The sequence below is a fragment of the Artibeus jamaicensis genome, unplaced genomic scaffold (assembly GCF_021234435.1).
Source record: "Artibeus jamaicensis isolate MK-2021 breed Jamaican fruit bat unplaced genomic scaffold, CSHL_Jam_final contig_415, whole genome shotgun sequence".
In the NCBI taxonomy this organism is placed as follows: domain Eukaryota; kingdom Metazoa; phylum Chordata; class Mammalia; order Chiroptera; family Phyllostomidae; genus Artibeus; species Artibeus jamaicensis.
In genome coordinates this window covers 37,760,143-38,336,858 of record NW_026521823.1, presented here as the reverse complement: position 1 = coordinate 38,336,858, position 576,716 = coordinate 37,760,143, and the positions used below count along the sequence as shown (strand labels likewise).

General features: G+C 47.2%; 7 protein-coding genes across 24 annotated transcripts; 4 read left to right on the top strand and 3 right to left on the bottom strand.

Moving 5' to 3' along the window:
• Positions 1-157,551: 157,551 nt before the first annotated feature.
• Positions 157,552-203,039, top strand: HTR2A (5-hydroxytryptamine receptor 2A). 2 transcript variants are annotated; one of them, XM_053665642.1, is made up of 4 exons: positions 157,552-157,973; positions 158,414-159,146; positions 162,050-162,250; positions 199,524-203,039. In XM_053665642.1, exons 2-4 carry the CDS (start codon positions 158,738-158,740, stop codon positions 200,324-200,326), a joined length of 1,413 nt encoding a protein of 470 aa, XP_053521617.1. In that variant the 5' UTR covers positions 157,552-157,973; positions 158,414-158,737; the 3' UTR covers positions 200,327-203,039. The 2 variants fall into 2 exon arrangements, with proteins under 2 accessions (XP_053521617.1, XP_053521618.1); XM_053665643.1 differs by lacking the exon at positions 158,414-159,146.
• A 7,304-nt stretch (positions 203,040-210,343) lies between these two features.
• ESD (esterase D) lies at positions 210,344-227,407 on the top strand. Of its 3 annotated transcripts, none has more exons than XM_037129488.2 (10): positions 210,344-210,397; positions 213,253-213,301; positions 215,366-215,440; positions 216,681-216,769; positions 219,076-219,174; positions 220,381-220,505; positions 221,030-221,149; positions 222,714-222,812; positions 224,016-224,183; positions 227,181-227,407. In XM_037129488.2, the coding sequence occupies exons 3-10, from the start codon at positions 215,373-215,375 to the stop codon at positions 227,259-227,261; spliced, it is 849 nt and encodes a 282-aa protein (XP_036985383.1). In that variant the 5' UTR covers positions 210,344-210,397; positions 213,253-213,301; positions 215,366-215,372; the 3' UTR covers positions 227,262-227,407. The 3 variants fall into 3 exon arrangements, with proteins under 3 accessions (XP_036985383.1, XP_036985375.1, XP_036985366.1); XM_037129480.2 differs by having other exon boundaries at positions 210,368-210,545; XM_037129471.2 differs by lacking the exons at positions 210,344-210,397; positions 213,253-213,301 and having other exon boundaries at positions 215,343-215,440.
• Positions 227,408-228,895: 1,488 nt separating this feature from the next.
• Positions 228,896-378,586, bottom strand: LRCH1 (leucine rich repeats and calponin homology domain containing 1). Of its 4 annotated transcripts, XM_037129495.2 has the most exons (21): positions 378,005-378,586; positions 307,568-307,712; positions 291,051-291,177; positions 280,702-280,807; positions 276,310-276,446; positions 275,465-275,592; positions 274,296-274,359; positions 271,497-271,602; positions 270,822-270,949; positions 267,805-267,872; positions 265,964-266,047; positions 262,028-262,117; positions 261,893-261,929; positions 261,042-261,095; positions 260,246-260,318; positions 259,810-259,818; positions 257,603-257,698; positions 250,287-250,396; positions 248,489-248,626; positions 245,565-245,642; positions 234,601-237,363 (listed from the first exon to the last, which is right to left on the bottom strand). In XM_037129495.2, exons 1-21 carry the CDS (start codon positions 378,303-378,305, stop codon positions 237,157-237,159), a joined length of 2,286 nt encoding a protein of 761 aa, XP_036985390.2. In that variant the 5' UTR covers positions 378,306-378,586; the 3' UTR covers positions 234,601-237,156. The 4 variants fall into 4 exon arrangements, with proteins under 4 accessions (XP_036985405.2, XP_053521441.1, XP_036985390.2 ...); XM_037129510.2 differs by lacking the exons at positions 234,601-237,363; positions 257,603-257,698; positions 259,810-259,818 and adding an exon at positions 228,896-230,976 and having other exon boundaries at positions 378,005-378,582; XM_053665466.1 differs by lacking the exons at positions 234,601-237,363; positions 257,603-257,698; positions 259,810-259,818; positions 378,005-378,586 and adding exons at positions 228,896-230,976; positions 349,090-349,391.
• LOC128627483 (uncharacterized) lies at positions 378,326-378,760 on the bottom strand. The gene has a single exon (XM_053665470.1). The coding sequence runs from the start codon at positions 378,758-378,760 to the stop codon at positions 378,326-378,328; it is 435 nt and encodes a 144-aa protein (XP_053521445.1).
• Positions 378,761-424,426: 45,666 nt separating this feature from the next.
• RUBCNL (rubicon like autophagy enhancer) lies at positions 424,427-460,014 on the top strand. Of its 11 annotated transcripts, XM_053665552.1 has the most exons (16): positions 426,123-426,210; positions 426,886-426,953; positions 427,230-427,275; positions 437,089-437,696; positions 440,423-440,505; positions 440,993-441,203; positions 442,991-443,092; positions 443,586-443,646; positions 444,265-444,397; positions 445,747-445,892; positions 447,388-447,452; positions 449,945-450,183; positions 451,047-451,108; positions 456,003-456,156; positions 457,656-457,746; positions 458,890-460,014. In XM_053665552.1, the coding sequence occupies exons 4-16, from the start codon at positions 437,183-437,185 to the stop codon at positions 459,000-459,002; spliced, it is 1,974 nt and encodes a 657-aa protein (XP_053521527.1). In that variant the 5' UTR covers positions 426,123-426,210; positions 426,886-426,953; positions 427,230-427,275; positions 437,089-437,182; the 3' UTR covers positions 459,003-460,014. The 11 variants fall into 11 exon arrangements, with proteins under 11 accessions (XP_053521528.1, XP_053521533.1, XP_053521527.1 ...); XM_053665551.1 differs by having other exon boundaries at positions 426,886-427,275; XM_053665553.1 differs by lacking the exons at positions 426,123-426,210; positions 426,886-426,953; positions 427,230-427,275 and adding an exon at positions 424,427-424,592.
• An 18,069-nt stretch (positions 460,015-478,083) lies between these two features.
• Positions 478,084-501,732, bottom strand: LRRC63 (leucine rich repeat containing 63). The gene is made up of 9 exons (XM_053665469.1): positions 501,645-501,732; positions 496,283-496,957; positions 495,742-495,810; positions 492,990-493,150; positions 487,300-487,398; positions 482,550-482,686; positions 481,399-481,482; positions 478,671-478,910; positions 478,084-478,240 (listed from the first exon to the last, which is right to left on the bottom strand). The coding sequence occupies exons 1-9, from the start codon at positions 501,730-501,732 to the stop codon at positions 478,084-478,086; spliced, it is 1,710 nt and encodes a 569-aa protein (XP_053521444.1).
• Positions 501,733-508,142: 6,410 nt separating this feature from the next.
• On the top strand, positions 508,143-575,679 carry LCP1 (lymphocyte cytosolic protein 1). 2 transcript variants are annotated; one of them, XM_053665536.1, is made up of 17 exons: positions 508,143-508,285; positions 508,401-508,473; positions 546,621-546,709; positions 547,340-547,503; positions 547,661-547,790; positions 549,402-549,534; positions 551,702-551,783; positions 553,901-554,066; positions 555,441-555,583; positions 558,549-558,644; positions 559,406-559,601; positions 561,851-561,929; positions 562,506-562,620; positions 563,367-563,500; positions 569,721-569,844; positions 570,988-571,112; positions 574,009-575,679. In XM_053665536.1, the coding sequence occupies exons 3-17, from the start codon at positions 546,646-546,648 to the stop codon at positions 574,139-574,141; spliced, it is 1,884 nt and encodes a 627-aa protein (XP_053521511.1). In that variant the 5' UTR covers positions 508,143-508,285; positions 508,401-508,473; positions 546,621-546,645; the 3' UTR covers positions 574,142-575,679. The 2 variants fall into 2 exon arrangements, with proteins under 2 accessions (XP_053521511.1, XP_036985436.2); XM_037129541.2 differs by lacking the exons at positions 508,143-508,285; positions 508,401-508,473 and adding an exon at positions 526,044-526,188.
• Positions 575,680-576,716: the final 1,037 nt, after the last annotated feature.

The following is a 576,716-nucleotide window of genomic DNA, read 5'->3' as shown; positions in this document are numbered from 1 at the left end:
TTAAAATTGTAACTTGAAAACAGTAGGCTACTCACAGGTGATCCCTCCAGCTTGTTACCTTTGGCGCTAGTAAACTCGGTGTCTGTATATGTGAGTATGTGTGCGCTCTCACGGAATCCGTAGTCCTTTCATGCAGATTCAGGTCTGAACGCGTCTTTTTACATGTAAGTGTACAGTTGACCCCTGAGCAACGTGGGTTTAAAGTGCGGGGATCCATTTATACGGAGATGCTTTTCAATAATCACTATAGACGTATTTTCTCTCCTAATTTTCTTGATGACATCTTCTTTTCTTGAGCTTACTTTTTTCTTGCAAGAACACAGTACATAATACATATACCAGACAAAATGCATGGTAATCAACTTGTCTGTTATCGGAAAGGCATCTGCTCAGCAGGAGGCTATTTGTGGTGAAGTGTCGGGGAGTCCCAGTTCCGCAGGCGTTTCCGACTGTGTCGGCGGTCACAGCCCTGACCTTGAGGTTGCTCCAGGGCCGGCCTGACGTCTTTGTCACACACCAGCCTCGGTGAAACCAAGGCCAAGGGACACTTGCACATACCTTCTCAGTGCACACCTGTCCCCTGAGTAATCGAGAATTGTGTGGTAACAATGGAACGCATGGGAGGTTGTATCCCCGTGAAACTGTATTAGAGATATTTTTGGAACTTGCAGGTTTTTGGGGCTTTTTGTTGGACTTTTAAGTTCATAAGGTTCAACTTGGAAACATAGTTTTATAGTACTTTCATTTAAAGTTTTAAAACCAGATTCCTGAAAAATACCTTCAGGTTTCAAAGCAAGCTATTCAAATCTCCACACGTATAATGCCTACCTGAGGTAACTATATTTTTTCTCATTAGTGTGCCATCAAAGCATACAGCGATATACTGGATGTGGGTATTGATATGACTGTAAGTGCCAATCACATTTTTTATAGGGAAAGGGAGGGGGGGAGCAACATTCATTGGTTCCCTCTCACACGCCCCCCAACTAGGGACCTGGCCTGCAACCCAGGCATGTGCCTTGACTGGGAATCGAACCAGTGACCCTTTGGTTTGCAGGCCAGCACCCAATCCACTGAGCCTCACCAGCCAGGTCTCAATCCCATTCTTGATTTCAAATTTTTGTATTTGTCAAGATGGCTACACTGGTCTCATTGATTGAGGTTAAAACAGATAAACTTTGTACTTTTTAAATGTATGACCTTGTTTCAAAATACACCTTATATCTATTTCATATTTTGGGGTTTTGACTAAGACTCCATTTCAAAAAAGACTTCTGCTGCTAAACCTCTGCAGCTACAAACCTGGCTCGGGCCAGCGCTTTGGACTCATTCCAGCCGTAAACCGCGTGGCTTCGCACACAGAACTCACACCTTCGAGCCTCCAATAACCAACCACCTAATTCCACTTCTGCACCAAAGTCTTGGGACCAGGCTCACATCCAGCTACCACTGCCATATCTCGGGACCAAACTAAAATGCCAATGTAACGGTGTGTGAGGGGCGTCCTGGGGCAGCAAGTGAGAAAGATGGCCCACGCCAGATTTCAGGCCTTCGCAGAAGCGCCGTGTGCTGGCTGCCACGTAGGATGAATAATGGAAGACACAGATACGGGGGAGATGTTGAAATTTTAAAATGTTTACTTTTTTATTTGCTTTGAAAAAATATATATTTTTTGCAACAGAGTGGCTTCCCAGTGGCGTCCCTTAGAAGGACATCAAAGCCAGTGTCGCTCTCTGGCGACGCTGGCAGACAGGTGGGAGGTAGTAGGCGGGGATCCAACCGTTGCTCCTGTAACTCACCAGTGCCCGGTTACAGGGAACACGTTCCACTCCGCGGGCGGTTTTCTCCCCGCCAGTCCATCTGTCGCGGGCACATCCATTTATCTTTCTAAATGCTCCCAGAAGGGCTTCATCATCACTGCTGAGATATCTGGGTCAAAAAGTACAAAAAGGCATCTATGGAAACCTAAGGCACTGGAGCAGAAAAACAGGACACGTGTCAGGGCTCACGGCAGACGTCCTGGCTCCCTTCTGAGTCACCAGCGAGTCCGCTGGCTCTTTCGTCCCCGGGCAGTTCTCAGCCCTGTGCTCCCGTCTGATAATGCCCCGAGCATTCCGTCCAGTGACACACGCTCAACTTGAAATGAGTGAAACGAGTCAGGGAGCATCATCGTTTGCTTCACCCACCCCTGGAGGGACACTCCTGAGTCAGAGGGGTCATTTTAGTTGATGGTGTGTGGTCACACTTAAATACCTGCGCCAAGGGTCGTCACTGCGATTCTCTGCCAAACTCTCTTCCCCCAGCTTTGCCGGATCACCAGGCTTTGCTGGATCGCCAGGCTTTGTGGGTCGCATTGGCTGCGGGCAGGCTCCGGCCTGAGCGAAGCAGGCTGCAGCACGCAGCTGAAATGTCACAGGGCGTGGGAGAGACTGGGCGACGCGAGCTCAACATGCTTCAGTCAACAGTCCCGCATCGTGGGGAGATGACACAGCCTTTCTATTTTCATCGTGTCTCTAACGAACTGTGTGACCTTTGCAAAGCTGTTTTTTTACTCTCTGTGAGTCACTTATCTCATGCTCAGAAAAGGAATTGTTGAAAGTGCATTTGGTAGCTCAGAAGGCTGGGAGGACTAGAAAAACAGACTCTGGGCTAAGCCTCCACAAACACTGATGAAAATCGTGCTGTGGAAGCCTCAGGGGGCCCCCCCACTGTGGCTTCCGCCAGCTTGACCGCAAGAGCTGCACTTTCCAAGAATTTGACCTTCCTGCTTCCCAAACTAGATCCTTCTACTGCCACCCACACCAGCATCACCAACACCCTGGCACACCTGCACATGCTCGTGGGTTCACTTCCCAGCTAAAGTTTCATACATCTGATCGGCGCACTTGACGGGGGTTCCCGGCCTGCACCATAGTAGGAAGGGAGGCTGGAGTGGCCAATGTCCTTGAATCCATGTTGCCACCAGAAGGCAGAATTGATCATATCAAAAATTATAAGCATGTCATACTGTAGTGCATGGTCACAAATGGCAGTTGTCCGCCACCTGCCTTGTAGAACTGATGTATCAGGTCAGATCACGTTGTGAAGCGCCCTCCACGGCACCTGGCGCACAGGGCGGGCAACCTGTCAGTTGTTTCTTTCATTCCATCTCTTGTGAGGATTTAAAAAATCTCACCGTGCAGAGGTTCAAGAGTTTTGTCAAGGATTTTCCAGTGTGACTCTGAATCTTTGCCTTAAAGTGGGGGTGAAGGCACAGCCTGAGTCACCCGAAGCTCCTCCGTGACACTCACTTGTGCCAAGGACCTCATCAGCACAAATGTCAGGATGCGCAGGATGGTGGCCCCTCTGCTCTGTCCCATCCAGAGGAAGCGGTCTGCCCTGAATCAAGAGTGGAGAAGAGGTTCCCTGCCCCCTGGTCCTCTAAGCGTCTGGGAGCAACTCCCACGGGGGATCTGGAGCAGCTGAGGGTGATGCAGTCCCACGCGCCTCCAGCGCCCGCTGATCCATGCTTGTCCCAGTGCTGACCCCTGTGAACCAGCTCCCTTTCATTCTCAGCGGTGTCCCACCAAACTGTCCTTTGTCCTCATGGAGAGTCACTTTACCAGCACCTAAGAGATGGGCATGGTGGTAGGGAGGTAAGAGAAGGAACATGTCCCCTTCCTCCTTCAGGGGAAGTTACTCTGAGAGCCCTGAGACAGGTCTGCTGGCACGAGGGTGCGGCTCCGCAGACCAGGAATCGGTCAGGTAGAGTGTTTGCCAAGGGTCACCGTAGATAAGTCAACGCTGCCATTGAGCCAGTGCCAGAGCACAGGGCAACACCTAGAAGGTGGAGGGCGTGGTTGATGCGAGGAAGGAGCAGGGAGCAGATGGCAAGGGGAGAGGAGTGGGGGAGACTCCGGGACACAGGCTCAGGTTCCCACAGCCACAGCGAAGGCCGAAACGTGGTCCTCTGTGTTCCGCCTACACGATGGCACGTCTTACAGAAAGAATCTTCTGTTTGTACAGCAGTCGGAAGTTCATGAAATAATCTCACATACTTTATCCCATGTGATCATAACACACCCAGCATGCTGAGCAAGGTAGCAAGCTGGCTGGTAGCACCCCAGTCTGACAGGTGTCAGAACAACAGTGAGTAGCAGCTGAGTGGCTTTGACCAAGGAGGCCACATGGCTGCTTTGGAGTCAGACCAGGGGCACTCACTGGAAGCAGGAGGTAGCCGACTGGGGATGTGGCATCAGTGTCTTTGTTTCTCACATTCAGGCCCTTGGCAGGTGCGTGCGCACAACTGTCTCAGCTCCCTGTGACCCATCTACAGTTTTCAAACTCTTTATCGTTCGACCACCACATCACTCCTTGTCATTTTTGCTGCTTTATCGTTCTTCACAGGACATCTTACCACCTGACCTCGTGCCTGTGAGTTGGTCCATGGTTTTAGTGACCACCACCCCAGAATGTCAGCTCCGTTTGGTGTTTTTGTGTCTGTCCTGTGCACGGCCCTAGTTCTAGGGCCCAGAGCAGTGTCTGAAATGTACTAGATGTGCAAATGCATTTTACCCATATGACTGCGCATTAGGTTATTATTGACCATCTTGCTGTGCCCAAGACGGAGGTTCCTGGGACACAGCACTCCCAGTTTTAAAACCAGATGAATTTAATCACTCCACTGAGCCTCTGTGTCAGTTTCCTGCTTGCTCATTCATTCATTCATTCATCCAATATTTACTCAGTGCCCACCCTAGTGAAGGCACTGGTTTAAGTACTATGAATACAGCTATGAACCAAGTCAGACAAAACATCTTCAGTCATGAAGTTTATGTTCTACTGGAGGGTCATTCGCTTAGACCAATGGCCCGTGGATGCTGAGGTTCATCTTGCACAACACAACTAATGCTGACCCCCATGGGATAATGGATTGAAGTACCACTAGCCAACAGATGTTCTCAGGAAAGACGCAGGCCATGGGTGCAGTTGAGTCTGCTGTGGGGAGGCCCAGTAACCTCCACTAAGAAGAGCTCTGCTGCCTGGGATTCTGGCCAGTGTCTCTATTGCCATTAGCTAAGATACGTTAAAACCGTAGATGCTTTATCTGGCAAGTACTTTCATTGATTTTCCTGTTAGCATTATTGATTGTTATATCTGGTGATTAGAAGCATCAGCAGAGCTAGCCTGAGGCCAAGCTAAAGGACAGGCAAAGTTCTTGGGTCCTTCCCTCCTCAAACTTCCTGTCTCCAGCAGGATGCTCAAGCCCTGACAGATCACACCTTGCCAGCCTGAGGCCCTCCCTTTATTCTCGGAGTTCTTCCCTATTCAAAATGAGCCCTTTGTCTTATTCCTGTGTCCTGAGCAAGAGAAACAGGCAAGCGAGCAAACAAACAAAAACCAGGACCCCCACCCTCACCCCCCACCAGAACCCGTGCGTGCAGCTTAGGAGTAGTTTCTTGAAGGTAATTTACCCAAATCAGTGATTCTAGGGGCTGGAATGATATGCAGTAGGTCATACTTTCTACCATGGAGAGAGTTAACTCTTCCCATTGATGGTGTCAGCTTTCACAAGCCTGCTCCCAGAGCTAGAAAATGCATTGGAACCCTCCATTTCTGTTTTCACGGGCCCTCAAAGTACCCCTCCCACACACACCGGGGCACCGTTTCTTTCTGCCCTCAGGCCAACAGCCCCATGGCGAACATCTCATATCTGTCATGGCCATTTGAAGTATCGCTATACAACTTCCACTTCCTCTTCCAATGGTTTAATGGTTTGTTAACCTTCCCACAGTGGGAACGTGGGTAAAAATGGCATTTGAAGAACATTTGGCTTAGTGCATGGTTCTGCTCTTTCAGCATCCCTGTTAAGCAGTTTAATTATGCAAATGAGGACTTCTTAGCAGAGGGGCTGGGGGGCGGCGCTGTGGGGGAGAGAGGAACAGGGTAGAGAGTGCTAGACAAGAATTCGGCCAAGAATATCTAAGCTTCCTATACTGAGAAAGCCCCCAGGTTTTTTTTTTTCTTAACCATTAAGATGAAAAATAATTTAAAGTCTGTTCTTTTAACTTCTTTTACAGTTTTCTCCTGTCCTACTTTTTGTTCAAAAAAAGAGAGAGAAGGTTTTTAAGTGCTGGTTTTTGTTTGAGCTTCTTGAAAGTCTCCATCTCCCTTTAAGTGAATCTCATGGTAAAATAACAATGATGCAATTTTTTTAAAGTCTCACAGGATGAAAGAGTTTCCCCTCTACCCCTCTCAGGGTCAGCAGGTTCTGACTCCAAGATAAAGTCTAGTGGTGGTATTGGTGGGGGTGGCGGTGGACCCTGCGTGTGTGTGTTGCGCCCAAAGACCTAAGTCCTGGGGCAGTGCTGGCCACAGCTGTCCAGGGTGTGTGCAGCTGCTTGGGGAGACAGGGACCTAGAACAAGGGCCGAGGAAGGCCGTGTCTACACGGCCAGTATGCAGCTCTACAATATTATAAAGCTTTGACGTTATTTTAACCTTTACTGACTTGTGTAATCAAAAGTTCTCAAAATCCTTGCAGGGTTCAACTAGAACTAAAATATACCAGGATTGTCTCAAAGTTTGAGTGCATAAGCAATGTTATATAAATTCTCAGAGTCAGTTTCCTCTCATATAATTAAAATATTCCCAACTGAACAAATCTTGGTAGAAGACCTACTGCTTAGAATTCCACTAGATCCTAGATATCTGAGTGTAAGTAAAACAGACACCAGTCCCTTACGAGTCCCTTCCCTAATGCCTCATGGAACACGGGACTAGCTAAGGAAAGACGTCACAGGCATAACTAGCACACATGGAACTATTGTGTAAGTGTGTAAGTGTGATGAAGGAAAGAATGGTCTTCTATAAACAACAGGAGGGAGCTAGCATAGATGGGTAGTCGGGGATGGTCTCTTAGGGAAGTAACATTTGAGCAGAGACTTGGGGGAGATGAGTAGAGGTGAGGTAGAGGAAGGGAGAAGTTAGCCGAGCCCCATAGATGAAGGTTCAGAACGGAAATTACAGTGGGCGGGGGGAAGTAGAAAACACCAGAATATTTGACACTTAGGAGGCGGAGTGGTGAGATGAGGCAGGAATTAGTTGGGAAGAGGTTGTGTAGGAGCACACAGGCCACCTTCGCAGTTTGGATTTAAGCGACACCATTTCTAACGTGTTGTGCGGAGGTGTGACAAGATCTAATCAAGTGCTTAAAGAGATATTCTGACTTTCAGGAGGAAAGGGATCAGTAAGAGAACGGGGAGGGAGGGAGGATGCGGGCAGGAGACTCGAAGAAATCGGGACAAGCGGTGATGTCAGCTCAGACCAAGGTGGGCAGGGAGAGGAAGGGTGGAGTTCAGAGCTCTGCCGCCACTTCGAGGGGCATCTTGCTGCTGGATTACATGTGGAGGGGGAGCAAGTGGGACAGAGGAGGGCAGAGTGGGGAGTAGAAAGGAATGATTTTCACACGCCACCCTCCTTGTGACAGAATGTTCCAGTGCTCTGTATATGTGAAAGGTGGTTGAACCCAAGAGACTGAAAAGTTTGAAAAAGTAGCCGAGCATCATTAAATATTGTACCGATGAAGGGTCTGGAGCACTACAGACTGGACAGCCATGAACTTGATGGCAAATTGCTGCTTTGAAGAACAGGGCTCCCTGGTATAGAGATCCCACAACTGTGATGTAGGGAAGGCCTGGGTGTGAAGCAGAGTTGACAAGCCATGTTCTGAGGTAGTCGGTCTGCAGCTCAGACTAGTAGCTGGATGCTCTCACTAGCGGGTCATGTGAAGAAAAGAAGTAAAGGCATAGAATGCATAAGTAACAATAAGGTAAATCATATATATACCACTGATTACCATATATATCACTGTAAACTACAGCATAGGGAATCCAGTCAATAATATTGTAATAACTGTGTGTGGTGCCAGGTGGGCACTAGAAATACCAGGTGGATCACTTGGTAAAGTGTATGGTTGTCTAATCCCCAGGCTGCACACCTGACACTGATACAAAATGATACCGCATGTCATCTAATTAAAACATAAAGAATTGGAGAAAAATAATATATCACTGAAAATGTGTAACATTGCATTTTTCAGTACACAGAGAATATTCATGAGAATTAGATATTATTGACCACAAGGTAAGCCTCAGTAAATTGCAAAGGTAGAGTGAACACTGATGTTCTCTGATTTAAGTGTAATAAATCTGAGAAATGTATAATAGTAAATAATTAAATAATTCCTTCCATCTGAAAATTTAAAAATTCCAAAAAATTTACAAAGGAACTACAATCTATAATTGTAGGATTTTTTAAAATTAATTTAAAAACAACCAAAGCAGCACTCAGGAAAATTCATAACTTTATATACATTAATAAATGCATATAAATCAATGTAAATGATAAAAATACAAAAATAATACATAATACATATAAATACAAACACTGACTCAAATTTAGAAAAGATAACAAAATAAACTGAAAAGGAAAAAAGGAAATTAATAGAGGCAAAAGTAACAAATAACAGAAAAATATTAGGACTCATTCAAAATCTATTTATTTGAATAAGAAAGAAACTAACCCAAGGGTGTTCCTGGCTGTATGTTACCATCACTTGGGAAGATTTTAAAGAAATTATTGCTGTAAAAAATAGATACTTCATCTCTTCTGTAGATGATCTAACCGAACTGTGGTGTGTAGGAAAGGGCCTAGGTACTGGGATGTATACAATCAGCTAATTTCACTTGCAACCCAGGCTACAAACCAGTGAAATACCACCACCACCATTACTACTGCAAATGACAGCAAACAAATAAATTTAAAAAATAGGAAGTGTTCATGGGACATTAACCAGGAATATAGAGTTGTTTCTGAAAAAAAAAAAACAGAAAAGGAGCCGCCAATTTATTTTTTGATGCTTCTATTAACTTGATTTCAACAGGCATGAAAAACAGCACAACATATAAGAAAATGTTAGCGTAGTTTACTTCTGAACATAGATTTCAAAATTCTACCTCAAATCTTATGTAAGTGAATCTACTGTGAATTTAAAGAAATAAATCATGGCCAAACAGGTTTTATTCCAGGAAGTTAAGACTGGTTCAACAGTGGACAGTCTATCAAAGAAATTAATCCTATTAATTGGCTAACAGGGAATAATTGTATCATTGCCCCAAAAGTTATAGCAAAGTAATTTGGCAACTTTCAGTGATCACTTATAATTAAAATGCTATCAGAAATAGTCAGGAAAGGATGGAACATTCTTAACCTGAATAAATGTTTCATGGCTCGGGCACCTCCTACTCAACCTGCTCGATTTAGCCATCGGCTCACGAACGGGCCTTTCTTAGCTTTCTCACTTCTCACACTTCCCACCTTCACTGCTGCTGGGTTACCGACACTTACTCTGGATCCTAGAAATGAGTCTACATATCATAACTACTGCACTCTCACATTAACAACCTATTGTTTGAGGGTTTTTTCTTTTTTTTAGTTCTTTAGTACAGCAGTTATGCCTTCACTGGTTTTAAAATTAATTTTTGATTTATTTAAATTATATTATCAATAGCCTAGTTCTTTTTTACTTTATTTTTTTAATGTATATTTAATGGTTGTTGACATACACTGTCATATTAGTTTCAGGTGTATGACATAGCCATTTAACCTTCAGGTACCTTACAGAATGATCAGCCTAATAAATCTAATAACCCTCTGTACCAGTATATGGTTATTACAGGATTATTGACTCCGTCCCCTGTGCTGTGTATTATGTCTCCGTGACTTTTATTACAACTGGGTGTTTGAACAGAAACTGTGTCTTCCTCATTTTTTTATTAATGGCTTATTGTTTCTGCTATTACAGTTGTCCTGGATTTTCTCCCCTCTGTGGCTCACTCATTTTTAAACCCTGGACACTTAGCCTGCACCTGGAATACAGTAGGTGCTCAGTGAATGTCTATAGGATAACCATTGTTAGCTTTTTTAAAAAAGAAAATACGACAAAACTAAATTAATTTAGAATTCAGTGTGACAGGCTCTTGCATTCAAATTAAGCAGTAAACTGGAAGGGATTATGGGAGTCCCTGGCAGTAGCTTTGGGAAGGGTGGTTTGGACGGGAGGGCTGCCCCAGGAGAGCAGGGAGGTCTCCCCCAACTCTGCCCGTCTGGCTCGGCACCTGGTAGTGTCCTCTGACCACTCCGTGGACGCGAAGGGCCCTCTGTTTGGCTTCCTGAGCACTCTGTGGGTATCTAATTATGGGAGTTGCCAAGTCTTATCTCGTAATTTCAGTTTGCCTGCTGTCTTCCCCACTACACTATAAATACAGGGAGGGAATGACTCATGACTCTGATATTTTTCTTATGTATAAAGGTGTCCTAGTAATGCTTGGTGAATGAATAAGTGGGATCAGGTTGTCAGGAATGAGGTGAAGGCCCTTAAGAACACTTGGGGACATCTTGACATTTCCTGAGACAACAATCCCAGATAGAGATACATGTCTTTGATTGTCAAATATCCATTAAACTTCAAACATTCATGCAATACTTGTTCAGGAAGGATGTCTTTAAAAAAAAGATGAGTATACCCAGCCATTTAAAATACACATTTCACTACGAGGTATGTGAGAGGACTGTTTACAGAGTGAAGAAGAGGGACGATGAAGGCAGGTGGAGGGACCCTATGCTAGTTTTACGGGCACTTCTGCTAAAGATACGCATATAGAAAACACAGCTGTCAGAACGGGCATTGCGGTCATTACAGAACCCGTTAAAAACTCTCACTGCTCCATAACCAATGCCTCTTAAAAAAAAGATGTAGCTCTTAGACCACAGTGTATGAAATTCGAGTGTTTGTCATCACCCTGCTCATATATCATGACACATGTGCACACATGCCATTCCTTTTTCATGTGTTATGTAGTTTCAGGTGTTCAGCACAGTGGTCTTGAGGGCCTGGTGTGGGGCTGGGACCCCTCCTTCCTCCGGGGGGAGCTCAACTCTACAGCTGAGATATCGCTCCCGACTTCTATCTGCCACGTGCGGGTGTGGGGCCAGCTGGGTCCCCATCTCTGCCTCTCTGACTGGTCTTCTCCAAAGCAGTCTTTAAAATGCTTTCTTTTTAAACTCCTAGTTGTAGGGCTTTCATTCAGCCAGATTTCAGGCAGTTGTGAGTGATGTTGTTCTGTAGTTTAGTTGTAATTTGGATGTGGTTGCATGAAGATGTGAGTACCCCATTTACCTACGTGGCCATCTTGACCATAAGTCTTAAGGCATCTTTAGCTAGTAGCTACTATTGGATCTGAAATCTTTGTTTGGAATTTTTCCTAATGTAATGACTTGCTGACTTAATGGCAGACTTTAGGCGTGTGAAAGAAAGAATGCTCTGTGCTGGGCATTGTGTTCTGTAACAGAAGGGACTCTAGGTGTATTGTCAACAGCAAATGACACAAGCAACATTCTAGTTGACATGCTGGAGACATGCTTGAACAAACTGGCTGCTTCTGAGCTCGCCATTTGTGGGTGCAATTTCTAAATGACAATGAATGTGTGTGTGTGTATTCACCCATTCATTCATTCATTGATTTCTGCTGAGCTCCCTGTGATCTCATTCTGTGCATGCGCAATTTAGGATATCTTCTCCGTAGGCACTCCCCTCTCAATTTCTAGCCTTTCTGAAGGCCCCGACTTCAACCTCAGTCTCCATAGCCCAATGCAACTCCTTGAGCTGTACTCGTCAAGTACTGCACTGGAAAGTGCCTTATGGATAAACAATTTGGAGTAAAATTCACCGAGTGTGCTTCACCTTTCCCAAGAGTTGCATGTCCTCCAATTCTTCCCAGGGTTTTCTCCAATGCCTACTTCATAGGCATTCATGAGATAGACCAAGACAATACCTGTAAAGTATGTCAATAGGAGGCTGACCTTATACCCAAGCCATGGGGCATCCCTTAAGCACAGAGCAGGTATCGACCTTCCAGGACCTGGCTGTATAGGGTTACCCAACCGAGGGTCCTTGCTCTCACCAGAGCCAGAGGTAGAGCCTTCCCTTCTGTTAGCGAGTGTGCTGGGGCCCAGCTGGACAGGGACCAGAGTCCGGGGGCAGCAGCGGGAGTCCACACTGTCCTAGGCATGTATCCAGAAAAGCACTTCACGATATTAGCTCCTGCGTGCCAGCTGCAGCCGCCATCGGATTGGCGTGTGGGCACCGGAGTCATGAGTGTGCCTATCTGGAGTCCCGAGAGCTTTGCTCACTGCTGGTTGGAAAATTCAATGAGACTTACAAACTGCCATTGAGGTTTTTAAACAAATAAAGTTGTTCCAGTCACATATTTTCAAATTATAATAAAGTTCTTAACAGAGCAGAGCAGAATATAAATCAAAATGAATGGCTCACTATGTTTTCTTGGAAAATGATGACTACCTCTGGTTAGAGAGTGGACTGCCAGGACGGAGGTGTTCAAATAGCAGCCTCATTGAACCACCAGGTAAGGTTGCTTTCCTAGGGTTAATCCTGTTCTGCTCAATAAGATGCTGTAAACACTGTGAACATTGGGGAAACATAATCAATTCTTTTCTGTTCCACCGTATTTGAGAGAGGGACAAAATCTAGTGCTGAGATTTAAATAAACTTTAGCTGCAAAATCAAGTAGAAACTGCAAAAGTGTAATAGGAGTATTATTACAAGAACTCAAAAAAATTAAAATTCTTTGATGTACGCATTTCCTAGAAGAGACCAGATGTTTAACAAAAGCTAAAAAATATTAAAGATATTCTAAACATTCTACCAGCTGGTGTCCTATAATTATGGTAAAGTAGACCCCTTTTGTCAAAACACCAAGGACAGAGAATGGGAAAGTCTATGCACACCACGACCCCTGTTTCTGCAGTTTGCATCCGGTAGTATTTTTAGTCTCATAGTATCAAAGTGAAAATGCAGAATCAGCTTCAAAATCCCCTGGTCTCCTTCACACATACACATACACACACCCTCCAAAAAAAAATCTCATTAGAATTAAATTGTATGTCAAAACATTATTATGTTTAGTTCATTGTCTCTTTTATTTGTTTTTTTTCTCAGATTTTATTTATTTCTAGAGAGAGAGGAAGGAAGGGAGATAGAGAAGAAGAGAAACATCAGTGTGAGAGAGAAACATTGACCAGTTGCCTCTGGCGTGCGCTCCGACAGAGGACCAAACCCACGACCCAGACATAAAAGGGAATCAAATTGGTGACCCTTCACTTTCTGGGGGGGGGGGGGCACCCAACCAACTGAGCCACACCAGTCATGGAAGGTTATTGTATCTATTTAAAAAAATGATAAGCTGTCTCTGTTCATAGGCCCTTTATACATGCTCCTTGACTTGATCCTTTGGTTGTGGGTAGGAGGAGGATTGAAAGTGGACGGTGGTGGTGGGTAGGGCCAGGGGGAATGGGGGCAACTGTAACTGAGCAACAACAAATAAAAATTTTTTTTAAAGAAATGGAAAAAAATTAAATTGAAAAAACAATTGATAAACTAGGTAACTTCAGAATGAACATTTTTGATGATATTGTTAATTACTGCATTAGGCTAATCCCCCTAAGATGTCTATTCCTAACCCTGGAACCTGTAGAATGTTACTTTACTTAACAAAAACTTTGTAGCTGTGACTAAATGAAGTGTCTTGCAATGGGGTGATTAGTCTGGATTCTTCAATGGACTCAATGTAAGGACGAAAGTTCTTATCAGATGGAGGCAGCAGGTGAGGGAGGGAAGGCAGGCAGGTGAGGGAGGGAGAGCGTGTGGTGACTGAATCAGGTGTTGGAGAGTGAATTTGAAGATGCCGGGCTGCTGACCCTGGGGACAGAGGAAGGCTCGCACACGAGGAGCACAGGTGAGCTGCAGCAGCTGGGACAGACGGGACCACGGACCCTTCTCTAAGCCTCCGAAAGGAGCCAGTGCTGCCGACAGCGTGACATTAGCCCAGTGGCACTACATTTGAACTTCTGGCTTCTAGGACTTTAAGGTAAGAAATTTGTGTCATTTGAAGCCACTGTTTTGTGATTCTTTATTAGAGTAGCCATAGGGACCTACTGCAATGACTACCACTGATCATTGTCATGACTGGTAATAATGGCTTTATTGGTCCAGCTCAGAGCAGAATCTGAACAAAAAGCTTACGACACAAAAAGATTTCAGTTTGTTCAATGCACACCAGTTGTCTGCTGGATGTTACTGAACCACTCAAGTTGGACCCAAAAGTATGAAATAAAGTCCAATTTATCATTTTATTTTCTCTTGATTCTAAGAACATTTGGCCTACCCCAAGGACATACAGATTTTCTCCCTTTTCCCTCTGAAAGGTTTATAGTTTTACCTCCTATATTCAGGTCTATGATCACTTGCGTGGGTAACTTTGGGGTGTGGTGTGAGGTACGCGTTCGATTACTCTCCTTGTGTGTAGATATCTAATTGTCCCGGCACCATTTGCTGAAGAGATTATCCATTCCCCTCAGGAACTGCTGAACCTTCATAGTAAGGTTTGAAATGGGGACGTGAAAGTCCTCTAACTTCCTACTTTTCAGAATTGTTTTGCATCGTCCTTTGCATTTCCATACACATTTTAGGATTGGCTTCTCAATTTCTGCTGGCATTTTACAAAGTTTTATGTTGATCAATTTAGGGAGAAATGTCTCCTATTTCTTAAACCTGACTTGTCCCGGATATGTAGGTACCCAGCCAACTAATTAATACTTGGCCCCTCTTGGGTCTGGTGATTGGTAGGACAAAGATATAAAACCCTTTCCTGGAAGCAGACTTCATCTGTCATTTCTGATTCACCCTGCTCAGTGCCCTGCCATTTCTCAGGATTAGCTATCCACTTCATCTCTCTCTCTTTTTTTATTTCCTGCTGGTACTTTTCCCATGTCCACTTAGCACTGTCCACTTGTGAGTGGCTGGCTTCGTTTCCACTCAGCCATTGCCTCATTTTGGTCCGGTGCCCCATTCACTGTCAGACTCTCCATTCTGCTTTCCTCTCCCAAGAGATTGGTGTGGTTCCAAGTCCTTTGACCCAGAGTTCCTTCATTAAACTGGGAGCCTCTCCCTCTGCCCAGTCTCAACCAGAGGGCAAACGAGGGAACTGTGGAGCAGTAGATCAGATTCCAGGAGATATTCTCTTACTGACCACGTCTTGTACCAACTGTGTGTCATCAGAGGCTGGTTACTAACTCCTTACATTGGCTCCCTCAACCGGAAACTGGAGATATTGGTAACTTTCCCATCAACCTCAAATAGTTGTTTGAGAGTCCAACTATAGAGCATATAAGAAAGTTCATTAGAAGCAGGAGAATGCATTAGCATAAGATAGTATATTCATTAAGCATTTAAAATATATCCCTCTCCTCAACTAGATCATGACAGTGTATTTCTACAGCATCTAACAGACACATCTACACATTTCATGAGGTCTGTATTTTTGTAGTATTGTAAGGTGCATAGAAAGGGCATTAAAATAATAAAATCTTTGAAGTAGTTGGAAATAATACTTTGGACCCAGAACAGGCCTGTGTAACTTGGATGAGCCCACACATGTCGGTGTGGGGGGGGACGGAGGCAGAGACATGGAAAGAACGAGGGACAGGGAGGGACACCTCTTTCAGTTAACACCTTAAGAGACTCTAGCACCTTGCGAGGCCAGCCCTGGTGTAATGAGTCTTGAAAATAAGTGTACAAAAACTGAAGTTTGTGCCTAGAGAGAGAGTCACATGTTGAAACTCCAGGTCAGGAGTCTATTGTGAAAGATGGTCATGCCCCCCAACCCCACCCACACCAAAAAGGCACAGTTCTTTGCCTTCACTTCATAGGCCCCTAGAAGCATAAAAGGGCATGAGACCAGGGAGAAAGCTATAACAAGGCATCAGTTCTAGTCTAAATCTCAGAGTCCAGGTCTGTATACGCTTGCGAATTTGCCCTGCTACACGTATGATGCAGAAGATTGAACCTTAGCTCATAAATTAGAGGAGCAGACATTTACAGATTCCACAAATAGACCACTCTTATCGATCAATTCCTTATTCATGAAGTCTGTAATCTGTGTGAGATTTCCTCAAGAATTCGAACACCCACTTATCTATCAAAGCAAAGAATTACAAATTCAGAACACTCATACTCAGATAGAAGGACGTATGGCCCTATTTTCTTCAGCCTGACTCTCATATGTTTGAGTCTCACCAAATGATATATTTTGTCGTGCAGTGTAAGCTTGTGTGGGTCATTAGTCTCCTGGTGCACCCCCACTTTGGCCTCTTCTGAGCGGAGCAGTTGCCCACCAAAGCAGTTGAGCCAAACTTTTCTGGGAATATTGATAAAATTATTCATTAGCTAATGGATTCTTAAACAATTGGATCGGATTTCCCTTTCTCCAATCCAAGTACTAAAACAGCAAGTTTTTCTTCACATATTTTTTCTGAGATCCCACGTCTCAAGTCTAAATGGAATACTAAACTTCCTGTCAACATGGCTATCGCTCAAATTCCTCTTTGTTCATTTAATTCTTTGGTTCAATCAAAAATGCATGAGAGCGTACAGCAGACGTTGGTCTGTTGGGCATCAGGAGGAGAAAATAAGAGGACAAGAGAAAAAAATGATGAGGAAGCAGGAAGGGAGAGAAAGAAGGGGGCGTGGGGGAGGGAGGGATGGGGGAGCACTTTTTACATTCTGGGCTTATCCGAACACCATCTATGTCGAGTTGTAGGATGTACCAATTTATATTTACCAACTGGTTTGCTCAGGAGTCCCTTCTAGGCCTGAGAGCAATATTATATTCTTAATAAAACAGATTAAAAATTATGCAATATGTCTGAACACATAAACACATACTTTCTACTTCTTTATCCCCTTTTCTGAAAAATTAAGCCAGACAAAAACATTTTGAGCTATACAGCAATTGCATTTTAATAAAAAACTGGCCTTGGGAAGATTGTCCACAGGCCTGCCTACTCTTTCAGCAACTCTAACGACTTAATGTGAACAGACTCAAAGATGCAGAAAACAGTGATGCTTGCCAGCAGGAGAGGAGTTGTGGGGTTGGGTAGCATATGTGAAAGCATGAACAAAAACGAATCAATAGTCACAAAACAGTCAGGGGGATGTACAGCACAGCATAGAAAACATAGTCAATAATATCGTAATAGCTATGCATGCTGACAGGTGGGTACTGGAAGTATCTGGGGTAACACTTTGTAAATATATGATTGTCTAACCACCACGCTGTACACCGGAAACCAATACAAAATAACATGGAAGGTAAACAGCAACTGAAAAATAAAATTTTTTAAATCTATGATTCATTTCGGATTCCTGAGGGGAATGTTCAGGAAAAATAAAGTAATTTTCTTCTTAGAATAAAGCAGGTAGTATGGGAGGATGAGAGTTTCTTTTTTCTCCCTAAGGAGCCCCAGCGTGGGAGTGGAAGGGGGAAGAAGAACACGAGTTAACTTGGATCGTACAAGTACACAGTGTGACTGCTCCGGGGCAGATGGAACCCGACAGCTGTCAAAGGGGCTGTCCCTGCAGGACCCCCACCCCCACCCCAGCAGGGACCTGGCATCGGGCTCTGCGAACAGGGAGAAACCTCGTGCGTTCTAATGCGAGCATTCAGGGCGCTCCGCTCCCATGAGTGCTCCTTAGTAATGCCCCATACGTTTTGACATGTTCTGTTTTCATCTATTGTATTCAGAATATTCTATAATTTCCCTTGTGACTTTCTCATTGGTGCTATTTAGAAAAATGATTTTTCTTTAAATTTTCTAAATCATTGGCATAGGATGAACATCTTTCTCTTGCTGATGTTTATGTCTAGTTTAATTCCCTTTTCATTAAAGAACATAATTTGTGTGCTTCAGTTCTTTGAAGATTGGAGCTCAGGCTACGGTGCACCTTTGTGGATGCGCCTGTGCACTTAAAGAGAAGGTACATTTTGCTCCCGTCCTCAGAGCTCCATTCCACGCCCGGAGAGACCGAATTTAGATGTGCTGCCGATACAAAATAATCACATGCATGTTACACAGAGACTCCTCCCAAGTCTTAGAGACTCATCCGCAGACCAGATGTGCGCAGGATGGACGAGTGTTTCTGATCAAAGGTTCTACCTGGAGACCATGTCACTAGCCTCGTGAAAGTCAAGTCTGGGGTGCAGTGGCGGTGCCAAAGCACCTGACCCCTAGAAGTATGTCCCGTACCAGACCATATTGCGGCCCCGCCCCCGCCCTGTTTAGCAGAGACACCGAAATAACTCTCCAGATGGGATTTTCGGTGTTTGTACATACATGCCTCCTAATTTCAGGGCCATTTTTAAAACATGACTCGTAATAAAAGATAATTTCTCGAAGCTTTCCTACTTTGGCAGAGATCAAAATAGTATCCACCCTCTTAGGTGTGCTCTCCACACCGTCCCTGGTGTTTTTGTAATTTGAACTTTCCTATTATTGACACTTTTACAGATGTGCCCCGTTCCTACCCCCTTCCCCCGGCCCCACCTGATGGCCTTCACCACACTGTTGCCTGAGTCCATGAGCTTTGCATAGAGCATGTGTGTTCTCTGGCTACACCTCTTCCACTCCCCCACCCCCTCCCACCTGAGATCTGTCAGTCTGTCCATGGATCCCTGCCTCGGGTTTTCTTTGGTTCATCCGTTTATTGCATTCATTAGGTCCCTGGTTCTTTTTGAAAGTAGTGTTCCCATTAAGGCCCCCTCTGCTGAAAAAGCCCAAAAGCCTATCTACTGAAGGGCCGTCCTACTCATATTAGTCAAGGTCTTTTATAATCTGCATCCGAGCTATTTCTCCAACTTTTCCCTCAATAACACCCTCTATGTGCCCCAAACATTCTACTTCCTGGCGTTTCAGACATCGGAGCCTTTGGTCCTGCTCTCTCTCCGAGGTACAACAGACTCGCTGCCCTTGTTCTCCACCTGCCTGCCATCCTACCTGGGCTTCAGGTCTCTGGTAAGTCCCACATTCTCTACAGAGCCTTCTGTGACCCTCGATGCTTCCCGTAGCATGACTGTCCGTCCCCTTTGAGTCCCCAGGGCTTGGTGCTCATGCCCTCGTTAATGTTTACCATAATGGAACATATTATAATTGCCTCTATCTTGCATTTCCCCACTAGATTATGAGCTACTGGTGCACAAAATAATAGTTTATTAATGTTGGTACCTTGTTTCCTAGCCCAGAAGCTGTAGTCAACAAAGAACCATTTTCACCAACTTTTGATTACTATGTTATTCACAAGATTTTCAAACCCAATAGGATAAAAGTTCTGAGATGAAATTTGATTTTACTTTAATAAAGTGAATAAAGTAAAACTGGTTTTACTTTAATGGAATCTCCTTATTTTTAAAGTGGTATAAACACCGTCGATCGCTCACAGTATTTAGTTCGAGTGTCTCTTTTATCTTCCATTTAATTTTTCCATCCAACATTAAGAATTTGTTTACAATTTACAGAAAAGGCACTGAAGGGTCAAAAGAAACATTCCAAATGCAATATTTTACTGCAAGAAATACTGGCTTAAATCAAGAAAAGATAAACACACTTAACAGCCACCCTGGTGTTTAGGCCAGTTAAAAGAAAACTTAATCAACAGGCCAGGAGACAGCTCAATGACTCATGAATATTAAACATGCATTTCATTAAGCCTAACAGCACTGAAAAATGCTGCCATAGCCGAGGGACACTTGTGGAAGTGATCCATAATATCCAACAGCCAGCCATCAGTTGGCTCTCCAACAGAAGGCACCTGTCTGAACCTTAATGCAGATTACACTAGAATTAGGAATCACAGATTACACTCACCAGGTAACGGGTGACTGTAATCTGGCGTGCGGCTTATCGTCATTGCACCAGGGAACCGGTTTCAGACTATAGACAAATATGGAATAATATTTTAAGAATGATGCCGTGATGGTAGTAACAGCAGCAAAAGGACAGTGTGAGGACCCTAGACATTAGCCTAACTTTCCCAAAGGCTTTCACGTGGGGGCAGGGAACAGAACAGGGCAAAGGGGAAGCATGTTTTATTTTTTATTTTTATTATTATTATTTTTTACCCAGTTGTCACTGCACTGAACATGATACCTACACACCAGTGAGCTCAGTTTACTTCTCTCCATGCTTCGGGAGGCGGGCCGCCCAGTGGTGCTGGGAGTGGGGTGTTTGAGACCCCCTGTGGCAGTTCTCGTACTCATGATCTTTACACTGATCCCCCTTTAAAAAAATATTTTTACCTTGATTTCTAAAGTTTCATTCCAATCATACTAAGATTTCTGAGCCACTATGCCAGAAGATTGAGTTTTTTCCTGCCTATTTGAACGTCCTCCTACAGACCAGCCTTAGAAAGGAGGTGACGTGGCTGGAACAGGGGTCACCCCCCCACCAGGAGACTACCTGTCTGGTTGCTCTGCTGACCCCCTCCTAATTCACGCGTTCACAGTGTCCTTCAGATGATTGAAGTCAGATGATCAGTAGAAGAGGGCAGTCCACCCTCGGTGGGGGGGGGGCAGGCTTTGGGGATGACAAGTGAGGGAAGCGGGATGAGTGAGAGAGGTAAGTTAGGAACTGAAGGAGTTGGTGCCCGGTTACATGGGGGGAGACTCAAAAATTGAATTTATTTATAAAAAACTGTGTATTTATTCTTACACATTTAAACTTCAGTCACCTTCCAAGGACTCTTCATTCGATGTGCTGGCCCTATGGAGACATTTTCCGGCTGCCCAGGACAGGTATTGAACTTGTCCATTCTGATCCCTCTAGTGCTTCCGCTGTTTTCTTGGCTCACCTCGTTCACAACAGCAAAACATTTCCCTTTGAGGACTTTTTCATCCAGGGAAACAAAAAAAAAAGGTCACTTAGGATGAGATTGGGTGAAAAAGGAGGGTAGGGCACAGGAATCATGCTGGTTTGGGCCCCAAACTGCTGGACACTCAGTGCAGTGTGGGCAGGTGCGCTCATAAACCACCCGTTATCAAATGGGCAAGTGTGTTGAAAGAGTCCTTTAAAAACACTCACCAAAGCCAAATGCAGCCTCTCAAAGCAACACCAGCTGGTCCGCTGATCTAGACGGTCTCCTAGACCATTCACCTAGCTGGGGAAGCCTGTACTACAAGGGGCCCGCCCTCCAGAAGAAAATTCCAGATTTTTTTTCAATCCCCTCCTCATATCTTTGTGTTTTTCTTGTCTGAGTATTGCCTTGAAAAAGTTTGATAAATTTTTTTAGTTCTACCTGATGTTTAGACCCAAACACTAGATTTCATCCTTCTAACCCCACCTCTATGCTGATTTGCCGGCAGACTCTATGCATTTTATTTAATGGTGCATAAAGCTGAAGCTCTGAGTAATCTTTCAAAGTGCTATGTGGTAAAGATTGTAGTAAAAGAGAATATTTCAAATAATAGGAACGATAATAAAGCAATTTTTGTTTACACTATCCAGGCTGGCCATGTGGCGGTTGTTGACAGCAGGAAGAGGGATCCGCTGTGGTCACTGGTATATTTCCAAGCAAGATACTTTCCTGGTGTCTCTCACTGTTTCCAACTCCAATAATGATGGTTTATGAAGACCTTCCAATGCATGTAATTGAAGAGCAAACAAACGCAATCAGAAAAAAAAAAAAAAACCTTTTGGGAAGGACACTGGGCTTCTTGAAGACAGGTACTCGTGGAGCATCGTGGGAAATGGTAAAATCCTCCAGACCCACATTCCCAGATCTGCTCCCTTCTGTCCGGCCAGGCTCAGGTTCTCCAAACAGAGATCATTCCATCTGCCTCCCAGTCTTGGTGGCGCCAAGTGGCTGCTGTTTACCACACCCAAGTTCAGGTGTTAGGTCTAGCCGCCCTGAAGGAAGCTTCCCTCTCTCTGCCTCTCTCTCCCCCTCCCCCTTTCCCTCTGGCTAACTGCTTCTAGTCCCCCACCCCCTCCCACCTGAGATCTGTCCGTCTGTCCATGGATCCCTGCCTCGGGTTTTCTTTGGTTCATCCGTTTATTTTGTTCATTAGGTCCCTGGTTCTTTTTGAAAGTGCTGTTCTGATTAAGGCCCCCTTTCTGCTGAAAAAGCCCAAAAGCCTATCTACTGAAGGGCCGTCCTACTCATACTAATCAAGGTTTTTTATAATCTGCATTTGAGCTATTTCTCCAACTTTTCCCTCAATAACACCCTGTATGTGCCCCAAACATTCCACTTCCTGGCGTTTCAGACATCGGAGCCTCTGGTCCTGCTCTCTCTCCAGTGTACAATAGTCCACCTCCACCTCTCCTTCCACTTCCACAGGTAACCACAAACACCAAGAAAAGATGGGATAAGTGGACTTTTCCAAATAAGTCCGGATATGACACATTTTAAATTCAATCCTTCTAGGTGAAGCAGCTATTTCCTAAGAATCAGATACCATTGAAAATACTCAAACTACAGACTTCTTTACTAAACTGTGCCATGATTATAGACATGAACACCCTCCAAGTACCCCACTGAGTAGTGTACCTACCAAACACTGTAGCCGGCATTCCGATGGAGTGTGCTCCTCTGAGAGGAGCTGCTTGGGATTCGTGACTTACGGTGATCTTGAAAGGAGCAAGAAAAATTCTCATTGAACAGTATTATTATTTGTATGATCAGAGACAGCCATGAACAGTATATACCCAGAGCAGGAGATTCTCTGAGTCCCAGGGAGGTATTACTGCCGTCCCTGGAGAAAGGGGGCAAGGTAAGTACTTTTTAACGTTCATTTCACTTTCAGAGCTCCAAAATAACTCATTTAATACTCAGTGGGTTTATTTTTATATGTGAGTTACAGTATTACCTCAAAGACAGTGTCTTAATTGAAAATGAAAATCTAAAATTAAACTCTTCTGCTAGGAAAAAAATGTAACAGCAGCTGAAAAAAAAGTTGGTGACTGAATTCTCATCATAAACTTATGAGACTTCTTTGAAATAAACACAACATTAAAGATGCAAGAAAAAAAAGCATGTCTTGCAGACTTAGTGATACACCTAAGTAACTTTGGGTTATAAGCACTTTGCTTTAAAGATACTAAAATTCTCGACCCTGAGCATGCTTAATATTATTACAGGTAACAGATCGAATATCTTAACATTTTTTCTGGGTGTGGCAGTACTTTTTAATTTAAAAAAAAACAACACCACCTAGACAATAAGCCAGTTTACTTCTATTTAGTTTTTTCTGTTTTGCCTGAAAACTGGAGGAACTTTAAAAGCAGGTTCAGTGTTCAAGTTCATTGCCTGAGAGGCCCTTGGGATGTCAGTGCCAGGTCAATGCTGACTCACAGGACACTTGCAGTGGCTCCTTTACGGGGTGTCAGAGCCTCTGAGCCCTGAGCTGAAGGTGACCAAATGCATATTAGAACGAGCTGCTGCAGTGTCTTAATGAATTCTGACTCAAGTGACGACTTACAGCTTGACAAGGAGATTCTTGAAATGTTTCTTATTCCATCTATGTAATGATAACTATTATATGTGGTTTTCTCCCTATGCACTTGGCTGACTTACTAGAAGAATGCCAAGTTCATACTGATGTCATCGCTGCCTGAGATAACTGCATTTAGGAAGAAAATAGACAGGAACAGGCAGGGGAGATCTCTGGTCAGCGTTAGGCTAAGGAGTCTGCAACTCAGTCTGCCCCAGGCTGACTTATTGGACCCTGGGATTGTTCGGTCAAGTGTGTCTAGAAAGTTGTGTTGTGTTCCAAAGGTGCACACAGCATTCGTGGCTCACTGTGTAACTCTTTGCTTCATAAAAATGGCTTAAACTTCAACCCAGATCGGGATAGGCATCCTCAGTTTTTGTGTAAGGGAGTTCTGACACAGAAACTCACAGACGTCAGGGCTGCCCATGAGGGCAAGAGCAACCAAACCAAGGTCAACACATAATTAACATTTTCTAATGCCCACCGAGTGTCCTTTCAGCATGAGCAAGTTGGGTTTTTATTCAAAGGGAAAATGCAAGGATGTGAAGAGCAGTTCACTGATATTGTACATCAACATCAGCTCAGGAATTGGTACTGGTTCAGGGGACCAGGCTATTGGCAGAGACACCCAATGGCGTCTGTTCTCACTGTACGTGGTGGAGAGAGACTCAGCCCAAAGCTAGATGTCTTCGTCAGTTGTTCTGAAACGTTTGAATTATGACACCCTCTTTTCAAAATTAAAAACATAGATTTTTCTGAAAATTAAAATCCTATTTTCAGCAACCCGCCATTTTGGAAAATTATATATCCCTATCAGATTTATATTCAACTGCATATTATGGGATAGGCATGATGCTGAATAAACACAGTCTTCGCTCTCCAGATGTTTATAGACTAAAATATGACTTTAATGGAATTAATTTGCATTTTACTAATCACAGCAGCAGACAGGGGTATAGATGTGTGAGATTACTTCATGTCTAAAAGGTCATGGTTGACCCACGTCATTGGCCAACCCCGTCACCCAGTGGTGTCCCATTCCTCTTCCTTCTACCCGAACCCCACGGCCACCTGGTTCACAGCCAGCGGCCCAAGCTTCCTCCCTGGTCCCGGGAAGAACAATTCCACCTCCCTGTCAGAGACAATGAAGTAGAGTGTCTTCAAAAGCAGACTTGAAATTGCAAGTTCTGATTCTAGCTTTGTTCTTCCTCAACATTGCTTTGGCTCTTCATGGTCTTTGTGGTTCCATACAGTTTTAACATTGCTTTTTCATTTTTCTGTTGAAAAATGCTATTACATTTTAATAGGGATTACATTGAATCTCTAAATTACTTTGGGATGTATAAATATATTAACAATGTTAATTCTTCCAGTCCATAAACATGGAATATCTTTCTACTTATTTATGTATAATCTGTTTATCAATGTAATAGAGCCTTTAGTGTATAGATTGTTTACTTCCTTAGTTAAGTTCTTGTTATTTTTTTGAGGCTATATCAAATAGGATTAAAAAAAATTCTCTTTCTGATAGTTTGCTGTTAATGTAGAGTGGATTTTTTTTGTATTTTGATTTTGTATTCTACACCTTTACTAAATTATTTATTAGTTTTAACAGTTTTTTGTGGCGTCTTCAGGGTTTTCTGTATATAATATCATGTCTTACAAACAATTTTACTTCTTTGTTTCTAACTTTTAAGCCTTTTATTTATTTTTTCCTGACTGATTGCTCTGGCCAAAACTCCCAACAGAACTAGTGAGAGTGGCCCTCCTTGTCTTGCCCCTGATCGCAGAAGAAAATCTTTCCAGCTTTTCACTGTTATGTGTCATGTTAGTTCTTTGTTTGTCATACACAATTTTTATTATGTGTACGTTCATCCCATTTATAACACATAAACTGTGGAGACTTTTTAATTATAAAGGGATGTTGGATTTTGTCCAATGCTTTTTCTGCATTTACTGAGATGATCATATTTTTACCCTTCATTTTGCTAATGGGGTGTATCACACTAATTGATTTTCAAGTGTTGAATCATCCTTGCATCCCAGGAATAAGTACCACTTGCTTAGCATGTATGGTGCCTTTAATGTGAATTCAGTTTGCTAGTATTTTGTTGAGGGTTCTCACATCTGTGTTCATTAGGATTATTGGCCTGTGATTTCCTGTTCATGTAACATTCTTTTTTGGCTTTGATATCAGAATAATTCTGGCCTTATAAAATGAGTTTGAAAGTGTTCCCTCCTCTTCAATTTTTTTTGGAAGACTTTGTGTGAAAAAGAATCTTATGATTTTTAATATTTCTTTGTTACCAAGAGCTGATGTTATTTGCTCTTAAGAATAAATAAATGAAAGGTTATAATGTCACCTTTCATTTATTTGAGTCATTTTTTCTTAGCTCTTCTAATTAAAGATTATTGATGCTGTTTTGTCTTTTTTAAAAAATCAGTTCTAGTTTTATTGCCTCACTCTTAAAAAAAAAACAAACCCACACCTTGACTCACATGGGCCTGGACAATCCAAGATTTTTCTCCCTTTCTCAAGATCCTTAACTTAGTCACATCTACGAGTTTCTTCTACCATGTGAAATAAAAGATTTGTGGGTTCTTTAGGTTAGAATTTGGGCTTTTTTCCAGGGGTGGGGCCTTTTCAGCCTACACTGAGAGTTCTCAGAACTCGAGAGAGAAAGAGCCACCTGGTGATAGAAAGTGCTGCCTGAGGCTTTAATGTAGTGACCCCCCTCCCCTTTTCTGTATCATGGTCCAAAGATTCTTGGGCTGCCCCAGGTCTCATCCACCAGATCAGTTTTCTGCTCCCCGCTGAGCAAAGAGGTGAATGGCATCTAAGGCAAAGGCTGGTGTCTGCCTAGGAGAGTGAGGGATGGAGTTGCTGAAAATCATGGTTGCCGTCTTTTTAGTTCTCTCTTGAGCCAACACTGAAGATGGGCAGACACGTATGTACAGAAAAAGGACACTGAACCCCGATCCCCTCCCACTTTATCATCCTTCTGTCTCCCTCTCTCTCACCAGAACCTTCTCCTTTCTCTTTATTTCAAATCTCAGATGGAAAAATAGAACAAATAAGGGGAAAATAGCAACAGACAGGAAGGCGAATAACAAGGAAGCAGAGAGGAGAAGGAACATGGAGGAGAGAAAAGAAGAGCCAGCCGTTCATGAAGGGGAGGAAGAAGCAGATTCTCACTCCTTGGGGGAGGCGTGCACTCATGCCCAGAGCATCGCTGTCCAATAGCGATGCACTGCCAGCCACAGTGCAAGCGATGCCTGGCATTTTAAGTTTTCTAGCAGTCACATTAAAAAAGTAAAAAAGAAACCCATTACAGTATATTCAACATGTTGCTTTAATATGCAATCAATATAAACGCTGCTAGTGAGATATTTCACATTATTTTTCCTGTGCTAAATACTTAGGATTGGGTGCATGTTTTACATTTGCAGCACATCTCAGTGGGTTTAGCCACATTTCAAAGGCCATGTGTGACTAGTGACTACTGTATTGAACAACATAGTTCTAGGAGATTCCTCTTCTCCTTTGGTTCAATGTTTCTGGGAGATAAATCAGTTCCTCAGAGTGGGCAGTAGGCAGAGTAGGCACTAAGGACTGGGGCAGGACATTTGATTGAGAGACTCCGAAGAAAGGAAAGTAGCTTCTCATTCTGACTCCCTCCAAACCCTGCTGGGCAGAGGGTCTCTGTTTCCTGCAAAGGAAGCTGACCCTTGAATGTTACACTTCCCACAATGAAATCAGCAGAATTGAGGACAAATTCCAGAAGGCATTTGTACTTTCTGGAAACCGATGCTGCGATAGGTGGATCCGTGTATGGTGGTGTCTTGTTAAATGCAGTGTTGTTGTTAATACCTCCGTGAGTTTCAATACTTAATATTGGTTACGCCACTTTATGCTCACTAAAGAAGTGAGAAAGGAAACTGAATGTGTTGCCATGGCAATGGATTCTCGGGAACCGAAGAAAAGGCAGAGCGTTTTTATTCTCACACTACTACATTCATATTTGTTACATGTTGCCTTGTTTGACCTCATCTCGCTTGCCCTACTTATTTACTAGTTTTGGCATGAAACTTTAATTGTGATGTAGCTGGCTGTCTGCATATCGAAGAGATAAAAACACAGAACGCAGGGCAGTCAGTCAGAAAAGTCTTTCTCAGCACTGCTCACAAAAGCAAAACAGAGGCGCCAAGCGATCATCTGGTGAGTAAAATCAGTGTCAACAGCAAAACCAGACTACTCGCTCCTCAATCCCCAATCTTCTTTTTCCATTACAGGCCCAGGATTGCCAGTGGGGGCTGCGAAGGCTTCATGTCCCACCTTACGTAGGGGCCGCGCTGGCCTGGCTGGCACACAAGGGCCCAGACCCCACTCCCTCCACCGCACCCGGCTCCTGGCGTCAGAGCCGAATGGCTCTTTCTCAGGCTCGTTGGCCACAGCACAGCATTTCATCTGTGAACTGTTTAAGGCGTATAAAAATCATTATTAAATATATTTTATGTTAGGTCCAAGTCGTATTTGCAGATGTAACAAATGATTATTTTACATACTAAAAACACTTATCAAGAAAAGATCAAAAATTTCAAATACCACAGGTTTCACTTGCACGTGAAGTGGGAAGAACGATATACATGAAATGGAAACAGATGCATAGACACAGAGAGCAGACTGGTGGTTGCCACAGGCGATGGGGTTGGGGGGGCTGCGTGAAAAAGGTGAAGGGATGGAGAAGTGCAGATTGGTTGTTATGAAATACTCACAGGGACGTACGGGAATTACAGTCAGTAATATTGTCATAACTATGTGTAATGCCAGGTGAGAACTGGAAATACTAGGAGGAATACTTTGCAAAGAATATTTTTATTGCCTGACCACTGTGCTGTACACCTAAAATGAATGTAAAAGAATATTAAATATAAACGGTAATGGAAAATTTTGTTTTAATTAAAAAAGGTTAAAAAAAAAGACCAGAAACTCAATAGAAAATTGGGTTGTCTACCATTTTCCAGTTTAACCTTTTTTGGACCATCTACATAGATTTCAAATGATGGTACAATAAAAATTAAAAAAATAGAGATCCCTTTGGCTACTGTTTCAGTATATTTAATAAAGAATACTACTCATAAATAATGACTTGTGTGGGTGGACATTTTTACAGAAATTAATAAATGTTGAGAATTTCACAGCTGAGTTGATATAGTATGAAAATTATGGATGAACTAATTACAGGTTAAATTCATCCATAAACTGAAGAAGTCATTTATAATGAGCAATAATTCTAGGAACTTAAACCCCTTACACAACCACTTTTCCCCTTCTCCATCCCTGACTGTTAAATTGGCAGAAATTTTAGGAAGAGTCTTAGACTTCCAGGAGGTTAGAATTGGGTATTCAGGAAACTTCGCTTAGTTTTGAAGAGGCACGGTGATCCAGCCAACATGTGGATTATAAAAGAATAAAACACTAAACTGGATATCAGGGAACCTAGGCCGAGAACCGGTCTGTGATGGCTCATACGGCACTTGGAGCCGAGATGACAGGGCAGCCAGACTCTCCCCCGTATCTCCAGTATCTGACACAGGCCCTGGCGCAGAGAAACAATCGATTTTATTACTTCCTTCCTCTTTCTCATTCTGCTAATGGTTTTGTTTATGCATCAGTCTCACTAAACTGTGATCAGAAGCCTATGTATCAGTTCCATCTGGTTCCACTGCCCAAATGATGGAAGGGGGCTGGGCGGGAAGAATCGACATGATTTAAACAAGCAGCAATATAATTTCCCTCCGGGTTAAAAAATGTCCCGATTCGAGGAGTCCTGGGTTGTGACGGCAGCCCCATTGCTGTCATCAGGGACCCAGGTCCTCATCACGATGCCCGTCATCCTACACAAGTCTGTCATTCTCAGGTCTCTGCATGGTTCCAGATGGCTGCAGGAGCTCCGGCTATCAAACCCAGCGTGCTTGTAATTGGGAGTGGAGAAAAGACTGGCACAAAAGGGTATACTATATCCCACATGGTAGTTTTCCATTTGTTGCCTCTCAGCTACAAAACTACTCCTTTTTTTCCCCTCTTGCTTTGTGATCCTGGAATTTGACCCTGTAAATTTTTTTTTTGCCACTTTATTCAATGAGACTTGTCCATCAATGGTTTTGCAGGGACATTGCCAACCTGGAGCAGGAAGAAGGGGTCCCCTTTCTGGTCCCAAATGATTGTTTTTGGTGAGCACACCAGTTGTCAGACTGGTGAGGGAGTGGCCAGCCCTGCTTACATAAGCATTACGCACAGACCCACGCAGGCCTGTGTCACCCGAGCAATCTGTCCACCAGCAGACGGGCCACGTCTGTGGGCCAGCCACAGCCCGTAACCTACTGCACGCTTCTTGGTCCCCGGAGGGCTGCCTGTTTCAGTGAGACCTAAGCCCCCTCCAAGCAGGGCTGGGGGTGGAGCTTTCGGGAAATTCCTAGTGGCCTCCCTGATCCTGGGACACCCGGCAGGCGGTAGCTACTTCCAGATTCCTCAGAATCCTGTCACCTGGGTTCCTCCTTAGCTGCCTTTTGCTGGTTAACAGTTTTTTCTATTAAATTTTTCCTGTTGAAATTACTGATGTCATTTCTGTCTCCTGACAAAACTCTGTCTGATTGCCTATGTGATTCTACTTATATCAAGTTCAGAAACAGGCCAAACTAATCTACAACGGTAGTGGTTCTCTCGGGGAAGGTTTGTGACCGAGACGGTCATAGGGAAGCATCCTGGGGTGCTCGTAATATTTTATATTTCAATCTGGGAAGTGGTGTTTTGAGTATATGTACATATAAAAATCCACTGACCTACATGATTAAGATTTGTTTATTTTACTTCATGTAAATTATTTCTCAATCATGATAGCGAGGAGAAAAATCTAGGTTGCAAACCTGAGGCTAAAGAAATGAGTAAAGAGCCCTGGCTGGTGCAGCTCAGTGGACTGAGTGCCAGCCTGTGAACCAAAAAGTTGCCAGTTCAATTCTCAGTCAGGGCACATGCCTGGGTTGTGGGCCAGGTCCCAGATGGGGGCATGTGAGAGGCAACTGATCAATGTATCTCTCACATGTTGATGTTTCTCTCCTTCCTTTTCTCCTTCCCGTCCCCTCGCTCTAAAAGTAAATAAATAAAATCTTATTTTAAAAAATAGAAATGGGTAAAGAGAGAACCCTTTGTAACTGACCCAACCCCCTTAGGTGGTTTCCCAGTCACCATACACTGTGCAAAACCATGTGGCCACAACCAGCTGCCGGGTGTGCCTCGCTCAAAATCAGGGTTCTGTCAGGGAAGGAAGGAGGAGAGTGGATGCCGGCGTTGTCGACTGGTAGCCTTGGCCACGGCCCGCCCTGTACTAAATTTACTAAGTATTTATTCAGTGATGGCAGGAGCGTGAAGCCCTGAAGACACAGCTATAAACAGACTGCCAGGGCCCATCCCTCACCCTCAGGGGGCTTCCATTCTACCACTGGGCTCCTAGTGGGCCCCAAAAAGCGTTTGGTGAATAACTGTGAATAACAGGGAAGTGAATGGATAAGTTAATGAGGGAATAAATAATACTGGTTTCAATGGGCATAAATGACTTCAGGGACTTCAACCTCGGCTGTGATTTCGAGGAGAATGTCTGCCACATCAGGAAGAAATGAGGTGTCTTTGAAACACGGGTAGGGCTGGTGTACCCCACAAGGAAAGTTCTAGAGAGCTGTGCATCTCCCCACAGAAGTGACTTCTCCGCAGAGGTGAGAGGGGGAGTCAGTCCTTCCACTGGGAGCACGGGTCAGTGTGTCCCTTTGTCCGAAGCCCATTTGTCCCTTCTGTATCTCCCAGACACGTGGTTTTTAAACATAACGACTTAAAAAGCTTCACTGTAAAAGCACAATAACAAAACTCTAGGAACGCACATGCTGCCGGGGAAGGATAAGGAAGCGTTTACAAAGCGGAGGCTCCTCGGGGAACAGTGCGGGGAACGAGGCCTCCAGCCCGGGCTCAGGCTGAGCCGCAGAAGCGCCTCCTCGCTCCCTGCTGGGCTCTTATCGCTGGGAAGCACCCCCACGAACTCAGTTCAGAGCGCGGGCTCCAACGGGACCACTCCTGCTTTCGCAGTGAGATACTGAGACCACGGCTGGGGGCTCAGGGATGTCACCGGAGAGGGCGAAGTGGGGTCAGCGATGGGGGGGAAGAACGTTCACCAGACGTTGGGAGAAGAGGGGAGGAACCAGAGTGCTGATTGGCGTTTCAGATGTCCTGGGCGCACAGATGGAGGGAAAGGCCCGGGTGATGGGCGTGTTGGAGGTGTTAGTTTGGATGGGGAGATACAATAACCCTGAAATCCTGTATGGGGATGTTTTTTACAAATCAGACAGAGGGTTTAATTTAAAAATAGCCCGGAAGACAGGGCAGCAGCTCCGTCATTGTAGAGCTGTGAGCAACACCTCTCCAATCTTGAGTTTTATTGACCATAAAAGGGAAGTTTGTAATACATAACATGAGCGACTGCCAAAAAAATAAAATTACTTGGAGGATAACTAAACTGTATCTGCCAGATAGGTGTTCATCTTTCAAAAACAGTTTACAAATGAATAAAAATCGTAAATTTTAGTGCCATTTTCTCTCTCAACATCAGAAGTTCTAGCAGGCACTGGCTATTTAACTAGTGCTGTGCATGTAACTGTTATTCAAATCAGAACCTCCGTGTGTTTAGTTGACTCTTTTTACAGTGAAATGGAAATGTTCCTACAGCGACACCCAAATGCAGTGGAAGGTCAGCCGCAGGACGCTGTGGTGTAAGGAATATTGCATCACGCCTCTGTGAACTTCATTTTTCACGTATTTCCACACACCCTGGTTAATTCTCAGAAAAGAATTTGAAGTAACTTGCAACACAAACACCAAAACATGATAAAATATAGATGAAAAGGGAACAAAATGGCAGCGCGCGGGGCAAAGATGTATCAGAAGAGCAGGTTGTGACCCGGAGGAAAATAAAATGAATGCATCCCCTGCGGGACCACAGCGTGGCTGTGATTTATCTGAATTTGTGCCTGAGCTTCCCCGGAACAAAGACTAAAGGGAGGGGTGGACAGCAGTGTGGCTGTCCTCACCTAAACGGGAAAGTAAAACCCAGCTCTTTCCTCGGAAGCGCGAGGAATCCAATGGTCTGAATTATACAATGAGTTATACAATCTCAGGTAAGCCAGCCAACATTTCTGGGAAACTCCAATTTTTTTTAAAATGAGGAGCTAGAGGACTTGAGCAGATCATTCAGTTCCAGCTAATGACGGGAGTGGATGTGACTCGTGCCCTTTTCAGAGCAAACCTTCTTTGGTCAGCCACTCCTTCTTCTGCCACCCGCTGCAAGAAGCTTCTCCGGGATTCCCAGGTCGGGTTACTGATTTAGTGCACAGACTCTGTGGGATGTTTACTGGGGACCATCTGTGGGCCAGGACCTGTGAGGTGAAGGGGAGCAGGAGTGGGCATAGGAATGAGCTGAGCTGGGATGCGGGTCTGATGGCAGCCTTGGCGGACCCGTGAGATGTCAGGAGCTAACCCAGTCAGCTAGAGTCCGCTCGTGTTGAGTGAAACAGCCAGCATGTCTGCCGGAACAGGTCTCTGGAGCGGGCCACTCCAGAAAGTGACCCTGGCCAGGGAGCTCTCTAGAGCCGAGGCAATTCCTGATGAGGATGACATGTGACCACACTTCCCACAGCCGGGGCAACAAGCCCTTTTTGAAGGGGGACCCAGGTAGTGCATCTCCGTACCCGCCACACAGGCGCACTTCAAAGTCACAGGTACGCACGGCTGAGTCCAGCATAGATTTCCTGCCCTCCACCCTGTTACACCAAACCACTTAGACTTGAAGATACATCTCTCAGAGCACCGAGTATTGTGTCGTTTGACACACGCATGTGTAGACGTGCCTACCCCTCAAATCAGAGGAAGAGCATGGGGTCTCTGTACTAGGACGAATGTGCCACATCATTAAACTGAGAGCGGATACGAGTCTGAGCACAGCTGTGAAGTTGACAGAATTTGTCGTCGTGGCTTCCACTTCTGTTCCGAGACTCACTCACCCTCCCATTCCCACCGTCAACCGATCTCCAGCTTACTCCATAAACCCAGTGTGGCCCTTCAGGGCTCTGCACAGTTGCTGCCTTTCGAAAATCTCCTTTTATCATCTTTGTAAACTCAGCACTACATATCATAAAAGGTACAATGAGTTTTCCCCCCAAGGGAAAGCACATATTTAACCCCAGAAATAAAGGGATGTAAGATTCTGTGGAATTTCACGCATACACTGGGGGAGGTGAAAGAAATGTGGGGGTGTTGGGAACACAACCAATCCACCAGCAAGGGACATAGCTATGTTTTGAGGTCAGCCCTCATTTCAGCTGTATGACCCCAAGCCTGAACCCTGTCTGGCCTTATGCCACACTGGACTGGGAATGAAAATGTGGTCACTCATAAGACTCATCCATATCTTCCCCTGAGTAATCTCATAGGAATTCTCAAGTCATCTTTTCAAGCTCTTCTGCTTCCATCCCGCTCATTGCCCCAGACTCTGCGTGTAGCATGTCCTCCCTCTTCAGCCATAGTTACACCAGAGTCTGCTGCTCAGGGCTAGGATGTCATCTCCAAGAGCTGGGACAGATGCCACACTGTCTTCACTCCCTTTGTCAGCACAAAAATATACCCTCTCTTTCACATTTCACTAAAAACCCTCATTCAAACTGACTTCTCACAGCAGCTTGCTAGTTCGCATCCAAACGCATCCAAATCCAAGCTTGGAGCTAAGTGGGGATTTCCGCTCCGTCTACAGAGAAGGAAATGAAAGAGCAGGGTAGTGATAACAATGGTGCCACCTCTCGAATAACAGCTAGCATCTGTTGAGACCTAACAATATGCCGTCCACCGCTAAAAGCTTCTTAAACATTTTCTGATTTAACTGCTATTAGACCCTATGCAAAAGATATTATCCTTTTTTACCATTAATAAAAGGTAAGCCAAGGTGCAGAGAGTTAAGTAACATGCCTGAGCTCACAAATCTAGGAATTCACCGAGCCCAGATATGAACCCCAAAGTGTAAGTGCGCAACTATTGACTTCCACAGATAACCACAAGGCGTTGCCCTTCAAGTTGCATGTCCTGATTGGAGAACTTTAGTGTTCTTTTCATTAGATGTGATTAGACAGAATGTGTACAGCTTGATTAACCCTTTATATTTAGTATTATCTTGAAGAGACACAAAAACCGACCCTACAAAACCCAAGTCATAGAAATTCTATCAAAGGCAGAGCATCCGTACGGGTGGGCTGGTATATGACCAGATGCACCCGTGTTCACCCGTGGTCTTCACAGAATCTGAGCACATTTTAGACACAAAGTCTTCTGGATTTCTGGGAGACACTAATACAAATGCCAGGTAACTGAGTAAAAGGGAGGATTCTGCTTCTGGGAGACACCAGGAGACAGGAGGAGAGGAAAAATAACAGGGAGAGATTGGGTCACCAAAAGGAGAAAGTCCAAAATAAACTTTATTACTTAGTCAAAGGTAAGCCCCGATCCTGGCTACTTGTCAAGTGTCTTGTAGTGATCACATCGTGGGAGCTGACCGCATTCAAATCTCACGCTGTCGGACACCTCCCATCCCACCACCCCCCTTCCCAGCCCAACACTGTTAATATTCACAGTACTGGTCAGCTTTTGCTGCAGCAGCAAACAATGCCCCCCCCCCCCCAGGTCAATGGCTTATAAAGCAAGTATTTATTTCTTGTTCACGTTACATGAGGGTGGCTGGTTTGTCACAGTTTGGCTGGGCTTCATCTGTCTTCTCATTTCATTTTGAGACTCGTAATGATTAGCCACCATCTGGCTGCTCTCATAGTAGAGGACAGAAGGAAAAAAAAGTTATTTCGTGCACATTAATTAAAGCACATTAATTAAATCCATTGCTATGCCTGTTCAGATGTGGTATCTGCTATGCATGCTAACAATTCATTGGCTGAAGCACAGGAGTATACTTCGTCTACTGTGGTGACAATGGTGGGCATCGTAGGGTGGGGAAGGAATGAATAATTGTGAGCAAATAATCAGCGGTACGCTGACCGGGTCCCCCGTGACTTCCCGGATCCTGCCTCCCCAGGTGCAGAACCTGCTCCTCCCAGTCTGCCCCTCTCAGCGCCCTGTGTGCTCTTTCTAGACTTCTGCCCTCGCTGCTTCTCCCTCTCTGTCTGCATGTCTTCCTGGGGCCAGCCTCCAACACCACTCCCCTGCCTGATTGCAGGCACGTATTTTCCCTCTATATTGAATATCTCTACCTAAATACCCTTCCAGCACCACAAACTCAATTTATGCAAAACTGTATTTAGTGCATACCCTATTTCTTCAGTGTGCGCTTTCCTTGTATGCTCTGAGTGACCTACTACAACGCCTGGCCCTTCTATATGTTCCTCTTCAATACAAAGTTTTACTCTTTCTATTCCTTTCTCCCTAAATTAATGCACCACCACCACCTCCTTGCAGTCAGCCCACTTCCCGCCCTGGCAGGCCTAGGCCACGCCCACACTGCCCTGTCCACAGGGGGCCATCGTGATAGGCCTCCAACCGGCCTCGCCTTCTTCAGCATCTGCCAGTGTCAACTCCTCCTCCTCAGATGTCTCAGTGTGATCGTCCTTCCTCAAACATAAAATCATCCCGACAGTCTCCAGGTGACTGTAACCTTCCATCAGCACAGCTCACACTGTGGGAACCACAGGGGCGCACAGCGGGGCCTCACCAGCTGACAAGAAAAGAGGGGGTGAGTATTTGTACACGCCCTGCTCTTCATTTAGCCAGAGGCTCTATTTTCTAGGTGGGCATCCTATACTATTCAAATAAAGGGTTCCTGAAATATCAAGCCAACAGACAGACGAAAATACCTTGACCTTCCCTCCCCTGTGGGGTGTAAGTACATTTCTTAAAGGTACGCCCTTCGAGGTCAGGCTTCTGTTTTCTAACACCTGCCAGGAGTTCCCCCAAATCCCACCTCAGATACACCTTCTTCGTCAGGACAACGCCACGCCGAAACACTCAGCGTAGTTCTCTGGGTCTTCAGAAGTGTTCTCTCCTTTCCTTCAATTCCCCAAGACAACTCCTGCTCTGAACTTTAAGATCCAACCTAAAAGGAAGTCATCTCTAACCTCTCCCCTTCTCCAGCCTTATCCTAACCAGCCCAGGATGTTAACTGTTCCCACTTTGGTTCTTGAAAACCCCTTTAAATAGCCTCATTGATTTTGCATTATTGTTTGTCTGTCTTTCCAAGTATCTGAAAGTTTCTTGAAGATAAAGTCATGTCTTGCTTGTGCTTATATTCTGGTACCCTGCCCAGTGTCTGGTACAGACCAAGTGCTCAAATAATATTTATAATGAGATTGAATTAAGGCATTAATAAGAGCAAAGCTCCATCCTCACCCAGAGCCCTAGAAAACATTAGTTGCTTTTTGGATTCCGTAGTGGACATTGGCCCTTGTCAAGATCACTGAATGGCTTTGAATTTCCTTTCTAGAAGAAGCCAGAAGTCACTATCCTTGCCTCCCTTTTAGTGAGAACATGGGTGTGAAACCCTGGCTCTACCCCTTAGATGGCCTCACATGAAACTGAGTCAAAACAAGCAATGTAGGGATACATGGTTTCACCTGTGGGTAAGAGAGTGCAGGTCAAAAAGCCACTCTCGATGCCCCAGAACTGTGGGTGTGCATCAGAGCGACAGCAAGGAGAGAGTGTTCTCTGATGCGGCACCCACGGGTTTCGGCCTGGGTCTTTGCCCCTTCCAAAGTTTCTGTTCAATATGCTTAGCAGTCATGTCATGTTCTGTATGTCTGTTAAAATTAATGAACAGAAACAGCCTTCTTCCAAGAATCCATTCCTCGTCATCCAGACTGCAAAGTTTGTAAGAACCGTGCATCCGCTTCTCCGGTCACGCCTCACACTTCCCGGTTTCCAAAATCCTTCCGTGGAGGGTTGGGGAAGTCATGGCCCACAGTCAGCAAACTCTTCCCTATCTTCTGTGGTTGTCTGTTATTCTCTACGCCTCTTGTTTCGATTGGAAACTGGCTTTTCCCTGAGGCATTGCTTCCCCTGCAGGCCTCTTCCATTCTCATGCCACCTCGGGGCCTCAAAACAGTGAGGACGTCCTCCTGGCTCCTCGTCTACATTTCCAGACCCTTGTCACTCTTATCCCTAAACCCACCTATGTTTTTTTTTTGCTGAAGTCATTAGATTAATAACACCTGCTATTCCAGTTAACAGATTTTCACGTGTTGAAAATTTCATATATTAAAAATTTCAAACCTAGCTTACCACTTCTCCCAAATAACTCCTGTCTTAGTGTCCAGCTGCTTTACTACACATACGGCCTGTTCCCCATTGCCCTGGCCTCCGAGTTTCTTCATGCGTCCAGTTATCTGGCCTTCCACGCCTTCTTAGCCACTGACTCCCACTCTCGTGCCGTGGGCATTCTCCTAACCAAGGTCAGCACACGCTCTGCTGTTTAATTTCAAACGTGCTGCTCTCCAACAACCACACACTATCTTTCTGGCTCATTCTCTCTAAGACCCCACCCCGCCCCAATTTTCTGAACCTACCCAAGCCCTTAATCCATTGATCTTACCACATTTCACTGTTTCTCATCTCCATAATATCTTTACTTCTCTATTTGCCCAGTTTACGTTCTGTAGTTTATTATTATAAGCACCCTTTTGCACACACTCTCATTACCCTTCCCTTTCCTCACCATTGTATTCTCCTTGAAGAGTCCAGTTAAATTGGAAAATTGCCTTAGGCAGGTAAACGTGGGTGGAGAAGGACGGAGGACCAAGCCCACTGACTTTAAATCCTCAATCGCTCACTTCAAATGGGCCTCGGGGGATGTGCAGACCCCTCCTACTGTCCTCAGGACCTTTCGCTCACCAGCCCCCTAGACATCTCATTCACACCTACTCTCCTCGCCTTGCAAGTCCAGTGTCCCCTCCCCCATCACTTTCAGTCCATGGTCATGATTTCTATCTTACTGAGAAAATACACATGCAAACATGGGTTTCCACACACTCCTGCACCAACATCTGCCTACCCACCCACATGTACACACACACACGCTTGACTCCTGTTCGGTCGGCATTGCTGGGCGCCCGCTCCTGCCCAAGGTGAGCTCCGCCAGCTGTGCAGCTGATCTCACCGCCCCCCTTACAGTCAAGAGCATCTTCGGCAATTAAATCAGCAGTTTCTTCTGTCTGTACAAATCCATCTCTTGTTCCATGATCTCCCGTGACCATTATCTTTGTTTTTAAGGCAAAGCTCAGTAGAGGAGGCTTCTAACTCACTGTTTCTTTGCCTTCTCCTTGCGTTAACTCTGAGCGCACTGCAAGCTGGTTTCCATTCTCGCTGGTCCCCAAGCTGCTCTGTCAATCACCGATACTCACCTCTTGCAAAGTCCAGCAGCGTTTGTGCTCTTCCTGCTGCTTGTTCCATCAGCTGCACTTGTCACAGTGATAACGTCCTCTTTCTCGAACACATTCTCACTCAGCTTCAGGCACATCACACTTGCTTCTCCCTTACTTGATTGGGCCTTCTTTCTCAGCTTCCTTTTGAATTTTCTTTCCTCTCCCTGATATGTTAACATTTAGAATTCTCAGACTATCTTTGGACCACCGCTCAGAGGTGTCCCATGCTTTGGCGTCCCCGGGCCACACTGGAAGAAGAGTTGTTTGGAGCCACACATTAAATACACTGCGGCACATAGTCACAAAAATAACCTCATAAGGTTTTAAGTAAGTTTATGATTTCAAGTTGGGCTGCATTCATAGCCAACGTGGGCCGTGGGTTGGATGCCCCTGATCAATCATGCCAAACCCACTCTCCAATCTCCGTTCACGTCAAGGCTGGTGACGACGTTGAAGTCACAGTCTGCTGGAGTACATGGCCAAGTCCTGACACACATCCAGGAGAACGGGCAGAGCACCAAGATAGGGGGAGACAGAAGTTCCACAGCAAATCCCAGAGAACCCATGCATGGGACAAAACCCCAGGGAAGGAGAGAGACTGATCTAGAAAGAAAATAGGCCAGACTGTGAAATAGTTCATTTCCTATTGAACGGGAACGTGAGGGACTCTGGCTGCATTGAATTGGGGGTATTCTTGTACCTGGGCTGTGTCTAGTCCCCTCTCTGCCATGGTGGTGGTATGGCCACATGTGAAGGCAGGGACACTACCTGGGCAGGCCCAGGTGGCAGTTTGGGCCAGGCTCATGCCCCTCACCAAGTCACAGAAGGGAGGAACGTGACTTACCCACAGTGAGATGGACTCACTCCTGGGCTAGAGCGAGAGCCCCTGGGTAGACGCTCAGAGTTCCTCCTTAAAAAAGGAGACAGGGAAGCTCAGCGCTGGCCTTGCAGCAGGCACCTTGCTCGCTGTCCCTGGGGAGAGCTCACTGTGGGCTCCAAGGGGTCCCCACGGCAGCGGCCCCTCAGGTGGCTCTTGGTGGCAGTCACCATCACCCAGGATGGGAGGGCTGGCCAGGACTGGGGCAGAAGAGGAGTGCCAATGAGAGGATTTGCTTATTTATGAAGGAACAGGACTTACACGAGGGACCTGGGTTTAATGATGGAACGTGAGGCTTCAAGAGGACCTGTAGGGGGTGATTCTGACTCCTGAAGTCAAGCCACAGAGTCTGCTTCCATGTTCTAAACCAGTCACTCCCCTGCCAGTCCCAGAGCTGGCCAGAGCGGACCAACCATGCTGACCATGGAGCCCACTCTGTGACTGGCTCTTCTAAGAAAAGCAAGTTGACAGGGGCCATAAATGTCCCAGTTCACTTTCAGTTCTAGCATCCAGTCTTAATAAAGCTAAATTTTCTATCATTCCAGCATCAAAGCAGGAGATGAAATGCTACAAATAAAATTCAAACTCTTTTTAAAACCCTACAAAATGTGTGGCTGAGTCTTTGTATGAAATAAATCACACATTTATTTCAACATATCGTATAAGCCAGCCTCACTCTCGGCAGGCGTCTCCAACTTGTGCAGAATCTCTCTTTGAGACACAGAGATACAAAGACAGCGGAAAGAGAGAAAAGAAAATCCAAGCCTTGAAATCTTCAATGCTCTCCAAGGTTTAGTGCCTTTATTTCAAAGGCAAGAAACAATTGATTTTTTTCCCAGAAACAAGCAAGGACGAGCTAATTCCTTGAGGATATTAACTGCTTTGTTATTTAACATTTCTCAGGGGCTTATGATGCATTTGTGGTCTAGAACCCTTCCCGGGGTGCAGTATTGGATCAAGGGCAAAACCCAGGAGGGAGGTGGGAATGAGAGCTGGAGGGATGACCTGTGCATGTGTCTGGTCTGGTTTGTGTGGGGGAGGGAAGGGCCCCTGTTTTCACTGTCCCCTCTCGGGGTGCACTTCCTGCGCTTGGAGGCACCGTGTGAGCTGGGCTTGCACAGACCTGTGTAAATGAAGCACTTACTGAGGAAACCGCTTTGTGCCAGCTTCTTTCACATGCAGGCTTTCATGAATGCTTTACGACAACTTTGAGGGGCACGTATGACTATTATTTCACGTTCTCAGCTGCAGGGTTGCAGGTCACTTGTCCAAGGTCGCACGCTCCATAGAGTGGAGCTCAATTCAAACCCAGATTTTTCATTCTCTGTCCATGTATTGTCATGGGAACTAGAAGGGTCCTTGGTGTGAGCGGCATCCAGGACATGTTTCTCAACTATAAATCTCTGCTGAATAATTCTAATTTCACCACGACCCCACTCAGATGAGCTCTGTAGGTAAATAATGTTTCTATGTATCTGCCGGCAACGGGCACTTTACCCAGAAATAATGTAAACAGAGACAAATAGAAAATATTGCTCAGGCCTACACAGCAGGGGTGTGCACCGTGCCTGGCTCTTTGCCAAGTTGTCTCCAAAGTCACAAGGATTCCCACTCAGGTTTACAGGCTTCCTGGACACTCAGATAGTCAACAGAACAGAAACCTGAACACTTCATTCTGTAAAGGCATAAAAGCAAGCAAATGAAGTGGGGTTGCAGCGCTGGGAGCTGTGAGCAGCATGGTGAGCCGCTCAGCACATAGAAGCAACGTGTTCTGCGTGTCATGAGGAGTCCCTTCCGAGAGCTATGCCGTGAGCTATCAGGGACCAAGGGTACTAGACAGCCTACCATCTTTCTGGCCCCAAAATGAGACTGCCGAGTTCCTTTCACTGAAAGAACAGTCTCAGAAAGAGCTCACGCCCGCTGGCTACTGTTGAGCAAGAGCTTTCTGGGATTATAGCAGGAGAAGCAGAGAACATCTCTTGAGAAAACAGCAGGAACTACATCGTGGCTCGGCAAAGCGCCCTCATGACTCACACTTCTCGTCTTTTCCTCGAGCCAAATAGTTCAAAAGATGGCCTGCCGTTATTCTTAGTAGCTGGGCTGCAGCTTCTAGCGCTGTATTTTCATCGCGGGTGGCGCTTGCTGAGAGGAAGAGTTGTTTTTAAAGAAAACAACGTGTCACTGGCTAGTGCGTGGATTGAGCACAGAAAGTTCTTGAAGGGAAGTTCAGAGACAGAAAATCTGTTTACCTTCAGATTTGCAAAGCTATGACCCAATATTTGTCGCATGATTATTATATGCTGGGCACTTTATAAATACCCTTTGATTCATTGTCACACAGATCAGGGGAGATAATGACTGTCATTATCTGAGAAAGCTATGCTCAGGCCCTTTCAAGAAATTACTAAGATTCGCCTAGCCAGTAAATAAAGAATTTATTTTATTTTTTAAAGATTTTATTTATTTCTTTCTAGAGGGAGGGGAAGGGAAGGAGAACAACCAATGTGTGGCTGTCTCTTAAGCACCCCCCACTGGGGACCTGGCCTGAAACCCAGGCATGTGCCCTGACCGGGAATTGAACTGGTGACCCCTTGGTTCGCAAGCCAGCACTCAATCCACTGAGCCACACCAGCCAGGGCTAGAAAATTTATTTTACTTTTAAATTTTTATTGAGGTATAATATTTATATTGTAACATGCATAAGCTGCCCTAAAATTAAAATATGTAGCTAATGAATTGTTACACGCATACATACTCATTAAACCACCATCTAGCTCAAGAGCTAGAGAAGTTTTTGACACCATAGGAAGTTCCTTCTTGCATTTTACTATTTAATATGCAACCCAGAGGTAACATTGATTTTCACTTCTACAAGCATAAATTAATTATGCATATTCTTTTTAAAAATATTTTACTTATTTTTAGAGAGAGGGGAAAGGAAGGAGAAAGAGTGGGAGAGAAACATCAATGTGTGGTTGCCTCTCATGCGTCCCCTCCTAGGGACCTGGCCTGCAACCCAGGCATGTGCCCTGACTGGGAATCGGACCGGCAACCCTTTGCTTCACAGGCCCATGCTCAATCCACTGAGCTACACCAGCCAGGGCTAATTATGCATATTCTTAAACTTCACCCTTCATATGAATGTAGCACGACGAACCCTCCTGGTTTGCCTGGACCTGAGAGGGGTTTCCCGGGTGTGGACTTTCAGGGCTAAAATCAGGACAGGCCAGGACCTGTCCCACACCACAGGCTGGCTTCACCACATAATCTCTGAGACTCACCCAGGCTGCTGAATTAGCAAAGTTTTGTTCTTTTTATTGATGTGTATTATTTCATTGTATGACGATTCCATAATTTATTGATCCATTAGCCCACTGATACGTGTTTCTAGGTTTTATTTTCATGAATAAAGCTAAGAAATGACCACGTGAATCTTTCTGCAGAGAAATGTCATAAAATTACTGAGCTTTCTTGTCAGGAAAATCGCTAGGTCATAGGATGAGCACGCTGAACTTTAATGACACTGCCAAAATAGTTGCACCAATTTATCCTCCCACTAGCAATGTGTGAGTGTTTTACCTTCACCAGCATTTGGCACATCAGTGTCTTTTCACTTTAGTTCTTCTCGCAGTGTGGCGGACTACTGTCCAGGTGGGCGTGCCCTGTGTAGTCTCCTCCCCCTCGGACTTTGGTCTTGGCTGTGTGATTAGCTTTAGCCAATGAGATCTTAGCAAGTGTGGCACAAGGGAAAGTCTGATAAACATTTGCACACCTGGACTTGTTCTCTCGGAACACTCACTCCGAGAGACCTGATTCACCATGTAAAGACATCTGACTGTGCAGCTGGATAGACCACCTGGCGAGGTGGAAAGAGGCAATGAGGTTAGTACAGCCTATGCCTGGGGCCCCAGCTGTCCCAGCTGTCCCAGCTGTCCCAGCCATCCCTGCCCAGGTGCCAGACACGTGCATGAGGTGGCCACCTTGGAAGTTCCAACTCCAGAAAAACAACATGGAACAGAGTGACCCAAGTGAATGCAGTCCATGTGAAGAATTGTTATTGCTCTAGGCCACCAAAAAATGTAAATACATTATAGACCTCAGTTTATAACAATGCATCATTATTAGTTAATTATAGCAAATATACCATACTAATGTAAGTTGTTAATAATATGGAAAACTGTGGGGAGGTATATAGTTAATCTCTGAACAACCAGCTCAATTTTTATGTAAATCTATACATTTTCTTTAAAAAATTACACCTACTAACTGTTTTAATGCATGTAGTAAACACAGGTGCAATGCTAATAATACTGTTCCTTTCTGTGATCAGGTTTCTGCGCATTCAAGTTTCAGCCCTTCCTGGGTGGGATCTGGTCAAGCCATTCCCCTCGGAGAGTCTTCTGGGTGCAACCCGGAGATAAGTCGCAGACTGCTCCAGGCGAGAACATGAGTTAGACTGAGAAGCACTCTAATATGTTTTGGGGATGAGCAATTTTTAGGTCACTGAGTTACAAAGCTCGTTTCACAAGATGGACTCATTCAGAAAACCGAGTTAGAGTGCCAGGTCGATGCAAGCAGATCCACTCTGAGCTGCAAGAAAACAGTGCAAAAAACACCCAGGATCCATGATGTTCATAATCTATTGGAGAATCCCAGCAACATCATCACTAAACAGGTATGGATCTCTAACAAAACAAATATTCATTTGACTGGGCATGGTTTGCCCTAGTAATCAATGCACGACAGGGCCACTTGTGTGATTCCTTCGGCCTCTGGGTAAACAAATCTTTCATGAATGTCACAGGGGTAAATATCATCTCCCAGCTGTAGATGGCTTAGCTCCCGAACTCAGAACAGTCTCAGCAACTATTTCTTAACAGTTAAAACAAATCTTGGGAATCAAATTGTTTCTCCAAAAGCTTACATTCTTTTTGTTTCATTATTTGAATTTGTGTTAACTTTTTATTGTTTATTCTTTTGCCTTGACTCCAAAACTTGAAAGTTTGTTTGAAAATTCTCAGACTCTCTGTCTCTATTTGCGAACCCCTAACACAGTTCATAAGGCCTGTATACTTTAGCATTAACATGATTTTTGAAATGGGTGGATTGAACCCGCTATTTCTTTCTTTCTGCTGTATTTCCAGGCTTTGCTATCAGACTGAGCTAAGGTTGCCTGTTGTGTCCAATAGGTCACGAACAGAAATGATGCCTTTACCTCCAGGTGGAGTCCATCAGAGCGGCTGTTCCCCTCACCTATTCCCTCCCTCTATAGTGACCTCTACAGTGACCATTTGGCACGGATAGAACATGACGTGGCCTCCATTATCCTGGGTCTCCGAGAGGCCATGTGGAGCAGAACCCTCACCCACTGCCCTCAGGCAAGTAATGGGAGTCAGAAGCAAACCTTTGTTGTGTTAAGCCGCTCAGATTTCAAAGTTCATTAGTTTCCATGGCACAGCCTCTCCTATTCGAAGACCCATTATGGTACAGAGTCTGGTCAAAATGTAAAGCACAGAGATATAAGCAAGAGAACTAACTCATCTCTTCTTCAGTAGCTGTTCTCATTTGGCCGGGAGCTCCAGTCTAATACAGCAGAAAATGAAGGGCAATCCCTAAGTTAAGAAATCTTGAGCTCTGACCATCATTTGCAGGCTAACTCAGCTTCATGTGACACTCAGTTCAAAGTTCTCACTTCGGTCGCCATGGCGTCTCTCTCTGAACAGGGTCTGCCTCCCTTCTCCTTGCTGAGACCATGTCTGCCTTTGGGCTGGGCCTTCCTGACTCTTGGGGGGTTTACGAGGATGCCCCACTTCTCTTCCTGGTCTGCCGGCCCCCAAGGTGTGCAGTTGGTGGGCTCTGATCCCTGTGCTGGTGTCCGCCAGGGTGGTCCTGCTCCCCTGTGGGCTTCTGGACACTGTGCTGGGTGATACTGAAGTCATTGGTGGCTGTGGCCCAATCTCATTACAAGGTCCCTATGCGCTGGAGCGGGGAACTGTTTGTTGCCAAACAGTTTCTGTAAAGGCCCAGAAAGTGAAAATTGTAGACTTTTTGGGGTCACACAAGTCTCTCTCGCACAAATTTCTTCTTTTTTCTTGTTTTTATTCTTGTTTCTGTTGTTCTGGTGGTGGTGGTGGTTGGTGGTAGTGGTTGTTGGTAGTGGTTGTTGGTGGTGGTGGTGGTGGGTGGTGGTAATAGTAGTGGTGGTCTTTGGTGTTTTTCTCTTTATCCTTGTTCTTTTTCCTTCTCCATTCTCTTCCTCCACTTCCTTCTTCATCTTCATTGTCTTATCTTTTAAACTGCAAAAACCATTCTTAGCTCAGGGCCATCCGAGAGCAGACTCACAGGCTTTGCCAATGTGCCCACAGGCTGCCCTCTGCCAGCCCCTGACCGAGAGCTTTTTCCTTCTGGCCGTGGGCCACTCTCAGTCTCCTCCACGGGTTGTGTGAGCTCCTGGGTCCCAACACACCCCACAGTCTGTGGGAGGTTCCGAAGTGTCCGAGGTCCATCTACTGAGAAAATGCCCTCTGCCTGAGCACTTTATTGCTTCTGGACCATGTGCCCGCCAAGAATAGAGTGACAGCCACGCGTCTGTCATTGCCACTGCACCACCTGGGACTCTACTGTGAGCTCCAGGCTCAGGGGACGGCAGGGGTGGGTCTGCGGCAGGGACTTGGCAGCTGTGTCCCATCCTGGGGACACCGTCTCCAAATTCCCCCTCTTTCTCCTCAGCAAAACACGTTCCACTGCTTTCATGTCCTCTGATCTAAAATATGCTTCATGGGAAACCTCTCCAACTGTGTTGCACTAGCCTTGTATTTTATTAGATAAAAGGAAGATTTAGGAGTCTAGAAAAATACCTTTCTTTTTCAACCAAGGTTAGTTTTCTGTGAACTTCAAGTTCCTATTGGAAATGAGAGATTAAAAACAGGTGATTTTTTTGCTACACTGTTCTCTCCAAAACATTCCTGAAATAAGCACCCAAATCTCCATATTTCATAATTAAATACTGCCTAATTTATCTGTTATTCATACAAGTTTTCCTAAAATATATGTATATTTTAAGCGACCAGGCTTATAAACGACCGAGCTGTCAGACATACATTTTGCACACTTCACTGAAAGCACACACCTTCCATGATGAAGTAAAACATGGTATTCTAAAGGTGTATGTGACACTCATCTATTTAAATATTAGGAGTGCTGATTTATTCATGACACCCCACTTTTTTCCTCCCAAGCTACTTGGCACGCTGCCACAGCCCTGAGAGACAGCCCTGGTCATCATCCCAGCAGTCACTGGGTTTCCAGCAGCTTTGGGCCTCTGCTGCAGGGCTCAGCCGTCCTCCACAGAGGCCTTGGCTGTGGCCCTGCCCGGGTCACCCACAGGGTGTCAGTGGGGACTTAGCCAATCTCTGGGAACCACTGCCTCAGGGTATGCAAGAGGCAACCGATCAATACTCCTCTCCTCATTCTTCCTCCCTTCCTCTCTCTCTTAAAATAAATGAATACCATCTTTTAAAAAAATCATATTGTGCCATTGTAAATAGGTGCAGGAAATTTCTTTAATTGACCACATGTAAATAGAGTAACAATGGTAATAAATTCTTTTTTCAAAGTTTCTCATAGAATTGACTGATTAATCTTGCATTAACACCTTTGTTGAGCTCAAAAAAAAAACAACCTCCTGTATAGATATAGTTACAAACTCCCAGATCTGTAAGAACAGATTCAACCTCCAGACAGTTTCATTAGGCCTGCAGGAGACCCTATAGCTTTCACACAATCCCAGAGGCCCGGTTCTAATGGAAATGACTTGGGATTTCCTTGCCAGACAGAGCGCTGCTCCTAAAAGTGAAGCCCACTTACAGCATTCTGAGGCCTTTTAAGTGTCAGTCACCAAGCAGGAGAGGCGCAAATGAATTCCATGCAAAACCTTTCCCAACTGCTCTACCTTGTATCCTGGCCAACATGGAGAGAAGCAAACTGGGAGAAGCTGGTTGCTTCCCCCTGCCTTTGTGAGGCCTGGAAACCTATCCCAATGGACCATCAAGAAAAGACGATTGCAGCATTTAAATTCCTTTAATGTTCCAGAGACAAACAAAAGTAAGCCAGACTGTTATATCTCAAAAATCTGCTTCTCGGAATAATGTTATTCTAGCTAAACGAGAGCATGTATTTAGAAAGTCTGCAAAAAAGGTAAGCCAAGTCCCAGGACAAATGTCGTGGCTTGCTCGGGCACCTGCCATTTTTCCGGGAGTTTGGTGGGAAAGCGTTCTTTCATATTTATACAGATACCTCATAAATTTTTATGATAAATGAAGATATTTAAAAATGTATGTAATTCTCTGGGGCTACTCGCCAGACCCCAGGAATTTTGTGTTTACGTTCCTCTTCTGAAGCTTCGGTGGGAAGGTTGAATATCCAACGTGACATGTTCCCCCAAAGCCAAAGACAAATGCGGATTCTCGGATTTTCAGTCCTTCATTTGCATGCATCCCTCTGATCTCACCAGTCCCTAGGCACACTCGCTGTCATGAATGTGGGGTTTCCTTCACCCTCCTCACTGCCTCCAGGTTCTCTTTAATAAGAAAGACGATATTGCCCTTATGTTGTGTTTTCCCTTGAGGATCCAGAGCTCCACAAAAGTACACTGATCACCTGGTGATCCTCCTAAAATCCCCCCAAAGCGCACGCAGACGGTGACGCTGACCACCCAGGCCTCGTCAGCGTGCCCAGCCCCTAACCTGAGCCAGGGAAATGAGGACATTCTCACTCCAGCAGTGAACTGGCTGTTCGAAGGCATGATGTTGCTTCCACCCACCCCGGCCCCAAACGAACAGCGCCACGGTCAAACAAGACCCGATGACCACAGGGCCCAGGATCAACTGCTAGGTAATAGCAACCCCTCTGGCTTTTCCAAGTGTGATGAGTGACTTCTAGCAAATCAAGGAACGCTAGTGGGCTAGGTGTTTGGGTTTCAGGTAGAAGGCTGTATGGGAACCATGAACTCGGAGCGGGCTCAGACATTCCTAGGAAAGAAGGGCTGGACGAGCGTCACAAACTGATGTCTGAGGAGTGAGAAACTAAAGGAACAATCAGCTCTTAGAAGCATTTCAGTTCAGTTCAGTTCAGGCTGAGGTCCAGGAAGAACCTAATAGAATTATCATGGTTAGAATTCCAACTCTGACAATTAACTGTCAAATCGTGGATAAGTTATTTAAATTTCCCAAGCCTGTTTCCTCATAAATAAAATAATGTCATATTTACCTCATAGGGTTGTAATAAGAACTGAATTACATAAAATAGCAAATGTATGATGAGTAATTGAGGGATTATCATAAGCAGACCCTGAATAATTTAATCTTCCTTAAGAGGTAGGCAGTGCAGCTGCACCTGCGATGCAGCTCGCAGTGGGAAGCGGACCATGAATAATAGAATCCCCATCCCGACCATGACGAAACGCTAAACTGGCCTGGAAAAGGAGTGTCATTGGGAGCCAGAGACAGTTCTTTGTTTTGCCTCAATTTCGCTGCTTAGCAGCTATGTGATACAGAGCAAGTCTGTATCACATTTAAGCTCTGATATCCTCAGTTATATCAGCCACAAATTATGACTACCGTACTTATAATTTACAAATTAAGTTAATTATAATGGAAAATTTTTATAATCTGGGGGATTTTGCTCAGCCCATCATATGGGTCTGTGTTGAGACTTTGTGTAATAAAACCATAATTTACAAATGGTGAGATGAGATACAAACACAAGGCCCCATTATGAATTGAGATTTTTTTGAGTTGCTAAATAAAGAGAAATGGACTATAAATATAAGGGGATTATATAGCCAGCAAGAAGAGTTATAGTAAGATTTTTTTTTTACTATGGCCTTATCAAAGCCAGATACAAGTCAGAGTCTCTAACTTTTTTTTCTATTTTTTTTCATTAACTTTAGCTCTAATAGACTAATAGGTCTTGCTTGCTTGGAATGTGAAATAAATTGAGAGGAACTGTGAGGATGTGGCTGGATGTAATGAAAAAGAACATCACGGTAGTCCCCTACCCGCTGCTCAGGGTGCAGGAAGCAGGGGCGTAAGTAGTTTTCCGTCCTGATGTGGCCCGTCCTCTCTGCCCACAGTGCTACAGACCACCCCCTTCTGGAAATTCTTTATGAACTCGAACTTGCTTTGCTTCGTTTGCCCGAGGATTTGAATGTTCTTTCTCTGCTTCCCGGCATGTCCTACTTCCTCCCGCCACTTCTGTTTTCATTATTCTCTTTCTAAACTCACTTCCTCAGGGGCCCCTTTCATTCCTATGAGAATTCCCACATGAATTGTATGTTTATCTTTAATGACCTGATATCTTATCTGTACATGTTTCTTGTAAGTCAGTATCAGCTCAGTCCAATATGGTTAAAAACATATACCTTGTCATTTTCCCATCCCGCTCACCAACATAAAGAGCTCCTCTTTCCTACTATTCCATTTGTCTCAGGGTGTGCAATGCTTTATATGTGGTGAGTTATAAAATTTAACTATATTCAATGGAATCTCAGTCAATTCAAGATTCCCCTTGTAACAGGCCAAGTCCTTGGCTAATTAGTAAAGTTCAAGTTGGCCTTTAGTGCTCATCACATCTCATGCCCTAAATGCATTAGTTAGATGATTAAAGTCACAGGACTGACTTTATACAACAGCTACCCAAGACTGGTGAGTTCTCAAAAGGAAGGAGACCTGTGGGAGAGAGCTCAGAAACCTAAGTCCTCAACCAGCTGGCTGCTCCTGCCGCAGCGTCAGAAAAGAGGGAAGCAAGGGGTGCATCTGTGATAAGTCAAGAGCCTTTACTACTACCTCAGCCAGTAAAACTTCTGCGGCCTGTTGAATGCTCTTCCTCTGGACACTGCTCCAGCCCAAAGCCTACCAGAAGCAGACCGAATGATTTTTGACTCATTTAACCAGAAATTCAATGCTTATCTTGCAACCCTGAAATTGCATCAAGTAAGGACAAGGTAAAGACAAGTCAAGGAACATAGCTTTTCTTAAAGTCTAAGACTTAGAAGAGCGCTCACTCATAGGCCACGCGCCTCATGCCTCTCTTTCCTCAGCTCTGAATTCAGACATGATAGGCTATGAAAAAACCATGGGCCACACTGCCCTTCCTCCCACCCGAGTCGGGGCTACACCCGTGTTTTTATTATACAAAAGCTGCCTAGGAGCTGCAGAAGTCCACCTAAAAGGAAAACAATGCCTGAGGAAGGGGCCAGAAAATCCTGGAAAGAAGGAAAATTCGCACAAAGGAACCTCATCAAAAACCGGCCCCCTAGTCCCATAGCCAGACCTGTGCTCCCGAAAGCATTTGGTGACCCTTTTCCGTGATGGGAGCAAGGGCAGCACGAGAAGCAGTTCTCTGACTCCCAGGAGGTCGTATCAGAAACGCTTGTCTAAGCGTAGAACGTGGCCTCCGTGATCGGGACACGCACAGCCATTCTGTTCGCGTTTTCCACGCCACTCAGGGTATCTCTAGGCGGCGCAACTATTTACTCAGCATAAAATGCACATTATTCCATCGAACTTTTCTAATCAGAAAAAAGAGCTTAGCCAGTAAAACTCTCACAGGTCTCAGTCAAGATCATGAGGCCCAAATGTCAAAAATGAATAAGGATCATTTTCGACTACGTCCAAACAGAGAAGATAGTAAAAGGAATCCTCCCTCGCCCAGCCTCTGTGAGGATCCAGATTTGGTTAATCTTGGCCAGTGACCACAGGGGCCAGTAAACGTTTAAAAGTTTTGAGCTTTTGAACCACAAGGCCCCCGTCACAGCTACTTAACTCTGCTGCCACAGTGCAATAGTGGCCGAGGGCAGTACACATACAAACACACCAGTGGGCCTGTATTCCAATAAAATCTCCACGGAAGCAATCTTACCTCACCACCCACTCTTCTGAGCGCTGTCTTCACAGATTGGTTTCACCTGCCTCGAGGAGCATAAAAATGTGCTTTTGCTTCTTTCACCACGCATAAACTGGACATTACTCCACGTGGCTACGTGCATCAGTCAGGGGTCCCTCCCTTCTGTTGCCGAACAGCATTCCATCCTACGAAAATAACACACTTGTTCTTTTGCTCATCCATTCTTCGGTTGATTGGCATTTGGGTTGTTGTAAAGGTTTTTGCTATTAGGACTAGAACTACATTCAGTATTCTTGCATACATTTGTTTATGGAAGTAAGGTTTAATTTTTGAAAGATGAAATTGGTAAATTGTGAGGCAGCTGTACGATTAGTTAAAAAACTGTAACCGTAGATATATCTCATATTTCCCCCGGGATTGTTCAAGAGATCTAGTTGCTCTGCATCCTCAAAACTCTTGGCATTATTTGTGTAAAGCTTAGCCATTCTAGTGGCTGTTTAGTAATATTTCATTGTGATTTTAATGTGTATTTTCATGATGAATGATGAAACTTTTTTCAAGCATTGGCCATCCAATATACGACTTTTATAAGTTGTCCAAGACTTTGCAGCTATTTTAAAATTAAGTTGTTTGTCTTTTAATTATTTGATTATACAGTTGGGATTTATTGGTTTCAGTTTTTTTCAGATATAGGTATTGAAAATATTTTTTTAAGTCTGTAGCTTCCTTTATTTTTAAATAGATTATTTTACAGTCATTTTAGGTTCATATAAAAATTGCTCAGAAGAGATAGAGTTCCCATATACCTTTTTTCCAATTTTCCACTCCCCCCACAGTTTCTCCTCCTATTAATTAAGTTTTGTATGACAAGAGACCTGCCTGCGCCTGGGGCAGATCTGCCAAGACCTGCAGTGAATTCCCGAGACCACTGATAGAATCAGCCCCTATACTATACTCACGAATTTCTCTACACATGCACTTCACAGCTTCTCTTTGGCACACACACCCAAATTGCCAATGTCACTGCTCTTGAACTTGAGGACCACGATTGAGTAAAATAACAATCACTTGAACACAAGTACTACCACAGAGCCAGTCTGACACCAGATGGCTCCTGAGTGACCTCCAGGACAGTACCTGTCCAGCATGAGCTCACTGGACAAAGGAGTGTTAACGTACCAGGTGGGAAGGGGGAGGATGGAGCCCGATCTCATTCTGTTACTCAGAACAGTGCACGACTTAAAACTTATGAAGTGTTTATTTCTGGAATTTTTCTGAATTTTAGAGAGCGCTCACATTGTTTTAATGTCTAGCCATTAAGGCGCTCTTAATAAGAAGGACAGAAATTAGAGCAAAAACCAAAGTTCCCTCAGAACTCTTCCTGTTCACCTTCAGATATTTGCTGATACTGTAAAAGTCAGGACATTAGAACTACAATGGCCCTGCACAAAAGGAGAAAAAAACAGATACACATAAAAGTAACTAGTCTTAAGCCTTTTAAATTTGCTATTTAGCTTTTAGGGTCTTACAGAGGCTAATTATGTTAATTAACAAGAGATAAAAGGGCAGCAGAGAGAGTTAGAGAACTCCTAACAAGGTAGAAATTCTACAAAGATTATTGAGCTAGAAGATGATAAGAAGTGAGATATTTGAATGGGTTTTAAAAGATTTAATAATTGTTCAGAAATTTGACAATTGGGACCTGAGTTTTCAAAGACTGAAAGAAATATTCTGATAGGTTTTCCCGCTGAGTAATCAGAAACGAGAGCACAACCCACTACAGTCTGAGGCTGAGGTAAGGGGGGGGTGGAAATCTGGTGTTTTTCAAAACACAAGTGGCTAAAGTTACCCTGGCTTCTTTTTTTTTTTGAGCCCTGGCTGGTGTAGGTCAGTGGATTGAGCGCGGGCCTGTGAACCAAATGACTGCGGTTCGATTCTCAGTCCGGGCACATGCCTGGGTTGCAGGCCAGTTCCCAGCAGGGGACGCACAAGAGGCAACCATACATTGGTATTTCTCTTCCTTTCTCCTTCCCTTCCCCTCTAAAGATAAATAAATAAAATCTTAAAAAAAAAAGAAACATTATATTTGATATTAAAGCCAATTAAGTTTGGTTCAATTAAATGGACATATTTTTAGTGTTAATAACATTAAATACATTTTTGTTTTACCTAAGTTTACAAATTTAGGTCCATATTATCTCTGTTACAAAATTTGTCAAGAATATAGCTTGGATAACAAGTGCCTTTGAAATCTTATAGAGGTATTAAAAACAAATAGATGCACCTAAAATAAAAGATTCTTGATAAAAATGTTTAATAATAATAAATGTCATATAATTATATATGCTTATAGTTTTTCAAAATCTCCTGGTAACTTGAACCTTTAGAGTTTTTACTAAGTTAAATAAAAGTAATAAAAGTCATTGACCATCAAGATATTTCAAAATAACATAAAATGCTGAAACATTGATAGTTTAATCTAAGTTCACCTACTTTTGGCTTCTTATTAGAGAAACTGAAAGATAAATGTAAATCTATTAGAATGTCTTATACTTTATTAAAAATATGTTTCTTTAAAAATTGTTAATGTATTTGCCAATGAAAGAGCCTATGTTTCTAAAGTTTATGAAATGTATTCATAAATATGACCATCTGAAAAATACTAATTACTTAATTTTGGCTGTCACTAAAAATTGAGGGTCACTAAACCCTTTAAGGGTTAGAAATGCTAATTGAGATGAAATGAAACTATGTTTTTAGCAAGGGAAGGTATAAGGTATGGAGGTACATTTGAAGGAAATGGAAGAAAAATAGTTTTTTTTTCTGAATAAGAAAAGGTAAACTGAAAGAAACTAGCAAATGTGCAGAGTGTTTCTGAAAAGAAATCTCGAGAGAGGAAATTTTTTTGCACGAGGCAGTCACGCAGACAGGAGCAGAGGAGCAGTGATGTGTCCAACCACCGACCATTGCAGGGGGGGGCTCACCCCCAGGGGCACCTTTCCTCCCCCAGTGCAGCGCTGGACATGAGGTTTAGACCCCTGACCTTTCCTTCCTGACATGTTGCTAGTCATGTGGTTTCAGATGCCTTTAGAGGAAGAGCAAGGGGTCTGGAGAATGACCGCCTGTGACTCCCATACATGTACGTGCAGGACCACTTTCTTACGCATGAAGCCCTGAGGACAGCAAGGCTCTGACCTGCATCCAATAACCTGGAGACAAAGCCTCGGGGCTGTTGACTACAGAGGAGTTTTGATCCAACCAGAGGTGACATCTAGGCCTCAGCTGGGTTTCAGTTCCAGGCCCAGGAAAGCAGCAAGTCCAGATGGGGTGACACCATGGTGGCATTAGGACCAGCTGTGATCACTAACAACAGACCTGGTATAGACCAATCAGTGGAAACCGCTCATGACCCTGAAAGGACACACCAGGAAAGCTGATGAACAGTCTACTTGGATCCTCCCGGGGGCCTCCCCTAAAGTTCCTGCCCTTAGGACAGAGGACCTAGTTCTCTCTCTCTCTGTCTCTCTCTCTCTCCCTCCTTCCTTCCCTCCCTTCCCCCCATGCTGTGCCTTTTCCCCTCTCCTTCCCCTCAGGCACGGGTATCTCCACCTTTCTCTTTCCTGAGCTGCAAGGGTTCTCCTCTCTTCTCTGTACGTGTTTTCTTAGCCCGTGAAGCCCAGAGGGCTCACTTCCTCTACCTCTATGACTTAACAATGAAATAAATTTTGGCTTGTATTTACTCTGATTCTTTCTCAGCCAGAGAGGTCACCAGTAACATTCTGGTGCTGTTTTACTGCTAACAGTTAAGCTAAATAAGAGTAAGTAAATAAATTTAAATATCAAAAGTAAACTAATATAGAATTACATATTGGTTCTTTTTCACCCTTAAAAACATAACTTCTCTATTTTTCCAAATATTTATTCTACCCCAGATGAGATATTGTAGAGTTTTCTTCCTAGAAAGCGTGGAGGCTTCCTAAGACTACTAAAGTAAAGGGTCTTAAAGTGATTAAGCGGGGGCTTCCTTTCTAAAGCCAGCCTTCCTGTCTGAATCTCTTAGGCAGCAAAAGGAGGCAGATGAAAAGTTCGGAGTCTCAGCTTAAAATCAACATCCCAACAGGGCAGCTTCAGGATGGCAAAGCTTTGCTTTCCACCACAGTGAAAAAGGTTGGTGGGGGAGGAATCGCTGATCCATGAGTAAGTCTGGCCTTGGACAGGAGCTGCACAGACGCCCTAAACCACCAGAAAAACCGAAAGCAGGCAGGTCCACGAGCAAACTAAGCCTGAGACATGGCTGGGGGCAACACAGACGAAATGAAACTCTCCTGCTCCGGCCATATCATGAGAAGGCAGGACTCTCTCAAAGAGACAATGGAAACTATTTTAACAAACAGAATATTTGCTTTCTTAGAATGAAATGGCATGAGACTTGGAGCTGCAGCTCATTGCTCAGTTTTGTTTTGTTTCCTCCATTGGCTTAAAATAGAAATCCGGGCTTTGTTGTTTCACCAGGCTCTCCCTTTCACAAAGGTGCAGCTTGTGACCACAACTAGAGCCCAGCCCTCTAAGTGACATTCCGCTCCGCTTGGCATTCTTATCTCCAGGGGCCGTCCCCTGTACGCGCTTCCCAGTCCCAGTGAAAGCAGATAGCTGTGCTGTGTTAATATTTATGGTTCCTTTTACTTTGACAGCATTGTCTGCTAGGGTGCGCAATTAGGATATTTCTTTAGCTCTATAGACTCTCTCAACAATACACAGTCTCTTGTTTATTTCAAAACACTTCATTATTTCAAGTACAAGCGGTCCTCTTCAGTACATGCGGTCTTCCTTTCTGATTCATTGCCTGGATTCTCATAAACAAAATACTTCCTCATGTTTTGGACTCTACATGGAAGTTCTCAAACTCAGGAGAACACGATTCACACTTATTGGGCAATACACACGAGTAATTTAAATAACAGCAAAAGCTACGAGAGCATAGGTCTTGTACATTCTTCCTCAACCCACAGCCCCTGCACCCCATTTCCTCGGACACAGTGGCTGCATTCAGTGGGTGAACCTGCTGCTGTAAGACATTCACTTCGCAAATTATTGCCCATTTCCAACTTGTATTTTCTCTGTCATCTACTCTGCATGGATAGAGTTGCACATTATAGACAAACATTATTCCAAAATGATTATATTTCCTACAGGAAAGACTTAACATATAAATCCTGACTCTTTCACTTTACCGATACTTTTCAAAGTAATGGGCTGGTGTTCCAGCAACCTCCACTGCTGTCCTATGAGTGGTTTTGTGTTACGAATTCATAGAGTTTTTTTTATGTTTAATAGGCTGTAATCAAATGCAGTTACTTTGATTTTTTAAAATATTTTTTGTTTCCCATTACAGCTGACATGCATTTTATATGAGTTTCAGGTGTATACTGCAGTGATTAGACGTCACATAACTTACTAAGTGATCATGCTGATAAATCTCACACCCATCTGACACCATTATAGTTATTAAAATATCATTGACTATATTCCGTATGACTTGCATCTCTCTTCCTTTGTCAAGTAAGGTAAGTTTTCTGTCATTATTACTGCAAATAGTCCTTCCAGTACCCCCATGATGCTAATGTTGGTACGCTTGAAGTTGACCCAGCGGTTCCTTATACTATCCTAATTGTTTTTTGGATTCTTTTTTTTTTTTTCTGCTCGGATTGGGTGTTTTATGCTTTCTTGTTTTCCCGACCTCTGATTTGATCCTCTGCTTCATCAACTTCACTGTTGATTTTCTGTAATGTATTTTTCATTTCAGTTAATGTAGTCTTCATTTCTGACTGGTTCCTTTTAATGTTTTCTAGCTACGCTTTCATGTTTCCTATCTCTTGGCTGACGTTCTCACTAAGGTCATGTACTCTTCCCCTAGGTTCACTGAGCATCCTTATGACCAGGGTTTTGAACCCTGAACAGAGCAGAGACTGCTTGTCTCCATCAACCTGGAGAGACACGCTAGCCCCACCCACTCGGCTCCCTGCTGCCCCGCCCTGCCAAACTCACCCCCTGCAGAGGAGTCTGCTGGCTATAGTGAGCTTGGCCTTGTGTTGCAGTCTTTCTTAAGGGACTCTTGAGGAAACTCAGACAGACTTGTGGGGTATCAAAGACACACAAGGAGAGACTTGGTAGTGTGACATTTGGGTACCACTGACACCAGTGTTCCCGTGCAGAAACCACTCTCCACATGGCCAAATCCTTACTCTGGTTTGGTCTGATGAGCACTGTTGGCTTACCCTGTCTACTCCCTGAGACCCTACCCGACAATAAGGTGTGAAAGGCCCCGCCAGGTGGCACATAGCCTTGGAGGACCCTGAAAATTTTCCCAAGTGACCTGAGACCCAGCAGTGGTGCTGAGTTTGAATCAATATAAACCTCATGAACACCATTCAGCCCTACCTGGTGAGTCAATGAGAGTCACCTGGGCTTACACAACTCAAGTAACAGCTGAGGCTCTTTCAGTTGCTGAGCCTAACAGGCAGATGGAGGGAAAGTCTTGGGGTATCTTGAACCATTTGCTGAACTGCTTGAGGCTCAGTACTGGTAAAAGCCAGCCATGCTATGCAGCTGGGCCCTCTATCACACACCCAGGCTCGGCAAACACAGCCACCAATGGTGACTCAGGTGACCAGGGGAAACAGCACCCCTGAGCCCTATAGAACACCTGCTCCACAAGGCCACCCTGCCAAGACTGGGAGACAAGGCAGATCCACCTAATACACAGAAATGAATATGGAGACGCAGCCAAACAGATCCCAAATGAAAGAACAGGAAAAACTTCTAGGAAAAGAACTAAATGAAATAGAGGCAAGAATATGAGATGATTAGGGCAAGAGGTCCAATACCCAAACAATGGAATTCCAGAAACAGAGAAATAAGAGACTATAACAGAGGAAATCATCAAAAACTAGTTTGTGAAAAGTTTGGCATGAATAAATGACAAGGCTCCCTAGATTAAAAACATTTCTTAAGAGACCAGCAGAATCAATGAAAACAAACATTCACCAAGGCACATCACTGTGGTATTGCAGCATTTCAGAACACTGAGGACAAAATGAAGATGCTCATAAAAGATCTAAGAGAAGAGAGTAGAGAGAGAGGCTGGAGGCTGGGTGGGGTGCAGTATTACACACAAAGAAATAGGAATGATTCTAGACTTCTCAACAACATGGGAGCTAAAAGGCAGTGTGCCATGCCAAACAAGTCCTGCAGGAAGAGTTCCCACCTACATCGGCATCCCAAGGTGAGTGATTGCCAGGAGAACTCACAAGACTCAGGATAGAGTTGTGCTCACTGCTACTGTTTATGACAGCAAAGGGGTACAAAACAAAATCAGCAAGGGGAAAAGGTGCACGTCGTACAATTCTGAGGGTACCAGCCTCAACCTTCTGAGAGTCCCCTCTCAATGGAGTCGCAAATGACTTGCTTAACTCTTCCAGCAGTGACAGCTTGTCCTTGGGTTTGACACTATGTCAGAGAAGCTCATTAGAGAGGCAACGCCCATGGGGTTTTTTTGTTGTTTTATTTTATTTATTTATGCTGGGGAAGGGTCATGCAGGCACCCTCTGCCTATCATGTACCAAAATTCTAGACTCTCCAAAAGAAAACCAAGTGTTCAGCATCAGCCATGTTGTTTGCACAAACAGCTTCGGCATCGTAAGGCACTCTTATCTTTCCAAGAACATTGATATCAGTGTGAGGAGCTGTTTAAAATCCAAATTCCCAGACACCAGCCGAGGGCCCACCTTGGAAGCAGGCCTTTCCAAGGACAACATTATCAGATCGGTACATGAGCTCTCACCAGCACACCAGCTCATAATTCTCAGTCAGTCAAACCATCGAGCGGATACAAACTGAGGGTGAAGGTATTTTCAGATATTTAAGATCTCAAAATATTATGACCTACATCTTCTTTCTCAGGACACTACTGAAAAATACACTTCACCAAAATGATGGAGTAAACCAAGACAAAGGAGGAATGGAAAGGCAGCAAACAGGGAATTCCACCCAGAAGAGAGGCAATAAGATCCTCAGAATAATGGAAAATGAATGAGAGGTTGTACCACTTGGCCAGGTATAGGCCAAGATATTAAATAATTCATGTTTTCCTTTAATCAGAACTATCTAAAAATGGCTGTAGTTTTCCTTTGTAAACAATACTCTTATATTTTAAAATATGGATGATACTTCCTTTGACCATGAGTTTTAAAATACTGATGTTCATTGACAATTTCACCTGGAATCAAAATATCAGATACTAACTTTTGGCCAAGATGAAGGTGTAGGTAGACATACTCTGCTCTAGAACACAGCCATGTTCCCAGAAAAAGAAGACTGAACTCAGAGAGTTGCTAATCTAAAATTTTCTTACAGATAAACTGATTAGAATCACTTTTATTCAACTAATAGCTTCTGCTGGACAATGCAATAAGAACATTAAAAACATTAAAAAGCCACCCATTAAGGACCTCCGGCCAAGATGGAGACACAGGCAGACACACTGTGCCTCCTTGCACAACCAAAAGAACAACCGAAAATTTAAAAACAAAAAACAACCAGAACTGCCAGAAAAATTGAACTGTATGGGACTCGACAACCAAGGAGTTAAAGAAGAAACACTCACCCAGGCTGGCAGAAGGGGCAGAGTCGGGTGGCTGGGCAGAGAGGACTCGCGGCAAGGTGGTAGCTGGTAGAATGGGCACAGTGACAGCTGGCAGACCAGGGGTCCCACATTTACATGCGGATAAACTTGGAGGAACAACTGGGGAGCAAGACAGACCCACAACCCAGGGTCCCAGCAGGGAAATAAAGCCTCAAACCTCTGACTGAAAACACCTGTGGGGGTTGAAGCAGCGGGAGAGACTCCCAGCCTCACAGAAGAGTTCATGGGAGAGAACCACAGGGTCCTAGAATGTACACAAACCCACCCACCTGGAAATTAGCACCAGAAGGGCCCAGTTTGCTTGTGGGTAGTGGCAGAAGCAACTGAAAAGTGGCCAAGAGTGAAGTAAGCAGCACTTTTCTGTCTTAGACCCTGTCCCACAGACAGTGTCACAACACAGCAATGTGGGTTGCCCCACCCTAGTAATCAACTAAGGCTCCACCCCTTACTATGTAACAGGTGCACCAAGACAAAAAAAAAAAAAAAAAAAGGCCCAAATGAAAGAACAGATCAAAGCTCCAGGAAAAATACAACTAACAACAAAGGGATAGCCAACCTATCAGATGCACAGTTCAAAACACCGGTCATCGGTGCACACAGAATTGGTTGAGTATAAAATAGAGGAAGAAGTGAAGGCTATGAAAAGTGAAATGAAGGAAAATGCACAGGGAACTAAGAGTGAAGGGAAGGAAACCAGGACACAAATCAATAGTTTGGACCAGAAGGAAAAAAGAAACATTCAACCAGAACAGAATGAAGAAACAAGAATTTTTTAAAATGAGGAAAGGCTGAGGAACCTCCAGGACAACTTTAAATGTTCCAACATCTGAATCATAGGGGTGCCAGAAGGAGAAGGGAAGAGCAAGCAATGGAAAACTTATTTGAAAAAATAATGAAGGAGAACTTCCCCAATCTGGCAAAGGAAATAGACTTCCAGGAAGTCCAGGAAGCTCAGAGAGTCCCTAAGAAGTTGGACCCAAGGAAGCACACACCAAGGCACATCATAATTACATTACCCAAGATTAAAGATAAGGAGAGAATCTTAAAAGCAGCAAGAAAATAGGAGACAGTTACCTACAAAAGAATTCCAATAAGACTCTCAGCTGATTTCTCAAAAGAAACCTTACAAGCAAGAAGGGTCTGGAAATAAGTATTCAAAGTCATAAAAGGCAAGGACCTACATCCAAGATGACTCTATCCAGTAAAGCTATCATTTAGAAAGGAAGGGCTTCCCAAATAAGGTCAAGTTAAAGGAGTTCATCATCACCAAACCCTTCTTATATGAAATGTTAAACGAACTTAGCTAAGAAAAAGAAGAAGATCAAAACTATGAACAGTAAAATGACAACAAACTCACAACTATCAACAACCGAACATAAGAAAACAAAAACAAAACAAACTAAGCAAACAACCAGAACAGAAACAGATTCACAGAAATAGAGATCACATGGAGGGTTTTCAGCGGGGAGGGGAGAGAAAGAGGAAAAGGTACAGAGAATAAGTAGTATAAATGGTAGGTAGAAAATAGACAGGGGGACGTTAAGAATGGTATAGGAAATGGAGAAGCCAAAGAACTCATATGTATGACCCCTGGACATGAACTAAGGAGGGGAAATAGTGGTAGGAGGGGGGTACAGAGCAGAAGAAAATAAAGGGGAGAGAAAAATGGGACAACTGTAATATCATAATCTATTAAATATATTTTTAAAAATATCAGATACTCACTTGTGGACATACATCTGAAAGAAAGTAGTAATCTCCCCAGCAAATGTATGGTTGAAAAAAACTAGACCATAAGTCATTTTAGGCTTTTTCACCTATAAGTTGTGACTTTTGCTACTGACTCTTTTTTAACTCAGTTTCCTCATCTGACAACAAGAAAAATAAATAATAATATTTGCTCTAATTTAATGACTTTTCTCTTTAAAAATGATCCCTTACGCATCTCTCATTGGCCCTCAACAATGCTGATGTAAGCAAGGTAGCTGTTGTTAAGCCTGTTGTTTTAAAAAAAGGTGTCAGGGAAATTAAATATTGATGAAGCTGATCCCGCTGATCAATAATGAGGCAGGAGCTAGAATCCAGATGTTCTGACGCCAGACCCAGGCTCTCCAACTCTCTGACAGTTGCTGGCCACCAGGCTCACTGGATCATTTGACCCTCAAATGGATAATGGTCACGGACAGCACAGGAAGAGGATAGGGCATCATGCAATAAAACATGATTATTATTATTTATAGCTTCATGCAAATGGAGCAGTTCACAGTGCCACAAATTAGTAAACCAAACGGAGTGACTTACCTCTCCCATCTATACATGGAAAAGCTCTAAATGTAATTAAACATTTTGTAATCCATCAAACACAAGAGCTCCTTGGAGATTCTTTTTTTAACATTCTAGCTGCAGATAAAGGCAGAGTGCATGTGAATTACTCTGGGCTGAGAGCAGCCAAAGGCAAACAGCTTCCAAGTGGCTTATCTGCTTCCTCCTTCTGCCTGCAGCCACATGCAAACTCCACTAGTCCCTACACACCGCTCGCAAGCATCTCACAGGCTTTACCTCCTTCAAAAGCCTGCAAAGGAGCCAGTAGAGCAGCCCATAGGTGTATGAAGACACAGTGAAAAATTCAGAACCCTAAGTCTTATGAAGGACCTACAAACCAAAGAGAAGAGCCATCACAAATTGAAAGTACTCCAGCGATAGCCCAATGACTGGGAAAACATTTTGAGGGACCACGATTGCAATATTGTTTTTCACTCATTCAGCAGGGCATGGACCGAAGAGAGTGAGCAGGATCCGAGTTTCTTCCTCTGTCAGGAAGAAAATTAAGGTCTGGAAGAGGAGAGAATTTTAATGACACTTTATACTGTAAACAAAATGTAACACACGCTCTTTCTGGGTGTTTACTGGAGCAATACCACAGAGGTCCCGGGGTCTTGCAGTCAACGTCATTCACAGTTTTGATGAGCCCCAGTATTAAATACTACCTATACACTCTTCTCTGCATTGATACTGCACAGGCCGCAGCCAAGCCACCCACCAAAGTTTGGTTTAGCTGGGTTTCCGCCATTGAACCACAGCTCGAGTGACATGCCACACTGTTTTCCAAAGTGTGGTGCCACGTTGCTTGCATTATAATCACCTACGATCAAGTCAGCAGTGGCCCTGCCCCACCCTCCACACTTAGTGACTCAGTCTCCAGATGGTAAGTCTTGCAGATCCCTCTCCATAGGCTTTTCAGATGACCGTTCACTACACTGAAGGCTGAGAACCAGCCGACCCTGGGATTTCCTTTTCAGTACTACACTCCGCAGCGCTGACTGGGAACTCCAGACTGGCTTTTCATCTGTATCATTAATTAATTGCTTGTTTAGCCAGCAACTGTTCATCGTGCTCTTTCCAGGTATCATTCTAGTTCTAGAATGCAGTGTACGGGTTGAACAAAACAGACGTTGCTCCAGCCCTCACCAAGGCACTGCCATCCTCATGCACCCCCGAGGGTCACAGATTATCCCGAAGGGTGTGGCCAGCTGCCACCCCGTTGGTCATCGAACACTGCTTGTTACCCATCATGCACATCGGGCAGATCTGAGGTGAATCTTAGGAATCGACATAATCAACAAACTTCCCAGGTGAGTACAACCACACTTGGAGAAGCCCAATTCTGAAGGGTTGGAGTATGGAAACAATTATTTGTGTAAGTGTAGGCTTAGGCTAATAGATTGAACAACGTCTGTGGTTTGAACTCTTGAAAAGGAGCTAGTTTATATTCGCCCAACGTTTCCTTTGATTAGTCAAGCCACTAATGCCGTGCATTGTAACTGTAAACACGTGTATGTATTTATTAACACATACCCAACACATGTCGACGAGGGCCTCTGAGTGTCTAGCTCTCTCTCGTCTAGGAAACAAAAGTGGAAAAGACCCGTCTCTCTTAGGAAGGTTCCAGGGAAGAAAGCCAGCAGCGACTTGGGAGCACAAAGGAAAACTGATCCTGAGGACTCTGCAAAGTGTCACCCAGGAGGTGTCCTGGCGGCAGCCTGGAAGAACTCTACCTGGCAGAGCAGCTGTGCGGGGCCTTGCGTGGAGTGCTTTATAAACCGGATGTCGTTGGTCTTCGCAGCATCCCCTTGGGTGAATGCCCTTATTATCACAATTTCAGAGAAGACAAAACTGCAGCCAGCGAGGGTGCATGACCTGCCCCAGGTCCCGAGCAGAGCAAGTGGCCGTGGGATCTCAGAGCCACCCACTCAGCCCTCTCGTCTGTCCCATTGTGGACGGAGGAGCCCCGTGGGGAAGAACCCAACAGTGTGGGAGACCTGCGGTGATCCGGGATCTCAAACAGGCCCGGTCTGGGTTTCACCAGATGCCCATCAGATGCAGCCCCGTTACTTTACTCTCCTACCCTCAGGTCCCATGGAGTGCACTCGCCATTTTTAGGAGTCGGGACAGGGACCCTTTCCCGTGGGCGCCAGGGCCCAGGGCAGTCGGTCTGCGGTACAGGCCCCATGTTCGTGAATTGGCCAGCATACGACAGTATGTTTACGACCCAAAGTGCAGCTCACAGTTCTGTCGTGGAGATTGTGGGACAGGCGCGTGCTGGGAGCAGTGAAAACTTGGAGTCCCCCCCCTTCATACCCCAGTTCTCAGCTGATATTGTGGAAGAGGTTTTCCCTCTCCTCATAGGACAGGTTTCAGTTCTCATGACACAAACAGGTGAAGCTTTTCAGCCTAGTTGATGCCACATTTTTCACATTTTTGTGCTTTTTGTTGGCGAGTTTGCTGCTTAAAATGGCTTCCGAGCCCGGGGCTGAGGTGCTGTCTGGTGCCCCTGTCAGCAAGCAGGCGGGGCTGTGCCTCGGTCGGTGGGAAGGGGGGACACGTTTGTGAGATGGATTTCCTCCAGGCCTGAGCGATAGTGCCAGCCAAGGGTAATCAATTACATATGTATATATAAAATGTTGTGTATATATATTATATACAAACATATATTTCATATTTGTAAACAAACATTTTATATAAATACCTAAAATGAAATGCAATATATATGACTATATATTATATGCTATAATATAGTATACTTAGTATTCATTGTGATAGAATGTATAATATAGACTTTATTTATTAATATTGAATTCATGACCAGTAGCATGAGCATTTATGCCTGAAGGGGCTTATATAACACATGGATGTAATATCTAGCACGCATGCGTGTGTGTAATAAGGGTCTTTGGATGGAAACGAACATAAAGCAAGGTAATGTACTGATGGGCTGACAAAAATACTGTGAGCAGGTGTTTGCAGGAACCCACCAGCTGGACTGAGCGACATCATTTCATAGTCACGGTTTCCTGTTTTACCAAGACGGCCATTTCTGTCCAGCCTAACTGCTTTTCCGGCCCGGTGTGTCCATACCCTGGGTCTCACAGCCCTCAAGAGTGTGAATACTCGGCACTGGTGTTCTCTTGTGCGTGATGACCTTCGCTGCCGTGTGAAAACACTGCCACTAAAGCAGGAGCAGCCAGGCTCGCTGGATGTGGGGGCTGCCCCGCCCTCCAGCCCCTTCCCACCACCCTCCGCTTTCTCTCCACGCTCCATGCACACGCCCGTGGCTGCCTTTACACAGCAACTGTGTCAAGGCCTTTCCTGGCTGGTGGCCTTTGTATTTGCTACTCCCCACGCACAACACTCTGTCCCCAGTGCTTGCTTGTCAGGGACCTACCTGTCATTCAGGCCCAGCAACCACGTTCCCCCCCCCCCCCACCAGGCAGTCTCCCTCAATAATCCACTCACACACCCACCCTACCACGTGCACTTCCCTAAGCAGATTTTGGTCAAATCACCCAATTTTTCATTCTCCTCTCTTGGTGGAACACCATCTCAAAGGATGCCGCTCCCTCATTCGTTCAGCTGTTTTGGATGCAGCCCACATGTATTTTACTGCAGACTGAAGACGGCCAAGCCCCAGTTCTGTGGCTCACAAGGAATGACCCAGAGAAAGCCCATGGGTCAGTGCTGGCAGGTCAGCACTGCAAACCGGAACTAGGAGAGAACGTGCCGACAAGGCCCCAGAGATCTGAAATGACGTTGTCCTGGCCCGAGTGGGGTTCCCACGTCCACTCTTCAGTGACCACTAGCCCAGAAGAGCGTGGACACTGGTCTCCTCTTAGACCAATCCCATCCCCTCCCCTGGAGCCAGGCGCACTGGCAAGGAGACGGAACTGGGGCTCTGCCACCAGGAGAGAAGCTGACTGTCGCCATGTGGCTGTTGGAGAGGGTCCCAGAGGCACGCCACAGCTCAGAAGACAGCACAGGGGCGCTGCATTTAGGTTGGATGGCCTGGGTATTGGCCCCACCTTTTGTAGGCCCACAGCTGGGGCACGTTGATTATCTTTAAGACAACGCCCATCCTTCTGTCAATTGGAGCTAATGATACAAGGGTGTACTACTATGTTACGAGGACTCATCGAGATAATGCACCTGAAAATGCTTTGCAACCTGGCCTGTGACAGCGTGCCGATGTCCCTCTAATGGAGTGGCAGGGCATTGCTTTTGTCTCGTGCCATCCTCAAGACAAGTGACAGTTCATTCAAGAGGAAAGGCACGACATGGCACCATTGTTATTATTACAGCTTTTAGAGAGTTGGCAAGCAAAGGATCATAATGGGTAATAGATACTAAATAGAAAATTGCATGGCCTGGAGCTTTGAAAAACATGCCGAGCCCATTCCCTTCCACGTACTGCACTGACAGTGGTTTGCGGTGTATCTAACCCGGTAGAAGCCGCTTTAAATATTCCATGAAAGACAGCAAAGTCTTGACTGAAACCCAGCAGCAAAATAACTTGTCAAAAATCTCAGCAGGAGCAATTTTCAGTTTATTGGAACTCTGAAAACTCCATGCTCCAGCTCCCCCCGGGGACAAAACTCCATCCATGAACAAACAAACAAACGCAAGGGGAGCAAACCAGGTATTTGCATGACCTGCTCTCCCTCCTAGGGATCGGCGACAGAGGTGAGAAGGTGACTGTTCCCTCTTTTTCCCTGATAAATCAGCCCAGCAACTTGGCAGTGACCAGAGAGACGATGTTCGGCAGCCAGACAGTGATGCATCCGTCAAACCAGACTCGGGGTTTGCAAAGCATCTGTCCTTGGGTCCGGGCTTTATTGATCTCTTGCTGCACCCTCGTGGCCCCCTGGAAATTGCTTTGTGAATTATTTATCTGTTGGATCAGGAATCAAACGTCTGGGGCAGGGTGGTTGGGTATGAGGGTCAGCAGGCCGCCAGCACCCTCCCTTTCTCCGTGGGCAGAGGTGGGAGCACGAGCAGGGCCCGAGGCGAGCCCAGCACCCCGTCCCTCCCTGGGGCTTCAGGGCAGAGGAGGGGAAGGCACAGCATGGAGGGCCAGAGCCTCCCCTGCTGATAACCTCTGTGCCCGAGCTCTCCCCGCACTCGCTCACCCCACAGATTCACGCACGCTCTCCCAGGCAAAGGGCGCAAAGTGTGAGTAACTGGACGTCATCGCCCTTCTCATCGGCCACTGTGTTTCTTCCTCGTTCATCCAGGCTCCTTTCTGAATCCACTTTTGAAACAGCCTCCCCCAGGAGATGTCACAGTAAGAGGACCAGGGGGGGTCACTGTGACCCCCCACCCATGAGCTGTTCTCTATGCCACGGACAAGCTAGAAACAGGATAAGATGCAGGGAAAAACGACTCAACTGTGTGGAAAGCAGTGTGGAAGGAGTGTGCGATCGCAGGAAGAAAGCAAGGTGAGAGCAGCAGGTTAGTTCGGTTCCGCTCAGCCATCAGCTGCCGGCACTCCCAGGACCTGCGGACACGAGGCTGAGGTTTAGAAGATTAAACAGTGAGAAACAAGGTGGCAAGTGTGGTGATGTAGTGGGGGTGTCAGGCACATGAACAGGTTTGCATTTTTACACGTGGTGCGTGCAAAGAGATGTGTACAGCTGGGGAAGTATGGGGCGTGGAAGTACAACCCAGGAGTTGGAGAAGGCACTCTGCGGGGAGACAGCGCCCGAACCAAGTCCTGGAGGATGAATAAGACCGTAAGAGCAGGAGAGTGTGCGAGGCAAAGTGGTCGCCATGGGAACGGCCTCGGAGGGGGCTGCCTGTTCAGGGAGCGAGATTAAAGGCAAAAAAAGGCTTCCCTGCTTGGCATTGCAGAATAATCCTAATCATGATAAAATGTGTATTTTTGTAATCATACATATTCCTGTGATGGGCCTGTGAACATGAACACTTTTATCCATAATTTACACAGAAGATTGAGGTTCAGAGAAATTAATTCAGCAAGGAAGGGCCAGGGCCAGCAGTCTCCTGGTTCCATTTCCAGAGCTCTTTGCTATTCATTACTTTTGCTCCTTAACAGAATGTCAGACTCCTGAAGAGAAAAGCAAAGTTGGGGCACCATCCATTCCAGTAACTTCCAAATGTTGAGCATGACCAGTAAAAAATTAATTTTCCATTTCAGTCTAGTCTCCGCCAAAAATATATGCAAATGAAAACAACACTTAGCATATATGATGCTGTCTGATATTTTCTCTTCTATTCTGTTTCACTTCATTTAAATAAACATGGCTGGTTGCAAACACTAATGAAGTGCACCACCACTAGACATCAGAAAAAGGAGAGGCCTGGCTGAGATCACCTGTGAGGTACCAGCTGCTGGAGACACCCACAAAGAAGTGTCCCACGGGGTCCGAGGAGAGCTTGCAGTCTGTCCTGGCACGGACCACCAGGAACTGACCTTCTCCCCATGTACGAGGCCCTGTTCTGGGAGCTTCGCCAGTCCTCACCCATCCAACCCCGAGAGCCCCGTGCAGGAAGTCCCTCCATTATTCCCATCTCACACATGGAGAAACTAACGCTCTTTTACACGTGGATTTAAACTAGAAGGCTCTTCCCGATTTCCAATTTCATTCTCCTCTGAACCTTTATTTCTTCATGCATGTCATGAGCTGACTGGGAGAACGATAAGATACCTGAAGAACTCTGGGTTGATTTGGGGAATCTAACGATGTTCTCAGGACTTCCGTTTTAGGAATGATGTCAGCATCTCTTTAGGTTTGTTAATAGCACTTCAATCCAGTTGGTTTCAGAGTTAATTCCTTCTTGTTTCTGTGGAACCATAAAAGTCTCTTACTATACAGAAAATTATAACTGCTATACTGGTCGCAGTTGTTGGCTTTTATTAGCTTTTATTAACTTATGAAGCACAGATTTTGTATATAATAAACCTACCAAATTGACAGAGGATGTACCAGCAAATTTTAATGCATATCATCACATAGGGTGCGTGTTTTCATGTTGAAATCCTGCTATTTTATTATCTTTAATTATTTGCACTGCTTCGTGGCAATCCTCCAATAATTGCATTGCTAAGTGCACATCCACAGTGGAAAATAAAAGTTTATACCAGGGCCCAGCCATTCATTATAAACCTATGCCCTGAGTGATGATATAAGGGTTCAGGAGGTACGTTAAAAAAATGGTTTTACAGTGGGAATTTACTTAAAGCAGAACTCAGAATATTCAGGAACACAATTCAATCTATTGTTTCATGGTGGCTGTCTTGATAGAGAATCAGTCTTGAGGAAAAAGCCTCGGCGTTCCTCCAAAGCAAGAGGAATGCATTTTTGTTTAAAGACAACATTAAGAGGTTCCAGGAAACAGAAATGTTTCGAAGGTCTGACGTGAATAAGCACCATCCTGCTTGCTTTTTTCACATTTCCCCTCCCCGCAGAGCCACTTAGATAATCTAGGCAATGATCGATCACTGTTATTTCTGTAACTTCTCAAATAAGATAAAGCTCCAGATAACTTGAGCCCTTAAGTGTATCACTCGAAGAAGTAGTAAGAGTTTCTCTGTTCCTTCAATCCAAGAGATGACATCACCCCTCTGGATACAAAAGCCAAGGAGTCCTTGCTGAAAGCAGGCAGCGAAGGGGTGGGAAGAGGCGCCTTCCTCTGGGCCCTCGTCCAGGCTCTCCATCCGCGCACCGTGCAGGCTTGAATACACTGCTGCCCCTCCTGCCACTCCCAGTTTTCTCCCCTGTGAAGTCAGGGGGTCCGAGGTCACTTCCAGCTGTGCTGTCAGGGCTCTTGACCTATTTTGTCTCAACTCTTTTGACCTCTTCTTCTGAAAGCCCTGGCTTCCTCAGGTCCCCGGACACAGAGTTGAGTTTTCCCTCTGGGTCTAAGAGTGTCTCTTCATTTCCAAGGGGAAACCTTCAGCTCGCTAAAGATCCATCAGTGAGTCACCCTCCTTGGTGTCTCTGAGATAGGTCAGCTTCCATAAAACGTTTCGAATGGTTCCTCTGTCAGAGGCTTAGAGACAGTCCCCTGTTTCCAAGGACATCTTCTTGGGGGTCTCCTGGAGTCTTCAAGCAAGAGGTAGGCACACTGTGCCTCTGTTCCTGGTCGCTCCATCAAATTTGCCTGGCGCAACCCAATCTGTTTTTCAAATTTTTTCTACGTTTTCTACAGCCCCCCAGGGCTTTCACCCTTTTCTTGTTCATTAGTTGTACTGGTTTTTCCATCTCACTTCTCAGCAGTCTGCCCCATCCAACCAAGTTGAAGATCAGGTCACAGACGTTAGAACTGCGTCCCCAAATCACAGGCCCCATGAAGCCTGGTGCAGCGGCACCCCACAGAGGGGGCCTCAAAGGGCACCTCCTTTGAAGCAACATTGCTGGCAAAGGCACATTTTACACTGACAAGCATTTTAAAACAGACACATGCATAAATATATAAAAACAAAATTTATAACTGGTCAGATTTAAAAAAAAATGGAATGAACAAAAGCTGAGGTGGCAAGCAGAATAATGTTCTCAAATATCATTCACCCTTCATTTCACAAATGGCAGAGCTCAGAACTGCGCTGGGAAGACAAGGGTGAAATAAACTCGAATAGTTTGGTAGGGATTTATGATGCTATAGTGAATACACACAAATACACACATATATATGTACCTGTTTTGTGTATGCACATATACATATATGTATTTATCTTGTGTGTGTATAAGAGGTATGTCTGGGAAAAGTATAGCCATTGTTAACATAACAAGAATGGTGTGTGGGACATCGAGGTAACCTGGCAGCCAAGGAGAGTGGACTGGGATGTACACATGTGAACAATGACCACTTCACTGTACTAGTGGGGGCAGTAGACAACATTGAGTGAGCACGCGCACTGCGTGGCCACGGCATTCAAAATGACAGTGTGAATAGAGCAATGGATCTGCATCTAATTTTTCGTTAACCTCGAAAATTCCCCTGCGGGTACTATCTGGATGTTCAGAAGGCTTTCGGGGGTAAGGCAATGAGTGCAGCACAAATAAAAGTGTGGCACAAATGCTTCAAAGATGCTCGAGAATCTATTGAAAGTGATCCATGTTCTGAAAGGCCTGCAACAAGCAGAACACCTGAGAGTGTTGAACGTGTTCAGGCTGCAATCAACAAAGATTGGCAACTGACAGTGTGAGAACTAGAAGCTGAGGATATGACAGATAACTGTGTCTGAGATTTTGACACAGGATCTTGGCATGAAACGTGTCATGGCAAAATTCGTTCTGTGGCTTCTGCTACCAGAATATCTTGCTGCAGTTGCTAATGATTTGATTCATACTGCTAACAATAAACCAGCTTTGGCTCCCCATGACCTTTGGCTTTTCCCAAAATTAAAATCACCTTTGAAAAGGAAGAGCTTTCAGACCATCAATGAGATTCAGGAACATACGGTGGGGCAGGTGTTGGTGATTCCAACAATGGATTTTGCAAAGTGTTTTGAACTGTGGAAAAGATGCTGGGAGAACTGTGTGAGGTCTCAGGTGCCTGCTTTGAAGGGGACTGAGGCATCACTGTCCTATGTACGACATTTCTTCTATCTTGTATCTTCTTCAATAAATGTCTCTATTTTTTTCATATGGCATGGCCAGATACTTTCCGTACAGATCTCATATACCTCTTGTATATTTATTTGCATATCTATATGTGTATGTATATATTCATGTAGAATATAATACAATTTTAGCATTGATTTTCTTCTGCAAAACTTCCGAAATTTTTTAAGGAGGAAATCCCAGTTTACAGATATGATATTATTAGGGCAGGATGACTGATTACACTTTAAATTGTGCTTTTCCTGCCTCTAGTTTTCCCTCCCTGTTCATTTCACTGGCCTCAGAAACGATAACTCCCCGAAGGAAAGCAACCAGGGAGCGTGCCTTTGACAAACAGCCGGGCTAGGAGAAAAGGATCTTCTTCAGGTCTGGGAAAGATACAAACCTCTAGAAATGCCCCCTGTGGGGAAGTGGCAAAACTCAAAAAGTTATGGCTCACGTCCAGGTTCTATAACAAGAAATAAAAACTCTATTCTACTCTGACTTACATGAAATAGAATTAGAATAAAATGTACTAATAAGCCGATTAAAAGAAATGAGTTCAGTATTCAGTATATGAATACCGACAGCTTCTTTATAAATGTATTAAAGGCATCAACAGGTCTGGATTCTGTTTGTCCAAGAAACGGCCTTGACCATGACTTCGGCTGACACAGATTGCCCAACTGCCAGAACTTGGCTGGTGCTGACCAGCTCCAGGATGCTGACACTGAAGATCTGTATCAGGACCAGCAACAGCACTGCCTGCTCGTGCACAGCCCCTCCCTCGATCTCTTTGTTCTGCTTTCCCTCCCTCTCCCTATAAAGTCCTCTGCTTGCACTGAGATGTTGAGAAGGGTTTTTGAGGACGTGAGTTCCCCATCTTCTCAAGTTTTCAACACCTAAATAAACCTCTTTTCTTCTCACCAGCACCTGTCTCACAAGTTTGGCTTTTGTTATGGCAGGCAGCCAGACTTGGGTTCGGTTTTGGTTCCTGCATTGCCAGAGAACCTTGAGGACTTCAGCAGAGCACAGAAACTGGAGTGGCTGCAGACAGGAGGAGCCCATGTGGCCCCGGCAGTGGGTGGCCCAGTGTGGACCGATGCCTTTGCTAGAGGAACTTCCCCAATGCTTGGATCAGATCATTCCTTGGCACCCTGTGCCTTCCATCCAGAGGCAATGGGCCCAAAAATGATGGTCTTGAATTTTCTACCAGCGAAGAGGAAATACTTATTCTTTAAACACAATAGATAAATGCAGTGCTTCTTGCTCACCTGGATTTATGAACCCAAGTCCTTTCCTGCTATTTTATATGCAATATGTGTTGTGGAAAATTGTGAGTAGTGTCTTCAAATGTCCAGTTTAGGTAAGTAAAGCTAGGTTAGCATTATTCATAGATTACACTAGGTTAGTTTTTTAGAGAAGAGTTGGGAATGTAGGGTAAGGAGATATTTTATTTCTTGTGAATATTCTGTATAAACACAAGGGTTTCATGATGAAACCTTGAGTAAACAACATTTTGCTATTTACAGAATGTGTTACAATATTACTAACAAAGCAGCCACTACAAAGTCAAATGAGAAAATCATTGTCCAGGATTCTCAGTCCCTAGTTATTAGATTCTGCAGTATCAGGTAAGTCACAGCAGGGCTATCTTAGGGAAAGTTCACCTCGCACATGTCAGCCAGGGACAGGGGACGCCCTGCTTGTCATGATGTACCACTGACAGGCTGATGGAGCACCTCTCACGTACCAAGGGTTCTGTGTCCAGCTCCAAATACTTTTAGTCACTGTTGACGATCTTCTAGTTTTTCTACATACTTTCAACACCTCTTCTTTAATCATATAAATATATCTATTTTTATATTTTTATCTGCACATTCCAATATCAACCACCTTTGCAGGTCTTATTGTACACTGCATTTATGTTGACTCTTAGTAATGGTGTCTTATCTCCTCATATATTAGAGATACTTAATTGTGAGTTTATATTTCTTGGAACTCAGTCTGTGAGACCTCTTTGCAATCTGCCCAGTTTGAAAGCATTTTGTTTGTTTGTTCATTTTTTGGAAAAGCTTTTAGTTTGCTTTGGCCAAGCACCTGAAACTTTATCAATCTGGGACCATTAACTTAATTCTGAACTTCCATTTGTAACTACAGATATTGTAACCCTAAGCTTCAAACTCATGTGAGGGTGATTTGTATCACAAATCATGGGAAGATTTTTCTCTACTGCCTCTACAAAGCTATTTTTTTCCTAGTTCACCCACTAAGATATCAATCATTGGTGTTTGCTGCTCATGTAGGGGTCTCTGACCTAACTTTGCACCTGTTTTGGACCCTGTCCTGATCACCCGTCTCCAGTGCCTTCATCCTGGTAGAGTTATGTCCTTCCCCCGGAATGATGCTGGCTGCAATACTTATTTCTCTGGAGTAATACCTCCTCCTCATTGTGGCCCCTCTCCTTCCCTCCCACTTCCTAATCAACTCTTCCCCCATGTACAGTACTCTCACAAAAGCATGTTTTTAAAACAAAGAAGCAAGTATCTTTAAGTGTTTGTTCAGCAATTTATCTGGGCCTGTGGCCCACCCCTGATGGACCCACGAGTTATTCCAGTGCTTTACACCCGTGCAGTCTCTGCTCCCACTGGGCCCGTTGTTCTCTACTCAGCTCCTGGTGGCCAGGACTCTTCCTCATTGCCCCGCCCCATCTCTATGGGATTCTCACATATGCTCTCCTTTGTTCTGAACCTGTACTTCTTTCTTGTCCTGACACAGTTCTCAACTGAGCTGCAGAGAGAAAACAAGGACCCAGATTTGAGTCTCGCCCCTGCCCTTCCCTCACACGTGATGTGGACTAAGTCCCTCAGCATCTCTCAGCTCAGTCTCTTCACTGTAAAGCAGGAATAATAATAATTCCTGCTCCACTTGTCATACATAATCATGCCAAGGAGCAAATGAAGTAATGTACACCCAACGCTTCATCCTTGTTTTTAAAAAGTGTGCTAAAAATATGAAGCCCTCACAGAACTTGACCTACAAATGAAGTGTGCTCCTCCCCATCACTTGCTCCTGTGGAAAGGATCTAATAAATGATTTGATACTGCATGTATTGTGCTCCAAAGTCATTTGTGTTTCAATGGAGAGACAAGCCTAATACAAAAGAAAGCCGCTTTAAGTATTTCAGGATGCTGGAGTGGATATTTTTGGGTGGTGGTTTCCCCTTTTTCTTGCGCCTCTGTTATCAGTGCACACACACACACACACACGAGGCCAACATCTCTACTACCTCCACACACAGTCTCACTCCTACTTCCCGGTCATTGCTGGTACAGCAATAATGATCATGGATAGGGAAGGCCATTCCAGAGCATACACAGCACAGGCCAGCTCCTACTGACTGTTACGGGGGAGGGCATAGAGCTCTGGTGGATGCCCATTTGAAAACCAGCGGTACCAAAAGTCAGTTTCAACACTTCCCCAAGAGATGATGCTGGATGCCTTTACCACAATGTGAACTAGGTTGGCTCCAGCCACCTGTTCTGCAGTCCCAGAACCTTCCCAGCTGCTTCCCACGGGCCAGCGATAATGGCGTGGCTATTCCTCTTCCCTGCTGTGGAGCTGGGTGAGTGGAATTCACAACCGGGGAAGTCAGCAGAAGAGTAAGCCCAAGAAAGTACACAGAAGGAAGGGCTGCATTTAGTGTATATGCAAGTAAGAGAGAGCCTTAAAGGATTATGCATTCTGATTTTATTAAGTTGGCAGGAACTCAAGCATTTTGTGTTTTATGGCATTCCTATTTCAGCATTGGCCTGATTCCTGCTATTTTATATGAACACACACACATATACACGCTTGATTTGGAGCAGTTATTATGTCCTTATTTTGAAGTCCCGAATGCTGGTTAATAGCCAGTACATACTAGTCTCCTGTGCTCCCACATTCCAATTTTCAGTGATCTTTGGCTAAATGCAAGTTGCATTAGAACATCCACCCCGAGCTGGAGACAGCAGTAGCTATCCGAGATGCCCCCTGGGCGGGAGGAGAGGCGCAGAACTTGCCAAGGGGCGGGGTCAGCAGCAGTGGCCCATCTCTAGCCCCACTGGCCCATGTTGATCCTGCTGCCAAGAGACCCAGAGAAAGAAGATTAATTAGGGGCAGGTGGGGGCAAGAGCAGGGAAGTTCGAAGAGTTTCGCCAGAAGAAGGGGACCAAGCGGAGCAGGCAGGCGGTGTGGGATGACTCAGGGGATGAATGGGATGCACCCAGCAGCGTATCTTGGGGCGGGCTGGGCCAGAACTGACAGATTGCTTGTGCTGGTACCGTGAGCGAGCTCTCATGTTTACCCAAATCAGTAAATATTCATAGGCTGATTTATTCATTGTTGAACAGAATATCTTTTAAAGCATAGGCTTGGCAAATCCGTACGTCCTGGTTTCAGAGAGTAAAATCCAAGCCTGAACATGAAGATAGTGAACGAGTCTAAATTCTACTTATCTTAACAGAGCGTTCAAGCACCACCAAGTCCCCGTGCCCTTTCTCCCGGTCCCTCCCTCGCGCTTCTTCACTTTCCAAAGTTTGTTCCATGTTTTACCCCCGATTAAACTGTATTCAGGCATCTCTCAACCTGTTCTCCTAACTTTCTCTGCTTGTGGATATCTAACACCAAACAACATTATATGCAGACACTGAGTTATCAAGTCTAAAATCAGTCTCAGAAGTCTTGGGAATTAATTGCAGAAAAGGGTGACAAATTTGTTAAGTCTCCCAGGGAGGAATCAGGCCAATAACATCGCGACGATTTTAGTCAATGCCTGAATTGCCTTTAAAGAGGTTGTTGGTTTGAAGGTATCTGCATCTAACCTTGTTTAACCTACCGTCTCACAAGAGGACAAAGCCATGGGTGTGTCCAAACACAGTTAACCAGGGAGAAAAAAATAGTGGAACAATGTTTGAGTGGGAGAGGAGTGGGGGAGAATGACTAGGAGGGATAACAGCAGCGGGGTGGTGATGCTGCAATGCAGGGCAAAGGTGTCAGTCAGTGTGGGAGCCGGGGGCTCCGTCTCTGCTCCGGAACCAGGACCCCTGCGGCTGTGTCTCAGAAACCCCGGAGGGAAGAGCCAGGGAGGATTCCACTGCGTTTGTGAGGCAGCTCTATCTGTACCTACTGTATCTACAGAGGGGTTTCCATAGACACGCGTTTCATTGGCTGGTAACTTAGATACAAAGATGGACATCCCCAGCTCCTCCACTCTCTCGACTGTATTTAAATGGGTCCAAACATAAACCAGAAAAATACATTCAGAAGACCCATCACTCAGCTGATACCCTGTAAGCATCAAAATATCCTTAGGTTCACTACTTGCTTTGGTTTCACACATGAAACTATTTTACAATTTTATTTATTTTATTTTTAAATTGGACTCACCATCTGATGGACCCTGCCAACACAGACAACTTGGGAGGCTGGCAGGAGTCTTACTGCCCAGTTCTGCTACTGCTCCTGATGGACGAGGCGGGTGGGATATAGCGTTCACCCACCCTGGGATCGTATTTTTCCCTTTGGTTAAAATGATCTGGTATTTCTCCCACTGGCTACCCAGTTATGCTTGTTATTGCTGAGAATAGATAGACCATCTCTGTAGCTACCAAAAGGAGTCAGGTTCTCATGACCAGAATGCCTCAGGTCCCTAAGAGAAATCATCAATAGCTCTCTCACATTTTGCTACAACTGCAACAGCAGAAGCAAGATCCTGTGGGTGATGTGGTAATGTACATTCATTTAATTATTTCTACAGCCTTAGGAACCATTTTCTTATAATTACACCTTCACCAGACCTTTCAGAAAAACAAAATATAGATAATTCTATTTTCCCAAATTGCCTACTCATCTTAATTTTCAGCATTTTTCTATCTTCTGCCCTCTATTGAGATAAAACTTAGAAGACGTTTGCTTCAACACACTTCAATTATTCAACAATTTTATTCAAGAAAATATTTATTCGAAGATGAAGTTTCAAGGGAAGTATCCATTGTTCCCTTTATTTCCAGCTGTGTGTCCACAGTGGCTCATGTTTTCAAAGTCAAGTGTGAAATGTGGCTGATGAGGAGTGTGAGGAACCCTTTTGTGGTGCTGGAGCCGCTCACCGAGCGCTGAGGGAGCCCCTCGTGAGCGCCGCAAAGGCCCTCACCTGCTGCAGGAAGGTTGCCGTGGTTTGCAAAGCTTTCCTTCCTGAGCCCTGGGTTCCTCCTCAGTGAAACTCAGGTTGCTCCTTCACAGCAGCCTTGTGACAAATAAAACCGGAAAAAGCATCCATCAGCCGTACCGATGGCACAGGCAGCATCGCCGCCGTGCGTTTGTGTTCTGCCCCCTGACACCCGGTATGTGCAACTCTTGGCTTTGAAGAGCTGTAACCTGGTTGGAAATCCAGCGAAAGCAATAAAATGTGCCCGGGAGCAAAAACTAGGTTGCATGTGGGAACCCTAAAGTCAAGGGCATCAGCACAGGGACCACATTGCCTCTGCTTATAACACAAACCACCATGTCCAGGCTGAGTGACCTTGGGTAAGATACTTAACCCTCTGTGTCTCAGTTCCCCCAGAGCTAAAATAAGAATGTTGTTATCCAGTTCATAGGATTTTTGTAAGGATCCAGTAAGTGAGGGTGTATATAAATGCTTAGGACAATACCTGGCATGTAGTACTCAGTAAGTGTAAGGTATTGCTACACTTCTCACTAAGGCGGAATCACCCACACTGTCTTCAGGGGCTGATTTATGGTTTTATTTTTGGCTCTAAAATGTATTTGATCTAAGGTCTCCCGCCTTCCATGGCCGGGTCCTCGGTTACCTGTCCTTGTCCACTTCTTGCTATTATGTTACATTCTATTTTCACTCAATTGCTTGCTACACTCTCACCCACTATTGGTTCTGCAAGGACAAGTACTTTCTGCAGAAATTCAAAAAGGAGGCAATTTGGTGACATGCAGTGACACAGAGAGAAATGAGCTAGGAGGGAGGAAGGTCACCAGATTGTCATTCATGCAGCTGAGCAGGGTGGTCTTTAGTCCTTAGGGAATCCAGCACCTCTGTCTTCAATTTGGAGGTCTGACTCCTTTCAGCCCATTACGAACAGATACCCCTCTGAGGACCAAGTTTACAAACTTACAGTAGTAGCTAAACGGTGGCCCCAAAGACTGGGCTCTCATCCCTAGAATTGTCCTCACACACAAGAGGTGCTAAAACAATGTTTGTTCCACTCATCTTAACCATGAAATAACCCTCCTCCCATGATTTTTGGAACAAGCCAGATTAAATCTTAACCACCCTATGGCACAGGGGTGGCCGAACGCTCTCCCTCCATCTTTGTTTCCCGCCTCTTCGCTTGTCTTATTTGTCCTTCAGGACACTTTCTGTACAGACTCCTCTCATTCCTCACACTTCCTGCTTTTCACAGTGTCCCCACAACCCCACACTCTGCCGCCTGCACCCTGGCTGTGTGTCTGCGACCTCAGAGGCTCCTGGGACCACCGACCCTTCACCTACCCCCCAATTCCGCCTTCCTCCCCATCACCCACAAGAACAGCTCTCCCAATCTCCAGCCGAAGTGCTGGGAGCCTGCCTGGCACGGTACCCCTTCAGAAACATCAAAGCAAACCATTGTGAAAGCCCCTTAATTTTTTAAATATTAAACCTGGGATCACTCCTTTTCATTTGCATGCTAATGGACTCTAAAATGTCTCACGAAATAACTTCAGGATTAATGGTCACGGAGATTAATTTTTCAGCAGAAAGATCATTAAGTAAGAATATTCAGCATAATGAATGATAGCCCAATAGAGACGTAAGACAGTCCACAACACTGAATGTATCAAAAGCTAAAAGGCACCCCACTGGGAGACGTTGTCTGTCTTGGTGCAGAAGGAGCATGTTGGTGGTACTTCCTGTGGCTAATTCTTCTCACTGGACTCTTTCAACCCATCTTGACACGCATGCAGCCTAAACGATGGATGTAAAGCAGCAGACAGACCCTGATTGTGGAGTTTCCGATGAGAACCTGTCTTATCTTTACGTGCACCCGATTCCTCGGCTTGATGACATCCATCTGACCTGCTCGCTTGTTGTTATTAAATTCGTCAGCGGAATCCCCTCATTTGACTTTCCTACAGGTGAATGGATTTCATCTCCATTAGCATCTCTCAGGGACTTTAAAGGGATAGGAACACATTTTGTGCTACTACTGGCTTCTATTTTCGATTGGCTGCCTAGTACATAGCTCATGGTTCACGTGTCCAAAACTGAAGGCCTGACCTCTCCCCACCAAAAGCCAGCAAAAGCCTTCTCCAGCCACGGCTGCCCTCCTCTCAGTGAGAGGGAATTCAGCTTCTCATATTTCAAGCCCAGCACCTTGCAATCATCCTTGCCTCCTCTTTTATTCTCATACCACGCTCCAAACTTGAGCTCTATTTGCAAAATACATCCAGAATTCTGCCACTTCCCACCCACCCACAGGCACCCCTCTGGCCTGTACGTATGAGCTGCAATACCCTACTTGGCTCCTCAACACTGTCTTCTCCACGTGGCATCCAAAAGGATCCTGTTGAGGTCTAGGTCAGACTGTGCCCACCTCTGCTCAGAACTCTGGGACACCTCTCCTCTCACCCCAAGGTAAAGGCAAAGTACCCCCGATTCTCCACACTAGGGCTGTACTAACACAGTGTCACACCGGTTGGGTGCCTTCGATGCAGAAGAGGGTTGTTCTCATTCTAGAAACTAGAAATTCAAAATCAAGGGGTTGGCGGGGTCAGTTCCCTCTGAGGGCTATGAGGGAGAATCTGCTCCCTGTCTGTCCCCAGGCTTCCGGTGGTTTGCTGGGAATCGCTGGCACTTTTTGGCTCCGAGAGCATCAGTCCAACCCGTGCCTCCTCCGCACATGGTGTTCTCCCAGGGTGGGTCTGTTTCCAAATGTCCCCTCTTTTGAAGGACCCCAGTCTTATGGGATTATTGCATCTGCCGTGACCCTGTTTTCTAATAAGGTCACATCCTGCGGGGTGGGGTGTTAGAACTTTAACAGAAGAATTTTGGGGACACAGTTCAACTCATGACACTCAACAGGGCCCACAGGGTCTGACTGCTGAGCTCCCCCTTTCCCTGCCGCCAACCCTGACTGTCTCCCACTGACTTGCTCCACGCCAGACCCTACTGCCCATGTGCACACCAAGACGCCCCCAGCTCACTTTGTCACCTTCCTCAAGTCTTTGCCCCAGAAGTCACTTGTCAATGAGCTCCGTGCAAACCACCCTATTTTAAAGTGAAACCTAGTCCCCCCACCCAGCTCACTCCAATGCTCTTGACCTTACTCCTCTTTTCTTTCTATAGCACTTAACCACCTTCCAATTTAACATATAGCTTATTGTTTATATTTATCTCCTCCCTTCACAATGCAAGCTCCTTAAGGGGAGGTATTTTTGTCTCTTTTCTTTGCGAATTTTTCTGATTCCTAAGGAAAATCATGACTCGGTCAGAGCTCTTGGCTTAAGAAATTCTGAAGGAACAGTTTGACAAATGGAGAATTCTGGGAAGGGGTCCCTAGGGAGATGTGCACTTTTCACCTAGACTGTGTGAGCTTGTTAGAGCCGTGAGAGCCGTGCTTCGGGCAAACAGCAGAGGCTGTTTGCAAGAAACAAACAGCTCGGTCCAGATATGGTACAGCGCTCAAGCGAGGGAGCCTGAAAATTTGCTTTATTATTTCTGTTTAGAAGTTTAAACGAACCATCTTGCCTGCATAGACCATCAGAAATCGTCACCGCACGCTCCGACCACCAAAGGTCACGGTACTAAAACAAATCACATTTGCATGTCTTCGTTCGATGGTCCTTGCTGCAGGAAGTCACGGGCAGGTAATAAAATTTTATTTTACACAAATGTTCTGTGTAGGGAAAAAATAAAGACATATCTTTGGGGAAATAAAAAAAGGAAATGGCTTTCTTTTATTTATTTATTTAGCCTTTATTTTAATGTTCCTCACATAGGAAGACTGGGAACACACGTGACCCGGGATGCTGCACTTGCAGCCTACGCATCCATCAGCTGCTCCTGGTGCCCTCGGTGCCCTCACACTGAGACACCCACACTCTCACCTGCTCCCTCGGGACTGGCGGCATCGTTGTCTGAGATGATTGGGCAAGTTGCAGAGGCAGACTTTGCTGAACTCTGACTGTTTTGTGTCTCTGAGTTCCCAGAGACACCCTGGGGTCCTTAAAACAAAGTCTTTCTGTAAGCCGGTACTGCTCTGGACCACCAAGCATACATGTGTCTGACGTATGTTTTCCACAGTCTAGGCCACGTGACCTGTGCTTCCTGGACGTGATGTTTCCATTTGTGATGCAGGCTCTCTCCTGCACAATAAGAATCATGCCTTTCAAAGTGATGCTTATCGACAGCAGATGCGTAGAAAGCGCCCAGAAGTGAGGCGCAAGTCAGGAGGTAGGCACAGAGATTCATGGTGTGTGTATGTACAGTCTCCTGACCAAAGTTCTCACATATAATATAGGCCTTTAAATATTCAAATGAGTATTTATCATTAGGATAAGCAAATGCTTACTTAGTCCTGTTGCCTCAATGGAAACATTGATATTTCACCCAGGTTTTCAAATATAAATATTACCAATATTTTCAGGTCACTGAATTTTTTAGCTGCATTGATTTTTTTTTTGTTTATTTCATTTACATGACATCTTTGAAAATGAATGCTACCCTTTGCTTTAGGTGCTGATGCATAGCTTCAACTCTGCCATTTATAAATGCATTATTCAGATCCTAGCTCTAATGGGCACTGGAAATCAGCCATCTCTTTCTTTCTGAAATCAGTCTATCAGCCTCTCCTGCTACCACCTCTCTTACTGACTGGGGATACTCAGACTGTTCTAGAAAATAAGCAAGAGCAGGTATGAAAAAGACAAATATTCATATTAATATACTCCTCTTTACAAACCCTATCACCCAACACTTTTCGAAGTCCCTAAAGGATGTGCACTTATTTTTTATTTTACCCTCAGAAGTAGTAGGGCTGGTACAGGTACACCCCAGGCAGACAGTTATTGCTCCACTCCCACCACGCCTCTGCTCAAGGACCCCTGGTTGGTGGCACCATCCTGCCATCTGCAAAGAGCCTTGCACCTGTCTCCCATTTGAAGTGGACATGGCAAACTAAGAAAGCATTTTTATGAGGTGGGGAGTGATGTCGAAAGATGATCTCAAAGCGGGGGTGGCAGGGAATGGAGGTAGAATAGAGATGTAAGTGTATAGTATGACCACCTTTCTATTCCAAGGACTCTTGTCCCTAACCAGTTTGTTTGTCCCACATAGATTTATTTCTCACAAACTATACGAAAAGGCTCTGTCTGTAGCTAGAGAAGAGAGTCAAATACTGAGAAATACAGGCATTACCCACTGGATTTCAGGAGGTGAATGTGGAGAAGCGTGAGTGCTCAGCACCCCGCAGGCGAACCACATCCAGGGTCCCCTGCAGTCTTCCCTGAAGGGCACCTCCCTGCACAGCCCCAGTAGACAGCGGGCTGACTCACTTCATAGATGGGGAGCACAGGATCAGAAAGGCTCAGGGATTTGCCCTCCATTGTGAGATTTGTAACACATGGAACTGCATCTGCTTGTGGCCAATCCCTCCAGTTGCCTGGGACTGAGGGATGTCCCAGGTCATGGTACTTTTAGGCCTGGGAAAACAGGGGTGGCTGTTCCCCTTATTCGAGCCCAGGGATCTTTAGTCCAATTCAAGTTCTCTTACCAACCCACCAATACCTGTAAGGTTTCTCCTTTATAGAGTTTGCTGTTTATCTTATGGAGTTTTCCAGGCTTCGCCAATGTACTCAGTGTATGTGTGTGTGTGAAGTGGGTGTTGCAATTCATACTAGAAGAAAAGAATTCTCTAGTGACTAGTAAAAAAAATCTACTTGTACATTAGAAGATCTAATTCACTGATTTTTATTATTAATGCCTTTTAGTTACATATTTCTTTAAATATTTAATTAGTAGTCTCCTGAGAAAGCAACAAATTAATGGCAGAAATTCAATTGTAACCCCTATTTCTACATAGTGACTTTTCATGTTGATTACAGCATTGAGGTTTTCTATTTTGTATTGGATTTTCCATATATTTTTAATCATTTCCTGGTTTCAGAGTTGTTTTCTCGCTTCATCTTGAAAGAGTCATTTCATCTAGTCACTTGTTTGTTCTCTGTTCTAATGGCTAATATTTCATGAATCTCCTTGTTTCTCAGAGTTCTTTTCAAAAGGATGTGCAATAAGACGATCAAGAACTTGAGCCACATTCTCAATAACCTCTCCGAATTCAAATCCCATGCCACTTTCTTCCTGTGAGACTTAGAAAAGATGCTGTGATTCTCTGTACTTCAGATTTCTTTTATTTTTTTTTTAAGATTTAATTTCTTTATTTAGAGAGAGGGGAAGGGAGAGAGAAAGAGATGGAGAGAAACATCAATGTGTGGTTGCCTTTCACATGGCTCCCACCGGGGACCTGGTCTGCAACCCAGGCATGTGCCCTGACTGGGAATCAAACCAGTGACCTTTTGGTTTGCAGGCCAGTGCTCAATCCACTGAGCCACACCAGCCAGGGCTACTTCAGATTTCTTATTTGTAAAATGAAAATAATCACAATACTACCTATTACAGTGGGCCTAAGGATTCAAAGGTTATTTACATCTGTAAGATTTGCAATGGTCCCTGGCACAGTAAGTGCTTAACAACTATTAATTAGCTAATGTTATTTTCACATAGAATGTAATCATCTTTATATTTCTAGGACTTTAAGATTATAACTGATTTTTAGGACTTCTGGCCAAGATGGAGGCGTAGGTAGACACACTGTGCCTCCTTGCACAATCAAAATAAGGACAACAATTTAGAAACAAAATAACAACCAGAACTGATAGAAAATTGAACTGTATGGAAGTCGGACAACCAAGGAGTTAAAATAAACATATTCATCCAGACCAGTAGGAAGGGAGGAGTCAAGCACCAGGCAGAGAGTGGTCGCGACACAAAAAGCGCTGGCACTGGGTGTGCAAGGCACCCCAGGTGCAAAAGATGGCAGTGGGATAACCCTGGGCGTGGCCTGGCAACGGGCAGACCCAGCAAGGCAGAGATTGTGAAGCAGGGCACTACACACAAGGCAGCTGGAGGACCGAGTGGTCCCACATCCACATCCACATCCACACCCAGGTGTGGATAAATCAGGAGGAACAACTGGGTAGGAAGAAAAACCCACAACCCAGGGTCCCAGCAGGAAAATAAAGCCTCAAACCTCTGACTGAAAAATACCTGTGGGGGTTGCAGCAGCAGTGGGAGAAACTCCCAGCATCACAGGAGAGTTCATTGGAGAGACCCACAGGGTCCTGGAATATACATAAACCCACCCATCCAGGAACCAGCACCAGACTCAGTTTGCTTGTGGGCAGTTGGGGAAGTGACTGAAAACCAGCAGAGAGCGGAGCAAGTGGCACTGATTCCCTTTCAGACCCTCCCCTACAGACAGCATCACAACACAGCAACGTGGGTTGCCCCGCCCTGGTGAATATCTAAGGTTCCCCCCTTACTATATAACAGTTGTACCAAGACAAAAAAAATAGCCCAAATGAAAGAATAGATTGAAGATCCAGAAAAAAATTACAACTAAATGACAAAGAGATAGCCAACCTATCAGATACACAGTTCAAAACACTGGTCATCAGGATGCTCACAGAATTGGTTGAGTATGGTCACAAAATAGAGGAAAAAGTGTAGGCTATGGAAAGTGAAATAAAGGAAAACACACAGGGAACCAAGAGTGATGGGAAGGAAACTGGGACTCAAATCAATGGTTTGGATCAGAAAGAAGAAATAAGTAGTCAACTAGAACAGAATGAAAAAATAAGAATTCAAAAAAGTGAGGAGAGGTTTAGGAACCTTGAGGACAACTTTAAACGTTACAACATCTCAATCCTAGGGGTGCCAGAAGGAGAGGAGGAAGAACAACAAATTGAAAACTTATTTGAAAATATAATGAAGAACTTCCCAATCTAGCAAAGGAAATAGACTTCCAGGAAGTCCAGGAAGCTCAGAGTCCCAAAAGAGTTGGACCCAAGGAAGCACACACCAAGGCACATTATAATTACATTACCCAAGATTAAAGATAAGGAGAGAATGTTGAAAGCAGCAAGAGAAAAGGAGACAATTACCTACAAAGGAGTTCCCATCAGACTGTCAGCTGATTTCTCAAAAGAAACCTTACAGGCAAGAAGGGGATAGAAAAAAGTATTCAAAGTCATGAAAGGCAAGGACCTATATCCAAGATTACTCCATCCAGCAAAGCTATCATTTAGAATGGAAGGGCAGATAAAGTTCTTCCCAGATAAGGTCAAGTTAAAGGAGTTCATCATCACCAAGACTTTCTTATATGAAATGTTAAACAGACTTATCTAAGAAAAAGAAGATAAAATATATGAACAACAGTAAAATAACAAACTCGTAACTATCAACAACCAAACATAAGAAAACAAAAATAAGCTAAGCAAACAACTAAAACAGGAACAGAATCAGAAATGGAGGTCACATGGAAGGTTATCAGTTGGGAGGGAGAGGGAGAGAAAGGAGGAAAAGGTACAGGGATTAAGTAGCATAAATGGTAGGTAGAAAATAGACAGGGGGAGGATAAGGAGAGTAAAGGAAATAGAGAAGCCAAGGAACTTATATGTATGACCCATGGACATGAATAAAGGGAAGGGAATGCAGGTGGGAGGGGGTGTGCAGGGCAGAGTGGAATAAAGGGGGGAATATGACAACTGTAATAGCACAATCAATAAAATATATTTAAAAATAAAAATAAAGAGCAAAATAAACAAACAAACAGAAAAAGACTCATATATACAGAGAAGAGACTGACAGCTGTCAGAGGGAATGGGTGGGGTTCACGGGGCTGGGTGAAAAAGGTGAGTGGATTAAGAACTACAAATTTGTAGTCACAAAATAGTTCCAAGGATGTAAGATACAACATAGGAAATATAGTCAATAATATTGTAATAAATATCTACCATACCAGGTGGGTATTTGAAATATCAGGGGGACGACTTTGCAAAGTATAGTATTAACTAACCACTATGCTGTATACCTGAAACTAATACAAAATAATATTGAATGTCATCTGTAATTGAAAAATAAAATTAAAAAATGAAGGAAAAACAAGAACAAGAATCTGATAAAAATGACAAAGATACCAACACTGTGACTGCGCGCTGGCCACCTGGGTAAGAAAAGTCAGGTGAGTGGATGAAGGCGCGTGCAAGGCTACGGTAGGTGCAGGAGTGAATGGGAAGGAAGGAAGCGTAAATGACGACAATCGAAACTCTCCCAGGGCTGGGAATGAAGAGAGAATGGGGCAGTTAAAGGAGTATTGATGTTAAAGAAGCGTGATTCAGTCTGCCTCCTCCCAGTGGGGAAAAGCACGGGTGGGGCCCTTTGGGGAGACCTCTAACCAGGGGAAGCACAGAACTGAGACCCAGTGGGAAGCAGTCAGGACAGAATGAGAGTGAAAACTGTCGGAAGCAAAGAGCAGTGCAGGAAAGGTGCACAATAGGTCAGGAATCGCCTAGGGCAGCATTTATGTCTTGCAGGTCGCTTCCTTGTGGCCACTGCCCCATACCTGGCTGATCTGGAAAAAAAGGCACGAACCAGCAGAGTGTTCCAAAGCTGAAGACGAGGATGAGGGCTGGGAGAGTCAGATTTACAGGATGTTCCAGTTGGAAGAGATTGTGGGGTCTGGGGGGATCTAGAATGAGCTACTCCTGGAGGTGCCTCAGTGTTGTACAGCTTCCTTTGAGCTAAAGGCAACTTTAGCTGCAGGCTCAAGAGAAACTCCTCCCCTCCCTTTCCACCCCCAAGCCCTGAAGTCACCTTACCTTGTCCCTAGCTTAGGGTGTCTTGTGTCCCCGCCTCAAACCCCCTTCAATCCCAGAACCTCTCATGTGTGGGGGGTTCCCATGCACTTGAGGTTAAACTCTTATCTTCCTGTTGGTTTGATAACAAAGACAAGACTCAAACCCAAATCTTTCTGTCCCTGAAGCCCTGCCTTTGGCTGACGCCCCTTGCCGGGATGCTAATGCTTCAGCCCAGCAGTTCCAGGGGAAGCCCAGGTGTTAAAGGTGGCTGCTGGCTCTCCCTCCTGAGCCCCAAGACAGCAACGGTTTGCTAGCAAGGAGGGTGCAGTTGGATGGAGCTGCCACATTTGTTAAGGTCTGTATCCTTGGATAGAACACATTTTTTTCTATCTAATTATAAGCATATTATTGGGAAATTCAGCTTTTGGTGGAAGCCGAGATACGGCAGTGCTCCCTCAGTGTCTGTATTAATCTACATTCACTAGGTCACTTGTATGCCACTCCAGGAAGTATCAGTATTGATACTTCGACCCTGCAGAAGGTGAAATGACTTAACACAGTGACTTGAACCCGCCCCCCACCCAGGGCAGAATTGCAAGTGGAATTAGATCACAGTCTAAGATCTAAACGTCAGGCTCCTCCGTCCTCTCTTTCTAGGGCTGTGTTGGCCAGTGAAGGATGAAAGTAAACCATGTGAAGAGTGGTTCCGTCCTCTAAACCGTCAAAGACTCAACGGGCTGCTGCTCCGTTGCCTTAAACAGCATTGACACCCATAGTCTCAGAAGCCCCGGTTTGGGCGTCCGGATTAGGCATAAGTGGTGTTTATTTTCACATGCCATAATTATCAGTATAATCCAGGCCATGTGTTTCCCGCGTGAATGCTTTGCCGCGGTCATCACTAAGTGGGGAACCTCATTCGTATCATGCCTCTAATTGTCTCAACCCTTCCTTTTAGATTTGCCAGATACAACTTCGCAAGAAGAAGCTAAGGCCTCAGTAATCAGTGCAATAAATCAACGTGCCATCCCACCTCTTCCAGCTGCCGTCTTGTCCCCCAGAAAATGGAGGTGGACTGACCTGCCTTGTAAAATGGCCTGGCTTTGGGGTCTAAAACTGGATTGACGCATCCTTGCCTAAGAGAGAGGCTAATAAGAATTGCAGGAATTTATAAACTTTGTGATCTCTCAACTTAAGAAAATGAGTGACTTGAATATAGCCAACAGAGGATGAATACCACCTCATAGTCCATGACGAGTCTCCTCCGATGCTACCGGACTGTGCGCCATAGTTGAGCATTTTCCACAATTTGATGAAATGTGAGTACTTGTGACATGGCCAATATTTGGTACTTAGAGGACAAAGAGTCAGAGCTTTTTCTTTCAGGTGCTGGAGAGCTGCAGCAGTCAGTCAGTTGCTGTGATCTTTTGAAAATTGTGTACAATTTATTGAAAAACACACATCCCTCTAAGTGTGTCCCTTAATTCCTTTAGCAATGGGGGTCACGTTCAAGAGCAGGACTTACAAAAGGTTATGTCAACATCCTGGACTACCCCAGCCCTGTTTCTCCAAGGATGCCAATTTGTGTGTGTCTCATTAGAACCAAACTCAAGAACTGTAACATTTGACTGGCACTTTTCAGATTATAAAGCACTGAAGCATATATTATCCCATTTTACCTTCTTAATGACCCTCTGACAGGAGCAGGGAATACGTTCTACATTTCACTAAAGAGGAGAAACAGAGGCTCAGAGAGCTTAAGGAATTTGTCCCACAAGACAGATAAGGGTGGAGTAGGAGTAAGACCTTCCAAGTCCAAGGTCAGTGATGTCTCTATTCGTCCTCACCAGCTTCCTCCTTGGGAAATGCTGCCAGAGGGAGCTATTGCATTCTTAAGGCCTTAAGAAAAAAAGACCTTAATAAATTAATAAGGCTATGTTTAATGACTGGAAATTAACTATCCTCTCCTTTTTATTGCAATGATAAGGTATGAGAACCTCTGAAAACTCAAAGCTCACTCCGATGAGCAACCTAAAGGCTGATGGGTCATGAATAAGACCCTAAATGTAGCCACTGTTCTTAACCAACTGCCATTCCCAGCCTCTGTGCCTTGGGGTTGTTTTTTTTTTTCCACAAACAGGATCAAAGTTTGCTTTGGCCTTACTCATCCACCTCTTTTGTAACTGACCTCAGGCGATGGCGTAGCAGTGCCAGCCCGTGGGCCGAGGCACTGCTCCTTCCTACGTGGTGTTATTAGGTTGCGGGAGAGGCTGGACTGGTGCTCTCCCAGAAGGAATCTTTTCAGATTCTATTTAAAGATCTTGTTATGTTTTTCCCATGAAAAGGAATAAAAAATAAAATTGTTACATACAAAACTGTCTAATGGCCTTTTGGGGGGGGGGGTGTGACTTTTTTTCTTTTTAAAATAAAAAAAAACTGTCTAATGGCCATTATTGGGTGTGATAAAGGCACCTCTCTAGAATGTTTTGCATGGTAAACAGCTAAGAAAAAGCACTAACATAATTAACGTCTGATACACGCCCAACAGGGTGCCATGGATTACTTACCCCCAGAGACATCAGCACGAACAGGTATAGTATAAAATTCCTACAGAGAACAGTATGAAAAGATGAAACTAAGTTGTGTTCATAAGTGCCACTATATGGTAAATGTGAAATAATCTTGTATTGGATTTTCTTCCAGAGAATTTCACAGCTATAAGTATGAAAATACGTTAGAGGCTGAAAGAAGAAATTCCTCAGCGAGCAGAGACACCACTACAAGTTGTTGGTATGCTTCTCACACACACAGACACAGTTGCAGTATCCGAAAGTAGCCATTTATAAAACCAACCAAACAACAACAGCAATAAAAGCTCTGACAAAGCAAGTGTCCCAACTTCCTCTTGCTGGTTTCTGACCCTGTGATGGCTGCATGCCCGAGCCATTGTTCAAGGTGGCGGCGGCAATGACTTTATTCTGCCCTAAAACTGGTCTGGTTGCCTGAAGCCAGCACCGTTAAAATCGTCACTCCTCCAGACTGGTGTTTCAATTTCCAGCCCCTTTTGCCAAAACACTCATTTTTTAGCTTTCTGGCTGCCTCAGTTCTTCCTTCTTCCTTATCAGTTCCAGTCTGTGAGATCGGAGCAGAAATTTACTGTGCACTGTAGATTTATTGCAATATTTAGCTTAAGGCAATGGATGTGAACAATAACCCAGCCCCTAAGAGAAGACTGCTTCCACGTGCTACCCCATCTCCTGCCCTGCCTCATCCCCAGTCAAGCATCCTTATCCGTGACAGGGCTGCAGGGTAATAGTTTGAACCACAAATGCAAGACGCTCTGCATCCGTCAGAATGAACACCCAAACTGAAACAGACAAGTCCACGTCTCCTGGGGCAACGCTCTGAAGCTGAAAGAAAGCCGACTTTGTGCCTCTGAGCCGTTCACTTGGAGAGGTCCTCCGCATCAGAAATCCTACTTCTCGCCTACATTTTTTTCCCTCAAGATCTAGACCCAGGTCTCCAGAGGAAGGGGTCCGGTCTACTCTGGAAGCTGAGACCTCCTTTCATTTACTAGTGACTCATGTCTAAAGCCGTGGATAAACTGGAAAAGGCTCAGAAGGCATTGAGAAGAATGTGTCACAGTTTGGAAGAAATGACTGGTTATGGGAGGTCATAATGTTATAGAACAAGAGGTCCGAGGGAGGGGCAATATTTGGCCCACCTAGGGATGCCAAAAACTGCTATACAACAGGAGCCCCTCCCAAGCACAGAACACTAATATCTACTGGGCTCTTCTGTCCGCCGCCAATTGGAAAGACATCTCTCAATGCCAGAGATTTGTGAAAAGGAAACAAAATGTCTATTTAATGCTATTCAGGCCTAATGCCTCCACTAAAATATCAAAGTCCTTTAGGGTATACACCTACACCCAAACAGAGCTCCCTTCTCCCACTGTCCCAACTCTGGGTACCATAAATCAGGAAAAGAGCACACATCCCTTTTTCAGGCCGCTGGCACCATCAGCTGTGTCGCCTTGCAGGATCTCGCATTAATCCAATCATGTGGCACCTTCCCATGGTCCACTGGCAAGAGTTCTTTCTACCAAGTTCTAGCCAAAGTCTCTCCTCCTTCCAGGCCCCTCGACCAAAGGGGGCACCCCAAAGCTGTGTGGGCCTCTTCTACCAAAGCTGCAGGGGTCCGCACTCCACCACAAGCATGTGGCTTTCTTCTTCACCTGGCTGCAGGGATCTCCATTCTGGCAAAGCTGCGTGGTTTTTCCCTTTCACCTGGGAAAGAGGGGGTCCGCACTCTGCCAAAACCACGTGGCTCCCTCTTCCACCTCACCAAGAGGGGGTCCTCACTCTGCTGAAACCGAGTGGCCCTCTCCTCACCTGGGCAGTTATCCCCTCATGTCCTAGAGCCAATCTTTTCCAAAGCTCTCACACAGGCGCCCCCACTCAGGGACACAGCCCCTAGTTCCATCCTCCATAGCAGCCACTCCCTTCTCCCTGGCTAAAAACTTGGCCACAGCTATTTAACATATCTATGAAACCAGTTAAAGGTTACAGATATGTTAAACGACCATTCCAGGGGTTAGCTGCAAAACCCTTGCTATGCAAAACAGCTCTCAATGGCCCTGCTCTATTGGTTCCTTCCCCCTGGGGGGGGGCGGGGGTGAGGACATCTTATTTGTCTCTCCAATATTCCTATACACTTTGAATTCTGGACACCATTCCAAATCTTTTTTTTGGGGGCCCCCCTTGGCTGCACCCTGTATCAATATGAGGTCACAGATGCGCAGTGTGTCCTGGCAAGTCTCAGGGAAGTCGTGGCCTCACATCTCACGAGTGAAAATGTGCAAAAGGCTCACAAACCTCTTGGCTGGGTTAAAAGGACACTAACCAAAAAAGCGGCAGGGGGGCGGGGGAGGTTTGCAGAAATATCTATAAAGGACACATGGACAAAACCAAGGGGGGGTGGGATTGGGGTGGTAGGTGGGGATGGCTGGGGGGAATGGAGACAACTGTACTTTAACAAAAATTTTTTTAAGATAAAAAGACAAAAAGAAAAAATTGTCACTAATGAAAGGAACAAATTAAGCTTTAGATCTTTCCTCTGTGCCCAAATTTTATCGTATTTTATACAAGAACGTCTGTTTTTTATGGGTACAAATAAAGAGGGTGCTGTGGTTACTGTTAGAGAATAAAAACAAAACAGAAATACAGTGCAGTACGCCTGTGCGTTAAGCCCCTGAACGAGATTTCAAAGTGCAATTCATGCCGGCAGGTTTCCAACTAGATCTAAACACCAAACAAACAAATGGGCCAGAAAAGGGGTGGCAGCAGAAATGTAACAGGGTGAAGCCAAGAGAGGAGCCCCCAAAAGGTATTTGGGGTGGGGTCCGGGGTCCAGAATTCAAGGTGTCCAGGAAATATCAAGATGTCCTCAACACCACCCCCCCCCAAGGTGTGAGCTGGGGAAGGGACAAATGGAGCCATTGAGAGCTGTTTTGTACTGCAAAGGTTTCACAGCTAACCTCTGGCATGGGCATTTAACATATCTATAACCTTTAACTGGTTTCATAGATATGTTAAATAGCTGTGGCTATGCTTTGAGCCAGGGAGAAGGGAGTGGATTCTACCCAGGATGTAACTGAGGGCTAGTCCCTGAGTTATAGCGTCTGCGTGAAAACTTGGAGTTGATTGGCTCCACACCAAGGGGCCACACTTGCCCAGAATCACTATGGCATCCTAGTAAAGCTGGGAGGGTATGGGAGTCCTGGCAGGTGTAACTGATTGTAGGAGGAGTCGGAAATAGGGGTACAGAAGAAGACTGGCTCGGGGATTTAAACCCAGACATGGCAGACATTGGAGAGAGATCCATGCGGTTAGGGCAGAGTGAGGACCCCCCTCTTGCCCAGGTGAAAGAGAACCACGTGCTTTGCCAGAATGGGGACCTCTGAAGCCAGGTAAAGAAGAAAGCCACACGCTTTTGGTCAGAGTGCTGACCCCTGCAGCTTTGGTAGAAGAGGCCCACACGGCTTTGGGGTGCTCCCTTTGGCCACGTGGCCTAGGAAGCAGGAGAGACTTTGCCTGGAAGAAGGGTGAAATAACTCTTTGCCAGTAAGTCATGACAAGGTGCCACATGACTTTGTATTAATTGGAGATCCTGCCTGGACGGCAACACAGCTGACAGTGCCAATGGCCTGTGCTTCTTTTCCCGAGATATGGTACCCCAAATGAGGGCAGGGGGAGAAGGAAGCTCTGTGGGTGTCTGTGGTTATCCTAAAGTACGTTGATATTTTTATGGAGACATCAGGTCACTGCTTTAAGTCTGTACGGCTTTGAATAAACCTCTCCTTTCCTTTTCACAAATCTCTGGCATTGAGAGATGTCTTTCCTCTGGCGGTGGACACACGAGCCCAGTAGGTATTAGTATACTGTCCTTGGGAGGGGCCCCTGTTTTCTGTAACAGTTTTCAGCATTCCTGCGTGGGCCAAATATTACCCCCCTTGGACCTGTTGTTCTGTAACAGAAAGGCCTTCTCTTAAAACATAGATAACCCCAATAAAATGGAACTGCGCCTGATTCCTTTAAAGTAAGCCAGGTCAAGTCGGGAATGGGAGAGACAGAGATACAATGAACTTGGCCGTACACTGATCATGGATTACATTGGGCTATGGTGCTCTCTATCATACTCTTTTTCTCTACTTTTGTGGATAATGGAACTATCCATAATAAAAAGGCTTAAAAGATACTAATTTAATAAATATATAAAGAGGGCAAGTCTGGGGTCTGCTTTTTAATAGCACATTGTTCAAAAAGAATAATCGAAACTGTTAAAATGGCCTTTAAGCTGATTAATTTTCTTAACGGCACCTGTGCACCAGCTCAAAACCGAAGGTTACAAACTTTGATCAGTTCTCCTTAAATTAGTTATTTAGGTTGGTTCATAGTTGTATAGAGTGATTCGATTTATCTATTAAAGTACAATTTTAATTATCTTTCTGTTTTCTGTATAAAAGAACTTGAAAAGGATTAAATCCTGAGTTTAACCTTTATACTTTGAAAGACGAAACCTTTTCTTTGTGGGGAGATAATTCTGCACAGGGTAGCGGGGGAGGAATCTGGGTTTCTATACATCTTGCAAATAGAGGCACAGATTGTATTTTGTCAAAGACTAGCTTTTCAAGGATCTTTGTAGAGACAGCCTTGAAATGCAGACATGATTTCTCCCTCCAGAGCAGGCTTACTTTGCATTAGGAGAGTTTTGGTTTCCCTGGGCTCAGGGATCTAACACAACCACCTATGCAGGTGTCATCTGGCCCTTTCTTACAATGCTTGTGAGGATTGGGTCTCACCAGGTCCACATCCAATAGGCTAATGATGCTCATGCTTCTTGCTGTACTGTGAGCACTAAAGTCCTTTGTCTCTGACTCAGGGGTCTTGTGGCTGTTGCCAGCACAGGATAATCCATGTGTGCACAAGCAGAACAACACCTCAGAGCCTGCACCAGTCTTGACTCTGCCAAGACCGAAGCGGTGAATCTAGTGTGCCTGGCAGGACAGCGACCTACGCTGAGACTGGCTGCAAGAAGGCTTCGGCTGAATTCACTTTGAAAGACTCAAGTTAAAGATCAGCACTGCCAGCCCAGTGAGCCAGCAGGTGGGCCCACCATTAATGCCCGCCTTGTGCAGACACCTGTTTGCCTGCCAGCTCCATTGGAGGGGCTCAGGAAATGGTTACGAAACTGAAGTGCTTGTTGAATGTTTAGAGTCCAATTCTAGACTTTAATGGATTGAATACTGAAGAATGATACATTACTCATGGCGATGTTTTGGGTTTTTCACCCTCTTTTTTAAATCAGAAGTAAAGATGGGATATTAATTTATTTTAGCAGATTTAGTTCTACACCAAAACTAAAAATGTTGTCAGTGGCAATGAACATTCAAAAATGTAACTTTTGCCATTGTACTCTGTTTCACAGGCAGTTTTGATTAAATGCCAGCAAACTGCTCTAAACACATTTTTGGTACTTGATTTCTTGTGTATAGAGCGAACCTATAGCAGAAACTCAGATTTAATAACCATGGCTTGAGGTATTCCCAGGATTCCATCACGATTGGCTGGGTGAATTATTTACTAAACCGGGGAAAATTAGAGGAACAATGATTGGCAGGGAGGGAAAGGAGGGTGTTTTCAAAATATTTAACTGAAGATGAGACATAAAATAGCTAAGATACCCAGCACCAACGAGACGCCTTCAATAAACATAATTTGCGATCTGTCAAAATCCAGATTATATCGGAAGTCCTGACAATGAGGGAGGTTATGTAAACAGAGCGAGAACAAGTTTTGTACACAGCTCCAACGCTGCAGTCTGGGAGGAAGAGATAAGGGAAGGGCACGCCGAAGCTATGTCCAGTGAGATAACGGGCAACCGGAGAGTCTCGAAAAGGGCGAAATCAGCTTTAACAAAGGATGCCGATTGATTGTGTGTGCAATTAGAATTTGGAAGCTTTTGAAAGATGGAATCATCTAGTGACCTTGAAAAAGGAGTCCCTATTTATGGAAAGAAGAAAGAATGAGTTGAAGAATTAAAATTTTAAAAAGAGGCAGGCAAGGAGAGAAAATGCGTAGAGAACATTTTTTACCATTTCAGTAATAGAGACTAATGGGATAGTAACCAAAGCAGGAACATACAGTGTCCATGAAGAGCTGTGCTGTAACCGAAGAGGCCTGATGTAGAGGAATAAGTCAAACACGCAGAAGACAGGATATTCCCATCGAGAGCAAGTCTTGGGAGGGTTAAATGGAAGAGATGCAGAGCATGCGTGGTGAGTTTGGATGCAGGAGGAAAGGAAGGGAGGGTGAAGGTACAGGCACAGGAGTAGAGTTGGAGATGTCAGAATAAAGACATATCCTATTAATGGCTTGTATTTCCTCGAGCGACATGTAAGACAAGGCCATTAGTTAAAGCGATGGGTGGCCCTCCACGGAAAGTCTGAGGACTAGAAAGTACGAAATTGTCATGACAGAGGATTGGGAGAGTGAGCTTCTTAGTGAAATAGATTGGCCATAATAGAATTGTTCAACCTGTAGCTAAGCACGGTTTCATAATACACTATTTATCTTCACGCACATAACTCTGCTTAATGAAACTAAGGACTCATTTCAATGTGTTGGGTATACGTTATAGCAATGACAGGTTAGAGCGTTATCCATAGTTTTGGCAGCTCTCAGCTGTTTTCGCTTTCCCTCTTGAATGCCAAGGATCCATTGATGAGGCTGCTGTGAACCTGTGAGCCCTCGGAGATTTAGGAGTGGCCAGGCAGGGTCAAGCTTCCCCGGGAGCCCAATGCCAAAGAGAGAGCTTCCTTAACAATCTCAGTTGGAGTCTCACTGTCCACAAAACTACATAAACGATCACTGTAAGCCAAGGTGATGCTATAGAGCCCTTACATAGGGATTGTCAATGAGGCTAGAAAAGTAATAATTCAGTGGCCACTAAATGCTGTGGATAACCCAAAGGGGACAATCTATTAAGGCTGCCAGGTCACTCCAGGACATACAGAGAACAATGCAATAATAAACCAAAACATACACAGGCCATGACTCGGTATCTGCTACAGCCTCCATGAAAAGTTTCCTGTCTGAGCCCCCTTCTCCTTCCACAAAAGGCCACATGCTGTCATCACATGAGCCTCTCTGGGGACGGCCAGCCAGACCAGGGCAGGTCTGTGTCTCAGTGGCTCTCTGGGGACAGCCAACCAGACCAGGGCAGCTGACTGTGCTGTATGGGATAGGAAGCTCTGCATAACAGGGATGTAAGATAGTGACTAGTTGAAACAATCAGATGCATTTTTAAAAATATTTTATTTATTTATTTTAGACCCAGGAGAAGGAAGGGAGAAAGAGAGGACAGAAGTATCAATGTGTGGTTGCCTTTCACACGCCCCCTACTGGGGACCTGGCCTACAACCCAGGCATGTGAGCTAACTGGGAATTGAACTGATGACCCTTTGATCCGCAGGCCAGCACTCAATCCACTGAGTCACTCCAGCCAGGGCCAGATATGGTTGGGTTTTTTTGCAGGGTGGAGGGTGAAATTTTTAATTCGAAACAGAAAGAAAAAGAGCGTGTACACGCCGAGCTATTGGGGAGCGGACAGAAACCTAATGATGTACAAAGAAAAGCAGAAACAATAGTGGTAGATCATTAGCAGAGCAATCTGCATGAATTTTTGGTGCAATGCATCTTGGGATTTCTGAGAGTCTGTCTTATTCATAGCACATGCATCTAATTAAGGACAACCTCCAGCATTCTTCTGGAGGTAGACTGTTACGAAGGGGCCCCTAAGGAGCCCCACCTCCCTGCGTGCACAGCTTTGGATCATCTGCTCCTTCTTTGACTGGGAGATTTTCCCCGTGAACCACAGAATGCTAACCAACATGATGCACTCTGAAGCTTGTCCTTTTGGAACACTGTCCTTTGAAAGTGAAGTGTCGTGCAATGAAGAAGCCCAGACTGATCTGCTGCACAACAAGAGGCCATGTGGGGGATCACCCTAGAGGATGACCGCTGCGTCCCCAGCTGACTGTGCTGCAGGTGGGACCTCAGCTGCACCACATGGAGCTGCAGAACCACCCACTTGAGCCAGTCAACCCACAGGATCCAGAGAAAGAGCAACGTATGGTTGTTTCAAGGCCTGAGTCTTGCCCGTGCTTTGTTACACAGCAATGAGTACTTGAAATATTCCCAATACCTTAGAATGCCTTCGATAAGGAACCACTCTGCTCTGGAGACAAGGCAGGCACTCTGGACTAGGAGTTAGAAAAGCTGGACTTCAGTTCTTACTGTCTCACTGATTCATCCTCTAAATAAGATCCTCTGTCCTCACTCTTTCCCCCTGTGAAATGGAAATCAGCACTTTGTCCTGCCCGCCCTAGTAGGTTGTCCTCACTCACAGTGAGTGCTCAGTAAAGGCTTAGGCACCCAATATAGACATGAATGAAAGTCACACAAGTTGGCTAGGGCTGCCATGATAAAATACCACAGATGTGTGGCATGAACAGGAATTAGCTGTCTCATAGTGCTGGAGGCTGGAAGTCCAAGATCAATGTGTCAGCAGATTGGGTTCTTCCCGAGGCCTCTCTCCTTGGCTTGCAGATGGCCACTTGCCTTCCTGCTGTGCCCTCGAGTGGCCTTTCTCTGTGGGCACACATCTCCTGCGTTTACTAGGACACCAGCCCTATTGGATGAAGGCCCCGTCCTCACAACCTCAATTCAACCGCATCATCTCTTCGAAGGCCCTATTTCCAAGTATAGTCACACTGATGGGGGCCGACCTCTAATTTTACCTCTTTAAAGGCCCTATGTCCCAACATGGGTACATTCCGAGGTATTGGGGGTTGTGCTTCCACGTGAGAATTTCAAAGGAGACACAGTTCAGCTCATAACAATAGCTACATGTAAATGATCTTAGAAATCCCCAATAATTATAGTGATATCCAATGTTGCTATTAAATTCCCATGAGCAAGAAAGAAAGCTCATAATAAGTCACATGAGAAATGATACACGAGTTCTCCACCTTGAACCACAGGTGATATATAAGGCATGCTCTAAGTCCATTAGTGTCAGGTAGCGAGAATTATTTCCCTGTTTCTGCGTGTTTACAGGGCCCTGAGAAGGGCGCGGGCGGCCTGTGTTAAGGATGCTGATGTCGAACAAGTCTTAGGGTTAGAGATGGAGATCCCTGCAGAGACTCTGGTCTGTTTCCCCTGGAGCCGTTCTCTTACTTCCGAAAAGTAGCCTGGGCTCCCCTGTCTTGTGAGATGTTTCCATTTCACAGAATAAAAGTGCGCTCGCTCGCTCTCAATCTCTCTTGGAGAAGATAAGCAACTATGCAAGCAGCTCGTACATAAATTCCAAAATTCATAATTTTAGGTCTGCTCTCCTGTGGTCCGGTGACATGTGCCCTGTCACGGTGCCCCACAAGGAGACAGAGAGGCCTAGAGAGGTGTCCCAGGATATTTTGTTAGTACAGTATTTTTCAGACTATAAGACGCACCCCCCCCCCAATTTGGGAGGAAAATGCAGCAGCAACCTTGCTCCTGCCTCCTGTGACCCTGCTCCACCGCCTCCCCCAGCACAGTGAACTAGGTAAGCTACATTCGGACTATAAGATGCACCCCCATTTTCTCCCAGATTTGGAGGGGGGAAAGGACTTCTTATTGTCTGAAAAACATAGTAAATAATTGGTCTGTCCTCCAACCCAGAAGCCTCCTGTTTTCTGTCAGGATAAAATAAATACGTGAAGATTAAAAAACTTAACAGAGGCCATGAAATGTCGATTCCAGGTCTTAGGCCTCCAAAGGCTGGGATGTAGAGCAAAGTAGGTAGAAGACACTTAAACAAGGTGCCTTTCATACCAAGCCATCGAGTGCTGTGGAGCCCCAGTTAAGCACCCCCTTTCCAGGCAGACTAGTCTCTTCATTGCAAGCGGTACTTTCTAGAAATCTTCAGTTAGTAAAATCGTACCCAGCTGTTCCTGGTCTGACATTTTACCCATTCTTTTATAATAAGCACAGGAATTTGCAGCGTCGAGATCACTTAGGTTTTGTTGCAGATGTGATGGTAATATGTTGAATGTGTTGGGGCTATCGCTTGTCAGTGGCACCTTATACGATGTTTTGTGACACTGCCTGAAGTCCGTCCTGTCGTCTCTAAATCGGTACACGATGCTCCAAAGTGGCAAAAGTAAGTCCCCCGCCGTGGGCTAATCAGGAGAAAGAAATAGCCTGGCACTAGGCTAAGAAAACTTTCTTATCTTATGAAGAATTTCTTTTTATTTAGGAAGAAAACACTATAAGCAAGGAAATAATCATTGAAATTTAAAGATAGTAAAAAAGGCCTTTCTCCGAAGGTAAGGCTTCCCTGAAGATAGCTCTGCTTCCAGCTGCCCTCAAAACCCATCTGCGAGTCTCCTGCTTCCCCCCATCTGCTAACACACGCAGCCTCGTATCTCTCTTGGCAAATGTCTATGGGAGAAAAATTAAAAACTAAAGAACTGCTAAAATATATTTACTTTTCAACAAAGTGTACTTCATATTGGCCAACAGACTTACTGATTATTGATGTACACCAAGGTGAAGTTCTTGGGGAGTAGGTTCAAGTGCAATTCACTCCCCACCTACCGACTGTGGGTATCTCTAAAACTTCTGTCACAGAATTTAAGTCTGAAACTAGCCAACGACCAACAACTTGCAATGTTCATGCAGATGGATGGGCACCTGCAACAGGTAAAAGGGGTTCGTAAGTCCACTTAGTCCATCACTGAGACTCTCAAAATACTCGAACTTTCTTCTTCATGTTGAACCAAAGTTTATCTTCTCATGAATCACACCTATTGATTGTAAGTCTGGCCCATGGGTCATAAAAATCAGGTATTTTTTTACTCAATAGTTCTTTAGATAAACCAAGATCATCATCATGTCTGTTTTTCTCTTCTTCTTTAGTTAGTTTTGATTCTAACATTGAAATCAGGACTTCTACGTGCTCTTCTGGCCGCAGCTGTCTGCACCTTGGTAGCTGCCTCGGCACCGACACCAAGCTCACACTCTCCCTCCGCATCCAGCTGCTTCGCCTCGCAGGCATTACCAACACATCGCTAGGCTGCAGGCCCTCCAAAGGGAGGTATTGACTCTCAGGGATGAAATAAGATCTAAGATATTGAAGTTAACAAAAGTTTTATTAGCTACCTGGAAAACAGCATTATGCCAGATTCATGATTAAATTCAATATTCATTAAAAATCATTGCACATGAAAGCGACCTGTAGGTTCATTTTAATCCTTCAGTAGTTTCTGCATATGCACAACGATGGCAGAGGAACAAGAGCTGATAATAAACTAAATGAGCTAGTGAACCTAAATCAACTCAAAAGCAAAAATCATAAAAATCTTTATAAAATATAGGCAATGTAATATACCCGCATATTTATAAAATAGTGATATTTGCATTTTAAGTTAAAGTCAAGGGTTTCAGCAGAAGTCTAAGAGCCTGGAAAGGTCTTAAATGGCTTTTAAAATTATAAATTGATGCCCTGGCTGGTGCAGCTCAGTGGGTTGAGCACAGGCTGTGAACCAAAGGGTCTCTGGTTCGATTCCTAGTCAGGGCACATGCGTGGGTTGTGGGCCAGGTCCCCAGTAGGGGGCGTGCGAGAGGCAACCACACATTGATATTTCTCTCCCTCTTTCTCCTTCTCTTACCCTCTTTCTAAAAATAAACAAGTAAGCCCTGGGTGGTGTAGCTCAGTGGATTGAGCACAGACCTGCAAACCAGACAATTGCGGTTTGATTCCCAGTCAGGGCACATGCCTGGGTTGCAGGCTGGTTCCCTGCAGGCCAGTTCCCAGCAGGGGACGCATGAAAGGCAACCATACATTGATGTTTCTCTCCCTCTTCCCTTCCCCTCTAAAGATAAATAAATAAAATGTTTTAAAAATAAAATAAAATAAAAATAAAAAGTAAAATCTAAAAAATAAATAAACAAAATTATAAACTGGCATGAGATTTTCCCGGGGGACATACAATCAATGCAGGTTCTGCGCCCCCAACCTTGGCTCTACTGAATGAATGGTCTAAAGTTTCAGTGCTATTCACTTTGACCCCAAACTTCTAGGCCTTACTCACATCTTTTCCTTATGGTTTAGTCAACCTTACAGCTGACATCTGACCCTTGCCCTCTTCTCATTAGGGACAAAGGACCTTAGTCTTGCTGTGATGCCTGTGAACAATCAATCAGTCCTCATATTATTACCACAGTGTCCCAACCACGGAACAAAACCAGCATGAAAATATCACTTTTAATGTCATACACAATAAATGCCAACCGGAAATGACAAATTATCGAGATAAAATCATTTCCACCACCCCCGGTATATAAAATACCACTTGCATTATTTTTTCCTTCATGCTCCCAGCTTGCGTTGCCTCAGGGACACGTGGAAACTCTGCTACCTCAGTGCAGAGAGTGAATCCCTCCAGGGAAAAGGAGGACCCTGCTCCAAACCCAGGGCGGGTGGGGAGGGGGGACACCCCCCAGAGCTCAAGAGATGCATCTCTAGAGTCAGACAGTTCCAAACAAGATCCCCAAGGGAGAAGAGTCTCACTCCTTGAGTCCCCTAAATAAGGAGGGAGTGCAAAGACTGGTGTCAACACTCGTCACCAAGCCAGGGCACACTGCCAGTTTCGTTTCTGGTGGTAGATTTTGGTTAGTCATTTCCCTGAAAACAATTCTAGCACTTACTGTGCCTTAAATGGTCTCCAAGGAAACCAAAATAGTGACGGAGTCTCTTTAAATACCACCGGGGCATGACTTAGAGCCCAAGAAATATAGAGTTCAATAAATATTAATAAATTTTAATGTTGATAACAATTTTTTTCCTATGGGCTGTCAGTTTATCTGCCTTTTAAATCATTTTCTACAGGAGAATTTCATCTCCTGCGCAGAAGGACCAGCCAACACTGGCTTAATAATAATATCTAAAGATTTGAAACATTTATCATTGTGAGACTGTTATAAAAAATAGCAACTTCCTCTTCCTTAAATTAAAAATCAACCTCTTTGATACTAAGAAGAAAAAGAAAACCTTGGGGAGGATTTTTAATATTAGACTTGTCAATGTATTTGTCCTTTGCTGAAAATAAACTAAGCAGAGTGCTAACAGATGACTTTGGCAATGGAATTTAACATAATGACTGAATCTTCAGAATGGAACATTGATAAAAATAGACACTGAACACATGCCCGAACCCATATAGAAATTGGACCTCATTTCGCGTAGACATGGCACATTTAACACATCCAACCAATTTTGCTATAGATTAGCAAACCCCAGAAGAGCTATATATAGTGGGCTTTTTTTTTTAAACACAGGCAAAAACCCACAGGACAGAGAGACAAAGAGAGGCAACAATAATGACAGAATGTTGGCAACTGGAAAGATAACGGACAAGTGGCAGCTCACTGGGCAGCTGCCAAAGCCAACTCCCAAAGTGGCAGTGGGGACAGTGGATGCTCACAAGGTGGGAACCCAGCCCCTCCGGGAGCAGGGCTCTCGGTGGATGCTATAATGAGCAAGATGGGTTTAAAGACATATGAGAAGCATGAGGTACCTGGATCTCATACTCAACTTCATGCGGCTGGGTTACTGCCCCTCCCCACCGTAGAGCAGAAAGCCAGAGACGTATTCTCTGGAGAGAGTAAAGCACAGAGTCTCTGGTCTGAGGGGAACACACCGGGCACCTCGCTGCAAACGGGAGTTTAGGGAACTTTGGCGTGAGAAACGCTGAGACCCTCTGGATCTTGGTTCCCAGAACCACCGCAACCCTGTTGTTGCTTTTCAGGCAAGGAGTCCCAAGAGCCTCCTCTGGGGAATGAGCTCAGCTATGGAAAGAGACCCACTTTCATATCTGGGTTGGCTCAACAGCCAGAATGCACAGGATGCCACAGAAAGTCCCTCTGATGCTCTGAGCTTTCGGTCACCTGCGGGTGCCCACCTGGACACAAGACAACAGCCAAAGATCCCCCGACATTTCAGGAAATCTCACAATGGATACCGAAAGATACCATCTTAGCAGAAACGGATGCTATTTAGGGAGAATAAAAGTTCACATTTCAAAAACATGATCATTAATATTCTCAGAGAGAAGAGAAATATTGCATCCATAAAAGTAAATTATGATAATCTAATAAGAAACATTCAAAGAACAGGAGTTCTTAAACATTTTGGTTTAAGGATCCTTTGCCTTAATACTGTTAAACTATTAAGAATCCTTAAAAGTTTTTGTTTATGTAGATTACATCTATCAGAATTTCTCAGAATAGATAGTAAAACAGAGACCCTTTTAAATATTTATTCACCATAACAAAACATTATATATAATCAACATAAAAGCATCAGTCATGTATTTCTATTCAAAAATAATTACATTTTTTTCAGGACAAAAAGAAATCAGTGACAGTTATAACTTTGCTTTATATTGTACAATTCTGTTTCTGACCTAAACAGAAACAGATCTAATGTCCGACCTAATGAAAGACCGCTGAAGTCTCCCATCTGTTTCTGTTTTCTGTCTGGAGCAGGGCATCCAAGACATTTCAGAGAGAAGTTTCAGAAAGGAAAAAAAAAACAGCGAAAGAATACCATCAAAATGATTCAAGAAAAATGTTTCAGAACTGAGGAGGATGTGAGCTCAAGATCGCAAAGTCCCATTATGTGCTCAGACAAATGAACAAAATTAGACTCACACAGGCCTATTTCGCCGTGAACATTTCGGAAATGGAGCTAAAGGGCAAGCGTACCGGCCTGCAGAGAGAAAAAATAATATGTCACACGCAAATGATCAGGGAACAGAAAAAAAACCTCCGATTTCTCAACAGCAATTATGAACTCTGAAAGAAAACAGAATCGTGCCTTCAAAACTGGGCAAGATAATTATTACAATCAAACTCTCATCAAATGTATGGGTAGAGCAGAGACATTTATAGAAACGCAAGATCCCAGAAAATTCGTCTTCATGTTTTCATTCCTAGGAAACTACCAGAAAATGTGTTCCAACAAAATAAATCCCTAAACCATCTGTTAAAAAAAGACAAAAGCAAAGAATACAGAAAACAGAAGACTCGAGGCTGGAGATAAGACAAGGGGAGGCTGGGGAAGTTCAGGAGGGTGACAGAGACTCCCAAAATAACACATCGGTGCCCCGGACATGGAGAGCAAAGCCGTGCAGAAGGAGGGAAATCAACAGGTGCCAGGAAAAAACTAAAGACTACTATAAAAAGATGAACCTAAATGTATGGATTGAGAATTGATTTGGACCAGTGTTAGAAAGTTTGGGGTGAAACTATTGTTTACATAAATAGAAAACAAGGAAGTAAGCAAACAGAGGTATCACCATTAACTCCAGGAAAACAAAAGGTTGTGAATGAAAGGCAGTATGTGATCATAACCTTCCGACTGTCTCAGCTCTAAGTAGCATTTACATTGTCTTAGTATAAAATGCAACCAATTATAATCTACTATATTGGGACAAAAAAAGTGGTGGAACACAAGAGTATGCCTGTCCAGGTAAAATAGGGGGGAGAAAAAACTACCATATCCCTCATCTTCCAAAGTGGAAATTTCATAGAAAATATCAAAAAGTGACTTTAAAAGAAAGTTATCATACAAGCATACTATTAACAGAAATGGAGATCAGTTCTAACACCTTACCTGAAACATTTAAAGAGGGCACCTCTGTGAAAGGGCAAATAAGTTGGCTTTGCACCTTCACAAAATTGCTCTTAGTTAACTCCTTAAATGTGTAAATAGAATGTGAGTGCAGTATCTATCAAGTGTCGTACACGTTTGAAAAAAAGCTAATTAAAGTCCAGTAAGAAATCGGGCATTTGGGTCATTTGGGTCAGGTCTTCTCATGCACACACACAACAGTGCGGTGATTGCTGCGGGGAGGCGGGGACACAAGGGGGCTAAATGGTAATGGGAAACGAATACAATAAAGATTCAATCAAAATATTAAAATAAATTATTTATTTTACATGTAACAAAAGAAATTCATTTTTAAATGTAAAAAAATCAAGCATTGGAGTTTTAAGAAGATGGAGCACATTACACCCAAGCTACTGTTCTTCAACAGCACATCTTTGTGACATTTTCAAGCTCCAGGGTAAACAAAGATACGGCCATTCGTGCGTGTGAACTGGAACGATCCAGATTTGCCAGGTCCTGTAAACTTGGCAGTCTAAAACTTGGATAAATATTTTCTGAGCTAACTTAATTTTAGAAGAGAACTGGTCATCACTACGCGATACAGGCCGGTTTGTTTTACCATTACTGCTTCAAAGATCACATATATGTTGAAGCTAAATGCTGGTCTCCCATGCAATCTCGCTGAAGATAGCACCAGGCAGACCTTTTTATTGTGTCCGATAGAGGTCATAGCACAGAGTCCCCTGCGGGTTATGTGGGCTGAATTTAGCCACCATTTATAGAGCACTGTCTCGGTTCCAGGTGTTACCCAAGGAAGTGGGAGACTCGTGGTGTCGCAGGACAAGCATTTCAGGAACACAGGCAGAGGAGGATTTGGGATATAGTGGCAGGAATGACTGGAGTGAAAACCAAAGACTGCGCCAGGTACACCAGGCCCATACCCCATGGCCAGCGTCTCGTCCATGCCCAGGGGTCTCAGCTCCTCCTCCCTGCAGAACCAGTCCAGCCTCTCTGGCCCTGGGCCCACTCCCCTCCCCACCAAGCCCAGGAGGAGGGCCAGCATTCAGCGCTGCCCTGCCATCCACTCGGCGTCTGAGGCTCCATTAGTCCAGCTTGGTTTGTCTTCTTAGTCCAGATCAGCACTGTGCTTCGTTCCACGCAGCGGCTGAAGAGAAAGCACAATGAGAGCCCCCAGCCTTGGCTAAGTCTGGTTATATTTCCCTGGGTCTGGGAAAGGAGGAGCTTTCTTTCAAACTATCCAATCTCCTGGATCTGCCCAGGGCTGTGTTGATGCCTCCCCCTATCCAACCCCTTTCCTGGCTAGTGCTGGGCTCCGGCCCTTATCCTACCTGACCTTTTCCCCAAGTTTTTCTCCTCCCCTTCCTGGTTGCCAGTTTTGCTCCTGCCATGCAGGCCTCCAGCTGCACTACCTCTGCTTTTACTGCACAACCCTCAACAGAGGAATCTCCCCCTCACTCTTTAACCGCCTCCTGCCCTCTGTTAAATGGGAGGCTCTGGCTGCTTGATTCCTGGGGAGATTAGAAAGCCAGTCTTCTCCTGATTGCCCAGGGATTGACGCCCGACATGGGTACCCTGCGAGGCTACACGGAAAGTAGATGTTTACCCCGAAAAGCCTGGATGCAAGCCTGGGCTGTCTCTCTGTATTAGTCATAAGTTGATGAGAAACTGTGTCTGTCCCTCCCACTAAATTCCGGCCTGCCTTGCTGGTGCCCGTCCTCCCCGACGCCCGGAGCAGAGCCGGAGCTGCGGGCAGCCTGGGAAGAGACAGCCCTCACATTTCCCAGGGACGGTGCAGGGTTGGCTTCTCGGAGCTCCCCGAAAGGCCCTCTTTCACACTTGCAGGGGCACTGCTCCGGGGCAGCTCCTCTGAAGCTGTATCAAAACAGAAATCGGAAATCGCAGAGTGAAGTGGGAGGGGCAGCCGTGAGGACCTGCGGGAATTTGCTCCTGCTCTACACCATCAGGAGTGAGGCGCCATGGGTCCGCAGACTCAGCACCAGCAAGGAGTGATCATGAACAAGGAAGAGGAAGGGGACTGCTCACCATGGGGGGTGGGACCCAGGGGCCCATGCTGGCCAGAGGTGGAGAAGCCGGGAGGGAGAGCAGAAAACACATGGGTTTGAAGTCAAACACCCATGTTTAAATATTAGGCCTACACCTTTCCCATGGTAATTTTTAAACTTCTGTTTTTTTAAAAAAAAGTATGTATTTTATATTTAATATTTATTTATAAAGAGTATAATATACAGGCCCTGCCTGGTGTGGCTCAGTGGATTGAGCACCGGCCTGCAAACCAAAGGGTCACTAGTTTGATTCCCAGTCAGGGCACATGCCTGGGTTGCGGGCCAGGTCCCCAGTGGGGGGGTAGAGCCCTCTGCCCCTCCAGCCTGGGGGTTCTACAGGCACCACCCCCAGGTGTGGGGGGGGGCATACATCATCTTTCAGCACTGCCTGTGCTGGGGCAAGTCTGGGTCTGGAGTGAGGCACGGGGGCCCCTGCGAGAGCTGGACATGGAAGCCAGGCAGGAATAACATCAGCGTTCTGATCCCCATCTGTTCTGCTTCGTCTCTCGAACGATGCTGGTCTCGGGGAAGGAACAGAAGCCGGCTTCAAGCAGTGAGACCCTCAGAAGTTGTCCTTGATACTAGGGTAGGGATTTGGCTCTTAAGAGGGGGTGTCAGCATGGAAATCCAGCCCTTACAATAAAACCTTAAAAGAGAGCAGACAGAGCTGCCCCAAGGCAGATAAAGTAAAAGCTTACCACCTGACAGGTTGGGAGAGAGAGCTACTGATAGATACTTTGTCTCCTTTGGGGTTGGTTGAGGAAGCAGAGCAAGTCTGAAACTGCAGGTGAAGCGCATCAGTGACCTGGCTTCAGGACATCAGACGTAGCAAGACTGAGCTGGCGTGCTCGGCACACGCCCGTGGAAAGCCCAGAGAGCCAGCCCCAGCCGCTGCCCGAGAGGTGTCCATGTTCTGTCTCCAAATAAGTACTGTCTGTCCTCACAGCCAGGCAAAACATGGCAAAAAAAAAAGAGTTGGCATCTTCAGTCTTCCAAAGGCTATTGCCCTCCGATTTCCCAATCAGTTCCACAAGCCGATGCTTTGACGATTTTGTCATTGAAATCCTATTAGTCACCAGAGAACTACCAGAGTCAAACACAAATGTATAAAGCAGTTCTGTTGGCGCCTACTTATTGCTGCTTTGTTAGAGCAAACATGTGGAATTCCATTCCACTCACTTTCAGATGACTAGTGGGTATTTATCATCCCCCCATAAGCATAAAGAAACAAAATTTTCTATCACTTTTTATTAACTTGCAGTCAGAAGAACAACATACTCACAAAGCCATTGAGAGACATATGATTGCAATTATCAATCATTTCACAAAATCAGGGCGTGGCTTCCCAGCTGTGGATGGATCCTGGGGGAGGCAGCCTGGGATGATCCCAGCCATCGGGCCAGCTGGGAGCAGCCCCCCGGAAGCCTCAGTCCTTACCCCGAAGGTTTACAGTGCAAAGGAAGTGTTATTACCCAAGAAACTGGACAGCAACTGAATCTACGTAGATCATTCCTTCTGTTCCTTTGTTTTCCTTTAGGTTTTAGAACCTTCCCAAGGCTAATTCATTCCAGAAAATTATCCAAGGGAGTTGAGGGAAGATCCTCTTGGAAGAGTAATTTGGGGCATGCGGTTACCTGGACAAAATGGGGAAAGCACATGGATAAAGAAAGTGAAGAAAGAGCGCCATTGTGGAAACAGAAAGGGTGAGGAATAAACTTCTTTTCCCTCTTTCTCTGTTCACAAACACACTATTTCTCCATTTATACACAATTAAAGTTTTGAACAAGGATTTGAAAATTAGGCCCCATGGCCTCTGAGCAGAACATTCCATGTGTACACACCAACTTGGTATACACTAGAAAAGTTCAGTCCAGAAGGGGTCTGATTCCAGACCCTGCTCAGTTCTCAGCAGTAGGAAAGAAGCTGAGTTCACAGTAAGTTAGGTGGCTTTGAAATCTTAATGGGAATAATGCAATCTCAGGGAAGGCATACAGGCAAGGAAACTTTTTACTTCTTCAGCAAGGTCAATGGAAAGTACAACCTATGCACCCCAATGTTCATAGCAGCACAATTTACAATAGCCAAGTGCTGGAAGCAACCTAAGTGCCCATCAGTAAGTGAATGGATCAAAAAACAATGGTACGTTTACACAATGGAATACTACGCAGCAGAAAGAAAGAAGAAGCTCCTACCCTTTTTGACAGCATGGATGGAACTGGAGAGCATTATGCTAAGTGAAATAAGCCAGGCAGTGAAAGACAAATACCATATGATCTCACCTTTAACTGGAACCTTATCAACAAAACAAACAAGCAAGCAAAATATAACCAGAGACATTGAAATTAAGAACAAACTGAAGTGATCCTAAAAGGGAAAAAGGGTTTTCAGGAACAACTATAAAGGACACAAGGACAAAACCGAGGTGGGGTTGGAATCAGGGGAGGGGGGTGGGGATGGCTGGGTAAGGAGAGAGTGGTGGGGGGTAAATGCAGACAACTACTTGAACAACAATAAAAAAGAAAATGAAAAGAAGACCCTAGAGGGATTCTTTCAATCGCCATGTGGGCACGAGGATCGGATATGACAATGTGATGGTATTGAATTCTGTCCCAGAGAAGTATGAGAAATGAAGATATATTTAATGCATTTATGATACATAACAAATGTACAATTTCCTGAAGTCCTCTTCTACCTTAGTACATTTATTCACTCAGCACACCTTTATTAAGCAGCTGCTGTATGCCAGACACTGAGTTAGTCCCAAGCACACGAAATTCAGAAACACAGAGAGCCTGCCTTCAAGGAGCTCATCCTGCGTGGAATGGCAGGCCTGCCGTGGAACTAGAAAACATGGGGAAGGGTGTCTGTGTTAGTTGTGTTTGCTCTAAGTCATGCTAGTTGCTGCTCGAAGCGCCGTCCTGGTCCGTCAGCAGCTCGTGACTGGCCTGCGGGGAGACAAACACGAAACTGAGAGCACGGGTTTAGAGAAGTTTGCAGAAGTCCGACATGCCATGCCGTCCGAGCACACAGTCACTTTTCCACTAATTCATTTGTAGTGTGGAACATGTCAGACCATGACACATAGGAAATTAAAAAAGAAATCAGTCCTTGACTGCAGGTCTCTTCAGAAACACTGCTTAAGATTTATTTTTTAACACTTTATTTTTCAATTACAGTTGATAACATTGTTAGTTTCAGGTGTGCAATATTGTGATTAGACATTTATATAACTTGTCAAGTAATCACCCCAATAAATCTCGTACCCATCTGACACCATACATGTTTATTAGAATATTATTGACTATATTCTCTATGCTGTACTTCACATCCCCATGACTATTCTGTGACTAGCAATTTGCACCCCTTTTTTAACCTTATTTTTTATTACACTTTGCATTCAGTAGTACTTTGGATTGGTTGAAGGTGTACCGCCCAGTGGTCAGACAGTCACGCACCCACTGAGAGCTCCCCCGACCAATCTGTACTTTTTAACCCCTTCACCCTTTCATGTGTCTCCCAATGCCTGCTCCCAATGCCTGGGTCTTAGAGACTCATATTAAAATGAAGTTAAACTATGCAGGCAAATAGAAGACATTTGCCCACCCTCCCCATCCCAACCCTCATTAATGGTAAGGGATTAGATAGACTTCTTCACCCAGGCTCCTGGTGAGTCTGGGCATCAGCCTGCCAGACTTGCCTTCAGTGCGCAGTCTGGGAGCATGCTGGCTACCTAGAAACCTAAGACACATTGTATTTGTCCTGCACAGTGTTTTTACATTTTATTCTATACGCCACATTACAAATTAAGGAAGTTTTATAGAAGTTTACGTGATTTCCTTTTCTTAAAAAATTAGAACGAGCATGGAGGAACATGGCCTGCAGCCCAGCACTGTGGCCCAGGCCACGCAGCTGCCCACCCTGGTATCCGGTCCCTCCTTTGAGTCCGCCTGCCTGTCCCCTGTAGGCATTTGAGTTTGCCACCTTAGATTTTCTTCATTTCATTGGCCTGGTTTGCAGTCAGTACGTGCTGGCCAGCCCCCACATTTGTCTTGTCTATAACTTTTTGTGGCTCAAATAGCAAAGCAGGGTCCCCTGTGGTAAATAAAATGGGGGTGGGTTGTCATTTTTAATAGTGGCATCTAGTCCTGGTTCAAGAAATTCTGAGATGATCGGAAAATTAGGGGGTTTTACCTCTACAGATGCCAAGCAATATAGACAACTCCAAAAGAAATGGACAATAAAACCCTGTGCTCTTGGCGCATACGGAAGAAGACTGTGTGCGTCAGAACGAACTCCCAGGAGAGGAACTTGAGAAGTCATCTTTTTCCTATAGAGTCTCTTGATTTCATGAAGACATATTTACTCAACAGATATTACCAAGTACATGCTATATAGCAAAGATGTCCTATATATCATGGACTCAGTTATGAACAAAATTAGTTTCTACCCTCATGGAGCTTATATGTCAACGGTGAGAGAGGTAATAGACACCTCCCCCTCCCTCAAAAAAACCATAAATATGTAAAAAATGTAATTTCAGATCATAAGTTTAATGAAGAAAACAAAACAGGGGGAAGTGGTCCTCTGACTACGACAGAAGGGAAAGAACTTGGAGAGGTGACCTTTGAGCTAAGACTGAAATGATGAGAAGACAACCACATGAAAACAGGGGGACTGGCGGGGACACACTGAAGTCCTCGGCCAGACGGATGCAATGAGAAGAAGTGAAGGCGGTAAACTCAAACACCTGTGAGACAGGCGGATGACCCAAAGAAGGGAACAGGGTGGAACATTCCAGGCCGAGGGGAAAACAAGCACGTGTGTCCGCAGACAGGAGAGAGCTTGGAATGTCATGGGGCTCATGACGGGTCCCACACGTCTGTGAATCTTCTTTGCTTCTACTTTTTCTAAATTTTCCCAGGAGCCTCAGCGAACCACGAGTGATAAGTAAAATATCACCCACTGACTTTATGCCTTATACTCTCTGCCACGCGTCTGTCTTCGCTTCCCCCCTGCGCCACGCCCCAGTGCTGCAGAGTGTCACCTGCAGCGCCACCAGCTCCACCATCACCAGGACAAAGGCCAGGACGGACATGTGAACCGGCTGCCAAGTGGAATGTCCAGGCATGAAATGGAAGGGTATTGTGGGAAGATGTTTCCTAATCATGTGGTGCACATTTTAATAACATGTTTTAAAAACTCTAAGTGAATTTCATTGATGCAGTAATATTTTTTTTAATTTAATGCTGAACAAAAGTTAATCAACAATTGGATTTCAAAACATTGACTCTGTGGGCCAGAACAGATGCGAAACCTGGAAAAAGTATTTAAAAGCCAAGTATCATCACAGGTTTGCAAAAGAACAACAGTATATAGTGTCCAAGGACAAAAAAAAAAAATGAAAGCGATCTAATATTTAAATAATTAATCACTATTTACTGTGATTATGTCTACCACTAGCTAACATGAAATTCAATCAGTAATATTAATCCCCCAAAGTAATTAATATGGAACAAAATGATTTGAAAGTAAAACTAAAAGGAAAGCAAATCTTTCCAAGAATATGAAATTATATAATTCATACTTTAAAGATTAAAAATAAAGCATGAGAACATTTAATAACTCCCTTCAGTGAAAGAAATAATTTATGTTGGTGCAATGAGTATAATTAAATACAGGAGAATGAATAAGAACATGAAAGCTGAATACTAGTGTGAAAATTTCCAGATGGTGAGAAATACAGATTGTCTCATTATTATGGTCAATATTTATTAAACATCCTGTTTCCCAAAATGTTGCCAATTATGAAATTTCAAGTGCATGTACCTTAGTAAAGGATCTGAAATGATTTGTGGACTCGGAAGAACGTGGCAGAACTCCCGAAGTTTGTCTTTGAAAGATATTCCTACCTTCCTTTCAACACTCCTTTCAATGCAATTCAACAACCAGTTAACAGAGAGCTGCTGGGTATGAGGCAGAGAGCTACAGACAAAGATGTAACTCAGATGTGGCTTCCTGTCTGGGCTGTCAACTCATAAATTATCCACCTCCCACTCAAGTCCATCAAAATCAGTCTCTTATCTAGATTTAAAAAAAACAAGGTGGATTCAGGCAACGCACACTGTGTTGGGAATGGCCGATAGGTTTGTTCCAAAGATAGCAGTTGCCACCGTGGCCCCACGTCACTGGGACCGACAGGCATCTCTCTGCCTGGGGCTGTTTTCAGAGCTGCAAAGGGCTGAAATGTGCAGGAAGTACATGAGCAGAACGGAGGTTTAACACCAGCCTGGAACAGCCTTCCACCAGTGACTTTAGGGAACCAGTGGCTGAAATTCCTTAGCTCCCTGCCCCTCAAGTTAGAGAGTTCTGAGAAGTATGTTGTACGTGCTGGCATGCCCCAGACTTCCCCCTGCTGGATTCACTTCCAGCCTCCCGCTACTGGCTGGCATCATGGTGCGACCCTTATTGGCTGCTTTCCTGCTCTGTCTCATTTCTTCACTCCCCTATCAGTGTTCCCTGCAGCTCCAAATAAATTATCTGCACCAGAATTTTTGTCAGGGTCTGCTTTGAAGAGACAGAAACTAAGAAAGCATCCATTAGATGATAAGTCTGTTCATCCACATGAATTTTCTTGGCACACACAGGTGAGGGGAGGCTGTGGTTGAGGGGGCTGCTCTGTCTCTCTCCAGCACAAAATCTTCCTCTGCTACGTCCACCTTCTTCTGACCTTCCTTCGGTCCTACTCAGTTTGGGGGCCGTTCCCAAGCCCCTACCTCAGCCCCAGCATTCTCTGCTCTTCCCCAGCCCCAGCAATCTCTTCCGCATCTACAGTCACGTTTCCTTCATGGTTTCTACCTCTTGCTTGACAGTTTTCTCCATCAGCAGAGACTGTGGAAGTCTGTGGAAGGATTGGTCAGGTGAGCTACTTGTTCCAGGATCTGGCTTCCTGCCACTGTCTGCGAGGCCATGGTTTCTTTAAGGGGCAAGGTAAGAAGTCTTAGCTCAAGACTTTAAAACGTGCTCACTTCTCCAGGAACCTGAGATCTGGACTCTGACTTGAACCAACTGCTCCTGAATTCTTTTTATTAAATTATTATTTTAATTTTTTTTCAGTTACAGTTGACACATGATGCTGTATTACTTCCAGGTGCACAAGAGAGTGATTAAATATTTACGTGACTAATGAAGTGATCACCCCAGTATACGAATATCTACTGATCTGACATCACACAGTACAACATCACTGACTATGTTCACTAAGCTGCACTTTACATCCCCACGACTGTTTTCTAACATTGAATTTGAACTTCTTAGTCCCTGCCCCACTTTTACCCATCCCCCAGACCGCCTCCCATCTGGCAACAGTCAAAGTGTTCTGTGTGTCTGTGTTCAGAGCACAGGCTACAGCCTAGTGGAACATCAACACCGTCGGCCACGCACTGTCTGAAGGCCAAGCGATAAAAACCCCCATTCGTTTTATTTGATACCCAATGCTATGAATTAGACACAAGATAAAACCTTCTTTACATGTCAGAATTATGCTCATTCAGCTGAACGGCAATGTTCTACTGATTTCGGTTGCATTGGTTGTTTTCGACTTCTGCTAGAACCCTCTACCTCGGTGAGATTGTCAGGCTCTAGAACAACGCTTCTGGCTTGCCTCGTGGTGTTTTACTCTTATTCTGAATCAACTAAGGTGACCCAGTCCAGTGACTGTCCATTCACGAGAAATGCCTTTTCAAAGAACCAGACATTTGTCTTGGGCATGAGGAGATCAGTTTGCCAGAACCAGCTACCTACCTTCTGTACAGAGCTTGACAGCGGCTTTCATTGGCAGCAGTGTGATGTAACATAATGTCGAAAACAGCTATAAGACAGTGAAAACCAAGAAGACAACAATGCTACGTCTACAAGAACCATAGCTTTACTAGCTTGAGGACTGCCATTTTTACTGAAGTCAAGAAAAAGGCAGTTTATTTCCCACACGTGTTCATTCAAGAGATGCCTATCGAACATCTGCCATCTGCCAGTCTCTTTGCTAGGAAGGCAATGAGTAACTAAAACTAAGTCCCCGCCTTCAGGAGGCCCCCTGGGAGAGCCAGGTAATGACAAGCCAAGGCACTCTGTGATGCCAGGCGGCGATGACAGCTCTGAAGAAATAAGACAGGTTCAAGAGTGAAAGTCAGAATGAGTCCTACTACACACACGTACAAGGGTCAGAGGAGGCTTCCCCAATGATGTGACATTTGAGCGATGATTTAAAAATCATGTGAGAGAAAGTCAGTGGGAACAGGACTCCCAGCAGCGGAAAGAGTAAGTAGAAAGGCTCAGAGACGCACGCGAGCTTGTCGTGTTCTGGAAACAACAGGAATACTAACGTGAGGCTGGCCCGGTGGGGCCCATGGTAAAGCCAAAGGGGATGAGCACAGAGAGGCGGGCAGGGGCCCCGTGAGCCCTGGAAGAGCACAGACACGAGGACACTGCGATGCACTGAGCCTTTGAAGGGTGTGCTTTTGACAGACGAGCCTTCTGGCCTGGGAGGGGACCAGCAGCAGAGGCTGGACCAGCCGGGCCGCTGCAGCAGCAGAGGCATGCGTCGGTAGTAACATGAACAAAAAGGTAAAAGTTGGTGGGGATTTGAACCAGAGGGTACAGTCAAATTAACCGTCATCTTCGCAGCCTGTTTAATTTGAAGTGCGATGAAGAAGCCAAGCGGACAACAGCTGGATCCACGCGTCTGAAGGTGAGGGACGAGGGCAGGTGGAAGGCGAGAGCTCTGAAGAGCAGAGCATGAGAGGCCCTTTGAGACCCTGTGGCTGGTTGAGATCCAAAGAAAAACGCCGCGTGAAGAGAGAAAAGATGCCCATGCCCAGGTGTCAAGAAGAGGCGGAACCCAAGGAGGAAGCCCAGGGAGTGGGAAGGAACCAAGTGATGGTGTGGTATTCTACAAGCCACGTGAAGAAAGTGCTTTTCAAACATGCTGTAGTTCAGGCAAATGATACCAAAATGATGAATGAAATGAGACAGAATTGGCCGTTGGATTTAAGTGTGGAGACAAATTTAAATTTAAAATGCATTTTTAGAAAGCTATTTTACCTTTGTCTAGTTGGCAGAACAGTCAGGTTTCTGTATTTATCAAATTATGCTTTAATTTTTAACAGGAATGTCTAAGAATTTAGCAAGACTGTTTCAACAGCTTTAACAAACATGTTCAGTTTTTACTACTTATAATGAATTACTTGAATTACTTAGAAGAGTATAGTTCATCAGCAGTCAAAATATTATTTCATGTGGTCTTTTTCACTTATTGAAGATTATCTGGACTAATTCTGAATCATTTTGGACACCACTGAGTATGAATTAAAATTTAACTTAAAACATTAATTCACATATTGAGAAATTTCTTTCAGTGCTATTGATTCAAATATTCAAAATATTTCTAATTGAAATTTTAATTCAAAGTTATATTTTTGTAAATAAAAATCTAAATTTAAATTGAACTTATATAATTTAAATCCATAATTGTTAAAAATAGCCAAGATTCTCTTTTAAGAACTTGAAAAAGAATACTAAAAAAAAGTTTGAACAAAGAGCACATGATATTTGAAAGCATCTACAGGAAACGAAAGTGGCCAAAGTAATCTGGACGAATGTAAAGTAACTGGTAGAAGTTTGCAGAAATATAAAAAAGCAAAGCATTAAATTTAAATAAGGCAATGAGAGGGACTAAGTACTCTTGGGAGGGATACTATTCTATATCAGTAGGTCTGGATTAGCAAGAAAATACACAGATGTGTTCAAAACAAACACCCCAAACATTCAGTTTTAAATACTAATTACTAAAACTAAAAAAAGTGTAGTTGAAAAGCTACCAGAGAAAACCCACCAAAGAATATTTAAAAGGTAGAAAGTTAGAAAAGAAAAACAGATATGACAAATACTTAAACTGATGCAAAATTATTAAGAGCATCCAAAAAGCATTTTACATTCATGATGTAAATTAAAAGCTATTTTGATTTCAGTTTTGAATATTCGATTCAAAGACATCCAAAGTGCCTCGGAATTAGCCAAACAACAGAATGAAAGTCCCATATTTTAAACATCCGTGTAAATGGCAGTAGTTGCTGTGTCTTATCTCAAATTCTCAAGAGAAAACCTCAGAGAGACCCAGTTCATTCAAGCCAACTCACACAAATCATAATTGACTGTCCAGCCTACAGATTGGCTTGGGGGTCAGGGTCCCTCCCTGTCGGAAGTGCACAGTCAGGGGGGTGTGTTAGGCCTTGGGACACGGTGCCTCGGACATCAGCCTCTGGAGCCAGACTCCAAGTTGTGACCCTGGCATCTTTCACCCACAAGCTGCGCGACCTTGGGCAAGTTACTTACACATTTTGGATCTCAGCTTCCTCACCTGTAAGGGAATAATAATAACATTTACCGTCTAGATTTGGGGTGAGGATTAAGTGGAATATGGGTTAAATGTGTTTAGAACAGTATTTGAAGACAGTAACCTTACAAAAGTAATATAAGCTATTAGTAGAGGGTGAGAGAGGCCAATTATGGGCTACTTGGAAATCCAGAATTAAGACTATAAGCTTCACCTTAAGGAAACCAAGTGCAGGTGGTTTCTGGAACAGGGGAGTATGGAGTGCAGGGAAATTAATCTGATGGCCCTGGGAATGAAATCTGTATCCATATCTTATCTCAACTGTATCTCAACAGGATTACAAGGTCCCTGGGCTCAGGGTTTAGATCTTGTTTTTAATGAAATATTTGCCCTTGAGCCACAGTTTTTAGCACAGAGCTGCAGCTATAAGAGGTGTCCAATAGATGGATTGGTGGAATTGAACTGAGTTACTATAAAGGAAGAAATGATAGGACTTGGTGACAATGGAGATGTAAAGAAAGATCAAAGAAGATCCAAGAATATTTTGCAGGTTTTTGACAGTACGTGGTTAAAAGAATACGGCCACCATTTTTTAAAAAAAACAAAGCCAGAAGAAAATGACTTAAATTTTAGATATCTTGAACTTGAGATGTGGATGGTACATTTTGGTACAAATGTCTAGCAGATCGTTTGAAATGTGACACTGAGCTTGGGAGATAAGACAGGATTATAAATAGGAATTTGGCCATAGTCTGCCTTGCTGTGTGAGTCAAACCCAGAAGACATGGGTAAAATGAGCAGGAGAAAGGAACCCAGGAAGAAAAGAGGAGGCCAGATCAGGACTCGGGAAAGCCAACCGGTTGGAACAATTTATAGACTCACATTCTGCGGGGAACAAGCGTGAAACATAGCAAAAGAGCAGTTAATTTTAGAAATTTATTAAGAGGCTACTTCCTTGACTCATAATCCATTGCGTTACCTCAGCTTCCATAAACAAACTTTGCCAAGACTCGAAAAATCAACACAGCCTTCCAACATTTCTGCCTTCATCTCCTTTCTGTGAAACAGTTTGAACAGAAACTTTATCGTAACAGCTATGTTTTTCTTTCCCTCTGCAAATGGTGGAGCAATCCCATTAAAATTCTGAAATGATTTATCTCATACACTTCACCAGAGCTTAAGTAATTGATATTGTTGCAAGTAAATAGCAACATTTTATGTCAAATAGAGCACATTCCCCCCCACAAGAAGGAAATTTTCTCTTTGTTAGGGTTTATTTTTTAAACTTTGTGTTTGCAGGAACTTAATTTGATCTTCAATGAAAATTTCTGAATGACATTATAATAGCTAGAATATAAATGGGCACATCAGGCAGGGATGAAAGACTATTTGAGGATAATGTAAATTGGCGATGCGGGAAGGCGATACTCGAGGACCCTGATGCACAAGGACAATTCTGTGTTACTGTCTCTATCTTCCTTTACGTCCATCAATAATCACTCTACCTGTTTAGGTGTTTCTACACTGGGAGTGTAAATGATTATGAGAGTTATTTTCTCTGGTTGGATGGATTCCTCTATCATTACGATATGTCCTTCTTGGTCTCTTGTTATAGACTTGGTCGTAAAGTCTATTTTGTACGATGTAAGTATTACCACTGCACACTTTTTGTTTGTTTTAATTTGCATGAAATATCCTATTCCATCTCCTCACTGTTAGTCTGTGTATGTCCTTCCTTCTAAAGTGGGTGTCTCATAGGCAGCATACCTACAGGTCTTGTTTTCTTACCCATTTTGTCACCATATGTCTTTTAATTGAAGCACTTAATCCATTTACATTTTAAGTGATTATTGATAGGTATATAGTTGACACTTTATTATTCATGTTTATGATTTTTTAAAGTTATTGATTGATTTTGACAGAAAGAGAGAGATCAACTTATTGTTCCATTTACTTATGCATTCATTTGCTGACTCTTGCATGTGCCTTGACCAGGGGTCAAACCCACAACCTTGGTCTATTGATACAATGCTCTAACCAACTGAGCTACTGGACCACAGCTTATTTTTTCCTTCTCCTTAGAAACATTTCTTCATATTTCTTGAAATACAGGTGTGGTGGTGATGAACTCCTTCAGCTCTTTCTGGCCTGAGAAGTTTTTTATCTCTCCTTTGATTCTAAATGATACCCTTGCTGAGTAGAGTAATCTTAGTTATAAATCCTTGCTCTTTATCACTTTGAATATTTCATGCTAATCCCTTCTGGCCTGCAAAGCTTCTGTTGAGAAGTCAGATAATCTTTTCGGAAGGCTCACTTGTAGGTAACTAACTGCTTTTCTCTTGCTTCCTTTAAGATTCTCTTTTTGTCTTTATCCTCTGGCATTTTATTATGATGTGGCTTGGTGTGGGCTTCTTTGGATTGGTCTTGTTTGGGACTCTGCATTTCCTGGACTTGCACATCTATTTCCTTTACCAGGTTAAAAAAATTCTTACTCATTATTTCTTCACAGGGGTTTTCAATGCCTTGATCTCTCTCCCCTCTGGTACCCCTGAAATGTGAATGTTAGTACACGTCCCAGTGCACATCATCTCTTAACCAGGGGACCACTGATGGCAATGAGGGTTCAGCTGGAGAGCCCGACTGCTGAATGAACCCTGCAGCTGGAGCTACATAACACCATAACGTCAACAGCTCCACATGATCTAGGACCAGGGACCTGTCATTTATGGGCACCTTGGAATGGCAGGTTCCCCCCAGATGGTTCAGGTTCATTGGAGCGTACAGGGAGGGACAAAAATCTTAACTTGCAGGTATGTCTGTTGTTGCTTCCAATACCCGCTCGTTGGCTGGTGGTACAAAACCCATCAGACCAAACACTCAGGATTGTCAGTAGAATGGAAGGGTCCATATTACGTCTCAGGAGGAGTGTAGAGGAACTCGCTTTAGAGACGCAATATGGCTCCAGCCGCAAAGGCATCTGGGGGATGTTAAACTCCCTGTGACTGCTGAACTCTCTGAAACCTCATGCTAGCTGACTACCCTGAAGACAGGAATGCTGTTGGACAATGAACATCATTTAGGGAGGAGGCTAAAGAATGTATGGAGTGTAGTAACTGCCTGATGTTACCTTTAACTTTTCTTTCAACCTTGTGATGTGTTGTTCTCTCAGAAGGCCTATACAACTGCCCACCATCTGGTTTTCCTATTGACCTCTTGCTCTTACCCCCCTTTAAAGGGGGACCTGTACTGGGAGGGCTGCAGATTCTTCCTAGACACCACCACTGGGGAGCAGCTGCTTTGCCCATGTATGTAAGTTTCCCCTATTAAAGTTCTCACAAATTTGAATTAGGCTACGTGTCAGTTCTTTGAACTTGATTCTGAATTTGGACTTCTGGTGCTTTTCCCCAACAGCTCCTCATGTACCTTTCAATATCTGGACATGGCCATGAGAATGTATATTACTTTGATGAATATAACTATGCAGTTTCATATGTGAGTCAGCTGTGCCTAATGAATGAGTCACTATTTTAAGCAGAGATTTTATAATTCCACTATAAAGAGGCTATATTTATAATTTAGCTTGCCTTGATCCTCTCATAGATGTTAAATTTTTTGTTATTTTGAGATTTGACCTATTAGCCACACTTACAGGTATAGGTGAGATATTCTTACTGTTAGATTGTTCTAAAACTGCCTGTACTACAGGCGAGTTTAAAAATTATGTTCTCAGTCTGACCATGAAAATCTGATTTCTCTATTGAGCATCCTTTGTTCTGTCACGTTGATTTAATCATCCCGGGCCACAAGCTTCCAAGTGGTTCCTTTTGTACTCTTTGTCAGTAGATACTTTATAAGTTCTTGCGCTCTCCTGCCTTCTGGCCACACAGTTTTAAAAGTAATTTAATATCTAAGCATCTTTGGTCATTCTCCATCTCTTCATCTGTAAGTGCCACCTGGGCAGCAGCCTTTTCCCTGGGAACTTGGTAAATACGCACACTCCATTCCAGGTTCTCTGTCTTGAACAAGTATGGATTTGTTCTGGTCTTTTTTCCTCTTCCCTGTGAAAACTGCAAAGCTACAGTCTGTGTCTTAGGATGCCAAGCTTGTTCTTTCCGGTTTGCTCTATGCTGGTGTTGGTTCAGTTCTTGGCTCCTACACAACGAGAGATGGTGTTCGGGGGCCCCTTTTTTCTTCTTCTTCAGAGAAAAAGCAATTTAATTTTCTAATCTCTGATTCCTAGGTGCTTTCACTGGCTTGGGGCTTCTGAGGTTCTGTTGCTCATTTGATTCAACAAAAAACTGAACATTTTCAAATTGACTTCCCAGCCATGGAATTCTGCAGTCAGGCTATTTCCATAGTGTCTTTCAATACTTGACATTCAGTCAGAAGTGGAACACAGAGGAGGAGGAGCTGTGGCAAACAGACACCCCCACACCCCGTCTTCCAGCACTGTCTGCTTTGATTAATTGGCATTCAGAAAAGGGCTCCTGGATGCCCGCTTTCCAAGTCCCTGAGCGAAGAGCAAGAGAACAACTGGACAAAGAGATAAATCTTCTTCTTGCAAAGATTCCAGGGGTCAGGCCTGGGGAAATGAGTATCATCATGTTTAATACATTAACCCAATGGAAGTTAAAGGGGAAGAAATCGGGAGGTGAGTGAGTTACCAGAAACTGGCTAAAAGTCAGTCCCTCTTAGGGTGCAGCCTTAACCAGCCAAGCAAGAGGCAAAGGGAAAAAAAAGTTCAAGTAATAAAAAACTTTGAGCTGCACTTTCTGATTCAAACTTTAATATTCCATATCTTGATTCTCCAAGTAAAATAACGAAGACATTTCCAACTCTGTAAACCCTATTCCCTAGGGTTTAAATCGTGAAAGTTTAAGATCCCAGAAAACATCAAGCTGTAGGAATACAACTCAAAAAGAGAAACATCACCGACAAAGTAAAAATGAAAGAAAATTGATCAAAAGCATGAGAGCAGAGGCATGAAAAATGCCAAAAGAAGGTGCCCCGACAAAGCCAAGTTCCTCACTGAAGCAAGATCAAATAGGAAAGTGCATGGGACTTCCGAATACATGTGGTCTAAGGGTCTCTTTCCAAATGGCCAACAGACATGCTAATTTACAAACGAGTACACAGAATAACATAAGTGTGGCATGCAAACACATCCAAAAACACCTACTCAGAGAGAATTTTTTAGGTCAAAGGCAAAAATTAAACAAGCCAAAAATCCACCCCATTGTATATAAAAGCAGTGGGTTTGTGGGCTTTTTAATGGGATAGAAGTTAAAATAAAAATATGTCAATTTATCCACACAAAGGCAGCTAACACTTGGAGGGGCAGTCAACACCCTAGGAGTATTACAAATAATTAAAGTTTTTTAAATGACAGGTTAATTTCAAAAAGAAGCAGAGGGAAAAATAAAAAGCATTCTTGAGTTGGGAAAATGAGAAGAAATAGCAGCACTTAAAGAGAAGAACAAGAAGAAAATATGGAGGCAAATAACTAATAAAACCAGGTTGGTTGTTTTCATTTTTGTTTGATGATTCTAAAAATGTAAACTGTTGAGGAAAAAAAGAGTAGGCCCCTCCTGTGAGTGATATGCAATCAACCAAGAGAAGGAACCAGCATAGATATTTATGCTGGAAATAGTACCTGTAGAAATGTCCTCATAACACCTCTTGTTGACAGAAAAGGGCAGGGAGGGTCTGAGGTGCCAAGTGCAGAAGCTTCTGGTGTTAAACTCCTGTCTCTCCTGGACGGGAAAATCTTGCAGGGCAGGGAGGGGCTTCTCGTGGGTCCCACTTGGCTCAGGACACAGCCTGACGCACTTTCCCTGTGCAGCACGGCAGGGATCCCTACAGGACTATATCGTTTCCCCGCCCCCGCTGGTGCAAATTGTATCCCGTGGGCACTAAACAGAGAAGAGAGAGTTTGATGTGAAAATCCACATCCCGAAGCAGAGAGTTTGGGAAGAGTGTGAATGCAACGGAGAAGTTTGAAAATTACCGATTCAGATGGCATCTTCCTTAGGTTCTGGCAAAGAGCGAATCCACCCTCAGAGCCACAGTCGGGGGGGCTCCCTCAATTTGGAGGGCCTTTCTTAAAACTTCGGAAGTCCTTCTCTGTTGCCTGTGGGCAGAGTCATCCCAACAGGGCACCCCAACCCACACCAGTTTCTTCCCCTTGGGGCATTCTTTGAACTGCTCTTCCCAGAGGTGGAGCACCACCCCCCCCAGCCTAGAACTTGAGTGCAGTCATCCTGGGGCTCCCAGTTGGGGAAAAATGGGCCCTTGGCAGGCAGATGGCTCCTGCTGAGGAGCGAGATAGGTCTCGTGCAGGGCTCAGACCGGGGCCTCCAGAATGGTGCTCACATGCTGGTTTGGGGTGACTCCAATTATTTGATTGTGCCCCATACACGGTACAAGTAACCCTGACCTCAGATGGTTCAGAAGATATTGTTTTCTAATAATGCATATATGACACTTTGGATTAAAGTGATGAGAGCTGTGTGAAATGATTACAAAAATAAAGAGGGAGAAAAATGCAGCAGTGGAGGAAGAGAGAAATTGACTTCTGACCCGTGCAAATTGCAAAGGTGCAGCACCGTAATGCCGTCTGACAGACCCGAAGCCGCAGCTCGGAGCGGAGTTTACTTGCCCTTGTGAACACAGCTGCAAACCACAGCCACTTCCACGAGGGTTTTACGAGCCCGGTCGTGGATTGAAGAAGCCACCCCTTCATTGGAAACAAAAACAGAATAACCAAAAGACAGTCAAATGGCCAATAGACATGTCCTATGTCCGGGAACGTGACAGCAACACCATTGTCAGTCGGAACATTCGAAGACCTACATACAAAGAGGTGGCTCAGACAGGCAACCCTGCGGACGTCACCTTTGGCACTGAAGTTCAACGGAGCTTTTCTCTGTATGTCAACCACTCACGTTCTAACGATTTCTCTCAGGAGCACCTTGGTGTGGTGGTCGCTGTCAGACTGCCATGTCAGGTGTCATGGGGGGCGGGGGGAGTTCCAGCTGCATCGTGGGTCAGCTGGCAGCTACCACTGCAAGCTCCAATACGCCCCCCCAATATGTTTTTAACTGATTTTAGTCTGTATCACTGGGCTGGGGGAGGGTCCTTTCTGTCATTTGTGATTTTTTTAAACTGAAGAATCCATATTAATTGTACGTATAAATTCTAAGAAAATTACAAGGAATGAGCCAGAAGGAGATTATTGCTTTTGGGCAAAACCTCAGAGAATTAGCTAATTAAGTATATAACTGGCTTAAATAGTGCATGAGCACTAAGGGAGCCCTGAAATCAAAGAGAATTTTCCAGAAATCACATATGGGTCTCATAAAAATTATTTATGCATAGCTAACTGAAGTGAAAGAGCTAGAATCTTCTAAGAGGTAATGACTTCTACAGTACACCTGACCATCCTGAGGACAGAGGCTCATAAATGATTTATCACCAAAGTGTGAAAGGTGGCACTGAGCAAGTTTAGGTGACTTCGGTCTGTGTCCCATTTTACAATCCACAGCCCCTGGCTACCCTGTATAAGCTAGAGAATTCACAAGACACTTTTCAAACAGTTCTCATAGCTATTTTCAGCAGATTGGCATCCTTTTGCCCATTCAGTTTTAAGCCCTAGCTTAAAAAAGGGGTCGGGGGAGGGAATCAATTATTCATGAACACTTTAGTAAGCAGTTCTCTGCCCCATGTGGGGTTTCTTAAAGTTAGGCTGCTGGTTAATTATGCTTAATGTATTGGAAGCAAAACTAAGGTTGCTGTTTAATTACATTCCTTTTCCTTTTTCCTATATAGTCAGACGTGTGTGAGCTCTCCGAATTTTTCAGACCAGATGGGTTTATTCTCCTGTTCCAGGTCAAACATGAGGGAGAACATTTCTTGACCCAACTACAATCAAGGCAAATTATGTCAGGCAGTATGCTTTTTATGAGAGAAATGTTAAAATAACAGGGACTTTATACTAATTATTAACATAATGCTAAACTTTACAAGTTTGAAAACTCCATGGAAAAATGCAGACCACACAAATATAGGTACAAGCCAGTGTCTGGTTGATCTACCCCCATAATTTCCAATCCTTGTGCATTTTCATGCTGGTGTTAATTTCCAAAGCTAAAAAAATAAATAAATAAACACTGTCTATGTCTTCATTTTCAAGAGACACTTTGCAATCACACGTAACACTTAACAGGATGTGTGCGTGTGTGTGTGTGTGTGTGTGTGTTAAGATCACAAAGAAACTGACTATTGATTTCATTTTGCAGAGGGCATTCTAGCTATAGCCCCAAAACTAGTGAGTATAAAACCTATGCTTTCTCTTCTAAGTCCCGAATACCACCCTCCCGGTATGTATGGAGCCTTGTGTTATTTGAAGCTAATGCTCCCCTGCTCACCTCTTGTTGAACATGAGAGTAACGGACACCTCAAAGTGTCATCTCCCTGTTCCTTTGGGTGTGGGGGGAACATGCAACTCAGGAACGAGAGTTCTGTTGCTCCGTTCAGCACGGGAGATAGGTCAGGAGGCTACAGAGAACAGTGGGAGAGACGCAGAGCGGGACATGGCCAGGCTGACCCCCTGGCACTCCCCTTCCCCACTATAGCTGCCACAAAGTATCCATTTATCATTAATGCAATATGAAGTTGGATCTGGTTAGGGCGTGCTGAAGCACTGGGTCTGCCTCAATGACAAAAATGGGTAATGGATGTTTTACAGCCTCCCCAGATTCACCTGGGTTCGGGGGGCCAATGTCCTAAGCACACAGGGAGAGGCAGGCCCAGGAGGTCATGGGTGCGGACGAGGGGTATCTAATCCTCGTGGAGGGCAAGTGTCCCGTATACATGGGAGAGAGAGGCTTCTCAGGAGGAACTCTGAGCTGGGCCCTAAGAATTTAAGCACAGTGTTGTGGTTGCTTTTCAGACGTGACTGTTGCCTCGGCCACTGAGCACATGTAGAGAAGACGTCAGAAAGGCTGATATGTATGACGAGCAGGCGTTCTGCTGGGGGTGCGTCACGGAGTTGTAGTGAGAGACCCTGAGGAGGGAGGTGGGGTGCGGCGCTCAGTCCCCGGAGTGCAGGAGGCCCGAGGGGGGTCCCCTGGGCGGCCGAGGCCACTGAGGCCTTTCGAAAGGAGCTGGTGTGTGGGTTTGCCGGGGCTGCGCCTCACCTCGCGGGGCAGGGGTGAGGCTTCAACACCAGCAAAATACATAAATGTAATATATATGCATATACATACATATCTTCAGGAGACAGTGACTAAACTTGAACCAAGAGTTTAAATAAAAGAACACACTAGACTAAAATAAAAAAGGACAGACTTGTGGAGAGCTTTGGAAGAAATGTAGAATTGGTCAAAAAGATAGCACAAAAAAGCTTTTTTAAATAAAGGAACATAAAGAACAAAACATTAAATTCTTTTTAAAGCTTGAATTAATAGCATTATATAAGGTTAGCTGGTAGGAGAGAGAAGTGAATTTTTACAGAATCGGGAAACCAGCTGATAAGAGCTTAAATCAAATGACAACTGTGGAAATGAGGTATGGGGACTGTAGAGAAAAAACCACAGAGAAAATTAGAAGAGGAGAAAGACCATATTTAATAACAAGTTGGAACTCAAGAAGCAGGGGGAGTAAAAGATAATACTGCCAAAGTTAAGTCCAAGTTGTTTATCATCATCGTTGATAGCAAACACTGTTTCTATTTTTTCACATTAAATACCTAATTAAATTCACCCTTTAAAAATAAATATGGAACAAGAATTTCTCTACTGTCGGGTGTGTGTTTCATAACAGATCTGCTTTTGCAGAGCTGCAGATAATATTCCGAGAGACTACCTATTTTCCCGTGAGGATGCTCTTTCATTCAGTGAAATGCTAAATTACTCACAAAAACACACGATTAAATTGGCTGTAACTGCCGCTATTAAAATGAGATGGCCAACATAATTGGCCTGAAAATGACTGCTCACGTCCCATTCATAGGGGACGTGCAAATGAACTTTATTGTTTCCAATTTCAAAACACAGTGCCTTGGTCACCCATCCATCAGTCCCTGGTGACAGAGCCTCCCTCACTAGGCTCAGGGACACCATTACTGCAACTGTCTCCTTGGCTCCTGCTAGGACAGAGGTTGTGGCAGCTCCCCCTGAACGTACTAGAACTTTAGAGAGTCTCACTGCCGTACACGTAGGTTCCCAAGTGCCTAAGGTAAAACTCACAGATCTTGGTTTGCGTGCTTACTCCTCTCCTCTTCCTTCTTCCCCTACCGTTTTCCTCTGCTCGATCTGCACATGAGCCTTGCTAACCGATGGCCATCAGCATAAGTTCAACGTCAACAGGAATCTCCAGGTTGGGATTCAGTGAAGAAGGAAACTTTATTCAGTACCAGCAGCTCCACGGTGACCCTGCATGGCTCTGAGGAGCACAGTGCTGGGGACAGGTCAGTAGGTTACAGCTCAGGTGCTGAACAGTGTGACCTTCACGGTCACCCTGGACTGGGGACAAGGCTCCCCTCCAGCCAGGTAGAAATGGAGAGGCTTTCCCGGGTTTGCTGGCCACCGTGGATGCATTCTGAACTCTAGAGAGCGGCATTTCAAAGCGTGTTGGAGTTGAGGACAGATACGGAGGCTCCAGTACCGGCGAGGGCTCGGACTGATTCATCCCAATCCTAACACCAGTTCCCCTGGCTGGTCGGTTTGGAGTTAGGGAAGTCTTCTCGGAACACCACGGAAGCATCCGCAGCATTGTACCGGGAGGGGTGGGGGAGCTGGGGCACCGCACCGGGGTTCAGCTCCTGCCATTTCTTAAACCCGTGACGATCCTTTTTTAAAATGTCCAGGGTTTTTTGTTTTTGTTTTTTTACAATAGAAGCAGATCTTTTGGTTTTAGTTCTCGGGAGTAGGGGATATCACTCTTCAACTGTTGCAACTGAAGGGCCCTGAGTGTGGTGGCCCTCCCCTGGCGGTCTCAGGCCCAGGTAACCCTGGACTCTCCATCCAAACGGTTTGCCATCATACACGAGGATGTTTTGCTGCCCAATTATAGGTCATGATGGTTAATGCCACTGCCCGGAACTTCATGAGGCCAGGAACAAAAAGGGACTTAAACGAATTTACAGTCTCACCCGTCAATTCTTTAATTCCTGAGTTTTGTTGGAAAGCCTGTTCAAATCGATCAGAATAGCCGAGAGCAGGTTGGTCTCTTCCCTGTACACAACAGTTATGGCTCTCACAATCGTTTGCTGGGGGAAATGTGCGGGGTGGCCTTTAGCAGCTTAGCAGCATCTGTGCCTTTTCAAGTCTCTGGTGACCAGTTATTCTCAAGTCCTCAAGGGGCTTTTTTATTCTGCGGCCTGCATCCATTCTCAAGCCAAAACTGCCCACAAGTATACGAATACATTGATAAAGGTCAGAGAAATCAGGCTGATCAGCACTAACAATCAGACTAACATTTCATTCAAATTCAAGGGAATTAGTTTTAAGATTAGGGACGTCTTTTACTGGTGTCTGAAGTTCAGGTTTTGCCTGGCGTGTGTACACAGTTTGTCATTTCCATCCCCCTCTATTAGAATTTTGAAAGGGGCTATCACGGGACAAGAAGGAGGGGCAGGTGCTATCACGGGACAAGAAGGAGGGGCAGGTGCATCAGGGAGGTAGGGGTGTGGAGAAGAGCAAAAAGGCAGTTCAGAACGACGAGAAGCTGGGGGAGGAAGTGAGACAAGGAAGGAGATGGAAGGGGTATGGAAGTTAAGCCAGGTAGTGAGCAAGAGGGGATGGGACGCAGTGGTATCCTCTAAGTTTCGCTCACGAAGCTTAGCTTTGTGTTTGCAAATGCCAGGGCCAAGTGAAAACTCTCCATGATCCCCTTTTTGTTTTGGGTTTCACAAGGGCTGGTTTCCTTTTCCAATTCATCATGCGCTCACCCAGCTTAGAATTACTTTCACAAAGGGAGACACAATAATAGCCTCTTGATTTCATTTAGAGCTCTGAAGGTACCCATGTAAAAAAGCTTTCCATTTTTTCTGGAAGGTGCATTATTTCATGCGTGTCTGTATGTGTGTGTGTGTCTGTGCTCATCAAGCATGCAAATAATGGAGCTTTGGGGTTTCAAAGGAACCCCATCTTAGCCAAAAAAAAGCTCAAGATCATCTCGCACGATTTCTGTTCAGCCTAGCCAACTGCAAGTCCCTGAACCCCAAATTTGGTACATGTGATCAGCCAGAGTTCCAGAAGGCGGCTTACCAACATGTGAAAATCTAGACCACAGGTCATGCAGTTTGCAATCCTCCTTATAAAAACGTTCTTCCAAGTGCCTGCAAGTGTGAGCACCGCCACACATCTAATGGACAAGACGCAGTTCCAGCCTGGGACTCAGTCGGCCCTGAACATGACAAGGGGATACCCTTCCCAGGTACCAAACACAATGCAGGAACATCCTCCCCGAAGCATACCCTTTCTGGTGCCAAGTGTGAGTGAGAGATACACTTTTTAAGCACTAAACCCAAATCACATGGAGTATCCTTTGTGGTCCCAATGCATGAACGGAGGTCACCAAGTGAAGGTCTGCTACTCAAAAAGAATAAAGTCTCTGGGAATAAAGTCTCTCCCACAAGTGCGGGAGATCTTGGAACTGAGAGGAGTTACTTGAGACCCCGAGGCATTGCCCAGATGTGCTGGTTTGAGAAGGTACCAGGAGACCGTGCTGTCCCTTTAGAGCCCCACGTTGGACACAGTGAAAATGTCAACAGAGGGTCCCTGGCACCAATGAAGAATTCAACACTGACAAGAATCCTCAGTTTGAGGTGCAGTGAGGAAAGGAAGTGTATTCCATACAGATAGCTCAGCTTTGATACAGCTCAGTTCTGGAACAGCATGGGTGCAAGAAAGCCCTGGGATGGGGCGGCCCTGGGGCAAGGACACTCTGGGACAAGTCTAGCTAGACAGCTCTGCTATGCTCTGCTCTGCTCTCCTCCAGTGAGACATCTTCGGTGCCTCAGCTCCAACCAGGGAACGCAGTCTTAGGTCTTTGTTGGAAAGGCAAGGTGAACTACCAGAGCCAGCGGGGAGCTGACTAGTAGAGATGTTCCTGTCCCTCGTTCCTGATTGGTTCAGCCTCATGGACCAATCCTCCAAAGCCTCACAGTCTGCTTGGTCCAAAAGGCCCTCCCCTGACTGGTCAGTGAAGATGCTGTGCAGCTCTGATTGGACAGAGAGAGCTTCAGTCCTATTGGTTGAAATCCAATTCCAAGAACTCCTTCTGAGGGCTGACTCAGGTGGCAGAAACACAGCAGAGGCAGCCGCTCAGTGCAGGCTTCTCCCTAAAGTGTGGTTTAAGTGTAAGTCCCCTGGTTAGAAATGGCTGCTAGGTCTGCTTTTAAATTCGAGCCTAGTCAGCCACCAGAAGCCCTTCTTGGAAGGTATTATCTTTCTCAGATTCCCAGCTCGCATATAAAAGAATGCATGCACACATATATATACCTGCCGCATTGGCCCAGTTACTGGCTGTGGGCATCTGCCTCAGCTTCCCAACTCAGAGCTTTTTCCATCTGATGTTATAACTGCCCTAATCTCAGCCGCCTCGTTAGGGATCTATGATTTGTATTACATCCGACAATTCCCCTCTCCTAAAAGATGGATCCTGTACTTATTAATCTTACACAGCGATGAAGGTCTGGCAGTGAACTAACCACACCAAAATCACCTGTCGAACCTCAAGTATTTTCTTAGCTTCTAAGGCTTGACTCAGGCTACCAGGTGTACTGAATTACACATCCTTGGATGTCAACACCAAGCCAATTTGATTGTACTGCTCTGATTAGGCCCTTAGGAAGTAGACTCATGTCTCACGTAGACCCAGCTTCCTTCCTCCTTCTCAGGAGTCATTGTGTCTGAGGTGTCCATAGGTCTCACAGCTGAGCCCCTGTGAATTATGATTAATGGATGCTGGAATGTAAAAACAGCCGGCTTCACCAGGGAAGGAGGCAAGTTCATGCTTCATGCAGCTGCAACTTGAACTTATTCTAAAAACAGCCACAAAGATATTACCATTGTCAGGTATTCTATATAAGAACACTAAGAAAATTATAATTCAATCATAATAAGCCCGAGGAGCCGTTAACAATTCCAAAATCCCTGGAGAATCCATAAATTCATTGTCTGCAAAATGTAATAAATAAAATGGCCGGCTTTAGCTAATGAAAGAAGAAACAATTCGACTTTCTCATTACGGAAACAGAGTTTATTAGTTTTACAGTGTACTCACACAAATAATCAATAACAACAATCCTCTAGAATTGCCTTGAAAAAGAAAATCAATTTAAAGCTCCCAAGGTGAAAAACTTAGAAAATTAATTGTCACAAAGGATCCCCCACAGACTCCGGAAGTCTATTTTTTACTTAATCTTACAAATGAGACACGTAGTGAATCAAACTCATCTGTTTATATATTTTCATCTTGAAAAGAAGCTTTAATAAAGTAGAAACACTAGGAAATTAGAACCAAAAGACCTGACAACTGACCAGCGTTCAGTTGAAAATGACAAAATCCATTTTGAGAAGTTCGAGCAAACGGGAATTTTGTGAAAGGCCTTTGTCACTGCCACAGTCTCTGTGGGTGCTGAAGAACCCAATTTGCTTGCTGCCCAGACAGTAAGGAGCTGGTTGTCACTCGGCCAAGGCAACCATAAGCACATTCCCAAAGCTGTCACCTTGGGGCACTCTGCCACATCACCCTGCCCACGCAGGCTCCTCCCCACTGCACTTTCTCTTGGCCACAGCCACAGTGGCTCCCGCCAGCCCCCAGGTCTTACACAGCTTCACTGATTCTGGTGGAACCTAGAATCAGAGGCACTTGCCTGCATGTTAAGCTACAAGGGAGTCTGAGAAATCCAGCTTTTAGCTTTTCATCCTCTGGAGCCGAGGAAAGCAAACTACACTGGCAATGGAATGGATGTTGAGGGAGCCAGCCCACAGTATCGGCCACAGTCTCTCCCTGTAAGTACTGGATGTCCTTTTACACCTTCATTCTCATCATTAAACTTTCCAGCAAAACAAGTGTGGACAGCAGGACTGAACTAACATGGCGTCAGTCCTGTCAACTAAGAAGCCGTGATTGGGGCATGTGCAGTGGAACAATGATTCAGAGCATGCTCAGTACAACCTGGTGGACAGCATGTGCTTATTGTAGGGGTAACACCACCCTCTCAGAGCATGCGCAGTAGAGCAACATAATCAGCATGTGCTTATCGAGGGGGCACAAAACAACATGTGTTCATTAGAAGCTGATACAGCATGACATCCTACAAGAATATAAAAGCAAAGGTCTCCTGAGATGGCCGAGAGGGAGAGAACGCACAGTCCTGCTCCAGTAGACCCTGCTGTAGCTGACTCTGCCTTGCGAGATGCTGATGGGCTGCCCCCCAGACCTGGACTCTGGGGACTCGGGTTTGTTATCCCCCAACACTCTTGTGTGGTGTAATTGCTGACTGTTTCGGAGTGACTAGTAGTGTTATTAGGTTATCATAGATTTAGACCGAATCTGCATTAATAAAAGCTGAGTGAATAGCATAGTCATCTTTGCTGAGTCACTGTTATTCCCTGGTTACTTGTAGGACTCGCGTTACTTGTAGGGCTGGTGGCCGTACAGGTGGCCTGGTGCTTTTTGTCCCTAAGGCCCAGTGGATTGAGGGGAGGGCTGGCTTATAAAAAAGACTGTATCATGAAACAGGCTCGCAACTCCAAGGCAAAGCAATGCACTTCTGCCTAATGTTATGTAACTTTGCCTCACACAAACAAAAACACTCTTACCTCTACTTCTTCCTCAAAAGGAGATCCATGGTCTTATTAATCTTTGTGCCCAACTATGAGTGACACATATGCCTTCTCCAACTGACACAATCATGTCTCAATATTCTGGAGGCTTTAGACTAAATTATGCACATGTCCAATACAAAAATAGAGGGAATAGTGATAGGAGCGAACACTGAGTTTGCAGTCATCTGCCCTTAAACGTTGGAGCCCAGTTGGAAGCCGCCAGCCCACTGGTCAGTATTTCTTGTGCATCGGTGCTGCACCCCGGGAACTGTCTCCGGGTGCCCCCAGACTATGTCTTCATAGGCACTTCTCTTCCCATGACCTTAGGTGATCCCATTTCCACACTGAACAGCCATGTCACCCACTCTAATACTCAGGGCCCTCTTCTGCTTTCCAGCATGTCAGATCGCAGCCCAGATTCCCACTGAATAGTCCTGGTGCCAGTTACTAAATTAGCCTAGATTTGCATACTGGTTCTTCCACTTCCCAACTCCGTGATCTGGTGCAAGTTTTTGAACAATAAAGTAGAAATACCTCCATTGGTTCTTTTGAGGATGAAAAAATATGTGATCATTTCTACCATAGTACCCTCAGAAGATGTTTAGTACAGGCAAAACAAATTTGTTTGATGCATTATCTTTAAAATAATTGTCTTGGGGACAGAATCACAGAGAACAGGAAAAACGGCCCATGAGAGCCTGGAGCGGGTGGGGTACAAGGAACGAAGTGGTGAGGAGGTTAAAAGAAGATAATCCTGGAAATGTTATCTTAGCCTCAGCTGCTACCATAAAAACACAGTGAATGTGTTTTTACAGTGGATAAACTACAGAGATTCGTTGCTGGATAAATGGGTGGATAAACAACAGACATTTGTTTCTCTCAGTCCCGGGGCTGGGACGTCCGAGATCCCAACACGGAAGATTCAGTTCCGGGAAGAAGGCCCTTCCCTGCTCGCCCTCGCCCACCTCCACGCTCTCTTCTCGCCTGGCCCAGGGAGGCCGAGCTCTGGTGCTGCCTCCCCTTCTTCTACGGGGGCTAATCCTATCCCTGGGGCTTGATGCTCATGACCTTGCCTCAACCTAATTGCATCCCAAAGCCCCCACCTCCTAATACCAATGCCTCGGGGGTAGGGCTTCAACACATGGATACTGAGATAACATCAATTTGCACCCCAAAACAGAGGTGACACAAGGAACGTCATGAGCAACAGCAAGGCTGTGCAGAGAATTCAGTAAGAAACGCTCATCTCAGGAGCCCTTGGGAGTCCGGTTACAGATCCTACAATGAGGATAACGACCGGCACCTTTAGGGGCGACAGCACAATAGAAACAGGATGGCCCCCTGGAGGTGGACAGACCAAACGCAGATCGTGGCGCTGCAATGTACTAGCTTTATGATCGTGGGTAGTTCAAGTACAGCTTCCTCGTTAGTGAGTGATGGACAGTTTTAGAAAACGGCATGCTGGTTTAGTTATAAGAGCTAAAGTACATAAAACATAGTGCCTGGCCTGTGGCAGATGCTCATAAATGTTGCATTTGATGAGGGAGGATGAAGAGGCTAAAAGCAGTGAAACAATAGTGACAGAGATTAGACGCTGGCTGGTGAGCACATGATGCAGGAGAGATGGGGATCGCAGATGTGTACACCAGAAACCATTTCACGGATGGCAATGCTGAGGCCTGGAAAGTTAACGACTTGCCCAAGACTTCATCTCGTAAGTGGCAGGACCCGGATTTTTACGAGTGATCTTGCTCTAGAGCTTGTCCTTAACGATGAATCTCTGTAAGAACTGGAAGAGGTGATCCTGACCTAACTCTTCATCAAAACCTGAAATCTAACAAATAACATTAGCCTAATATTTTCTAGACAGTAAAGATGGAAGTATATAAAGCATTTCCAAAACCTTTCTGTCAGTACTAGTTACAGTTTAAATAGGCGTAGGCCAAGACGTGGAACCTCACTTACTTGGGAGACAAAGCCACGCATCCAAGATGCTTGCTTATTTCAGAATACTGAGGGACGCATCGGGAGAAAAGACAATGAAAAGGCACAGGATGGCGGAAGAACAGCCCAGAGAGAATCAGCAGGGTCCACTTTAGTGTAAGGCTTTTCTAAACCTGAAGTTTTGGCAAAGGATAAAAGTGGTGGTCCCCAGAGTTACCACAGAGGGGCTGTTTGGCAGCCCAGAGAGCCAGTACAAACCAAACACAGAATCTCTTTACAGCACATCGAACTCCCCCCAGTGATGCAATTTCCTCTCTGTCATAACAGGATTGAGTGCCCTTTGTGGCCGCTCTCCTGACCTCAGGGAAACAACGAGACTGGTCAGTGCCACGCTGAGCAAGTGGCCTTGTCTGAGGCCAGATGACCCCAAGCAGCGGCCCATGTGTGATGAACCAGGTGGGGGTGGTCGGCCTGACGTAATTTGTATATTTAAGGCGGGGGCCGCAGAGGAGTGAAATGGAAGCTGTCGCTTTAAACCAGGCAGGAGAAAAACAGGCAAAGTGCAAAAACTGTGAGGAAGATGACCTTCTTCCTGGCTTACGCCTGGAATTAATTTGAAGACCATAAGACTATAAATCAATGTTAAAGAGGTTATGAGTAGGCAGATTAGGAAAAAATGAAATGTTCTTGTATGAAAGTTTATTTTAGATCGAGGCATGGACATGAAGGATAGGGGGTGGGGGACGGGGGAAAGGCCCTGGAAGAAAAGGTCCATTTACTAACAACATGGTTTCAGGGAAGGAGAGGTGGATGTATTTTTCTCTCTACTGTGATCCTGTTCTTCAGACAGAGTCATCATCCCCTGCACTTGGCAGTGTTTTCTGCATCTGACTTTGCTGTCTTGATCCTCAGGTCCCTAGTGTGAGATGAGGCAAACACTGAACTTGGACTCAGCCCAAGTCTGGTCCCAAGCAGGGCCCTTCTCGTGTCCAATAAGTGACAGCGCATGCGGATGAGCTGCCCAGAGGCTCCGCAGGCAGCCGCCGGCCATCTACTACAGAGAGCCACTTCAGACACCAGTCCTACCAAAACTCCATAACGGATTCCAGTTTATACCAAGACAAAGACAGCATTTGTCCCCAAGGCCCAAGGAACTTTGCAGAACGTGTTGCCTATCAGTCCCTTCTGCCCTATCTGTAAGGACGCTGTCCCCAGCTACCTTCACCCCGCTCCTGTCTCATGCTCTCTCTCCCCCCAAGACCTTTGCTACATTGCTCCTTCTTCCTGGAAACACTTGTCACTCTTTCGCTGGTTTACTGTGACTCATCCTTTAGACCTCAGCTCCCATATCGCTTCCTCAGAAGTTTTCTTAAACTCCCTGGCGAGGTCAAATCTCTTCACTGGAAGCATATAGTTCTTTATATTCCTTCTTTGTACTGTCTCCCATAGTTTCCATTTTACACTTCATTATGTGATAAATGTCTATGTCCCCTGCCAGGCTATAAATGCCCCTCGTACAGAAGAGTTCAGCTTTACTCCCCTGGGCCCCCAGTACCTGTTACACTGTTGGGCCCATAATAAGGACTCGCTAAATACTGGATCGGTGAATCAACTGAAACACTAGATGTTCCCAGACCAATATTTGGGGGTGTTTTGATGGTAGTTACCAGTGTTACGCTGATAGCTTGCTCTGCTTTTCCCTCTGAGCACACAAAAGATCAAACTTGTAGTTGGCTCATGACACGTCATGGGTCCAGGCCAGTCTACTGTCAATGAATGGAGCATTTAATTCTCGGTGGGAGACCTTTAAGCCTTTTTCTCCCTTTGATTTCTGTGGTGATCCTGGAATCATGTTGAAATGACCGTCCCATCAGCCTGGAGGCCGGAATGAGTCTGCAGAGAGTGCAGCCTGCCTGTAGGTCTGCTGTGAATCTACAGCATGAGGGGGAAGAGCCCGTCCCCACCGGAGCTCAGAGTTCAAGTTTGTTAGCAGCACTGCCTACCCTGAATGAAGCAGAAGCTGGGCCTGGAAATATGGAGATCCACATTGCATAGCAATGACATATTGGACAAGATTATTGCCTGACGTACTTTGGAAAGCTAAAAACTATACTTAGTAAACGTGTTTCTCTAGAAGAGGTGAGTAATCAGAATAATATGTTCTTAACACAGCTGGCTTCATTTGCAGGATGTATCGGTTTGCTAGGGCTGCCATAACAAAATGCCACCAACACTGGGGGTCAGGGGTGGTGTTTAAACCATAGAAATGTCTTGTCTCACAGGGTAGCCATCCAGGACCAGTGTGTAGGCGGCACTGGCTCCTTCTGAGGACCGTGAAGGCAAGTGTCCCATGCCCCTCTCCCCACCTCTCGTGCGCTGCCGCCAGTCCTTGCTGTTCCTCAGCCAGTGCGTCCAGCACTACACTCGCCGCCTCCACCGTCACAGCCACTCACCCTGTCTCTGCACATGTGTCTAAATTCCCCCTTTTTACAAGGACACACATTGTGTTGTATTGTATTAGAGTCCATCCTAATAACCTCATCTTAACTTTATTACCTCTATAAAGATGCTATTTCCAAATAAGGTCACATTTTGGAGTGCTGGTGGCTTAAGACTTCCGCGTTTTTTGGGGGGAAGGATGCAGAATGTTTGCCCATAACACAGGTATTGCAAGAAAGAGATGAAATCAGGAAAGAATACAGCACATTGTAAAAGTTTTAGGGAGTAGAGAGAGCCCGCAAGTCCAGGCACCTCCAAGTTTGGGAGAGACGACCACATCTCAAGTCTAATGAGTAAAGGAAAAGACAGAAGTGTCTCGAGTAGCAAATTCCAATCAGAACGCCACAGTGCAGCACAGTTAAACCAAGAGTTTAGCTCTCTCGCCTACAGTTAAACTCTCTGGACACATTCAGGTGGCAGCCATAAATTGCGTTAGTTAAAGGGAAAATGGTTTAGCACAAAGTAGACTACTGGACTGATTCCACCAAAACAGCCTGATGGCTTAATCGCAAATGCCATGAGGATAAGGGAAAAGGGAGAGAGATGAGGGTGAGGAAACAAATACATATAGTGAATCTAGGGAAAATACCTAGAAAATAAGTATGGGTGCGGCCACTAGCACAGACTGGTACCTGGACAAAAATAAACAAAAAGCTAAGCTATTGAGAGGACTGAATTTCCAAAACCAACCGAAACTATGAGCCCTGGAAGGCACGAGAATCTCCACGATCACAGGCAAGAAGTAGGCTGTGGAGGCTGCTCGGGCCGCAAGAGACGGGATCGCCCAGCTCCCACTGCACGGCTGGCCAAACGGGGTGCGAGAACCAGCAAGAATCTCCCGGAGAGTGTAGCCGAGGGTTATGAAAAGCTCCTCCCAACGAGCCTCACTGGTGACGGCGCTGTCCCCAGACTTGAAGACTCTCTCCCCGCCCCTGGGTGTAGATCACAATGTCTAACCTAGAGACCCCACACCTGGAGCTGAAGCCCTGACCAATTGGCCTTTCTGGCTGTGGTCCTCAGAGGGAAGCGAGACGACTTCGTCTGTGGTTAGGACAGCAAACCAAATATCTGATGAACACATGGGCATCATGCAGTGGTTCTCATCGCTGTCCCCTGAAATCAAGTTCTGGGTTCCTTCTGGAAACTTGGGGAACTGAATTTCCTGGCCCCTTTTTGCCGGGGGGTGGGCAGGGAATTGGGGCCATGAGATGAGTGAGCACGAATGATTCGGGCCATGTGCCGGCTCCAGTGTTAAATTGCTGCTTCGAGACCCTCCAGAGCTTCCCCCATGTCTTCCTCTGTGGCTGTGGATGCCCATGTCAAGGCAAGAGGTGCTTTTGGGCAGAGTCCCTGAGTGAGTGAGAAGAACAGAGCAGAGTCCCCGGTCCAACTCAAGACGAACCTTTAGTTTGAGCAAAAATGAAAGATTTTTGCTTTAAAATGTGAAAATGTTATTCTTATCTTATGATCCGATAGCTATGCTCCTTGGCACTTACCTACACAAGTGGAAAATACATATTCACACAAACACCTGCACGCAGATGTTTGTAACGTAACCACCAAAACGGGGGTTGCTTGGAAGCAACCAGGATGTTTTTCAATAGGTGAATGAGCAAACTGGATACAACCAGACGATGGAATAGCTAGTGATAAACACATGAGCTATCAAACTATTAAAAACACAAAGGAACCTTAACAGGTTAAATGAAAGAAGCCGACTGAAAGGCTACACACACTGGGATTCTGACTGTAGGACATTCTGGAAAAGGCCAAACCATGAGAAGAGTAAAAAGTCAGTAGTTGCTACAGGTTTGTGGCATTTTTAGGGCAGTGAAAACAATCTGTATAATACTGTAATCACCTTGGATATGTGTCATTATGCATTTGTCAAAACCCATAAAATGTGCAACACAAAGAGTAAATCCCAATGTAAACTATGGCCTTTAGTTATCAATGATGCATCAAAATTGGCTGTTCAAGGCAATAAAATTAGACATTGTTGGTCACTAAACATAATCTTCTCTATTCTGATACATCACTAATAAATGGAGTGACTGATTGATTAACTAATCTCACAACAAAGACATAACAGATACTGTATGTGAACTTGGAATAATTGAAGTTTACATGTACAGCATCGGATTTTTCCTTCAGAAGCAACAGTACTTGAATAAAAATAGAATAGTAATAAATAAATAAAATAGAAGAGTCAGTCTTCCAAAGGTGAAGAGCTGCTCCAAAGTAGCATCAGCCAAATTTAAATAAACAAATTCAAAATAATCAATCTTACTATATCTCAAAAAGGTGGGCTTGATGAGCCGCAGTAAATTAGAATTTGTTTTCAGGTAATTTGCAATGATGTGTTTTAACCCTCAACATTTTAACGAATCCAGGCCAGCATTTCCGAAGGCAGGTGGGCCGATTCTGTTGGAATAATTTAGAGCACTTGCTAAAAACTCAGGTGCCCTGACTCCATCTCAGATTTACTGACTCAGAATCTTTAAGGGACCCAGGATCCCAAGTGCACCAGGCTGCGCAGGTTTGATAATCATTGACCTACATTCTGAATAAAATTGTGTAAGTTCTTTTAATAAATCTCTTATTTCTAATGATGCTGGTTTCTAAGGACATTAAATCAATGTATAAGTGCTACTCTCACAATTACTCAGACACAATAGTGAGGCCCAGAGTGACGACCCTGAGCCCTTTCCGGGGCTTTGTGCTGTTGCAGGTGGTAGGAGGCTCTGAGTGGGACTTACTAACACAATGAGGTTCAAGCAAACAGAGAGCTAAGTGAATTCCCACTTTCCTGATGCAAAACTCAGCTAATTCGGAGTCTGAATGTTCCTCCCATTGCCCACGGTTCCCCGAGGGTATAATTGGTATAACTTGAGGTAATGAGGCTTTGCAGTTGAGAACTGATGGAAAACATATAGCAAATTGCAAGGTCTTCAAGTGGTTCTTTGGGAGGAACCCAGCACCAGGGTGGAGACAAATAGAAGAAAAATAATATAATTCAAGTAGAACCTTCATCTGTTTTGTCTAAGGATGAAAACAGACGTTATCATTCCCAAAGTTCCTTCTGGTATTAATTTTACTCCGTAATTGTACATGTCTCTGGCTTTGAAAAGAACCAATCACCAAATGTGATTAGGTACAGGCATGTTCTGTATCTGGGGAGTATAAACAAACTTGTATTCTTACACGTCAAAGATTGGAGAGCTGAGAGAGTAGTTCTATGGTCTCCGTACAGGGAAGTTCAGTCCCCACATTTATTACAAAACCGACCCGAGGCAGTAGTAGGCTGAGTCTCATTTAATGGGATTTATTCAACCTATACTGACCTTCCTCCAGTCTGACAGTTAGATGCAGACTCACCACCACTTAATTCTTCTGGGATAGTATATATCTGTTTGTTTTTCTTTCCCAGATTTTTTACTGTGAGCTTTTTGAGAATGGTGACCATATCTAAATGAGATTATAGCCGTGAGAACACTGGGGACTGTAAAAAGCAACATAAACACTCGCTCTGGTCATGTGTGACTTATTCTCAGATGGCAGAGAAAACAGAGTCTCGGGAGCTTTATTTAATGAGTGAATACATTCCGCTCAGAAGTCCTGGGGGTCCCAGCCTAATCACAAGAGAAGATGGAACTTTGAACACTTGGCTGCAAAAGGTTACTGGCCAGGTGCTGTCTTCAGCATCGTGGATTAACACCTTAGACAGCAAGGGCACTAAATGCAGCTGCCCCCCGACTCGGAAGTGTGCCCTTGGGAACAGCTGCTTGGGGACACCCAGGACGGAAAGAAAGTTGGGGAGTGGTGTGGATCAAAACCGAATCAATTTACACAATAGCAAAATGAGTGAGGAAAACAGTAGGTCTCTCTGCTTTGTACATTAAATAATCCAAGAGTTTGGAGCCGTGGTGTGTTGGTATATACTTAACAACCAGCCTCACAGAATGAAGACCCACATGCAGTGTTTGCCTGTTTCCATGTGTAAACACCAGCACTATGGCTGATTTCAAGGCACCAACACCATGTCGCCAATCAGAGTTAGAATGGGATGGGCACAGTTGGTTCCTGTGAACCGGTAGAAGCCAGCTCTGGTGCACCCCTGAATTAGGCGGCAGTAGACAATACACCGCAGGAGTTTCTGTCACAAAAGTAGCCACGTTATGCTTGTATTGCTCCTGGGAACAGTAAAGTGGCAAAACACTAGACTGGGGTGTTACAGAACTCTTCACCATTTAGCATTGTCTGGTCACACACACACAAGGAAGCTATTTCAACATTCTTGGACTTATCTTCTTATACGCACAATGAGAATGACAAGGGCATCGACTCTGTATTGTTCATTCAAGAATATATTAATGTATGGAGGCACTGGACACAGTCCGTAACGCATAGTATGAAAAAACTATGTATGTTCAGCTGTCGATATAATGTGCCCAAAGCACTTACTATAATGCACATGGTCCTTTCCAATCTAACTGGGAAACCAAAACCCCCAGTTCTGTCCCCTTATATCAAGTGACCAGCTGTACTTCCTGGAACAGGCTGAGCAAGGCCATACTCCTACCCTCGGTCTGTGTTATTCCCTGGGCCCCTTCACTCCCTATAAATAGTTACTGGTCCTTTAAGTTTCTGCTCAGATCTTTGACTCCTCTGTGAAGCTTTGCTTGACCATTTCTCCCAACCTTCCCTCCTGCGAAATCAACCACTCCCTTCCCTCTGTTCCCTCCTCCCTGTGTTCCTGTACCTTGAAAGTGAATAACTTGATGTTCAATTATTTTCACATGGTTGTCCAGTACCTTGAGAGTAGGTTAGCACAGTAGCTTTTACATCCCGAGCCCCTAAGTGAGGGCTTGGCCCAGCACCTCACATATTTCTGATGCCTGAATGAATGAGTCCAAACAATAACCATGAAGAGCTGGAATGAGGCAAGATTACTCAGGATTCTATTTAAAATGACAGACACCCAAACTGAGTTCCCTTAAACAAAAATCATGTTTTTAAATTGCTAATAAACCTGTCAGCTCTCTACATCCATCGAAGTCTAATTAGAACCCCCAAACCATACCAGTGACTTCAACAAGGAAATTATTAATACAAAGGATGGCTAACTAGGTAAAAGTGAAGTTCAAGAAGTTAATTGCAAAAGATGTGAAAGAGAACTTTGAGGTAGGATGGGGGCACTGCCCTCAGAAAGCAGCTAGCCCTGCAGGGCTGGGAGAGAAGTGAATCGGGGACTTGGGAACTTAAAGGAGGATCTATCTTCCCTTTGCAAGAGGGCGATTCTGGTGTTTGAGGGGAGACTGCAGCTGCAGGAACACGCTGCTGAAGGAAGGCAAGAAGGAATGGGCTTCCAGCTGCTGCCAGAACCACGGGAACATGTGGCTGCTGGGCTGCCGCTGCCAGGACCCCAGACACCCCATCCCTGCGGAGGCAGCACAGAGAAGAGACAGGATGACGCCCCAGCTTCCTCTCCCCTCTTGCTGTCTCCTCCAGCGCCACCTATTGGCAGAGTTGAACATCAGCCCCTTTGGTAAGGGAGAAATGCGTTGTCCTCTGCAAAGTCTGGATTCACGACCACGAAGGACAGAAAAGGCAGGTTGAGAACTAATCAATAGCTGGCACACTCCCCCACGTGGAACAAGTGCCTACAAACCAGGACAGCGCCTGAAACTTCAGGTGCGAGCAGCAGAGGCTCACACACGGCCAGCATCTTGCCTCTCCGGCTCCCACCCTGCTTTCCTCTACAGTGAATGCACCCATCGCCCCGTGCGCCGTGGACGGGCTGCTCTGCATATCCCCAGCTACAGGGCTCCTGCTCAACTAGACATCAGGCGGTGCTCAGCGACCACCGTTCTACAGTTCAGTCGAAATTGCAACGTGGTCATGGGAGGAGGCGACCCGAAGCCTCCTCTATGAGCTTCATTATAAATAAACTGCTTTGAGTCAGGGGCCCCTCTCCTTTAACGAGCCTCTGTGACCAAGAGGGTGCTCAGCTTCGCAGGGAGGAAATAGGGAGTTATTGTGGTCACCACCGGAAGCACCTGGGCAAGATGGAGAAGAAAAGAAGAAACCGAAAAGATAAAGCGATAAATATCCATTACAAATACCTCAAAAGTATCCTGTCGTGACTCCCTTTTCTCTGCTTTCAGCTCTTAGCTGAGGCCCTGTAACCAAGTGCAGACCTGCAAGTTTGCAAAGTACAACCCTCAGGAAGACCATTCTGCCTCCACGCGGCCAGCTTGCTCCCCGCCTTTCGGCTCCTCTGCTTCCATCTCAACAGGGACTGACACAGCCGACCAAGGCACCATGGTGGACGCAATGGGTCATACTGCTGGCACAGTTTCACTGCTGCTGCTTCTTAAATGCAAGGGGGAGATACCTGAGAGTTGAGTTTAAGTTTTATATATGAGAGGAGATTGGTTTTAAATTCTGAGCCCCCTTTAAGTAGAAGCGATAATGATTATGACCAACAAGTTTTAGGAGGGTAGCATACCCTACATACTATGGTGCTTGGTTTGGTGACCAACTAATCAAACTCACACATCTGATAATTTTGAAGACCTATTTTGTGGAGCATTCAGACATAGATTAGATAGTTGATCAATTAAATTCCCTTAAATAATTAAAACTGTAATTCCAAATTTAGTATGGTTGATGCCTTTGAATGTGTTCAGCATCTAAGAAAGCAAATTATCTCTAAGTGCAATGACCATAAAACTTTTAATAACTTTACACTAAAATTCATGATGAAGATGCTAAGACAAGGTGTTTTTGTTGCTTACTGTTATGCTTATTTTGACACATGGCTAGGGCTCCTATTTGACAATGCTCTTAGAGTTTGGGTTCTCTTACCAGACACGAAAGAAAAAGATTGTAGTCTCACCAATCAAGTTTGCAGATTCTTAGTTGTTGCCTAGTGACTCTGGGCTGGGGCCTTGGGTGTGATTGTAACGGCCACAGCCATTGAAACAAGGGACAGTGGGCATCATAACCTGAGTCCTTTTATATAATAAATGTTTTAAGTTTCAATGATTCGAATCTTGGTGCCTCTTCTGATGATGAGGTCTTCTTAAACTTTTGGATGCTCTGGTCTCAAATCTATTCTCCTGTCTCTATGCTATATGAAACCAGTCCGCACTACCTAGAAGTATATATTTTGGCTATATTTCTATTTTAATTGATAAAGCCAGTTAGTCTTTAATCTCTATGGCTAGCTCATCTCTGGCAATGTTAGGCTCAGGTATTAAAGATCAGGCTAATTTGTTTTACTGGCAACTAAGCTTTTGACGTTTCCATCTTCTTGGTCTGATTAACTTTTATATCTAATTTGCCCAGCTTACTTCATATGAAAACCAGTGCTTGTCACTACTTCCTGTTCTTGGTAGAGCTCCTACTTTATACAGGATTTCTTCTTACACAGAAACAAGCATGTATGTATGTATATGTGTGTGTTATGCATTTGTACATGTCTATGTGTATAGATGTAACATGCATATGTGTGTAAATAAACAAAACACTACACAAAGCAATACTCCCTATTGCAAAATTCTTTTAATATATCCAAGTGCATATAAGTGCTTTTATATAATAACTACTCTTTGCATACCTAGCATTAACCTTTTTTTACTTGAGGTATTACAAATTTAGGGCTTTCTACTGATGCAAATTCCTAAGTAGTAGGAAGTTCCCTTAAAGCATCTCTAGTCATTCTTTTACTGCCCCTTACATCTTTGAACTCCTTGCTTTTTGAAAACAAAATATTCCTTGCATTTTGACAACAGACTATTCCAGAGACATCTTGATTTTTCTCCTGACTTAAAGCACGGAGCCAAATACATCCAATGAGAACTAGACCCTTTTATGTAGAAGACAAATTCGGAGGCCAAACAAAATATGGACACTAAGTGTACACAACAGAAATGATGATGACAAAGGACAGGAACACTGGTGGACTTTTTGGGGAAGGGCAGTGTCTGAGCTAGAAAAGTGTATGTGTATTTAAAAGTGTGACTTCAACTTGATTTCTCCATTTACTATATTATGTTTTGTGCCCTTTTTTCTATAATATGCTATTTCATCAACCACTAGGATTTTCTCCTATACTCACAACTAAGACCTCGGTTGTTCAACAAAGACACCATCAAAAGAAAGAGAAGTTTAAAGGTCCACGTTGCTCATCACTGCATGCGATAAAGGACTGTCAAGAAGTGAAGTCCTGTTTCACAGGCTGCAGTGGTGCAAAATCGATGCCGCCCACAGCTGTCTTTCCCAGCTACCCAAGGGGAGCTGTCTGCAGAAGAGAAGCAGGTCAACCCAAAAAGGAAGGTTCCAGAGACAGAAATACAGTCTGCATCTTGTTAGCCACTGGATACAGCCATACCTGAGTACCACATCATTTCCTGGATTTGACAATTACATGAGAATTTCTCTCCATGATTCTTTGATTTGGATTTCTGCCGTTTTCTAATAATGATCCTGAATAATACAACTGCTATGCCTAAAAAAAAGCTACTTTTATTTAATTTTTTGCCATATTATTTTTTTGTTTCCTTCTATTTTTTTTATTTTTCCCAATTATAGTTCACGTTCAATATTATTCTGTGTTAGTTTTAGGTGTACAGTGCAGTGTCAGACAATCACAACTTTACAATGGGATCCCCTGATATTTCCAGCACACCTGGCACCGTACACAGTTATTACAATATTATTGGCGATATTTCCTATGCTAGACTTTACATCCCCAAGACTATTTTGTCCTTGTGCATTCGTACGTCTCAATCCCGTCACCTTTTCCACTCAGGCCTCCCACCCTCTCCCCTCTGGCAACCACCAGTCTGTTCTCTGTGTCTATGAGTCTGTTCTATTTTGCTTGGTCCATTGATATTTGAGAACGGCTATTTTTAATAAAAATCTGACCTTGACACCAATACAGCCTGGTCATGGTTAGAATATAAGATCATCCCTGGCTCTTTCCTATGACCTTTAATTATTTTTAATATTTTTAAATAATATTCTATGTTTATAAGTATAACACATGCATACTTGAGACAATTTCTAAAATCCAAAACAGAAGAAAAAATCACCAGAGGCTCCTTGGCCCAGATAATTGCTGTAAACGTCTTAATACATCCCCTTATAGTTTAGGAACAAATACACATGTTTCTCAAAGTTGAGTCATACTCCATTAGAGATTTCTTTATCCTGCTTTTCTTGATAACTTGTGAGTAATTTCCCACAAAATGAAACCCTCTTCAAATATGTGATTCGTAAAGCTTCGCGGTATTTCCTTTGCTCCCTCTCCTCCTTGAAGTAATTTATTCTCTCGGCTTCCAGGACATATGACACTCTCTGCTCTTTCTCCTTTCCCACTACCCTATGCCAGCAGCCTGCGCTGGTCCTTCCTCATTTTTGTCACCTATCAACGATAAGGTATCTACCGGATTCAGTCCTGGGATGCTTCCTTCCCTCCTCAGATGCTAGGGAAGCCTCGTCCTATTTCACGGCTTCTAATAATGTCTAGATACCGACGACATCCTCATTCATATCTGCAGCCAGGGCCTTCCCATTCCACCCCAGGCCCTTCTACTCCCTGTCTTACAGACACAGCTGCTCACTGGTCATATGACAACTCAAGTCTAACGTGCCCCCAAACTAACCTGAATTCACCCAAAACGTGCTCCTCCTGAAGTGGTCCCCACACCAGCAAAGGACGACGCTATGGTTCCAGTTGCACAGAAGATCTGAAACCTCTGCTCTGAAACCTTGTCACCTCCTTTGCACACCCCATGTCCTGTCCCTATCCACACACAAGTTCAATGGGTTCTCCCTTCAAAACGTGCACAGAACCTGATCAGTCCTCACAAACCCACTGCTGCTGCCCTGGTCCAAGCCATGATCCTCTCTCACCAGAAACTTGGGCCCCGCTTCCATACTCCCCCCTACCCACCCCTCATCCTCTTCTGTTCTCAGTAAAGTAGCCAGTGTGACCTACTGAACATACGTCTCAGAGCATGGCACCCCTCTGTCCAAATCAGCAAACGGCTCCCCACGTGACTTGGAGTAAACGCCAAACCCTTCCCCGTCTGGACGCCCCACCTCCACTCATGCTGCTCCAGCCCCACCGGCCTCCCGCTCCTGCTTCCCACCTCAGGGCCTTTGCGTTTAGAGAGAAACTTGCTGGCTTCTCCATGCAAAACCATACCGCCCCTCCCCCATGTATCTACGCAGATCATTTCCTCTCCCACCTCCAGTCCTCGGTCAAATGCTACCTTCCCACAGAGCCTTCCCAGGCCACCCAACCTCACAAATCCTCTCCCACCCCCACCCTGTCCACGCTTTACGGACACGAGCACTTACCACTGGTGCGCACCACCGTTTACATCCCTCCACCTCACACTCTCACAACTGGTCCCCCACCACCACGCGTGGCTCTTGCACAGGTGAACACTTCCAGTGAAACTGCCCTCCTTCGAGGTCACCAACAGAGCCCTGTGGCTGACCCAGTAGCCGCTCCTGTGCCTTCATCTTCCCGCACATGTCGGGGTCGGGGACTTCTCAGTTCACTTCTCTGTGTTAGATTCTACGACATCAGACTTTCGAACAAAGGCATCTCCCCACTTCTCCGAGGGATGCTTCACGGAGTGCTCCCTGCTTTCAAAGCTTTTAAATTTGGAATCTGAGTAAATGTTGGCGTGCCTGGCCCAGCTCCCCAGTTCTTCTCTATTATACCCTTTGCCCTTTAAAGTACTGTGAACTGGGAGAATAAGGCCCCCCCACCAAGGATGTCCACACCTTAATCCTCCAAACCTGTAAATATGTTGCCTTAATGATAAGCAAGAGGTGAAGGGCCCAAGATGGAGATTCGCCTGGATTTTCTAGGGGGGCCCAACACAATCACGAGTTCTTAAATGCTGAGACTCTGTCAGAGTGATGACAGTATGAGGATGACTCAACTTGCTGTTTTTGGCTGTGAAGATGGAAGGACTGTAGGCCAAGGAACACAGCTGGCCTCTAGAAGCTGGAGGAAAATTAGGTCTGAGCACACCTGGCCCCTCCCACAGGAACACAGCCCCCCCAACACTTTGATCTCAACCCCCAGTAAGACCCATGCCGGACTTCTACCGAACGACTCTAAATGTGCGTTGTGTTAAGCCTCTAAGTCTGTGGTAACTTGTTATGGAACAGAAAACACATCAAATTCTACCTGTGCAGGCTGATGACTCCGAAATAGATTCCCCCTGCTTACCCCCCACTGCGACTACTTCTGTGCTTCCTGATTCAACTGCCTTTATACAGTTTCTCTTGGACGTCTGTGTCGGAGCCTGCTAATCATCTCCCAGTTCTCAGAAAGAATTGTCTCCCTTTCTTACTTAGTGACAGAATCCCTGACCTGCTGCTGAACACACAGGCAGCTGGAATAAAGACTGTGTTTTCCAGTCTCCTCCCCTTCCCTTCCTTTGCAACTTGAGTGACCACATAGCCAAGTTTAGCCAACTGGAATATGCAAATCCGTCATGTGCGACCCTGGAGGAAACTAGGGAAAACTTTGTCTTCCTCCTTCCTGCTGGCCAGGGTGTGCACGAGATGTCCAGGGCTCAAGCATCGGCCTGAACCACAGAGCTTCCTCGTGGGAAGGATGGCAGAGTGACCGGACAGGAACAGCCTACATCCCTGACGATCTGGAAGTTCTCACATCAGCTCTGGACCCGCAGGCTTCCTTCATGTGAGAAAGGAAGCGCCCTCTCTGTTGTTTAATCCCTACCCTGTTATCCTGGAACTTTGTCACCTGCAGCCGAACTGCGTTCTAACTTAATTCTAACTAGAATGATAAAGTCAGACTGTCTGTGACAGAATTATTGATTTTCTGCCTAAGACCCAACACTCGGTCTTCCTTCATTTCTGTAAATGGCATTATGGTCTGCTCAGTTGTTCAACCCACATACTGAAAAATGCCCTTGATCTTAGATTCTTGTCCTTACTTCCTCCCACCCCAGCCTTCCACTCCCGCTGCTCTCTTCCCACTCAGTCAGCAAGTCCCAGAGCTTTTATTTCTAAAATCCAAACCCCTGCGCACTTCTCTCCCTGAATCACAGCCCTAGGCTGAGCGTCCACGGCCTCTTACTGGAGCAACTGCAAAATCCACTAACTGAGTTCCCTGTTTTCATTCCTCTCACCTTCCACTCATTCTTCATACAATCTTTACAACAAAGCAAACTATGGCACTTCACTCCTAAAAACTCTGAGTGGCTTCCCCTTGCCCTTGGAATGAAATCCAGACTGTATGGATAGTGGCCCAGAAACCCTTACACAGTGCCTGACCACCTCTCAGACCTCACTGACCAGTGCACTCTCAACAGTCCACCCCTCATCCCAAGAGGTGCTCAGGACCCAGCCCTCCACCCCCTCTCGAGCTTGGTCCAGCTTCAGGGCTTCCTCACAGGCTGCTCCTGCTAGGAGAGCTCTTCCTCCAACCCTCCCCTCCCTTGGAGCTCCAGCTCAGATGCCTCTGCTATTAAAACTCCTCCCTAACTACCCAATGAAAAGCTGCCCCCAACCTCAGTCCTCAATCACAGCACAACTTAAATACTACATGAAAACAGTTGTTTCCTCTCCAAGCTAAAATGCAAACCTCGTGACTGACTCTGAACATCACTTGACATCAACATGTCTACCGGTTGCTTGTGTCTGAACCCGTGTGTATTCTATCTTCTCTCCTGGTGTGATGGAGGAGCGCCCCCACCTGGACCCTTGATCAGGGCCTTCTCACCAAAGCAAGGATGTCATTCCAGCAATTATCTCCTGGCTCCGCTGCATCACCCCATCCCCCCTTCCACTGGGTCACTCACACCATCACTGAAAACCATTTTACACTTCATCTTATCTTGAAAATAAAAAAGACTCTGCCTCCTATCATCCTTCAATTACCACTTCATTTTTCTACTGTGTTATTTCCCACCCCCCAAACCCTCAACGTAGTTGTCTGTACTGCCTACACGCACACCTAACAAACATCTGCAAGGACAAATTTGTGTTGTGTTAAACCACTAAGTTTGAGGTAACCTGCTATGGAATAGAAACACTCACGACCGCTTCTTTCTCTCATCCCATTTCTCGGTCTCACTTAGTTGGGCTTTTACTCCAAACATCCCGCTGGACCAGTTCCAGCCAAGGCCACCCAAGGCTTCTATTTGTACAAATGTGACAGGCATTTCTCAGTGCTCATTACACCCACCCAGTCAGGAGTATGTGGCCCAGCTGAGCACTGCCTCTCCCCATCTTCAAGTCTGTCTGCACCCGGCTTCCGGAACACCACCCTTTGTACCCCTCCTCACCCACGGGGTGCTCCTTCTTAATCTGTTTGACTGATTTATCCGCACCCTCCTGACCTCAAAACACGGGAGTAACCCGGGGCTCATTCCTCAGACCTCTAAGTTTATACCTCTTCCCTAAACTCTATGCTCATGTTGATTACCACCGTTTCTTAAGTAAATGCATTAAGGCAGGAACCTCGTCTATCTTCACAGTTATACTCTGCAGTTAAAAGCGTGCTTAGCACAGTGCTCGATACTGATCTTTAAATTTGTGGGTACTGCTAAAAGAAACACCAATATGAACATTCCGAAAGGGCAACAAACAAGCTTTAGCCAATTTTAAGTAGCTGCACCTTTTGACGCAGCCAGTGGCTTAACAGAAGGCAATTCCAGACATCGTTTTCCAAGCATGCGGTGGCCAGGTGATCTGGGTTGTCCCAGACCCAAGAACTGGAACCTCCAAAGTGATGGATTACACACCATTCAGAAAATTTGCTGTGAAAATCTGTTCTCATTCTCACACCATCTGTAAGATTTGGAGAGCAGAAATCTCAGGGGCATATTCTTCCAGGAAGAACACGGAGTAAAAGAAATCTGCGCTGCCAATTCAGAGCCAAACCACAGCCAATCAAGGGGTGCACATGAAGGCTGGTACCATCTCGAAAAGTTAAGCTTCCAAAGGACGGGCAAAACAAGGATCTAGTCTACAGTTCTTTGAACAAGAGAAAAAATAAATACATGATTGATTTTCCAAAAGTCCAGGCCATTTCATAGCTTCTCAGGCTACGATCCATAAAAAGCCAATTAATCTCAGCAACAGAATCAATCTCACATGCATGCTGTTGAGCAAAAGTAACCAGACACAAAAATGAGGATCTACCACCCATTTCCACTTCAGTGCAAGTCGACGGGCGAAGGCGGGAATTTTCAGTAGCAACAGAAATGGCGGCTATCTTGATTTGGATAATAATAGTTAGGTGTATATAGTTTTTCACCACTCGAACTAAATACTTATGATCTTTGCATTTTAAATTGAGTTATAATTTATATTCATAGAACAAATGAGCGTATCCTTCAGTGAGTCCCTGTGGAAGGCGGGGATGGGGGGGTGGGAAAGATAAATATAAAGGATCTCTTCCCAGTGGGATTTCTCACAGCCCTCTCTATGTTGATGTGTTCTGTAGATCTCTAATGGGAGTCTACAGGATGCAGTATTTTCTAGAATCCTTGGCTCAAGAAAATTTTTTTCGCCCATGTAGTAGCACCATAAGTCACTAATGTTTCAGAAACCAATAACTCTAACTCTAGCCTGCCAAAAAAAAAAAAAAAAGAAAGAAAGAAATCCAAGCAAAGGCTATGAATACCACTGCAGCCATTTAAAAATAAAAAGTTGTCATCTAATTTTAAGCAATCCTATTCTGGTAAGCCATCCAGAATAAACAAGTTACAGAATGTACCCCCTATAGAAGCCCCATTAATCACTGGAGCAATCCTGCCCAGAGTAGTACATTTTCTTTTGGAGTTGCAGACTTTAAATTCCTCTGGCGGTAATTAGATAGTAAAACCAGTTGTCTGTTGAAGAACAAGTTTATGACAGGAAGCATCCATCAACAGAGACAGCACCTATCTTTCTGTCCTCCGTAAAAATATGCAACTCATCCAGAGGGGGCATGAGGGCATTAAAACACAAATTAAAAAGCAGAGGTCTTGGGTTCGGTTCCCCAGGAAGCTGACACAGACAGACTTGAGTCTGGCCGATTTGCTGGGGCGAGCTCCAGGCCCACACCTGTAGGGGCGTCAGGGGAGCGGGACTGGGCAGAGGGAAGCTACCTGTGATGCAGTGACGACAGAGGCCTCCGCCATCCCGTGGGAAGTTCTGCGACCAGGTGGCCCTTCAGGATTGTCCAGCCCCAAGGCCAGCAGGCCAGACTCTTACACCCTCACAACAGACCAATCATTGTGTGGGGGCAGCCCTGGGGGTTTCGGAGGGAGAATCAGCTGAGAGGCACCTGCCCCTCGTTTCAGCTGCAGGGGAGAGTGAGTGTCTGAGGCAAGGGGGCGGAGCTGCACGCGGATGGGGGCGGAGCTGCACGCGGGTGGGGGCGGGGCTGCACGCGGGCGGGGGCGGAGCTGCAAGCCGTGGCGTCCAGGCCTGTGGCCAATCCGCACCCCTCTTCCTCCAAACCTGCAAGAAAGCCCTCCTACCAAGTCTAAATCTCATGCTATTCATAGGCAAGCCAGGAGCCTAGAGTTTACCCCCATTGCCTTGTCCAGAACAAGTATTCCTAAAACTGCCATAACAACTGCAGATAAACAGACGGTTGTTAACAAAGTCTTTTTCACAGCGTAAACCGTATTACTGAGCGACGCATAGGACTCGCCATGACTAGAAACCTGACTGTTCTTCGCGAAGGCTGATGGCCCGCGCACATAAGATGTGTCTCTAAGGAGAACTGTAACACGGCAATCCGTGAAAGAATTGGCCATCAAAAAATTTTACAGGCACTTCCCAACCCTAGAATTTTTTAACAGATCCCCTTGTTTATTTTAATACAATTAAATGAGTATCCCGCTGGACAGAGTAAGGAAAAAGGAGTTCGAGATTTGAGATTTGTCACCGATTCTGCTTTTTGATGGATGCTAACAAACAATCACTGCATTTATTCCTGGAAAACACGGAGGACTCCTTAGGAGATGCCACACTTGGTGTCGAGGGCACCGAGGTGAAGGAGAAGTGCACCGTCTGATCATAGCCTAATAAAGACAGGCAGGTGCGCAGGTACTTATAAATCAGCCACACATTCGTTAAACCAACACGCCCAAGCACCCACGACATGCCAACTGCAGACAAGATAAACACAGCTTTTACTGTTCTGGGGCTCGCGTGCAGCGTGAGCGGTGTTCGGGTGGAGACTGCCCCGGACACTGCAGGGTCTGCCTACCTTCGGAAGCAGAGCTGCAAAAAGCTCAGGAACAATAAGCTGAATAACAATAATAATGGCAACAATAATAATATAAATCCTCAAACTAATCTTTGAGGACTTAAAATGTGCCAGGCACATATGTAAATTTATGTAACTCTCAAACCAGTCCTGAGGTGGGTATTACTTCCTATTTCCCAATGAGAAAATTAAAGCAAAAAGAGATTAAGTTGCTTAATCAACGTCACAAGGTGGTAAGTGGCAGCAACGGGATGCACAGGGCACATAACTGGACCTGAGTCTCGAAACCGCAGTAAGAGTTTGCCAGACAGTAAAGGAGTCGGGGGCAGAGGCGGGGAGCGCGTTCCAGACACAGGGAAATGTGAGTAGAGATGCTCAAAGAGCGTCAGGAACCTGGAAGTCTGTTTGCATGTAGGTTGTCTGTGGGACAAGAACAGGTGCCCAGGCCTGAAATGTGGGCCCAGTGCGGGAGGGGCAGCGGTGAGGTGTGTGCCCCACCAGGGAGAGACTGCGGGAATGTAGGCAGGAGCTGAGGGGCGTGGCATTTGTTTTCTAATTAGGATAAAAAGTGGCTAACGTCCATTAAAAGCATCGTAGGAGCCAGAGATGGGGTGAACATTTGCACACACGACCTCACCTGAGCCTCACTACTGTCTTTGGAGGGAGGCACTATTACTGCCTCCTTTGACTGGTCAGAATACTTGAACCCTAAAGGGAGCAACTAGATAGTCCGGGGTTCTACTCGCTGGAGTATTTACAGAGCTGGGATTCCACAGGAAGCCTGTGCCCCCAGCTGCCTTCTCCAAGAAGCGGGGAGAGGTGGTAAGGGGTCCCCACGCATGTTTTAGCCCAGGAGGCGCACGATGCAGCCTCTCACCAAAGGGGGTGAGCCGTGGGCTGGAGAGGAGATCTGAGGAATATGTTTCCAGAGGCGGCGCTGCAGCAGAAGCTCTGCACTGAGGATGAAGGCAGAGACGTGAAGAAATGGTGAGCCGAGAGCTTGGGTGGAGAGACACGCCCAGGGTGAGCAGCGGAATGGGCGTGAGATGGAAGGGGCTAAGGCCCAGGTCCCCTGCGCTGTTGGCGGGAGGCCCCGGGGACAGCTGGATACTTAGGTCTGGAACTGAGGACAATAATCTGCCAAGAAGGTACCGATTTGCCCCAAACAGGTTGAAGTCACAAGAGTGTCTGAATTCGTCTAGGGAGAATACAGAGTAAGAAGAGAAGATGGTGATGGAGATCTAGAAAACCCCAACTTTTCAGAAAAAAAATTGATATTTTCTCATCTGCAAAAATAAGCAACTGTGTGTATGTGCATGAACATCCCTGCCTACATATACCTGAGCTAGGGCTTCTTCACAGGAAAAGCAGGCTGCCTTTGGTGTTATTTCTGAGTAAACAGGTTATTCATTCTCTTTCTAGTGTGAGTTTCTTCTGCTGAAGAAAGTAAGCTAGCTGAACGGTGTAGGTATTTTTTTTATTTTATTTATTTTTAAAAAATAAATTTTATTTAGTTACTTTTCAAGTACATTTTTTTATCTATTTCTCCCATCCCACCCCCCCACCCTGTTATTTAATAATAAATTAAAATAGTACGAACAGTTTCAGAGGTCTCCATCCAAATCTGCTTGGCCACCTAGTGCTCAAGTCGCCAACATGGGTGATTCCACTCTCAGGCGGAGGGCTGCAGGCGTTTGGAGGAAGCGCCCGGCTTCCAGGGACCCCTTCCCCCCCGGAGAAGCCGTTCTCTGGCCGAGTTCTGAGTTTTCTCTTCACCCTTTACGCCCAGGCATACCCCAGTGCAGCTCACCTACCTTAGCAATCGGTACAAAAGGCGATCTCTCCAGTTTCTCTCTTTTGAAAACAAAGGTAAACTTCCCAACGTTAACATGTGAAAGAGAAAAAAAGCGCCTGTGCGGTCCGCCCTCCTGGCTGTCGCTACCTTGCAGTTTATGACACAGTCAGAGGGAGGTCTGACGCCGGGGACGAGACAGCCTGCGAGCCGGCTGGTCCATTCCCGTGGAAACCACGCGTGCCTGGGAGCCGGCAGCTCTTCTACTTGGCGGTGCGGTTTCTTTTGTGGCTCTGAGAGCCGCTTATGAATGAATGATGTGTCAACGTGTGCCTCCCTGAGGCCAGCCACCAGGGAGGGGTAACCCTGCCGAGCAAGCAGGGCGGCGGGGGGGAGGGCAGAGGACGCCGACGGGAACCTGGGGACCTCGCAATGCTGCAACTGGCTCGACCCCTACATGCAGTTTTTGAAATCGGCAAAACAGAAATCAAATTACTATCGCGCTATGCGGGTGGAAGCTCAAGGAGAAGGGACTGTGTACCGGCTTAATTATTGCGAGAGATGGGGCAACTCACAGAACGGCAGTGTGTCGGAGGTGCGGATCCTGAAGACAAACAAATGTAAGTTCTCAGAGTCTCATGCTATATTCTATTTATCTGTGTGGTTTTCTTTCTGGCTTGTGATCATGCTGGGTTGAAACGTAATTATTTCACAATGAGAATTTCTAGTGTGGAAAGTTGTTAATCTTTGCTTAAGACTTTTTTTTTTTTTTTTGCCTTTTATTAACTAAGCAACATAATACAAGCTGAAATTCCTGACAGCAGCTGTGGCGATTTAGCCTCAGACAGAACTAGAACCCAAAGTACATTCAATTACTATGGGATTAACACTGGATGTGTTTTTAATTGACTTTCTTAATGCAGAAGGCATGCTGCCCCGCTGTTCTGGATTGCATGCTATTTTAATCCTGCTGTGGCTAACCTAGTGAGAGCAGCATGACCAACAGAATGACATAGGGATGGAGATTCCTGGTAGTTACAAACTTTTCTTTTTTGGCCAGGAACACATTTTTTCTCCCCCGAACGCTCAAAACTCTGCAACCTCTATGCTCAAAGTTCATTCTGCTTTTTTTGACCTTGTTTTGGAGAAAGCAATGAAACGAAACAGAGGACTCTACTAAAATTGTGAAGAAGGGACACATAAATTGTCACTGCGGTTCTTGAACTCTATGGCAATCATGGGAGGGAAAGGGCCAGTCCACAGAGCCCCGCAGGTCCACCGGCCTCAGGGTGACTGAGCCTGGGGACGTGAAAATGGATGGTGAGCACAGCCTATACCTCCTTAGTTTTCCTACACTTCATCTGCTGCAAGTTCCGGCGTAGCCATGGATTTTCTTTGTGAAGAAAACACTTCTCTGAGCTCGAGTACGAACTCCCTAATGCAACCGAATGATGGCACAGGGTTCCACAGTCACAGCTGTCACTCCGGGGAAGCGAACACTTCAGACGCGTTCAACTGGACGGTGGACTCGGAAAACCGCACCAACCTTTCCTGCGAGGGCTGCCTCTCGCCACCCTGCTTCCTACTGCACCTCCAGGAGAAAAACTGGTCCGCCCTGCTGACGGCCGTGGTGATCGTCCTCACCATCGCGGGAAACATACTCGTCATCATGGCTGTGTCCCTAGAGAAAAAGCTGCAGAACGCCACCAACTACTTCCTGATGTCCCTTGCCATAGCTGACATGCTGCTGGGTTTCCTTGTCATGCCTGTATCCATGTTAACCATCCTGTATGGTGAGTGGCATCAGCTTCCCAGCCGTCCCCACACGAGTAGTGGACAGCATGTGTATGTCATTAGCCGAGGATGAGCCAGGGCTCGGGGACAAAATAAACATGAGGCTTTGTTAATAAACAAGGGTACCGTGATACGATAGTTACTTAAACTTCAACGATTAAATGGGGTTACACATAAAAAAAGGGCAACCTATTACTGTGATCACTGGAGAGTTTTGGCCGGGAAACATGTGCATGTTATGTAGAAATGATTCTAAGTGCCCTAACACAGTCCTAAAGCAATAACTTATCTGTCATCCTAAATCCACTTGATTTTCACTCCTTTCAATTCCACAATATCTCAGCCTTTAGGACAGAACAGTTTAATCTTTTGTCACAGTTTTCAGTACTTCTAATGTAGTGAGAAAACCTTCCCAATTACCTTGGAACATTTGCAGAGAGAACATCGTGATGCAGTGGGTTTAATGTTAAAATATGCAGCCTCCATTAGAATAAATGAATTACTCCCGGTTTCATTGTTCCGGGCCCAGGGAAGCTAATTTGGATCAGTGCCTTTGAATTATGCCCTCAACTCTTTAAAAATGCATATGCATAAACTCTGTGGGTCTGGCGTGGAGGGGGGTGGAAAACAAACGGGAAGAGGTTAATCTTGCTTTCTCTTCAGCAGAGTTTTAAAGAGTCAGACATCTGAGCAAGTCAGCCACGGCTGGGGGTGGCGGGAGGGTGGGGGAGTGTAGCTTCAGCTGGGAGCAGAATGAGATATTGTTTCCAAATTATGAGTAATTCGGCCAGACTTCTCCTTTGAGAGAGAGAGAAACAGACAAACAGAGAGAGAGATTGAATACAGAGACTGCTGACGCAAGCATCCAGAGCTAGACACAGGTTGAGGGCTGTCTTTAGGAGGGGATTTTCTGGCCAAGTCCCGGGGGGCTAAAAAATACATCAGTCCGGCCCCCATTTGTGGGAAGGAGGGAGGTGAGCGAGGGAGAGAGCAGCCTCGGGTTTGCACAGGCTGGATAAGGCTCCTGGCAACACCAGCCCGCTGGACCACTCCAGTGTCACAACCGGATCATTCCGTCCAGTCCCAGACATCCTGGACAGGTCCGGCCTGCCTAAAACCGCACCCCTCACCGAGGCCAATTCTAGGAGTGGGGGATGACTCTCTCCACAGGGCCTGTCCTGGAACCAAAGCGCCAAGGGAGTGTTGGAGGGAAGACCCGGAGCGGCAGGTGGTGGGGGGCGTGGGGGTGGGGCGCAGGCACCAGCCAGCTGGGTTCGGAAGCTGGGACCTGCCCGGAGGCTCCGGCTCCGGGGACAAGGGCGCCCCTGGTGGCCGCCGCTCCATGCGCAGCCAGTTCCCGCGGCGAGCTCCTCGGACGCGTCCACCGGGGAGAGGAAACGCCCCCTCCTTATCTCGGTGCGCAAGCCGGGACCGAGGCCTGTGGCTGCCTCGGCGCAAAGAAAACGCCTCGAAGGGCGGGCATCAGTTCCGTTCAGCCGAGCAGGGCTTCCCCCCAGGCGCTGCCAAGGAAAAGGCTCTCGTTTTAGCAACAGCCCTTTGCAAACGATCGTTGCGAAGGGCACCGAGTTAGGCTCGCACCGCGCAACCTTTACTTTCCCGACGACCCGAGGTGGCCTTTTGGTAGAGTGTGTTTGAAAAATGGAGAAAAATGGAGAGTTTGTTCTGCTTTGTGGCGCTGGACTATGGTGAAGAAAAGGTGGTCTTTATAATTTTCCTTCTCACTTGCACACCGATCTGACACCATTGCTTTTACTGTTACAATGTTAATTAGGTTTATATAACCATTTGATTCCCCCTCAAACATAGAAAGAGAGAGAGAGAGAAACAGGGCCCTCTGCTTCTTCCATGAAACACAAGCTAGCTCCCTAATACAGCAGGTGACCCCAGTCAGCGGTCCCATTCCCACCCCCACCCCCACTCCCCCCCAGCCCCCGCCAGCCGTCCAACCACCCTAGAAACACTTAGTGTTCGGGACCCACACACACCCACCCTTCTGGGCAGTCTGATACCTCTCAAGCTCTCCAGCTGCTTCTCCTGCGAGGCCCAGAGTGAAAACTAACGCCCTAAACAGGGGTTGCCCGGGTGGGGCCCTGGACCAGCAACATCAGCAGCCCGGGGACCCCTGCCCCACTGCAGACTGACAGGGTCAGAGCCTTGCAGGCGGGCTGCACCTCTGAAACAACGCTCACCAAAGTTGGAGAACTGCCACCCTGAAACGGTGTGGGACCAGAACGCGGGGCTCTAATTCACCATCGCATTTATCCCCCCCGCCCCCCCCCACAAGCCCCACATTTGAGTTTAACCCCCAAAGCATTATTAGGCGATGATCATTCATTTTCACAAGTAAAGACATACTCTCATTCTGGATTTTCAGTCATTTGTTCCTTCATGCCAATAGCATTTATTGAGAGACTACTAAATGCCATCCCAGGGTAAGACCAAGCAGTTACAATAGTGACTAAGCGTTGGGCCGACCCTCGGGACACCCAAAGTATTCAAAGAAGTCAGGACGGTACATGGTGAGGATTTCAGTGGAGGGGCTGAAAATAGATCATAACTTATGACCTAAGTAATTTAAAAACAAAAAATAAATAAAATAAGAGATGTATCTGTTAGGCAGAAGACAGGGAAGGGGAACCTGTTCAGGCCAACACACCGAAACAGCCCCTCCAGAACGAATTCTCAGGCCTGGGTTCACCAGCCTTTGAAACTTTATTGCAGTTCACCATCGGGCTTTTCTGAAACACTGAAAATAGCTTCTGTTGCCCTTTGCTGCCCCCCTCCCCCGCCCCGAGACGAGACTGTTGCAGCCAGGGAGACACACAGGCCAGGGCGGCTCCCCGCCGCTTCCTGACGCTGACCCTGCGCTTCCGCCCCCCAGGTTACCGGTGGCCGCTGCCCAGCAAGCTCTGCGCGGTCTGGATTTACCTGGACGTGCTGTTCTCCACGGCCTCCATCATGCATCTCTGCGCCATCTCGCTGGACCGCTACGTCGCCATCCAGAACCCCATCCACCACAGCCGCTTCAATTCCAGAACGAAGGCATTTCTGAAAATCATCGCTGTTTGGACCATATCCGTAGGTAAGTGGGGACAGCGGTGCAGAGTCTCGTTTGAAATGACGGTTCACGCCTACTGAGGAGACGTGTTCTGTTTTGTTGCGCGGAGACCGAACGCCCTGAATCTATCATTTTCTTTGTTGCAAGGTATGTCGCAGCATCGTCATTATCAGATTGGCTTTAGGAACAAAACATCCATTCATGTCACTGGCTGACAACCTAAATTTGTGTTGTTTTGCACAAAGAAGAATGTGTATGCCAATAGAGTCAAAATCAGGAAAAAACTGTGACTGGGCACCTTCTAAAACTTTTCCCCCAACTCACACTTTCAAATTCACTGGGGTCTTGGGTTTCCCAGAGACCTCAACATTTATAGCCCCTGGACTTGAGGTCAGTACGAGACTACAGAGCCCCATACTGGAGATTTCGAGACTTCTGGGGACTAGGAAAGGCGCCAGGTGCTGTAACTCAGAGGGAGCTGGTGGGAGGGTGTTCTGGTGGGGCGGGCATTTCAGCCTGCCCAGCGCCTCTGCGTCCCTCACTTCTGTTAGGACACCTCACACCACAGGATTTCAACCTGCTTCCCTGGGGCAGGTGACAGAGCCAGTACTGACCTTCCATCACACACTTCACAGTCAGGAAGGCCCAGGTCACGGAAGCTTTGGGCAGCTGAGTCACTGCACTTGTCACCTCCACAGGCTTCATCTGTAACCAGAGCTTCCCAGGGATTTGTTTTAAAGCCACAGAGCTTTGCAGGCAGAATCCTGCCTCTGCTCGTGGCCACCGGGTGTCGGTATCTATTAACGTGAGAGACCACAGAATGTGATGGCAGGCATGAGTGTACGCACAGCTTTGTTCCAAGGATGCAAATTGATAACAAGCAAGCCATGCAATATCTTTGGTTTCGGTTCTCATTTTTCACCTTGCTACTCACCGTGTGACCTGCAGAGTAGGTAGCTCCAGTCTGCAGGTGAGACAGCGAGGTCAGGAAGTGCAAGACCAGCCAAGCTTTTATTTGATTATGATGCGAATGCTCACAAGTTACATTTGTGTGGTTTTCAACATTTGGAAAAGTCTCAGCTGTTTTCCATGTTAAACTACACAAGCTGGCTCCCTAATACAGCAGGTGACCCCAGTCAGCGGTCCCATTCCCACCCCCCCCCCCCCCCCCCCCCCCCCCCCCCCCCCCCCCCCCGCCAGCCGTCCAACCACCCTAGAAACACTTAGTGTTCAGGACCCACACACACCCACCCTTCTGGGCAGTCTGAAGGAGGCAAAAACAGAAGATTTCGCCACCCTCATGACATGGATGAGGCAAGCGCAGCAGGGCTGAACCGGCAGCGCTGAACCCCGCTCCCACTGCTGGACACCCCTCCTTACTTAGGGGGCACTTCTTGCTCCCCCAGTTGTTTGTGGGGGCTGGGCCTGGGCTGTGTTGGACCCATTCTACGAGGAGCAAGAGAGTGAGAAAGGCAGAAATTATAAAGAAACATGTCGACATAGCTGGCTACCTGAGAAGTTGTAAGTTTCTATGGCTAAGCTCAATTATAAGCAAAATCAAGAGGAAAATACTTCTGTGTGTATGAAAAAGAGGACAAGGATTGATCTCCTTAATGTACATTTTGATAAAAAAATGAAAAGACAAACAATCCAATAAAGAAATAAACTATATGAAAAGGTGATTCACAGACACACGTAACTTGAAATGGGCATTAAAGCTCATGAAAAAAATGTTTAGCCTCTTTGACAGTCATGGAAATGTAACTAAAGACAATAACGCAATACCATTCTTAGCCACCTGATTGGCAAAATTAAAATGAGTGAAAACAGGCAGTGTGGTTTGGGGCGCAGGGCTGTGCTCTGTCATAACCTGTTTGTGCAAACAAATCATTTGTTCTTGGACAGTGTAGCAGAAGTTATTAAAATCTGACCTGCCACTCCCTTGAGAGAATGGAACTCTTTGCTACAAACAGCAAAAGTGCACATTAAAGATTCTTTAATACAGCCATTTGGGGGAGTAGCAATTTTGGTGGAAAGGTTGGGTTATGGTTGGATATAATTGGGTTACGGGTGTTTTTATCTAAATTTCAGAATATTTTGCAGCATATGGAGTTGGGGTTATTTGATACTCGTGGAAGAATATCCATGATGTTAAATGCAAAACTCAAGCTTTGGGGTGCTGTGCGTGATCTGAGCCCATTCTGATACAATAATAATGGTAATAATATGTGGAGATAACTACGTATTAGCACCAAGAAACTGTTAAGAGACTTTGCACTTGTCAAGAAGGAGAACTTTAAAAGAATGGCAGGGGTATTATTATGTTTTTCCTTGTGTACTGCTGTATAGTCTTGTCACAGATATGATGACGATGGTAAAGTGCTGTGGGAAAACCAGTTACACCAGCGGGTGAGAGGGAAGGCTCCCTGGAGGAGGTGGCTGACCTTCAGCGTTTATGAGATGTCGCAACTGCAGCTGCGTCACCCCACCCTTGACCACTCGGCTTCCTAACTCTAGTTATTTCTAAGGGGCACTGCTGCTACCCACGGGTCACCACTACTAGTGTGGTCACTTGACGTTTTCCCAAGGCTTCCATCCAATGCTGAGGAAAATGAGTATAATTACAAAGGAGTTGCATTTTTCTATTCGCGAGCTTCTCGGAGTAAATGAGGGATGAGAGAGAAGACCTGTGCATTAGATTACAAATGAGCCCAGAATTCTCTGTGCACTTCGTTTTTCCTGCACAAACCCCGCTATTCATGACCAGAGGTAACTGTGACTTCACTGCATGATACCCAGCAAGCACACCCTTCTGGAGTGTGTTGGCCTTGCTAATGCCACTGGAGAATAGAAAGAGAATGCAGCTTAGTCCTCAGCCATCTGCAGCAGGTAAAGGCGTAAACCAGATTTTAAAAAAAGGAAATGAGTATTTTCACATTGTCATATTTTGACAGGCAAGCAGAGATACCAATTTATATTTTATTGTACTTATTTCATTTCAGAAATATATTTGTACTTCATGGAGGAATTTTGAGATGTAATGGATCTAAAGAGAAAAAAAAATGTTTTCCCGTCAAGGCCAAGGATGACCACATAGTTCATGCGTTATTCCTTTTGTAGAGAAAAGGCAAGCTGGTCACATCGATTTGGGGCCTGTACTTCTCCAAACCATGACAACAGTGCCTCAGTCCTAAGCTCAAAGCCTAGGTCCCTGGGTCACCCCTCTGGCCTTCAGGAAGGTCAAAAACCCACCTTCCCCCCCAGGTAGGACAGGTTATTAAGAAGCTTTGAGGGACAGTAGAGATGACATGTCTCACCGTAGTTTTGTTTGTAGTTTTTTTACTTAAGATTTTGAGTATGTTTTCATGTGTATGAGCAAAGTCATATTTAGATTTCCAAGACTGTTGCCACAGTTTTGGCTGTAGACCTCGGTGTTTATCTGCAGGGAGTCTGGGTCGAGATGGCTCGTTCTGCCGCTTACAAACCGGGTGACCGAGAGCAAGTCAGTGAGGCTCTCTGTCCCTCAGGTTCCCACGGAACAAATGCTGAGAGTAGCCGCACCCATGTCATGAGTCTGTTTTAATGAGTGAGTGACTCAGTATCGTGTTTGTGTCACAAGTGTTGCAGGTTTGCACCATGACTTGAGCTTCTCTCTGTAAGGTTCTTGGTGTTTTCCAACATGAATGAGGGGGATTCGCTCTCCGGCTGTGTTGTGACACTTCTGTGCGTTCTCTGGATGCCACTTGTCACTTGGTGGTATTGCCACAGGGATTTTTATTTTTATATCATTTTTATTTCTGAATGTTTATCTCCTTTACAGCTTCTGAATGTTGAGTCATTGCTAAAATGGCCTTTCCCCTACACAGTTATGAGGGGGCTCTGCCACCTTTTCTTCCATGGCTTTGACGGGTTTGTTTTACAGTTTTCTCTTCAAACCAGTTAGAATTCGACCTGGGATTTAACTATTTTTTTCCATCCAGCTACTCATACCAGTCCCATTTATTTCGCCACTGGTTTGATCTCTCTTTCCCACACACCGAGTTCCCACGTATGTGGGGGCAGGCGCAACAGTAGGTTTACAGCTGCGAGTACATGAGTTCATGTTTGTATTACCATTTATTAATGCTTTTATTATTTTCCACATAAACAACTTTTTCCACATTCTGTATTTAGATTTGTTTTTGGCCTTTTTCTGTCCTAATGACCAACCTGACCATGCACCTGGAGCTTTCAATCCAGGGCATAGAATTATGGCTTTTGTTACCTTTTAAATCCCCTAGGCCCTCATTTTCTTCTTTTCCAGATTTTTTTTACCATTTCCATTTGTTTCTTATATGAGTTTTAGAAACCCAACTTATATAAAAAATTGCTTTTTTTTTGGAATTGTGTGTAGCTTTATAGATCAACCCTTTCAACCTTTTGGCTGGCACACCTATGAACTTGGTCCTATTTTTCTTTTTCTTTCTTTTTTTATGGGGGGGGGAATGTGTGAGCAGCCTCAAATTGTATATGGAATGAAGTGAATATATGTAAACAAATATAACTAATAAAAATCTTAATACTCAGGTTTTAAAAAATTACATGCACGTTCAGGTCGGAGCGGAGTGACCGTTGAATACGTATGTTTAATTTTTCTATCGTCCCATATCTTCTGAAGAGAATGCTTAGAAAGATGCCAAATAAATCAGCTGCATAAGTCGCCCGGGAACCAGATGGTGTTCTGTTGGCCTTTCTCGGAGGCGTGCGGCCGGCTCCACCGCCCGAAGCAGAGTGTCTGCGGAGCCCGCTGGGGACCCTCTCCTCGGGGGCTGGCAGGTTTCTGCCCGCCTCGCTTGCTGCCAGGAGTCAGCCCACGGGGTAGGTGTCAGAGAGCCATCAGGCAACCTGTCTCCATATACTGCCCGGGGACCTCGTTGTTGGTGGGCCCCTGACCTTCCAGGATGCAGAAGGAGCCTGGGGAGGAATCCATCTGATGGCCCTTCCCCCCAGCTTCTCTAGGTCCACGTTTTCTCTCTTGGGCACAGTGAGGCCGCCTTCCCCCTTCCTCTGTCTCTCTGCCCGGCCACACTGAGTTCCCCTACCCAGCTCCCCAGGAGGGAGCTCCAGACTCTGCGTGGCCTGCAGGGCAGGAGGCCAATGTCCGGGCCCAGCTGCTCCCAGCCACAGGGAGGGTGGCTGCCAGCCTTTGGCCTCAGAGAGCTGCCGAGGGGCCAGCTACGCTGTCACTGCCCCAAAACGATGGCTCTGCAGGGCTGCTGCTTGTTCTACCACCTCTTTCTCTTGTCCTCTGCGTGCAGTAGGCCTGTCCCTCCCTGCCCACAGGTGCCGCAGAATTTAGCGGCACGCTCCCTGCCCAGCCGCATGTGGGAACCTCACATCACAGGAAGACCCTGCTCTTGGGAGGCTCGCCCGTGAGGAAGAGGCTGGTTAATGGCCCGGGCAGAGTGACAGCTGACTGGTCTCCGCATGGCAGACTCTGGCCATCACTGTGGGACAGCATGCTGAACAAAACACCAGTTAGTGGCGCACACCCTCAGTGGTCCCCGGGTCCCGGGGAGGACAATGGAAGGCCCCGGTGATGGAGAGGAAATGCTGCAGCCTTGGTCAGACTGGTGATTTGGCCTTCCTTGTGGGCTGGGAGGGCCTTTGCTCTTTGGCTCGTCATTCTTTCAAGTGGGAGAAAGAACGGGAGGAGGAACGGGACTGGGACGTATGTTGCTTCCGGCCATTTAAAGCCGAGGACTGGGGCCCACGTTTGGCCCTCCTACCTACTTCCTGACTTGGGCCGTCAGGAGCCAGCAGGCTTTGGAGGTGTCCCTCTGACTTTGTCCCTTTGAGAGTACCCCTCCCTCGGTCCCCTTCTACATGCGCACCCTTTGATGTACAAGCCGTTCCCCCCAGACTCTACCGACCTTGGCATCAGATTTTTCTTTTATGGCTGTTGGCCCCTTCCCTCAAATGATGTTGCTCTATAAACCAGGTCCCATCTGCTGTCTTCCAAAGATTCCTCCATCATTTCTGAAATACTAATGAGAAGAGAGCCTTTTTCTTTTCCCAGGTTGTTATAATTGGTTCTGATCAAGCATTTTATCCTTTGTCATCATTAACTGGAACTTCAGGAGGCAGATAGTACAGACACAGGTGCTTGCATACTATCTGGATTCCACGAGAACATTTTATAGGTGTATATGCATGTGTATTTTTTGTCATTCCTTATTATCCTTTTATGCATTTAATTAATTCCGTGAATTGACCTCTCCTCTTCAAAACTGTCTCCTTCCTCAGCATCTTCCCTTCTGCGATCTCTCTCTGTGGCTTTTCCTCTGACTCCGTAAGTGGTTGTGTTCTCTAGAGATCCAGCCTCCACATTCTCAGTTTTGTTCTCCCTTCCTCTGCTGGGTTGTGTCCACTTCCACGTATTCAGCTATTAGCAGAGCGCCGGCGAACTGATCAATCTACATTCCAGCCTACGGTGTTGTTCCCCGGGGCTTCAGACTCCGCGTGCAACTACCTGATGCAACTTCTAGCCAGGAGTGTTTCTGTCACAAGCTGCACCCCTTGTCTGCCTTTCCGCCTCTTGAGACATCAGCCTTAGAACATGGCGTTCGTGTCTGCCAAGGCACTAGGCACCCAGGCTCGACTGCCGCCCTTCCTCATCTTCACCCCCGGGTCATGGACTAGGCCTTCGGTTTTCACTTGCTGGCTATTTCCTCCGTCACTGGCTCCTTCCACCCAACCCTTGCCCATGCTACCAGAAACATTTTCCTATCTATAGGCTTTTGTTATCATTCTTCACCTGGTTGCGAACGTCAGCCGTATGACACACAGATTTAACTAAATCGCTCTCCTCTTGGGAAACCCGGAATGACTTTGCTGCCGGTAGGTTACAGATCCTTAACTGACAGACGAGGCTCCTGTAACGGTGGTTCTCGGCCTCACCTCTGTGTCATCTCCCGCCCCTTTGCCTCACAGTCTGTTCTCCAGCCACAGGAATTTACCCATAATTCCCATGTCATCTCACCTCTATTCTTCTATCTCCTGCTTCACATTCCTTCTCATCTCCTTGCCTAACTAATTTCTGTTTTTCTTTTGACATCACCTCCTCCAGGAAGCCTTCTTGACTTAACCTACCTTTCTGAGGATTGGGTACTTGCCCTGCTTTGGTTCCTCTGTAATCATTCCTTCTATATATTACCTTCCCATGTAACATGTTGTGTGTATTCCCCCACTAGATCACGAGTTTCCAGAGAACAAGAAATGAAAATAAAACCCCCAAAAGTTATACTTCATCTTGAGCCCAAAGTAGTTCATAGCTGACGCCCATGCAGGAACACCTGCACCCCCAAGTCAATTCTGGAGTCCAATGCTGAAAGCTCCTTTAAGGGAGTTTATTTCCTTACATGCTAGATTTCAAAAAGCGATCTTTAGATAGGCTTTTATATAAAGCATGGGGAAAACAAATGCTTATATAAAAAAAGACTACTTTCATTTTTTTTACTTTATGCAAACCATGTGGCGTTTATGATAAATGCCTACGTAAGAGGGGTGGTAAAAGGGAGATGTTGGTGCATTTCCCCCTGCCCCCCGGCTGGTGAGCTTTGGTTTGAGATTTTAAGACTTATTTGGAACGTGAGTGAGAATCACCATACTCTAAGCCAGGTTCTCTCAAGTCAGACCGTACAGAGCTTCTCAGGGTAGTTTCCCTTGAACTTGGCTTTTTAAACTGCTATGTGAAGGGGTTTGATGCCTCTCCTGGATGGCCCACGGGTCTCCCAGGAAGGATCTCATCATTGCACACGTCGTTAGTGGGGTCTTCACACTCTACAGTGCAGGCCTCAACTTTACAAGTTCGAGTTTCTCTTTTCCTTTATGCAGGAATGATCCCACTCAGGGAAGTGGGCTTGCATTAGACCAATTCCAGTAAACTGACTCATTTACTACATAGGGATCATGCACCCATCTTTCTGGATCCACTCACCTGCAAGGCAGTCCTTCCTGGGAGGGCAATCCTCGCAGAAGGACATAGAAAACAGCAACATGCAGCTACCGTACAAGCCCGGGAGGGGCCCAGGGAAGAGTGAGGGAAGGTGCAGGCACTTAGCAGAGGACATGATGCATACATTTCAAACTTCTTTTAAAACATGAATTAAAATATAAGCACACAGCAAAAGGCTTATAGTCTGATGGAGAAAGACTAGCTATAACAAAAAACAGACTTTGCCATTATAACAGACTCATAGAGAGCAGCAGGCTGACATCTTGAGGAGGGAGGGGTTGGGGGTGGAGGGATCAAGCAAAAAAGAAAAAGAACTCACGGACGTGGACAACTGTGTGGTGACTGTGGTGTGGGGGATGGTATAAGGGGGATAAATGGTAAGGGAAAATACAATACAAATAAAATATTAAAGAGACACAAAACTCAAGTATAAGAAAATGCAAAGAACCCCGCAGAGGTGGGGATGAGGGTAGGATGTAGGAAGATAGAGATGTTTGAGTTGAGCTTTGAAAGATGAACAGAAGTTGAAAAGTGGAGAATGAGATAGGATTTTCCAAGAAGAGAAAATAATGTGGAAGAAAGACATTACAATATAGCTTGATAAACAGAAGATGGAGATATATGAGCTTCGAAGCCCTTTAGAGGATATTTTTATAACTTTATTATAGCGACAAGTTGCCCTTTTCCACTGCAGGGACGTTTGTCTCTAAATAAGCAAGACCAGTTGTCTAGAATCAGAGCCTCCTCCCCCCGATAGTCCTGAAATAGTGCTGAAGATTTCTTAGCTACCAGACTCTTTTTCAATATTTCATCTCAGTCATCAAAGTAGTCTATTATATATTATATTGCAGTTCCAAGATCAGCGCTTGCTTATATTAGTTATGAAATAGGTGCTGGCTGACTTTTGGAGCATCTTGGGTAAACAGAGATATGTTTTTATCAAACACATCTTCAAACCTTTCTTCTAGAAAGTCACTTCTAGAAAGATTTCTGCCGACGAACAATTTCATCCATTTTTATTAAAATTCTTCTTGGTTTTCGTTCCCGAAGGTGGTATTTTTCTGACCTTTCCCTGTTTTCTGGGCCTTTGCTTGGTTAAAGGAATAGCCTTTGTTTTAGCCACAAGGAGTCAAGAATCACGAAGTTCCCCAGCGCTTTAAAATACCTTTCTAAATTTAGTCTCTCAGCTGACCTCATAGATTTTTTAAAAGATTTTATTTATTTATCTTTAGAGGAGAAGGGAAGGAGAGTGGGAGAGAATATCAATGTCTGGTTGCCTCTCGTGGGTCCCCTGCTGGGAACTGGCCCGCAACACAGGCATGTTCCCTGACCAGGAATGGAACCGGGATCCTCTGGTTCGCAGGCCCATGCTCAATCCACTGAACTACACCAGCCAGGAGATATTTTTTAAATTGGCATTTGATTTCTGGAATTAGGACTACTGGGGTATGAAGGTGGAAAGGACCTTCTTGCCCAATTCCTGTTAGAATGTGCCCATAAGAACAGTTGTTAATGCCTGCCATTATTTAAGTTTTCAAAACATCTTCAGAATAGTGAATTAATTGGTCTCCTACATTACCCTAATTTCCATGAAATTGATTCCTCATGATATCTTTTCATATTCTTATTCCTTTTTTATTTTAAAATCATTTTTAATTTTTCAATTCCACTTGGCATACAATATTGGTCTCAGGTGTACAACCCAGTGGTTAGACATTATTTAACTTCCTAAATGATCTTCCCTATAAGTTTCATACCCATATGACACCATACAGAGTTATTACAATATTATTGACTATATTCCCTATGCTGTACTTTACATCCCCATGACTATTTTGTAACTACCAATTTGTTCTTCTTAATCCCTTCATCCTTCTCAACCATCCTTCCAACACTCCTCCACCTGGCAGCCCTCAAAATGTTCTTGGTATCTGTGACTCTGTTTCTGTTCTGCTTGTTCATTTAGTTTTTTCACATTCAGTTGTTGATAGATATGTTTTTATTGCCATTGTATTGTTCATATTTTTCATCTTTCTTTTTCTTTTTGAGAAGACCCTTTAATATTTCATACAGTGCTGGTTTGGTGGTAATAAACTTCTTTAGTTTTTTCTTTCCTGGGAAGTTCTTTAGCTGTCCTTTATTCTAAATGATGCCTTGCTAAGTAGAGTAATATTGGATGTAGGTCCTTGATTTTCATCACTTTGAATATTTCTTGCCAATCCCTTCCAGTCTGCCAAGTTTCTGTTGAGAAATCAGCTGACAGTTTTATGGGAGCTTCCTTGTAGATAACTAACTGCTTTTCTCTTTGTCTTTAACGTTTTGCATTTTAATATGATGCATCTTGGTGTGGGCCTCTTTGGGTTCATCTTGTTTGAGACTCTCTGCACTTCCTGGACTTGTATGTCTACTTCCTTCACCAGGTTAAGGAAGTTTTCTGTCATTATTTTTTTCTAATAGGTTTTCACTCTACTGCTCTTTCTCTTCTCCTTCTGGCACCTTCATGTTGCAAATGTTGATATACTCAATGTTGCTGCAGAGGCTCCTTACACTATCCTCAGTTTTTTTGGATTCTTTTCTCCTTTTGTTGTTCTGATTGGGTGTTTTTTGCTTCCTTATATTCCAAATCGTTGATCTGGTTCTTGGCTTCATCTATTATACTTTTGATCCTCTATATATTATTCTTCATTTCAGTTAGTGTATCCTTTCCTATTGGTTATTTTTTATGGTTTCCATGGCATTTTTATGCTGTTGAAGTTCTCACTAAGTTCATGTGCTCTTCTCTTAAATTCATTGAATATTCTTACAGCCAGTGTTTCCAACTCTATGTCTAGTAGATTGCTTGTCTCCATTTTGTTTAGTTGTTTTCTGAAACTTTGTTCTGTTAATTCATTTGGGACATGTTTCTTTGTCTCCTTGTTTTGGCAGCCTCCCTGTGTTTGTTTCTCTGTATTAGAAGGTAGAGCTGCTATGTCTCCCTGGCTTCATAGAGTGGTCTAACGTAGTAGGTGTCCAATAGGGTCCAATGGCACAGCCTCCCCGTTCACCCAAGCTGGGCACTTCAGGTACAGCTCCACCCCTTTTTCACCCACATCCCCCATGTGGGCTGTGTGGCCTTGATTGTTGAGCCTTGATTGCTGTTGGTGTGTCAATGGGAGGGATTTGCCCCTGGCCAATCAGCTGCAAGGACTGGCCGTGACCACTAGGGAGGATCAGCTGTGAAGGGGGCCACCTCACAAAGCAGGATTCTGGTGCCCACTGAGTCTGCCCCTTGAGTGTGTCATTTGCGGAGGTGGTTGGTGATGCTTCCACAAGATCTGAAGCTGCCCATCAGGTGCTCTGGCTCTGGGGCCTCCCAGGAAGTGCAGGCTAAGATCAGCCACTGCCTGTATTCTCCCTGGGGCCACCCAGCATGAGCTACAACGTGATCTGCAGATGACTGTGACTTGTGCTGGGCTTGGAGGTGCCCAGGAGAGGCCAAGCTGAGAACCAAGGCTGGTTGCTGATAGTGCCGGGCCTGGGGCCACTTAGTGAGAGGTACAGGGCACTCAGAGGCCAGATGCTGCTTATTTGAGAATTTTTAGGAAAGCCTTAATCATGAACCAAGACAGACCATTCGTATGGAAAAGCCACTGGAGACAGCTTGGGTGGGCCAGCACGTTGAGTTGGGCGGGGTCTCAGGGAATCACCAGGGTGGGGTGAACCTTGATAGCCAGTTTGATGGAGACTCAGACATAGCACCTGCCTGCCAGCTCTGTGGAGGAAGGCTCAGAATAGGAGCAATGGCTGCTGCCAGCACTTCCGTCTGGCACCCTCCAGCTCTCACCATGGCGCCAGACGATTCGGTTTCTCCCCAAAGGTCCCTGGTACCTTTTGAACAACTGTGCTAGCACTGAAGGTCAGAGGCAGGGAGTCTGTATAAGTCCACGCTCAGGCCTTTTAAGAGGAACTGCTTAGGACTCCAGAGCCCTCACTCGACCTCAATTCTCAGCAGTTTTTGCAGCCAGAAGTTATGGGGACTCTCTTCCTGGCACTGGAACCCTGGGCCGGGGAGCCTGGTGTGGGGCTGGGACTCCTCAGGGAGAACCTCTAAGGCCAAGATATGCCTCCCGACTTTTATCTGCCACATGTGGGTGTGGAACTAGCTTATTCCGCATCTCTGCTCCTCTTACCGGTCTCGATGTGGCTTCTCCTGTGTATCCTTAGTTGTAGGCCTTCCGTTCAGCTGGTTCTGAATGATGGTTGATCTGTAGTTTAATTGTTATGTTGATGTGTTTGTCGGGGAAGGTGCGTACGGAGTTTACCTGCTCTGCCATCTGACCGGAATCCCTCTTGTTCCTTTTTAACTCCCAAGGGAACCATTGTAAAGATGTATATAAATGACCCCATTTACAGGTTATACTCAAAAGGTTAAAACATGACCAAGTTCATTCCCACTGTTCATTTAATTCAACAACAACACCCGGTTTACGCATTTGAAGTAGAAACTTCGGCAACCACCAGTTGGTATAGAGGCCTACCTAACTCACAGGCATCCTTTACTCCTCTGATACAGCCATTCCCTCGTCTATTTGGTAAGGAGAGGGCTGTCGCTCATTAAAATTTTGTTTCACCCCGTGAAAGACATTCAGCCCTGTCTAGAATAAAGCTCATCTTCATTTATTGTGTTTGGAGGGCTGGCTGTTGTCTCCATTCCATTTTAGGTACTGGCCCTGAACCCCTGGTAAATGCCCATGGTGTGTTACAAACCATGCGCCCATGGTCTCTACTGAAAGGGAAGGAGAGGTTCCTTTCATGTTTCCCAGCCTCTCTAACTCCCCAGCACGGTCCCGGTCACATCTGCCAGTGTCCCATCGCATGTCCAGCCGTTCCACACAGGCATGCATCGTCATGCCCAGATGCAGATTAAGCCATTCCATGCTGAATGCTCACCTTGCAACGGCACCAAACCTTCCACCATTCTCTCTGTTTTTAACAGACATGCTCCCTGGATGGCTTCGCAGACAGTGCCCAGTTGGTTAGTTTGTCCCCTTAACCCGTGTAGGAGGAAAAAAGAGTGTATGTGCGTGTAACTACACATAGGAGCTCAATTGTGTTGGTTGATAGGTTCAGTAAAATGAATGGGAAAAAAAGGAGAAAGAAAAAGAAAGAAGGGATAAGGACATAAATGGAGAGAGAAAAACAGTTTCCTGAAGGGTCTTCGTAGATTCCCTGATCCCCACCCCACCCCGGGCAAGTCATCTTCAAAGGAATATGTCCACCTGTGACCCACTTTTTTGCATATCAGACCTCACCTGGTGAAGTGCAGCAAATAGACATGTGGACAAACATCTGTACAGCAGCCTTCCCAGGATTTTCATAGATTTGATGCCTGTTTCCATAGAAACGGGTTTGGAGAGGCTGGTCACAGAGAGAAGCGGAGAATGAGAGACACACACCATGAGAAATTCACGCTCTGACTTCAGGCAAAAGCTAAAAGTCACACGTTTGTCTTTTCATAATATGGTGCTTTCAACTCAGCAGGAGACAGCCTTATTAATTCAAGCAGGAAATATTTTCATTATATTAATGAGGTTTCATTTCTGAATGTTTATATTTCCCATGAAAGTGAAAGCAATTACAGCAACACTGCTAATAGGGGCTGTTCCTCGGGGGAATGGACACCTTTTAGATTCTGACTGTGACCTTCGGACGTCCCACCACCGACCCTCCCCTGGGTGACCTGCCTTAGCCAGCACTTAGTCCACTGCCTGTTCTGAGGTGTTTCCTTCACCTTTTGCTAAACCGTTGGTGAGAGTGTTAGAGAAAAGTGAATGAAAGACTCTGAGAAGGGGCCTGAACGCGGCAAGCAAACCGTATTTTCTAATTGTCCGTAACGAGCATGTTCAGACTAGTTTCTGAAACAGTGTCAAATAAAAACAAAAATGACCCATACCTGAAGGCAATTTCACTGTTGCACGAGAACCCACGTTGTTTCTGTTCATGATGACCTTCCTGTAAAGAAACACAGGAAGTGTGCTAAACCGCTGGGCTGCTGCACTCCCGGGGACGTTCCATGTATATTCTCATAAGTTGCATTGCACAGATACGTTTTAAAATTTCAGATTCGTACATTGCATGTCCATTTATTTGCAAGAAACCGTGTAGGCTCTTCCACGAGTATTGCACAGAGCTGCGGGACCACGCACTAGAGCACACTAGGTTTCTCACCTCCCAGAGCAGGGGGGCCGGGTCTCACCTGTCTTGGAGCTCCTTACCACTACACTAGGCACTCAGAAAATGCTTGCAAAACTGACCATTAATGAGCCAATCCCGATTTCCCAAAGCAGGCGCATTGACCCTTTATAATCCCTCTTACATTATCTTTGGTGTAAAAACTAAATTTAAGAGTCTTACTTTGCTGAGTAGGTTTTGCTCCACATTGGTCGAGGTAATAAAGTGCCTTCTCCCATGCCAAAGAGCACCACGATCTTTTAGAGACCATCCATGACACATTACCAGAATTTAAATGAAAAATGAAAGACACCACTAAAGTAATTTCCCTGGAGCTCTTTTGAAATAATTTAGGAAAAAATTAGGTCTCATGTGAAATTTGTCCAGAATTAAATCACATTTTGATAACCCTTTGCAGCTCTCCAATTCCATTTCCTACGGTTGGGTCTTGATACCCCAAGTTGTCAGCAAGCCTCTGAACGAAGATGCTTTTTTTCCTAATAGCGAGGGATGCTATTTCAGCATCTCCATTGGACCTTCGATGTCATGCTCAGAGCAAGGCAGGTGTCAAAATACAAAGATGAGTGTTCAAACCTCTTAATGGCTTGACCCAAATCTGTGGTGCATCTGTATCACCAGTCTGTTCACCCTTCTGGAGAGTATACTAACACTTTGTGGTTCTTTTAGACACAGGGCTGGTTCTTGGGTAAATCAACTTAATCACTGACCCTAGAGAAAGAGTATTGCTACGCAGTTTATTTTCAGGATGATTCGCTTGTTCCTTGTTCTATGATGGTTGAATGCAGAGCAGACCATAGTTAGCAATCAAGCCAGGGGCTCAGACACCTGAAAGGGGACTGCGATAGCATTAGACCAGAGAGGACCAGTGGACGGAAGGTGTTCTGCTTTAAACCAGCCCCCGCACCAAGAATTGAGTAGTCATCATAAAGAATGCAAAGCTTTGTGATTGAGTTCCTCTTGTTTTTTTTAGGTCAAAATTGGCCTGTTTTCATTTATGAGCATTTCACAGATTTTTTTTCACCAGTATAGAATAAGAAATCAGAGTCAGGTCACATTCACAGTTTTATTTGAAAGTTTTTTTGACGTTAAGCTTCAGGCATGTACTAAAGTCCAGTTACTGATAAGTTGCAATAATTCCCGCAATGGAAAAGATTCTGAAAGTTGAGAGGGAGGGAGAAGAGACGGGACGGTGGGTTTAGTGGATTCAGTATAAATTACACAACCACACACTAACAATGTTTGAAGTTATAGCCTTCAGTGCAAGTGCCTCCATCTGTAACACGCTGTCACGCAGAGCTCGGCGTGTGGTGAGAAGCTGCTTGGAGTGTTAGGAAACAGGCAACTTGCACTTTCTGGCCTTTGCCCGCAAGAGGCACCGCCCCTCGGTCTCCTCATCTGCGCGATGAGGAGCTTGGGCTCCCGATACCTAAGCTCATTGTCAAGTCCGTAGCCTCAGAGTTAGTTCTATAACCTGAACCCTGACGTCCACATTAAATGGGACTATTTAGTGAGATCCCAGGCAAAACTTCATAGGAATCGAACTTATCTTTAAATCCCTTGCTTATCTCTGCTGTCATTAATTTTGGCCCAGTTTAGACACGAAAAGTCTCCAGTTTAAAATGGAATATAACTGAAACAGCTCCAGGGTAAAGGAAATCTGCCTCCAAACTGCAAAGATACTTTGCACAATAGGTAATTATACTAATGGAGGTGTGAGGTATTGAGCCAACCACTATTTTTTATTTTTTCCTCTTTATAAAAAAAATTGAATGAAGCAATAGCACTTGAAATACTTTAATCCTAGAACCATTTTTGTTCTTATGATTTGTCCCCCACACACAATGTATTTCAACAAAGATAACATCCTTTCTGCTATTCTATATTCTGATATTTTCACATAGCATTGTATTAACATGAGAAATTTAGACCACTGAAATCCTAAGCTAGTTATCAATAACTTCCATTTTCCATATAGGCTTCATAATTATGATTTTAATGGCTTCGAGCTATTCCCTCATGTTGGTATTCAGTGTTACTGAAATCTAGTCATCGTTCTCTCAGTTCTGTTTTTAGTTTTGACTAATAAAACAGTATATTCAAAACAATAATTTGAAGGAAAAATATCTGGCTAGGTAGCTTAGTTAGTTAGAGTGTTGTCTTGATATACCAAGGTTGCAGGTTCGATCCCCGGCCAGGGCACATACAAAAAGCAACCAATGAGTTTATAAATAACTGGGGTAATAAATCAATGTTTCTCTTGCTTGCGCCCTCTCTAAAAATCAATAAATAAGATTTAAAAAAAAAACAGTAAATTAGCATTTAATGTGATTTATTGTATTCTAACCCTATAGTAGTCTAATTTGGTTTCATTTGTCTATAATTATCTTAGGTATATCCAGTTTGGTGATTTCTTCACTTTTTCCTGATAAGAAAGCTTTTATTTGATCAATTGAGAAGTTGCATTTTGTTTTGAAATCACAGATAAAAACATGCAGTTTTTACATTTTTCGTTGCAACATAACAAATCTGCCATTTGAGCTATTTTTAAGTGTCATTCATGGGTATTACATTTACAATCTTGTGTGACTATCACCACTATCTATTCCCTAACTTATCACCCCAAATGAAACTCTAACCATGAAGCAATTGCTCCCCCATTTTCTCCCACCTCAGCCCCTGGAAACCCCTAACCTACTTTGTCTGTGAATTTGCTCATTCTAGGTACTTCACAAGTAGAATCACATTTGTTCTTTTGTTCCTGGCTTACCTCACTTAGCACGTTTGCAAAGTTCATCTATCTTATAGCATGTATCAAAACTTTATCCCTTCTGACAACGAAATAACAGTTCATTATGTGCACATTTTGTGTATCAAAGTTTCTGCCGATGGACACTTGGGTCCATTGCTCCTTTCGGCTGTTGCGAATGAGGCTGAGATAAACAAACGTCGGCGCCCAAGGCTTTGCTCTGGTCCCATTTCCACTTCTTCCACCCACCGAGGGGTGGAGTTGCTGGGTCACACGGCCATTCTCTGTTTAATTTTTGAGGAACTGCCAAACGCTTCCCACAGTCACTGCAACGTTTTACATTCCCATCAGCAACGTAGGAGGGTTCCATTTTCCATCAGCCAAGCTGTTTGTTTCTCTTTCACCCCAGCCGCCCTGGCAGTGTGAAGTGGGATCTCAGGGTGGCTTCAATTCGCATCTCCTTGGTGACCGATGTCATCACCAGTGCCTGTTTGCCTTCCTCTGTCTTCTGTGTTCATGCAAATCTTTTGCCCATTTAACTGGGATGTTTCTTTTGTGGAGTTTTAGCAGTTTTCACAGTAGTTTTAGGAGTTTTTACAATATTGAACCTTTCAGCTGTGATTTGCAAATGTTTTCTCCTGTTTATAGGTTATCATTTTCCTTTGATAATGTCCTTGGATGCATGTAAGTTTAATTTTAACAAGGTCCCATTTATCTGGGGTTTTTTTTCTGTTGCTTGTGTTTTGGGGCTTTGTTTACCTCAATCCCTTTTTATTTCTTCAATTTATTTTCCCTTTTTACTCCCTCGAGATTCCTCCAGTCACTTTATCACCACAAGTTATATTATTGAATAACCTTGGAACAAAAAAGTGAACATCTTCGCAAAGAGTTTTTTTCCTAAACTTCTTATTTAAAAATATTTTAGCAAGCATTGGAAATGTTCTGTTTGGCAATGTTAGTTCAGCCATGAATACCTTTTTCTTCCATGTTTCTAAACGGCAACATTTTAGTAGCCAGTGAGTGTAGGTGCAGTTTGTAAAGCACTTTTGGGTGATTTAAGGATGAATAGCCACTCTAGACTTCCTTGGGGAAGTGCCTGAAGATAAATTATAACAACACTGTATAAAGCATGAAAGAGGAATTCAGTTAAGGATAGGGAATTCAAGGTGTATTCCCTATGAACAGGTTCTCTCGCAGAACTTGGTGTAGTAATCACACCTGTGTCTTCCAGGGGGCAATTCCCTCATCTAAGGGAAGCGTTGGGCAGTTAGTACCTCATTCCTTCCATCGAGATTTGCTGATGGTCATGGTCATGCAGGGGATTCCTGCAAACCCGTGGTTTGCTGAGTAGGTTTTGTTCTTGACAACGCCTTGCCCCGCAGAGACCTTGGACAAATGTCAATCTCAATACCGAGCTGTCAGAACTTGCCTGTGTGTCACCCCCAGATCGCACATCCAGCCATGGAGCAGCCTCCAGTCATCTCGTTCGGCCGACTCCCTGACCCAGCCAGGCAGCTGGCACACACGAGGGTGCAGACCTTTCAGATGATTTAAACGTTATGTGCCTCCCGAAGTCTGACCTTTCTAGGGAAAAGGCATCCCTATCGTTTAAGAAGGAAGAAAAGAAAGAATGCTTTAAAATGAATACAAAATTTCCATTGGCAGTCTGCAAAATTCACAGATCTTACCATCTGGGTTTCCAATTAATTGCCTAACAGATCAGCTACATAAGGACGGACTGGCTCTTTGCAGCACTGCTGGCCAATTAAAGAACTAGCCTTTTCATTTTCCATTTTACTATGATCTGGGTATTTTGTATTTCAGTCAGGACAAAAGAGGGTAAAATGTAGATTTCAAAACTCTTCAACTGCTTGTTTACGAGGTTTATCATTGTTTAAATTCCTTCATTCTCCCATTCTCACAAAATCTCCCATGCAGCCCTGGCTGGCGTGGTTCAGTGGATTGAGCACTGGCCTGCGAAGCAAAGGGTCACCGGTTCAATTCCCAATCAGGACACATACCTGGGTTGCAGGCTAGGTCCCCAACAAGGGGCACATGAGAAGCAGCTGCATATTGACCTTTCTCTCCCTCTCTTTCTCCCTCCCTCCACCTCTCTAAAATAAATAAATAAAATCTCTTAAAAAACACCGTAACACTAAAAAAAAAAAAATCTCTCATGCATTCCAATAGTAGATGGGAAGACTGAAGGATAGGCCTTAGATTTTACCTCCCTTGCAATTTTCCAAGTTCACTGGCCACGTGTCCGTGGGTGCTGGCCAATGCCATTGAAGCCTTACAGCCCAGATGCCCTGTAATAGCAACAGGCAGAATATCACTGTTTCCTTACATCGGGCGCCTGAGCCCGGACCCCACAGGGTGACGCCAGTGGGCCCTGAGTGCCCCGCGGACTGAAGCCCAGAGAAGGAACCCGAGCCTCACAGGCCTGGGTCGTCTGTGATGTGCAGTGTGCAGCCCGCCCTCTACCCCTGACGGAGACACCGTCGCTGTCGCTGGGAAATATTCTGGAGGAGCAGGACGTCAGGGAGCCGTGGAGAGTCGTGTCCCCACAGGTTTACACTGCACCGCACACCCACAGGCGTGCCAGGCGCTGCCCTGACGCTGATCCAAATTCATAAAGAGTGAGCCGTAGAGCAAGACAGATTCACGTGGAAAATGGCCCGTCCCCGAGGCCAATCGTTTGTCAGGATGTCAGCCTTCCCATTCCGGGGGGATGGTCAGTTGGCGCCAGCTTGGAGACATGAAGTCGATAGAAAGTATTTTAGATGGAAAATTCGAGCCAGAGACTTTATGCTACTCTGGTCCCGGCACACAGGACACAAGCCTTTTCAGAGTCGCTGCGGTCACTGCTCTGAGTTCCAGATAAGGGTCAGCAATGACTTTTCCTTTTCCTGCGCTTGTTTTGCGGTTTCTGGACCTGCCCCAGGTGGAAAGCTCTTACCCGTTCGGACGTGTCCTGGTGCCTCATTCCCTGCAAACCTTTGCTCAGATGTTGATTTGTTAGGGGGCCTGGCCTGCCCTCCCGTCTATTCCCCATTTATTTTACCCAGCTATTTCCCCCCGTTTTTCCTCTGTAGCTTCCTTGTTACCTCCTATCACGTGATACGTTCACTCATGTTTTATCTCCAGCTCCGCTCACTGGCAAGTCCATTCCGTAAGGGCACAGGTTTCTGGTCCAGGCCCCCGATGATTCTGCGGCCCAGACTCAATGCCTGGCCCACGGTTGGGGCTCTGTCAATTTGTTCAATGAGAGAACGAGGCTCAGAGGGGCTAGTCAGGACTTCGTAACTGACAAGGCAGCGTGGGGACTCAGACTCAGGTCTTCAGGCTCCAAGGCCATGACTGTTCCCAGTGCGTGACACTGACTTTCCTCCGCCTCTTACTACCCTCTCGCCTCCGAGGCCTGTCTAGGTTAGCTCTGCCCAGGCACTGGAAGGCCCCAGGAGAAGCAGGGAGAGAGAGACAGGCAGAGCTATGAGTCCAGGGGGTGTGGGGGCACTGGACAGGTCAGCTTCCTAGGTGAGCAGGTCGGGAATTGGATTACCGGGTCCGACTGTGTCTGTGTGAGCCAGCTGCACGCAGGCAGAGTCCTACCCACGCGACCGCTCTGAGTCAGGGCTGCCCAGAAGAACAGACCCAGTCTATAGAATCGTAATCCGCAGAGCAATTCGGGAAGCCCGTGAAAACGAATCTGCTCAGGATTCCCAGGTGAGGGCAAAACAAAGACAGCAGGATTTTAAATAATGGAGCGTGTGAGGGAAAGACAGCAGAAAGGCCTCCTGGGAGGGCTAAAGAAAAGCCCAGAAAAGCTTGCCTCATTCCAAACATCCAGATGTTCCCATCACTGCTAACAGCTTCTGGGAGCAGTGGAACTGCAGAGTTATGTATTTTCCAATCCGTGATAATACAGTTCTCTGCATATTCTGAAATCCTGACATTCAAATAAAATTGTATTATAGTAACCAAAGAACTTATTTTTTTAATTTATTGCTTTACTGTGAGTCTTTGCCTAATTTGTTGTGTTACTGAAAATGCTGTAACAATAATCCGCACTCAACAACTTCTGCCATATTTAGAGAAACAAAAGCTCCTTCACATAATTCATTACAAATTTGATTCCAATACTTGATAAAGTTCACGTTGAAGAAAGAGTTGTGCCATCGTTCCCCTCGGCGGTCCATGGACTCTGTAAATTTCATTTCCTTAAAAGGCCTTTAATGTTGATCAAGTGATCAGCACGGGGTCAGGGCTTTTATATACTCGTTAAATACACATACCCAGCAGTTATCTGCAGTCGGACACGTTGGTGTTTGATTTCAGGTATTCAGCAGAATTCCGGAATCTGAGCTGTGTAGGTAAAGACTTTGAAAACATCTCAAGGCCTTCCCACTGCTTTGAGGCTGACTCTGGACCCCGTTCCCCAGGCGTAGATGCTGGATCGGTCCTTCTGCCTCAGACACCCGCCCACTGCTCCACCCCCTTTCACTTGCTCCTTGCCCCCCACCCCAAGGCCTGCCTCACTTTCTCCAGTTCCCGGGCTTCCCCTTTAAATACTGTATCATTCTTCCCTTTGCTCCCTACACCTCCTTGAGGTCTCAGCTCCAAGTTGTGCGGGGCGGTGTATTTAACCACTGGAACTACTATGTGTTAGAGGACACTCAGTGAAAGTGACCGACAGAAGTTAGAGGTTGCCTTAGGAGAGCTCATTGAATAGAAGCTGCTAACAATGTGTCTCCCCGTGTAGGCTCGGCGGATTTTTGTTTTCCCATTTTCCATTCTTATTCCTGGGGATTCTCATCGGGGGCCTATATGCCACCTTTACATCAAAGTGAGTTCTACACTATTTCGTTCCCTGCTAGTTTTCCTCATTCTGTTCATATTTTATTAACCTTGATGGTAAAATTGTTTATCTTCCCTAATAGTACATTGTTTGCATAGATCATGTCTTATGCAGTGCTTACACCTGTACTCCTGGATTATGGTACCTTCCACAGAGCAGACCCTTAACGGTTGAAGGAATCCACGGGGGGACAAAAAGATTTAAAAAAGCTTCCTATTGTCTGTCTCCTCTAAAGTGTGATATGCTTAAACGGATCAGTTCAGAGCTACACAGACACTGCCTTGATGCTATGATTCCAAGTACACTTCTGGAAGGCACAGTCGTTTTAGTATAATTGCGTCACATCTGGCAAGGAACTTACTTGTCATCTGGTTCTCTATTTCTCTTGCTTGGACGGAGGTTCTTTCGCAGTCCACAGCTAACTTCTTATGTAAGAAACCAGCAGGGGCCTGGACCACCAACCCAGAAACTGTGCAGATCAGCAACAGCAAGAGAGAACCTATTTTTTTTGTTTGTTTTCTGTAAAAGGTCAACCCCATGGATATTCCACATGCTTCCTCATTCTGGGCTCTCTGGCAGTACAGGCATGAGCCCGAACTGACTCCAGCTGGGGACTGCGTGACCTGGGAAGTTGTGGCGGTGGAGATCCATCGGGCCAGAGAGGGAACCTCTCTTTGGAATTGTAGAACCTGCAGAAATGGACTCCTCCACCTCTTACGAGTGCCAGCTCTTCCCTTTTCCAAATGCTAATTTCGCCAAGAAAGAATGCACTCCACCTGCTTTAGTCTCCACAGGACGGACCAAAGTTAATGGGCTGTATGACATTACCTCTTCCAGAAGTGTGCGCTTGAAGCAGAGAGTGCCAGAAAGATCCAGGTGATGGATAGACAGCAAAGAAATGAATCTCAGATGAGAAGAGTTCAGGAAGGTGAGAGAGGACGTGAGAACAGGCCTTTCCAGTGTCTCCCGAACTGTATCGCAGAAGCAAGTTCACTCCTCTGCCCGCAGCCCATTCTGTCTGGGGCTACGGGGAGGAGCTGTGGGGCATCTCCTATTGCCGAGTCATGTGCCTGGAGGCCCCAGGAATTCAGTCATGGTTTTGAGGAGAAGGAAAGGAACATTTTTATCATCTAAAAGTATGTCAGTGAGAAGAAAACTGCTTAGAAGAAAAAAATAAAATCCCATCCTTTGTACATCAGCCAAAATTTCAGAAATGCCAGCACTCAATAGGATTTCATGTTATTTATTCTCCTTTTCTTGCTTCTGAGCTGTTCTTCTCCATCTCCCACTGAACTTGGTTGCTTTCTTCATTTTATCCTTTTAGCTCAGTTTTCTACCAGTGGTTATAACATAACTAGGACTTTTTAAAAGGATAAATTCATATCTTCCCACTTAGCTACCTGTAAAAGAACACCTGGTAAGTCTAATTGGAAGTAATCAACTTTTTCAATCCAGTGATTAAAAAAGGTGAACCTGAATTTGCATTTGTTTGTAGAACCCATTCCTGGGAGCTCTCCTTTCTCCATTAAGCGCCCTGTGCTTCTCGGTGCTGCCTGCCTTGTCTTCTTCCTGTGGTCGGACCACCTGAGTGCCTGCCTCTATTCATTGTCGCCCAGCAGACTTCATTATTTCTGTCATGGACTCTGTCAAGGTCAGCCACTGATGGCTGCTCATGACCACTTTGTGGGTAAACAGGTGAAACTATGACAATATTCTTTTTATGCAAATAAAACATGTTCTGATTAAGCATTCCTCCTGCTCTGTTGGAATCCAATTAAGCCAACTTCTGAAGGAAGGGTCATTCAAGATGTCTCCCCTGGAGAATCTGGTTGCACAGTCAACATAGTTCAAGTTGGGGGCCTTGCAGCAAAGCTCCCCTCGTCTTTTGGAAGCAAAGACATTGTCTTTCTTCCAAAGGAAAAGAAAGGGGACTTCTCTGCCATCCCCCCTCGCCCCAGACGTCCCTATCTGAGACCCAACACACACCCATACACACAGACCCACCCCCCCCATGCACCATACCCGGCAGTACGGTGGCCTTGACCTCTCCACGCCACCACCTGGGACCTCTTCTTAGGTCAACCTAACTACTCTGGAGATTTCTGTGTATTACACAGCAACACAAAGCAGCTTCTGGCCTCAGATCGGAAGTCTAGCCAGGGCTGACCGTCACTTTACCAGCCTGTACCACACAGCCACAAACCACGGACCCCACGTAGAGTGAGGTAGACAAATATGTTAACAAACAAAAATATAATTGGCAGCTGAGGGAAGTGCTGTGGATGGACAGGACATAGCACCGTGGGAGTCGTCGTGGGAACTGTTTAGAGAAGGTGTCGGGGAAGGTTTTTCTGACCATTCTTATTTTAGGTGAAACTTGGAAAATGAGAAGCTATCAGCCACACAATAACATTTGAAACCTAGGACAAATTATGAAAGAGCTTTTGTTGCAGAGGTCTGTGCGCGATTTGGAAAAGAAATACACCTTGCAAATATGTGAAGTTACAACTGATTTCGTATTCCCCCCCACATACTGTCATCAAAATAGGAAGCTTGGCAGAGCGTAATAATTCCAGAACCTCGAGATTGATAGAAAAAAGTAAAGCGACATCTTTACCACAAATGAAAGTAATTAAAATGGCGGTTTCTTGTAGGGAAAATGCATTTCCAAAGCAGCATCTCGTCGCACACCCATGACTCAGAAATCCTTTGAGCTCTCACCCACAGAGAAGGGCATCACGTTCTCACCACTGAAACGACGGAGCTGAGAACTCCGCCCCCGACGTTCCAGAGAGGGCAGCGCTCTGCAAGGTCGCGTCCTGATGGATACACCGGCTCCCAGCTCACAGATCCCTCCTTCAAGGAGGCACGCGAGGCACAGATTTTTAAACTGAACTGCAGTGGAACCTTGCTTCTCAGACTTACTTCGTTTTGGAAGGCTGTTCCAGGAGCAATTTGTTTGAACGCGGAAAGACACATGGCTGGTCACACAGGTGCCAATATGAAAAGGTTGACCAGCCAAGAAGCAAAGTTCTCTTTGACCACTGAGACATTGTTTTTCCAAGAACAATTTGGTTGAGAACCGAATTGTCTGCGACGTGCCAGAACCGAAGTGTGACTTTGATAAGGACAATGGCAAGCTGGTCTCCATTTCTGTTAGCCCCAAACAAGGGGTGTAGGAGATTTCAACCACGGGAAGGATTTTTAGACAAAAGGAAGAACGGGGCATGTTGAAGGAGGCTGTCAAACATTCTTCTCTACGAGTCCTGTCTGCTACACAATGAGCAGGTGACCCGTAAGCACGTGGGTTTGAACTGCAGGGATCTGCTCACACGCAGATGCTCTTTCAACTGACGCAGTTGACTGAGCTCGGCAGCTCCGTTGCCCCGCGCTTGAGGCTCAGGTGGCGGTTGGGAATCCGCCCAGGTAGGGGCCCCCTTAGGTCACACCCGGATTTTCAACCCAGCAGGCGTTGTTCATGGGTCAGCTGTAGATTCACTGCAATAGCACAGCAATACAGCAGTTCTCATTTATATGCCATTAAATAAGCTCATTTTGCAGGAAAAAAAAGTTCACAGAGATTAAGCAGTTTGCTTAAGGTTAAAGGGGATCCAAACTTGGGTTTTCTGGTTCTAAGCTGGCGGCTTTTTCTTCTGTATCAGTGGTTTTCAAAGGGCGTGTCCAGCATCTCCGGGGTGCTTCAGGGAGGTCGATACTAATTATAATTGTTAATGTAATAATACTAGTATCCAAAGGAAATTAAACCACTGCCTGAAAGAAATAGCTGCAGCCCCACGTCCACTGCGGCATCACTCACAGCAGCCGAGTCCCGAAACAACCAGGGTGTCCGTTGATGAGCGCCTGAAGATGTGACACATACACAACACGGTATCATTTAGCCGTTAAAAAGGAGGAAGTCCTGCCATTTGTGACGACGAGGGAACATCTTAGGGCGCTGTGCTAAGTGCAAGTAGCCAGACAAAGGCCAATGCTGTATGATCCCGCTCACGTGTGGAATCTGAACATGTTAAACCCGCACAGAGGACAACGGTGGCGGGCAGGGGACGGGGATGAGGAGGTGACGGTCAGAGGACACGGACGTTTGGTTATAAGATGAACAAGATCCCGGCCTCTAGGGTGCGGTGTGGTGCTAAGGTCATTAACGCTGTATTCTGTACTTGACAGTTGCTGAGTTGAGAGCTTTGAGGTTCTCACTGTAAAAACAGTAACAAAATGGTAATGATGTCAGGTGAGCGATAAGTTAACGAACTTTTCTACAGTAAACATTTTGCTACGTGTGTGTGTATTGATCACTCCATTGTACACCGGAAACTCACACAAGGTTAAGTGTTAGTTTTATCTCAGTGAAATAAGGTGTCATTCACCCTTTCCCATGTCATCCGCTTGTGAAGGTACAGTGGAGTCTTCCAGGGGGTACATGTGTGTGATGTAACAACAGGCTGAAGCAGAAACATCCGTGAGAGTCCCGCTGTCTTCCCAAGAGGGTGCTTTGGAAATTGTAAAACAGGGCCACTGTTTGATTTGCTCTGGAAAATAGAGCTATTTTCATAGAAACTGGATGTTATGTACTGGGCTTATTAGCTTTATATTCAAATGAACTGATAAATGATTATGTTTGTATTCTCCATTTGAAATATTTATAGATACAACCCACAAGAAACAAGAATTCTTTAGAATCCTCGATAATTTTTAAATGCCTGCAGGGGTCTCGAGACCAAAACATTGGAGAACTGCTTTCCTGCACCCTAGCTGCCTTACAAAGGGAACAAAATCCAGAGTCAATTCACACGGACCTTGCTTGCGTTATTCTTAAAGTGTTGACGCCAGTGCTGAGCTGGGTCTCCTGTTTGCATCTCCATGCTGCCTGCCCCGTAGTCTTACTTGGGGTGATGAGTTTGGAAATGACGGCACAAGGCTTGGGTGGTCCAGTTGGGATGACAGACCCAAGCACCTCCCTCCTCTCAGACTCCTGAAGTGCCTCCTCCTCTGGGTGCTCAGTTAATATTTGATTAGTGGATGAATGTCTAAAACTGATTGCTGACAGGCAGAGAGGGCCCGCTCTGCTGGGTGCCTCTGGTCGGCAGCCCGTGTGCATGCTGCTAAGCATACAGTTGGATGCCAGACATAGACAGCCGAACTCAGCCGCAGCGAGGCCAGGCGCAGCGAGCAGGTCAGCAGTGAGCACGTCCTTGCCTTTGGCCCTGACCTCTGTGCAGGTTGTCTTCACCCACAGGGCACAGCTCGGCCGCCTTGTCTCCTCCAGAGCTCTCTCCTGGATGTAGGAACCCGCAAGGAGCATGGCGTTCCCACATGGTGTAGAGGGGGTGTCCGTGGTACCCTGTTTGCCCCTAATCCATGCTGTCCCTTACTGCTGTCTTGCTAGATCAGGATGTATCAGATTTTCTCTGCAAGATCTTAGGCTTCTCGAAGGTTCTCAGAGGTCTTTTGCAGTACCCACAGAGCCTAGCTTGGCAAATTGCCATCATTTTCATCTTAAACTTTACAAAATAATTCAGACACACTGCCTCGCTGTTTTCTCGCCTGCGCCCTATATGCAAATGAGGGAAGCTCTGTTTTTATTATCTCCACTTTACAGAGAGAGGCTTTAAAGCGAAGCCGCCTAAGGTCGGCCAGCCAGTGACCGACCGACTCAGCACACAAGCCTGGGTCCTGTGTCACCTGGTTCGGCACTTCTCCTGTGCACACTTGTCTCGTGAACTTGACAAAGATCTTTGAGAAAAAGGCAGAACAGATAGGAAGAAACCAGGTCACCCAGGCACCCACAGGGTGTTTCCAGGGGAGTCGAGACATTGGGGTGGTCAGCTCAGGCTCCTGTTACGTAAGGGCACGGGTTCCCTCAGGACAGTACCCGAACCAGGTATCACGTCAATATCAGTACGCGTTTCCCCTCTTCCTGTCCCATGTGGCTCGTTGGCAGCCTCATGCACTGTGTTTTCCCAGCAAAAGGGAAGAAAAACATTATGAACTACTTCGGTAACTGCAAGCTGTGTCTATAAAATGCATCATAATTTGCATTCATTAGAACTCCATCTTTTCTCTCCTCTGCCGTCATTTGCTCACCATCCCACAGCCTTCGCCTTGCCCCTGGGGTGAGCAGGGCGGCCTCAGAGGCTGGGGTGGCTCACCTGAAGCAGAGGAAAAGACATCCCTGCATTCATGAGATTATCCCCTAATGGGGAGATGTCACTGCCAGGAAAAGACTTAAGGTATCAGCAGTGTGAGTTAGCACAGCACGGAGTAGGTTTGGAGGTGATAACGGGCCACAGAGTTCTTATTAAATGAGAGAAATGACTTGGGGACGGCTTCACACAGGGGTGTCTGGAGGAAAGATGTCCTGGCATAGGTCTTAAAAGAAGTGTAGGGTACGGTTTGGGAATGTAATCTCCTGGGCAGCCCCCACTGCACCCCCCAATAATCACAGCACAGTCTAAGGGACAGCTGCATGCTCCCCCTGCTGTGGAGCGACAAGACTGGTGGCCTTGCTCCGCAACACCCTGCCAGCTGCACCCCGAGGCCCCTGCTACGGAGGAATTCTGGGGCCACCACTGAGTGTTTCAGGGAGGGAGACAGCGTCAGAACTGGTCCCAGGCCAAGGGGAGATGGGAGTTTGTGCTTCCCTTTTACTCCATACCCTGCACCTTCCCCCCTCCACCCCGGTGCTCAGGGTTCTTAGGAACAACCCAACTAATGAGCCACTGACCCCCGCCTCTCCCTCACCTGCCTCCCTGAGATGTCCTCTGTGTCTTCTCTCCTATGACAACCTTCCTTTCCAAGGCCCATTCCCTCAGGAGTCTCCCCTGCTGTGAATCTCTGAACCCCAGCGACTTGAGCCGGGACTCAGAGCGACCCCTCTGAGCTGTCCCAGGTGCACAGAGTGGGACCGCTCCCTCTAACAGCAGGGTCCCACTGTGCACCAAACAAGCCACTAGGAAAAGACCTGTGGGCACAGACAGGTCTTCGGAGTTTCTCAGATCACACTAGGTGATTAGCTCAAAGACCGAACTGTACGTATGCCTCCCGAGCAGGTCCAGGAGTAACATAAAGAATGCCCCATGACTACATCAGACCGAATGATCACATGAAGAACAAATCACAAATCTATGTAGGCACGGCTCAGTGGTCGGTACTGGCTCAAGCACTAGGGAGGCTGTACTGCTTCATGATGTAACACGGTCCACGTGGTACCTGAGAAAGGTGTGTCCGAGAGGTGGGAGGAAGGAGAGCTGGCTGCCTGTGGGCCTGGATTTGTGTGCGCACCTGCCGCAAGCTGAGGGTCCAGACCCCCCCTAACGCTGTCTACACACCTTCCAGGCCAAAGCACCTGGAATGAGGTGTCCCGTGGGAGACCCATTCTCTACGGGTTCAGAAAGGACTTCAGAACCTGTCTCCTGCCAAGCAGGTGGGAGAGAGGGCGGGGCACTGTAAAGAGGAGGTTCGACAAGGTGGAACAGAGATAAATTTTTTTTCTGATGGAGAAATTCACTTTTATTGTATATTTTGCTTTTGTACATATTATCCACTTATGCATATAGCTTTTCTTAAGGGTTAACTGTCACTGGATGGTTATTAAAATCCCTGACTGTTATTTTGGATTTTCCCAGAGATAAATTTTTATTATTTTTAGTAAATAAACCCGTGTTCGTGAGCGTGTTGCTCAATATGCAGTCAAGAAAAGAACATTTTCCGTGGTGTGGGGAGCCTGTAACTCCAATTATTACAAAAGAAAGGGGTGGCAGCCCCAGCCGGTGTCCCAGTGGGTCAGAGTGCTGTCTGTGCACCAGAAGGCCGTGGCCTCAGTTCCGGGTCAGGGCGCACACTAGGGCTGCAGGTTTGCTCCGAAGTTGGGGCACGTACAGGGGCAACCGATCTATGTGTCTCTCTCACACGGACATCTCTCTCTCTCTCCCCCCCCCTCCTTCCTCTCTAAAATCAATAAAACATATCCCTGCATGAGGATTAGCAAAGAGGAAAACAAGAAAGCAGCGGAGGGTGACAAGCCCAACTAAAGAATGTGAAAAGAGGCCCTGACTTGGGACTCTGGTAACTCTTTCCAATTCCACCTCGTTGTTCCTGTCCCATCTGGGTTTTGCAACGTGCTGTCAGGGGAAGAAAGTGGCAGGTGGGGTCACTGTGCCCTGTGGTGAGGGACTGGGGGGGGTCTCCCAGGTGGCCAGTGACGGCTGATGCCCCAAGCTCAGTGAGGCAGAGTTCCGTCTCCTTATCTCTCGGTGCAAAAGGCACCGTTATGTAAAAGGCGCGACTTCCGGGGTGAGAGACAGAGAGGAGAAGGAATTGGGGCCAGAAGAGCAGGAGACCGCCTTTCTGGGGAGCAGGGACGGAATGACAAGGCCAGCAGCCTGGGCAGGGCACAGCTGCTCACATGGGAATCAGTCCGCGTCCCCCCCAAATACCACGTACCACCTGGGATGGAACACAATGTTTAAAACCTTTTTGGAGATTTACCCTTTTTTTGTTTTTCCAATAGATTCACGTACAAATCAGGAAGGAGCAGAGGGCAGGTGTTGCCCCCTCTCCGTCAGCTCTGTGCTTTGCTGCTAAACTCGACCTGAGCCTGCAGGGAAATTAACAGTGGCATTTAATTGAGACAAAGGGGCAGAGCTGTAAAGTTTTACTTCATTTCGTTTTATTTCAGAATAAACACATTTGACCACTCCTTTAACCCCTTATGTCCCAGCTTCCCAACCCGGCGGTTGTGTATCAGGCCCCCCGGGGTGTACTTTTGTTTTATCAACAACGTCCATGCAGGGTCTGAGCGTGAGTATTTTTAAAGCACTGACACCAGGCAATGAGGCTCGGGCAATGTCATTTTTAAAACCTCCCCAGATAATTTTAATGCGCCGTCAGAGTTAAGAATAACTGCTACATAAAGAAAGAAATGTGTTGTTGATATCTGTCTGCCCTCAGATAACAATGTCTCGCTAGAGGAAATTTAGGCTCAGAGATTAAAGAATAAAAAAAGGAAGGAAGTATCCAGGTGCAGGGCGTCACGCGGGGCGGGGGGAGGGTCCTAGCTGTAGGGCGATGATAGAACTCAGTGGTTGCTAACTACTCCCAGAGCAGAAACTCCCCTGAGAGTCAGCTGAAAACACTTTCTCCAAAACAATGTTACATATATGCACATTTTGCAGATTTTAAGGTTAACACAGTCTTCCTAAAACTTGTGTTAGGCCACATGATATGCTCATAGACTTTTATAACCACCATAAAAGGGACAGAAGAGCAGATTTAAATAATCAGCCGTAAGAATCAAGGAACCTAAGGCTGAGTCTTGATTTCACCCCGAAAGTGCTACATGACCCGAATAGACCGTTGAAGCTTACTCGGCCTTGGTTTTTCTCTAAAGTGAAATGTCTCTCTGCCTGTAGAGCAGTGTAGCTAATATTTTTTACGATTTTAGTTTTGAAAATCCAGCCTAGGGCCCCGGCCAGGTAGTTCAGTTGGTTAGAGGGTCATCCTGACCCGCCCAGGCTGTGGGTTCAATCCCCAGTCAGGGCTCGTACAGAAACTACCAGTGATGCATCAGTGAGCGAAACAACAAATCAATGTTTCTCTCTCTCTCTCCCCCACCTTCTTCTTTCTCTCTAAAACTGATCAATATTTTTTTTAAAAAAATCAATTGAGAGTAAATGAATATAGGTGAAAGTACTTTCAAAATGTGTGATTAATTATTAGAATGACACACAGAAACCCACCATTTCCTGGGTAAGTGACAGGTGTCTGCAGCCCTGTCACTTTTAAAAGCTCCCCAGATAATTTTTCTCCACGTGTCAGACCAGAGGTGACCCTGCATTTCGCGGTGTCGGAGCCTTGCAGCCTGTACCAGTGGGACCGCAGTCCCGACCCCAGCCCTGTTATTCCATCCCTCTCGCCCTCCAGGGTGACCCTTCGCCCGCAGAATTCACTCGAAGTGCTTCCTGTCACACTGCCAGTAAACCTATTCTTACAACTTGAAACAACTCAGCATGAATTAAAATGCAAAGGAGTTCCAGAGGAAATTAAAACTATGGACCCAAATTCGCTCTTTTCCACAGGAGCCCTGGAGCCTTTGCTTCTTTTCCCCCTGCCTCCTCCAAGACGGAGGCCACGGGGACGCCAGCTGTGGGTCCCTGACCCCAGGTGGCCTCCTGGACGAGCCTTCTCATCCCCCAGAGGACCGCCGTCTCCAAAGTACATCCAGGCCCAAGAGATTAAATCTAGGATTAAGAAAAAAATTCGCCTTTCGAAACCAAAGCTTCAGCATTCAGGCTGTTTGTTCACCCAGACTGCGGCAGAGTATAAACCGTAGGTTCAGGGTTTATGTGCGGAAAGCAGGCAGGGGTCCCCCAAAAGAGAGCCTGTGGGTTTTGGGGTGTCAGTGTTTCCCGAGTATTGAATTATCTGAGTCTCAGTGAAAAGAAGTAAGATACGCACGAGGGTCCGATACAGCTAATGCATTTGGTTGCTGTCTTCCACTCCCCAGAAGAGAATGTATCGAACAAAATGCAGAGTCACGCAGTTCAAGCTCCTTTCTGTTTGCTCATAAAGAAAAATGCTTTCTGTGCAGAAACTCCAAGTCAGAGGGCATGCCAGGCCTCCCAAAGCAGCTCGTGTCAGACCAGACAGCCAGAAATGGGTGCCCTGCCGCCGGCCGGGCCCACGACCTGGGGCCTAAGCCCCCGCCTCTCCTCACGAGTGGGTTTTCAAACTGCTCATCACGCCCACCGAGCCCACCTCAGTGTTCTGGTTCTTCGACGTGAAGTGCTGTGCCCTCTTTTATGGAGTGTGGCTTTAACTGCCTAGTTGTTCTTTCCACAAACCCCGGCTGACGCTCCTATGGAGGAAGCACTGGGGAAGAACGGTATATGAGAGTACTTAGGGGAGTTTCGTTACAGGCAAAGAGGCATGGGCCATTTAAAGGCCTAAGTGTGGATCCCCCCCCCAAATAAAGGAGGCCCTTCTGGACAGCCTGCCGGTGCCCTCTTTACATCCGCTTCAAAGTGGCTCTTCAACCCCAAGCAACCAAGAGGCGAAACCTCGACCTCAATGGCAGTGCTGCATCAGCCCTTCCCTCCCTGACCACAGGGGGCCGTTCTGGAAGGGTGTGTGTGCCAGTGTGCCTGCATCCTTCCCTTCCACGCTCATCTGAGCTGCGGATAGCTGAAGATTTTGCTGTTTTAGGCCATCCCACATTCTGGTTAATAGAAAATTGCCACTTACATGAATCGCTGGCTTGTGAGCAAAGATGATGAAAAGCTCGCAAGGCGGCGATTCCCTTTGCGTTAATCAGGAATGTGCACACGGCCAAGGTCAGTAGCAAAATGATGTACCTGTTCTTGGACAGCTGATGTTTTGTTTCTGTGTATCACGATTACTAGTAATGGCTGTTAACTATCACATGGGAAAAGCGATCAACAGTTCAAGCCATACAAAATCAGAATTAACTGAGTCCTTGTGTCCCCTTGGCAGAAGCTCCTAATTACGTCATTATTAATTATGTAGCCAGCAGCCAGAATGCTTTTTAGCCTCTTTGGTGTTAAGAAGATCCATTACATATTAAAGTCTAGCATCTATAAAACAAGGGAAATAGAACAAAATTGGGAAAACAATGAAGTTTATGTGCTCAACCCGAACACTTCTGCAGAGAAAGCTACTGTGGTTGGGAGAACACCCGCTTTGGACTGTCTGGGGTCTCTGCATATCTGGTTCATTTTAGCCTCACCCCATCTAGGGAGACATGCGTGGGCCATCCTCACACGAGAGACGAGGCACTGAGGCCTCTAGGGATGACGTTATGGGCCCGGGAGCAAAGGACCAGGGCAGAGTCTCAGACCCAGGCCCGCATCCCTCCAAAGCGTCCATTCCAATCAGTGAGCAGCAACGTGGTGAAACAGGAGACACCCCTAACAGATGTAGTTTCAAACACTCAGAAAACAAAACATACTCCTTAGAGACCATGTCTTAAGTTTAGGGTCAAAAGTTCCCCGAAGGCCCCCTCCACCCCCATGCTCACAGTAGCCAAGATGGGGAAGCAGCCCAGGTACTCATCCACAGGCAAGTGGAGAAAAAAGCTGGGGTCTATTTATACAATGGAATATTATTCAGCCACAAAAAAGAACAAAATTTTATCATTTGCAACAGCATGGATGGACCTAGAGGGTATTATGCTCAGTGAAATAACTCAGTCAGAGAAAAAACAAATACTGCATTATTTCACTTATATGTGGAATCTAAAGAACAATATAAATGAACAAACAAAACTGAAACAGACTCGTAGCCACAGAGAAGAGAGTGGAGGTTGCCCTGGGGGACAGGGATGGGGACCGGGTGAGAAGGGCCAAGGGGTCAAGTGCAAACTGGTAGGTACAGGGCAGTCACGAGATGTAAATCACAGGGAACGCAGTTGGTAGCATTGTAGTAACTGTGCGGTGCCCGGTGGGTGCTGCACTTACTGGGGAAATGCTTTGTAAAGTATTTGATTGTCTATTCTCTATAATGTACACCTGACAGAAATACAAAAGAGTATTGAACGTCAACTGAAACTGAAAAATAAAACGAGTCTTCTGAAGGTGGACAGAACCAGGGTGCGTAGAGTCTCAGAGGGTGTTCCTTGGGGGGCCATAGTTCCTCCATCGCTCCTTGGCCCCCAAACTGTTCCCCACCACAGGCCAGGGACAGAGAGGCAGGCAGGGAACGAAGAGCCGGCAACCACACTAAGTGCCCTTAGGAGCAGCTCTGACGTCACGTATCTCCTCCTTCCTAGAATCCTGGGACAGCCTTGCACGGACCAGTGACAGACACTGTCAGTCAAGTCTGCGAAGACCCTGGGGAAATGGCACTGAGAAAGGGCTGAGTCGAGCCTCCCTTAAAGTCCAGCGGACACCCTCTCCTGGGGAGGATGGGCAGTGTGAGGGGACGGAGGCCAGGCCCCGGCGGGTCATGGGCCAGGCTTGGCGGGCCGAGCTCTGCTCTGAGCCTGCGCAAGTTAGATGACAGGTCCTGGGAGGGTGGATCTCCAGAGTCAAGCAAACATTAGCCCCCGATGTTGCCAGAACCTCGTGTTAGACCCTAAAGCAGAGGTGTCAAACTCATTTTCCCCCGGGGGTCACATCAGCCTGGTGGTTGCCTTCAAAGGGCCGGATGTGACTTTAGGACTGTATAAATGGAACTGCTCCTTAACTAGGGGCAAGGAGCTTGGTGCTGCCGCCGGGTAGAAACAAGGTGCCGGGCCGGATAAAACAAGACGGAGGCCGGATTCTGCCCGGTGGCCTTGTGTTTGCCCCTGTGCCCCAGTGGGTGGTCAGAGCAGCAGCCCTCCCTGTTCAGAGCCCCGAGGGGGCTGAAAACCGAGGCAGGTGTCAGAAGGAAACTTTGTCCCACCTTTCTCCCCGGGTGCACCTGCGTGTCTACCTTTTCACGAGAGAAGCAACCTCAAACCAAGTGACACGGATATGTGACTTGAGTTTCCTCTTCCTCCCCATCCCCTACATGCTTCCTTGGTGGCAGTCCCGTGATTGCTCTGGCCTTTCCCAAGCCAGCAGAGGAAAGCTGTGCCACTCTCTACAAACTGCACAACAGCAGGGGTGGGCCGAACCCTCTTTACCCAGGTCCCACATCCGAGGGGGAAGTTAGCAGGAATGGAGGAAGAGGGTTGCCTCACCTGATGTTGCTCCCTCCTCTGTCCAGGGCCTGTGCCTGGGCGAGTGTGACAGCTTCCCCACCTCTGAGTGACAGAGCCCCTGACCATGGGCTCATATGCCCCTGACCATGGGCTCCACGTGCCCCAGTACTGTCTCATCCAGTTCCTGACTCGTGTTTGCCTATAACAGAAAAGTCTGTGGCTGCTTCTCATTCTGTAATACGCCCTAGTGAGTGTTCACTGCTAAAGGTACGTAGTGACCTTGATGGGGCGATCGGGGATTTGAAGACTGACTCTATACTTAATTATATTAAGGAAATATTAACTTTCTATTAAGGAGTAAGAATGGTATGGAGAATATATATATCTATCCTCTCTCTAGAGAGAGAGGAGATTGAACTATAGGACATCTGGGGCTGGTTTCAGAATAAGGGAGGGGGCGCAGCAGGCAGGGGTGTGGGTAAAACTGACCTCTCCGTGATTTGATCCTTGCCAAAGCTGGGTAAGAAGCTCATCCTGTTAAGTGTCATTTTGTTATGTATTAGAATTTTTCGATAATAAAAACCTTTTCTAAAAAGAATCAAAACTGGTTAAAGTTAGTGCTTTAACTTCCCATTAGAACATCATATTTTTCAAAAATACTTTTAACGTGGGCAGTTTTCGTAATTCGGGTTAAATGGAGTAGGCGCATCGGGAACTGTCCGTGAGACACTGCGCACGTGCACAGAGGTCCACGTGCCTGCAAACAGAAGAAACGACTCAAGATGTGGCTCTCTGGCCCGCGAGAGTGCATATTTTTCTTAACTCATTGTTACCTTTTTGTATTTTTTTCAAACTTTCTAAAAAGAAAATACGTTTGTAATGTTATAAAGTGTGTGCACGATGCGTACATGCATGTCTCTCTCATGTGGTCAGCATCGTGTGTGGCAAGGCTGTTCCCTAGACTTCCAAGCCCTGGCTTATGGTGGGGGGGGGGGGGGCTGCCCGCGGGGGTGGAGCACCGGGCTGGCCATGCCCCCTGTGGTTGGAGGAGTCACTGCTAGGAGGGCCGGGGAAGAATGGGAGGTTTTCAATGGAAAACAAGTGGCAGTTACTGGTCTGATCACTGTGTGCTTTAGATCTGAATTTGCCACGCCTTTCTTTATCAGGAGACACTAACTACTTAAGAAATAAGAACATTTTAGCTGATCTGTAGAACAGACAGGAAAAGGAGAGTTTTAAGAAATGCAATCTCTTTAAAAAATGGATCAGACTGTTGAACTCAACATACTAGACATAAATAAACTTATGGCATGAAAATAAGATACGCGGTATCATATTGTTAAATGGTGATTCTCTCTGGGCGGTGGCTTTCTTGTTCATTTTTAATTTTGTTTTTCTGTGTATTTCCTTCCATTAAATAAGTATAATGTTATTATCAGAAAAATATAGCCTGAAAAATTAAAGCTAGATTTATTGTACTCCTTTCTAAGTAAAGGCTTATATATAGGGCAATTTAACACACAAGTATAAAGAATAATTTATATATAGTTAATATATATTATAATTAATATATGTTAGAATACAATGTGATAACTATGTACGATAGTATATATGATATAATGCAGCATAACTATAAGATAACTAATATCTGTAAGTAACTTCAAGGGAAATTTAAAATTTCCTTTGCCAGGCTTTAGGACAATGTTGATATAAAGTCCTTCGCACGGCCACCGCTATGTGGCGCTGCTCTTGCCTTCGCGTTTTCGATTCCTTCATGGTCACGTTTCACCTTCTGTCCAATCCCAGGTATCTCCATGCCAATACCCGTCTTTGGGCTTCAGGATGATTCCAAGGTCTTTAAAGAAGGGAGCTGCCTCCTCGCCGACGATAACTTTGTCCTGATCGGCTCCTTCGTCTCGTTTTTCATCCCCTTAACCATCATGGTAATCACCTACTTTCTAACGATCAGGTCGCTGCAGAAAGAAGCCACTCTGTGCTTGAGTGACCCCGGCGCACGGGCCAAGCTGCCTTCGTTCAGCTTCTTGCCGCAGAGCTCGCTGTCCTCGGAGAAGCTCTTCCAGCGGTCCACGCAGCGGGAGCCGGGCTCCCACGGCCGCAGGACCATGCAGTCCATCAGCAACGAGCAGAAGGCCTGCAAGGTGCTGGGCATCGTCTTCTTCCTGTTTGTGGTCATGTGGTGCCCTTTCTTCATCACCAACATCATGGCCGTCATCTGCAAGGAGTCGTGCAACGAGGAGGTCATCGCCGCCCTGCTCAATGTGTTCGTCTGGATCGGGTACCTGTCCTCGGCGGTGAACCCGCTGGTGTACACGCTCTTCAACAAGACCTACCGCGCGGCCTTCTCGCGGTACATTCAGTGCCAGTACAAGGAGAACAAAAAGCCTCTGCAGCTGATCTTGGTGAACACTATCCCAGCCATGGCCTACAAATCCAGTCAACTCCAAAGGGGGCGCAAAAACAACTCAAAGAAGGACGCCAAGATGACCGAGAACGACTGCACCACGATGGTCCCTCTAGGAAAGCAGAACTCCGAAGCTGCTCCCACGGAACCTGTCAGCGCACTGAACGAAAAGGTTAGCTGTGTGTGATGGACCAGTTGCCGTGGCAACCGTGGAGGGCACGCTGAACAGGTTTCCCCCTATCAGGGGAGGAGAAAAAGAGATTATAGGGAGAACTGGAAAAGAGTGAGGCAGGTCTCGCGAAACCAACAGTCCTATCTGGATGCCTCACTTTATTCCGTGAAAAGCAGGGCCAAGTGCCGGAAAACGTGCACTTAAAAAATGTTCCGACAGCGTTTCGACTGTGAGCTTTATGACACTTCTTTTTAACATTGTAAATGATATGTCTTTAAAATAATTAGCTTTTGTTGTTTAATGATAATGAGGCCACAAATAAGTCTAAAATAACTCCTATTTTCCAGTCAAATCCTGGCTATTATTATGTTGTTAATTGATGGCAATGAGTTGGTCACCTACTGCTGTAAATAAAAATAGCTAGAAATAGTGAAAAGTCGGTGCATACAATGGCCTCTTAAAGAAAAATGCTCTTTACACATTTACCATGGTATGTATTTAGAACAACAACAAAAAATAAGTCACTAAGAACAGTGTTATAAAGTCGGTCTTGCTAAGATAATTAAGTTCGATACTTGACAACTTTTCCATTCCAGCCTTTTTCTAGATGCCACTTTGAAACGTTCACAAAGCTGCTGGCATCTGCTGCATTTCAGGTCCACGCTTCCCAGAAGTGAAAAAGCTTTTCACTGCTGTTTCATCACTATTGCTGCTTTCTCTCCTGCTACCTGTGCTTCACTCTGAAGTTCAAAGGCAGTCTTGTTTACTGTTTGCCCTATAGCTGCCCTATCAAAGGGATAATTTCTCACATCACCAAATACATTTCCAGAAACTGCTTCTCCTACGCAGCGCCACAGAGGCACTGGGTACCTTGCTCTCTACGACGCCACCATGCACGCACTCTCTGAGCATCAAGGTCACCCTGTCAGGGGGACTGAGGAGTAAACTCAGGGTTTTGGCTACTGACAGCAATAGCGTCTTAGAACATCTCTACAGTGCAGATGACCTTCCTGTGGGCACCCGCCAATCAGGTAAACCAATGCTTTCGGAATAATCAGTCTGGATCATTTACTGTTAGCTTTGGGCTCACCATTCTCTACGGAGTGTACACTATCTATGAAGTCATGTCCTAGGTGCTCAGGATATAAAAAAAAATACTTAAAGTAAGATCTTTGCCTTTAAAGAAAATGACCTAATTGGAACAGTCCTTGGCAAAAATATTAACAGACATAGTTTGAGAATCAATTCAAGTTATTTCTTTCTGACCTGGTTCAGAAAGTGGTTTGCTTCTACAGCCGAGAGTGGTTTTCTCAATGAGTTTCCTGATTAATTGCCAATGAATATCGACCCCACACAGGAGAGGGAAAATATCACTTGAAGTCAAAATTTGCAATTAGTTTAGAGATATGCACTTCAACCTGGACCCAACCTGTGACTACCAAAGTTTTGAGAAAACTTTTTGCTCTACTTCCTGATTTATTCCCCACTGACACTGGACTCCCTAATTAAAAAACAAACAAACAAACAAACAGTGATATCATGTTTTCTGTTGAATGAGAAATAGTTTTTTACTCTACGCCATTTGAAAAAATTAAAAAACTAAAAACTAAGAAACATGGGAGGTGCCACTGTGTAATTTGGAAATGCATTAGGGTTGTACTAATTGTGTTCTTACAGATACACTGACGTGTGTTTATTTCAAAGCTGGGATTTAGGGCAAGCCACTCATATCAAGGCTGCATTTGGTCTGAATTACTTTAATGATGACACCAGACTAACTGATAAAAACACAAGTGTTAAAAAGTCTCTGCTCTTATGTATTTTGGCCTTAGTTTATAACTCTGCACATCTCATTATATAATAAAGAAAAAATTCCAGATCCACCCACGTACTCCATCTTGATCACAATGAACATCAATACTGCCTGACAGGTGTCCTTTAATGACACATATATTACAAATGTGTATGTTTTTCTCTCCATAAGTAATTATCCGAGTGTATAATGTAGACAAACACGTCTCTGTGTACATGTGCAGACATGTCCCCATGCACTTTATTTGATATTTATATATTTATATGGAGGAGAAGAGTCATTAATGAGAACACCAGGGTGTACGCATGTTTGTATCCTGTCGATGTCAATGTGAATTCACGTCCTAATGTTTCTATGACCTTCCACTGCGGGTTCAAATGTAACAAGTGTCAGTTCTTTAAATAAACTGGAAGTTGACCTAAGTTTCTCGGAAGACTGTAGCACAATTCTATGGGGGTTGTGAACACAATGTTCCTTATGTATAGTTGATCGGTTTTAAATAAAATGGTCATCTTCGGGCCTGACTTTTAGATCCATCCCTCACCCCACTGAAGCACCACCCTTGAATGATTTATGGATCTGTAATTAGAGAGCTCAGTCCTAGTCAATACTGTTAAGATGGAGTAACCAACCTGACTCTACTAAGTTAAATAGGAGATTCCTCTATATTTAAAGAAAGAAAAATGCCATAATGAGGAAAAGCTGGTTCAAGCATACTTAATCTCTGGTCTACAGCGCCATCTCCTGGTCACTTTGTACAGTGATACTGGAGCCAACATGGAATGAAGTTGCTATAGCGCCTTTGGCAAAGGGTGCTTCTCCCATCTGTGCATCCGTGAAGCATATTTATTAAGCGTTAAATTATTCTGTGCCACATGTAACAAAAAGTCAAGATTATTTTATGTAATGATTTTAACCAAGCCTATTCTAAAAGATTTTAAGAAAGGAAGACTCCTTGTAAATAAAGTCTACTCCAAAATAGGTGCAATTCTCTGAGTCCATAGCTGTGTGTACTGAAGAGCATTGCTCAGAACCTCCCGGGACTACTGAGGTCCGCTGAGAGCACAGCACCCGTGTTTCTGGAGCCACGTCACAGAGCGAGGACCCGCCTGGCCAGGTGAGGTTCATGGCCATGGTCTGCTTTCCAGTTCTCTCCAAGGAGACGCGCCCCAAGTTTGATCGCTAGGTCTGGCTCCCCACAGCCTAGAAATGCAGTGAGCCAGCTGCTGCTGCACCCCCGACACATGTGCACAGGTGCCTGTGGACACATTTGTACATGTGTGCCCCAAGACATACGTGTACGCACACGCGCGTTTATAGGAGCTGGTTCCAGAATTAAAGTAAATCGAGGAAACACGGCGTCATTGAGTAAACTAAAAAGTTGTCCCAACGCGTCATTTCACCTTTAACTATAGGAAACTTCTGTGAAATAAGAACAGTGGCTATCTTCTCCAGGTGTTTATTCTGTGTATTGAGTACCTGCTCTGTCCTGGTACACCGACGGCTTTGCTTGTTTCACCTGGAGGAGTCCTCACACCGTAAATGGGGAGACTGAGCCTCAGAGTGGTAAGTACCACGCCCAAGGGCACAGAGCCAGCAAGAAAAGTGGCAAGTTCCAGCCTGGGTCATCAGACTCTGAAGCATCCATCCTTTCCCCGGCTCAATCCAGGAATGGGGAAAAGCCCTGGGTCCAGAACCGAAAGGTGCAAGTCCCCATCTCAGCTTCCCTACTCACTGGTCATATAAACTTAGACACGTCACTTAATTGCTCTCTGCCTCAACGTTATTGTCTCTAAAATGGAGCTGCTAGCCCTGGCTGTTGTGGCTCAGTGGACTGAGTGCCCACCTGTGAACCAAAGGGTCCCCAGCTCAATTCCCAGTCGGGGCCACCTGCCTGGGTTGTGGGCTGGGTCCCCAGGAGGGGGTGCGCAAGAGTCAACCACACATTGATGTTTCTCTCCCCCCCACTCTAAAAATAAATTTTTAAAATAAAGTTAATTAATTAAATGGAGCTGCTAGAACCTGTCCTGGATGACAGTCACTTATGTGAGGTCATGGCCATGGCTGCACTTGCTGACCTGTAAAACACTCTGTAAATGTTACAAGTGTGTTGTTATTAAAAAGGAAAAACCCAAAGCATTTATACCATTAGCCACTAGAGCAAATTCTAGAAAAAATTATGAGATAGGCAATATTATCATTAGTAACAGCTTCTGCTATTTTCTTTGTGGAGGCTTCTCATTTTAAAAAAACTTTTGGCCTCTGCTTTGTCCTCACTGGGAGGCGGAACTTCTCTCTGTTGGTCCTTTTTTCTTCTGCTTCCATCAGCACTTCCTGGTCCGATGTTATGTCCCCTCAGGCTTCCCCTCTCTGCCAGAGCAGCAGTAAGGAACTCAAGCTGACAAACTGCTGTCTGTCTCCGAGATCCCGGGGCTGCCCGCCATGGTAACAGTCTGAAAGGCACCCAGGAGACTAGTGAGGACAGAACTGGGGCACGAGAAATGTTCTCCTGGTACTGCCCAAATAATTCCCAGAAAAACAAGTACTTTCAGACACTACACAGTCTATATAAAGTGTTAGAACTTGACACTGAATTTTAATTCACAATAATAATGCTTTTGAAAGAAACATCTGTGGCTCTGAAGATTTTATTCTAAACTGAGAACACTAATAACATGCCTAAGCTCTTTCTCAAGTTCTATAGTCAATATGCAATAAGATGGAAACTCGTTGTTAACTTTTTGTTATTTTTGCAGGTGCCTTGCAGAAACAAATGTTTTCCCCATTTTCCCCTAGTGGTGTACACACTAGTCCTAGCTCTGTTCTTCCTTTTTGACCTTGAACACCAGTGTGTCCACCCGAGCCGACACGCTGTGGGAGGTTTTCACGCCCAGGCAGAGCCTTGGGACCTGTCATCATCAAAGCAGAAGACCGAAGCCAGAAACCTGGGTCCATCGCAAGCCAAAGCCTCCTCCCCCGAGAGCCCATCATAAAGGATGTGACGCCAATGGCCTTTACAGGGAGTCCCTTCTAGGTCTCCGCTTCTCTGAACACTAAGGGACCCAGTCAAGCTTTCGATAAACCAGGGCACGGCTTCACGTGGTAAGAATATCCTGGAATTCACAGCTCTCACCTTCTCTCAAATTCATTAGATGAATTTCAGATACATGACAGCGTTAACTTTTATATGGGAAACTTATGAGAAAAATAAAAGTGCTAATGACAGAAGGAGTTCCTAAGATGGGAGACCACGAGTCAGAGAGCAGCGCACAGAATTCCTACTGAAGCGCTTCTCTCTCAGCGGCTTCTCCTCTGTATAGCTGAGGGGCCGGGAGGCGTCGGCTGCTTTTCCGACCAGCCCTGGGCTTTCAGAAGAACAAGTGCTCTCACCATTATGTGCGTTCAAGTCCCATGAAGGGTTAAAAATGTAAAAGCCCAAACAAATTTAGAATTCAGGATGCAGAGAAGCTCTCTCTTCCAAAAAAAAAAAAGGCGAAAGATTTATGCGATCTGAAGCGAAACCAGACTATAGATCTCTCTTTTAAAGCTAGATACTTGTTGAAAATGAGCCAAGGTCGCTTATGTTTTTATTTACAGTTAGGGTTATGAGCTCTTCAAACAGCCTTTGTCCTGGCTTCTGGAGACAGCACACTTCGTGCCTCCTGCCCTATGTCATTTCGGATGTTGAAGGGTACCTGTCACTCAGATGACCTGCTCGTAGCCGGGGCGACCCCAGAGGCAGAGCCGAGTCGTACACCTGGATCCAGGTGGTTTCTGTGCAAAGCAATCCCAGGAAGCAGAAGGAATTAGGGAAGAAGCTGAAGTCTATTTAAGGGCAGGTATCCGTGGCACCGCCAACAAGTAGGACTCAGTTATACTGGTACTAGGAGGTGACTTGGAATCCTTCACCACACTGGCAACTAAAATCAAGGTTGGCCCAACACACCTGGTGGAGTTCTTGCACGAATACTTCACCCAGTTGGTGATTAATTGAGGTCTGAAAAATTGATACACCTCCTCAACAGAAAGTGGTATTATTGTAGTTAGTAACAATGTTTAAACAAACAAACATTTACATTGTACAGTCACGTCTAAACTTATTCCTGAGACCCTATGACCAGCACACTCATTCCATGCAGAATGAAACTCAGAAGCATTTAGGTATTTAAACTCACTTCAGAACGGAAAAGCGTGCCACAGAGAATCCCTTCAGCCCTGCTAAGAGAGTGAGAGCAGCCAGGACTGCTCCTGCTGAAGCGGCAGAAGACCTAAAAAAAGCACCCAAGGGTCCCAACACAGAGACGATGCACTCGGTGGATGAATGCTCCTTACTGAGCCCAATTCCCTCTCTGCATTTGACTTATTTAGCCCAGGCGAGAGATCTAAACTACTGAAACGGAGCGAACAAAAAGAAACATACTCGGTAAATTGAAGAGAGAGAGGAGTTTTGACAACATCCCTCTGGGCCCCTTACTTACCAGAAGTGGTGACGAAGAGTCAGGAAATCAAGAGAAATTACCCCAGATCAGCGGGCCCAGCAGCATCAGAGCCAGGAGTGGGGCTCAGGCCTCACACCGCGCCCCCCAATCTGAACATCTCTCCTTTTATACCGAAAAATGAATCAAAAATGAGCCCATTGGTTTATGGTTCCTATACTTCTTTGGTCACATAGCCAAAATATATTTAAATCAGGTGGAGACCCGTGCAGCAACCTCATTTATCCTTTCAGCGGGTTTGCTCGTGGGGGTCTGTGACCTACATGTGATCCTGGAGACATTAAGGACAGGAAGCCTGGTGACGGGATTACTTTTTTAAAAGGAGGGTGTTTGTTGGGGGGATTATCCAGGCCTCTTTATACAATGTACGTTTATTTTGTTGAGGCCGCTGGCTTTGTCACAAGCCAGCCTAGTGGACTGTGGCTAACTCAACACGCCTACCCGAGGATGCTCCCCAAGGGACAGCGAGGGAGACCTGTCCCCAGAGGCAAGGCCACCACCCGTGGCCGATGGCTCAGCTGCTCTACACGTCAGTGAGAAGCGCACGCATGGGGGTGATGGGCAAACGTGTTACAAACATAACTTGGCAATTTGTTTTAAGGGGAGAAAATGAAAATCAGGATGTTCAAAATCACTCTCTGCAGGCTCCGCTATGAAACTTGTACATTCTGTGACCCAGGGCTCACATCGGGGATATAGATAAAAAGAATATCCAAAAGATGGAAATGAAGTTAACATAAACAGGCAGACCAAAAGGAATTTTCTAAAGAAGAAACAAGGAAGTTGAAAAGACATAAGATAATATTTAAACTAAAACCTACTCAGTGTGTACACATTTAATCATTGTCTGTATGTATTTAATGTTTAAAAATAACACGGTGCTTTTTTTCTAAATTCCCCCCAAATAGGAAATGTTAGTTATTCATGACTGATTGATGACGAAAAATTTAAGGCAACTAAGCATTTCCAAGACTGGAGAACAAGAAGAGTGGGGATGGCTTGGAAATGCCGCCCTAAACTCATCCAGTGAACGAGTACAGCCACCGCGTTCCTCGTCCCTGATCAGCTCACCCCTGCACCCAGCTACAGGAGAACACGGGCCTTCCCCTGCCACCAGATGGACTTGACCAAGTCCAGAAACCCACGAGGACCCTTGAAAAAATTAAATTTTGAGGTAGCTCCTTGAATGGTATTTGGCCTAGTATTGGGCACATTACTAGCTAAAGGGCAAAGAAGTAACTCTGCGTGTTGGGAGGGCCTGCCTGCCCACGTCCCACAGAAATGGGGACAAAAATGAAGGCACAAGGACCTCTAGAGCGAACAAACCATAAAAATTCCATAAAAGATCATGAAATCTTGCCATTTGTCACAACAGGAATGAACCTAGAGGGTATTACACTGAGTAAAATAAGTCAGACAGAGAGATAAATACCATATGATTTCACTTATGTGTGGAATCTAATAAACAAAGGAACAAGCAAAACAGAAACAAACTCATAGAGAACATTTTGATGGGGAAGATTGGGGGAGTGGGTGTCAGAGGGGCACAGATTAAGAGCTACAAATTGCCAGTTATACAAATAGTCACAGGGATGCATGGTACAGCCAAAAAACCATAACCAGTGATATCATCATAACTATGGTGTCCGACGGGGACCAGACTTATCATTAAGGGTGAGCACTTTGTAAATTTCGTACCTGTCTAATCACAGCGCACACCTGGAACTAATGCACAGGGCGGGGCAAAAGTAGGCTCACCGTTGTTCCTATGGAAAATAATACAATAATGAATAATAACACAAGAATAAACTATGGTTATTCTTATCCTCACAACTTTAAGCCTACTTTTGCCCCACCCTGTACTGTCTGTTAAGTACAATTGAAAAATTCTTAAAGATTATTAATAAAAAGTTAAAAGGAAACTGTATATGTTCTATCAGTTCTCAACAACTTGCAAGATTGTTTTAGTTGTGATCGCTGCAGAGTCACCTCCCCAAATTCAGGTCCGTGTACCTGATGTGCTAGTTGGTCCAAACGCAGAGACACTGGTGCTCGGAGACAGAGAAAGTTTGATTGGATTAGGCTGAGATCAGAAGGGAAGAGACCAGGATCTCTCAAATCCTTCACTCTCAAAAAGCAACCAAAGGGAGTTTTTCTGTGGCTAGGTAGTAAGACGGGGGAAGTTCCCGGGAACTGAGAGAGAAGTCTGTGTTCTTTAGTCACAGGTAACTCTTTGTGCAAGCTCCTCATGGCTCTGGAGCACATCCTCCTTCCTGCCAAAGGAACAGCACTTCAGCAGCACAAAATTCCATTGTGAGGACAGGCCTGCTGGGTTGAAGAACCGAGATTCTGCAAAATCTCTCCTACGTGTCAATGATGTTATCTTTAAAGCAAAAAGCAGAAACCAGACATCTCATGACCACTATGAAGTTATCGTTTTGTGCTTAACTAGCTCTAGTTTTCTATTATCTTGAACAAAGTGTATTTTTAAACATTTCTCCTGGAATTTGATTCACAGAACACGACTTCAGAGCACAACTAACATGCTTTCTTACTCTGTGACCACAAGCAACATGACAACCAAATCAATGGAAAGAAACATTTAGTTAAAGCCTGCACCTCCATTCTAATTCAGAATTAAATAATTTAATTCTAGCTGCCCAAAATACTAGGAGCATTAAAATCACTCAGTGGGAAGAAAAATGTGGTTCAGTGATTTGTATTTAAAATTAGTAGAAAGAAAACAGAAAGCGGGGCTTTTCATTTCAGTGCTTTTGCAGAATAAAAACATTATTTTGAGTAGATAAATACTATCTTCAGGCTGAGTCCCAGTGGATCCATAGGTCCGCAGGTTCAGGCCACAGGCTAGTTCACTGCGGCCAAATGGCCTGGGCCACGGTACTGGTTCAGGCAGGGGATCGATCTTCCGAAGCAGTGTTCATATTTACAACGTCAGTGCCGCAGGGGTCATTCGCCCCCGCAGTCCTCTCGGCAGGGCCCAGTGCAAAGGAAAATACGGGGCCTCGTGTTCAAACCCAGTAAACAGGGCGGCACAGTAACAAATTAAACCAAGGGGAGAATTACCCAAGTGCAGGCTCTTCTGAGCTAGAAACCCTGTTCTGCTGCATAGGTCGCCGCCCACGAAACTAGCCCTGGCTTTCAAATAATATCTACGATCTGTCCGTGTAGCTGTTGGTTTAAAAAAAAAAAAAAAAAAAGCTTTTTTGCAGTTGGGTTAATTTTCTCAACAGGGAACTCACAGTCAGCTCAATCAACCAAAAAGGTCAAGGGAAGATTTGTTGTAAGCCATCAACTAGCAACTGTTAGTTCAGCCGACTCTCATTGAAGGGAGGGAAAAGAGAACACTGGTGGAGCGCTTACTGTGTCCCTGGAGATTGAAACACGGTCCTTGTTTAACTCTAGGTACCGAGTGGATGAACTGGCAAGATTTTGAGGGTGGGCGGAAGGAGACAAAATTACGTCTTGGTTTCCGAATAGCTTCAGAGCTACTTGGAAATCTGGTCCACCAGTTAAACTGCACCGGAGCTGAGGTTTATTCTAGCCTAGGCATTTTCCTGGTGCCTCTGGGAAGAGGGTGGACCCTGCCAGCCCCAGGAGAGAGCAGGAACGTGGGGGCGTAGCCCTCGGGGCGGGGCCGCGAGCGGGCGGGGCCGAGGATAGGCGGGTGTCGGAGGGGGCGGGCCCCTGGCGGCCATATTGGGGCCCCGCTTTCCGGTTCCGACTGCCTCTTCTGTTACTTCCACCACGCTGTTGGAGGTAAGACTGTGTCTGTGCAGAGGCCCGAGGTCCTGCGCGCATCTGGGTCTCCGGCTGCACCCGGGCTCCGCAGGGCCTGGGCGGGGCAGGTGCCGAGGCCACCGGCGAGTCCTGCAGGCGCGAGCGCTGAGTCTGCAGGAGACCGAGGGTAAGGGGCGCTGTGTCCCAAATTCCTATCTGTTCCGCGGGATTCCAAGAGTGTATTACTCGAGGCGCTAGGGGCGCGCCGTATCCGAGAGGCAGCTGTTGGTTTATCAGGTGTCCTCTGCATTTCCACAGATTTTTCCAAAATGTACACCCAGTGTGTTGAGCAAACAGGCCACAAAGCGCGTCACTAGTCGCCCCAGGTGCCTGATTCCCGCAGATCAGCGGCCGCCTGAACTGCGGCCCCGTCTGGGACGCCTCAGGACCGGGCATGTTGCCGGTGCAGTTGGAGTCCTGTAGTGAGAGGCCTGGGGGACTTTCCTGGTGGCCTAGTCCGGGTGGCGTGAGCAGACTTTGTCGGAGATTATTTGAGGATCCGGAAATAACAGTAGCTGACATTTGTGGTCATATCATAGCCGGTGGTGCTTTCTAAGCAGTACTTGAATTAACTCATTTGGTCTCTGAAACAACCCTATTAAATCGGTCGATTGCCCAACGTCACTAGAGTACGTGGTGAAGCCAGAATTTGACCCTAGAGGGGTCGGACCCAGCACCTGCTCTAAAAACGTTACACCCTGGCCTTGAGCAAAGCCACCCAGTGAAAGCTTCCAGACGATACTAGAAATCTACACAGTGGACTTTGACTAAAGTAAAATAGAAAGTGCGGCCAGAAAAATAGTGTAGGACTGTGGGAGACAAGTTTAAGAGCCCAGTGAGGGTGTTTGGAGTTCATGGGTGCCATATCTTCCCGCGAGATAAATGAAACATTCATATATGGGCAAGCCAGCAGAGTTTTTACGAAGGAAGAGAGACTGCCTGGTGCACAGTTAGAGTGGGATGGAAGTATATACGGGGTGGTAAAGCACTTACCCCCACCCCCCCCCCCCCCCCCCCGCCCCAACAGTTACTGTGGGCAAGCCAACCATGTTTTTTAAATTGACACAATATACTTAACACTATCATGCACTTAAAAATGGTTAAGATGATGATTTTTAATCACAGTTTTAAAAAACAGATCCCCTCTTGGCCATGTTAAGCTGCAAATGTGACACATATGTATCCACTAAGCAGGCTGCCACAGTCGGATTGATTTTGGTGAAACACACAAGGACACAGAAGAGGAGGCCGAGGCTGAGTTTTCATTTCTCTCCTTTAACTAGGATGGTGACAGAAGAAAGGCAAAGAAGGGGTGACTTCAAGACATTTTAAACAGGCTGGACAAGACAGGCAAAGGGGAGGGAAAAAGTGGTTTGAAGGTGGGAGATAAGCTTGATTTTAGATACACTGAGTTTTACCAGCTACCTGCATGTCTTACAAGGATCCATCCAAAAATTCAAATTCAGGCCCCTAATGCTTGAGAACAGTTAGATCCAGAGATGCAGATTTAGATTCTTCCCCCCGCAAGGTGTGCTTGACACTTAGGGAATGGGAGTTAGGGGGAAGAGAAGGAGTGGAAGAGAAGAACCCCAATCCTGAGATTTGGCCAAGGAGGAGAGGGTTTGGGCAAAGACATGACTGCCAGCAGCACCGTCATCCAGCGATGCTGGGGTGACATGGGGAGGCTGTGAAGAGCCAGTGAAGGGGGTGCTGAACGGAAAGCAAATGGGTCCACGTCAGGGAGTGTGAGAGAACAGGAGCAAAACACAAGCAGAGATGTGTGGACCACTTAACAAGTCTCATGGGAAGAAGGAAAGAATGGGTGCAAATACAAAACAGATTTCTGGAGGCGGGTGACATTTAGTTTCAGTTAAGTAGAAGGAAGGAAAGTACGATTGGACAGTTTGGCCTTATGGGGAAATTATGCTCTGTGAATAAGGACAACTTTCCCTAGTTTTTACCCGATGGCTCGGCACCTACAGTGGGTGCACTGAAACAGCCCTTCTCTGAAGAATACTTCTGTTCATTTCATTGACTGTCCAGGAAAACTGAGTCACCCCCCCCCCCCCCCAGCACCGTGACTTTGGTTTTGTTTCAGGTTCTTCTTGGGAAGGAGTTTGTTTTGGTTTTTGTTATTCTACCCTACTCTGTTACTGCATTTCTCCCACAGACTCTGTTCTAGCAATTAAATGCAACATCTGTAAGCCAGATGGCACCTCGTATGTATGGTGTAAGTGGTTGGTTATTTACTTGTTGGTCTGTGTGTATCGGTCACCTGAGCCTCGTCCCTGAGCCCAGCCAGCGTCCACCAGGCCGTCCTTTCTAGGCAGTCAGCGCAGGTGGCCTTCAGGTCCTCCTCTCCCCCCTCCGTTTTCCTTCCGACATTACGAGTCTGGCCTACAGCTCTTGGCCAGATAGATAGAGGTGTTTTAACGTTTCTCTCCTTTTCTAGTCCTCCCTCCTATTTTCTTCACTCTCGGGAGTCGACTACATCTCCTACTTCCAAATGATACCTTAAAACCTTTAAAAAATAATTTCATCTGAAAGGAAAAGAAGATAAACTTTGTTCGTGAGCACCTTATTCCAGCCAAAGGCTTTGACTGGACACCAGGCCTTGTGACCAAGCAGGTGTCCGGGTGACGACATGAATGGCGAGGGGAGGTGGCGTCAGCCGAGTGTTTCACGCTGCGGGATCCAGTGGGGGGGTGACAGTCACCTGCTGCGGGAGAAGCAAGCGTCTTCTCTGTTGGGGTGATTAGCCTGTTGTACGTGCTTGTAAAACCTTTGCTATGAGAGGCCGGTCCCATTTATAAACCACTTGGTCTTTTTTCCAGGATCATCTACCCTTTGGTGCAGACGAAAGAGCAAGGAGCGGTTGGACAGGTGAATTTAAGTTTTATTTCTTGTGTGTTACTTGGAAAGTTGAATGAAAAATCTAATATCTTGTGTTGAGACATTTTGCTCCTAAAAAACTTAATGGCAAATGTAAATCACCTAGTGTGCCATGCCATAAATCTTAGTGTATCGTATCTAGTTCTTAGCTTATGTCCTGTTTCTTACTGGGCTTCTCTTTTTTCTTGATTTGTAATTGAAGGTAGTTTCTGAAATGGGTGGTTAGAGGAAAAAAACTTCAAAGCTTTTGTTTTATTTTATTTTAATCTACTTTATCTATTTATCTATTTTAATCTATTTTATTTTCAATTTTTTTAAAAGCAGTATTTTATTGGATACATGTACCATAGCTATTTTATCTACTCATCTACCAATGGACACTTGGGCTGCTTCCAAATTTGCAGCATCATTGTAAGTGATGCTGCAATGAACATAGGGGTGCACATGTTCTTCCACATTAGTGTTTCAGGTTTACACAATGGAATATAACTCAGCTGTAATAAAGAAGAAGATTTTACCTTGTTGTGACCGCGTGGATGGACCTGGAGAGCATTATGCTAAGTGAAATAAGCCAGTCGGAGAGAGACAAGTACCTTATGATTCCACTTCTGTGTGGAATCTAGTGAACAAAATAAACTAACAAACAAAACAGAGACGGACTCATAAATGGAGAGCAGGCTGACAGCTCTGGGGGCGGGGAGGGTGTTGGGGGGCCGGGGTAGAGCCAATAAGAAGAGAACTCGTGGACACGGACAACAGTGGGGTGATTGCTGGGGGGGGGGTGGCGGGCGGTCGAGTTGGAGCAGGGTGTAGGGTGATAAAGGACCAGCTAATGTTTAAAACTTTCACACAATAAGTGGTGAGAAGTGAAAAGAGTAGGGGGCCATGCTTTCTGGTTTAAATGCCAGCTTTCTGGTGCAAATCTAAGTATTTGGACCTGTTGAGCGGATTACTTCAAGGTAGGACTGAAACTGACCTTACTGAGAATTTTGCAGATATTTCCACAATTAGCGCTTTAAGGTTATTGTTGTGTACTTTTGAGGAATAACCCTAATACAGGGAATGGTCGGCGCGCAGAGCCAGTCCCCGAGGAGCCGGCCACCCAGAGTGGTCCGGCCTGTGAAGGGGGCGGAGGGCGCTCTCATGTGAGAGCTACAGGTCAGAGCCAGTCTGGTTCCTCCTTGCTCAATGAGCACCCGTGATCAAGATGGTTTTCGAATGTTTTTATAACTAAAAAAGCTAATGTATGGTATTTTAATATTTAAGTTTAAAATTCTTTATGAAAATTGAAAAGATTTGTTGGAGAGCAAAGAATTACCAAACTTCAGAATTTCCCGATGACAAGCTGCACTTCTCGTTCACTTAGAACAGCCTTAGGTTTTCCTAGCTGGTTTGTTTTCAAGGGAAAAATGATGGTTTAAAAGTTGGGCTTCCCTTTCCCAGAAGAACTCTCGTTAAGATGAGTAATTTGATCTGGTTTAACATAGGGAAGAGTGCCCGCCATACAATAAGTGTTCGGTGAGTGTTATCTGTTGTTATTACTATTATTAACATCATCACAGTCACATCACTTTCCCCCTGTGTTAAAATCAACCACGATCAGTCAAGCTGATTCCTTGACTCCTTTGTTACACTTATCAGGTAAGCTGTTAACAATTTTTAATCTGCACTAAAGTAATCGAAGGTATAAGGGGGACAAATGGTAATGGAAAAAAAGAATTAAAATAATGTTGAAAAAGGAAGTCAATTATTAACTTATTTGTACTCTGTCTCTTTCTAAAAAGAATTGGAGGCACCCCCCCTCCCACAGGCTTGTTAATAAATTGGTAATGACATACCAAAGTATGAAGATTCTTTAAAATGGTAACAAGTGAAACTGTGTTTGCAAGTTATGTCAATTTCTTAATATTATTTATTAGAGAAAATTGGCATGTGAAGAACAAGTCCGAGTGGAAACTTGTTGTACGTTTGGATAGCTTGTCTGAAAACAGGTTTCTTCCAGATTTTTCAGGAACGAATTCTCTAGAGATTAATGCGGTTAATCTTCCCCCACAGGGAGAGAATGGCACTAAAACAGGTCTCCAGCAGCAGGTGCTTCGGGGGGTTCCAGAAAGTGTTTGAACATGACAGGTAACTACTGAGATATGGTTAAGTATCTGTTACCCCTCTTCCATCCCTTCGATTCTTTAAGACCATGAAAGGTTATTGTATGAATTACTCCTTACACAGAAGTATATTTTTTATCAAAAATATTATCTAGCCTTGATATTAATGATTTTAATAAAAGGTTAGTGATAAAGAGCAAATGAAGGATGTGATACATTTCATTGCTCATGAGCAAACATGTAATTTAAGATCTTTACCATCTAGTTCTTATAAAATTTTATTCTTTTTTTCTGTTGGAAACAGAAACAGTTTTTCTTTGAATAATATGAGTGCTACACTGAGGATGTTACCTTTTTAAAAAAATTTACTCTGGCCGAAGTGACAGTCTTGTGCTCAGTACAGGCTCAGATTGATTAATATGTATCTCCGCTGAGTTGACCCTATTCCTCAAGGGCCAAGATAAAAGGTCTGTCCAGAAGAGATCCAGCCACATGCTATGAAAAACAGAGACATTTGTAGAAGAAGATACCAGATACGAGAAACATTGTACACAGGCAGTGACACCTCAGTCCCCATCATAGGTGGGCACTTGGGACCTTGCACAGTCCTCCCAACCACCATCAGCTGCCCCGTCATATTTTCCTGAATCTCATCGATGGTCAGAAAACTCTTCCCTTTCAAAGGTGATTTTAGTTTGGGGAAAAGCCAGAAGTCACAGGGTGTCAAATCTGGGCTGTAGGGGGGCTGAGTCACCTGGGTGATTTGATGTTTTGCCGAAAAAAAAAACTCTGCCCGAGATGTGATGCATGAGCGGGCGCATTGTCATGATGAAGCTGCCAGTCCCCAGCTGCCAGGCTCTGCCTGTAGCTGGGGCCTTCTGAATAATACAAATAGTTTCTGTGGAGGAGTGTTCAAGCTTAACACAAAATCTGATGTCAATTCATTGCTCTTCTGAGTCACTTTTAATGTGACGGCCACACAGTACACATGCTCACTCAACAGCGTCTGTCACCCCCGCTGACCAGCGAAGTCCTCACTGTTCACACACAGCCCTTCCAGTGCACCCTCCATGGCTGCCAGATTACACCTATGTCATATGAACCCTTCTCCTTAAAGGAACAATGGCTGGACTTTTTCCAGACGGACCCCCATGTATTCCTTAAACGTTGCTGGAATCACTTACTTTGGACATTAAATCACTTCCCTTATGTTTCTGCCCTGACTACTGAGGAGCCTTGACTTTGTGTGACTGTTAAAATTACAGTGTGGAACTGAGCTGCAAAATGAAATTCGCGATCTACTTGCCGCCCAGGGCGGAAACGGGGAAGTGCCCCGCCCTCTACTGGCTGTCGGGTGAGTGCCTGCCTGCAGGTGTGCGTGCGTGTGCGCATGCGCCCCCCAGGAGCAGAGCTGCTGTCCTCCCTGCCCCGCCGGCCTCGCTCCTTGTCTGGACTCCTGAGTGCGCTTTCTGAGCCCCGGTGGGGGGAGAAGGGGGCGGTGGCTGACTTTGTCCACTCTTGCTGTGTCCTGGGAGTGCTCTCAGGCCTCCCCCAATGCCTGCGTTTCCCTGCTTTTTTGTTTCAGTTTAATTTTGTGCTTATTGTACCTAAATTTCCCTGTTAAAACTTCTAGGGAGAGGAAAGCCAAAAGCACCGGGCACGGCTTTGCTCGGGCAGCATCTCCCCAGGAAAGCCCCCGAGTCACCAGTCTCCTTGGTGAGAGGGGACAAATTAAATTTCATATAATCCAAAAACAGCAGGACTGGGAAGCAGAACTAGAAGTCTGAGTATTTCATACAATAATGCTGTATACACATATCTCCACCCCCACAAAAAGCCAAGCTAGCCTACTAAATGTAAAATCACATCTTTTAAAAACATTATTATCTTTTAAATCCGATCTGTCAGGTGACATTGGTTAATAAAATGATGTAGGCTTCAAGTAACTATGCCATCTGTGTACTGCGTCCTGTGCCCACACCCAAACCATCTCACTTCCTCTCAGCCAGACCAAGTAATTCAGCCGAGAGTGCAGACTTCTGGACTCCGTGGCAGGAGCTTAGAAAAGCCATTTACCTGGTCTGCACCTGCCCGAGCGTTTCTCATAGAGATTGTACCACTCACATGGGTCAGTATTAGGTACAACCGGGATATTCACTAGTGATCATCTCCATACTTTTGGGAGCAATCTACTAGTAGAATTCTCTTCATTTCTGTGAGTCTGCAGTTCACTCCCTACTACCGTGATTGAGAAATGTGTGTTAGAACTAGAAAAAAAGTTTTTTCCTCTGGTCTCTATGCAGATTACATTTCTCAAACGCAAGGCACTGTGTTCCAAACACAATTCAGAACTCTCTACATGTTATCACAATCAATCTTCACACTGCCATGTGAGGCAAAAATAGACAATATCATGCCCAGTTTTCAAATGAGGGAACTGAGGCTAGAATAGTGGAGCCACGTGCCAAAGTTTGTTTAGCTGGGAAGTGGCTGAGTGACGTGTGGAACCAGATCCCGTCCGGAATCCAGAGCCCATGCTTTCTGCACCGTTACCCTGCCTCTTTGAACACATCCGTGTTATCAGTAGTGGGGGCAGTTCTCCACCGTGACGTGGCTCTCATATTTCTGGGTGCACTGCGAAGGAACGTGGTGGCTAGACAAGGACCTCGTTCTCTTTGCACAACTAGTGGAAGTACGTGTGTGCCCACGGTTTACTGCTCCGTTAACTCCCAGAGCACTGTGTCCAGTGAGGCTTGCAACGTTGCGTCTCGTATTCATTCACTTGACAAATCTCTGCTGGGCAGTCATCTCCTAAGTCTACTGGCTGGTAGCGGAGAGATAGAAACCTGAAAGTGTTCTGTAGTTAATTTTTACTGCATCAGGCACATCAGCAGGCTTTGGCAATTAGCACTGCTAATTAATGAGCAGGGTAGTGGGTATCACCCCGGAGAAGGGCGGTCGGGTCCGGTGCTGTTCAGCCCAGGTGTCTGGTGCCAGTTCGTTCTTGGCCGTCCACACCTTGTTCTAGTATTAGACGCCCGTAATGAGAGAAATAACTCATGTCGCCTACCACATGACTGAAAAGCACAGAAGTGGGAAAATGGCAGAAACAGTTGTAGAGACTGGGGCTAAAACTCAATTTCTCCGTTTAAGGAAAGTAGATGGCAGCCATTGCTCTCTTCTTAGTACATTGAGCAATATAGAGACCATGAGGCTGCGCTTCATTGCTGTGAGCTACCTGTGCATAAAAATATTAACTTGTGTTATGATGGCCATTCACACTTATTCACACTGTGAATATTTAGGTTTTGCTGTAGGAATAGTAACGTGTTTAACTGGCAGGCTTGATAACATTGCCCTCCCCGGGGTCATTAGGCCCTGTGGGTTGGGCGCCATGCGGGAGTTCTGCAGCTTGAGAAAGTCTCAACTCCCAGGCACACCTGGTCCCGGGGATGTCGGTAATTGAGAGACTTCAGTGAGTCACAGCTCAGGTCTGGGAGCATGTCACCTAAGGCAGGTCTTAGACGGACTCTGTTATAAACTGGGTGGGGAGGGGAACCTTAATGTCTTCTTTAGGATTATTTCTAAACAACAACAAAAAAAAGCTTTTTGATAATACCAAGTGAGATGGTTTCCTGAGCTAGTATTTTTGATCTTCAGGTTTAACGTGCACAGAACAGAATTTTATATCGAAATCCGGCTTCCATCAGGCTGCCTCGGAACACGGTCTTGTGGTCATCGCTCCAGACACCAGCCCTCGTAAGTGTCCCTGCCCCGGCGTCCTTTGTGAGCGGTGTGAGTCTGGGAGAGCCAGTCATCGGGGGGACAGTGCAGGGACTGGGGCGTCCTCCCCTGTTTTCGCTGTGTCTCTGTCAGTGTTTCCAATGCCCCCCCCCCGACTCTCGAACAGCAGGCTGCTGCGTTTCCCCGCCGATCGGTCAGCCGTCTTGTCGCAAGATGATTGTGTTTCCTCATCTCTGTTAGTCGTCAAGTAACCATATGGTTTAAAAGGTAGTAGCTTCACTGTAAATGATTAGAATGTTTACATTAGAAAACATTAACATTTGGGCAGCTTCAACCCATCAGATAGTTGAAACTTGTTTTGTGACCCTAGAAGTCTCAGGAAATAAAATGTACATGGCAGCTAAAACTATCTAGGAATAAACTTTTAAAATATGAAGATTTAGTTTTAAAAATGATAAAATTTGCTAACGATCATACGTGAACAATTCAGTAAATGGCCAAACGTCGTGTTCCTGGAGGGGGAGGCCGAATGTCATGAAGAGGTCGCTTCCCCCAAATTGCCCTGCCTATTCCTGTAATTCTATTCAAGATTGCAATGTAGATTTCAGCTACATGCCAGATATAAAATAAAACCTAAAGGATTAAAAAGGAATACAAGAAAACCCCAGTGAGGGATGGGCAAGAATGGGGAACACGCAGAATGATTCCAGAGTCCACGAGGAGCCCCTCCCGTTCATGACCGTGACTTGAGCAGAAGCATTCTGTCTCCTGTTCCTTCTAAGACCACGGTGGTAGACGGGATTATGGACGTGTCGTCAGTGGTGGGGGGGGGTCATCAGAGAAGGGATCTGAATGAATTTCCGAAAGATGAAAAGAGCAGGGAAGCCCTCTGCCAGGGAAGCCCTCTGCCAGGTAAGACGGAGTGAGGAAGTGCAGGTTCCGAACGCACTGGCGGGAACTGCATCAGCGAAGAGCCGGCGGGCCCCGCCTTGGCGATGAGCGCCCAGCGGAAGGGTCTCCTCGCACCTCCTTGCCTAGAACGTGGCCCCACTCGGGGGGCCAGGAAGTGTGTGCCCCAAAAGGCAGAGAAAAGAGGCCACAGTATTTGGGGAACAGCTTTAATGCAGATGAACTTTCCGATTCATTTAAAAGTGTGTAATGAAACACGGGCCATGACTACAGAGTCGGAGAAACCACAAGATTGTTCCTTCGTGTTCACAGGCGGCTGCAACATTAAAGGAGAAGACGACAGCTGGGACTTCGGCACCGGGGCGGGGTTTTACGTGGACGCCACCGAAGAGCCTTGGAAAAGGAACTACAGGATGTACTCCTATGTGACGCAGGAGGTGACTCAGCTCGTGTCCTGATTATTCACGGGGACTGCCAGAACCTCGGTTTGGGGCAAGAAGTCCTTCTAGCCCTGAGATTTTTTTTCTTAAGATCATTTATTTATTTATTTATTTGTGTAGGGGGTGGGGAGAGAGAAACATCAGTGTGTGGTTGGCTCTCCCATACCCCCTACTGGGGACCTGGCCCACAACCCAGGCCTGTGCCCTGACTGGGAATGGAACCAGTGACCCTTTACATCACAGTCTGGTGCTCAGTCCACTGAGCCACACCCACCCGGGCAGCCTTGAGAATTTTTAACTAGAATATGGTACAGATTTACTCATTAGTGAAAATTCCAGAGTTTACTACTACTGTCATTCTATTTACTGCCATTTAAATTAACAGTAAATACAATGTTTTAAAAATCTTCAGTTCATGCCATTGTAAGACTGATTTAGAAGTATCGATCATGGTATTATGTTACATAACTGAAAAAGTCTAACCTTCTCTCATCTCTTGTCACACTATTAATTTTTTGTAGCTTCCCCAACTCATCAATGCCAACTTCCCAGTGGACCCCCAGAGGACGTCTGTTTTCGGCCACTCCATGGGAGGCCACGGGGCCTTGATCTGTGCTTTGAAGAACCCTGGGAAATACAGAGTAAGGTCACCAGCACCTCTGGGGGCAGATCTCTCTCCTGGGTACTACAATATTGGGAACTTTTAAAGATTGAAATTATGGTTTATTGTAGTACTGAGACTAATCTTGTCTAGAAGTTTGGAGAATTCCCATAGCCTGTGGGGGAGGGGGGAGTCTGACCACACAATGGATGCTACAGCGTCAGAAGCGTGAGTGTCCAGTCACAGTGGCTTCTTGTCAGTCTTCTTGTTAGTCAGGGTTTTAGATTTTATTTGTTTTTTAGAGAGAGGGAGGGAGAGAGGGAGAGAAACTTCCATGTTCAAGAGAGACATGAATCGCTTGATGCTCACAGACCCCGCCCCCCCCCAAGCTGGGACCAAACTGAAACCCAGGCGCGTGCCCTGACCAGGAGTCGAACTGGCGACCTTTCGGTCTACAGAATGACCAGCCCACTGAGCCACACCAGTCAGGGCTACTAGATGTATTTTAAAAATTGCATCTTATATGTCATTACTTCAATTCAAACTATAGTTTTGTAGGCATTTTTCCCCTAAAGGTTATTCTTGGTTGATGTTATTGTGGCAGTATCTATCATGTACTTATATTTTTACGAGGAATATTCTTTGACTTTGGTTTTCGGAGGGAGAAGATGCTCATGATTTACAAAAGTTTAAGAATTCTGTTTTTCATGCCTCTGATGAACATTGGAGCGCAGCTTGACTGAAAAACATTCTCTCGGCCTTCCTGTTCACGTACCGGAAACTCTGCTTCCCTGTTGCTTGTTTCCATGAGCCGGTGGGCATCGCCCCAGAGGGGGAGCGTCACCCGCTCAGCACAGCACGCATGCGCTGGGGGGGTGGGCATTGGTCCGCCCTCCGGGCGCTGCTGCCGCCTGACTGGCCCAGAGATCTCGAGACTCGTCCAACCCATTGCCCTCGCTTAGGAAGGACTTTGAATCTTTCGAGGGGCGCTCCTGAGAAATGACAGTGTTTCTCGTAGCAGCTTCTCTCTGTGGCAGCAGATATTTTCCATTTTATAAGCTTTATTATAAAGTTGAATCAATCGATGGCATGAGAGTGGGTTTTGAAAATAAGGGCTTTAGCGTGTGTGTGTGGGGGGGAAGCAATCAGATTTATTGTGTCTGAGGGAGAAAGTCCAAGTTCATTGAATTTTTGTCCAACGTGGCACAGAACGCGGAACTGCATTGCGCTAAAAGTTCTGCCACATTTAGGGACTTTGCTCGGTGCTTTCTTGGCACCGTTCAAGAGACATAATGTCTCAGCTCTAACAGCATGTCTCGGATTTTAAAAAGTAGAAAATGTAAATTCCATCCATGCCTTAATGAAAGTGTAATATATCACTTTGCATTATTTTAGCACCTTGAGTTTTATTAGCTCTCAACAGAACACACAAAAGGATGTGCTATGGGAAGATCTGCAATTTAAGCTGATAATATAGCAAAAGGGAAGTTGTTCGCAGTAGTTTTCAGGGCAAGCCTGTTTATAAGCAAGTTGCAAATGTCTGTTCATATTTTATGCAGCAACATAACTTTTTAATTTTTTGTTTGTTTGTTTGATTCCTAAAGTCCGTGTCGGCATTTGCTCCAATTTGCAATCCAGTGGTTTGTCCTTGGGGCACAAAGGCCTTCGGGGGGTATTTGGGAGCCGATCAAAGTAAGTGGAAGGTAGGTGCTGGGCAGCCGTCTCCACGGCCACGGGAAGTTTTCAGATGGATTCCAAAGCTGTACACACAGGCATTATTTCTAGCCCACTCAAGTGCGGATCCAGGATTAAAAATAACCAGCAAAAGCGTAAATATAGAACAATAACAAAACACCTACTTCCCAATTGTCTGAATTATGGCAGATGTTCTGAGGCTACATTTTTTCCTGCTAATGGTCAATTGATGTTACCTCTAAATTAACATTACTTCTGTATTAGCATTCCCCAAAATACCACATACTATTCCTGAATTTAGATTTGCCTCTTAATTGACTATAGCTCAGTTGCATACAGTAGGAACCATGAGACCTGGCTTTTTAATTATTTTGTGTATCTGTTTCAAATTCCATCATCTCTCAGATTTGAATTTTAAATTCCAGATTTAGAAGTCTTTAAAAATAGACACTGTGTAATGTGCATTTATTAGGATATTCCCAACAGCAAGGCACAGAGGTTTCAAAATGAAAATAAAAACGGCTTTTTCTCCTCAGACTTGTTTTACTCCTGAGTGGAAATGGGCCGTTTGCAAACTCCACCAAGAGTTTGAGTATGTTACAAATGAACGCGTCATCTCGTACCTGTTAACAAGTAGATAAAATTGTAACTAGTAGCCGCTTCTCAGACCATAAATTTGAGGGGTTATTGGTATGACTCCGGCTAATACAATCAGGTCCTCCCGCCCTGTGAACAGGGCAGTGGGGCTGACTGTGCCTGGAGTCAGAGCTACAAACGGAGACCGGAAAATAAACTATTTATTTGAAATAGAGAATATTTGGGAATAGAAGAAGATTGAGGAACTTGAAGAAATAGTTTGTGGAGGGTTTTACAGGGGAAAACAGTTGTTTATTATTATTGTTATTATTGAGTTGAGAGGCAATTAAGAACCTTAAAAGTTTAAAAGAAAAGAAAGGCCACACACACTTGAAAACAGGATTCTTACCACTGGCCTCGGACCACGTGAAAAGAAGGGGAGAGGCCACCACTGGGAATGAGTCTGAGCACCTTGTAAATAAGACCCTGGCCAGCCAGAGTGTGAGCCACTGAAAAGCATGTTTGCCTCCGAGTTTAAATGGCTTTAAATTCCCATTTGGTTCTACTCTCGTACATTCTGAAGAGTATGTTTCTGGGCACTTGTAGGTTCATTTGCAACGGTTCTCTTTTTTTAGGCTTATGATGCTACCCATCTTGTGAAGTCCTACCCAGGGTCTCAGCTGGACATCCTGATTGATCAAGGAAAAGATGACCAGTTTCTCTCTGACGGGCAGCTGCTGCCCGATAACTTCATAGCTGCCTGTACAGAAAAGAAAATCCCTGTCGTGTTTCGATTACAAGAGGCAAGTAGTAGGAAACCTTAGCTTCTTCTGAAAAATCAAAAAGCATGATTCCGAGTATATTTTACATTTTCCTGTAGAATTTGAAATGCTACCTCTAGTAAGATAGTTTTTAATTTACAGTAAGACACTTAAAATAAAAGCTTCTCTGTTATGTTAGTGAAATCTAAGACCAAATTTCATAGACATACGAAAGCTTTCGCTGGTGAAAAGTGTTTAGTTTTCTGACCCATGGCAGAAAGAGTAAATATGAAGAAGCTTAGTACTTGAGTGGCACCTAATCAACATGCAGCTGTCGCAGAATGGAAGTGGCAAGTGTCCGCCTGGTGTGACGCGCACACCTCGGCCACCGAAGCTGCGCATTGTCTGTCCCACACACATGTGCTTTATACCACCTCGATTACATACTGATCTATTCCTTGTGCTGCTTGGTATTTCTAGTTGTTTAAGAATAGTTAATGAATTTCGAATGCTTTGGACTTCTGGCCAAGATGGAGATGTAGGTAGATACACTGTGCCTCCTCATACGACCAAAAGTAAGAACAACAATTTAACAACAAAAAACAACCAGAACTGCCAGAAAATCGAACCATATGGAAGTCCAACAACCAAGGAGCAAAGAAGAAACACTCACCCAGGCCAGCAGGAGGGGCGGAGACGGGCAGCAGGTGGAGAGGACTCGTTGCGAGGCAGTGGCTGGTGGACGGGGGTCCCACATTCGTGTGCAGATAAACTGGGGAGCAAGACAGACCCACAACCCAGGGTCCCAGCAGGGAAATAAAGCCTCAAACCTCTGACTGAAAACACCTGTGGGGGTTGAGGAGGCAGGAGAAACTCCCAGCCTCACAGGAGAGTCCATTGGAGAGACCCACAGGGTCCTGGAACTTACACAAACCACCCACCTGGGAACCAGCACCAGAAGGGCCCAGTTTGCTTGTGGGAAGTGGGAGAAGTGACTGAAAGACGGCAGAGAGCGGAGCAAGTGGCACTGTTCCCTCTTGGACCCCTCCCCACAGACAGCACCACAATGCAGCCACGTGGGTTGCCCCACCCTGCTGAATACCTAAGGCTCCGCCCCTTACTATGTAACAGGTGTGCTAAGACAAAAAAAAATGGCCCAAATGAGAGGACAGATCAAAACTCCAGAAAAAATACAACTAAGTGATGAAGAGATAGTCAACCTATCAGATGCACAGTTCAAAACATTGGTCATAAGAAGCTCACAGAATTGGTTGAGTATGGTCACAAAACAGAGGAAAAAGTGAAGGCTATGCAAAATGAAGTGAAGGGAATCAACAGTGATGGGAAGGAAACCAGGACTCCAATTAACAGTTTGGAGTAGAAGGAAGAAATAAACATTCAACCAGAACAGAATGAAGCGGCAAAAATTCAAAAAAAAATGAGAGGCTTAGGAACCTTCAAGAAAACTTTAAACATTCCAACATCTGAATCATAGGGGTACCAGAGGGAGAAAAGGAAGAGCAAGAAATGGAAAGCTTATTTGAAAATATAATGAAGGAGAACTTCCCCAATCTGGCAAAGGAAATAGACTTCCAGGAAGTCCAGGAAGCTCAGAGAGTCCTAAAGAAGTTGGACCCAAGGAAGCTCACACCAAGGCACATAATTACATTAGTTAAGATTAAAGATAAGGGGAGAATCCTAAAAGCAAGAGAAAAGGAGACATTTACCTAGACTATCAGCTGATTTCTCAAAAGAAATCTTGCAGGCAAGAAGGGGCTGGAAAGAAGTATTTGAAGTCATGAAAGGTAAGGACCTATATCCAAGATGACTTTATCCAGCAAAACTTTCATTTAGAATGGAAGAGCAAATAAAGTGCTTCCCAGATAAGGTCAAGTTAAAGGAGTTCATCAATACTAAGCCTTTATTTGAAATGTTAAAGGCATTTATCTAAGAAAAAGAAGATAAAAAACTACGAACAGTAAAATTACAACAAAGTACTATCAACAGCTGGACCTAAAAAACAAAAATGAACTAATCAAACAATAGAACAGGAACAGAATCACCGAAATGGAGATCACATGGAGGGTTATCAGTGGGGAGAGGGATAGAGGGGAAAAGGTACAGGGAATAAATAGCATAGATGGTAGGTAGAAAATAGGGGGATGTTAAGAACAGTATAGGAAATGGAGAAGCCAAAGAACTTATATGTATGACCCATGGACATGAACTAAGGCGGGGAATGTAGGTAGGGGGGGTGTGCAGGGTCGAGGGGAATAAAGGGGGGGGGAATGAGACAACTGTAATAGCATAATCAATAATATATATATATATATATATATATTTTTAAATGCTTTGCAAATTTTCCTTGACAACAATACCCTTGAGTATTCACTCATCACTCACCTTCCTGACACATCACATTTTCTCTGCTTCCTGGTGGTTTTCAAGAGTTTAATAACTTTCTAGCCAGTTCGATTTGCTGCTAAAGGATGTCACAGTTTAATGAATCACTCCTTTTTCCTTAAATAGTGATGTGACATGTTTTTACTGTGTAGGTGGATTTCTTAATATGATTTATGATGACTGACCAACAATAATAGATCATTTATGTATTTTCATGTTCATGCTCTATATTGTTGGTGTAAGCTCATTTGGTATTTCAACAGTACCTCTCTTATTGGTGTTTGTGCACTTTTGTGAGTTGAAACTTTGTATCCATATTTCTAAGCTCTAAACTCCGATGTTTTTAGTCCTTGCTGGTGTGATCACATGTTCACCTTACATTCAATTGTGTCCTTTCCTCTTTGCACATAAATGGCAGCGTCCAAAAACAAGGCTTTGCAGAGTTTGATTTTTTTTTGTCTTACTTTTGCTGCTCTTTTAATGTTCAGCGAAAATGTTAAACTGCAGTATAAGCTTGGAGTATAAACCTCCCTCATATTGTAATGTTTGACTGTGAGCACGTTAAGGGAAATGAGAGATAAGTTAAATCTTTCGAGTGGTCGCTCCATGTCTTACCATCTCTGCTTCATCTTCCAGGGCTACGATCACAGCTACTACTTCATTGCAACCTTTATTGCCGATCACATCAGACATCACGCAAAATACCTGAACGCTTGAAAAACGTCCGATAAGAGACTGTCTGGGGGATTATAAAAATTGTAAATTTTTCTGGGAGAAAAAGATTTCAAAACATTGTATTTCATAATGCTAAAAATGCTTCGTTCTGTAGTTAAATCACCTTCTGAATAAAGACATGAAACCTGCTTCTGACTTCCAGAGTTATTTTGACCCCAGCGCTCACACAGGTGGTCTGCAGTTGGGCTCACGGTTGTGAGCCAGGTCACAGGATGCGACTGTAAGCCCCCTCAAATCACAGGACACTAGCTCTGGATGGAGAAGAGGATTTAAAGGTGATTGAGCGAAGCTTCCCCTTTCCAGACCTGAAGCCCCTGAAGGCTCACACTGTCTTCATCCTGTCCACTGCTGAATGTCTAGTGCCGGGCAGCTGGTAGGCATTGCATAACTGTGAGCTCTGAGTCTGAAAGCAGGCTTGGAAACCTTAAGTGACTTCCGCGTCACCACGCAGTTCTTCATGGGGCAGCTTAGAGGCCAGACTTCCCAAACCTGGCCCAGTGATCCTTAACCTTTGAGCCAAAGAGTCTGGGACACTGGCTTTAGGTGCCTCCCAAAGACAACAATTAAGTCATACGATGTATCTGAAAACAGCTGGTAAGGAAACTTGTAAGTTTCACGTGTGTTACTGTAAACAATTTTTCTCCCCTGAGTTAACATGCAGAGATTTAGCTTGTTGAACTAATGAAGAAAAGTAACCAGGCTCTTTGTAATACCAAATCGTGTTTCTTTAAGAACTTAACGGATATACCTGAAACAGGACAGAGGCAGTCCGGTTGCTTTAAAAGAAATATTTTCCTGTCAAACAGTGCAAAGTGTACACATTTTAAACATTCAGTGGAAGAAGACATCGGGTTCTTAAAGGTATAACACTGGCACTATTTAAGGGTAAATTAGATTGTTTTTAAAAGTTTGTGCTACTTACGTATCAGCAGTCAAAGTGGAGCCCTGTAGCAAGCCACACACAAATGGTTCCAGTCTAAACAGTCTCGTTTCCTCCAAAGAGATCATTTAGTTAATTAACTAATTTTGTGCACGTTGGGGGGAACTCCTTTGTAAAGAAAAAGCTGTGTGGTCCTAAGATCGTTGTATGGGGATGTAGTCGGACACATAGCTAGTAGCAGATCTGTACTGTGAAGATTTTAATTGTTCAATTATGTCCCCATTTCCCCCTTACTCTCCCCTGCCCCCCACCCACACCTCCCACATTCAATCCTCCCCCCCCCTTATCTTTGTGCCTGGGTCCCTCACAACTCTGCCCCTTCTTCCCACCCTTTCCCCTCCAACAGCTTTTACACCCTCAAAAGAGTTTACCTGCTTCAACAGTGACCCCCCGAGACTTCTGTGACCAGTGCCAACCTGTGCCTCACGAGTGAGCCAGTCAGAAAATGGCTGGTTCAAATTCAAAGTTTTAACGGCCGTGAAATGAGAAAAGGGGGGCTCATCTGCGTGGCACACACTCGGCCCACCGGCCACACGCATTTTATTGCACACTGAACAGGGCACAAGGATCTTTAAGATGACTTCGCCCCACACAGGGCTGCGCTTAGAAGGAAGAAAGCCGTTTCACGGAATATAAAAGCCATTTGCGTTAGACAGCTTCAAGAAAATGCTGAAAATTAATGTCGAAAGAAAAACTTTAATTTTGAAAAAGAAGTCTCTCACAACAAGGATTACAAGCTTCATGTTGCCATATATACACGTAAGAACAACAGACACTCCAGGACCCTGCACTCTGAATGCCCGCCAAGGCGCAGCAGCCGAATCCCGCATCTGCAGCCACGCTCAGAACCTCGCTCACACGGAACACGCTCCTGGTCCGACACGTCTCTACAGATTCATGCGATTGGACAACAGGTGTTTGCGCAGTACAGGAAAATACTAAAATACATCTTAAGTTAGGTTAAAGTGCACAGTACATTTCATAGGAAGTTACTGAAAGCTGCCAATGCAACCGCGATCGTCAGTCACGCTCCTGCCTCGCCCCGCGCGTGGCCTCGGCTGACGTGCCACTGCGCTCGCGAGACGGCGACAGGGGGCGGACTGGGGTACCCTCGACTGCGGGGCGAAGGCCGGAGCAGGGAGCTGCCTGCAAACAGGTGGGCGTCTGGACGCCCTTCCTGTGCTGCTCTCCCCGCTCCCGGGTCCTCTCAGACCACGCGGCCTCGCGCACGCCACCTGCTGGACCTTCTGCTAAGCTCCCCGCGGGGCTGCGTGCAGCGCCCTCGCCGACTTACTGACTCACCTCTAGCGTTTCCCCCCCGGAGACCGTCAGCCTGGCGGCGCTTTGCAGGCTCGTCTGAAAGCCGCCACCTGGGTGACCAAACATGAGACCTTCCCCCTTTTAAAACTGGCAGTTGCGGGAAGTGCCGGTTCCCCGACTCAGGCCTCGGGGGTCTCACGGGAGGAGCTCTGGTCTGCCCGCAGCGGAAACTGACCTTCACGAACTTTTTGGTTCAACGAAAAACTCAGCATCCTCTCCGCGCTCCCATCCCACTTCCTCGGGATCTGCCTTTGGTGCTAGACTTCTTCCATGACCCGAGTAACAGTGCAAAACGATACTTCAAGACTCATGAAGCTGACACTTGAGGCTTCTTTGGGTTAAAATGTGAATGTTTTGTGTATAGCAAAATAAGTATGAATCCCCAAAAATAGTTGTTCACATTTTATCTTCAAGTTTAATAATGTCTTTTGTTTTCCTTCTCCCCATCACAGCTATTTACACATCACTCTGGGTGCTCTCTGGATTTCGGTCGTGTATTGTGTCGGGGGACCGTGGGCAGGGGAATGCAGGCACGTGGATGGAATGTAGAAAACATAAATAAGACCAATGTTATAAAAACCCAAGTGGGAGCAACGCCTCCCCAGAAAACAGTTCTTGACAGAGGAGCACCTGTGTTTTGCTGAATTGTATTTTTTTTTTCTGAGTCACATATACCATAAAACATGATTACTGAGACCCCGGACTACTGCACGCCAAAGAGGATAGAAAATAACTCAATATTTATAATATTAAAATAAAGTGTTTAACCACAAAAAAGCAGTAATAAAATAGTTTCCTAATTTACAATTTGCATCCAAAGGATGAATAACCATTCACTAATAAATAATATTTATATAAATATTTTGTATGTCGAAAATAGTTTTTTTTTTTAAAGGCAATGGTCTCAAGAAACATCTTGAAAAAATTTGGTGGTGAAAACTTGACTGAGCCCCCCTCCCCCCATTCAATACACAATGAGTTTGGCTTTAGTAAAACTAGTGCATCTTGCTGTGGAACAGCTGTGCTTGGTGTTTGGTAATGGCCGTGGGTGGGGGCGGGAGGGGCGCATGAGGTTGCGAAAGGCCTCGATAGGCTGTTCAGTTCTTCAGGACCAGCTGCCTCCCTGGCTCCGAGAAAAAACACCTGTCACACTTGGTGTCGTTGGAAGTCAGTTCTGAAAGGCAGAAAATGTTCTCTTGGGCCCTCCCTTTTATGCAGCTGCGGACATGGAGCATGGGCAGTGGGGGCTGGGGGCGGGGCCGAGAGCAGAGTTCCGGATCTCTGATGGGAGGAGGGTTCCAGCAGGTCCGAAGACGGGGGCTGGTTTCATGTGAACAGTGCCTTCGTGACAGTCACGTCTAGCAATGCTTGCACTGTGACGCCTACTTTGACCAGGCCCTTCTCCTCGAGGATGTGATGGGGCAGACACAGCTTATCCTAAAAGAAAGAACAGACATCAGTTTGCAGATGACCGGCACGTCGTCACACCATCTGGCCAACGGCACTGACGGGGGTGAAGCGGAGCTGTCACACATCTGCCTTGTCATTGCAGACTGCGGTCCCTCCCCTGCTTTCAGCCCATTACAAAGAGAAAATAACAGTGATTTTACTCCAGTGAGTGTGGTTCCAGAAAGGTGCTCGATCATCCCCAAATCTGCAGAAGATCTGAACATTTAAAAAACCTTTACACCAAGTAACTGAGATACACACAGTCAGCTGGAAACTACACAAAGGTCACACTAGTTTGTATTTTTTAGACAGAGGGGTAGAGAAAAAGAGAGGGGAACATCAATGTGTGGTTGCCTCTGGTGCACCACCTACTAGGGACCTGGCTTGTAACCCAGGCACGTGCCCTGACTGGGAATCAAACCAGCGACCCTCTGGTTTGCAGGCCAACACTCAATCCACTGAACCACACAGCCTGTGGCTGGCTTGCAATCTCGTAAAGCAAAATCGCAAACAGCCTTTCACACATTTTACAGCTACTCATTTATATAGACCATACACTGTTCTACTGAGCAGGAGCTTGGGCTCAATTCATGTTGCTTCGTGTGACCTCCGGAATGCAGGCGTGCTGACGGGTTGGTCTTTGGGGCTTACGAGCAGCTGTGCAAATAAATGGTGTTCAGCAGCCTCTCTCTGAGTCTCTCTCACACAGCGGTGAAAGACACAAGCGGCCTGCTACGTTCTCACACTATTTTTGCTCTTGGGAAATGTCCAGCACATGCGACTCAAGGAAAAGGATTCCTCTGTCCCCTCCCGAATGCTCCCGAATGCTCCCGAACTACTGTCAGTGCTGACACTCCCTGTTGGCCGAGTCTGTACACACGCTCCAGCCTTCCTGGGTCCTACTCGGGTCCTGCTTTAGAGGGGACAGGTCTCCTCTGGTGACCGCCCTGGTCCCACTGATGAGCAGCAGCTCCAGGGGTCTGCAGAGGGTCGGCAATGGCGGTCACGGCTGGGCAGACTGAGGGCTCCGTGGAGGCAGGGGTGGGCAGGAACTGAGGCCTCAGCCTCCTGCTAACAGGACTTTGGAGACAGAAAAGACCAAGCAGCTTAAGAGCACCACCTCTCCAGGGCCTTAATTTCTCCAACCAGCATTTATTCCTCACCCTCCAGGTGTCCTCGCACCTGAGCCAGGTGCGGGTCCAGGAGCCTGCCGCCAGTCAGCCCTTCCAGCTGGAGACGAGGAGCAGACAGAACATGGAAAAAGGTGCCCGTGCCTCCCTCGTGCCTCCCTTTCCCTCGGCGCCTGCAGGAGCCCGCAGGTGCAGAGGTTACTCCGATGAGGTGGCAGGTGCCTAAAAAGACCAGCGTGAGGTCACAGACACCACGCACAGCAGGGTGGTCCTGCTATGGGGAGGGGCTCCGGGAGTGAGCTAGAGGCTGGGGTGGGGGCGGGACTGCTGCGGACCCACAGCTGGATGAGAGAGGGCAGAGAAGGGCCGCCGCCCCTGGTGCATAATGGACTCTAAGCTGAGATCGCCATCCATGTGCGCGGACTTGACACGCATTTAAACTTCAGTGTTAGAGAAGCCAGCAGAATCCGGCAGCACGCTGTTCTAATGCAGCCACGGGTTTCTTTCATCGTGTTTCTTTCTAAAGCAGCCGACAGTCATAAAACACTCTCCTGCCTAGAAGGAGTGCTTCCGGGCCCCTGTGAAGAGCACACGCTCTGTCCCCTCGTCACCAGTGGTGGAACCCGTGGGGTTTGGCTCACAGCCCCTCTCCCACCCTCCTCAGGACCCTGGCGCACAGGGCTGCCCAAGGCAGGCCGACCGGAAAGACGAAATGCAGCGTCAACCTCCTGGGTGCGTCCTAGGCGCCTGGCATGGACACAGGTGTGCACTGGTTATTTCTTCACAACAACTTTCTAAGATCGATACAGTACCTTCACTTTACACGGAGGGGAACTGGGGTGGAGAGAGGTGACTTAAGTAGCTTCGCTGAGGGCACACAGCTGGTCAGCACTAGAACTAGGATCTGAACTCTCCGACTGCAGGTCAGGCTCCTTCCAGACGTCGTGCTGCTTCCCGGGACGCCTGTGATCAACAACCAGTGCGTCCGTTTTGAGCCCACGAGACAGGAGAGGCTCCGGCCCCTCAGAGTGCTATCCAGGCAAACCTGACACAACCGACGTCAGGTGGGGGGACCCAAGAACCCCCGGCTTGGTGAAAGGCATTAGCTCTGCCACTCGGCTGTCACACGGAGGCACAGACAGCTCGTTCTGGCAGGAAATACGTCACAGGAGCAGGCAGCCCACCGCCACCATCACCGCCTGGCTCTCCTCTCTTCTGTCTCCCTCAACCCCCAACAGCTGCCCGCCCGCCTCCCAGGCCAACTGCTGGGCAAAGCGACGTCCTTCCCGGCGGCCACCTCATCTCGTTCTGTCTGCTTGTAAAATGTGAATCCCTGGCGCTAGGCCGGCTGCAGCCTGACATGTGATGGTCCACAGTGTTTGGATGTCAGAGACTTCACGTTCCTGCTCTGCTCCAGGGGACCACGCCCACCACGCCCAGGCAGAGGCGGCTCCTTTCTGTCCGTCGGCCTCCCGCCTCCCCACCAGGCTGCCGTCCAGGCCCCCCTCGCCTCCCTACCCGCACACCTGCCCCGGCTACGCCCACATCTCTCCCAGGTCTCGGGGTCCAGGGGGCTCCACAGACCACCTGCCCACTCCCCCACCCCATCACCGTCAGGTCCGAGTCATGTGCCTGACCCGCCACAGTCCTCGCCCCGCGCCGCATCCCTCTGTATTGGTCCGCTGGGTCCGCTACATCCGCGGTCCGGAAACGTCGGCCTGCCCACCAACCCAGCCCACAGCCTGTTCCATAATGAAGTTTTACTGAAATGCTGCCACTCCCGTTCACTTGCAAATCATCGGCAGTCACAGCAGAACCGGCCTGGCCCACAAAACCTCAAGCATTTACTACCGAGCACTTTACAGAAACCAGGTCTGATTCCCAGTTTAGGCCACAGGTTTCTGAGGACAGGGCGGTCTGTCACGGTCACTGTCTCACAGCCAAGGCCTGCTGTGGGCCGCGCACGAACACTGAGCCACTGGTGTTGGAGCGATGGAGCAGTGAACACTGGCGTGAACCAGATTGTGGCCAAAACCCAAGGAACCAGCCGGGCCCCGGCAATCAAAGAGGGAAAAAGCACAGAGTCTACATACCTGATTGTTACTGAGAACTAATTTCAGAATCTGAAGCCTCATTTAAAGAAGACAAAGCCCCTGGATAAAACCATACCAAAATATTTTTCCTGTAATATGAACTCACTTCAGGCTCCTGAAATTCTAATCCATAGTCCATCACCTTTACGCTGAGAGTGAAAAGCACCTTTTATTCTTACGGTGGGGCAGGTGTAAATTATAATTTCCCACTCACAGTGGCATCAGCACACCAAGGGCCTTTCCTTCTCTACCCTCCTTGAAGAAATTCCTGCTCAGTTGCCTTCCTTCTGAGTTCACAGGCCCCCCCCCCCCCTCCGTCACCCACCCCATTTCATGAGCATCTCTCCCGGAGGACAGTAAGCTCGGTCCAAACCACGAATCCACACATAGAGGAAACTAAGAGGAACCAGTCGTCACACGTTGTGGAAATCCTGGCACTGAAAGCGGATGTGCCACCGGGCAAAGGAACTAGAGAAAGAGAACTTTCTGTTTCAAAAAGAAAATGTAAATAAATACTTGGTTCTTTTTATCAGGCGTGGGAAGGACATGCTGAAAAAAAATGTTCTTTCTCATCCGATGAGGGAGATCTAGTTTGCACACATAACCTCACAGCTCCGCCCCTGACCATCTCTCAGGGGACGAGGCAGCGGCCCGGCTCCCCAGCACACGGCGACAGCAACATCACGCGGGGACAAGGGGCTGGCGCCAGGGAAGCTTGGGGAAGCACCAGGGACGGGCTTACTACGCTGCACAGAAGTGAACAGCTTGATAAGGGGCGAGACAGGTCGCTGGAAGTTTTGTCTAAAGGGCTGAACTCACTGCGTTCTGCTGGCTGCCGTGCCACTGCATGAGAAAGTGCCACCGGACAGACGCCGAGCGCAGCCGCAGGTCAGGGTGCAGGCCCAGTCGTGACGTGAGGGATGAAAGTGTGCCCAAAGACTACTTTAGACTCCAACTGAAAATCAGAATGCAGGCTGGGAACAATGGCAAGTCAACACGGAACATTACATCTGCTCTCACGTGGTTGGTCTACTCGAGTTTTACTGACGTCTCCTCCCGGGTGGCCGCACAGTGAGGCGTCTCTCTTCTCCGCCTCGGCCGCCCCCAGAAAGAAGCAGCAGAAACCAGCAGTGGCGACCGTGGACGGGAGGCCCGAGCGCCTTGCAGGGCTGAGGAGAAACACCCAGCGCCACTCTGGGTGTGCGCGGACACACGCACCGCCGAGAAACACGCGGAACAGTCACCTGAAATGTGTTTATTAGGCAGCTTACGGCGCAGGGGGCTCCGCAGACGTGGTACAAAGGGACTTTATTTCGTTACAGACTGAAGGGTACAAGAGAGCACCAAAGGCAATTCAGTACATGTTCACACACGGCCGAGGTCCACTCGGGCACGTCCACACACCCTGTATGTCACCGACCAACACAACATCGGAAGGAAGAGGCTCCGTTAACTGGAGACATTATCACATAGAGAACGCCTCCCGTTAGAAACTCTCAGCTGACTCAGCAACAAAGAATCTTTACAAATAGACGCTCCTGGATTCATGGACCTGTTCGTGAAAACAAAGTTACCGTCTTTGTAGCCATCTGGGAAGGCCCCTTGCATCTTAGTGAACTAGGAATTTATCTTGACGGAGTTAACTCCATCAGCTCCCCAGTTTAATGAACATTATTTAGCAGCAGGTACAGACTGAAAAATAGGGGAGACCGTGTTAACTTTGGGGTAGGGCCTTCTCATATTAGAAAAAGACCCCCCAGAACAAGGAATATCTTGGCCTAGACAATATTCTACTGGTTTTACCTTTTAATTACAGGCTGATCAGATGGCCCCGCAGCAGACACATTGATAATTAATATATAATCCTTTAAGCTTACTTAAAAAGAAAAGCAGCTTGCTAACAAGGTTACAAGGACATTTGAATTCACTGGAGACATTACAGTTCCAAAATAAGAACAATCTTATCATTGGCTCCTGCCACCGTAACTCAAGCCCCAGGGCCAAGAATGTTCCATGACTCACAGCTTTATTTGAAAACAAATACAGTCAAATCCATCCTATATTCTGGACCTGCTGTGACGATGGGGCGTAGCAAAAGCCAAAATGAGCCATTACAGTATGTAAAAATAGACCTCTCTTCTGGAAAGTGCTTTTCTAAGAGCCTGCAAGAGGCTAACTCAGAGCAAGCAGCAAAGACATGTGGGAATTGGTGTGCAAGCGAATCCTCCAGGGGGCGCTCTGACGGAGACAGCCTCTCCCTTCCCTGGTCTCCCTTCTGCCCCAAAGGCAGGCAGGCAGGCGGACAGCTTTGTCTGGAGCAGCAGGGCCCTAGGCTGACTCAGGGCAGAAGTGGGCGGCACCCCTCCCTGGGTCCCCTTGCGGCTGCCACTAGAGGAAACAGTGAGGAATCCCGCTGAATGGTCAGCAAAGCGGTCATCCTCCACATGGAATTTTTAAACTCGGTCAGTTGTGCTTTTACTAAAGATTTGTATGGACCGAACTGGGCCAAAATGCAGTGGGTTTTTTTTTGTTTGTTTGTCTCCCCTGCAGCTCAACTGCCCAGTCCCAAATTAGGTTGGATTCTACTTAAAACACTGCAAAGGAATGATTTTCATATTCCCCTTTGCTCCTGCTCTGGAAGCTTCTTGCACGCTGCCCAGGGCAGTGAATCCCACCGGGCGGGAGAGGAGGGACCAATGGCACCGCGTGGATGAGGAAGCATGAGGTAGCGAGAGGTACAAACACACTGTCGTCCTCGTTTTACAGTAAGTTACCTAATGGGACAGCACTCCACTGGGGCTTGTGCTTTTGGAAAATCGGATTTGTGGATGTTCGGCCTCCACACTGGACAGGCTACTGAAGGGCTAGCAGGGATGGGAGTTTGCGAGGCAAAGGCGCAGGTGGAGGAGGGACGGGGCCAGAGCGCACGCAGAGTGCCCAGGATGCTATGTGGCCAGGGCGCTGCAGCGGTAGGTGACATAGATCAGCACTACACACAGGACATGGACAAGAAAGAGGCTCAGAAGGTCCCTGGCGCGGAGGACAGGAGTTGGTTGTGGGGGTGTCTCCCCGAGGGCCAGCAGAGTGTCAACGGTCTTTCGAATGTGACGAAAGTCCAAGTGCAGGATGTCACCCGGAGAGCAGAGGTCAGCCTATTCCGAGGGCAGCCGTCAGGACAGAAAGAGACAGTGCACAGCGTTAAAACCGAGTGGAGCAGCTGGAGAGAAGCACACACTTCTGGTTACTAGCGAACAGCCAGAGCTGCCGCCTACTGCGAGCGGGCGGAACCTGTCCCTCATCAAAGATTTCTGTCCTCATTCCAAAGTAGCAGCAGCACGCCCAATGTGCTTTGTGAGAGCAGAACAGGGACCCTTCACCCCCAACCTCCCTGGGAAGGGACAGAACGTTCTGCAATTTATACATCATTCTGGCATTCAGCAGTTTTTAATGTTCAAGGGGCATCATGTGCTCACTGATGGCATCAAATCAGAGGTTTTCACTTGGGACATTTAGGTCTTAACCTTACTAACAAAAACATATACATATAAACTTTGAAGTTTCACCCGCACTTTTCCTCACTCTCCTCTTAATGCATTAATTAGGTCTCTCCACGTGTCAAACAGCAAGTTTCATGGTTTTGCAGCGACACATGGAAACTGGGGAGACTTATTAGCTAAGAGGTTACAGAGAAAGTGCACTCCCACGCAGGTTATCGTGTGAATTTCTTCACCATGAAACGGGTGTGGGGCTGGCGGGCTGTGCGGGCTGAGGTCCCCCCGCAGGTTTTGCCTACTTTAGAGCCACCACGCAAGGAGGCAGAGCTCGTATTTTATCAATTAAATGCAAAAATGAGAAGCTCAGTCCGTCGATTCCACCTTCAGGTGCCCGCTACTGCCGAGAAGCAGACAGTCTGAATTCCTGAGTCAGGCACAACAACAGCTTAAAATTCACACTGATTGTAGTCGCTACCTTGGTAAGAAGGAAGTCATGGTTTTGTGTCCAAATTAAACAAGGACTGAAGGTATTTGTGATACATTTCATAAGTGCTGCTTTATTTATAAATTATGCAAAGCATTTAAAATATAGATAGTATATATTTTATGACATACTTTGATACAATATTGCCCTGTGTTTTGCCTTCATTGTTATGCAAATATAAATCACAAAGCAACTGCAAGATGATTTCAAAGTAGACTTTTGTCTTGCTTGTATCTTCTGATGCCTCAGGTTGGGAGGGATACTATCATATTACCTGGGCTGAAGGACACTAAGAACATTCTCATCTTATTTTAATTTATGAAGGTATCAACAAGAGATTTTTTAAGACAATACATCACGTTATATCTACTGAGACTGTGTCTGTTCCCAGTAGATTTGGAAGAACCAAGCTACCACTGTTATCTTCCCAAGCATTAAAACATGTACGCATAGACCGGATTTCACTGGGAGAAAGATGCCAGTCAAAGATTAACAGAGGGAGAGAGCGCTAAGAGACACGTTCTATTGCAATACAAATTTTCTATTGCAATGTGCTTAGCCAGTGAAATACGAGCAAAACAGACGGAAGACAAAAGGCACTCACCAAATAAAATGTGACTTCAACAGACGTGGTATTTCCAGGTCAAACGCAAATCCTTCTACGTCCAGTGTGCATTTCTATAATCCCCCCACACCCTATGGAACCTGTCTGGCCCGCACCCCAGCAGCTGCACCAGAGAGCCCGAGTCGGCCGCCTCTGCAGTGTGAAGTGCACCCATTCAGCAGGTGGGCAAGGCGCCCCATCCTTCAGCTCCCAGAAGCAATTTCGTGATATCCATGATGTGGGCTTCATTCAGACTAACTCAGGCTGGGCCCAGACTCACAGTCCATGGCGATCTGTCTGAATTACATTGCGATCCCTAAAGGAAAAGGTGCGGGTTGGGGACTGTCCTCCTGCAGGGAGCACGGGCACTCTGCCCCGAGGGCCGCTCTCAGTGTCCACCAGGCATCCTCCGTCCTCCACAAGGAAGCTACGATGGGAATCAGCTACAACTGCTGGGGAACCGGGGAGTCTGCGGACCCCATTTCAGTCTTAACGAGAGGGGTACAGAGGTTACACTATTTTCTCCCTTAAAATCAAAACAGGGAAATACTAAAAAGGAAGGGAATTTAAAGAGGCAAAAGGCTGCCATGGATTTACAAAGCACCAGTAATTACTGCCAGGCAGTGAGAAACGCAGTGAATATACTCGAGTCCCTGGAGGCCAGTGCAGCCGCCAACGCTCGTTACTGGGGGCAGAAACCACAGTCACCAGAGGATGGCCGGGCTGTCTTACCGGCCACAGCCCAGGTGCTGTGTCCAACAACAAAGTGCATGTCCAGTCTCGGCTCCCTTCTCATGCACAGAGGGCAAGTCTGTTAAATTAAGGAAAGACCTTGCTCCTCAAAGAGGTGTGGGGCCAAAGCTGCTTTTTAAAATCGAACAGAAGAATTTCCCTAGTGAACCAAATAAATACCTACTTTTTAATACTTTTCATGTTTTATAAATTAGAGATTTCTCTTCACTAGAGTCAACACTACAATAGCCCTATATCTGGATCCATTTCGAAACCCACAATAGCCAACCATGAAGTCAGGGGCTTCTATCAAGGTCAGGGGCCAGAAATGGCCAAGCTGACTCAGAAAAGGCAAAGGAAGCCTCAGTATGTCAATAAGCCTCGTGACCCCCAGGCTCAACTGGAGTCAGATTCTTGGGCAAAAGAAAGAATAGTTCCTGAAGAAATTGGAAGCCCACTGAGGGTAGAGGCAACTTCAAGGTCGGGTTGAAGCTTGCGCCAGGGGTCACAGACAATTGCGAAGTCTGACCCCTGGCACAACACTACAAGGGGCGGCAGGATGATGCCGTGACGTGGGACCTGGTGGCTGTTCTCCTGCAGCCAAGTAGCCGGTGGTGGTGGAGGGAAGCAGTTATGGGGCTGCAGATTGTGACTGAGCTTCCAGGGGTGTGAGAGCTCAGAGACCTTGGGGCCCGTGATTCTCAAACTATGTTTAGCATGACGATGCTGCTTCTTCCCCTAAAGGAAAACCTGGATGGAAATGCAACATATGCTGCAGGCAAAAGAGAACAGCTCTGGCTGTAGCCAGGGACTGGGAGTGATCTGCCGACTGGCACGGGGCTGTGCCTCGCCTCCTGGGCAGGCCGTGCAAAGAGAGTCAAAGGCTCCGCCAGGGAATGCAGTTTAAATCCCTGCTTCTGTCCAATGCCTGCACCGTGCAGACAGGGAGCTCCAACGCAGGAGCCTGTGTGTGCGGGAGAGGGCGGGCTCTGCACGGGCACAGACACCAGTTCAAACACCAGCTCTGCTGCTTCCAGTTCCGAGTGCAGCTCAGGAAACGGCCTGGGCTTCCTCACAGTATGGTAATAACATATTTACTCAAACCCCCAACAGTGGTATGCATGATTTTATTAACCGATGTCACCCCAGTAAATTTAAAAGACAAAAAGCAAAATAAAAAAGCGGTAAGAAATTTACACTTAAAAAGAATCCTCAACAGTATTTGAGATGATGCCCTACAAATTCTCAGTCAACGCTTAACTGCTCCAAGTGAGCTAGTTCTCAGTCAACGCTTAACTGCTCCGAGTTAGCTAGTTCCCAGTCAACAGTCAAGTGTGCTCCAAGTTCACCAGTGCATGGCACAGGCACGGCCACTGAACCCCCAACCTTGCGCTCCCCTCCCCCTGCTCACAGATGGGAACTCTGCACTCGTTCTTCAAGTTAGGCTCATCCCATCTGCGTCCTTTTACAGGAGGGACTGGCCCCCAACAATACGAAAACCCCAAACCCAAGGAATAAGCAGCGGGAAGGGGAGTGACCGGCTGCAATTACTCTCTGCAGAAACCGTGACTCCTGTACTGAAAAAGAAACCCTGTGGGTGAGGTCTCTGCTCCACTTTCAACGAGCTTTCCCTGGCATCCTCACCAAGCCTCTGCCTCACTCCGGATCCTTCGCAGTGGACGGAAACAGGCCTGTGGCCACTCTCACAGAACTTCCCCAGAACCCATCTCCCAGCTTCCGTCTGCAGCGTCCACTGCTCCAACCCCACGATCCCTGCCCCTGGGCTGAGACTCAAGGGTATCCTGAGACCCAAGGATCCCTGGTGAGACTTATCCCAGTGTCACGAAGAGCAGAGGTCTGGAGTTCCGTTACCTCTCTGCGCACCCAAACCTGCAAACAACCGGACGCCTGCACCGTGCGACTCGGACGGCAGCTGTGCTTACCGGTCAGCCCTGCCAGAGCTGCTCTGCTGCAGCTCACAGCAACGGGTGTTAGGGAGCCTGGCCACCCCTGAGGGAGGCTCCTGGGGACACGTCCGTGGGACCCCTAGAGAAAATGCAGTAAGCCACAACCACAACAGAACAGCCCGCTGCATTACTTTGTATGTGATAATGTCACTGAATCTGCTCCCTAACCACGTTCCACCCACGTCAACACACGCTGCCCACCCGGACCGGGGCTTGCGGTCTCAGGCTGTCCTGCTGTTCCCAAGGGCAACGATGTTCGGCTCCGAGCACACCTGTCACCTCCCAGTCTCTACAGGATGACGTGTTGTTGTCCATTAGATATTTAGTTAAAAAAGACAGAACTCAAGGTCTCTGTGATGTATAAGTTATAAATAGACAGGAAAGCAGGAGAAGCCCGAAAATTAGGAAGAATTAACTGCTTGTTGCTGGGAAGGCAACGAATATTTCGTTACCCAAATTTTAAGTCTCATGCTAATAAGAAAAGTGTAATGTTACGGGTCTTCTGCTTTTAGATAAGTCTTTTTCTTTTTAAATTAAAGTGATGGGTGACACTGGTTAACAAAATCACACAGGTTTCCAGTGAACGATGCTCTGGTGCCTTATCTACACAGTGCATTGTGTGCCCGAATTCAGGTCCTTCTTCCACCGCCACACATTGAACCCCACTTACCCTTCACCCCCGCCCCGCACCCTCTTCCCTCCAGGCACCGCCACACGGTTCTCTGCAGCTGTGAGTTTGTTTTTCTTGTTTGTTCATTTTTTGCTTTCAGTTTTATAACCCACCTCTGAGTGAAATCGTATGGTTCTTAACTCTTTCTGTCTGATTTATTTTGCTTAGCAAGAGATTCTCAAGTTCCATCCGTGTTGTCACAGCTGGCAGCACTCCATCTGTCCTCCTGGCTGAGTGGTGCACCATTGCATATATACCCCACATCTTCCCTACCCAGTCCTCTAACAAAGGACACTTCGGTGGCCTCCATGTCTGGGCCCCCGTGAATAAAGCTTTGCAAATAAACGTTTTCCAGTGTTTCGGGTAGCTATCCAGAAGAGGGGTTGCTGGGTTATACGGTAACTTTGTTCTTAATTTTTTGAGGCGCCTCCACACTGTCTTCCACAGTGGGCTGGACCAGTTTACATTCCCACCAGCAGGGAATGAGGGTTCCCTTCACCCCACAACCTCTCCAACACCTGTTATCAACTGTCCAGTTGTTAACAGCCCTTCGGACAGGTGTGAGGTGGTATCTCATTGTAGTTGATTTGCATTTCCCTGATTTTCATGTATCTGTTGGCCAACTGTCTGTCTTCCTCAGAGAAGTGTCTGTTCAGGTTCTCTGCCCGTTTTTTTAATTGGGTCGTTTGTTTGGTGTTTACGTGTATTTCTTATATTAACCCCTTGTCGGAGCTGTTGTTTGCAAATATCTTCTTCCCTTCGGGTGGTTGACTTTTTTGTTTTGTTGGCTCTTTCTTTTCTTTTCTTTTTCTTTGCTGTGCAGAAGCTTTTCAGTTTGATCGAGTCCCATTCATTTTGCCTTTACTTCCCTTGCTTTTGAGGTCAAATCCCTAAAATCCTCTCTGAGACCAAGGTCCGTAAGCTTAGTACCCATGTTTTCTTCTATGTAATTTATTGTTTCAGGTCTTATGCTTACGTCTTTGATCACCTTAATTGTTGTACGTGGAGACAAACAGTAGTGTAGCTGCATCCTTTTGCATGCAGCTTTCCAATTTTCCCAGCATCATTTACTGAAGAGGCTTTTTGTACCATTGTATGGTCTCCACTCCTTTGTCGAAAATTACTTGCCCATATACACGTGGGTTTATTTCTAGGATCTCAGTTCCGTTCCACTGGTATCAGTCTTTTTAAATGTCTGACTGCAGGCAGAGAATTTCTTCAGTTAGACTGGCGCTATACCTACATTTTTAGCGTAAACGACTGATTGTAGCATGCCGCATGTATGCACTCAAAACGCCAACCCTCTTAACTAGAGAAAGAAATGCATCTATCTAAGAGGGAAGGTGTCCTTCCCCCTCCCCCAACCCCATACCATACTCCTAGTGAAAACGTTTCTGCAGTTCCAGTAACTCATCCCTCCTCCATTCTGTGAGAGGGGAAAGCAGGAGGACCCGCCCACTGCCTCCCAATCCGCAATGCCTAGTTTTCCACTAGAATATTCCTTCCTTCTTTTAACGTGTCTTGCTAAAGAAGTTTCACTGCTAACTAAAACTAACCACCAGACCTTTTTTCTCCCAGCGATGAATCTAATGTGACTTTGGTCACCAGTAAAATGCACTTGGACTACGCATCAGGATTAATATACAAGCACATGAACACACATGCACACACACGTACACGAGGAAAACTGAAAAATCACCTCAAATCCTAAAAGCAATTTCGAAAACAGCCTCAGTGGGTTACTGGCACAAAGTCCTTCACTCCTCGTAATTCTTCTCAGGAATTATGGGATGCCTACCAGTGCAAGAGGCACCCTTTGAAAATTGTAATAAGTGTTTCTCTGCATTTTTGTAATCTCCATCTGCCCACCTTGGAAGGAAATCAAAATGACCAGTCTTTGCTCACAATAAATGATGGCGTGCAGTTCCATTTCAGTTTGGATGACCACAAGGGGCTCGGTAGTAACTCAGGAGCGCTTTCTGGCACAGACGTGAGTAATTCACCACCTCACTCGGCGTGACAGTTTTCATTCATACACGGGAAATCTTATTAGCCCATGACAGAATGAAATTACTTTAAACGCCATGTGTATAAGAATGTCACAAGTATCTGAAGCCAAGAATGTAAAAGCAATATTAAAACGTACACATACCATACAGATACACAGATTAACATTGTTGAAAGACATCTGAATTGACCACAAAGACATTTAGTCCATATACAATGATTATACTCTTTAAAAAAATAATTTGTAAGCTTCTTTTTATTGCTGTAACATCTCTGAATTAACGATGTTTTAATAATTATTTTCCTCAAATAGATAAGAAGCTCATCATGAACCTACCACCAAACTGAAAATTAGGGAGATAAGGAAGGAAGAAGGAAAGGAAGGAAGAAAGTGGGGAAGAAGCGGGGGGAGGGAAGGCCAGAGGCAGGGAGACAGGCAGACAAGCCTTTCCCAACTACAGTAACTCACTCCCATCATGGAGTACAATGTAATTTCCTCCCATACTCAAAAACAGTATCTCATGAGAGTCTGCAGATACCTGAGTCCTAGAACATTAGAAAAGATAGAAGAAATTTCAAGAAATAGAATTTGTCCATTTGTCCAAAATCCCTGTGTTTATCACAGGGATTAAAAACTTCTCAAAGCACCCCCACATCTGAGGGCACTGGTTCATGCCTCCCTAAGAAACTGCCTTATGTCACTAGTAGCAAAGGCTGGGGCTTCACTTGCCAGAAAGAGGAGGGGCAAACTAGACTTGGGCGGGGCTTGTGGGGACCCGCCCAACCAGGCCACAGCAGCCTGAAGGGGGAAATGTAAACGCAAACAGTTAACAAACCATAAAGCAACACACACACACATTATTATTATTAACGGTAATGATTAATAATAATAAAATTCATGTTTTTAATGCTGATCAGTTTGATCCTCGTACCCAAAATGCAAGTATAGGAAATGAAAACCAACAAATTAGGAGTCAACTGCAGCTGTGCTCCGCTTAAGAGCTTTAATGAGGAAAACCATCAGCTCTAAAACTACCCTCGGGGCCTGATCGGCAGGCTCGCTGAGGCTGTGGCAACTTTAGCTCTTGGAGGAGATAATGGAGCTCAGTAAATGTTCTGTTTTTTCAAGTCTGGAATTATACACTCACTCCAAAGTCTTAAAGAAATTATATATATTCCCCTTTTTCCTGACCATACTGCTTTAAGACTTTTTTTTATTTCATTGCAATAGAGCCATTTAAGCTAAAATTTTATGACTTATTTAATATTACTCCTTTAGGAAGACTGAGGTGAAAAAGGATGTACAAAGTTGTATTATCTGTTCAGTGGGTTCAAACGCATATTAAATAAAATCTTTACTGAAACATGGTTATTTTTGAAGAAGTTTGGCGTTACCTCTGGCACTCCCAATTTTCGGCATGCTTCCAAAAAGTTCTCCACATTTCTTCTGCATTTGGCCATGCTAAGCTTTGGCTGTAATGCAAATAATGCAGAAATAATTACTAAAAAAATAATTTTAGTAACACATTAAAGTTTAAACTCTCTAAATGGACAATACACGTTTACTGAAGAAAAATATAGAAGCACAAAGAAACTTCTTTATCCAGAAATGTCCACCTAGAGATAAGAGTTACTATTATTCTGGGTTGTATTCTTCCGGACGTTGAATACATATGATGTTTGTGTCTTCTCCGTAAAACCCCAAAGATGCTCAACCCCATTCCAAATACTGAGGTCAGCCCAGCAAAGTCAACGAGAGTGTGTTTCAAGCTCCATGAAGACCATCTCCCTCCTTCGGAAAGTGAGGAAGGGCCCCACTAAGGCCGCTGCCTACTTTCCGTTAGAAGAGCACTTGCTGCAAACACAGAAGTTCAAAGAACGGGCAGTTACACACGTCACACCAACCGGGAGGCCCGTGGTTAGTCACCAAACTGTCCACGACTGAGGAAACCCGCTTTAAGGCACCTCTGGCACACTGACAGTGACAGCGACTCTACTGGGCACTGCGTCCCCCAGCCTGGCACGGAAGATGGACAGCACCGGTCTTGTGAATGAGAAGTGAGCAAGCTTAATGCTGGCGGTCACCCGGGTACAAAGGCGCCCCCCCCAAGTCCGCTCTGACCAAGCGGTCACCATGCCTCAGGGTTTTCACCTGGTGCTAAGACACACCTGTGACACCGAGAGACACCGAGCTCATGGTTGCTCAGTTCTGGTCTAGTTTGAGATGTTAACAAGTTCAACCTCCTCCCTCCAGGCAGTGGGAGGAGGAGGTTGTTACAAGGAGGAAGAATAATGTAAGTGCCAAGGAGACCAGGGAGCAGAGGCAGCAGCCACCAGGCCACCAGGGCCTGGGCTGGTCAAAGAGGCATCAAGGTGCTGGCCGAAGAATTTCCAGCAAGTGCACATTTAGTGACAGCCTGCATTTCTAAAATACGCTACATGTAAAATGCGTTATTACATTGTTACACTAAACATGAATATTTTGGAAGAATTTCAGTGACATGGGAAAATACTTAGGTTTTAATAACACATTTCACAAACTACTAATTAATACATATGAGATGTTCTCGATTGAAAACCAACTTAAATACAGGCAGAATGGTAATGGCATAGTAGCTGAAATGCTAACAGTGATTGTCTTGGGGAAGTGGGATAAGGAATGATTTTTTTTCTTCTGATTTCTCTATTTTCTGGGATTTTTTTTTTTTTTGCCCAGTAAGGCAATATTTCTCATTATATTTTCATAGAAAAATTTACTTAAAGAAAAAAGGTGAAAACCAAAGGACTTCGAAGAAAATGTAGCATTTTTCCTGAAGAATTAATAAAATATACAAATGTATATGGATACATGATTCATGGCATCCTCTTACCCCTTATAAAACAATGGTGTGTTTAAATTGGAAGCGGAGGACTCATAGTTCCTTCCATACAATTTGGGGGAAATTCTAGCGTGGGATCTCAGCACACAACTCAGACCACCTTACAGTAGTCTGGGTCTCATCCTTGAAACACACCAGGAAGCTGCACAGGGTGATGGGGGGGGGGGCAGTTACCAGGAAAAAACCCCACAGCAGAGGATGAAATGCCCTGCTGACCAGTGGAAGGCAGCTGGGGTGGACTCGAAAGAGAAGACAAGCCGATCTTTCTCCCTTTATGTTTCCTGAAGCAAAAGCAGCCAAACTCTCCAAAGGAAAAATGTGTTTTATAGCGTAAAAGGGAAACTGGCCGTTGAAATGGGATCATCAGATCAGAGGGAAGGAAAGAAATTAGGACAAACAGGCCAGGTGAGGGTGCCCTGGAGGCGGGGGAGGGGCAGACAGGCCCAGGGCGGGCCAAACGCATTTCCCATCCCTTCCTGTCAGGAATGTGGTGCTTTGAGACCCAGCTCTGAACGTGAAAATCTGCTCAGCAAGCCCTGTGGATAAGAACAGCTGGAGTTCCTGTGCCCATCCTCCGTGTTACCTTATCTCACCCTCACAAGAACAGAACCACACTAGGGAAAGCAAATCAGGGTGAGAGTGGTGAAATAACTCCCGAAGACACACACTAGACTAGAAATTCTTGTCTTTGTTTGTCTGAACCCTGCATGGGCGTCAAAGACAAGTTCATCCCTGACTCCCCCGCCCGCAGCTGCCTGACCATACATGCCACTTAGCAGCCCTCTTCCAGATGGTGACAAGCTCAGAGACATAGAGGGGGAGGAGCCACAGGCCAGCTCAATGTCCCCTACAGAGGGGACAGGATGTTTAGGGCATTAAGGGGTCCCACTCACCTTCACATTCCCCGTGGCCCCCCTGGACCTCCAACGCACCTCTGAGCGCCATAAATGATCCAGGAATTGTTGGCTAATCAACCTCTGGCTTGACAGGTTACTAATGATTTTTTACACGGAACCCGTGTTTTCAGAGCTTTCCAATGAAATCCCAAATAATTAACAAAGGAAAGAGATCCAGTTCGGAAGAGAAACCACCAACCAAAAAAAAGAAACCTTTCCCACAGCCTGCTCACTGTGTGAGTAACCCTTTGTGACAAATGGATCTTCATGTCGCTGAAGTCTTACAGTCGGCGCCCCAACCAGGGATCTCTTAGTGGGGTCTGCCTTGTGTTTGAAATAAATTCCTTTATGTCATTTACATATTTAAACAGTCTCCCTTTTCACAGTGAAAACATTGCTTCCCTCGGGCCCTTTCCTTTCTGCTCTCCTAGTGGTTGGGGACCCAGCAGGGGGGATCTTGGGGTCCCACTGGCCACTTCAGCCAGCCGCCCCATCCCCAAAGAGTTGCTTTCACGGGAACATTAGTTTACGTGGTGTCACTTACCACTGCTGGTGAGGGCACGTGGATGCTGGCGACAGATCGCGGGCGGATGTGATTGACCAGGTGGCAGAGGACGACGCCGTCCAGGAGCGCGGCCCCCAGGTCCTCGTGCAGGCTGACCTTGAGTCTCATCTCGATGCTCTGTGGGAGGGTCAGAAGGATGCTGCTTTGGGCAACAGGCCCGCACACCGTTCTGCCCGGGGTCAGCAGGCAGTACCGGCTGGGCTTGTGTGAGCGCGCTACGTGCCGTGTGCTACATGCCGTGCGCTCCGTGACGTGTACACACAACAATGGCACCACCTGGCGACTGGAATCCCAGAACGCGTCCCCACTGCGCAGCCGCACGAGACTGCCTACCAGAGGCTGGCGATTCGAAAGCAGCTGAAATGGGGCAGGAAGGCTGGCAGAAGCCAAAATGTTGGCAGTGGCGGGCTCTGAGCAGCGGGATAAAAAATGACTTATGTTCCTACCGCCTTCCTCTATTTTCTCTTTTCCTCTGATCAGGATTATTTCCTGGTTTATGTTCAATTAGAAATGTATTTTAAAAAAGGAAAAAGGTGACAACCAAAGGGTTTCTTAAAGAATGTAGCATTTGCCCCAAAGAATTAACAAAATCCACAAATGTGAACAGGTACATGACTCACAATGTCCTCTTACACCTTATACGTTAATTGTGCATTCAAATTGGAGGCCAAAAGGTCAGAGGTTTTCTTATGTAACTTGGGAGGAATGGTGAAAGGAGAGTTTGGTACAGGGCTTCAACATCATGAGAGGGGTCAGTATCCCATCTGTAAAAGATACTGGAAGTTTTGCACTGGATCACAGGGCAAAATTCACTGCCCAACCCAAGGCAGCAAGAGGCCGATTTAAAAGTGAGGACAAACTTCTTTCCCCTCCCTGCGTTTTTATGCAAAAAAGTGGTCCAACATTCGCCACAATCCCTGTCGTGACAGAGCTTAAAATCCTCAATGTCACCCAGCACAAGACTTCATTCTTGGTGGGAACTCAGATAATTTGGTAAATGACTGATTAAAAAGTTCCTGCCAGTCTGGCATAAGTATAAACATCTTTAAATTAATGGAATACTATTATTAAGTAAATGAATAATGGTGCATTATTGTAAGTGTGCCTGAATTAAAACAATGCTAGCCATACGTGTATGTGTGTGTGTGTGTGTGTGTGTGTGTGTGTGTATATATATATATATGCATTAAGTAGTTCTACTTACATTATCTCATGTATTACTCGAAAAACCACACTAAGGGACATTGGAACTGTTTGGTTTTTTTTTTAACACTTGAACAAACTGACCCTCAGGAATGTGAAGTGACCTGTCCGATATCAAACAGCCAGAAGGTGACCTGGCTGGATTTGAAACCAGGTGTGTTTGCCAGGCTTCAAAGCCTAGTTTTGAAAAATAGAGGTGACCCTTGGACAACACAGCTTTGAATAGCATAGACCCACTTGTAAGTGGGTTTTTTCCTGGTAAATACATACAGTTCTGTAAATGTATTTTCTTTAGTTCACTTTGTAGTGAGAACACAGCACATGATACACCTTACAGACTAAATGTGTGTTAATCAACTGTTGGTGTTAGTGACAACGCTTCTTTCTGGACAACAGGCTGCAAGTAGCTACGTTTTTGGAGCGTCAAAAGCTACACCCGGATTTTCGACAGCCGTGGGCCTGTGGGCAAGCAAAGAGTTCAGGGAGGGCGGACGGTCCCCTACGCCTGGTGCTGCTCAGGAGCCGACCCCACAGGATGCTGCTTCGGTCCTGGGACAGAACATTTCTTGGGTACCTCACGGAGTTGCTCCACCAGTTCCTTTTCTTCTCTCATTTGCTCCATCTTCCTCCGGATTGTAAACTGTGGGTCTACAGACTCCAAATTTCTCTGAGGTCTCAGAAACACTGTAACAGAAAGGGGAGGGGCCTTCATGGAGTGCCCAGTTTAGGCTCCATAACACTATTCAGATTCAAATGAAGCCAAGGGTCTCTTCCTTCATCCCAGATCACCCACTGAGGGGCTCACAGAAATGAAGGGAAGCACGACCTGGCATGAAAACGCCACTCAAATATTCTAAAGAAGCCTGCATGTTGTAATTATACCGGGTTGGGCGGACTAACACAAGCTGTCTTTTTGGCGACAATAAACTGACCCCAGGATGAGTTCGGGTCATCCTTGCAATCATCCCAGGCCACCTCTTGGAAAGAGGTCCCTCCTCTCTCCTTTTTGCAATATATTCATTCTGGGTTCTCGTTTACGCCCGAGGTTTCACAGTCTATTCATTAAACTCAGAGTATCTGTTCCACACAAGATCTCTCTGGAACGCTCTGCCTATCTAACGCAAGCACAGGTTAATAATGTCTGTTGGCTGAAAGTTTTCGGAAGCGTGGGCTAAGAACTAAGTGTGGATCCACGGGGTTACAAGGTTGCGTGTGGAGTGGGAAAATTCTGCCTTCTGCCACGTCGCTGGCAGCATAGCCAGAACGTCAGCGCTTCAGAGAGGACCAGAGACCCCTTTTAGAGAACTTGGCAAGATGAGAGGCATTTAAGAGATGGTCCCTGGCTTCAGGTCCTTAAAATTACAACCTCCAAGAATAGCAGCTAACCGTCTCACTCCCTCCAAAAGGACTTACGCCTCTGTCTGCAGGAAGGAGGGGAGCTCTGAACCTCAGAAGGACGTCTTTTAAAGACCAGTAAAGAGAGTTAAAAAAAAATCTACACAGAGCAGAGTGACTATAACAACTGTTTCTGATCAGTTTTTATCATGACACAAAGCCCACAGGCAGATTTAAACTTGAATTTCTTCCTCCCTTGAGTCTTTTTATCCTGTTAAGACCGAAAGCTTTCCTCCCACACGGAAGGGGGCAAAGTGCTGGTAAGAGCCTCCTGTGGTTTGTGTGTGTGTGTATGTATGTGTGTGTGTGTGTGTGTGTGTGTGTGTGTAGGGAGGGAGGGAGGCAAGCCCTTCCGAAAATTTTGGGCAGAGAACTCCAATTTTAAACATCCAGATGAGGCAAAAGGCTGCACGGATTGGCATGATGCGATCCTAGAAATCGCATCCACCGCGATGGAAATAATGTAGAATGAGAAGGGTATGGACCTTTCTTCTACTTTAACAAACATTTCCTATGGGCCATTCTAAGAGCTATTTCGACTGATTAGTATTTTTAGGTTAAATATGGCTTACAAACATACTTCAAATTAAAAAAAACCTTGTGACCGCTCCGTAAAATCAATTGTCCGCGCTCACCAGCAGATGTGCCATTTTAACCTCAGTCTGCACCTCTGCACCAAACTGCTGTGGTAAACGCCCTGCACTAAATGTCTCGTGCTGCTACTTTCTTTAGATATCAGCTCCAGGCCATCTGAATCAGCATCCCACGCTCCACGGAAGACTGAACACAGCTTTAGACACCCTGGATTTAGAGTCAGTGGAGGAGGGGAGTGATCTAAAGTGCGTGGTTCCTTCTGCCTTGGAGAGCAGTCAGCCTGGGGCTGGGCCTCTGCTTCCAGCCACCCAGGAAAGTCACAGGGAAAAAGATCCACATGGTGTCACCAAAGGGCTGTCAACCAAGGCCTACGGAAACCAAACCCCGCAGAACATGAAACCAGTTGTTTGGAAAGCAAAGACAAGACCTACAAAGGAAGAAGGGCAGAGTGACCCTGCAGGGAGATGTGAGAAGCTCACAGAGCAAAGGGAAATGAAGGAAAATCTGATGAAATGGGAAATCTACAAGAAACTGTATGTGTACTAAAGTTGCCTGGACACCATATGGAACCCAACAAAAAAACGCCCATTTAGGCACATCGACCAGAAGGAATAATGTATATTCAAATGTAAGATCTAGAAATACACCCTACAAAGAAAAGAAGTCAACCCAATTTACCTAAAAAGTCAAGAAATATAGACAGAACTCAGTAATACAAAAACTAGCCAGCAAGGGGCGCTCCAATGCTATTTAAACAAATTAATGTTTTCTTTGGAGGATTTATTTTCCTTTGCCTTTTTTTCTGGGGGCAATCTTATCTAATATTGCATGTTTAATATTTTCAATATGTTTTTATTGGCAGACTTCATTCTGAACACAAAACGATCAGGAAGTTACATTAACCAGGAGCTTTTGTTTGAACACACACAATTCAAGGACCTACGCCTCGTTAGAGCCCGGTGTGAAACGGAGCCTCTGGATTTTAATTTCCTGGTGTCGCTTCTCATCATAAATTGCTGCGCCTTAAAAAAAGACAAAATGCATGCCTGGGTACTTGCTTTAATCATGTTAATTAATTACAAAGTGTTAAAACACACTTGAACTGTGGGTTTTTAAATGAACATTTCAACTGTACATGAAAATCATTGGAAGCCAAGGCTATACAGCTACCAGTCTTTGCAATGGACTGATTACTGTGGAAGTGACAAGTCTTCAGGCTAAACCTGCAGAGCACATGCTTATTCTGCTGAGTTTTGTTACGGACCATCTGAATTGGGGCCACCAGGGCAGCTCCGGTTATTTACCTGCAGCTTCTCCCTCTCAGTCGCAGTTAAGTACTCAATGCAGTGATGGACATGAGACAAAGATTCAGGAAAGTGCTCTGCGGGAGAATTACTCTGGTTTTCCTTAATCTCCTACCACTAAGTTTCATTAAAAAGTTCCCTTACTGAATTCAGGGGAGTAAAGTTTCAACTGGAGGCTACAAGAGCATATGAAGGGCCACACCATCGGTATCTGTTTTTCAAATCAAAAGCCACCCTAGCGGTTTGAGTGTAAACAAGAGGAGAAAAGAGGGGCAAGAGAACAGACAGAGTGAGTGTGTATACGAGTGTGTGTGTACACATACACATCTAAGGGGTAGGATGGGACAAGGAGGTGGGTAGGTGATTTAAGATGCAGAAAAAAGATGAGTTCTGCTGAACTGTTCAAAGACCAGCTGTCAAGTAACATCCAAAGAATGAGAAGATACTCTGCTCTTACAGGTCATTTGTTCCGCAAAAGCAACACATTTCCAAGCGAAGCCCTGCAGGGAGTGTGACTGTGCTCAGGCAGGGTACTGCCTCATCCTGGCAGGCACAGGACAGATCTCCGTGGTTTTTCCGCTGCCCCTGCCTCCTCCCGACCTCGTCCCAGACCCGGGAGTGGGCGGCCTCCTAGAAACGCACCGAACCTGTCTCCCCCTCCTGGGACTCACGCTCTCTCACTGCCTGGGTCTGTTTCTCTCCATTAGGACTCACTCCGGTGAGAGCCTGTGTCTGCTCCCAATTTGCACCTCTACCTCGCCCCACAAAGCAGGTTGTTGGCTGGATAAATGCAACAAGTGTTTCAAAAACTCCCTCTCTGCCGAGATTATCCTACTCTGATGATGTCATCTGAATGTTTCCTCTTGCGGAAAACCTCCTAAAACTTAAGTTTCTAGGTCTGAACAAATTCGACTCTGAAATGCATGATCCATAAAAGCAGAGATCTCTCTGTGTTTTCCAGAGTTGTATCCATGGTAACAAGCATCATGCCTAACATGCAGTAACACTCAATAGATATGTAAGAATGTGAACAAGAAACCATTTCTCTAATGGTTGTAAGCCTGTCTTTTAGTTAAGCCCAAAAAAGTACACTACTGTAAAAATTGCCTGGAATAATCATTATTACACAAAATGTACCCTTCATATAGCAATTATTGGTCTGTATCATTGGTCTGTATCATTAACCTTTATTACTTAAATTTAACTCGAGAGATTTCTTCTTTGTGGACACATGAGGTTTAGAAACTCAGCTCTCAGTCTTTTCTTGGAAGTTAAGAACCTGCGCCGGGTATGATGTTTAAGATAAATTCAAGGGCAGAAATATAGTGGCTTTGAAAAAAATATCCTAAGCTGTAGATCCAAGCTAATGTTAGTTAGAAATCTAACTAGTGCATTCATTCATTCCCTTCCGGTGCCTCAGAATGAATGAGGTAGAGCCTCTGACCTCAAAATGCTCACGTTTACTCTCCACGGTTTTGGGTGATTTCCTCAGCCCAGTATCGTTCTCTGACATGGACATCACATAAAGATCAGTGACAAAATAATCAGCATGCAGACTCCCTGTGAGGCTGAGTGAGCCAGCACTCTGAGTGTGGGGCACCGGCAGCCGCAGCTTTAAAATGCCCAGGTGACTCTGATATGCACCTAAGGCTAAGAACCCCCAAAACGCCTCGCACAGGCCCAGTTTCCTCATTTGGGGAGTAAGTGCAAGATTGTGGTCAAAGTCAAAGAGGACATCTGTACCTTGGCCCAAGATGGATATGTGTGTTCACTCATTCTCTAGCGATCATTAAAGATCTAGTTAAAATCCGTACAAACCAGCGCCCACCAACTCATTCACTGCAAATGAAAAAGGGCAAATGATTTCAAGGAAGATGGGATGGGTTTAAACTTCCAAGTCAAGGGACGAGAGAAAGGAAGACCAAGAGGACGCAGGAAAGAATGGAAGTGAAGTATTCAAGTTACAACAGCAGGAAGGGAAGCGTCCGGGTCTCCGAGGTGGACAGACCTACGGACGGACATGACTTCCACACCCCTGGTGTCTATCTATCTCGGGAGGCAGAACTTTGGAGACAGAGGGAATTCAAGCTCCCAGGGACCTTCTAGCCTGTTTGTCATTTTAATTTTTCTCTTTCTTTCTTTCTTTCTTTCTTTCTTTCTTTCTTTCTTTCTTTCTTTCTTTTTGGACAATTTGCTTTAGGGAGAAGGGGGGATTTCAAATGAGATATTTTTGGAGTGAAATGTTGGAAAGCGATAGCTATTGCTTTAAATAGAGTCCAAATGTTACTTAAATCTTGAAATTTAAATAAAAGGGGAATTTTAACGCAAAGCAAGGCAGTTGCTAATTCTACCCAAAATAATAACCAAACAAAATATGGGTTGAGTTGGAAACAGGATGCCGTTGCTGTATTTGCAAAGAAAGGCTGAGAGAACCGCCAATAGTAGGTCATGCAGAAAAAATGAGGAAACAAAACCGATGCGATACTCGGCTTTGAAATGCCCAGAGAGGCCACTGAACAGGATCTCCCACTGACCAGGAACCCGTGAGAACAACGTGAAAAGGAGGCTGTTTTCTTATTGCAACATCACGGGTGGACCCACATGATGAAGGCAGCTTCCCTGATTCTAAAAACGTCATGGACAATACATTCATATTGGAAGGCAAAGTCTGTCACAGAGAGAACAGAGACGCTGAAAGGCAGGTCTGGGAACCTGGACAAGTACTTTGTGAAGATTTTGGCACAGAAAATTCCCTGCTGCCTGGGGCATACTGCAGACACACTGTGCGCAGGAATTGGTGGCAGCCATCAGACATGTGACATGGCTGACCAAGCCACGTAAATGTGGGAAGCAGGCCCTTTGTAATTACTGGTGTACAGCATCATAGCCACATGTGAGTTCCTGAAATTCTCATTCACGCCGAGTAAGCAGGGTTACGTATTTTCAGAAAGAGTTCCACAATCATTGTTTCTATGAGTTCTTAGGATTGTTAATGAACAGAAGAGGCAGCCTGCCTTCCTAACAGGCAGAGTCCTCAGTGAGCAGCTGGACGAGGAAGGCGGATGTGGTGGGCAGTGCGGAGCCCTGGGCGGGCTCACCTCCACCTCTGCCCAGCAACGTGGCTGGACAGGCCACCTCGCCTCTCAGGGTTTAGTGGCTCAGCACAAGGAGAGATGATACAAGGGTGGTCTGCCGTCACAGAGAAGACGTCGTCTAGACCTTCTCCAGCTTAAAAAAAGCAAAAACTACCAAAAAAGTCCTTCAGTTTCACACATCACTCCTAAGGAAATACCAAATCACACGTAGATCTTTCATTCTAGACTTCAGTTCTTTTAAACAACATCAGACTCACAAATAACCATGTTTTCTGAAAAACAAAAATGTCCCTCCTTCCTCCTTTTTTACTTTCAAGTAAAGAAACAGTTTATCAAGAAAGTCTTCACTGAACTGTCCCTCACTTCCAGAATTTAAAACAGAATCATATGTGCAGGGACTTTCATGTTATTACTGTTGTTTACTCATTTTCAGTTAAAAATTTAGAAAAATATAAAATAATAAAATCTGTTACAACTGACCTGCCAGGATATATACACAGCCTTCCACAAAAGAAAACTGGAAACGCAGTTGTGGTTGAATTTTGACCAGAAACCACAGCAAATGTTTTAAATATATATTTTCTATGTATTATATATAACACACTTAAATTTAGAAAAGGTATTATGGGGGAACAGATCTTCCAACTATGGGGGAATTTATCTTCTGCTGGCATTGCAGTGATTCCTCACATCTCACTTCTCTTCCCTGTACACTGCTAACTTACACCGCAACAGAGTCTCAACTACATGTGGTGTGTGACTCTAAATAATCATGTTTATTTTATTTTCATCTCTTGAGCTATTTAAAATATTTAATGATATGAAAAGGTACCAACATTAATCCCCACTAGGTGTCCTCAATTTTCATTTGTCCACTTCATTTGATTCTCAGGCCAAGTTACTATTTTTGGCTATTATACAGATGAACTTACACTCAAAAAGGTAGAAGGCATCGAAAGGCAGAATCCGTAAATAGTTCGCAAACCCACACGGAAAAAGGAGAAGGCAAGTGATTTCATTTTTAGAAATTTCTCAGTGTTAACATTATTTTCAGCATGCCACCCTCGGGTCAGCCACGGCACGCACATCTGAATTACCTGAAACATCTCCCGCGTGGTAAACATATGTAAGACCAAACTCCCAAAGCATGTAGTTCTGATGCAGGAGCAAGCAGGAATAAGCCAAATGCGTAAACCCCAGATTTTTGTGAACAAGCAAATAAGCCCAAAAAAAACCCAAGCCGAGAAACCAGAGAGGTAGATAGGACATGACTGTCAAGGTCTCTCCAAGTTCAGAATACTAAAGATAATTAAAGGCAGCCTGACATCTGCTTGTGGAGAACGCATGCGCTTTTCGGGACACCCCCTCCCCAATCTGCTCATTGTCTCTCCCGGGCATGCGCAGAGACACGGCTCTATCTTAAGCCGCGCGGAAATGAACCCTCCAGTACATTCACCGGCTTATTCATAAGCACGTTGAAGAAAAGGTACAAAGCCACCTACCATTGTCACTGTCCCCTGCAGATGGAACGCTGTAGCTAGAGCGGTCCCATGTCTGTGCCTGCGTGAGTTTGTTGAAGGAGATAGGGAGAGTGAGGCCTAGGCCGGCGGGAGGGCAGGAGAGCCGGTTGCGCGTGCGCGGCCCAAGGACCCCGACAAACCAAAGGGCGGCGGCATTTCCCAGATGGCACCGGGGTTGTATGGAAATGAGGCGGGTTTCACAGGGTGGGGTTTAATTTCAAATGAACAACAATAGGAATGAAAGATGGCGCGTGGAATAAAGAGAATGATAGAAACTGAGGGTTAGTACTTATCGGTCATATACTTTGCATGCAGTTAATATCGTTAATCTTAGCAGTGCCCCAAACCCACAGTGCATCACGGTAGCAGAAAGGAATACCCATAGATTACAGATAAAAAGCCAAAGACCTACCAGATAGCTTTTTCAAAGACCTTCTAAATAACCATCTTAGCAAATACAATTCACACAAACCATGTGGTTATAGAGTCCAAGCTTAATCTGTATAGCTACGTCCACTATTTAACAATAAAACTACTACAGAGCTGGTGTTTACTGTTGTATTTTTCCCAAGGCCATGTAAAATTTCTCTCTGAAGACTCTAAACCTACTGGCAGGCATTATCGACAGGTGAATGTAGCCAACTCTTTCCCCAGCACCTGACGTACACGCCTCTCAGTGCTGGCTTCAGTATCAGTCAGTATAGCCCTGGCAGGTGAAGCTCAGCTGGGCCTGCACACCAAAGGGGTGCTTGAGTGGATTCCCAGTCAGAGCACATGCCTGGGTTGCAGGCCAGGTCCCCAGTAGGGGGCGCATGAGAGGCAACCACACATTGATGTTTCTTTTCCTCCCTTCCCCCTCTCTAAAAATAAATAAATAAAATCTTAAAAAAAAAATCTGTTAGTATAAAAGTGACTTTGGGCAGTAGGAGACTCTCTTTAACAACAAACCTAACCGACCGATAAATGCGTGTCGACTTCAGACACTTCTGAGTTGATTATGTAATGGTAGCATCGGTTTTTGCACTATATTTCCACATGGTGCTTACATGTTTAGGAAATATGTATATGAACCATAAATGGGAAATATCACTCAATTATAAGGCAGGGGCAGAAAATAAATGGATCTGGTTCTAGGAACCAGTTGTTGGGTGTGGGCGGTTGGTTGTCTTTCTCTGGAGGAAAACACAGGAATGAAAACCATGTTTTCTTTCAAGTTAACTCTAAGCTTACTTTAAGAATCCAAATTCTTATTCTAACTTGCTGATTTGAACAGTCTGTTTTTATTTATAACACTGAAGTCACACGAATCCATGTACTGAACTTCGGAAGAAAAATTCATTGGTTTTGAAAAGTTCCAAAGCTACTCCATCAAAGTGGATTTCTACCTTTTTAAATCATATCATCTCCAATTAAGATTACTGTATACATGATTTTCTATAAAATGTGAAAAATGCCTACTGTAGTACAAGTACTTTTAAATTATTAAATAATATTTCTTGAATTGCCAGTATGTAATGCTAGTTTTATAAAGTTCCAAAAAGTACCTGATGTTCTGGAGGTAAGTCAGCATCACGTACAGCAGCCCACCTCTACAGAGCTTTCAACAACTAGACCAACCTCCACCTGAGTGAGTCAGCGTTAGGAAAGCGTTGGATGCTTGGAGAGGAAGCTGTCTTTATTTTCTGCTCTTTGAAATAAATACCCCATTTATTTTTCACCACTACAAAGGATCCGAAATCGTTTGCTTCTACAGGACAAGCACCATGTCGACAGGCTGAGGGCTGACTCCACATGAGGAACAAAAAGTCACTGAGATGATCTTACAACTAAATTGCAAAGAAGCACATGCAAAAGGGTATTATTTTTTAAAGAGCGATTCCACTTTTGAGCTGATCTATCAGAAACGACTTATTTTACAGTTGTGTAAAACTGCGTGTGAGGACTGGAGGAGAGTCCGCCACCTCCTGTGAGGTCCTCGGTGTGCAGCGGTGACTCTGGATGGGCTCTCCCTGAACGCACCAAGGACAGAGGCCCTTGTGACCTCCATCCCTCCCTGCGCACGCCCCAGATCTGGTTGCTCAGTTCCAAAAACAAGCACGCCAGCCGTTTGAACTTATTTCACAATAAAGCAAACACCTCCCTGTAAACACCTCCTAACAGCCCTTGCCACCCCCAAGCGCTTTCTCCACTAGCTTTGTCTGTCAGCAGGGAAGCCATGGCACCTGGCTGTAGGTACCCACCCATCAGTCAACCTGCTGGAAAAACAAATTCCTTCAGGAAAGAATTATCTTTGTGGTTTTTTTCCTATGGGTATCCCTTTCCAAAATATACACATCTAACTTCTATTGTTACCAAAAAGCTTTACTGAATACCCCAAGAATATCTGAGTTCTTCACTAGATTTTGCTTAAAAGTACCCAAGTCCTTTTTAGCAAATATATCAATTAAATCACTGAAAACAAGGCTCCATAGCCTGGCCTACCCACACTGCAGCCTGCTGCCGGCTCTGCCACCAGCCGGCAAACTCACAGGCAGCGTGGATGAGGCTGTGACCACGTACAAGGCTAAGGAGAAACCCTGCCCCAGAGCCCTTTCCAAGCTTAAGATCACGGAGGATTCAACTCACCTGATCTTGGCTTCAGGCCAAATGGGGCTTCACTGTGGGCGGCGGGAGAGACTGGGGCAAAGGTATCTCTCATCTGTGATGTTAAAAGGGAAGGACATTTTGTTACAAAAAGAACAAAATGGAAGCAGAACTATACATGCTTCTCTCCCCTCAAGGATTTTAACAAAACCACTGTCTCTGGCCTGTGCTGCTGGGTGATGAAGTCCTAACTAAACCATGTGATCACCAGTGCACCTTCAGAGGGCAAACGCTTTATGTGGCATCATCAACAGGCTGCTGTTTGCAAGGAGACCCCTTCTACTTCTTATTTGCTCGTCATAACAGTATATTTTAGGGTCGAGTGATACTGGCAATGCTGCTCTAGAACAGATGTGTGCGTGTGTGTGTGCACACACACACATCCACCTCCCAGAAGGCTGAAGCAGCTCTCACAGCCCATTGAGATGAGGCCCTGGGTCACAAGGAGCAGACTTCTCATCTACAGGGAAACCACATACGGGCCACTTAGCGGTCATGACGCATGCTCTGTGCTGTGGGGTGGAATTCTTTCCCCCTCGTTTCCTATGAAGATGTTTCCGTATTTGGCTTTCAAAATGTATCTTCTAAGATTAATCCTCATGGATGGAGAGGGCCAGGCAAGGCTCCGATCACTAATGACCAGTCCCTCCCTGTAGAGAGTCCGCAGTACCATCGACTCAGAACCCAGGGCGGTCTTAGACTATCGATTTCGGTAAAAGACATTCCAATGCGGGCGGCACAGAGTATCTTTGCTTTTGTTAACCTTCCAGAAACATACCTCGTTTGGAGAGTAGTCGCTCCCATTACTCTGGGATGCCAGATCATCTTGCACCTTCAAGGAGAAAAAAGTGCATGGAATGATTCATTAGACCACACAGTTCGTGAAGTGGGAACTCGTCTTTCTTGCCTCCCTCACACCCCTGGTCCACAGGCACACGCTGAACACACACTGAATTAGTGATTTAGTGTGTTAAGTAGCCAAGGAGGTTATGCTTACATTTTCTAAAGACATGCAGCTGTGGTCACAGAAAAGTACATCTAAAGTATCGCATAAACTAAGCGAAGGGCTTTCTCAGAGCAGGGGTCAGCCCGAACCACCTGTGAAGGTCGCCCCCAAAGGCTCCACCCCCCATTCAACAACAGGTTTTCAGTAACAGTTCCAGGCAGGAATCCCGAACACACAGAATCCCATCGGGAGCCTTCAGTGTCAAGTACATGTACCTGGAACCCAGGCTGCCTGGGAAAACCTGATGCTGTCCACTTGACATCAGTTTGCTTAGACAACGGATGGTTACTTTACCCAGATCAACCTTCTTTACGTGGTAATCAGAGACCCCATGAAATGCACCTTTATGGTGATGGTTAATATTAACATCTTCATCTGTACTACACCAAATTAGTATAAACTTAACGTATGCTTTCCTATGCCTATTGTGAAGCAGTGCCATTGAAAGAAGACCCCCAACTTCGACACATCTGCACAATCCTTAGCACTGGCTGATCCATGGCTTTTTCTCTTCCTCCTCCTCCTCCTCCTCCCCCTCCTGACTTCCTTTGGCCAGCAGAGCCCGCTAACACCCCCTCCCCCCTTTAAAATCGCCCACAGAGAACTGTCTGGGGCAGCCTTACCTCACAGCCCGGAGAGGCCTCCAGCTGCAGCTCACCGCTGCGGGAGTGAGGAGGAAAAAGAGAAAGTGGGATTCAAAGCACACTTATTTCAGCGTAAAAAAGAGAAAACACTCAGTTTTTAAAAGGGCAACATACTTGAGTGCAGGATCTTGCAATTCTAAGGCTCCCACTGATTCGTTGGGGTAAAAGTTCACACCGCTTCTGTCCGTGGGCTCTGAGCTCAATCTAAAGAAGAAGGGGGGAGATGTCAGCCAGTTCGTTAGATGTCTAACAGATGCCACTGCTTTCTGGGTTATGTTTAACCTAGAAGTGTAATGTATTAAATTTAAAGAAGTTATGTTTACCATCAGGATTAAGTAATAAAGGTTGATTGTAGGAGTTTCAGATTACATGGTATTTTCCCATCCTGTGCCAAATTTAATATAATTTTCTGACTGCTGTTGGTCATAATATTCATAGGTAGCGTACAATAAATTTCATTCTAGCAATTGCTTAACTTACAGAAGCAAGTAAAGTCAAGGATACTGCATTATGGTATATGTACCAGGAATACTTTGTTTTAAAAGGAAGACATTTCTGATAGACTCTTAATACCCTCATTCAAAAAAAAAAAAAAAAGAATTCATAATAGTCTTAGTTTCTGAGTTTCTGCAATTTTAAAACCAGGGATTTCTGCAAGTTGTATAAAGGTTACAATGCTATTTTAAAAAGTGGGAGCGATATTTTATTTTTATTATTATTATTATTTTAATAATAAATGGGGGTGTTGGGTAGCAGGGGGCAAAGCAGGGAAAATCAGGAAAACTGTAATAGCATAATCAATAAAATATAACTAAAAACATAAAAGGTAGAGTGAGTTCATATTATACAGGCTTATTGAAAAATGATATCAAACCAACAATAGGAAATCCTTAAGAAACCCAGATAAAGGCAAAATAGGATAATAACCTGACTTTTTGATGTTAAGATTGTCTAAAAGATAAACCTATAAAATTTAATCATAGGCTTAACTAAAACAGCAACAAAAAAGGTCTCGATTTGTGACATGAGATAAAGGAAAAAATCCAATGTGTATGTAAAGTTTTTGTTACTAACGTTCTGTCCCCAAGCAGCTATAACCTCTTAGAAGGTCTTCTTTTTATCAGAAACAAGCTCAGGCCTGGCTCACAGAAGCATTATTAGCAAGCTGGAATCGTCTCATGATAATTATTTCAGGGCGAAGAACAAAGACCTGAAGCAGCAAAACTGGAGGGTTATTTTCCAGGAGGAAATGAAACCCGTGTAACACTTAAGAACAACATCATTTTGTAATATTGCTCCCGAAAGGTGCTAATCAACTACCACCTGGAAGGTGACACAGAGCTGTTTTCGTCCACAACTTGGCAACCCCCCCCCCCCTTGCTCAGGCATCTCCAAGCTGAGAGGAGGAATCTCGAAATCCTTAGTCTGCCTACCGCCGAAGAACTGAGACCCGGAGCAGGGAGCCATGGCCGCCAGGCCACCTGGGTCCGACTCCTGGGTCCAGAGGCCAACCCCCCATGACACTGCCAGTCCCCTCTACGGGGGCTGCTCTTTCTTGATTTGGGGCTCAATCTGGAAAAAACTCACCGGGAAAGCAGTGGAAGATGTCAAAGGTGAGTGTGTTACAACAACATAAAGTTTGAGCCCGCAGCGGCTGGCGCTCTGTCACACCCTGTCTTCAAGGCTCTGTCCTGGACGCACAATCCCTTCTCATCCACACGCTGGCCCTTGAGGACCTCAGCCGCTTCTGCAGCTACTGTTACTCCATCCCCTGGGGAGCACGAGCCTCAGATCTAAGCCACTCAGTCCCAGAAGCAGCCCTCCAGCAGCTGGGTGCACATCGTCCCCACGCTGCCCCCTTGGCCGCTGCTTCACACATCCTAGCTGACCCCCAGGGCACCTTCAAGCTGCTGTCCCTCCCGGTTCCCCTTTTCAGAGGAGATGCCGGGGCTTGGGTCTAAACCACCTGGGACCTCTCCCTCCCTGCGTCCTCGCCACGACAGCAGCTCCCACCGTATGTAAAATATCTGGGTGTAGAAAAACATTACAGACTACTTACAAATGCTGCAGAAAACTACCCGTCATGATATATTTCCTTCCAGTTTTGATTTTTTTCTTAGCTTCTTACACATTTGAAACCTAATTCTATTGATATAATTAGGATCAAACTTCTTAACACTCATATTACATAATGTGCATCCTAAAATATGTTGAAACCTTTAAAACACATTGCCTTGGCTACATTATATTCCACCTTATTAATTACCAAAATGTATTTCCCTTTTCCCCAATATTTGCTATTAAAAACACCCCCCCTTCACAATCTTTGTTCATATCCTTTGTCCCTTGGGATATATTTTTAGAACTTATTTAAAGAAATGGTTTCTATATTTTTTAGGTCACCACCTGCACACTATTAATACTAGGATGCCTTCTGGAGTGGTTTTGCCAGTTTACCTTCCCACAAGTAGTGTGTATGTTATTTCACATCCTCTCAACCGTTAACAACTACGAACTTGTCACACCGCACACACACAAGCTCTTTCGTCACTAACTCCTGTGGTTCAGGACGCAAACACAGCTCTGTGAAGAACACGCCTTGACTAGGCACTTAATACAAAACTTGGCCTAAACCAACGATTAGAGAGCAAGAACAACATGACCTCCCTCTACATGTAATAAAGTCTCAGCTCCTCACGACTCCGTCTGACATCGCCCGCTGCGCCCCCCCAACTAAACCCCCCCCCCAGACTCTCAGGCCACCTGCACCTCACAGGAACAGGGGTGGCTTTCTGGAGTGGAAATGACCCCACCCCACAAGTGACGTCAAGGAGTCATTTCCCAAGTCCCACCGAGGATCCCGGGCCTGGCCACGGCGCAGGCCACCCTATCTGCTCCATTCTCTCTGACCTCCAGGCCCTTGCCCAAGCTTCCCAGTCAACCCAGATTTGCTTTGCCCTTCAAAGCGCTAGTTATTCAAGGTTAATACCCAAACCTTCCGGAAGGTGGGAGTCAGATATCCGCTCTAGTCAACCAACTTTAAGTGTGTATATCTATTACACTTACAAATAACTGCCCAAGGAAACTCCATCTCCCACAGTGGAAGTTCTTGGAAAGAAGAGCTGTGTCTTGTTCACCTTTTTATTCCCCAAGGCGCCTACCCCACATCTTCCTATGCCCTAGACACTCAATGAACATCTACAGTGTCGAAATGCTTTTCAAATCAACAGCTAAAGATGTTCATCACAGTCCAGCTGACACGTCACTACCTTGTCAAGGCCAGACGACACTGGCGGGCGGTACGCTCACCGACCACCTTTTGGTAAATTCCCAGAACCAAGCGGAGGTGGCTGGGGTGTGATTTTCAAGTTCACCCCATGACAAGACCACATCATCTTGATAATTTAAATTCCCAGGACCCCTGAAGAGTTTACCAGGGATAAGCATGAGATCTATGTCTTCAGTGATAAGGGAGTTATTACCTGACATCAGGCATAGTATCTTACTGGGAAATATTTTGTCCATGGGAAGTTCATTTTCCTTAACTAAGCAACTAAAAAATGAATCTACTGTATACAGTGCCAGTGACAGACAATGGCTGATTCAATTAAAAATTACCCTGGGACCTAAATCATTACAAATATATTCCTTAGTTAACACCTATTTGCCACCATCACTTAAATACGGTAGTTCCTGATGTAACAATTCTTGCCTTTTTGGAAAATCTCTCCTGTAGTTCTGTAAGTCAGAAATTTAGACTTTAAGCAACATAAAACACTCACTTTTACCCTATTTCTGCTTTTTAAGAATTATGCTAAAAATTCCCACATGAATTTCAGAAGAGTGAACGCATTTCACTGAAGGGTGGAGAAGGGGCAACTGGTCTCCATCCATGGAGAAGTTCGACTCTCACGGATGGGCCTTAGGGGAACGTGAGAGTTAAAGGGAGTTAAACAACTGTACTGTGTACACAAACATTTGTATCAAGTGAGACAAGGAACTGGTTCGTATTAATTACACCCGGAGTTGGGGCCAAGGGGACAGGCGCACCTGTTGGAATCCTGCAGCAACTCTGTGTCTCTCAGCTGTCCCGTCACGGCCATGTCCACGTCCGGGTCTTCAGACGGATGCGTCCTGCAGCCAAGAACCGAGTGTGAGATGACACCCACCACAGAACAGGAACGTCACCTTGGGTCTTAGGAGCAAAATCACACATGTCCAGCTAAGGTCTCGCACGTGGTCTTGATACCTCAACACTATGACAAAGGCCAGTCAGAGGGCCCTGCGGGATGAGCTGCCGGAATGTACCGGAAAGAGCTCCCGATGGGGGAAGCCCAGCGCTGCTGTAAAGCCTCTCAGTCTCCCTGCCTGTGCTGGGGGCCTCCACCCACCCACCTGCACAGTCGGCACCAGACCAGCTGGTGGCTCCCCGCTGCCTTCCTGAGCCCTGGGGGACGGGGCCCAGGGGTGCGGGGCGGGGCGAGGGCAGAGGCGGGTCTGCACTATTTCCAGACCTCCAAACGCCTGTGCAACAGAGGGGGAGGCGGCTCAGCTTTACAGCTTTCGCCCAGCAGGACTTCAGGGTGGGACAGGGGCTCTGGGTCTCAGCCCCACATGCCGCACAATCGCACAATCGTCCGCGGCACTTCACAGCAGAGCAAAACCCAGGCCTGGGAGTCCCAGGCAGATCCGACTAGGGCTTGGGCACTTTATTCAGCTCTACAGATGGCCCTGATTTACAGGCAAGCTTGAGAACAGACACAAACAAGGTCAAGAATGAGGTTTTTAGAGCTTTATATAGCTTAAAGAAGCCTTTCCCTATAATTCTACAAATCTATGATCAAGCCAGGCCTCCTTGGTCTTTCAGAAATATACCCAGTGAATGCTGGTCACACTGGATAGTGATTTGAAAGCAACCTTTTAAGGTTTTTAAAGGGCGAGAGAGATGTGGCCATGGAAACTCCCCTCCACTACAGAATGTAAGTGGAGGGACTTTTTAACAGCGTGGAAAATCCCCCCTAAGGGGAGAAACCCCGTAGGGTCTGGGAGAAGGTCCAAGCCTCCGTGCCCCACTGTGGAAAACAAAATCCCATGAACCAGAATCCTGCTCTGTGACACAGGGCCCAAACTCCGTCCCCAGGAGATGGTCCCCTGGCCCATACAGATGGCTCATGCCCGCCCCCATAAAGCTTGCCAAGGAACTCTTCGTGGGCAACAGAACCGAAGGGCTACCCTTCTGGCGTGAGGTTCTTTGGGTTCCACCTTGCTCTCTGTGACCGTGGGGCGTAACCATGAATCTCTGGGTGCCTCAGTGTGTCATCTGCGGAATGGGGAGGGCAAATGGACTTACAGGACTGCTGAGAAGTTGCGATGCATTACTACTCGTGACGTCTTTAAGACAGGGCCTGTCACGGGGTGTGATATTTAATAAATGCAAGCTATTATTACAACTGTTGGACTCAGGGCCAGGACGTGAGAGGTGTGTGATTATCTCAGATCTAGACACCGAAGAGCTTAGGCAAAAAAGGGGGGTCGGATCTATTAATACGTTAGGTCCAGTTGTGGGCTTCTTCGCACAAATGGAAGGAAGCCAGAATCTCCACGTTAGAAATTCTACCTAATTCCCTGAGTCACATTTCTACCTACAGCCTCAAATCTGATAAAGCTCAGGGCCGAGGAAGAGGCATGACCTTGCGCTGTACCGAGTTAACCCTGTGACAATGAACATGAGACTGAGGGAAGCTGGCAACTTCCTATCAATACCTTTGGGTAAGAATATCAGCTTGGCCCCTGCCCCCAAAGCGGACTGGAACTCGACCACGACAAAGCTTCCATTTTGCCTAAACCTGGAAATCTGCCGGCAGCAGCTAAGCCCCAGGCCCCGTACTCACGCCCCCTCGGACTGCCAGGGCGCGTCCTCTTCTATCCGAAGTGGCTCCTCGCAGTCCACCACCCTGCCCTGTGGACAGAACACACGGGTCTTCTGAGAGCCACTGGCTACCCACGGTCAACTGTCGAACCCTGCCCCAGCCCACGTTCATGCCAACATGGCTCACCACAGCCGGGAGGTGGGAGCAACCCCGGTCCATCAGCGAGTGAATGGATCGACCACGTGGGGTCTACCCTTACTGGGGTGTCATTCAGCCCCAAACAGGAAGGCGGTCCTGACACATGCTCCTATGTGGCTGAATCTTCAGGACTCGGCAATAAGTGAAACTAGCTGGCCACGAAAACGAACCTAGGATATGATTCCACTGTTATGAGGTCCCTAGAAGTGTCGAATGTGTAAGGACAGAAAGCAGAATGGCTGCCAGGGGCTGGGGGAGGGGAAGGAACGGGGAGATACTGTTGAAGGAGTGAAGAATCTCAGTTTTACCAGATGAAAAGCCTTCCCGGAGGCAGGGTGGTGATGGCTACACCGTAATTAACCACCACTGAATTTTACACTTAAAAATGAGGAGGATGGTAATTTTCCCATTCTATTTATTTTACCATAATTAAAAATAAAAATTTTTAAAAAAGAAAACCTAGCCCAGGACCACGATACCTGTTAACTTCCTGACAGAAATTTAACTCTTCATTCCTATTCCCTCTTCGCGCCTCTGGATGTTCACGGGGTTTTGTTGGGCGTGTCAGTCACATGAGGGTGTGCATTCCAGCATTTCTGGGAAGAGTGTGTGTGTGTGTGTGTGCACACACATGCATGCGTAGTGGGGCAAAGGACTGTATAACATACTGACAGAAAATGCCTCCAAGGACATCTAACAGGTTTCACGTGTGCAGCATCCCGATTTCACTGAAACGCACCCCCGCCCCCCATTATTTTCCCAAAGACACGCTGGCGGTAGTTTGGGAACGGCACGTCCACCGCTGGAACTTCCACTCTCATCTCTGACGCAGAGAAACGCCCCTTCACGCAGCCGGGAGCCCACCGCCGGCTCAGAAGCCGCCCCGAATGAGGACATGCTCTCTGGCAAGGAAAGAACAACAGCCAAGCGGACTGTGTTCTGACATGAGTCCAGCCAACTCTCTGGATGTCGCTGAGCACGCGTCTTCTTCCAGTGAGACGGCTAGTGCCTGACACTAGTCTCCAGCTTGCAAAACACTCAGACACTTTCTATATGGATTTTACTTAGCAGCGCAGAGCAATGCCACCGTAGCAATTTCTGGGCCACACTGCCCGAGTGACAGTGAAGTCCACGGCAGAAAACACGCCGCCAGCGATGACCGAGAAAACATGTTCTCATCTCTTTTTGCCAGGCTTCAGCAGCAGAGGCCATGGGCATTCCCTCCAAATTCTCAGTTTCCCAACAAAAAGCAGCCGAAAGGGTGAAACATCCGTTTTTCTTTCCATATGCAAAATAGGGCTTACTGGGCTTCTTTTGCTGAGTTAGACGGTTACACAGTTGGTCCTCATTATTTGTGGATTCCATATTTATAACTTTGCTCACTCAGTGCAATGCACTGGAGCCCCCACACTGACACGCATGCTGCTCCCTGCGTCCCTCGCAAGCCTGCACAGGACGGTGACAGCTGAGCCCCCGACACGCTCTGCCTTCTTGGTTCAGCTGTCAGAGTCCACTTAGTGCCACCTTTACACATTTTTTTGGTGTTTTTCTGGGTGATTTCAGTGCTCAAGACACCCCCACCACGGGGCTGCAGCATGGTCTCATGTTCCTGGGCACAAGAGGGCTGTGATGTCCCTTCCAGAGAAAAATGTGTCGGACACGCTTCATTGAGGCGTGAGTGAGGGGCGTGGGCGCAAATTCAATGTCAACAAACCAACAAGGCACATCTACAAGGTGTCTTTAAATAGAAATGCGTGAATGCAACACAGAAACTGCGGTCAGCAAGGTCATGTACTGGCCGTCCGACACAGAACCTAACCCCGTGTGTGCCCTGAAGACGTGGCTCAGGACACGGCAACTCAGTGCCGGGGGCCACTTTGTAGAGCAGAACCACCACGAACAATGAGGACCAGCTGTAGTGACAAAAGCACAAAATGCTGGCTCGGCGGAGGAGAGAGAACAGGACTTTGTGAGCCAGGGACGTCTCGGTCCTCAAGGACTGAGCGGCGGGCACACCTGCTGGCCGTCCAGCACGCACTCACAGGCTTCACAAGTGAGGCGGCTCACGGCTAAAAGACGCCTGGCGTTCAATGTCGGGCTTTTCGTCGTAGGTGTAGGTTTTATTTTATCATTAGCATTCTTCTCTCGATTTTCCAAGACAGGCCTCTTGCTGGGCTGAACATCTAGGGGATCATCCTCACGTTTTTGGGAGCCACAACCTGAACCGAAAGGACTGGCAGAAACTTACCAAGGCACTAAACCGCGTCTCAAGGTGACACCGTGACCACCAGCTTCCCTCACAGGCTAGTTTTCCTCTCCTCCTCGCCACTGTTGTAAAGAAGCTTCGCTGCCAGCCCAGCCACTTCCCCCAGCCTTCCAACGCCTTACGGCCCTGACAACAGCCAGGGAGCCAGCGCCCTCAGCGTGGGCCTTCCAAAAGGGGAAGGAAGACACTCACTCCAGAACCTAGAAGTCCCCGCTTTTCTCTCTCTGCTGTGGACAGACCCCTGGGAAAAGCATTCACCTCGAAAACGTGGACGAGAAGGTGGCACTTGGCTTGTTCAGCTTTTACTGATCGGCCACGGTAACTTGGACATTTGCCTGCCAGAGCAGGGGAAAGTGGAGTGACTTCCAAATCCCATGCACACGCCACCACGTGGAGGGCTGTGCGTGGGAGGGTGTGGATCCTCCTGGCAGCGTGTAAAAACACGCTGGTCTTGGAGGAGGGGAGCTATAAAGACCCAGGGAAGGTGGCAGCGAGCTGGCATTTAAGGTGCTCGGTGGTGACCTGAACCAAACGGAAGTAAGTAAATAACACAACTAGTGGGTCTTCAACTTGCCTTCATGTAGTTTACAAATTCCGGGTGGAGAACATCGGTTCCACGGGTAAACTGGTCTCTTGCTTCCCCTGAGTTGGAACTGTCACCCAGCAGGGACGTTTCGGGTGGAAACTCCTGACGAAATTCCCCTGGAAAGCAGACAGAGGCCGGTGGGAAGCGTGAGTTCCCGAACACGGAACCGTGACAGGTGGGTTCACTTCTCAGGGGGGAAGGTATCGTCTAACGATTTCGGTCTTCTCTCCTGCCTCTTTTTCTCTTCCGTGAAGGGCGTAAGGAAAAGGTAAAAGAAGGGAGGAGAGAAAGACAAGGAACAGGAGCAGAAAGCCCCAAAATGAACTCGGAAGTCCAAGGCCTCTGTCGGTCTTAGTTCCTTGTCAAAGAGATGAAATTTCGTCTTGACTTTTTAAGACACAGAGAAAAGAAAGCAGGGGAGGCCTTCATGCCCTCCGTAAGGTGTGATGTGTGACTAAGGAGGACAGCTTCACTGTGTACCAGCTGTGCGCCCCGGTCGCGGCAGCCTCCACAAAACTGAGATCGTCAGGGGCCGCCTCCGAGTTTTGCACTCCCAGTGAGATCGCCTTCCCGATCAGCTGTTATCACCGTATTTGTGCACTGTGTGAACACGGCCTTTGAAACTTAAAAAGAACCCTTCCTCCCCACCTCTCATTCTCAGACCTTTCGCTGGACTCAGGTGATGCCGCGGGTCCTCCCTGGTGATCTGCTCTTCCTCCTTGATGTTGGACATGGGGACGCTGAGGCTGACCGCATCTTCATCCGACGGCTGGAAAGAAACAGGGCGCTGCTTCAGGCACGGGGAAGGGTTACCGGCACAGACGAAGAGAGTGCCACGTGATGGAACAGCACCAGACCGGGGCTCCCAAAAGCATAAGTATTGCGTAAAAGACACCGGCTATGAAGGACAGTTCTATTTACTAAGCTCAAAATCAGGCAAAACTAACCCATGGTGTTTAAGATCAAGCTTGGGGGTGGGGTGGTCTCGGGAGTGGGGCTTTTTGGGGTGCTGGGAAAGTCCTGTTCCTTGACCTGGGAGCTGGTAACAGGCTTCACGCTGTCGAGATTCATCGGGCTAACACCCGTGTACTTCTCCACGCATGCTCTGAGCGGAAACTCTCTCAGACATGTTCTAACACAGTCTGGGGACTGAGAAGGGCTGGGTGACACTTGGCAGAACAAAGGAATACTAACAAACGGGCTATGACAGGGTCCCCAAGTCAAATCAGCTGTGTCCACAGGAATGTCACTGGGAGATGTGACAACACTGATCCAGCACAACCCTTCTGCGGTCTCACGTGGCTCGTCACAGAAAGCCGACGGTGAACCTCTGGGACAATGTCACATGTATCTATACTGCCTTTTCTGTGCTTCGTAACTAAGCTCCGGTTTCAGGGTGAGGGTGCTGCCTTAGTGGGTAAAAGGGCTCGACGGCTGTGGGACTGCCACAGAACACGTGTTCTGTGAAGTTTTCGGAATGACACTTGGACTTGTCACGGGGTTAGTTCTCTCTGGGAGTCTCGCTTCCCACACCAACTAATGATGCTGATTCAGAAAACTGATGGCCCAACACAAATGAGACAGGGAGCCTCATTCATCTTCCTGTGTCCCCACGTCAGTGGTGCTGTTCAGTGAAGAGCGTTTCCGGTCACAGGGATCAGGACCCTGCCCCCCAGAACCCGGTTCGCTCCCCCGCTCCAGAGGCGACCACTCTCTGAGCACAGAGCTCATTCCCTTTCAGACCTGGGTGCAGATTGTTCAGAAACTGGCAGACATAGCAAATGGGTGTCTCCTCCAGTAAACAGACGTTCAGCAGAGTCCCAATTTTTTGGCTTGTTCATCTTGAGGAAAATGGGTTTTTAACTTCTTAGGTACCAATACTGTCCATCAGAAAAATGGCAGCAGCAAGAAAAGGAGCGGGGGGGGGGGGCACCGCTGAACCCCACAATGAGCTATAAGGGGGTGGGGAGATCAGCTGGCCATAGATATTGCCAAACAAAGCAGAAACAAAAAGGTACAGTGGTTAATTCAGAATCTTGATCATTCTAAAAAAAAATTTCTTGGAGGTGTCCCCAGGTAATGAAGCTACACTGTGAGATGTGCGCATCTTATTCTGTGGAACAGAACCTCCTCTGGAGTCCTGCTTCCTGCCAGCCGCTTCCCATCTGAGACATTCGGCAGAACTCCAAAGATACGCATCTCGTTAAAAGGGGGGGAATGAACTCCTGGCCTGCTCCTGCAGAACAGTATTAGCATCCCACTCACACTAAGCGAGAACAGAAGGACAATGAAGTCCTTTGTGCGATGTTTCGTGAGTGGACTTACCCCTAGAAGGCAGGTAATCGAGAAAGCAGAATGTGTGTCAATGTAACAGAAAATGAGTTTAGGGTGAGTCATTTCCGAAACAACGGGGCATTTCAGGGGACTCGCCGGTTTTAATAAAGCCAAAGGGGTTGAATTAAATACAACGTGTAAAGCGATGTGTCGATCATTTTCTCCCCGCAGCCCCTCCCCGGAACCACAGTGAACTATTCATGTGGCTCCACCGAAGTCATTTTCTTGTATGGATAGGCCCTTTATCTCTGGCTAACTCTCCTTCCTCCTGAGATGTTCTGTGAGAAAGAGGTTAAAGTATCCTAGTTTTTGGTTTTTTTTAATACACTGCTTTATAAAGAATTCGGGGAGGAGGGGGAGTAGATCCAGATACTTAACTGTATATTAAACCTCAAGGGTCTGCAGAGAACTGGAAACAGACATCTTCCCTGAGTCGCACACATTGATTGTACCCTATGAATTGTACCTTCAAAGAGGATTACAGTGTCTCAAGCTCTGAGACCACAAAAACTCCCTCAATGAGGGAAGACCTGGTGATACGCCGCCCCTCACTCCACCCATGCCTTCCTCGCTTCCCCGCATCAGGAGGCTCACTTAATGGCAGAGCAGTGAAAGCTCTGGGGGCATCTAACGGGCTCTGAATGAGATAACAAACATGCTAAGTAAGCTATTTTACAACCACGTTAGAAAGCTAATGAACTTTTTACCAAATGACCTAAAGAGAGTTCTTCCAGGAGTCACGCATGAAACCTTTCCCGAAAGTACTCTGTCACTTAAAAACAAGCATTTATTACAAATGCCTCATGGATACTTGCACCTCACTTACTCATTTCATAATATTAAGCATTCAAGAATATTCTTGATAATGTGGGGTGTCGGGGAGGAGGGCAAGGAGATAGGAATTCTACTCCTGAGACACTGGCAAAACACTAAAGATGCAGAAGAAGCTAACGACGACTAATGTTCATACAACACTCAGAGGATTTCTAATTGTTGCTTTCACAAACATTATCACATATCCCTACGCAGAGGGTTCATGCCTTTTACCAGAAAGGGTCTCAATAAATGCAGCAGATAGAGCTAGAAGCAGAGAAAGAAAAAACAATTGCAAACAGATCACAAACTTACCTCCGTGGCAGATAATCGCTTGTCCCCATTATCACTCCCAACGCCCGAGTCAGAATCCTTCTTGCTGGGTGGGTGCCGTCAAGATTGAATTCACAGAGGAAACAGCAAAAGCGCAAAGTTCACACGCCATATCAGTTTATATTCGAATTATGAGTTTGCTCTACAAATTTTTATTACTACCATAAGGCAACAGAGTGGCTCAGTACTAAAGGGTGTTACGACAAGGGCCTAATGTGATGGGAACCAGATACTTGCACTGTTTAAACAGAGCACAGAATGAATTCTCTGTGTTCGGGGGTCTTGTGGATTTACGCTTTAACCAAGGGGCCTATTCTTTGAAACAGTTAACGATTTCCTTATTCTGATTATTTACATTAAAAAACGCAAAAACTACCTAATTGCTTTTTTAGGTTTTGAAATGTTGGCAGTCTTGAACAGTTTAGTAAACTTGAACCCAGTGACTAAATAAATTTGAGGTACATCTTTAAAAAGTAATGAAAACATATTTTAAGCTTTATGTAAAGGTGCCATTAAAGTGGTCCAAGATTTTAAGTCACTAGTTTCCTTTTTTAATAAAAAGGTGTCTGCAGCAAAGGTGTCTCCAAGCAAACCTGTGTCCTAAAGTGAGTTCTCCGAAAACACAAGGCCGACTTTGTGCCAACAAGCAGCCAAGGACACACGGAAGGACTCTAACACTTCCGTTCTCAACAGGAAATGGCGAAACTAGGCACGCTGCATCTCAGAAAGACAATTAAAAAAATAAAACCTGGAGTTTTTCTGAACAATGTCCCAGGGGCATATTAACAATTAGTAAGGAAAAAAAACCATGTCTGAGCTTGATATGGTTGTGTTAGTGGATAAGTAAGAAATACCTGTTTATACGCTACACCTTATTTATAAGCATGTACATTTGCACACACATAACTGTGCACACAGACAGCATTAAGAAGGACTGATTTTTGATTAGGAGAGAGTAGATAAGACTTGAGAGGTGCCAAAATGTTACCCACAGCATCAATTTTCTCTTTCCTATTCCAAGTTTCTGAAACTCTGAGTTATAAGTCTGCCCTGGTTAGCGAAGCAGAAGAATTCTGGAGTGAGGTACCTGGAACATCCTGGCCTAAGCAAAGCTCTAAGGAGGGGCCGGGAGCCGGGGTGGGTGCACACACCTGTCTTCCACGTGCTGCTGACTCTGCGGCCTCTCCATCGTGTGCAGGTACAGGGAGTCGGTCGTCTTCATCTGGCAGGCCTGGATGCTCAGGTACTTGAATATGTGCACTTTGCCCTTTGTGCAAATCTGGGGACACATCCATAACACACTTAATGTTTTAATGGCAAAACAAAACATCAACATGAGACAGCTGACTGTGTATTTTAATGTTTGCATTTTCATGCCCAGGAACCTTTCGACACCCAATGTGGCCTCTACGAAACACAGAAGAATCTGGGCAGTCATTTCTTCCACTTGGAACAGAAATCCACGCTCCAGCAATTTCTAGTCTGTCTTGCAGGAAAAATGCAAAATCCTAACAGAAATGCATTTAAGTGTAAATAGTGTAAAAAACTGCAGAAGTCCAACACCTAACCTGGCAACACTCCAACTGTGGACCCGTTTATACTCCATTTTCCTCCTTGTTTAATATTTGAGCTCGAATCTTGTCTCTAAATAACCAATAATCATATTTCAACATGCTCAAGCTCCACTTTCCAGCCAATGTTAAAGTAAGGACTCTATGACTCTTTTTCACTCCACAGAAAAGTGTCAAATGTACGTCTAAATAATAAAATAATCGGCTACAACTGGGCTGCAGTACTAAGAAGGAGAGTGAACCCGATGCCGGTCCGTGGGCTTGAGGTGGCAGAAGGCAACCTACTGCCGTCGGATGCACCCAAGGGCTCGCCTTTTCGGGGACTGTCCCTGCTCAGCATCAGGTCGAACGCCGCACTACCCCACAGACCATCACCAGTCACCGGAGCGGCCCTGCACACCCCGCCCGCCTGCCCGGCCCCTCACCTGCGCAGGAGGCGACTGCAAAGGGTTGTTCTCCAGGAGGAGCACTTGCAGCTGCTTCATCTGTCTAAAGCAAGCGGGAATCCCGAGCACTTTATTGCAGGAAAAGTCAAACTTGACCAAGGGAAGGTCTACTAGCTCTAGAGGAAGAAGAGGAACAAAAGAAAAAAAAAGAAAGAAACTCAGAAAGCAACACGATTGAATGGCCAAACGTTCAAAAATTCACTGTCTGCGTATCAGGAGAAACGTCATTGAGCACAAGCAAAATTAAGCCCTGGGTCAGGAGTGAGTGCAGGCGAACAGGCGTAGCACTGCACCCAAAGGGTAGGTGGAACCTTCCACTGGGAGTTCCATACGTTTAAACTGCTGTTAGTGCTGGTAAGGACGGGAAATACTTGATATTTACAATATTGATTGTGTAAAGATGGTTTTAAACAGTAAAAGCAATCACATACGCCACATCACACAAAACATATTCTAACTTCCAGTGTTTCCAAGCAGTGCTTGGTAACATGAATAATACGCTAAGCATAGCATATTCCTATCCGTTTAATGTATCTTGGCTGGCATGACCTCAGCACTAGTTACGAGAAATACGTTCGTGGTTTTTTTCACTCCACTTTAAGAAGTGAATTTTGCAAAGAACCCTGTAATCCTAACTTGATAGGGCTTTATTCTCCTGCTTTTAAAAAATCTTCTGTAGCTCCACCAACAAAACAGAACATTATATTTAGCTTAAAATCCCCACCCAGTGGCAGAGTGAGCACTCAGTAATTTCAAGCATTCCAACTGGCACCGGCAGCTGCAAGAAACCAGTCAAACATACTCCATACAGCAGCGAGGCAAGTCATGCCGAACGTGTAGGGTAACAGGGAACAAACCACTTGGATCTCTGCGCAAGAGGCTCTGGGGGTGGGGGGAGGGGTGCCATTTCAGAACAGGCCTCCCACATTTGCTACTGGACCTGGTAAGGGCTGGGACATGGTGCTTTCAAATGCTCAGGATTCCGAAGAGGAGGAAGGGCAGGAACCAGAAAAAGAGGAGGAGCCAAAGGCAGCACCCTGAAGTAAGCGGGGGAACAGGGTGGCTGCTCCTCCTCCTCCTCCTCCTCCTCCTCCTCCTCCTCCTTCTGCTGCCTAGAGGACCAGGGGTTTTCGCTTCACTCAGCTATGTATGCTACGTTCGAGTTCCACCAGGAGTCTTCGAGCAGCCAGTGTCTGTTCTCCAGAATTCAGCTAGTCCTGGGCTGGGAAGGACTTTCCTTCTTTCATAAAGCCTCCAGGAATGGCTTTGTCTTAAAGAGAGAAGGGATGGGGCTAAAATGATAGAAAGAAGGGAGAAGGAGAACATGGACTCAGCAGGTCCCCAGTTCTTGTCCAGGCCAGGCGGCTGGGTGAGAGGAAATCAGGAAGTCTACTTTTTCAGTTGCTGGGAGTTCACTGCTGGAACCCAGCTCGCTGCCCAACAGCGGGATGAGGCTTTGCCTCCGCACCTGCTGGTCCTCGTGAGGGCTCTGAGCAAAGGCATGGAGCAGCAGGAGGCGGAGAAGAGAGGGAGTAAGTGAAGCTGGAGAACAGTTTGGGATCCCGAAAGTCAAAAAAAAAAGGGCGGGGTGAAAAGGGGGAAGATCCCTTTCCACTTCACAGTTTCTTTCTAAAATGGGTAAGAATTAGGGGGGTTATGTATCAGAAGACTGGCTCCTTGCTGTAACCTTTAGTAACATCAGTCCTCTTCTGTGATGATTAACTTTATTCACAAAAGTCAGGTTAGCAAATCAGTGGTGAATGTTACCTGGATGCTAGAGCTTCAGGAATCCTCTGCCACCTAAAAGGAAGACCTTTTAAAGCAAAAGCAGAGCTGACGGAGCAGGAGCGGGGCGGGGAAGTTCCCTACGAGTCCATCAAGTGGGAATGGTAGCGACCCTCTTAGTGTTTCACAAGAACATGGGGGGGGGAAATGGTAACTCCAGCCCAGACAAGCTCAAAAGAAACAGAGCAGAAAAAGGGAGTAAGGAAAAACAAAAAAAAAGGAATCTTACTTTTCTCTCTCTGATAAAGAAGGGCAACGAACAGCTACTTTAATCCACTGTCAGTTCTGGCCCCAGAAAGAACAAAACACAGTCCCCATTGTACTTGAATTTCTGTGGGTAATTAGGCCAAAGACATTTTCTTCCACTCCTCAGATGGAAAGCATATGAGAAGGGGCACTCCAGGAGGAAAAATAAGTAAAGTAAATGCAGAAAGTCTTTAAATTCGCGGCCTGAAAGCATCCTCAATGCTCTTTTGTTAATGGAGTTCTCCAGAGTGAAGCAAAAGGAAACCGGATAGTCAGGAAATTATTTTTTTTTAAGATTTTCGAGTACACTGATGTTTTAGCTTTGAGTGAATTTTAAAATACTGACCCTGAGTAAACACAATTATGGAAAGCATAGAAATTTGTAACTAATCTTTTCAGGGAGAGGAATGCTTTTAAGGTAAGGGTTGGGGATGGTGAGAGAAGCAAACGTCTTGGTCTTGTAGATGAACTTCCCACACGCTTCTAAACTATCACAGGCAACTGTTAAACAATTAAATTATGTTTTCCTTTTGAAAAAAATGCAATGACTTGCGATGATTTCTCAGGGATTAACCTGAGAACTGACATTGAAATGAGCGTTTTCTTCTGTGCTATGAAAGATTATATGCTGATAAACGTGGGAAGAGTTTGCCCTTTGTACTTGCGCAAACGAAGAAACACAACTGCGAACATTCAAATGGGGGACCACACAGTGACAAAAGGAAAAAATCCGTATTTTTATGCCATGTCATCTCAAGTATTGAAGTAATCAACTTATACACAGAGACCATTTCTAATTCTACTTCTTTAAAATGCCAGTCGGCATGCGAAAGAGAAGACGGCAGGCAGCAAACCACCCATCTGTACAGCACGTTTCATTTCACGAAGTCCTTTCCCTTTCCTCGGCACCGTTCTCCTGCCCCGGGTCATGAAGCATTTCAAGCCAAAGACTGAGATGCAGGGACAGAATAAAAATCGAGCGGCTCTCAAAACAGCAGCATCAGCGTCAGATTAACCAAATGCCAACTGTCACCAAATATAGGTTAGGGTCAAGGTTGACAGTTGTTCGTATGGCAAATAACAATAATTAGTGATAATACATGAATAAGCTCTGCTTCGCAGGCGCGTGGTGGTAAACCTCTTTTTGCCCCCAGCCCGTCTGTGGCTGTGCTCTGAGGTGTTGTTCACCACGTGTGTGAAACTGGCAAGCCCAGTGTCCTCCGATGAAAACTGGGGACATGGATGTGACCTCTGAAAATCAGAGGGTGTTTTGGAGAATGCATTCAGCGCCCTTCTGACACATTCCTGATAGAGATCCAAATAATCCCAAAGCATGAAATTCAGATCCACGACCACCTCCGAGGCTGACTGTCGAAGTTCTTAATGGTCCGAAATTTCTGAATAAACCTATCTTTTGTCTTGGATGCCGACACAACGTGTCAGAAGCATGCCTGCAGAGGCCCACGGCGGCAGGACCCCGAGTCTGCGCCAGAGCAGGGCCATGAGAGGGACTTCACGGGAGTCACCCAGACTTCCAGTGACATTAGTCCAAGTGTCACTCTAGCAGGGGCAGTGCCTTCCCCTGAAGAACAGATTTAGACACAGGGGGGTTCCAGCCAGTTCCCCCTCAACAAGAAACCCTGGCCATCAGACTTGCAGGACGACCAAGCACACTAACTACGCGGCTGGTGTGATGTTGCAGAACATCACAGGTCCATACCCACGACAATGCACGCTGCCTCCTGTCGTGAGCCAAGTGGTGTGCCCCCAGATTCCTACACTGAAGCTCTGACCCCCAGATTGCGACTGTATTTGGAGACAGGCCTTCAAAGGGAAGAACTAAGTTAAAAACGAGGTCATTAGGGTGGCCCCCAATCCAATAGGACTGGTGTCCTTCTAGGAAGAGATGAGGACACAGACAGAAAGTAGAGGATGTGAAGACACTGGGAGAAGACGGCCGTCTACCAGCCAAGGAGGGAGGCCTTGGGAGAAATCGGACTGGGCGACACCTTAATCTCAGACTTCCAGCCTTCAGAAGTGTGAGGAAGGAGATTTCTGTTGTGTGAGCCGCCCAGTCCACGGTGCTCTGTCATGGGAGCCCCAGCAGAGTAATACGCGTGCAAACACACACGCGTGCAAACACACACGCAGCCTCCTGCAGGGGAATGGCTGACTGCTGTGCCCGCTGGCTAACAGCACGGCTTGAATAGGACACACCTGTTGTCCGCATGTGACAATTAAAATGGGCAGTAACAGGCATACGCAAACAGCAAAGCAAACAAAAAATAGCCAGGGTCTCCCGTTTTATCCACCGCCCCACACACGCCCCGTCTTGCTTACCTTGCGGTAACACCTCCAGGTAATTCCTCCGCACATTGAGCTCCCGCAGAGACTTCAGCTGCCCGATCTGCGGCGGCAGGGCGGTGATCTCGTTGCAGCTGACGTCCTGCCCGGGAGCAGAGAGAGAGAGACTGAGAAATGCCATTTCTGGGCAATCGGGCTGCACCAGCAACATCCCCGCGAGGGATTCAAACACTACGAGGGCGGCGGCACAGGCAGACTCCCCTGAGGGTCCCCAAGGTTCCTAGCCAGGGAAGGCTGAGCTCGGAGACGAGAAGGAAAGGCCAGCCACCCCCGAACCCTTCTGAGAGGAGAGGAAATCGGAAAAGAAGGAGGCCGTGGCCACTCGGCCGCATTCACAGGCTTCCGTCTCATTTCGTTCTCCCCTGAAACTCGAGAGGCAGCGTGACCACCCTGATGTCTTCGGATCACAACATGGAGCCTCGGAAAGGTTCAGTCATTTGTCCGAGGCTTGCGAGTGCCAGGTTAGCACGTGGAAACCATCGGCAACCCAAGGCCGGCCACCCTCCCACAGCACCTCCAACCAGAAGAGAACACGCCCTGCCCCTTACTAAACACTCACGTCTTACAGCAGAAAACGCCACACATCCAGGCATTGTTTGGACGCACAGTTCATGTGAGATCAAGGTCAACCTTGGACCTGAACACCTTCCCTACATTTTACAAGCACGCCTGTGGGGTGTGTGGATTGTCTTCCTTGCTTGGGAAGGACTGATATTCTATTAATTGTTGATTGGACCCACCCCTTGACAGACGCACAACGGAGGCACGACGTTTTAAATCTCACATGTCCTTGCTGTTACCCCTCCTCCCACTCTGCCTCATGGTTCTGGCAGCTCCACCCTGCTCTCCACCCCTCACCACGGCAACTCCACTGGTCTAGGGCAGCCTTCGGTCTCCAGACTGGTTTCCATGCTTCACTCTCTTCCCTTGACTCATCCGGCCCAGACTAAAAAGTCATACGATGGCCCCGGCAGGTGTGGCTCAGTGGATTGAGCACCAGCCTGTGAACCAAAGGGTCACAGGTTCGAATCCTAGTCAGGGCACGTGCCTGGGCTGCAGGCCAGGTCCCCAGTAGGGGGTGTGTGAGAGGTAACCACACAGTGATATTTCTCTCCCTCTCTTTCTCCCTCCCTTCCCCTCTCTAAAGAAATAAAATATATATTTCAGAAGAGTCACCCAGTGTACATTTTACTATGTCATTCACCAGCTTCAACACCTGGGACAGCTCCTCACCTACCTACCGCACAGGACCCGCACTCTGCACGCTCGGCCCCCCGCACTCCGCACGAGGCCGGGCTCCGGCGCCTGTGCGTTTCTCCAGCGCTGCCCCTCCGAACGCTGTTCCTCGTCTCCTGCCCCCGCACTGCAGCAGGGCTGCTTGCGGTTCCCAGTGGGCACCCAGCTGTTTCACAAAACCTGTTCCCAAAGATTGTTCAGCCTCCGGCCCTGTCTGGTACGTCTCCCAAGTATTGTCTTCTTGTCCCACGTGTTCATCTTTCAGGACTGAATTTAAGCCCCGCCTCCCCCTGAAACCTTGCTTGAGGCTCCGCCCCCTCCCACTGCAATGCAGTCACCAGGAGGAGACCGGACCACTCTTCCGTGGGGTGCAACAGAGCCTGTCACTGTCCTCATCTGCTCTAATATTCCTCTTCTCCTCAACATCTGCGAGCTCCCGGACAGAAGGGACCATGTCTTATTCACGCCAGCCTCCAGGTGCCAAGCAGAATGTCAGGTGTAAGGTCCTTACCTTACACCAGTAAACTTTGGATAAAACGTCTCAGCCCATTGCCGCTGCCGTCCCATCATGCTGCCGTTCCTTCTGCCTCAGAGATGGGACCACCAGCTGCTCCAACGCACATGCCCAATCTCTTGCACATACTTGGTATCGCAGAATCACATATATGTTTGGACCATGAACGATCCCAGTGGGATCCAGTCCTTGACTATCCCACATTGCTGCTGAACCTGCAAAAACCCGCTCTTTCACCGTCGTCCCCCCCCCACCCTGTAGAAGGCAGCAAAGCCTCGTTTCAGAAATCGATTGGCTTCCGGTTGCTCCAGATGAGACACGGCACCACTGACCAATCCCTGGAAACCCCGGGCTCTGCGTAAAGCAAGCCCCCACACAGCACAGCAGACTGCTGCCCTCCAGCCCCATCCCACCTGCCGGGGGGCCTGCTACTCCGTCAAGGTCATGAGGACACAAAATGAGTATCACTTGATGAAGAGGAATAATATTGCTCCTGCCAAAGGGAATGGAGCCGCAACCTGTGAAGGCTGAAGGTATGCCCTGGAGTCAGCCCAGCGCACTGCTCTGTACTCCGCTGTGGAGCTGGGGGTGCAGGGAGGCGTGGGGGTGGAGGGAGGGGAGGGGTCAGGAGCACTAACGGTTCACTGGCATGACCCCCAAGCTGGCTGTTGCACCATCACTCCTGGCCCAGAAAAGTCACAAAAAATTTTATGAAAAACATCCCTAGTAATTAAACACACACACACACACACACATACACACACACCGACAAGCACAGTTGCAGCGACATAAATGTGTATGGGACTGATTCCAGAGTTAGGACATCCAGAAATCTGCTCGGTCACTTCGGCCCCTCGGTGAGTCAGGAAAGCGTCTGTCTTTCTGAATGTACTTGCAGACACGAGACGTGAACAGCAAACACACACCTCTCTTCCCGATTCCTACGGCGCTGGATGGGTCACGGAAGTCAATGAAATCCTCCACTGAAAGCTTTGTCTCTCTTTGCTTTACCCAAAAGAAGTAATGTTGCAAACATACTTCTGCTTTAAAAGTGCCCTCATACGAATAGTGCACAGGCAAACCCCAGAAACAAAAGAAATTCAGTCACTCTATTGGACTCACAAAGCCGTGTTGTTGATGTTTGGGGGCCGGGGGAGAATTAGTGGGGATTATGTGCCAACTCTGGTCTGGAAAGAATTTATGCAGTTGACAATGAAGACGAATTTCTGTAAGTCTGTGAGTGACAGCGTGAGAAAGACCCTTTTGTAGTTCAGGGGACTCACAGATTTGCTACATGAAACTGACAACGTAAAGACATTTTAAGGACATGATTTTTAAAAGCAACCTTCTCTTAAAAACAAAAGAGAGGGAAGAGAAAAGAACAAAGATGACAGATACATTTAGGCAGCACATCTGCAGCATGAAATCACCTGAAACTTTTATGCCATTTTTTCATGTGTTCTCTCATCATCTAGCCCTTTGCTCAGTACCCTCTGATTGGCCAGAGTTTAGGGTATCCTGTTTCTCTAAGCATAAGGTAATCCAACATATATTTTCTAGCATCATAGATTGATCGAAGATCAACTGCCCTCAACTATATTTAAATACTTATTTATCAGCAGGGAAAATGGTCACCAATTTACTTTTTCTTTTTTACGGGACATCACATAATGCCAACAGGGAGTTTTTCCTTCTGACTTAACAGGACAAGACTTCTGAAGACAATCAAACCCAGAGTCCGAGTGTCCGTTCGCATTTTGAAGGGCAGGTGGCAAAAGGTCTAATCATTGTAACAATTCCCTGCGCAGCTGCGGTTACTTCCTGTCCTGCCGAAACCGTGGGAAAACACGCCCAGGCACATCAAGCACACGGGTGAGACAAAGACTGGTCATTGTTACACCGTCCACATTGTAGAAAACTGAGCAAAACTCTATTCCGCAGATGTCATTAAACTTGCCGAATTTAAGAGGTTCTGAATTTGTCACAAAATAAAACTCGTTCGTTATTATGTCTTCATTAGCTGGGGAGTGAGGAGGAGGAAAGAGAGGCTAATCAGAGATGCTTGGGGATAAGATATTCCATTCAGAAAACTTGAAAGCAATATCCCTGGAATGTCCTGGTTCTGTAGGGTACATCTGTCCACAGTTGGCCCAAGATAAAATAGTGTTGATTTTTCAGTGGCTTAGAATTGCCAAATGAATTCCTTCTGAATTATCTACTAGCCCTAAGCAATGTATTAGAGAAAGGAAATTATTCCAGGCTTCAGTGAAATCAAACCACCACATATTTAGTGTTCCAGTATTACAAATAGGCCAAAAAATGAACCATCTTACGTGCCCTAAATATTTACTAATTCTATTCTTCCACACACAGAAATAAACCCACTTATTACACAGTAACATAAAGTCAATCTTAAAGTTTGGATGGGCCGGCCAGCTCAAGTCTGTCATACGGATAAAAAACAAAACAGAGGTTTCGCTACGACAAACTTATTTTCCACTGGTTTCCACTGGTTCCACCTTGCTGCTATGTAACCACATTTCTTCAGAGCCCTCCTGGGAGCAAAAGAAGTCTCTGGAAGCATGAAATGCACGGTGAAGATCAATACACTTTTGCTAACTACATGATAGTTGCCAACTTACCTTTAGAAGGTACAAATGGCAAGGGTTTTAAAACATCGGGGTCGATCCTGAGATGACTGATGGGCAGCGCTCCCTTTCGGAGCGGAACACTGTGGAAAGGACCGGAAGGGCGGCTGGGGGGTGGCCCTGGTGAAACCAGCACGAGACTGTGTCAGGGGGCGGGTCTCCGCTGGCTGTCACTCAATCGCCTGGTGCGAGTGGGCCCCAGGGTGGGGGAGGAATTGCAGCCCATGGTGCTCCAAGGGGCTCTCTCGATCACACTCTCCGGTTTTAAAAAACTTCGGTGTGGTGATACCATCGCTTCAGACATCTTTTTGTAATAAATCTAGTTGTTTTTTTTTAATTTTTTTAACTGAAGGAAACACAAATGTTCCGACAGGAAATGTAAGCAGTTACCATTAGCCTCCCATCAGGTGGCCACGCCCCTTTTCTGGAAGTCTCTGTATGAATCAATGTAACTTTAGGTAAATGTCTTAACCCCTCTGTGGCCATGTACGAAGAAGAAGCGGGGAGATTAAATAATCCCGATTTCCCTCCAAAATCAGGAAAATCCATTTGCCACATCAGAAATGATGAGGAGACTTTGTTTGAAAGTGGACACTTAGCTGACTTAGCAGTGACGTCCATTTTGATTTCTCGGCGATCAAGGAACCTCAATGCCTGTACTCAGAACTTTTTTTGTTTTTAAAACAGTATATTCATTTAAACTCCGAGATTTTAACAAGCCAAATAGAGACACTCATTGATGGAGAGCAGGAGGACAGCTGAGGGAGGGGGGAGGTAGAGGGTGAAGGGATGGGGCAAAAAGGAAAGAGGACTGACTCATGGACACGGACAACAGTGTGGGGATTGCAGGGGGAGGTGGGTATAAGGGGGATAAATGGTAATGGGAAAGAAGTACAATAAACTCCCAAGACTTTTACAAGCAACTGCTAGTATGATAGATTTAAGACCTCTCAAGACCTACTAAATGTCTCTTTCCAGAATAAAACTCTACTTCCACAGGTCCACAAAGGCACGTCCCACCCCATGGCTCTTCGTAAGAAAGGCAGAAATGGGAGCAACAGGAGCGTTGAACAAGCCAGGGGTTTCCACGTGTCCCAGAGGACAGGAGCCGTCTGCAGAGTGTGCAGATGGGTGAGTGATCATGGCCGGTCTGTGAACTTACGTCTCCACTACCTGCCCCAGAGATCGAAATGCTACGCATAAAAACGAGGAAGAAGGGGTTTCCACCAGAAGCTGCTCAGTAAGTCCCTGTCTATAACCAGTCCTTGAATGCCAACTCTCCACACAACCAAACATTCACGGAAAGGGAAGAAAAAGGGGTGCGTCTTGCCAGGGCCCCGAAATGCACCTTCCACTCAGCTGCTACTTGAGCCAGGCCCTGTGCGCTTTCTGGCTGTGAGGGCAGGTTCCGAGTCAGTGATGCTGAGATCTCACGCGTGACGTGAGAGCTGGGAGACAGTTTTCACACTCGTGACTCAGGAGAAGACAGAGCGGAGAAGGCCCAAACCAGAAACAGACTGTCTCCGGACCCCAGCATGAGAGCACACACAGGGAAGCGGTAAGAAAACTCTCATCCTTCAGTAAATGCGCTGTAATGTTCCCCAATTATGTATCGCATTCTATCTTAAATGTGGCTGCCTTCATGGCTGTCTGTTAATAACAGGTAAGGGGGGACCCCCAAAAAACTAGAATTATCTTCTGGAGGGCAGGCCCCTTGTAGTACAGGTTTCCCCCACTAGGTGAGTGTTCTCAGAACCCACCTGTCTCAGTGGACCAGCTGGCGTCGTTGTGAGAGGCCGTGTTTGGCTTCAGTGAGTGTGTTTTGAAGACTCTTGCAACACATTTGCCCATTTCATGATGGGTGATTTGTGAGCACACCTGCTACACCACACTGAGTGGTCAGCAGTTTTTGACCCAAAATGGCACGACCCCTGTGCCCCACCCTCCCTATTCACCTGATCTCACCCCAAGAGACTGTTTATGTCCCTGGATGAAAAAAGTCCTCGAAGGGATACATTTTGCCGATGTGGAAGAGGTGAAACAAAAAAATAGCAGAAGCACTAAAAGGGATCAAAATCGAGGAGTTCAAAACTGTTCTGAGCAGTGAGAAAAATGTTCCAATGGGTGCACTCCATCAAATGGAATATACTTGAAGGTGACTGAAATTTAAACATATGAGAATAAATATACAATTTTTATAACTAAATTCCGGGTTTTGTGGGACCCCCTCCTTGTATGGCATTCATACAGCATCTCTTACCCAATATTTACTATCCCTTATCTTTCAGGCATGATTTGGTGGCAAAGAGTTTCCAATACGGTAGCATGGTTTTCATGAGTCAAACAAGGTTCAGTTGATCCAAAGGGAGTCTGCTGAGCCTCCTTCTGGCTGTGGGTCCTCGGAGAGGGGTCTTTCTGACAGACACGGCCCATCTGTACCACACCCCAGTTTGGTAACACCCCGATTTCCTCTCAGCTGCTCACGACCTGCCACAACGTTAATGGGAACATCGCTGCCAGCTGAACCCAGCGATGCCAAAGAAAGCAACCCAGGCCGCTACTCCGGGTCAGGCGGGCAACGCGGAGGAAGACACGGCGCATCCAGCCATGCGGCGCTGTGGAAAGGGCGTGGGTGTTCAACGCCTCCGCTCCACCACTCCGGAGCGGCACAGCCTTGGGTGCGCAGTATTTACAAAACTCAGACTTGTCTGAACAATGCAGACGCAATACCCGCCCTGCCGGGAGACTGTCGAGTTTGTATGAAATAAGCCGTCCCATACCCGGCAGAGCGCCAGGCGCAGAGCCGGTGCTGGGGGAGAGCCCAGGCCTTCTCTCTTCCCACCACGGGATGCACACACGTACACAGGCGCCCAAAGCAACGAATGGGTGTGTGCGGCTCCACACTGGGGAACAAAGGTGCAGAAGCAACTCCAAGTGCCCATTAGATCGTCCCCATCAGCAACGCCTCCCGGGGGCCCGCTCCACAGAGCTGAGATCGTGCAAGTTCTCCAGGCCTCTCGTGTGGACTCACGAACAGGACGTCTCAGACGTGCCACTGAATGGCTTCTTCGGAGAAGCAGGGACCACGGCTCTTCAATGTTCCCTCACAGCGGTGTCCAGCCCGCAGCCCGCAGGCCCCATGCAGCCCAGGGCGGCTGTGAATGCAGCTCAAAGCCGGTAATTCACTTAAAACATTTTGTTAGTGTTTGTGCATTTGATGCGTGGTCCAAGACAACTCTTCTTCCACTGTGGCCCAGAGATGCCAAAAGGCTGGACACCCCTGCTACAATCTCAAATGGTGGGCACACCAATCTCTGAAGAGCAATGCTTTTTGTTTTAAGATTCTTAGATAACTGTGGCACACTGAAGAAGCTAAGACAACCCTGGCCAAAGTGGCTCAGTGGGTTGGAGCATTGTCCTGTAGACCAAGAAGTCACAGGTTCCATTCCTGGTCAGGGCACACGCCCAGGTGGCTGGTTCAATGCCTGCACCCAGGGCATGTTCAAGAAGGCAGCCCACCCATGTTTCTTACTCCCTCCTTTCTCCCTACCCCTCTCTCTAAAGGCAGTGAAAAAATGTTGTCAGGTGAAGATAAAAAAAAAAAAAAAAAGAAGGTAAGATATTTTTTTCCAACTCCAATTACTCTCAAAAAACTAGAAAGGACAACTCCTTTCTGGTAGACGGCTACTGTGTTTTTGTGTCTGTATTTGCTTTCTAAGCAAACGACGACTCTGGAATGCCTCACTTATACTTGGAAGAAAACAGAGTTTACAACACAGTTTAGGATACTGAGTCTAAAATTTGAGAAATTTAAGAGTATTTCTTCCAAAAGAGTTCAACAATGCTGAGCCCGTAAGCTGAGAGATTTTTTATCAGCACTTGGGTGGGCAGGGTGCCCTGGATGCTTGGGGGGCGCCCTTGTGTTTTTAAGAAGTTGGTTACTTCGTAGCAGAAAACAGAAGCTGCCCACGTAATTCTACACTTGCTTTAGGCTCTCCCAAGAACTTTTTTCCCATTGATGGCTAAAAAATCATCGGATGTGGCTAACTACAGTAACACTACTATTTTTAGAAAAAGATTAAAGATAAATAAGAACAGATGGAAACTGATCTTTTTTTAGTCTGTGACCTTAAGCAAGGCCAGTTACCCTTTGTGGTAAAATAATGGCCACGGGCTGGATTTTCACCGACGTCACAAATCAATGCTTTTCACAAAGGTCAGGCTTGTTGACACACAGGGGCAATAAAGTAGAAAGAACACAGGCTGCCCCGCCCAGTCGGGTGGTCGCCACTGGCCACATGGGGCCACTGTGCAGGACAAGGGTGACCCGTCCAATCTGTGAAGCACTGTAAGTATAAATACACACTGGACTTCTAAGACTTAATGCAAAAAAAGAAAAGAATACACAATATCCCACTCACTTTACAGTGCATACATGTTGACATAATACCGTGGCTACCTTGGGTTAAAGTACAGCATTAGAACTAATTTTCTCTTGAAGTGTAGCTACCTTAAGAAGGCATTTCCCCTCGCATCATTGCCCTCCCGCTGCACGGTGCTCAGTGAGGGGATGCAACACCGGTGCCAAGTTAGCCGCGCCAGCCTGAGGTTCTACACGTCGCTCACTGTCTCCCGCCTCAGTCTCCTCATCTGGTAAGATGACAAGACCTTGGATGAGATGCCCTTTAAAACCTCTCTGGCCCTGGCTGGTGTGGCTCAGTGGACTGAGTGCCACCCTGAGAACCAAAGGGTCACCTGTTCCATTCCCAGCCAAGGCAGATGCCTGGGTTGTGGGCCAGGTCACCAGCAGGGGGCACATGAGAGGCAACCATACACTGATGTTTCTCTCCCTCTCTTTCTCCTTCCCATCCCCTCTCTCTAAAAATAAACAAATAAAATCTTTTAAAAAATGAATAAATAAATAAAACATCTGCCTCCGACAGTCTAGACTCAACAGTACGAGACAGCAGTCAGCGGTCTCTGAACTCGAGTAACAGTTGATCCACGAGGGACTCGGGTGCTGTCCCCCTCAGCCACGCCTCGCTGCAGACACGACAAAGTGGCCACAGCCCTCAGTCTGGGCCTCCCGGCCACCACCACACTGGTCCAGGTGGACTCAAAGAAATGAGCTGGAGAAGGCACACAAGGGGGAAGTTACTGGCCATCCGTGTTCTGGACGGGCGCCCACTTGGAGGAAGGTCCTTTTCAAGGTCGGAACCACAGTGGTCAGCTCTGTGCCACACACGAGCTCAGCATGAAGTAATGCAGCCTGGAGGACGCACCGTGACCGCTAGGTGCTGACCTGATGGCTCGTTCTCACCTCTACACCTGCCCAGCTGAGCTCCATGGGAGTCTAGAAAGGAGTCGCTCTTTCCCCTCCTGAGAAACCAGGCAAGGAGCTGAGTCAGGACAGAAGGAGCTGCAGTCCCGGCGGGTCTGACTCTCGGGTGCACGCACACAACGCCTCTCTCTGCCTGCCTGTAACGTGTCCTGCTTTTCCATCCCCGGGGATGTGTTCATGTGGGGCACGGTGGCCCCAGTCCTCACAGAACCGGGGTACTGTGTTCTCTCTGCCTCGTGACCTAACTACATACGTTCACAAAGTGAGGCCTGCTCACTTGTTTGTACATCATTTTTCCAGTTGGTCTGTAATTCATGACCAGCTTATCTCCACGGTGGAAAGAAAGAAAAACCTAATGAGCGTATGGCATCCTGTACACGTAAGGACAGGTAAACTCCAGGAAACCTGGAACTTTCAGGAACCGTGTCTGCCCCACCACCGCCAGTGGTGGTCCTCCCGCTCTTCACATCTTCATCTCCACGGGCTCCTCTTTCTCCAACCCTAGCAAAGAGTCTTTCTGGCAACTTCAATAGACGATGATTAAACAGGCAAAAAAAAAAGAGCATCTTAAGGATCAGTCACATACCAGCTCCATTAACTGTTTGAGCTGCCCGATCTCCTCCGGCAATGAGCCCAGCTTGTTGTTACTGGCGATCAGGACTCTGAGAGGCAGGGCGCACAGGCAGGGGGGCAGGGCCGACAGCTGGTTCCGGCTGCAAAGACAACACAACAGGCACACGCGTGAGCAGGGCGGGCCGCTGTGAGCGAGCGGCCAAGACATTTCACAAAAGTAAGAGCCCAGTGGAGTTTCTGGATACGTAAATAACACAGACCTCACCTGCATAAGGAAAGAAAACACAGGTTACAAAAAGAGAAGCTCGGGCCATTCTGGGAGATCAACCCTCCCACCCCCAGCACAAGGAACCCTGCAGTGGCCGGCCAGGGGACAGGTGGGCGATGTGCCCTGCACCGCCAAGAGCAACAGGACGCTGGTGCCAAGTGTCACCTTTCTGACAATGTGAGCAGGAAAGTCTGCGAGGACCAAAGCCACCAGCACGTGAGGGCATCAGCCCATCTGTTTTAGGAGTGATGGAGAGAGCGTTTTCCTGCAGTTCACAAAACCACCGGCCAATTCCCAACCTTCTGACTCCCTGCGGTTAAAGTCTGTTTCCATATCTGGTACAGAGCTAATTTAAAAAAAAAACAGAAAAGACAAAAGAAATCACTGTCGAGTGTTCTGAGAGATGGGCAGATACTGAATGAGTGAAATCTAGGAGACACCCATTTGTACATGGCAGCCCCTTATCCCCCCTTCGCCCTCCCCCCCCATGAGGGCCCTTCCTGCTCTCAAGCGAGGACACAGATGGGTTTCAGCCTCCCCTTCCCTCCCGGCCACTCTGCTGAGGAAGCCAACAGTCAGGAGGCAAAACTCCCAAAGCGCCCTGCGTCCTGGCGCTGCACCTACTTAGATGGCGAAGGTCCCCGTGCCGCGCGCGCGCGCGTGTGTGTTGCACATGGCATCTGTGGGTGCGAGGGGCTGACACAGACGGACGGGCTGCCAGCGCCACAGCATGTGACCAGTGGCCATTTGGGGTCGGCAGGTACAAGGACAGGTCTTTATCATCAGGAGGTGAATAGTACGACAAAAAGGTAAACCGCATCAGGAGACTGGGTACAGGGTTGCCCGTATGTGTGAGAACGCGCTGAGGCGCACACTGTGGTCCGGGCGCTTTTCTGTATGTGTGACACAGGTTTCCACTGAAGGGCTCACTCCCCGTGGGAGCGGGCAGGGATCTGGCCGGCCAAGGGCGCCTCCAGCTGACAGGCACGTGAAGAGCAGGCGCTGAGCCCAGGAAAGCACCTTTCTAAGGCGGGGGCTCTGCTGTGACCCACCCTCCACCCGATATCTCTCTGCTCCTGGCCCCCAGGGTCCCGGTAATGAGGTCTTTAGCAAGAAAAGACTCAGCCACGTCTCTCTGTGGCCCAGATCCAAAAAGAAAGCTACTTTCATAAAGGAGTACGAGGAGGAGAGAACTTTATGAGGGTTCAGGGGGCGGGGGAGAGACTGCGAGCTTTTGGGGGAGGAGGGCGGGGGATGGAGAGGGGCTTCCGGCTGGAGAAGGAGCAGCTGGCTCCTGGTTAGGGCGGCAGACGAGAATGAGGCTGCTGGGCCCACCCTGGCGGCACCCTCTCCTGGTCCCTGGGGACAGCGGCAGGAGAAACTCGGGCTACCAGCCTGTCCACCTGCCCTGTCTGATCCGCGGGAGCCCAGTGAGGCACCTCCGGGAGGAGGAGGAGGAGGTGCCAGCTTCCGGGTGCCCTGCTGGGAGAACTGTCTTCAAAGAGATTAACTCCTGACAAGAGAACTCCGTTTCTCAAAAGGTGGCAAGTAAACAATTCGGGATCTAATTTGTGGCTATAAAATATTTATTGATATGTTATTAATTTGATATTGCATGCATTATTCCTGCCAGAATTCTTCCAGGGTGGGCGCTGATATAAAATAAAATCAAATGTAAGCTTGTGAAAGCGCCTACGGTTTCTTTGCTGGGGAAGAACGCCATTTACGCTAAACGCTGCTGATGGAATCGCCACGTATTTATGCCCCCCACACTCCTGCATTTAATCACCGGCAGGAAGTAAGACACCAGGACTCCAGCCACAAGACAACACGCGTGGAGCTGGGGCACACTTCTGCTTCTCCACCCACCTGTCCCCTCAGCCTGTCCTGGACAGGTCCTCTCACAGGATGTCCCCGTGTCACCCGTAACTTGCCCCGTAAACAAGGAAGTACACACTCGCACATCAAACCCCGTCACCTCTCCAGAATGTGTTCTCGAAGGAAAGGAGAAGCCGGGTTCCCTCTAATCTTCTGGCCACATCGGCAGCTGGGCTCTAAAAGCCACTCATCTGGCAGCAATTTTTCTCTGGCAAGTTAAGAGCCCCAGGCTGCAACCCACTGCTCAGCCCCCACTCGTCTCCGGTGGGCCTGCCCAGCAAGCAGGAGAGGGTTAACAATAAGGCTGTGCAATGTCTGATAAGGTCATGGCCAGCGTTTATCCTCCAATCAAGCCTGGGAGCCACATCTGAAAGCAAAATTTAAAAGAAGAATGAACTCTTTATGAAAGAGTCGCTAAGTGGGGGAAGAGGGCAGCTCACTTGGCACAAGTCACAGATTTGGTTGCGGTGGCCAGAGACTTCCTGCATCCCAGAGCCCAGCCACCCAGCATCCCTGCCCGGTCTGGGGAGAGGAGGGCGCTGGGGCAGCGGGGGTGGGAGGGGGGCGGCATGCAGGCAGGGGCTTTTCCCGAAGCTGCGGCTAATGCCTGTCCCCCCTCCTTCTCCGCTGATCGACTCTGTTAGACTTATGTCCTCGTTCCGCCGTGCAGCAAGGCAGCCAGCTCATCACAGTGAGAACCTGGTGAGAGCCTAAGTGTGCAAGATAAACTTCCTCGGTTCCAAGTCCCTAACAAACCACAGAATTTCAGGCCAAACAAACCATGTACCTATTTCCAACCTGGAGAACCAAGAGCAGCCCTTGTAATCACACGAGTAACTTTTTCTCACTCATCTTCTCCAATTCCAGGGTCCTACCATTTCTCCGGGAAACCGTGGTCCCCGGGAACCACCCCCCACCACCACTGACTTCTGGGTGTGCCAAGAGAAACAGAAATAATGGTGTGAAATCATCAGCCATCGCAAATCTATTAAGAAAATGTCAGGTGGGGTCGGGGAAAGTGGTGGTGGGAAAAAGGAGACCACTGTACCCGAACAACAATTTTGAAAGTCACAGTAACACAGTAAACCACGTCTGGAGGGCCACCAAGGAAGCAGGCCAGGTTTCCCCTCGGGGCACCCAGGGCGGCTCACCCTGGAGGGGTCTCAGCCCGGAAGGGGCAGGAACAAGGGCACAAGGAACAAGTAGCTCCTTCTGTGCCCTGCACTCGCACCTGCAGCACAGAGCGATTACACTGTAGCCAAGAAAGTTTCCTTTTCCCCCGGGATACCTCACCCAACAGTGTGTTCATGTTCTTGTTGCACACCCTACACAACTTTCATTGAAGCCACAGTAACTCTACCCTGTTTTGCATAAGACACTTGACTGCTCACTGTCTTCCTGCACGCACCACAGCGAGCCACAGGCAGAGAGAACCGTTTCCTTTTCCTGCTTGGTCTGCTCTGAAAAACCCACCCGGGCAAAATGTCGCACCCGTGTTTCCCTATGACTATTTCCCCTCCAGCGCCAGGGTCCCCCTTCCTGCCCACCACCCTCCATGTCTTCTATAATTACCAACAAAAAGATCACTGCGTGAGGTTGTCCACTCCTACTTAGGTCGGCTTCAATTCCATAGCTATAAAAACCAGAGATATACCTCTAATACTATGTTCCATGAAATTATTAATCTCGAATGAGACTGTGTACAGGCATAAAGCCTGGGAGTCCACATTGAAATCTAACTGTGGCAGCAGTTGTGCCCCCTACAGCTTGTGTGTGGCGATCATTTGGAGACCGAGCACATTGCAAACTGGGAGGGAACACAGCATCCTGGTTTCAACGGGACCTTGAACCACTTCTCAAACACTACAGCAACCTGTTCCACCCAGACACAGAGGCCACGGTTTGAGAAGGGAAAGGGTCAGCTTTAGAAAAGAGAACGAAAGAAAAGCTGCAGAGAGCGAGTGCCTGCAGCCGCTCAGCGCCCAGGCATGGCGCTGCACTGGCCTCACGCAGGGCCGCCCCGCTGTGCGTACCGGCACCATATCTGGCCACTGCCCCGAGCTGGTTTCCCACGGTAGCAGCTTGTCGGTCTCCTCTGGAGCATAAATAAAGCCTTTCTTAAAATATCCCGTTCTACGCCCCTCACGGTCATCCAGGGCCACTACCAACATCTGCAATTCGATTTCAAAGTGCAGGGATGGATACCTCGCCCTTCCTCTGTTACTCCTCCTTTTTTTCTGAGAGCTTTTCAATCCACGGGGAGGAGTCTCCGGCTTGCTGTTACCGAGAAGGTGCACCTGCCTGTCTTGCCTTCTCCTCCAAGCCACTCCACCAAAGCCATGGAATTATATGCTTTTGCTTTAACTTTTTTTTTTCAGGAATAAAGGATACCGATTCTGACTTCAAGGAGAACAGGACACTCAGATCAACTTTTACCCAGGGACACTGAGTTAATGAAAAAAGATGTAATAAAGCCCTGGCCGGATGGCTCTGATGATTACAGAGTGTCACCCTGTGCACCAAAAGGTTGCAGGTTCAATTCCCGGTCAAGGCACAAACCCAGGTTACGGGTTTGACCCCCAGCGAGGACATGTGCCAGAGGCACCTGTTTAGTCTCTCTCTCTCTCTCTCACTTTCTTCTCTCTCTAAAAATGACCCTCGGGTGACGATTTTTTAAAAAGTAATAAAAATTAAGATGCCTACACATTATCACTCATCATTTGCTTCACCCTCGATTTCTGAGACTTTGGAACGGGCAGTGTAGCCTGGCATGCGGGAATGTAAGTCTGTGCGTATTCTCTTTCTCCCACTTACCCTCTGAGAGAACGAGCCTTCACAGAACTTCTATCATGGAGCCTGACCATCGCTGATAATTCCGTTCTATTTACAAACCGTACTCTAAAACCCACTTCCTTTACCCAAGTACCAGACCTCTGCCCGTTTTTTGTAACCCATACTGAAACTCGTGTGCTGTGCCACAGACTTGAGTCCCCAAAGCTCGACAGACGCCTCTCGGGTTGTTATTACAGATGAGGCGCCGTGCTAGGCACTCAGACGATGATCACTTACTACGTTCACAGCGGCCCTGTGACATCAGCATCCCACCTCCTACTGTTCAGACTCAAGAGTGGACCCTGCTCAGAAAAGTTAAAAACCCTGCTCCAGGTGCCTCGTGCGTCTGTGCTGTGGTTTGAAGCCCGGTGGTTCGGCTCCAGGTGTGTGATCGGCCCTCCTTACATCCCAGCCTCTTCTCATTTACCGTGGAACGGAAAGTGAAGGCAAACCAAGGAACCAGCGGGAGGGCCCCGACTCCCCAACAGGGGAGCAACGAAGCCCCAGGCGGGTAGTTCAACGGCTGAGTCATATGTGGAGGAAAGGGCCAGATCTCGTTTCTGAATCCACGCTGGGATTCCAGAGGAAAGCAATACGAGCCTGGAGAGGAACAAAGATCCAAGAGTCCCGGTCAAAGAAAGAAGGAAACGGGTTCCGTGTGGCGCGTGCCGAATGCCGAGGAGTGGACGGGCGGCTGAGAGACCGGAATGTCGGACGGAGGGGGAACTGAGGGTTTGTGCTCAAACGGGCCACACACGTGGAGACTCTGTCGGAGCCGCATGAGGTCCGTCCGCAAGGGAAGGTTTCAGGCCCAAGGGCCGCGCTTCGGGTGCAGGAAGAGAAAGAGCACCGGGCTCCGGAGCAGAGGAGAAACAGACCGACAGAGAAGTGGGCGGGAAAGCACGAGCCCGAAGCCAAAACGACTGTTCGGAGAGTCTGAAAACATTCTCCCACCCGCCCTCCCAGAAAAGTTCCATCGGAAAGAAGAGCAGCTGGTGAGGAGGAAAAACCTTCAGCAAATGCCACAAAGAATCAACAAATGTGAAGTCTGACATCCGGTGAATGACGGACGTGTCCTTGGTACACCAGAGCATTCATCTTCGTCTGAAATAAACTGCACTCTGCCACCGACAGATACAGGATAATGAACAGACGAGTAAACACTTATCTATGTTTAAAAGGCGCTAAATAAAGAGGCAATCAGCCTGGATGATTGCTCTGTGCAACACACTTCCCGCTGTGTTACATCCTGGGCCTTTCTCTTTTCTACTTGCCTCTCAGCCTTTTAACACATCCGGGCCACACCAATTACATGGCCCTTGAACTTGACATCATGACAAGCTCTCTACCCTCATCTTTTCCTCAGACATGAGGTCGGTTCCTGGAGGGTTGGTTCTTCGTGTGACAAACACTCTTCGTTTCCAAACCAGGATGACAAAAAGCGCTATTCTGAGGCCTGGTAACAGGCGGGCCTCCCGAAAAGAGGGAAGCGTTGGGAGTTGCTTGGAGGGGCGCATCATCGATTTGCATGATACATGAACTTTTTTTTAAAAGCCTACCCATTAACATCCAACTTTTCCACAGAGTGTATTTTGGGGACCTGACACTGACCCAAGGGGACCCCTGAGGTTGGAAACAAATGACACTTTTTCTCCGACGGAGTCCGGGGGGTAACTTTTCTCTAGATCCATCGCTCCCGAGTCACAAATGGACGAACCAATTGCCGAGTAGCATGGATCAGTGCAGCTTAAACTATCAGTTTCCTTAAACTATCTTCACATTCCTTTTTGCTGTGGCCGGCCAGGTGCCAAACGGAGTATCTGAAAGCACCGCCTGGTGTCACGAGGTTAAAAGCAGGTGAGTGGAGATTCCTGGACCACCCAGCTCCAGGTCATCCACCACCACTCATGGCCAAACCGCCTGATAACTTGCGTCTCCCCGTTCAAAGAGAGGATCTCATCCCCTCTGTCCCGCTAGTCCGTCTGGGGGTCCAGCAAATGCACAGGTGCTCCAAGGAAGGACAGGAGATGGCCAAACGCCCACAGAACAACCTGCTCTGGTCACCGCTCCACACTTTGTCCCCTGAACACCCGAGCTCTGCCGTCTTTCCAGAGAAAGAACCGCAGAATATGTACTTATGTTTGACTAGAGATCTCTGCCCTGAACAAGCGCTACTTGAAAATCCTTTTCTCATTATTTTATCCAGATTTCCCTCCCTGAGTTTGCCGAGCACACACCTTCCTTTCGGAAGCAGGCTGACATTATTTTTAATATCATACTCTGCAACTTAACAGCCACTGTGGCATTTGTATTCCTTTTGAAAAGGAAGTGATGCATTTGGATGGGGAACTAGGAAAACCATTCCTCTGTCTCTTTTCTCAAAAGCCACTCTGACACAAACGTTTCTTATTCGTCCGGTTACTGTAACATTACCAATAAGCAAATAAGACCACTGGGAGGGCCCAAGGGAAGGCTGGCCTGGCCATTCGGCCTGCGGACGGCAGTCAAGGTTACCTGCCTAGAGCCCTAACTCCATGTGGCCGGGACTTCCAGGGACCAGGGAAGAAGGAGGGTGCTAACAAGCCCAAAAAGGCAGAGTTCAACAGAGACAAGACTGAAGATTACGAAGTCAAATTTTCACAAACTCCAGTTTAAGGGGCCAAGGCTTCAAGATTACCTCTCAGCCAGGTTTGCAATCGAATAACCAAAACAACCCATAGAAATTTACTGGCAAGTCTTAAGTTTTCTTAGCCCACCAACCAAGTATATTATTAAAAGATTAAAGACACCTGGCTTAATAGCTGAGTTGGTTAGAGTGTCATCTCAATACACCAAGGTTACAGGTTCGATCCCTGGTCAAGGCACATACCAAAAAACACTGATGAGTATATAAGTAAATGGAAGAACATAACACTGTTTCCTTCTCTCCCTCTCTCAAAATCAATACACTGAAAAGATAAGAGAGGGCATAACGTTTCTCTACTGAGTCAAAACGTATGGCCCCTGCACTCCACACTCCGCTCACAAAGAGTCTTTCCAATGAACGAATCCGACGGCACCACACTTTCCTTGCAGGGAAAGCATTGCTGGCCTTCCACACGTGATGTGTTCAAAGGCTTGAACACCACCCCCAACCTACAGAAATGAGAACTCTAAGGACTGAACGAGAGCTCTGGAGGTCCAACATCCAGCAACCAGGGAGAACCCAAAGAAGGTGGAAATAACAGCGCAACATTAAAATATACACCGCCTCAAATATGTTAGAGCTGATGAGAGCCAGGCATCTTCACACTTGGGAAGGAGAATAAGGTGCACAGCAAAGTAAGTGATAACAGTGTAATACATATAGAATGAAGTTCAGAAGTGCCAAAGACAAAAGAGCTATGGGAAGAGATAAAAGGGGGGAATATGGGAGATTTTTCTGCAAACCCAAAACATTTAGACTAGCAGCAAAGAATTTCTCTGTAGCAAAACAAGGGGCAGAAAACATAATATCTTTAAACACAATAGAAAGAACTGCCAGCTTAAAACTTTATATTAATGTAACCTAAAACTTTGTACTAATAATTTGAAATTTCTGTCAAAGATTTGGAATCGAAGACATTCCAGGAAAAGACTGCATTTACCACAAACAGACCTTCACCAAATGAACTCCTTAAAAATGCACATTAGAAAGGAGAGCAGACTCTAAAAATAGTGAGATAAAATAAGAAGAGGGAGCAAAGAATCTGGTAAAAATAGGGGTGACTGCTAATAAGCATTGGTTGACTAAAAGCAAGGGAAACACCAAGGTGGACCTAAAATAAGAAATAAAAATAATATTTAAGTTTGGAGACAGGAGCTTGCAATTTATGCTTTCTATAAATGCTGTTATGTTGGGGAAGATAAAATAACTTTAAAAATCTATCCTACAGAAAACTTATGGGCCAAGAAAGTGATGCAGAAAATTTGAAGATTTAGGAGTGACTTGAAAAATACTACATATTAAAACTTTTAGGCATAAGCTGAAACACCAAGCATAGCACAGTCTCTGGCCCTAAAGGCTTCCGTAAAACATAAAATTAACTAAAACTTAATAAGCTAAATATCCAAAACTCAGGGAATTGGGAAAAGAATACACCTATAAGAAAATGTTAGAAAATATAGTAAGTAAAATTTACATCTTATTTATGTATCAGAAATTAATGACATTGGAAATAAAGAACCAAAAGGATGGGAACTATCATCATGAATGATTGTTTTAAATACAAAATTAAGACAAACGTCTGAAAAAATGAGGAAAGGAAAGCAACACATACATTTACAGTATCACAAATCAACAGGGGGAACCAACTATAAATACAGTGAAAGACTTTCAAGTCACAAAGGCCTCCCCCTATTAAATGTTGAGTTGGTCTCCTGGAAAAATTTTCTAACCGGCTTTACGGCTACGACTCTGTGCCGGGGACGTGGCCCGCAAGGAAGCGCAGCGTCCGAGGAGATAGCAGGCGGGAAAGTGCTGAGCCCACAGTGTCTGGCCAAGAAATAAATTCCACTAGTTTTTATTAGTCTCATTTACGAAGCGGCGTGGCCTAGGAAGGCATCATGAGGCCATTTTCGATCTAAAGTAACGGCTGTGGAAGGGCCCCCCCCGCCGGGAGTGTCCCAAATCCCCACGCCGCCTTCCACGCGTCAGTCCTTGTCTTTCGTTCCCGCCTCGCTTCTACAGCACCTGTTACGAGCGTGGTCGACTAGAATGCCGTTCGGGGGAACATGAGAAGCTGACCCCTGACGAAAGGTTTCAAAAGCCTTTTGTCTGTTCTAGTTAGAAAAATCAATGTAATTGGCGGCTTGTCCATGTGGAGCCTGCAGAAAGAACTGGGAGAATTGCTGTGCAAAAAAAAAAAAAGAAAGAAAAGAAACAAACTATACAGTAAATTAGAAGTAGGTCTTTACTCCATCTTAAGAAAGCAAACCTGCTGCACAAAGATCTTAAAAGACTCTCTGAAGATCAGAGGCAGAGCTGAAAATAAAACCAGGACGTTCTGCCAGCAACCTAGCTCTCAAAGTCACAATGTGCCTTTTGGGTCTCACTGCCTCCCCCCGCCCCCCAATATAAACACTGAGCTAAAGCAACGTCTATAATCAGGTGGTGTGCACCATGGAAAAATCCTCGTTGGAAGCCTTGCCAAGTGCCGGGCCGTATGAAAAGGGATGGAATCTGATAAGGTTCCACCTTGGAAACACGTGCCCAGAAAGTCCACTAGAAAAGGCGAGGCTTAGGCCAAACCCTGGCGGCCACTGCCCGCCTCACTCTGTACAGACGTTTTCAAATTTCAAGATGACATAACAGCTCGGTGTCCTCCTGTCATGTCACAAAACAAGGTGGCTACCAAAGGCCAGTCCCAAAATAGGTGAAGTATTCTCCTTTTTTCCCCCTTGGCAGAAGGTAAGAAAGATCTTTGTAAAAGGATGTAGGAGTTACAAGTGTGCCTTGCACTGAACAGAACAACTCACGTTCCCCGGGTGAGGAAGACACTGTCCATTTTATCGGTGCCCAGAAAGAAGAAATGCTACCTCGCAATGGACACTTTCTTCAGAAATGTCACTGCAAGGAGCCTGAGGAATAAAATTAAACCCTTAGGAACAATGAGAATGAATTCATTCACAAGAAGAAAATATAAAATCTCTATTTATAACAATATAAAAAGCTCTATACAGCCACTCTGGCTGACGGGACGCTGCCTCCAGTCCTTCCAACAGACTCCACTCTGAGGGTTAAAGAGTACTTCTCCGAATGGCCCCACACACATGCAGGAATGTGGGGATACAGGTTATACAGCCGGGAAGCAGGCAGGCTCCTTCAGCCCATTGTTTAGCAGCCAAAAAGGATGCCAAGCTTCAGACAAAGCAGCCAAAACAGAGATGTGATAACATTTTGTTTAAAAAAACAAAAAACAAAAAAACCCGTCCTCTTCTTTACATGCAATGCCTCCGAATCCACTCCCGTCGGTTTGGGAGAGAAGGGAATTCCAGTGAGGAAGCCAGCTCCCGGCTCTGCGTAGTCACCCTGGCAAAGCACAGACAGTCACCAAGAGTTCTGGAAGCAATGCGATCAGAGGCTGTGAAGAACTTTCATTTTCTGGCAGCTTCTCCTATTCCTGAACCGCTCCGAGGTGACACTTGCAAGCTAAGGTCCCTATTCTTAGAGCCACAACACCCCTGAGGGTGCCAAGAGTTTTCGGCCTCGGTCTGTGTTCTGAAGGTCCGTCTCCCCCAGGCGCCTTGTCAACAACAGCCTCTCCAGCCTCTTAAAATAGGTTTCCAACTTCGCGAGGATTTCCTGTGGAACTCAGGTGCAAAAATGTTTGTTCCTCCATAGGAACAGATCCTGCTTAATGACTTTGATTGTTCCTGGCCCCGTCCCCTGTCCATAAAGACGCTGTGTCACAGGACACACACAGTGCACACACACTCAGCTCACAGCCTGTCGTTGCAAGCGCCGAGAAGTGAAGCTTAAAAGGTGAGACCCTTCGTGCATGGTCTACATCAGCAGCAAAAAAATCCGTGTTTTCCACAAGTACGACCTTTCGGTCACGTGAAGACATGCAGAAAGCATCAGTTTTTAACTGCATTTAACAGAGAAGTTTTGTTTTCGTTTTTGTTTTGTTTTTTAACTTGTGCCCACGACACCTGCCTCTATCGAGGACAGGAACTGGGTTCCGGGCACCGTGCACCCAATTTGACATTTAAAGATAACATCCCTGAGAGATCCTGTCAGCCAAGAAGCTGGGTCAGGGCCGTGACACCGCCACTCCCATCATCTTTGTTGTCATCGCTGTCACCATCGGCATCAAATATTTATGGCTCTACTCTACTGGGAAACCCAACATATCTCCGGGGGCATCCATCCATATTAAATGTTTCTTTCCCATACGTGCAAAAGTAGCTTCATTTGGCACCTCTCCTACTTTAAAGCACACACAGGGGGTCGTGTCCACATGAGATTTATTTAAAAAGAGAAGAAAATATTAACTAGAGCAACACCATGTTGGACTTTAAGAGTAGAAACATGAAAACTACAAATTTGAAAAGCAGCTTTTCTGTACCCTTCCCCCTAACAGTTTTGACTCCTAGTTCACAGAAATGTGAGGGACAATTCTAAGTCCCGCAGAGAAGAAAATGTTTTCAGGCACTTATTTCTCAAACCTGGTGAACTTGCCTGCTTGTTCAAGCTCTTTCAGAAGGTGTTGTCTGAGACTCACCCAGGTCAAGTGTGTGCCCAAAGGCAGTTTACAGAAGCATTTCCCTAACGTCCTGAAGTGCAGGTTGCCTCCCCACTACATCTGAGCGAGGGACAGCGCCCTGATTGGAGAACGTCCTGTCTAGAATGTGAGCCTTCTTTGACACAGTGTCCCATATATAACACCACAGAAAGGACATTGGATGGAAGGCAACTCAGAAGTTCTACCTCAGCCGTGTGTTTGCGGCATCCGGGGTCCCTTGCTTCTTTCTCAAGTGCCATATTTTGCTGTGTATGATGCACACTTTTTGCTCAAATTTTTGAGGCAAAATAAGGATGCGCATTATACCTGGGTAGTGCTACTTCCGTATCTATATAAATTTATTTATGCTTCTGCATTTACAAGTGTAACTCTAGAAAGCAATAACAAATCCATATGCAAAATGACATCCTACAATATGATCATCAGTTTCATATATAAATTAAAAAAACTGAATCAAAAAAATTAAAAAAGCTTTTTTCCTGAAAGTTTGGGACACAAACATGGATGCACATTATACACGGCAAAATACGGTGAGTGGGCTAACAGCCTCTCCCCCGAAGGCCAAAGTCTACACAGGCCCACCAAGCCTCTTCACCCAACCAAACTAGAAATACACTTTATCCCGTTGTTTTAATTTTCACGAGGGGTAGAAAAGACATGAAAAGGCCACCATGCCCAACCCTGGTGGACGTGGAAGGGATATATGTCACGGTCACACACAAGCACCGTAGTCTGAACAACTCCTGGCTGTCGGGAGTGGCTGGGGGTGGGGGGTCATCCGGGGACAGGAAGACCTCACAGAGCCAACACGGCCACCGTGCAGATGATGTCACTCAACATCTTAGAGGTCTGGCAATTTAATGAGATGGCCCTGGTATTTTTTAGCAATTATTACATATTTGACAAGAAACATGTGTAACAACCCCCTGCTATTTCACAGGTGACAAATAAATTTTTTAGGCAAATACAGCAGTCTACCTCAAAGTACTCCCAGAGAAATAACCCAATTTCAAGAGTCCAACTCCTAGAAGGTATGTTTTACTAAATCCGATATTCAAGCAGGAGCTAAAGGCCTCACAATCCAATAACCCAGGGCACCATCTCCTGCTCACTTTAAAGCTGGCCCTCCTATTCCACGTCCAGGAAGTAAATTTGATAGAAGGTATTATAGGAGTTTAAAGGATGCACACACATTTTTATTTCATTTTATCTCTATCCTTGCCCAAAAACATGCTTATTGATTTTAGAGAGAAGGCAAGGAAGAGACAGAGGGACAGAAACATCAGTGGGTTGCCTCTTGTTCACGCCCCAACTGGAGACAAAACCTGCAACGCAGGCATGTGCCCTGACCGGGAATTGAACCTGTGACCTTTCAGTTCACATGAGGAAGCCCAACCAACCGAGCCACACTGGCTAGGGCCATACCTTCATAATCTACCCTGGTGCAATACCTCTAAAAAGTAAGAGCCATCCTTTTTCTTAACTTTCTCCATTTAGTATCAACTCCTTCAGAGTCATAACTCAACACTAGAGACAAGGTCAGACATCGAAGCCTGTAAGAATTTTTATGAGTTTCTTTGAGCCAAACTGATGACAACAGCCAGGAAGCCACATCTCAATGGACTGAGAAAACGCTCAGGAAAATGGTAGTTTTGCTCCTTATTTTTACATTAGAATCAAAGGGGAGCACATAAGGGGGTTCCACTGTTACCGTCGGTATTTAACTAGAAAAGAACAACAAAGAGAACTAGACATTGAACTTCATAAACTGGGGAGCATAAGCCTGCTTGGTAGCCAAGAAGCTGGAGCTTCACACCCCAGGGGACCACAGCATCGCTCCGCCAAGTGGATTAACACTCCTCCCTTCCCCCCTCAGTACCGGAGTGTCGGGGGCACAGGGGGCGGTGCTGAACCACAGGGGCCCACCAATCCATCCCTTTGAATGGGATGAACCCATTCAAAGCCCGTGAAAGCCTGAGTTCACTGGTTCTTATAAAAAGCACCTGGTCCATCCCAAACTGTCTTTCTCTCTCCCCTCTGCTCCTGCCCAGTAATGTGCTCCCATGTTCTCCCTCCTCAGCAGCTGCAGCCATGGGGACTCCGCCACTGGAGCGGCCGCCAGAAGCTAAGCTACTCGTATGGGCACTGAGACGGCTAAGCAGCCACCAGCAGGCTCCAAAGGACTGAGCTTGAACATGAAGCAGAAACTCCAGACACTGGCTTTTGCTCTGGCCTTGCAGCTGACACAGTTGGACTCTTCCCATGGTGAGGCAGAGGGAGACGGGACAAGGAAAGCCCAGGGGGAAGCTTCTATTTCCAGAGATAAAGGACGCCACACCACCATCTCCCGTGTGGGGGCGCTTGCGATGCTTTCCTCAGGACCCCGTGGAAGGGCCTGATTTCCATTGACAACGACCCAGAATCCACTGGTGACGGATTCGGGAGGTGGGAGAAAGCAAAGCAGGGAAGCTCTGGGATTGGGTAAAAAGTAAAACTATACACACACTTCTGTCACATGGATGAGTACAGAGAGTTAACAGTTAACAACTGACACAAAAAAGCAGTAAAAATGAGGGGTTTTCTGCTCCTGTGGAACACTGAGCCCTGGGGGGGTCTGGAAAAGGAATTACCTTGACACTCCAAAGGGATGTTACTGGAGATGCAAAAAGACAGGGGCCAGGCTCTGTGAAAGCCAAGATCGACCTTTGCCAAGGACTATCCAGGCCTAGGGTACGACTACTGGCCCTGACTGGCCTTTGGTAAGAGGTTTTCATTTCAGTGCATCCTCCGTGGTTACTTTCAGTCTGAGTTTTTAATGCCGCTGTACAGGCTCCCCTGGGCTTGTCAGGTTTACCACGAGGCCCCTTCTTCATCCACAGAGCAGAGAAAAACAAAACAGAACAAAAAGCACCTCTATGAAGGGGAAAAAAGGTAGAGGCAGACAATAAATCAAACCATCGCAGACAGAACACAGTTTAAAGAGTGGGGTACACGAAGGTCCCCTTACCTCTTTCTCCCTTTCCATTCCCTGGGAATTCATCGCCAGACCCTGGGGACTGTGTCACATGGTCCCTCCCCCGCCACCATCCCTTCCAATGGTTTCTCTCTGTTCTTATCTCCAAGGACTGGGAACCATATTCCAGAACGTTCTTTCTGCCATTCTACTCTCAACTAGGCTCAACGTGAAAACCATACCCAAAGCAATTCTATTACTGCTTTGGAAGCAGAATACTTAACAAATTTTGAAATTAGATGACCTAATATTTGTAGAATTTTATGCTTGGTCTCATCCCAGAAGAAAAATGTTATCTAAAGCCAAAAGTTTCTCAGTGCATATGGACTTAATGCAAAGCTCCATCTGCTTACTTACACGCAGGACCGTGAGAGGTGGAAACGCCACGGCGGGACAGGAGGAGGTGCGGACCGACCGATACTCCCTCGGGAAATTTCCCCCGAACGAGCTGGGACTAGAGGCCAGATGTTTTGGGGATGTCCTGGCCGCCTCAGGCCATTCCAAAAAAACTGACGTTCTGCAGAGCCGACACAGTTTGAGCCGTTCTTATGCAAGAAAACTCCAACTGGTCAGATGGACTAGGAACCAGGGCAAATGAAAGCTCAATATATGTATGAGCCCCTAGGTTATCCTAACAGTAACCTGTATCTTACTTACCAAAAAGAAGTTAAAGCCACTTAAAATGTATAAGGGGGGACCCCCCAAAAAAGGAAGTACCTTCTGGAGGGTGGGCCCCTTGTAGTATAGGCTTCCTGTGCTAGGGGAGTGTTCTAGGAGACCATCTGGATCAGTGGACCAGCTGGCGTTGTTGTGAGAGGCTGCATTTGGCTTTGGTGAATGTTTTTAAAAGACTCAACACATTTTTGCCCCCTCCATGATTTGTGATTTACGAGTACACCTACCACAGTGCGCTGAGTGTTCAGCAGTTTTTGACCAAACCCCATGTTCTTCTTACTTCCCTCCTCCAAAATCTACACCGACACCTGAAGACAACGCACCAAGAACCCCCAAGCACCAATGAGACAAAAAGGATACATGACGTTATATAAATTATTAAAAAGAACAAAAAACAACTCATCATATTCACATCCACAAAAGCCTAGCACCGAAAACAGTATGAATGGCTCTACAAGTGGATTAGAAGATGCATCTCTTAAATGATATTTGTGTGATTTACTTTCAAGGGTGACGAGCCGTTTCAAAGAGAAAAAAACTGATAGGAATAACAGCATCTTTTGATCTGAACCTTATTCCCACCTTCAGAACTCACCCACCTCAAGTTTAAGTAGGTCAGCGCCTGCAGGTTCACGACGGCCTCGGGGATGACTCGGATACAATTGTGATGCAGGTTAAGAGTTTCCAGCGACACAAAGTGGCACACTTCCACGGGGACCTCAACCAGCCTGTTTTTAGATAAATCTGTGAAAAAAGGAAAGAATACTTTGTCAATAATCTTCAACAGAATCCAGGACAATTTTACCAACTAGCATACTTTTTCCTTAACGTGTTTTGAAACAATCATCATAACCTGCACTTGGATCAACATTACCATTTTCTGCACCGCTGTGAGCACGGTGTCATGATCCCCATTACGAGCGCATCAGCCCAAGTCACGTGGGAAAGGTGCTGCTGTAGCAGATTCAGCTCTCGATATTCATTCGCAAATTCAGGGCAGAAAGAAGCGTGACTGAGTCAATATTTACCTTCCACGTCATCTGAAAATCATTTCACAATTATCCTCCCCTAGACAAGCATCTCAAACTATACCCTTGAATATATCCGAGTGCATATATTTACCCCAGCGTTTAATTTGATTTTGCATCCATAACATGCATTATCTCTCACAATATAACTTTTGTATCTTCTGCAAGCGAGCACATCGTAGATGCTAAACAAAGACGTCATTCCCTAGATTACTGACGCCGGCCATGCACAAGGAGGACCAGCGCATGTCGGCTGCGTGGCCTGCGGCAACCCTGGGCTCTCTCCGCCAAATGCTCCCTTGGTCTACAGAGCAAAGCAAACACGTGCGAAGTTTATAATGTCACCACTGCAACAATAAAGAAATGCAGTGCAGCCCTGTAGGTCTAAATCTGGGAAGGGCAGCAATTCACTGTCAAATGCCACAGGACACCGAATAGGAGACGAGCCACCCCTCTCAAAATAGTAACACAGCAATGGCGGATCACCCCGTACATCAGTAGGAGGGACTCGACTTAAGGAAACTTAAATAGGTCAACACTATTGATAGCAGTCCGTAGATGAGATGGCAGTCACAGAGCCACCTTCTTGAAGATCTTCCAACCCACGAATCTGTAAACAGACAGAAAACAGGCCTGGATGACTGCACAGGGGACTCTAAGAAATTCTGAAGGGACAGTTCCTGTAATATTTAAACTATTCTAAAACATGTAAAAAGCAGGACAGTTTCCAAATTCTTATGTAAACAGGTGTAATATCAATGCTCTGACCTAACAAAGAAAGTACATGTGCCTCCCTTCCCAGTACCAAGTCCTAAATCTGAAAACCAGCAAAGGGAGCTGAGCACTAGATAAAAAGATGGGCACACCACGGCGAAAAGGGATTCATTCTAGCAATAGAGGCTTCTGGATTATTTAAACCATTCGCCGTATAAACAGTAAAAGTGAAATGGTACATGCATTGCTATAAATACTTTATTACTTACACATCATGAAATTGACCAAGTTCAAGCACACAACTCGGTGCTCTCTAGTAATTTTACTAGAGTGCGTTTGCCTCACACATCAGTTTCAGAGTATGTGTGTTCCTTCCTAGTGCCGCTGCTCAGTAAAAGGAGACCAGCTGGACATTTCCTTACGTGACTTACAAACACGACTGAGGGGATATGCCTCCATTTATTGCTGCCTCATGGACGCCTAGAAATGTTACCCTTACAGGCAATCACTGCTACTAATACTGCTAGTACCATTTACTATTATTATTCAGGAGGTACCAGTCAATGACACAGGATAAGAAAAGAAAGGACAAACCCAAATAGGAAAGAAAAAGACGAAATGCTACCGCCCCCACTGACTGGTACAGTGAAGTCGTCATTGTTCACACATGCGCATTCCAGTCCACTCTCCTTGGCTGCCAGGTTACATGGACATTGTACAAACCATTCTCGTTAAATCCACAGTGGCTGGGCATTTTCGGGACAGATCTTGTATAGGTACATATATATAAATAATATGGATTACATATAACATACATAAATTTATATACATGATAACTTCCCACCAGCATTCTTATTCTTTCTCCACACAAAGAATTTCATTTCACTGGACAAGAAAGGAGACCACAGCAAACCATGGAGTCCCACAAATTAAATCAAGGGAAACGATCGGGAAGAGCTTCCTTCCAGGAATGCTTACACCCTAAACAGACAAAAATGCCAGATGTCTCTAACATTCATTCTTCCCGAAACCCCACCATGCATGACAGCCACCTTCATTTACGTGCTGTGATGCTGGACATCGACCCCGAAAACGTCTATGTACAGCACCCCTCAGGTGCAGGTCCAATTTACATTCAAACCCTTACCTTTCCTGACACTCGCCAGAACTATACTCTCAAGTTGTATGTTTTGATAACTATTTTAAGTAATAACGTTTTTATTAGGATAGGGCTTTTGTAGAAACAGGATATCAAATTAACTACAGCAACCACTCCAATCTGAGAGCAGAAGACCAGCTCTAAACCTATAACCAGTCTGGATTTTGAGAAAGTGACTCAACTTTCTAGGTCTCTGTTTCCAAGTAGGTAAAATTAGAATACAGGCACATGGGTGAATTCAAAAATTCCTTTCAGATCTAAGATTTCTGTGACTAAGTAAAAGGTATCCAGAATTCAGGGATTTTCTGCCAAAAGCATTCAGAACCCAAGTGATGTTTTTCATCATAATGATCATAGCAGTAGTCAAATATGATAAAATCCAAACCTACTCATAGTAAATATAAGCACATCCTTTTAATGAATTTGCCATCTCATTGTAGAAACTACATCCTATCATATCATCTGAATTTTAGAAGTACTGAATTTTCTGTTTTCAAACTTGGAGAAAAGGTAATGGTAGGAGAAAACAGTATAAAATAGGTTACAAATTAAGCTACTAGTCAATTCTGGGCTAACGTTTCTAATAGTATAATTAACTATTCGCTAGAAAACGATGCTGGGATAATGGTCTAATTAGCATGTGAGTCTGCTCCTGTCGTTAAAACTTCCAACACAGATTTCCTCCGCCCTCCCCCACGAACCCCAGGCTTGCGGGGAACTTCCTGCCCCCCTTTCCTCCCCAGCCCTCCCTGCTCCCACCCAAGCGCAGAGAGGCAAAGGCAGTGCACCTGGTAAAGCCTTGATGTCACATTGCTCATCAGCTCTCTCCTGCCTAAGTCTCTGCTTTTGGTTGTGCTGTTCTGGATACAGTTTCTCAGGAATGCTTTTATTGAAAGGAGTCTGACTACGCATTATAAATAAAGTTGTGAAGTGTGGACAACGACGCCTGAGACCGTCCTGCTAGCAATGGAAGACACCTCCCTGCCTGCCTGCCTGCCTGCCTGCCGAGTTAGCGAGACTTCACCTGTGCGATGCCCCTATCTGCCTTCCTGAGAGCCTGCTCCAGTTTCTACACGGAAAGGAAGAAATTACATCACGAAATCTACACAGAGCTCTGACTCTCTCAATGCCTGTGTGAAAAGTGTCGCCTGGAGCAGCACCATTCAAAGAAAAGCAAAACTGAAGTACAGGGAGACAAAAGTTTTCCTTCCTTAGTTGTTTAGGTTAATCGCCCCGATGATGAATTATTAATATGCTCATCAACACAGACTCAGTCCTCGGTTTCAGCAGGAAGGGAAATACACATACGTTCACTTTCAACGTTATCGTTTCTATTTGCAAGGCGAAATGAGGCACATGCACAGGGAACCATAAGAGAAGATGTTCTAATGGTGCTTTTTTAAAAAGTGTAAACCAAGAGGTCAAATCCAGTCGGGTAAAACTAAGGCCCCCATTCCCTGAGCCCTCCTATCATAGCAGACAAAACACCAGCAGCTTATATCCGGCACTCACACAAACCACCCACCCTCCCAGGAGGAAACCAGGCTCAGAAAGCTCATGGGACCGGCCCAAACTCAGAGGTAAGTCACTATAGTCACAGCTAACTGGGAGACAGACAGACTCCAGAGCCACACGAGGCCACCCTTTCCGCGTGGCACAGTGGCCAGTAAGGCCTGTGCCCCTGCAGGGAGATGCCCAGGAAGAGACAGCAACTAAATCTTCCCTGCATTCCAAAACAAAGTCGACACGTTCTGTGCACAGTCCCGGCGGGGAAGAATGTTGCGAGCATTATGCTCAGAAAGAAAGTACTGAAAACAACAGTGAGCCGAGAGGCTAAATGCTGGAAGTGGTGGCAGGAAGCTTAAGAATTTGAAACCTTCACTGAAGGTTCTAATTATGCTGACCTTACATCATAAGCCCTATGTTTCACTGAGGACTTCAGAATGGGTTTCTGAATACACAACTCACTCTTCCCTACTTGTCTCAGAGTATCATCTAAGTCTCAGTCAACTTTATGACTGGAAGAGAGAAAGCGGGGGCAACCCCAAACTGGGTGCGGTTGCCTCCCCATGCCTTACTTAGGCCAATGCACAGACCATCCTATCCAGATGGGCCAGTGTTGTCAGTCTGCTGATGCACGAGAGTGGACAAATAACCAATCACGGGCAGGGAAAAAAATAGGTTCAAAATTATTTTCTGCTAGTTGAATTCAAAGAAATAAAATAAGATCTGGTCCCTCTCTCTTAAAAAAAAATTGAACATAAGGAGGTGAAGAAGAAAGGAATCTAGAATTTAAATGCCATTAGTGACAACTGGAAGAAACAGCTCCCAACGGACATGTGTCCCTCGCTCGGCCTTTGAAAGAGCAAACCCGTGGCAGGACGCAGACAGAGGGGCAGCACCAAGTTGGCTTACGAGCTATTTGGTGAATGAAACATTTGCCTAGCATTTCTCAACCGTGCTGGCACACTGGAACGACTTGAAAAGTTTTTACAAATTCTGACGCCTGGAGCCCACGGCCAGAAGTGTTAGGGTGTGTCGTGGGCATCCGAAGCCCTCACCTGCTTGATTCCCTCCCTGTTTTCTAGGGGAAACGCAGGCTGGTCCGACCTCTCAGCTTTCCCTACAAAAACACACCAACAGGTGGCGCCCTCCCACGAGCAAGCGGAGGAGCCCAGGAGGGGTCTGATGGGACACCAGCCTGGGACCTCAGCGGGCAGCCCAGCTGGATAAAGGAACTCTGGCCCATCCAGGGGTAACCAGAGGGGAGCCGAACAAATTATAAATTGCTACAATCTTAGTAAAGTAGGCTTTTTCCTTACTGACTCCTCGGCATAACTTAGCAAGGCAGATAGATGCTGCTCTGACCCCCGGTGACCTGAGGACACTAAGGCCCAAAGAAGTTAGGCAACTTGCCTGAGTACAAAGAGCTACTGTTACAGAAGAACCAGCACAAAAAAATGGCCCCACCCTGTTTGACCAGGGGCCCAGCTGTTTTCCAGGACAGATAACCGGGACCGGGGGTCGAGCAGCTGAAACACGACCGAGGAGGGAGCTCGGGCCTCCAGCCGCACAGGGAACCAAACAGGCGCCCTTCCCCACCCACCACAGGCACACACAGGGGCGGAACCAAAGGACAAGGACAAAGCCAGAGCGTCCACACCGGAACCGTTTCAGACGCCAAGGGTGCACTGTCCAGGACGATCGTCCCCTGACCCCCTTTACCGTAAATGACCGAGTTCCAGGGCCCTCTGATTACAACTTGCTCCCAGCAGCGCTCCGCGTACCTGGTGCCCCGCCCCTTCAAAACCTCGGCCAGTACAGCGAGCACTGTCAGGCCTCCCAGTGTCTGGGCTGGGGACTTCTCCCTCAGGACACCTTCCCCTACTCCAACCCGACGTTCGAAGTCGTGGCGTCTGAAGCGGGAGGCTCGCAGGCTTTGGTTCAACGAGTGGCAGGGGCCAGAACTGCCGCAGGTAGATGCGACGCGGCCGAGGCTCTGCTCCGCGGCCGAGGCTCTGCTCCGCGGCCGAGGAGCAGCACTGGAACTCCGGGGAAAGTGCGCTGCTCCTGTGGCTCTCTCTTCTAACGAAGCAATGAGGGCGACATTTCAGATGCCTGGCCAGGCAGCACTGAGTGACCTCAGAGTTCGGTACTGAAAGTATGCGACCTCTGCCCTGACTGGTGTGGCTCAGCTGGTTGGGTACCGACCCTCAAAGCCAAAGGTCACCAGTGTGATTCCTGGTCAGGACACATGCCTGGGTTTCGGGTTCAGTCCCCAGTCGGGGTGTGTTCAAGGGGCAGCTGATTATCGTCTCTCTCTCTCTCACTTCCTTCCCTGCTCTCTAAAAATAAACAAAATCTTAAAAAATAAGTAAATAAATACAAAATATAAGGAAGTGTGACCTTTGACCATGCCTTTAATATTTTCCCCAGAAAGAGCAGATGCCTTATGGGGGCCTTGTCTCCCCCACCCACCCCAAGTTGGATACTGTCCTTCGTGCCGCACAAGGGCCCCGGGGACCCACCCTGCCCTGGGGACAGAGGCCCGCCCAGCCTCACAGACACGCCCAGCCCAGCAGCCAAGGGACCCCCAGAAGCACGTCTTCCCACGTCCCCACCTTCCTGGAAGTGTTCACAGGAAAGCCGTGCGGCAGGAAAGACAGCGTGAGTGTGGCCGCGGCCAAAACGAGCTCAGCAAATCCCTGAAATAAAGCTGCCGAAGGAACACAAATAAGCAGGGAAGGTGGAGAAACAGTCCTGGAACCCCGTGCGCAGTCAGCACCCGAGCGCACGATGCTGTTTTGGTATAAAAAAGGAAAGTGGCGTGTCCGGAGGAAGTGGACGAGGCCAGCTACCCAGCAAGGGCATCCGGAGCTGCCGGCCCCCGCGGCCGCGGGGGCCAGGGCCAGGAGTGCTGACACGCAGGGACAGCGCGAAACTCATCTCTTGGAAGTCGACCTTATGCCCAGTTCCAGCAAGACCAAGTGATGCAGTCTTTCCCTTTTTTATTTTTTAAGATTTTATTTCTTTACTTTTAGACAGAAGGGAAGGGAGGAAGAAAGAAAGGAATAGAAACATCCATGTGTAGCTGCCTCCCATGAGCTCCCCCACTGGGGGCCTGCAACCCAGGCACGTGGTCTGACTGGGAATGGAACTGGCCCTTTGGTTTGCAGGCCAGCTCTCAGTCCACTGAGCCACACCAGCCAGGGCTAAATGATCCAGTTTTCAAGCCAAACTAGAAGCATGTTATCATGGGAGTTTAATTGTAGGATATCAGCACCAACCGTGATGTCTCAGTAATCGGGTAAAGTGGTGTCCACACACACCTCTAAACCCCCTGCCCACCAGCCAGGACACAAACCTGCTGTCCTGACCTTGGACTACAGAGACACACTCTGTGTCTGACATTCCACCCTCTTGCTTGTCCCTCCTGGGACCCCCTGTTCAAAGACAGTCATCAGGGGGGAGGCCAGTCTGGGCCATATGGCCCGCTCTGGGCACAGGTAGAAATAGTAAGTGTGTTGAGTGAGCCAGTCAAACATGCAGGCTACAGGGGCTGCTGAAACAGGCTCCACTACCTGGGGCGAGGGCAGGGACCCTCGGCAGCCACCCTCAGACTCCAGAGGCCTGTGCTTCAAGCTGGAGCCGGAGCTCTGGACACCGGCTTGCGTCCTGCTCTTGCTGAGGAGCGGAACTCAGGGCCTGAGGAGCCCACCGTGCCCCAGATCCCGAGGCGCCTGAATAAAACACCTTTCCTTTCACACCAGCATCTGCCTCAGGGCAACAGCAGCTGAATCTCCGCTTGTTCATTCAGATACACAGGCTCATACCTAGGTTGTGGGTTCAATTCCCAGTCAGCACAGGTACCCAGGTTGGGGATTTGATCACCTGTCAGGGTAACTACAGGAGGCAACTGATCAATATTTTTCTCTTTCTTTCTCTCTTTTCCTCGCTCACTAAAATCAATGAATATGTCCTCGGGTGAAGAGTTTCTCAAAAAAGAAGTACGGAAGAGGGGAACATGATTTTAAACAGGGTCCACAAATAAGTGACGACTTTTGGAGTGAAGAACTGGGGGAAGCAAGAGAGGAAGTCACAGCAACGCTGGGGGAGGGGCCCAGCACCTCCCCCAGAGTAAACAGCGGACCGAAAAGCCCTGCTGGGAGCAGGGTGACATCCAGCAGCGACACCAGGGAAGCTTGCGTGGCTCCAACGGAGGGCGAGAAAATAAAAGACGGAGCCCAGCGAGGCTATGGGGCAGCGGATCTAGTGGGCCTTTCGGTTACTGTAAAGACTCCGCATTTACTGGGCGCTGGCTGGTGCCGCTCACCTCCCAGAGGCTCTTCGGCCTTGCACTGAGAGTAGCCTGGGGGTGGGCGGGGGGCAGGAACACCAGCGAGGAGGCGAGGACAGGACTCCCCAGGAGAGAAGATCGGGGGAAGTGGTCAGATCAGGCTGTATCTTGTCAAAGTAGAGCTAACCGAATTTGAACACTGGGTATGGGACGAAGAGAAGAAGAGCAATCGAGTATGACCTCCAAGGCTGGCTCCAGGAGGCACAAGAGTGAGGTGGTCCCCCCAGGATGTCATCTGAGGGGCGGAAGCCTGGGAGCCAGTGTCCCAGGGAAGACGAGAGTTAACGCGGAAATACCTCCTCGTCACGCAGGTGGGGGTGCCAGGTGGGTTAAGGGATCGGCTCAGCCTGGAGATACCAACGGTGGGAGCTTCCAGGGTACAAATGGGCGTCTCTAAGGTCCCCAGGGTTACAGTGCCCTGGGCCACACCCAACGTGGGGAAGTGGGGAACGAGGAGGGGACTAAGACAGAGTGTTCTGTGAGGAAGGAAGAAAACCCAGACAAGTACGATCTCCTAGAAACCAGGAGAAGGTGTCTCGAGGAGGAGGAGGTGACCCCCTGTGCCAGGACTGCTGCTGGGTCAGCATAGCCGGAGACGGAGCAGGGACTGTCACACCTGGCCAGGTGGAAGTCACAGGCAGGGGCGTGCTGGAGCAAGCCTGGTGGGAGTGGGTTCAAGAGAGAGTGGAAGGGCTACTTAGAGCATCAAATGGGCAGAGCCAGAAAGCAGAGGAGCCGATGCCAGGGGCTGGGGGAGGGGAGGGGGAGTAACTACTTAAAGGGGACAGCAGCTCAGTGTCACCAGGTGACAGGGTTCTGGACAGTGGTTCCAGAACAACACAGATGGGCTCATAGAAATGCACTTAAAAATGGTGAACATGGCACGTTTTACATGTATGTGACCACAATTACTTTTTTTTTTTTTTGAGAGATGGAAATGGTGTAGAAAGAGAGAAATGGGTCACCATGAGCTGAGGTACATCAGAACGCCTTGTCAGGACAGGAAGCAGAGAAATGGAATGGAAGCTGGAGGGGAATGATATTGGGGGACACCTACCCGCACATGTGTGCACGCAGATGGGAATCGCTTGGTGGGAAAGGAATGGTGCAGAAGAGAAACGGAGACTGCTGGGGAAGTGGTGTTCTAAGGACCGTGTGCTCCCAGCAGCTGGGGTGGCCTTCCCCAGGAATGCGGTCTCTCGCTGAGGTGGCACAGCTGCAGGAAACTGAGTAGGTGGGGTGACAGGTGCCCGGGGGAGTCCCCGCCTGGTTGCCTACAAGCCCAAATGACTGGGAGTAAGGGATGGAGGAAAAGACATTAAGGTTTAAGGAAGTCGTCAGTGAGAGGGTGGGGAAGGAACGGCAGCGGAAAAACGGAGAGTGGCAGGTGGCAGGGCACCCCCACGTGAAGTCTGGGAGGCCCCAGGGCTGGCTGCAGAACACGCGGGTGCCTGATGGGAAGGCGTGTGATTCGTTGTGTCAGACGGCTTGCATCCAAGCTCACTACCTTTGCCATGGGTGCAATCTGGAGACAATAAAAAATATAAATGTTGGCTTATACTTTGCAGCTCCGGTCCAAGAGCACAAATCTAACTGGGGAGAGCCAAACAAAGCCACCCTGTAGGCCTGCGCAGCAGCGAGCCTGCTGGACGGAGACGCCTTGGGATGTCTCTTCTGAGCCAGACCTAGTAGGCCAGACACTCGATACAGTGATGTGAATTGACGACTCAGTTCATAACCTGAAATAACTCGGAGTGCAACCAGGGAGGCCGAGAAGCAAGCAAATATATGTATACAATGAATTAGAGCTGGATTTATGAGCCCAGTTAAACATCAACTCCACCTGCAAGGCTGAGAGGGGCTTTGGAGAGGCGCTGACCTGCACACGGAGGCTCAGGACAGGTGTCTGGGAGCCTGCCAGGGCAGAGGGGGGAATGCCCCCCACACCAGCAGGTGCGGCCTCGATGAGGAATGCAGGGGTGGGCGCGCTCCGGCAGGACCGTGCTACTGGGCATTACGGCGGGGGCCCTCGGGACCAACGGTCAGCAGGGACCCATGGAACCAGCTGTTACAGACAGCAGCCGCCAAAATCCAGGGGAGAAATGAGGAGCCCTCCAGTAAGGGGAACAGAGTTGACACGGGGGAGCACACACAACCACCACCACCACCACCATCATCGGGAGGAGGCAACAGACAAGGGCAACACAGCTGAGGCACAGTGGGCTGTGCTCAGTGGTCATTAAGTGTACAGAAAGAGCGGGGGGTACCTCTGGGTTCCCGGCTTGAATGAATGCCTGGTGGCAAGCCACCCACTCAAAACATCCTCCAAGAAACCAACGACGTGTGTGGGTGATGGTGGCAGAAGAGCACAAGGGGGGTTTCCTCTGACACGTCGATTTAAGTCTCTACAGGGCGACGGGGTGGCAGGGCTGCTGGCCACTGGGCCGCGGACCTGGAGCCCCGAGAAAGCCCTTGGCAAAAACTTAGGCCTGGGAGACACTGGCATGTGAATAAGGAGTGGCCGTCCATGATGTCATCCTAGAAAACCGTGAAAAATGAGGAAAGAAAATGAGCTGGTGGGGGGGGCAGAGGGGGGGACTTCCAACAGCTGCTACACCAACCAAGTCAATGCCTTGCCTTCCCAGACACAACTTCTTGGAACCCGGGGCTTGGATCCATGGCCCCAGGGCCGTGGTGGGTCTTGGGGTGCAGACTTCCTGAACCAACCAACACCCAGTGTTAGTTCCACAGTGACACAATGCCCTGCATGCTTGTCACGCAGTTCAGCGAGAGCGATGCCCTGACCAAGCAGGGGGTGCAATACACTCACTCGCTTTTTAGGGACTGATCTCAGCCCAGCGATTCCTAAAACCACCAAAATGGTTCGGGCTAAGCTACCAAGGCAATCGAGAGGCTTCTGACCCCTTCCACAAATACTTCCTTGGGCAACTTTTTTTTCCCTTAGTCCCGAAATATGAAACAAAGAGGGAACTGTCTAAAAAGTGCCTGGTTTTCCAGTTTTTAAAGTTCACGTTTAGACAGGGCGGCGCTGATAAGAAAGACGGTTTTGTGACGGGGACCGAACATGGTATATTCCACTGTAGGAACATGAATTTTAAAGCGAGAAACAGTTCATTGCAGATGATTTCTGCATCTTTTTTGGCACCTCTAGTTGGACACTTCCTGCTCAACTACAAAGCAAGAAGATGGCTGGCAATAAAAATAGAAACTGTTTCACATTATCACCGGCTAGAAATGACAATGGAAATGTGGTTTATCAAAATTATTGAAGAAGATATATTTAACAGGTATGGTTTTTTTTTTAGGCATACCCTTTCTAGAATATTTCAGTGTAAACAAAAGGCTTATTCTCTTGAGACTGCGCTTTAATGTCTCATTTCAGTCACACGATTTGCTCATCCAGGGTTCATGAATAACAAATTTCCGCTCGAATTTTTTAAAAGTAAGAGCTTTTATTAAAAGCTCTGAAAGAGCTAGTGTTCGTGGGACATTCAGAAGCCTCCCCTCTTTAGGTCTCTTGCATTCTGCTTTACACTTTAAGACACATTAGCTTTTTGCCCGTTTGTTACTAATTACTTTGCAATTGAAAACCCAAACCTTGGAAATGAGTTTTCCCCCTGAGGTTCAAACTGCATGTTGGTCCCATGCTATGGCAGACACAGAAAAATAGTATAAAACTACCCAGCGTCTGCAGTGAGGACCCTCCAGGGCTCTGGTCTCTGGCAGCAGCGGCGCTGGCCACCACGCCTGTGCTCCTATACGTGCGCCACACCCAGGGCACCAGCCTGTGCCCGGTTCCTGACTGGCAGACCTGGGCCCGCTTCCGGTCACCACAGCTACTCACCAGGACCAGGCACCGACTGTCCCCGGCACACCGAGTGTTGTCTGTGACCGCGCTCTCGTAAAAGCCTAGTGGGAGTGTTAACCCCACTTGCCCACGAAGAAAGAGACACAGAGAAGTAACATAATTCGACCCGCGACACCCAGCTGAGAAGTTGAAAAGTTGCGACTCCACTTAACGCCACTGCGTTGTACACCTAAAGATGCTTGAAACAGTAAACTTGACTTTATTTTACCATAATTAAAGGAAAAAAACAGCAAGTTCCAAGCTTGACTCCTTATACTAGAATAAATTCCAGGTATACTGAAAATTTAACAGTAAAAAGAAACAATAAAATGACTAGGAAAAAAAGCTGAAAAGCTGGGATTCAAACCCAAATAATCGAGTTTCTGAGTCCATGCTCTGTGTGAATGGTATCCCACAAATTGCTGTTTTATGGGTTAAAAACTACCCAAGTGTTCTTTTACAGACACCCCTTTCGCCATCACCAAATTCAGCTTCACAGTAACTCAATGGTACTGCACAGCTCGCCGGCAACACCCAATGCACAGGCCACATCTGGCGGCCAAACCCCAGGACGTGGCCTGAAGCCACCTGGAGAGCCCCTCGCCACAGGCCCCTCCGCAGGTGACTGCAGGCCAAGTGCACATGAAGGCAGGAGTCTGGAGTCGAGGGGAAATGTTTGCAGTGAGAAGGATGCAGAAAAGAATTACACGCGCGCTTTAAGAAACCACATGCCTACAGCAGGGAGCAAACAAAATTACACTTTTGCAAAAGACCTCAGACTTGAAAGCTTGCAAAAAGCCTCAAGTCTTTATGAAAGAACCAAAATAGAGCTGAGAGAGAGGAAGGAGGGGGCAGGTCCCAATGCTGGGGCTCCTCTTGGACTCCCGACAAAGATTCCCAGCTCTCTCCAGGGGCACACTTCTTCCTCCAGGCAGAACCAGAGGTTCGGGGGGCAGATGAGAGAACCAGAAAAAAACAGATCTCCCCAAAGCCTGCTGCTCCAAAGGGAAGAATTTCTAAATGCCTGATGTAACTGACTGCCCATCTCATTTATTTTACTGTCTTTATTTTTTTGTCGTTATTAGTTTTTTTCTTTCTTTCTTTCTTTCTTTTTCTTATTGAATTAGGGTGACCCTAGTTAATAAAGTTATATAGGTTTCATGTGTACGATTCTATAGAATATCACCCGTCTACTGTACTGTGTGTTCACAATCCCAAGTCTCCTTCATCAGTTTACCCCCCTTTACCACCTTCTCCCTCCCCTACCCCCTCTGGCAATCACCGCGCTGCTGTCTGTGTCCAGGAGGGTTTTTCTGTTCATTTAATCCCCCTGCCCCTTCCAGCCCCGCCCTCTGACAGCTGTCTGTCTGCTCTCTACTTATGAGTCTGTCTCTATTTTGTCCGTCAGTGCACTGTGTTCCACATATGAGTTCCACAGTATTTGTCTTTCTTTGATTGGTTTATTTCACTGAGTATTTCACTGAGTTCTCTAGGTCCATCTATGCTGTCACGAAAGGCAAAATTTTCTTTTTCATGGCCGACTAGTATTCCATGGTGTAAATGCCCCATAGCTGTTTGATTCACTCAGCTACTAATGGGCACCTGGGCTGCTTCTGTATCTTGGCGACTGTAAATAATGCTGCAATGCACATAGGGTGCTTACGTCCTTTCACTCCAGCGTTTCAGGGTTCTTCAGATGTACTCCCAGAAGTGGAACCACTGGGTCATAAGGCAGTTCCACTTTTATTTTCTGGGAAAACTCCAGTTTTCCACAGTAGCTGCACCAGTCTGCAGTCCCACCAACAGTGCATGAGGGTTCCCTTTTCTCCACATCCTCCCCAGCACTTGTGGTTTGTTGATTTATTGATGACGGCCATTCTGACAGGTGGGAGGTGATGTCTCATTGTGCTTGTAATTTGCTTTCCTCTGATGATTAGTGACGGTGAGCGTCTTTTCATATGTCTGGTGGCCATCTGTATGTGTTTAACCGTTTCACAGAGTACATGAATTAGTTCCTTCTCACCATTGTGCGGATATCAATTTAACTGCATTTTGAGAAGGATGGAAAGTCCCTCTCCTCCCACCTTCAAAGCCTCAATGCTGAGTATAATTTCCATTAACAAATAATTCGGTCCTCTCGCGGCCCCATTTTTTTTAATGCTCACTAAAGCTTGACAGAGAACAATCGAAAGAGAAACAGACCTGGCTGCTGGGTGTCAATTTGGTCAAATGTGAGACTGCACGCCACAGTCAGTGTGCCCTGGACGCTTACCCAGGAGTCACGGCCAAGTAAGGCCAACCTTTAGATTCAGAAGCCCCTGATTTCTGAAAGCCTCAAGTCCAAGCTTGCAGAATCCAAGTAACAGATGTCATTCTTTGATCAATTTGCTGAGAAAGTAGTCACAATTAATAATAACCTCCAATAATTATGGAACCTAGGTCCACAAGCAGAATGCCCATTTTTATAGTATGAACAACTGTCCTAGTAGGAAGAGAACAGTATTCTTGCCCCGCCCACCTGCTTTCCCCGCACCAATGACGCTCCGGGGACTCATCTCTGAGATCCGCTCCAACACTCTCCATATGGCCACGGTCATTTATTTTCAATCAGTACTCCCCGGGCAAGGGGCAAGAACGTCTTCGAGAGGGACATGGAGAGGGAAGCTAAATGACGAGGTCCAGGCCAACATAATGACCACCCTCGCAAGACTTAAGAAAACGCTGTTCCTTCCCCACATCCAGGACTCCCCTGCAGCCCCATGCGCCTTCGCTACCTCCACACCCCCATCTCCGCCTACCCCAACCCCCTCTGTTACTCACAGACCTGCTGACTCCCACCCACGGGGGCACCTCTGCTCCACCTGCCAGGCCTGGAGACCTTACTCAAACAGTCCCTGTGTGTGGTTAGTGCCTGATCAAGGTAGGGCCGGGAAGAGCAAGTTGCTGTTAGGGACGTGGGACACAAATTCCAGCCTGCGGTGCTGGCTTGCTTCTACTGCATTTTCCGGCTCCCATTTCCCCCCCCAAGTCCCAGTCTTTCCTGTTCACATCATGCTACTCTACCAAGTCCCCTCCTCCTCCCCATCCCCATAGACGGGAGAGGCAGAGACCATGCCCAAGATAACCGGCAGATGGCGCCCTCCAGGAAGTCCAAGGCTTTCCTGAACACCCACGTGGCTGGACCCTGAGCATGCTGGGAGGCTTGGGGAGAATAGACTCAAGGCCAAGTTCCTCAGAGGCCCCAGTCGGAAGCCCATGGACAACTTCAGCCAGCGGCTCCTTACTGTTTTCAAGCTTTCCTTTACCCATGCCATTAGCAGCATTAATGATGCTGATTTTATTTTTGATTGGCACGCTGGTGACACAAAATGCACTTCCATAAGATCGTGTGGGAGAGTTAAAAATAAAAATAGCCCTGACTGGTGTGGCTCAGTGTCGGGCATCGTCTGCAAGGCGAGGGGTCCCTGGTTCCATTCCCAGCCAGGGCACATGCCTCTCTTTCTGCTTCTCTTCCTCCCTCCCTTCTCCTCTCTCTAAAAACAAATGAACAAAACCTTTTAAACAATAAAGCAAGTAGAAATAAGAAGCGTTCTGTCCTCATCTAACTGGTTGCTCTTGAGCTCACCGATTTTGCCCCAGGTTTCAAAACGCTGAGCAGCTCTGCCGCTCCGCCATTTTCTGCCCCTTTTTCTGGAGTTTCCCGTAGCTCCCTGAGAAGGTGGCTTTATCGGTGCCCGGGGAAAGTTCGCTAACATATCTTGATTTCCCTCCCGGTTTTCGGGAACATTTAGTGGACCTCCGTCCAATTCAGAATGAGTAACACACGCGAAACGATTTCTAAAAGTCACTCAACGGGCAACCCAGTGGTGTGTCCCGTCCTGTGTAGTAGCACCAGGAGCACAAGATGCTGTGCCGTCTTGTCTCGCTCTGCAACCTTTTCAGTCACATGAACAAGATGAGCAATAGGGGCTGACCGCAGGCCGCATCACGCAGCGGTCACACAGCTGCACACGTGATTGGCTCTGTGCGTCACTGCCTGGCCCCTCCCAGCAACAGCAGCTGGACCCGGATACAGTGAGGCCAACCCTCCCCGCGGCGCCAAGCCTGCGGGCGCCCGCTCCTCCTGCGGGCGCCCGCTCCTCCCACATCAGTTTGCCAGCCCCACGTCCAGGAGCGCCCCCTGCAGGACCGGCTCTGCAGGACGCTGGTGGAGCTTCTCCGGGACCCGCCAGCCTCCTCTCCATCTTCCCGCCCCCATCACCCAGCCCCACGGGTTTCCTACGTTAATGTCCTATTTATCAAATGTGTTGGCACACACCAGGAGCTTAATATGCCTTCTGATTGTTTCCGTAGGTTCTCCGGTTGCAAAGGAACGCCAATTTAGACTGTCCCCAAACCTGGAATTCCCAGAAGCCGCGCTCTCTTCAACACGTGACTGGAGAACGGTGACGTGTTCCGAAACGCGTCGATGACTGTTACAGCTGAGTAACAGTCCTTCGGGCCACGGAAACCGAGAAATCGAGAAGAAATGGAGCGGGGGGGGGGGGTTCAAGGCTATGTAGGTTCAAAAACTACAACAACAAAAAAAGACTAGGAGAAAAGGAACTGTATTTAGCCCTTCAAAATAGGTAATTGTTGTGACCAAACAACCATGAATCCCATGTACCCGGGGAACAGTGCTGGTAGGTTCCCCCCAAAAAAGAAACCTGGTCATTCTATCCTGCTTGATCTCTGCCGTCTGTGTGTGTGGGAGTGACTGCGTGTGTGACTGTGTGTGTGCGCGTGCGCAGAAGTGAGCAGGACTAGGATGGAAGGGCGAAGGGAGACGAAGACCAGGACAACGGTGGGACAGGTGGGGACGTGAGAACACCATCAGACCCCGGACGAGGGGCAAAGCTTGGCCTCCCGTGTCTGCGTCATTGATTTCTCTGGGTCTCACTCTCCCTGTCTGTCACGGAAAAATCCAGCCCCATCTGAAACACCACGACAGTAAGGAAAGGGTTAACAACTGAACCATCCCCTCTCCCCACGTTGGTCCCAGGTAGGAGGAGGATTCTGCTCTCATCACCTTTATGTTCCCAAACAGTGCACACAGAAGCACACTTACACGTATAATCTCAGCGAGTGGTCACCTGAGTTCAAGTGACTCTTTCCGATGGGCCAAGAGAGCACTGCGACTATTACTGCTTCTTCTTTTTCCAAGTAGTATGTTTACAAGGAAATGCCCACACCAAATCCAAACCTAAGACTAGGCAACTCCACATCCAAAGCTTTCCCCATTTTGGCACCCTGCCCAAGCCAAAAGGGGGCACACAAACCCCCCCCCCATGCTCACACGTTGATCTGAGGAATAAACACCCATGAAGAAATTAAAGGAAAACACTGCCCAGTGTTTATCTCATGAATAATAAAACAGGAAATAAGAGTATTAGGATCACTTTCATTTTTGTTTTTGTTTTCTGAGGGTGTTCTTTTTCACATAAACCCACTGATGGGGGAAGATAATGAGAAAAGAAACAAAGAAAGGCAAGAATGGCTGTTTATCTGCTACACTGTATTACACATGTCCTTCTTCCTCTGCGGTGTTTAAATTTAACTGGAAAGAAAGGACACCACGGCCTCAGCACGAATTTCATCAGCAGCCCCCGTGCCCCCCAGGGTCACTAAGAGTGTAGTGTAACCACCTGGCTGCGCTTTAGGAAGAGCAGCTCCCGCCCATCTCTCACGGGAAAAGGACTAGAACTGACCTGAGCAAAGCCAAGTCTAACGTCGCCCAGTCTGTCCGGACTTTATCCTTACCAGGGTTGTCGGGCTTAAAAACGCAATTAAACAGAAACTGATCAACACCCAAAGAAAGAGGTTCTCCTTCCCAACCCCTTGAATTACCCAGAAAGTTACTCAATGCAGGACCACATATCATGCAGAGTAGAAGATATAAAGTGATTTAAAAATCATTAAAATATCACCTTGTAGGGTCATAGCCCCTTTCCCAATTGAAATGTAACTAAATTCAACCCATATGTGTCGAATGCTTACTTGGTGCCGGGTGCCATTGTACTGTATTAAAATAACAGTCGGGCTTGGCAGTGACTATCTCCAGGATGTATGTCACGAGATGAACCCTGTCATCAATACGACACAATCAGCCCCCCCACACCCCCTTCAGACACAGAACCTGTGCTCTTCCATACAGTTGTCCCCAGTCGATCCGTCCACACGTCACTCACCCCACACAAGCTTTCTGTGCCTGCCCTGGCCCCAGGGATTTAAAGGTAGACAGTCACTGTGCCTGCCCCCAGGTGTGTCCAGTCCAGTGAAGAAAAAGATCCCAAAAGTCCGAATAAACCGGAACAGCAGGCTGATTTTATGACATGCCCTCCACCGGGGAGCCGTGTTCATGGCCACAGCAGCATTATTCACGACAGCCAAAAAGTGGACGCAAACAAAGAGTCCGTCAGCAGAGGAATGGATACACAACATATGGCCTGCACACACAATGGAGTATAATGCAGCCTTAGGAAGAACACTTGAACACACGCTACAACCTGGACGGACCTGGAGGCTGTTACACTAAGACGGACTGACAGAGGAGGGCACCCGCTGTATCAGATGCCACCTATGGCGTGGGCCTAGAACAGCCAAACCCCCAGAAACGGAGGAGAACGGTGCGCGTTTCCCTCGCGTGCCCGGCTGGCATGGAGCCTTCTCTTCCCACGGCCAGATCTTGGTCTGCCTGCAGCTAATACACTCCGCTGGCCTCACCCTGACACCCACCCCACTACAGAGCTGTGTGAGCACCCAGTGGGTGACCGCTAGACTTGGTGCACCCTGGGCTACTCGCTCAGAGGCCTCAGACCCAGCACAGGCACAAAAGGACTGAGCATCCGGTGCAGGCAGAGGGCTGGGAAGCCCGGTGTAAAGCGGCACAGCTGTCAATGCTGATTAAGCAGGTGGATCTCGGCAGAGCCTGTCAAACAAGGGCAATGCCAAGGATGAGGCTGGATCAACTGTCAAAAGTCTCAGTGCACATGACCCAGGGGCTGTGGGAGCTACTGAAGGTGAAGAAAGTAACAGCAAGCGCCCTGACTGGTGTGGCTCAGTTGGTAGGGCATCATTCCACGAAGCAAAAGGTTGCCAGTTCGATTCCCAGTCAGGGCACATGCCTGACTTGAGGGTTTGGTCCCTAGTCAGGGCACTTGTGAAAGGCAACCCATCGATGTTTCTTTCCTCTATTTCTCCGTCCCTTCCTCTCTCTCTCTCTCTCTAGAAGTAAAATCTTTAAAAATATTAAAAAAGAAAGTACCAGGAACAGTTTCGGTGGTGGGAAGACCACTGACCATGGTTAATCTGCCCAACACCCCACTCCGTTCTACGAGTGGAGGAAGTTGTGACCAGGCAGCAAACGTGCCTTAAAAACCACATCACACGTCTGGGTCACTGCAATAAGCTCACAGTATGGAGGTTTTCCTGCCGATAATATCGCTACGTCATTCAAAGGTGTTAACACAGTTCTTTAGAAGATGTATTTATTTATTTTTAGAGAGGGGGGAAGAGAGGGAGACTAACGTTGATCGGTTGCCTCTTGTACAGTACAACTGGGGACCAAACCCAAAACCCAGGCATGTGCCCTGACTAGGAATCGAACCAGCAACACTGCCCACCCAATGGAGCCACACGTGTCAGGGTGGGCTGAGCAGTTTTTCTTTTTTCTTCATCCTGACTAAAGTAAAATATCTTGTGTCCCTGGTCTACGCCACTAAATTCTACCTCTGCAAGGAGTCCCTTCTACCTGCGCGGCCCCCAACCTGCCCTGGGACCTCCTCACGACACAACCCTCCATCCTCCACTGGTTCCCTCCGAGGCCCTTCACCTCTACGGACTTCCTCCCTCTCTCAGCACCTCAAACCGCCCTTTCCAGAGGCATTTACCTCCTCTCACCAGGGGTAACTGAAAGCGTGCGTTCCCCCGAAAATGGGGGTCCTATCAGCTGCAACAGCTCAAGTCTAATGCGCAGGGACGGGTAGGAAGGGGGATCCGAGGGACCGCCAAAGCACTGTCATCCTGACACCAAGTTAAGAGGGTCCAGGCCGGTTCTCGAAGCGCCGTCCTTGACGCGGCACAGAACACGTCCATCCTCAAACTCCAACCAGTCCCACCAAGCAGCAGAGACACGTGAAAAAAGGAAGCTCTGATAGTGATGTATTCTAGTTTGTCCACAAACCTTAAAAATCTTAGCAAACTCAGTACACTTTTATCAAAGAAGCTACAGACTGGGCACTTTGCCTTACTGGTCCTGACAAACCAACATCTTACTTAAGTCTCTTCAGCTGATCACGTATTTATGGCTTTCCTTCACCTGCAAAGTACCAGCCTTCCCCCTCTCGCTATCCTTTTATTAAATATTTGCCTTCCACCCCCACTCCCACCTTCGTGCCAAAGCCCCCACTCAGCCTGCACATACTAATAACCACCCGCATTATCTTTCACCAAGGGCGTGTGCATCACTGTTGTGATGAGGCCCCAGAAATAGCTCCCAAGACGAGGTGGGATAGCATTCAAGACCCCAGAGGACTGGTCCTGGGCTCACACGGAATCTGCAGCCCTTCCCCAGCTGCTGTCCTTGCAATTCTCCTGTCGAGCTTGCTCTCAAGTCCCTGGCTCCATTTCAGCGGCTACCGACGACAGGGCAGGCATCTCCTGTCTACACTGAGAGCCTCCCGCCCTGCCTTGCTCGCCCTGGGACCCGTGCCAGCAGGGCCAGCGATGAGCCCAACCACAGGTCTCTCTCCACAGGCTGTTTCCCGACTGGCTTCGGCTCCCCAAGGACTGTGACACAGGGACAGAGCTGCTCTTCTGAAATGACTCATTGCCAACTTTGCACAAAAAAAGGAAAGTATGTGTACAAGGACAGCAACAGGAACACCGGCCTCACCCACAGCATTCTCGAATGTCGCTGAAAAATGCCACGGGCCGTCAAGGCGTTCACGTTAGAAAGTAATTTCCTTGGCTGGAGTCATGGCCTATATTAATTTCAATACACAGCCTGGGAATTTCTCTCGCCCCTCATTTTGTGAGTTCTTTGGTTCTCTGCCAGGTTCCTGTGGGTTTCTGGAAAAACCAGTGTTATTTGAGGGGTCCTAGTCATGTAGTCTTCTAGGTCCAGCCTTCCACGGTGGCAGGAGAAGAGTGAGGAGGTTTTACTGACACCGGAACCACATGTCCCTGGCGACACTCTGCAAGTGGACTCCTGCTGCTTGAGACTCCGTCCAGGTTGCCCCGATTTTCAATGAGCCCCTGCAGGCAAAAGCCCTTGCAAGACGCCTGTCTGTTAGGAAATGCGTAATTCACAACCAGCCAAGCCTATAAGCAAATGAAAACCGATTCCACAGCCAAAACTCTGCCCCGGGAAATCGGCTGGTTTCCCCGGGAGGGCTCCAGTGTCACTGACTCAGTTAATGATACACTCTATTAACCAAGCAGGTGGTTGGGCAACTGTAACTCCATCAACTGGGGAAAATGTTTCCCAGCCCCGACGCTGGGAAAGCCACAGACGTGCACCTAGGACACAGTGTGGAGCGTGCGTATTTAGAGTTTAGTTTTTAAAAGTTCTCGATCTCACCAGTGTTTCATCACAGGGTTTCTTTAACTGGTAACTTCTTTCAGCACAGTCCATTTAATTCAAATTCCTCAGGGCTGATCACACACAGCCCTGCACGAACGCCTCGGTTACGTAAGAAAAAGCAATGCAATGTTTGGTTTGCCTTTGGAGTCCAATGTTTGAAACACATACAGAAGAATAACCCTGTCTCTTGCCCGTCTCTCACCCCCTCCACCTCCCAAGACCATAGAGAAGAGACCAGATGAACATCTGCAGCATTGAGAGAGAAAAGCAAACTTCTCAAAGCAACGCTCCCACCCACTGGATGAGTCTTCTGTTTACTTTCATAAATCAGTGTAAGAAATACAATAAAAAAAATATAGTGTCCTGTCCTGGCTGGCGTGGCTCAATGGATTGAGTGCCAGTCTGTGAACCAAAGGGGTGTTGGTTTGATTCCCAGTCAGGGCACATGCCTGGGTTGCAGGCCAGGTGCCCAGAAGGGGGTGCACAAAAGGCAACCACACATTGATGTTTCTCTCCTTCTCTTTCTCCTCTCCTTTCCCTTCTATCTCAAAATAAATAATAAAAATCTTTGAAAAATATATATTATCCTCACTGATGACAAAGTGGTTCCTAACTCCCCAGAGTACCTTATCATACTGGGCTTTCTGTAGCTTTACAAAATCACAGAATCCTGGGAGAGCAGTACGGACTGGGGCAGGGGACACGAAAAGGCTGCTGGGTACAAGGAAATGTGCTCACACACAGCTCTGCTCTACTGTCCCCACGTCCCGGGGGTGGAGGTGCACAGCATGAGGAGGAGGGCCTTGGGGACAGAAGGAGTGTGTGTAACAGCCCGGGCGGACCTAGTCCCGCCTGCTGCTCGCGGGGACCATGGCACCTACAGTGAGTTTACCCGAAGTGCAGTAAGAACTCCGGGACTCACCCTACGTTCCTTACAGAAGCCCGTGAGGTGCTGCGTTCCTCAGTGCACATCGGCATTTGACAGGAAGCAATGGACTGTCCAGTTCGTTATTCAGGGTCCGGATAAAGGGAGAGGAGAAACAGGAGCCAAATGAGTAGGGTCATAATGGAAAATATCAATTAATGGGAACATGGAAATGTCCAAACCCAAAGGCAAAATTCTCCATAGATAATAAAGCAAAGGGCAAGTTCCTAGAGATGTGGGCTGCACAACTCATCCGGCTTCCGAAAAACACGGTGGGTCCCACACAGGTCACTTCCCCACGGCACAGCCGGGACCGGACTGTGTCCCGGTCCATCGCCTGAGCGAGGTTTAGCCACGGTTACACCCTCTGTCCTGTGAGCCTCACCCCTGCTTCTGGTGGAGACTGCCACGGACTTCCGATTTCCTCCCCACGTCTTTCCCCGCACGCGCGAACCACACAGGGATCCATAGAAGCAGGAAGAACACGATACTCTTCCGTGTTTGCTGGTGAGCATGGGAGAATGTGCAAGAATCTGACAACCCCGGCTGCGGGGAGGTGCGCTGGGTGGCCAAGGGACAGACCAGGGAAGGACCTGGCGCTCTGTGCCCCTGCAGAGCCACCCACCTGCAACCCTGTCAACGCCAAAGTCACTGCGTCCACACATTTTAACAACAACCCAGTGCAGACACCAGAACTACAGATGTCTATCCGTAACGCATGACTGAGCCGAAAGGAAATTGAACGTTCTCTTCTGTCGGAACACAGCTCAGATCAATACGGAAAGGAGTAAAATGCGCTTGTGGCGTTTTGGAAAATGCGTTGCTGGCGGCGACATGAGGGCTGAGTGTGTGGCTACAGAATTTAGGGAAAAGTTCGACATAAGGATCTATTTCTCGGCCCACACCCTCGATTCATGAAAAATCCACAGGGCTCAGAATGTGCTCCATCTTCCAAAGGGAAAAACAGTAGTAAACACCACGCCAATCCGACAGCTCCTTCGTCCACATGTTCATTCACTTTCCTTTCTTTTGACTTCAAACGCCAAGCTTTGTATGTGGTTTCTTTCCGAGAATGAAATCACAGCGAGGGCCATTGCCATCCGAAGGGTCTTCTCTTTACAGATCTTCGTCACCTCCTCCCCTCTGACTACAAACAAACCCAGGCCCCTGCTTGGAGACTGTTCTGAAGAATTAGTTCCCTGACAGATTTTTCTGGAAATACTTGCTCACTGCTTCAAACCCAACTTCCTAACCTAAAATGAGTCAGAAGAAAACATTTCGAATGGAAACTGAAGACAGAAACATTTGCAAGCTGTGGAGCCCCATCCGTGTGATACTTTTTCTTTGACTGAACACAACAATCACCGAATAAAACCCGGGCGGGGGAAACATTAGGGAGTTAGTCGAATTCTGCACAGCCACCTGCACCGTTCAGCTCTGAGCCTACTAGGGGGCAAAATTAAGAAAGAAAACAGAACTGATGGGGAAAAATGACCAGGCACCAGGGAGAAAAGGACCCTGCAAAACACAGGGTACCCTACGCTGTCCTGCTGTCACTGATCTGGTTTTATACGGAAGGTAGGCATCTGTCGGAGGGGCCGCTGCAGGTCCTGGCAGATCCCGGTACACGCCGGAGCTGGGTCTGCACCCACCCTGTGTGGCAGCAACTTTTCTTGTACGTTGAAGGAAAACCGTCAAAGCAAAACTCAGTGCAGACAACACAAAAGAATACGTTTGTGACCTACCAGGCCCTGCTAAAATTTGAAGCAGGTCTGAGTTCACATACACGAAGACACACACACGCACACACACACAGCTTGAGGGTGTCCCTACCAAGGTGTGAAACTTCTCGAAGACAGGGGCACGGTCTGACTGATCTTGATGTCCAAGGCCTGAGTGACACCCGGGACTCGGCGGACTCTCACATGAACACAGGCGAAATGGGGAAATGACACCCTGCTGTGACGAAAAGAAGTCCGGGGACCTCTCTTGAATGACAGCTGACGCCTCCCTCAGGAACTTCCTTTAAAAACAATCGTTGCCCAAGGAGAATCTGAGCAAGCAGGTCTAAGACAGACGGAAAGATGACGTCACTGCCCACAGAAGTCCCAGGGTGTGTCTTTTAAAGAGGAGGGTGAGGCCAGGACCAATGTCATCCACCAGAGGAGTCGTGGCGTCAGCCTGTGCCCTGCACTAGGTCCCGGCCGCCCCTCTCGGCCTCCCTGAGGAGCAGCCCCTCTGTGAGGACCCTCCACCCAAGCCCCTGCTTCACCTGATTCAGCTCCAAGTTACAAAAACGGGGCGCTGGAAGGGACCACACTGATTCACCCACATCCTCACTGCACAAAAGGAAAAAGGGACCTACAGAGTGACTTGCCTGCACAGCTCATGAGTGACAGGTGCAGGACAGGCACCAAGGTCTCTGCGTCCCCGGCCCAAAGTTGTGTCTCACGGGCCACACTCCTCTGCTTGGAACAAAACACCGGCTCCTCCCCATTCACTCCCACGCAGAGAGTCCAAGAATCAGCAACCAAAAATACATTCTGCGCAGCGGCCAGAAGCCCTCCCGGGAAGCTGTTCATCCGGCCCCACTGCGGGAGGGGGGACAGTTCGGGTGCCCCAGGAAGATGCGAGACAACCAGCATCTCAGACCCGTTACCACCCCGCAGCGGCAGGAGGAGACTTTCTTCCAGGCATTTTGGGTCTGGTTTTGTTTCCATGAATAACTTCCCCACCGTCCTCCAATACAAGACTGCAATGTAAAATTCTCTGGGAAGAATCGAGAAGGAAGGAACTCAAGAAATGACACCTCCTTTCATTTTCGGAACCTCACTCCAGAACCCGCGGCAGCCTCCCAGGTCACGAGGGGGCCTGCACCCCACCGAGGTGTTTCCGCAACCAGGCCCGCAACCAGGCCCGCAACCAAGGACAGGAAGGGGACTCTGTTCCCTGACAGGCGGAGGGAAAGCCGACCGGCCCACGGCAGTCAGTAAGCTTATTTTAATAGCACATCGATTATCTTTATGGCGCTGGGAGCATAAAATGTAATTTATAGCTCTGGCCCGGTGGCTCAGTAGGTTAGAGTGTCATCTCAATACGCCAGGATTGTGGGTTCAATCCCAGGTCAAGACATATACAAGAAGCAACCAATGAATGCCAGAGTAAGTGGAACAACAAATCAATGTTTGTTTGTCTCTCTCTCTCTCTCTCTCTCTCTCTCTGACATCAACAATAAAAATAAATACATAAATAATATATAAATAAAACTTCATTGATAGAATTGTTTCCGGCTTGTGTACTTGGCAAGTACACAAGTTTTACTTGGCAACCGGCCTTGCGTCCAGGCCGACTCCTCTGGGAAGACAGAGGGCCGGCATCGGGGTCTCGCGCCGTTCCAACTGGCTCGAGAAAGCCGGCGAGCGTCTCTATCTGCGAAACTGAAACTCACTCCAGGATCTTTTTAATTCCAGCCCCCAACTCCTCTGCCAAAGGCATTACCACAACTTCGCTCTAAGTCACATGTTTACGTTTCCAAGAACCGATGTGTAATTATTCCAGGAGGCAACTCTACGGGAGCCACGGACGCTGTTTACACACAGGAAGCCCCAGAGTCGCCTTCACGGGGGCGCACGCAGAGAGGAAAGGCAGAGCAGGGGCCGGAAGGGGCTGGGACCTCATCCACTGGGTTCTCGGGACCGGCACTTCATGCTTCAAGTTTCCTGGGAAATTTTTCCATCACAACCCTCAGTCAACACATTTTAAAAGCCATCCCCCCAGAATGCCATAGCTGGGCAAAACTGGACATGCCAGAAATACTTGAAGAAAATACAGCGGGAAAATATGCCAGCTTGGGGACAAAATCGTCCCTGAGACTCTTGTGCAAGTCCCTTTTAGTCTTGAGAAACAATAAAACAGAAGCAGGACCTGCCCTGGTCAGTGTGGTGCACTTGGTTGGAGCATCCTCCTGTAACCGAAAGGTTGCGGGTTCGATTCCCAGTCAGGGCACGTGCCCATGCCCAGACTGTGGGTTCAATTCCCGGTCGAGGTGTGTACAATCCCTGGTCCTGGCCCAGGAGCATGAGATCCTGGGTCCAGGTGCACACGATCCCCTGACCAGCCATGTAACGGGGGGCAAGGGACTAACGCTTCTCTCGCACATCAATGTCTCTCTCCCCCCCTCTCTCTAAAAGCAATGAAAAAATGTCCTCAGTTGGGGGGCAGGAGGAAAGCAAGTTCTAATACACACCCACAGTGAAGGTCTGGATTTATTAAAAAGCCAAAAATGGTTGTGTCTTCACCACATGGCCGTGGAAGAAGTATGTTTAAGAATAAGAACTAAACCATGAGAAGCAATTACTCAGGTCCACTGATATGCAATGGATTCATTGGTGTGGATAAAAAAAACAGCCAGAACCCTAAAACTAAACAAAAAAACACAGCACTCTCTGTGCCCATCAGACTGTCAGTGGATTTCTCAAAAGAGACCTTACAGGCAAGAAGGGGCTGGAAAGAAGTATTTCAAGTCATGAAAACCAAAGACCTACATCCAAGATGGCTCTATCCAGCAGAGTTTTCATTTAGAATGGAAGGACAGATAAAGTGCTTCTCAGATAAGATCAAGTTCAAGGAGTTCATCATCACCAAGCCCTTATTACATGAAATGTTAAAGGGACTTACCTAAGAAAAAGAAGATAAAAAAGATGAACAGTGAAAGGACAGCAAACTCACAGTTACTAAGAACCACACCTAAAACAAAAGCAAACTAAGAGGACAGCTAGATCAGGAGCGAACCATAGAAATGAAGATCACATGGAAGGTTAGCAACAGGGGAATGGGAGAAGGAGAAGGGGGGAGAAGGTACAGAAAATAAGTAGCATAGATGGTAGGTAGAAAATAGATAGGGGGAGGGCAGGAATAGTATGGGAAATATAGAATCTAAATAACTTGAGACACATGTTCATGAACCAAAGGTGGGAGAATGGTGGGGGAGGGGTGTGCAGGGTGGAGGGGAACAGAGGGGGGGAATAGAACAAATGTAATGGCATAATTAATAAAAAAAAGTTAAAAAAAAACAACACAGCACTCTTTCAAAGAAATGTATAAGGAGGCGCGGCCATGGAACGAGGCCCGAATCCCCGACGCCCAAACGTGAGGGGCAATGCCGGGGTGGTTTCCTACCACCTAGCACAACTCCAGGAGGCTCTTCCGGGGACAAAGGCTGCTGTACTGGGATCCACAACAGAGCAAGTCCCTCTAATGTCATTATTCACCACTGATGTCCTAACGTCCTTCGTCTGCGTTTGGCGGCCCAGGCAGAGGGCGTTAACACAGGGGAGCTGGATGGAGCAAGGAAAACCCACTCGTTACCCATTTTCAAAGGGAAAACAAACAACAAGTGTCAACCAGCAAACACGGCTCAGGGGAAAATTCTAGACGTGACTGGGGCACAGGGTCCTACCACGAGAGATCAGATTTTATTAAGGTTTTTGTTCTTAAACATGTCCTTACTTGTGCAGACGTGTCCCTTGCAAAAGCTTGGTTATTTAGTCTCTTATGAATCCAGCATTTCTTTTTCTTTTTTCCTTATGCGGAGTTGTTGGGCAGATGTTTATGATTCCAGTTTTATGATTTGGTTCATGGATCATCTTTAAGCTATTTTCGTATTCTTTTTCTAGTCTTCCTCTGACAATGTCATCTCTCTGGAACCCGACAAAGGGCCCCCGGAACTCAGTGACTGCCAACTACCACACTGCACGACTTCCAGAGGCATAATTAGTGAAGCCAGCACACAAACTGGCTCACAAAAAAAAAAAAAAAAAACACTGGGAAGTATGAGAGAAGCAAAACAGCACTGGCTACAGGTTCGACTCCTGGTCAGGGTGCGTCCCAAAAGGCAGCCAATCGATGTTTTCTCTTACATCGATGTTTCTCTCTCTCCCTCTCTCCCTCCTCCTTCCTCTTTCTCTAAAGGCAAAGAAGAAATGTCCTCAGGTGGGGGGGGAGAGAAAATGCACAGTATGTTTCAGACCGGCCTTTGGATATGAACCCCCCCCCTTTACTCACTTAAGTGAATAAACTGCTCTGTGACAACCTCGCCCCCTTGTTTTTCAACAGAGCAAGCACTCCAGAGGTGAGCCCCCGGTGTCTGCTTTAGCTTATGGTTAGAGATTGTTAGCGGATTGTTAGCGGTTCTTCGGTGCCGTGTGCCACCCCCTCCCTGCACTTTGACTCCACGAGACAGGGGCCACTCTGTCTGTCCGACTTGCAGGCACACTCCCTGCACCCGTGCTCTATCCAGCAGGCGCTCCCTCCGAAAGCCTTTCTGGTTGCGTGAATGAATCAACCATTCGATTAGTTAATCTAAGACCTCTTTTCATTCTGAAATTCTAAAACTCTCTATGAGACCGTCCTTCAAGCTTTCACCATGGAATGAAGAGAAAGATCAACAGCCAAGTGTACATAAAAAATAAAACCCACTATTATTTCCTCGTACCCTTGCTGCCAGCTTTCTCAAAATGCAGTTTTTAATCATAACAATGATGCAACTGAATAGCAGGGGACATGCATGGGCCCCCAACTTGGAGAATACTGACGCCCACGTCTTGTCAGCCAGACCATCACCCCCTCAAGATGACGGGCACAGATCTCTGGTCCAAAGACACCACCCTGGATCTCCGCAGAGGGGCGGGCCGACCTCGGCAGACAAGGTGGCACTGAATGCCCCTCTGTGCAGAAATTACCAACCCCGTTTTCAGTGACGGTGACCAGCTGAAGGTCATGAGCTATGAGGCTCTGCAGACACTGAGAAACCATAGGGAAGTGGCTGCTCTGACCCGGTTCAGATGCATCGCTCAGCTCAGATTCTGCAACTGCAGGCCACTTGTGAGATGACCAGTGGGGGAAACCAAGCTCCAAAGGGAGGAGCACATGGCCCGTTTGGCCTAAAAGAGGGATGTATACACACAGTGCATAGCAATTTCTAGAAGTTAAGTCATGACTAACTTAGGAAGTTAGTTATCAATGAGACAGAAACTTAATCCATCTTCAAAAACCGGTGGCATTACATAAAAATCAGTCCCAGTTAGGAAGCTCACGTTTTAACGACAGACTGAGAGATGTCACCAAGTTTCAATGGTATCTGTTTGGAGCTCGATTTTGCCTTCTTAGTTGTAGTAGGGAAAGTAGACAGAGGGAAGGGGGGGGTACCCGAAAAACCCACCAATCTGCAGACTCAGGAAGAGAACCTGGTCTGCTCTCCTGAAGGAGTAAGAGTAATAAAAGCGTGTTCGTCAACTCCTTAGCGCTGTGCTTCTTTTTTCCAGAAGTTACTCCCACTGTGTCTTACGTAAGTTATGCTCCCATTGTGTCTTACAGTAAGACATGCTGCTCCTTGCAAAGGGGGCCTCCCCTCTGCATTACACCCTCCAGCCCCCCTGCCCCGCCCCTCTCTCTGTCTCTCTCATGGAGGTTGCTCACCTGGTTCTCAGACAATAAATGCCAATCATTTCCTAAGGGGCCCAAGGGCCTGAGATTTTCTACCGTGCTTTAAAGGACATCCCCAGAAGTGCTGAGCATGCGGAACATGATGTAAAGGTCCGAGTGGAGAGTGGAAATGTAAGAAGAGGGGTGGTCACTCCTGATACAACTTGTCTGTCACTGACCACGTAAATGAGAAGAGGTTTAGTCTTGGCTCTGGGGGCAGGGGGTGGGCAATGGCTGTGTCCTGCTGTCCCTGAGCACCCTTCCGAACCTGGGCAGCACCTGGACAGGTGTGTGAACGTTCACCTGCAACACTGCAGAGGGCACGGAGAACATGTGCACACACGGGGTCATCTTCTCCTCAACTGAGAACATACAGAAAAGTACTGGAAGGAAGGGTGCGTCATTACCAGACCTACCCTGCTAACGAGTTACGGGTCCGTGCTGCCCATGAAGCCCTGGGAAGGTGGGGTTTCCACTCAAATACAAACATCACTCCAGTGGACCAATGGACACAATTAGGTTGAAGTAGTTTTGATTCAATATTGTTTTATTACATGATGTCGGTCACCCCAGACTCCCTTTCTCTGCCTCAGGTACCGCACCCCTAAGAGCAGAACTGCCCCTCTTAGATCCGGAAATGCTGGCTACACCCTAACAGAACGCCTTCCAACTCGGTGTACCCACTTAGATCACCACATACTACATACTGTAGCCTCCTCCCTTCCCACAGTCCCTCAGCTGGCGGCCTCCACCGTCAGGTGTGCAACCCCGGCAAAGGACAAGCTCCTACAGATGTGTCATTCGACAAATATTTCCCCCAGGCTCCTACTAGGCCCATGGCTCAGCATGGGACACTAAGGGGAGGACCTGAGTGTCAGAGGACGTTGCCTAGCAGAGGAAAGAAAACAGAAAAAAAGACAAAAAGTGGCCAATGTCACAGTAAAAACAGTGCTGTGGCGCCCGAGCCGACAGAGGTGGGTGGAGGTGGCTCTTCAGACACCGACACCACAGTGAACGGCGCACCAGGGCTCAGGGCCCGACATCGGCAGTGTTTCGAGACAGACTCTCCCCAGAGAGAAGAAAGCAAGTGAATCGTGGGTGCCAGGGCGAGAAAATCCTCACTCAGAATCTACTCGTTTATCACTATTCCTGTTGCATATCCAGGATAAAAATATCTAGTCTTTGTTTTGAAAAATCCACATGTACAGAAAAGCCCACCACTTGCAGAAAAACAAACCTACTCTCCCAGACACCTCTCCATGAGAATACACACAATTCCACGAGGTACGGGATGTCTCAGTTCACTCACAAAAATACATGCAGCAAAGTGGGACGGGAAGCGGGGAAACGCTATTATGAGTATCACCAAAGGCAGCACAACGTGGCGACTGGCGATGAGGGAGGAGGGCAGGGAGGTCCGAGTGCAGACCCCGTACCACCCAGGCCTGTGCTGCTGCAGCCTGAGTGTGACCACGCGCAGAGTGTCAGACACCCACCGTGGCAGTGACCCCACAGACCAGACCTGGTGCTCACCACGGTGCCAAAGGCGATGAGACCGAATGTTAACACACTGGCTCTACCCAGTCAATCTAGACTTCATAGGAGAGAGCATGTCCGAACTGCTCCCAGCAAAAGCTGTTCCAATGAGAGTTCAGCCCCTTGGGGAATATTCCAAGGATCCAAAACGTTTAACCCACACTGACCTCCTCCTTTCTCTTCAACGGTCTGGAGAAAGCTCTGCTCTGGAGTCAATAACGGCAGGTCTTGCAGTCAGCCCTCCCACCTGCTGTGCTGTGTGACTTTGGGGAAGTCACTTGCCGTCTCTGAGTCTCCATTTCTCCAATGAGAAAAAGGGTTGAGCTGGATGGCATCTAAGGTCCTTCCAAGTTCTGACGTCTTGTGTTTTGTGAGTAAATTGTCACTCTCACACCTAACATGAATTCCGATCACGCATCCCAGCCATTATCACCAAGTACAGCTCTGTTGTTGCCTCGTCTCCAGAAATGGGAATCATTTAAGCCAACAAAACTGAAAGGAGCAAGAAGACTCGTGGGAAAAGTTGGGGGGATAAGGAAAAGCTCCCCCACCCTCAGCACAAATAGCCAAAGGAGCCCCCAACAGAAAGTTCACCACCGTTTTCGTACCTCTGCCCCGGCGGGAAGCAGCGTGTTCTCCAGCGGCTGCGAACGGGTAAAAGGCACGGAACTGCGTGAAATGAATGGGTAAGGCGGCCTGGGAACGGCCCCCAACTGTCCCGGCGTCCGGAGGCCTTGGAGCCCGGCCCAGGAGAACTCTCTGTGGCCTCCGGTGGGTCCTCTCAAGTCTCGCGTTTGAGGGATTCAGAGAGGTAATTCCAGACACGTGTGTTTTTATGTCAGTCTGACTTTCCTTAGAGAAAAAACGTGTGTTAAACTCAGGGTCGCTGAGATTTGGGGAAGGGCAGGTGAGGATTCCCTGCCCAGGTGCTTCCCCGGGCTGTTGTGTGCTAGAAAGACACCTGCCGATCAATCATGCCCCCCAAGTGAGGAATTCACGGGTCCATTTCCAAGGAACAAGCACCTGTCACGGTGCAATGAACGAAACTGCCCGTCATTCACTTTTCTCACCGAACTGCGTTTTCACACACTACACCGCGGCCAACATCCAACACGGCTTCGAGCACGCTCTGACGCACCTTTGCCTCTCATCTCAGTACTTGGACTAAGAGAAATGCCGGCCCGCTGTTCCCTGGATACAGGTCACCCTGCGTCTGGCTCCTTAGAACAAGGGTTGCGAACTCTGTGGTCAGTGCTACGAGGAGATGAAGGACATCCAAGTGCCCAGGCTCGGTGGGCGTCAAAAAAACAGAGGAAAAGATGGACCTTGTAGGAGTCACGGGCTGAGGGGGCAGAGCCAGACCTGGTGGGAGCCCTGCCCCCACTACAGCCCATGCTTATTCCGTGGGGGGGTATGGGGAGCTAGGGAGGGGGCAGAGGGGGGCTGGGGAGGGGGCGGGGGGGAGGGCTGACAACTGGTCACTAAAGTGACACTCTCGTGAAGTCAGCGTTCCAGAAGACTGGTCTCTGGGATCCCTCCCAATGAAGCAATCTTGTTACATCAAACTGTCACCTTCATCCTACTCGGAATGACCATAGGAAAAAGTGCTGGGCTGCAGGCTGGGAGAGTAAGGCCACCCACCCGCAGCACCCGCTGGCAGCCTCAGAAACCCACCTGCATTTCTGAGACCCTGCACCACCCCAGATAAAATAAGAAATGCCCAGACAGATTAGAACTTTGGATAAAGAACCAACTTTTTTTTTAGAGTATGTCCTAAATATTGCACTGGACAAACTTATACCAAATTTTTTCCCCTTGGGTATCCGAAATCCAAATTTCACTCACGCATGGAACCTAGTTATACTAAAAATATTCATTGTTTATATGAAAGTCAGTTGCAACTGGATAGCCTTTCTTTTATTTGTTAAACCTGGCAACCCCACCCCCAATTCTTTCAATATCCCTCCAGGCTATTCTACTAAACAAGAAAAAGTTAATTGCAGCCAGCAAAACAAAACAAATTGGGGAGGGAGGGGTTTGAAATCTACAAGGGATTTTAAAAGGTAAGTCCTACAGTAGCAAGGACAGACGACTTCAGTGACTCCCGCCCACCCCATCTGCGAATCGCTGAAATTAACCAGTCACTGAAATTAACGGGTACCCTGTCATCTTTGAATCAAACGACCACACTGGGGCAAACAGAACGCAACCTCTTTTCATATTACTTTGAATATCAAATCATCTGATTAAAAAGGTGAAGGTAGATTAAAAAGTATTTTAAAATGCTTAAAATTCTCCGCTACTTAAGACAACGAAGTAAGTCGCCCACGGTACGCAGGGCTTTCAAGCTCGCTGCCGGCACTCAGTGTCAGTCTCCTGCATTCCCCACCTGGATCGCCGGCTGGCTGAGACTACCAGCGCCCCCGAAACTCCTTCACTGTGGGACGCAGGACTCCCTGCGGGCACCGGCCTTAGACACAGCGGTTTGCGTTACATAAGCCAGGTGGCTGCAGACAGAGAATGGGGCTGAGGGAAGACTTCCGGGGACTCCTGGGGCAGGGGCAGCAGGGCGATACCTCGGATGTCCAGTGCTGCTTTGTCTCTCCCGCCCCGGTCAGCCACACCCTTGCTCACAACACAATGCCGCTCCGAGCAGAAGTCACCTGGAGACCAGGTGCACCTCTGCCGAATGTGGATACTGAGGAAGAGCAGCCTTCTCCTTCCTGGACCACGGGAACCGAAAGGGGTGCAAAGTAATGTAAAAGGTGTGGCCACAAACTACAGGCTTACAAACATGTAGCCATTTATTCAGCAAGAAGCAAATTTATTTAAATCCACTTATTATTTTCTTAAACCGTTGAGCGGCGGCAATGGATAACTAACTCTCTGACCACAGAGAATTTCAGCCTGTGGCTCAGAGAAGCCTGCTGAGGAATCGGAAGCAGCGCACTCTGATTAAGAAATGAGGACGACGCTGAGCACTTTCTGGTGCCAGCCACGGCGCGAAGAGCTTGGCATCTATTCCTCCCACCTCCTCTTCACCATACCGCTGTGAGTTAAAAAAAATAAAAGAATTCTTATTTCCATTCCATCTCAAGGGAAGATAAAGTCTGCAAGCAGCTCAGCGAGTTTCTCCGCAGGGCTAGAGACACCATCAACGGCAGGGGACCATTCAGATCCACCCTCTTGCCCTGGGCAGACACGCCGGCCCAGCCTTAATGACGCATGTTCTGGGTGGTAGTGACAGCTTGCCCTTTGACACAGTGAAAGGGAGAAACGCCCCCAAATCTCCCTGGCGCTCGGTTCTGCAGTGACGCCAGGTCGTCTCCGAGGACTCCCCACAGCCAACACTGCCAGCTCCGTTCCATCGGAACAGAGAGCTCCCGAGGTCGGCCATACACAGGCCCAGGTCACCTTCAGGACACTGCTCAGGTGCGTGGGCGGTCAGGTGACTTCCTCCAGGCTGCACAGCTAGAGCTCCCAGTCTGAGCTTTTGCCTGCACCCCTGGGGACAGTGGCCGTTAAACCGCAGCGGGACCCGAGATCTCTAATCCCTCTGATCCATGTGATGAGCCTGCCCATCTGTGGACACGAGCACCCAGCTGCACACCCAGCCACAATGCACCAGCGATGAATTCGAGGTTTGTCACGCTTCCCCATCAATAAAGAGCTTGTGTGACAACTTGGACTCGGGAGCTGGATGTTGAGAACCAGGCACTAGTGCCGATGCGGAGACGTAAGCCTGGCGTGTGTGTGTGTGTGTGTGGGTGTGTAGCGTCCCTGCAGTGGTGACTTTGAGGGAGACCTGCCCCTTCCCAGCTCACCCCCCAAAACGCACCTCGGTCCCACTGGATCAGCAGAGCCGTGCTAGGCAGGTTTTGTGGAATGAGACATAAAATCAAACCCAATGCGCCTCCCTGACTCAAGGCTTCATTCACTTAGGGTTTTGTGATTCAGGTGGAGCAGGGTCCCTTGTGAGTTTAACAGGATTGGCTAAGAGTCAGATTACGAGAGAACACTGAATCTCCCTTAGCAGACAAGTCATTTAACCTGTTAAAATCCCCTATCTGCCTATGATTCAGGAAACAAACGCCAGTCGTTCCCCTCTATGGCATTTTGTAAAATTCTGTAATCCTACTTTCCCTGCATTTAAAGAGTTTTTCCCCCCAGTTTGCCTCCAAGATAAGCACTGACAAGCAGGCAGTCCCTGACTCCCGAACAGGTTACCAGTCGGGCTACACCACACCATCTACCTCCTGCTGTATGGAATCCTCTGCTTTCTATTCAGGAGGAAGGAAAAGCCCTGGAGAAAAGCAGAGGGAGAATCAGGAGCTTCCCCCAGACCCAGGGCTGATGCACCTTGTCCACACAAGGCTTCCTACTAAAGGTTGTGACTTAAGGGTCATGGAAAATAGACAAAGAAATGCAACACAGCCCCTCCGTTGTTCGGAGCACGCCCGAGCAAAGTGACAGCGGTTCTGAGGTCAAGCACCCGAGTCTTCAGGGGCTCGGGTGGGCCGACGTGTGATTCCCACCCTGCTGAGCGCCGCACACGAACACTCAGCCCACCCCAAGTGCAGAGCCGAGTCTGTGGACGTTTCCATCTGCTCTGCAAGTCCCACCGCCCAGGGCACAGCTGCCTGGGCTGGGAAAACTGAATGCGCCTGCAGAGCTACTGTGGCTTCACCAGGCAAACGGCTTTGAAATGCCCACAGAATTGCAGAGTCACACGCAGAAAGATCGATTGTTACCATCAAACAAAACGACAAAGTCCGGCGGTGCCAGAGTCTGTCAAGCTGGACGACAAAGTCAGTCCAGTGACCAGCATTTCATGTAAAGAGAGGGAAACACATTTCTCTAGCAGAACTGGACGCACTGCATCAAATACTTTAGGTTCAGTCATGTGTGTGTGTGTGCATGTGTGTGTGTGTGTGTGAAGCTGGTATGTGCGTGTGCAACAATGTATTTCTTCCTGGCCTGGAGGACATGATATTAGAAGCTTGGAAAACACTGTCTTAGGTTCAGCAGTAAATGCAGTTTTGGGCAACAACAGCAAAGGGGAGCAGCAAAAAAGATGGTGACCTAAGAAAAGGCAAACAAACGAATAAAAATAAATACTTCCTCTAAAGAGCTGACCATACAGTCTTGACCTAACGCTTTGTTATTCTTGGCACGAGTAACCCAACTAGCTGAGAAAACTACTGCCGAACACCTAAAAGACCTCAACTGCAGGCGTTTAGAAAAAACAGAGCAAAAAAATAAGTAACATCAAGTTTGAAAGACAGGAAGCGACCTTCCCAAACCACAGAGACATTACTAGAATAAAGTGTTTGTTTCCACATTAAAAAGCCTCGCAAGAGCAGACAATGCATTCTGCAGAGTGCGAAGGTGCCCCTGGGACATGTGACAGGCAAAATGTCACACAGGCCACATGTCCAGGTGTGGGAGAACAAAAAAAGATCATTTTCTTTGAAAGGACTACCACGTTTAACTTTTAATATGCCTGACACTTAACACTGAACATAAGTAACACATTTCACGTTGGGTTATATTTACTCACATTTTTAAGTCTACTAAATTGTTTACCTTTCAATATTTAAAGCAAATATTTTTACAACTTTGAAATAGCTAAGCGATTAGCGAAGGAAGGACTAATACATTTACCCTAAATCCTTCCCAACCCTGAAATGTGTTTGCATGACAAACGACACCTTAAATGAATGCATGGTCACTGATTCATTAACAAGAATTGATTAAACAAAAATTAATTAATTAAAATTAATAGAGCGTCAGGAATAGTGCTAAGGTAAGATGAGGTAATGTCAGGCAAGCTGGTTCAGTCTGGTTTATTTTTAATGGCAATAATTCCTTGGATATGATACCAAAAGCACAGAAAAACCAAAAAACAAACAAACAAAAGAGAAATTGTACTTCAACAAAACAAAAATCTTTTTGCATCAAAGGATATGGAAATACAATCCACAGAATGGGAGAAGATATTGAAAAGCTATATACCTCAATAGAGAGGTTAATATCCAGAATATACAAAGAAAAACTACAACTCAACAACAGCAAAAAACAACAACCCACAAACCACCCAATTCAAAATGGGCAAAGAACCTAAGATATTTCTGCATGAAAAGATGCTCAACATCACTAACTAGAGGAATGCACATCGAAACCACAGTGTGCAATCACCTCCTACCAAATGACCGGTGTTGGCAAGGAGGTGGAAAAATGGGACGCTTGTGCCCTGGGGGGGGATGAAAAACGGTACAGCTGTAATGGACACAGTATGGTGGTTCCTCAAAAAGCTAAAACTAGAATGACTGTATGATCCAGCAAGTGTCCTTCTGGCTAATTACCTAAAGAACAGAAAGCAGAGAGTCGAACAAATACACATGCTCCGACAGTCACCACAGCATTATTCGCGGCAGCCAAAAAGTGGACGCAACCCAAGTGTCCATCAATAGATGATCGAATACACAACATGTAGTCCACATAAGGAAATAGGACTCCGTTTCAAAAAGGAAGGAAATCCTGACACATGCCACAGCTTGGATGTACACTGAAGACATTATGCTAAGTGAAACGAGCCAGTCGCCAAAAAAAAAAATACTGTATCATCTCACTTATAGGCACCGCCTAGAGTAGTCAGATTCACAGAGACAGAAAGTAGAAGGACAGTTCCTGGGGTCTAGGACTGGGGGAAATGGGGCGTTGGTGTTTAATGGGCCAAGTTTCCGGGGTTTTGCAAGATAGGAAGACATGTGGGGATCAGTTGCATACACCGACGTGAATCCATTAACGTCACCAAACTGTGCACTTTAAAATGGTTGCAACTGTAAATTGTATGTGTGTTTCACCACTATTTAAAAACGTACACATTGGCCAGTGCTCGGCCTGGGGTTTTGTGTACCGCGGTGGCACCCAAGGCCCGGGAAGCAGGCGACTGCGCGAGTGTTCTCTGGAAGCCAAACCCCAGGCTTTGGGGCCTCACACATTTCCTTCCCGAAAGCCGGACCTGGAAGTTCTGACTCTTTAATTCATTGTCTCTCCAAACAGCATCACGAAAGCATTTCCTCAAAACACAGAACAGGGCTGTTTTGTTTGTATCCTCCCCACAGCACCCCTCCCCCCAAACACCCTGCTGAGGGGGTGGGGCTGGCACCTGGAAACTGCAAGAGGAAAAGCAGACACCTTTTCCCCTTGCCTTGTTTGAGACTGGATTTTTTTTCCCTGAGCCTACAGAACAGCACACAGTCCGATGCAAATCTCCTCTAAATCTGCAGCCGCCTCGTTCCCCAGACCAGCTGGTTCCTGTGTGGTCTATTTCTGTACCGACGGTGCAATGAACCAGGGCACCCCGGCTGCAACAGGGTCACAGAACACCACCCTGGGGGCCGCGCAAAGGAAGCCGTTTTTACACACAGAGGAATAGTGACATTCCCAGAACATGCGGAGGAATGCGTCCACCGTGCACTGACTTCCTTGGAAGTAACTGAGATGTAAACTCTGCTGTCCCCTTTCTAGATGTGGGGTTCTGGACCACCCCCCCCCCACTCGCAGATCCACACGCACAGCGATGACCAGCTGTAACGCGGGGTGAAGAACTCCCAGAGGTCCCCAAACTCTCGGTACTGTTGCTGATGTACTATGGTTTATGATCTAACTATGTTCTCGTTCAAATTCCAGGGCAAACAGGTGGGATGGGAGGACAGGAGTTCCTACGTATGGGGGACCCTTGGTCTCTGCAGCAGTTCTGCTCCGCAGCTACCTCACACCCGAATTCGCAATACGGCACCTCGGTCACCAGGAAGAAGACAGGGCTAGAGCCCAGCAGCTCGGGCGACTGCGCGATACCCAACCATGTTTCGTGGGTGCTTCTGTGTAAAAACGCCCTGGGTGAGCTAGGCTGTGAACTCACTGACCTCGCACTCAGGGCAACCAGCCCGGTAACTCCGGCCGGAAGGGGGCCTCCCTGAGAGGAGCACTTTCTCACCCTGAGCAGCGGGAGAGGAACTGGAGGCAGGAGGTCAGCAGAGGGTAGAGGTCCGGTACCGAGGGTCTGACCTGCAGCCGCTCCGGAAATGCCTTCAGGGCTGTCCAGGGCCATGGCGATGACACTGAGTTTCGCAACACAGTTTCCATAGGGCGTGAGGCCACGTTGCTTGGGTAACTGAGCGTGCCTTGCAGGACATCACCGTGGGAGGCTGCCAGAGGGCCGGGCAAGTCCCCATCCCCACCACCAAAATGGTAGTGAGGTGGGGAGGGGGGCGGGGCGTTCTTACACTGAGCACAAACAAGGCTAGCTAGACAAGTGGGTAGAGAAAAAAGCCCTTCTACCTGCTCAGGTACCAGACTGGGGGTGGGACCAGGGGAAGGCAGGCACATGCCATCAAAATGGGGCAGCGGAGGTGCTGGGCCAAAGAGGCGTGTCTGTCTAGCCTACGGAAGGAAGGGATTGGTTGGGAGGCGGACCCACCTGAAGCACGTGAAAGTTTGGGAAGCTGATGGGTCATTCTGGGAAAGCACCTGGTCCATCCCACATCCAAGCTCATATAAACCGTTTGGAAACAAACTTCGTCTGGCTCAGCTCTGTTGCTCCTGGGGGGTCTGCTGGTGGCCTGCACTCAGAGGGTGCACTGACCTGTCTTCGGCATTGGCCGAGTAGCAACACGGCCCATGGCCCCAGGGGCGGGGGAACGGGGGCCAGTGTGTGTGTATGGAGGGGTCTCTCTCTCTGTCCCCCACACCTGGTAAACGAACTCACTGGTACGTTCTTGCAACTTTGCGGCCCTAGCAGTGCATGGCCCGCGGCCACATGGGTCCCATTCACAAGTTCCAGGAGGAAACCTGGAATGGACGGCAGCCGGGAACAAGCTAAGCCCCAGGGGTGACGGCCTAGGAGCCGCTTACAGGCTCTGAGGGACAGTACTTGACAATGGAGCAGGAACTCTGGGCACTGGCTTTCGTTTGGGCCTTGCTGGACTTGGTCTGGGGTTTGCACCGATGAGCTTTGGGAGGGGGAGCCCACCTTTCTCCCAGACCTCGAGCATCCAAATAAAACCTCTTTCCTTTCCCATCAGCACCCACCCGCCTCACAAGTTTTGCTTTTGCGGTGGTGGGCAGATGAACTCTGTTTTTTGTTCTGTAGCACTTTGGGAAAAAAACAAAAAACAGTAGAATCATCAACAAAAAGTACAGAAATGTAAAAACTGAGTCAGGACTGGAAAAAAAGGTTGATTCTTTACAGTAGGAAAGTTGACACATCACAAAAGAGGACACTGCCTTGTCTGACCTCAGCCTCCAGCTACTCAGATGTTTTGATGCTCTACACCTGCAAATGACCCCCAAAGCACCTTGAATATGGATTTGGGGGCTACAAATAAATCTCAGCGGGCAGTAGAAGCCACAAATAAATCGCAAACACAGAATCCGTGATTAACGAGGGCTGACTGTATTGGCCAACCGAGGGACTTTCCTTGACTTACTGCTTAAAGTAATAAATAGGACGTCTATGTAAACTTGAAAATGCCAGTGTTCTGACCTGCACCCATGCACACAAGTGACTGTCTCCCCGGGGGTGGGGGGAGGAAATGCTTCCCCAAATCCAGCAGGCTGAGCACTGCGGGTCAGTACGGACCCAGCAGCCTTGATTACCAGCCTGCACCTCCAACCCTGCACGGCTTCCATCCAATCACCAGCTGCTGGTTTGGCCCCCACGGAATTCCCCGCCGTCTGCAGACGGCACTTCCCTTTGTGGAAGCCTTTCAAGCCCCATCTGAACGTCAGTCCAAGTTCGAACTCACTGGCATTCTTTCACACTCCAACAAAGATATCTCTGTTCTTCCTAAAAAATTTCATTTCCTTGTTTATCCTTAAGATAAAAGTCAAGATTTAAAAATGCCCACTTTTTTTCCTACTTACTATTCATGGCATCACGGAGTGTCTTCCATCGTAAGAATGAAAACAGGGCAGGCAGAATGCAGCCAATACAGGCTCCTTGCAAAGGAGCAAACGATTTCTCCTCCCTCTGGAGTAGCAAAGACTCTGATTTATCGTTACTGTACCCAACCAGCAGCAAGCCAAGGTCGGGGAGCAGGTGCCCCGGGGGTCCTCGCAAATCACGTTATTTCTTCAGAGCTGCGGAATGCCCCAGCCCAACACTCTCTTAGAATAAAACAGGCCGGCATTCAAGATGGGCTTCTAGAGAAGGAACCACCTCTCTAAACGAAGTTCGTCGGGATAACACTGGTTAATAATAGTACCTGAGTTTCAGGTGTACAACCTGACAACACAACATCTGTATACTCCGTGGGCGCCCAGCCAGCACCCGAAGTGTGGTCTCCTTCCAGCCCCGGGTGTGTGACCCCCTTTGCAAGGGACCAGCTTTGATCGTCTCCACCCCATCCCCCGTCCCAACCCCCACCAGCCCCTCCCTCTTTCCTGTCTTGGACCAAAATAGGAAGTACTCCGCTCTAAAACTTCTGCTTTCTCTAAGTCTCAATACTGGCTACTTTTCAGAAGCCTTTTTGATTTCACAACTAAAAAATCTCCCAAGCAGTAAAGTTAAGATTTATTCTGTTTCATTTTAAAGGTGGTCACCATTCTTCATTACACCCCCACTTTAAAAAATATATATTTTATTGACTATGCTTTTACAGTTGTCCCATTTTCCCCCCTTTATTCCCCTCCACCCTGCACACACCCTCCCACCTGCATTCCCCCCTTTAGTTCAAGTCCTTGGGCCATACACATAAGTTCTTCAGCTTCTACATTTCTGGTACTATTCTTAACCTCTCCCTGTCCATTTTCAACCTACCATTTACGCTACTTATTCTGTGCACCTTTTCCTCCATTCTCCCCCTCCCCTTCCCCTCTGATAATCCTCCACGTGATTTCCATTTCTGTGATTCTGTTCCTGTTCTAGTTGTTTGCTTAGTTCGTTTTGGGGTTTTTTTGTAGGTTCAGTTGTCAGTAGCTGTGAGTTTGTTGTCATTTTACTGTTCATATTTTAATATCCACCCTACATATAATAGGCAAAGAAAAAACATTGCGCCACACTTTGCTCTCGCGTGGCCCACTCTGCTCCATGCCCAGGGCCAGCAGAACTCCACGTCTGGGCCAAGCCCCGAGGGCCTGGGGCCTTGCCTATTCTTGTTGTGTCCTTGAGTCAATCAATGTCAGGTGCAAATGCTCCAGAAATGCTGAACTGTGACGTAGGAACTGCCCCTGAGTCGGAGCGGGAACCCGTGCTCTCTTCTGAGCACACAATTAAAGACAAACGAAGTCTAAGATGACATTTAAACCAGAAAGGCCGGTGCAAGGGCAAGGGGCCACGCAGGTGGCTCGGCCCCAGCCGGCTATGTTTGGGGGGCCACCAAGGCGAGTCTACCTCTATCAAAAGTCTGCCCGTTGGAGATGTCATGGAGTGCAGAGGACATCTGTCACGCTGGGGGCTAGGACGGGGGCGGTTTCACAGGCAGCTCAGCCAGGAAAGCTCTAGTGCCTCTCACGGCAGGCCCAGGTCTGTGCGTCCCCTTAGTGCCCCAGAGAAAGAAAACGTGTCGCCCACGGTTCCATTCATCCAGGCCACCCTCACAGACCATGGGGTGGTCCAACACTGAGCCTGCCGTGGCCAGTGGAAAGAGAAGAGTATGGGTGGCAGTTAAGGAAAGAGGGCGGACTCGCAACACAGCAGGAGAAATCCCAGAGTTTGCAACACGAGAGGAAGTAAAAGCGGCAGCAGGGAAAACCGAGCTTCTGTGACTTAGAGAAAATCTGTTCCGAGAGGCTTTGCAGGTGGAGAGTGGGGAGCCCCTCCACCAGAAGCAGTCACGTTGTCCCCACTTATGCCCTCGGTGTTGGGTCTAATGACACTCCTAGCATTTCAGAGCAGGTTTGTTCTGTTTTGAGAAAGCACCAACTTGAAAGTAGGGGTGGGTGTCTTTTTCAAATTTGGCAACATCTCCCACTATTGGATGGCTTTATTCATCAAGGCTAAATGTAGCAGTCACTTAAGAAGTTGTGTGTGAACTCCTTAGGTCAAAGGGAGAAACTTTAGTGAATTCTCCTGTAACCCTCGGGGGACCCGGGACTGCTCCTAGGGCCCCAAATGTTCTCCCCTCAAGGACACAGCATGACAGTGACCTTCAGGGAGATAAGACATCACTTATTATTCCATGAGGCTCTCTTTTCTACATTTTTGGAGGGTCAGTAGGACCAGAAGACAAGGGCCTGCATCTCCCTTGTACCGATTTCCTTCAAAAACCTCACCAGCAAATCTATTTTTTTGAACAGTTCCTTAATTAGCTTGGAAACGTACTACAAATCTATGGTTATTTTGCTTAGCTGATAATACCCATTTCCAGTTTCCCCCACTCCCGAGATTAAAGAAGTATCCAGCGCCAAACAGCGAGACTAGAGGGAAGAAAGGAAAAGACAATCAATGTCTTGACTTGTTTTTTGGCATCAGACTGCCTGGGTTTAAATCCCAACTCCGCGCTAACTGGCTGTGTGACCTTGGCCAAGTTGCTTAAGCTCTCTGTGTGTCAGTGAGGATAATAATAGTTACTGCCTCATGGGACTGTGAGAATTAAATGAGCCAACCAAGTATGTAAAGCACTTAAAATCATTCCTGTCACACAGTAAATGCCACAATGAGGATTAGCCCTTACTTATTATAATTACAACTATAATTCTTATTATTTATATGACCATAGCATTCCAAACCCTGAACCACGTCAAATTATAATACTTAATTTATGATACCCCTAAATTTTACCATAACATATTGAAATTAGCTTTTATAGAAAATGATGCATGATAAAAAAATACCTAATAAAAATGGTTTTTTTTGTTCTTTATCATTGCTGCAGGCCGACCAAACCAAAGCGACCACAATGACTACAAATGAAATCAAACCACGATACATTTGAACTCAAAAGCGCAAGATAAGGAGTGTCGGACCCTGAGACTGACACAGGGCCCCCCAGGGGGGGCCCGTGCTCCCTGGACTGGATGCAGCGATGGTGCGGCCCCGCTGTCAGGACCTCACCATCTACAGGACGGGGTGGTCCCCGCCTGTCCGCAGGCAGGGCAGGGGGACGGGCAGGGCGCACTGCGAACACACAGCTATGCCTGCTGGCTTTCTGCACGGCTGTCAGAAACACCAGCCTCCAGGGTTGAGGTGTGCAGAACCCCAACCTCACTTATCTGCGGCTGCGCTTTATTCGGCCCACAAGGCCTCTCTCGACACGGATCCAACGACTCTCTGTGCAGATTTTCCATTCCTGCCTCTGTCTTCTCCAGCGTGAGAACAGTCTTTGGCTACCAAGTACTAGAATTTGCAGGAAAGTTTGAAAGATGGTGCGTTCCAGTGAACTACATGTGTCTAATAATAATAAAAAAAAAACCTCAAATGACCTTTGTTTCAATTCTTGTTGAAATGTGTTTGAAGATGCCTTGGTAACTTTCATATTGAATAAGCAGAAGTTCTGAACATTGTTTAATATTTTTAATGACTTGAAATCTAAACTTCCTGAGGGTTTTGAGAGAGCTGGACATATAGGGCTAGAGGGGGTAACATTCCTTCCAGTACAGAGGGGGACAGGAAAGGCCACTTTGAGTTCGGGGCACAGGTCCATGGCGGCACAAGGGGACCTGTGCAGGCGGGCCTGGAGGGGCCGGGGCAGGGATGGGGTGCAGGAACGAGGGCACAAGGGTGTGAGTCATGGGGGAGTTTGGGTAGAGAGAAGCCACAAGCTCTGGAAGCCACACACTCGAGAGCATGCTGGACCTGCCAGCTGGCCCAGGTGCTGCACAGAAATGCAGGCGTGAAGGGCAGTGTGCGTCTGGGACCGGGTGTGGGGCCACACTGTCACGGTCAAACAGGAAGTCCAAGGATCGAGGAGTCTCTGCATCGACCGGGATGGTGGCGGGGGCACGGTCTCACACTGAGTGTGCAAACTGCCAGGGGGAGGATGCCGGGTGGGAGGTGGTGCCGGTCGGGATGCTTTTGAAATGAGGTCCTACTTTTGATTCACACACCACGTGGCGCTGGGGAAGCCTGAACACCAGAGACCCTTTTCACCCAGTGCCATGACCAGGTTCGAGAACGGCTCCAAGGCTAAGTAAGAATGAAACTGCCCGTGGAGGATGGAACTCCTCTAGTTTCTCAAGCTGTAAATGCTAGGATCCACGGTACCGACCTGATGCATTCAACGGAAGACAGAACTATTTATTATCAGAGAAGGAAAAGTGGGGTCACAGAGCACGAGCCAGGCTCCTGGCCCCTGTGAATGACGTTTGTTCGAAACGCCATTATTGCCTCCAAATTCTCCCAGGGGCACGAAGTCAATTTCTGGCCGGCCTAAAGCAAGGGGCCTGCTCTGGGGGCCTTCGGAGGCCCTGCCAACTCTAGGACATTGAACTTAATTGGATTTGCCGGGCTCAGAGCTCTCAGAAACCCTGACACTCATCTTAATGGCCTCCGGGAACCCGGTGGCTAGCCTGGGGCTCTGGCTGAATAAAGGATACCTAGAAGTTAATGCTGCCAGCAGCCCCTCCTATTCATCAAGTGCTTATTCACAGTCATATTTCTTTTTTTTTTCTTCTCAAACTTGATGAAAGAACCCATTCCACTACGCCTTTCCAGAAGTCAGCTGCAAGGAGATCACGATAACCCTCCTGGAATCGTTTCCATTCCAACAAATTGGATATTAATAAAGGCTCACTTCTGCCCTTGGAGAGCGGAACGAATTCATTCTGAAAACGAGTAGCACACCCACGTGTTTATCAATGGCCCGTAAAATAAATATTTTCCAATGAAAGCTGTGTTTTTAGATCCTCAAATTATTCCTAGCATTTGGCACGGAGCGCCGAGCAAGTCAGTAACGTTGCCATTTATAGCAAAGTTTAGGCTAAGCTGCGGGGCACGCACAAAAGCACACACTGACTTGACATTTTAAGGCCACAGGGCTGACCAGAAGGGCCGGGCAGGGCAGGAAGGGACTTTGTCTGAGGGACACCCTGGGGTCTCTGAAAGGTGGGGGGGCAGCCCACATGTTCCCACAGGTGGAGCTGGCAGAGCTCTCTATAGAAAATGCACAGGCAACGGAAAGTGGGGTTCAGAGAAGATACACGGGCTCCTAAGAACTAGGGCACCCACTGATACCCACACCTTCCTCCTCGCTTCACCCTCGGCCAAACTGAGGACCAGAGACAGAGAGAGAATCCACCCAGAGTCTGAGAAAACGGCCACCGCCCCAGCAGGGAACAAGGCTGTCGTGGGTCCGGAAAACTCCTCTCCCCTGCAGTTTAAGAAGAGAGGCTGAAGTGGGAAGAAATGAGCCTGTGCCAACATTATGTTGGGTTTCAAGAAGTTCCCGAAGGAGCCACACGATCCCTGTGGTCAGATTTCACTGGTTAAGGAGGGCCGGACGGAACGAAAAGGACCCGTGACCGTGGCACCCAGCGTGCACAGGGTCTTCTGGTGACAGAGGAGCCCAAAGGAGAGGAGCCAGGAAGGGACCGGAGGGGATTGGTTAACTTCCCCTTCTGCTCTCTTAAAACAAGGAAGAGGCTCCAATCAGAAGCTCACAATAAAGTCATTATTCTTCACCACTTCACTCAGTATCACGGGAAGCCTGGGTTGCAAGGAACCGGGCCCCGAAAACACATCATTCTCATAATCACCTCCGCCCCGCCTCGAAAAAGAGGAAAAGAAATAACAACCTCCAAACTTTCTGCCCAACTTCCAGCTCACAAGAAACACAGGGGCAGAGGAAGCGGAACAGCCCCCAAGGAAGAGCCCACCAGACGCATCCCCCGCGCAGGACAAGTCTCCAAGGCAAGCTGCCCGGACCCGCTCAGCAGTCAGTGTCACGAGAGAGACATGAGAGCAGCCTCCCTTCTGGAAAAAAACTCAAAGACGCTTTAGAGACACGGCATTCCTGTAAAGCAAGAACACTGAGTGGCTCTCAGCTCTGGAAAAACAGTGACTAAGACACTTTGGAGACAACTCAGGGACTCTGCTGAAGGACTGGATACCCGACACCATTGTTGTCAACCTTTGTGTTTTTGAAATGTCATGTGGGAAAATGTCCCCATTGTTAGAAGTGTAGGAAAATAGGGGGTGATGCGCTGACCCCAATTTACCTGACATCGTTCAGCAAAAAACACACACACACAAAGAACATGAATACACGCATGTTCACCGCACCAGTCTTTCAGCTGCTCTATGTTTGAAACTGTTTGTAATAAAAAACTGGTTGCTAAGACCTGAAACATGTGAAAAGAAAGTGAATCTATATAAAAAGAAGTTTAGAAGGGTGAACCAGGAAAGGTATGTAGTATTTATCCTGTTACTAGCAGAGATATTTAATCAGACTAATAGGTAACTCATTTATCTCTGGACCCCGCATACCACTGTTCCTGTCTCAGAAGTGCAGGTGGTTTCTGCGAGAACCTATCCCAGGTTCGCTGAGTAAGTGAGACACACTTTGTGGTTTCAGACAGCGGTAAAAGTCTATGGTCCTGGTTTTCGCCCTTCCATGCAGAGCATGTTGTAAATATAAATTACTCCCAGATAAGTCAGTCGGAAAAGATCCAACAATCCAGCACTGATAATTCATTCAGAGATTCAGGACCGCATTTCCCCAAAATGGAAAATCACGGCCTCAAACTTGCCCATTCCTGTGATGTTCTCAAATTAAAGTGTATTTAAGTATGCCCTGGCTGGTGTAGCTCAGTGGATTGAGCGCAGGCCTGAGAACTAAGGAATCGCGGTTCGATTCCCAGTCAGGGCACATGCCTGGGTTTCGGGCCAGGTCCCCCAGTGGGGGCCATGTGAGAGGCAATCGCACAATGATGTTTTTCTTCCTCTCTCCTTACCTTGCCCTCTAAAGATAAATGAGTAAAACCTTTAAATAAATAATTATAATGACATTACATGCTGGAACATTAAAGCATATTTAAGTAGAATGCAGCATTAATAACCCCTGTCACCCCTTAACTTCTCCGTGGTACCAAGAATGAAATGCAAACCCTAAGACTAATTTCGACAATTGAGAGGAGAAAGCAGAGAGATTATTTATTTCATACATGGAGTGTAAACGTGATCATGCTTTTCACTGTCTCTCATTGCTTTCTAACCTAAGGTTATAATTTCAAGCATACATCATCACAGATGTTAACAATAAAGCAGACGTGTTTCAACTTTCCACCAACGATTCAGTGACGTTTGATGAAATTCATCTCCAATATAAAATGAGAACAGCAACAGTAAGCTACTCTGAAATGCGTCTCTAATTCCTCACCAATCAAAACTGCCCAAGAAAGCATTTGCTGAGAGATCCATCCATTGATCTGAGATCCTCTAACCTGGCTGGGGGTCGAAGACCTCCTCTCAGCCATCCACAGCACGATCCAACGCGCTGATCAGGCTTCCTCTAGCCCTTCTGAAATGTCCCCTCGTGCTGCAGGGTTATCGGCACTGGCCCAGAAGCCCGTCCGATCTGCCTTATGCATCAACTCCAAAGACCGGTTCTCAAGCCTCAACACTGCCTTCAGGTCATCAGCATCACCCTCTGCACAGAGTGCGTGCAATGCTGCCCATCGGGCCTCCGCAGGAAGCACAGGACCTGGGCAAGCACAGAGTTTTCTTCCAGCGAATCTGCCACGCCACAGACTAAAGGGAGTGGGGTGCGTAAACAGAGTCTCCGGAATCGGGGAGATGTGAAGCCTCACCTGCAGCAGGCAGCGTGCAGAGGCCGAAGTCAAACTCTGAGTGAAAGGAGCCTGGTCTACACAAACCATGTGACAACCAGCCCTGCTTGGGGAGACACAATGCTGGGAAGAGCTGCCCGGGACCAGAAAGCACAGGAGACCCCATCCCGACCCCCAGTGCGTGGTACTGTCACCGATTCCTTAACCCGGGGAGGGAGTTTGGTGAGGCAGCTGGCGGAATGAACACCACCTCGAACAAAAAATAGTTCCTCACCTTGCTGGGGCTGTTTTTGCTACTGACAGGTGGCGAGCAGCTTCTGGCCCAGCAGTAGCCCTTCCTAAGATCTTCCTGGGCAACGGTTAGAATGCTGGCGTGAGCAAAACGTGCCAACTCTGGAGCCACACCGGCCGGCCTTTCTCCCCATCTGTCTGCTCCCTTCCACTCTGTCTCTTTGTTTTTACAATCGCTGATTTTGTATCTCCCACAAATCAACTTATTTCTAGACGCTCAACTATCATTAAACGTTTCATCCCGGTGCTGAGCCTGTGAAAAGAATGCGCGATGTGTTTAAGGTTTGAAAATGCGAAACTCGAAGTAAAAACCGATCGAAAGTGCAGCCGTTCTCCCAGGAGCTCGCTGGTTCGGGCCCAGAACGAGGAGATCATGAAGTCAAGAAGGAAGCGCCCCAACCTGAATGTGCGGTTTAGGCTGAAAAGTGGGGGGAAAGGAGATGTTTACGGAGACTTAAACCCCAGTCTTTGGGGTCGGCTCCTCCAGCCGGGGAGGGTTGCTTGGAATAGCCATCACACTTTTCATCCCAAATTCCTAGGGGGAAAGTGACAATGGCTACTCTCACCTTATAAATCCACGAGCAACCAAAGAGACAGAACAGATGTAACCTCAGGAGTAAAACTTACTCGCGTGAACAATGCACATGCCACTACAGCGTAGTCAGTAGCAGCAATTCCAGACCAGATATGCGTCTACAAACTGTGGTCAGAGACGGAAATGCAGAACGGGCTCCTGTGAGTAAGGACCAAAAACACCAGGCGCTGACTGCTTTTAAAACACCCAATTCAGCCAGTGGATGCTGAGGTTGTGAAATCTATGTCAGAAGTTCCACCAACTTGTTCCTGCTCATCTCCTTACTAATCATAAAAGGGAAAAAAACCATCTGTTCGCTTTAAAGGTTGGAAATGTTTCCAGGTACCTATGAAAGAACGCAGTTCTCTTAACCGACCACTCCCAGTGCCCCTATTATCCCATAAATGTCCCCCTCCCCCCACTTTTCAGCAGTGAAGCCGACTGAAAATTCACTGCACTTCCACTGCTTAGCTGCGTGGAAGCCGCTTCGCTAGCAGCCCGGAACGGTCTGCCCCCAACTGACACACAAATCCCACCCACGTTTGACATATAACTTCATCTCAGGAAGCTCCACAGTTTTTCATAACAAATGGGTGCTTTATAAAACATCATTAAACAGACACCATGTGGTCTGTGACTATAAAATTGTCGCCAGACTGAAACAGCCTTGTTAAAATTTTTTAAAAAAACTTAAATTCAGAGCTCTTACGAACAAATCAAAGGAACGAAAATCTTCAAGGAGAAACCCATAAGGGCACAGTTAACCAGCGTCCTGAGAGGGACACGCTGAGAGAGCAACAGCAAAGCCTCAGCCTGCGGGGCTGAGACGGGGTTGGGGCGGGGGGCGTCCCGGCAGCAACAGCCACACACGCTGAGCCTCCCAGACACTGCGGGAGACGTGCCCCTCACGGGACACCATGAAGGAAAGGTCCCTCTGGCGTGTTGAGCGGCACTGTGCAAACGGGAATGTACACGCAAACCTTGGGCATCTCACCAAAACACAGACTCAGTTAAGGGGGGCTGGGGTGGGGCCTGGGAGTCTGCACTTCACCCCAGCTCCCAGGTGACGCCAAACTGCCGGTCCACGGGCCGCGGAGACCAGGACCATCTGGAAGGGGGGCTGACGCAGCAGCTATGAGAAGGAACGGGGCCGTGTGTGTGAAGGATTCGGTTCCCTGTCAGGAAGCACTCAGAACCATCCTTTCTGATGCTGCTGGTGCTGTTTCGCATTCCTCCTTGTCCCTGGCCTCCCCGCCTTGCCTCACTTTAAGCTTTTCCCTGAGATGCGTCCAGCCCGGTCAACACCAAGTTCTATTTACTGCTCAGAGACTGGGGCAGGGGGAGCGGTTGGGGTCAGAGACAGGACGCACAAGCTCACCAGCAGCAGAGGGGTTCACTGGGGCAAGAAACAAGGAGACCGAAGAAGGGACCGAAACCCACCCACCAGGTTCCAGATGGCGGCAAGGAAGTGACGCAGGAACCCCCTTTCTGGTACCACGATGTCACAGGGGCTGCGCTTTACTTCATTTCATTACACGAGGCCCGGCTTCAAGCCCGGAAGCTAACCCAGCGATGCATGGGTTAACGAGAGGAGTTCCAGCTACACACTTCAGTGTCTGAAGTGTCATTAAAATACCGCCACCACTGTAATGCTCACCACCAGGACACAGGTCCACGCCCAGGCGTGATGCGTAAATTCCCTGCACTACAGCTTTATGAGGGCCCACTCGGGACCACACACCTGGGAATTCTGACCAATTCCCCTCCACTCGGCTCCTCTTTGAGAAGAAGACCTTTGTCCCAGAAAGCGCTGTCCCTTCGACCATCGCTGCAGTGTTGCTGCATGTCAGGCTTCACCCCTAGGTCGCTGCTAACTGACCCCACATTTGACAGGGTCAAGAGCAGCCAGCAGGGACTTTCCTGCTGGTCTCACAAACTAACTAGTTCATCTTCCAGGCCCTGGCTCATCAGAAGATGACTCACTGACACACAGATCTGTCCCAGCTCGAACGAGTCTCCAAAGCCAACATCAGTGACCCGGAACAGAAAGCAGCGTGCACCACCCCCAACGCTGCCGCCACTGGAAGCCACGGGGCCCCTCCGTTTCTCAGTGGCTTGCTCTTCCGTTACTGGGTGGAAAGCAAACTGCACGTTCTGCTTCGGCCCATTTCAAATCCTCGCTCGAACAACACGTGCTCCTGACAAGGAGGTGGAAAAAAAAGGGCCCCAGGAGAAAAAGCGAGGTAACCAAAGCTCTTTTTATTTATTATTTTTGAACTTTAGATACAGTCTGGAGTCAGGTGATAATTTGATGACAAGAGACAGAATTTGTTTTAAAACTCTGTTTTCGTGGAAAACGGTTCTGTCAAGCTTGTCCAGAGCGAGCTCACTGTCAGTCAAGAATGTTTGAGTCCCATGAGGTGGGACTTTTGGAAAACTGAAGGCAGAATCGGGGTTGGGAAGGGGGTGGGGGAAGAACCAAGCCTGTAAAAAGGCCTTGGACTAGGAACTCAGTGTTCACGCCGAAGTGCTCCGGGTGTCCCCTGCCCCTCAGCCTTGCTCGAGAGGCCTCGGTCCCTCACGAAGCCACTTCTCAGACCAGCCTCTCCCAGTCACAGACGGCGAGTCTTCCCGAAACCCCTCCGCAGCCCGGCGAGGCTGATGGTGCTACAATGCCGTGGGCCCTGGGGACGGCCACCTCAGGCTCCGCCACTGGAAGCCGCCAGATGGCACGCTACAAGTGCACCTGCTTCTGAAGTCAGATTTTTCTTCTCCACCGACAGCTACGTGGATGTTCACATGGCTTAGGGAAAAAGGAAGCAGCTTCCTTCAGGTGGGTGTGCAGAGGAACAAACTCAAGTGCAGGGAGCTAGTGAAAAGGCAAACTCGGAATGCAAATGAAGACTATAGCTCTCTGTACTATGCACATCGTCCGAACAATAGCGATAAACCACAGAAGACTTGTATTCAACTCAGCCAGAAAAGAGATCAATATAAGAAAAAATAACTTCTGCCCCTAGCTACAAAAGTGGGCATAGATGCAAAAACCACTGCCAAGAAAGAAAAAATAATAGTCATAAGCAGAAAGAACACAGGGGACCAGCAGGCACCGACACTGTGCCCCACAGAGTTCTAAGAAGCCAACGGACGGTCAGCCTGCTCTTCTGAGGGGTGGGTGGTTCTCCGACGAGGCGAGATCATGGACACCGATCACTGCAGACAGCCAGAGCCGGAGCTGTGGTCTGGGGGTTCCTGGAGGTGGCGCCCTGTCTGCAAGCTCTGCCCGTAACAGATGCTCCAGCTGGGCACCGGACAGCGGCCGGCTCTGTAGAGTCAACCCAACCAGGCTGCAAAAGAGTGGTCCTTCGGTGTGTGTTGTTTTTATTTCAAATCTAATACGAATTCTTGGAAGTGCAGTCCTTTCCCTGCATACAGCCACTTCCCCAGCTACACAGCAAGGAAGCCGTCCCAACATTCTTCATCAGAGAGGGCGCTTTAATCAGTGGGAGGTTTGCTCTGCAGAGCTGGGAGGCTGCACACGGCGCAGTTCTGCCTGGTACACTCAGTAAGAAAAGGAAGGGGAGGCCAACCTCTCCTCCCCAGGGAGCTCCCCCGGAGGCTGCGTCCCTGTCCTTTCTGGAAGGAGGGCCAAGCCTTCACGTTTCCAGCTCACGGATGTCAGACATCGGCGCCAGACTGCCCTGATGCTCCCAAATCCAACCTATTGCGCTCGCATCCTCCTGGGAGAGCGCAAAGGACTGGAGCGCTAGTTTTGAAAGGAGGACAAGAATTGAAAAACTGGGACATGCTACCAGAGGAGAGGATCACATGGTACTTTCGGCTGAAATGCTGGTCCTTACCATCCAGAAAGGCACTCCGCAGGTATCAACTGTCCATCAGGTGAGACAGGCTCTTTTACTATTTGGACACGACCAGGCTCCAGCCTTCGTATTCTCCTGCGAATTGCAACGAGATCCTCCAGGATCCTTTTGCCTCGGCCTCACACTAAAGGCAGCAATGTTTACACAAGGGGGACACCCACGCCTGGGACTGGTCCAGGAAGCAGGCTATGGTCTCCGAGGGAAGCTTCTAAGGCTGGGCAGGGGGCTATTAGGACACTCACATACCACCTGGGCATCACAAAGCCCATGTCCTCTCTGCTCTTCCCAATGAAAAGCTGACTTTGAAAGCCAAGCCGGGCCAGGAGATTTGAAACGAAGGCTTCACGTCTGCACTTGATGTGTCATGCTGCTGGGAAATTCCAAGGGATGCTGCGTGTGGTCATGAGGGAGAGAAGAGAAACCCACGCTAGGTTTTCATTTCAGCCTAAGGCAGGCAGGAACCCCATCTCTGGAAACTAAAAGCAACACTGAGCAGGGAGGGGCGCGCGTCCCTTTCCTGGGTGCCCCAGCCCTCCTGTGTCCACAGTGGCCGTGCACAGGAGCAGGACCGCAGGGGCGGAGGTGGAGCTCCTCCGAACTGCCACCCGAAATCAGTCCAAGACCCAATATCCTTCCTTCCTTTGTGGCCATTTCTTCTCTTTGTTTATGCCTTCATTGCAGCCAGGAAACAGCTCATTAGTGACACAGAAAATGCTGCCAACCGCATTTTGCAAGAAGGAACTCAACAGTGTCTCTCGTACTACAGTAAAGCTGGCGGTTGAGCCGTCACCTCAGAGAATTCATTCATCTCATGTGTTCATTCTTTCAACATGAGTGACTGAGCTTTCCGGAAGGCGGGCTTTCAAGATGGCCCCCAGTATATACTGGCCCCCTGCTCAATACACCCTGTACAATCCTATCCTCCTGAGGTGGACGGGACCCCCAAAGACAACGGGATGCCACTCCCAAGATGATCCGTCTTCTATGGCAAAGGGAGTTTGCAGAAGTAGTTAAGGTCCCCATAAGCTGCCTTTGAGTTCACCAACAGGGACGTGATCCTCAGAGGGCCTGGCCCAATCAGGTAAACCTCTCAAAAGAGGAACTGGGTGCCTCTTTCACAGGAAACGTAAAAAGTCGCCAGGAGGTCTCTGAGTTCTCCAACTGAATCTTGCCAATAATCTCAAGAACTTGGAACAGAACTCCCGGCTCCCGAGGACAGCAGCCCCAGCCACCACCTCGATGGCAGCCTTGTGAGACCCAGGGCCCTTCCTCCTGACCCAGGAAAATGGTGACATCATAAACACAGCTTGTTTTAAGCTACACCCCCTTTTGTGGCAATTTCTTAGGAGCAGTGGAAAAGTGGTAGGAATGTCAATGTGTGCCTAAACAGTGCTGGGATGCTGGGGACAAAGAACAGGGACATGTGACACAATGAGGTGCCTGAGACAAACGCTAGGGGCAGTCCTAGCCCTGGGACCAGAGAAGGGAGGCCCTCATTTGGGCTGGGAGCCGTTGAGAATGTCTATAGAGAAGCAGCTTGCTCCCGAACTTTTCCGAGGGCGCCCCAGCTGGCAGCACTTCGCACTGGAGCTCTCGTGGCCCACAGCGCTGTGACCGTGCAGTGGGAGCCCCCCTCAGCGTCTCGGAATACACACTGGTCATCCCAACAAGTGTCGCTGCGATTGCTGTCTGGTCCAGCAGCAACAAATAACTCTAGTCCGGACTCCAGGTTAGTGGGAGGGGTGAACTTAAACCATTAAATTGTCCCACTAGAGGATTTTAACAAGAATGACCCGGGCCATCGGAATCCTAGAGAAAAAATAAGAGGAGGTGGACGTCCTGACTGGGGACCAGCACGTTCAGGGAGCACCTTACTAAACCGGCCGCCACGCGTGAGCCTCTCACCGCCACACCGTCCCGGGGCCATTTCTCCAGCGCAGGGAGAAGCCGCAGGAGTACGAGGTCCCTGGCAAATGCCTCATTAAACAGCTCTGCCCCGCCCACGGCACACCGCGCACTGCCACCGTCTTCAGCTGTCATCGGCAAGTGCTTAAGGAATGCCGGCCATTCTGCATCTGTCCAGGCGGGAGAGGGGAGGGAAACCCACAGTCAGAAACACAAATGCGCCCCAGAGTCAAATTGAGCTGCTTCCGGGTGATGGGCTGTCCCGTATGGCCCCTGCCATTCTGTAGTTCATTGTCATTCTGTAGTTCATGGTCACTGTCCAAACGTCCCAACAGACACTCCTAGTTCACCAGATGCAGGGGCACAGGGGCTCAGCGGTTGGCTTCACTACCTCATGTCGGCCAAAAAGAGCTCCCTGCAGGCATCTCAGACAAGATTTAAGCAGAGAAAGAAAATGTGGTGACCCTACACTAGGCAATGGTTTCCGAACCATTCGGTTCGATTTAAATAGACCCTGTCACTCACTGCGATAAATGAACCCCTGAGCTCTCATGGGTCTCCGATTGTTTTCATGGCTCAAGAAGCTCTGCTGACGATCAGCTGAGAAGCTGAGACACACGGGTCCTGTGCAAGGCATTAAAAATACCTGATGAGGATTTTTACAAGTAGGAATGAGGCCCCCCGCCCCCCAATTCACATGCACACTACTAAGCAACGTGCCCTTCAGCTTAGAAGGAGACCCGTGCACCTGCAGAGCATCGGACCGGGAAGACCACCCAAGGCCCGTTCCAGAGTCCTAACCAAGGCCCCGAGGGGAGAGTTCTTCATTCGGATAACTGGACACAGCCTGTCATGCTGTGAAGCGAAACCCTGCAACAGGCCGTCTGCACCGAGGTTTGGGGCTCAGAGCTAAGCACCAGACTCCACCCCTGCAAAGTTTCTAAGCTGCAGCAGAGACCACAGCCCTCTGTGCTGGGGACGAGGGGGAAGCAGCGGCGGGGAGCGGGCCCCCCAGCAGCCCCTGGCCCAGTCGTCCCCACGGCACGACAGGAATGGGGAGAACAAGCCCTAGTGAAGGCTGCCGCCTAATGAAAGAAGGTGCTTCTGGTCCATCTGTCCATTGGCCAAAAGAACCTATTATTGTAATGTTCAGGAATGTACTTGCAAATATCTAATGTAAACCTCATGCAAAGGCTAAGACTAAGCAGAATCTTTATTGTCACTGCCGCCAAAAAGAATGTTGCTGGCTGAAGTTATCCAAACAGATAAGAAAAAGATGAAGAAAAACTAATAAATATCCCCTACACCAAAATGGAAACAAAACAGAGCAATTCCAAGCAACCAAAAGTAAACAAGTGAGTGTGTTTCGTAATCAGGTTTAAGTTACAAGGGTTGACCATTTAAAAATCTCAGTCATTTAAAGTTTGTTGAACTTCCTTTTGAAAACTTTAGAACAGGCTCATAATGGTTTCTAGGTCTGAAGAGAGGAAATCATTGAGATGGAAATGCCTTAAAAAGCAGGAGGGGGAACTCACACATAACTAGTTTAAGTCTTCAAACTGACGATGAAGGAAAAGGTGTCCCTGGTCATGCAATCCGAAACAGTCCTACCTGGTTCTTTCCCTGCACGGCCCCAGTCACCGCCTGTCCCTATGTATCACCAGCTTCTCCACCAGACTCGGGGGCCGCTCGATGCTTTGTTCACCACTGTGCTACACGCTGCCCCCCACGTGGAATGTCTGCTGCTCATTCACTCACCCATTCCTCCATGCATCTCTGGAGTTCAAGTACGTATGAAGCTCCTACCACGGGCCAGACACTGTCTGGGCAATCAGGAAGAGTAGTTACAAGAGAAGAAGGAAAACAAGGTTTCTCTCGGCATTTGAAGATGGAGGGGGGAGAAGGAAAAGAAAGAAGCCAACAGCTACATAAGGAACAAGTAACAGCTGACAACTACTGAGTGTTGCTCAAATGCCAGGCACTGTGCTACAAGCCTTATGCTCCGCTCCCAGAGCCCCCTGAAATAACACCACGACCCCTGAGGAACTGGAACACAGAGAGGTTATGGGACTTGCCCGAGGTCACTAGGCCAGGAAGCAAAGGAGCAGGAACCCCGACCTTGGCAATGGGGTTCCGAGCTGCTAGGCAGGCCTCGACACTCATCACTCACACGGAGATAAGCAGAGGGAAGAGACGGGGTCATCGGCAGGTCACCTGTACTAGATAAGAAGTAATTGTTGGATGAATGAATGAAAAAATGACACAGCTCTTTTCAGTCCACAAAGGGTGAGGTGTGAACACGGCACTTTAAAAAGCCTTTCAGCCCTGGCTACTGTGGCTCAGTGGATTGAGCGTGGGCCTGCCAACCAAAGGGTCTCCAGTTCAATTCCCAGTCAGGGCACATGCCTGCCTGGGTTCCAGGCCAGGTCCCCAGTAGAGGACACATGAGAGGCAACCACACAGTGATGTTTCTCTCCCTCTCTTTTTCCTTCCCTTCCCCTCTCTCTAAAAATTTAATTAATTAATTAATTAAATTAAAAGCCTTCCAGTCTTGCGATGTTTCACTACCTCCCATTACGCAACCTCCTACCTGACGCCTCCTCACTCTATCTTCTGCCCCACCCGACCAGTTGGGGAGGGTTTTTTCGAGACGTTTTCCTTTAATCAATACAATGATAACGACGGTTTAAAACAGCACTGCCGAACTGTATCCCGCTCTTTAAGAATCCTCACTCTAAGGCGATCACACCTCCGAGCAAAGTCTCCCTTCACACTGCCCTGCTCTCCACCCAGCATCCATTCCTTTCCTCTCGCTCCCTCCCGCCTCCCCTCCTTCCCCTTCCTCCCTCCCATCTTATCTCCCACCAGGAGCTCAGAAGCCAGAGCATAAAGTGCAGCAGTGAGTCCCAGGACAGCTCCAATAAGATGATAAATGTATCCGGTCAGGAGAGCTGACCGCAGCCTCGGAAGAGCTGGCACTGACCGGGCAGCCAGGGGCAGACAGTTGAAGCAGAAGCACGTGGCTGCTCCAGACCAGGTGAGCAGCACCGATGCCCTGCAGCAGGCGGGAGAGGCGCTGCCTGCCGGGGGAGGGAGCACAGGGAGCGGGAAGAGCGCAGGGCATGGCAGGCCGAGGGAGCAGGGGACAGATGTATCGGTGAGGAGGTGTGCTTCCAGACTAATGACGGGACGGATGCAAGTCCCGGGCACAGACTGGGATGCGGAGCCGTGAGAAGATCCCTCTTCTCCGCAGAGACACCACATTCAAAAAGCAGCTAGGACCAAGGTCACACACACACAAACACACCTACACAAGCCACGTACCATGTACTTAGAATTTGTTATTTTGATCCCCACAGTTGCCCCACGAGATAAGTTTTATTACTTTCACTTTACAGTTGAAAAACCCGGGTTCAGAAAGATGCATGAACTGTCCCAAGTCACCCAGCCAGTAAGTGACGGGCCTGGAATAGGACCTCAATCTGCTGTTGGGCCCCAAAGTTATTCCATACCTTAAAAAGGAATGTGGCATTTTGCCCACTAAGATCAAAGGCCAATGCCAAAGACGTTCCCACGGGGGTTTCTTGGTATAAAAGCCAAAAAGAGAAACCAGCCGAGCACTGTCATTACTTCACCGGACAGCAGCATGGACAGGGGTGACCAGGACAAGCTGGTGCCGCGGCCTGGCTGGGTGGTCCGAGCAAGTCACTTCCCTCGCCTCCATTTTAGTTCATTCTTAAAAGATGGTGTCAGTGGCCCCCCAGGAGTAGAGTGGCCACATCCTTTGTCGCCCAAGTCAGGGGGTGTTAAAAGTCAGGGGGTGTGAAAACTCACAAGGCCAGAGCAAGAGTGGCTGCCCCCAGCACACTTGGATTTAAGACGACACTGCTTAGGAGGGTCCTCTAAAAGCACCTCCTGTGACGCCCACAGCGACCGAAGTTGCTCTTGAAAAGTCAAAGGGTGCTGCACAGAATTATGAAACATGATGACATCCATCCTTCAAAGGTGACAGGGCTGGTCCAAGCTCTGTGGTGTAGAGAGATTACCAACAGGGCTGCCCAGCAGGCCACCAAGAGGCAGACAAGGGTCTGAGACCCCAGGACGCAGCACACGTGGCAACTCGGGACCACTTTGCAAGGACCCAGGCATCCTGGTCATGAGCCAGGTCCCCCTGTCTCCTCACTCCCTCTCCGTGAGGCAGACATTCAGGGCTCCGTCAGGGCGCGGTGCCTCGGAACTCCCACTGTGCAAATTTCCTGGTGAGATACCAAGTCTTTACCATAAACATACTGATTCCAAGGACTTCGCACGTGGGGTCAGGGAGCAACGGCCAGTCTTCAGCTGCCAAAGGAATCCCCTGAAGAAACAGGTCAGCCGTGGGCACATCAACGCTCAGACAGTTACAGCACAGCATCCGTTAGAGCTGTGCACGGATGCAGGAAAGGATTCACTGCAAATGCCCGAACGAAACCATGGCGAAGCGTTTATGACCAGCCCGTAACCGATGGAATGCCTGGCACAACTAAAGCCAGCTCTGATTTCGTCAGGCTTTCTGAAGTCCAGGAAAAGCCATACGACGGCCTTAAACTGCATGCAGCGATTGCCACCCACACCTCCAAGGGAAGCACACAGAGAGAGATTGATCTGCCTTCAACCGCACACACAGGTCCCTCTGAGATCCTCCAACGTGCAGAAACACACAAAACGTCAGCTCTTCAGTCATAAACCGTGCTGCCACTTTGGTCAACATGGGCTGCTGTGTCACTATGCTCATAAAATTGTCAAAGCAACTACTCAAGGCATTCAACGATCTTCGCTACAAAACAGAGTGCATTTTTACACAGCCAGCCAATGGTAGCTGCCTAGTAAGACAGCTTTCGCAACGTGAGCATTGGTGTTGTATCACAGAGGCAGGATTCTAGAAAGGAAACTTGGTCTCTCACCCAGTGGCGGTCCATTCATTTCTCCAGGGAGTGAATCAAACCTAGTAAGTTGTCAACAGGTTATTTATTCAGGGGACACAGTCTAAAGTCTAACAGAATTCTATACCAAAAATAAAAACCCAAGTGTGCAGTTACATTTTTAAGTAGTAGATGCCTTGGAGAATTTTTAAAACAGTTCATTGCCGCTGGCTTTGAAACACAAGTCTTGGACCTGGAGCTGATCACCGACACCGCCAACAGGAGAGAGTTAGGACTAAGCCCCAGCGCGCACCCCCGGGCCCGCCATCCACTCCCAGAGGAGTGGAGGAAAGGACATTCGTCCAGACACTCAAAGACCTGCTGCTCAACCTCTGAGTCACCCTGAGGACCGCTCTCAAGATGCTCCCGGCCCCATCGTCATTGCGACGCTTCCGCTGGTCTGCTCTTCCAGCTCTGAAAACCATGATGCTATAACAGAGCAGAGTGCGGCAGGAACACGGGCACGTGAGCTCTGATTCCAGCTCGGGCTCTGTCCTTCCCGAGTCTACCAACGTGCTCAGGTGGCCTGACCCACAGGTCTCCTTCTCCGGGCAACAAGGACACACCTACCCTCCAAGGCAGCAGTGAAAAATGAATGAGGAAACATCCAGAAGGACCCAGGACCTAGCTGGTCCCTTATTAGCACCTTCAGGTGGATATGGAACTTATCACAAAGCTCTGAATGAACTAAGGTCTGATTGAAGATCAGGATAAAAGCCGTATGCCAGAAAAACAGTAAGAAGACACTGTTTAAATCTATAGCTGTATTCTTAAATCTTTGCCTCCTCCTAGATATTTTCCCACTTCTTACAGAAAAATTATTAGCTATACGTCTTCAGAACAGCTGCCAAGAACATAAAAAGATTCACAAATCTGTTCTCTGCCAAGTACACAAAAAGGTGATCGATTTATTTATTTTCACCTGGAAACGCTTCTAAATCAATGGCAGGCGCTTGCGGGGGGCGAAGAGCTGCGCTCCGAGCCCCCCCTGTGAGGCCCCCGCCCCTCCCTGCCATCCCCCGGACCTCCTGGCCAAAACCAAGCCTGGGCTCCTGGCACGTACACTGTGCTGCCCCAGAAAACAGCTCCCCCGTCTCCAGTGGGACCATCCCAGCTCCTCCACTTCCCCAGCCTTGTCCTCCTCTGGACGCCTCTGTCCTGATGAAACCTAATCAGACCCAGGAATACTGTTATGTTGAAGAATGAGTGGAAATCCGATAAAAACTCCGAACATGCCGTCCTGGCCCAACCACTAGCGACAGAGCCCACGGAAAACCATTCCGGCCTCCTGGCTGGGGAGCCGGAATTTAAAAAACCTCCTACAGGCCTCCTCTCCGAAGATTTCCAAAACAGTCTGTCCCTTACACACCCTGAGAGCGTTCCGGATACGCTATCATTTGACCAATGTCACGGCTACGTTCAGGAATTTGACTAGTCGTTCTGTGCCTGTCAGATGGAATCTCTTTGCTGAAGATGACAGGGTCTAATAACAGCGAACGTCCACGTCCCACACTGACCGGAACACTTTACACACGCGTTCACTCGCCACAACCCCACTACGATCCTCACCCCCACTCTAGGATGAGGAAACCGAGGCACAGGGAGGTTGCGTGCCGGCCCCGCCCTGGTGGAGGTGGGAGGAAGGCCAGCCACAGCCTGCGCACTCAGGCCCGGTGCTCGCGGTGTGCTCACTGCCTGCAGTTATGTATTTTCCTGAGGAAAACTGTGGCACAGTGTCACGGGAACCAGGGAGGGCAAACAGCATCTGCTGACGACTCTATTCATTTATATATATATTCTTAACTTATCCTCACCCAAGGGCACACCCATTGAGTTTAGAGAGAAAAGAAGAGAAAAATCAATTGATTGCCTCTTGCACCTGCCCCAACTGGGGACTGAACCAGCAACCCTGGTATGTGTCCTGACCAGGAACTGAACCTGCAACCTTTGGGTGCAGGGAACGACGCTCCCACCCACTGAGGACCCGGCCAGGACTCTGCCGATCACTCTGTGGGCCGCAGCCCTCACGCCGCCTGCTGCTACCCCTGCCTCGTGGGGCGCCACAACAACCCCAAGGAAGAGGGCGTTTTGACTTGTAACAAAGCACGAACCTGAAGTTCAGAGACATTCAGTAACTTGCTTCAGATTCTAAAATAAATAAATCGGGGAGACACCATAGAAAACATGAAAATGGCATAGAGAAAAGAGTTTCAATTGCTGTGGGCTTCTCCTGAGCCAGCCCCTCCTCAGCCTGGAGGCCCCATTGAGTCCGGAGTGGCCCCACCGACCTCCGTAACACCCCTGCTCCACCAGACTTTCAGTCTGCTGGGCCCTGCAACCAAGGGGGAGGACAGGAAGTTTCTGACGGGACCTTGGGTCCAAATGGCCAGAGAGGAGACTATCACCCTCCAGGGGCTTTATTCTCAGTCTGATGCCAAGTTCTCCAGATCCAGAATTCGATGTTGGAACTGAGGTTCCATGTTCCCACCTTCAATAGCGGCCAGGGGGAGAATGGGTGGGTCGCTCTCTCACCTTTAACTACGACGCTCCCAGGAGGAGAGGCGGCTCCAGGCGCCTGCCAACCACAGAGGCGGGCTCTCAACTGGAGAGAGAGGGCGTGGGGGCCCAGATGTGCCAAAGTCACCAGGTTTAAGTAGGAAGGCGGCCCCTTCCCTGCGTCAGGGCACGTTCCCATGCTCCGTAGCACTTCCTGAGCAGGGACAGCACAAGTGCCGTGCTGCGTCCTGACGACGGACGGCGAACAGGACAGCCTGGGGAAGGGCAGGCTTGTGCAGGTACAAAGCCACTTTCCCCCGGCGGGGAGAGCAGCTGGCGCTACCAGCTACCCCTGGGGTGACTGCATGCTGGGCTGAACTGTGTCCCCACAAACTCATGTTGAAACCCTAGCCCCTAGGACTTCAGACAACAACTGTGTTTGAAATCAAGCCTAGAAAAGTGACAATGAAGGTCAGATGATCTCCGAGGGACAGGACTTCATCCAATGTGATCAGTGTCCTTGTAGCAAGAGGGCCTCTGGGCCCACAGAGATACTCAGAACCAGGAGAAATGAACTGCTGTGGCTGGCGTCAGCCCCCTCAGTCTGTGGGGCTCTGTTACGGCAGCCCACGCCCACTAATACGGCGGACGACACTGAGCAGTAAAAATGATGCCAAAGAGAGAAAATGAGGTCATGGCCAAGAGGGTGGCAGCAGGTGAGCCAAAGGCACACAGGTAGGAGCTGGCGTCGTGGGAGGGCCAAGACGATGGAGACTAAGAACGGGCTGGGAGCAGGAAAGAAGAGGCAGGCAAACCCGCTGGTGTCCATCTAGAACTTTCTGCGCTAGCCACAGAGGACACGTAAAAAAATAAGGAAAGACCCCTGCCCAGCCAGAGCTCACAGGCCCATAAAGGCGGGAAGAGGTTCAACGTGGGGAAAGTACCGGAAGAGGAAGACAATAATTAACAAAAAAGCCATAAGGAAATAATGCAAAGGTGCCTCCAGGCTGTGCCTGAGTCAGGGCGCAGCTCTGCAGGGAGGGGCTGGCAACGAGCTGGTGCGTGGTGCCCGGGCCTGGGGACTGGACAGCAGGAGAGAGGGGCAGGCAGAATCTTACAGGGCAGGGGAGGGAGGGAGGGAAGGGACCCAGAAGGGGAAGTGGAGGCAATCTAGAGGAAAGTCAGGTGGGCCGTGGGTGACGCTCATTTCTGAACCTGCCGCCACTGTCTGCAGAGATAACACGAATCCAACCAGAGCGCAGCCCCGGGAACCAGGGCGGGGCACCGGTGCTGCTCCTAACGCCGCCTGGCATTGGCATCGGCATCAGAACCGGGAAGGAGTGCGAGAGGAAGACACTAGGCAACAGAGCTTCCTGTCTCGGGCGGCAAGGTCGGCTGTCAAGCAGGAGGCCACAGGGCAAGCCAGAGGACTTAAAAAAATCTAAGACAGGGCTTCCTTCTGGCCATTTGGAGAGAACGGAGCAGAAAAACTCCAGGCTCACTGAGCCGGGAGGGCTCCGGCCGTGTTGCATCTTCAGGTCTGAGGTCCCCTCCGGCGCACAGACTGAGGAAACGCAGCAAACATCTAGGAAGATTCCGGAATTGGACAGCCTGACCCTGGCGACTTAAAAACGTCCTGGAAGAGGACCAGGTACTATAAATTGATATGGCTCAGTGTCAACATCGTTTTATCGGAGAAGCAGTAATTTCTCAACACACAAAAAAGCAAAATATGTCTGCTTTGCAAATCGAACGCTGTTCTTCTCTAATTTGGTTTTCTTTTCTCCCACTTCTATCCTCATTTATGGCCACGGGACATGAGCAGAAATTGGACTATAGAAGCATTTCCCTTCTGTTGCAGAGAGAAGCCAAATTCTCACAGTTCGTCGACTTTCTGCTCATGTAAACAATCTCACTATTTTTGAATTACTTTGTGGGAACAGATGGCTTCCAAATGTATGCCTTCTTACGAGAGTCTACGAAAGCAATCCTACTGAAACTCTTAGATTAAATTGAAGAAAACAGGGGCATACTCCGAGTCTGTGTAAGTATCGGTAACCTAGTTTTCCCAAGCTGAGGTTTACTTGGATTTCTGACCTTTCTTTTTTTACCTCTCCTTTTCTTGTCTTTTTTTATTTTTTTTTATTTATTTTTTTTGGTTAAACAAATTACATCACACACAAAATAAAAACCTATCTGAAATACATCAACTAGCCCATTAAAACTTCCGGGCAAGGAAACACTGGCAGCCATGACAGAGACTTCTTAGAAAAGGCATCAGATACGTAAATAGAGTTGGGCTTTATGTCTGGCCTTCTTAAACCTTTTACAATAGATGGTAATTTTATTATTTGAAATACGCACCGCAATTAACACCAACTTACCTCAATTCCAACCACTGACACAGTCCTGGGAAGGGTTCCCCAGCGACAATTGGGGTGGCGCTACCGGATCCAAACCCAGGCCAGATTCCCTCGAGGCCGAGCTAAGGCAGAGGGCTGACTTTCCAAAAAGCTAAACCAAACTGGGAAAGTAGCATCACAAACAGGGGCTCAAGTTAGGTGGCCTGACTAATGAACCCATAACCCCGTAAGTAGAGTTAAGAGCCTTTCTGCCGTTTAAATGGCCAAAGCTCTGGACAAGCACCCCCTCCTATACAGCCCCTGGGGAGTGAGGACTTTGGGGAGCTATTAGGGGAAAGTCAAGGCCGCCCAGTCTAGACATAATAAGCCCTTATACCTCTCTCTACAGTTATAGCTATGTATCTATATATGTATGGATGGGTACAGATCGGATATAGACATATAGGTACGAAAAAGGGGGAAAACAGAAAAACACACACAAAATGGGGAAACTACTTATGCATAAACAAGCAATGATGAAGTTAAATAACAGAAAACAAGAAGTCTGTACACACCAGAAGGACACCAAGAGCAAAAAAAAAAAAAAAGCATCAGCACGGGTTTCAAAAGGCAGCTATCTACTCTTTAAATTCTTCCACCAAAGAACTGCTACACCACAGCAGGAAAAATCTAAGTTTGAGACAAAACACACACCCAAATTTCAGTCAGTTACCGGGACAAGGTTTAAAATAGTGGTGTGTGCTAAAGTTCAAATAAAACGCCGCACCGACTGACAAGCCAACCAGTAGAATCACTGCAACGATGAAGGTCACACCTTGGGCGGCCCTTTATAAACGGGCACAGACCAAAACTTTACAGGGCTCTGTGGGCTGCGACCGACCATGATTATTCCAGGATCACGCGCAGTGGGCCCCCACCTTTTCAGTGAACAGACTGTCTGCAGCACCCACAGGCGCGTGGAAGAGCTCGTGTGAACGTGATTCCAAGCCGCCTTAGTTGTTCTAAAGCTTTCACTTTTTGAAATCTCTACAACTTAATGGGGAGGAAACTATCAACAGGAGAAAAATAATAACAAGAGGAAGGAAAAGAATATGACTAATCGTTAAGAATGGAGAAGTACTTTGACTACGTGTAATGGAAACTGGCATTGACATGGTGGTGAGTAGCACAGTAAATGATGGTCACAGCAATAACCAATAATGTTAACCAATAGCAGGAAACCAACTGGAAACTGGATATAGCTGGATATGACATTTTAAGAATGTGATTTCAAAAGTGCCATTACATGAGCAGTGAAAAATCTGTATGGCCAAGGTTATGGAACAGAACACGTTTCTCAGAAGGAATACATTTCTTTATCAACTCTCGTGTACATTCCAATGACTAAAATGTCCTCAGAGCCCGGGGACTTGGTCGCTACAGAGTGGTACCAGGATGGAGGAAGTCGGCCTTCAGGAGATAAGCCTGCCCGCAAATCTCAGAGAAGATTCCTGGAATGTGTACAGGCATTTGAGAGCGCTGACAGATAACAGGCCTCAGCCATCCCGAGTCCCCTTCATATGGTGATGGGGGGGGGGGGGTTAGGACATGACCCAGGCATGGGCTTAAATGCCCTCTGATTGTTTCATTCACAGATCTCAGACTGTCAGGTTCTCGTTCCACGTTTTTGAACTATCTTCCCAACCACAGACTGTCCACAGGCACTTCTATCCAAAACCTCTCCATCCTGCGAAACCTGACCCAAATCCCACCTGTGCTGTGAAAAGCTCCCCTAGCCAGCCTCGCTGAAGTGGCCTTTCCCTCTGAATTTCGAAAATGACGTCTATTCATGGTGTTTGGCATCTCGCCTTCAAGTGTCGGCTGGCTCCCACCGCTTCCTAGAACTGATTGCTTCCGCGTCATCCCGGCCTAACCTTACCCTCTGCACGTCCTACCGCCATCCTTGGCCCTCACGCATGCAGGACCTCGATGAGCATTTTCCACGCTGCCCGTCTACCGTCCTGCCTGCGTAAGCTCTTCATTCCCCAAACAGTCTTCCCTGCCTCCAGCCACCACGAAAAGATGTCGGCAATACACTCCACCCCTCCCCTTGACCACAAATTCTGCCCCGCAAGTCCGAGGGACACCCTTTCATTCTCCAGAGCCCCCAGCAATCAGCCAGGGACAGACCCTTTCTTCACTTGCTCATTCTTTTCCATCTACTTTATCTCAATTGTGCAAGTACCTTTTTGAACTTCTTCCTCCCAAAAGGATACTACCTAATAAAACAGCAAGTGGGAAAAAAGTTTGCTTTCCTGGTGTACCTATTGCTGCAATACTTTGCATCAGGCCCGATTTCATGCCTCTCTATGCTGATGATTAGTCATTGTTTGTGCTGCTGTTACAAGCCACCTCGAGTCACCCATCACAGAAAGCAGTGTGTCTGTTTCTAAAGCAAGGATGTTACGTCTGTACCATAACTCTTCCTACTCCTCCCGCAAAACAAATTTCATTACCTCCCCGAGCCCCTCCAACTAGAATGAAAAGTCCCTCAGAATGGACACCGGGATTCTCTGTCGGTGGCTGCCGTGTGCCGGGCGCCCAGAACAGTGCCTGGGTACTCAGGGGATGGATGGCGGTTGAATGAACCCCCAGATTCTGCCCCTCTCCACCTTGTTCCTGCTTAATCGGACTATGGCCGAGAACATAAATACTCAAGTGGAATCATCAGGGTCCAATCGCTGGTTCACCTTTTAAGTTGGGGGGCCGCCCTTGAGCCTCTTACTTGTCTTCTCGTCGCCCCCACCCAGCTGTCGGTGAGGACAGGAGCAGGAGTCTAGAGAGGATGGTGAGAACTAACGCAGATGGCACAGTGCTCACACCCCTGACACCTACAGGACTGCATGAACCAGTGTCACCCCGACAGGGTCAATAAAGAAGAAACCAAGCACAGGTCTTCCTCCAAGTAGAGCCAGCGCCGCAGACACCTCAAGTTCACCCAGCTTTGGACATAAAGGGCAGCAGGAAGTCAGGAGAGGAACACCCCAGGCCCCGCTCCCAGAGGTACAAACACATGTCACTCCTCCCAGGCCAGCTCCATTTTCTGCCTCTTATTCAACCCTTCCATAGTTCATGGACCCTCGATGGCAAAAAGGAAGTAAAACTTAACAGATTGTTTTAAACTTTGTAATTCAGGCAATACTTGGAATAACTTCCACTTGAGAAAATGTAACTAAGAGACGCCCAAGCTGCAGACAGCTCCGCTCTGGAAATGTCCTCCTTTTTTGCCTATTTCTGTCTGTCCCTAAATCCAAATCACAAAGTTTAATGACCCCTGAAAAGCCCTTTTTGCCTCCAGGGCTCAGAACCCTGTCTAAATACATTCCTTGGGACTCTCCATAAATGTTTATTGAATTAAAAGGAGTTTAAAAGAAAAGGCACTGGAAATCTAGCTCCAAAAGCCAACCGGCTGCCCCCCCACCCCACCCCCACCCCCACCCTTACCCCCGCTCCCCGGCCGACTCCTTCCTCCCCCCACGAGAGGACACTGGGGGATCTGGAGCCCAGAGTCCATCCAAAATCCAGGGGCTCTGACACCGGGCTCATGAGGTGATGAGGGCCAGAACGCCTGGGCAGTGGATCCAAAATGGGGCCCCAGGAAATGCTGGGCGCTGGCCAAGATGGAAACCCTCCCCTGGGAGCTGAACCGGGTGGTAGGAAACCAAGCGAGTTCCGTAGGGATCCCATCGCCCTCCTTCCTGTTTATAGATCGCGCTGCAGGAACTCCAAGCACCAAAGAGAAAGCAGACGTCTCAGAAGTGTGTCAACACATGACATAACTTGAAAAAGCTGGCTGCTCATTGGCGCGAGTTACAACTTGTCCGGCTCACGCAGGAAAACCGGCCTACTTTAATTACTTTTCTCTGCCTATGCCATGCCGTCCCTCCCTGGGTCCCCGCCAAGATCGGGTTACTGAGAACTAGGTAGCCGCCGTGGTAGGAACCAGACCGTGTGGGCGGTGAGTTGAAAGCAAGGAGCAAGAGCCGACCGCCCGCCAAACGACGGCGGATTCGGCTTCACGACAATCGCAGGGGCTCTCTCCTCGCACAGGCGCAGGAAGAGGAAGCCTCGGCACCCCCTCTCAGTCCGCACCAAGTTGCATTATCGCTCGCGTTGCCGAGGGCCCTCGCGGCACCGCGCCGGTGCCCTCGGGTCGGCCAAGGGCGCGCCACCTTTGTCAGGGTTTCCCCACCAGGATAGGCACCGCCTTGAAGCAGAGGGCTTGCCCGGGTCGGAGGGGCAGACGCAGCGCCCGGGTTCCCCTGCCCCTGCGCCCGGGTGCCCGGCCCTGCGCCGAACCCAGGAAGCCCGCGCGGCCGCCGCTGGATGGGAAGCCTGGGACCCGCGCGCTGGCGGGCACAGCGGCAGGGCGCACCCCAGCTCTCCCCGGGCGGGCTGCACCGCCAGCAGCCGAGCGAGGCGGGGCTCACCATGCCCTCCGTGGGGGGCGGGAGGAGCCTTTCTTGTGCCCACGCGATCCCTTCCTCGGGAGAGAACGGGCGGATGGACCCCCGGCGAGGCTACATCTCCTGCTGGCCGCTGCGTCGGGGAGGGCTGGACGGACAGCCATTCACACCCACTGCCTGCCCCCCGGCCCTCTCTCACCTGCTTGCACGGTGTCCGAGAGATCGTGCCCGGGGGCCGCGGTCCTGGGAAATTCCTTCAATTTCCTGGCGCTGAGGTTCAACCCCCCGGAGTTGGCTGCTTCCTCCAGCGCGCGTTCCAGCCCCCGGTTCAAGGGCAGGTTGAAGCCCCCGCCGCTGCCGCCGCCTCCCCCAACCCCGCCGTTGGCTCCGGTTCCTCCGTGGTGCTGATGGTGGTGGTGGTGGCTGTGATGATGTGGGGGCAGAGTAGACACCGAGAGAGAAGGGACGAAAGGTTGGGGTTCGCTTCCCGGCGTCGCCATCTTCTCCCGGGCCCCCACCTCTACCGCCACCCCGCCCCGCTGCTCCTGCGGGGGGGCGTCACAGCTTTCCCCCGGGAGGGGGAGACGGCTCCGGGTGCCGCGTTCCTGCAGGGCTCCGCCAAAGATGCCGGGAGCAGGGGAGAAGGGTGTGGCGGGCGCGGAAAGAGGCGCTGGCGACCAGGCGGCCGCAGCAGCTCGGTCTCGGAGGTTTCCTGTCCCGGGGAAGCGGAGCACTGCGGCGGCGGCGGCTGCAGGCAGCGCGCATGTGTCTCCACCCTCCTCTGCGCCCTCCTCTCGGCCGCGCTCTCCCCTCCTCCGCCGCCGCTCTCTCCTCCTCCTTCCCCGAAGCTGTCAGCCCAGCGCCGGGACTTCCTCCGCCGCGAGCCCGGGCTGGCGCTGGCTGCTGGCGGGCGCTCAGCCGCGCGAGCCGGCTCCGGGGAGGGGGTCACGTTCATTGAGACGCCCCATTCCTCTCGCTTTCTTTTGGCTGCCGGGAACGGGAAGTGGATAAGGGACAAAAGATTTTGGAGGGTCTAAGAAGCCGGTGACAAGGAAATGGAAGGGATTTGAAAATCCAGTGAGGTCATGGGGAGGTGAGAGGTTATCTCAATTCTGCGAATTATTCTGACTCTGTGACCCAGGGGTCCCCCAACTCAGGTTTCCACGGTGCTGTCCAGCCGCCAGCAGACAGCCGCTGGCATGTGGGTGCCTGCCGTGAGCCAGGCACTGGTCTGGGGAGTCTACAATAGTGATTTCATTAATCTAGGAGCCCGGAGAGCAGAAAATTGTGTTTTCTCCAGTCTACAGAGGAAGTAAAGAAAATCGTCTAAGGTCACCCAGGCACTGCTACCGGTGTGCTCCCAGGCCATCAGCAAACAGGAAGGACAGGTTTCCTGAGTGATGGCAGAAAACGGCAGACCCAGAAATAAAGGACTTCCAAAAGGAGGGTAGTTTTTACGGGGGACAGAATACATTGTCACGTGCGGGAGAGGGGCTGCCTTTGGCTGCCTGAGCCCCAGAGTCAGGTGGTGCAAGGCGAGGCTAGAGAGCCAGTGATGCCAACAAGCAGTAACTCAGTTAGTCACAGGTTGAGCCTGTGCACAGGTAGGTACCTTAGCGTCCCCAGCAGCTCCTGTTCCCTGGCCCTGTGGGGCGTGCAAACTGACGTGTCTGCTTGCAGGCAAATCCACGTTTGGTCAGAGCAAGGCTGGCACACCAGACGCGACACAACAGGACACCAGAAGGGCAGACCAGCTGGAAGACTGGTCAAGTCCATTTCCTTCACCACGTTTCAGCGCCAACCCCGCAGGGCAGCGATTTTCCACCCCTGCGCCCCAGGAACCTTTACAATGTGCAGTAACTGACTATTTAGTTAGGGGCACTGACCTCTTTTCCCTCAGACTGTCAGATGTTTTTTAAAAAATGACAACAGCCAACACAACAATAGCCACCAAGTGTGGCTGAATCAAAATCATACCCTTTTTTGTCAGATCGGCAAAAAAATATAATACTTTTTTGGTATGCTGCAGAATCTTGATAATTAGTTTGTATGTGCCATGAGATGAGAAAAAGGTTGAAGATCACTGCCTTGGAGCCTTTGTTTTTGCCTTGTACCCAAGGCCTGTCACTGCGAGGCACTTGGCTAGTGGAAATGAAGGTGCCGGGTAAGTAGGGAAAAATAATCCAGGCCCTGTAGTGGGGGGTGGGCAGTGTGTTAAGTGGTCCTGGTGATGTCGGAGCAGAAGGCTGGAAATTGTCATTCCATCAGCTCCATGTGAAGGTGCAGCGTGACCTTCGTCACTTGCCTGACCAGCATGCCCACTCTATGCACTTGTTCTGAAGGGATTCCAGGCTGGGTGGAACGTTCTAGTCTCTGAGGACACACGCGCCACCTGCTGGTATCCTCCCCCCAACTCTCCTCTCTCACCCTCCCCTTATTCCACTCAGCCCCCCAGACTTGAAAAAACAAGGCTTGAAAATAATAATCATAATAAATAAAAGTTTACTTACATCACTTATGAAATTAGCCTGCCTTCCCCTTTGCTCACTGGTCTTCCCCCAAAAGGGAAGCAAGGAGCAGAGAGAGAAAATGCAGTTGAAAACCTTCCGCTGCAGCCAGATGGGAGTTTTCTGAGCCCTTGGCAGGCTGTGCGGGGAGGACAGCTGCCAGACCGCACAGGCGGTGCAGGCCGCGGCGGATTGTGGGGGCGCATCTTACAGAGTATGATCTTTCTTTTAATAAACCACCCATTCTTTTCTGGAGGAAATGATGGGAGATGAGTGTCGGGTTTGCTTTTTTAACAAACCATCAGTCCTTAGATTAGGTTGACCTAATCGATAACTATAGCTTTGCCTTCTACAGATTGCTAAAGGGTCAGCGGGAGGGAGGGACTGTTCACCTATGCCGCTCCCTCCCCACACCCCAGAATCCAGGGGAGTGCCGTGTATGTAATAAGGATACAGGGAATACCGGTAATTAAGCACCACACACTAGACCACGTGTTGTACAGGTTTGTTGACATCGCCTGCAAATGATGTCCCTGAATAAAGGAGTTTTTCCCTAAAATGAGGAGAGTCCGTGACCCTTGAGACCCATCTCAGTGATTTCTAAATTCACTAAAATTATCCTAAAATTTCTAAAATTCAAGAACTGAACAGGTCATTTTTTCTTATTACTTTGATTCTTCACTCCTTTTTCTCAGTAAGGTGGACAGCTCTGTTTTGTTTAATGCCATTTTTACCTCTGAAAACAGTTCTTCTCGCTCCTCCCTCCCGACTCTATGGAGCACGGTCCCTCTGGAAGCCACCGTGGGACGTTGCCTGAACTGGCTTCTCAGAGTCCAGAAGTGGACTCCTGACAGAGCGCCCAGAGGGTCCCCATGGCGTCAAACCCTCGCTTCTGACTGTTCCCACCTCATCGCTTTGGTCGCTCTGAGGTTACGCAGCAGATTTATAACACATCCAATGTCTCCCGAAGTCGGTTTTATCTCATTTTCTGTCCCAACAACCAAGAGTTCTAAATAAAGTGTTCAGTTTACCAGACTCGGGTCTTCAGTCCCTCTTGTTCTCCTGTATAGCCTCATTTTTGGAAAGTCCAGAAATAATCTTTTACAAACTATTTGGATGATGGCAGCAGATTTTTTTATGCTTTGTCTTTATACCTTCCAATCATTTCACAAAGTCAATGGAATTCAAGTTATTAAGAAAATAGGGGAGCCCCGGCTGGTGTAGCTCAGTGAATTGAGCACAGGCCTGCGAACCAAAGAATCACGGCTTGATTCCCAGTTGGGGCACATGCCTGGGTTGCAGGCCTATTCCCGGCAGGGGACGCATAAGAGGCAACCACACATTGACATTTCTCTACCCTCTCCTTCCCTTCCCCTCTAAAGATAAATAAATAATAAATCTTAAAAAAAAAGAAAATAGGGGAAATACAAATAGTCTCAGCTTAAAATATGGGCTACTAGGAGGAGAGTGGTCAACTGCATCAACAAATGAAAAAAATTGGAAACTATTTTTTAACTGTTATGTTCGGAAAAGATACCAGATCACAGGCTCTTGCCCGTTTAAGACCCGGCTCTTCCACTCTTGCCTGAGAAGTGGAGCTGGACACAGGCCTCTAAGGACCATTCTTGTTGAGAACGGTGGACAGATTGGGGCGTAGACTCCTGTGCATTCCGCCTTCTCAGAAAATGCCTGAGAATTCTTGTTGGGCGTGGAACTCCATGCATTTGCTGCATCCTGGGCGTGGTCAGCCCTGCCTGTCCTTCCTGGTCTTCCCTGCCCTCTCCAGCCCCATCTGATTGGGTAAGAGGGGCTGACGCCGGTCCAGTCGCCCCCAGGCAGATGAGTTCTCGCCCCAGACTCCCTGAAAAATGTAAGCAAAAGCACACAGGGAGTCCCTCAAATAGCAACAAGCAGGATCATGGCTTGTTCACATCCTTTCACCTTGACATTCTCCGACTTCTCTACTTTAGTTTCCCCTTTCCTAAAAAAGGAGCGAGGTTGCTCCCTGGAAACAGGGTTGTTTTCTATCACTCTCTCCACATGCTCTCTGTGCTAACGTATTATCCTCTGCGTGGGGCGTCTGTAACCGTCAGTGCGGGGTTACCTGTGTGCGTTCAGTGGGTGCTGCATTCATTAGCTTTCGGGTAGTGCAAGGGCAGAGCTCAGGCCTTCTGATTGTTAACCCAGGGCCTCGAGAATTCCACAGGTACAGTTGTCTGAGTGAGGTCTGCATACACCATCAGGCAACGAATAACACCACCATAAACTTCTCGGAAGGATTAATCAGTGATACGACCTTGGACGTAGTTAGGGAATTTTTCTAGGACCCCACAACACTAATCTGAACCAGTTGATGAGTGGCAAAGTGACCCTGGAAAAATGAGGAAAAAAATTAAGACAATGTTCCAAGTTTTTCTTAGAGCTGAATGCATTCAATTTCAGTAACTGAATGTAGGTGGGAAGTTGTGCCTTTCTTGTATATTTTCCAGTGGGGAAAATGATAAAACAATGGTCACAATAAATTCTAGTGCTTTCTTTGCATCCTTATTTTTGAAGAAATAAAAAGGAGGGTCCTAGAGTCATCTCCCAAATTTTTTTAATGTTACTTATCTGTAAAATCAAAGAGCGGAGGAACTGCTTGCGGACATTCTTGATTTTCTTGAAAGGGAGTTAGTCCCACTTACCTCCAGTCGCCTGCCTTCCAGCACTTTCCCAGGCTTTGCTCGCCGGACTGTGATGTAACTCGGTGCCTGTGAGTGCACGATTTGTTTGGTTTTCTCCCTCCCCACCCTCTTTCTATTTTCTAGGCACTCTCCTTTCAAAAGACACCACAAGTCTGAAGTGAGGATGTCCCCGCCTTTGGGTTTGGGGATATTTCACAGCGGGTCACTGTGCAGACCCGGTTGCTTGCTCTCTCCACCCCAGCCTCCCACCCACAAAACTCTTAACCCCTCATCCGGGTTCACTTTGCCTTCTCCTGGGGCAGAGAAGCAGCCGCTCCCACCCTGCGGCCAGCCGGGTCCTGCCGCCTTCTTCCTGTTCCCTTGCAGGCGAACACCAGGCACCAGCTCCCAGACCGGGAAGGCATTATTTATGTGCTCGTTCCCATTTAATGCCCGGCTTCCATTTAATAAAGAAACCACAAAACCTGGGCCATCACGGTGAGATTCGCCGCGAGGCTGCCTTCCAGAACGAGTCTCCCTAAATGACAAGGGAGGAGCTCTCGTCTGCGGGAGCACATCACACGCTTTCAGCCTTCGCTCTGGCTTCATAAATATGCAATGCCGTGTGATGTTTATTATTTTTATACAAGGGTTTAAAATATTCGCACAACAGAACAACCAATAATGTTGCATAAAGACGACATTACTGACGAGATCGTAGGAGGGAGAAGGGCATTTTGAAAGAGCCCGTGAGGAAGGTGCGGCCTGGACCACTCAGGGTGAGAAGCTGGTTGTGCAGAAGGAACGAATGTCTTTGGCTCAGTGCGTCTGGTGCCTCCTCGGATAAGTTGTAGGGGAAAGTCAGTGAGCAACAGCCGACCCCTGGACTCTGCCAGACGTGTCTCAGGAGGCTACCAGGGGAAGAACCGCTGGAAAATAAGGACCCAAAGGCACCCGTAGCCCGGATTTTAACTTTTAAGGAACTGTGTATTTAAGCAACTGGCTTTTGATTTTAATCCTTAACCAAGGACATTTTTTTTTTCATTGCTCTCAGAAAGAGGGAAACATTAATGCAAGAGAGAGAAGCGTCTATTGGTTGCCTTCTGCACGCACCTGGCTGGGGGATCGAACCCGCAACCCAGGTGTGTGCCCCAACCGGGAATCGAACCCTTCAGTTTCAGCACAACGTTCCAACCCACTGAGACTTAGGAATGAGGCTGGACCATGAAGCAATGGCGCAGAAGCAAAGAAACATCTCAGAGAGAAAGGTCACCCCCTTCTTATCTCCTGGCAAACCAGGTCACCAGGCAACACAACCCACCAGATGTCAGAAGCAAAATCAGTTAGAATGTTCTGAAACGTATGCTTGGTGCAGAAAGAGCAAAGTCAGGCTTAGCAGGGTTGGAACAAGAGGACTGACCAAGAAGGCTGTTCCAACCACGGCGAGGGTGAACAGAGCCAGAATCCCTCCTAATAACCACAGGGGCCTGTGTTTGCAGGGCCCTCACAACCACTGGAAGCCCCACATAATTGAGTAAGAGCAAGAGCGGTCTCAGGCTCAGGCAGGTTGAAGTGAATTGCAAGCCAGTGACCGGGAGTGTGCGTGGTGGCGCCCAGCTCTGGGACGCAAGTCCAGTAAGTAAACAGGACCCCAGGCAAATTGTCAGAGCCCCCGGCTCCGTGGGGAGCCACAGTCCAGCCAGGAAGCAACTGTGGGGCACAGGGTCCGTATCTCCACCGGGATGGAGAAGAAACTGTTAACAGTAAGTGCCTGTGGGGAAGAAAACGGGGAGAGTCGCAGGGGAGGGAGACTTCGCTTGCTCCAGATGCCTTCTCGTTCACTGTGCACGCTTCACCTGTGCGTCTGTAATCGCCTGTTAAGCAACCAGTTAATTAGATGTAAAATATACCGATGGGGGAGATTGAGCGCGAATCAATAGTCAAGGCAGAGCCGCTGGCGAGTCCCGAGGAAGATCCGAGTGACGTGATACTGGAAGAACTGGCAGTGACAAGGCCAGAACCTCATCCCCGTGATAAGAGGTGAGATGAGGAGCCGGCTGCGGGGCACACGGGAGAACGGACAGACGAGAAGTATTTGGGGGGAAGAGACGACAGAGCTTCAGTACGCGGCGAGAGTTTGCCGAGCACGTCGAAGTCCGAGGCAGTGTCGGTACTAGTCCGCCTCTGCCCGGAGTCACATCAAATGGCAGAGGTAAGGGACATGAAAGCCCATCTCTGAGGGCACAGCCCCAGGACAGCTTATGAGCATCAGACTGCAGCGTAGGAGGAAGACAAGGGTCTAGAAGTAGTAGGTGTGAGCTTCTTACTGCAAGGATTTGGAGTCTAGGGGGAAGGGGAAGAGTTAGAGGTGACCAAAAAAAAAGGCAAGTAAAGCAGAGAAAAACTCATTGGACGTTTAAGATGGGAAAGATCCGAGACCTGAAAGAAGAAGAAAGAGGCTGCGAGGAAGATTGGGCGCCCAGGTAGCAGAAGTGGGAGGGAAGGTGGGGTGGGTGCTTGGAGGTGTGAGGGCGGGGAAAGGGGAGGAGTCGGGAGGGTGGAATCCTGGCAGGCAGGCGAAGGGCTTAGATGCCTCCTCTGAGCCTGGGGCAAAAAGGTCAGGAGACCTAAGGAAGAACATTAACCTGCTGAAGTAGTGACTCGGACACCTGTATGACTGCAAGCTGAAGGGTCCGGAATCTAAACTCATGCCATTTGCTCAGAGGAGAACTGGAAGTGGGAGGTGAGAAGGAAGATTTATGAGCAAAATTTTTAAATCAAAAAACCACAGAGGATGCACTCCATTATAATTAGTAATATTAGATCTTTTTTTAAAAAAAGATTTTATTTACTTATTTTTAGAAAAAAGAGGGGAAGGGAGGGGGAAAGAGAGGGAGAGAAACATTGATTATTGCCTCCCATATGTGCCTCAACCAGGGACTGAACCCCAAACCCAGGCATTTGTCCGGACTGGGAATCGAACCGGTGACCTTTTGCTGTGCAAGACGACGCCCAACCCACTGAGCCACACTGATCAGGGTGAAATAGTCAGTCTTTGACCCTCAGCCTTTACTAGTGCATTAACCTATCACTGAAATCTTGACTCTGCCCATAAGTGGTGTTTTTTCTAAGGGTATGTCTATTTGTTTATACACCTACCGATTGCAAAATGCAACATGTCTAAAAACATACAGCTTCATGTTTGACACAGAAAAATAGCCCAGCTCCTAAGAAGAGACCAGGTCTCTCCTAATATCCCTGCAGACAGGGCCACACCACGGAGTTTGTACCCAGCCTGTCACATCCTTGGCTAGGGAGGCCCCAGGACTCTGTTCCACTTCCCCTTCTTCAGTTTGGGGAACTGGGATACACACATGGAGGCGAGTTCCCCAATGCCATTCAGCTGGCTGGCGCAGAACGGGGACAAGAACCCAGGTCTCCTTTCCTGTCTATCTTGTCTCCTTGTTGCCGATGAGAGCAGAAACCTTGGACTGTGCCACTAGCTGCCCCATTCAGACATCTGTTCCTGTCCTTCCGTCATTGTGGTTCATTTGCTGTCTGCCCACATATGACTGATGCTAAAGGGACATCACCCAGGATGTTCGCCTACAGCTGATACTGGCTAAGGGCTGTGGTGGGGCCTGGTCCCCAGGAGGTGGTCTAGCTACTTGTCTCTAGAGCAGGGCAGACAGGCTGCCCTGTGCCAGCTGAGGGGTGAGGTAAGTACCCAGAGACCCGGCGAAATCCAAGGCCATGGTCATACAGGGTCTCTTCTGAGGTGATTAGAGAGGCCGGGCTCCCGTGGCCTCCTTACCCATGGCTACAAAAAATATGTGGGGGCTTGCAGATCCTTTGAGGTTCTTTGACAAGCGATATACTCTCTTCCCAGAAAAAAAATAAATGTGAAATTACCCACACACTAATTTGTATATAATGTCAAAGTTATGAGAGATGCTCTGAACCTTCAAGGGCTGGCCAAGCAGCATCTGCTCAACTCTGACTCTAAACAGACCTTTCCTGGTGGAAACACTCTCAAGAGAAGCCACATGCTCCATGGGACCATCTCAGGGCATTTTCTACCTATTTTTGTACAGCCCACGCTTCTTCTCCAGAAGCCCCGATATTTCCCCGGGGCGTGGAGGACATTGTGTAGCATTGGAACTGGCTTCCAGCACGTGAGGAGAGCTGAAGGGTGGCCGAGGTCAGGCTGACGGGGAAGATCCTCCACGCTGCCCACGGGCGGCCGTGTCTAACACTCTCGGGTTTCCACGGCCTCCCAGCCTGGCTGTGATTCCCTACCCAGCCTGTCCTAATCACCTCCCACGGGCCAGGTTAGATTATTCACGTGCACTCGGGCCCCGTCCAGCATTTCTGCCATCTGGCTAATGATGGGGCACCGTCTGGCCACAGCAGGGGATGGGCACCTGCCCGCGGGTTGGTACGCAATCTGCCCTCAGGAACAGCTTGGCTTCCCAGTGTGTGGCTCACTCCCCGGTGACACAGTACCCTTCTTTTGCATGAGTCTGCCATTAGGACACAAATGACCAGGGTCCCTCCCACTGTGGGTTGAGCTCGTGGTAAATGGCATAAATGGTTCAAGTTGCCTGTAGGTCATTCCTCACCTTCCACTTCCCTGGCCACTTAGAGCAGCTCCAGTGGTTTCGAATGCAGGTGCAGATATTAACTACACGAGCCGTTACTCCTGCAAAATTAAAGCAATCATGATGCAAGGGCTTCATGCTACGTTAGACCAAAGTTCCCCCCGGCTCCACTCCCAGGGAGTTCCAAGTTCTGCAGGTCCCTCGGTGAACTGTGACTGAGAGGAAAGGCATTTTCGAAGCCCGATGTGAAAAAATGAAAAATGATGTACCTGTGACCGAAGCGGTGCTTCCTGTCCTCTTCCTTTAGGAGACCGGAAACTGGCTAGCGTGCAGGTTACCTCGTGCGGTTGGCACTTCCGTGTTTTGACGGTGGGGGGGTGCGAAGGGGGAAACTTAGGATGCAGATTCCGCAGGCAGTGGATGGGATCCTTGTGATCAGAACCACACGCCGCCCTGAGCAGTGTGGCTCAGCTGGTCGGACCACAGGCCCACAAACCAAAGGCTGCAGGTTCCATTCCCAGTCAGAGCACATGCCTGGGTTGCAGGTCCAGTCCCTGGTCTGGGCTCAGGGAGGCAACCACTGATGTTTCTCTGACATGGATGTTTCTCTCTCTCTCCCTTCCTCTCTCTCTGGAATCAACGTATAGATCCTTGAGTGATGATTTTTTAAAAAAAGGAATCACACATCTTTGAGGTCTTTGCTGCTGATTCGGTTACCCTGTTCCCCACCGACTGCCTCATTCTGTTTGCAGGGACCTCCTCGGTCCAGAAGGCTGCATTGAGCAAGGTCTGCTTTGCTTTCTCATGCTTGAAAACGCAAGATCATCTAAGCTTAAACTCTCGTAAAACTGAGGCCAGGCTCTTATTCACTTTTCCCCTTACACTTCATTTTCAATTTAAAAAATAACTTGAATGCAAATGAGAACTATTAAATGCAGGTCTCTTAATAATGGGCTGTTTCCTTAGTCATCAACTATAGAATTAACCAGGCATCCTTTAGCCAACCTCGCCTAACTTTAGCAAATTAAGAGAAAAACCAGAGGGCTTTTCGACACAGAGGGAAGTGAGAACAATGGTGGAAAAGCAAACATACCCTCACCACACTATCCAATGATCAGGCTCCTTCACACTGACCCGAATGAGCTGAAAACGTGTGCCCACCCCAAATCCGGCACAAGGATTTTCACAGCAGATTGACTCATAACCGTCAAAACCTGGGAGCAACCAACATGTCCTTCAACAGGTGGATAGATAAGCAAGCTGTGGTACCATCAGGCAATGAAATATTATTCAGTGATAAAAAAAATAAAAAGAGAAAACCTACAAAGCCACAGAAAGCCATGGGGGAAACTTAAATGCACATTACTAAGAAAAGACAATGAAACAATCCAAGAAGGCTACATACAGTATAAATCCAGCTCTATGACGTTCTGGAAAAGGCAAAACCTTGGGGAAAGTAAAAAGGTCAGAGGTTACCAGTGATAAGAGCAGAGAGGGAGGGACACGCAGGAAGAGCACAGAGCTTGTTTTAAAGAGTATTTATGTACTTATTTTTAGACAGAGGGAAAGAGAAGGAGAGAGGGAGAGAAACGTTGGTTGTTTGCCTCTTGCGTGCACCCCAAAGGTGGGGAGACTGAACCTGCCACCCCGGCAGGTGCCCTGACTGGGAATCAAATTGGTGACCTTGTGCTTTTCAGGACAAGGCCAAACCAACTGAGCCACGCCAGCCAGGGAGTGAAGAGGGGTTTTAGACCGTGAAACTATTCCGTTGATACTGTGATGTCGAATACCTGTCATCGTGATCGGTCCAAACCCACAGAGTATACGGCACAAAGAGCGGGCTCAACGGGCTCTAGTTAATGATGTATCAGCACCAGGTCACGGAACAGAACAAATGCACTGCGTTCATGCGAGACGTTCATAATACGGGAAAGGGGGGTGGGCGGGCGGGGGAGTGTATGGGCCCTCTGTCACGCTCCGCCCAACTTTCTGTCAACCTAAAACTGCTCGCAAAAATCTATTATTTTTAAATTAGTTATTTCCTGTTCCTCCTGTGTGGTCTGGGGCAAGACCTTTGAATTCGGTGAGACTTCATTTCCTTATCTGTCAAATGGATATAAATGCAGGACTGTTTGTTAAATGAACAACTTCATGTCGTTCCTGGTACCTAGTGCGTAGTAAGCCCTCAAACATTGTTAGCTATTGTTGTTAGCATAACTATTACTGTTGTTTGAATTTTGTGCTTTAAGGGCAATCTTGTTTTTATTAAAAATGTTAATAGCCTGTGGCTGTGGAAAGAATGTGTGTGCCTTAAAGAATTTTTTTTTCTTCCCTGGCCAGTGTGGCTCAGTTGGTTGGAGCGTCGTCATCCAGTGAACCAAAGGGACCCACGTGCGATTTGGGATCGGGGCACAGGCCCAAGTTCCGGGTTCCTGTCAGGGCTTGGAGGAGACTGAACCAATTCACGTTTCATCGATGTTTCTCTCCCTCCATCTCTCCTTCTCTTCCCCTCCCTCTAAAATAAATGAGGATCTTTTCTTTTTAAAACTCTGGAAAGGCACCGGGCCCAGATGGAAGCTGTTTACACCTGCAGATCATCGGGCTCCAAACGCCGGCTGCAGAGGTCCCACCACCGGACGAGGGAAGCAAGGAGGTTGGTGCGACCTCCTTATGCGACTGCATCACCCTTAGTGTGGCAACCGAAAGTCACCGGGCAGTCGCTGGAATGAGAGTCCTGTCGCTCAGGGACAGAAGTGAGCAGCTCTGCACCTCATTTGCACGCCTGTGCTTAGACCCCGGATGCTCCATTACCAAGAAATTTTTAAAAAATAAAAATAAAAAGATGGGTCAGAGCTTGTGACTTCCAAGAGAAAATGGACAGGGAGAGGTGGACCCTGATGGGGGAGTTGATCATCTGCGCTAATTGACCCAAGAGGTGTGGGCCGAGCTCTTTCCTTAAGAACCGCTGGCTGAGCGTGTTTGTGAGTCTGTGAAACGGCCGAGCCGTCCCTTTGGCACTGCGCTGACTTCAGGAAGGAGCGAGGGGAAGTGAGCCCAGGAGGATATTGTCCGCAGAACAATGAGCTGGTTTAGGCCAGCGCTCCTGCCAGCTGTCTGGTGACCCCAGTGCTGTTCTCATCCCCAAGCGTCGTGAGCAGGGGCTCTGGAGAGCCTAGCAGAGGGTGGGCCACCAGGCAGGTCTATCTCATGAAGTGGACTCTGCACCCAGAGAGAGCAGCAGCGCAGGGATGCGGCGAGGGACCCGCTGAGACTCCTCGCAGGCCCTCACCACCCAGACAGCCCGGTGAAGGCTGCAAAGTGCTTGCTCAGCACCTTTTATGCTTCCCAGACTTCCACGGCCAAGGGCCCCGAGGTCTTCACAGGGGCAGACCATTTGTGTGATGGGGTTGTGGTTCTCAGACAAAGCACTTAGCTTCCGAGGGCCGCTCCTCTCCGACCTGCGGGCAGAAACCCATCAAGGAAAAAACTCGGAGAACAAGGCCTTTCTAGGAACGCCATCTTTTTTCTTTCTTTTTTTTTTCCAGAGTCCAGCACAGTTTAGGGATGGGATGGGAGGGGTATAGGCAGTCAATTTTTATTGGTTTCTGTAGGTCTACATGTGGAGAAAGACAGACACACAGAGGTACAGACGTGAGAGAAAGAGAACGTCATTGTGCAGCTGCGCTCTTCCCAAGGTCCCTTCTAGCCGTGTCCCTGGCCCTGCGGTCACAGTGGGTGCAGCTCGCAGCCCCACACGGCATATTCTCCTTCACTCTGTCCTGTGACCCTCACTCGGGCTGTCAGCTGGTTATTTTTTCATCATTGTTTGAGGCTGGTCACTGACACAGCCCTGGATGGGAAGAGTGAGTGCCTTCTGGGACGGGAGGCCGGGTCCTGTTGCATCCTGACCTGTGTGTCTGTCTGAATGTTTTTCTTTCTTCTTTCTTTCTTTCTTTCTTTCTTTCTTTCTTTCTTTCTTTCTTTCTTTCTTTCTTTCTTTCTTTCTTCCTTCCTTCCTTCCTTCCTTTCTTTCTTTCTTTCCTTTCTCCTTCCTTCCTTCCTTCCTTCCTTCCTTCCTTCCTTCCTTCCTTCCTTCCTTCCTTCCTTCCTTCTCCTGAAAGGAGCATCATCTGTCCTTTCCTAATGTGTCTGCTGGATGGGCCTCCGCTGTTCTGATAAAACCCTGAACTCCAGGACAGAGTCAATAAAAACATTGTCCACAGTGAATGCATAGTTCTCTTTGGAAGTAGCTATGCCAGGTTGGTGTGTGTGTGTGTGGTCTGTGCACTTGTTCTTGGGACTTATCAAAGGTGACCAAGGGCACCTGGGAATCAGTTAATAATGGGGGACTCGAGGCTGGGCTTCCTGAGGGAGAATAGCGAGTGGGGAGAACTCCTTCTCTGCTTGCTGAACCATCGTCATCTCCCTGTTCTCACTGGTTACTCTGCTGTCGGGAGGAGCCAGGGAGGGAAATCATTCCCCTTCCCCATTCTTCTCCAAGAAGCTCCAAGGGTAGGAGCAAGTTCCTCAGCACCTCTCTGTGAGGCCATGAGTTTCCACTCCGGAACTGGGATACAGAGTCCTGATGGGTCCCCTGGTGGATGGATCAAGGACCTCCATGAGAACTTCCTAAAGGTGGGGGGGGGGGGAATATTTTCATGAACCATGTATGAGGACTTACGTGTGGAATGGAAATGAAATCCAGCTAACTTTAACGTACCTGACACTGTCAGAAGGTTAATTGTCTACATCATGGCCTCTGTGTTAAAGGCTGCCTGTGATGCTGACCCAAAGAAACAAGGATCTGGAAAAGCCTTGACGTGGGGCTCAGTCTCTCCTTGCTCTCATTGGAATGCTAACTGGCTGTTTCTGCTACCATGTAATTAAATAGGCCATTATTGTGATGAAAGCCAGGCGTGTAAAATGAATATCAAATAGACAGCATTGTGAACTTGGAATAGCATGAGAAAATCCAAACAGATTTTTATCTTGAAAAATTCTCTCTCCTCCCTCTTTTTTCCCCTATTTTTTATTTCAAGAAAAGGAGAGATGTTTAGGAGGGAACAAAACTTAGAACAGGGGAAGGTTTTGCCCAGAAGGCTCAGATCAGTCTAAGAAAGAGCACAAATATGAAAATACAGGTTTAAGTTCTTAAAAACCCCTGGCAACACCTTGGATGAAATGAACCAACAAGTGATTCATCAAAGAGCCCCTTTTTTTCAAGAGTGGGGAAGAATAAAAATTATGAAGTTAAATTAGCGAAGGACTTTAGGTGCATACTTGCCTACTTCTTTCTGACCTCCAGCGTCCCGCCTTCCTGCCTCTGTTGAAATTGCCGTATTTTTACATCCATTCCAACACTGGGGCGATTGCACCTTCAGGTGTCCTCGCTGGCCCGGGGCTCAGTGAGGACTGAGAGAATCCCTCGGGTCTCTGGGAGAGGGACGAGGATGCCCAGCCACACACACTGTCCCAGAAAAGGACCCTGGATGCGATTAGAGACAAAACTTCCTCTCCTTCTTTCATTTTGAACAGGGTTTAGGGTTTAAGCATGCAGCCCAGGATGGCTATAAATGGGGCCCGACACAAAATCATACTTAAAACATGAGGAGATGTCTTTGTGATTACATGTTGCTATGTATTCAGCGTGTGGCCCAGAGACGCCAAAAGGTTAGACACCCCTGAAGAGGAGGGCTTTTTTAGAAAATAATTTTAAACACAGACAACAATAATGAAAATAAGCTGGAATTTTAAAAATTCACCCAACTCTACCTCCTCCAAAAAGCTAAACTGTTTTTATTTGAACCACCTTTTTAGTTCTTTTGCATACACATACACACCATTTGAAAAATTATACCAGAAAAATACAAGAGTGGTAATCTTCATTTTACCTGTATCACAGTCATTTCCCCACATTTGTATCATTTCCAGTTTATTGCAAAAAATGTAGTGCCGGGGTACGAAGAGTTACACCAGACTCACTCACCCTTCCCTTCTACACGAGTACTTGGATTATTTTCCACTTTCTGCCAAACCAGCACAAGTAAATAACGTTTGTATAACATCCGGCTTCCTGCACTTTGTCTCACTTGATTGCCCTGGCAACCCAACTAAGACGGCTTTGCTGTCTACGGCCTTTGCACAGTGGAGGGGAGACGGGCTGAGAGACATGGGGCGGTCCGCTCTCGAACACAGACCGGGTGCCACCAGGGCGTGACCTGAGTGAGCCCCGCGTCCCCCCAGGAGTAGATTCCATTGCTTTAAGTCTGTGGGTGCAGACAGGTTTCGGGGCCCAGCTCTCCCATAACCTCAGCCAGGGACACACAGCAGTGGGGTCAGTGAGCAGAGCCCTCGGCTTTATGAGCAAAGGACCTCAGCAGCTCCCCACAGGGGGTAAAGTGAAGACTCTTCAGAAGGCCCTTAGGCCCCCAATACCACATCCACCGGGGCCAGTAAAGCCTCCATTAGAAAGGCATTTCTCTGAGTTCTGGTGGCCTTCGGGGTTTTAAGAGGCTCTTGTGAAAATCTACAAAGTCATGAGACGGATGGAGGCAGAAAGGAGGTTTTGCTGGCCATAGTAAAAAACTGTTTTTAGACCCCGAACATGAGCGGGCCATGTGGGCATCTGTTGTCTCCTTTGCTGGGCCCCTCGGACCCACTCTTACTGGATGGAGCTGTCCCTTCGTCCCAAGGGTGCAGCTTGTTAGAACCACATGACCATTGATGATGCTCATGTCAGAAGGGAGTCGATCAGGCCCTTCCCTGGGACGTGGGGATTGAGGTGCAAAGAGAAGGAGCTCTCTGTCTCTCTCTGGCTTCCTCCTTCATTCAAGGTTAATGTCACAGTCCACACTGAAGGCCAAAGCAGAAGCTCTCGGCCCAGAGGACTGTGAAGACGAGGACTGAGCATCCCCCTAAGGAACCCACAGAGGCACAACATCAGGATATTTCGCATCCCATGGCGGTGTTGAGTGTTATGGGTATGACGGTCTCACTCACACCATCATAATCTGTGCACGTTTAGTTCATCGCTCATTTAATAAACACCAATGGAAAGCCCACTGCACCACGCCCCAGAGACAGAGGAAATCAGCTCCACCCTTAAGAAGCTCCCAAGCTGGTGAGAGATCCAGACAGGCCAATACATTCTTTCAAAACACCTGGCCAGCATGCTAAAGACAATAAATGTGTTAGGTACCGGAGCCAAGGAAGGTGTGGCTATGGAAGAAGAGGAGGCCAGGCTGGGGTCAGGTGGACGGCAGGGAGGAGGTAACTTTTGAGTGGTTCTTCCTGAGTAAATGGGAAGTTCCCCACGGAAAGGTGTTGGGCTCGTAGCCTGTCATTTTGTACACAAGCGATGCGCCAGAAGAACAGGATGTGCAAGTGTAGGGAAGAGCAAAAAGTGTGTGTTTGGCAGGAATGCTTACCGCCCGTGGGGCTGAACCTCAGGGTAGTGGTGAGAACCGTAGCACAGGACACCCAAAGACGGGGAGGCCCAGCCTGGGACGGGCCTGGTGCTCTGGGCTGGTGGGTCCCACCCTGCGTTTGAGGACAATCACTTGGAAAGCCAGAGAAGAATGAGGGAGTTAATTAAGCACATGGGCTCTGGCAGTGGGAAGGTGGGTGTTTAGGGTCCCTGGTCAGATGCCCAGTAGCCGAGTGACTTTGTAGCCAAGTGACCAGTAGCTGAGTGGCTCTGAGCAAACGGATGATCCTCTCTAAGATGCAGTTTCCTCATTTGCAAATTAGTGCTCAGTGGTATGTCCCCAAAAGTCTGCTGGGGAGCATTAAATGTCACGTCTTTAGAGCACTTAGCACAGACCATGACAAAGAGTGATAGCGAATACCCAGTAGACACCATTAGTAATTTGAGTAGCAGTGGGTGGATGGCTCCCACGGGGAGCGAAGATGCTTAGGGCGCATTTCCCAAGGAGCAGAAAGCTACCCCTAGTCCTGGGGAGAAAGCTTAGAGCTCTTGTTCATTGGAGACCACTTCAAGTACTCACGGCTCATTATCTGGAAAGCATGTTTCTAGGGAGCTGGGTAAGAGAAAATAACAACTAGAAATAACTGTGAAATAATTTTCAGTGAGTAGTCTATTCAATACAAATAATTATACAAATAATTTTCGATGAACAGTCAAGGACAGGATAGAAAACCAAAGACATTGGAAACTTGCTAAGAGACTAAAGCTTAAAACTTCTCATTATAAAAGAAAAGAATTTGTAACTATGTATGGTAAGCTGGTAAGTGGACTTACTGTGATCATTTTGTAATATATGCAAATACTGAATCATTATGCCGTGCCCTTGAAACTAATACAATGCTATAGATCAATTATACGTCAATTTTAAAAAATAACAAAAAAAAACAAAGACAGAATAAAGGAGGTTAAATCACGTGTTGTTTACATTAGTCGTGATTTCATCACACCAGGAAAAAATAAGATTTTCTTTTTTCTCTTGTAACTCAACAGAACATGCTGGACTCTGGTGCAGATGTGTTCGACTGATGAAAGACTTTGAAAAATTCTTTTCAAAGAGGAGGACTCTTTGAAAAATAAGGGGACTCCTTTTTCTTTGTGCACTGGAAGTGGTGTGGGGAGCTTTGTTGGGGGGGGGGGAAGCTCAAGCATTAAAATCTAATCGCGTCTAAGAAAACACAGTGTCTGCAGGACGCCCAAACGTTCTAGCACGTGTTGATCGACTAGAGCACAATAAAATACTTGGCCAATGAATCAAAGTTTTGTTCTACATGATGCCAAACATCTGGATACTTGGAAGCAGCTGCTGAGCATCCTGTGGACCAAACAGAAGCACAATTGTACCACTAGATAATGGTGAAGGCCCGAGCTTGCTTTCTCTCTGATCTGCCCATTGACCCTATGATCCAGTTCCAGGAACACTGTTGACTGTGCTGGGCCAGTCCAAGATTGGGCCAAGATCAAGGATATAAGGAAGACTGAACCTCCGAAGGGCGACAGTTCAGGAGGCCATGATGCACTGGACCAAGACAGGAAGCGGTGTGGAAACCAGGCTAGCGGGACAGCTCCATGTTTCCTTCTTCACTGTCAAGAGCCTGGGGTAGTGGGAGGAGCCCAGGACCAAGAGACTGGCTGTGCTCCTGGCTCCACCACCCTCCTGCCCCTGTGACCACGTGGTATGCTCTGGAGCTCAGCTTTCTCACAGGTAGACCAGAGATCGGCAGAGCTACCTCACAGAAGGACCGAGGAGCGCTGTAAACAGCAACAGTTCAGTGGCATGAAATGTGAATTGTCATTCATAGTTCTGCAGTCCAACTCCGATATCACCTGAAACGTAAAAGGACTAGCTACAATGGTAGGGGCTGTGGGTAAGAATACTTCAGAGAGTTTTTGGTGGGAATGGGTTGTCCTGAAAGTTACTGAGAGACCTGTGTGGAGAAAAGCTTGGGGTTTGGAGAAAAACAAATAGTTTCTCTCCCAAAACACAGCAGTTTAGCTGTGTGTCATCGGGCAAGTCACTTCTCTGTGCTTTGGTCTTCTGATTTGTGAGGTAGGGGCAATAATAGTAGCCAACTCAGAGAGTTGTGAGGACACCATCCCTGGCTCAAAGCCCTCCAAAAAGGTGCTGCTGGCATTGGTATCCGAGAGGTTCCTGCCCCAGAAAGGTTAGAGCAGGGTTGAACCCTGGCCTCTCCAAGGTGCTGATGGTGTGCAAGGGGGTCAGACAAAAAAAAACTTCTTCTAAGCCTCCTTTAAATGCAAAACTTCTATGAGTTTCTGACATAAAAATACACAATTGTAGGAAAGAAACAAGAACTGAAGTTGATCCTTGGAAAAGATCATTTAGCTTCTGTGCAGGATGAGAGACTGTCATTGGGGCCATCCCCTGGTTTACTCTCAAGCCCTCTATCAGGATTGAGAGTAAACATCAAAAACTAAGCTCCATCCCTTTTTACTGTCATGGAATCCAGCCTATTCCTAGGCCAAGCCCAACACAAATGACTCATGAGCTTGTTCACAGTGTCCTGTGCTTTGAAGTGTCAGAATCTCAACTTCTCCCACCGTCGTTGGGTTGGCCCCAGTACAAGAAAAGGGACCAGAGGATCTTGTTGGCAACTTCAAGAATGAAAGCAGTAACAGCAGTTATCAGTGTAACTGTGCCCTCAGTCCTATCATAGGTTGTAATTGCTGGCTGAACAGATAAAGTACTCGGAGGCAGAGCTATCAGTGTGTCTGGCCTGGCAAACAAAACACTATTCTTCCCGTTAAGCTCATCCTCTAGGAGAGAGGAAGGACAACCCAGCTTTGGATACCGCACCCTTGTTGAGAAATCTGTGTTATGGAGAGAAAAATGCTCCTTAGCAAATGTGCATGTCTTTTTGTCAGAGGTAAACTGTGAAAACATCAATATATGCAAGCAACTTTATATTCTTCACTTTGCTCATTCGTTCTTTTTTTTTCAATACCCACTATGTGCTCAGCACACCTCTAAGTCTTCTGCATGTTCTGTGGGCTTTCTGCACTGGCTGCTCCAGATCTACTCCCTCCCCTCCTCCCCAGGCTCTGGGACCCCAGGAAACTGACCTTGTATAGACGACATCAAATGGGTGTCACTGACTTCCAGTTTGTAGTGCAGTTTGACCCTGGGAGGCAACAGCGGGAGTTAGGACAGGAGGAAAGAGAGGTTAGGTTATTTATTCCAAGCTTCCCATCTCTCTCCCCCTCCCTCCATTTCACACAGTGAAAATCCAGGACTGATGTGAGCTCTTGGTAGCCCTGTGGTTTCTCTTAAACCCGATCACAGCTTTAATCCACCTAACAGTGACCCTGTGGGTTATACACACACCCATGTCCAGTGGACTATAACCAGAGAGGACACAGTCACTTTGAGGCCAAGGCAGCAAAGAGTCAGTGTAGCTCCTCCATTCATCAGCAAGCAGGGACGCCCACATGTCAGAGTCACTACTGGGGAGCAGTCCAGGTCCTCAGTCATCCTAGGAGGAAAGCCACCTGCCCCGTGTCAACCTGCAGTGTGAACAAGAAGTCAGCTTTGGTTTGGGGAAGCCACTGAAATGCTGGGACTTGCTTGTTACTGCAGCAGGACCTATACTATCCCAACTAACCCTCTTGTCTCATTTAACTCTTATAACCTCCCTGTGAAGTAGATGCCAATATCGATCCTCCTTCTGTAGTGAGAAATCGGAGGCAACACACTTGCTGGAAGCAGCAGAACCAGCACTCGAATCTTTCCTTCCTGACTCCAAAGCCCAGCTCCTACCCGGTCACAGGACAGCTTTTCCCTAAACCACGCTCTTTTCTGCCAGGTGCGGGAAGATGCGCTTTCTCTAAGAACCTTACACGTGGTTGGGGCCCAGGACAGGCCTGCTGGCCTGGCAGAGGGAGTATCCAGCAAATGCAGAGGGAACTTTCCTGAGGCTGACTGACAAGTGGCCAGCCCCTTCATACAGCTGCTCACCTTCCCTACCTGGAAAAGAGGGTTGTGGCGTTTTGCTTTATTTGCCTTATTTTCTTCATTTGATAACGTTCCTGCAGAAGTATCCCATTTTTCCATTCTTCTCTAGAGTAAAAATGTAGCTCTTTCTTCGCTGCACCCATGGAACGTTGTTCTTTTTTTTTTTTTTTTCCAGAGAGATCAGGGGCCCATTTATAGCTACTTGTTTTAAAAGTATGATTTTTAATGTACATCATGTCACTGAACTGTAACTGAAAATGGTTAAATGATAAACTTGGTTTAGGTGTGTTTTACACAATGGAAAAAATTGCTTTAAACCGTTTTTCTTCGTACGTGATGACGTCATAGCGCCGCTGCCCAGCGGGGCTCCCTGGCTGTCCAGCGCGCAGGTCCAGGGCGTTTGCACAACTTCAGCGTCAGCTGCAGGAAACAGGCTTTGCCACCCGCAGGAAGAAACTATTGACTCCGGGTCACATCAGTTCCTTGCATTCAAAATAATGACTTTTTTTTCTGTCACCAAAGGAAGTGCAGCAACACAGCAATTTCCGAAATGTCGTGCGTAGGAAGGAAAAGCCGAAGCCGGACAGGTGACCCCTGGCACCGCTGGGAGGAGGTGGGGTCAGAGAACCCTGCATTCCACACCCCCACCCCCACCCCGCGCTGGTTGCCTTCCATGGCTCCAGGGAGGCGTGGGCAAGACCTTGATGGATTGCCCCAGGGGGGTTCTCATGATCCTCGGGTGCTGCTTCTGTCCCTGAGTTGGCCACGCCTCTGGCGCAGGGCTTACTGTGGGGAAGCCAGTTCTCTCCTGTGTATATTTTCTCACACGGGACGTGCTCCTTGGGAACGAACGCAGGAATTTTCTAGTATTTGGAAAAGCCGGCGACTTTATTTAGAATCGTGTCTGAACCCGTGCATATTTGCCCAGCGTCGTTTAAAGAACTGACTGGTTGGGTAAAGTGGGATTTGGGGGCGTCAGAGTCTCCGCGTTGCATTCAGAGCTGCAAGAGGCAGGAAAGGGGACGAGGCAGAGGTGACTCCCACGTCTGTGGTTTCTTCCTGTTAAATCTGACCTTGCCTTGGTGGTCAGGGTGCCCAACAGTGGCTTTTTGGTCAAGGCTGGCTTTTCCCCTGCTCTGTCCTCAGGGACAACATGTTTTAAAACAGTCGCCCATTTCTATAAATACAATGGGAGTTCTCCCAGCCTGAACCTTTCATTGTTAAGGGCAGATGACCTTATTTTGCGCTAACCAACCCACACCCATCTCCTGTCCTTTCCTGCCCTGCTCTGTTCCCTGGGGACCTGACCCCTTCTGGACTTGACCCCTTCACAGGGTCTTGTTCTCTGACTCTTCCAGGTGGATTTTGCTAATGCTGGTGACCGTCAAGGGGAGGTCAAGGTCAGGGGCGTTTTCCCCACCTTCTTCCTTTTTGCTTCAGCACCTGGGGCCATAGTTGAGGGTCCCCTCTAATGTGACTCAGTGTCCATAGAGTGGCCCCTCAATGGCCCCAGGTTCCATCAGGTTGCCACCACGTCAGGCCGGGGGCAGGAACACTTCCGGGTGTGCTCACACCTGCCTGCCCCAGACCCTTGTTGGGCCTCTGAAGCCTGCCCACACCTGCCCTGAAATTCTCCGAGCCTCCGGCTCAGCATGTCTTCTGCAGCCTGCAGATGTCTGGGCTGAGCGTTTCTCAGTTCCAAAGAGCCTTTGCCCAATTTGGGAAAAGTCCTTGGTGCCAGGAGGCTGCCGCTGCACCAACCGGGGGCTTGGAGAGCCTGAGCCACTTTACCGCTCACCACGGACTTGCTGCTCTCTGACGGACGTCCGCTCAGCTCTCGGCACCCAGTGTGTCCCACGAGCCAGTGGCCTCGCCACCACTGGACAGCGTGGTAGAAACAGTGAGCCCGAAGTGCTGATTCGAAAAGCTATGTGCACCCCTACATCCACTGCCAAATTATTTCCAATAGCCCAGCTCTGGAAGCAGCCCAAGTGCCCGTCAGCAGAAGAGTAGAGGAAAAAGCTGTGGCCCATTTACACAGTGGACTACTACTCTGCCGGAAAAAAAAAAGAGGGGAATCTTACTTTTGCAACAGCATGGACAGACCTGGAGGGTATTATGCCAAGTGACATAAGTCAGTCAGAGAAAGACGAATACCATATAATTTCACTTATATGTGGATTCTAATGCACAAAACAAACTAGAAAGAAACAGAACTGACTGACAGGTGTGAGGGGCAGGAGGTGAGGCTGGGTGGAGAGGGTGAAGGGACAAAGAAGGACAGGTCGCAGTGACAGAGCAGTCACAGCTGGGAAGCGCAGCTCAGGGAATATAGTCAATAATATCAGAACCATGTATGGGGCCGGGTGGGTACATAAGGCATCAGGGGGACACTCTCTAAAGTGAATGATTTTCTAACCACTTTGCTGTACATCTGAAATGAGTATGGAATAAGATGGAATGTAAACTGTAATTAAAAATTGTTTTAAAAATAAAAGAAATGAAGCCCAGGCCCCACCAGACCTCCTGAATGAGTCTGCATTTCAACAAGATTCCTGGCACTTGGGGTTCCTGAGAAGCACGCGTATCGCCCGTGGATGATTGACATCCCTGTACATGACCCCACGGGGGTCACCTAGCTCCCACAGGAGGTGAGGACAGGACAGCAAGCAGGTCAGCTCTGTGAAGTGTCTCAGCGGTCGCTTTTCTTGCTCTGGGCCGAGGCCCGCAGAGGGAATCTGGGTATCATCCCTTTTTAACACCCCTTCCTCTCACTCAAATAGCCCATGAAATCCTGTTCCAGCTTCCTCTCCAGCCCAACTCCACAGGCTCTGGTAAAGCCGTCCACCTGACAGCAAGTGGACGGGAAAATCCGTTCGCATCCTATCAAAGCCAAACATTCCTTTGGTGTCACATTCGCAGCAGAGAAGAGAACGGGAAGAAACCAGGCGCTGGCGGTGGAGGGAGAGAAGGCTGGGAGGAACTGAGAAACTGGAGATGTGTTCGCTGGAATTTAGTCACGGGTGATGTGCTCCTGGGGTGGGGGGTGGGGTGGAAAAGAGTATGCAGATTAGCAGGTTTCTCAGTTTTTAGTTTGTGGGGTTGGGGGTGGGGGTGGTGCGGATACCCAAAGGAAACAGGGAAGAGAGCAGAAGGAGGGAGTTTAGGGATGGGGAGGATGAGTTCATCATTAGCCCTGCTAGTGGCTCATGAAGTTCAGGAAATGAATTTAAAGAAAAGAATTAACCAGCCCTGGTTGGGTGGCTGAGTTGGTTGGAGCATCGTCCGGCACACCCAGAAAAGGCTGTGTGCGTGACCCCCGGCCAGGGCACGCACAGAGTACGGGTGGCAGCCCACTCTCTCCCTCTCTGGCTCTCAAGTCAACAAGCATATCCTCGGATTTATAATTTAAAAAAAAAAGAAGAACTAACCAGGAAACACAATTGATCTGGCTACAGTGTGGGAGGAGAGGGCTTGTTCCCTAAAGTTTTCAAGCACAAAGGAAAATGCCCTCCTGACAACCTGCAGTTTCCCTGCTGGGAGCAGGGCGGCCCCCAGTCCTCTCTCATTGTGCAGGAGGGCGCCTGCCCTTCACCCCACCCCACTGCTCCTTGCTGCTGCCCAGGGTGTAACAGGGTGCAGCCAAGAGGGGGCCCCAAATAGGGATTTGTGACGGGGTCCAGAAGAGCTTGGAGATGATTGGCACCACACCGCAGGGTCATACCTGCCCGGAATGCTGGCCAGTGGTGGGCGGAGCCGAAAGTGAGGCTGCCCAGGAAGATGGGCGCTGGGATTTAAACGGAGGCGCGGCAGCCATTTGGCGGCTCTCTTCTTGGGACCACGCAGCTTTGGACGTGCCCCCTGTTGCCACGTGGAGGGTACCGGGAGGACTGTGTGCGTTTGTGGGGGAACTTTAGTTTGTATTATTTCAAATAAATAATGAATTCCTTTCTTTTCACTGATCTCTGGTATTAAGAGAGGTCTGTCCTCAGGCGGCGGGCAAAACGAACCCAATGGGTGGGGAGGAACCCCCGGAGGAAAAGGGGGCCTTTTATATCATTCAGCGCAAGCCCCCTGCCCAGCTCTGTTCGGTAACAGCGGTGCAGAGTGGAAGGTAGTGCACCGCCCGCCCACCGGCTCCGCCCCTGCACCTCCACCGCCCCCATTCTGCACAGTTCCTGGGCAGGGTGTGTAAACCTTTGGTTTCTGGTTTTTACGCCAATCCTGATAGGAAACCATAGGAGGAGAGAAAACAGCAGGAACCGAAGTGGTCTCTTGTGTAGTATTTCTACTAGGAGGAAATGGGTTTTCCTTTTCTCTTTTTTAAGTTGTATTTATTTTTAGACAGAGGGGAAGGGAGGGAGAAAGAGGGAGAAAAACATCAATGTGTGGTTGCTTCCTGCATGCCCCCTGCTGGGGACCTGGCCTGCACCCAGGGCATGTGCCCTGACTGAGAATAGAACCGGCAACCCTTCAGCTTGCAGGCCAGCACTCAATTCACTGAGCCACAGCAGCCAGGGCAGGAGATGGGCTTTCCGACTGATTCAGCTTGGCACTTCCCTGGACACCAAACGTGCCCCTTGGGAAAGAAACCTTGTGACAGCTGACTCTATTGAGGGAATTCTAATAATAAAAATTTTCTTCTTGGGTGAATAGGTTGCTGATTTTTTCTTTTACTTTTTGTTTATTTTTGTGCTCTGTTTTGATTTTTTTTCTTTATTTTTATTTGTCCTTCTCTTGGGGCCAAGATCCCATGTATGCGGGTTGCAGTCAGTGAGGCCTCTTCCTTCCTCTGGGGAAGGAACTTGGAGACTCGACCTGCAGGCAATCCGAACACACGGCTACAAACTCAGGTGAGTGGACCCCGAATGCCGCCCTGGGTGTGATGAATAGCACCATCTTGCCGCAAACTGGGTACAGGATTTATGTGACATTTGGGCCTGAGGAATAAAGTGCTGCGAGCAGGCGAAACGCCTTATGGCTTCTCCACCTTCTTCTCAGTTCGCTCACTTCCTCCACTTCTTGGCGCAGAAAGTGATGACCAGCCCCACGGCACTTGCCTGCCAGCCTCCCGCAGAAAACCTCGTGCAGATGAGGCCCTGCTGGCATTTTTTAAGTGAAATTCAGCCATAAAAAGACTAATCGAAACAGTTCCACACAGTGAGCCATCCTTTACCCTCAGTTACTAAAGCAACTTGGGTGAAAGTTACTTTTCCTAAATTTATCAGGATTTACTATTCCTCCGTAAATTCCTGAGGATAGTTTCTTGGAAAGATGCCTGGGAAAACCTTTGGATTTTTCAAATCAGAGACAAATGTTGGCTTTTATATGGGATCTCCAGAGGTGACTGGTGAACTTCTTCCTAACAGCAAAAGGGATCAGTGCAAACTCTTTTTAAAAATATTTTTAAATGTTATTTATATATTTTTAGACAGAGGGGAAGGGAAGGAGAAAAAGAGGGAGAGAAACATCAATGTGTGAGAGATCCATTGCTCTGTTGCCTCTCATGTGCCCCTGACGGAGGACCCGGCCCGCAACCGAGGCATGTGCCCTGACTGGGAATTGAACCAGTGACTTCCTGGTTCTCGGGCTGGTGCTCCATCCACTGAGCCAGGGCCCAGTGCAATTTCTGTACAGGCAGTGACTCGGTCACATTCCTCGAAACCCACAATGAGCACATGCTATGCTTGGTATGGAGAGGTCCGTGCCTTTGGGAAATGCGCATTCTTGGCAGGAGGCGGATGAGGCAGTTCTACTCCTAGACATATGCCCAAGAGAAATGGAAATGTACGTCTATCCAGAGAATCACACGCAAACGCTCATAGTGGCATTATTCACAATAGCTATAAAAAGTAAAAATGACTCAAACGTCCATCTGCGGAGAAATGGCTGAATGAAATGCGGTGTAGCCATAAAACATAATAGTATCTCGCAGTAAAAAGTACTAAAGCATGAACTTGACATTGAAAGCATTACGCTTTCTGGTAAACACGACTCTGCCAAGGTCACATTTTGGCTGAGGGGCGACAGAGAACAGAGCTGATGATCTATGACAGAGAATTAATTAAGGGGGGTTTCAGTGCACCACAAACCTACTTTTATTAAAAAAAGGATTTTATTTCCTCATTTTTAGAGGGAAGAAGGGAAGGAGAAAGAGAGGGAAAAAAACAGCGATGTGAGAGAGACATCCGTCGGTTGGCTTTCACATGCTCCCAACCAAGGGCCTGGTCAGCAACCACGGCATGGGCCCTGACTGGGAATTGAACCAGCGACCCCTCGGTTCCCAGGCCAGTGCTCAGTCCACTGAGCCACACCATCCAATGACTCTTACTTTTCCCGTAGAGATGAATCAAGTCATTCCCATGCTAGTTACTAATAGAATTCACTTCATTAAGGTACTTTTTACTTTAATAGATACCTGTTCATGAATAACTGTTCAGGAAAAGTGCCTATATTGTCACAAGTATTTTGAAGTATGATTCAATGAAGTTTGACAAGAATCATACTTATTTGAGTTATTTCTATACCAATAATCACATATGTCCAAAATAATTAATATAGCGAATATGCCCAAATTCTTACTATGTTCCACGTGACTGTTAAAAAGCATTTCTAAATGCAGCCTTATTTCACCAATACTGACATAAATACCTTTGTTATTTTTAAAGATATTAAAGAAAATGGTGTCAAATTTAAGAAAAGAAAGAAAGAGGGAAAAAGAAAGAAAACATTACACTAAGTGAAAGAAGTCGGCCATAAAGGGCCACATGTTACATGATTTTATTTCTAGCAAACGTCTGGACTAGGCCAGTCTACACAGACAGAAGGGAGGTCAGCCGGGGCCCTGGGCCAGGAGAGGGACCGCTAAGGGGTGTCTTCCGAGTCACGAGAATGTTCTACAGCTGATGGTGGCGATGGTTGCACATATTCGTGAATAGATGAAAAACCACCGACTGAGTGAACTGATGAAACGTGAACTGCATTTCCATAAAGCTGTTACTGAAATGATCTGCGGAGAAGTAGTTATCAAAATGGTTTTGTGAACCCCTCCACAGGTAGTTCAGCGCAGACTCTGCTGGAGCGCAGGGCCCCGGATCCCGGGTCATGGACACCCGGCGGAACGCGGCAGCCACGCTGCACGCCGACGCTGCGCCGCAGTCCTGCTGCTCTGTGTGGCACTTCCACGGTAGCTGTGCTGTCCAGCTGTGCCTGTCCTCTGATCCTCAGGCCTTCAATCTCCAGGGAATCGATTCTGACTCTGAACCCGAGCCCCAGGTGCTAGGGACTTCCTGGATTCGGTGTCTGGTGATGTTTCATTTAGCCTTTGACCTCAACAGCTGGAGCCTAATATTCTTTGGGCAGAAAATAAATGAGCGCATTCTAGTTTTTCCGGGATGTTCAGGGTAGGACAACATTACCATCTGAGGCCAGTGCTGCCTACCATTAATCAGAATAATTCAGGATGCCCCAGACAGAGCGCCGTAGGCCCGGCATTGTCAGGTTAACCAATGGGAGGAATATAAACCAGGTTTCCAGACCTGGTGTAAGTGGCTTGAAAATTCAGTCACACCATTAATCACTAACCTTCTAAAAGAGAGGTCTTCAAAATGGCACGTGTTCACCCCAAAGGGGACCCAAGATAAGCCACTGGGGGTAACAATGCCATATTAGACTTTTTCAGGGTTCCTTACTTCATCTTTTAAGTGTATTTTTGTTTCTGTTCTAAAATATACATAATATTAGCCCTGGTTACTGTGTCTCAGTGGATTGAGCTCCAGCCAGAGAAACAAAGGGTCACTGGTTCCATTCCTAGTCAGGGCACAGGCCTGGGTTGCAGGCCAGGTCCCCAGTAGGGGGCGTGCAAGAGGCAATTACACATTGATGTTTCTCTCCCTCCCTTTCCCTCACTTCCCCTCTAAAATAAATAAATACAAACTTCTAAAAAAATAAAATATACATACTATTTTAGGACAATTGTACATGCATATTACTTATAAATATATAAATTAATGTTAATGAAGGTGCTCAAAAACTATTTATTGCTAGTTTAGTGTGATGTTCTTTGAAGTTCTGGGAATGGTTGTTCTGAAAATGTTTTCATTTACTACTAGATGGAGGAATGAAGACTGACTCAAATGTGTTGATTTGCATTTGGAATCTAGCCCCAAAAGAAAAACTAGTTCAGAATACCTATGCGCAAAAATTTACTTTTAGTACAAACTGATCATGGCGGAGCTCAAATCTCTAGAGTTCACTTGTCTCCCCACGTGGATAAGAGCAAATCTCCCTTGGCCAGCCCCACTTGTGGGTTCCTAAGCATTTTCTCTCTCTTTCCCACTAATTGGACAATTAGGCCCCAACCAGAGGTTCAACCCAGTTTTAAGGATTTACTCTGACATTAAACTGATGGATTTCAAATGCTCTAGACCAGGGGTGCCAAACTCATCTTCACCGGGGGCCACATCAGCCTCCTGGTTGCCTTCAAAGGGCTGAACGTAACTTTAGGACTGTATAAATGTAACCACTCCTTAACTAGGGGCAAGGAGCTCAGTGCTGGACTGGGTAAAACAAGGTGGAGGCCTGGATTCTGCCAGGCAGTCTTGTGTTTGCCACCTGTGCTCTAGAATCATGTTCTTGGCCAAAACGTCAATTCACCCTCATTGCTAGTCTAAGGTAGGGCCGCATCCCCAGTTCTGAGAACCGGACTTGTGTTCTGGCCTCCAGGGCCGGCTCCCCATCAACATGTGGTTCTAGTAACGGAATCCCACGTGGCACCCGTGTCTAAGTCTGCATCCGAAACGCCCACACGCTCTTCGTCCCTACAGGGACGGCGGCCACCATGCACCTCACCAACCTCCGGGTAGAGAATTACATTCTGGCACCTGCCAACAGAGTCATCAGTGTTGCGGGCTCCTGGAATGTTTACATGCAGGTGACATGACGTTATGCATAATTACCTAAAGGATCCTCATCATGGATTATTAGTACCAAGTGGTAATACCCAGAAGAACATTGCTGATCAGCATTTAAATGTTCTCTTTGGTGAACAATGATCAGCATTTAAATGCTATCCTGTGTAGAGAACAGAGCTCTTCCCCCCCCCCCCCCCCAAGGACACACAGCTGTTGCTCAGCACCTGTTCCCTTTAAGTGTAAAAAAAAAAAAAAATCGAAGAGAATTCCGAGGGAATCCGGTCTGAGGTCGCAGGGCCGAGCCCCCACACTCGCCTCGGGGAAGTGCCCGGCACTTGCATCGGTGCGGAATTAGCAGACTCAGAACTTCGGTCCCCGGCAGGCGGCCACCCACCCTCTCCAGTCCGTCCTTCCTGGGCTCAGGCTCAGAGCTGCCTCTGTGAGTTTAATCACCCCTAATTTCCATTTCCTTTTGTTTCTTCACTATTTCTCACTTGTCTTACGCTCTGCAGATTTAGAGCAATTGTCTGTAGGAGGGACACTCAGGAGCTACCAGGAAGTGCTCTCGGTGGAATTCGGATTTATCTTGCTCGCAGGTCCTGGTTCTTGCCGAGCTCCGGGGCCCAGACACGGGGCTGTGCGTCACATGTCAGGCCACGTCACACGTCAGGGCGGACTAGGAGAGCTGGACCGCATTCCAGGTCGGGCGTAGCCTTGTTGATGGAGACCCATTCCGCCCCCTCTCCTCGGAGAAGCAGGCTGGCTACCTGCCAACCAAACGCCCCCCGGAGGTGGGCACATCCGGCACAGTTGCTTCATCTGGCAGCTTCCTCATGTCTGAAATTGCGACAATGACCTACCTCCCAGGACGATTGTTGGAGGGAAGAGTTGAAATGACTACGAAACATTCTTACCTGTGTCACAACAGTGAAGGCAACGTGGATGGAGTTCTTCAGATTTTTCATAGACTGTTTCACATGGATGTTTATGCAAGATGTTTCCATCCGACCGTGAGACGAAGCTGCTTCCTGCCCTCTGACTTAAACTCCTCCTCCGTGGCCCACCCACCCCGGGCCCACCACCAAGACCAGACCTTGCGGTGGGTGAAAACTAACTGTGGCTTTCTCCAAAGTCTGCCTGCTAATAAGCAACATTCAGAGGGGAAAAGGACCATTTTTTAAAAATGAACTTTAATATTTTATTTATTATTAGGCCCTTGACCTTTCAGAGCACAAACCTCATATTGACTTCACATGTGTATTAATTGCTTCAATAAGTAAAACTGTTCTGCAGGGGAATGCACAGTTTGCCGTTGTGAAAAGAGAAAATAGCAAAGCCAATTTCAGGGGAGAAAATACAATTCTGTGGACAGCGACTTTTGTGTCATTTCTAAAATATCCTTTCCTAACCCAAGCCCACGGAGATTTTTCTCTTGTGTTTTCCTCTAGTTTTAGATTTTATGTGCTTTTCCAGTGAAGCACTTTGAGTGAATTTTTGTATATGGAGAAAAGTATGGACCGAGTTTCTTTTTTCCTTTTTTTTTTTTGCGTGTAGATATTCAGCTGTTCTGGTATCTTTGTTGAAAAACCTGCCCTTTATCCAGTGAATTAAGTGAATATTGCCTTTCTGTTTTTCAATATAAAAAAATCAACTGAGCATGTATGTTCGAGCCTATTTTTGGACTCCCTGTTCTGATTCATTATTCTTTGTGTCTCTCCTTTCTCCAAAACTACACTGTCCTGACCCCTGTATCTTTATATTAAGTCCCAAAATTAGGCGGTAATTTTCTTTACAGTGTGATTACCGCACAATCAAGAAATGGCCGAATCACAATTACACTAACCAAATCAACTCACTTAAACTAGGGAAACTAAGTGGATGATTACCCTTTGTGATAACCTCTCAGATGAATGAATAAAACATGTTTCTTCTAAGTCAGAATAAGGTCAGTATGAGTCAGGACAGTAAGAAGCTGGAAGAAAAAATCCCTTGGCAAGTGGAATGGGGAGACAGACAGGCCTCATGCTCTTGGGGACTCACCTGCCTCCTGCTCCCTGCACGACCCCTCCCCTGAGCATTAAGCCCTCAGGACGATGAGCTTCTGACCCACATCCAATAATCTGAGGGACAAAGCCTCGGGGCTATTGACCACAGAGACCGAGTTCTGGTCACGCTAGAGATGACGTCTAGGCCTCAGCGATGTTGCAGCAGCAAAACCAGACGAAGGGACGCCGTGGTTGGCATGAGGACCAGGTGCACTGACCAATGACCCCCGGCCCTAGCACCAACCAATCAGGACAGACCACAGGTTGATACGCTCACCCTGATGAATCCACATAGTCAAGGACATACCTGGAAAGCTGATGAATACTCTACTGAGATCCTCCCCTAAAAATCCTGCCTTTAGGAAGCAGACAGAGCCCTGTAAGATGAAGGACCTAGTGCACGCCCTCTCTCGAGCCCCCTGCGCCTTCTTTCTTCGGGCGTGTAGCTCTGCTTTCTCTGGAGCTCTAAGGGTCCCCACGAGACCTGCAACCAGTGGAGTGGTGGGCAGTGGCGGCTCGCCCTGGGCCGACCCCCTGCACCTGCCTCCGAGGGCCCTTCCTCTGCCTCTATCATTGTTTCCCGACTTCAAGCAGCCCAGCTGGCTCACTTCACTTCTTCGGCCTCTGGGGTGTTCTTTCCAACAGGCCAAGGCAGCTCTCTGAGCAGACCACGCCAATCCCTGCGAGTGCACTTTCTCTTTGCACACTAACTGAACTTCCTCTTGTACTAGAGTCCTTAGTTCCGAATCCTCTCTTTGCTGAACTCAAGAACCGAGAGCTCACAGCACTGATAATGAATACATATCTGTACCAGATTACTAGCCCTCCTTACAGCACAAATACCTACAAAATAATTTACAAATACAACACATGGCCACCTGCTTTATGCTACAATTTCCACACACCACCTGTGACAGCGAAGCAACTCGTCGTTACCACCCCTCACGATTCCATTAGGACCCAAACAAAACGACTCTGTTATTCTGTGGCCGACCTCGACGCGGACAAGACTCCGCTGTGGCTTCAAAGCAGCATAAACAGGAAAACAAGATAAATTCAGAGAAATGCCAAAATATTAATCACTCCAACGCTCGCTCTGGCGTGACGGTGTCATTGATTCACAGTTATTCTTAGACTGAAAGAGAGAGAATTGAAGGGCCAGCAATTCGCCTCGGGTGGTTTGACAATAACAGCTCACACACACTCTGTTTCTAAGGGAAAAGCTGCAGTGAAAGAGTGAAGGCGGAGAGACATCTCACAGGTGCTTTCTATTGTCTGACTGGCTGGCCTGCTCTCCTGAGCTTAATCAGGGGCCTGGTCGGGAGTCCTAGGTCCAGCCCATGGAACAAACACCAACCCCGTGAATCTCAGTTCGCTTCCTGTGACAGTGTTATACAGTGTACTTACCACACAGGATTGTCAAAAAGATTAAATGAAACTATGTATGGAAGGCACCTACCACCAGGATCGATATATTTAAATAGTCGATAAATTACACTATTATTACTATCCATTTTGGGAGCAGCAATTTATAGTCCCCTCTACTAACTCAGGCCCCATGGCCAAGGCTGGAGCCTTGCCCCAGGGGGAGGGCTGAGGCCTGAGGACCGTGGAGGAACTGGGGCCCATGAAGGAGCAGAGACAGGAATGTGACCGAGGGCCACCCCTGAGTGTGCGAGGGAGAGAGACGTGACAGGCTGTGATCAATGGAGGGACAGGTCTGGGGAAGGAGGAGCCGCCTTCCCAGGTGTCTGGTGAGCCCCTAAGGTCATGTCTACTTCCACCTCCTGACGACCTTGACAAAGACCAGAGGGCTCTTTGGAGATCTCCAAAATAATCCAGGGGTACCCAAAAGAGCAGTGAGCAGAGTAGGATCTACCAGACGTCTTATAAGGAAGAGACACAAGAGGAAGGACTCATACTTCCCCAGCACACAATTCGGTAAACGTACTGTGGGTGATGGTGACCATGCATGTGGACGTCGATGGAAAATTCTTGAAAGAATTAAATCCGTTCCCCATGGAAGACAGTGTTAGACAATCATGCAACTACTTTTTTTATTTCTGCAAGTTCTGATGCAGCTTCTGAACACTTGTCAACAACACAGCAGCGTCCAGAGAACCAGTGTCGCCCCGGGACCGTCCTCCTCCCCACTCGTCCCCGGCCCCTCCGGTGCCGCCCTCCACCCAGGCCCCTGCGGCTCCTCACCTGCTCCCCGAAGTCACGCCATTTAACTTGTCATTTGGGCATAGAACTTGAAAGCTTTTTTCAGTCTGTACTTCCAATCCAAGCCATGGACCATGACCTTCCAACCACGTAGGGGAACCACTCTGAGAAGGGTCCTGGAAAATAACGGTTTTCTCCATTTTATTCTGAAAAAAGGGCAGAAAAAGGAGAGTGCCTATAAAGCCTGCCTAGTAAGTAAAGGACACTGAAAACACGGATCAAACCAGAAAGCGATTGGAGGTAAAGCCTAGGAGGGCGGGGGCAAAAAGAGACGGGAAAGGAGGAGCGGTGGGAGGGCCCACCGTGCTCTGGGCGTCAGCGTCACGGATGGTGGAAAAGGGGTCTGCCAGGGGCTGCCGATATTTTATTAAGGGTTTTAAAAGTCATGCTGTTTGGCTTACACCCAGTCTCTTTTATTCTTTCCCGAGACTTTGGGTCTGGATAGAACACGCAGGGCAGATGGAGATTCTACACGGCGGGGGGTGTCACTGCCACGCTCGACCAAGACCCTCCGTTTGCTCAGCAGAGAAGGATCAGAGTGACCCAGCTCCGAAGGGCGGGGACAAAGCACCTGGCGCCAGCGCAGCTTGGGGACAAAAGACAGAGGGTCGCTTCTCAGCCTTTGGAGGGGAAGGGAGGAGGAGTCCATCAATGACTAAGACTAACTTCTGGCCTCCCAGGTGGGGCCCTGGCCGGAGGTAACTTGGCTTATTAATGGAATAAAATAATAATAGAATGCAACTGGATCCAGCACCCCCAAGTTAGTGGGGTCAAGTTTGTACCTGCTTCATTGTCATTATGAACGAGCTAAACTTGGGAATTAGAGATGCGATGATTCCTTCAAGGGCCAGCAATGGCCGGAGGCCACGGACGTTTTCTGTAGCATGATGCTCACCTATACCTGCTTAGAGACCAGCAGGCTGAGAGCAAACCAGACCCAGTTCTAAAGTCATTCAGGACGAATAATGACAATACCAGGACCCACTGTCTACCAGGGGCTTTGCATTTCTGGTGTAATTCTGTTCTCAGGACACCCTGTGATACTATCACCCTCTCAGACTCGCAGAGAATTGAGCCTCAGGGAATTGCACTCCCCTGCCCTAAACTGCTCTTCTAAGGTCGAATCAGCATTTAGCCAGGAGCCTGCTGACCTAACCACCACACTCTTCCTGGGACGCCTACCCGCAAAACTGGGCTTCGAGGTCCGGGGGCAGCGGTTTTGCCATCTGTTCCCCACTGCACCAGCCTGATTTATTTCAGGCACTGTGCACGGGAGGTTTGCTGATAGAAAATCCCGTGTTTCCAGTCTCTTTCAATCAGGGACGAGGGGGAGCTCTGAGGCAGTGCAGTTCTCCATTCTGCACGTGAACTTCTTCTAGTCTGGCAGTAAACTGTGCCCAGGCCCCAGCTCTGCCTTTCACTCCCCGCTTCCAGGACATTTGCAGACGGAGCAGGGATTGGAGCAACCGCAGGCCTCCAGGAGATTCTCCCAGGGGAGGCACTTGGAAGATGAAGTCGTGTTCTTTCACTGGAGGCTTGGCAAGTGTGTTCGAAGCCAGTCCGTACCTGTGTTTCGACCCACGGTCACCTATGTGTGTCTTGCTTCATTTGAGTAAGGCATCAATCAAATGCTGTTTGAGCACACTGGCTTTGGTTTTCTCCTGGAAACCTGATGTCTTGAGCCATGTTGGGGAGCAATTCCAGGTGGTGGTAGTTGAGACCTCATCTGCCCCACTTGATTGACCTCATCTGCCCCACCCGAGGACCCCATTGGGTCCCTGATGAACGGCACAAATGGAGCATTCAGGTTCCAATAAAAATAAGAACTTTGCATTGACATTGAAATTGTCAGTTCTGTGTGGACGCTAGAAAGGCCCTCCCAGACTGTTGGGAGCAGTAGCATCAATTCAGAGATCAGTAAACCAAGGTCAACAAAGTACAGAAGTTTACCCCAAAGCCCTCACCTAGTGGCAGTCCCAGCCAGGACAGAAACACCTGCCCTTCCCACCTCCCAGCCACAGCTGTCCCAAAGGCAGAGTTAACAACCCAGGGCTTCCCCACAGCATTGAGATCCCCCCCACTTAGATTGAGGACCACATGCCGCCCCTTGTTTAGTGTCTGCTCTCCCCAGACTCTAAGCAAGATTTATTTGTTTTTTTAGAGAAAGTTTACGCTCACAGCAAAGTTGAACTCCATGTAACAGGATTTCCTTTATACATACCCTCTGCCCCGTGAGCAACACCCCGCACCGGAGGGCACTCGTTCACAACTGACAAGCTTACACTGACACCATCATCACCGCAAGTTCGCGGTGTCTCTTGGCGTTCACTCTGTGTGTCGGACCTTCTGTGGGCTTGGACAGATTGGTCCCATCGTGTACCCACCATTATAGGGTCGTAGAGAGTGGTTTCCTGCCCTAGAAATCCTCATCTGTGCGCATCAGCCTTCTTAGCCCTCCCTCCCAGCTCCCAGCCACTGCTGGCAGTATTGCCTTTTCTAGAAAGCTGTGTGTTGGAATCACACGGGACGTGGCCCCTCCAGGTGAGCTTCTTTCACTCCGTGACACGCGTTCCAATCTTCCTGTAACATCAGAGCTCCTCTCTTTATATCCTTGAAAACAACCCATTGATTTTAGGCATGGACCGCAGTTTATTTATTCATTAAGCTCGTATTTTTTACCTTTGTATTTCAACACTTAGCAACTGGCCTAGCCCATAATAGAATATAAACAAACATTTGTTAAATGAGTTAATTACTAAACAGACCTCTTATCGGTAGGCACAGTGTACTCAGTCGTGAAGCAAAGTATCAAGAAAATACTAGCCTGGAAGGTTTGTATTGTATTTATCAACCTTTCAGTAATGGGGCCTTAATCCAAATTTAGGAAGTAATTCTTAATGTATTTTTGTCTGTCTCTTTGTTTTTTAAAACCTAAAGTAGGAGTTTGGAAAGTAAACCAATACTCATATGTATGCAAAATGTTATGAATATTTGTATATCTAATTTTATCAGGGAACAAAAACCCTTAAGCCACGCCAGGCTCCTTTGCTCTTTCTTTAGTCCAGAAAAAGTGAAGTCTGGCGCCCTCTTGTGGCCCTTCATTTCTAAGCGAGAAATTCAGTAAGTTCTGCTGGGAAATTTTTACTCACTAAAGAGCATCTGGCTTTTCTCTGGAGGAAGACTTCCTTGAGACTTGTTTCTAATGCTCGCCCGTCTCCCAAAGTTCCAACTCAGAATATCCTCCTGCTGAAGGTGCAGCCCAGCTGGCAGTGATTTTACTGTTGGTAGCCAGGGCCAGTGCTTTGAGTTGCCGTAAAGAAAGAGAATACACTTAAATAAGATAAAAAATTAAAACCCTTTTATCCTCCCACAATCCTGGAAGGTCAAGTCCACGATCACATAAGGACCTTCACGGTCTAGCAGTTGTCGAACTTCTAGTCTCTCCTCTCGTGCATGCCCCATCCCCGAGCTTTTATTCTTTTATTTTTAAATCTGTAATCTTCATTGTATTTTTCTATTACTGTTAGTCCCTTTAAACACCCCTCCCCCCAGCAATCCCCACACTGCTGTCCGTGTCCATGAGTCCTTTTTCCTTTTTGCTCAGTCCCTCCACCCTCCACCCCTTCAACTGTCCTGCTCCCCATCTATGAGACTGTCTCTGCTTTGCTTGTTAGTTCAGTCTGTTCATTAGATTCCACATATGAGTGAGATCACACGGTATTTCTCTTTCTCTACCTGGCCTATGTCACTTAGCACAGTGTTTTCCAGGCCCATCCACGCTGTTGCAAAGGGCACAATGTTCCTCTTTACAACCGAGTAGAATCCCATTGTGTAAACATCCCACCACCCCACACCTTTCTGACCCCCCAGAAGACCAGCTCCGGGCTACTATGTGTCATTTCCTTGATAACCACTGTTTGGGTTTAAAACCAAGTCTTTTTCTTCTTGGTGCCCCACCTCCTCACAGTCTTCTGGAATGGCAGACAGCTATTTTATCTAGCCACGTATTTATCTAAATCCTTAATCAATGGTTGTGTTCCTTGATCCCAGGCTTTAATTGTTGAAAAAAGCAGTACTCATTCCCATTCACCCAGCGCGTACCCCAGGGGTGCAATAAATGTTGCTTTATCGACTGCAAATTGAAGATCAAGCCCAAAGTCACCATGGAAGCAAAGGACAGGAAAGAACTGGTTGCTGTCTCCGGGAGCCCCACAGAGTCCTCTTCTGCACTGTTAAAAAAAACCATGGGGGAGGGGGCGCCCGGGGAAAGCAGGCCCACAGCATAATCTGATCAGAGATTTCTGAGCAGGCCGGTCACGGTGGGTAGTCAGGCCTCAGGCACCTGAGTTCTTTAGTGGGAGGTTTACTGGCGCCTCAAGTCCGCCCTGTGCATCCCTTCTGTGGGTCTAGGTGAGCACACCCATGATGCAGCCGCACTGCAGAGCGCACGGACTCCTGTCAGCTGTCCTGCAGCCCGGTCCCTGCCCAGGTTCCGACCTTCCTCAGGGTGCCCCTTTTCATTCAGATGCACATAAGAGACTGCAAATGTATTCCCCAAAGCACTGGTCTCCATCTACTGCGACTTTGCTTCCAGGTGTATCCTGTTTTGGGCTTAACTAAACTGTTATACAAATTGTCTACAGGTTTGGACGTTCCCACATTGGCACCCGGCACTGATCTGCTATTCAGTATAAAATGCAAAAGGGAACATCACTCTCCTGATGCCTGCTGAGCCCCAACACCAGCGATCTTCAACCTGTGTGCCGCAAGAGTTTTAAAAATACTAGTCACGGGCACGGACCCCTTTTCCCCTTTTATTGTTGTCAAATAAAAAAATGACAATGGCCACCACAACAGCTATCTGGTGTGAATGAGTCAAGCTTGCACCTGTTTTTCTGTCCGGCTGGCAAACAATGTAACATATTTTGGGGCGTGCAGCAGAAGTTTAGTAACTGGTTCACCAGCGCCATGAAATGGCCACGGTGGAAAAGAGCTGCCCTAGACCCATCTTGGGCTGGAAAAGATACATTTTCCTTGGCCTCTCTATGCTCTTTGAAAACTTTTGAGTCAAACCAAAACTTTAATATAGCTAAAAGCCCAAGAGAGCCCTGGCTGGTGTAGTTCAGTGGATTGAGTGCGGGCCTGCGAACCAAAGGATCGAGGTTCGATTCCCAGTCAAGGCATATGCCTGGGTTGCAGGCCAGTTCCCAGCAGGGGACACACAAGAGACAACCATACATTGATATTTTTCTCCCTCTCTCCCTCCCTTCCCCTCTAAAGATAAATAAATAAAATATACTTTTTTAAAAAGCCCAAGAGAGCTAGGAGTTTCCTGCCTGGTTCCTCCCATATGAATATTTGAGGAGGATTGGGCTCCATGTACTGATAAGGAACATGAGCTCAGAGACTGTACCGGCCCTAAGTCACATGACTTACAGGGCAATGGAGCCAGGATCGGATGTGGGCCCCCGACTCCCAGGTTCACGCTCCACGCACTGCCCAGGGCAGCGCCTCCTGGGGCCAAAAGCCAGCTCCCGCATCTGACATTTCAACTGCCTGTGCACACACAATATTTCTGTAAATATTAAGATGTCACTTAAATGACCCCCCATCCCTAGTCTTCAACGAAGGTAAGCTAAACACAGAACAAACCCACTGATGAAAATGGCTGAACAAAACGGCTAACCACGCTCCCGTGAGACCCTCGGGGTATCAGGAACATCATACAGGAATCTAGACTTGCTGGGCTGCGTCTGAGTCCGTGCTCTCTGTCAGGGAGAGAAACACGTCCCTCCTTCCCTTCCAGGTTCTGCGGCCGGGCTAATCATTTAAGCCAACACGATGTAACATTAGGGCATTGTAACCACCGGTCATCCGACACTGTTTCTGTGAGTGTGGACTCTGAGTGCTATGTAGCTTGTAGATAAGCAGCGTGTTTGTGTAAGATTCCCAAGAATTAACGTCAAAAGATACAGCCCCAGACCTTCAGGCATGCTGGTTCTGGGAGGTCTGCTGACATTTAACCAGAAAGCCAGGCTGATGAGTACCAGGCCCTTGGTTGGCCGGTTTCAAGGTCCTTGTTTGCATGCGCTGGCGTTGGTCTGCAGGTAGAGAACTTTTCGTCCCCACTGCTTGACCTCTTTGTTTCGATTTCCCTCCCTCTCCCTCCTTATAAAACCCTCTGCCTGCACTGAGATGTTCAGATGGGCTGTGGGATGAGGGTTCCCCAACTTTTCAGGTGGCCAGCACTGGAATGAACCACTTTCCTCCTCACCGGCACCTGTCTGTGAGTTTAGCTTTTGTTGTGACAGGAAGCTGGACCTGAGTTTGGTTACATAACTACACAGAAACTTCATTTCTTTGATGCATTGTTTCCCTTGATTCTAGACAGCATTGTCCAGTCAAATAGCACGGAGACTCCCTTGCCTGCTGTTGACCAGACCCGTCTGTCTTTGCACAAACTGCATGTCCACTCCCTGAGTCAGTAAGCCCTGGGCTTGCAGGTGGTTTGCAATTTTGCTTTATTCCGAGCGCGATTAGCAGCGCTTCCCACCCTGTCGGGAATCTGATGTGCCTCAAAGGGACTGGGGCTGACTCTCCCCCTGCACTGCCTGCTGTGCTGGGAGCAGCCGCCTCCTGCCCTAACGTAGCTCAGGGCTTATCACAGCTGAGCCTGCGGGGCAGGTGGAGGCAAGACCAGAGCCCGCCACTAGGTGGCGGGGCAGACTTGGAAAAGAGGCCGAGCGGCGTCCCCGCCAGAGGGCGGAGCCTGGGCCCTGCAGCTGGCAGGTGTTCCCACTTTGGTCACTGCACCTGCGGCCGGTTCAGCCCCGAGGTCCGTGGAGGATATCGGACATGGCCAATACCAAGTGTGTCTTTACAAGGAAGCAAACTTTTTCAGACGTGCATGGACAGAGCCTAATATGTTAATTCTTGTAGTTTGTTGCAAGGAAAGATGTGTGTGCTAATACGCGGAGCAGAACATTCCAGAATGCCAGAACCAGACTCGCGTTCCCGTGAAAAAGGACAGGCTCGCTTCTAGGACGCTTCCCGCCGCCACCCTTGGCTGCTGCCTGTCCCGGGTTGCATTCCGCTGGACCCCAGGTGTGGGGGACGCTGGGAACATGGCTCCCCAGTTCTGCCCGTCACAGCAGCCGCTGCGCAGGCCCACGACGCCACCGCAAAACACGGGTGAACGCGACAAGTGCGTACCTGCCTTGGCACACTGCAGCCTCAAAAGACCGACCCTGGAACTCCTAGAGAAATGGCAAGAAGTAAAAACACAGACTAAGCTGTTCTTTGTCAACATTCCCTGCGCCGTGCTGCCCAGAGGGCTTTGCTCTGTTGAGGGAAAAAGAGAGAAAATGCGTGACAGAAGAGTTCGTTGTTGTTATTTCAACATTCTGAAAGTGTATGGTTATGTATTATGAAGACCGTGCTTTCATAAAGGAGGGTCACATGTGACTTATTCTCAGTGTGATTAGAGCTAATGTAATTGCAGAAATACCTCTGGAGGAAGCAGTCATTGGGACTGAGTGTAACACGTCTGTGTAGACACTGAGCAGATGCCTGGTGGAGAGAGGTCTTTTGCCTCGAGGTTCGAATTCTATGATTATTATGCTTTGGGCTATTATTTTCTCCAAGGCCCCGATTTATCGGACTTGTTTATTTTTGCACCTGGGTGTATTCATTTTCCCTCAAACCAGCTTTTCAACACTCCGAAGTCCACATATGCACGGAAGGCTGCGTGTCGGCAGAGAAAGTGGGAGTAACACAGGAGACAGGCCCTGCCGCCGAGCTCTGGGGGGCCGGGAATGGGCCCACTCCGCCATGTGGATGAAGTGCGGGAGCACACCTGCTTTCTCACCATGCGGGAGCGTGGTCACCCCTGGGGCTGAGAGGGAAGGTGCAGAGGACACCCGGGACAGCCCGGCTGGGCCAGGGTGGGTTTTCGAAAACACTGGGTTAATTTGAGAATTTCCCTGACGGTCTGAATTCACACTGCAGAGTAGTGGCCAGAGGCGGCCAGAGGCGGCCAGAGGCGACACTTGTCGAGCACAAAACACTTGCTGGACCGAGTTCTCAGCCCGGGGTGACTCTGCCTCTGGTGGACCTTGGGGAACGTGGGGAGACGTGTTCCCTGCCACAACCTGTGGGGATGGACTACTGATTTCCAGGGTGTAGAGAGCAGGGGTGCTGATGAACACCCTACAGTGCACAGGAAGCAGCGGGCCCCAAAGCATTCTCTGGTCCAGAAGGTCAGCAGCGACAACACTGAAAAACTTCAATGTAAAGAGAGAGAAACGGCATCCAGGAAAATCTGGAGAATGGCCTTGCACCTATGAATCTGGCAGAAGTCTAAGTCTCTTCCAGAATCAACTCACATTTCATTCCTCGGGAAGCTGCGGTTTCTGTCCTCCTTCAGGGACCAGCCTCGGCTCCTTCATCCGGCCCTTCTGTTGCCGTTTCAGACGGGCAGTTCCCGTGCCTGCTCACTGCCAGCCTTCCACGGGGGGCCGGGCTCTTCTCCCCTGGACCTCCTGTCTGTGCCGTCCCGTCGGGAGGAGGGGTGACCGAGGGGCATTCCCGGCGGTCTCCCTCCTGCAGGAAAGGCGCCTGCAGGCAGGTTGCTATGGCGACGTGCCCACCTGCGCTGGCAGCCACCTCTGCCAATCTCTGGTTAAACATTTGAAATGTCACTTTGTAAAAATATGTGTTTTGTGATTAGGTTATAAATACTTTGGGGATAATATCAAAGGCTTTTTTTCTTTTTCTTTTTTTTAAATTTTTTGAGTTTCCAGGTCTGTCGTAGAGTTCCTAAGGGGGCTCTAAATAAAGTGACCCCTCAGTAGATAACATAGTTAATTTAGTGGGTGATGTTTGATGCTTACAGTTTTACTGATCATATTCGATTGTTCTTATAAAAGAAAGTCAGGACAGAAGAGTGTGTTTCCTCCCAACAACCTGAAGGCAAAAATCCCTGGGGTGCAACCGAATTCTCCTGCAGAAGAGGAAGAGCTGGAGAATGGAGAGGAGAAGCTAGGACACAACGTGGAAAAACCCACCACAAATGGGGACAAAGCCGAACTGGCAAGATGGCTTTAGGACACCCCACAGAGAAATTTGTATGGGGCTAAAAAATTAAAAAGCACTACAGGAAAGAGAGGAAACTGGAAATGAAAACCAGACACCCCGTGTTTTTTGGCTGCTAATGTCCTTTCAGGGACACTCTTTCTAAGTTCCTTTTTTTTTTTATGGCTTTAAAGACAAACGTTAAAATGATTCTTGGTGGCTGCAAGTTTTGACCTGGGGACTTTCTCCTGCTGCTTCTGATGACACCCGTCCCTCAGGAGCCAGGGGCCTCTCTAAGTGACAGGCATGGACCAATTCATGTCGTCCTCTCAGCGGTGCCCCGAGGTAAGGGAGCAGTTATGCAGCAGCGCCGGGGACATGGACACCAGAACACGCTGTCATCTGTTTAACCTGCGCTGTGGTGGGGCTCTCTCGTGGCTGGCGTCAACCACAGGCTTGCTGTTCTGTGCGTGTCGTGCCGGTTCTAGAATGAACATGTGTGATTCCTCGATACTTAGCTAAGGTGGATGAACCAGGAATTGGGTCATAAGAGAATTAAAGACAAAATAACACTAGGTCTACCCCGAATTGGAGTTTCTACTCCTCGATACGAGCATTATCTTTTTCATCCCTCGTTGTACTGGACGTCCCCTGGGATGAGTCATTTAAACCTGTTACATTTTGGACCCAGGCCCGGCAAGGACCACAGGCCACGCGCACAGTGGGTGACCGGCCCCTGGGGACCGCAGGCTCCATCACTCCACATCGCCGGCTCGCCTGGTCGGAGGCAGTCTGCACAGGCCCAAGCAGCGGGATGTGTTCTCGCAGGTGACCCACATCCTCTGGGCAGGTGTCGCTCGTGAGAACATGTAACGCTGAGATCACCACGCTCCTTCCCTGACTGAGACCCCTTTTCCCTCACCTCCCACAGAAGGGCCTGCAGGGCTTCCAGTCCCCTTGGGCGAACTTCAGAGATGTTTGTATTCAGCTCGAGTGCTTCTGCAGTATTGCAGGGCAAAAGGCAGGAGCTACCTGAGTGCAAAGTACCTTCTTCAAGTGGAAGCTAAGAAAAAGGGATTTTTTTTTTAATGGAAAGGGTGGAGAGGGTTTGTGAGAAAGAAACAGACTCCCTGAAGGGGCTGCATTTAGACGCTGAGTGGCCGAGCCTCTAAGAGCCCGTGGAAGGATCCCTGTGCCCACAGCGTGGCCCAGAGGGACAGAACTGCTCCCGAGAGTGGACTTCATGCCGAGGACCCAGCGGAGCCCACAGTGCAGCAAAGCGCAGAACCCCCCCTCCGATGTTGCACGCCCACCGGCTCTCCTGTGACTCCAGGGAGAAGCAAGTTTCTCCAACACATGACAGGTGTTTTTTTTCTTGCCACTTATTCAAGCACGGATGCCAAGTCAACTTAATTCGATTTTGAACAATTTTAGAAAAATAAGGCAATCGTTTTTTCAGCACCAGAGTTACAGAGAAAATTCCACACCAGCCACACAGGATTTTATCTAGGGGTTTCCACCTTCCCCTGTTAAAGAGTCCAGGTGGAAAAGCCTTGGGAAATGGCGTAAACTGGGCCAGAAGGTTACCATAGAAACCACTGAAACTCGAGACAGAAACCCTGACGCACCAGGTCAGGCCTGGGGAAGCAGGTGTAAAAAACTGTAAGCTGTGGTCAGTGGCGTGATGTACGAAGGCAGAATGTGGAGAATGTCCTTGAGCCATCGGGTCCCGCTGCAGGTCTCCGGGTGAAGGAGGCAGGAGTGAAGGAAGAAACCGAAAATTGGTTTGAGAGCAAGAGTCCCCCGAAGAAGAAGTACAGGGCTAGGTCCCAGGGCGGGGCCCGGGGGTGCAGGGGAAGGAGTCAGAACTGGGTAAGGCCCTCCTGGGCCCGCAGTCTAGTGGGCGGGACGGAAGACAGGCAAACACCGTAGTCTTTGTAGCTCTGACAGCAGCTCGCTGTTGACAGCCACGTTCGTGCGAGACCCCCTGTATTCCCTGTGGCCCTTATCTGTCGTCCTGGTGAACGCAGACCCCAGAACAGGAGCAGCTTCTGGTGTCCACTAGCCCAGCAAAAGGCATCTTCAAAGGGAAACAGTGGAACTGTGGAGCAAGACGGGAGGGGGACTGAGGACAGGGTTCGAGCATCTGTCAGACCAAAGGCGCGTGGCCCCGTCCTGCCATGTCCGGGGGAAGGCCGGCCCTCGGGTCAGGGCTTTCCCGACCTGGTGGGGTGGCCTGTCTGGTGTTCCGGGGCGGTTGGAAGTGAGCCCCATTTTCACCTGAGCCCCCAGTCCTGCCGCGATAACTCTGCCTCTTAAAGGTAAAGGGTCTCTTTCAGGGCACGGCCTCTCTGAATATGCCTCCCGCACCCTGAATGATCTATCACCAGCAGAAGCAGATGGCAAGACGACAGGGGTGTCCCTCCTGAGCAGGGAGTGCCACAACCCAGAACTGGGTTCAGACACCCCCTAAGGACCACGGAACAGGGCAAGACTGATAAAAATGCCCTGGAAGAATCTCCCGGGGTAGGGCCCCTTCTCACCATACCGCTTTCACTCCAAAGAAGTATGACATCAGGACGATGGATTTTAAATATATGGTGATATATACGTAACATTAAATTGTGTGTGTATATGTCTATCTTTACTGTTTTAACCATTTTTAAGTATACAAGTCAATGGCATGAAATACATGCGCAGTGATGCCCACCCAGAACCCCGATTCAACCCCAGAACTTTCTCGTCCCAGCAGAAACCTGTGCCCCTAAACCAGCAACTCCCATTTCCCCTCCCCCCAGCCCTTGGCGACGCTGTTCTATTTTCTGTGCCTCCGAATTTGCCTGTTCTAGGTTCCTCATGTAAGTGGAATGAAACAAATGTGTCATCTTGTGGACAATGGGTGTTTCAGACTGACTGACAGGCCGGGAGACAGGGGACAAAGGAGCCGAGATGAGCCACACACAGCCTCCCCCAGTCCCCCTCCCTCGGGCCCGCCGGGGCTTCTCTCCCACGCCGGACCGTCCGGCTGTCTCGGTCAGCTGTGTGGCAACACTGCTCCCTCCTGTAGCTTACTGTGCAGTTCATCTCATCCAGCTCCTTCCTGTTTTGCACGGAGACTGAGTTCCCCTTTGCAGACTCAGACACGGGGTCGCATCTCTGCTTGCGGCACGAATCGCGGCCTGTGGAGCCTGGCGTGGTCTGGATGGGCAGCTGCCAGGCTCCTGTACCCGAGAGGCTGTCCTGGCCACCATGCAGCTTTGTGTGTGACTGGCGGGTGCCGGGCTCGAGCCAGGCTGGCTGAAGTGGTAAGTTGTTCCTGGCACTGGAACCAGCCTCCGCTTGCCCTGCGTGGTGCTGGGTTTGTGACGACCAGTGACTTTTTCAGAGTCGATGGAGCCTTGGAAAGCCCACCCCCCAGCAATTAGAGTTCGGGAAAAAATGCTCCTTCCAGACCCCACAGCAGACAGAGCAGATTTCCAGTGGGTGCTCCTGATTTGCAAACTCTGTCCCCGAACGTCTGTTCTTAGTTCTAGAGTTGCCCTGCCAGACTCTGGGCCTCCTTCACCTGCGGCTCCGTGTCCTGTGTGTGTGTGGTCACACGTGCAGGGTGTCTCACATGCAGCGGGGCACGGGCCGACCGTGGTGGTTCCGCCTGCGGTGGTTTCAAGGCCGCTTCAGAGAGAATGAACTAGATCTGACCGTGGGGGTCCCACATCTCCTAGTCTCCCCCCAAGCACGCTGTCCGGGCCTTGACATTGTCCCATCTGTTACCCTGGTACAGCTTGCTGTTGCTTGGCTAGCAGACTCGCCGATTTACTCTGCATGACAGACATTTGCTCTTGTTTTAAGATTCTCTTTCTCGGCATCTCCCCGATTCCTCTCTTTACTGTCCTGAAACAGGCTCTTGCTTGGCCCCTTCATCTCACTGTTCTTCGGTTTTGCTGGTGAAGAGGGGTTTGGGTGTTGGATACAGTACCTCGGAGACTGGCTCTGTGACTCAGTTGTGAGGCAAGTCACTTCACCTCCGTGAGGTGTTTCCTCCGTAAAATGGGAATGAAGGACCTCCCATTCTCTGGGACGTTGATCGGGTTGCTCAGGATAATTAGGACGAGTGCCCGGCAGAGCACACCCTGCGCCCCCTCTTCTCTGAGTTAGTGGGACGGAAGCCCTCCCTCGTGGGTCCTGGGCCAATCTGAACTCCCGGACGGAACCCCGCACACGTCCGCAGTCGGTCTCATCCTCCATCCACGGAGACAGGGGTGATTGACCGCTACTGTTCACCTGGCTTTGTGACATTGGTTCTTGTCTTCATCGGAAGCCGCAGCGACCACGTGGCTCTGTTCCTTGACCTCTTCAGGCCAAGCTGTGTCAGGGAGGCTGGGGCTCACCCGGCAAGGAAGCCCGAAGTACCTGTGATGTGGGGTCACACCCCGAGATTGACAAGGGACAAAGCGAAGGAACAAGGGAAGTGTGATGGCTTTGGTCTCACCGAGTCCCAGCGATTCTCCTAAGCAAACCAGGGCCGGCTCCCCTGGGGAGGGGAGAGGGTGAGAGCTCAGAGTGTCCTGTCGTCCCCGTGTCCACCCCTCCCCCCCCGTGGCAGCGCGCGGTTGCGTTTCGCTTCTCGGGGAGCGTGTCTGCTGGTCGTGGCGGCCGGGGTTAGGGGGGCTGGGGCGGGGCGTGGTGGCGTCGGGGCGCGGCGTCCCTCCCTGTGCGTCTGGGGAGCAGGGACTTCTCGCAACGCTGCCTCCACCCGCCCAAGCCGGGAGCGGAAGGCGGCGCACCTGGTGCGGTTTTCCACCTGCTGGTGACGGGCGCGGGGCTGGTGTGGAGGAGAGAGGAGCCCAGGTACCGGGTAGGCGCGAGAAGTGGCTGGAGAGGCGGGGTGCTGAGAGGGGCGCCGGATCCCCGAGGGGACCCACGGTAAGTCGGGGCTGTTCTGAGGGCCTTGGGGAAACGCGGGCAGCGGCCAGTCTGCAGGGGTCGACTTGCAAGGGAGGGCGACTCTGCTGGGCTAGGGGCCGCGGGGCGCACGAGGACTCTCAGCCCAAAGCGCGCGCCCGGCGTGGTTCCAGGTGCCCCGCTTTCGGCTCGGTGGCTCTTCTCGGTTCCTCAAAAGTGCGCCCGCGGAGGGCCCCTCCTGAACTTAACCGAGCGGGGCTGGAGCACTAACGCGCGTGGTGATGGTTTGGACCGAGCGCACCTGCAGAGACTGAAGCCGACCAAGCGGAATTGCCCGCTGCCTGGTTTCCGCGCTCGGCCGCGGGGTTCGCTGCAGGCGCCCTGCGAAACTGGCAGGCAGCTCCAGGAACGTGGGGAACTTTCGGAGGAGCAGCTACTTGGCCCCAATAGAAATTAAGGCTCCAAGGGAAAGGCGCTCTCAAGAGCTGCCCTCCCTGTGTTGTCACCGCGGCGTTTGGAAGGGCCTCCGGGCTGAAGGGGGGGCTCCAGGAACTTCGGTTTCTTAGACTCCTCCCTCAGGTGGACTAGGAGTGAACTTCGGTGTGCACTGGGACGCCAGTTGCTGGTGCGAGAAGCGGATAACTGGACGGAGGCGTGCGTTTTGAAAAGTATACATTTCGTTCTCTACAAATTCAGGTATCACCACGTTGCTGCCCACACCTGCTTCCTCCTGGCCGCCAACAGAACCTTGCTGGGAACACACAGTTAAGCAGCGACTTCAGGGCTGGGCTGGAGTTTTCCAGATCACCTGTCCAGAGAGGCGGGGCCTGCCTGCTTCCGTCCCTCCTCAGGCACTACCCTGCGACACCCCCCGCCCCTGGGCTCCTCTCACCTGGGGACAGACTCTGGGCTTTTTCCCTCCTCTGCCTTAGGGCACCTGCTAGGAACGCAGGGGAAATTGAGAGTCCTGCCCTCTGGGGACTCAGATCTGATTAGATTTGTTCCGCTGAGAACTTTAAGTCCACTGTTAACTCTCCTAGGTTGGAGTTCTCTATTGCGGATGCGGAAAATTTCGTCAGCACCAAGGTAAAAATATCCAAGAATAACAATTTTTCATTTGCACCGATTTTGCGGGAAGACAGGTAAAAAAGCTTCAGAAGGGTGTGTTCCCCCTGCCTCACTCATCTGAAGGCGTACAAGTAATAATAGCTTTGACGGATTTGAATAGTTTCCCTTGTTACTAAGTTTAGGTTCACGGGCAGAGAAAGGAGAGGTTCACAGGGTTGTATGTGCTACTGTTACAACGTAAGCAGCTATTTGTAGCCCGTGCAGCCTGGCAGTGATCATAAAGGTCATAGACGGAGCAGTGCCAGTGCCTGAGTGACACAGTGTATCTGTCCCGGTTCTACAGGAGGGCTCTGGTTGGTGTTTCCATTTCCATTAACAAACAGAAGTTCAAGGATCGACTGAGGTTGGAAAATAGTGTGGAACTGACCGGGGTGGCTCAGTTGGTTGGGCGTCTTCCTGCAAAGTGGAGGGTTGCCCTTCAATTCCTGGTCAGGGCGTGCGTATGACAGGGTCGGGGATTCGAACTCTCGAAGGGGCACCTGCGAGAGGCAGCTGGTTGTTGCTTCTCACATCCATGTTTCTCTCTCTCTCTTTCTCCCTTCCTTCCCCTCTCTCTAAAAATAAATAGTCTTAAAAGAGAGGCTGGGAAATAAAACTAGGTCTCCTTAATTGTGCTGAGTTAAACTGAACTGTCTTTATAAAGTCGTACTGATGGTGGTAACGCTACTTGTTAGAATATTCCGTGGGTCAGACTGAGCCGTGCGTGTTTCAGCTCACCTGGTTCTCACAAGAATCCGGTAAAGAAATGGAAGCAGGGAGGACCTGCCCAAGGTGATGTAGCTAGTACTCTCTCAGGTAATTCTCAGAGATAAAAAGAAGTTTTAGAGTGCGGTATTGTGGTCGCCTGTGACTTTAGGCTGGAGAATGGCCAAGGAATGGAGGCTGACATTGTCACCCAGCTGAAGGGGGTCGCTGGCTTTGCTGCCATCAAAGCCCAGTAAAATGCAAAAAGGAGTTTGCACCAAAGAGAGGACAGGTTTATTTAAGGGAGTGGCAGCCCAGAGACTCGGGGGAGCCAGTTTTCTAAAACTGGCTGCCTGACGGGCTCCAGGGGTCACACAGGGGTAAAAGTCGTAAAGCACAGTGGCTGAGGAGGTTAGGGCCAGGGGCTCTAGGGGTGGGTCCGAGCCAGGGTAGGGGGTCACTGATCGTTGCACTGGGTCCTGAAGTCAGCCATGATGTCTGGCTGTGCAAGGACCCGGTCGGTACGGCTGTTCCGCCTTCCCGGGTGTGGAGCTGAAACACCCCTGAGACCTACGTGTTGTCCTTGGTCGGACAGAAACCCTGTCTCGGGGGTCAACAGACCTGGGCCTCTGTCCCTAAGCCTGTTTGGTGCTGGCCAGAATCGCACGTCCCAAAGGCTGAATGTCAGGGAGTGGACGTGCTGAGTCACAGTGCTCCCGGGCTGGACGGGCTTGTTCTGAATCAAGAGGAAGGAACAGAGAACAGGTTATACTGAAGAAAGGAAATTTCTGCGCAGTTTCAAAATTAACTACACGCTTCATGTGATTTGCCCGAGAGTTAAGTTGAAAAAAATCCCCCCTCCCTAAAATAACGTTACTTCTGTTCTTGGATCCTTTGCCTGCAATTATTATAAGAGATAAATATAAGTGAAACCTCAAAGTTGTTTTTTTTCCCCTGCATGTCAAGCAGGAAACATTTTCCTCTGCCCTTCTGGGTTCTTCTAGTTGGTCTCATACTCAAATGGACCTGAGACAGCTGAGCCGGAGGAAACCAGTGCAAGTTCAATCACATGTCTGCCTTCTGTAGCGGAAGGAGAGGCCCAGGAAAACTGAGGAACTTCCCAACGCGGCAGAAGCCACCACCTTAAAACCACTTTCAGCTCAAGTCAAATATGTTGGGAGCAAGGAGTCAGTTAGGGGAGGCTCCCGGGAAGAGCAGAGAAATCAGGAGTGAATTGTTATGCAGACTGAAGTCCCTGCTTTTTTCCACTGATAGTCTTTTGTAGAGATTTATATATCTTCTGCTTCCTGGCCCCGTGAGGGGGATCTCCCCTACGAATGTCCTTGGGTGCACGTCCATTTACAAAGGGTGGTAACTTCTGCTCACTTTTCACAGCTTCTCCATATCTGTTGTTTCTTTTTCTAATATATTTTTTAAAGATGTTATTTATTTATTTTTAGAGAGAAGGGAAGGGAAGGAGAGAGAGAGGGAGAGAAATATCAATGTATGGTTGCTTCTCTCACGCCCCCTACTGGGGGACTGGCCTGCAACCCAGGCATGGGCCCTGACTGGGAATCGAACTGGTGACCCTTTGGTCCCCAGCCCGGGCTCAGTCCACTGAGCTACACCAGCCAGGGCCATATCTGTTGTTTCTTAAAATTAACCAGCCTAAAATAATCAAAACCCCAAAGAGGCGTGTTTGGGGTGGCAAACTGTGCTCCCCTTCATAGACAATGTGGAAAAGCACCCAGAGCCTGCAGGTGCTTGTCTCTAGTGGATTTCAGGTGATGAAAACTGGAGGGGGGCCGTATTTTTATCCTTACACCACCAAGGTGTAATGGGTCAGAAAACAACTGAGTCCTGAACATGTACATAAGTACTTCCCTATTCCCTGTATATTTGGAAATTTTTCTTAGAAGACAGCTTGTGGTACAGATGGCCACTTGAAATCTTGTAGGTGAAGAGTCTTGAACTTTTCTCTTCCCCTCCTTCAGCCGTTACCAATCTGATCAACTGCGTTTCCTTGGTTCTCCCCATCAGCACTTCTCACTGTTATTCTGAAGCAAAGTCAAGACACTCTGTCCATCCTTTTTAAAAGACGGGCACTTAACCAAACATAACCACGGCATTGACCTCCTTGACTTCGCTTCCCCTGTGGACATCAGACCCCAGAACCTCTCTAGCAGCACTGGTTAAAGGTGGGGAATGTGCCTGAAGCCCGTCCCGCAGGGCCTGCCAGTCGGTGCCCAGTTCCCACCAGCCACTGTGCTGGGGACCTGTCTGTACCAGCCCTTGTATTTTACTTTTATTTTTCTACAGTTTTATTGTGGCATTTTCACTTCTACTTCCTCTTTCCTCTTTATACCTATTTTAGGCACATTAAAAAAAATCCTCATCCGAGGACATGCTTATTGATTTGAGAGAAAGAAAAAGAAATGTCTATCGGTTGCCTTCTGTACCATGGGTTGAACTGCAGCCTAGGTGTGTGCCCTGACAGGGAATTGAACCCAAAACCTTTTTGTGTATGGGTCCATGCTCCAACCAGCTGAGCCTCCTGGCCAGAGTCATATTTTAGGCACATTTATTAAGTATTCCTTTGTACACTGAAATTAACTAAAGAATAAAAAACAATTGTTTTGCCCTGGCTGGTGTAGCTCAGTGGATTGAGAGCCAGCCTGCAAACCAAAGGGTTGGCAGTTCAATTGCTGGTCAGGGCATATGCCTGGGTTTCTGGCTGGGTCCCCAGTAGGGGGTAAGCGAGAGGCAACCACACACTGATGTTCCTCTCCCTCTCTTTCTCCCTCCCTTCCCCTCTCTTTAAGAATAACTAAATAAAATCTTAAATGTATTTGATTTAGCAAAAGGAACTGTAGCTCGGAAGACATAGATGATTCTGGTATTGAGTTGGCCAAAAAGTCCGTTTAGTTTTTCCATAAAATAAAAGACACATTTTTCACTTTTACCAATAACTTGATTGAGTTGGATGTTTTGAGTATGTCACTTGTCTCCTGCTATTGACTTCTAGTGGGCAGAGGCCAGGGCTGCTGCTAAACATCTTCCAATGCATAAGGCAGCCCCACAGCAAAGAGCTATTTGACCAAAATGTCAATGGTACAAGAAGCTTCACAAACCAATTTGACATGTTGGATCAGTCACAGCACCTTCTCCATACACTGCATAAATCTTTTTTTGCATTTCAGTTGTGTTTTTACCTTTCTTGAAATAATAAAGCATAATATGCCAAATATGTTGCATATTTCCTTCCACCTTCAATATTAAAATGGCTGCACAAAAATTCACCAATTTTGATAAGTTTTTAAAATGCATGCTGCTATGACAGCTGTCACAATACAATCTAACCAAATTGTTTTGAATGAAGTTAAAGATAACGAAGCATTGCTAAAGTCATTGTAGGGAAAAAACTAAACAAACTTTTTGGCCAACCCACTAGAAACCTTAATTGTATTCCATCAAGACAAAGGAGAGGATGCTTTTTATAGCTAATGTTCCCATCCAAGTTCCCAATTAGGTCTGTTTTGTGTAAATGAGGCATGTAAATTATGCAGTTCTGATTGGTGGGGCAGTCTTAGTGCCTCGGTCAAAAGCAGGAAACTAGGAACTCCCTTGTAAGAGTTGACTCTGATGGATGGCGTAACAAGGGAAGCCAGAGGTCAGCGTGAGGTCTTCCCGGTACCCAGAGTACGTGAGGATCCCTTGTTAGCACATGGCCCTAGGATCTCATGATTCATAAAATGGGGTCCCTCAGTTGACCATGGGGAGTCCATCTCAGCAGATAAATTCCCTCTTGGGGTTCATATTGAATGAATCTTCCTTCCGAAGTCCGCAGTCTTTACTTAGTCTCTGTTTCCCCCCCCACCTTCCAACACCTCCATCCACAGCCTGACGCCCAGCTTGCCGTTCGGTTCCAGGGCTGGGCAGATGCCCGGGTCTTTGACTCCGGGAACCTGTGACAGGCCAGCACCCTCTAGGCTCCCTACACGTTTTGGAAGGGAGATGGGGACTTCTTCCCATTTCATTCGTTCATTCATTCATTCATTCATTCCCATTCATTATTGAGATTCATACAGAATTCACATAGCATACCATTAATTCACCCATGGGAAGGGTACAGCGCAGCGGTCTTAGCATGCTCATACCTATGTGCCGTCATCACCAGGGTGGGTTTGAGAACATTTAGAACCTCAGAAAGATACGCTGTACCCTCTGGCCATCACCCCCTAGCTTTCCACCCCCTCTGTCTGCCCCGAGCAACCTACGATCTACTTTTTGTCTCCTATGGACTTGCCTGTTCTGGACATTTCATAGATATATAGTCATTAATATATATATATATATATATATATATATATATATATATATATATATATAAATGAATAATGCTGTCATACATTGTGTAAACATACTTTCATTCCTCCTGGGCACATGCCCCAGAGAAGAATCGCCAGGTCAGGGGGACACTGTGTGTTTAACCATCTGGGGAGCTGTGCACGGGTTTCCAACACGGCCCCCCTTTTTATTTTGCCCAGATGCGGGAATCTAGCCATTTTTCCAGTGCAGACACCTACCTTACTTTGTATAAATTTTTTGTATGAATAATTTCCCTAAGGCTTAGTTATCTTATTATATATGTCTTTGTTTCTGTTATTACATTTTTATGTGAAAGGTTTCAGGTGGAACGTGACTGAGCAGGGGTCTGGGCAGTGAGCGGTGTGCACCTTCAGGGCACAAGACGCTTCACCGGGAAGTGAGAACAAACGCCATTTCCACGTTGCCTAAGAACGCCTTAGAACAGCTGTGCATGGGGAGGCTTATAAACAAGTAGTTCTGTATCAGAGATTATAAACAGGAAGGCACAACCATAAAATTCTAAGGAAAACTGTTCTGACAACATAAAATCAAAAATAGCTGTGAGCTTCTTAATCCTGTTTTGTGACAGGTCTGATGGGGAGCATTTTTAAAATTACTTTGCTGACAAAAAGTGGAGCATTTCCTGCTAATTGTCGCCCAAATGCAACACGTAAATACCAGTGCAAAGGGCTTTGGATCAGGTGCCAGACTCCGTTGCTCTGCTGCTGCTGCTGCTGCTGCTGCTGGACACTGCGACTCTGGGCAAGTTCCCTGACTGTGCCCATGTCGGCTCTCAAATAGGCCCCATAAAACCTGAAATAGTGCAAGTTGTCATTGCGCAGAGAGAGAGAGTGGGAAGCGTGACCCAGTCAGTGACCACAGGAAGTTGTCATTTGTGTGTCTTGGGCAACCGAGCAGCATTTTAAGACAAAATACCCAGCCTTCCGTCATCGTTGCCTTCACTGGGTCTTTCTTTCTTACCCCACCCCCATTTCTCCTGGCCCTGCTCTGCCCTTCCTGTGCGCTTCTGAGAGCAGGCCTCAAAGTTAAGGGTCACCGCCCCGGGGTGCGCTGGTCGTGGAGGAGTCCAGGTGACGCCACCCTCGCAGTGTTTCCTTCCTGGGCCCTTTGCATGAGGACACGGTGTTCAGCACACGCTGTGGCGAAGGTGCAGGCGTGTAGAACTGCAGCTCACGGGGAGTCCTGGCAGCTCTGATGGGAGCTGCGGCATCACACAGTCAAGCATCTTCACCGTTTCTGTTGGACACGCAATAGTCTGAGTGTCTCAGCATCTTCGGGGATGTGAGCCTTTGTTTAAAGTCAGCACGTGAAGGGAAGGGGGACAAAGAGAGGCGAAGAGGTTCTGGGGAGCCGTGTCCACCCAACGGCACACACGCCGTGGTTAAAGACCCGTTCCCTCTCTGGTCGCTGGCGCTGGTTTATGCTAGGCAGGCTCGGGACAACACCATCAAGTTCACAGGAATGAGATTTACCCTTCACCCTCAACTGTGTTTGTGGTTTCCGACCTCTGACATCCTTTTGAAGGGAATGGCTGGTGGGCATTTCAGGTCATGGTCTCCAGCTTCGTCTAAAGGGCGACACCCTTTCTTCCCTTCTTTTTGACATAACCATATGTTGATACTGTTCATTCACTTGTTCATTTTTTTTGCTCACTCAGAATATATTTATTAAGCACCTATTATGTGCCTCTCTGTTCTCGGTTCTGGGCACAGAGCAGTATGCAAAATAAAAATGTAAAAAAACTTGCTCTTTGGGATTTTACATTCTAAGGGGTGTCCATCATGGAGGTTAAATCAAGTGGGGGTACGTGCTAAGGAGTAAAGAGAACAATAAGAGTTGGCAGGGTGGGGAGGAACTGTTAGGGAGGAAAGGACAGTTGCCATTATTTTTATGGTGGCCAGGAGGCCTCCCTGGGAAGTACCATTTCAGATGAGTCTTTGGTATGATGGTCCTGCTTATGTCTTCAGTTGGTAGTTCTGGGCAGAGAAAATCCTAAATCCTGAGTCTGGCTGTTCATGGAGTGCCTTTGACATCATGAGGGATGTCAGGAGCTAAAACTGCACATCTGCCTTTGAAGTGCAGCTGCTTATGGGGTGAAAGACTTTTAGGTTGTGGGGGCTCATACCCAACTCAGTCACCCACCCTGTTTGAAAAGGTTGTATCTTTGCAGCCGGTGCTGCGACCCTGCAGTGGCCCCGGTGTTGCAGTGGCTCTCGACAGCACCCAGCACCACCGGCTGGTGGGCAAGGGCCCATCTACCAGTGGTTCGGTGGGGAGTTCTGGGCTCTCTTTTTGTCTCTGGGGCCGTTGCCCGTGCTTATCCTCAATAGGAAAATCTCGATAGAGATGATGGTAAGCATTGCAACTTGATTTCTCGACCTTGAAAATGTTTTTGGAAATGGATTTTATCTTTGTACGTAACTGTCTCTCACTCAAGGATGCCACGTCTGGCAGTGGGCAACCATGAGTAGGTTTCTGCCATTTTATAAAAACAGAGTCATGCTTTCCTTTCGTAATAACAACACCAGACATTGTTGGAGAGGGAAAGGTGTGTGATGGAGAGCAGTGGGGATGCACGGTGAGAACTGCAGTCAGGAGGAGGAGGAGGACGGAGCCCTTCTTGGCAGCAGGTCCCGCTGGTTCCCGCTGTATTCTGGGACCTTCTGCGAATGAGGATTCGGAGTCCGTGCTGTGGTTTCGGCGTGGCGAGTAGACACGTGTGTATCTCTCCAAAAGTCATGACCTTGAGTGGAACACTCCCAATCAACAAAACCCAAGGATTTCTCATAGAATTTTCACACGTACCTTTTTTTTGGTCCACATGTGTTAGGTGGGGAAAATTGCATGTCTTTAGGAAACACAGATTTACCTCTAGTCCTGTATGAGTCACTCTGCCGCAGCAATAAAGCGGTTGTCCCATCACAGAAGTTATTTCTCCAGCCAGTGACTTGACTTCCACTTTGTTGAAGTTGTCCCTTTAGTCCCTGACCTCTACTGAGCCCCCGTGTGCAACTCCGTGACCCGTCAGAGGACAGATAAGGCCGCTGCTCTCACAGTTCAGAGCCGGGGGGGGGGGGGGGGGGATGACAGTGGGAGCTAAACAAATATCAGGAAGTGAGAACTCCTGTGATGAAAATTAAGCAAGGTGCTGTGATAGGGCAGAATGGGGGAACCGCTCTGAGAGAGGCAGTTGGGAAAGACTTCTTGAGGAAGTAATTCATAAGCCAGGGCACATAACAAGATAGAGAGGAGCCAGATGTGAGATCATTTGGAGGAAAAGCATCCCGGGCCGAGGGGTGAGAACAGCACCGGTAGCGTGTGCCAGACAGAGCTTGCTGCGTGGTTGGAGCGAGGATAAGTGACAGACGTCTGCAGGTCAGGAACATGTCATGCAGTGAGGACACGGTAAGAATTTTAGATTTTCTTCCAGATTTGATGGGCAGCTTTTGGAGTTTTCAAAAATTCTCTCCAAATACCTTTTGATTATAAATAGACAAAAGTAGAAGCAAGGAGACCCACGGGGGGAATAGCCAGAGGTCCGGGTGGGAGAAGATGGTGGCTTAGATCAGGGTGGAATAGCAACAGAAATAAACTTGCTAATTGGTTAAAGATAAGGGAGTATAGGATCAGAGGTGCCTCCAACGTTTTGTAACATCGGCTATTGGAAAGTGCATTTTCTGAGATGAGGCAAACTGGGGAGGAACAGGTTTGGGGAAATCAGTGTCTGATCTGGATGTGTCTTGATGCGATGCCCACTGGACAGATGTCGAATAGGCAGGAAGACACGCGAGCCCAGAGTTCAAGGGCAGGTCAGAAACAGATCCCCGTGGCAGCCGTCTACCTACACAATGATGGTGCGGACAGCCCGGGAGCGGACTCCACACTCCCAGCCTCGCCCCTTTATTTAGGCTGAAGCCACCAGAGCTCACTGCCTCTGTCTCCAGGCCTTCCCCTCTCTGACCTTGCTGTTGATGCTTGCTTGGAGCTTTCCAATGTCAAGGACAGTGGGAGAGCAGGAGAAAGACACTGCGTGGGCCTGTAATTACAGAGAGCTTCTCATTTGTGTAGCTCCTGACATTTACTAAAGGTAAAAACCGAGCTTAAAGTGAGCGGGCCATTTTTTTAGATTCTAGATTTAGATTCTAGACTTACAGTGTTCTTTAGACATTATAAGCTAGTCATAATATTGCTATGGTAATATATACATAAGTACTATAAGCTCACATAAGTTACCCGAAACAAAGTTTTTAGTGGTTCTGATTATCCTTAGTCTTGAGTGCTATTGTCTATTTTGTTGAAATATAAACAGAAATTAAATAAAAATAAGAAACTGGGAGAATGCATCCTAACTGTTAGATAACACTCCCATTTTGGGTTGGACATGTAATTTTGTTGGATTAACATATAGATGTTTTGTGTTTTTATCAATAGTTTTATCTCCCTTATACAACTTCGTACTTTCAACAAAAGCAATCTCCTATGAGTTTCATGCTTTGAAAACCCTTTTTTACCCTCTGTGTTTGCTGCTAGTTTATGACTGATTTTTTTTTCAACTTATAAATCCAAATGGATTTACTGTGTTGTTTCAGGCAAACTACAAACTTTTAATTTAATTTAATTTTTTTATCCTCAAAGAAATCTGAAGTTAACAATGTGATGGAGCCCTTCTTTATCTTGACCGGTTCTTGCTCACTGCAGGTGACCCCCCCCAGCCCCCCTGCTGCCACATGCTGAGTTCCAGGCCCTGATCTGCTAGGACAACGGGACTCCTGTCCGCCCTGAGCCCGGGAAGATGGTGTCACAGTCTTCGGGCCAGCGGGATTCTCCTGTGGACCCCTTGGAAGGGGTCAGCAATGACTCTGGTGACGTTGATGGGCCACCCAGCCTCCTGGACATCAGCCACCTGCCTTGCCAATCAGACGTCAAGTTCACAAGGCACAGAGCTGCCTGGATTAACCCCCAGGGTGTGCAGGGGCAGGATCTGCCCCTCCAGGTGCCAACAGTGGGGAGCGGCGGCAGCCTCGTTGTGAGGGGTGCGGCCTCTCCCTTGGGCGCATCCCCTTGTTCTCTTGAGAGCTCGTCGGTGGAGACATCGCTGCAGAAAAACACCGTGGGCTCTGCAGGCAGCTGGGGCGAGCAGAGCAGCGACTCTGCCTTTATCTCAACTCGAGAGCTGGCCGTGCTCCCAGGACGCCGTCCTCGGTGGTCTCTGTTCCCCAGCTGCACCGCGTTGGCTGCTTCCCCACATACCGAGGCTGGCAGCCCGTGTCTCCAGCCTCCTCACCTGACAGCTCCCACCAGTGCAGGTAATGCCGGTCAGCGGCTTCCCGCATGCCTGTGCCTTCACACACTTGCCTCGTTTCAGTCCAAAGGCCGGAAGCCTGTCTCACTGTCTTCCTCAGGAGAGAAAGGGGCCCTGGGTTTCCCTTTGACCCGGAGCCTGTCCCTTAGCCCATCTAACACCGTCTTTGGCCCACCACCTGGGCCGTTGCACATGCTGGCATCAAGCATTTCCTTTCTCCTTCAATGACTGCAGGGAAATGCCACCTTAGCTCAACTTAGTTGATAACCAGTGCCACCTGCCACCTTGAGCAGGTGTGTACCTGCAGGAACCTCCCGCTTTTTAAACTATGTGCAAGGGACAGCATGGAAGCACCCTCAATCCACTGCGCTGGCGGCAGGTGTCTGCGGAGAGTGGGTTCCGCTGCACACCAGCGCTTACTAGGAGCTGAACTCCCCTCACCTATTATATCCACCTGGGCAGAGTGTGAGGAGAAAAGAGTAAGATGTAAAAACAGTAACCGCAATTCCCCAAAGGCTCAACAAAACCTTTCTCACACTTATTTTTATTAAATCAAGGGCTGTCATTGCTATGAGGTAATAGTGCACGTATTTCTGAAATACCTAAGTTCCTAAAAGGAGGTCATCCATGCAAATGCCAGTCAAGAGTCCATAGATTAGCTGTTGTTCTTTTTATAATTTGTAGCATGCTTATTTTATTTTTAAATATTCATTGGGCTATATGCACGCTTTGCGTTCATTGATATTGCTGTTACAACCCTAGCTCAGATAGTCAATGATGTTTTCTCTGTCGAAACCATTTCAAAAGCTGCCTGCCTTCCTGTGTGCGTGTGAGTCTGAGGGTGTGTGTCGGAATAGTTGTGTCTCACTAGCAGAAACCAGTTCCCCCCTTTCCTAAGGTATGGTGTTTATTTTTTCTGTTGGAAACTTTGAAAAGTCAAAGATGACGAGAGTCTTTTATTATTCATCACTTAGGAACAGGAGATTTTCATGGGCTAACTTTGAGATAAGATCCACATTGGAGCCACACAAAACACTCTGTATACAGGCCTGTTTTCTCTCTTTTTGCTCATCTGCTGGGAAGGTTCTCAGGAAAAGAGTGATTTGCAAATTCAGGGGCTGCTGAGCACAAGACAATCTCCGACTAGGTTGTCTCCCAGGGGAGGAGGAGGAGAATGTGGAGGAAAGGGACAGCACCCCCCACCCCCACAAGCCCCCCCCCCCCATGAGGAGTGATAGTAACAGAGATGATCTTCAGGCCTAGGACACCGCCACCCCAAATCCTCTGTCACCTGCTGCACAGGAAGTGGTCCTGCAGCTTTGCCTCGGTAGGAAACAGGCACTGCAGCCCCTTCGTTCCAAAGCCAGGGCCCCAGCAACCTCACTAAGGACCTTTAAAAAGCCACTCCATCTCTGGGGAGTATCTCTTCAACTTGGTGAAGGGATTCATTCCATGGGATTAAAAAAAAAAGCTGAGTGATCCGGTTCTTTCTGTCTTTAGTGTGGGGCCGCAGTGGGGGGAGCAGGCTTTGGCCACCAGGACATGGACTTTCCTACGTCTATTGTGTCTCCAGCGGCAACAGTGGGGTTTCCTCTCCCAGATTAAGGCGAGGAAAAACCACTTGAGCTAGTCAGCGTTTCCCAAGGCTGTCAGGAACAGTCCCCAGTCCCTGTGTCTGGGTCACATCTACACACTGACAAAGCACTTTCACATCCTTTGCCTCCTTTAATCTCATAGAGAACCGCCCCCCCTTCCCCCACCTGTAAGGGATGAGGGCACTGAAATGCAGGCTCACGGCTGGGGCGTGGGGAACCCACACCGTCTGATCCGACTCTGTGCTCTTCTCTATGTGTTCGGGGTCCAAAAACCACGACCAGGTCAAACCCAGCCAGCCTCCTGGCTTTGAGGCTTTGTCCGTTTTGCCTGTCCCCGCTCTCTCACTGCGGCGGCAGAACTCAGTAGGTGGAACACATGCCGTATGGATCCCAGGTCCCACACTATGTGCTACTTAGTTGTCCTTTTCCAAAAAAGTGTGCCCACCCCCCGATGGCTTCTGAAGCCCAGAGGTCCACAGTTTTCTGTGGAGCAGCTGTGTCCTGGAGATGAGGCCAGGGATTTGAGGGGTCCCCCGGGCATCTCCGTTTGTCACCCCGAGTGCTGTGAAATCCTCAGGATGCGGGTAGCATTTTGCTCCCATCTAGCAGTTGGGACGGCCCAGCTTTCGGCTCTCACAGAGACGTTCTGCCTTGAACGCTGCCACAAGGAAGCACGTGAGGGAAGTCACTGGTGTTTTGCCGGGGCCCCCTGCCAGTAACGGGGTGACGCTGGCGGGCGTCAGCGGTTTTGTTTCTGCCGACAGGAAGTCTTGGGTCAATGGCAGCGAGGTGGAGGAGTGACTCCATGATTCTCGTGGCTGTTTCTAGACTCTGCCTCCAGCCCCCTAGTTAGTGTCCTTCTTCTCTCTGCCCTCTTAGCCTCAGGGGGTCTCCTCCAGTCCAGCGGCTCTTCCGTGTCCCCCCCGTCGTTCCAAGAGCCTCTCATAGAAACCGTGGCCATTAAGGCGTCTGCCGGTCCCGACACCAGAAGGGCCATTCTTCTCCTGTCACCCTATGCACCCTAGAATTGTGCTGATAAAAAAAAGCAACACTGGAAAGCCATTCCCTAGAACTGTTTTCTTAGATAATCTTCGAGCCTTTCATTCTGCATTGTTAATAACTCGCTGTTTGGCAGGTGCCGTTCCAGTGGGTAGGAGAAGCGTTTCCTTAAATTCCTTCTCCCCAGAAGCGTTCACGTTCCCTGTTGGTGTAGAAAAGGTGAATATTTCTTCTTCTTCTTCTTTTTTTAACCACAGCAAGCGCTAATCCTTTAGACAGTGCCATCATGGTTTAAACTTGGCAATTTCACTCGATGAGGTGAGGCCGGCGGGTTTCACCCCAGCATGTGAGGGGTGGAGGGTGGTGCTGCCGGGACCCCAAGCTGAGAAGGTTCTGAGCCTGCGCCGCCACCGTGGAACGGCTGCCCCGGTGGATGAGCGAGGGCGGCCTTCGGGCCGCCTCCAGCCCAGGGTTTTATCCCACAAGTTCAAAGCGGGTTGTCTGCCGATCGCAGTGGGCTAAACCTTATGTCTCTGGAAGACGTGAGTTAGACTTTACTCAGTGACCAATGATAATTCGGTTAAAGGAACATTTTTATTTCTACACCTTAACTCCCCTTAAACACAGCTTTCTGATTTTTGAACCTAAGACACCTCCATGGAAAGGGGCCAATCAGGCTGGTGTTTTAACTGATGCTGTTCCGCAGGAAAATGCACACTTCCAGGCCGCCGATATGATCATCTCAGCCATGGAGACGATGAAGTGGGACCTCCTGAGTGGACAGCACACGGAGAACTGCAGCCTGGACGAAGCCAGCGGGTCACCTGGGAATGACTGCGGTGGCTCCGCAGTGGCCTTCTGTACCCACAGACAGCAGGAGTCGGGGTCTTCCACCTCCTCGGACAGTGGCTACGAAGGCAAGCGGGCGGGTCGGAGCCGTGTCCTCCGCGTACTCCCACCTCCTCTGCCGAACCTGAAGTACACCTTTAAACCCCTTGTCCAAAATGTCTTGAGCAACCTCTACCATCCTCACCAGTTCTGCCATTGGACGTGGGGTCCATCAGCAGGCTCCACTCAGGGGTTAAATGGCTGTGCTTTTGTTGTTTCCCCCTTGGACTTCCTGCCACATTTCCTTTTGGCAGCGGCTGACCTCCCCCCTCTTCCTTTGTTTTCTGTCACGTGCATTCTCCTGGCTCTTCCTCCTTTTCCAAGTCGTCCTCTTTCATCCCCGTTCCACAAACAAGGAGCCTGTGGGGTGCTGGGTGCTGGGCACCAACGGGCGGCAGGGCGGGCTCACTCCCTCCAGGAGCACAGGCCAAGGGAGCCAGGGAGCCCTGGGTGGCAGGCAGGGCCCGCACGGTGGTGGCCCACAGAGCAGAAGGGGTTCCAGGCGTCCACCCTGCCGGGACAGGGGTCCCCAAGCTGAGGACTGAAGATAGGGCTCATCCTTTTCCTAAGGGGCTCCATCATTTCCTGTCAGCCCCAGAACCTCCTTTTCCTACATTCACCTCCTGGAGACTCTGCCCCCTGCGGTGTCTTCCCACCATTCCCTGTCTGTTGGCCTCGCCACGCTGTGTTTTCGGTCCCGCACCTCCCCTCTGAGTGTGTGCGCCTCGTGGCTGGGCCCTGGGGACCACGGCCACCTGGATGGCCCCCCAGGGCCACTAACGTAACACGTCTGAGTTAGTCACATCTCTCACTCCCGCACAGCCCCTTTCTGCAAAAAACAAAACCAAACCAACAAACCCCAAACCCAACCTTTTCAGGAGGGAGGAACTCGGTCCGGTGGTACATATGAGCACAGGCTTGGCGTGAAACAGGTGAATAGTAATGTGCTGCTGAACACACTACCTGGCTCAGACGAAAAGGAAGCTTTTTAGACAGCGTATAGAGCACCCTTGTTGACCCCCAGCAGCGGGAGATAGGAGACTGACCCGTGTGGGGGCAGCTCCGGCCTCCGTCTGCGCTGGGGCTTTGTGGTCACTCGTCAGCCGCAGCTCAGCACGCACATGCTTCCTCCTGCTTCTCCTCGGCCTGGCTGCCTCCACCCACCCAGACGGGAGCCCCGGCTTCCTCAGGCATCTCCCTGCCTGCTCAGCCAGGGCCTCGCGGGGCCCCAAGTCCGGGTTACCGGGAAGAACACTGGTCCGCTGGCTGTGTGGCCGGCGAGGTGCACCAGGGGTCAGGGAACACACTCTGCTCCATCACTCCCTCGGGGGTCCCCAGTGGGGAGGAGAGGCTGCTGGTTCATGTTGACCTCTGACTCCTCCTGCTCCCCTGTGCCCGCATTTCTAGTCACCTCCTCTCAGGAACAGCGGCGCCCCCCCACCCCCATGCACTCCCTACGCCTGCCTTCTGCCTGGGCCACACAGCAGCCTCCTGGTCTTCACTTGGACCAAAGCAGCAACCCTGGCGAATCGGGACGATGCTCTAACCAACTGAGCTTACCCAGCCGGCACTAACAACTGTATTCATTTCTATGTGTATTCCGTGAGGACAGTTGAATAATAATCATATACTCGCACTAATGTAAGAACAACAAAACTTAGCTCCTTGCATTTTTAAAAAGTTCTTGGAGCAGAACTTTAAAATTCTTTTCAAAGTAACCCCTCAGCCCCTTTTCCCCTAGTTCCCACACAGTCGGGTGTGGCAGGCTGGGGCCACGTTTTCCTGCTGGTGAAGCCCCTTCCCTGTCTCCCTCCAGGTTGCGCTGTGCTGCAGGTCAGCCCAGTGGCTCAGGCGCCTGCCGAGGGTGACGCGGCGGAGGAGGCCTGCACACGGGACTTCGAAGAATTTGTTATTGTAGGTAAGACGCAGGAACTCCTCCGGTGTGACCAGATACCGCCCTCCTGCCCACCCCCCTCCCCTCCCCGCAGTCGATGTGCCTCGTGAGCAACACCACGGGGACAGAGGCATTTCGAGAAACGTCTCCCCAAATGAGAACATGTCCCTCATGTGAAAAAATAAACGGTTCTTTGTTTCAAGTGTCTTGGCAGGGAGCCCGTCATCTCACGTGCGGGAGGGGATGCGGAAGCAGATGCTCGTGATGGGCTGATGCCTGTCGGACCTCGCAAGTCCTTTGGTGAAGTGTCAGAGGAGTGTGTTTCAAAACCCCACGCTCGGGTCCTAGCTTCGGTCTCCCGATAGACAGACACCCCAGGGAGCCCCGAGCGTGGAGGTGCTGGAGAAGCAGTTCTCTCTGAAATGCAGGGAGCTGCCTGTGTGTTCCCCTTAGAACTCTGACGGCGATTCCCTGAAGCAGGCCAAGTGACCTGGCTCTTTCTCTGATTTTCCCACAGAGCTTGCGGAGTGTAGCGACCCCTCAGAAACCCGCACGCGTTCCTGCCGCCCCTCGAAGAGGTACCGTATCTCTCTGGCGTGTCCCCTCCCACGTAGACCCCTGGGCCACCACCTCTGAGGCGCTCTGCACGCTGGTTTCAGGCCAGGTTCAGCCGCTTCCAATGACAGGGGCTACCATGTAGAAATGAAACCAAGACCACTCAAGTTCCTGCAGTGTTTTTATAGTGTTTAGTGAAAGGCTTTGGGATACATTCTTATTTCATCCTCAGGAATGGGCTGGGGGTGGTGGTGTTTAAAGGCCCATTTTACAGATGGAGAAGCTGAGGCTAGATAGGGTGTGCATCGGGGCCTAGTGCTGTGAAATAAGAGCAGCAGGGTTGGAACTCAGGCCTGCTCACTGCGAATCCAGCGCTCTTTTCACTCTACCTCTCAGTCTCGGGAACCGCCCCGCCCCCCACCCCAAGTAAATAAAGCAGCTCTGTGAAGCATGGCGGGATTGTGGTGAGGACGAAAGACCCCCGTTGGTACCGTGGTTGGTGCTGGTCTCTCATGGCGCCTCCTCTGAGTTTTCAGAGAGGGAAGGGGAGTCAAAACCTAAAGAAACACTCACCCTCCTCATGAATATAGGCTTTAATTTTTCTCTCTCTTTTTTTTTTTTTTGCATTGCTTACATTCCAGTGTAATTTATGAGCCAAACTTTAATTCTGCTGAGCTGATAGCCCGAGAATTGTACCAAGTGTTCCGGAGGTGCTGGGTGCTGTCGGACGCTCATCATCAGCTGGCGGTGTCCCTGAAGGCAGGTGGCTCGATAGTACGTACCAGGGGAAAGCGGCTTTGAGTGGGAAGCTCCTGAACTCACATTTCACCTGCCATTCGCCCATTCGCTTCAGACCCGGGGGTGTTCCCTTTAGAGTAGCCGGCTGCTGGGGGAGGGCTCCAAAGGCAGGATGAGTCTCAAATCCATCGAGTATTTATTATGCACCAGGGACAGTGCTCGGTGATTCCCTTTTAATCCTCAAATGTATCCTATGAGGTAGAGGCTATTGCCATGTTTATTTTAAGGTGCTAGCCTCAGACCCCAGCAGGCCTGGTCAACGTGGAACAGGAGTCACGCCACAGGCTGCTTATTTTTCTTCTATCCTCACCTGAGGATATGTGTACTGATTTGAGACAGAGAGAGACCAAGAGAAATGTGGATGTGAAAGAGAAACATCAATCGGGTTGCCTGTACGTGCCCCGACTAGGGAGGCCAAACCTGCAACCCCAGCATGTGCCCTGACCAGGAGTCAAACCCCGTGACCTTTTTTTTGGTGCATCGGATGATGGTCCAACCAACCGAGCCACCCGGCCAGGGCCAGGTGGCCTCATCTGAAAGTCCGGTTCCCTGTTGAACTCTGACCTTGGACTGCATCCCATTCATTGGGGGATGGAGACCTTGGTGCAAAGGCTAACCCCTTAACCCAATAAATTCAATATAAACAAATGAATGAATGAAATAGAGGGAGGCAAAAAGCACTCTGGAGATGCAAAGGAGGCAAAGACCAGCTGGAACAAGTGCCATGCAGGTGTGAGGTGCCTCCTGAGCAGAGTGGTTTGCTGTGGTTGCATAGCGCGTGTGTGGGGGGAGTGGGGTGGTCTTGAGCTTCCTGGGAAATGAGGGTTGAATGTAGTGGCCCCACTACAGAGCACACAGGATGCTAATTGCAGGAGTGTAGATGGTAAATGACAACACGGGAAGTTTCCCGGTTCAGAGGGCAGCCGAGCAGGTCTTAAACGGGCTGGTTCTGGGTGGGTCTGCCGGCCACAGGGGTCCGGACGGGCAGCACCTGCCGACCTGTTGAGGAAAAGGGGCCCGGCTTCTGCCATCCGCGACAGCTTCCCAGGTCACAGTGACCTGCTTGCAGTCATCTGAAGTCTGGAAACAAATGAAATAACTAAAAGAACCAAGAAAGTCTGAAAAGCGATCTCAGCCGATGGCGATTTAAGCAATTTTTCTGCGGACGGCTTTGGCTGCGTGAAGGGCTTTTGTCCCATCCTTTCGTCCAGCTGAAAGCAGTTTCAGTTTTTTGTGGTAAATTTTAATGTTGGAAACGCATTTGATTCCAGTTTCCCAAATAGGCCCGTTTAGGTGGTTTCTGAATTCCCTTCTGTGTTGTGCAGGTTGTGAATGAAGAGCGTGTCCAAAAAGACTTTGAATCCAGTGTGGATTTCGGAGAGGAAATTAAATTTAAGTCGAGGATCAGAGGGACGGAAGACTGGGCGCCCCCCAGGTTTCAAGTCATATTTAACGTTCATCCTCCGCCTAAGTGAGTCGGGTTGCTGTGTGGGCTGCCAATCCAGTTAAAGAAGTTGTGATGGTTCTGTTACCAGTGTTGGGGTTCTCGGGGGTCCCTGAGACAGAAATCGAGAGGAAATCCCAGAGAAATTCCAGACAGATTTTACTGAGCTTTTATGTCCCAACACCGAGGACAGGAAGGTCTTGTGAACAGGCTCAGGGGGCTGGCTCCACTTGGCCACTTGTATAAGCTGGGCACAAAGCAGGCTTTTGGGGGGTGAGTTCATTCTGCAGCTGAGTTGCCCGGTAACTACGTGCCCACCTGGGCTGAGCTGGGGCAAACGGCGGGCTCCGCCCCAGGGAGGCCACGGAGAGGTGGAACCTTGGCTCCCTGTGCGTGTGGGTTGGTAGTTCCGACACCTGCGAGAAAGCAGGTGGTCAGAAGGGAGATAAACCAGCTACCTCTGTGTTTTTGAGTAGGGAGTGGAGGGCTGCGGACATTCTGGTGGTCCGCTTATTCGGCTTCCTTCCGGATACCTGGTCTTAACTTGGCGTCTTCGCCACCCGGTACTGTTTTTCTACCCCGGACCCAAGTCCCTAACCTGTCTCAGTTCCCACCTGACTCCGTGGAAGTAGGTGAAAGAAAAGAATACACTGAAGGACAAAAAAATCTTGTAGGAAAAGCTAAGTTGGGCATGTTTTTCTCTTAGCTTTCTTGGCACCTGTTTATCACGGGCTTTGGGGGAGGGGACCCTGTGAGTTTGGTAAGTGGAGAATTTAACTACAAGTCCTTAATTGTGAACATTGCCTCACAACTGAAACAGGCTTGAAGGGGGTTTTCAAACCGGTTAATGTTGAACCTGAAGAATCATATACAATAACGTTAAAAGACTAGTCCTTCGTATTTTTCTGTGCAATGGAAAATAAAAATCAAGGAGTAATTTTTTTTAAGGAAACTTAATCTCGAGAAGAGCTCCTGTCATTGAGAAAAGGCATATAGCTAGGGTTCTGCGTATTTTTACCATGGCCATTTTTGATGACGCTAAACTATAATAAAATTGTATAACTTGTTGCACATCTCCGAATCACAGATGAAAATATGGTGCCAAAGTTCAATAAAAAAAAAAAAACACTTCACCAGATGGTCTCCCACCAGAAATGCTGTATGGTTTTGTCTTACATTATCTCTCATTTATCTAAATTTCTTTGGACCATCCGTGAACTTCCCAACTACATTCCCTCCTGGTGCCTGTCCCCTGAACCTGTGCCTGCGCAGTGGGGAGTCCCTGAAGACCCCTGGTGGACGTGTTCTGTGTGCTACTGACTTCTGCTTTGGTGGTAGCAGGGCCTTTTAACTGACCCAGAAAAAGCAATGGAATGATTCTTTTTCTTTCACAAGTGAAAGTGACAGAATCAAGGGCCCAAGCCAAGAAGAGTACTTTGATGTCAGTTTATTTTTCCAAGCAGTTAAAATATGCTCCATCGGCCTTCTCTGAGATGCAACTGTTACTATTTTCTGTACTCAGGAGGGACCTCGTGGTCGCAGCCCAGAATTTTGTGTGCGCAGGCTGTGGAACTCCAGTGGAACCCAGTAAGTGTGGAAATGGACCACCCGCTTACGACACTGCGACGGGGCAGGGACTGGCAGGGGTGGGCAGGGTGCTGATCGTGAGAGAGGCCTTCAGCGATGAGCCCGTCTACGAGCTTCATACCGTGGCCCTGTTTCCTGAAGGGGCCGCTGGGACCTCCGGGTGATGGGACTGGCCTCTCGGACTCACTGCTAGTTCCCTCCCCACCTGGCACTCAGCTGCCGCCTCATGGCCTCCCTGCCGGTCCTCGGAGGCGGCAGGCTCACTCCTGACTTGGAATGCCAGCCACCCCCAAGGCAGCTTGCCTCCCTTCCTCCCTCCCTCCTTTTCTTCCTTCCTTCCTTTCTTCCTTCTTTCCTTCCCATCATCCCTCAGGAGCCCTGGCATTTTCCCCAGCTGGCCCATTGCAAACGTGTGTGCATTGTTCGACCCTCCCTGCTGCTGTTTTATCCCAGCCCTTGTTCCCCTGCAATACCCTCTCGGATGTTACCGGTGTTTGTCATTATCATCTTTCTCCCTCGTTGGTTCTCAGTTCCGCCAGGACAGATGCATTGTCTGTTTCACTTGCTGCTTTCACCCCAGCTCCTAACAAGGGTACCTGGCACACCGTTGGTCCCCAAAAGATAAATTTGTTGAAGGACCCAACAGCTTACCAAGAAGCTAGCCAGACTCCTTCGAGGGGGTCTGCAAAGGGGCCTGGGGGGATCATTCCTGGGCCAGCTGAGGCCTAGGAACTCAGGCTTCCCCGAGTCGGAAATGCAGGTCGCCCACTTGAGACCAGGAATCACTGGGTTCACAGTTCTCGCCATTGTGACTGATTTTCCTTACATGCTTCACCTTCCCAGTGTTGCAAGGACCCTCTCTCTTGGGTCCACTGAACTCTGGTGCCTCCGTAATACTGAGTCAGAAACTAGGAACAGATGACTCTGATTCCACCGACTCATCAAGTACTTCCCTAAATTCACTCAAACACGAACATGTGTGCCTGCAACAGCCGTAAACAGCCCTGGTCCCTCCCTTGTGCAGCCTGCCCACAGGAAGACATAGTCATCAGCTAAGTCAATATCAGGAACCAGGCACACAAAGAAAGAGAAAGTCGAGAGTGCCGGGATTTACAGCAAGGGAAATTGATCTGGGCCTCGGGTGGGTGAGAAGTTCCGGACAGAAGTGATTAGCCCCAGAAGAGTGGGGGTGGGGTGGGGGGTGGAGCATGAGCCGCCCTGTGCAAAGCACTGCTGCAAAGAAAACCTGAGCCACCAGAGGGTGAGAATGGAGGAAGCCAGGTGGCAGGCAGCCCACAGACTCTAGAGGCATTATCAACCGGGCAAACAATTCTGGACTTTTTGTGTGAAATCCCCATAGTTCTTAGGATAATTTTAACAACGTTTCATTTTTAGTGATTTTAGACTCACAGAGGAGTTGTAAAAATAGTGCAGATGTGCCGTGTACCCTTCCCGCAGCTTCCCTATGTTAACATAATCATCCCCGTGTCATGATTCAATCCGAGAAATAAGCACTGTTGCAATCCTGTTAAATTACTACAGACTTGGTGCAGATGTCGTGAATGACCTTTTTCTGTTCCAGGGTCCAGTCCAGAACGCCACCTTTGAATTTAGCTGGCACATCGCTAACCTCACACACACAGGGACATTTGAAAAGAGAGCAGCAGACAACTATTATAATGCTTCATACTGAAGCATGCTCTAACAATAGGATTATGAACAGTTACCACACCAAAGAAAATAACGCTTCTCTAACATGGTCTAATACTAGTCCATATTCACTGATGTCCTTAAGATGTCATTAATAGCTCATTTTTCTTCCCAAGCCTCAGCCAAGTCTCATCCATTGCATTCAGCCAGTATTTCTCGTTCGTTGGCTTTATTCTCGAACTGGGATGTGCAGTATGGTAGCCACTAGCCCCCGTGGCTGCTTAACACACGAAAATTAATGTAAATTAAAAATCCTGTTCTTTAGCGACCCTTGCTACTTTTCAAGTGCTGAACAGCTTCACGTGGCTAGTAGCTACTGCACTGGACGGCACAGGTGGAGAACATGTCCATCCTCACCAAGTTCTGCTGGACAGCAATGTTCTAGAATTTTTGCCCCCTATTTTTCCCTAAAATGAGGACAACTGTGGTTAAGAGCTGGGTTTCTTAGTCTTAGTGCTGTTGTTTTGTGGAGGCTGCCCCCTGGGGTATGGGAGGACATATAGCAGCTTTCACTAGAAGCCACTAGCAGCTTTCAACCCAGAATGTCTTGTGATGTGACAATCCGGCTGTAGGGTTTTGCTTTCCCCATGTCTGTACCCCCACAGCGAAGCTCATGCACGGCCGGGATTTAAGGCCTCCAACCCCTGCCCGGCTTTCCCAGCTGCCATGAGGGGCAGTATAGCTTCCGCCGCAACCTGAGCCTGGCCCTTGGGTGGGACCAGAGGCAGGGCCACGAAGGTGGGTTTTCCGCGCCCCCCACGGATCGGTGCTCACCTCCGCAGAGTTTGTGAAGCGGCTGCGGTACTGCGAATACCTGGGCAAGTACTTCTGCGACTGCTGCCACGCCTACGCCGAGTCCTGCATCCCCGCGCGCATCCTCGCCACGTGGGACTTCCGGAAGTACTACGTCAGCAACTTCGCCAAGCAGCTGCTGGACAGTATATGGCACCAGCCCCTTTTCAATGTGCTGAACGTCAGCCGCAGCCTGTGTGCGAAGGCCAGGAAGCTGGAGGCCGTCATGGTGAGCAGCTGATTTTTGGGGGGCCGAGTGGGGATCGATCCAGACAGACCCTCGGAGGGAGGGGCTTACCATCCCTGTGCAGCGGGTGGAGCTGACGCCTCTGGGCCCGGGCCTGCGCTGGCTGAGGCAAAGGCGCGTGCCAGATTTTATATTTATGCACAGTTATGCATTTATACAGCACTTTTTAATGTATTATTTTATAAAAACAAAAGTGGTGTATGTCTGAGTGTACAGCATGGCTTAAAGCACGTCATGAAATGATTATTAGTTCATATATCCACCTACTTACGCAGTGACTGTGCGTAGGGAGAGAACCTGAAGTCTGCTGGGACATTTCCGGTGTTTGATGCCGTGTTGTTAACTAGAGTCATCACGCTGTGCATCACACCTAACCGCATAACTGTGACTGTGTGCCCTGTGACCCCCATGTCCCCACTTCCTGCATCTACCCCCCACCCCCCCTGCCCCTGGGGACCGGTGTTTAAGTCTCTGCTTCAGTAAAAATTAACATTTTTACATTCCACACACCAGGGGACCAGGCAGTTTTTCTTCTCTCTGTGTCTGGCTTATTCCACTTCGAGATCCTCTAGGTTGTTGGAAATGACAAGACCTCCTCCTTTTATACAGAATTATGTACGTTTCTTAGAGGCCTTCAAGGATGTATGAACTTCAGGGTCCACGACACCTGGGTCCATCCTGGCCCATCTGAATCTGCACTCAGCCGCGAATCCCTGCTGTGTAGACTTGGTTTCAAAGGCTTGGGTTTTTGGGTTGCCCCGTTTCAAGTAACACCTCAGTTTGATGTGGACGTGTTCAGTGTCTCTGGCCACGTTGCGAGGACCCCGTTCCGTGTCTCCCCTTAGGAAATCCAGGAGCAGCTATTTCATGTCAAGAAGCTACTGAAGACCTGCCGATTTGCTGAAAGGTACCGCCCTGGGCTGGGCCAGTCTGGGCATGTGACTTGGGAGGACCCGTACCCTGTACACATTGCTGATTTTCTGCACACCTGCAATGCAAAGAGCCTCTCAGCACAGGGCAGTTGTCCCTTGGCATCTGTGGGGGGACTGGTTCCAGGCTCCCTCCCCACCCCCTGTGCTACCAAAATGCTCAAATCCCTCTTATAAAATGGCATAGTATTTGCATAGACCTATGTTTGTATATAGGCTACAGCAGGGTATGCCTACTGATAGATCACTTCATTCACGGAAATTCAGCACAGGGCTTGGCACATGGCAAATGTAAGTCTTGCTTTTTGGAATTTTCTGGGTTTCTTTATTTCTGAATGTTTTTGATCTGGGCTTGGTGGAATTTTTGGATGCTAAATCCAACCTGCAGATACAGAGAGAGGCACACAAACCCTCTCTTTAAAGTTATTAAACCCTCTGACTCACTAAGAGTACATTTACTTTGTTAAGAAGAGCAAGTCAGTGCAAGGATGAAGAAACTGTAGCCAGTGGCCTTTTTATTATTTTTAAATTTTGGTAAGATAAACATAACATAGAATTGTCCATCTTAACCACTTTTAAGTATTCGGTTAGAGGGGTTAAGTACACTCATATTGTTGTACAATCGTCATCCCGATCCATCCCCCCAAATATTTTCATCTCGTGAAAATGAAGCTCTGTGTTCATTGAACACCAACCCCCAGTCCCTCCTCCCCACACCTGTGACAATAACTAATCTACTTTATGTATCTACAAATTTAACGATTCCATATTTCACTCAGTGTAATGTCTTCAAGCTTCGCCCAAGTTGTTCACATGTCAGAATGTCCTTGCTTTTTAAGGCCGATTGTATGTATTGTACATACCACATTTTGTTCATTCATCCACCTGGGGTTGTTTTCACCTTGTAGCCATTGTGAATAGTGTTTCTGTGAGCAGGGGGTACCGATGGCTCTTTCAAAACCCTGGATAGAGCGGCATGTCAAACTTTTATCGGCCATATAGTATTCTAGACTATGGTGTGGTGGTCATTTAACTACTGTCCTACTACTGATAGATTTTTAGCCAAATAGAATTTAAATATCTTAATATTAAAATAGATTTTAATATTTTTAATTAAATCTAATAGTTTTAATAGGTATCTAAATATATTTCTAATCTTTTGTTATTTAAAAAACTAGTTACTTAGAATAGTACCCCCTATGTCCATTCATGTTTTTGCAAATGGTAAGATTTCATTCTTTTTTATGGCAAAGTAGTGTTTCATTGAATATATGTACCTCAGCCTCTCTATCCAGTTGTCTGCAGATGGGCAGCTGGGTTGCTTCCATAGGTTGGCTGTTGTAAATACTACTGCGGTGGACACGGGCGCACACCTCTTTTTAAATTGGCGGTTTGGATTTCTCCAGAGAAATACCCAGAAGTGGGATGGCTGGGTCATATGGAAAGTTTGCTTTTAAGTTTTTGAGGAACCTCCATCCTGTGAAATGAGTCAGTCAGAGGTGGACAAAGACCGTGTGATTTTACTCATCTGTGGAGTCTAAAAATAAACAAACTAGACTTATCCGGGAGCTACGCCACTGTGCTGTACACCTGAAACTCACATGATGTTGAATGTCAGCTGTTACTGAAACAATTTTTTTAATTAAAAAGCCTAGGTTTTAGCTGAATCTCTGCCCACATCCATAGGACTGTCCTTAGGATGAACTTCTAGAAGTGGAATTTCAGGGAGCCATGCCCACAAGGGTATAGGCATGGATTTTTAAAAGGAGACAGATGTTTAAGTGGCAAAGAGTAGGTCACTCAAGGAGTTAAAACTATTTGTTGTCCCAGGACCATAGATTTGAAGTTCTTTTCTTTTAAGGCTTCTTTCCATTTCTAATCTTTACATCATGATGATGTTTTACTTTGGAATGAAATCTCTTGGGGACGAGCTTGTCTCCTGCAGTTCCTTGGCCTTGAGGTCGACCTCGTGGCATTGGGTGACAGGTAAATTACCCCTCAGGTGCTTCGTTTTCTTGACTGTAACATGTACCAATACCCACAATTCTGCCCATCTGCTACAGTTTCTTTTTTTTTTAAATTTTTTTATTGATTATGCTGTTACAGTTGTTCTATTCCCCCTTTCATTCCCCTCCACCCTACCCCCCCATCCCCACCAGCCCCCCTTTAGTTTATGTCCATGTGTCTCAAGTCCTTTAGGTTCTATATTTCCCATGCTATTCTTGCCCCCCCATCTATTTTCTATCTACTGTCTATGCTACTTATTTTCTGTACCTTCTCCCCCCATCTCCTCCTCCCACTCCCCTGTTGCTAACCCTCCTTGAGATCTTCATTTCTATGTTTCCACTCCTGATCTAGCTGTCCTCTTAGTTTGCTTTTTGTTTTAGGTGTGGTTGTTAATAACTGTGAGTTTGTTGTCCTTTCACTGTTCATGTTTCTTTAACTTCTTTTTCTTAGATAAGTCCCTTTAACATTTCATATAATAAGGGCTTGGTGATGATGAACTCCTTGAATTTGATCTTATCTGAGAAGCACCTTATCTGTCCTTCCATTCTAAATGAAAGTTTTGCTGGATAGAGCAATCTTGGTTGTAGGTCTTTGGATTTCATGACTTGGAATACCTCTTTCCAGCCCCTTCTTGCCTGTAAGGTCTCTTTTGAGAAATCCTCTGACAGTCTGATGGGGACTCCTTTGTAGGTGACTGTCCCCTTAGCTCTTGCTGCTTCTAGGATTCTCTCCTTCATTTTAATCTTGGCTAATGTAATGATGATGTGCCTTGGTGTGTTCCTTCTTGGGTCCAACTTCTTTGGGACTCTCTGAGCTTCCTGGATTTCCCGGATGTCTATTTCCTTTGCCATCTTGGGGAAATTCTCCTTTATTATTTGTTCAAATAAGTTTTCCACTGGTGGCTGTGCCTTTCCCCCTTCTGGTACCCCTATAATTCGGATGTTGGAGCGTTTAAAGATGTCCTGGAGGTTCCTAAGACTCCCCTCATTTCTTTGAATTCTTGCTTCTTGACTCTTTTCTGTTTGGCCATTATTTGCTTTCTTCTGGTCCACTCCATTGATTTGAGTCCCAGTTTCCTTTTCACTGCTATTGGTGTCCTGTGCAATTCCATTCATTCCAATTAGTTTTGCCTTCATATATTTGTCTAATTTGTCGGTATAATCAACCAGTTCTGTGAGGATCCTGATGACCAGTGTTTTAAACTGTGCGTCTGAGAGTTTTGCTATTTCTTCATCGCTTAGATCTATGGGCTCTGGGGCTTTGAGATATTCTTGCGACATTTTTGGTCTGTTCTGGCCCTTTAAGTGTGAGAAGCGGTGCCTTGGACTCCCAGGTCGCTGGGTTGTGACGCTGTATGTGGGGGCGTGGTCAGAGCGGGGAAATGGTGACCCCCTCTGCTGTTTCTCACAGCTGGGTGAGGATCAGCGCCTTAGGTGGTTCACCTGGGTCTGGCCACTCAGAGTCGCTGGGTTATGACGCTGTATGTGGAGGTGGGGTCAGAGCAGGGAAATGGCGGTGCTCTCCCTGCCGCTTGCCACGGGGACCCGCCCGCCCCGGTCCAACAGCCCACTCCCTCTCCTGTCTGCCCGCGCACAAATGCTTGACCACAGTCAACACGCAGCACCCCTCCCCGCTGTCTCCCCCGAGGTCGCTCGCCTGGTTGCTCGCTCGGTCGCTCACTAGGTCCAACCCTGCGCCTGGATTCCGTGCGTATAGATTCCGCGTGCTTGAGTCCGTCTGACCGAGTTTTCCTGTGCAACCCCGTTTCACCAGCTGCTGGTTTCGCCCCTTACCGGTCAGGCTGAAGAATTTGTTGTTAACGGACTTTCGAAAAGTTCAATTTTCCATGTTCTGGCTGTGTTTTCTGTTGCTAATATTTAGTTGTTTCTAAACTTGGTTGTGTGAGAAGGCACGCCACATCCACCTATGCCTCCATCTTGGCGGAAGTCTGCTACAGTTTCTTAAACATCCGTCCTGTGTTTCACATTAAAAATATCAGTGGGACTCGTAAAGTTCAGAAAGAAAATCAGCACAACAGCTCCTGGCTGGACTGTGAGCTTGATAATGGTGTACAGAGCCCTGAGGGTGCAGAAGAGCATATAGTTCATGAGGGGTGGGCCAGGGAGGGGGCAGCCAAGGCTTCCGGAGAAAAAGCTGAGCCGGAAGAGGAAGCAGTGTGAGCAAGCGCCCCAGGCTGGATGGAGCATTAAATGTGGTTTGTTCTGGCTAGAAGGGCAGTCCAGTGTAGGCAGTGGCTGGCTTGGGAATGCAGTGCGTGGTGATGCTGCTCCCCAGTTTAGAGAATTTGGGGACCAGGAGGGTTTGGGGAATGTTGAACTCGGTTTCAAAAGCCCTTGGGACAGCCAAGTGCCCACAACAAGCCCACAGTTGGATACCCGGGTCTTAAGCCCCATCCTGAACTCCAGGATTTGGAAGCTTCATGCCTGTTCGTGATTAGTCGTTTTTGTGCCGGCTGGGGCAACTTTCGGCGATGGACTTGAAGTGGAGCTGGGATCAGTAAGGCAGTGAGTTGTCTATCCCAGGACATATTTCTGAGACTTGAAGTAACATTCGGTTTTCTTTTGCTCGGTGCGTGCATGGGCAGGCTGCAAGGGGCATGTTTCTCTTCCAGCTTCGTTGTTTGAAACCAGCATTTATGGCATTTTAATTGCTTGGCTTGCAAAAGCAAACTTGCCAAATGTAAAGTGATGAGTAAGGTGAACTTCTTCTTGGGGCTGTTTAAACAATCTGAGTTAAAAACGTCAGTGTGAGGGCCAGGAGGTAACAGGGGCTGCTCAGCCCACCCCCACTGCCCCAGGCCCTGTGAGGTGTGGCCCTGAGTCCTCCGTGTTTCCTCCCTGGCAGGGCATTAAAAGCATTTGAGCAGGTGCCCAGACACCTGACAGAGGAGCTCTACCTGTTCTCACTGGAAGACCTGGTCAAGGTCAAGAAAGGGTTGCTGGCACCCTCGCTCAAGGACGTTCTGAAAGCCGCTCTCGACCATGTGGAGGACTGTGAGGTAAGGTTCATGGGGGCAGGGGGCGGGGGGGGGTGTCCCTGAGCTGCCTCTCATGCATTCAGGGCCTGCACTGCACATTGTTTAACCCTTATAAACCCTGGCGGAAGTGCTGGCAATGCTATTTCCCAATGGGAACACGAGGTTCGCAGCTGTTAAGTCACAGGCCAGGGTCATTCTGCTGGTAAGCAGCAGGGCTGGGATGCACACCTGGGCCAAGCGACTTCTCATCTGGGGCGCCCAGCCCTGCTTGGGGCCAACCTCGACTCCCATCTGCCCAGTAGACCAAACACAGCAGCGTCAACTCAGCATTCAATGGCGCAGGAGCTCAGATCGACTAAGAATCCATGTTTAAAATCACGATCTTGGACTTCCGGCCAAAATGGAGGTGTAGGTAGACACACACTGTGTCTCCTCACAACCAAAAGAAGGACAACGACAAATTTAAAAACAAAAGATAATCAGAACTGCCAGAAAATCAAACTGTATGGAAGTCTGACAACCAAGGAGTAAAGAAGAAACACTTACCCAGACCATAGTAGGAGCAGAGATGGGCAGCTGGGCAGGGAGGACTCGCTGCGAGGCGATGGCTGGTGGACCGGGGGTCCCACATTCGTGTGCAGATAAACCAGGAGGAACAACTGGGGAGCGAGACAGACCTGCAACCCAGGTTTCAGCATGGGGAAAACAAAACCTCAAATCTTGACTGGAAACACCTGTGGGGGTTGAGGCGGTGGCAGACAAAACTCCCAGCCTCACTGGAGAGTCTGTGGGAGAGACCCACAGGGGCCTAGAATGTACACAAACCCACTCCCAGATAAGGTCAAGTTAAAGGAGTCCATCATCACCAGGCCCTGATTATACGAAATGTTAAAGGGACTTATCTAAGAAAAAGAAGATCAAAAATACGGACAGTAAAATGACAACAAACTCACAGTTATTAACAACCACACCTAAAACAAAAACGAACTAAGCAAATAATAGAACAGGAACAGAATCACAGAAATAGAAATCACGTGGAGGGTTATCAGTGGGTGAGTGGCGGCAGGGGAAGGAGGGGAAAGGTACAGAGCAGAAGTAGCATAAGTGGTAGGTAGAAAATAGACGGGGGAGGTTAAGGATGGTACAGGAAATATGGAAGCCAAGGAACTTATATGTATGACCCATGGACATGAACTAAAGAGGCGGAATGCAGGTGGGAGGGGGTGTGCAGGGCAGAGGGGAATACAGGTGGGGAAAAGGGACAACTGTAATAGCATAATCAACAAAATATACTTAAAAAAATCACGGTCTTGCTCTGGTCAGCTCGATGTGAAACTTCTCCATGCAGAATGGGCGCACGTTGGTGCTCTGATCCATCCACTGTGGAACGTAACATCCTGTTCCTCCCAGATGCTGGAAGTGTAAAAACTGATGCTTTTAGAGTTGTGTAGAAATGGTGCCCCAGGTTCTCCCTCCAGAGAAGCATTACCAATGATGATCTGAACTGTCGCCCCTCACAGCTGTGTCAAGGAAAGGGCTTCATCTGCGAATTTTGCCGGAGTGCGACCGTCATCTTCCCGTTTCAGACCGCAACATGTAGAAGATGTTCAGGTATCGTAATAAATTAGCAACATAAACTTTGGAGCTTGTTTTAATAATGAGGTACACAGTTAATAAAAGTCTCATAACAAGCACAAAATTCACATCAGCTTCAAGATAGCTAAGTAACACTAATTTAAATGATAATGATGCCGGTGTGTGCTTATGGGTGGAATTGGAGCTAATCGAGTTTTGGGTGTGTGGGGAGGAGTAGTATTTGGTTGCGACTGGGGTAAAGTGCGATGTCTCCTGGTGCAGGATTTGTAGAGAGGAGGTAGACGCTGTTTTGCCTGAGCCCTGATCCTTCTACGTCAGGACAAGCTCCAGCACCCCGTGAGATCCTGGTCACACCCAGCACTGAAGGGTTATCTCTGGCTTCTCTTGCGTTGCAATGGTGGAGCCCAGTAGTTGTCATAGAGCCCACGGGTCCTAAAACGTTTGCTGTCTGGCTGTTTCCAGAAGAGGCTGGCAGAGCCTTCTCTACTGCCTCCGTGCCCCAGGACACCCTGTGTTCTCTAACCTGCTTCATGGGAGAGGTCCGCCTGGAAATCTGCTTTCGTCCGTGATGTGCGTGGGCCCTCCTCTTAGACGGCTCTGGTGGTGTCTCCCCTGACTCATTAGACAGGGGTACAGTGGGGGCTCCTCTGCAGGGACACTCAGAGGCAGGGCTTCGCGTGCAGAGGGTTCACTGGGGCGTGGCCTTGGGCTCCACACCCATGACCGTGAGAAGGCAGCTGGGCCAGGCAGCGGGGAAGCTGACCCAGCTGTGGTTGAGTGAAGGCTCAGCCTGTGTCATGGGCAGCTCTGAAGCCGAGTGGCCTTCCGCATCATCTCAAATTGAAGACAAGGGGCCAGTGAGTCTTTAAACCCCACGTGGACCAGTCAGTCCCTCATGCAGACTGGTGCTACTAAGGGGACATGACCTTGAGCATGGAGTGCCCTCCCATTAAAGCCATTCCTGGAGAACGGGCTCCACCTCTGGAGCAGCCGGGGGGAATGCCCTTGGGGCAGAGCTGCAGCGTCCCCTCATCTCGTGACCCGTTGGGGCCCTTAGAGTCCCCTGTCAACCTGCCTGGTTTCTTTCTGCAAGCGTCCGGTCTCTGCACTCAGACCCTCTCTGTCCCCTTGGCTGATGGCCGTCCTCCTTGCTTGCAGAGTGCAGGGCTTGCTTCCACAAGCAGTGTTTCCAGGCCGCCCGGTGCCCCCGCTGCGCCCGGATTGCAGCCAGGAGACGGCTTTCGGAAAGTCTGCTCTCAGCGGCAACGTGATGCCCGGAGCACCGTGAGAACGACTGCCACGCCTTTTCGGACACCGGTGTGCGTCCACCGTGGGCGCGTTACTGTTTTAGATCTCGAGGATTGTATATTGAGAAGAAAGGTGGCCGATTTTCTCTCCATTGCATCGTTAATATGTTCAGAGTGCGGACTGCTGGTCGTGACTGGTGGCTTTGTTTACACGTGTTCACTGTCTTCGCTGCTACTGTTTTTTTAAGAGGTTTTGTAAAAATATTTATATTGCATTTGAATAGTTGTATTTAACGCATGGGGGAGCTTATTTTTTCATGCATTGTGACTGACAAGGTGAATGACTCAGTTCCTTTTCCTGTAAAGCTTGTTTGTGCGCTGGGCGGGAACGTCCACTGAACCAAAGCGCAACCCAGATGCCCTTGCTCGGGCTGGGTTTTCAGCCTCGGCGCCTCTGTACTGTGTCAGCCCTCCGGTCTGCACGACCCCCGGGTCTGCGTGGAGCGGTTCCATTTCCTCTGCAGCGCGTCAGTTTCAAGATGAGTCCCAGTTGCTTAACCACCTGGCAGGCGCCGTTTGAGGAAGCGACCCCCGACGGCGCTCCTGCCCCTGGCTCCAGTCAAAGCTATTTTTGTCACCTGTATCCAACGCACTAAGTCGAGGGGACGCGTGGGTGAACAGAACACATCCCTGCCCTTTGGGATGTCGTCTCGTAGATGCAAAATTGAACATGAGAGATCCAAAGACTTAAATAAGATGTGGGAAACTGTCGTCGGTGACGATGTGATAAAGGTCGTCCGCATCCCCATCCAGTCCTGTGTGTGTTTCATTCAGTTGGAGGACGCTGAGCACTTGACCTACACGAGTGTCCCCTATCGTCCTGGTGTCTTCTCGTCCTGTCACTTGTTTTCCCATCCGCTACCTCTGCCAGCTCTGTGTCCCCATTGACGATGTGAGCCGTGTCTCTTTTAAATGGAAATATTGTCACAGGGGAGAAGGCGAAAAGGATCTAAATTAAAACAATGTTCTGTTCTTACCTGTACCCTGTATTCCGTGTTAGGAATCAAGGGGCAGAGTGTATCTCGATATTCCTTCTGACAGCTCTATGAAGTTCACGTCGATACCTCCACTTTGCAGGTAAGGAAACAGGCTTCAGAAGCAGCAATAACGCACCCAGGTTCCCCCGAGCGGTGCATGGCAGAGCTGGGCTCGGCGCCGCACTCAGCCTGCCTCCAAAGCCCGTGTTCCTACTCCCTGCCTCTTCTGCATTACGCCTTTGAAATAGTATGAGCAAACCCAACTTGAACTTGTCAGTGCTGCTCCGACCTCAGTCAGCGGCATTGGACTGAGTGCTCTCGCCCCTTGCTGAGCGTTGATTTGATTAAGTTTCTGTGGCATCTGCATCGCTGGAAGGTCTCTGCGTTTATAAGGCGCTGAGAGCGTTGGGGGGATGGGCACATCTCTGATGGGAGAAAGAATGCACAGCCGCCCCCAGGAAGCAATGCTCTTGATTTTTAATTCAAGAACGAAGCAGTGGAAGTGGCCGTTCCATGGATTTGGCTGAGAGGTGGCTCCTCCCCACCGGGGCAGCAGAGACCCCTTCCTGGCAAGGTGCGTGTTAGAACAGAGAAGTGGTTTCAGCCCACGGCAGCGCCTGTAGGGAAGTAATTCGCTGTGGCCTGTATTGCTCTTTAGTGGGATTTGCTCCTTCTGTGGGTTTTGCATGCGACGCTTTGGCTGCCAGAATGATGATGAAGACACACACTTTCTTGGCACACTGTCACCCACCGGGAGCACGGAGCTGCCCTGCTGCGATCCCAGTGGTTAATTCCTTGGGAAATTGCAGTGACATGTTCTTTATAGTCATGACCCCCAGTGGCAGGTGGGGCCTGAGATGGTACCAGGGGGAGGATGCGGGGAGTGAGGGGCGTGAGCATCTGGAGTGTCGGCTGGGGTGAGAATTGTTGGATTGACACGCAGATCTGCTGCTTCCTCACCGGGTGACCCTGGGCAAGATGCTTCAATTATCGGAGCCTCTGCTTGTAAAATGGGGGAAAACAAGTACATGCCGTTGACGTGAGGGTTCCACATAAGAAAGAAACACCCAGTGGAGGGCCCTGTCCCAGCAGGCACCCAATAAGTGGTGATAATTACACCTAAACAGATTAGAAACCGAGTTTTGCCACCTCTTTTCGATGTCTTTGTGTAAGTTACTCTCTGAGTCTCAATTTAATATGAGGACTAGAACAATACTTACTAATATGCGCGGTGTCCCCCAAAAGATATGTTGAAGTTGTGACTTCAGGTACCTTCGATGTGCGACCCGATTTGGAACTAGAGTGTGTGAGGACGAGCTAAGTTAAGATGAGGTGGTGTCGGACTAGGGTGGACCCTGATCCAATGACCGGAGTTCTTAGAAGAAGAAGGGAATGTGGACAGAGGTAGAGTCGGACGTCACAGGGAGACCGCACGGAGGCGGAGACACAGATGGGGCGACGTGTCCGCAAGCCGAGGGACATCAGGGGCGGCCGGCAGCCGGCAGAAGCGAGCGGAGAGGCCGGGGGCAGGCTCTCCCTCGGAGCCTCCAGAAGGAGCCAGACCTGCTGCTGCCTGGAGTCCAGACTCCTCACCTCTGCAGCTGGGAAAGAATAAATTCCCCTTGTTTTCATCCACTCTGTGTGCGGTGATTTCTTCCTAAGAAACAAACGCACCTGCCCTTTGGGGTTCTTAGGTTAAACAATGATTAAGCCACTTGGGTAAAAGAGCTAGTCCGGTGCCTGGCTCGTGAGAAGTGCATTGAGTATCAGACCTCTTACATTTGGGCAGCAAGACACAGAAAACGGACTTTGAGAGAGAAACAACGTAAAAGCCTGTACCATGTCCACAGGGTGAGGCAATAGCCAGGTCACAGCTCTTCATATGGATGGTAATACAATCATTAAATAATAACACAACAATAAACTGTGTTTCATGTACTCGCAACCATAAACCTACTTTACCTACCCCTCTAGGTTTGTGGGTGTCAGTATAGAGATCCCTGAAACTCAGCCTTAGCAAGTGAACACTCCTGCTTCTTCTACCTCCGCTCTTCAGCGTGGGAGAGAGCCACTTACCCTCGGTGATGGGACACGGCAGTGAATTTGGAAGGTGGGGTTTTGAATCTTGTGGAGGGGGGAGGCTGAGAGAGACAGAATTTGTTTTGGCTGCACCGGGTTCTGAGAGCTGTGTGCAGAGGAACAAGGGGTAGAAACAGATGTCAGAGTTTAACGAGAAGAGACAGCAGGAACGACAGAAGGAGAGTGAGCTGGGGACCAAGTGCAACTCGGTGAGAAAGTGATGGAAGCTGGAGGGAGGAGGCGGGCGTGGGAAAGGCCCGCCCCCGACAGTGGCAGAGCCCGTGCAGGAGACCAAACGCAGGCTCTCGCACCACGCAGCTCCACATTTAAAAACTGAACGTGCTCCGTCCTCCCACCTCCTCAGGACCCCGGGAGGCGGGCAGGTTTGGATTTCAAACTCTCAGAGCCCTGAGCGCTCTGCTCTGGAACACGGTGGCTCAGGGACATCTGGAGAAGGGCCGAGGTGGCCCGTCTATGCCCACTGCTGGCTCCGTCCCACAAGCTGCTGCCCTTGCTGCCTGTGGTGTTGGTGGGGCAGCGCAGCTCACTTGTAGGACAGTGGGCCGAGGGGACGGTTTTGAGCAGCCCCTGTAAGTGGCCTGGGGTCACCGGGGAGGGAATTCTGGAACACTCAGGGCACTGTCTAAAATAGGGGGTGGGGACTGGGGATGGGCACATCCCCTTGGCTTCTGTCCCATCACCTGGGAGGAGGGACCAAGGCAGGGGAAGGCCACAGCAGGGCCTGAGTTCTGGGACCACAGGGGACCCTGACTCCGAGCAGTGGGCAGGGGCAGGGGCAGAGCTGGGGCTATACTGGCTGTGGGATGAAGGCGAGGCGGAGGCCAGAGAAGGTGCGGAGGAGAGTGGAGAACTTGCCTGGGCTCTCTGATCGGTCTGTTAGGTTCTCAGCTCCCCTCCCACAGGAGAGCTGCCCTTCCACCTGTGAGGAAGTGGGCGGGGGCTCGTTTTCTCGGTTTGACACTATTTTCCAGTTGTGTGTGCCATCTGCCTCCTGTGACATCACTCATGGAAGCATCACTTCAGATTTCAGGGCAGGAAAGGGAACTGCAAGCCAGCAGGGGAACTTTCTTCAAAGAAAGAGGCCCTACAGTGCTCGTTTTCTGGAAGCGGCTTCCAAGCGCAGACGAATGAGACAGTGCAATGCCCTCCCTCGTTTGGAGGTGACCACAGATGGCCCATGACCGACAGCCCGCCTGTGGGTGGTGTGGCTGGTGTTAACAAATCATGTGTGACCTGGTGTCCGGGACGGAAGTCCCAGACTCCTCCTGGGTGTGTCTACAGTGTCCCTGCAGCAAGATGACGAACTTTCCTGGGCACCTGGGATCACCAGGACCATCTTCCTGGAGCCTGGGCCCAGGTGTCTACCGGCGTCTACCTGCGGGGCTCTCCTGCCACTGCCCCAGGTCGAGGAAGGAAGCATCCCCTTCTGCTTCTTCCTGACACTGTTCTGCCCTTGGGACTATCTACTTGAAACACATTTCAACCTTAAAAGCACACTAACATGGCCATTTGATAGGCTGTTCTCCTGTCCTCCCCACCATCAGCCCCACGAGAGGTGATGGAGAGCACATCGCCTTACCCCTGACCATGGAGGCTCTGGGTCTCCGCCCCTCCAGCCATAGCCGATGGGTAAGGGCTTACTGGGAGCTGGCGGAAAAACTTTATTACATCAAAGCGAGAGCACAGTTAATGTTTTTGTAAGTGTTGCCACATTGCCCTCCGGAAATGAGGAATCGAGTATGTTTGACAGCTTGAGAACTTCCATTCTCAGCTGTGTCCCAAATACCATTCTTTTTTCTCATTTTATTTTCTGTACGGTTATACTGAGGTATGATCGATGTGCAATAATAAACCACACAAATCTACCACTGTTCTTTTCATCGTTGTTCCATGTACGGAACACGAGGCCTCCCTGATTTAATTCCTCGCTTTAATTGCCAGTGGGGATGGAGCATCGTAGCCTGCGGCCTTAGAACATTATTTCCTGTGTTGTTGTCTGTTTCATCGCCCCTTCTCCACATAATTGTTAGTCTTTCTCTTAAAGATTGAAGGCAGCTCCTTGTGCAGAAACTCGTGTTTGGACAAGGCGTTAAACCAGAGTTAAAACGAGAGTGTCAGTGTCCTCCCCAAGTGCTTGGCCGACTTCAGAGCCAAGGGCGGCCCTGTCTGGCACTGTGGTGCGCTCCGCACGAGTGGGCAAGGGCCGAAAAGGAAAGAGGACGCCATCTGGGGAGGCAGCTCTGGATCCCCGTACTCGACACACACCCAGACACACACACGTTTGTTTGTTGATTGGCTGACTGATCGTAGGGAGTTGGCTTGCCTGATTGTGGGGCTGGCGAGGCAAATCTGAAACCTGGAGGGCGGGCCACGAGGCAGAGCTGGTGTTGCAGGCCACCGATGTAATTCCTTCGTCCTCCAGAAAACCCCAGTTTTGCTCTTACGGCCTTTCCCGGACGGGATTCGACTCACTGAGGTGATCAAAGGTCGTTTAGAGGGCACCTAAGGGGAAATTTTACTCAAGTGGCGTTTTACAGTTTGCAGACGTTTTCCCGCACCAGGTCTCGATGATGGCTCATCGCAGCTGCTTGTAGGCAAGGCCCCATTAATTCCGTTCTAAACAGGAGGCTCAGAGACTTCATGTGACACACGTGTGTGGAGCGAGTGCGTCACAGACATGGCAAGTCACAAAACCCCAGTTATACTGCTGAGGATTCAAAGCTCGGATGTCTGCTTTTTGCATGCATAGGTTCTGGAAAGAGGCATCCTGGAGCGGAGAATAAAGCGAATGCAATCAGAGAGTCCGGGTGCAGATCTCTCCTCCACCTCTGGAGTAACCAGACAGCCAACGCACACTTCCCCCGAGGCTTGCTCAGCGAGCTCCAGGCAGGGAAAAGTGACATCTTTCAGCACATACAAAAGATAGACGTGTAACAATTTTCTTGCCTTGGGAATAGGATCTGGGTTTCGATGCTGGATCTGTGGCCCATTCGCCAATCACGGAGGCCTCGTGCAGGAAACATTTACAACCTGTGAACGCCATTCAGGCGCTGCCTCCTCCCAGACACCCCCGGACGCGTGGGGACTGCTCTGATGAGGATGTCAGGAAGGCAGCCTCTCACGTGGGAAGGGCCCCGTGTCGGTGGCTTCTCTGCCTGAACTTCTCCTCTAGCGTTTAGCCTGGGAGGAGAGAGCGGAGACACTGAGATGATCTGGAGGAGTCTTTTTTATATTTAAAATATATATATATATATATTGTGTTTATTTTTAGAAGGAGTGAAAGGGAGGGAGAAATAGAAACACTGATCGGTTGCCTCTCGCACATGCCCTGACCGGGTGTTGCCCCGTGACCCAGGCATGTGCCCTGACTGGGAATTGAACTGGAGACTTTTCACTTTGTGGAACAGTGCCCAGCCCACTGAGCCACACTGGTCAGGGCCGAGAGGTTTGTTTTTATATAAACGTGGGTTTGTGGTAGCAGCAAGGCACCCAAGGTGTGAGTAATTAAAGGATAAATGCGTGGTGGGGGGGAGGGGGGAGTGGGGACCTTGGCTGGAGCCCAGGCTTCCCTCGGCCTGGCCCAGTTCCTTTAACGAGGTTCCTGTGGCTCCGCCAGGCCTCCTCGTCCTAGGAAACTCGGCACCGCATCTCCACAAGCCGAACCCCCTTCACACTTGTCCCAACTCCCTCAGTCTTCCCAGCCACACCAGCTCCTGCCGACAGCTTAATGCGTTTCTCCAGCCTTGCACCGACCTCGGGGCCGGGGGCCGGTGAGGGTTTCAACGGCGCCTCTTCGTACTTGTGGCTTTTGCTTTGTCGGCAGGACCGAAGCCCATGCCACCTGGTAAAATAATGACACGACTATTTATTATGCATCTGTTACGTGGCAGAGGCTGAGGTTCTACATCTTTAAATGAATGGCCAAAGGTCTCTCTGGGGAAATGACATGAGTTCTGGGTCTTAAAGAACAGAGTAGACAGACATGTAAAGATTTGGGGCCACAGCATCCTGTGGCAGAAAGGAAAACAAAGGCAAAAGGCCCGAGGTACCAGTGTTCAGGAGACAGAAAGGAGGTTGTGGCCGGAGGCACCGGGGATGAGGGACCGGGCAGGGGCTAGGTCACATGAGGCTGCCCAGGCCACGGCGAGCGTCTGGGTTGGACTCTGCCGGAGGTGAAGGTGAGTGGCAGGCTCAGTTGTATTTTTTAAAAGATTTTATTTATTTTTAGAGAGGGAGAAAGAGAGAGAGAAACATCAGTGTGTGGTTACCTCTCACACGCCCCCAGTGGGGACCTGGCCTGAAGCCCAGGCATGTCCCTTGACTGGGAATCGAACCTGGGACCCTTTGTTTCACAGCCTATGCTCAATCCACCGAGCTACGCCAGCCAGGGCTCTGTTGTATTTTTGAAGGTGACCTCTTGGGAAAGGGACCGTCAGGGGGAACAAATGGTGGCCGAGTGACCCGTTGGATGTGCTCCAGGTCCAGGCAAGAGCTAATGGGGCCTGGTACTGCCCCCACGGCAGTGGGGTGGAGAGAAGCTGACGGCCCGGGGTCTGGGCCTCCACGCTGGGCCCGGGAAGGCCGCAGCATGTACTTGTGCTCCGTGTGATGCAAAGGCACACGGGGGACAAAGTTCCGCTGCTGGCCAGGACTGCAACTAGACTCGGAGTCAGCATGTGCGGAGATGAGCTGCGATGAGTACCTCCTTTCCGGCTGCTTTATTTCGAAGACTCTTAACATGGTTTAGGAAGGGAAAGAGAAAGGAGGAAAAGAAAATCTTGCATCCCCACAGCAGGTGGCAGCGTTGCCTTGCCTTAAACACACCCGCGTCTCCAGCACGGGAGGCGCACATCTAGGCCCTTCCAGCCCGTCTGTGTGTGGAGTACACTCAGCACTTTCTAGAAGCAGGGACACGCCTCGTGCCTCTCTCAGTCCACTGCAAGTTTGGGTTTTGACCACCTAGACTCTTCTTGGGGAAGCTGGGAGGGATACCGTGGGCCGCTGCTCCTGGCCGTGGTGATGAGTACTTGGCACCGGGCAAAGCTGTTCTCACCGCCAAGTGCGTGTGCGACGCCAGCAGTATCAGCCATCGCACCGTGTTTCCTGTGTGGCCAGTGCCATTCCACCGCCTCACACTCACCACTCACTGGATCTTTACAACCCCTCAGGGGCAGGTGCTATTACTATGCCCATTTTTCAGATGAGAAAACCGAGGCACAAGGCTTGAAAATAACTTGCCCAAGGTCACAGACCTAGTAAACATAAGAGCCAGTTTCGAAATCCTAGTGGTCTGGATCCCCGGAGGCTCTTACCCGCTGTACTCCCCGCACCCTACAGCAGGCCTGGAAACACAGCGCTGGGAGCCTCACCGTTACCACTGCGGACTCACCGGGAGCTGCTCGGGCACAGTGTGGTGCTTTGTAATGACTGGGGAGGCAGGAGAAAGAAACGCTTCCTTTTAAAAATGCTACTTTTACAAAGAGAGTCCTGCTTCCCGTCTCCTCAGCTCTATTGTACTGATCTACTTAGATCTGTAAGATCATGTTTAACATTTTCAGCCATAAAAAAACCCAAACAAACCAATTCTGCTTGCTCTACTTACTTAAGAGAATGGACTACTATGTTTTAAGAGTTTTAAAATGTCCACTGTTGACGTACAAAAGGGCAGGAAGCACACCTATTATCTCACTGCTTCTGTAACCTCCGATCTAGAACTGCGGCTGGTACTCGGTAAGCGCCCGATAAATGCTCACTTGTTGGCCGAAGGTTATTAACTGAGAAAGAGCCCACCCTCTCTGCACTCTGAGTCGTCAGCCTTTTACAAAAGCACCAAGACGGCTTGTCACATCCTTGATTTTAACACAGGTTTTGTTTTTGCCAATTACACAAATAGCGTTAAACATATTTTAAGATCGGAATAAATAAATCACTCACTTGTCAATCTTCAAAGTCTGACCGGAGGCAGGGCTGCTTTATCTTGGCATCTGCGTTGCCCAAGTTTCCTGCTCCAGGAAGCTGCCCCACCCCCCACAGCTGTGCACCAGTGTTGTCCCCTGCCCTGTCGGTGGTTGGTGGCCTAGCCACAGCTTGCAACACACCATGCTTGCTCCCTGTCCTCTACTGATTTGATCGGGAACGAGCGCCGGACCTGAAAGAAGGCTATCCGTTGACCTGCCAGCAACCTCTGGGACTTTAAATTAACTGGGTCGATCAAGTGTTCTGCCTTAAAAATCTGGACTCAGAGTGTGGAGAGATGGAGTCAGTTGGTCCTGGTGAAAATGTCAACAAGGTGGCAGAGTTATCAAGCATCAAACACGGAGAGTGGAGGAAGCCTGTTGGTAGTAGGACAGGACGAAAGAGATCCTCAGAGCCTCCATAAGTCATTTCAAAACCAGAGCCCTAACATCTGGGGATGCCAGGAGCGCAGGATGCCTGCCTCGTCTGCTGTCAGGTCCTCCCGTGGGGCAGGCAGAAGAACAACCCCCCCCCCCCCCAAAAGGTGCCTCTGCTCTAATCCCAGGGAGCTGCGGCACGTGGCAACAGGAGGATTAAGGTTTCGGGTGGAATCGAGTTGCCAATCAGCTGATTGTGAGATGGGGAGATTATCCTGAATCAGCTGGGCGGGCCGAGGTAATCACTAGGGGCCTTAGAGAAGGGAGATCAAAGAGGAGGATGCAGAGAGATGGTGGCCTGAGAAAGCCCGGCCACGCTGGCTCTGAAGATGGAGGGATGAGGCCAGGAGCCCAGGACTGCAAGTGGCCTCTAGAAGCTGCAGAAGGCTAGACAACGTACTCTCTCCTTGGAACCTCCAGACGGAACGCAGTTTTACGGTCGCCTTGACTTCAACCCAGTGAGATCCATGTCAGATGTCCGCCCTCCGGGACTGTATGGTAATGTTTGCCCTGTTTTAAGCCCCTGCTTCATGGGAATTTGTTACAGAAGCGATCGGGAATGAGTACACTTTTCATCTGAACCCTGGAGGGGTCTTTACATCACCTTCAGGGAGACGGGGCTTTGGGAGGGACAGGCCTCTGCTCTCACACAAACCTGCGAAGGCAGGAAGGTGGCTTCTTTTGAGACTCTGGCTTCTCTCCTACTGCGTCTCAGTTTCTTTCAGCTTCGTTGCGTTGGGCTGACTCAAATCGGCAGTTTGCCCTTGGGTGCCATCACAGTGGGGGAGTGAAATGTTCTCTGCTATAGCTGGCAATTGGATTTTTCTTTTTCTCTGGCCTGGTCCTAGACGACTTAAAGCCGCAGGCCTTCCAGAAAGCACTGCCCTCCTGCAATGAGTCAGATGCTCATTGCCAGGAAAGGGTTGCAAGAGAGGCAACCACCAGGTTCCTCAGGGCCTGGCAGCCGTGGCGGATGGTTTGTGGTCTCTGCCCCTTGCAACACCCACCCTCCTGTCTGACGCAACCCTACCGAGGCAGCGTAAAAGGCGTTACAGCAGGACGAGAGCCTGTTTTTTTTTTCTTTACCGTTTTCAAGTGCATTTCTCTCCATCTCCTGTTTGACCTGCTTCCTCATACTCGAGCGCAGGTACCAGGACTTGGACATTTGGCGGCCACATGTGCATCAAGCTGCATGCAATTCTCAGCACGTGGAGACACCAAAACAGGACCATTCCAGGGATGAGTTCAGGCAGGAAAGGGAGAAGAGGCCCAGAGTGGGCTGCGACCTTGTGCTGACGCAAGTGCTGCCCACGGTGCCGCAGCCGCCCTGCTGAGGCTGGAGGGGTGCCGGCTCGCTGGCTGGTGAGAAGAGGAACAGAGTGAACTTCTTTCTGGTCCTGTTTCTGGAACGAGCTGTGAAAGTGCAGGGTCCTTTCAGCAGCAGCCTAATTCTTTTCCCTCCTTTGAAACACAGTGAAGCATTTGATCCATTTATTTCGGATTCATGCCATATTTACTCCCCACAAAATTCATGAGTATTACTTAACTAAACCAGTAGAAAACAGGGAGTTTTAAATAAAGGTAGCTACAATGAAGCACCCCTTTCTTCTATCAAATGATTAAATATTTTATTTAAAAGGTGTGGTGGTAATATTTTATAAGGGTGCTGGAGCCTGCTGGGGGTGTCCAGGAGTTGGGGTGCACATTTTCCAGAAAGCAAATTGGATTTCTGTATCAAGAGCCTTAAATGTGTCTACATTTATAACCCTAAAATTGTATAGAATCTGCCCCCTTTAAAAAAAACCATCCTTTCTGCTTCCTCGCCCATAGAGTACAAACTATTTCATAGAGTGACGTGAGAAGTAAATAATGGATAACGGGCATACAACATGTGCCTGACAATTCTTAGGCATAATTGTTGATGAAAAATAAAAAGCATCTTCCCAGGTGAAAATTACTACCACAGTGTGGCACAGAAATTTGGGGCCATTGAGAAGTCCACATGCTTGAGGAAAGCTAAAGACCATTTTAGGGAGAGCTTTGGCCCACCCACTTCCCATTCAGTGTTCTCTCTCTCTCTCTCTCCCCCTCCTTTTTAAACAGTATACATTTATTATCTCACACGTTCTGTATTTCAGAAGGCTGAGCAGCTGGGCTGGCTTCTCTGGTTAGAGTTTTGCAGGTTCCCGTGACTGCATTGGGCCCACCTGGGTAACCCAGGGTAATCCAATCTCAATGTCGGCTGACTGGCGACTTGAAGGGACTCCATTAGCAGAGTCTGTCTTGCAGCTTGTCATTATATACTCTCGGGACCCCAAGAAAAGGGCGTAGACAGCCTGAGGTGGGGTAGAGGGGTGCTAGGGGAGTGATCATGACCCACTCTACCAGAGTGGGTAACAAAACGCCCACAAATCTTTCCTTATGAACAATTCAGGCAATTAAGAGACAGGCCAAGAATTTATTCTTTTCATTCAGTTCTGAAAATAGTTCTCTTAAAATGTCTCCGAGTTAGGTAAACTGGAGATAACTATTCATTCAGACATGTCATCATAAAAAAAAAAAGGTTAAGGGACTCTTGGACTAAGAACACTGCGTCTTAACTCTGTGCATTACTTTTGGGCAAACAGTGTTCTCCTTAGGGAACATTCGAGTGGCCCTTGGTGCCTGGAATTGTGTGTTTAGTGTGGGCTCCTGGGCCTTTCTCCCTGGGACCTGTTGGAGGACCAGGACTTGGGTCCGTTTAAAGCTCTGAGAACAGAGAAAAACGTCGTTGAAGACAGAGCCCGTCTGGCTGCAAAGCAAAGGCAATTCAGACCGGCCTTTGCCAATAATGACTGGACTGTGGTTGGTGTGGGCAAATCAAGGTCTTTTGTGAAAGAAACTATGGAGTTAAGACGGAAAACAATAGGAACCTTTGTTTTCAGAGAACAGAGAGGAGAGAGCTGCAAGAAGAGCTTATGGGATGGAGACCCAGCTCCGGGGACCTGAGTAAGAAAGGGCATTCCAAATGGGGAGGGGAGGCTGCTGGGGGACCCAGAGGAGGTCTGAAGCAACAGACCCATAGGCTTGGTGCTGGGGGGGCCTCTTCGGCACCGGGAACCTGCCTGGAATGGGGGCTCCACCACTGCATCACTGCCCACCCGGCCTCCAAACGCCTGGAGCCCTCCTTCCCTCCCCCTCCGAGCCCCATTCAGGATAAACCTGGGCTCTCACTGTTCTGTGCCTGCTGAAGGAAAGACCAGCAGGGGCGACCCCCCAGCAGTACCACAAGGCTGGCTTCGGTCCACCCACCCTGTGCAGACACCTTCCCATACAACTCTTCGGGATGCGTGTAAACCCACCTGGAACTTGGGGGGGGACTCTGCTGGGCCGGGGTCCTGCTGCACTGAGCAAGATCTAGACCCTTCGGCTGGGACAAGCCTTCCTGGCGTCCCCACTACCTGTATGAGGTGCCATCGTTTTCCCGCTCTGTAAAAACATATTTGCCTTGTAGCCACTCCACGCTATCCACTTTGTCCCCGGACAATCACAGATAGCTTTAGTACTATTTGCTCCACGGAACAGGGGACAGGAGCCAAACCTGGAAGTCAAGGTAACACACACCCTCAGTTATGAGAATGGAGAGACTGCAGCTCCTGGAATATAGATGCAGGGACATTTAAAGGCTCTTTGAGCTTTGCCAGGAGAACTACTATAGCTCTTCTGGGGCCTCTTTCTTTGCATATTTTCAAATGACAGGAGAAAATGAAATTGGAAAGCTCCTGTTGGGGTAATTTTTTAATGATACCTGAAATTACAAAAAATCTCCCTTGTCTGGATGCTGCTTCAGGGACCGTCATCTGGGCCAGGAGACTCTTTTTCACCCGAGGTCACTGGAAACCTGGTGTCCGGGCGACATTTCCCAGTGAGACAATGGCTTTCTTAACTGCGTCTGTATCTGCCCCAAACCTTCCACAGACTATCGATCGGCTGGTGGAGCCAAGTTTTGCATTACTACAAATTACTTACTTGCATATTGCTATAAAGTTCTTACGTTGGGGGGCCTCCTTCCTTCCATTAAAACCATATGACAGAAGCAGAAGTGACTCCGGGACCACAGAGTACAATTTGTATGCATCTCTCTTAGTACAAAAAATTTATGCAGCCCGTAAGCTAAGTGAACCTGAGCCAGCGAAGACTAAAAGAAGAAAATCGAGCCATTATTTGTACCATTTCAAAGAAGCCTATGCTTCTCACCAAAGTTTGAAAAATGATGGTAAATGGCTTGGCTGAGTTTCTGAGGAAAATGCCAACTGACCCCATAAATTCAACTCAAGGGGAGCGTAGACAGAACAGTGTCCTGGGGAGACCTCTGGCTGCTGCGGAATCTCCCAAAGTCAGCTTTCTGTATTTGAAACCCCAGGAAGATTTCGCTGAATTAGACTTTCCCAGTGACCCAATAACAGTGAGTCACTGAGGAAAGGTCATCCTGGAGGGTCAGAGGACAACTTCAAGTCTGACGTGATACTTTGAAAAGAATGACCCTATTTGTCTCATGCTCCAGGGCTCAGGAAACATCCTTTCTGGTTTTTAGGAGAGGCTGGGTGGGAATTCTCTCCAAAGAGACAGGTGGTCCAAGGGCCCTGAACTCCAGCCTTGTGTGCAGGCTCCAAGGGCCCTAATGGTGAGGGGCCGCTTTTCTGAGCAAGTGGTACCCAGTGAGGGGGGCAGGCATTGGGGGTCGGTGTGGAGTGACTTGCCCCTTCCTCTCCACAGCCCTTGAGAACCTCTGAGCGATACCTCTGGCAGGCCCATCGGTCCTTCCCGCCCATTTGAGCCACAAAGCATCCAGCCCAGCGTGACAATCCCACTCCAAACCAAAGGACTGAGAACAGTATGGGGTCAGGCCTGGCACCCACAGCGGAGTGGGGAGTGGGGGCTGTAATCAGCTGTATCTGTCCCCCTCCCCCACACCCCGCTCTCCCATGGACTATCTCTCCATCCTGATTCAGTGTCAGAAGGTGGTCTAGTTTCAGTTTTTTGCGGGTATCTGTCCAATTTTTCCAACATCATTCATTGAATAAATGATTTTTACCCATTGTGTGTTCTTGCCTCCTTTGTCACATATTAATTGACCCTAAAGGCATGGGTTTATTTCTGGACATTTCATTCTGTTCCATTGATCTATATGGCTGTTCTTTTATGGTAGTACCATGCTGTTTTGATTACTATAGCTTCGTAGTATAGTCACATCAGGTAGCATGATTCCTCCAACTTGGTCCTTCTTTCCCAAGATTGCTGAGGCTGGACATTCAGGGTCTTCTCTGGTTCCATATAAATTTTTGGAATACTTGTTCTAGTTCTGTGAAATATGCAGTTGGTATGTTGATAGGAATTGCATTGACTCTATAGATTGCTTCCAGTAGTAGGGACATATTAAAAAATATATTTATTAATTATGCCATTACAGTTGGTCTATTCCCCCCTTCATTCCTCTCCACCTGCACACCTCCCCACCATTCCCCCCCTTTAGTTTATGACCAAGTGTCTCAAGTTCTTTAGATTCTATATTTCCCCTACTATTCTTGCCCTCCCCCTATCTATTTTCTACCTACCATCTATGCTACTTATTTTCTGTACCTTCTACCCCCTTCTCCTTCTCCCACTCCCCTGTTGCTAACCCTCCATGTGATCTTCATTTCTATGGTTCACTCCTGATCTAGCTGTCCGCTTAGTTTGCTTTTGTTTTAGATGTGGTTGTTAATAACTGTGAGTTTGCTGTCCTTTCACTGTTCACATTTTTTATCTTCTTTTTCTTAGATAAGTCCCTTTAACATTTCATATAATAAGGGCTTAGTGATGATGAACTCCTTGAATTTGACCTTATCTAAGAAGCACTTTATCTGTCCTTCCATTCTAAATGAAAGCTTTGCCGGGCAGAGCAATCTTGGATGTGGGTCTTTGGATTTCATGACTTGGAATACTTCTTTCCAGCTCCTTGTTGCTTGTAAGGTCTCTTTTGAGAAATCTGCTGACAGTCTGATGGGAACTCCTTTGTAGGTGACTGTCCCCTTAGCTCTTGCTGCTTCTAGGATTCTCTCCTTCATTTTAATCTTGGGTAATGTAATGATGATGTGCCTTGGTGTGTTCCTTCTTGGGTCCAACTTCTTTGGGACTCTCTGTGCTTCCTGGATTTCCTGTAAGTCTATTACCTTTGCCAGATTGGGGAAGTTCTCCTTTATTATTTGTTCAAATAAGTTTTTCACTCGTGGCTGTTCCTCTTTCCTTTCTGGTACCTTTATAATTAGGATGTTGGAATGTTGAAAGATGTCCAGGAGGTTCCTAAGCCTCTCCTCATTTTTTTGAATTCTTGTTTCTTCATCCTTTTCTGTTTGTTCATTTTTTTTCCTCCTTCTGGTCTACTCCTTTGATTTGAGTCTCAATTTCCTTTCCATCACTATTGGTTTCCTGTGCTTTTCCCTTCATTTCAATTAGTTTAGCCTTCATATGTTCCTCTAATTTGTGACTAAAATCAACCAGTTCTGGTTGACCAGCATCCTGATCACCAGTGTTTTGAACTGTGCCTCTGAAAGTTTGGCTATTTCTTCATCGCTTAGATTTATTGGCTCTGGGGCTCTGAGTTGTTCTTAAGCCATGTTTTGATCTGTTCGTGCCTGTTATGTATGAGGAGCAGAGCCTTAGGTGTTCACCAGGGCGGGGCCACCCAGGTTGCTGGTTTGTGATGCTGTGTGTAGGGGCGGGGTCAGAGAGGGACAATGGTGGTTCCCTCTGCTGCTTCCTGCTACTGGGGCCTGCACAGTCTGTCTACCTCCTTACTCCTTCACCAGTTTACCTGCACGCGAATGTGTGACTGTGGTCAGCCCTCAGTGAGTCCACTGTCTTGCACCCTCAGTGGGTCCGTCCGCTTCTCTACACCTGGGATCTGCCCACAGCTGCTGGCGTACCTGGGTCAAGCACCCAGGTCTGTCCGGTGGATCTTTCCTGCCCAACCCCACTCTGCTGCTGGCTCTGCCCCTCTTACCAGTTTGGCTGAAGGTTTCGTTGTTGTCAGATTTCTGTGTAGTTCAATTTTCTGTGGTTTGGCTGTGTTTTTATTGCTAAAACTTTGTTGTTTTTAAATTTGGTTGTGTGAGAAAGCACAGTGCTTCCACCTACACCTCCATCTTGGTCGAAGTCCTGTATGGACATTTTAATGGTGTTAATTTTTGCTGCCCACGAACATGGTATATACTTCCATTTATTTGTATGACCTTCAATTACTTTTTTCAGTGTCTTATACTTTTCATAGTATAAGTCTCTTATATCTTTGGTTAAATTCATTCCAAGTTATTTTTAATGTAATTGTAAATGGGATTGTTTCATTAATTTCCCTTTTGATAGTTCATAATAGGTGAATTTATTGTGGTTTTGCCTGTGTAGAAATTTCAAAAGTTTTACATAGTAAATCTGTTCATGTTTTCTTTTGGGTTTCTACTTTCTGATTAAAAAGATCTTTCTCATTCTAAATTTTTATTAAGAGACTATTTTTTAATATATTTTCAGTTTAGACCTTTAAGCATCTGAAAATTAATTGTTGTGTGGTATGAGGCAGATAATCCCATTTTAAAAGGTAATAAATTATAAAATGTGTATTTATACACATATATGTTGCAAAATGATTATCTCTTCATTGCGTGGTAGCATTGCAAGGGAAATTTTTTTTCCTTCTTAGGCTTAGTTCTATTTTAAAATATTTCTATGATAAGTATGTCTTATCATAAAAACACACTACAAGGTACTTTTTAAAAAAATTTTAGAGAGGGGTAAGGAAGGGAGGAAGAGGGGGAGAGAAACATGGATTGGTTGCTTCTGGTATGTGCCCTGCCTGACTGGGCACCAAACCTGCAACCCAGGTGTGAACCCAGACCAAAAATCAAACTGGCAGCCTTTCTGTTTGCAGGCCATCTCCCAACCAACTGAGCTGCCCCAGCCAGGGCACATACGCTATCTTTAAAAAGAACTATACAAGGTCACTTAGAGTCGAGGTTCATACTATCCATGGGGAGATGGTCAAACTGGTCTTTAAGTATATTTCACAGTTGTCCCAGTGTCTAGGTGTATGTGTTCCTCTGCAGGGTCTAAGATACTCTCATTTTCCTTAATTCATCCTTTCCAGTTCATTCCCTAACTCAATGGGACACCACTCTGCTACTCAGACCGAAAAAGCAACTCATTAAAAATTAAAAATAAATGTACTTCTTCCTGTAAGGAATATTTCAGGGACAAGCATGAGTATTAATAGGCTATATGTCACAAGGATTTAATTTTATTTTCTACTTTGCTTTATAATTATGGGTAAATTACATTTTTAATGAATTTACTTGTCATGCTATAAATATCCCCTTTCGGACGTCCTGTGTGATGTGGTAGTTACTTCTCATAGGTAAATATATATACATAAATATAGATATTTGGCTGGAGAATACAGTGTCTACTTCTCAGACAGGGTTTTCTTATTTCTGCTTAAAATCAAACTGAGTTTCAAGGAGAAGAATACAAGCAACCCAATTTATTTAAATCAACAGTCAGCAAAATCATTTTGCCTGGATTATCTTTGATTTAAATAATGTTACTAAATGATACACACAGATCTGACAGAATGTGTATTTTCTGACATTCTCTGATGATAAGACAGATGTATAAATTTAAATCATTTCACTTGTTTAATTAGCAGTGACATTTTAGATTTAGGTCGACTGCATCTAAGTGTCACGCCATTTGTGAAACAATTTGCGCCATTCTAAAATTGTCGGTTATATGAAAATGCGCTTTCACCTCCCCCTTACCAAACACTAACTCAAAGCCTCAGGCGCCACTGCCTGATACGCGGCTTTGCCAGGCAGTTGCGGAAGCCTGCTTGCACCTTCCCACCAGACTAGCACCGAAGCCTACTGAGTGCTGGCCGTCATCTGTGGAGTTGGGCTTTAGGAGATGAGGGTCAGTGGGAGTGAGACATCGAGCCAGTTTTCTGAGAGCCTGGGTAATAAATCCAGACAAGCAAACACATGCCTGGAGTTGATCTTTTATTTTGCAAAGTGATCTACAGTTGAGACAGTTGGCCCTGGATGGATTTCCACCGAAAGGCATACACGTCAGGAACTTGGACCCGTGCCTTTGAAACCATGGGAAGCAAAACCCCACTGAGCATCTTGAAATGTTATCTTCTCACTTAGAATGGATGCATGGAAAGGCCAGTTATAAGATACAGTCTTTCCGCAGAAGATGCTCACATCTTTTTTTTATAGGAAACACGCTCTGAAAGAACTTTTCTAGATCATCACTGAAACCCCAAATCCTGCACCGACTCTTCTGCAGCAAGTCCCTAGCAGTCGCAGCCTCCCTAAGGAGCAAGGACCACAGAGAAGATCCCCAGGAGAAGGCACTAACGCCTTCCACACTGAGCCTGTGCCATGTACAGCCTACGTGTGAAGAAGCGAAATCCCATGCACATCAGCTTGAATGGCTCAGTGGGATTCAAAAATGACGGTGTGATCATCAAGTCAGACTTTGCAGCTACGCCGTCACTAGGGCCACCATCTAGAACACACTCTTCTTATTCACTGCTCGATAGCAAGAAGAGGAACAGACGCGGAACATCACGGGAAGGCGTGCCACTCCGAACACATTGCAGGACTGGATGACGCGGTACCCTTCACCGAACCTGGGGCCTTCGCACCACTCGCACTTGGATGCGCTGCAACGGAAGAAGCGTTGACCTTCAGTCAATGTCTGCTCCGGAAAAGACATTCGGTTGGTGCTATGCAAGACTCAAAGGAGTAGGAAGTGTGACCTTCATCATCATTGACCTTACCATCTAATTGAAGAGCTAAGACATACATACAAGTGAGCAAGTGAATGGTAAAAAAATAAAGGAGCCCTGACTGGTGTGGCTCAGTGGGTTGGGCGCTGTCCCGCAAACTGAAAGGTTGCTGGTTCAGTTCCTAGTCAGGCAACATCTGCAGAAACGAGTGTGTGTGTGTGTGTGTGTGTGTGTGTGTGTGTGTGTAGCGGGCTCTGAGTGTGTGTGTTCACAGTAAAACTGTCCTCTGAGCCTGTAGTGGAGGAAGGACATTTCAAATGCTTAATGGCACACTTTGGTTAAAAGGGCTTTGTGATTTGCTTACCCCTTTAGTAACAGTTGGATTTTCTCTGGGATCACATCATAATATTTATCTAGATCATGTTTTAGAAAGGCCAGCGAAGCAACTTGAGTAAGACTCTGTGGACTGTTCAAAGAGTTCTCTCTCCAAAGATAAGGATGAGTGAAGTTATTATCAAACTGGATTTTTTTCAGGCGAAGCTTCAGAATCCCAGGTGGAAAGGATGTCAAGTCATTTCCATCAACAAGCAACTGTCTGAGTGACCTGCAGATAAAGGGGCCACACTTTAAAAGGTGTCCATGCAATTTACAACACTGAACTGCCATTCTGCCCCTGTGCTCCCTAAAATTAGTATTATAAAACTCAGTGACAATAAAAGATAAGGGTGTAAGTACTTCCTCAGAATCAGAAGAATTAACTTAAAAAGCAACTGAACCAATATATCATTATGCAAAAAAGTTCATACGTGTGAATCGTAGAATTAAAGCATGTATTTTGGGTCTTGTGACATGTCATTACCATATTAAAAAATCACAAACAGCAGGATGATGACTGTTGCACCACATAGAATATACCACATGTGGCATAATGATACAAAGAAAGTTTATTTTCATAGACAAATTGAACGTCATTCCGTATTTTTTTATTTAAGCGCAATCAAAACAGTGAAATTAACACTATCAAAATGTGCTGTGTTGTATTTTGATTTTGCGTCACCTGAGTCCCCTCAGTTTTTACTGTGTCAGTTGCTTCTAATAAGCCTCCTTCCTTTATTCAGAGAGAACCTACATTACTGATTTTCTCATTTTTTGAAGCCTTGTGTTGATGTGTTTTCTGCAGTCACTTACCTCCTTTCTAACTGGTGCTGAAAAACAGTCAGAAAAGGATCTATTCACGAGAGACATAAAAACCAAATTGGAAGCTGATCCACCTTGTCGAAGAATTGCCTTACCATTTATCCGCCTACCAGAGCGGAACTGGGTGCACAGCACTCCAAACAAGTTTAAAAAAAAAAACAAACAAGACATAATCCTAAAAATAATTTGGTAAAGTTCCTGAAAATCAAGGTAATGAGAGAATCACAGTCGTTTTCAGATAAATAATAAAAACCACTTAAAGAGAGAAGGGAATGGAACTGGCCTCAGGCTGTGACTGGGGAAGCTGCAGGAGTGTGTGTGGTCGGAGGGGGACACGGCTAGCCCCGGGACATGGCCAGCCCCAGGACAAGCTGTGCTGCTTATGAGGCTGTGAGAGCTAAGTGCTGAATATAATCTTTTGATAAAAAGAATGACAAGAACCATGCTAAAGGGAATCCCAAACAAAGGTGCCTACACTGTCTCAGCAGAACAGGTAATTAGGTCAGAGGTGAATGCTACGAGGAGGAAAACAGGACAGGAGAGCGTTCCAGGTCCCCACTGCTGGTGGGGCGCCCGGTGAGGACAGCCTGGGTAGGAGGGGACAGCAGCTGTTGCCTTGCTTTTTATAAAAGAGTAAAAAAACATGTATTTATGAGTTTTGGGAAAGAAAAGGTAGCTATTAACAAACTGGGAAGCACTGTCAAGTTCCAAAATTAACAAGGAAGAAAAAAAGAAAAGTGATGTCCTAAAATTTTTAAATATATATATATATATATATATATATATATATATATGAAAAGGAGAAAGTAAATAAATAGTAAATACAAAGTAAAATGGAAGGCAAAAAATAAATATATCAGTCATAACAAATGGGAACAACTTCTATTCCTCTATTAAATACAAAGATTGCCATGTGGGAAATTAAATAATTGGTAGAAATATTAGAGAAAATTGGAGAAAAATTATCTAGTTTTATTGAAGATAATGTTGTGCTTCTTGAAAACCAATGACAATTTAGTAAAACTCAACTAAAACTGATAGATAAATAGATTTGCAAATTAATATAAAGAAATACATAGCTTCTCTGTATTCTGTACTGGCAATAGTCAACTAGAAATAAAACTTAAGAGAAAATATTACATTCCCAGGAGGAATACAATTATAAAATATTTAGAAAGGTTAGTAAGAAATATAGAGTACAGTGAGTCATAAATTCTTATAAAGAACATAAGATCTGAACAAATGAAAAAATATGTTTTAGGATGAAAAAATTTATCAGAAATATAAATTCAAAATTTGTGTGTAAACTCAAGACAATTCCAATTCAAACCCTAACATTGTGTTTGTGTGTTTCAGGTGAGGAGGGACTTGGAATCGCATCCAACATCTTAAAGGTCATGACCTACAGACAACAGGTAAGAGACTTTCACTGAAATCTAATCCTCCCGACAATTATTAAAAATGATTCTAAAGTAATAATCAAAATACTACAGTACTCACCTAGGATGACAGTAAACTTCGGAGACTTTTTAAAAATTCATGTGAGAAAGAAATGGAGCTTAGCATTAAAATTATATTGTGTGTTATTGGCATTTTTTATGTGTTTCCTTATAAAAAATAAAACTGACACCTACACACATGAAAAAATGGACAAAACAGCTTGTCATTTTATTAAGTGGACATCAGTATTGTCCTTTAAATAATTATTCATAATGTTATGTCCTAAAAATAATGTATACCAATCATTCAAGTTACATTTTGGTAAATGTTATGCTTTTACATATATTTTGTGGTTATTAAATAAATGAATGGTGTCAATCCTCCCCATCAAATTATCACTAAATAAACCCTTCAGGAGCAAATGATTTTGCGTGTACTTACTACTTTCAAAATACCTGAGTTTCTGGATTTCATTTGGAATAGCAGCAATACTATTGTAGGAAATATTAAGTTCCTCAAGATAGGGCAAGTAAAATAACCTTAAATAGAAAGAGAAAATGGATTGTAAAAATGGTTATCTATTTGTTGTAACTAGGCTGTTGTAATAAGGCTGTTTAAAGGTTTGTCAATCTTCTTTATCCTTTCAAGAAACCAGCTCTTGGTTTTATTGATATTTTGTATTTTTTAGATACTTATTTCTTCTATTTCAGCTCTGATCTTTATTACTTCCTTTCTCCTACTCGCTTTGGGCTTTGTTTTTCTTTTTCAAGTTCCTGTGAGTGTAATGTCAGATTGTTTATCTGAGATTTTTCTTGTTTCTTGACAGGCCTGTAATGCCATGAATTTCCCTCTTAAGACTGCTTTTGCTATATCCCATAGGTTTTGGGTTTTTGTGTTCTCATTTTTATTTGTTCAAGGTATCTTTTTATTTCTTTCTTGATCTCATTGTTAACCCACTCACTGTTTGGTGACATGTTATTTAGCCTGCACAACTTAGTGTGTTTTTCAGTTTTTTTCTTGTGATTGATTTCTAGTTTCATACCATTATGGTCACATCAGATGCTCAATATGATTTCAATCTTCTTAAATTTATTTAAACTTACTTTATATTTTAAAATGTGGTCCACCCTAGAAAACATTTCATGTGCAATATTTTGCTGCTTTGGTGTCAAATGCTCTGAAGATATCAACTAAATCCATTGGCTCTAGTGTGTCATTTAAGGCCACTGTTGTCCTTATCAAGTTCCTGACTGGAAGACCTCACCTCTTCCTGACTCCGGTGCTCTGAGCTTGGCTTGGGGTTGAGATCCCACGCTTCTCAGAGAGAACCTGCCCATGGGAGCATTTACAAGACCTTAGATATTGCAAAAACTAATTTCTTAGTTCACAGGTTAGGGAATTGAGGTCAACAACAATTAATTGCCATCTATGTAGCTGGTAGTATTATTTCTAACACAACAATGAAAGACAGGTCAGCTACTTGAAAAAGAATGAGAATTATTAAATAGCGAAAAAGTTGCTGGGGGCTTTCAAAGGGGGAGTTGATCCTGTCCTAAATCATAAGCTTTTTATTTCTATGTTTGTAACTTCAAACTATTAACCTTACCCAGGTGGAAGATTCAAAATCAAATTAAAGGCAATGTTGAAAACTCTCAGGAACTGAAGTTGTTGGATTTCAGAAGGGATTGCTTTGATAGGATTATTTCTCAGGATCAGTATTTGTAAATATTTCAGACAAAATATCTGAGGAACAGAAAAGAGAAACAAACATGAGTAGAATCATAAACTATGCAAATTTCTATTTGTTACATTTTATAAACCCTTTGACCCGGTGTAGCAGAATCAGTACAGTAACAATGAATTGTCTGTATCACACATCTCAAATACCTTTGGAAAGCTGTCAAAATGACTGACCAGCATGATGCGTGTGATATGTAAAATAGTGCAAACTACTGTATTCATATACTCTTGACTCAAGATTGGTCCTTTTCTAAATGGGAAACTGATCCTGTTCAACCAACCTGTGGTTTCATAAGACACAAATATGCAAAGAGTGAGGGAGGGAGGGGACACCTCCAGAACAAGACAAATAAATGGAATTGACCTTTGTAGTCGGTGGGGTGTCCGATATCCTAGCCAACTTGTTTCATTCTCCTATCATAGCAATTTCATATACACTGACTTTTCACATAAAATTTAAACATAAAATACGCCATTTAAATCTATGACCTCTGTTCGATTAATATATTTGTTGCTCTCTGGTGAATCATGAGAGGTCTCATGTCAGCTGATCTAAAATCAGAGGAATAGAGGGCGCTCGTCTTGCCATCAGAAGTGGAAGTCCTCCAGGTCTGTTTCTCCTTTTCAAGCTTGCTTGGGTCCTTTGCAGTCCCTAGCATTTCCTATGAACCCTATTATCAGCTTGTCAAATTCTATAAAAAAGGCAAGTTGTAATTTTCATAGGGATTGCAATGAATCTGTAAGTCAATTTGCGAGTATTGCCATTGTAAAAATATTAAGTCTTCAGAGCCATGAACGTGAGATGTTTTGGGATCTAAGTATGTTTCCTTTGATTTCTAACAATGTTCTGTAGTTTTCACAGCAAAACTTCTGCACTTTTGTTAAACTTACTCCTAAATATTTTTTTCATATAAATAAAATTTTTCTTAACTTATGGTCAGAATTGTTTACTGTTATTTTTTAGAACTACAATTGGGTTTTTGTATATTGATCTTGTACACTACAACACTGCTGAGCTCATTCTTTAGCTGTAACATAATTTTAGTGAATTCCTTAGGATTTCTATCCATAGGACATGTCATCTACAAGTAGACATTGCTGAACTTCCTTTTTCAATTTGGGCGCCTTTGATTTCTTTTTCTTGCCTTGCTGCCATGGCTAGAAAGTCCAGTACAATGTTGAATATAAAGTGGCAAGAGTAGACATCTTCATGCAGTTCCTGATCTTAGGGAAAAAACTGAAGCCTTTCACCATTAAATACCCTATAAGCTGTGGGTGTAGGTGGATGCTCTTTGTCAAGTTGAGGACAACCCTTTCTATTCCTAGATGTTGACTGTTTTGGTCATGAAAGAATGTTAACTTTTGTAAAACTTTTTTAGTCTCCATGGAGGTAACTGTATAGTCTTGTCCCCTTTATTAAAATGGTATATTGCATTGAGTGATTTTTGCATGTTTATCCAACCTTGCATTTCTGAGATAAATATAATTTTGATCGTGGCATAAAATCCTGCTTATGTGTTGTTTTGTTAGCATTTTGTTGAGGGTTTTTGCATCTATGTTTATGAGATATTGTTCTGTAGTTGCTTTTCTATCCATGGCTTTGTTTAGTTTTGGTATCAGTGTGTTACTGGTTTACTAGTTTGAATTGGGAAGTTTGTCTTTCTCTTCTATTTTTTGAGAAAGAGTTTGTAAACGGTTGGTGTTCATGCTTCTTGCGATGTTTGGCAGACTTCACCAATGAAACTATCTGGTCCTGGACTTTACTTTGTGGAAAGTTTTAAAATTGCTATTGAATGTTCTCCTTTTTATAGAGCCATTTAGATTTTCTATTTCTTCTTGAGTTGATTCTTTTCTCATTCTAGGTATGTGTTTATGTCATCAAAGTTATCTTGTTGGTTGGCTTACAGTGATTTGTAGTATTCTCTTAAACTCTTTTTTATTTCTGTGGGTTGGTAGTAATGCCCCCTCCTTCATTCCTAACTTTAGTAACTTGGGTCTTCTTTTACCTTGGTCAGTCTGTGTAAGTTTAGTAAATTCTCTTGATTTTTCAAAGTGTCAATTCTTGGCTTTGTTCATTTTTCTCTATTGTTTTTCTATTCTTAATTTCACTAATTTCTGTTCTAACTTTAATTATCTCCTTTATTTTTTCTCTAGGTTTAGTTTGCTGTTTTCAAAATAGTGGCTTAAGATAGAAGGGTTAGGCTATTGACTTTTCTTTTTAAATACAGATATTTATCCCATACATTTTGGTATGTTGTCTTTTTATTTTACTCATCTTAAAGTGTTTTCTAGTTCCCCCTTTGTTTTCCTAATTGAATCACTGGTTATTTAAGAATGTTTTGCTTAATTTATGTATATTTCCAAATGTCTTTTAGTTATTAATGTTTAAATACATTCTACTGTGGCCAAAAATGTACTTTCTATGAGTACAAAAATGTACTCAGTTGTTTTAAGTGTACTGAGATTTCCTTTGTGGCCTAACATATGGTCTGTCCTGGAAAATGTAAACTGGAGAATTATGTGTTCTGCTGCTATTGGTCGAAGTGTTCTGTACATGTCACTGTGTCACTGATGTCTAAGTGACGTACGGCGCTGCTCAAGTCCTCTGTTTCTTCGCTGATCTGCTGAGTTGTTCTATGCGTTATGAAGAGTGGGATACTGAGGTTTATAATGATGATTCTTGAAATTCTAATTTCTCCCATCAATTACTTGAGTTTTTCATATTCTGGGGATATATGTATATGTATATGTATATGAATGTGTGCATATATATACATATATTTTTTTCCATTTTTTAAATTTAATTATTGTTCAAGTACACTTTTCTGTATTTTACTCCCATCCCAGCCCACCCCCCCAGCAGTGCTCCCCACCTCCCTCCCATTTCCCCCCACCTTAGTTTTTGTCCATGTGTCCTTTATACTTGTTCCTGTGAATCCTTCCCCTTTTCCCCTGAAATTCCTTCCCCTCGCCCCTCTGATAGATTGACAAAATGTCCCTCTTTATCTCTAGCAATCTTTCTGTTTTAATGTCAATTTTGTCTGATATCAGTATAGTCACTACAGCTCTATGGTCGCTGTTTGCAGGACATAACTTTTTCCATGCTTCCACCTTTGACCCCTTTGTATTTTTTGATCTGAAGTGTATCTTCCATAGACAGTATGTCATTAGAACTTGATTTACATTCAGTCTGAAAATTTGTACCTTTGGATTATTTGATGTATTCACATTTAATACTGTTATTCATGGGATGGATTTACATTACCATTTTACATATAGTTTTCTATATCTCATATTCTATTTGCTCTTCCTTTACTGTCTTCACTCACATCAACTGAATATTTTCGCTAGTATAATATTTTAATTACTTTAATGATGTTTTACCATATTTTCTTGAGTTATTTTTGTTGCTCTTTTAGGGGTTATAACATACATCCTAACTTATCAGAATTGACTTCAGGTTTACACCAACCTAGTTCCAGTGAGACATGGAAATGTTCCTAAACCACTCTATTCCCTGTTCCTTTTTTTCACACTATAATTGTTGTATGTATTACACTCACACATGTTACAGACCCGAAAATTCATTATTGTTCTTTTGTATTGCTTATTTATACTTAAATACTTGTGCAGAGCTGATTTCAGAATTTAGAAATGCGCCAGAATCATGAAATAATGATCTCAGCGCTGGAGGCAAGGAGCTCGGGCAAGGAGCTCAGCGCTGCCACCGGGTAGAAGCCAGGTGCCCAGCCATATAAAACAAGGTGGATGCTGGATTCGGCCTGTGGGCCTTGTGTTTGCACCCTGTGATTCAGAAGAAAAGTTAAAATTAACATGAAGGAAAAAGTCCCCTATATTCCTTGGGAATTCTGGTCAATTTATCCTAGTCAAATTTACAAAATTATTGTTACATATTAGAAAAGAAAAAGTAACTCTTCAAGTGAAAATATATTACAGAGAAGTTACGGAAAATACATTTCTAATACTATAGTTTTGAAATTAAAAAGGAAGTCAATCAGCTAAAAATAAATTCACTGAAAGTCAATATTCTGGAAGTCAATTCACAAAACAACCGATCACCCAGGGACCAGTGAAGAATTGCAGAAAGACACAGGAAATATACCATCCTAATTACTCATAATGACCCATTTATTGAAAATGACAATGAATTAGTCCATCCCCACATGCGATTCTTCTCGATAAGGGTTAATATTATGCAGAATACCCTGCTTTGACCAATGATAACTAAAAGCCGTTACAGCATCACATTACCTGGCCACTAAACTTTGTTTCCAAAGCTTCCAATTTAGAATGTAAACACACAAAGATGTTTATTTTAGGTTTTATTCACAGTGAGGGGAATACATACATTATTTTATATACATTACGCAATTATATATTTGAGTGTCTGACTGTAACACAGTCTTTGAGGATTATGTCATGGGACTTCCCAAGAAAGATGTACTCTTTGTACTTCTGAAAATAAGCCTTTTTGGATGCAATCCAGAAGAGATTTACTTTATAGTAACTGCAGGGTATCATGTATCTATTTTGTATTATAATTATTATTCATAATAAAATTATTCTCATACATAGAGTAATAAAAATGGACTTACCTCTGTAGGAAAGGAACTGATATCATTAAATGATAAGTTAAGATATACCAATTGCAAAGCCAAACATGTTAAGTCTGGACAATTCAGGATAAAAAACCCCTGAAAGTGACAATGGAGAAAAGTTATGAACAACACACAAAATATTTTATACAAAGTTTAAAAATCTCATATCCTGAGCGACAGTGGTTACATAATACACTGATAAGGCTACACTCACCTTCCATTCATTCCCTTTAGTCTGCCAGGGTAATAATTCCTTACATATGTAAATGATTAAAACACTAGGGTTTATTGTGTGTAATCAGTATGGTGACGTGTGTCTGACAGGACTTCGGTTAATAACGGGCAAACATTTTACTGAGTGCTCACTGCCTGCTGGACTATAAATAATTAAATGTGCTTCCTATTTAGTTTTGTTTGTCACCCCCTGGGTTTTTTCATGTCTCTACTTCTCAGGCAGGACAGCAGGAAGCCAGGAAAATGCCCTGGCAAGTAGAGTGAGGACATTGAGACAGATGGCTGAGCAAGGTGGCCTCCACCAGCACTCGGACTTGCCTCCCTTGCAAGGACATTCCCTGAAGCATTAAGCAATGACTAGTGACCCCCCCCACACACCACCACCACCCAGGAGAGACAAGGATCCTGAAAGGACTCACCTGAAAAGGTGATGAATATTCATTCTATTGAGTTCCTCCCCTGAGAGATCCCCTAAAATTCCTGCCTTTCAGAAACAGATAAAAGCTCTTAAGGCAAAGGACCCAGTGCATGCACAGGGGCTCATACTCTCTCCCTTGCTTGCTCTCTCTCCACCCCAGTCTCTGGAGCAGGCTCCCACCTCTCCCTGCTCCTTTCCTCTGCTGTGTGTCTTTGCTTTTCCTTCTCCTAAGCTCTAAAGGTAACCAGGAGAACAGTTCACCCTGCGCTGACTCCCTAAACCTGTCTCCAAGGGCCCTTCTTACTCCTCTGTAACTTGTTTCCCGAGCTCCACAGACCAGCTGGCTTGCTTCTGCTGCTTTGTGACCCTCTTTTGAAGGGGCTAAGGCAGCCCCATCTAGACTCGACTCTTCCTCTTGCTTCCCAAGGGCCAGGGCAGCCACACTGAAGCTCACTGCTGTGGCTATAATCTTGCCTCACCTTTCTTAAGCCAGTACTTTGTTTCACTGTCCCCAGCATTAACGAGAGTACTCTCCAAATCACCTGGGCACATGTTGTGAAATCTTTCCTGCACAGAGTTAGGAACCGAGAGCCCACATTGCCACCACCATTTCTATTGGTTCTTTCTGTTATTTTGACATCTATATAAAAGTTCTTGCTTAAATACACCAATTTCTGAACGACAAGAACTTATGTCTCGTTATATACTAAATGTTTGTGTTCCTCCAAACTCCACACGTTGAAACCCTAACTCCCAATGTGATGTTTCTTAGAGGAGAGACTTTTGGGAGATAATTAGGGTTAGATGAGGCCTTCACGGTAGAGCCCTGACAAAGGGCAGAGCCCTTACTGAATAAGAGAGGACTGGAGCGCATGCGTGCATTCTCCTGCTCTCTCTCGCTCTCGCTCTCGCTCTCCCTGCTAGGTGACCGTACAGCAAGAAGAAAGACATGAACAAGAGAGCTTTCACTAGGAGCCAGATTAGCTAACACTTCAACCTTCAACTTTCTCATCACAATAACTTTAATAAATGTTGTTTAAGCCACTCGATCTATATGGTATACTGTTGTATTAGCCTGAATTGACTAAAATTTAATGGTGCCCCCAGTATATTTAATGCTCCAGGAAAACATCTGTTTTCTTAAGGACCGTTGAATCAGAAGGAAACAACTGAATGAACTGAGGAATGATAATGATGGAGGATCAGACCTAAGCTTGCAGTGAGGGGATATATTGTTGCCAATACGTTAGGCTATGGTATATACACTACGTAAGAATAAAGAGGTTCATGGCTAAAAAACCTTGGAATTAATGGTACTGGTTTCATGACTATGTGGGTAGTACACAAAAGCAGGCATTCTTTCTTCCTATTATTAATGTCCATTAACATCAATTTATAATTGTTATTTCATGTGCTTGTATTTTAAATAATATAGAAAATAAAAAGTTTTGCCAGCTAATAATTGAATAACATTGACACACACACATTTCTACCTTTACCAGAGTCCTTTACTTCTTGAGGCTTTGAATTGCTATCTAATGTCTAAAGTGCTCTTTCTGGCATTTCATATAAAGCAACACGAATAACAAACTCACTAAACCTTTGTTTTTCTGGGGAAACCTTGAATTCTCACTACTCTTCAAAGGGGAGCTTTGTGGGATGTAAAGTTCTTGGTGGACAGATTGCTTTTGCTTCACTACAAAAATGCCATCCCCATCCCATTCCGGCTTCTGTGGCTTCTGATGACAAACCGGCTATTGATTGGAGGATTCCTTGTACATGACAAATCACTCCCCTCTGGCCGCTTTCAAGATCCTCCCTGGCTTTTGACAGTTTCATTTTAATATATCTTAGTCAGACCTCTTTGAATTGATCCTTCTTGAAGTTGGATGAGCTTCTTGGATGCATAGATTTCTTTAATTACATTTGGGGAAGTTTGGGTCATTATTTCTTCAAAGACTCTCTTCCTTCTCCTCTCTCCCCTCTTTTTTGGGGACTCCATCATCTGTATGTAGGTGCACCTGATGATGGTGTCTCGCAGATTTCTTAAGCTCTGCTCTCTATTCTCCCTTTTTTTTCTTTCAGTTCACCATACTTGACGATTTCAATTGGCTTATCTCCCAGTTCTTTAATTCTTTCTTCTTGCTGGTCAAATCTACCATTTAAACATTCCAGCAAATTTTTCATTTCAGTAATTACATTTTTCAGCTCCAGAATTTATTTGTGGTTCCTCTTTGTAATTTTTATCTCTTTATTGATAATCTCTGATCACACAGCAGTCTCCTAGTACTTTTATTTGCCTTTTGCTCGTGATTTTCTTTATCAGTGTGAGTATATTTCAAAGTTGATTTGAAGTCTTTCTCTAGTAAGTCCAATGTCTGTGCTTCCTCAGACTGTTTTTGTCCTGTGAATTTGTTCTGTGAATGAGCCATATTTATCCTTCTTTGCCTACCTGATATTTATTTTGCTAAAAACTGGGCATTTTGAATATTACAGTGTGGTAGTTCTAAAAATCAAATTCTTTCCTCTTTTCAGGGTTTGGTTTTGTTGCATGCTGTGGGCTACAGCTGACGGTTTGTGTAGTGATGTTTCTAAATGACTTTTGCGAAGTCTGTATTCCTTTCTATGTGTTCTCTTTACAATCTCTGCTCCTTTAGCTTGTGTTCAGTTAATGTTTGGACAGAGATTTCTTTGAACACAAGAAAGAGAAAACAACACTTCCATCAGTGATTTTTTCAGGTTGGTTCTATGTGAGAACATCCCTTCAATGCTTGCCCAAGCCATTTAAAACTCTGCTTTAGCCTCTGCTTCCCACTCGAGCTGCACCTGCAGACCCACAGAGCTAAAAGCTAAGGTATTCTTGGTCTTTTCTGAGCACGCATCCCGCCCTGGACACGCACACGGCTTTCAACATTCCCAGTACACCCAGGCATTTTTGAATGTTTCAGTTTCCCAAAGGAATTCTCCCTGCAACTTCTCCTTTTTCTGCAATTTGTCATGGGCTTGAACTGATTTCAAAATAAAAATTAATGTAAAAGATTACAGACTTTCAGGCAAAGGGGTTCTAGGTTCAAACCCCAGTTCTGCCACTTGCTCGCTGTGTGGTCTTGTGCAAATTACTTTCACTGGGCCTCAGTGCTCTCATCTGTAAAATGGAGACTCCAGCATCTACTTGGATGGATTATAAGATTTTTCTCTTTCTTTCTTTCTCCCTCTCTTTCTTTCTTTTCTTTCTTTCTTTCTTTCTTTCTTTCTTTCTTTCTTTCTTTCTTTCTTTCTTTCTTTCTTTCTTTCTTTCTTTCTTTCTTTCTTTCTTTTTTCTTTCTTTCCTCTCTCTCTCTCTTTTCTTTCCTTCTTCTCTTTCTTTCTTTCTTTCTTTCTTTTTGCTGAATCCTAAGTTTTAAAGGTAACATTGGCTTTGCACATAGTTGGTGCTTAATAAATGGTAACTATTTTACTGTTATTTATACTGGACTTGCGTTCAGTAAAAAGCTGGCCTTGTGCCAGAATTGGCACAAAGGCTGAAGATTCTTTTTTTTTTTTTAAAGATTTTATTTATTTATCTTTAGAGGGGAAGGGAAGGAGAGAGGGAGAGAAACATCAATGTATGGTTGCCTTTCGTGCATCCCCTGCTGGGAACTGGCCTGCAGGGAACCTGCCTGCAACCCTGGCATGTGCCCTGACTGGGAATCGAACCGCGATTGTCTGGTTCGCAGGCCCGCGCTCAATCCACTGAGCTACACCAGCCAGGGCCTGAAGATTCTTGATAATTTAGAAAATGATGATTCTGAATCCCACTTTTTAAAAATCATATGAGATAATGAAACAAGTACTACTGGGTTGGCCAAAAAGTCCAAGTGATTTTTTTCCATAAGATAAAAAACATATTTTTCATTTTCACCGATAGCTTTATTCATTTGGATATTTTGAGTATGTCAGTTATCTCCCCGTGGCAGAACATTGATTGCTCTCAATTAATGTCTTGATTTCATCGCTATCAGCTTCAACTGGTCTGCCTGACCATGGGGCATCATCCTGTGAGAAATCTGCAGCAGCAGCCTGACTGGTGGAGCTCAGTGGATTGAGCACAGGCCTGCAAACCAAACAACCACAGTTCCATTCCCAGTCAGGGCACATGCTTGGGTTGCAGGCCAGTTCCCAGCAGGGGATGCACGAGAGGCAACCACACACTGATATTTTTCTCCTTCTCTTTCCCTCTCTCTAAAAACAAATAAGTAAAATCTTTAAAAAAAAGAAAGAGAGAGAAATCTCCAGCAGCAAACTTCGCAAACCACTTTTCACACATTAGATCAGTCATAGCACCTTCTCTATCCACTGCACAAAGCCTTTTTTGTTTCAGTTGTGTTTTTACTTTTCTTGAAATAATAAAGCGTAATATGTTGAAAATGTTATGTATTTTCTTCCATCTTCAATATTAAAAGGGCTACACAAAAGAATCACCAATTTTGCCCTGGCTGGTGTAGCTCAGTGGATCGATACCAGCCTGCAAACCAAAGGTTCACTGGTTCAATTCTCAGTCTAGGGCATATGCTTGGGTTGTAGGGCCAGGTTCCCAGTATGAGGCGTACAAGAGGCAACCACACACTGATGTTTCTCTCCCTTTCTTTCTCCCTTCCTTTCTCTCTAAAAATAAAATCTTTTAAAAAATTCAGCAATTTTGTTTTTTTTAAAAAAATGCACATTGCTATTACAGGTGTCACATACAATGTAATGAAATTGTTTTGAATGAAGTTAAAGACATCTAAGAACTACTAGAGCCATCTTATGGGGGAAAAAAACCCCAATTTTCAGCCAACCCAGTAGAGTTGCTTTGGACATGAGCATTTTAAAAACTGGGATGAAGGCGAACTGGGACAGGTGGGGTGAGAGATGCGACTTGAATGTGTTCCTGGGAAATCGCTGGTGCGACCAGGAAGATCCCTTTAATACTGTGCAAACTAAACTAAGTTAGAAAACCAAAAGCAAAAGTAATTTTCAATGCAACAAAAAACATACCATTAAATAGCTGTCCTACCTGGAGGTTCAGCGCATTCCTCCCATGTACCTGACAGTTGACCACAGCCAGGTTGGTCATGGCTTGTATGGTGTCATACTGTGTTGTTACCACAGTCTTATGGACCTCCCGGCGCTTAACTTGGGTCTCTGCTTCGTTTGGTCTTCTAGATTTAGTGAGACCTGCAGAAATGAAACTGCGTGAAAGCAGTGTCATCACTTAGAGTGAGACGCGAAAGGGACTTGTGACAACAGTGGTCACGATAAGTCGCTCACCTGTACCCACACTCTGGAGGAGACTCCCCATAACCTCCCCCACCCCGTCTCTGGTGGTTGTGTTGCCAAAGCGGGTGCTGTTGCTGTTGCTGTTCTTTTAAATGTGATACAGCACAACCGTCTTTCACGAAGAAAACCATGTGCTCATGTATTTCTGCCTCAGTAATTTGGACGCCATTAATCTCAGTCTTTATATACAATATATAAAAACATTTTAAAATCTTTTACTATGAATTACATAAACAACTTCTTGCTTCACAAAACTAATAAAGGACATCATGTAAGTGTAACTCGAGATAGAAATTACCTCCCAAGGAACAACCTCAGCCTTTTCCTAACATTACCTAGATGCACGATCCCAATGCCTAATGTAATTCAGCTCTTCTCTCACTTTCGAGACTTCCACACCAGAAATGAAAAAAGAAGGGAACCAAGCGAGTCAGGACTGAGCCAAACCGAGATCACCTAAATTGACTTCATTGTGTTCCTGCGCACTTCGCTTTCCATCAGAAACAGCCCGGGCTGGCGCGGGAGCACAGGAGCAGCTGGGAAAAAGTAGAGGGTGACCTGCGAAGGGACTCTCATCAGACCGTCATCAGATTTTTCAGCGGAAACCCTGCCACTAGGAGAGAGTAGAATCAAGCATTGAAATGATCGAAAGAGAGAAATAACTGGCCAGGAGAATACATCCAGCCGAGTTACCCTTCAGGCGTGACGGGGACGTGGACATTTACAGACACATAGCAGCGGAGGGAGTTTCCTCCGAGAAGAGCCCGGTTACAAGGTAATACTGAAGGGTGTTGTCTGTCTGTAACAAAAAGACAGAAAGATACAAAACTGTGAGCAAGACGACTAACAGATAGAGCAGGAAATTACACCTCTTGTTCAGAATAGGGGTCACACACTTCAATATAAGTTAAAGGAGGTAAGAACATTTTTAAAAAGAGAAGACCGTAGTGACTACAATTTAGAAATGAACTCACAGCATGAAAAGAGATCATTTGTGGCCACAAAGGCCTAACAGAGGAGGCAGTAAAAACGGATTTTACATGGGTGAATCGGAGAACAGGGACCGCGGTGTACATGAAGCTTTCTTTCACATAAGCTCAGTGATAACCACCGAAAAATCTAAAACAAAAACACACAACCTAACAAAAGAGGAAAGAGAGGACACGTCACCGAAGACCACCAACTGAAACAAACAAACTCCAGGGGAAGAAACAGTGAAGACAGAGCAGTGCCAGAAAACAAGGATGAAACGGAAACCCTGGTGCACGGGCAGAACCAGCCAAGGCACAGAGTGGTGGGCCGAGTCGCGGGACGAAACCCAGCTCTATGCCCCTTCGGGAGACACATCTCAGCTCCAAAGACACACGCAGAACAAAGTGACGGGGACGGGGTGGGGGACGACACTCCCAGAAAACAGCATCCAGAGAATTGCAGGTGTGGCCGTATTTATATCTGACGAAAGAGACTTCAAGATAACAAAGGTCACGAGAGAGAAAGATGGACATTTTGTGATGATACAGGAGACACTACCTCAAGAAGAAATAACACTTCCATATCACATGCACCCAACATGGGGGCCCGAAATGTATAAAGCACCTAACGGAACTGAAGGGAGAAACTAACAGAAACACAGTCGTAGTGGGGGCCCATACGCAGACCATCCGAACAGGAAAGTCAACGAGGAAATGTGGCTCTCACGTGACACATGAGACCTGAAGGGCAAGATCGACATCACAGAGCTGTTCAGCCCGGAACACCAGGGCGTACTCTTTCTTCTAGGTCACAAGGACGTTCTCAAGGACACAGACGATATGCTGACCACGAATCCAACCTCGACATATTTAAGAAGATGCAAATCATAGCAAGCATATTGCTTTGGCATGACCTCTGAGCATAATGCTTTGAAATTGGAAATCAAATGGAAACAAAAATAAAAGGGGTGGGGGTAAAACCCACAAATAAGTGTAGATAAAACAATACACTACTAAATAACGACTGGGTCAAAGGAGAAATTTAAGAAAAGATGAAGAAGATACATAAAGACAGATGAGAGTGAGAATAGGACACATCAGACTTTGGGAGGATACTCAACAGCGGTGATAAGAGGGCTGGTTATACCACTACAGCCCTACCTCTAGGAACAAGAAAAGTCTTCAATATACAACCAAGCATATTTAACAAATAAACTTTCATTTCTTTCTGCCAAGTAGCTGAGGCCAAAACAGGGGCTGCTCCACGGCATGTCTGTCTGCCCCACCCAGATGAAGAACACTACAGCTTTTATGTTCCCAGCCTCGGTACCAAGTTTGGTTTATAGTCAACACTTAAAACACAGCTGCTGAGTAAATGGCACCAGGAACTGAAAACGAGGTGAGACATGGTGTGAATCACACACACATATACAAAAACACACACAACCGTGAATACTTTTAGAGAGAGATCGTCTTACATACAGCTTTTTATAAGAATGGCATAAGCCTAGCATTTACCTTCATGCAGGACTAGCGAGCTTTGAACATCTTCTGTGAACAGATTTTCAGCTTCTATTCTCCGAGTTTCTAGGGGAAAAAAAAGAAGAAGAAACGGGACAACCTTTGGACACTTGTGAAAGTTCACATGGAGGTTCTTATGGTTTCCTTATCATTGTTCACCTTTTAATGAATTGGAATCATCCACATAATTTGCCCATAGAGACATGTATTAGAATGAACATTCTAGACTTCATCCAGCTTACCTTACGAACGATTGTTCTTTCTCACTGCTCACTCTAATATAGATATTAGGTTCTCTGGTCCTCTCAACTCCTTTTTCTGGCGCCCACCGCCACCACGTGGGTGGAGTGCCCAGCTGGGCCCTAGCAGACCTGCAAGGTCAGAACTTTCGTCCTGCACTGGCCCAGGTGTTAAATCTACAGGCTAAGAGCCCCTTCACCACCCCACTCAGCAGACTTAAGGGGGACGCCCCTTGCTTGCCCACTTCTCCCTTCCCTTGGCTCTGCTCGACCCTGTTATCACAGACCGTGGCATATACCTATTTCAGACTGTCTTCGAGGTTTTCTCGGTAAAACTGGTGGCGGTATGGAAAGAACACCAGGAAAATGAGTAATATCCAGTAGCACCGCCGTACTTGGTTGTAAATGACCAAACCACCGGCTTTGTGCTTGCACAGGCATAATTCTTGGGAGAGGGATTGGCCGTATCACACTCATATCTATGAGAGGGTGCTTAAAAGTGTAGGCCCTGCTCTTTGCCACAGGTAACTCCATGAGGCGGATGTCCTCGGGTGTGGTGGGGGTGACTGGGGGAGGGGCAATGATAGGTTTGGAGAACGTGGAGGAGAAAATCAGGATGTCTTTTAGCATGTCGTCGACAGAAGTCTTTTTTATTTTTGATGGCTCTCCTTTTGGTTTCCTTGATCTTTTCCACTGCTTGGCTCTCTTCCCAAAAACTCGAGTGGAAGCTGATGGACAACTCGGGAAAAACACACAACCAGTGGCCGTGTCTGGAACGCGCCAACGATCGAGCTTCGGTTTGGGGGGTCCTGGGACAGGAGTCGCTCTTTTCTGTACACGATCATCCAAAGAGAGATTCTGGACACCGATGGAGGTTTGAAATGGCTCTCTTGAGACAGTATCAGGAAAACTAGTTTTATCTCTTTCACCTTGAGTAAACTTTGCCAGTGGTATCTCAGTTTTATCAGTCGTGGCTAAACCAGAAAAAGAATAAAATAGCACAATTAGATTAAATTTATCAAGAGGTCAGGAACAGAACTATAATGTCTTACCATTCATAGCTTTTCTTTATTCACTCACCCCCTCACCTTCTGAAATATTTCTGTATTTGCTTACTCAGCTGTGAGAACTTTTATTAAGTTTGGACAAATACCTGGAGAAGTGAAGAGGCGAACCTGTATTAGATTTACGAAGGTAGAGAACCTACTCTTGGAAAAATGGAATTGATGGCAAGAAGAGTAGATTATAAAAGAGATTTTTGAACAGTTCCCACTAAAACTCTGGCAGTATGGATGGGGGAAAATGATTTTGATGAATGGTTGCTATTTATCATCGTCTCTTCCTTATTTGATACTACTTGAGCAAGGATTATCTTTCTTCTCAATGCCAGATGTCAAGACAGCTGTGTCTTTTGAACATGGTAACATTCTGACACTGACTACAAGGTACCACAAGTTCACTGAGGTCACAGCAGTTAGCACTGTTTTCTCTTAGGTCCAGAAAATGCACCGTGCCTACATTCTTAGGTACATCACTGTATCTCAAGTACGTTTTCTTTCCTATGTGACAGAATGTTAAATGACAGTTGTTTTCTGTTGTCTTGTCTCATCTGACTACAATAAATGATGGGGACCTCTATATGCTGATGAGGAGGTAACAGATTCTGGAAGACAAGACTTGCGAAGAGATGGCCAAATAAGTGTAACTCACCTACCTGCTGTCTACACACAAGAGGTGGCTAGAGATTGATCTGGTTCAGGGAGAGGATTTTTCCTGATTGACGCTATTGGAATGCTGTGCTTCCCCAATCTTTCCTTCCCCGTGGTGGGTGGAGGAAGCTAACTTCCCCCCACCGCAACCTAAGTGAGGGGGAATTTGCAGGAAACCATTACTAGAGAACAGGAGTATATGCCACCAGGACATAATAACATCTCACCAGACCCCTACCCACCTCTCCTACTGATATCTACAGAGTAGCAAAATGTATTGGCTCACCCAGTGTTGTGTCCAGACAGGAAGAAGGCAAGAGCATCCTTGAAATTCCTTGGCCTGTTTCCTGGTGTTTCGGGAGGATGCAGAGATTGTTACCTGATCATCACCTTATCCCTAAACTCTTGGGCTCTTTGTCACTCCTAACTCCTCCACCTACTGAGGAGCCAGAATCTAGGACTCTGAGGACAGAAGTTCAGAGCACGAGGTGGAAGAACATCACGTGTTGGTCACTCCCCACCATCCTGTGGTTTAGAGTAAAGACGAGGATTGGACATCAATGATCTAATGAAGTGCTGCTGTTTCAGGAAAGAAAGATAAGGTCCACTGGCCAAACGACTTGCTAAAGCCGTAGGCTGCAACAGTGTTGGAGCTGAGACCAAAACCGATACCCCTGGACACCCGTTCGAGGGCATCTGGCAGTATGCCGGGTGGCTGCCGGTCAGTAATTGTGGGCCAAGTACTCCAAACCTCGTAACAGTTACAGCTACTGAGCAGTTTTATGGTTGATAAAGTGCTTTCACTCGAGCTATTTATTGCACGTTAACCTTCTCTCACAGTTAAGTGGTCAAAACCCCAGATTTTCCCTTCCGATTCTCATTGCCATCATCCTAGTCTTCGTCAACGGAACTTTCCCCTTGACTTTCTGATCTAGCTTCAGAGTGTTCTCTTCAAATTAGCTGAATCTTATTAACGACAATTCAGATGTATTAGTTTGGTTAAAAACAAATCTGTGAGAGCTGGATCCATTTCTCTTAGCCTCGCTGTGTGATGAGCCACTACTTTGCAACGCGAGGGCTCACCTACTCTCGTTACCACTGATATGGCTCATTGATAACTTCGTCTCCTATTGTGATCAAACTGTGTGGAACACCTTTTCTTACTAACTACTTGAAATCATTCTTTTCTTTCAAAGTTTACCTTAAACCTTATGCAATCAATCATGCTTGATTAATGCAACCCACACTTACCGTTCTTGTTAATTAATTCAACAACCATGCAACACCTACCATGTGCCAGTTGTACACACAGTGCTGAGGCTACAGTGACACAGAGCTACCCTTACCACGATCAAAGACCTCACGACGAAGTACAAAAACTAGGCAGTAAACAGTTACACTGGAGAATGATAAGTGTCCAGCAGGGATAACTATGGGATACTATGGAAGCATAAATGAAGGCACTCTGACTAGGTGAGGAGAGAGGTACTTAGGGAAATCTTCCCAATGAGGATGATATGTCATCTCAATTCTGTATCTCCTTTTTTTGGGGGGAGGGTGGGTTGGGACACAGGTCCCCATGATTTTTCTTTTCTTTTTTTCTGATATATTGAATTTCTACTTTTCCAATAGACTCCTCCTTGCCACCAGAAACAACATGGGTCTCTTCTATAAATAAACATATTTCATTCCACTTTTACTAATTCTTCAAGTCTTAGGCCAAGTTCCATTCTTGCCCCCACACTTTTTCACATCTGTGAACTACTACCACCCGCACTATTAACTGGACATGCATTTTATGCTGATCTGTACTCTATTTAAGGTTCTCATTTTATGTGCATCTCACCTTTAAAGGCTAGTTAAGGGTCTTGAAAGGTCCTAACAGGCAGGGACCAGATCATCTTTGTCCCCAATTCCCTATGACATTTTGCACTGTATGCAAATTGTGGATATTTATGTCAGAGTTTTACTTGTGTTTAAATATTCATTTTTATAAACTGCCTTTCAGTCGTTTTAAGTGTTCGACAGATATTTGGAACACTTGCTACATCCAAAGCACTCTGCCAAGAGCCTTTGGAGACACAGGATCACCAATAGTCAAGGTCATAGGATCTCCAAGCTACCGAAAGCAGAAGATCCCCTCTCCCCCAAAAGTTATCCTGCCCAAAATGGCAATACTGAGAAATTCAGTACTGGAGAATAAACTTCAATCAAAAGATGAAAGGAAAAACTACAACGAAAGAACCAAATCGGTAGTGAGCAGTAAATTTACATAACGGTGGGTATTACTCTTACGGAATATTTTGTAAATGGAGAAAAGTGTAGAAATGTAGTAATGACATAACAAGAGTTAGTAGGGAAAGTGGGAGAGAAAATTTGTGGTAGTTAGTATAGGGTAAGTTAGTATAAAATAAGTATTATATTAAAGATGTTGGTTTAAACACCTTTAGTAGCCATGGATCAGAAGATAATAAGTTAACATTGTAAATCAAGTTAGAGACTAGGCATATGTTAACAATGTAAATGTCAACACTAAAATAATTAATACAATCAGTGAAAATCGGGTATCGGAGGAACCCAAAAATGGGAAAGAAGCTACATGCTAATTTTGTCATTGCTTGTAAGCAAGGAGTCCACAGATACCATAGATGGGATAAGGGGGTTCAGGGTATTCTGTGCAGTGGCAGTTATATAAGTGGCCCACATTTGCCCTGGCTGCTGTAGCTCAGAGGATTGAGCTCGGGCTGTGAACCAAAAGGGCACCAGTTCAATTCCCAGTCAGGGCACAGGCCTGGGTTGCAGGCCAGGTTCCCAGTGTGGGCCATGTGAGAGGCAACCACACACTGATGTTTCTCTCCCTCTCTTTCTCCCTCCCTTCTCCTCTCTCTAACTAAATAAATAAAATCTTTTTTTTTAAAGCAGCCCATGATTTACTTATAGCATTTATCACAGGGCAATTTTACAGTTACACATATGGTTGCCTGATCCCCCCGGAGGGGAACCAGTGAGGAGGACTGGCCGCGACTGTTCTGCCCACTGTCTCCTCAGTCTTAGCCCTGTGCTCAGAAATAGTCCATGTTATCTGCGGCCAGTCTGTTCTATAAAGTGCCAAGTGAACACTGAGCTATCCAACACTGAGCTATCCAACGCTGAGCCTTGGGTATCAACATTACTGACAACCAATCTGCACAGAATCTTGTTTTACGTGCATTTCTATTTTAAAGACACCTTCTTTAACACATACTGTTGGTTCATTACCACTGAACTCATGGCCAACAACACTACAACTCAGGCCTTCCAAGCTTGTCTAACACACAGATGTTTCTCTCCGAGGCATATTGCAGCCGTCCTGTGCTTCAGGAGAGTAGACAGCACCTCAGCATTGTGCTTGGGGCCATTTTAGGCAGCAAAATCACCCACAAAAAGCACAGATTAAAAAACCATGGCACTAAATAGACTGGAGAAAGGGCAGTTGCTCTCAGTAGGAGAGCAGGAATGAGGAGGCGGATCCCAGCCCGTCCCACCTGAGCTGGGAACACGTGTTCTCGCGCTCGGAGCACATAGGCAATGACTGGGAGGAACCGCATACACACCCCTGCACCCCTCTCCTGCACGCAGTCACACCTAAGGTCAAAGAAGTGAGAAAAGTTCTCTGTGCTGCCCTGCATTGCTCTCTTCGTGGCATCTCGTTGGGTTAAAAAGACAAAGTGCAGAACGGTACTGATCCGAAGGTTACAAATCAGTGTTAGCAGTTAGGAAAGTTCGTATCTACGGAGCCCACAGATAATGAGAATCGCCTGTACTTGTAGCATTAAATCAGATGCTATCAACTTACAACAAGCATTTGGCAGGGGCTGCTTACTCGTGTCTTTAACTGCTGTGATTCTGAGTTGGGCAGGTTGAGAACTTTCTAGGAAAAGTAGTTAACGACGTTGCTGATTGACATACATACCCGGACGGACTTTCTTATCTACAGGCAATTTAGGGAGCTTTGGAGGTAAAGGTCTTCGAAGAAGAAGTAGTTGCGGGTGGTTTTGCATCTTTATTAACTGTAAGTTGTTTCTCACAACTATTAAGACTTGAAAAGCTTTTGAATGCGTTCGAATTGTGGCTGAAAACTAATTCATTCGAATCTAGATTACATCTTAATGAAAATCATTCCGTGTTAATACGATGCTGAAACCAAGCAGAATTCCTATAAGAAGAAAAAGAGGGTAAGAATGTAAGTTTTTAAAACTTCTATAGAGAATCTAGGTAAAAAATGTAGATTGATAATGAATACAGAATTTTAAAATATATACCAATAATTCTAAAATTTCCCTTGTTAGCAAACAAGTTCAATCTTCCAGTGCTCTTCTTGCCCAGTAAAATACAGGACAGTAGAAAGGATAATCGTGGGTTTTTTTTTCCTATGTCCAAAACCTTATCAGTTTATAAATTTGGAAAAAAGCTTTTAGTCAAAAGATGAGAAAGTCCCCCCCCCCCCCGCATGACAGCCCCTGAAGACCCACAGTATCTAATATCCAAGTTGTTTTCTTTCCGTAACAATGACTTATTTAAAATTTCAACCCCTCTCGTTAGGCCATAACTATCCAATCGAAACATAAGATACAGTCTTTGGTGTAATGAGACTTTTCCAGGACGTCTGTTCCAGTTAGTACTGTCTAGAAATGATGCCAGAAGACAGCCCCCAAGAACGTGCGCTTAGTTTTCAGGGCAACATCTAAGTGCCTACTGCGACGATATGTTGACGGTCTGGAAGGAAACGCGTGGGAGGGAGCTGCAAACAGCGGCCGTTTCATCCCCCAAAAGGTGACTGCGCCCGGCAGCGCTCACAGTGCGCCCCCTGCCAGTGGGTCCCCCAGGAGGTCGGGGTTTTTTTCCTGCTTGTTGTCTGCAGAGGTGCTTGGAAACATGGGACTCCTTAGCTATCCTTCGGGGCAGTCAAGTGCTCCTCAAAACGTACTCCCTTCTATCTCGCTCCTTTCCCGAGTTATTTAGTCAGCAAGATACTGGTCAAGTGAGGTCGCGGGTCCGCCCAGAAGAGCGCACCCAGACACCCGTCACCGGCAGGGTGCAGTCGGAAGCCAGGGCGCTGGGCGCCCGTAGCCGGAAGCCGATACACGTACTCTGCCCGCAGGGGCGCAGGCGCTGGAGAGGGGGGCGGGCCCAGGGGGCCTCGGGGCGGGGTGGGCGCGGCGCGCGTGCGGCGGGGTCCAGCGAGTCGCCCCGCCCCAAAGCACTGTGCTCAGCGCAGAAGTGGGGCTGCCAGGGAGGCAGCGGGTAGTGGAGGTTGCAGGAGGTGGAGGCTGCGGGCGGTAGAGGCTGCGGGCGGTGGGAACTGGAGGACAAGCCGGCTCCACATACAGCTGCTGTACGGAACCCCGTGGTGACAATCGTTATTACTATTTTATTCTTAATGACAGTGACCACTGTTCCTTATTTACTTTTCTCGATTACACCATATGTAATTCGGGTACCCAGAATCTGAGCCTGCATTTTTCATTGGGGCAATTGCATGTGGCTGGTCTGGTTGCTGATTTGGCAGTGTCCCTGGAAAATCCAACATTATGTTTTCTTGCTCTTCCTTTAATTCAAACTGTTTTGTCGTTCTGACCCTTTTAAAGTTCTTGGATGAAAAGGAATTGTGTAGGAAGAGGGGAATTAAGGATCAGAGCGGGACTTGAAAAGAAACCCATTTCTCACTGTCCTAGTCATCTATTTTGTGACTTGTCTCCTCTGTTATGGTGTTGATGAACCTGTGCCACGTGCGGGTACAGTGATCAATACATCGTGTGTGTTGCATGGCTGTGTATGTTTCTCTGTAGACTAGCGAGAGAAAGCGCTTGAAAGAACTAACTAGGTATGTATGTACCCGACTCAGAAAGTAAAGTAGATGGAGCTTCCTTCCAGTCCTTTTTTTTTTTTTTTAAAGTATAAGTGTGGAGACTTTAGAAACAGGTGTTGGAAGAGGAGAGACTTCTGTAGAGATTTTGGGATCTTTCAAAATTCACTCCCTAACCAAGCCTTCCTTTTTCTCCTTAAGAGCATGCGTATATTTTAAAACAGTCAATGAAGTGAAAAAGTATTTCATTGGACTCTGGGAAGTATTACACGCATTATTCTCCTTTAGCGTGTGAGTCCCTTGTACTGCCACAGTTCCCATCCCACTGCCCCCTCATGTTCTGGATCAGTTCCGCTTTGCCTGCATTTACTTCAGAGCTCAATTAGCTTCTCAGACAGACAAAAAGGCTGACAATAGGTAAGTCTCATGGCTAGGTTTTGCCTCAAGTAATATTTGTAATGCATATTTTGGGAGTGTGAGAAATGTTTATATTTTTAAGCAGGAAAACGTGTATGTTGCAATGTGTAAATTGAGTCAGGTGTCTATGCCCTTCGTTATGAACAGAACTACTGTTTATTAGAAAGAACTACTGGGATTCAGTCTTACTGATCGATGGTTGGCCTTTAAAACTTATGTTTAATATTGCAGAGTCAGAAATCAGGGCTTAGCCATTCTTGTTCTTTTAAAATGCTTTGTCACACATGGAATCGGGCAACAGGCTTTATTCCCTTTAGATGTCCTCTAGCAAGTACCAGGCACAACCTAGGGCCATTTAATATATAATGTCCTGAGGTGTGGATATTTTGTCTTCTACTACTTATTACTTCTATCAGACCAATGAGACAGCTATTATGCAAATCCATGGCTTGGTGTGTTTTGTATGTGTGTGTCAGTTATTCTAAGACAACATGCTTCATCTATGGAAATGATGTCCTAATGAAGACTGGATTTGGAATGCACAGATCCCATTCCATATGGGTTGCTTTATTATTTTAAAGTAGTTTATTGTTATTACTTTTGAAAATATTACTACCTCAAGGTCCTTTTCCCCTTAAAAAACTTGTCTCTTTAAATAATATAGCTCTCTCTTTGATTTCAAGGGTGTACTTTACCCAATGCACATTATAGCCCATTTGTTTGTCCCATTAGCTTTGCAGTTTGGCAGAACCATATAATTAGTTTTATCAAACTGAACCACAACACTTTCAATCTTTAGCAGCTTGTATTAAGGAGGCCAGGGTAACAAGGCTGAGGATATAGGGTCTGTGTTTTTGTTTGTACTCTGTGGCTAAAATGAGACAAAAGCCTCATGCAACAGCAGCCTGGGGCACCCTGAAACTAATGCTCTGGCTTTTCCTGAATAATGGGGAGTAACTGGGGCATCTCAGATTCGCTGCCAGAGAAAGGACACAGCTCTTTTGGAACGGTGTAGAAATTGTTGCTAGACATCTTCACTGTCTTCCATGTAGAACTCCTCCTGTTGGTTTGCTTGCTTGCTTGTTTGTTTGTTTTAAAACAGAACAGATTTACTAAGTAGTATAGTCAGTGTAGATTTCTTCTACATTGTCTGTTATGGAAATAGCTGGAGCAGTTTGTGTTTTGATGCTTATATTAGTTTTTAGAAGTTCTTTTTTTTGAATGAGTAGTTCTTTTTGACTGTACACTGGATAAACTTTTGAGTCCTCATGATAATCCAGGACACTAAATGGTTTTGAGAGAGAGCTCTTTTCTTGGTCTGACTGTATCTGATTGTTTAATTATGTGTCTTCATTTTTCACCAGCAGGAAAATGAAAATGTGTGCTTTTATTTTGTGTGTTTCATTGTGCTGCATGAGGACCAATTTTATATTTCCTTAAAAGTTATATAAAGTATAATTTGACGCTGCTTTTCTTTTTAACTCTCATACCTCACTGCAAAGACAAAAGTTTTGTTTCTGTTCTTAATTATTTTTGCCAGTTATTTAGTTATTTCTTTTTGTCTTTCAAGATGATAGTTATTTCCTTTGCTTTGTTTGAACTAGAGAATGATCCTGGGATTCCTTTTCAAAAGAAATCCTTACTGTTAAGGAAATGTCACACAACCTGCGTCATAAATTTAAAAAAAAAAACCCAAACTTCCAAACATAATAGAAGGGCAAATTTCTATCTGCTTTTAAAAGCATACTCATGAGTTCAGTCCCTCATTCTAGAAAGATTTTATTGCAGACCATCTATGTGTAAGGTACTTAGCTAGGCACTAAACTTTAAACTATTAAAACTTACAAAGATCTATTTGAGGTTTTATAATTTTAGACATTGGAGTGAAATTCTAAATCATTTTCAAAAGCTTTTCTTATTTAGAATTATAACTGTTGAGGTTTTTTTTTTTTTACAATGTTAATGTTTTCTCATGTTCCTTTACTAGACTAGTGTTGCCTATTCACATTACCCCAAATACTCAGGAACAGCTTTATATTTCCTTAGCTTCAGCAATCTTACTAGACTTTTATTCTGCACCCAACTGACACTAGATATCTTAGTGTATTGTGTGATTGCATCCGCCAAAAAGAAAAGGTAGAAATACTTGTTTCCTTAATGTGGGGTTGACTGTGAGTGAAGAACTGTCAGTGCTGGAAGGCGCTGTGCTAAGTGTCGATTTTATACTTTATCTCACTCCACAATGCTCATGCTCACTGAAAATTCTAGCATCTGCATCCAACGTCAATCAAAGGCAGCACGGCACAGTGCAGCTTGGCCGTCTTCAGGTCCTTCCCAGCCACTTGTTAGCTCTGGGCCCTTGGACCACCTGCTCAACCTCCGTAAGCCCCTATGGTTTTCTCACCTGTATGACTGGGTAGAATGGGACCTAACTCGGGTACTGTGAGGACCGAAAGAGATCATCTGCATCTCAGACTTAGTTTGTGCCAGGCAGAGAGCAAGTTTTCATTAGCTGCTAGTTGTTAGAGAACAGCTAACCTAGGTTGCCTGTCTGCATTGTCCTGCTTTATGTGATTGTAGTTGACCTTCAAACCAAAGTGCTTGATTTGGAGGGCTGGAGGGTGCATCCTGGGCACTTATCCATGAAGTATCCCACTTGGCTGATGACGCCGGTACGTTGGAGAACCTAGTCTGCTGCTCTCAGGTTCTGAAACCAGGGCTGTGTTCCTTCCATCTGGGCAGGTTTCTACCTTCTGCATCTGGTCCTTACATGTGCTGGGCTGCAGACAACCTGTGAGACAGCTGGTGCCTGAAAGAGTCCAAGTACAGCGATGTAGGTAAGGGGACCTTGACTTGTCCTTCACATGCGTCAAGCTTGTGAGCTGCTGTTAGCATTGCCTGAGCTGGACTGAATCCATGATACGTTTGGACCAGCCACTCAAGGGTGGAAGCTGTCTTGTTCTCAGCACCCTTGAGGCAGCTGGTGAGCCGCGCAGAGGTGGACGATGGACCCTCCTTTGCCTGGCTGGAGGGACAGGTATTCCAAAACCACATCATCTTTCTCAGGTACACACCAGACTTTGGGAGAGTCATCTGCTGAGTCCTTGGGACCGGCTAGGATTTAGTCCTGAATTCATGAGGGACACGTGTCATGCGCTTAGGATGTACGAACTGCATGCCTTCTGTTCAGTCCTTCGAAATGACCTGTATTATACAGAGCCATAGGTGAGCAGAGACACTTTGTACTGACGTGGTTTAAACAGCAAATACGGTGGATCTGCTCTTCAAACCTATTGTTCTGCTTTATGCCCACCGTCCTGATTAGCTACATGTTTTATCCTTAAGTGAAGCTAAAACGCTGTGGGGACTGAGAGTAGGGAGGAGCTCAGATCACTGGGACAGGAAACAGTGCGTTCCGTTCCCCTCTTTGGTGAGGAACTTGCACTTCTTCTATCGCAATGGGACAAATAAAACCTCAACTTACATCTCAGTATCACACAGTGAGGTTCGCGTGCCTCTGACAGTCCTTCCAGATCTACAACCACCTCAGTCCCCCCACCTGTGTGTTTTGACGTCAGGTATCGTGTCAGGGTTGAAATGCATTAAGTGTCAAGCCACTGCTTCTCTCCTCCACCTGTCCCAGGTGCGTCTTCCTGAGGGGAGAAGACACCTGTGTTCACTCTGCCACCTATTCTAGGGGAAGGAGCACCCTCCAAGGGGAGAGGCTGTGGTGTCTAACTCTTTCAGGAGCCCTGGGGAAGACAGGATATGGGGCTGCATTCTTCCCTCCACTGCAATTCCAAGCAGAGCAGGTACACTTTTACCTGTCTTGCGTATTAATATGGTTCTGCTCAAGACTTGCTTCAAAGAAGAGATTCTGCAAACTTACAAGGAATTTGCATGCCAACCACCAAAGATGGGGAGACTTCACCTGTGCCCCTGTATCTCGTTGGATGGTACCTTGCCCTGCCTGAACCACGGGGCCCTAGCAGGCTGTTGCAGGTGGGGTGCCTTCCTTGGGCCCAGGGACACCATAAACCCCATCACCTCCCAACCCACCCAGAATCAGCCCCATAAGGAGACGTCTGTAGCCACATCTTCTTTCAGCAAAGGCTAAGAAAACAGGTACATTCCCTTCTTTCCTGCTTCTACCACTTCCCAGCCCAGACTCCAGAGCACTGGAAAGGATTGGTTCCAGAGGATTTGTGACCTGGCGTATCCCTCCACCCAGGCGATCCTACTTGGGAGGAGAAAAAGCACCTTGTTTGGCATACCGGCGCTGTGGTTATTTTTAGTGTACGGCTGTGAGCTTCTTCACATCTCTCTTGAAGGTAAGAGGGAGGTGTCCCTGATCAGCGAGGAGCTGAATCAATAGATTCAAAGTGGAACCAAGGGCGGGACAAACCCAGCTGGCCACCACGGGCTCAGTGGAAAGTATTTCCTTAGGAACCAGAAGGGCCGGTTTTGCTAATCCTGTGCTTGGAGCGTCCGAGACAAGCTGCGGTGAAGGAGAGCAGCGGTGAGTTTTAGACCCTCACTGGGGGCTAGACCCAGTCCTGGGTGTTTCTTTGTACATGGATGTCCCTTATGTGTGCTTATTTTCAATGGGAAGAAAGTCATTTTCACAGAGAAATGTTTTCTGTAAGGTGTAGAAGTACTGGAGCATCGAATGCGCTAAGATTTCCTAGAGGAGAGGAGGTGTGGCTTTTAAGAGGTTAAAATTCTCCTTATGAGTTCCCAATGTTTTCTGGCTGGAGGATGAAGGAACCGCGGGGGGAGAGGGGGGAGGAGGTGGTTCTGGCTGAAATGGAAGCGAGGACTTTTCCTCCTGTTTGACCTCCAGACCGTCCCCAAATCATCTCCGCCCTTTAGAAACTGCACATCAAGCTCAACAGGTACCTTTCTCCCTGGGAAGAGAGAAGGGGCAGCTTTCTGAGGGGGTCTGCAGGGAAGGGAAGTTGCCGAGCCCCAGTCACAGGGAATGGGGGACCCTTCTCCCGAAACAGCAAACTGCCCTGTGCAGTGGTTGGTCTACAGCGTGGGTTTAAAAAGAACGGATGTGTTTCCTGAGTGTGTGATCATGATGTATAGTGTGTAGAAGAACTGTCCTCACGCAGTCACTGGGATGGCTCCACCCTAAGTTCCCAAAGGAAGATCTGAGAGAATAGCTTGGGATTGTTACTGGTGTCATCAACTTAAAAAGTGTGTAAAGCTGACCTGGGACTAAATCCGGACGGTCTAACCCCAGCTGGCTGAGCTCTGTGAATCTCAGTTTCCTCACTGTTAAGCCTCTTTCAATATGTAGGCTGGATGGTTCTATTGCCAATTTTCCTTTATGGACTATTAATTGATTAGCAATAAGTAACTATGTGGGTTTATATTTTTTCACATGCACCAGCCTGAGGCTAAAGGTATTTAGAAATCTATTTGATTGCTTAGTACTAGACTGGGTAATAAATATTTGTTGAATGGATGAATGACTCTGTACTGGGACCTCCCACAAACTTTGGTAAAACAGGCTTTGAGCTAATGGAATCACTCATGCCTTGCAACATCTTTAAGCAGCAATTCACCATGATATGCTAATTACACAAATTCCTAGCTCTCTTCTGAATTAACATTAGGCATCCAGTATTTACCATGCCAAATATTTCCCCCCATTTTTAGCCGATGATGACAATGAAGATAACCATTGCGTAAGTCAAGCTGTTTCAACATTTTGTGTGATTTGTCAACCATTTAGTATCAATCTTCTTATCCAAGTAGTCATCCCCAGTAACATTATTTTCTCACTCTTTTTAAGTTTTTAAATCATTTCCGTTGTAACAATGTGCCCTCAGCATTCTTGAATATTTGCACTTCTTACACATGCTGAGGTCAGTAATGTTCAAAACCTGCAACGCCTTCCACGTTTCTGCACAAACACAGCAGACGTGCCACAACCCAGAAGATGTCAATGAGTGACCTCTGGATGAATCAGTTACAGAGTAGCCAACATGACACTTAAGTTTTTAAAATTCATTGCCAGTACAGCCTTGGCTGGGTGGCTCAGTTGGTTGGAGCATTGTCCCGTACACCAAAAGATTGCAGGTTCAATCCCCAGTCAGGGTGCATATGGGAAGCAACCAATTGATGTTTCCCTCACATATTGATGTTTTTTTTTTCTCTCTCCCCCTCACCCCCTTCCTCTCTTTCTAAAATCAATAAAACATATCCACAGGTGAGGACTAAAAGTTTTCTCAACTCATTGCCAGTTTATAAAAAAATCGGAGGGGTTCGCATAGAAGCATAGAAATCCAGATTTCTGGTTCCTCTTAAACGATCGCACCTGCATTCCTTCTGCTGCTCCCTTTGGACAAGACGGATTTTCCCACCTGCCGGAGTCCCTGCCCCTTAAACTGGGCTCATTTCAGGCAGTTGAGTTACCTGCCTGGTCCTTGTGGGCGTTGGAGATGAACTCATCACAGCCCAGGCAGGAACATGGCCTGGAGATTTGAACAACCGTGTGAGCCCACTTATGCCACCGACCAGGGCAGGCAGACTTGGTGTACTTACCCTGAAGCGTGGTTTTCTACCTCCGGACACTATATAATGTGACGGTTTGTGAATTCGGTGGCTGCAATGAATCCAGTACCAACAGCAGTGTTGGAGAGGCCACACTTCATTCATTCTGGTGCTTGTTTCTTGCCTGATTCTTAATTTTAAAAAAGAATTTTTTTTTTTTAATTTAACCATCATCTCTTGCTTTAAATAGGAAAGAGCAATGAGAAGGGAGATCAGGTGGCAGGGCATCCTTCTCCCTCCCGTTTCACATTCCTCTTCCCAGCGTTCATCGAGGACAGGGAGCCCTTGGTAGGGCAAACCCGTCACTGGGTGAGGGACGGAGAGGGCCTCTGGAGGGGTAACAGGAAGTACTCACATACTCCAGTGAAACCATGTGACCACCTGGGCCTGTATTTATCACCTTTCCTAGCCACCATATCATTCGTCTAAAAGAAGACCTCCACTTGCTGATTAACAAGCACCCAGCCTTCCTCCATGAATAGTACATAGCCAAAGGAAAATGGGAAGCATCACTGCGGTTCAGCCCCGATCAGTTTGGATGGGAAGCAAAGAGGCAGGATGCACGGGGTCCCGGGCTGGCCCGTCAGCTCCACAGGAACAGACAGTGTGTCTCACCCACCTCTGTGTTCTCCGTGGCAGGCTGAGTGCCTTGCGGAAAGTGGGATGAGTGAGGAAAATAGTGAACTGATGAGTTCCGGTGAGCCGGTCACTGTAGGACGTTGGGACCCCCGAGACTGGCTGCTGGGAGCTGTCTTACACACTGCTGCTTAGTTCCCATTATGAATATCAGCCGTCTGGCTCAAGGAATTTCACTGTGAGCCACGGTTTCTTTTCCCTGAATGCAATGCTTCCCAAAGTGGACAGAGTTTGGAGTGCCCATGCCTTCTCTTTTATTGCTACTTGAACTTTCTTGGGCATAGAAAAAATGGGGTAAAATATAATTTCTTTATTATCTAACATCTAAAAATCATCTAAAATTTAATATGTCATCTAAATCTATTTTATTTTCGTTCACGTCAAAAATTTGACTGAGTTGGCCCCTTCTTCATGTTAGGTGTCAGTCCTTGAACTTCGGCTCATTAGCTTTTAAGCGCTTTCTCCCAGCGTCGGCTCTGTCCCATAGCTCGATTCATCTTCTCCTGCTGCAGCGCAGTCCTGTGGCTTCTGCTTCGGCTCCCAGCCACAGCTCCAGTTCCACAGTTTGCACGGTGCACGGGCCAGCTCTCCCTCACCCTCGCCCTGATGCCTCCAGGTCACTGTGGCTCATCCTCCTCTTTCCTAAATGCCATGTGTCTATGCAGGACATCTCTCTTCCCCGAACTCCTTACGTAATTAACCTCCATCACCCCTTGACTCATTTTTCTCATTCATCCTCTCTCATGTCAAGCTCTGGGGCATGTCTTCTATTTCTCTTTCCCAGGCTTGGCAGTGACCGCCACCTACCTCGCCCACAGGTGGGGCTTCCTTCTCATTTCCAGCTGCTTCCCGGTCCATTCCATTTCTCTGCAAACAGAGTGATCTAAAATAATCTTTGTCGTCGTGGCTCTGTCCTGCACGCGGTCCCTGGGATGCTCTTTACCTGTGTTTTGTGTCTTCCTTGGCACTGCATTATACACAAGAAACACTTGCTTAATAAGTGAGCCTTTGGAATTAGGAAACTGGAATTAGGAAACCATTGTAGGTATTCACAGAAGCTAAGCCAACTGTCCTTTGGCCCAGTACACAGAGGCTGGCAGCTGATTCATACGTCTATTTAAAAAATGGAGAACTGGACCAGACATATTTCCATACTGCAGCTGCAGATGAACAGCAAAAACGAAAACTTGTCATCCGGGCCTCCGTTCTCTTAAAATAGAGCAAATGCTACCTGCATCGTGGGCTTGCTGCAGATGTTAAATGTGATGTTAAGGCACCAGGCATGGGGCACAAGTCAATGAGAATAAATGCCAGTTGAATCTTAGTAAAAAGGTGGACTGAATGAATGAATTTGAATTTGGACTGAATGGCATAATGAAAAATGTAGGTATTTTATATGTCACAGTTGACAAATTCAGGGTCAATAAAATTTGGCATTAAGACTGTTGTTAAGTGTGTTAGTATGATTATCTCATTTAGTCTCTCTTTTTTTTTTAAAGATTTTATTTACTTTTAGAGACAGGAAGGGCAGGAGAAAGAGAAGGAGAGAAACATCAATGTGTGAGAGATACAGTGACTGGTTGCCTCTCACACACCCAGCTGGGGACCTGGCCCACAACCCAGGCACGTGCCTGACTGGGAATCGAACCAGTGACTTTTCTGTTTGCAGGCCAGTGCTCAACCCACTGAGCCACACCAGCCAGGGCACATCTCAGTTTTGCTGTAAAGTAAGCCTGTGGTAGAAGTAGTAACATGCTTTCCAATTTACATATAAGTTCAGCCGAGGAAAGTGAAAACGCCTTCCTCACACAAGATCCATTAACCTGCCCAACCCGGGCTTTTCTCAGACAGTTCTAAGGTCATGTCCTGTGCTTCTCCCAGGTACCATGCTCCTCGAATATTTTCCCGATTGTTTCTTTTCTACTTTATATTTTTAGGTTTGTTTTTAAAAGGCCTATGACTTTTCATTTCAGTATTTGATTCACACTCCTCATCGTGTTTTGTTTTCTATTTGCTTATTGAAAAATCTTTGCTTTCGCATTTGTATTCTGGGAGCATCTCAGATACTGTGTTGGCAGCTGCAGCTGCCTGCTGCTTACGGACGTGCAGGAAACTTTGTTTCCAGGGTGGGGAGTTCAGGTGAGTGGGTACGTTCACACCAGCCTGCATCTGTTGTGAGGACTGTTCGTGTAGATGGGTTATGAGCTGTCAGTGACTATGTAGGGGGTTGCTATAAACTAAAAGTATACAAATTCTCTACTTTTGAAATAGTCAGAGCCTGCCTAGCGTGCTGAATATAACTTTTTACCACTTAGAAATATCACAGAGATGACATTTCTATGGACTTGGCATTTTATGAAAATAATATTTGCAGCTATGAACAGCCCCCTACCTGGCGATCACAGCGAGGATCAGCCTTTGTCACTCTGCTGTGGGTCACACTGTTGCAGACAGGGGTGGTGACGCCGGCATCGCACAGAAGTGGCGTCTGTCTCTGTCGGGCGGCAGCAGGTGCACCATCCATCAGTGGGGGACCCGTCATTCTTATTTCCGCGAGTGTCATCTTCATTCCGACTCATTCTTTTTATGTTTTCTCTCTTCACTTGTATGTTTTTCTCTCCCTGTCAAAGTTCTCACTGGGTTCAACCACGCTCCCCCTAAGGTCTCTGAGCATCCTTAGAACCCGTGATTTGAACTCTGCAGCTAGTACAGTGCATGTCTCCCTTTTGTTTCTTGTTTGTCTGGAGTTTTGTTCTGTACTTTCACTGGGGCCATGTTTCTTTGCCTCACCATCTTGGCCACCCTGCTGGGTTTGTTTCTGTGTATCAGGTAGAGCTGCTATGTCTCCTGCTCTTGGCAGAGTGGCCTCAGGTAGGGTCCAGCGGTCGGTCACCTGGTCACCTGAGCCGAGTGCTTCAGGAGTAGGTTGTGTGTGCCATCCAGTTGTACTTGAGCCTTGATTGCTGTTGGCACATCAGTGGGAGGGGTTGGCCGGTAGGGTGATTGGCTGTGAGAACTGGCCACGACTACAGTGAAGGAGAGTCAGTGCTTGTGCCGACCTCACAGAGCAGGGTTGGCTTTAGCAGGGCTCTGGTGCCTGCCAAGTCTCCTCTCTCTGGATGTGGTCTGCGGAGGTGGCTGTGGGCTGCTCTGGTGTGGTCTGAAGCTCGTCATCAGGTATGTTGGATCTGGAGCTTTTTCAGAGGGTCTCTGATGCAGGCCAAGGTCAGCCACTGAGTGCCTGGCCCAGGACCACCTGGTGTGAGGTACGAAGTGATCTGCAGGGGTTGCTGCTCGTGCTGGGCCCGGAGGTGTCTTGGAGAGGCTAAGCCGTGAGCTGAGGTTGGCTGCCACTAGTGCTAGACTTGGAACCACTCGGCAAGGGGTACAGGGTGTGCCCAAGCCAGTGCTGCTAGTTTCAGGTTCGTAAACCTTTGAGAGATTTTAGGAAAGTTCGTAGCCTAAGCAGAGATGAGACATTTTTATGGAATAGCCGCCAGGAATGGCTTGGGTGGGCCAGCAATTTGGTTGGGGTGTGGTCTCCTGGAATCCTCCCAGGAGAGGCAAACAGTGCATCTAGGTTAATGGAGACTTGGACTTGGTGCCAGACTGCATGAGCAGGCTGGGTAAGGGGGGGGGCTCAGCAAAGGAACTATAGCCTCTGCCGGCACTTCTGTCTGGGAGAAAGCTGCCCCTCACTGAGTAAATCCACTTGTGGGCCCTTTCAGAGGACCGACCGCCTGGGACCTGAGCCTTCCTCTGCTTCACTGAGCCACAACTCCCACCGGTTTTCACAGCCAGAATCTATGGCGGCTTCTCTTCCAGACACTGGAACCTTGGCTTGGGGAGCCTGGTGGGGGGCTGGGACCCCCTCATTGTGGGTTCGATTTGCCTTTTGCTAATAACTATTTGCATCTTTTTTTAAAAATTTTTTTATTGATTATGCTTTTAGTTGTTCTATTCCCCCCTTCATTCCCCACCACCCTACTCCCCCATCCCCACCATTACCCCCCCTTTAGTTTATGACCATGTGTCTCAAGTCCTTTAGATTCTATATTTCCCATGCTATTCTTGCCCCCCCCCCCATCTATTTTCTATCTACTGTCTATGCCACTTATTTTCTGTACCTTCTCCCCCATCTCCTCCTCCCACTCCCCTGTTGCTAACCCTCCTTGAGATCTTCATTTCTATGTTTCCACTCCTGATCTAGCTGTCCTTTTAGTTTGCTTTTGTTTTAGGTGTGGTTGTTAATAACTGTGAGTTTGCTGTCCTTTCACTGTTGATGTTTCTTTAACTTCTTTTTCTTAGATAAGTCCCTTTAACATTTCATATAATAAGGGCTTGGTGATGATGAACTCCTTGAATTTGATCTTATCTGAGAAGCACCTTATCTGTCCTTCCATTCTAAATGAAAGTTTTGCTGGATAGAGCAATCTTGGTTGTAGGTCTTTGGATTTCATGACTTGGAATACCTCTTTCCAGCCCCTTCTTGCCTGTAAGGTCTCTTTTGAGAAATCTGCTGACAGTCTGATGGGGACTCCTTTGTAGGTGACTGTCCCCTTAGCTCTCGCTGCTTCTAGGATTCTCTCCTTCATTTTAATTTTGGCTAATGTAATTATGATGTGCCTTGGTGTGTTCCTTCTTGGGTCCAACTTCTTTGGGACTCTCTGAGCTTCCTAGATTTCCTGGAAGTCTATTACCTTTGCCAGCTTGGGGAAATTCTCCTTTATTATTTGTTCAAATAAGTTTTCCACTGGTGGTTGTGCCTTTCCCCCTTCTGGTACCCCTATAATTCGGATGTTGGAGCGTTTAAAGATGTCCTGGAGGTTCCTAAGCCTCTCCTCATTTCTTTGAATTCTTGCTTCCTGACTCTTTTCTGTTTGGCCATTATTTGCTTTCTTCTGGTCCACTCCATTGATTTGAGTCCCAGTTTCCTTTCCATTGCTATTGGTGTCCTGTGTAATTCCATTCATTTCAATTAGTTTCGCCTTCATATATTTGTCTAATTTGTTGGTATAATCAACCAGTTCTGTGAGGATCCGGATGACCAGTGTTTTAAACTGTGCATCTGAGAGTTTTGCTATTTCTTCATCTCTTAGATCTGTGGGCTGTGAGGCTTTGAGATCTTGCGACATTTTTGGTCTGTTCTGGCCCTTTAAGTATGAGAAGTGGTGCCTTAGACTCCCAGGTCGCTGGGTTGTGACGCTGTATGTGGAGGTGGGGTCAGAGCAGGGAAATGGCGGCGCCCTCTACTGCCGCTTGCCTCGGGGACCTGCCAGGCCCCGGTCCAACCGCCCACTCCCTCGCCTGTCCGCTCGTGCACAAATGGGCGACCACAGTCAACACGCAGCACCGCTTCCCCGCTGTCTCCTCCGTGGTCGCTCACTAGGTCCAACCCTGCGCCTGGATTCCGTGCGTCTGGATTCCGCGCGTCTGGATTCCGCGCCTGAGTCCGTCTGACCGAGTTTTCCTGTGCAACCCCGCTTCACCAGCCGCTGATTTCGCCCCTTACCGGTCAGGCTGAAGAATTTGTTGTTAACGGACTTCCGAAAAGTTCAATTTTCCGTGTTCTGGCTGTGTTTTCTGTTACTAATATTTAGTTGTCTCTAAACTTGGTTGTGTGAGAAGGCACCGCACATCCACCTATGCCTCCATCTTGGCGGAAGTCCACTAGTTGCATCTTTTCATGTGTCTGTATGTCCTCCTTGGAAAAATGACTCTTCAGGTCCTCTGCCTGATTTGTGATTGAATTGTTTGGGTTTGTTGTTGTTCAGTTGTATGAGTGCTTTACAGATTTTGAAGATTAACCCCTTACTGGAGGTATCATTTGCAAAAGTCTTCTTCCATTCAGTTGGTTGCCTTCTGGTTGTGGTCACAGTTTCCTTTGCTGTTTGGAAGCTTTTAGTTGGAAGCATTCGCTTTTGTTCGCCTTTCCCTTGGAGTCAAATTTACAAAAGCACCTCTAAGACCAGTGTCCAGAAGCTTAATGTGTATGCTTTATCTTTGTATTTTATGTTATTTTAAATTTCACAATCTAATTGGCCTTATTAAACAACTCATGCATTGGTCAACACCCCATCTAGCAGAGAGAAGGGAGACCTTCCTGTTTGTATTTTATTAAAGTCTTACATTCCAGTCTTTAGTCCATTTTGAGTTAATTTCTGTGTATGATGTAAGATAGTGTCACCCAAGCCATTTCTGGCGGCTATTCCATGAAAATGTCTCATCTCTGCTTAGGCTACGAACTTCACCATTTTACATGTAGCTGTCCAGTTATTTTTTAATCTATTTTAATCTATTCTTGTATATGTTAGAAGATGACAGTTTAACTTTTTTGCATGTATCCCTCCATTTTTTAACTATCATTTATTGAATAGACTGTTTACCTCATTGTTCCTACCTCCTTTGTCACATATCAATTGACCATATGGGTGTGGGTTTATTACCAGCTTCTTTACTCTGTTCCGTTGGTCTGAGTGTCTGTTTTTATGCCGGTACCATGCTGTTTTGATGACAGCTGTCTGGTTTTTCCAGCACTATTTATTGAAGAGAGTTTTCTTTGTATATTCTTGACTTCTTTCCTCTTTCCTGTAACTTAGTTGCCTGTGTATGTGTTGGGTTTATTTTGATTCTGTTGGTCTGTGTGTCTATTTTCCTGCCAATACCATACTGTTTTGATTACTATAACTTTGGAGTATAGTTCGAGATCAGGGTGGATGGCACCTCCAGAATTGTTCTTTTTTCTCAGGATTGAAGGAAGGATTCTTGATCACAGCCAGCTTCAAGCATGTATGACCCATGCAGTGTCACAGGTTGTGTGCTCGAAAGGTCTCTACACTTGGCTCAGTGCTGTGCTGTCACCATCTAAACATTCTTAGTCATTTATGAACAGAGGAGTCCTCCTTCTGGTTTTGCACTGAGATCCACAAGGTATGTAGCTTGATTCTAGGAGAATGATTCCGATTTACAGGAATGGGGAGTGGGGAGAGCTGGCAACAAGAGAGGTCTCAGGATTCTGATAGTCATAATGAGAAGTGTGTAGGTATGTTAGAGGGTGTAACAGACCAGCTCAAAACCACCAAAGGACTTACGTCATTCAAATGAAACTCGGGAGATGAATCGAGGCAGACTGTGGATACTATCCTGGAAGTGGTGAGTGATCTCAGATGATTAGTGAGCAGGAGGTTAGTAGGAAGTGTAGCTTTGTGACGACTAGTGTGGTGGTCGTGTGTAGAACAGATTTAGGAGGTAGGAAGTTGAGAATCACAAAGGTGATCCAAAGCCCAGGGGTAGTGTAATCAGGGCTTAAATAGTGTAGAAGAGGCCCAGGAAGCAGAGCATTGGGAAAGACTATGAAGGGAAAGGAGATGCAACTTTGACCACATGTGGGATGGAGAAAAGACCAGGAGGCTAGGAGTTCTCCGGCAGCCCCGGGCCAGCCGTGCGCTCCTGGCCAAGCTCAGGAAGCACAGGATGGTGTGCAACGGGCTTACACGTCACAGGAATGGTGAGTTCAATTTTAGTTAGCATGACGGCAGGAGTTCAAAATAAAATGGTTCGTTTTGCAATTAAATAAAGATAATTGCTCACAGAGACAGGAGTTGCAGCAGAGGAAGGATGGCTGTCTGTCAGGTGTTGCATAAAGACAGGGGCATTGAAGATGGAGCCAAGGCTTTTCGGTCACACGCTCAGAAGAGCAACGAGAAGAGCAGCCCAGTAAAGACTGTGGGAACCGGGGAAATTAGGTAGCGTTTCCTACATTCATCATGTCTCTTCTGCAAACTCAGTTCCGCATTTGGATGGTGCACCCATGTTCCATGCAGAAGTGAGGTCATCATCTTTGACTCCGCCTCCTGTATTCAACCCTCGTCTTCCTTGGTATTTGGTCAGCTCTCACACGTTCTTTCTGCCTCTGCCAAGGGTCCCTTGAATCTGACCGCATCTCTTTGTCCCCACCACTGCTTGTCCTCACCTCGAATGGCTCAAAGGCAAAGGCCTCTGGAACAGTCTGATCCTCATCCCCCCTCCCCATTCCAACCCTTGCCATCTCACTTCTCTTTAGAGGTACGGTTTTTCTAAAATACAGCCTGATTGTGTCACTTTCTGCTGAAGTCCCTGTCAGGAATGGTGGCGCTCTCCAAAGATACTGAAGCATTAACCCCAGTGCCTGTGCATGTTACCTTATTTAGACACAGGGTGTTTGCAGATGATCACAGCAAGATGGGCTCATGAGGGTGGGCCCTAATTCTCTAGGACTGCCTCCTTATAAAATAGGGGGTACAGCCAAGGATGCCAAAGTTTGCCGGCAAACCACCAGAAGCCAGCGGACAGGAATGAACGGGACTCTCCCTCTCAGCTCTCAGAAGGAACCAGCCCTGCTGACATCTTGGTTTTGAATCAAGTCTGTAATCTGCAGAACCATGAGACCCTACATTTATGTTTCATAAATTTATTTTGAACCACCCACTGGGTGGCTCTTTGTTACGGCGGCCCTAGGAAATGAATACAGACCCTAAGATCGCTCTGTCTTCCTCCCCACCCTGCCCCGGGGCTTTCAGACTACAGTCCAAATTCCTTAACACCGCTCCAAGACCCACCAGGATCGGTCTCTGCTAAAGCCTCCAGCCTTTTCCTCTTTGTTTTGCGCCCCCTCCCACATTCTCACTTCCCCCCACGCCCGCCTTGTGCTCTGCGCTGCAGGAGTGATCTGCTCAGCCTGGTCCTCTATGTACTTCCTTGCTTTCCCTCACCTCTGATCCTCTGCACACGCCATTCCCTGGTGGTTAGAGCACGTTTCTGCCTTACCTTTTCATCTCGTCCTTCCAAACTCGCAGCTTAGTCCTCTTCATTCATTTATTCAACACGCACAGTTGACATTTACTGTAATACTCGTTTCAGGCCTAGAGCAAAGGGGTTGGACATTTATGTGACTTACAAAGTGATCCCCTGGTAAGTCAAGTATCCAGCAGGCACTGTACACAGTTAGCACAATATTGTCGACTGTATTCCCTATGCTTTGCGTCACATCTGTGTGAATAGTTCATAACTGCCAATGTCTGCTTCTTAATTCCCTCAGCTTTTTCACCAAGCCCCCAGACCCCTCCCCTCTGGCAACCATCTGTTTGTTCCCTGTATCTGTGAGTCTTTTCTGCTTTGTTTGTTCAGTTACTTTGTTTCCTAAATTCTACATATAAGTGAAATCTTATGCATTTGTCTTCATCTGCCTGACTTATTTCACTTAGCATAATAACCGCTAGGTCCATCCATGTTATTGAAAATGGTAAGGTTTCATTCTTTTTATGGCCAAGTAATATTCCATTTTATAAATACACCACTTCTTCTTTATCCAGTTATCTATCAATGGCTGCTTCCATATCTTGGCATTGTAAATAATGTTGCAGTCAACACAGGGGTGCATTTATCTTTCCAAATTTGTGTTTTGGATTTCTCTGGATGAACACCCAAGCCTGTGATGAGAGAGCCCAACAAGAAGCAGGTCTGATCACACCAGTTTGGACGCTCAGCCAAGCTCAGAACCCTGGGCCGTGTGGCATGTTCCCCTGAGGGCAGGGGTGCCGGGTGGGGCTGAGAAACAGAGGAGAGCTGGTGCAAAGTCGACATAAAAAGCAGGGAGGTCTTTCTCACCTCATGCTGCCCCCACCTTGATATAAAAAAAGGAGGGCTGATTGCTGAGAGGAAGACAGTATGAGGAGATTGAATGATAATGGAAAATATATATATAATAAAGGTTATTTTAAAAGAAAGACCCAGGGAGAAAGAGTCTTTGGCCATTAAAATGACATTTGAAATACAACATCCAGTAGGAGTTTTGAAGAAAAAGTAGAAAATCCTCAACAGGAAGGCCAAGAGGCAGAAAACAAGAGGAAAAAATGAATGAAAATTAGGGGACCAGTCCCGAAGGCCCAACAAATAAATTTCATCCCACAAAAAGAGAAAACAGAGGGGAAGTGGGTGGTAGGGAGAGAGACTCTGACTTCCCGGAACTGAAATATTTCACTTTCTAGATTAAGAGACCACTGAAACCCTGGCCCAGTGGCTGAAAACAGAGACATATAAAATTTCAGAATGCCAAGCATAAAGAGAAAATTCTAAATATTTCTAGAAATTTTTCAAAATGACAGGCAAAGGGCCATAGAGCAGCATGGTACCAGACGTCTCGATAATAGCCCTGGAAGCCACAACGTACTTCAGAATGCTTTCTGAATTTCGAGAGAAAGGATTTCCAGTATGGACTTCCAAGGCTATATATGTTTTCTGTTTTAAACTGTCTGGAACATGTTATGCCCCAAGAAATCTTCCCCAGAAACCTGCCAGAGGACGTGCTTGTTAACACAGAAGTGGACCGAGAAGGCTGCATCAGTGTGGTCCAGAAACAGGAGGTCCCACTGGAGGGAGGGGGCGGTTCCCGGGATGGTGGTGAGGGCAAGTTTCTAGGTGGCTTTTGGGCGCAGGCCCAGCAGGAGGATGAAGGATTATAGGAAGGACCCTTCCAAAAGGAGAAAAAAAGAGAAATGGATTCATTTCGTAATTTTTAAAAAGTTTATCTCTGTTGGAGTGTTTGGTACAGATTTAGTAGTAGGTACATAAAATCCTAGCCAAGGAAAACAGATGCAATAATAAAACATAAACACAGGGCCTATTGTAACTCAGCTGCATGTACGCACATGGTCCGTGTAAAAGCTGGATGTAAATTGAACTGGAAAGAGGTAATAGCCTGTTTTAGAGGGTGGTGGGAGGGTCAGTGCGTGCGTGTTGGCCAGAGTGTGAAGTAAAAAAAGAAAGAAAGAAATCTGATCGTGAACAATTGATACAGTCTAGGCATAGCATCTGAAAATACAGAGTAGCCAGAGACATAGCGGAAACTCGACGATGGCTTTCTGGGGACTGGGAATCGGAGGTAGAGAGGGGGTGTTTTGGTGTGTCTCACCTGAACCTCGAGGCGATGTTTGACTTCGAAAGCTATATGCATGTATAGCTGTGATTAAAAAATTAAAGAAAACACACACCCACACAGAAACGTGTACACAAATGTGAATGGCAACATTATTTACAATCCAAAGAGGAGAAACAAATGACTATCGACGAATGAATGGATGAGTAAAATGTGGTCTACATTGTACCTGCGATGGAATGTTATTCTTCTGTAGGGAAGCATTGCCACATGAATCAACATGGGGGGGGGCCTTGAAAACGGTCTGCTTAGGGAAAAGAAGCTAGTCACGGAAGACCGCGTGTTGTATGAAATGTTCAGCACAGGCACGTTTACGGGGAGACCACACAGCTTAGTAGCTGGCAGTCGGGGAGGTGGGGGTGAATGGGGAATAGCTGTGAAGGGGTAGGTTTCTTCTGGGAAAGATGAAAAGGCTCTATAATCATATAGTGTCATCCTTGCCCGATTCTGTTGATGTACCAAAACCCACTGAGTTTTGAACAGTGAATTTTAAGGTATGAGAATCGCACTGTTATTTTGAAATTAAGTCATACTGTTGTTGTGAAGAATCGGTGCATGAATGTGAGTGAAGGGGCTAGCCCCGAGCCTGGGCAAAGGCTAAAATGCAGATGAACGTGTGGAAAGCACCTACTATGTGCCAGGACTCTTTGGAGTTTCCCACCTGTATCCGTTCACTTACCTGTCACAGCGACTGTATGAAGTAGACACGGTACTTCGCTCCATTTTCTAGGCAGGAGACTGAGGCTGGGGACATTTGGCGCTTTGCCCAAGGCCCCACAACTAGCCCCGCAGTTGGCTCGGCATCTCTCCTCTTAACCCTCCTCGGGGCGCCCTCCTGGACACGCCTCCCGGAGCCCATGTCTATGCTGGTGCAACGTGGCTGTCCCCACGGGCACTGCACATCTGCCGTGGCTCTGAGGACCATCTTTCTGTGTCCTTGACCACAGTGGACCTTCCACAAAGGCAGGGACTGTGCTCGTCTCAGTCACTGTCCCCCCAGGCCCCCCCATATGTTGGAGGGTAAGCAGTAGCACGAAGCAGAAGTATTTTTCCTTTGTATAAATCCCATGAGCAAATGAAGGGGAAGTTGTGGGAGCATAAGAGATGAAGGATTCTAGAAAAATATGAGATCATGGATGGAGCAAGGCATCTGAGGGAGCAGAAGATACGAGGTTAAGATTATGATGGGGAACCATGGACCTGGGGGAGTTGGAAGACCGCCTCCTTCAAGGCAGAAGGAGGGGAGGAAATGGCAGCTCTTGTGAGAGCAGAGGCAGCTAGATAAGGAAGCTCCTACCAGATGCCCTGATCGTCTTGATAAGGAAGGGGCAGGAGTCTTGGTCTGGGAAGGATGCAGGAGACAGAGGCAAGAACTCTGGGGTCGCTTTAATATGTCGATGAATAAATATGATGGACCCAGGAAGAAAGCACATATGCACAAAATTATACATGCATTTTAGGGATCCGTGCACCTGGGGCTGAAAGTCCCTGCTCTCAGTAATTCATGGAATCAAGCACAAGTGCTTCTGAGAAGTAATTTGAGGGCAAGCAGCCTGAATGCATGGCATGCGAGTCTGTGTTTCTGGGAGGGCGGTGCCTGATGTGGGGCTGGGGGCCTGGGGGACTGGGTCTCAGAGCAGCGGGAGGGCGAAGTGGGGGAGACAGTGGGTGGGGAGGGAAAGCAAAGTATCAGCTGGTGAAGCAGTGGCAGAGGCGGCAGTAGAGAGGTGTGGAGGGTGGGGTGCAAGAGGTGGGAGGGGGCACTGTGGGGGCAGTCATCAGGGGTGCACTGTCCGCAGAGAACACAAAAATAATACTGAAACCGAAAGGCGGCCTTCAGACCATCATCGTGATGCCCCGGCCATTCTAAACACCGCCGGTAGCGAGCTGCCCTCCCTGTAAAAGCCTGGTGCTGAGGCCCAGACAGTGCCCCGCCTCTGGGTGGACTCCTGCCGCGAGAGGCAGATGCAGAGATGCAGCCGAGGGAGTGGGACAGGATGTGGGCGAGGCTGCGGCGGGGAGCCACGGCTGAGTTGGCGCTGGGGCGGGACCAGACTCCGTCAGCCCGGTGGGTGTGGGCAGCACCGCTCGGTGGCTTTCATCTCCTGCCATCTAGACGTCATCCGAAATCCTCAGTCTCCTTTTGACTTGAACCAGCCGCCACTCATGACTGGGTGGCACCGCCTTCAAAAGTCAGCCCCGGCCAGGCCTGCACTTTGTCCCGCTGCCGGGTTTCTCCTCTTTCATCTGCCAGACCCCGTGCTCCTCGAGGGCAGTGACTGTGTCGTCTCTGAGTCACCGGGCCCTGCAGGTAGCGCCCGGGTGCAGTCTGACCCAGTGGTGAGGGTCAGTTGCTCCTCCCTGTAGACGCCTTGGGTCCAGAGTTGTTTTTTTTAGGGAGATCCAAAGTCACTGCACAATTTTTTTTTTAATCCAAAGACCATCGAGACATTGTCCCTGGAGCCCTGAGTGATGACCGCCTCCACCCATGTGGATACCACCTGAGATTAAGTAATGCGATTAGTCCCATCACAGCAGCGAGTGGGTGTTTCTCTGGTGTCCCCAAAGAGTTGAGGTGCTTCTGGAAACCCCTCTGCGACCGACTCCTGGGGAGGAGTAACGCAACAGGGAAAACAGGGTTCGGGCACCAGCTTCCCTGGGCAGGCAGAAGAGGGCTGACCGTTCTCTGTGCCACGAGCCACTTCTGAAAGGGACCGAATGCCTGCCATCTCTTCCTAGTCTTCGCCCGACCCCTGGGCGGCCCCTGTGGGCTTCTAAGGAGCTGCCCACCCCTGGCTAACGGACGAGGTCAGCCAGAACAGCTGGGTTTAACGTTTGAGGTCAGAAGCAGGATGGGTCTGGAGGAGAAAGCAAGAGAAGTACGAGGGCAGTTCCCCGTGCAGCGAGCCCATGGCCGGGCTCCGGGCCCCTGGTCGAGACAGAAGCCAGCGGAAGGGTCAAGCATCTTCCCTCCCCATCAGAGCTGCCGGCGCACAGCTGCACGTCCCGGTCCCTCACCGGCAGACTGGCTGCGGGAGCCGCACGGTCTCCAGGCCACGTGGAGGCCATGCCTGAGTTTGGTCAACGGGACTCAGGGCCCCGTGCACCCTCCGCCACTGCCACCACGGTTGGGCTCTGAGCCCCTGAACATTTACATCTGAAGATGGACCTTTGTCCTCAAGACAAGCATCAGGGGTTCGGGCATAAAACAGAGCTTTTTTATTCTATGGCTCATTTTATGAAACGTGCCTTCGAAAAATGAACCTGGTCTCTGTGAAGGAATGTGGCTGCCCATTTCACACAGCGGCTGCCCGAGCCATCCCCTGCTGCTCTTCATAGGAAACGTGTAAATAATTGAAATCGTTAATTGGGTTAAAGAGATCCTCAGCCTATGGTTGCTCTATAAATAAAAGAATGAGTAAATAATATAGTGACCTTGAGTTTCTAGCCCTCCTCCTTAAAGAGGTCGTTTTGTTTGCACCAATAAGATTGTCGTTTGGGGACCCTTAAAAGAGGTTTGGTTTAGGCTGGCGCGGGCTTGCACGAGGAAACCCCTTTTGGTTTGTTTCAGGTGCCACTTTTTCCCTCGGCTCTTACACTAGAAATGAATAATTTGCTTATCTCTGTCGTAAGTCGCCAGAACCCCGGGCTTTGCATTCACGGCTGGGGTCGGAGAGAGGAGGCAAGGTGACCGGCTGGCCTCCGCGTTTATCTGAAATCAGACAGGTTGAAGTAGCCCTGAGTTTAACAACGGCCAGAGGAGGGGGAAAAAAAAAGGGGGAAGGAAGAGAAAAATGCTTATGAAGAGGAAGTGGTGAGAGGCTTCTACATTTCAGTGAGACCTGTGCAGTCAGGTGATTTCGGTTGGGGAGGAGACAAGAAAAAAATTTAAGTAAAATGTCCTTATAAAGACAAAATCTATTTCTTTCTTGGCTGACGATTTGTCATTTTAGTCACTTCCTGCCTTGTGACCACACACTTGGGTTGACAAAGTTCTGCAAATCAGAAGGAAAGGAGTTTCTGGTCACAGGCCAGTGCCACTGACGACGGTCTCCCTGCAAGGTAAATTTTCTGTCTTTTTGTCATTTCCAAGCGTTTCGGGTGCGGTGCCTGTTGGGTGTCTGTGGGCTGTGGAGTTTTGTCTTCAGAGGGACTAGAGTTCTGGACCCTCGTCACCTGTGCCCTTGGGGAGCCCTGCCACCGTTCAATTGCTCGGCAGTGCTGCAGCCACCTCCTGTGGCCGTCCAGGGTGGTACCCCTCCACTCTCGGGGTGGCTTCTCCAGTCACCCACTGCCGTTTCCCCCCAAAACGGTGATTTGTTTTCTCGTTGAACTAAACCATGTTGTGATTTATGTCTATGGCTTCATTTCAGGGAGGCTGTTTACTGTTATTTTTTTTCCTGCATTAAACCGTTTTCAGCAAAGTGCATATTGATCATTCAGGTTGTGCCTAATGGGGGTGGTTTAATTTTAGCTCCTGTGGCTCTGTGTTTCTAAAGAGTCCCCTTCACGTCCCTTTAGTGGGTATATTAACTTCTCAAGTCACATTAGCGTGTTGTTGGTTATTTGAGTGATTCTGGTACCGACAGTTTTTAGGGGGTGTGCTCAGTGACCACATGGAGTTGGAGGGCGCCCCTTCTCATCTGCTCCCTCAAAAGCCATTGGTGTCCCTTAACTGTACTTTTCCATAGATTTTCCTGAACTATTTGTTATGGCCACACAAATGACCGTGAAATTTTGGATGGCAGTTTTCTGCCTACCAGAGAAGTTCTTACAAAGTCGATAGGGGATATTTATTCCAGGAACTTGGTCGAAAAACAGACTTTTTGGGTCTTGTGGCATCAGCCTTTATTTAATTATGATCACGACAGGTGAGAAGCACGAAATCCACTCAGACTGGAAGTGGATTCATATACTTCAAAAAATCCAATTTTTAAGAAATCAAGGATAGCAACTTGTTTTCTAAAATTAGCCCCTCAGGACAAGTTTTTTTTTTTAAAAATCATTAAATGAAGGTGTTTTATCTGCACACATTTTGACTTTATATAAGTTAATTCTAACTGATTTCTAGTCAGTCAGATTGCAGAAGGAATATCTGCACAGGCAATTTCGAATGAGAGTAGCCATGTGTATAAAAATGTGAGTTTCTGGAAGTTGCAAAAGGAGGCCATCAATATTGCTTCCCACGTCTCGCTTGAAAAAAAATGTGGAATTGGGAGAGGCATACTTGAACCCTCTGAGAGAACAGATTTAAAGATATGCTGGGTGTGGTTTGGGGTAAAAATGTTGATGAGAATAAAGTACATGAGGGTGCAAGGGTGTGTCAACATTCCCCTTACCCTGGGTGGGGGGAGCAAAGGGCACCTGAAAAAGTTAACTCCAAGGAGTAAAACGTCTCTCCGTTTAAATCCAACTGGGCTTGTTGAAGCAGCCATGTTTAGACGATTCCTCTTCATTCTCGCTCCCTGTCATGGCGTCAGAGAAGACCCTTCTGGTCTTGCCCTGCAGACAAGCATGGCGGTGGGGGGTGGAGCTGGGCCGGTGGGGACATTTCCTTAGCCACCTCCAGGTTGCTTTCTTTTGCTTTGTCACATTTCAAATGGTGTCTCATTTGTAAATTATGCCTTGAAGCAGGTGGTAGCTTGGGAAACAATTTTCGTGTTTTAGCTTCATTTATAATTCTCTTTCTAAACCTTTTGGGGAAGGGGGGCTAACAATCAAGGCTCTTCCAATGGATCTATTTGAGTTAGAGAGAACGGGACAGGTAGTGATAGCACCGAACATCTGCAGGTACTGTGCCCAGCCCCTCTCCACGCACGGCACCATCTAGTCCTCTCCTCTTTACAGACCCGGGGTGGGCTTGGATCTTTGCAGGCACTGGCCCATGGGTACCGGGTAGTTGGAGGGGGCAGGGGGAGCAGGTAGCCAGGATTCCGGGCTCCATGCTGCCTCTGAAAGCCTGCGCGTCTAGTCCAGGTCCTCTCTTCCACACCGGTGCACTTTCTCCCCAGATGTAGGTAATTGAAGGCCTTTATTTCTGAAGCTGCCTGAAGAGACTGGGCACTCGGAGCTTTAAGAGGCAGGGGAGGAACCCAGAGGCGAAGGGAGGGGCGGGGGGAGAGAGGGACAGAGAAAAGAGAGAAGAAAAGAAATATGGCAATAAACTCAGAAATATTTTCATTTTTATAACAGCCACCACCGCAGGGTTCATATAATAGGAGGATGAAGTATTTTCCTTTAATTAATGCATAATTTTACTGAATAATTATGGGTCCTCACACACTTGCTCAACCACTTCCCCCTCTTCTTTCTGGTCACTTCCTACCGACTCCCAGGCCCCACACTTAACACAGGTTCTGGGTACACAGACCACATGCCACCGGGAAGTCCTTGGCTCTTTTACTTTTTTTTCTGCAACAGTTTCTCCAGTTGCTTTCTTCTTCATTTGTAAACCCCCTGGTTATTTTTCAAGGCTCATGCCTAAGAAGTGTGCCCTTAGGGAGGTTTCTTCTCCTGCTAGACTCCACTCCTGCGTTTCTTGCATGAAGTGTCTTCTGTGTGCGCTTGCTGAAGCCTTCAACGTTAGAGTGAGGACAGTGGTACCAATGTCACGTTCCTCTCAAGTCCTGAATTGCCGGCAGCCTGAGCTCCTTCTCTTGTCTCTCCTAACACACAGTAGTTGCTAATGATATTTATCAAATTGCAGATTTGTTGCAAGTATTTTTTTCTCAGTTCCTTAGATATTCATGGGTGCTTTTTCTTTGATTTCACTTATTAACTTAATATGCACTGAGCTCCCTGCTATGAAAGAAGATGCAATAATAAAATAATATTTTGCATCCCACCATCCCTCCTCCTTACCAAAGCACTCTTTTTTATTTTAGACTGAAAGCACTCAGTGGACACTGACGTTGAGGAATTTAGGAAACTGTCCAGTGACCACTGCAGACAGGGAAAATGAAAAACTCCTTATTTTAGCTGAAGTACGTTCACGGAGCTAACACTTGGCTATCCTTATCAAAATGAGGTCCTTGATAATGGGCTTCTCTTATGACAAAGAACAAAGCACAATATAGCACTAACTTTACTCACTCAGGATTATTCTCAGAACATATTCAAGGCAACTTCTTGTTACCTGAAGAGTACAGGCCCCTCTGTACATAAAGGAGAGAGAGCAAACAAGTGTTTTTTTCCCAACTAATTTCTTTTTGTTGTTGTTCAAGCACAGTTGTCTCCATTTCCCCTCCACCCACTCCCACCTCCCACCCTCAATCCTACCCCCTTTGGCTTTGTCCCTGGGTCCTCTAAGCAAACAAGTTGGAATGTGAGGTGAGGTAAAATGAAAAGAAATTTTCTTATAAAATTATAGTAATGAAGTAAAAATGTATAAAGTAAACTACAGCAGCGTTGGACTTTGTGACTGATAGCGGATTTTATAGCAGGGTAACACCATTTAGATGAATCCAGTTGTCTTCCCAGGTTTTTTGTTTCTTTGTTTGTTTGGGTGTTTTGGTCGGTAGTTGCCCTGCTCACTGACAGCACCCCATGCAGTGACCGTACTCCATCTGTATGGGGAACCCTGCAGAAATAAAACGTAGAACAGAGTTCACCGGAGTGTAAAACCCATCAGTGCCAGCAGATTTCGGGAGCCCCGAGTTCCCACGCTGCTGGGTGGCAGTGTGCTTCTCAAATCACAAGGGCTGCTGTTCCACATGCTTTTCATTGCGAGGTTCTAAGACGTTGCCACCTGATTAGATGTTTGTCTTCCAGGGGTGCCTCCCCACAGCTGCTGCAACCCTGGGCACCCCAATGGCCCCTCCCACTTGCTGTCCTCCCTGCCTTCTCTATTCGGCTTCCTTATACTCCTGCCTGTTCTGTTGTGTTAGTTGGTCAGTTTCAGTCCTTACACAGTGTTCCCAGCAGTTTCATCATCGGTCCATCTTGTAAGATGCTGCAGGCAGCAGGGGGCGGAGGGGAGACGTCCAATGTATCAGCTTAATAATAGCAGCTAAGATGGGGCTGGCCAAAATGTCTGTGCGGGTTTTTCCATAAATTAAAAGACACATTTTTCATTTTCACCAATGGCTTTATTGATTTGGCTATTTGGAGTATGTTGGTTATCTCCCGCTGTTTACTTCCAGTGGGTAGAGGCCAGGGGTGCTGCTGAACCTCTTCCAATGCATAAGACAGCCCCCCAGCAAGAAATTATTTGGCCAAAGTGTCAACAGTACCAAGAAACTTCACAAACCATTTTTTACATGTTCAGTCAGTCACAGCATCTTCTCCATACACTGCACAAGTCTTTTTTTTTGCATGTCAGTTGCATTTTTACCATTCTTGACATAAAAAGCGTAACGTGCCAAAAATGTTGCATATTTTCTTTCATCCTCAATATTAAAATGGTTACACAAAAATCCACCAATTTTGATGTTTTTTTAAAATGCATGCTGATATGACAGCTGTCACAATACAGTCTAAGAAAATGTTTCAACGAAGTTCAAGACAACTAAGCGTGACTAGAGCCATTGTACAGAAAAAACTAAATGGACTTTTTGGCCAACCCAATGCTCATGTTCTACTTGCTTCGAACTGAGTATTTCGTAAGCATTGAAACTGTGTTAATGCATTTCATTGTCACAGCAATCCTGGGAGGCAGTTACTGGTGTTACTGTCAGATCTGAAGGCTGGGCAGTGAATCCCTATGTTTCGTCGCTTTGGTTTGGGACAATTGAATCGGTTTTGTGTTAACTTCCGAGTCCCAGGGGAAGGCTCCCAGAGTGAGCAGGCAGCAGACTTGGGGGCGGGGGTGGGCTCATTACCACCTACGCCCTCGAGGTGAATTTAAATAATCATACTGTATCCCAAGGAAATGCCTCTGTATTTTCATTGCTTTTATTAAACTGTCTATTCTTCATCGTTATCATCATCAATATTTGTTCAGCCTCTCTGTTCACTTGACTGTTTGGTTTTTACCAATTTATAGGCCTGTGCATGGGTCACAAAACACAATCTCTAACCTCAAAAGCTTTACAAAGTTATCATCAGTCTTAGAAGGTGAGAATATTTTGAGTCCAGGGGCATTCCCATTTTCTGGTTGTTGTGACTGGTAGACAGGGATAAATTAAACAATTTAGTATTTGGACCCAAGCACACACATCTATAACTAAATAGTCATGGCCAAATATAAGTGTTCTAAAATCTGCATGAGAGCAAGAGACTGTTTTCACTGGGAGTTGCAGTAGAAAGGTGAACAGCAACTCACGCAACTGAGTTAAAATAAGTTTTGCTCAACTGCAGAGCCATGCCTGCCTTTGTCTTTCTTGCGGGTTATAAGGGGGCTTATTTTGCGAACATGGTTGGTTGTTTTCTCTGGCAGAAAGAAAAGTGAAGATGTGACATTGAGCAACTGGCAAAGCCACAGTTCTGTGGTTGCAGCATCAATTCTTGTTTTACTCCAGCCCTGGTTACATGGAGGGATTCTCTCTCTTTCCCTCTCCCTCCTTCTCCCTCCCTTCCTCTCTCTCTGCTTCTCTCTCTGGCTCTCCTCCTCCTGCCCCCCCACACACATACACACACACACCCGACTGGATGAGCTCAAATGTAAAAGACATTATGTTCTCCAAAGGCAGAAAGGACAAGACACCAAATTCAGTGGGCAAGTTAATTATGCATGTGAATTGCAACCTCTCACATAATTTGTTTCCTTTTTTTCCTCGGGTTGCATTCACAAGAGGGAAGTGAACTAATGCAATAATTACTTTGCATTTACATAATACCCTGCATTTTGATCCCTTGGTCTTGTAGTTATCACTAAAATTTATCCGAACTGGGTATCCAAATGTATGAAGTACAGGTGTACAAGTGTATTTGTATAAAATTTGCTTCTTCATTGTCATCATTTCTGAGGCAAAATTGAGAATGAGAACTGCGTCTTTGTTAGCCTCAGAGGTAGCATTGTAAAGTGTGGATCCTTGGCACCTCCTTGGCACCTCCTTGGCATCATCGGCTCCCAGCACTTTGACCAGGGAGGCCAGGTGAAGGAGGGTGGTGCCGCCGTTCCTTGCAGAGAAAGCTGGATAACAGTACAAAGTAGAAATAAGGGAAAAAAGAAAAACAAGTGTGCAGTTTTGTGTTAATGATCTGCCTCCGGTCTTTTTAAAAAGATGAAATAAACTTCCCTGTCATTTCCAATGCTTTATAAAGACACATTCAAAATTTTTTCCCTTATTATGGGCAACATAGGGGAGTTTTTCAGATTTTTTCCCCTTCCCTTGGTGTCTTTCAATTTGAAGTTTTTCATCAGAATATCCCAGATTCTCTGTTTCTTTCCTGCAATCACAGAGGAAGGCAAGTACGCCACAATCTATGGGGTGGTTATGTATAATGTACATGATGTGTGATGTATGTAATATATAGACTGTCAGTTTTTCCAAGGCTCTGAGTCTGAGTGTGTTCTGTAGCTTTTGTGCACCAGACCAATGTAGCATGAAGAAGAGAGCAAATTGGGAGGCACGTTTGGATTCACTGTCTAGCCTTTTACTGAATGTGGAGCCTGAGCAAACGTCTTCAGTCTTCCGGAGCTCAGTTTCCTCTGTAAAATAGGGGAAGGCCTGCCCATTTCCCAGGTCTGTTCTTGGTTTCGTTCTGCCCCTCCCTTCATTGCCGCATTTCATCAGCCTGTGTGTGTATGTCTCTGCCACACTCGCTGTCCCTCCTGACTTCCTGAGCCCTTACTCTGTGCCAGGCATCACGCTGAGCACTCGATGTATGTTTGCTCTTATATTTCCACACAAAAGCTGCATAAGGTTGGAGTTCTCATCCTCGTATAACAGAGGGCCACACTGAGGTTCGGGAAGGGTGAAGTCCAATGTCACAGAACCAGTAAGTGGCAGAACCAAGATTCACACCCTGCCTCTTCCCATGATATATTCAGTTTCTTAATGGCGCAAACCCATGAATTTAAACAACATTGTGTCTTCTAACACCATGCACTAGCTGCTTTCTAATCACTCTAAATATTCCTTTTCGTGATCAGCCAGGGGATGGTTATTCCTAATATCACATTTCCTTTGGGCAGAGAGCCCAACTCTGCTTTTGATGGGTTTGCTGATATACCAAACATTTTTTATTAATTTGAGAGAAAGAGAGAATTTGTGGTTCCATTTATTTATACATTCATTGGTTGCTCCCCATTTGTGCTGTGACTTGGGGTCCAACCCACACCCATGGTGTACGGGGACAGTGCTGTAACCAACTGAGCGACGTGGTCTCGACTATACCAAACATGTTTGAAAAACACACAAGTAAATACTTAAGAATTTTATGGTACAAAGGCCTCAGAATAAGAGTTATGAAGGTCTTAGACTAGACTCTTTTGTTATATAAACTTTTCACCAAAAAAAAAACCCTGTCACGGCACAACTGTTACAAATGCCCCAGTGTAAGCTGGTGCTGGTGAGCACCTGCCAGTCAAACCATGGCTTTCAACAAAGTGAAGGTAAGTATATCCCATCCAATTAAAATTTCCTGCCTCAATTTATCATTTTTTTCTGAGAATGAGCTTGTCATTAGAGGTTCTAAAAGAACTATTCCCAGGAGCTGATAGAAAGTGAGGTCCCACTGTTAAGAATAAACAGGAGCTTCTGCCATCATAGCTAATATGCAAATATCGATGCGCGTTGTCTCTGTGGTTTTCCAGCTCCAACTGCAGGAGAGAAGATGCCTGGAGACCTGGGAAGGGCAGAGTGGAGGAGTGTAGTGTGCAGGTTCACAGAGCCAGTCCCCAGGCGTGGGCACACTCCAGGGTGGTCAGGGGCTGTCCAGGGGTTCTCGTCACGGACGCCCAAAGATCTCTTTTTGTGACTTAGAGTGGGTGTGGGCAGACTTTTCTTAAGGTTGCTGTAATTTCCCCGCTCTGGCCTCATTTCCTCAGCCTTTAGAAGGTACTTTCCACCATGAGTATTCTAGGCCAGGCTAAGTCCGGAGCGCCTTGACCACACAACACAGCATCAGCCCTTGTGTGGTCAGCCAATGCCGTTGGCTTCTAGGTGGCGTCTTGTACCGACTATGCACTATCTTTTGAGATTCACTACGAGGGCTCTCAATGAGAAAGGTGGGCGTCCCAGCGCCCAAGCAAGCCAAGATGAACACATTCGACAATAGAGCACAGACATGAAATCTAGATTTATACCCCCCCCCCGCGTCCCCCCACAGCATTCATATAATTGTGTGGACTTTAAGTGGGGACATGACATAGTATCTCATACAATTTAGAGTGGAAATGGCCTTGTTCCCCAAGATTATTTTGCACCAGTTCTAGTTCTTTATGTTCCCCTCCCTCCGCCCCTCCGCCCCTTCCTTCCTCTGCCAAGCACGGTTTTGTGCAACTGAAACCCGCCGTCATCTAATTCGAACAGGACCCAGTGGAGGGAGCCCTGTGGTTGGACTATTAACATTCTCTGGTTACATGTGAAGAAACCGAGGCTCAGAAAATCGAAGTGACATTTACAAAACACGCAGCAAGAAGCAGCTGCAGCAGGAACCCCAGGGTCTTTTCAGCACACATGTTGCTTCCTAGCGCCCTGTACGCAGGTGCAGCAGAAGTGAGGCCTGCTCAGTGTGGTTGGCAGGGTAATAATATGGCTGGAATAGTTTGTCGCTTTAATGTGAACATTTCGCCTAAAATGTCCTATGGTGTGCTTGAGTGTGATAGTGTTACAGAATTACATTCTTATGATTTTGTAATTTAAGAAAAGAAGCGTTTAGGACAGCTAGATCAGGAGCGGAAACATAGAAATGAAGATCTCAAGGAGGGTTAGCAACGGGGGAGTGGGAGGAGGAGAAGTGGGGAGAAGGTACAGAAAATAAGTAGCATAGACGGTAGGTAGAAAATAGATGGGGGGCAAGAATAGTAGGGGAAATAAAGAACCTAAAGAACTTGAGACACATGGTCATAAACTAAAGGGGGGTAATGGTGGGGATGGGGGGTTCAGGGTAGAGGGGAATGAAGGAGGGACTAGAACAACTATAATGGCATAATCAATAAAAAAATAAATTAAAGAAAAGAAAAGAAGCATTATTTGTGCCAGACCCTATGTATTTGAAGGCTAGTTTTATAACGGAAGATAGGATCATGCCCGCTGGGGGAGATGCCCTTCCAGTGGGAGTCGTGGGCTGGCACAGGTGAAACCGCAAACGGAGGACGAGGAGGAAACCCCTGCCCCCCCCACCCCCGTCAGCCTCTAGGACCAGCGGTCCGTTGGATGGGCTGAGCATCCCAAGGGGCGTTTTGAACCTGCAGGCTCTCTGATGCCGACGGACCTTTGTTCGTCCCATCCCACGGCCAGATCAAACCAACCCACGGGCTCTACTTCTCTTTTCAGACCACTCACTGACTCATTTCAAGACTTTGTGGAGAAACTTCGGTTTTCAGGGGCCCACATTTTCCCATTTTCCAACATGTCCAGTTCTCTCCTCGCTTCACGGATCTGTGTTTTCTAAATGGGAAGTGGTAATCAAAGAAGCCAGCTAGGTACAGACAAGCAAACTGACATGGCTTCTGGGTAGAATCATTTTGTCGCACGAGGAAGACCAAAAGTATTTGAATTACTTGCCCTGGCCGAATGGTTCGGCTGCTTGGAGCATCATCTCGTCTGGCTAAGGGTTGCAGGTTCGATCCCCAGTCGGGGCACCTGTGGGAGGAGACTGATCAATGTTTCTCACATCAGTCTCTCTCTCTCTCCCCCCAACCCCGTCTTTTCTCTAAACTCAATAAACATACCCTTGGGTGAGGATTAAAAAGAAAAGTGTTTGTATTAGTAAGCATTGTGACTGAATATAGCAAGAAGAGCCTAAATCACCAAGGTTTCCTTCCAGAAGCAAGAGTGGGCGAGGAAGGGCCCACCAGGCCACTTCCCCAGACGCTTCTAGAATTCCACCCCCCGCCTCCGCGGCCTGTGCTGCTGGATGTCCACGTCTTCCTGGGTGTGCTCTGGCTTCTCACCTGTCTTCTCGGGGTGATTTTCTCTCCTGTGGAGAAGCGGAGGGCCCTTCTCCACGCGTCTCTCTGCTGCTGATTTAAGACGCGCCTTTCCTTCCGCCCTTGGGCAGTGAGGGGCTCCTTTGCCTCGCGTAGCCCCGTGGGGACGATTCCTTTAAAGCACTGACACGCAAGCTTTTCTCATCTCACAGCGCATTAACTAATTCCTGAACTCTCTGGCACAGCAAAAAAAATTTTTTTTGCGGATCTGACCAAAAACATAGGTGTAATTTAGACTCATTCACACCGACAGCTCTTGTTGTGTTGACTATGGTCATTTTTTTATTTGACCATCTAAGGGGAAAGAGGCCAGTACCCCGACTAAGCAGTCAGGTACTGCATGTTTTTTGTTGTTGTTGTTCTATTATTAGTTCTAGAGGATGAGTCTCACAGTCTCCATAGTGATATGCAAATTGCATCCCGATGCACCCATTCCCAGTGATTTCCTGTGTGTTCCTGGACCTCCAAGTTGATGCGTCCTGGGCTTGGATGTAGCATCCTTTCAGTCACTGCTCTCTCTCCACATCCCTCGGCTCCCACCTCGGCAGACTCAGCTCAGAGCAGACACCAGGGTGTGTACTTAGATGGAGACCCTCTGCTCAGCATCACCGGCAGCCGGCCCATGGGTTTCTTTGCGCACGTCTACAAACTCATTTTCTGAGCACCTGCGCAGTGTGGTGACTCATCGTTTGTGATCACATAACGTGCTGGAAGACACGGATATGGGCCCAGGTGCCTGAGGGCTGAACCAGGGTTCAAGGAGGACAGACGACAGGCTCCCTGACCCCACCTGGCAGCCAGAGGAACAGACAGTCTGAAACCTTGCTGACTGTTTTTAGAAGTCTGGGGGTGTGATCACAGAATTCACCTGCGAATTTGGCGTACTGTCTTTTGAGCATTGTGCCTGAGAGTGGGTTGTTGTAACGTGGTTTGCTTTTTGGTTGCTCAGGAAAGTCGGAAGGCCTGCCTTCATGCAAAGTCAAGAATGAATATGCAGATAAGTGCAGGAGCCAGTCACCTTGCCTTGGTCATTGTAACCTGGAAGGTGTCAATAATATGTGTATATCGTATTGGTGTATGGTGTTTGTGGCCCAAACTGAAACAGCACCTTCTCACTCCCTAGGTTAAGGTTTTCTTCATGTGCAGGAAACATGCATGAAATTCTTTTCATAAGCTATTTGAAAGCATGAGGGAATTATACTTACTATAAACTGAGTAGATCTTAAAGAACCGAATTCCCTCTTAGATTTGAAAACATTATAAAGGAAAGAAGAGAAATAAGGAAGTCGGTCCCAGCCCCAAAGAGCTCTGTGACAATGGGCGTGTCCTTTAATTTGGTTGTCTTTTCACTCCTCTGAGACAGGAAAAAAGCGCCCAGACAGGTAATCCCTAAGATCCTTCTCTTCTGCATTCAGTGACTCTTATTCTTATGTTATCATTTAAGGAACTTGGCCCAGACCCAGAAGATAGCAAAGAAAACTCTTGAAATTTAGAAAATCAGCCTCCAGGGGAGCAGAATTTTTTTAGGAGCCCAGTGGCAGTCACCAGGGCATGTGACAGAATTTTTATGAATCAAGCAACTTCTGTTATTCCCTCTGAGAACAGCCCGAGAGAGAGCTTTCATAGTATCAGAAGAGATTCAGGTTACAGGGTGGCGACATGAGACACGGGAGAGGTTGTAGGGTTTCCTTATTTGGATATTTTTAAGAAAATAGCAGGTGGCTTTCTTTCTGGGACAGTTCGCATACAGTCTTGTCTAGAAACTAGGAGGGGACTGGATCGGCATGTCTAGGGCTGTACGGGCGACTCCCCCGGTAGCTTTCCTGCGCCGTGCGGAGAGGAGAACCTGTGAGGTGTCCCTGCTGCGGAGGTAAGCTCAGGAGCTGGAGCTGGAGCTGGGGGTGGGGAGGCTAGGGGCCAGGTGCATGTCAGCAGAGGTACCTCCCACAGAAGTCACCCCAGGGCCAAGGCCATGGCTCCTGGAAGCCCCTGGCCCTGTGTCTAGGCTCGTTAGAAATGCACCATACCTTGGCTCTAGCTGGTACACACAGTTGTCCACTACAGAGTAGACTTCTGGAACTTTTAAATTGGGAGGGATTTCATCTGTCAACTTATAGAGGAGGAAACCGAGGCCCAGAGAGGCAAGACGGGGTCCGATGTTACACAGGTGGCCGCAAAGGCCTCCCAGCCCTCGGGTCCCACACTCGCCCCCACTCCTGTGTTTCAGTGGCGGGACCCTTGGCGGTGCACAAGTGCAGAAGCTACCAGCACACCTTTATTGCAGGGGCTGATGTAGACATTTAATATTTTTAATTTTTGAGAAGCTTCTCTGCTCACTTCTTACTGTTACCTAATCTTTCTTCGCTTGAGCTTGTGTCTATCCTTTTTATTGATGCGTTTTTGACCTTCGTGACTTTTTTCAGTGAGTGAGCTACAATCTCTGTGTGCGCCCATGGGCTGCACAAGGCCTGCAACCCCCGTGCGTGTGGCCCCTTGACCAGAGAGAGCAGTGCTCATGGGCAGTGAGAATGAAGGCGTGAGTGAGCGAGTGACGTCTGATATGAAGCAGTCACGTAACAGTGGGTGGCCAGCTAGCCCCTGTGAACAGGAGCTTTTTGAAAAGGTCCAGGGGTACCCTGAGCTTTCAGAGAGGAAGCGCCTGGACCTTGACGTCCCAGTGGCATTGGGTGGGTTAAAAAGTCCGTATGGTTTGTTCCGTAAAATAAAAGACACATTTTTCACCTTCCCAGTAACTTTATTGGTTTGGATATTTTGCATATGTCGGCTAGCTCCCATGTGGTAGAACACTGACTGTTCCCAATTAACATTTCGATTGGATCACTGTCAACTCCCACCGGTCCACCCAGCCATGGAGCACCGTCCAGCGAGAAACCTCCAGCACGAAACTCCACAGACCACTTTGACACCTTCTCCATACATTGCATGAATCTGTTTTTGCATCTCGGTTGCATTTTGAAGTAATAAGGCATAATACACCGAAAATGTTCCATCTTCAATATTAAAATGGCTGCACAAAAACTTACTAATTTTGATACGTTTTTTTAAATGCACCCTGATATGACAGCTGTCACAAAACATTCTAACAAAACTGTTTCAAATGAAGCTCAAGCCACTAAGCGCTACTAGAGCCATTGAACAGAAAAGCCATAACGGACTTTTTGGCCAGCCCAGCAGAACGTGAAGTGAAGGGGAGCTGTGGCCTTCCAAGACTTTAACACCAGAAGTATCACTATCTCAGCCCAGGGGAGGAGAGAGATACCAAGGTGACAAGCTGCCTCTGCAGCCTGCAGCCTGCAGCCTGGAGGGTCGATCCCCTTTGCTTGCAAGAGAGTAGATCTGCATCACGTCCTTTGCATGCAGCAGGGGTGCCGGGGGGGTGTGTGCTGGGGGAGAAGGGAGAGGCTGTGGGCACTCCTTCTCGGGCGGCAGAGCCGGGCTCCATGTGCACTGCAGTATACAGAAGCCTCTCGATGCCGCGATGGAGCCACTGTGGCCCCAGAGCAGCGACGGGTCCATCGAGTTTGGGGTGAGAGGGCCTGCTGGCCATCCGGGACTGCTGACCTTGTCCGAGGCAGTGACAGAAAAGAGCCCCCGAGTCTGTGCTGAGAACAGCCTGCCCCTGCCTTGCTCCTCTTTCCTCTGAGGCTGCAGAGGTGAGGCTTCTGTCCTCTGGAGCAGCCCCCGGGGGACCGGCGAGGTGCAGGGAGAACGGGAGAGGAGGAAGTTCTGACTTGACGGAAGAATCCCTAAGAGCCCCTTTAAGTGGCTGCCTGTGTTTAAGATCGTTTATAATTGGTTTTTTAAAGTCATTTTTAAAATACATTTTGAGAATCATCCTTTATGGAGAGCTTCGGTATGTCTGTATCTACAGACAAATGGTATCCCAAGAATATATAGTAAATTATTCATAGTCAGACCCCCTGCAGTGGTCTCTTTTGTAAAATGAAGCGGACAGGAATAAGTGAAAGCAAAGCTCCTGTGTTATCTAAGTTTTTCAAAAACTTACAGGTCTTTTATTTTGTGTTGAAGCCCCATGTACTTTACATTTTAATTCTTTAGTCATCATAGGCTAACTCTGGAGGTTGCCGTAGTAATCGCGTTCTAGACTCCAGGGCATTTGGGGTTACTCACTGTGCACCGAGGGCTTGGGAAGTTGCACGATTTTTCCCCTGGATACGTCCTGACATTATCCAGGTAGGGATTTGGGTCCTGAGTTTCCAGCTTTACTCTGCTCACTGGGTCAAGTTGCAGGAAAAGTAGGGCACATTCAAAAGAGTCCCTTGGCAATGCGATCCCAGGTTACAGGTGCTTCCTTGATCCGGGCGGTTATGTAATTGGGCATCAATGTATTGAATCAAAGCCCTGAGCAGCCCGGTGCTATCACCTTTCAGAAAGACTCCCAGCCCGTGAGCTCTTCCTTCACTGTGGATGGGGCTCTCTTTTCCATTCTTCCGGCTTCTTTTCATTATTAATTTTCTCTCCTCAGAGAAAGTTCACCTGTCAGTTTCACATGTAATTTAGAAAGCACAGTTCCTTTTGTATATTCAACAGCACTGTCTTCTATAGCAAACGCCTAAAAACAGTTTCCACCTCCAGACTTCAGGAATTTGAGTCAGGTGCTTTTACCATGAGAGGTCATTCTCAGAAATGTGTTGCCCCTCCCAATCTGGAAAATACCAACTTCCCTCGAGTCAGAACTCAAAACCCACTGACTTAAAGGAGCGAACAAGTTCTGTGGCTTCTACCCTTTGAGGGCTTACTTGATTTTCTTAGGACTATTAAAAATAATCTTATAACAAGGAACAACCAGTTCTTTCTTTGGCCAGATACCATGGGTCTCTGTAACTACTGGTTTAATCGATCCAGTCGCTCCCAGGAAAACTCGTAGCCAGGTGTGACTTAGAGAACGGCGTGAGGTTTTCCTTCTGAGACTTTGTGTTGAGGGTCTTGTGTATTTCCTGTTTCCCGTCTCTAGATTTGCGCGGTGGTTCAGAGTTCAGAAAACAGGGCTCCAGAGTTCACCACTGCTTGACAAGAGACCCTAAAATGGTCCCTGGTAGGACATAGTGAGAGGAGGCAGTCGTCATAGTGAGATGTTGCCCCAAGAGCGACAGAGCAGTGCTTCATGCCCTGGGAGGGACAGGCCATGCCTTTCACTTGTCTCAGGCCCCAGATGCCTCACCAAGTGCATGGTTATAGCGACCTGTCTAGAGTCTGCTGCCAACATGGTGCCAGGAATTTGCAAACTCAAATGCTCACCCATGGTCTCTGTGAATTTTACCAACATTCTTGGAACTCACACCTTCAAATATGGGTGCGTTCAAACTCGGCTGACACATTCACAGACGATGTAAAGGACCTAGAGTTTGATTCTAAGCCAGCAATGTCCTCCTTTGAAAGGGTCTGAGCTGCGTGTTAATGACTTTGTCTTCCTGTTTCTCTGCTTTGGGAAAATGGCTCTATTTGCACATCCAGTTCAAGTAGCTGAAGGGCGTCTTCTCAATTCTGCTCTGTAACGACCCTTCTAATAGTTTCTCCATCCTTTCGCTGCCCTGTTCCCAGCAACTGTCTGGACCAATGGAAGCCTGCCATGGCTTTGCAAACTTGGACATAGACAAAGCATGTTCTCATTGGTTGTAACACATTACTCCTTAGAGTCCTTCTGTCTCTGAAAGTTGGGTTCTGTTTCCAGGACTTTCTGCTTGTTCTGATGGTAATGGCCATTTATCTGTTAGGTTGGCCAAGAAGTCCATTTTCTCTGTAAAATAAAGGACACAGTTTTCATTTTCACCAGTAAATATTGATTTGGATATTTTGAGTACGTTGGCTCTCTCCCGCTATTGGCTTCTAGTGGGTAGAGGCCAGGCTGCTGCTAAACACCTTCCAGTGCATAAGACGGCCCCACAGCGAAGAGTTATTTGGCCAAAGTGTCGATAGTACCAGGAAACTTCACAAACCACTTTGACACATTTGATCAGTCACAGCGCCTTCTCCATATCCTGCACAAACCTGTTTTTACATTTCAGTTGCATTTTTACTTTTCTCAAAATAACAAAGCTTAATACTCCAAAATGTTATGTATTTTCTTTCTTCCATCTTCAATGTTAAAATGGCTACAAAAAATTCACCAATTTGGATAAGTTTTTTTTAGTAAAAGGCAAAAGATTTATATGATCTGAAGAGAAACCAGAGTATTGAAGATAATTTTTTTAAATGCACGCTGATGGGACAGCTGTCACAATGAAATCTAACAACATTGTTTCAAGTGAAGTTCAAGACAACCAAGCGTTACTAGAGACGCTGTGCAGAGGAACATAAAGAACTTTTTGGCCAGCCCGGCCCTTGTGTTGGCCCGACAGGCAGCAAATAGTGTCCCAGTATCTTGGGGTGTCAACAATTTGCTCCCCAATTTGCCTTTTAAGCTAATTCAATCTACTCTCATTTTCTTTTAGTTATTAAATCACTGGTGTGTTTTGAATTTTTAAAATTCGAAGGCTATCTTCCTCTATGGCTTCTCGAAGCTGATCCCATTTATACATCTCTTAGAAAAATGTGGTTATTCAGGTGCTCAGATTTTTTCATCTTGACCTACCTGCTGTGGCTTAAAAATCACATGGTTTTAAAATAATGCTTTGTTTCTCTTTCTAAGCATTCTATTCGAATGAACTGTGTCATTTTTATGCTAAAATATGTTCTCTACTTTTTCACTATAGCATCATCTTTTTTTTCGTCCCCAAATATTTCTTTCTTTTCTTCCTTGGTTCTCCTCTTGACCCTTAAAATGTATTCTCGTTTCCTGCTTTTACTTGTGTTTCTCACCAGTTTCTTACAGTGCTCAAAAATTTAAAACTCTTAGGTCTAAGGATAAGGCTGTATCTAGATTTAGAGATTCCATTCATTCTCTTGACCTTTCGCATCATTTCTTGCTTTCTGGGTAACTGGGTCCATGCAGACACTGCTCCCCTGAAGTGAAGGGCAATGCCTGTAGCATTCGTTAAATATTTTTCAATGAATGACTCTATTTCATAATCCCATGAGCGTTCATGAACCAAGAGGTGTTAGGGCACCTAAAACCAAGAAGGGCCAGCCGGCTTTAGGGCTTTAGACCAGATTTTACCAAAAGCCTTGTTAAGATATGATGGGGGACGCCTTCTCCTAATGCATCGGTGGAGTCTTGGAGAGTGTGAAGCAGAACCAAGCCCAGTTCTTCCCAGAATGTAGTGAGGTGCGCAAAGTTATAAATTCATTTCTTGAAACGGAAGCCTTGATTTCTTAATACACGAAACAAAAGCTTCCTGAGCTAGAACACCTAGATACGTACCTGTGCTGTAGTTTTTTAGTTTAAATCTCCCCTGGGTTATGCACATTAAAGAGACCTAATGAAAAATTTCTGAGTGAATGAATGTGTGGATGAAAGGCATGTCTCACAGAAAGTGAAGGCATTGAACCTGAAATGGAGAGGAGACGAGGCTGAGAGCTGGAACCCTGGCTGCTCCGCTGCCTACCTGTGTGATCTGAGGTCCTGTATCTAATTCCCAAGCGGATGTCCGCTTCCTGCTCTACAAAATGGGAACGGATGTGCTCGGGCGTCAGCCTCCATTGAAGGGCCTTATAAAACAACACGAATCTGTGTTTACTACGCCCCACAAGAGTCGTCCTCTTGAGGCCTGGGGAAAGGTGTTACTGTCAACCTCATTTCCACGGCCCGAGAAAGCGGGTTTGTTTGTTTTCTGCAGATAGACCGGATTGTTTAACTGATGCTGTTTTCCTTTGGGCATTGGTTTCTGGAAAACACGGAGCCAGATTATAGCCCGCTTCCAGCAAAACGCGCAGCCTCACCCCTGTACTTAAAGTGTTCACGCTCTCCCCTGCCGACACCGTGTCCCCCTTCTCGCTGACCACACGACCTCACTGGTTCCGTCCTGGAGTTTGGGTATAGCTGTGTCAAATGGCTCAAACTGCTTTTGGAGTAAGATGGTGAAAAAGAAGGAAGAAAGAAAAGAAATAAAGGAGGGAGGGAGACAGACAGGCAGGCAGACAAAAGGAAGGCAGGGATGTGAAAAGAAGTCAGGAAGTGGGATCGCGAGGACCCGCCGATGAGGGTCACAGTGACGAGTGAGCGAGACCACCTGTGTTTGTACGGCTAAGGCCTCGTGTTTTCTGCTCTCCTCAGAGAACCGAGTGGCAACACTTTTTTAAATGTGCACAGTAAATAATAACAGTAAACTTTCATTGATAATAATATATATTTTCATTGAATTTATTGGGCTGACATTGGTTCACAAAACCATAGAGGTCTCACGGGTACAACTCAGTAAAACATCACTTGCACACAGCATCCTGTGCCCATCACACACACACACACCTCCCCCCCTACCAAGTTCCTCTCCATCCCCATTTGCCCCGCTTTGCCCTCCTCCCCCGCCCCGCCCCTTTTCCCTCTGGCCATCACCACGCTGTGGTCCGTGTCTCTGTGTTATGTATGTAAGATTTTGGGCTGGTTCTTTCACCTTCTTTCATCTGGTCCCCCCTTGCCCCTCCCCTTTGACCGCTGTCAGGCTGCTCCACACATCCAGGCCTGTCTCTGTTTTGTTAGTTTATTTCGTTCATTAGATTCCACACATAAGTGAGATCACATGGTGTTTGTCTTTCTCTAACTGGATTATTTCACTTAGCATAAGAATCTCCAGGTCCACCCATACTGTCACAAAAGATAAGATTTCCTTTTTTTTTTTTACAGCTGAGTGAGTAGTATCCCATTGTGTAAATGGACCACAGCTTTTTAATCCGCTCATCTACTGATGGGCACTTGGGCTGCTTCCAGAGCTGGGCTGTTGTGAATAGAGCTGCTATGGATATAGGAATAGATATGTTCTTTCAGATTAGTGTTTTGGTATTCTTGGAATATATTCCCAGAAGTGGGATCATAATATATTCTAAAAGGAATTTAAAAAATTACAATATACATAAATCCACAATTTTAAATCATGCTCCTTGGAGCTCCCACCGGTGCATGAGGTGACAGGGAGCTGGGACAGTGGAGGAAGGAGGACTTCGGGTTGTTTCAACCAAAGGCTCCCAGAATTGTTTCTTGTTTTTGTTTTTTACTTTGTTCACTTTTATTTACATGTAAAGTTTCTGCTGACCAAGGGTCACATGGGCAAACGAAAGATGGGAAGAGCTCATATATGTAAGTCACAGGACAGCAAGGTGGATGCGGATTTGCAAAGTTAAGCACAGTGCATTTTTGGCTTGTGGGTTTGAGCGTGAAACGGCCTCCTTTTCTGTGTGCGCATCGGTCACCCCTGGGGTCGGTGCAGCATTGCGCTGTAGGATAACGTGAAACTGTACACAAGGAACTCAGTTTAAAACAACATCCCAAAATGGAATTATAGAAACCCCCCTTCCCCCTCCCCCCCACCAGGAAACCGGGTAAGCCTCCGTGGGAGTCCTACTTGAAAGATGCTGTGTGGACCAGCGAGGGGCATTTTCTTCCTCATCGTAATCCATTTTCTGGTGCATTCTCTCTCCCAAGAAGGAGCAGTAATGCCTGGGAAAAGGGAAGTGGGTCCAGCCAAACCAGCCTTTCTGAGAAGAAAGCACCTAAAAGTCCCTTAGATCCCCATCTATGAGTTGCTAGGGGGTCAGATTTCCTTCCTCTTTCCTTATCTACTTGAGAACTTTGATCACTTCCGTGTGAGTATTATAATCTGTCTGTTGGGTTGGCCGAACATATTACTTCTAAATGGAAATGTGACAATATGTCTAAAAGATGTCTGGGGTGAAGTTAAATGTTGTTGGTGTATCTTGCGGTGTAACCAGCTGCTCCGAAGGTTAGCGACTGAAAACAATCATTTTTAGCATCTCTCTTGCTCTCGGTGTAAGGAGCTCAGCTGACCAGGGCTGTGGACACCTGGGGCTCCAATGGGCTGAAACATCCCGAGAGGCCAGCCTGGGTGGCAGGCAGGTGCAACTGCCCACCTGCTGGGGGCGCAGCAGGCACTGGTACCTGCCCAGAGCACCCAGGCCTCCTTCCCTGGCTCTCCCCATGGCTCTCACTGTGTGGCTGAGAGAGAGGATGTGCCAAGAATGAGCATACTACATGGGACAATTCTCCAGCCTTCTAAAGGGTCAGAGCAGTCCCAGGACCAGCCTGGATTCAAGGGGTCAGGGTGGGGGGCGCAGTGAGCTCCACCTCCAATGAAGCAGTGGTGGTAGGTAGCAGGGAGAGGAGAGATTGGTGAGGGCCGGCTTTGGAGACCACCATGTATGTGGAAGGCTAAAAAAAATGTATTGCTTACATTGTTGAGACACAGCTGTACGTCGTGAGAAGCGCAGAGGGTTGCTTCTTCACTTAGTAAATGGAAACTGGCGCTTTAAGAATTACTGTGCATAACAGTCGTTGTTCCTTATGTTCTTCCCCCACCCCCTGCAGATCTGTTGCCTTAAAGCAATAAAAAATGGCCCGAGGATCAGTGTCCGACGAGGAAATGTTGGAGCTCAGGGAAGCTTTTGCCAAAATTGGTGAGTAGACCTGGTACCTCAGGGGTACAATTCTCTTTCCTATTGAGTATCTTCAGGACAGAGTGCATGACATGCTACCATGGGCAACGGAGCAGAAGTGACCGGCATCCGGTGGTCAGGGAGCTGGGGAACTTGGCCCTGAAATGTACCTTTCGGAAGACAAGCCCTTCTTTCTCTGTGGAAACTTTCTCACCTGGAGCTCTTCCCGGAAATGGCCCCTACGTCTCATCTTTTTAATGCATCCACTGTCTTTGGTTTTCTTTTTTTTTTTTTAAGTTTTTTCTGTTTTCTTTGTATTTCGCACTTTTTCTTACTCTTCATCTCTCAGCCTATGGTTTATTTCCCCATCTGATTCTATGAAAGTCCCTTTAAGATTCTGTTGCCAGACCTCTGTTAGAAGGAGGTCTGTTAGAAGAAGTTAGGCCTCTGGGATGTCGGAAGGGATATTAAGGACCATATACAATAGTGACTGCCCCCTGGTGAGACTCTGACTCTGGTGTGGGGTCCGGCCGTGACCCCTGGGCGATGGCTCCTGCTGCCTGCTCACCTCCCCGCCCCAGCCTTCCCTCACCTCTTGTCCTGCTCTTAGTTGATTTGCTCTGAACCTACACCTTGTGCTCCGCCCCACAGATACCGATGGCAATGGCTACATCAGCTGCAATGAATTGAACGACTTGTTCAAGGCCGCGTGCTTGCCCCTGCCCGGGTACCGAGTGCGAGAGATCACAGAAAACCTGATGGCCGAGGGTGATCTGGACCGTGATGGCAAGATCAGCTTTGACGAGTTTATGAAGGTGAGGGTGATGCAGTCTAGGAGGAGCTGCACTCGAACCTTAGAACTTCAGTTCAAAAAATACCCAGAAATGCATTGCCACTCTCCTTGCATCAACATTACCTCCTGGTTTTCTCGATCACAGAGTGGGTTTACAAAGACCCATTGTGTCTTTGCAGATTTTTCATGGCCTGAAAAGCACGGATGTGGCCAAGACCTTTAGAAAAGCCATCAATAAGAAGGAAGGGATTTGTGCCATCGGGGGCACCTCGGAGCAGTCCAGCGCTGGCACCCAGCACTCCTACTCGGGTAAGCTGTCCTGATGGGTGTGGACCGAGGTGGCACGGGGAAAGCCGAGGGCTGAGGGAGAGGGCCCCGTGCAGGAAGGACCCATTTTCTGGGACTGCACATTCTGAACTCGGTATTCGCACTTCGGGGCTGTAACGTTTATTGGCCACTCCCCGGTTCCCCAGGCATGAGTGAGCCAGCACTTCCAGCTCTGGGTGGGGCCCCACACCAACTCATCCTACCAGCATTTAAACTAAAAGGACAGCTAGATCAGGAGTGGAAACATAGAAATGAAGATCTCAAGGAGGGTTAGCAACAGGGGAGTGGGAGGAGGAGAAGGGGGGAGAAGGTACAGAAAATAAGTAGCATAGACGGTGGATAGAAAATAGAAGGGGGGGCAAGAATAGCATGGGAAATATAGAATCTAAAGGACTTGAGACACATGGTCATAAACTAAAGGGGAGGTAATGGTGAAGATGGGGGGGGTAGGGTGGAGGGGAATGAAAGGAGGAAGAGAACAACTGTAACAGCATAATCAATAAAAAAATTTTAAAAAATTAAAAAAATTAAAAGTACACAAAAGGCTGCTGAAATTCCTTTGTAAAGCTTTTGGACAAAATGAGCTGCAAAGGCTTCTTCTAACTTCCAGCTTCATAATTATTCTTCATGCCTGCTGGGGGGCCCCAAAACTTGTTGTTTTTATTGATTTGTAAGAAAGGTTTACATTTAGTCTGAAGATCCTGAAAGCAACCATCTAGCAGCCTTACTGGGCAACCTGTAATCACCCAAATAAGCAACACTCCAGCAACCCGCACACGGAGTTCTTCAAAACATTAGTCGCTCTTCAAGAGAGGTGCATGGTTAGGCCCCACCTAAGTCACTGCTAAGACAAAGTTCAGCTCTTATTTTGAAATGCAGACATCTTCACAGTTTTCTGCGTTGTAAATGGGCATTGTGAAAGTTGAAGACCTTGATATGGCTATGGCCGTGTTTCTCAAAGCTTTGTGACTCAGGATTCTCCTGAGAGCCAAGACCGATTCCGTGGCACACATGCCAAGAAACACGGTGTTGGGCGTAACTCGAGGTTTTATTAAAATTTCTGAAGTCCACCTCTGGCAGCTTGACTGCTAGGAAAGAAATAGTATATCACAAATTGTTTCATTTCATGATAATGAAACTCAGAGGTATTGCAAGGATTGTCTGGGATCATCCCACATTTAAATCAGCAGGGCTGACAGCAGAACCCCCAGTTTTATTCTGTAAGAATTAGAGCACATTTATATTTAAATTATAAATAAATATAAAGAAAAATATTTGCATTAGTTGTCTATATTTACATATGTAAAACATAGCTATATATACTTGCTTCTACATAGAAATTATTTGCACACTTATATACCTTCTAAACCTGCCTGCTGTATGTTTTCTGACTTGGACGGAGCGGAGGCCCTGCGCCCGTGTCCGCAGTCTTCTGAGATTCTCAGTGGTCAGTAAATGTGAGAGGATCAGGGAATGGGTCAGAGAACGTGGCCACATCTCTCCGGGGCTGGAGGACCTAAGATCCACACACACAGTTCTGCTGGTGTTGATTTTCCCCCTTGCCCATCACCTGTTTCTGCCACTGCCTTGCAGAGGAAGAGAAATACGCCTTCGTGAACTGGATCAACAAAGCCCTGGAAAACGACCCCGACTGCCGCCACGTCATCCCCATGAACCCGAACACCAACGACCTCTTCAGCGCCGTGGGTGACGGCATCGTCCTTTGGTAAATGACACATCCTTCTTGGCTGCCAGAGCATTCTTTGGACGGTTCCAGAATACCAACCTTTAATTGCGTTGATCCCAGGCCAGCTTCCTTCAGTGGTCAGCTGAGCCCGAAATGCTTTTCTGGACTTTTTACTTGGCAGGTCCAGGAGAGAAAAGCCATGTTGAGAGAAACTTATAGGAAGAAGTGGAAAACTGCTCTTTCTCGGGTGGAGGAGAGGGGTGCACGGGAGAGAGACGAACACAAACAGGGAGCTCTAGTAACACAAGGTCAAAAGCGATTACTTTTGGGAGATGTGCTGCTCGGCCTCTCTGGAGCGTGGCGTACGCACACGAGGGTGGGCAGGATGAGCCACAGCAGCCTGGTGCCTGGAGAATCCAGCGCGGGCCCTTCTGAAGGGGAGTGGGGGGGGGCGCACACGGGGACACCACTGATCTCACCCACGGAGGCGGAGGTGTTCTTTCTGTGGGAGGCGCAAAGCCCCGCGGGGTGTGCTCACGATGGTGCCTTTGACAATACCTCTGTTGTTGTGAACCCTGCCTTGGGGCCCACGAGGAGGCTTCCCTGAGGGGCCGATCTCAGGCGAGCCCGGGCGTTGAAGTGAGGGGTAGGTGGGCAAGACTTTAAGCCTCCTTTGCTCCGCTCTGACCAGACCAATTCTGCTTTGGGAATTTTATTTATGAGAGTGCATTTTTTAAAGGTTCAACCGCTAAAAAAAAAACATTTAGCCGACAACAGGAGCAAGGCCTGATCCCTTCGGTTGGCAGCCAACCTCCCCCGTGGCCTTCCATCAGTGTCCTTGTGGTTTGACCTCCCCAGACCCGCTGACCCCGGAACCCGGCCGGGGGCACCGAGTGAATGGCTTCGTGGATGACAGCGAGCAGACTGACTCCTTCCCATCCGCACCCTCCTTACAACTTGCAGCAGTGGCTTTGCCTTGTGCCTGCCTTTAAAGAATGTCCTTCCTCATACTCTCCTCCTCTCCAAACCCATTTAGGGGTCATTTTCTGGTCCGTCCCAATCTCCAGTGATCTCCCCCCTAACTGAATTCTTAAAGCACATACTGTTTGTGCTTTAAACTTTGAAGGCCATGAGAAGGTCCTGCTTTGGACTGTAATGTCGTACCGTTAAATACCCACACGTGGTGTCTCTGTAATCGAACAATTGGCTGTTCAGTGGGAGGGGCAGCTTTACCCTCTTTAAAGCCACCTCTCTGCCCCATCATCTCCCAGAGCTCCCGGTTCACTCCACTTTCATACTTTTCAAATGACGATTTAGGAGTTCATTTGGCCTATATTGCAGTAAAATGCCTTCTATTTCAATACACCTATATACATGTGATAAAGTTATAGAAATATATCTTTTTCTACCATGAAAAAAGGTAGTTGCTTAAAAATTGTTAGGGAAAAAATGTTCATGCTGCTGTCTCTTCTCATTAAAAAAGAAGTCACAGTCGAGTTTAATATTCTTTGATTTTATTGTTGATTCTTTGAATTTTTTTCTAACCCCTTTTCTTTAAATAAGATGGAGGCAACTTAAGGGGATTTATTTTTATGCCCCATTGAAGGTTAAACCAATGGTTACTTGGGTAAAGCCAGTTCTTCATAAATAACATCTGCTTGCGTTGGGTGTCTGACCGATGCATTAGATACTTGAGTGGGTGAAATTTCTGAAATGCTGATGTTATAATGACTACAGGAAGATATAACACATTTTACTATGCGATGGATAGAAGGTATGGAGTTTGACCAGGTGTCAAATAGAAATGTAGGTGTTCCATAAGCTCAAAAGTGTGTGAAAACCTTTTATAAGTGGAACAATTTTCATGGCTGAGAAAGTAAAGTACTCATGGAGGGTTCTCTCTGGCCCTGCACCCAGAATTCCCTAATACGCTAAGGAAACCAGGATAATTTAAGGGAAGTGAATGGAGTGGGGGATCCTTATTTCCTGCCTTAACGTCAATATGAGTTTAGGAATATTAACCTTTCCTACAGATACTTTGAATCTCATCAAAAGTGTATAACTGCTGTTGTATCTAAACACCGGGTAGAACTGATTATGTTGCCAGTCTCATTTGTTGGTGACATGGTTGCCATTTAAATTCAGTGTTGCTGGGCTCTGTGGTTCAAAAGTCTTGCTTCCTTTAAGTTTATTGTTTCTCTTCCAGTAAAATGATCAACCTGTCAGTGCCCGACACAATCGATGAAAGAACAATCAACAAGAAGAAACTCACCCCCTTCACCATTCAGGTCTGTCTCCCTCTGTCGCTGGGCTGGCCAGAAAGCTCGTTTGGTTTTTTCCGTTGAATGGCTCTAGTATTGCTTGGTGGTCTTTAACTTCACTGAAAACAATTTTGTTAAACTGGATTGTGACAGTTGTCATATCTGCATTTTTTAAAAACTTATCAAAATGGGTGAATTTTTGAGCAGCCATTTTAATATTGAAAAATGGAAGAAAATATGCCACATTTTGGAGTATTGTGCTTTATTACTTCAAGAAAGGTAAAAAGCACAACTGAATTGCAAACAAAAAAAAAGTGGTGTGTGGAGAAGCTGCTGTGACCGATCAAGCGTGTCAGAAGTGGTTTGCAAAGTTTGTTGTTCCTGTTGACATTTTGGACAAATAATCCTTTGCTGTGGGGCCGTCTCATGCATCGGAAGATGCTGAGCAGCACCCTGGCCTCTACCCACTGGAAGCCAATAGTGGGAGGTAACCGACGTACTCCAAATAGCCAAATCAATACAGTTATTGGTGAAAATGAAAAATGAGTCTTTTACTTTACAGAAAAAACTAAACTGCCTTTTTGGCCAACCCACCACTGACTTTTTACACCCCAGAACTACGGAGTCTGACTTGTTCAGATGCTCAGACGTTATTCCCCTTTGGGCTGGTGACTCATGACCGGTCTCGACAGGTGGGGAGGGAAGGACACGCTCTGTTTACTCTTTTATGAATGTAAGGGGGGGCGGTGGAGGCAGGGGGTGGGCTGCAAGAAGCTGGGGGATCCTTCCTTTGTTTTGGCCACTAATGAATACAAATTCACATTGGTAACATTTTAACTTAAACTTTCCCTAGCAATTTATGTTTGAGCGGATGCCAGATACACAGCATTCTCGCTACAAAGATGCTCCTTTCTAAGAAGTGGGAGGGTGAAAAGCAGGGAGTGCGCGGATAGCCCTCACAGAGCTGTTTGATACAGCCACAGAGAGTTAAATATAACTCGTTTTTATGCCTCAGTGTGGTGGTTAACTGGAATAATAATGAGTAGTTAGTAAGTTGTATTTCTCTGTTAAGGTCCAGTCTTTAAACATTATTGTAATTCTCTCACTCACAAGCTGTGTCTCATTTCTTAAATCACGACCCAATATTTCACCTCCTGTTTGGATTTAAGCAACCCTGCATGCTTTTAAAGTAGGATTGTTGTTAACCAAAGAGAACAGTGCTGATGAAATGTACGCAAAGGCTCTTACTGTTAAATGTACTCAGAATCTTGGCCATAACAAAAACTGGTATTTTTCACTCACCATCTGAGTTACACCCTGGGGCAGAAACACCACTTCTCCTCATAGTTACCCTCCCAATGAATTCACGAGTGGCCGGTGTTTCATTTTGTTAATTTGCCACAAAACCAATTTCTCTACCTCTCTGACTCTGATACATCCCCTAGAATATAGCGTACAGACTCCTGACTGAAAACTTCATTGACCCCATTCCAACTGCATATGAGTTACATTATATACGTTGTTGTTAGTGATGAAAGCATATAATCTGTGCCACACCTGTGCCTGTGCAGATGCACACATGGGGGCGTGTTTGTGGGAGTGTGTGTGCACTCGAGGTCCCTGGGTGTCACGGATACTCAGCCAGTTGTCCTAGTAGGAACCATGCTTTCTTATATACGAATTTGATTTGTATCTTTTTCTTTCCCTTAATGCCCAGTCTGAAAGTGACCTTGACAGTCAACAGCTGTGTCACTCACGACAGTGACAAGGCAATGAGGGTATGTTCTCCCCTCAAAGGCGCCTCCCTAGTGTCTGGCTGATGGAGACATTGCTGGTGCAGGCTCCATCCCGTGGCAAGACGGGAAAATACGTGACTCGTGTGTCTCACCCTGACCGGGCTGGCCCTCAACTCGGGGTCCTGGCTGGGTGGCCTCAGGGCTGCAGAGGCCTGGGGTGTGAACTCCTGGACTGTCTTTTCCAGTCACCACCCACTGCTTTTTCTCGATGTTAAAATCTAGTGAAGACGGTGCCTCTAGACCTTGTGAACTCTCCAGAAGCAACACATTGTCGCCACTGCCAGTTAGTGATCAGCATTCAGCATTTGCAAAGTCACAGACAAAACCCGCATACTTTTTCTCCTTCAGGAGAACTTGAACCTGGCTCTGAACTCGGCCTCTGCCATCGGGTGCCATGTGGTCAACATCGGGGCGGAGGACTTGAAGGAGGGGAAGCCTTACCTGGTTCTGGGACTTCTGTGGCAAGTCATCAAGATCGGGCTGTTTGCTGACATCGAACTCAGCAGAAACGAAGGTACGAGCAAAGCTTCAAATGTTGTTAATGGTGCGGCTTCTTATTACTACGTGTGTTGGGGGCTGTAGCAGGTGAGGTCGGGAACAGAGAAGCTTAGAATCCTCAGTGTTTGAAAATGAGAGTCATGGCGAATTCACTGGAGCAGATTCTATCCACACTGACCAGATTTGTTAAACAATGAAACAAAAGATGTTTAAGACTACAGACTAATAATAACGCATGTTTCCAATTAACTCAGGCTAGCTGTCTGGGACTCCAACCCCAACAGCTTGTCTGGGCTAATTTTGATTTTAGACACTTTATAACAAAATAAGTCTACTTTCAACTTACGTTTTATGAAATGGTTCACGGTCATTTTCAACTTACATTTTATGAAATGAATCACAGCCATACACTGCATTGATAGCAACAGATTAGGAGACACTGGGTCTAGTTCTCACCAAAATGATAGAAAATTGCATTTAGTGCTTCAAAGTTCTCGAACTAAATTTGTAGCCATGAATCTTATTTGATCTGAGCATCCTATGTGCATTTAGACAATTGCAGCCCTGTGCTTCAGACAGAAGTAACACATCTTGACCAGTATCATATAAAATACAATTTTACTTTCTTATTTTGGGGTACAGATCCTACCAATATGAAATCTGAAGCCAAACTCTAATCTTGATATTATATATAAATGTAAAGTATATATATATATATAATTTTATTATACACTTTTAAAGTCCAAATCACAATAACCAGCAGAGAACCCTGGGGTAATATAAAACCAATATATTAAGTGTAATATATGGGAGAAGAAAAAGAACAGAGAACTCAGAATCCACGAGAAAAACTATTGATTTGCAAATAATGACCTCAGCTATATTTAAACCTTCTAACTGAGCAAGAAATATTTATTCACCTGGGAAATATAGAGGAAAGAGTTGATTATACTTTCTGAGCTGCTATAATTATGCAGGTAAGCACTTGAAATCTAAAACACCTATGGGAACAGAATATTGTCATTAACGCAAAATTGATCTCTTAAAAGCAGAAAGGTCGTCCTCTCAGAGTCAGTGTGGCATTCTGAGCCAACAGTCTGGTTTATTTCCTTCCCTCTGCCGCCTTGTTCTTAGGCATAGCCTTGAGACTCATTGGTGCTTTTCTTTCCCGTCTGAAAAATAAGGACAATACATAAGCTCACAGTACCCGACACCTTCTTTTAGGAGGTAGTAGTAACCAAATGTTCGCTCCCTGGGGAAAGCCGTAAGTACCGAGATCCCAGGGAGATGGCGCCGTGATCCTGGGCTTCCCAGCAGGGCACAGCAGAGCCACCGCTGGTCCCCCAGGGACTCCTGTGCTGACTCCCCTCCTGCGTTTGTGCTTCCTCAGCCCTGATTGCCCTTCTGCGGGAAGGGGAGAGTCTGGAGGACTTGATGAAGCTCTCCCCCGAGGAGCTCCTGCTGAGGTGGGCTAATTACCACCTGGAAACCGCAGGCTGTGGCAAAATCACCAACTTCAGTACCGACATCAAGGTAGGAGGGGGGCGGCCGGAACAGGGCGGCCTGCAGCCGTGGAGCGGACGTGGGCCTCTGTTGAGAAATGACAAGGACAGAGGCCCTGCCACCCCAGGCTCTCTGCAGCCAGTTGGGGGGGGCTGGCGCCCTTTGGGAAGGCTTGCTGTTCCCAAGTCCATGGCGGGGCCACGCACAGGTCTCCCAAGTCCTAGCCGCCGCACAGCAGCAATGGGACAGGGGTCTTCCTCGGAGTTTCAGTATCTGGAAGTAGAGGGGTGAGGATGAGGTGGAGGAAGGGCGAGAGATAAGGCGGCTCGTCACATGTGTGCAGGACTGTGAAGCCTCCCTGATTTTGTGAATGAGACTGTCAGGTCAAGATTCCTCTGAAAAATTAGGTAACCCCTGGCCAGCAGCTCAGTTGATTGGAGCAGTGTCCCACACACCGAAATGTTTTTGGTTCAATTCCTGGTCAGGGCACATTCCTGAGTTGCAGGTTTGATCCCCAGTCAGGGCCCATGAGGGAGGCAACCGGTAGCTCTCTCTCTCTGGCTCCCTTCCTCTCCTTCTAAAATCAATAATAATTTTTTTAAAAACATATCCTCACGTGAAGGTTTAAAGCAGTAATGATAATGAAATAAAGTAAAGGAGGACTCCTCCAATTACATTGACACCAGCACACACAGTGTGAACTGCGTGCCGGGCACAGTTCTCGCTGCTTCACGCATGTACCGACTCACCAGTCCTCACGACAGGCCTCTGGGGGAAGGATGATTATGTTCCCATTTCACAGATCAGGAGACAGAGGCAAAGTGAGCTTAAGCTCACGTAGCTGGGGAGAGGGTCAGGGTTTACGTCCAGCCGTTGGCCTCCACGGCTCACGTCCCCGACTGCCACACTCAGCTGCCTCTCTAAAAAAAGACAAGTCGGGAACTTCTTGAAAGGCTTTCTTGCACAAGGCCCAGAGTGATGTTTAAAAGAGAACGGCCCTGGAAACCGTCTGCAGTGAGAAGTTACCCAGAAGGTGTGGAAGACACGATCAGTCCGACTATACGGACAGGCAGACAGGGTGCCCTGTGGCTTTCCATTTTGTGAAAAGGTCCAAGTCAAGGTGAAGGGGAATAGCTGCTGACGCAGATGACGGACGGACCAGGGCAGACAGAGCGTGGGGAGCCGAAAGGAATGGCAGGAGGCTGTCCCAAGGGACCCATGGTGTGAGATGCTGGGTGCAGCAGGCAAAAACCATTCCAGCCTTCACTTTCTCAAAACTTAAAGCAATGTCCTCCAAATGCAGTCAAAGGGAAGGGCACACTGCTCACCAGGAGTCACCCCAGGCTTCAATTCCTGAGGGACAGCTCCCTCCTGCTGTGAGATCCTGGTTTTTAGAACTGGGAGCCTGTCGGGCACGGTACCTGTTAAGCTTTGAGGACGTAAAGTCCCCTGTTCCTTAGGACCTAAGCCAATAATGTCAAATTCTTTTTTTTTTACTACGCCTCTTTTCGTGGATTATTAACAGTCCCACCAACACAACTGAGATTTAGCCAAAATGGGATTTGACCCTCACCAACCAAATGGGGTTGAGCCAAACTAGGACTCTGGCCCTACCAACCAGACTGGGGTTGAACATCAGCTAGAAAGCATCATTTTCCTTTGTGCTCAGCAGTTATGCTCTGCAATTGTTTCAGCCAGAATTTTGCAGCTTTTCAGCCAGAATTAGGCTGTGTGATCTAAGCCACAAATTCATACATTTACCTGACTGCCTGTCGCTGAGAGGCTGTGCTCTCCGAACAATAACTGCTTTGGACTTGGGAGATGTCAGTGTGAGGGACGAACTGGCCAAGCCAGCCCTCACTTAGCGGATGTGCCTGTTCTCAGGGAGCAGCCGTGTTCCAGCCAAGGTCTGCGCTGTGACATGGGTCCGAGCCACAGGCCACTCTGAGATGCCAGGAAATCACACCAAGTCCGCAAAGGCGGGGAGAAGGTCCCCACTGGCGTGAGTGAGAAAGGTTTCTTAGGGTCAGAGGAAATGAGGTGACACTTAGCAAGGCCAAACAGAAGTGACACCGGCCAGGGCCTAACACCTGCACAGAACTTTCACCAGCTCAGAACGGCTGCAGTGAAAACGAAGAGCAGGGGGCGGGGAGGGGGAGCAGGAAGGAAAGAGATGCCGCTCGGCTCCCCCAGGAGCCACATCAAGGGCTGGCAGGTTCTTGTCCTTGTTCCTGATGCCACAGGTGGAGAGCAGGCCCCCGCTCTCCCCGACCTGATTTGAAAACACAGAAAAATAGAACATTACAACAGCTCATTTTTCAGCCTTTAAGAGACATGAAAATCGCCTTCAATAGTTTAAAGAAATTACCAGAACATCTGCATCTTTTCATTGAATGAGAATACATTTACCATTTTAAGGCTCCAATTCTGAGAATCTTTTGGTCAATAAGCATATTTCCAGAATCTAAGACAACGTAGGAATTCAATATCTATATACAATCTGCTTCTAGTTTCTAGATAAACATTAAATTAATTTGTCATCTTAATAACTCTCCTTTTATATAAAGGCTGCTTGTTTCAAATACTTTTGTTTTGCTGATTATTTAAATGTATTTTTAACGCTGCTTTAAACTTCTGCCTCCTTTTTCTGTCACTGTTTAAAAATTCAACTTCAGCTGACTCTGCAACAATACAAGGGTATATGTATTTTCCCATGTACGATGTAACACATGCTAATAAATTATTTCCCCCTAAGAACAAAAGAATAGTATTTGCATCTTTGGAGTGCCCTTTCAATTGTTATACTCATTGTAAAAAGCAAGGCAGATGCATGTAAACAGACAAATAGAAAATTCAAATCAGTAAGCGTTTCCAGCTTCGTTTATTAAGTTGCATTCTTGAATGGCAGTCAAATAAGAAATGAAAAATATTTGCTCCAGGGAAGTTACTGTGCTAACTCTGTAACTTGACATTGAAATTGTTTCATTTCTCACAGGACTCAAAAGCCTATTACCACCTGCTGGGACAGGTGGCCCCAAAAGGAGACGAAGAGGGCATCCCCGCCGTCGTCATCGACATGTCGGGACTCAGGGTGAGGCCAAGTTCTGAGCCCGGTGTGCAGGGCGCGGTGCCGCCTGGGCATCGGTGGCTCCATCGGCCCATGCGGCCCTGACTTGGGCATTCTGTGGTTGGCCTCTCGGCTCACAGCTCTGTTAAAACTGCAAAAGACTGTTCCCAGCTTTGGTTAATAATCGTGGGGAGTTTCACCTGGAGATAACACCAGTCACATGCCATGCACCATGTGAGGCCATTCTGTGTGTTTTGCCTCATTTAATAGGCTCTATGGCATCAGGAAATATTATTATTTCCATGTTAGGATGCGTGAGTTATTTCTGGAAACAGATGGGATATTCATACAAATAAATAAATTCTCGCTTTAGTAATGGAAAAACTGAGACTGAGGGTTAGTTAATATGTCCAAGATGATATGTCAGATTATTGGAAGTCATTTGATCCAAGTCTGGGGCTCTCTTCCCCTAGTAATAGTTCAGTCTACTCAGCTGAACTATTCAATAGTTGGATAGCCAACCTTTCATCTGAAATGGTCTGTCCAGAGATGAGAGGATTCGATCACTTAACTTCTGAGATTCCTTTTACTTGTGACTGATTTTGGTTCAGGAGAATATGAGTAATAATATGCTTACTTGAGGTTCAGCACTATGGGTTTTGGTAAGATACCCATTTCTTCTTCTGTCATCCATGTCTGTTTTGTGCCTGGAGAGCCTTGACCCGGCCTTGACCCAGCTTTGGCCCAGCCTTGACCCAGCCTTGACCCGGCCTTTTTCTCTGCAGGAGAAGGATGACCTCCAGAGAGCAGAGTGCATGCTGCAGCAGGCAGAGAGGCTAGGCTGCCGGCAGTTTGTCACAGCCACAGATGTCGTCCGAGGGAACCCCAAGTTGAACTTGGCCTTCATTGCCAACCTCTTTAACAGATATCCTGCCCTGCACAAACCGGAGAACCAGGACATAGACTGGGGAGCTCTTGAAGGTGCGTGGAAACCAGTTGATGAAGAGTTTAGAAACACATAATTCTAGGCAACGACAATTCCTCCTAAGCAAACGTAAACCCTTCACATGCCAGGGAAACTTTGCAAAAAGGTCATTACTTCTCATCCTTAACAGAGAGAGTAAAATAGATTAATCAAGTCGATTAGAGCCAAGCCAGAATGATCAAATATTATTCTATCACATCCATAATACATAGGCTTGATCCATTACCAGAACTGTTTGAGGAAAGACATGAACTTGATTATCAGATGAAATAAATCCTAACTTCCAAAATTCTAACGTATACACTTAATGGACTGAGTGTTAAGTCCTAGAGGCAAGAAATTGCAGCCACTCATCATCTTATGATAATATTTGTTCTAGAAGGTGCTTAGTGGGTCTTTTTGGTTTGGTTTGGTTTCTTTGATGTGGGTTGTGGGGGGCACACAACCATGTTTTCAGGCAGAATCCTCGACAGTTGTATTTTGGGAGTCAATGCCCTGAGATTGAGCAAAAAGCTTATAGCTTTAGTCGATTTCTAACAGGTAAAACTGTCAGAGATGCTTATTTTTTCCCCCATCATGAATTAGCCTCAATATGGAGGCAGGGAAATCAAAACAAGATTAATATTAAATGACTATCACCAAAGAAAGCAAGTCCAGATTTAAAGTGTTAATGGATCCTCTTTCTGCAATGCGTTGGCCTGGCTGGAAATGCAAACCGAGTTCAGATCCCAGCACTACTGCATTTGTGTTGTGTGACAAATCATGGTCAGGGGTCCATGCACATGTGACAAGCCCTCTGACCCCCCATTTCCATCCGCCTCTGGCACACCCCCCTGTGGGTCCTCCCCTGTCACCCAAAGTTCAGCATATACAGAGCAGAAAGGATCTCGTGTTCCCCCCGGCTGCCTTTCTGCTCTACCCCCTGCCACCCTCTCTTCTCTAGAAAGCCTCCATTTGCATTCCTCACACCACTTTTTTCTGCAGTCACCAAAACCCTGGGTTCCACTTTGATGCCTTCCTCTTCCTCACCCCTAAATGCCATGAAGCAGCAGATATGAGTAATTCTTCCCATGGAATCGCTTTTTGGTCGTTAGTTTTTGTTTCTGCTCTTCTGGACTCATTAACTCACCCACCAACCACATCAACCGGTCTCAGGGGCCTGTTCCTCCATTCGTCACGCACTGTGTCCTCCATGGGTTTCATTCAAATGTGTGCTGCCTTCCAGAAGCTCCGCACACCTCTGCCAGGCCCATTGCCATGCTGCTCCCATTGTACCTCTGCCTTGCACTAGCATTTATTACAGTTACATTAAAAAAACCCATAGTGCCCTGGCTGGTGTAGCTCAGTGGAATGAGCATGGGCTGTGAACCAAAGGGTCGCCAGTTCGATTCCCAGTCAGAGCACATGCCTGGGTTGCAGGCCAGTTCCCCAGTGGGGACCATGCGAAAGGCAACCACACATTGATGTTTCTCTCTCTCTCTTTCTCCCTCCCTTCCCTTCTAGATGATAGATAGATAGATAGATAGATAGATAGATAGATAGATAGATAGATAAAATCGTAAAAAAAAACCATAGCGACTGACGTCTAATGTCTCACCCCAGATCTCTGCTCCCACTCAGAGAGCCCTCCTTCTGGTTCCAGCCGCTGGACAGACAGGCTTATCTCCATGCACTGAGCAGCGCAGGTTCCTCCCAAATTCGTTCCCGATGGTTTTAATGAGACCTTGCTTACTGGTCTCTTTGCATTCCTATTTACTCTGTCTCCTACTCCCACCCCTTACTGCACCCCAAGTCTCTCCCCTTTCCCCTTCACTATCCAGATTCTACTAGTCCTAGAAGGTGAAGCTCAAATTCCTCTCCCTCCAAATTTAGCCCACACTAGTATTCTCTCCCCTGTCTCCCAACTCGAAAAGCAAATGTGTCCACGTCATCCATCAGGCCTCTCTCTTGCATGCCCTCTCCGTTTCATGCCTCAAGGTCATGCTTTTCCAGGAAGAACAGAGGCCTTGGAGGGCCGGTTCTGAAGTTTCCCCACACAGGATCTTACACACGATGCCACAGACATACCTGGTAAATTGAAATGGAAAAATTAACCCAGAAGAGCAACCCTCATCTGTATCCATTAGGGTCTATTCCATTAATTTTTTAAATTCGACTTCAGTCTCTGTTACAGCCTCTCTAGTGAGGCTTTCATAAGGCGTATTTCCCCGGAGGCCTGATGGGTAACCAGTCTGCATTCATTCAGGTGAGACGAGAGAGGAGCGGACATTCAGGAACTGGATGAACTCCTTGGGCGTTAACCCTCGCGTCAATCACCTGTACAGGTAAGACTATTCAGGGACTCATTCTTCATGCAAGACACCGAGACCATGAAAGGCCCCTGAAATTTCAGGTACCGCTATGGTGTACGGTTCTTTCCACAAAATGTGTGCACCTGGGGGAGAAGCAGGGAAAGTGCCACAGTGGCCCACAGGTGTCGGATGTTCAGAAGGAGAGAAACTCACTTGCATGCGCCAGCATTGTGTGTGTTTGATATATGACCACACCCCAGTGGAAGGACCGATGTCCTGCGTGTTGCTGGCCCAGCATCTGCTCACGCGCAGGTGAAACAATCAATGTTACACGTGCGATCGTCCCCTATGCCATTTGTCAGAGCCAGTTCCCCCACTGGAGGCAACATGCTGTAGCTGAAGGGACACGGGGACCTCCTGGGGAAGCCTCGAGGAGGCGCCCTCAACACCCGAGTCGGCCTCTTCACCTCGAAAGACAGAGCGGCTGACACCAACTTCACCACACCGGCAATGTCCCTTGCGCTAATATACAAGGGAGCGCCTGGCTCACCTGGGCCCTTCTGGAAGGTTTGCTGCTTGAGAGTTCTTCTGTGCTTGTCTTTCATCCAGTGACTTGTCGGACGCCCTGGTCATCTTCCAGCTGTACGAGAAGATTAAAGTCCCTGTGGACTGGAACAGAGTAAACAAACCGCCGTACCCAAAGCTGGGGGGCAATATGAAGAAGGTACGCAGAGCTGGTCCTGCAGCACAGGCCTGCAAGAGCACCCAGTGGGTGCTTTACCAGGAGGCCAGACTTGGATCAGGGGCGTTTGTTTATCTAGGGCTTAAGTTAGAGTAGAGCAGTCAGGAGCCTAAATAGTTTCACTGAAGCGATTCCATTATTTCTGTTGATTATTTATCATTCTGGTGGGATGTCTCTAAACATCATGATGTAAAAGTTCTAATTAAGAACATTAGAGGAGGGCCCGGTTTCTCTCCCCCCGCCCCACCCTGTTAAGATGCTCATTCTGATTTCCCGAAGATCGGAGCTCTGTGCTGACAGGTGGACTTGGACAGACAGTGTGTTCAACGTCAACACAGTGGGAACACGTGGGTGGGAGCAGCATTTCCCACCGTGTCTCATCTCTGTGACTCCTCACGATCCAAGCGTAGCCACAGGAACACGTCCTGCGTGTCAGACCAGGTGTGCACGCAGGACAGAGAATCCAGGCTTCCCATGCCGATCGTTATGAATTCAGCTATTGTAGGGATGTCATGGACAGGTGACTGGGCGTGGCTCCACCTTCCAGTCATGCGATACGGCCACAAAGATGTCCATAATCCTAGAATTGCAGAACCAGACGAAGCTTCAAAGATCATTTATTCTGACCATGTTTATTTCTTATTGCGTCTTTATGATCTTATTTTATCTGATAATTATCACCATAGAGATGATGACATTCGGTTGTTGTCCTTTCTCCTCATTAACAGCTTGAGAATTGTAACTACGCCGTGGAATTGGGGAAGAATCAAGCTAAGTTCTCCCTGGTTGGCATCGCTGGGCAGGATCTCAACGAAGGCAACCGCACGCTGACATTGGCCTTGATTTGGCAGCTGATGCGAAGGTAGAGGCTTTTTATCGAGTGTATTATCAACCTAGGGAAGTACCACAAAGCGTTGAGGGATGTAATTTAATCTAGGAAAACGATATTTTTAGCTACACTTAAAACCAAGAGAGTCTTTTTAAAAATGTTTCTGTTATTTTTTTTCCCTTCCAGTTCTGTCCATTCTGTTTTAGGTTTTGGAAACTCTTTTTATTAGGATCCTAAATATTTCAGACTGTGTGGTCCTCTTAACTGAGCCCCCTGCTCACTGGGGAGGGACGCTCTTCGTGTCTGCTAAGACGCGTTCTCTGAAATCTACTTTTTGTGACGTCGATGTAGTCACGCTGGCTTCCTGCTGATCAGTGTCCACGTGGCTGGCAGATCATCCCATCCTTTTAACTTGACTTGCGTTAATAACAGTCTGTTATCTTTAAAAGGGATTATCAAAATAACGGGGAAATACGCCGCACTGACCTACACATTTTCCACTTCTGGAACTTTTCTTTCCGTGGCATAGGTCCAGACTTTTGCTTGGTATCATTCACCTCCCACTTGAAATATTTCTAATAGCGCGGAGGAATAATTCCAGTGTCCACGTGGCTGAAAAAGCCTGCATTCCATTTTTATTTTTGAAAGAGACGTTCTCTGCGTATGGAGTTCCAGGTTAATAGTTTTTCTCAAAGGTGATGTCTGCCATCTCGTGGCCAATATCCAGGGACAAATCTGTTGTCATTTTTATCTTTCTTCCTCTCTATGTAAAATATCTTTTTTGTTAGGTTTTTTATTTGAAAGACTTTATCAGTGGTTTTGAGCAATTTGGTTACAATGTCCTTTGGCGTTTCTCATCCTTGGAATTTGTCATGAATCTGTGGGTTCGTAGTTTTCACCAATCTTGGAACAACTTTGGCCTTTATTTTGTTAAATTTGTCTCCTGCCCTTCGCCGCCCCTGTTTCGGGGGAAACAGCAGGTGCACGGAGACTTGCTCATCTGAAGCCGCCCCAGAGTTCACTGAAGCTGTGTTCATTTTTCTCCTCTGCTTCAGATTTTTCTATGTTGCACACGGGGCGATTTCCACCGCGTGGTATTCAAATTCGCTACTCTCTTCTGTGACGTCTAGTCCTCTGCTGACCTCCTTCGGTGCGCATGCTTGCCCCAGACATTATAGTTTCCATGTATAAAAATTCTTTGTGGCTTTTCCTCTCCCCTCTTGAACAAACAGACTATAATTACAATAACTGTTATTTCTAGATCTGTTTCTATTCACTGAGTTTTATCCGCATTCATCATATTTTCCTGCTTCTTGTCATGCCTCCTGTTTTTTTTATTATATGGGAGACATTATGAGTTTTACCTTGATGTGTGCCGGCTATTTCTGTTGTCCTTTAAATATTCTTGCATTTAATCCCAGATACACATGGTTACTTCAGTGCAGGTGGTCCTTTTGAGGGCCACTTAAAGGCTTAATCAGCCTTGAGGCAATTTTGAATCTCAATACTGAGATCATCTGGATCAGTACCTGATGCCCCATGTACCTCCCTCTTCTACTGATGGGAACCAGGTTGCTTCTAGGTCAGTGTGAGCTCCGAGATCTGTTGTGCCCGGTCGCCTCTGGCAGTCCCTTCCCCAGCCCCTGGCAGTTCCCTCACCCGCGGGCCCTGAGTCGTTCCCAGCTAAGGACAGAGGCAAACCCTCCGAAGGTCCCTGAAGCTCTCACTGTGGCTCGGCTCTGCCGGCTGCTTCCTGGCCCCCCATATTCTATCCCACAAATTCTAGGCAGCTGGGCTTCCTCATTCTCAACCCTGCCCCGAAGCTCAGGGGCACTGTCCTGCTCTGCTTGGTTCCCCGTCCCTGCACCTCGGGCTGGACACGCTTTGTGCAGTCAGCCCGGACAGTCCTGGGGGTCCTGCATTTGTTTCCCATCTTTCAGGGACCACCATTCTGCGCCTTCAGTTATCCAACATCCGAATGACATTGTTGCACGTGTTTTCCATTCCGGTTTAGGTGCTGAAGGCAGAAGGGTAAACCAGGCCCCTCCACCCCCTCAGGGCTCAAAGCAGAATTCTCTGCTGTGGCTTCACAAGAAAAATTTAGCTTTCAGAGCTGGCCATAAGCCGAACTGGTGTAAGCACAGGGTGGTGAGCTCATTACACAGGAGTGGTATACAGTAAGATCTACAAATAGAACATAAACTGTAAGATAAATAAGCGATTTGGGGTACCAGAGTATTTTTAGAAGACTTTTAGGAAGTAAATCTCTAAGTATAGAACAGTGTGCTTTTTAAAGGCTTTGCTTTTCCCCATACGCTGGTAGCTCTGACCGGGCAGAAGTCTCAGCAACGCAGTTAGAACCTGTTAGTGTGACTCAGTTCCTGCTTCTGCCTGGGAGGAGGCTCCAGAAGCCCCGTGTCACACGATCTTGTCCCTGACAAGGGGAGGGTGGGTGTGCGCTGTCCCCCAGGCACAGGAGTCTTCCTCCCAGGCCACCGTCTGCAGAGTCTGACACTCCTGTGGTCTGCACAGGAAGAGGTCCACGTGTCCGGTGCTGTAGGGTAATCAGGAGTGAGCGCAATAGATTCCACAAGCTGATTCACCAAGCACAGTTCTCCATTGTCCATTTCTGACCTGGGCCCTTGAAGGTCGAGGCAGGGGACATAAAACCTGGCACAGGAAGTGCCAAAGCCAGAGAGGCCTCAGCTCTGCCTTCAATTTCACTGCCTGTACCTAGAACATCACTGTATGTTCCGGAGGTCCGTTCTCCCCGGTGTGTTTTCAGAAGCTGTTTTTGAATTGTTCCCAATTGTCGTTCACGTGTGTTTTTGTTTCTTAGCAGACTGGGTTTGAGACTGACTACTTTCAAAGCCAGAGCAAAAATCTTTTTAGTTGCAAAAGTGAAATTGACCTTATGCGTTTGAATATAAAATAATCTTGGGTTTAATTTTCTGTTTGGATCATTAAAAAACTCAGTCCAATTCGATTCTATTTTGGAATTTCATAATACCTGAAAGTCATGTTGTAATATGGTCTTCACTGTGGAACTTTCATAAAAGGGTGATCCAAAGTCATACTTTCTGGCTGGTTTGTATTTGACAAGGTCTGCTGTAGCCACCTGGCTAATAAGTTCTATTTCTCAGGAGTGTTTACTATACAAGAATGTGCGCGTGTAAGAAAGTAGAGACAGCCCTACGTTACTGCCGAAGGCAGGGGCGTGACTGATGATTATGTAAATGCCACCAGAAGGCATCTTTTCTCTGTGTGCCCTACAGTGACAGACCAATTAGAATTACAGACGGTTCTAGTGGGAATTGATGTCACTGGATTGCAGAGATGTGCTAATTCGGCCATTTCTCTGGGCCATCCGTGGCATGTCACTTTTTTTCTCCCTAAGAGTAACTGAGATGCATGTTTCAGCCTTTCCCGTCAGTAGCCTGGAAATAGTTCTCAGGTTGGAAAGCTGGCAAATAGTGTGTGTATATATTTGGGGACAAAAGCTGGAAACCAGCAGGGTACCGCAGACAGCAGTGTCAGACTCCAGCCAATGAGGGGACTGTCCCCAAATCAAACAGGCTGCGACCATGAACTTGGGATAGATCCTCAAAAAACAAAACACCACGGTGTGTCCTTCTGGTCCAAATGTTAAATAAATAAAACAAGTGTCCGAGGGCAGGAAAGCAAACCCCGAGTGCCGGCAGATCCCCGAGGACACACACACACACACCTGTGTACTTAGAAGCAGGTACCTGCTTCCGTTTCAAACCCCTGCATCTCCCCTGAGGCGGCAGGAAGCCAGCCTGTGCTCGCCAAGCTCGGTGTCCCCCCAGGGGCTGTTCGGACCCCTGCACGCACTCACTGAGCTGCCCCCACAACTCTCTGCACCTTTTCAAACCTCCCTGTTCCGTAGTGGCTTTTTAGACATTTTATGTCCACGGTGGACTTCTGTATAAAGGTGAGCTCCTCCTTGTGCCATTTCCTTCCTGGCTTTGGAAGTAGGTGGAAGTCCTGCTTCTGTGCAGCTGAGAGCACCGGGGACACAGGCCGGGGCCACAGGCCGGGGCTCTGGACCAGGAGCAGGGAAAGTTCAGGCCTGTGAGGAGCAAAGCTTCTGGGAAAGTGAGCTGTGTTTTCATCGGTTCCGTGTAGACGGGACCCGAGGGAGTGAGAGCACTAACCCACCTTCCCTAGTGTGTCCGCTTAGGCAGAGATGCGCAAATGGGCCATCGATGCTGCGAACTTCGAACACATGCTAATTACTAAGAAACAGGAAGCCAGTGACGCCATAAAACATCGCCACTACGAACAGATCAAAACTGAGGATATTTTGAAAATTGGCCTGGGATGTACCCCATTCGACCTCATTGGTCCTTAGCAGTTTGGTCCCATGTCTGGGTCCCCGTTAAGCATGACTCAACTTTCTCCTTGTGCCGTTTGAGAGAATTCATTGTTTATTTCCTCCACCACATCACTCCTCCATTTACCAGTTGCCCAGTGCGTGCATAGTAGGTGCTCTGCCAACCCCTGGCAACGCCACGGATAACAGGGTTACAGATTTGGTAGGACGTGCAGATAGGCTGACGGACACACGCACACCAGCTCCCGTAGAAGTCTGGGCAACAGAACAGGTAGAAGAAGCGTTACAGTAATGATGAGGATGCTGGGTGGGGCAGAAAATGCTGCTGCCCGGGAACTGTTCAAACGATGAGCAATCCTCTGCCAGAGCACAGAGCTGAGCCACGGAGGCAGGAGGGTGCGGGGTGCAGCGGGGGGTCGGGCAGGGGGTGGCTAGGGGAGCTGCTGGTGCTTCTGAGAGAAGGAAACCGACCAGGGTGTGTGTGTTCCCCCGGAGGCCTGGCGGCAAGGCTTGCAAGAGAGGAGGGAATAAGAAATCAGAGATGCGCCGAACAGAGACACTAGGGCTGAGTGAGGAAGGGCCTCACCTGCCATTGACCTGTAATATTTGGGCCAGGGAGGGTCACTCTCAGTGACCAGAGCTGTACTTTCGGAAGACACACACACACACACACACACACACACACACACACACAGTTGTAGGAGCCTATTCCTCCCCACCCACAATGATGGCAGGTGATGCTCTAACCTGGCAGAAGCGGGGCACCCCCCCTTTCGGAGATTTGACTTGAAACCCCTGCAGGAAATCAGGGAGAGCTGTGTTTTCCCTGGAAGCAGTGGCTGGAAGAGGACAGCGGACTGATTAAGTGTGTGGGCAGCCACCTGGAGGGTGACCTCCTTTCGGTCACCCTCCCTCCAGACGGGGCTCAGGGGCTGGATACCTGAGCTTCAGAGGGAGCAGTGCACCTGGAACCTTAGCCCTGAGAGCCCGTCCGGGGTAATTGGACCCCTCCGGCCAGCCTGGACCTCGAGGCCAGCAAGCCTGCTGCACTGCCCGCCTTCTCTGGAACCTTCCGCCCGTTCCCCCAGCTCCCCCTGGTGGAGGGAGTCGCCTGAGGGACCGGGGAGGAGATTTTAAGATCTTGATGCTTCTTTATAAGTCTCCCAAACAAACCCAGTTCTCATAACCGTATCAAAGGTGATTCTAACTCTCAGACTGGAGAGTGACTTTGCTTTCTGTTTTAAAGTGACCTTCATGCTGAGGTATTCCTGGTATTTCTATTTCAATAGAAGAAAAAATCTCTCTCTCCCCCACTTTCTGTAGATAGATAGATAGCAAGCATCTGGCAGAAGGAATGCCCGTTTGAGTGTGGTGGGTAGGATAATAATATGGGTGCAATAATTTATACTTTTCATTTGAACATGTCACGTAAAACATCATATGGTTACATTACAGAATTACGGTGCTGATGATTTTGTGATCAAAGCAAGGGGCATTATTTGTGCCCAGCTCTGTAATATGTTGGCTACTTGGGTTTTTCTAATGTGGAATTGCTCCTTTTTCTTAATGGTTCCTTTAAGTTGCTGGTTCCTTCCCTTGCTTCCCATTTGCCTCCGCCTCCTGCCCAGGGCAATGGCGGTGCTTACGAGGAGGTCTTTGCCCTGAATCGCACTTTAACAACCATACAGCGACAGTCCACACTCTCCTACAAGGAACTGATGTGTATAAATATATGTATTTTTCTCCCTCCCCGCCCCCACAACATAATGGCATCCAAGCTATCCTTCTTTTGTGGTTCACCTAGAAGGAAAAGAGTGTGTTCTACCCTGGCTGCTTTCTGTAAATATTGAATTATTTAGCAACTTTTCTCCAGAAATCATTCTTGGTTTTGTTCAGGTACACGCTGAACATTCTGGAAGAAATCGGAGGTGGGCAGAAGGTGAACGATGACATCATCGTCAACTGGGTCAATGACACACTGAGGGAAGCTGGGAAGGGTTCGTCCATCTCCAGCTTCAAGGTAAAGCCCCGCCCACTGCTCCGGGCCACCTGAGCCCTGTGCTTGTCTGTGCTCTCGGGACTCTGGAAGGAGAAGGGACAGAGCTGGTGTGGCCGTCAAAATGTGTACAAACGCCAAAGAAAGGGCCCAGGGTTTTGTTCCTCTGTTCAAATCCCAGCTCCACCACTCATCAGCCAGTCACTTAACCTCAGAAACTCCCTTTACTCACCGTGAATTAAATTTAGATGCCGACACCTGTGCTTCGAAGTGAGCTAACTTATTTAAAAAAGGGAAGGGATTATGCAAGCCCCCCCCAACAAAAATATTCATAGACAGGGAGCACAGTGTGTTGATGACCAGAGGGAAGGGGGTGTGGGGGGCAGAGGAGGGTGAGGCGGGGGAAGTGGTGAGGGAAGGAGACGCGACTTGGGGCGGTGAACACACAGTGCAGTGTAGCATGACGGTTCCAGGATGGCGCACCTGAAACCTACGTAATCTTATTAACCAAAGTCACCCCAACACACTCAATAAAAAAGGAGAGAAAAGAATTACTGTGAGAAGAAAACACCCTACAGTTGTAAAGAAAAAAGTGCCAAGCAAACTGTGAGATGCCACCAAGTGGTAGTTACTGTCATTACTGCCAATGCCGTGTCCCTGGACCTGTGGACTCTTTTTGTTCCTTGAGGTCCCCAAAAAGTGACCCTCGACCAAAACCCCTGTCCCACCGAATCCTTATCACTACCCCTCCCGTCACCCCTGGGGCATCCCCCCAAACGGAGCAGGGTTTCTTCTGGCATCTTTGGTCTCCCTTTTCCGATGGTTTCTTATCAGATCATCCCTTCCTCTGCTCACACCAGCGGTTTCAGCCTCTCTGCTTTTCTCTCCACATGCTTTCCTGGTTCTCTCACTGTTTGAGATCACCCCCTGCCCCGTGCCTGTCTGTTGATTTAGGGAGCTCCTCTGCAGAAACCACAAGTGATTTGGAAAGTGCATAGATACAGCTGGTGTGCAACTGTGTTGCACGTCCCAGACCCAGCTGTATCTATTTCCTAGATAAGAGGAAGAACCACTGCCGCCACCTCCCCTCCCCCACCCCCGGCCCCCAGAGTGAAGCAGAGGTAACGTGGGGCCATACTGATAGAACCCACCCTTCTCTATGTGCAGGACCCGAAGATCAGCACCAGCTTGCCTGTTCTGGATCTCATCGATGCCATTCAACCAGGTTCCATTAACTACGACCTTCTGAAGACGGAGAACCTGAACGATGAAGAGAAACTCAACAATGCAAAGTACGTACACAAACCTGAGGTCGAAGGTGGGGGTGGGGAAAGATCCCACCGGCACCTGGATGCCTATGAAATGTATCGCTTGTGCTCTTGTACGAAAGCATCTGTAGTTTTGCTACAGATGCTTTTCTTTGTCTTGACTCGCTGTGTGTGGCCCATCACCGCTGTTTTAGACACTGTGCAGTGGTCGTTTAAGTCTCCTGGCGTTAGAGGGAGCAAGACAAAGAGCAAGTGTGTTCTTCCGGTTGATAAGCAAGCCTGTATTTTCATAAAACCAACGATCTAATCGTGATCTGTAGGAGACCTCCCAAATAAGGTCTGTGCATGGCAGGCCCGAATATCAACAGCTTCTTTATGCATATTCATGAATCTGAATGAGCAGGGCAGGAGTTTAAGTTCAGAGTCTTCACCAGCTTGGCAGCAGCTGCCCTTGGCTTTCCCGTGTACAGGGAGGGTCAGCAGACGGCTATAGTCTGTGCGCCAGAGTTGGCCTGTTGCCTCCTGTTATAAACAAAGTTTTATTGAAGCACAGCCTTACATATATATGTACACGCACACACACATACAGCTGCTTTTTGGCTGCAACAGCAGTGTGGGTAGCGTGGCAAAGCCCGCAGAGACTGAAATGTTTGCTCTCTGGTCCTTTGTGGGAAGCGTGCTGGCCTCTACTCTGGAGAGGTCGTGTCCTCTCCTGGGGCTGCCGGAACAAAGTCACCCAAACGGGGTGGCGTCACAGAAATTTGTTCTCGCACAGCGTGGAGGGTACAAGTCCAAGATCAAGGCATCGGCGGTGCTGGTCCCTTCTGAGGGCTGCGAGGGAGAATCCTCCCCATTCCTGCCTCCTGCCTCCTGGCCCCGGCCGGCAGCCCTCGGCTCCGAGTCCTCCGATGTCCGCACCCCCCCCCCACACACACGTCCTTCTTCCCTGCAAGTCCGTGGCCGCACATGCGGTCTTCCCTCCGGGCGTGTGTCTGTGTCTCTTCCCCTTTTCTTGTCAGGACTCCAGGCGTATGACCTCATCTTAACCAGTTACATCTTCAACAGTCTTATTACCAAATGCAGTCAGAATCTGAGGTACTAGGGGATATTAGGGGAGAGGGATTTTACATTTTTGTAAAGATTTTATTTATTTATTTTTAGAGATAGGGGAAGGGAAGGAGAAAGAGAGGGAGAGAAACATCAGTGTGTGGTTGCCTCTTGTGCACCCCCTCCTGGGGACCTGGTCCACAACCCAGGCATGGGCCCTGGCGGGGAATCGAACTGGCCACCCTTTGGTTTGCAGACCTGTGCTCAGTCCACTGAGCCACACCAGCCGGGGCCATATCTTCTTTTTTAAGGAACACAATTCAACCCATAACACAGGTCCAGAGTTAACAAGTGAGTAGTGCCCCTCAGCTTCTCTGTGTTGAAACACCCCAACAGTGCCCTTCTCTCTGCTCTCAATTTGGGAAAGTGGGACCCTGTGTTCCTGGTCTGCTGATGCTGCAGCACAGTCTAATGGGGACAAGATAAGTAATTCAAAGGCAATTACAGTCCATTGTGAAGGGGGGGGCAGAGAAGGCAGAGTGCAGGGCGCTGTGAAGGAGACAGGAAAGAGCTCTGCAGACCCAAAGCTCTGAAAACCAAATGACATCCCAGCTGCGACAGACCGAAGGGACAAGTAGGAAGGAGGTAGGCAGGTGAAGGAGGTAAGAGCACCCCACACAGAGGGAAGAACCGGTCTGAAGATGCACAAAAATTTCTAAATGACCTTGAAAAGAGCTTGAGTCTATAGGTTCGAGAGGGATACGATTAGGTTTAAGGAACTTCCCCAGGTCTTACAATTACTCAGTGGTTTTGCTAAGATTCAGGGTCCGACATCGGGGTCTGGAATCCTAAGCACTATCCTGTAAGGGCAACATACGAAATTACCTTAAAAACGGGTGAAAGGAATTACCCAAAAATCTTACAAATGCTTATGGTAGCCAGATGATGCATGATTTTTGAAGCTCTATTTTTTAATTTTTAATAATTTTTTCCTTTCTATTTTATAATAGAAAGTACATTTTATTTCATTAATAATTAACACACAGAAAGTGACGGAGAGATGGGCAAGAAGAAAGAACAGGGGCCGCTTGAGCCCGATAACTGAATTTGATCCATGAAGTAAGCGTGGAGTTTCGTTGGGGGAGCGGGGGAGGCTGGGGCCTTGGGTGCAGTGGAGACACTCTGGAGTCGTCCTTCTAAGAAGGTCCCAGACAGCAAGCAACATCAACGAAAGAACTGACAGGCAGTTAATACATAGGATCGTTTGAAAATAGATTCCAGCTGATAAAAATGATCTTCCGTGACTGTAAATAGAGCAGAGAGGCGCAGGTGCAGCTGTGGTCATTCTGTGTGCAGCAGCAAACTGGCTGCTGTAGCGTCGTGGCCACATAAATGAACACACCTGGGGGTTCCGCCAGGGGCGGAATGGAACGAGGAAGAAAATAACTGTCGAGTCAAAGGGTTGCAGATGCATTTCCCTGTGTTTGTCCTTATAACTGTGTGTTCGTAGCTGTAGTCTGCAAATGTTTCCCTGCACACCTGCTGCAGTGTGGTGACTTTCCCTGCTACTGTGTAGCCCAAGAAAATCCTCATGGTGTTGGCCTCAAAAGGGGTGGGAGCCAGGGAGATCTCTGAGGACCAGCAATACATTGGGAGGCTAGACAGCAAGTCTGGTGGAGCCAGGAGCTTTATCGAGCTGCGATTAGCCCGTAATCATGGGGGGATGGCTGTGGCCACGCCAGGGCCGAGCTCTGTGTCACGGGGGTACGCAGCTGTAAATCGCGTGGAGAGTGATTACAGCTGTGCCTCTGAGGGGTCCCCTTCATCCTTCGTTGCTCCAGTCTCCTCACTCGTCCTCTCTTCTCCCGGGCAGGTACGCCATTTCTATGGCCCGAAAAATCGGAACAAGAGTGTACGCCCTTCCAGAAGACCTGGTGGAAGTGAACCCCAAAATGGTCATGACCGTGTTCGCCTGCCTCATGGGCAAAGGCATGAGGAGGGTGTGAGGCCCAGCGGGGCGGGGCTGCAGGCGGCTCACCTGCCTCTCAGCACCGGATGGTCCCGGGAAGGACGCAGACAACTGAAGCCGCTGCAAAGTTTTCGACTTGGCGGCATTATTATACAAGATTCCAAAGAGGGTATTATCTGTTCATGCGGGTAGCCTCGCCTATATTTAACAAGCGCTTCATTCTTTGCAAAAGACCCAATCTCCTACAAATATTTTTTTACCATTGAACTTACTGCTTTTTTGAAAATCTGTAGGAAAAAAAACAAACCCTGCTTCTTGCCATTAGTTGAGTGTAGAAGCTGCATTGTTGCTAATTTTAACATGATCTTTCCAGCCAGCCTAAGGGGGTTGCATTTTTGTTTTAAGGTGAGCATCTAACCAGTCCTAAGGCTTGTGTGTGGAGGCTGTCATTGATCTGCGACAAGCCTCGCTTTCTGTCCCCTTGTCCTACACTCTGCCGCCCTGGGACTTGGCTCTCCACCTCTCAGAGCTCTCTGCCTTCTCGAGGACCTGCCTCTGCAGGCCATCCTTGCCTCCGGGCCATTTGGAGCACCTGACACGTCAGTCAGGCTCTCCGGGGTCCCAGGCGTCTCTGGGAGCCTGCAGAGAAGTAACACTCCTCTCAGAGCTTTTCCTCAGAACTGGGGCCCCATTTGCTATTAGTTTTGGTGTGTGTTTTTTTTCAGCCAATAAGAAGCCCCCTGTTTTTAACCCTAGTGTTGGGGCTCAGACCAGATCTAATGCCTTCCATACTGTGCCTTCAGGTAGACCAGACCCTTGGTTAGATCCACGAAGGAAGGGGGTGCAGTTGAGCAGAAAACCACCAGGGGGCAGCGTGGAGCCCCAACCAAGCCTCTGTCCCTAGATCTTGGTGAGGGAACAGTCCTGGCTGGCCTGTTTTCACCCGCTCTCAGCTTTAGTGGGTCTGATGGCCGCCAGGCCATATTATCAGTGTTTACTTTTTCTGGTACTGCAGAAGCCTGTTGCCACCCCGAACTCCCAGGGGGCCATATACGCCACCTAGCAGGGCCCCCACCGCACCCCGCCCCACCACATACTTCCCTGGCCATACCCAGCCCGTGTCCAGCTGGGTAAGCACTGGCTGAGCTGCTTTACAAAGAGCTATTCTACTGGATATTTAAAGAATTCCCAAGTAAAACCCGAGGCGCCGCAAACCTCATAGATGGTACACTTGCCATGACAACCCGAAAGGAACAGAACATTATGGACCAACACTAGCGTCTCCATAGTTCTCAGAGGGCTCGCCCGCCAGGTGTCTTCCTTGGAGGCTGGGGGTACGGCGGGGAACTTGGCCGTCTTTCAAAGCCACTGAAATGAGTCACCCTGCATCTGCCCCTGCGGCTCAGGAAGCCAGTTGTTTCTCTGGCCTTGGAATGCAAGGAGGTTGGCTTTGTCTCCCTCCACACTCACCGTGGCCCCAGGAGATGCTCTCCCGTCTGCCTCCAAGAAGAATGTTTGCGCCTTAATGTCCAGAATCTGTCCAAATAAAGTGTTCCTGAGGTCGGATGTCCCTTGGAGGCTTTGTACCTCGTTAATTCCCTCAGCCCACGCGCCCTGAGTGCCCGGTGCAGAGCTGGGCAGTGTGCGGAGTTGGGGACTGTGACTGCGTTGCACTTGCTGGTCGGGAAGGATGTTACACTTGACCCGACAGGTGTGGCAGGTGATTACCGAGGGCAGGGTGAGGCTGACAGCAGAGGAGATGGTCTGAGACACACTTGGGCTGAAAACAAAGTACAGCAGTGAGACGTTGACAAAGCAGGATCTAAAATGAGAGCCGGGTCGCAAATTCTCAGAAACACGCCGAACCGGGTCATGAACAAAAGCCAGCCCTGGGGGTGGATGCAAAACAGCTTCTCGGGGCATTCGAGAAGGACTCTTTTGGGTGGGCGGTGCCGGGGGCAGGTCTCCTCACTGGCCTGGTAGAACCTCACTTTGGCAGGCAGAAAGGACAGGGTGTGCCGAGGTGTCCTGCTGCGGTGGCTCCCTCTCAGGTGGCCAGCTGTGACAGGCATCTGTCCAGCATGGGCACATTCTGACCGTGAGGTGCCACACACCTGCACGGCTGCCGGAAGCTGCACGTGGGCTGAGTCCTGGCTGCAGTAGAAGCAGCTTTGGGGTGATAGTTCATTCCTGGACAGGACATCCCGGCAGCTTCTCCACTGAGCGAGTGGCCGCCTTCCCTACACTTGCAGCAGTTACAGGTACAAAGGGCTTTTGTGCACGGACTGGCCTGCTGCACGGCCAGGGGGCAGCACCTGTGCTCCGGAAGGAGAACCCAGACTCCCTTGGAGACGAGAAGGGGAAGGGATACAGTGACCGCATCAAGATCATTTTTCTAAATTTACAGTGTATTGTTACATTTTAAACAGTCAGAGATTAAAATTGTTCCCGCCGGTCTACGGTGGAAAGCAGGCCAGCTTCATGCCCCCGTGTCTGGGGACGTGCCTGACTCACTGAAGCCAACTTTGTGAGACCGTCGCTACACCGTTGTTTGCTTGAAACTGCCCATGGCTGGGTGGGGGTAGTTACACACAGATACAGTCTAACTCTCC

Excerpts from the sequence above, each read along its gene's own strand:
- HTR2A (XM_053665642.1), top strand. The coding sequence starts at position 158,738 with ATGGATTTTCTTTGTGAAGAAAACACTTCTCTGAGCTCGAGTACGAAC. Across the intron at positions 159,147-162,049 it reads CATGTTAACCATCCTGTATG|GTTACCGGTGGCCGCTGCCC; the intron begins GTGAGTGGCATC and ends TCCGCCCCCCAG. Across the intron at positions 162,251-199,523 it reads TGTTTGGACCATATCCGTAG|GTATCTCCATGCCAATACCC; the intron begins GTAAGTGGGGAC and ends GTCCAATCCCAG.
- ESD (XM_037129471.2), top strand. The coding sequence starts at position 215,343 with ATGCGGTTAATCTTCCCCCACAGGGAGAGAATGGCACTAAAACAGGTC. Across the intron at positions 216,770-219,075 it reads CGCCCTCTACTGGCTGTCGG|GTTTAACGTGCACAGAACAG; the intron begins GTGAGTGCCTGC and ends TTTGATCTTCAG. Across the intron at positions 221,150-222,713 it reads AGAACCCTGGGAAATACAGA|TCCGTGTCGGCATTTGCTCC; the intron begins GTAAGGTCACCA and ends TGATTCCTAAAG.
- LRCH1 (XM_037129495.2), bottom strand. The coding sequence starts at position 378,305 with ATGGCGACGCCGGGAAGCGAACCCCAACCTTTCGTCCCTTCTCTCTCG. Across the intron at positions 262,118-265,963 it reads TTGCTGCAGGATTCCAACAG|ATTGAGCTCAGAGCCCACGG; the intron begins GTGCGCCTGTCC and ends CTTCTTCTTTAG. Across the intron at positions 261,096-261,892 it reads AGGCCTCTCCGGGCTGTGAG|GTGCAAGATGATCTGGCATC; the intron begins GTAAGGCTGCCC and ends TTCTCCTTGAAG.
- LOC128627483 (XM_053665470.1), bottom strand. The coding sequence starts at position 378,760 with ATGAACGTGACCCCCTCCCCGGAGCCGGCTCGCGCGGCTGAGCGCCCG.
- RUBCNL (XM_053665553.1), top strand. The coding sequence starts at position 437,183 with ATGGTGTCACAGTCTTCGGGCCAGCGGGATTCTCCTGTGGACCCCTTG. Across the intron at positions 440,506-440,992 it reads TCCCTGTTGGTGTAGAAAAG|GAAAATGCACACTTCCAGGC; the intron begins GTGAATATTTCT and ends GCTGTTCCGCAG. Across the intron at positions 450,184-451,046 it reads GGAAGCTGGAGGCCGTCATG|GAAATCCAGGAGCAGCTATT; the intron begins GTGAGCAGCTGA and ends GTCTCCCCTTAG.
- LRRC63 (XM_053665469.1), bottom strand. The coding sequence starts at position 501,732 with ATGCAAAACCACCCGCAACTACTTCTTCTTCGAAGACCTTTACCTCCA. Across the intron at positions 481,483-482,549 it reads ATTTTGAATCTTCCACCTGG|GTTATTTTACTTGCCCTATC; the intron begins GTAAGGTTAATA and ends TTTCTATTTAAG. Across the intron at positions 478,911-481,398 it reads AATGAAATCCAGAAACTCAG|GTCACTCAGACAGTTGCTTG; the intron begins GTATTTTGAAAG and ends CTTTATCTGCAG.
- LCP1 (XM_053665536.1), top strand. The coding sequence starts at position 546,646 with ATGGCCCGAGGATCAGTGTCCGACGAGGAAATGTTGGAGCTCAGGGAA. Across the intron at positions 558,645-559,405 it reads TCGACATGTCGGGACTCAGG|GAGAAGGATGACCTCCAGAG; the intron begins GTGAGGCCAAGT and ends TTTTCTCTGCAG. Across the intron at positions 563,501-569,720 it reads ATTTGGCAGCTGATGCGAAG|GTACACGCTGAACATTCTGG; the intron begins GTAGAGGCTTTT and ends GGTTTTGTTCAG.